The following is a 576,716-nucleotide window of genomic DNA, read 5'->3' as shown; positions in this document are numbered from 1 at the left end:
TATAATTGTAACCCTTTATAATTGGCAGACATTAATTACTGAAATTATACTAGAATTTCCATATAATTTTGTATCGAAGCCACATGAATACTGAATGCACTCATCGTGATTTGAATAGCAATGGAGTGAAATTCATTTCCAGCTATTAAAATATGTAAAAACTTGTATGAATATAAAAATGAGATATGCAGATTCTGGAGTCCTATGTCACAAGTAATAAGCCCATGTGTGTTCAAGTACATCAAATCTAGAGCAATTTTTCTCCATTTACTAAAATTAATCCAGTCTGTCTTACTAGAAGGTTCAGAAGAGTGGAACAAAGCAAGAACCAGATCATGAAAAAGCTCCCAGCCAGGGCGGAGAGCACAGAGTACAATATTGTTACAGTTTTCCTCATCTTCCAGACATCTCTATTTCTGCAGTTCTCCCAACATCCAGTCATATAAGCTAAAAGGCAGTTCCAACTCCCTGTTCCATGGGACACATTCCATAGATTCAATCTTGATATTCTCTTCGTAAACCAGGATTTCTTAACTCAGGGTCTGTGGATGGTCTCACAGGATGTGTAAGGCCTGCTGAGTTTGCCTACAAAATTGCATATGTATGGACACCCTTTCTGTTGTTGTCTATAGTTTTTATCAGATTCTCAAATTTTGGCTATCACCCCAAAAAGTTTAAAGGCCACTAGGCTAAATTATTTTCATCTGTTTTCAATCCTACTGCTACTAAGCAAATCCAAGTCTAGTGTTCTCTTTTTTGAATATTAGAGCTTCCTCCCAACCAGTCTCCCTGTCAATGTCATCTTCAAGACACTCATAATCAGTCATGTTACTACTCTCATGAGACCTTCTAAGATCTCCCCAATGAGAAATAATCTCTTTCTTCTTCAAACTCTTTGTACATTATTTAGGAATTTATACTTAAGACCCAAGACATAACACTCAAATTTTAATATTGAATAAATCATTTATATGGTTTATATATTATATTAGACTGTACACGTATATGCTCTTTAAAGGCAAAGGTTGAGTTTTACTTATTTTTCTCTTCTCTGCTATATGTAGCACGGTCTCATGGATTATAATATTCAAAATATAGTTGTTGAGGAAATGAATGAAAGAATAAACAAATAGAATCATTGGTTTTTCCAGTGCTTCAGATCCTGACAGAAGGTCAGCATTCGTTTTACTGATGAAGAAGCTGAGACTCAGAGAGGCAGAGTAAATGGCACGAGCTCACAGAACCAGTGAGTGGTCAACGTGGGCAGGGGCTCAGGCATTTGGAAACTTAGCTCAAGTCTCTATTCATCACACGCTAATGCTCTTTGGATAGGAAAGTGAATTTAGATATGTCTTCTTTTAGTAGCTGTAGTCCTTCTGCTATTAAAAATTTAAGTATTGGCTTTGCCATTTATTATTTGTGTGACTATTTTATTTAGTTTTCTTCTCTGCATATTGAGGGTCTAGGTTTAGTATTATCTAAGCTTCCTTCCATCTCTGAAGTTGAAATTGCTTCTGACACATCACCCCTCCTTCTTTTCCGCAAAGAAGGTAAACTTTCCCAGGTCTCATGAGGTTCCATCTTCTATTCTGTATTGTAAAGGAAGCTTTGTTATCATAAGGTAATGACAAAAATAATGGATGGGACCAAAAAGTTAATATGTAAACATAAGGCTTGATAAGAAGAGAAATTTAAAAACAAGATTTTTAAAGAATGAAAGAAGCTGTAAGAAACTTAAAACATTAAATCATTAAGGGGAAAAAAAAAAGGAAAACTAATTACACAGATCTGATTCTTAACCTATGCAGTTCTATTGTGGAGAGCCATCATATGCTTCTTTACTGTTACAAATAGGTAGAGCAAAACAACGTTTAAAACCAAATGGTCTTCTCTGAGTGTCACCCCCAAAATCAAAATGGAAACAATTTCTCTTTTATTCTTAGTACTCCAAATGTGAATAGAAAGTCATTCCTTTTTGCTGAAGTAAATGATCATCCATTCTAATTCTTAGTATCTCTTTAATGCACAAGTTTTCAGAAGTGAATACCTGTGAACAGGTTGTGCACATACCAAACATGAACTTGGTCCACTCTCTTTCTACTTTGTTTCCTACATGCTGTATTGTGGTTTCTTCTAATTCATATATACCATCCTAAAGGGCATTCTCACTCCACTCAATTCTAACACAGGGTGCTGGCCCAAATCTGGCATTATTACTCAGTTCTAGAACTCCATATCCTGCATAATTCTTTCTTTTAGTAACCTTATGTGAGACACTACACTTAGTGCTTAAAAAGATCCACCCCCTTTCCTTGATATTGAACATCAGCATATGCATAGCCTTTGAAAGAAGGCCATGTTTTCCCCTCTTTAGTGCAACATACACTAGAAGGCACTGTCTGTTCTGAGAACAGTGTAGCAGACTCCCATAAGGAAAATAAGTGGGTAGGATGAGAGCTATAAATAAACAAATTGGCCCACTTATCAGCCAAGAGATTGAGTGAATCCTTTCAAAATCTCTAGATTGAGCAAATAGAGTAAAATCCCATGTTGGCTAAATTTGTTTCACAAATTTATTACTTTCTCTCAGAATACATTGATTTTCAGCTGGGTTCATATCAGAGTCTTTAAATCAAATCTAACTTATTGTGTTTTTCTGTCATCTAGAAGCCTGAGCAAAACAGTAACAGGTGATCATAAGGGAAATTAATCCTCAATGTTATTTTAAGATACAAACAGCCTTATGACTCAAAAAGCTGTCCCATTAATAGTAGCTATTTTGCTATTATATTCTCCCAAAAGACCATACAATAATGAAGATAACGTGGTCACTTATTAAGAAAAGGTGATACCTACGCACTTTCAAGGAGCTTATGGTTTTCTTTATACATATATACATCTACACGTATATATGGATATATATGCTTTACTCTTCAAAGTGTCTATCTAAATATGGATAAACCAATTAAATCCATTGCAATTGAGTCGATTCCAACTCATAGTGACCCCACAGGACAGAGCAGAACAGCCCCATAGTGTCTCCAAGAAGCGGTTGGTCGATGCCAACTGCTGACCTTTTGGGTAGCAGCCATAGTTCTTAACCACTGCGCCTCCAGGGCTCCAAATATGGATAGATGTGTATGCATACATATGTCATATACAGGTAATAGATACACACACATATATATAGCACAAGTAGAGGGGGATAACTAAATTTTGAAGTATGATAAGCCCTGGGCTAGCTCAGGGAGCTCAATTCTTGCTAAGCCTCATAACACAGGTCAGCTCATTGTCACTCTATTAGTTCTCGTTATATAGTTGCAGGACTGCCATTGAATTCCGATTGTATTGGAAATTGTGCTGGAAACTGAGGTGTTAGGGCTAGGTGACAGGTTTGTTAAAGGCTGCTGTGGCAATCATATAAAGTATCTGCTGGTGTTTCAAGGCGATATGGTTGGAGAATAAGAAGCTGTCATAGATTGAATCGTGTCCCCCAGATATATCTGGCAGCTTGGCTAGGTCATGATTCTCTTGTATGATTGTCTACCATTTTATCACCTGATGTGATTTTCCTATGTGTTGTAAAGCTTATCACTATGACATAATCAAATGGATTAGCAGCAGTTATATTGATGAGATCTATAAGATTAGATGGTGTCTTAAACCAATCTCTTTTGAGATATAAATGAGAGAAGTGAGCAGAGAGACGTGGAGACCTCATACCACCAAGAAAGCAGCACCGGAAGCAGAGTATGTCCTTTGGACCTGAGGTTCCTGTGCTGAGATATTTCCAGACCAAGGGAAGATTGATGAGAAGGACCTTCCTCCAGAGCCGACAGAGAGAGAAAGCCTTTCCCTGGAGCTGGCTCCCTGAATATGGACTTGTAGCCTACTAGACAGTGAGAGAATAAATTTCTCTTTGTTAAAGCCATCCACTTGTGGTATTTCTGTTATAGCAGCACTAGATGACTAAGACAAAAGCTTAGTAATTTCTGTGTGGGCTATGCAAGACCTAGCAGGACCTCCCCTCAGATAGGCAAAATGCCTTGTCCCCCACCCAAACCCAGCTCCCAGAGAAAACTGCAGAGTCTTGGGCTTCCCACTCCCTGAACTTCCCCAATCTTGTGTTCTCTGGTATCTGCATTCCTTCAGCTTTTCACAATAAAACATAACTTGTAAGAAATGTATGTTGTCTTACTCATGTTTGTCAAACCTCTGTGGGACTAATTCAGGACTGTATTTAATTAAGGTCACACTGGTAAAAAGAAAAAAAACATTAATTAAATAAGTCATCAAGAATTATGTGTTTTATATAAGCCTCTCAGACACATTTTTATTCAGATTCAATTTATATTATACAAAACTGGGTAATTTAGTTTAATTCCAGTAAGATTCCTGCTGAACCCATCATATTGTTTTTTCCTTTCCTTTAGGATAAAAACAAGTTAGGCGGAGAGAATGATAAAACAATCCAGGTCATCCAAATTGTAGCTTTTAATGACGGCAGTATTCTCACAAGCCCTGAAAACAGAGCTGAAAGGAAACTGCAGAGAAAATGTTGCCATATCAATTGACTTCAACGAGCTAAGAGTCCATATATGTATGATAAGCACCTTAATTATACAATGAGTTCAGAGAAGGGAGCCTGGACTTTGGGCTGGCTATGGAGCTGAAACTTGAAACACAGGTAGAATTAGGGGGTAAAAAAAAAAAAAGGAGAGTCTGAGCAAAGGTCTGAAGGCATAAAAACAATAGTACAGTATAGAAAATCCATGAATTTCCAGGCTAAGGAATTTGGATTTTAATCGGTCAGAAAAGGGGATCTACCAAAGGTTTCTAAGCGAGGGAAGAAATACATTTCACGGTAAATTAATTAGTAGAAGGTTTGTAGGGTGAATCAACAGAGGGAATTTTAAAGGTAGGGATGCTATTACTTTTACATAAAAAAAAAAAAAAAAAAAAAACCGTTGCCATTGAGTCCATTCTGACTCATTGAGACCCTATAGGACAGAGTAGAACTGAGTTTCCAAGGAGTGACTGGTGGATTCAAACTGCTGATCTTTTGGTTAGCAACTGAGCTCTTAACCACTGAGCCACCAGGGCTCCATTTTATCCCGGTGTAAGGAACAGGAATAGGAGCCTAACCTGGATGGTGGCAGTAGGAATCAATACACATCAATGACTGCAAGAATGAAACACTGAGATTCAGTGTTCATAATTTCACCCTACACTTTAATACATACCTTTTGTTTCCTATTTACAAATTGGAGATTTTATAGGCTTTGGAGTGAACATATTTAATTTGAAGTTTCTACTAGCGTTGATAAACCCATCTTAAAGAGAGAAATGCCTATCAGATTTTATGTTATAATTTCATATTGGAGACGTTTAATATAACAAGAATAACACTGAGCTGGGACTGGGCTCCGTTCTTGTTCTCCACCACCTGTACAGAACAACGTCTCTGTGCCTCCTTATACGCAAGATGCAAGAGTCTTACAAAATAACCACTCTATCAGTTGGAGGTTGTGTTCCGTTGCTAATAACCAAGACACAACCAAAACAAAGGTTTATTTTCTCTCATTTAAAAGAAGTCTGGCACAGGTATTGCAGCTTCACAATGTAACTGGTGTCCCAGGCTCCTTCTTATTTTTCTGTTTCATCATTCATGCTGCGTGGTTGAATCCTCATGGCTGTGAAATAATTAACTGCCACTCCAGCCAGCACATCCATGTTCTAGACAGAAGGAAGGCGCTGTTCTTTTAAGAGCTCTCCGGGGAGGGCTTCCGGATGACTTCCAGTTATGACTCACTGGTTGCGCCTGTCTGCAAGGGAAGGCTAGGTAGCAGACTCTTTTAGCTGGGCACATCGCTGCCATGAATAAAGTTGGGTTCTGTTTATAAGGCCGAAGGGGAGAATGGCTATGGAGTGGGCCATTGGGAGTCACTGTCAGAGTCACGGAAGTTCCTCCCTGCTCTAGAATTTGGTGATTACAGTTCCGTGTGAATTCATGCACGAAGAAATATCTTCTTATTGTTTTCCAGTGTCTTCTTTGAGACTTTAGCCCTTTTTGTCTTCTGAATTATGAGAGATAAGCCTGTTTCGCTCTAAATTTTAATCCAAAAAATGTATGTACCACATTCCAAAAATCCCGAACAGGATTCTTTCTTTCACTTAGGGGCAATCAACTCTGCCCACAGGCCAGAGATTGCTGCTTCCCTCAACTATGCTGGACACTGATAGATTATGAAACAAAGCAATTCTATTGTGAAGGTTGCCAGGGAATATCCGTTATTTGCACACAGCAAATTTGGAACCAGCTCTATAGTTTTTCAGCATCAAAAGCCATTGCCTTTGAGTTAAAAATCATCTGTTTATGAATCTCATGTTCCTGCCACCTGGGAACACTGTCCCCAAGATCTCCTATCATTTGAGGTCACCATTTCCTTAATATTTATAGAAAAGGCATGACCACCATCTCAGATTCTGTGTGAAACTCAGCCTCCCTTTACCCTACCCCCTAAATCTACAAAGATTCTCAGAGTGCTTGTTATCTCGCAGCCACCTCTTCATCTGATTTTTTGTTGTCACTGAATTATCAACGCCCTCTTAATCCCGTGTCTTCTGTGTTCTCTACCTTCTTCCTCCCCAGTTTTATCCTATGCGGTTGCAGCTTCTATTCTCTATATCCCTCAAAGAATTGTTTACAAAATGCTTTTTTTTGGAGGGGGGGTAAACAACTTTTCCTAATGCTTTGGATTGACAGAGAGATCAGAGCACATCACAGTACAAATTACAACATAAAATTGAGTCTTAGAGAACATCGTGTGAAAAGTTCATTAGCTAGTCCCCAGGAAGGAGATTTTCTTTCTGACCTAGCCCACCTTGGTTCCTTGCTCATTGCCCTTTTCTCTCTTGCCCTCTAGATACTTTATTTCCCCTGCCTCCCCACTTCTCTTTATTTTCTTTTTTGCCTCTGTCTACTACTTGCTTCTGTCTCCCCAGTTCTCTTTATTTTCTTATGGAAAAGAATTTAGCTTTTCACTCACCTCCCCAATTAGAAAACAAACAAATAAATAACCAGCAGATCTATCTCTACATATTGAAAGTCTTATTAAGATATTCTGCTAAATACAGGACCATTGAATCTAGGCCTCTACTCTTTTCACATAGGAAACAGCAGAAATTTTTTAATTAACACATTATATTTCTATTGAATAACCAGAATAAAATCTGAGTCCCACATAGCACAGCTTAGGGAAAGTATTGCAGGTCAGCAACAAGGTCATTGTAAAAACATTATAATGTTAATTTCTACCACTCAAAAACCATCCTTGTGAATCTAACTCATATATAGCCCTCCGCACTGTCTCACCAAACTCCACTTTCCTCTTCTCCCAAATTCTATTATGTCCTGTAGAGGCCCTTTAGCCTTTCACAATTTAAACTCCAAAACTCCTCCCAGAAGCCCTGTTATGGATTGAATTGTGTCCCCCAAAAAGGTATATTAAAGCCCAGTATCTGTGAATGTGACCCAACTTGGAAATACAATCTCTGCAAATAAAATCAAGTTAAGTCATTAGAGTAAGCCCTAATCCAATATGACTGGTGTTGTTATAAAAGGAGAAGACACACAGATACAGTCATAAGGGAATGGGACCATGTGAATATGGAGGCAAAGACTGAAGTTATGTGCCACAAGCCAAGGCATGCCTGAGGCTAAGAGATTGTAAGTTAAATTTAAGATTGTCAGAAATATGAGAGACTCTGGTGTGTCGACTGATAGGGGAAGATCCTGAGAGCGAGGTGACAGCACCAGAAGAATTCTTCAACATGCATAAAGGAAAACATAATGGCTGAGATGTAAATATGCCAGTCAGTTGGGATGGTGGGGAAAGAGAAGGGAATGGAATGTGGGGATTCCCAGTTAATAAGCTCTTTCTCATCAGTGAAGTAAGAAATAAGAATAAGAGTCAATGTAGCAAAGCACTGAGCTTTAGAAGAATGACTAAGGTCAATACTCACCCCACCCCATTGCCATTGAGTCAATTTCAAGTCATAGCAACCCTATAGGACAGAGTAGAACAGCTCCAGAAATTTTCTAAGGGGCAGCTGGTGGCTTTGAACTGCTGACCTTTTGGTTAACAGCCAAACAATAGGAGCTGCTTACTGAGAGAGATGGTTGATTTGTAATACCACCAAATCAAGTCTTCACTTATTTATCCATTCAACAACTGTTTATCGAGTTCCAATTCAGTACGAGGCACAAAGTTTTTTCTAGCATCACGAAGACAAATAGGCACCAAATGGTTCAAAATCTCATGGATTTGAGTTAGAAGAGCCCAAATGTGTAGTATCTACAGTATCCAAACAACTAGCTGCTTCACTTTGCTCGCCTTTGCTCTGGTCAAAAACCAGTCACAGGCTGCTGACCTTCCCTTGAAATACAAAGGGGGGCTCTTATATTTCATAAGGGTATAGTCTCAGGGCCTATTGTATGGAGTCCAAAACTCCTTGTGGTGTGAGATTTTTGAAAATAACCTCATTCCTACCTATCCTACCACTTCCATGGGGAATACAGTCCCCTGTGTACATAATCACCTTAGGAAAAGAAACAGTTTAGGGTATCCCATAGTTTCTTACATAAGTACTAAGCTATAATAACAGTAACCACTTACTGTCAAGTTGATTCTACCTCATAGTGACCCCATGTGTGTCAGAGTAGAATTGTGCTCCGTAGGGTTTTCAATGGGTGATTTTTGGAAGTAGATTGCCAGGCCTTTCTTCCAAGGCACTTCAGGTAGACTCGAGCCACCAACCTTTCAGTTAGCAATGGAGGGTGCTAATTATTTGCAACACTCAGGGACTCCTAAGTTATGATAGCCACATTTTACTTCAGAAAAGTAAAACATAATTATGTATATTGCTTTCAATATGAAGTTTTTAAAAAAAAACAGCTAAGATTGATACAAGTCCTTCTGTAATCTGACTACAACTTTACTTGTTCAACCAATCTCATTTCTGCTGAAGATTAACTTCTGCTAGTCCCTTGAACTAGCCAAAGCCATTCCTGTGACTGAGGCCTGGAATTTCCTTTCCCCTCTTCAACTCTTTTGCAAAGTTTATCTACTAAAATTTCATCTTCAAATCTGTACTTTAAATATTTCAAACAGTCCTATATTATCTAAAACTTTTAGGAATACTAAAATTGTTTAACATCTATTTTAATAATTAAAAATTAAATTGATGGGTCTGAGTAATATTTTTTAAAAAGATACATTCCCTCTTACGGATTGAATCGTGTCCCCACAAAATATGTTCTGGATCATGTACTCCTATAACAGTAGATGTAATCCTGTTTGAAAATAGGGTTTTCTTTGTTGAATTAATAAGGTCGTATCATTGTAGGCTGTGTCCTAAACCTAATCACTTCTGAGTTATAAAAAGAGCAGATTAGGCATAGAAGGACCCACAATGGGGAAAGATACATGCCCGGTGAAGATTGCCAGTGAACCAAGGAGCACTGGGACTACAGAAGATGAAAGAGACAAGGATGTTCCCCCAGGACCAACAGAGAGCCTTCCCCGATAGCTGGTGCCCTAAATTTGGACTTCTAGCCCCATAAACCACAAGGCTAGAAGTCTAAATAAATAAACTTCTGTTTTCTAAAGCCACCCACTTGTGGCATTTCTGTTACTGCAGCCCAAGTTAATAAGATAACCCCTAAATCTTGCAAAATAATAAACCCCACATAAACAATTTAAAAACATACTCCCTTAAAAAGTAAATGCTGTAGATATCCAGGAAAATAGTCTAAGATTGAGATTAAAAATATAAACTAAAAATTAGAAAACTGAAAGCATCTAAAGTTAAGAAAAAAAGCAAACCTCATGGCTAAAAGTTAAACAAATATTAGAATTACGTTACTAAATTTAATGAAATTTTTGTAAAACCATCAAAAAGGCTAGACCAGAGTTCAGAATGAACTGGGGCTCTGTTGTCTCAGATGGCTTATTCCATCTCTCAGGAATGCGAGTCATTAATGGCAGCTTGAGAGATGAGGTGATCTATCCATAAACACAGGGCCCCGATTCAGCCTGAGTGCTGGTGATTTTAATGCCAGACACATTCACTTTCAGCTGGAGGGTATTTGTTAAGAGCTGCCGTGAAGAATGCCCGCACTTAGAAAAATGCACACCCTTAGCAACCACTAATGAATAAAATACAAATCCACTGATCAGCATCTGGAAATTGCAAAAAACGATATGATTTGGTATTTGGAAGCAATTCCAGGTATATAAACAAAAACAGATCTAGCACTACAGGATGGACTCTACAGGTCTTACCCAAGACCTTTGTGATCAATGGGAATTTTGCCCAAATAAGTTCTGGAAATACAAATCTTATTTTTAAAAATTCTTGGATGGTCTTCTTCACCCAGTGTGAATGCCATTTAGCAGTGGGAATCTCTTTAGGTTGTTTTATTGAGATTTATGTCATGCCAACTGGAATTTGTCCACAGAAAGTAGACAGCTACTGCTAAGAGAGACACAGGACAAGGAGAAACTAGCTACAAGCTGAAGTCCGTCCTGATATTTCTGACCTTCTCATCCCACCCTTGACCTTGGTCCAAATAAGTGGATATTCCATGGCAGTAACAGGAACTGAAGTTGAAGAAAGGGGGAGAAAACAGACCCTGACATTAAGTTAGTAACAGATGTCATAGTTTCTACTTCCAATTCCACTACTTATAATGCCTGTGACAAAACCAAAACACCAAACCCTTTGCTGTTGTGTCAATTCTGACTCATAGCGACCCTATGATTTATGACGCTCTGATCCCTGATGCCTCTGACAGGGGTTGAGCAAATCGCTTAACCAATTAGAGTCTCACTTTACTGACTGGTGAGGCAGGGACTAAAATCCTTACTTTGCCACAACTCACTCAACATTACTATGTGCCAGGAACAGTAGTGGGTACTGTGTTGGGTACAGTACCTGCTTTCAGGCAACTTACCATTTAGAGAGGAAGACAAACAGTCTATCATACAAATAATAAGTAACTACATTCACACAAATTGCCATGAAGAGAAAGTAAAAAGTGCAAATAGAAGAGACTAACAGGGAGATGTAGCCTAAGCTGGGAGGTCAAATAAATCTCACTGAGGGAATGGCATTTAACCAAAGGGGGTGGACAGAATATTCCAAGACAAGCGGATAACATGTGCAAAGGCCCCAAGGCAAGGAGGAGTTTGACATGGTCCAGGAACAAGAAGACTCTTGTGGCTAGATAGAGGGGGAGAGTGGCTGGAGATAAGGCTCAGGCTGCTGCAAGAACACAAGGAGAAATGCATGTGAGCGTGCTTTGCAGACTGCAAAGGCCTGTGCCACTGCGAGAGTTAACACAGTCATCAGCCTTTCAGGAGTCCTCCCCTTGACACCAGAAGCAGCAGATCAAAAGAAGAAAACACCTTAACATAGATTTTACTCTTTTCTCCACCCTTCCTATATTGGTCCTATTTCTCTCCTCGTTGCTATCAATTAAAGTGTAAGCAGATTTTTCAATCTGCATTGATACCAGAAGTCTTAAAACAAGACCTAATTATCTCTTCTGCATATACCAAACTGGGCTTCTTCAAAGCCAGTACAGGATGAGGTCCTTCGATGTCTAAGGAACAAAAAACAGAGAACCTTGAAAAGCCAGGATCCCTTTAGATTCTCATTTGTGCCACACAGTGGCATACAGGAAAACGAATGGAGAAGAACTGAACCCTGCCTCTATCCACTGCTTCCTTCACTTCCAGTCAAATTTTAAAATGGAACGTGGGAAGAATGGTAGGGCCCACTTACAACAAACTCATTCATTCATTCAACAAATAATTATTGAGTACCTATCAACCTCTCTTGGCATTAAATATGGGCATTGCAATGATAGATTTTTATCATGCTGATTTAGTTTTAAATTATCTGCAGGAACCAAGGACCTGGAACAGATTCCATTTAAGTTATCATCTCATCTCATTTATATAAATATACTGTAAGCCCATAAACACAATTTGGATTCCAACTTCCTGAACAATGTCATCAAGGTTAAAAAGATAAAGCTCAAGAATGGAGGGAGAAAGGAGGAAATGATGGAGAAAGGAAAGGAGGAGATAGGCATGGAGGCGAAGGAAGGACAGAAGGGCAGGACAGAGTGGAGCAATAGGACCCTGGCAAATGAAGGACTTTAATTGCCCCATGGAACCTGTGGGGTTGGGCACCTATGTACACACAGTGTGCACTGATGACACTGTAGTAGCACAGCATACGTGAACGTGAGCTCACTTCTCTTCTCCGAAGAGGGTGTTAGGAGACAGGCCTGCTTGGAAGGGATTCTTGAACCGAAGTCATCAATAAAGCTTGTGCCTACTTCAATAAGTGCTGTCTCCAGACCACTTTGTCTTCTGTCTCCCAAACACTGAATACCTTGGGAAAACTGAGCTGACAGTGATGCATAACAAGATACTAGGCAGTTGCTACAATGAGAAACAGAACAAAACAAGTGCTTTGGAAAAGTTCCACCTAAGAAAGAATACAGAATAAAGCAGAAAAGAATTGCCATGAATGTGGCTAAGGGAAATGGAAAATGGGGTGCTGTTTCTGGAGGATAAATGTGAAATCAGTTGGGATATGTTTAGCTATAAATGGTAAAGCTGCCTTATAAACTGAACTGTGTAGAAACCAGCGAGAAACACACAGATTTAGGAAAATTAATACATCACAGAAAAACTTTTCACAGACTTCAAAAAATTCCTTCATATAAAGTATTATGGCACTTTTATTAGCCGACCATGTATGGTACTATAATTAGTGGAGGAGACAAAGCATTTCTGGGTACAGATTCAATCATTTTTGTTTTGTTTTTCCAGAAAGAAAAGCAAACAGCAACGTAAAATAACATGGCAACTAGGAGAAGCTGCGCAACCAGGAGAAATGCCAACAGCTAAGCTAGTTAGAAGTTGGCTCTTAAAAAAGGAGTGGTTTCATATTCCATAAAATAGCAGGAGGAAAAAAAGAAATAGAAATCTACAGATAATAGACATTAAAATTCTAAAGGAGATACAGAACAACTATTGCAAACAAATGCATCACACATAATTTACAGAACTTCTTCCCCGCACATAGTAGGAAAAATACAGAAGGAAAACAAAACAAAACAAAAACAGTTCCTCCCCTGATAGCCCCCATTTCTTTGCCATTTGTGATGCATCAATTATCAATTATTCTCCCTTCAAGCTAAAATGCCAATCACTGTAAATAGTACTGAGAAGCATTTACTGGGCCCCATTACAGACATTTCACTGTCTGTTCCAAATTAGAATTTTGACTTTTTGAAGTTGTTTTTTGGTTTGTTTGTTTTTAATTTTAGATTAAGCATTACCTAAAAACAATCACCACCACCATCACCACCACAATTGCTAGCCCTGCCAAAAATGCTTTCAATAAAATCTATCAGCTCAATGTTAAAATGAGATTAAATCAACATGAAAGATGCAAAACCCTTACCACTAGAAGGAATGGACACTGTCAGCCTCCCTTGGACACACATTAAATATTTACCTAATTGGAAAAGCCAATTGTTAAAAACAAAAAGTTTACTTGTAGAAGTGGCAAAACTTAAAAAGGCGAACTGCTTCATTTTTATCCCATCAGTCAATAGGCCTGAGGACTCACTATTAGATAGGTTTATAGAGCAGCTTCGAGTGCTAGATCCAGGAGGCCGTAGGTTGTGATAGAAGAAAAGTCACTTAGGAACATGCATGTCAATGATGCACTTATATGAAGACAGTAATGGACATACAACTTATCTAATTACTGACCAGATGTATTTAGAGCACAGGGAAGAATTATGTAATCATTTCCCCCAATCTCTGAATCACTCATTATTCAATCTCATAGTTGAAACACGGTTATTTTATTTTATGGTGATTTATTAATTATGCAATATATTCCTGACCTGTATTATCAAAACTGACATCTAAAAGTCAAAAGACCCATTGCCACGTCCCAATTGCAGGCTTTATTCTCTCTTATTTAGACAATCTAAATAATCTCATTGGTCTCTTCCTCTAGTCTCTCTCTGCTTAATCCTTCCTCCATGGTGCTAGTACGTTGATCTTTCTAAAACAAAGATGTAAGTTAAGAATTTATTTCCTTCCTTATTGATGCTAGGAAGGCCGCTGGGTAGCACTTGCAGTTTGTGATCAGCTGCTAACTGAAAGATTGTCTGTTCAAACCCAGCTGGTGGCTCTGCAGAAGAAAGGCCTGGCAATCTGTTTCCATAAAAGTTACAACCAAGAAACCACTATGGAGCAGTTCTACTCCGTAACACATGGGATCGCCATGAGTTGGAATCAACAAAATGGCAATGGGTTTGCTTTTTTTATTGATGTTAGAGGATAAACTCCTCAGCATAGCACACCTGTCCTTCCTTACCTGCCTTCTCCCCCTCACCACCTCTTTGTGTCTCTGGTCACTCAACCCTCCTGAAGATTCCATTCACTTTCAAATGCTCCTGTCTTTGCTCTTGAATTTCCTCTGCCTGGAATACCCTTCTCATCTACATCTGTTAAAACCCTACTTATCCTGCATGAATGAAACCTTTGTAAGCCTCTCTCATCCTCAGAGCCTTTAAAACGCTATTCCTTTTGTATACTTTACTGTGTCACTGTGTCTGAAGCCTTGTTGTTATTGGGGGAAATGCCCAGTTAAGTTTTGTTCTCACTGTGCTATATACAAAAATCAAAAAACCAAACCCATTGCCATAGAGTTGATTCCGATTCATAGTGACCCTATAGGACAAAGTAGAACTGCCCCACAGGGTTTCTAAGGAGTGGCTGGTGGATTCAAACTGCTGACCTTTTGGTTAGCAGCCAGTGCTATATAACAAGAAGCCCCTAAACTACCTTCTGGATACCTTACTTAAAGCACATTATGTTGGTTTTTTATATTGGTTCTGTCTACCCCTGTTCCCCAGGGGGACTTCTGATATTTGAGATTAAATTCATTCCTTCTGTGTCAACCCCAATGTATTGATGGTAAGCATCACATCAATAGCATGGCCATGTTCAAGCTGATTCATAGTCATAGAGATTCTGATAGAACAGCCCTGGAGACCATCTACTCTAATGGTTATCAAAACCTCTTCCTTTACTTCCTTTTTTCTAAGTAGAGGAACTTGTCTTCAACCAGCTTGCTAAAGCTTGGAGGAACCCACCCATGTGGTTCCCATCCTCCTCCTCTGCCATTAAATGAACTCTGAAGAGCACCATTTAAAATCTGCTTTAAAAAATTTAGAAACACAGAGGGGAAAGATATTCATCCCAAATTCTAACATCCAGATTTTATATTACTTCAAAATTTTATCAGAAGCAGGCATTTCATACTATGCATTGTCAAGTGAAATGAGCTCTTAGAATATTATAAATATCATGTTGTGCCTTAGGCTCAGTTCCCTAGAGAAGCAAAACCAGTAAAACATATAAATACATAGAGAGAAAGATTTGTATCAAGGAAATGGCTCACGTGGTTGTAGCAGCTGGAACATCCCAAGACCGTGTGTCAGGATAGAGGCTCCTCCTGATTCACGTAGCTGCAGGGGCTGGCAAACCCAAGATCTGCAGACCAGAGAGCAGGGCTGTTGCTCACAGGCTGTGAAGATCAACAAATCCCAAGATCAGGAGGCAAGACCACAAATAAGCTGCTAGCTCAAGTCCCAAGAACTGAAAGTCAGATAAGCAGGAGCCAGCTGTAGGATCCAGAGCGAGCAAAAGCCCATGAATCTTGCCAGAATGTCCTCTTATATTCGATGCAGGCAACATGTCCAAGGAAACTCCCTTTCAACTGATTGGCAATTCACAGCAGATCCCATTGCGGAGGTGGTCACATTATATCAAATCTCATCCTGGAAGTGATCACTACATCATACGACTGCCAAACTGCTGGGAATCATGGGCCAGATACACAACCTTAACTATCACACGTATGGTTTTCAAGGAGATGTTAAGAATCTCCAATTATGACGAAGAACTTGTGTAAAGGCATTGTATTGCAATGTTTATGTGTCCAGGCTCTGAAGTTAAGTTGCTTGGGTTCATCTTTCAGCTGTGCCACTTACTAATGACAATTTACCTAGTCTTTTTTCTTCTCAGTCTCCTCAATCATTATACTTCGTATGGTTTTGGTAAGGACTCAATAAGGCAATAAAAGTGTGAGCTTAGAATAGCTACTACACACAGTAAATGTTCAATTAATACACTGGGTTTCCTAAGTTCCATGATGAGAAAAACAATTGAAGAGTAGCACAGCCTGTCACCACGTTCAGTGTTTCTTAAATGAAAATATAGTGTGCCCACGGGGACTGTAAAAATTAACAGGCTACGTAAAGTTTGCATCCTGTACTTTATTGATTGAAGGGATTTGGCTCCTGGTTTCACAATTATCTTATTTTAAAGGAAAATGTCTAATAAAACTTTAAAAATTCAGTGCATGTAGGCACACATTTATAATGTTTCCAATTGATAAATTCATTGCCGTCGAGTCGATTCCAACTCATAGCAGCCCTATAAAAAAAATAGGACAGAGTAAAACTGCCCTGTAGAGTTTCCAAGGAGCACCTGGTGGATTCAAACCGCCAACCTTTTTGTTAGCAGCTGTAGCTCTTAATCACTATGCCACCAGGTTTTCCTTCCAATTGGTAAATACATATGTAGTTATCCAAATGTTTATTAAATGTTGTCTGTTTTGTAGCCATATGGATTTCTGTTAGGCAGCACCCCTCTTCTTTTAAGTAGCTACACATTCCACAGCACTAGTTGGGTTAATTTTCATCATTCCAAAGGCAGTTCCTAGAACTCAGTGGTACAAATGTCTGCCAGGGAAAAATAGGAATCTTAGATGCGAGGCCAAGATAGGTACAAGAGTAAACCTGTTCCGGGTAGTTAATCCGAAAATAAAACATCCTGGTGATCTTGCCATTGTGAGGACAAAGGGTTGCCTCAGCACTCCTCATTAATTCATTTCACTGGACTGGAAAGTCACAGTGGGAACTTGGATAATGAAATAAAGGGAAGTGGTCAGATGGTGATCATGATCACACATTTCTGAAGCTCAGTCCTACAGTGGCCAGGTGGGCTGTCAGGTGCTTTTGCAGTTTAGCATAAAGTGCTTTCTGCCTGGAATGACCAGACTCACTGCAGAGGCTCAGCACAGTCCTGGAAGTGTGGGGAATCAGAATAGGTTACCCTTCTGGGGTTCTTTAGGGAGACTCAAACAATTGTGGAGAAAGCTGGGAATCAGAAGAATAAGGCTCTCTTCCCAGAAGAATAAGGACAGCCAGAAGCTCACATTCAACACAGGAGCCCACAAATCACTGGTTTTTACATTTAAAAATGCAAAGGAGTCACCTTGAAAATTTGTTAAACTGCATAGTCATGGCTATAATTAAGAGACTGATTCATTTTTAATGTTTGATTGTTGACAACTTTTACATCCTCACACATTTCCCTGCCTGCCCCACATCTGGGCAACCAAGATATGAGATCACAAATATGCCACTCACCCGTTAGGCCTGGAGGGAAGTTCAAACCTAGCAGACTCTCAGCTTGAGCTCCATATTCTTCCCCAATCCCACTACATATCCATTATAAGGTACTAACCCACTCTCACTGCTTGCTTCTTGTTTCTTTCTGGACTGAACCTAACCACTTCTTCTTAGGGAATTCTGCTATTTATTATGTGAGTAATACACTTTATTTCATATCATTGGCACTTTTGTCTTTCTCAACATCTATGAATTCCTGGGCTGGGGGCTGCCCAGTGTCCAGAAGGGAATTCTAGGTACCCAGATAAAATATTGGCTCAGATGCAAGAGATCCTGATGAAGGTGGGTATTGAGCCCAGGACTCAATAGTAAACAAGCCGTCCAGATTTTTTTTTTTTTCCAGATTAGTCTGTTGCAGATCATAGATTTAAGTGTTTCGTGATCACTTAAATCCTCATTCTCCCTTTCAGTCTCCAATAAAATTGGATTACTTCTTTCACCCTTCCACACAGCTATGTCAAATTTTATGGTGCTCTTTTATGACCCTTCTTTCTTCCCTACTCATCAATTCTCTTTTTTTTTTTTTAAATTTTTTTTCCCCCACAAAAGTTCCCCTAAATAAGGTGAGGTGGGGAAATGAGCTAGCAACAAAGCACTGTACCATGTTTTGCTTTGTGCTCAGCTCCTTAAAGGCGTGGCACTGTTTCCATTGAGATGTTTTCTCTGTGGACTTCTCTCCGTCTTAGACGCCTTAAGAACATGATTACCTGAGGTTTAATAAACAAGGCAACTGCTTTTAGAAGATTGGTAGGTTGTAACAATTTTACCAATACAGTAGAAATACAGCAGGGAGTCTTGCCTGAATTTAAGACTGACTGATTCAATGAAATATAGGATAGTAGCTTCCCACCACCAACAGCAACAATATAATGGTGGCCAGGTAGCCTTTTTGCATGATCTGATTTCCTAAGGTTGAATTGAAGGTAAGGAAGACCACAAGATGGAGAAAATGTGACCAGGTACTCGAGAAGAGAAACGATAGTGAGTTTAGACAGGATAATATGGTGTCTAGTCTTCACCCCTAGAACTAAATCCTGTCGAGTGAGGTAGCACTCTCCCTATTTCTGTGCAGATTACACTATGGCTCTGGAGGAAAGAGGCCTTAAGGGAATACAGAAAGTTTTGGCATATCAAGAATTTTCATATTTGGAAGCAAAGGAAGATACAAAGCAGGATATACTCGTTTAGTGGCAGTGGTAGTCACCAAATATTTCAAAGTGGCTATGTTTTTTTGGTTTTAGACTATGTTGGTAATAGACACTAGCAAGGTGGCCATATTTAAAGTATGTGAAGAGACTTGTTTATGAGAACATAGGAAATTCAGGCTACAATCCTCCAACAGCATGGGGAGCATCAAGCTACTGGTATGTAACACCAGGCTAGTCACTGAGAGTATGAACGTAAGTGATCTCATTTTCACAGCCTCACCAATTATGATAGTTGAGCAAGGAAAATAAAACCAGCAAGAACCTTTTGTAAAACTCATCTTACTTTTAGAAAGAATATCTATACCTCAGTGGTCTCAATCTCTGCTTTTGTCAAAAGCTGGTCTAATGCAATTGATAATGGCAAGGAATAGCCTAAGGTGCATGCTAAACACCTATTCCCACTCCATGTTGAAGTTCACCTTTGAGATGGAGAGTTTCAGCTTGGACTAACTTACTGCATTGTTGTCAGGTGACTATGAGTCGGAACTCATGTACGCCCCATGTTCAACAGAACAAAACACTGCCTGATCCTGTGCTAGCCTCACAATCCTTGCTTTGTTCCAGCCCATTGTTGCAGCTGCTGTGTCAGTTCATCTCATTGAGGGTCTTCCTCTTTTTTTGCTGACCCTTTTCTTTACCAAGCATCACATTCTTGTCCGGGGACCAGTCCCTCCTGATAAGACGTTCAAAGTACATGAGATGAAGTGTGGCCATCCTCAATTTTAAGGAGCATCCTGGCTGTACTTCCTCCAACACAGAGTTGTTCATTCTCCTGGCAGTCCATGGTATATTGAATATTCTTAGCCAACACCATAATTCAAAGGTATCAATTCTTCTTTGGTCTTCCTTACTCATTGTACAGCTTTCACATGCATATGAGGTGATTGAAAATACCATGGCTTGAGCCAGGCTCACCTTAGTCCTCAAAGTGACATTTTTGTTTTTTTAACACTTTATAGAGGTCTTTTGCAGCAAAATTGCCCAATGGAATATGTCGATTTGATTTGACTGCTGCTTCCATGGCTGTTGATTGTGGATCCAAGTGAAATGAAATCTTTGACAACTTCAATATTTTCTGTTTATCATGATGTTGCTTATTGGTCCAGTTCTCAGGATATTTGTTTTCTTTGTGTTGAGGTGTAATCCATACTGAAGGTTATAGTCGTTGATCTTCATTAGTAAATGCTTCAAGTTCTCTTCATTTTCAGCAAGAAAGGTGGTGTCATCTGCATATCGCAGGTTGTTAATGAGTATTCTTCCAGTCCGGATGCCATGTTCTTCCTATAGTGCAGTTTCTTGGATGATTTGCTCAGCATACAGATTGAATAAGTATGGTAAAAGGATACAATCCTGATGCACACCTTTTCTGATTTTAAACCATGCAGTAACCCCTTATCCTGCTTGAACACTACCACTTAGTCAATGTATAGGTTCTACATGAGCACAATTAAGTCTTCTGGAATTCCCACAGTTTGCAATGTTACCCATAATTTGCTATGATCCGCACAATTGAATGGCTTTACATAGTCAATGGAAAACCTGGTGGCATAGCAGTTAAGAACTACAGCTGCTAACCAAAAGGCCAGCAGTTTGAATCCACCAGGTACTCCTTAGAAACCCTATGGGGCAGTTTTACTCTGTTCTATAGGGTCGTTATGAGTCGGAATCGACTTGATGGCAACGGGTTTGGTTTTTTGGATATAGTCAATAAAACACAGATAAGCATCCTTCTGGCATTCTTTGCTTTCAGCAAAGATCCATGTGACATCAGCAATAATACCCCTCGTTCCACATCCTCTTCTGAATCCAGCTTGAATTTCTGGCAGCTCCCCTTCGATGTTCTGATGTAACCATTTTTGAACAATCTTCAGCAAAATTTACTTGTGTGTGATATTAATGATATTGTTTGATAATTTCCCACCTTCTGTTGGATCACCTTTCTTTGAAATGTACACAGATATGGATCTCTTCCAGTCAGTTGGTCAGGTAGCTCTGTTCCAGATTCTAACTCCTTACAATAATAATTTCATCATGAGCGGTTTTGATGCTGTACCCCCACTTTTTAAAAATCAAGTGTTGATACAGACATGATAACATGCTTACTTAAAATGTTGATCACTGACCCTTATATAAAACTTTGGAAAAAATTATCTTAGAGTTTATACAAATAATGGGAGATAAATGAATTTAAAGGAAACATGTATGTCATATCTTTTTGTTTTCATTTCACTCCTCACCAGACGCTTGTGAGGAGATAAGTATTATTTTAATGCCCATTTTACAGATATGTAAAGCGAGCTTGAGGAAGTTACAAATTACCCAAGGTACATGTAGAACAAGGATTGGAACCCACATCTGTCTTCCCTCACAGCTCATTCTAACCTATTGCTGCCTCTTTTGAAAAAAAAAATAATAATTTCTCCTTTGTAGATGAAAACAATGTGCACCTACTAGGTTTTCCTTTTTAGATGCCTTCTAGGAAATTTTGGGCTCAAATGTCATAGGTTATTTTATCTGGGTTTCTAAAATAATCTGTTATCCTTATTTAATTGGCCAAATTGTTTTTGCAATGTATTTCCTAAAATATTTTTGAAAAGGGAATGTACATAATCAAAATTTTGATAGACATTAACTCAGGCACATTCTTTTTTTAACCTTATGATCTGGATAACTTGAAAGTAGAATTTATATGTGTGTGTATATATTGGGTTTTATATACACAATAATGTGTGAAGTTACTTTAAAATTGGATATTTAAAAAAAAGATATCTTTGCCTTTACCATCTTCATCCATATTTACTAAGAATGGTATCATTTATTCACCTTAATACAGAAGCTAAAAAAAAAAAAGAGAGAACTATTGGAATAAACAGAGATAGAGGCCAGTCAGAAGCCATCTAAAGCCCATATAACCACAAAAATTTACCCAGGAACCCTGCTTGGTCCCCTAGTTAGCAGGCAGCTATACCTTAGTAAGAGAAAGCAGCATGTTGCCTACTGGATAGCAATTTCCATTGCCTCATATCTTGAAGTATGTCCATGTACAATACAAACGCATGTGCATCGGCAGTTGTGAAACATTCAGGATTTTGTAGGCAGGTGGCGGGACTTTTGTGCCACAGAAGCATGGCTAACTAATGGTCAATGCCAAAGGCATTCAACCTTCACACTCCCTTTGCTGAGTAACATGGTCAGGAACAGTTATGCTGGCCTGTTAGCAAAGGTGGAGAATCCAGTGTCAAATACCACAGAAGCATAATTCAGGAATTTGGACCCAGTGAATGGTTGATTAACGGTCTCTTCCTGTAAAAACTGAATCACTCTGAAAAGATGTCCAGAGAGTATACTGTCGAAAGAGAGCCTGAACCTGAAATGTCATAAAAAGTTTGGCAAGATTTATCTGGCCTAAACACTACACTCTAATTTCCATATGTGTCAAAGGGATTTCATCAGTGCCCATAAGGAAATGTGGTTGTAATGTCTACAGAGACTGAGACGATATTTTGGAAACTACCCATGTAGGGAAAGGTCTTCCATGTATAAGACATATATAAAACGGATGTTATGTAAAAGGTTTTGGATAATGTTATTACATGAACCAGGACTTTAAAAGTAGAAATAGGATATGTCTGATAGAAATAAACTTTGTATATCTAAAAGGTCTTAGTGTTTTAAAAGCCAAGTTATATCTCAGTCTAATACAAGCAATTAATCTTTAAAAAGAAAACAAAGCAATTCCTTTAAAAGACAGTGCTGAGTATTTAGCATAGGTTGGAAATGAAATATATTCTTTTGTAATTCTAAATTTTGATTCCAGCAAATACACATTCCTTTCTCTGACAAAAATTTTACTTAGAAAAATACAAGTTCAAGAAACCTTTATTAATGTAAATTAATATATGCTCATAATGGAAATTTGAGAAAATACAGAAAAGAGAAAAGAAACGTAAAATCACACACACACACAAAATGAAATAAAAAATTGAACATATACGTTTATGTTATGAAACCACAGAGAGAGCTGAGAAACATATAGCTTGGGGACAACAGAGTACTTTCCGGATTCTCTCTTTTCTACATCTTGGCCTCATGTTCTGTGTCAGCTTTAGTCTCTTAATTTGCTCTTGCATGGCTTAGTATGTAGTCAGCTCAGAGCTCACAGACCAAGAGTCTGAACCTGAGAAGATAAAGAAGTCTTCCCCTCTTGCTCTGGTTAGATAAATATTAGGCAAGGCTCCTTGGGCAGCCCAATCTGGTCACATACTCATGCCTGGACCAGTTGCCATGGTTTCCTCTGTATGACCCAGCCAGAACCACAACTCATCCCTATAGCCAAGGAAAGAGGGAACTCTGATTGACAGCCACCATTAAAACCACATGATCTGAGCTGAAGTTCTTCTACACAGGGAAAACAATAAATATCTATTCCAAAAAGTATTTACGAGTTGTAATTATACCAAATTTGTCCTTTTTATTTATTTAAGTTCAGATGCCAATAAAACAAGTTATAGATTTTTGCAAATAAAAGAGAAAAAGATGTATTCCAGGTAAATAAGTAAGGTCCTATCCTTAAACAAGTATCTTGGAAATGACATTATTCTATACTACTCTAAACTGAATTCTAAGCTGAGGAGAGGAAATTTAAAAAAAGAAAAAAAAAAAGTGAAGGGCTCAGTAAATCCAACATAGCCTGTGTGGAAGAATGTCTAATTAAGAAATAATATACAGAGTGTCATGATCTTTCAGGTTTGTCAGATTGCCACCAGCAGCCATGTGGACCCTGACCAGGCCATGTTCTGGAAAGCAAGTTTCTTTCCACAGCAGGAAGGGTATTCTAGACTTCAGGTCGGAAGAAGGTGTAGTAAAAAACCTTTCTAAACCAAGGGTATACCTTGAAGGCGGAAGTCAAGAAATGGCACTGAATTCAAGTTAAGTAAGATGTTTGAATCCAGAATCATCATAAGTCCAGGGGTATGAGAGGCCAACAGAGATAGTAGCACCCAGGAGAGATAAGCAGAACCTGTAACTGGAGAACAACGGCAGAGAGCGCCCTGCTTGGAATATCCTATTGTACAATATTACAGATGAGCAAATTGCCACATACATTATGTAATCAAAGAGCATTTATTAGAAACAAGTACAAACCTGATGTCAAATTTCCTTTAGTTGAAAAGCTGAAGTACCACCTAGGGTTTTTCTCATATCTTTTCTTCCATTTTGTGATAGAAGCCTTCTGTTTGTGTATGGACCAAGGCAACAGGAGAACTGGAAAGGAAGGTAGGGTAACTAATGGCAAAGCAGGATTAAACAACAACAACAACAAAATAATCTGGTTTCTAGCCACTTGCACCTGGTAGAGAGTGTCAAAAAAAAAAAAAAAAAGCCACAGATTTATGCCTGGGGCTTTAGAAATTAAAAAAAAAAAAATCTAGTAATTCTTTTAACAAACATGTACTGAGTACTCATTACCTGCCAGGCAGTGTGTTGGAAGCTAGGGATACAAAGATATAGAAGACACAGTGTCTGCCCCTGAGAAGATTATAATATTAGGGTGAAGGCAGCAAGTAAACAACTTACTCTAATACATTTAATTAGAGTTCTAACCGAGGCAGATATTATTACAAAAATGTAGACAAGTAAGCATTGTACTCTACCTAATGAAAATGCGTGGAGGGCCAGAACGAAGCTGTAAAGAATGACCCAAGCTACGCACAAAACTAAGGCCAATTCAAAAATCTAGATTTGAGCTTAGAAACTACCAGTGGGAAAGGAAATCATGTCCAAACAGATTTCTTGTAAATGTTGAGTACTTCCTGCTTTGGGATGGGCCAGAAATATCAAGATAACAAGTTCAGTGTATTCTGCTGAAATCAGGAAGTAACGAGGACCAGAAAAATCAGATTAAAAAAAAAAAAAGAATACTTACAAGATTTGATGGGAGAAAATGGTGTTGGATTTAGAACAAGATATAGGAAAGATATAGGATATAAAGATATAATATAGGTAGGTTTATTTTTCATTACAGATGCCAGTTCACCAGCTCAATTTAGTGTTTATTCCCTTCAACCCAGCAATCTTCCAAAAGATTAAGAAGAGCCCTTATTTGTCTCTTATTCAGCAAGACTTGCAATAGAGAAAACTTTAAAAAAAATTCTTCCCAGCTCTATTCTCCTTCTCTCCTTCCATGACCTCTTGTAAGTCTTTGATCATTTGAAAGGAATGTGTGGGTGGTGTGTAACCTTTAGATTCATTTTCTGCCAATTTACTAGAGGGAAGTTTTCTTTTACTTTTCTCCCCCCTTCCCCTAAGTTCTGCACAAAACCTCATCTCACTGCCTTGTGCAAAGCCACTCAGAGGTGTCCTTGAAAGACTCCAGTGAAAAGAGAAGGGAGCTGGGAAACCAGACAGCACCCCCTCAAAACCAGATTTTTGTGGGCCCAAAACAATCTTGTCCCTTTGTGTGGGATGGCTAGTGGTTGGTGAGTCATGTTACCAGGTGTATTTATAGACCATGACTTTAAAAAAAAAAAAAGAAAAAAGCAGCTATCTCCTCTTAAGAGTCTCAGAATTAGGAAAGAGAATAGCCAGAGGAATGTTTGAAATCAGAAATGTTGCTATTACGTGAGAGCAGGCTAAATTCAACAGATCATTCTAGGAGAAAACAGTCCACTTAAATGGCAAGGACTCTGGGTTCTCTGTATAAAACCAAACAAAACCAGCTGCCACCTGAGGCCATTCTGACTCACAGTGTGTCCTCTGTATAATGTACAAGATTGTTCATATAGTGGCTTGCACTTGAATGATGTCAGTGAAATTTGTTGGGGAATCATTAGTAAAGATTGCCAATGAATAAGTTGATTCTCATTTGTTTCATGTATCTATTTCTTATTTCAGTGTGAAATATGCCTGTTGTAAAGGAATGATATTCTCTTTTCGTAAGATTCCTTTTTATATTTACGAAATGGTTAAGGTTAATTTTATAAAACATAATGGCTGAACTACTATATTGGGTGCTAGGTGGGCAGAACAGAACAGGAAGTGGTAACTGAATATTGAGTCCAAAAAAAAAATGTTTACCTGGTAACCTGAGTTACTGACTGACTAGTAACCTGAGTTGGAAAGCTTTCCTTGTTCTAAGAGCTCAGAACCACTCAACCACTTCTGAATTTGTTTCCAGAGTGAGTTCCTCAGGCAGTAAATAGGAAAGGGGCCCAAAATGGAGTTCTAGTTTTAAAACAAGAAAAGTCTAGCACTGGTAGAGAGATGGAATGGCTCTTCAAGAAAAGATGGCTACTTGGTGTCTGCAGACAGTTGTTTAAAAGTGGTCTCCAAAGAGGGATACACTTACCCAAAAGGTATGCAAGATCATCCACTTTAATGAGAAAACAAAAAATGAGGGGTAGAAAAAAAAAAAAAAAAGCTTAAGAAAAATAGTTGAGCTTTACTAATATTTAACACATAGATTTAAAAAAAAAATTACCGTTGAGTCAATTGTGACACATAGCGACTCTATAGAACAGAGCAGAACTGCTCCATATGGTTCCCAATGCTGTAATATTTATGGAAGCAGACCACCATATCTTTCTACTGGGGAGCAGCTAGTGGGTTCAAGCCACCGACATTTCAATTAACAACCAAATGCTTAACCACTGTGCCACCAGGGCTCCTTATATAGCACGTGTATAATTTGGGTATATTAAATATATACTTATTTTGAGGTTGTATGTTTTACTGGTTGGCTTTTGTAACTCATTAGCTTTTGGTCTCTTTTTGTCTGTGTCATTTATTGCTGGTACCAAAGTGTTTAGAAGAGTGCTAGGATACAGAAATGTTTAAAAAAAAATTGAATACATTCGATCACCAAGATTGGAGATTATTTAAAATCAAGTGTGATAAAGATGAAGTTTTTCAAATGATGAAATCAACTTCATGCATCAAATAGTGTTTATAGTTTTGTCAAATTGTATTGATCAGAACACCACCTGTCAATGGCTCCCATCAGACAGCATGTTCTTCAGATAAGAGAAAGATGAAACAAAATGATCCAAGGCCCCAGGCAGGCTTCTCTGCAAGGCAAAAAGGGAAACTTCTTTCTCAATGGGAGTGCAACACTGGAGAAACTAGGGAGAGGCTGCAATGACGATGGAAGGTTTGGGAGAGCCTAGGGATTCTATAAGTCCCAAGACTAGTACAAATTCCAACCATTCTCAGCAACTGGACCAGAAATTTTTTTACCTTTTGCAGTTTAACAGGAAAAGGGAAAGTCTTATATACTCCGACTAAAATAAAAAACAAAAGTCAGAAAGAAACACATTTGCAAGTCATACGGACCTAGGTTTAAATACCAGTTCACCTGTTTATTGCTTGTATAATCTTGATCAAATTACTTCACTTCTCCAGCCTCACTTTGCTTATTGATTACGGGGGGGGGGGGGGGGGGAAAAGCCACTAGTCCTGATCTCACAGGTTTGTTGTAATGAATAAATAAATTAACATCCATTTTCTTGCTCTAAGTTTTTCTCATAATGTTTAACAATTTTTATTGAGCCTGGCTAACACCAATAGTGTTATTTACTGTTCTTTTCTTAAATACATGTTTTTAAAAAGAAAACTTTGTATCACTGTCATGGATTGAATTATATCCCCCAAAAAATATGTGTATCAATTTGGTTAGGCCATGTTTCCCAGTATTCTGTGGTTGTCCTCCATTTTGTGATTGTAATTTTAAGTTAAGAGGATTAGGGTGGGATTGTAACACCACCCTTACTCAGGTCGCCTTCCTGATACATGGTAAAGGGAGTTGCCCTGGGGTGTGGCCTGCACCACTTTTCATCTCACAAGAGATAAAAGGAAATGGAAGCAAGCACAGTGGGGGACCTCATACCACCAAGAACGCAGCACCAGAAGCAGAGCACATCCTTTGGATCTGGGGTCCCTGTGCCTGAGAAGCTCTTCAACCGTAGGAAAACAAGGACTTTTTCCCAGAGCCAATAGAAAGAGAAAGCCTTCCCTTGGAGCCGACATCTTGAATTTGGACTTTTAGCCTACTTTACTGTGAGGAAATAAATTTTTCTTTGTCAAAGCCATCCACTTGTGGTATTTCTGTTATGGCAGCACTAGATGACTAAGACAATCACTATCATAATTATTACTTACCATAAATAGAAAGTATCACAAAAATGAACACCTAGCTCTTAAAATTAGGGGAAATCACATTTTTTTAGTTGCCTAGACAGCCCCAGTTTATATGTGTTGTCCTGGTGTAAAATTATTAACATTCCTTTTACTCACAAAAGTATCCCAGTCTAGACAATAAATGATGGAGTCGCTCCACTTAAAATTATCTCATGCCCCATCCGCCAGGACTGTGCAAACCTTTGGAAAATACTGACTCATACATGTAACATGCCTAACAGAGGACCTGGCACTGGAAAGCACTCAATCATGAAAGTTTTCTTCCTTTTCTAGAGTGCAAGTGAGGTGGTAATCATGGCCCTAACAGCTCTAGAGGACACAGAGAGTGGTCAAAAGGGGACAAACACCGTGGGGAGATAGAACACAAAGAGATCAACAGCTGTGGTCATCCTTTCCCATCTGGGTATCCCCTCATACTACTATTGAAACAGACATGCAATGGATACCGGGTCATTTTGGGGTAAGTGTGTTAAAGAATGAGCATGATATAACAACTCTGAAAACTGAAAAAGTGGCTACTTTTTAAAAAGCACCTAAACCCATTGCTGCTGAGTCAATTCCAACTCATAGCTACCCTATAGGACAGTGTAGAACTGCCCCATAGGGTTTCCAAGGAGCAGCTGGTGGATTAGAACAGCTGACCTTTTGGCTAGCAGCTGAGCTCTTAAGCACTGTACCACCAGGGCTCCAAGAGGCACCCAAAGCACTTAAAAATGATAAAATATTAAATCAACAGGGTCTCTGCCTCTCTCTCTCTCTATGTGTGTGTGTTCGTAATATATATGTAAGATATGTGCCTGAGATAAAGAAAAGACGGTAGGAACTTGTGAGACCATAAAAATTGTGGCAAGAGTCCAACTTTTTGAATCTGAGCTTTGGTTGAGTTAACTAATTTGGTGGTGACTGGAGAGAGGGTTGAACTTAGATTCTCTTAGATCTTCTTGCATTTCATGGATGATAATACCATATAACCCAAAGGGATAATACTCAAGTTTTGTAAGCATCTGAATCCATTTACCTTTTCTAGCCTAGAAAACATTTTTCCTGAAATGAGTGAATTAGCAATGCAGCTATAGTTAAAACAGAAATATTGTGACGATAAGTATTGAATGAAAATTTTGAGTTGTGAGAAGGGGTGTAAACCATTCCTGAGAGACAGTGTTTGCATAACTCCCATCTTCCAGTGAAGCCTGTAGCCTTACTAGTGTCATTTCCTTTATCATATTAGGAATGATTGTCAACTCCCCTTGCAAAGGCCAAAAAAAAAAAATTTTTTTTTCAAGAGTATAGAGTAAAATGAGTAAATCTTAAAGTTCAGATTTCTAGGTACTCAGTCTAATATTTTTTATATTTAATTAATAGAGAAATGACTGTTTAATTCAGTAGCTATCTCAGTTTCACGGCAAAATGGATTCTGGATTGTTTTATTAAGAAAGGGGGTTGAGTAGCACTTTTCTAATTTCAACCTATGTTAAGAGTGTTACAAAATTTTGTTCTAAATAATATACCAAACAACAAAGAAGTAACAGAAATAACTCAGTGATCAACAACCACAAGCAGATAAAGGAAAATATGAGCCCTTTGAAAGGTTAAAGAAAAAGTTCAAGCAGCCAGAGTTCTGTGCATCTGCTATCTGAGGCTTTCTGAAAACTCCTTCAGGTGCAAAATACCTTTCCAAGCGAAAGAGTTTTGAAAGTGGTTTCAACTCTTCTGATCTGTAACTGTCTAAACCAAGAAAACACTTCCTTTGTCTGATCATTGGTAGGCGCTTGGGTATGCAGAAAGGATAAGGTACCAAGTGGAAGGTACTTCCCCAATACCTATTAACATACAGTTCTAAATGCTGGGCAGTTTGTACATTGAAACAGTAGTTTTTGAAATGAGCACAGGGCATTTTGTGTAAAAAGATATCCGGTGTGGTTTTTCTTCAGAATAGGAGAGAAAAAAAGATTGAAAAAATATACTTCATTATAAGATAGGAACTTAAGTATAGATAAGTTTTGCTGGCATTTGCGTTGTTGCTGTTCTCTGAGAGGAAAATTTTATTCAAGGTTTAACTGAGGCTACCTCTAAGAAAAACTGTGGATATTATGGAAGGAGATGACGCTAGACCTCCTTCTGCTTTGATTTCTAAGTCTCACTCACTCATACGTTCACTATAACACTAGTAAATTGTAGTCACCCTTTCCAGAAGCATTTAAAGGGACATGCTATCCCCAAATTGATTTAGAGAATCAATACAATCCTGATGAAACTTCCAGCAGACTTTTTAGAAATTGACAAGCTGATTCAGAAATTGATAAGGAAATGCAAATCACCTAAATTTACCAAAGCCATTTTAAGAAAGAACAAAGTTGGAGGAATTACGCTACCTGATTTCAAGATTTACTATAAAGTTTACATAATCAAGACAATGTGGTAGTTGCAAAAATTAGACATACAGATCAATGGCATGGAATAAAAAGTCCAGAAATTGAGCCATACTATATGATTATTTTACATGAAAGTGTCAAAGCAATTCAATGGGAAAAGGCAATTCTTTTCAATAAATGAAGCTGGAACAAGTGGATATCTGTATGAAAAAACAGAATAATCCTTGACCCTTTGGAAACCCTGGTGGTGTAGCGTTTAAGTGCTACGGCTGCTAACCAGAGGGTCGGCAGTTCGGGTCCACCAGGGGCTCCTTGGAAACTCTATGGGGCAGTTCTACTCTGTCCTATAGGGTCACTATGAGTCGGCACTGGGTTTGGTTTTTTTGATTTTGACCCTTCCCTCACATGATACACAAAAATTAATTTGAAATTAATCATAGACATAAATGTAAAAGGTAAGCTATAAGATTTATAGAAGAAAACATAAAAATTCTTGTGAACCTGAGGTAGGCAAGTTTTTTTTTTAAAAGACTACACACACGAAAGAAACGTGAAGTATAAACAAAGATAAAAAGGCAAGCTACAGATTGCCAGAAAACATGAACCATAAAATAAGACAAAAAGGAAAGTCCAAATTCACTAATTAAGAATTTAGAATATATAAAGAACTTTGACGAGTCAATAATTCTTTAAAAAAATAACAGGCAAAAGTTTTACATACACTACACAAAATAAAAATATTAATGGCTGATATGACTGGCCAATAAGCACCTGAAGACTCAACATTATTAGATGCAAGGAAATATAGATTAAAACCACAATGAAAAACCACTGAAAATACACAAGAATAGCTAAAATGAGAAAGATTGACAATGCCAAGTGTAGGTGAGGATATGAAACAACTGGAAGTCTCATAAACTGTAGCTGGGATTATACAATGATAGAACCACTTTGTAAAAACTCTTTGGTGGTTTTTGAAAAGTTAAATATACCATATGACTGAGCCATACGACTCCAAGTTATGTAAAAATACCAGGGGAAATGAAAACATATGTCCAGACTAAGACTTGTATATAAATGTTCATAACAACTTTATTCATAATTGTAAAAAACTGAAACCAACACAAGCAGAGGCATGAGTCAACAAACATATCTACTTAAGGGAACATTATTCAGCATCAAAATGGAATGAACTACTGAAATAAATGTACAACAACATAATTGAGGCTCGAAATCATTATGATAAATTAAAGAAACTAGACAAAAAAGAGCACATATTGTTTGATTTCATTTACCTAAAACTAAAAAAAAAATAATTAAAATGCAAGCCAATATACAGGGACAGAAACTAGGTCAGTAGTTGCCTGGGGAAATTGGAGAGGATGGACTGCAAAGGGGCATAAGGAAACGTAGGGCTAATGTAAATGTTCTGCATCTTGATTGTGACCCTGGTTTCAAGGGTGCATAAAACATCTAGAATTGTTTGATTTAAATGGATATAATTTCTTGTATGCAAATTACATCTCAAAGTTGATTTAAAAATCCTAAAGGCCAAGAAAAAGAGAATTATGGAGAAATGTCAATGTATTTATTCATTCACTCACATATAAATAGAACGTCCTATGATAGATTGCAAAAACAAATAACTGACCACTGCCTTGATGGAATCCATATTATCACTAAGGAGACAAACATGTAAGTAATTAATACTTTAAAACATGAGTCACATTGGAGATATGGACAAAGCACTGTATGAGTAAAGTAGATGGAAAGGTTAGTTTCGCCTCAATTAAAGATGTAGAAGGAAGGAAGATATAAGGAGGATGAGGGAAGGATTGACAGAAGTAAAGTTTGAGCTAGACCTTGAATGATAAATAAGGTTCACAGGGTGGTTAGGTGGACACTCCAAACAGAAGGTGTAGCATATATACAAGTGTGGAGATATAAAATATATAGAAGGCTTGCTGTGGTCAGGGAACGGTGGCAGAAGTTGGGAGTAGACAGGTATGAGGCACATACTGTGAATTATCTTATATGATAATGAGCTTGAAATTATCACAGAGAAGGTGAAGAATTGGGACAGGGGAATTGGTATGATTAGCTCTAGCAACAGGAAGACTAATTAAAATGCTACATATGATAAAACTATTTTTTAAAAAAAAGCAAAGAAATAATAAAGACAACATTCAAGAGAGTTCTTACCTCTAGAAAGAAGCAGGATATATAGGCAGGGAGAGGGGTACATAGGTAGATGATGCAAGTTATCTTCCTAATTTTGGGTTAGGTGGTGTTCATTATAGTATTATGCTTTAGACTTTGATATAAGTCACATATTGTGTTTTGTGTGGATCAAATATCACATTTTTAAAAGACAATTAAGAAGGAAAGTTAGATGGAAGAAATTATCAAAGAAAAAAAATCTATAGCAAAAGTTTGTACAAGATAGGTTAAGGACTTGTGTAGAACAGAAGTAGTGGTAGTTGGGATGAATAGGAGCAATGTTGTTGAATGGAAAAAGGTGGGGAATAAACAAGAAGGAAAATTTAGAGATAACTTCTAGGACACTAGCTCTGGAAACTATGGGAAAGAGAATGCCATTCTGTTGCTGAAATATATTTGAGAGAGGAGCTTCCCTATGTCTCGTAAAATGAAACAACAGAAGTGATTATCTGCTTGACCTACACAGAGTTAGCCCAGAATCCTATAAACCTTAAATGTAAGAGCCTGTTTCTTATAACACAACAGTATTACCGCCACAAGGAAATGTATATACATATTTGTTATAATACAACATAGTATTTCTTATAATACCACAGATTATAAGAAATCCTTAAACTGAATAGCAGATCATCCATCTGCAAAGGTTATTTGTATAAAAGAGGCACAACAAAGCTTTTGTTGAATCATTTCAGGGTTTCACTCCTCACTTGAGTAACCTGTGGGTTAAAAACAAAAGAACTCCCTCGTTTTACTTGTCTACTCCTGGCTTCACCAGAAGCGATTAAGGAAAATCAAGGACTTGTTTTCAGAGAATGGGAAGATTTCCAAGAAAGTTTATTCTGATGAAATTAACAAAGCAAGTTCACTTTTTTGTTAACATGTTTGTTCCCTTTTACCCTCATTAAAGCTTTTGATGTTAAATAAATGAAATGCTATAGCATAGATTACTGACTCTAAATGTGAGGGTTCTAGAACCTTCTCTACTCTTGATTTTGTTCTTAGAGTCACATAAAATGGATTTCAAAGTGTTGAGATAGAATAAATTTCACAGGTTTGCAAAAGTTTCAAAAAGCATCTTGGGATGAATCTTGGAGTTCAATGAAAGGTTTAAAAATATCAGCTTTAAATTATGCTCTTTTTTTTTTTTAGCAAGTAATAAGATATGAACTTGCACTCAAATCCTAGTTATCAGTTATCTTAAATTAGAATTAACTACAGTACCGTGGAAGGTGTCAAGAAATCCTGGCTTATACATGGTTAGAAAGCATAGTTAGGTCCTTAATTACAAAAATCGGACCCTTTTTCTGACTTCTCTATTCCTGTTCCTTTCTGGGCCATATAGGAATGAACCCCCAAAATAATTTTTAACAAGATAAAGGGAACTAATTTGGTGGGAGAAACAGGAAAAACTCCCAAGATGAAATTTAAAGTTGTAGAAGTCAACACAATATGTAGGACCTTTCCTACGTTTTAGCCCACACAATAAACAGTATGTAAATGTGTTGCTCATACCAGACGGTGCCCCAAATTTAGTTATGAAATTCAAGGTAATTTTCAAAAAGCTTCAATTTCTCAAATATCTGAGTTATTCGCAGTGCTAATAAAGGAGATGACTGGTACAGTACAGAAACATGAGAGTTAACGAGTAAGGATTTGCCAAACTTTTCAATATTGTTGATGAAAGAAGGTGCCCAGAGAGTGAACAGATATGTTTTAAATGTCTTGGCAGACATCCTCTGATAGTAGAAGTGGATGCATTAATCTAGCATAACTGAAAAATAAATTACTTTCGTTTCCTTTAAAAATTTTGTTTGCTTTAGTTACTCAAGAGTGATCTATAATATTTTATTTTCTGTAGGCATTTTATTTCTACAAGCCAAGTGAATGATAGTCGCAACAATCTTGGTTTTTGTTTTCATTGTTTCACACACACATACACAACACACACACAACAAGGAGGACCTAATGTTAGTAACTCTATATGTGCTACTCTTGTACCATTTCAGATTTGTATTTAGGGTAATGGGCTCATTCATTAAAATACTCTTTAAGGGCAATATTGACATAAAATATAATCATTTAAATACAAGGAAACAAAGCCTATATCTTATGAACTTATTTTTACTCACTGATTCATTTTAATCTTGCTCAAAAATACTAAGAATTTAGCACTTTGTTAGAAACTCTAAGGACTATAAAATAAATAAAAGAGATTCTTCAACATGTTAGTTTTCAAAGAACTTAAGCCCTGGTTGAGAGAACTACAAATATACACATGGGAAGTAAAGGACATGGATATATTTAAGATAATATAGAAAAAGTGGTATACCTGAGAGAATGTGAGCAAAGGAATGAGCAGTACAGAGCTAGGAAAACAAAGACTTTGATTATAGCTTAGGAAGGTATGCAAGAAGTTCAGGAGAATTTCCTTAACTCAGTCCTGGGACTTAGGACATACTTAAACAAAATACCTAAATAAGAAGCCCTAGTAAGATTGGTAACACAGTAATCCTGATATGGAGCTCTAAGTTTTCACTTTAAGTTATGAAATAGTTATGGGTTCTATCAAACATAAGTAAGAGTGACACCCGGAGGGAGTCTTAATGAACTTGAGGATAGTTGCAATACCAGGAACTTCTCAGTTTTCATGATCTAGGAAGGGGAGAAGCCCCATCTTATTGAAAGGTAGGTCCCTTCAGTGACATTTATTCTAGAGACTGGCCGATAAAATGTGTGTGTGTGCGGGCGCACGTGTGTGTGTGTGATTTAATAACTTTGTTGTCAATTTTAAGTTAGTGTTATCAAAAGGGTCAAAACTATATCACGGCTAAAAAAAAAAAAACCCCTGCATTGATGGGCTCTTTCTGCATAGCACTTCCTTTTTAGTTTCTTCTCAACCCTCAGTAGGACCTAATCTGGTAATTTGGATGAGATAAGGTGACTTCATACATTGAAAACCATTTTTGGTCATGGATTTTGTCTTAGGAAGACAGAATTGTTCTGAAAATGAAGTGACATTGTTGCTCTAACAGTCTCCTGAACTGTTCTCTGACTGGGATGATTGCCTCTCCTGGGCAGGGATCCTGAAATGTGGCTTGACTGATTTACCAGAAGCAGTAATTGTTTAATGTGAGGGTTGTTTCATTTCCCTGGTGCTGCTGTGCTTGCAGAAAGTGGGCTAGTGAGTTAAAGAAGAAGCTGACTGGGAAAGGAAATCAATGCTTCTGAGTGCCACCTTCCCACCCTCAAGACACTTACTGAAAAAGCTTTGCTCCTTGGCCTTCTCCTATTCTCTTTAGCTCTCTTCCTTGGTTGTCTTTAACATTGCAGTCTTCAATTTGAAATCCTACTTGAATGTCTCCAAAATGCATACAGACTTAACATTTCCTGATACCTCCTAGATAATTCCACCTGGGTGTCCCACCAGAATCTCAATCTCAATGTACCTAAAATTAAAACAACTACCTTCTCTGAAAAATTGGCCCCTTTTTCTGATTTCTCTATTCCTGTTCATTGCTGGACCATATACAGTCTCTCAGGAATGAGCTCTCAAAATAATTTTTAACAAGATAAAGGGAACTAATTTGGTGGGAGAAACAGGAAAAACTCCCAAGATGAAATTTAAAGTAGTAAAAAAAAAAAAAAAAAAAAAACCCGCTAGAAGTCAACATAATATGTAGGACCGTTCCTACATTTTATCCCACACAATAAATAGTACCTAAATGTGTTGCTCATACCAGACTGTGCCCCAAATTCAGTTATGAAATTCAAAGTAATTTTCAAAAAGCTTTAATTTCTCAAATATCTGAGTTATTTACAGTGCTAATAAAGGAGCTAATTGGTAAACTACAGAAACATGAGAGTTAACGAGTAAGGATTTGCCAAAATTCTCAATGTTGTTGATGAAAGAAGGTGCCCAGAGAGTGAATAGATATGTTTTAAATGTCTTGGCAGACATCCTCTGATAGTAGAAATGAATGCATAAATCTAGCATGACTTTATTATATTAGCCATTTAGACCATTAAACCTTCTCCAATTAGTTGACTCTGAGAGTTATTTCCACAGAAACTTAACGTAACAGGCAGATATCAATAAAATTGAGATAATGTCATCTACTACAGGGTATTATCAGAATTCAATCAGGGATCCTGGCTGAGTTAGGACTAGGATTTGGACATGATTGGTGTGTGGCACAAGCAATCCCACCTGTACCTTCACCACAATCCACATCTACCATATCTATTGCTTCCATTGATTTCTCTGGAAGTTTGAAGAGCTGTTTAATACTCTCAAGAGGCAAGCAGCACCACATGACTTCATGTTTCACATTAAAGTGGTACCAGCATGAGACTTCACCTACCGTTTTGACAGGAAATCCAGTATCCTTAGAGATCCTACTTTCTTCCTTGGGTCATTTAAGGACTTTGAAAGACTTATTCAGTAAAAAAAAAAAAGTAGTCCGGCACTTCCACTTTCAAGACAGGCGCCCCGCCTCTCTCAGTCTATAGCTGCCATCACTGTCAGTGCACTTTGCTGCCTCATGGTGCAGCGACTGGATGCTAGTTCTCTACAACTTTCCAAGAGCTGCAACTCTGAGTCCAAGAAAAGCCCTGTCCAGGCAAGCCTGGTCCTTCAAGGAAGGACTATTGCCCCAACATCTTTACTCCCTCTGGGCCAAACTTGGCCATGTACAATCTCTACTCAGGCTGCCAAGGCTGCAGTTCGTGGTGGTCTGCTCTTTCTGTCCCATAAAGAGCCTTTCTTATCTCAGGTCCCGCCACTCATCCCGTCTAGGTTCAGGCGTCTGCATTGATGGAAACTGAAACCACCATCTCTCTTCCCAAGTTAATGTTTCTATCCTGGGCAGTCTACTTTCCTTTTTGGCCCCCTCTTTCTCCTTCTATAGCAACAGTCCTCAACTGCCTATCAGAATCTCAGGATCCCAGCCTTCAGAAACCTAAAATACCCTGTATGTCTTCCTTAGGAACAAAAAGGACTCAGATTTAGATGTACAAGTTTTTGTTTACCTTCCTTGGCTAAAAAAAAAAAAAAAAAATTTTTTTACCTTCCTTGGCTAGATCATTTTTATTCCTTTCTAATCTGCTACTCTATGCCAAGAACAGATTGGGAGACTTCTTCCTACAGCAGAGGAAAACAGAACAATGTAAGTTAATTTCTAAATAGGCCACGCTGCTACTGAGATAAAATGTGTGTAACAAAACATTTCATAACAGAAGCTAAATTGCAGGAATAGGGGATAGCCACTGAGAGATGATTCACCATGGGCAAAGGAATCTGGGCTGAAGATCAGGACTAGGCAATAAGACTGAAGAGTCAAAGATTAGTGGTTGGAAGTATATAGTTTGGAGTTGATCTTGCTCAGCCTGGTGGCTCTACACCCTGTGTGTTTTTGTGTGTGTGTATCTGTATCTGTGTGCATGTTAAACAAGTCAAAAATAACTGAAGAAGCTTTTATCCATCAGCCCTAAGCAAGGCTTCTAAAGAAAGAAAGCATATAGTAGGGGATACCATTTTTCTACAGAAGGAGTGAGGGAAAGGTGTGGAGCCCAGAGCATCCACAAGGGTCAGTAGGATATAGCTAGTGGCAGGAAAGGCAACAGGAACAGAAATGACTCAATGGCAGCACACTGGTGACTAGGGGACCATTGCCTAAGGGAGCTCCAAATGATGGTTCGGCAAACCCAGCAGTCACCTGGGTGAATTCAGTAAAAAAAAAAAAAAAAAAACAGTAGTCCAGGCAAATTGGAGGTGGTAAAAAAAAAAAATAAAAAGTGGTAGCTTGAGCAAATTCATTTCTACAGCAGCAACTGAAAAAAAATCTATCTGAATTCATCCAGTTGAAAACCAAGATGAAAGTATCCACTGAATGATTCCTGAAAAGGACTGTGAAGACTCCTAGAGAGATGCTAGAAAAGGGGAGAAACAGTACATATTTGATGTCTTCGTATCATGAAGATGGAGCTAAAGTTAAGGAGACAACAGACTTTGGATTGAACAATAGAGTGCTTTTGTTTGTACACCCAAATGGATAATGTCTGGTAAGGAAAATTTTAGTGTATTAAAAATGTAACATAGTAGAAATTAAGCAAATTTTCATTTCTTTCCTTACCCTGTTATATTGCTCCTTCTCATTTATGGTGTGTGTGTGTGTCTGTGTGTGTGTTTTGATGTTAGTTTCCTTGAGCTTGATTCCCTCTGACTAAACTGATAAAAATCATTTGTTTTTGGACCTTCCAAGCTGAGTATCCAAATAGAGCCATTATAAACAAGGGACATTCACATCATGGCATGAGATACCTGGCGAGTCTTCTTTCACAATTTCCCTTTATTTTTTTGATTTTCTACTGTCATAATTATAACCCAGACCCTAATTAACTCTCATTTCTCCATCCAATGAATCTTACACACACCTTCCATCATGCCTTTTCTAATTCCATTACTTCTACTTAGAATTCCTCTATATCTAACCTGCATTTCAAGGTCCAGCTCAGTATTACCTCACTCATGAAGATATTCCACATCAATGATGCAGAAATTAATTATCCCTTCCAGGAAGTCTTATGGCAATGACAGTCACACAAATGGTGCATTTTTACTTCCTTGTTCGGCAGTAAGTGCTAGTGTGTGTGTGTGTGTGTGTGTATTCCATATACTCATTAATGATTTGGGAAGTTCCCAAGGACAAGAACCACATCTTTAAATTCTATCATAGTGCTCCTTGCTCATGTCAAACCTTCCCTGCTAACTTGTTCACCACATATCTCAGCCTGCCTGCCCCTCCAAATGAGGGTGGTTCAAGCTAGCTATTATGTGCATAAAAAAAAAGGGAAGTTTTTGAAAGTGGAAAAGCTTAGAAAATACTATTTGATTCACACCAAATCACATGTTCCCTCTCTTAGGAATGTATCTGACCCTTCAAATCCTCTAGATTTTAATGATATTTTTCATTTTTTTTTCAAATCTCCCATAGTATTCACGAACAGAAAAGCCTGACAAAAACATAAAATCGTATATATAAATGAGTTTCCCTACTGGTTTCTATATTATTCTCTTTTTTTTTACTGGAATTGAAATTACTTAAAAATATTTTATAAGTACCATATTCATGACTCATAGGCCAATAATTCAGCATAAACTAAATGAATAAAGTTAAAGCTAAATAAGCCATGCATTAAATTCACTGTTGCAAATTTGTTGTCTCTAAACAATTCGTTTCAGTACTAATTAGTTAAGTCAACTATAACTTGAAGATACAACTCTAAAGAGGGGCAATCTTTACAGCCTTTTAAAATGCAGGTACAACTGTGCCATAAAATATTCCATCAGTATTTGTACATTTGAGAATTCTTTAAGACCCTTGTCTTAGTTATATAGTGCCACTTTAACAAAAATACCACAAGTGGATGGCTTTAACAACAACAAAAAATTATCCTTTCACAAAGCTTAGGGGACTAGAAGTTTGAATTCAGGGCACCAGCTCCAGGGGAAGGCTTTCTGTCACTGTTGGCTCTGGGGGAAGGTCTTTGTCATCAATCTTACCCTGGTCTAGGAGCTTCTCAGCACAGGGACCCCAGGTCCAAAGGGTGCACTCTGCTCCTGGCTCCTCTTGCTTGGTGATAATGAGGTCCCTCTGGTCTCTGCTCAATTCTCTCTTTTGTATCTCAAAAGAGATTGACTCAAAATACAACCTAATCCTATAGATTCAGTCCTGCCTCGTTAACATAACTGCCTTTCATCCTGCCTCACAGAGGTTAGGATTTACAACATATGGGACAATCACATCAGATCACAAAATGGTGGACAACACCACAATACTGGGAATCTTGACCTAGCCAGGTTGATGTGCATTTTGGGATACACAATTCAATCCAAAACAATCCTCTACAGCCTTGCCAAATTTTGTTCTATAATTTAAGTTGTTGTTGCTGTTGTTAGGTGCCGTCGAGTTGGTTCTAACTCATAGCTACCCTACGCACAACAGAATGAAACACTGCCTGGTCCTGCGCCATCCTTACAATTGTTATTATGCTTGAGCTCATTGTTGCAGCCACTGTGTCAATCCACCTCGTTGAGGGTCTTCCTCTTTTCCGGTGACCCTGTACTCTGCCAAGCATGATGTCCTTCTCCAGGGACTGATCCCTCCTGAAAACATGTCCAAAGTATGTAAGATGCAGTCTCGCCATCCTTGCCTCTAAGGAGCATTCTGGCCGCACTTCTCCCAAGACAGATTTGTTCGTTCTTCTGGCAGTCCATGGTATATTCAATATTTTTCACCAACACCACAATTCAAAGGCGTCAATTCTTCTTCCATCTTCCTTATTCATTGTCCAGCTTTCACATGCATATGATGTGATTGAAAATACCATGGCTTGGGTCAGGCACACCTTAGTCTTCAGGGTGACATCTTTGCTCTTCAACACTTTGAAGAGGTCCTTTGCAGCAGATTTACCCAATGCAATGCGTCTTTTGATTTCTTGACTGCTGCTTCCATGGCTGTTGATTGTGGATCCAAGTAAAACGAAATCCTTGACAATTTCAATCTTTTCTCCATTTATCATGATATTGCTCATTGGCCCAGCTGTGAGGATTTTTGTTTTCTTTATGTTGAGGTGCAGTCCATACTGAAGGCTATGATCTTTGATCTTCATTAGTAAGTGCTTCAAGTCCTCTTCACTTTCAGCAAGCAAGGGTGTGTCATCTGCATAACCCAGGTTGTTAATGAGTCTTCCTCCAATCCTGATGCTCCGTTCTTCTTCATATAGTCCAGCTTCTCGTATAATTTAAGTAGACCAAATAAATAAATAAATAAAATTGATTGTACAAGAGGAAAATGCACCTCATAGGAATGGTTTCTAGGATAAAGCAACTTTAATTCAAGTTTCACTCAAGTTTATAAGTTACTTGATCCTAAGATATCAAAAAAACGCTAAGCTGACCCCACTCCAGTTACTAGTAAATGGTATTTACTAGGTATATGACATTAGTCTTAGTATATTGTGTCCTGGTTTGCTCATATGGAGCCCTGGTGGCACAGTGGTTGAGAGCTCAGCTCCTAACCAAAAAGCTGGCAGTTCAAATCCACCTAGCTACTCCTTGGAAATCCTATGGGGCAGTTCTACTCTGTCCCATACGGTTGCTATGAGTTGAAATTGACTCGACCTCAAAGGGTTTGGTTTCAACCGGTTTTCCTCATATGAAAAGCAGAGATTAAAACTAGTGCCTGCTTCCTAGATTAATTTCCTAGATTAATTAAGAGGGTTAAATAAACTAAACCACATAAAGCTAAAACAGCGTCGAGTCCACAATTAGTGCTCAGTAAATGTTGACTGTTATTATTAGGTGATAACAATTACATTTATATGTGTCTATACAATAGACACAATACCAGAAAACCCTGTTGGCATAGTGGTTAAGTGCTACAGCTGCTAATCAAAAGGTCAGCAGTTCAAATCTCCCAGGCGCTCCTTGGAAACTCTATGGGGTAGTTCTACTCTGTCCTATAGGGTTGCTATGAGTCGGAATCAACTCGACGGCAATGGGTTTGGTTTTTTGGGGTTTATACAATACCAAAATAAGACTAATTAAAAAAAATATTAACCATGGATTTTATTCCAGAGACTAGACTGTGAAGGGAAAAAGGATAAACAAGCATGAATTTAAAAACCTCCAATGATTTTCTCAAATACGGCTCAAATGTTTTTAATTTCATTTGTACTTATTTTGATTCAGAACACCTGAATCAACCGTAAATGTTAATCATTTGTTAGTTTGAATGAGATCAGTGTGTAATACATGTCGAGTGGTCCTGACTCGCAACTAAGAAAATAATATTAGAAATTTACCCATGGAATAATGTTTTAGCACACTGGCTTTGTTGCACGCCTGTGACAAGTCAAGCTACTGTGCTACAGCAGATTCTGACAGCAGCAAAAAGCCCGCTGATCTTCCACTCAATTCCCTCTGCTACAACCATTAACCCTAGTTCGGCTTTAATTTTGTGAATGTACAGACCTATGGATGATTCATAGAACTTCTCACTTTCTATCTGAATATATTGGTGTCCGTTTAGGCAAGGTACAGTGTAAAACTCCTAAATGACTTACTGATGGGGATAATAAGCATTTAAATAAACCATTTATATCCCTCTTAGTCACACCAATACCTTTTCAAAAGAGTGCAAGTCAAAACATTAAAAAACAAAACTTCCATTTTCTCTTATTATTAATTGCAATGGCTTCACTAAGGCTGATAGACTAACTGACATTCACTAGTTAGCCTGCTAAATGTCCATTGTCAAGTGCTGATGAGCAACAAGAAATTGCCCTTCCCGTTGCAGTGTAACCTGAATGCATTCTGCGCTGCCACCAGCTCAGATAAGTGCACCAAATTATCTTTCCAACTACAGCTGTGTCACCTGAATGCAATTAACACCTTATTAAGTGGTAAGGCATTTCTGCAGGTAATAAATTAGTCATGGCTCAATACCTTGCAACACTTCTTTAGTACAGTACTTGAGATACTCACTGTAGGCTATGGAAAAAGCTGAAAACAAATAGATTCTTTAGGGCAATACAATTGGAAGGATAATATATTTATCTTAGTGACGCTGATTGCACAAGCAATCAGACGGTAGAAGGCAATAAATTGAAGATGTCTCTTTTCACGACCCCAGCGTTTTTTCTGGATTTAGGTAAAGTCAGTGCCAGAAAGCTGGCAGCGTGTTTCTGAATAGTTTTCATTAAATTTTAGTCACTAAAACACCCTTTTGTAAGTTTTTTATTCTTAATTCCTCTCTACATTGAAAATCTGAAAGTATCAAAAATTATCTACAATCATTTTAATTTTTGAAAAATTGTAAGATTTATGAGAAACAGCTCTTAATATAATATATACATCAGGTCATTTTAAAATTTTACAACCAATTTATAGATCTAAAAACTTTTCCCATTTCAAAATACGCTGCCCCATTTTTGTTCTACAAGTTAAAACCCAAACACTAGCAATTTATTCCATGAAGAGGAATGGATGGAGGAAATGGCCCGAATTAAAAAGAAAAATATATTGATCATTAAATCTTATATAAGTTTTACCCCCTCAATCCACACACACACAAATTTAAGAATAATCTCTATTTCATTATTTTTGAGCAGGACTTCTAACTGGTTCAATACAGTTTGAATTCCTGCTGAGAATTTGCATTCCTAACAAGTTCCCTGCTAATAATTTGCATTTCCACCCCGGATGTATTGAATCAGAATCTAAAGTTCAACAAGATCCCCAGGTGATTCTTACGTATAACTTCCTGGGAACTTAACTAGAAATTCAAGTTTTCAGCAGGGGTTTGAACCAGAATGAACCAGTTCAAAGCCCTGTTTCTGAGATTCATATTTCTGTTACCTTCCCCTTCCCTTAAAGGGTCACAAATGACTAAAACAAGGCATAGAATTTGTAACAACATCAGTTCTTCCAAGGAAACTGGAGAAAGTTTCCCAGGTTCAAGTGATAGAAGTTATAAAATACTTGATTTCTTCACTAAATATCAGCTCTAGATCTATTGCAACAGAGGTGACCTTGCAGGACATTAAGCATAGTAGTAAAGAATTTAAAAGTTGTGTGCAAGCAAACATCTCTTTAGAATTTGCCTGACGTATGTATTTTTTAAAAATATGAGTGAGAAGAGTTTTTTTTTCTTGTCTTGTAAGGAAACTAGGCACTGGTATTGAGTGCCACATAAATAGCTAACTGGATGGAATGATCAGAAGATTACATAAACTCTTCTCAGGAAGCTCCGAGACAAGCTACAGAAAAATGAAGGTCAAATGTTTAATAATCCTTTTTATGCATATAAAATTAATATTTCTTAATGAACTACAGATTGGCAATTTTCAGCTTTCACATTTAAGCTACAAATCAGCACCATGATCGCAACATTTATTAGGTCGGGATCACTCTAGTCCACATCCTCATATTACAGTTGAGAAACTAAAAGTTAAAATGATAAATGACTTGCTCAAGGTCACATAACTAGTTAGTAAGAACTCAGATCTAAACCTTCTATCAGTACGTTATGGGAGGGCGGAGGAAGGGTGTGCTTGTACTTTCCACAGAACATTTGTGCGCTGTTTTGTTACTTGTTTCTAGGAATGGTACTTGGTAGATTAAAACATATTCATATATTCTCACAGTATGTCTTAAATTTAGTACAGAAATTGTTTTGGCCTACATTAGTCATAACAATATAAAATGCCTTCCCTATATGGTGACATTTTTATCCTATATAAGATTTAGAATATTCTCTTCATCATTTTTAGAGATATGTCAGGAAAAAGCCAATAGATTTCTCATGAAGTTTTGGCATTATTAACATTTTTCTTACAACTTGTAATTTTAGGTCAATTTTGTCTTATATTTTTATATGATTTCTAAAGTCCTAAAATTAACTGAAATAGAACTGCTAATGCCATGTACAAATATTTTCTTTTATCTCAAAATATAAAGTCTTTCATAACACAATATAAGGAATAGTTGAAGATTTCTGTGGAAAAAAAAGTACAGCATCTAAGTAACAATCTTACAGTCCTTTCTAAGAAAAAATTTTCTAAATGAGGTTCTATAACTTTTTCATAGTTTTGGTGCATATATTCATTTTTCCACATTGTTCAAATGATGAGTTTTTGTAAAATTGCTTTTTAGTGACAGTTCAGAGTTGGGTTGAGGGATACTTTCAGAATCAGTGTCTAATTACTCCTTTGGTCTTTTTCCCATCTAGCAGCCACTGGTGTTTACAGGAATGATTAAAAAAAAATAGGTATGTAATAGTCAGGTGGTTTTATCTCTTACTCCTACTTTCAACACTGTTCTTTTACAACAACTCTGAGAATTGATAAAGAAAAACAATAACGAATATTAAGACTGTTTTTCCTGCATATCCAAGGTAAAATTCCTATCATATTGCCAACAAATTATTAACCAACTTATGAGTGAAAATATATGTTGACTGTGGTTGAAGACAAGAAGCCCTGCTGGCGCAGTGGTTAAAGTGCTTGGTTGCTAACCAAAAGGTCGGCGGTTCAAATCCACCAGCTCTTTAATGGGAGAAAGATGTGGGATTCGGTTTCTGTAAGGATTTACACCCTTGGCAACCCTACGGGACAGTTCTACTCTGTCCTTGCAGTGTTGTTATGAGTCAGGATCCACTCGATGGCAATGGCTTTGGTTAGGGTGGTTGAGGCCTACCTTTCAGTGCATTGTTTAGAACCCCCAATTGTTACAGTAATTACACCTGTAGCAATGTACACTATGGAAATTAAGGTGTAGTCAAAGATTTATGAAAAAAATCTTTAGAAGACAAGAGTTGTTAATTGTGGCACACTGTTCTATTTTGTTACTTTTGCTTATTCTTTGAGCTTCCCTAAATGAACATCTATTCCTTTTATCATTTTAAAATAAAAGCTTTAAAAAAATAATTTTTTCATTCCCAAAACTAAAACTTTCAAGAGAGCTACAGTGTTCAATTTGCCATAGAAGCTGTATTGCTGTGGCAGATTGTATTTTCCAAAGATAGTTACCACGATGTATCTCATCTTACATGCTCATCTTACAATATCTAGTGATGGAGTCTAAGAACCCTCCCCCTGAAACTCAGCTGGTATTTGTGAGCACCTCCACAAATGGTGTATGGTGAAATGATGCTTTGTGATGTCCAAGGCTATGTCATAAAAAAGCCACACACTTCATCTTTTCTTTTTTTTTTTCAGTTCTCACTCTTTGAACTTTGCCACCATGCTGTGAGGGAGCCCAGTCTAACCCACGGGGAGACATCTCATGTTGATGCTTCATCTAGGTATCCCAGCCAACAGCCCCAACTAAGGTCCCAACTATAATCAGCATCAACCAACAGATATGTAAGTCAATAACGTTAGAGATGAATCCATCCCCCAGCTGTGGAATCACTTCCAGCCTTCAAATTTTCTCAGCTGAGGTCTGAAGCAAACCATCCTCACTCTACCATTTCTGAATTTCTAAAACATAATCTGTGAACATAATAAAATGGTTATTGTTTCATAGCACTTAAGATTGGGGTGGTTTGTTACGCATCGATAAAGATTTGGAATATATATGCCTCCTCCAGAGAGAAATAGTCACTTTCCACCAAAGAGGAGAAATAAGAAATCAATAAGGCATTCGAGATCCCAATACCTAAGAGAGCTAATACAAAATTTGCAAAAATCCTTGAGTTAATAAAAATAAAGTATGTTGAAAAAAAACCATCTTGTGTTAAATGTGTAGAATCAAACCATTTTTCCTTAAACACTTAAAATCAAAATTGAGTTTGCAGAAAAGACATTAAGTACTTAATGAATTTCTTGCTGTAAAAGGAGAGAAAGCCCTCAAACTTCAGTCTACAGGCTGAAGACCTTGATTTCAGTCTCAATTATTTACACAAAGACTAATTTTGAAGAAAAGAGAAGCACTACATTTTTATTTTTATTAAGAATATGTATAGCAGTAGATAAGAAATTGCTACAATGAAGTAAAATATAAGAGTTCTTGAGGATGGAAATCAATTTTAAAAATCCTTTTATCAAAAACAAAGCCCTTTGAATATAGCTTTCAGCGACTTTTTCTAAGAAGTCATCACAACCACAAGGTAGATAAAATGCAACAAGTTTTAGTACTACCCTAGTGTTTAATTGCTATACCTAACATCCATCATATTAATATAGAACTAGAGGCATTCTTCGCTATGATAGTATCATTTGACACTCTGTGTTATAATCTGAGTGTAATTTACTTGTTCCTTTGAGTTAGTGATTTTTGTCTCATCTAGACACACAAATGTCACAGGAAATAGATGAGACTAATTTAATAGTTCTTTGCTGTGATAGAGTTGTAGGCTAAAAGATCATTAAATCATTCATTCATACAGTGGGACAAGTGTTTAATACAGAGCAGTATAGCATGTTAAGAGCCATCTAACAAAGTCTTGGGTTAGGAGTAGAAGGGAAAGTCTAGGTGGGTTTCCCAAAAAACGTAATAGCTAAACTGAGTCCTGAACAGCAAATAAGACTGAATCAGATAAGGAGACAAGTGGTAAGCTGTTCCAGGCAGAGTTACAGCCTATACAAATGGTTGGAGAATAAAAGTAAAGCATATTGAGGGAACTCTAAGTAACTGAGTTTCACTGGAGCTTAGTTAACGAGATGGGGCATGTTAGTGAATGAGAAAGAACATAAAAGCAAGGCTGAATGTGACGTGCCCCACACATCATGCTGCACTTAGGTTTAATGCTATGTTCTTGACATGTTTTAGGTAAGGAAATGTCATGATCAGACTTGCCTTCTAGCGAGATCTCTCTGGATGGAAGTGAAAAGATCAACTAGAAAGTAGTTTTTGTGTTCTACAGGAAAAGACAATAGTGACCTCAGATGAGATATGAACAAAGGAAATAGAAGTGGGTGAATAAATTTGAGTGATATTAAGGTAGTAACATATTTATTGATTTATTGGTTGTAGGCTGAAGAAGAGATTACAAATTGAGAATGTACAGAATGGCTGGCTTTAACAACTGAGAGCACCACTGTGCCAATTCTCTGAAACAAGAAACACAAGCAGAATGTTCGATTGGGGCAGGTTAAAAAAAAGATACCAGTTTTTAGACATGTTGATCTTGAGACATCTATGGAACACTGAAGTGGAGATGTTAAGGAGACTCTTGAATCTGGGGCACAGGGGAACAATCCATTCTATAGTTAGTGAGGTGGGAGCATTGGTTTATAAATCAAGACTGAGTCTAATCACCTTGGGAGAACATGTTAAGTGAGAGGTGTGGAGAATCAAGCAAGTGGAACCAATGGGATTTGTGGATCAGGAAGAAAAAGGAGAACATTGAGAACACCATTAAAATGAAGCAATCATAAAAAGTAAGAGGAAGTCCAAGAGAGAGTGTGGTCACAGGTATAAAAAAAATAGAACTATTTATTAAAGAAGAATCTGTGAACAGTTCAAATGCTGACGAAAACTCAGCCAAATGAACATTGAAAAATGGCCATTGAATGCAGTCCTTTTTTCCCCCCTACTCCTAAGCATTCTATATGGTTTGTTTCATTCATGTTTTTGTTGTTTTTGTTGTCAGGTGCCGTCAATCAGTTCTCACTCACAGCAACCCTGTGTACAACAGAGCAAAACACCTCTCGGTCCTGTGTCATCCTCACAATCATTGCTATGTTTGTGCCTATTGTTGCAGCCATTGTGTCAATCCATCTCGCTGAGGGTCTTCCTCTTTTTTATCAAGCATGGTGTCCTCCAGGAGCTGGTCCCTCCTGATATATGCCCAAAATACATGACACACAAAATGTGTCAAATCTATTCCAGAAAATGTTTCTAAATTCAGGTGTGATATACTCAAGGTGGTACTTTGGCTTTGGTGGACTTGTTTTAATTTTCTTCAGCTTCAGCTTGAACTTGCATATGAACAACTGGTGGTCTGTTCTACAGTTGGCTCCTGGTCTTGTTCTGAATGGTGATATTGAGCTTCTCCATTGCATCTTTCCACATATGTATCAATTTGATTCTTGTGTATTCCAGCCAGCACAGTTCATGTGTATAAAACCAAAAACGAAACTTGTTGCCATCAAGTCTATTTCAACTCATAGCCACACTACAGGACAGAGCACAGCTGCCCCACAGGGTTTCCAAGGAGCGGCTGGTGGATTTGAACTACTGAGCTTTTGGTTGGCAGCTGAGCTCTTAACCACTGCACCACCAGGGCCCCGTAAGCTGTGTATAAAGCTGTGTATAGATGGTCTTAATTATGTGATGGGTAAGTACTATAGTAGTAAGGAAGAAGGTGGGAATTCAAACATTTGAGATTGTATTGTATAAAAAAAAAAAAAAATTTTTTTTTTTTTTTTTGTATAGTCACCGTTTATGTTCTTGAAAAACAGTATTTGCGATGAGTAAGTCATTGGTTTTGCAAAGTTCTGTCATGCGATCTCCCACGTCGTTTCTATCACCAAGGCCATATTTTCCAAATACCTATACTTCTTTGTTTCCAACTTGCACATTCCAATCACCAGTACCTATCAATGCATCTTGATTGCACGTGCGATCAATTTCAGACTACAGAAGTTGGTAAACATCTTCAATATCTTCATCTTTGGCGTTAGTGATTGTTCCATAAATCTGAATAATAGTCATATTAGCTGGTCTTCCTCGTAGGCATATGGAGATTGTCCTATCACTGACAGCACCGTACTACAGGACAGGTGTTGAAGTGGTCTTTTTGTTGATAAATGTGATGCCACTTCTCTTCAATTTGTCATTCCCGGCACAGTAGACCATATGACTTTCTGATTCCAAATGGCCAATACCAGTCCATTTCAGCTCACTAATGCCTAGGAAATAGATCTTTATGCATTCCATTTCATTTTTGATGACTTCCAATTTTCCTAGATTTATACTTCTTATAATCCATGTTCCGATTTCCAATGGATGTTTGCAGCTGTTTCTTCTCATTTTGAGTCGTGCCACATCAGCAAATGAAGATCATGAAAGCTTTACTCCATCCAAGTCACTAAGGTCGACTCTACTTTCAGGAGGCAGCTCTTCCTCAGTTGTATTTTGAGTGCCTTCCAACCTGAGGGGCTTATCTTTTGGCACTATATCAGACAACGTTCCACTGTTATTTGTAAAGTTGTCGCTGGTTAATTTTTTTAACAGTAGATTGCCAAGCCCTTCTTCTTAGTCCTTCTTAGTCTGGAAGCTCTACTGAACCCTGTCAAACATGGGTGATCCTACTGGTATTTGAAATACCAATGGCGTAGTTTCCAGCATCATAGCAACACACAAGCCACCACAGTCTGACAAACTGACAGACAAATGTGTTTAGGTTTCTGCTAATTTCAGAAGGAGAACCTGTTATGTCAATCATACATGCAGGAACATTTGAGGTAAGCAGGCTTTAAAATACCATTCGAATTATATTACATTTGAAAATATGATACAAAGTTGTTTTTTTTCATAAAATATCTTCTGTAGTTATTACAACAAATTCAACTTAATACTTAACTAAATTGTCACAAATTTCTACTACGAAAATGAGTAAACTGAGGCAAGAACCATTTAGTGATCTCCTAATGTTTCCTAGTAAGTATAGGAAAAGGTGTTTGGACAGGGACTAATATATATATTCCAATACAGACTCCAGTATACAAGGCTCTAAAAAACATATAGGAAAAGCAAGTAATTATGTTAGCTTCCTTTAGAACATTTTTATAATATCACATTATTCAGTCTTTATCATTTTTAAATAGAGATAAGCAACTTTAGAGTTGCACACAATTAAAAGTTTTACACTTTGTGCATGATCCTTTAAAGCCTTCATCAGTTTGTCAATTAACAAATCAACTAAAAACCTCATTTATTCTAGTTATGCCTGGAAGCTGATGTTCCTAATAAAAAAGGCTTTCTACATAAATAAAAGTAAATGCCTTAGAGAATTGACTTTCTCCAACTTCCAGAATTATAAACCAGTTATTGCTCTTCCTGAGTACATTCAATACTTTTTAAGTGCAAAACAGAGAGGAAATTTGTTAATCCCTTCTGCACTATAATATCTGTGTTTAACCACACTGATCTATGCACTGTTTCAGTAGGTGGATAGCAAATGGTAGACATGCAAACGGAATTTACTGCCACAACTGCTGCGAATACCTGCTATATATTTTTCACAGGCTCTTTCACCACATCCAGTGGAAGATAGATCCAGGGCCTGGTCAACAAAATGCACTCATTTAGGCCTGAGCAACTAAAGAGATAGGTAGAAGAGGAAAGGTAGTATTCATCAATTGAAACTACAACATGTTTTATTCAAAAGAAATATAAATAGCATCTGCCAGATGTTAGACAACTAACATTCTAACATTCATATATGAGTAGGTGGGTTCCCAGATAAGCCCATATTTAAGACATTTTTTTTTTTCCTGAGCGCTTACCAAGTGCTGTGCATGTGTCTTACCACCTAATTCTTTTTTTGTGTGCTTTAAGTGAAAGTTTACAATTCAAGTCAGTTTCTCATACAAAAATTATACATACATTGTCATGTGACCCTAGTTGTTCTCCCTGCAATGTGACATCACACTCCTTCTCTGTACCTTGTATTTCCCGTGTCTATTCAACCAGCTACTGTAGCCCTCTGCCTTCTCATCTTGCCTCCAGACCGGAGCTTCCCACATAGTCTCATGTATCTGCTTGAGTTAAGAAGCACATCCTTACCAGCATCATTTTATGTCTTAGAGTCCAGTCTAATCTTTGTCTGAAGAGTTGGCTTTGGCAATGGTTTTAGTTTTGGGCTAACAGAGAGTCCAGGGGCCATGACCTCTGGGGTTCCTCCAGTCTCAATTAGACCATTAAGTCTGCTCTTTTTACTAGAATTTGAAGTCTGCATGCCACTTTTCTCCTGTCCCGTCAGGGATTCTCTGTTTTGTTCTCTGTGAGGGCAATCATTGGTGGTAGCCAGGCACCATCTAGTTCTTCCAGTCTCAAGATAATTTCTAAAACTCAACAACCACTATGCAGAAAAAAAAGAAAGACAATGCACCAAGATTTTAAGAAATTATTATTATCGTATGTTGTTGTTAGCTGCCATCATGCTGCCCCTGACTCACAGTGACCCCATGTACAGAAGAACAAAATGCTGCTCCAGCATGAGCCATCCTCATGGTTCGTTGTGAATGAGATTGTTGTGATCCATAGGATTTTCACAGGTTGATTTTTGGAAGTAGATTGCCAGGCCTTTCTTCCTGGTCTGTCTTAGTCTGGAAGCTCCACTGATATCTGTTCAGCATTATAGCAACATACAGGGCTCTACTGAGGAACAAGTGGTGGCTGCACATGAGGTACATTGGCCAAGAATTGATCCTGGGCCTCCCACATGGAACACAAGATTTCTACCACCGAACCACCATTGCCCTCCTTAAGGAATTATCAACTGTTAGTCATTCCTCTGGATATTTTTCGGAGTGTCTATCCTTAGTGCTAGGCACAAGATGCATAAGTAAAAAAATTCCATGATCCATACGTACCCTTGAGGACTTTACATGATTGTCAAGTGGAGGGCTGAATCATAAAAGCAGGAAGCTGGAAAGGACCTCAGCCTGGAAGCAGACACTTCTGGCTGCCTAACAAACAAAATCATTGCCTTTCTAACACTCCCTCCCTTCTTTCCCAGATATCTACTTCTTCTCTTCAGCTACAATTTCAAGGGAAGTGATACTCCATTCCATTTCCAAAGAGTAAATCACAATCGATAGAAGGCAGCTATGCTATTTGATTCTACTTGCTAGTGACTGATTTTGTCATGGGCACATGATACATTGGTAGCCAATGAACTAGGAGAATACCACTGAAGTCTTCTGGAAAATGCTTCCTCAATAACAATTAGAATCATATATTGTAACTTAATGGGATGTCTGGTTCCGTTGCTGCCATTTTATGGCCATGAAGGAAGGTAGCCAAAGGATTAACGAAGACGCTGAGAATGGTAAGGAAAGGAAAGTGCACACACATGAGCACGCGCGGGTACGCACGCAGACACACACACACACACACACACACCAGCTCCTGATGATGCTTTCAAACCATTAATTCTTGTTATGGTAGATAATGAATAGTCTGTGCTGTTTAAACTGTGTGAGTCAGAGTTTGCTGCTTACTGCGGTCAAATGCATCCTAGCCAATCAGACACTTTTAATACACAGATGAGGAAAAGGAGACCCTGAGTAGACAGTTAAGGAGATCTGCCAGATGTTAGACAATAGTTATACTTGATTCTTTAAGTGGCCAATCCCTAGGTAAATCAATGGCTATCTCATTTTGTTTGAGATGGCTGCTCTCCACCGATACTAATCTGACCTTGCTGAGTTAAGGAAGTGTCTCTCTGTCCCTTACCCATTGTCTTGGTTTGGAGGGCACAATTCCTAAGTTTCCATTACTATACACCATTAAAAAAAAAAAAGTTTGCATCAAGTCAATTCTGACTCATAGTGCCCCCACAGGGCAGAGTAGAACTGCCCCCCAGGGTTTCCAAAGAGCAGCTGATGGATTTGAACTGCTGACCTTTTGGTCACTGTGCCACCAGGGCTCCATTGTCCAACATAAAAAAAAAAAATAGGACTTATAAATTAACAGCCCCATAGGACTTCCAAGGAGCACCTGGTTGATTCAAACTACTGATCTTACAGTTAACTGCCAGACTCTTAACCACTAGGCCACCAGGGTTTCCATAAATTAATTAGAAGTGGATATAATCATCATGTACTAAAACCGAGATAAAAGTATCCATGAAATAAGCTCTGAGGCATATTACATGCTACCAGGTGTAGCCATGTGGTGACTCGTACCCCTTCAGTTAACAAAGGCTATGCCTTGAAACTCTAATAATTAGAAATTAAAAAAAAAAAGCTTTACTTTAATTCTAGAAATCATAAGGCTTACTTTTGGTTCTGCTTAAGCATTATTAGAATTTAAGAAGGCAGTGTTTAATTTCTATTATGGTATGATACACATCAACTGATGATTAAAGAACATGGTCAGTATTCAACTCTATTTTTAAAAAGTAAATATAATTTCTCAATAGGTCTTAAATCCTAAAGCAAAATTTATTACACCCATGGACTGGTATATTGTGTCAAAACTCAAGAAGGGTGAAAAGAGTGTCAATATGAAGGCTGGGGAATCAGAGCTCAGGTATGATGAGGGAGGCCTCCATGTGAGAAATGAGGCAGTGGCAGTCATGGGAGACTGATTACATGCAAGGAGACTGAGCAAATAAGTAAATATCTTATGGGTAATGGGAATCCAGTTTCTGCCAGGAGGAGAAGAAATTTACAAATATGGAATGGGAGAAAAGTAGAGCAAACACTGTGATAGTGTTGGACTGGAACTGGGTTTATTGGTATGAACTCATGGCTTTAAATATATGGAGCTAGAAATATAGAAATGCAAATGTATGCAGAGATGCAAATACACACACCTGTACACACACACATACATACGTACATACCCACGTATGTAAGTTTGTAGGAGTTCCCTGAGTGGTGCAAATGGTTAATGTCCTCAGCTGCTAATGGAAAGGTTGGAGGTTCAAGTCTACCCAAAGACACCTCAGAAGAAAAGCCTGGTTATCTACTTCTAAAAATCTACTTCTGAAAAACCTACAGAGCACAGTTCTACTCTGACACAAATGGGGTTACCATGAGTCAGAATTAACTTGACATCAACTGGTTAACTGATAAGTATGCATATCCATACATGTATTTCTTAGCTCTGTGCACTGGCAGGGCCTGGGAACAATGGCACCCCAATAACATTGAGCATACCTAGCACCCACACAGTAGAACCAAGACTCCTGGGTGTGACGTTTGATTCTAGCGCTGGGCAAAGAAAGTACAAGACTGGAACATCTTGTTTACCAGAAAGTAAGAAAGTGCTCAGAGCATTTTGAGGGTGTGTCAAAAGGACAAAGAAGTCAGCTCGAAGGGGCTCCCGCTGGTCAAATCTTGGAAATTTGAGCATGTGGATAAATACCTGCTGAATAAAATAGAACACCATGGGTCCATACTGATATTAATTAAGAAAAAATGGAAAGTTTAATGAACAGAATATTTACATAGTTACAAAGTACTACCCTACAAAATACTTTACCATTGCAAAGAGAAAAATAAAAGACTTCACAGTGGAGAAGTCCGTAGACACCACCTTAACCAAGGAATCAAAGTGAACATCATCAGTAACGGAACAAATCAAAATCCTGAATCAAATGATACCATGCAATGAGAAGAACCAGAGTATTACTCATCTGACATTCCTGCCAAAAATGAATAACCTGAATCTAAGCACAAGGAGATGTCAGACAAACGCAAATTGAGGGGCATTCTAGAAAATAATATTTTCGTAATCTAAAATGTCAAAATTATGAAGCCAAAGAAAGATGTAAGAACTGTTCCAGAAAGGAAAAACATAAAATAAAGACATGTGATGACTGAAAGCAATGCAAGCTTTTGCTATAAAATAAATTATTGGGACAATCAGTGACAACTGAAAGGGGTCTGAGAATTACACTGTAGTAGTGAATGAAACTTTATGGGGCAGTTCTACTCTGTCCTATAGGGTTGCTATGAGTCGGAATCGACTGGACAGCATTGGGTTTTTTTTTTTGGGTAGTGAATGTATCACCATTAATTTCTGATTTTGATGGTTGTGTGGTGGTTTTGTAGGAGAATGGGAGAATGTCCTTGGTTATTGGAGGTCAAATTGTTCAGAAGGGAAGTTTTTTGTACTAGGCTTGCAACTTTTCTGTACGTTTTAAGGTGTTTCCAATTTTAAAAACAAAATTTGCACAAGAAAATATAAAAGAGTAAAGAAATATTAAAGCAGTGTATTTTAATTTTGGAAAACATTCTTAGATCTCATCTTGAAACTTGAATTTTTCTTACAATCTAAAACCGCTTCACACACATTATCACTTTTTTTTTTTTTTTTTCACGGCATGACTGCAAATACTTCCATTTCCAGTGCGGAGAGACAAGGAAACAAGAGAGTCTGGAGACTGGTGGATTCCAGCCAAGCAAAAAACACTAAAGAAGGCTTAGACTGCTCAGGATAAACATCTCAGAAGTTAGTAGGCTAAGCCATAATAAACCACTTCCATTCCACCCAAAAGTGGGCCAAAAGGAAGGGTCAAATAATGAGAAGCAGCTGCAGACTTCAAGGAAGTTTGCAAATACAGATGACTCCAACACTTGCCTCTCTCCATAAGATTCTTCTCTCCTCACACAGACAGAGCCCAGCTGTCTTCAACCACCCTTAAAACACAAAACAACAAACAAAAAGACACCCTTGATTTCTAGTCGATTTCAACTCACGGTGACCAGGTTGTCAATTACTTGCCATTATACTCCAGCTAAGGAACCCAGGTTGTGTAGTGGTTAAGCACTGGGCTGCTAACTGAAAGGTTAGTGGTTTCAACTCACCAGCCACCCTGCAGGAGAAAAGACCCAGTGATCTGCTTATGTAAGGATTAGAGCCTTGGAAACCCTGTGAGGCAGTTCTACCCTGTCTTATAGGGTCACTATGAGTGAGAACTGACATAGTGCTTTGGTATTTGTTTGGCACTCCAGCTATTCTTTTCCCACCAGTCTTCCTAGTCTTTTTCTTCAGTTGGAACATAAAAGAACTGAAAAAAGATTTGCCAGCAGGCTGTTTTTTTTTTTTTGCTGATCCTTTGGCATAACTGAGAAGTCCTGATTTCTCTCTGGGCTTTGATTTTTGAGAAATGCCCATTTTTTGGCTTGCTTTGTTCTTGGCATTGTCTGAGCAGGATAACAAGCCCCTGTACTAGTCTTCCAGGACCTGTTTTCCTGTATCACTGTCCTTCCCCATACCTTGTATATTGGGGTTCAGCAAAATCCTTAACTATTTCCAGAGATTATCATAGAGAAGGCCAAGTCTTCTATTTCAATGGCCTTATAATTTTCTGAGCAGATAGAATTGATTAGAATAAAGGAGTTTTGTGTGTATCTATTAATATATTATTTGTGGCATCAGGATGTCTCTATCTCCACATATATCCACTTCTTGTAATATTGCACAAACCCCACCCACTCATGGAGTCCAACCAAACACTTTTGCATCCATTCATTCCAACTCATAGTGACCCTATAAGACAGAGTAGAACTATCCTGGAGGGTTTCCGAGGAGTGACTGGTGGATTCAAGCCACCAACCTCCTGATTAGCAGCTGAGCTCTTAACCATTACACTACCAGGGCTCCCCTAGAGACTAAAACATTCATTTATTCAGCAACAATTTCCTCAGCCATGCCAGTCACTATACTAAGCATTCAGGATATATCATAGAGCAAAACAGAAACAAATCCCTGCATACTTGGGACTTGGTGGATGGGACAATGAGTTAACAATGACAACAATAATAAGAAAGCTATATCATATTTTAGAAGGCGATAAAAGCTATGGCAAAAGAAAATGTATAGCAGGGTATTGAGAGTACTGGGCTTGGGGTATGCAAGTTGCAATTTTAAAAACTAAGCTAAAAACAGCAGAAAGTTTTATTTTGTCATAAAAAGACCAATTTTTTTATTGTAATGATACAGGAGAGTTATGATGAGAAGTAATCAATCTTAGTAATATAAAGGTTGATTTGTATTGTAGATGCTTTGTCTTGAAGCCCCCACCCCCAACTTCCCCAGGTCCATGGAGGGGAAAATGGAAGAGACTGGGCCAGGGGTGGAGTGGAAGAATCACCACAGACTTGTAGAGACGGCAGAGGGCTAAGAAGGCTGGGGGGATTGCAGAAGAGGAAGACAGGAGGGAGGGAGACCATGGAGGAGGAATTCTTTTACGCCATTGAAGATGAACTCAGACTCACCTAATGGGTGGTGACTTGAGGGAGAAAGCACAGGTACCACTCCCTCGTTTACACTGGCCTATTTGATTATCAGTAAGACTTTTCTAGAAATGAATCATATCTCCTTTTCCTATATTTCTTCTCAAGGCCACTAATGACCTCCAAATTACCACACCCAAATGCCAACTCTCAGACTTCACCTTACTTCTCAGTAGCATTTGTGTAGGTGATTACTTCCTTCCATCAGACATCCTCTGCTCACTGAGCTTCTGAGTCACCAACACTGTCTGTTGCCCTCCAGCTTCTCTGGCCTACTTTCACAGTATTCTTTGCTGATTCCTCCATATTTTCTCAACCTTTAAATGTTAGAGTAACAGTGTCCTCTTCTGTGTCTATATACATCCCAAAGTAATTGTATCCAGGTTCATGGTTTTAAATACCATCTCAATGATGACGACTCCGAATTTCAATCTCCAGCCCTGAACTTGGACTTCCTATTCAACATTTCCACTTGGATGTCTAATGGGTATCTACGTGCCCTAGAGTCAATTCCAATTCAGAGCCACCCTACAGAACAGAGTACAACTGCCCCACTGGGTTCCCTAGGCTGTAATCTTTATGGAAGCAGATCGCCAAGTCTTTGCTCCCGCAAGAGACTGGTAGGTTCGAACCACCAACCTTTGGGTTTGCCGCTGAGTACCTAACCATTGTACCACCAAGACTCCTGGATATCTCACTAACATGTCTAAAACCGGACTCTTGATATTCCCCACACACACCTGTCCTTCTTCATTCATCTAGATGCTTGGGCTAAAAACTTTGGGGCCATCCTTGATGCTCCTAAAACGAAAATAATACCCTCTCCTCAGGGACTTTGCATGTGCTGATAGATAAGTCTGCTTAGAATTCCCTCAATTTACATAGCTCACTCCCCTCCTTTCCTTCAGGTCTTTGCTCAAATACTGCTTCCTCAGAGTTCTTTTCTGATTGCTTTTTAAAAAATAACACCCTGTGTCATTAATTAACCCTTACCCTTCTTTATTTTTCTTCAAGTACTTTCACTACTTCGAACAATATGTTTATTTAATTATTTTTGTTCTGTGTTTCCTGTTAGAAAATAAGCCCCATGAGAGTACAAATTTATGTTTGTGTGTATTCATCACCAATGACAGTGCCTGTCACATAAAGTTTCAGGATAAATAGACAAGATAAATGTGGTTATATAAGGTCAACGTAGGCTATGTATAGCATTAGGGTGAATTTTTACTGAGGTCAAGGTGCTCCCTCTATGTTGTTGTCTGCAGGCAAAGCCATCGAGACTTGTAGGTGATTATAATAGAAACCATAAATAAAGCTTAATGAAAGCCCATAATCCTTGAGAAAGCTTTTTACTGTAGATTTATGCTGTGCAATACGGTAACCATCAGCCACACGTGGCTATTTAAATTAAAGTTAATTAAAAATTCAGTTACAGTAGCCACTGTTCAAGCAGTCAGTAGCCACATGTGACTAGTGACTACTGTGTGGATATTTTCATCAGTGCAGAAATTTCTATTGTACAACAGTGCTGTAGATTAATGCATGCTTTTTGCCATACCTAGAGTTGCACTTACTTGGCTGTTCTCCTTCCTTAAAACTTGCAAAATGCTACAAAATCCACTGTTTAAACTTTATTTATTTTATTTTTGTTTTCTTTCTGGAGCTGTCACTACCTTTCAAGGGATCCACTTCCATAACAGTATGTATATGTACGCGCGCACGCACACACACACACACACAATTTTTTCCTGAGTGTTATCTTGCTCACTTTAGTGGCTCACTTTTGCCACTGTAGATCCTGTACAATTTTTCTTCACTGGACTTATGAACATTTACTGAATGCCTCCCATATGAAGAACCCCAGGTTTGGCCCTCAAGGGACAGGGAATATACAAATAACAAGTGTACTATATGGTTTGGAGAGAGGAAGGAATAGAAATGGTGAAGCCCATTTAAAGATACTTTGTTTTTTTTACAATATACCCAGACTCCCTGGGTAGTGCAAATGGTTAAGTTCTCGATTATTAGCCAAAAGGTTGGCAGTTCAAATCTACCCAGAGGTACCCGTGAAGACAGGTCTGGCAATCTCCTTCCAAAAGGTCATAGTCTTGAGAACCTATGGAGCAGTTCTGTTCTGCACACATGGAGTCGACATCAGGCAAAATTGACTAGAGGGCAACTAACGACAACAACAATACGCCACTGGTGAAACAGTGGCCTGGACTAAAATGGTGGCTTCGGCAGGGAAAAGAATAAATTTGGAAAAAAATTAAGTACAACATAAAGTAACCAAGGCTTAAGAATTGATTTGATATGAATAACATGGAAGAAAAAAAGTTAGTTGTAACTGTTTGTGCTGGCATTAGAAGTAGCCAGGCTTAGGGAATAGAAGTATTAGTGATGAAAACAAGAATATCAGGTACGAAAGCTTGGGGAGTAGAAAGGAAAATTATATCAACGATGCTGGTTTTTAAAGCAATAATTATAAGATATTCAATTGAAAATATTCAACCAGCAGTTGAACTGGAGGGCAAAAGGTTTGGAAATCATCTCTAAAAATCTGTAAGAACAAATGAAAATGAAAATAAGAAGGAAAAAATAAAACAGAAGCACTTTATCCTCTTCTTAGGCATCAGTACCTTCAAATATTTTCAGGCTATTCTTATGTCCTCACAACTCCACCCCACCCCACCCCGAAGTCAATGTTTTGCCAATTTTCTCTAGGTGGTTCTTTCAAGCTTTCATCGTAAATCAAATTTTTCTATTCATAGCATCATGGTATTGTTCTCCGGTGAATTCTCATAATTTGTCTACTTCTTTGTACAATCTCCTAATTACCCTGATGAACAGGAAAGTATTTTTAACTGTGAAAATGTACATGCAAAGTGCATACATTTTGGAACATAGCCCAGTTAAACTGTAGTAACATAACCCATTAATGTACACTTGTTTACATACATCTCAGGCAATTAAGGGTGTCTTTCAGGTTTAACGAGCACTACAAAGGCAACTAAGACTTTGTAGTATAAACTCTGTGAACAGACGGTTGTTTTTGATGTTGAGCCTGAAACACATAGCATTTTAAGAAAGAGGTAAGAGAAAGAAGGGTCAAGGGCTCTATTTTTGCCAATCGAAAACAATGTCTACATATTTCTATGAGGTCGTGACAGAGCAATTTAAATTACTCTCTCATGTTTAGCGCATATTTATATGTAAATTTTTTCATTTAGTAAAGCTTCATTTTAAGGAACTCAGCTCAATGGAGCTATCAGTGAACCAGATTTTGGGTGGTCACAGTCTATTTTCAAAAGAAGCAAAACAAAACAAATAATAAAGAAACCTTCAGATGACCTCAAGACTATTGGGGAGATTGTGTGATTAAAATCATTTATTTATTATTGGGTGAGTGAATTATTTTTATAATGAAAGAACAGAATACCAAGGTACTAAGAAAAGGGAAGCCTATCCTTATGTAGGGAACCAGGGAAGGCTCTCTAGAAAGCAACTTCTTAGCTGAGTTCTGAAGGATGAGTGTTATTGTTGTTGTTAGGTGCCCTTCAGTGGATTCCAATTCATAGTGACCCCATTGGATTTTCTTGGCTGTAATCTTTATGGAAGCAGATCACCAGGTCTCCTATGGAGCAAATGGGTGGTTCGAACTTCAGACCTTTAGGTTAGCAGCCTAGTGCTTAACCATTGTGCCACCAGGGCTCCTTGAAGGGTGAGTAGGAGCAATCAAAGAGAAGAGGAAGCAGGACCTAGGTGCAGGCAACAGATTCTATTCTTGCAACCTCCCATCCTTAAAAAAGAAATATATACATGGAAACCCTGGTGGCATAGTGGTTAAGAGCTATGACTGCTAACCGAAATGTTGACAGTTCAAATCTACCAGGTGCTCCTTGGAAACCCTGTTGGGCAGCTCTAGTCTGTCCTTTAGGGTCGCTGTGAGTTGAAATCGACTTCACTGCAACAGATTTTTTTTTTTGGTTATAGATATATATATAAAATAGAGCCATATATATAGCTTTTCAGAACTTTGAGTGAGCCTCTTGTAAAAGTAAAATCACCAGTATGAAAATATAATTGTATTAATTAAAATGATAATTTTAAAAGCTTTCAAATGGTCTTAATGTATGAGACATAAGAGGATACATTAACAACTCCAAATATTGGGGAAAATTATTTTAAAAATTAAAAAAAAAAAAAACTTTTCTACAGGCTGTTGAAAATGGTACTAATCAACTAGAGTATTCTGTTCTCTACACTTGGCCAAGTTTTCCTCTCAAAGCCTAAAAAATACCACCAAAGAGTGAGAAAAAGAATATGATAAAACCACCATCTTCCCCCAAGGAAAATCCTTCCAGAGACTCCCAGTATTCACGACCCCTAGCATTAAGAACACTATTCTAAAATTCTGGAAAGACTTAAAAGATGTGCCCAAATAATAGCAAACATAAACAGCAGCTAGAAACTGTAGAATTTTGGTGTGATTTCAGCTGTCTTTAGATGTATCAGGTTATTATACAATTGGATTCTTCTTGCTGACTTTAGAATATCAGAATGGTTAAAAAGCATTTTTGAGCTGTTGTCTGCTCCAGATAGCAATTCCTTAAATGTGTTTCTGGAGGACCTGGATAGTGCAAATGGTTAAAACTCTTGACTGCTAACCAAAAGGTTGGAGGCTTGAGTCCAGCCAGAGACACCTTGGAAGAAAGGCCTGGGAATTTACTTGCAGAAATTCAGCTATTGAAAACTCCTAGGATCACAGTTCCACTCTGACCCAGGTGGAGTCTCCACAAATAAGAATCTGCTCCATGGCAACTCATAGTATGTTTGTCTCTGACATAGATATACATGATTTTGAGGTCCTACCTACAGTGGCAAATGTGAATTTGATCTTTTTTGCTCCAAAAGGAGCCTAGCACTTTAGAAAAAATACCACTTAAATTTCTGTCGTATTATTATTACATTTAAAATCATTATAACTTCCAAAAATACATAGCAAAAACATAAAATTAAGCAAAAATATAATTTAGAGATATTAACAAACCCATTCTAGCTTACCATTTCATGATAAATAAAAGTAAACACAACTAACCTAATATCACCAAATCATGTTAATTGAACACTGCTTTGGATTCAGACAGAATTGGCTCGGAATCCTCATCCCATCTAGCTACCTGACCTTGGACTAGTTGTCTAATCCCCTTGAACTCCAGATTTTTACTCTATAAAAACAAAGGAAATATCTCTAATCTGTAGTACTTTTTTTTTTTTTTATAATTGAGCAATAAATGAATTATGTAAAGTGCCTATACAATTTTGGGCAGATGTTAGTTTCCCAACAAACGATGTCCTTTCCTATCTCCTTTTCTACAGTGTTAGGTTGAATTCTTTTAATTTCAGAAAAATGCAACTACTGAGGGGAGGAGTTAACATGTTAATAAGGACCACATTATAAATACACTTCATTTTGCCATAATTGAATTAATTATATTATTGGAAAAAAATGCTTTCATAAAATATTACCCTGCTTTGATACTATCCAAAATTAACATTTACTTAATAGGAGATATTTGACAAATTAAAAGAGTACTTGAGGCTTTTGTGAGCATTCAAATCTTATTTTTTTCTTTTTGTTTTTCAATTCAGCATATGAAGAAGGATGAGTTTTCTAAGGCCGAATTTCAGGATGAAAGCAACGGTTATATTCGAGTATTTTCATAGAATTGTAATTTTAAAATGCATTTGCATTTACCTACACAGGAGCCTCTTTATCTATAAATAGGTTTGGTTGGGTCCTGAAACTTCAAAATGATATTTCACAAGTAACCTCTATGAGCTTTTGCTGGTGACTGTTGTTGGCATCAGGGTCAATCAGGGCCACACCTTTACTGGTATACACCAAAATTTCATCAGTGGAAAGTCTGTAGGGGATATACCATCTGTACAACCAAAGGGTATCACTTTATCACTTTAGTATACTTAAAAAGACTATAAAGATCTATGACGTTGTTGGAAGTCACAAATTTCTGGTTGGTTTTTCACAGAAACTTAAGTTCATTTACATTTCAACTTAGCTCTCTCGTATCTTTGCGGAGATTTTAATTTAGAAGTGAACTCATAAAATTACTGACATTTGCAAACTTTATGATAATTATACAGAAGGTAAGAAACTAGAGTTTAAATCAAAAGGACCTGAGAAGGCTAACAATTTTTATGAAAATGTTCTTTCCCATGAACCTCAATATAAATGAATATTTGGACACAAATTAGAGGTCAGGAAATATTAGCCATAGTCCAAAATATCCATTTACCCTAATATTTACCATTTATTATATCCCTTTTATGACATATTACAAGGATTTTTATATATATTTTGCTATTTAGTTTGCACAATAATGCTACAAGATGAGAATAATCACCCTCATTTTACAGATAAAGAAACTGAAGCTCAAGTAGTGTCAAGGCTTGAATAAAAACCCAACCCAGTGCCGCCAAATGTGTCCCCCCCAAAATATGTCTCAACTTGGTTAGGCCATGATTACCAGTTTTATGTGGCTGTCTTCCATTTTATGACTGTAATTTTATGTTAAAGGGGATTAGGGTGGGATTGTAACACCCTTGCTAAGGTCACATCCCTGATTCAACGTAAAGGGAGTTTCCCTGGGGCATGGCCCATGCCACCTTTTATCTTACAAGAGATAAAAGAAAGAAGAGCAAGCAGAGAGTGGAGGGCCATATACCACCAAGAAAGCAGCACTAGGAGCAGAGTGCATCCTTTGGACCAAGGGTTCCTATGCAGAGAAGCTCCTAGACCAGGGGAAGATTGATGACAAGGACCTTCCCTGGAGGTGATGCCCTGATTTTGGACTTGTAGCCTACTAGGCTGTGAGAAACTAAATTTCTGTTTGTTAAAGCCATCCACTCATGGTATTTCTGTTACAGCAGCACTAGATGACTAAGACAAGGAGTTTAAGAAATTTGCTCAAGATCACACAACTAGTAACTGATGTAATTGAATCTAAATTCAAGTGCTCTAATTCCAGATTCTCAGCTCTTTCTGCTTCCAAGGTTAAGGGCAGAGTTATAATTATTCAGTGTTTTCTAAGTACGATCTTAGGTTATGGGCACCAAATTGCAACCAAAAGAATTAAGTACACTTGTGGCATCTTCAAAAGACTCTATATCATAGTGAAATGAGAAGTAGAGTCAAGAAACTGCTTCTAATTCAAAATTTATTATAAACTGTGAATTTCAATAAGGCAATTAACTTGACAAGAACCTTATTACTATCTAGTCCAATCTATCCAAACATTAGAATTCTATTACATGCAAGTGATTTCATATTTTTACAAATATTGTAATTTTTTAATGTTTAAAAAATTATACAAACAATATATGCAATATACATATAGGTAAAAATAAATAATAATAATAATAAAAAACCAGTGCCATCGAGTTGATTCCGACTCATAGCGACTCTATAGGACAGAGTAGAACTCCCCCATAGAGTTTCCAAGGAGTGCCTGGTGGATTCGAACTGCCGACCGTTTGGTTAGCAGCTGTAGCGCTTAACCACTATGCCACCAGGGTTTCCCATTCTTCCAGAAAACAGTTAAATTTCCTCTGCATATATATATATATATATATATATATATATATATATTCAGAAAAGTTCAATTTTCTATATTTTGAAAGATTTCATTGAATCAGAACATATATATATAAATTACACAAGACATAAGTGGGTAGCTGATGAATTATCATAAAATAAACACACCATGTAATCATCACCCAAATCAAGAAATGGAAGATCAAAAGTTTCCCAGAAACTCCCTTTCTGTCCTCTTCCTTTCCCTATGCTCTCTTTCCTCCCCAGAGGTAAAGTTAATCCTGAATCCTAACACCATTAAGTTAGTTTGCGTGGATAAATATGATCATACTAAATGTGTTCTTCTGTTTCAGGTTATTAACACCCAACAGTATGTTTTAAAAAGTTTATCCACGTCTTGCATGTAGCGATGATTTGTTTATATTCTTGCTTTGTTATTATAGAACTATTAATATAGATAGAAATATAAGAAGGGTATAGAATACAGTATATACGTCTAGTATATGGACATACACAATTTATTTATCCACCCTACTGTTGGTGAACCTTTGGGTCGGCTCCAGATTCGGGCAATTATGTATAATGCTGCAATAAACACTTTGTTCGTGTCTATGCACATATGTGTGGATTTTGGCTGGGTATTTATCTGGCCATGTAACTGCTGGATCATAGCATTTATCACACTCAGCTTTAAGGGACACTGCCAGTTATTCCAAATTTCACAAATTTAGTCTTCTACCAGCTGTTCATGTGAGAGTTTCCGTTGTTCTACATCTGTATCAACATTAAATATTATCAATATATATACATTTTTAACTTTAGTCCATTTTGGTGGTCATATAGTATTTTCTCATGGTGGTTTTAATGTATATTTCCTAGTAACCAATTTTTCATATGTTTATTAACTCTTTAGACATCCTTTGGGAAAATACTTGCCCATGTATTTTGCTCATTTTTAAAATTCACTTGTGTATCATTTTATTATTGTTCTGCAGGATCATGCATGCATTTGTGTTATTATGTGTAAGCAACCACTAGCCAGCTTTTCTTATTATTTTCCTAATAGTGTTTTTTAATGATCAGAAATTTCTCCATAAAAGGGAAAGACTGGTTAATTAAACTACATTAAAACAATAGCATTTATAATTGCATCAAAACCCATAAACTCCCTAGGAATAAACCCAATGAAAACTGCAAAAGACCCATTCACATAAATCTATAAACCAGTTTGGAGAGAAATCTAAATAAATGCAGGGATATATCATGTTCATAGTGGGGAAGGCTCAGTAGTGTTAAGGTATCGATTTCTCCCATTGATACATTGATTCAATACAATGAAAATTAAAAAAAAAAAGGAGCAACTTGTGTACATGTGTTGAAATTGACTGATTTTAAAATATGTATGGAAATACAAATGACCAATAATAGCCAAGGTAGTCTTGAAGTAGAACAAAGTTGGTTCTGAATATCAAGAGTTATTATGAAGCTAAAGTATTTAAGACAATATGGTACTGGCACAAGGAGAAACAAATAAACCAACGGAACAGAGTAGTGAGTCCAGAAACAGAGTCACATATATGTATGATAAAGGAGTCCAGAAACAGACCCTTGATTTATGACAAAGGCAGCACTTCAGAGCAGCTGGGAAAGGACTGTCCTTTCAACAAATAGTGCTGGGTCAACTAGCTATCCAAATGAGCACATGCTATTCTGAACTCTTCTTTCTTTCTACTTGCCAGTATATCTGAGAGATCCTTCTATATCAACATATATGAATCTAATTCATTTTAATAGCTGTATAATTTTTATAATGTTACGTGATATGAATAAATCTCAATTAATATGTCCATTCCCCCTCTTCTTTGATGTTTAGCTTGTTTCCAGTTTTTGTTCATTTGTTTGTTTTTTCAAACAATTCTGAAATAAACTGGCATGAGTATTATCTTTAGACAATTTGAAAGTATATCTATAGCATAAAATTTTAGAAGTACAATGCTGAATCAAAGGACGTGTGAATTTTAAGTTATTGACATATTTTCCTCTAAAAAGGTCACCCCTACGTACGCTTTTACAAAGAGTTTATGAAAGTGCCCAGATTCTAACATAAATGACAGATGTTTCATATTTGTTCCACTTTTACTGTTCATGACTCACAAAGGGCTTGGTGAACAAATTTAATCACATTAACCACCAATAAGTTAGAATGAAAGTAATACCTCCTCTGCAGAGATTAAAGTAAGGGCTGACAGCGCAAACAGCTCGAGCCATTCTATGATCTGTGTGAAAAGTGGTCTCAGAGCAGAAAGAGTGAAAGCACAGAAACATCCTTCTAGAAAAGGAGAAGGCCACAGGACTAGAAGCTGAACTCGGACTCAGTGGAGAATGCTCACTAAAGAGGCAATGTGCTGACTACGAATAAAGTGTCCTCAATTTCTATGCTGATTAGATTACACCCAATTGCCAGAGATTGACTAAATTGTCGTGTCATCAAGGAATTCTGTAGTATTGAACATTGTGTGGTATTTAAATAAGTGGGTCATCTGCTAGGGTGCAGAAATCTCATTAAAGCTTTTCATTGGAATGGTATTTTTGTAACTGGATTGGACTTTTATTACAACCAAGCAATCTAGCTAGTACTGCACCCTTGGAATAAAATGACTCTCTTCTCTCAAACTATACAAATTCTCCTCTTCCTCTTTCAAAGTTCATCCCAACCCCAATTTCTCCCTGAAAACTCTCCTTTGAAACACTATTGCACACTGACAGAATTTTTCTTGTAATTCAGGGTTGCACTTTATCAAATGCAATTTTGTAGTATTCTTGCATTGCTTCATGTCTAATTTCTTCATGCATACACATGGCATTTCCCAAACTAGAGATAGCTAAAATGGGAATCTATATTCTATTTCTCATATGCCAGGTTCTTTATTGTATCCTGGAGCCCTGGTGGCACAGTGGTTAAGAGCTCAGCTATTAACCAAAAGTTCTGCAGTTCGAATCCACCAGCCACTCCTTAAACTCTACGGGGCAGTTCTACTCTATCTTGTACGGTCACTATAAGTCAAAATTAACAGTAATGAGTGTGGTTCTTTTGGTTTACAGTATCCTATTTAGTCTTCATAGCTACTCCCTAAAGTGAGTTAATAATTCCATTTTTCAGATGAGAAAATAGAATTTCAGAGGTGTTATATGTCTTGCTTATTCGCACAGCTACTTAAGTGGAACTCTTAGATTCAAAAGCTATTTTATAACAAAATCTTCCAAAAAGACTGATCTATATATTTCTTGTGTCCCATAGCACCGTTCATTATAGTTAGTAAATTGGGGAACCGAAGAAACATTCTGTCTTGTGGAAGCCATAACCAGTTTCTAGAGACATTTAAGTTTGTGGCACCATCACCAATAAAGTTGAGAATCATGGATTTTGGGGACTGGAAACTAGGTTTCTAATCCCATTATTCTGAATCTCAGATCTTTCCTGTTTAAGAAATAAAGAAATCTATCCAACTAAGAACAGAGGCAATCAATTAGTCAGTAGTAAATTAATGCTTTCATATCTCAGAGATAGTATAACATAGGAATTAAAATGGACTTTAGAATAAAAATAATCGGGATTTAAACCCAGAATCTGCAACTCCCAAGCTGTGGTCATTTCATCAAGCTCTATAATTCTCTAAGCCACATATCCTCATCTATAAAATGGGTTTAATAATCATCGTCTCACAGGATTGCTAGAAATATTAAAAGAGATTGTTGTTGTTAGGTACTCTCAAGTTGGTTCCAACTCATAGCAATCCTATGTACAACAGAACAAAACATTGCCCAGCCAGTCTTATGCCATTCTCACAATCCTTGCTATGTTTGAGCCCATTGTTGCAGCCACTGTGTCAATCCGTCTCATTGAGGGCCTTCATCTTTTTTGATCTCTACCAAGCATGATATCCTTCTCTAGGGACTAGTCCCTCCTGATAACATGTCCAAAGTATGTGAAGCAAAGTCTCACCATCCTTGCATCTAAGGAGCATTCTGGTTGTGTTTCTTCCAAGAAAGAATCACTTATTCTTCTGGCAGTCCATGGTATATTCAAGATTAATTGCCAACATCATAATTCAAATGTATCAATTCTTTTTCAGTCTTGCTTATTCGTTGTCCAGGCTTTGCACGCATATGAGGCGACTGAAAAATACCATGGATTGGGTCAGGTGCACCCTAGTCCTCAAGGTAACACCTTTGCTTTTCAACACTTTAAAGAGTTCTTTTGTAGCATATTTGCCCAACACAATGCATCATGTGATTCCTTGACTGCTGCTTCCATGGGCATTCATTGTGTGTCCAAGTAAAATGAAATCTCGGACAACTTCAATCTTTTCTCCATTTATCATGATGTTGCTTATTGGTCCACTAGTGAGGATTTTTGTTTTCTTTATGTTGAGGTATAATCCACACTGAAGCCTGTAGTTTTTGATCGTCATCAATAAGTGCTTCAAGTACTCTTCACTTCCAGCAATTAGGGTTGTATCATTTGCATATCACAGGTTGTTAATGAGACTTCCTGCAATCCAGATACCACATTCTTCTTCATATAGTCTGGGTTTTCAGATTATTTGCTTAGCACACAGATTGCATAAGTACGGTGAAAGGATACAACCCTGACGCACATCCTTCCTAATTTTAAACCACACAGTATCCCCTTGTACTGTTTGAACAACTGCATCTTGGTCTACCTACAGGTCCCCATGAGCACAATTAAGTGTTCTGGAACTCCCATTCTTCCCAATGTTATCTGTAATTTGTTATGATCCACACAGCCAAATGCCTATGTATAGTTAACAAAACACAGGTAAACATCTTTCTGGTATTCTCTTTCAGCCGAGATCCATCTAACATCAGCAATGATATTCCTCATTCCATGTCCTCTTCTGAATCTGGCTTGAATTTCTGGCAGTTCCCTGTAGATATACTGTTGTAACCATTCTTGAATTGTCTTCAGCATAATTTGACGTGTGTGTAACATTAATTACATTGTTTGATAATTTCTGCATTCTGTTTACTCACCTTTCTTTGGATTGGGCATGTATATGAACCTCTTCCAGATGGATAGCCAGGTAGCTGTCTTCCAAATTTCTTGGCATAGACAAGTGAGCACCTCTAGTTCCAATCTGTTTGTTGAAACATCTCAGTTGGTATTCCACCAATTCCAGAAGTCTTGTTCTTGCCAATGCCTTCAGTACAGCTTGGACTTCTTCCTTCAGTACCACTGGTTCTTGCTCATATACTACCTCTCGAAATGGTTGAATGTCAACCAATTCTTTTTGGTACGGTGACACTGTGTATTCCTTCCACCTTCTTTTGATGCCTCCTAGGTCATTAAATATTTTGCCCATATAATCTTTAAATATAGCAACTCCAGGCTTTTATTTTTTCTTCAGTTCTTTCAGCTTGAGAAATGCCAAGCGTGTTGTTCCATGTGTTGTTTCCTTTTGGTTTTCTAACTCCAGGTCTGTGTGTATTTCAGTATAATACTTTACTTTGTCTTCTCTAGCCAGCCTTTGAAATCTTCCGTTCAGCTCTTTTACTTTATCATTTCTCCCTTTTGCTTTAGCTATTCTAGATTCAAAAGCAAGTCTTCTGACATCTATCTTTTTTTTTTTTTTTCTGTCTTTTTAGTGATCCTTTTCTTTTTTCATGTATGATGTCCTTGATGTCATCCCACAACTTGCCTGGTCTTCAGTAGTTAGTGTTCAATGTGTCAAATCTATTCCGGAGATGGTCCCTAAATTCAGGTGGAATATCTTCAAGGTCGTACTTTGGCTTTCATGGACTTATTTTCATTTTCTTCAGCTTAAACTTGAACTTACTTACGAGCAATTTATAGTCTGTCCCACAGTTGGCCCCTGGTTTTATCCTGACTGATGATACTCAGCTTCTCCATTGTCTCTTTTCACAGATGTAGTTGATTTGATTCTTATGTATTCCATCCAGCAAGGTCAATGCATATAGTAGCCGTTTATGTTGGTGAAAAAAGTTATTTGCAATGAAGAAGCCATTGGTCTTGCAAAAATCTATCATGCGATCTCCCATGTTGTTTCTTTCACCAAGGCCATATTTTCCAACTACAGGTCCTTCTTCTTTGTTTCACATTTCACGTTTCAATAACCAGTAATTACCAATGCATCTTGACTGCACGCTTGATGAATTTCAGACTGCAGATATTGGTAAAATTTTTCAATTTCTTCATCTCTGGCCTTAGTGGTTGGTGGGTAAATTTGAATAATAGTCATATTAGCTGGTCTTTCTTATATGCGTATGGCTATTATTCTATCACTGACAGCACTGTATTTCAGGATAAATCTTGAAATGTTCTTTTTGACAATGAATGTATCACCGTTACTCCTCAATTTGTCATTCCTGGCACAGTAGACCATATGACTGTCCAATTCAAAATGGCCAATACCAGTCCATTTCACCTCACTAATGTCTAGGATATCAATCTTCAAGCTTTCTGTTTCATTTTTGACAACTTCCAATTTTCCTTGATTCTGAATTTGTACATTCCACGCTCTGATTATTAATAGATGATTATTAATAGCTGTTTAAGAGCTCGACTGCTAACCAAAAGGTCAGCAGTTCAAATCTACCAGCTGCTCTTTGGAAACCCTACTGTGTCCTAAAGGGCTGCTATGAGTCGGAATTGACTTGATGGCAATGAGTATTGTGTGTACAGCTATTTCTTCTCATATTGAGTCATGCCACATCAGCAGATGAAGGTCCCAAAATCTATACTCCATCCATATCATTAAGGTTGACTCTACTTTGAGGAAGCAACCCTACCCCAGTCATATTTTGAGTGCCTCCTAACCTGAGGGGCTCATCTTTCAGCATATCAGAGAATGTCATGCTGCTATCCATAAGGTTTTCAATGGACAATTTTTTCAAAAGTAGATCACCAGGTCCTTCTTCCCAGTCTGTCTTAGTCTGGAAGCTCCACTGAAACCTGTTCACCATGGGTGACCCTACTGGTATTTGAAATACTGTTGACACAGCTTCTAGCATCACAGCAGCACACAAGTTGTAACAGTATGACACTGAAAGATGAGTGGTTATATATGAGATTATATATGTAAATCCTTCACCACACTGCTCACCCATATCAACGAAAGAACCAACCCTTTGCCTTTGAGTCGATTTCATCTCATGGTGACGTGGCGTGTTACAGAGTAGAACTGCTCTATGGGGTTTTTTGGGTGTAATCTCTACGGAAGCAGATATCCAGGCCTTCCTTCTGCAATGCCTCTGAGTGAGTTTGAATGACCAACTATTAGGTTAGTAGTCAAGTGCTTAATTGCTTGCACCACATGTTTAATAAAACCATCATCTGTACTTATTCTTACTGGATTAATATAAAATAAGCATTTTTTAATATCTTAATTTTATTTAGTCTTGGTGCCTGATACTTAGCAGGTTCAGTGCTAGAAACTATTAGGCTGTATTATAGTTCATTCTGTGCAGGCAAAATGTTTTTGAAAGTTTATAAAAGAAACCACTTTTTCATGAATTGACTCAAAAATAAGTTTGATTATCCTAGTCACTTGTTTTTTTGTCTTATCACAGAAATTAGTAAAATTATGCATAGTAAGGGACTTTAAGACTCAAATCTTAAAGACATACATTTTAAGAATCTTGTGTATTAGCAGAGATAAGGAAAAATGTAAGATTATCTTAATTTATATTCTCACTGTTGCCTGCATTTAATGAAAATAAATTAGTCTAAATCTGTCTAGTTCTAGACTGATCTAGAACCAGTAGAAATAACTTAGGTAAAATGGCAAACACAGAATTTTTTTCCTCTGGATCAGAATGTTAAAAAAAAAACTTCAAAAAAGCTCATTACTTTTATATGTGGTCCTAAGTCAACATGTGCTCTAAACATTCCTGCAGAGATTTATAATTAAAATTGATAGAACCCTTGCATGTGAAATTATTTTGTATGTAACACACTTGGCTACTATCTAAAAGGTTGGAGGTTTGAGTCCACCCAGAGGCAACTTGGAAGAAATGTCTAGCAATCTACTTCCCAAAAAATCAGCCATTGAAAGTTCTATGGAGCACAGTTCTGTCTAATACACATGGGTTCACTGTTGAGTAGGAATCCACTCAAAGGCAACTGGTTATTTATAGGAAAGAAATATAGCAGTTTATTTTTATTTTTTTAAGTTCTCTTAAACAAATTGGAAGTATCTAAAGGATACACATGCAGTGGAGTTAAACCTTATCCCAAAAGCTTGTATACTTGTTTGCAAGAGTCTTATTTGATTGCTGGCCTATCAAGTCAAGCATGGTTACTTCAGAGACCAAAAAAAAAAAGAAAAAATGGACAGCAGGAGCTAAATTGGATGTTCATTAACATGAAAGGAAATTTCTTGCCCCATTTAACTAATATGTTAGTTGGTACAGTGTGACAAACAAATATGAGTTGTTAAAATCTATTATACCTGCTTTAAATTGCATCTGCCTGTAGCCAGGGGCTCAATAGTTAGTTAAATTCAATTTGAGTTGCCAGAGGCTGTTAATGGTAGGTTTTTCTATTTGTTCTCTTAATTGTTCTCTATCTAAATGATCACTGATGATGAAATCTTATGTGCACTACACTCCTACATAATCAGAAAATCTAAATATTTTTTCCCCTTCAGGATAATGATATGGAGCTAAAGACCCATAAAAACCTTTAGGGATAACTTTTGTGTGTGTGTGTGTGTGTGTGTGTGTGTGTGTGTGTTTTTTAATAATGTGGCACATTTAATTTCAAAATAAATAATCCCACTTGGGCTTTGAAAGCATTAACAAAATGTGGAAATAATAAATTAACAAACTGAAAGTTGTAATTGCTAAGTCCATAGTTGGTGCTTGATAAATGTGTGCTAACTAAATATCACAGTCAATTTATCTAAAGTCTGTATTAGAACGTTCTTCTAAACTTTTAAAACTCAAGGTATTCTGTCGCAAGTACAGCTTTCAAATTAATGTGTTATGTGTATGACATGACATTGAAATTTCATTCTTAATTACACAGTAAAATGCAAACAATGAAGGGGAAAAGAAAATATGATAATGTTTATCTATACCTATCATTTCCAGCAGAGGTCGCTAGAGAGAAGCTAAAGTTATGGAAATTAGAGATATACGTTCGCTAATTCGGATAGAAATTTTAACTCTTCAGCTTTATGTGAGTCCTTTCTTTTCACCCACAGCTCTTTCTCTTTTGATGTCTGTGCTCCTTCATCAGATAAAAGGCTGTCTAAAAAACTGATCAGAAGTAGACACAAGAGAACAGGTTAATCCCAAGTGCACCGGTGTAATGTGTCACAAAACAGACAATGTAATTATCTCAGCAGCCAGTTTAACCAGCTAATTCGGCAGCTTTGCATACCAGGAGTGAGCTCATCTGTTCATGATATGACCAGCCAGGACGCTGTTCACCCAGATCACTATAGTTTTACAAAAGCTCGTCAAAACCTACGGATTGAGTGTTTCCTTGAATGTGGTATAACAGCTTTTTGCAATCTTTCCATTTACGGGGAAGCCACAGACTAACAAAGAGAGGAAAATGCAGATTCGCAGTGTACAATACCAGAAATGGAGTCAATGATACAAATCTCCGTACGTGTTCATTTACAATGAAAAACCTCCCTCTTCACTGGGAATCTCTGGAGAAATGCTAAATGACTAAACAGAAATGTGATTTTCATGGTAAAGACTTATAAGCCCAATTTTGCTTTTCTTGGAAGCGTATTTCTTTGCCATCAAGCACGTTCTGCGTTTTGCTAACACCAGCGCTCTTTCCGTGAGTTGGTGTGATCTTAAAGTCACTTTGACCTGGGCTTGAGCTTTGTTCTTCTCCTTTCTCGTCCCCTGATCTTGGGCAACTTAGTCTCACAGTGTCCTAATCTTTAAAATGTGAATAATACACACATTTTGTCACTAGGGATTAAATCATAGGACAGGGAAATGCTTGGCACAAAGAGGTAGCTAAATAAAAAGTCGCTACTTTATTACCTGATTTTAAACACACACCCACCCGTGCACTACCTATATAAACCAAAAACCCACTGCCGTCCAGTCGATTCCGACTCATAGCGACCCTATAGGACAGAGTAGAACTGCCCGGTAGAGTTTCCAAGGAGCGCCTGGTGGATTTGAACTGCCAACCTTTTGGTTAGCAGCCATAGCACTTAACCACTATGCTACCAGAGTTTCCATACATAAAAAGAACTCAGTAAAAAAAAAAAATTAACTCAAGACCCAGGAAATAGTCATGCATTGTCACAAATCTTTTCCTTAAAATGACTATCCACTGACCACAGTGACAGGACCACATAACATGCAGTTCCAGTCACGGTGCCTCATGTTCACAATAATATTTGTTGAATGAAATAAACATAGACTAGAAGAAAAAAAAAAAACCCTCCAGAATACGTAAAATTAGTCAAAAATATTGACAATATTTTAAAGTGATGTGTTTTGCTCTTCAATATTCACAGCAAATTAAACTTTTAAATCAAAGGACAGTAGGTTGTATGTCTAACAGCTGAGATTTAGGTTATATCTTTGATATCACATGTCTTTTCAGTTGACATAGTTAAGTGACAAACAGTGGTACAAGAGTCAAACTTAGACAATAATAAAAATAGTCCTGAAGGTGAGGCAGAGAAAAAGGAAGGTTCTGATTTATAGTAAAGCCTTTTGTAGTGCCTATTACTACTATACTAAGGTGACAAGACAAATACAAATGAATTACTTCAGAGGTGCTTAGTCCTCAAGGAGATGGCATGGAGAAATTCCATAGCCAGGAGGCAGCCAGGAAATGGATTTAGAGTGAGCCAGCTACTGTCTTCCGAAGTCTTATGGCACAGAAGTCCCTGGTCTTCAACAGCAGGGTCAAAGCCAGGGGAAAAAGAACCAGTAAGTCACCCTTCTCTGTCTTTGGCGTCCATTCTACACGAATCTCCACCCCTCAACCAACAGAGACTGTTTTCCACACATCATCTAAAAAGACAATTGGGTTATGCTACCCTGAACCCTCCTGCAAACCCCTCCATATATACCCCACCTATCTCTTAAAATTTATTTCAAACCACTCTTCCCTTGATCTGCTCCGTCATGAAGGAAAAACATTAAAGAGTAAAGTTTGTGAAGTATTTTTAAAAGTGAAAATCATCGGGTATTTCCAAAAGCAGTAATACATATAAAGGTAATAGTTCCGTGGTGTCAAAAGAGCTCTCAGCTAATAACAAAAACTATGATTTTCATCTTGTGCTAATTCTCAATATACCCCTAGCAGTGTTCCATTATTATCATTCCAAAAGTATAAGCGGGGTAAATGAGGTAAACTGTTATTAAGATTCTTGCCCAGAATCACACAGCAAATAGGTACCAAAATTTGAATCCTAGTCATATTAACAGCTCTCTTTTGGGGTCATTCAACATCTGTTTTTCAGCCTGATCTTCTGATACATTAAATATTATTTTCTCCATTGCCTTTTATTACTAGTATCCAATTCCTAGGGATCCCTGGTGGCACAGTGGTTAAACACTCAGCTGCTAATGGAAAGCTGGGTGGTTCAACCCACCAACTACTCAGCAGGAGAAAGATGTGGCATTCTGCTTCACAAAGATTACCAAAAAAAAAATTGCCATCCAATTGATTCCGACTCATAGCTACCCTACAGCACAGAATAGGACTGTCCCATGTGGCTTTCAAAAAGCAGCTGGTGGATTTGAATTGCTGACCTTTTGATTAGCAGCCGAGTTCTTAACCCCTGCACCACCCCATGGGGCAGTTTTACTCTCCTACAGGCTCACCATGAGTTGGAATCGACTGGACGGCAACAGGTTTTTGTTTTGTTTTGTTTTTTAACCAATTCCTACTCTTCTCTTGTAACAAGTAAATATCACTAAATTAAGAATTCACACATTATAAAGCTTCAGTAAAGTTTGGATACCAAGCTCTTAAAACATACTTACTAATATATATGTACCCCCCGCAAAAAGAGGGGTGGGTCAATGAAGGTTAATATTGTCCTTGAGGTAGTGGGAATTTAAATTTCATAAGAGTCTTCTAAACATATTTAACGGGGAAAAAATATTGCCACCCTTCACTAAAACCTGCATTTCAAGGCACTTCAATGATTTATGATTTTTCTCTCCCATAGAGAACGAGTGATATATAGCTGGAGTCTAATTCATTCCCTATCATCACATGTTTTTTGTAACCCCAGATCGTTTTTTGAAATCAGTAGGCAGTTAGCATAGAGTAGATGAATTTGAGTCTGAAAGGAGACAAAAATTAGACTGTGAACCATCTTTGAATAGGATCTTGTTAACATATGTATCAAGTCAAGCACCTTAACTTGTTTTTTAAAACGCATTGCCTGATACTCTTCAGCACTTGCAGGCAATATGAATTTGCATGGGTTAAAAAGGGTCATCAATTTATTACTAAGTATCTGTAAAAAAAAAAAAAAAAATTTTTTTTTTTATCTGTACAGCCTTTGGCAAAAATAAAATGTTATGTAAGTAGTGACTGTGTATGCCAAATTAAGTCCCTTCCTCAGAACCATTATTTTTAAAGTTGTCTTGATTTTTATTTTGTTATCAGATAATTTACATAGTTGTGTACATAAAACACATCACTTTAAGGTACCCTTTATTTACTCATATATTTATTTATCTGTTTATTCAACAAATATTTGACATCTTACTATATTCAAGGAGCCCTAGTGGTACAGTGGTTAAGAGCTACTGATGCTAACCAAAAAGTCAGTAGTTCAAATCTACCAGCTGCTTCTTGGAAACCCAATGGGTCAGTTCTACTCTGCTTCACAGGGTCGCTATGAGTCATAATCTACTCAATGGCACATAACAACAACGAACTACATTTAAGCTTTGTGCTTGTACCGGGAATATAGCATGGAAAAGCACAGACACAGAGAGGGAAAAACAATGTACAAAGGCATCTTTGAATGTCATGAAATCACAAAATTAAAGGAATATTCACAGCTTGTTGGCACATATTACATACAAGGCCAGGTAACGTGGTTGAAAGAAATGATGTAGTATTTTCAGGGTTACATCAACAAGTTCCATTAAGTAGGACGTAAAAAATCACTATGTAGATACATTATTTATTTAAGCAAGTGAATTATAAATATATGGATGGCTCAAACTTTTAATAAATCAGTAAGGCAGATCGGAAATTTATTTCTATGTCATCTTTGAAAAAGAAATTGTCTGGATCTTTGGTCATGGTTTATGTGTATTTGGGATGAAAGGCAGAGGGAAGGGTTAATTTTTGGTGACTGTATTTTCTGAATCAAAAATCTTGGTATTCTAGGCAGAGGGAGCCACGTGGGATGAGATAGAAAAACCTGAATGCGCAGGACAACCCTGTTTGGTTAGGGCATAATGGCAGTAAAGAATAGTAGTGGAAGATAATGTTGAAAGTGCAGCTTAGCAGGTGTTATGGATCGAATTGTGTCCACCCCAAAATGTGTGTCAACTTAGCTAGGCCATGATTCCCAGTATTGTGTGGTTGTCCTCCACTTTGTGATCTAATGGGATTATCCTAGGTTCGTAAATTCTAACCCCTACAATGTTAATGAGGCAGAATTAGAGGCAGTTATGTTAATAAGGCAGGATAAAATCTACAGGATTAGGTTATGCCTTGAGTCAATCTCTTTTGAGATATAAAAGAGAGACGCGATCAGAGAGAAGGGATGTCCTACCACCAAGAAAGAGGAGCTGGAAGCAGAGCACATCTTTGGACCTGGGGTCACTGTGCTGAGAAGCTCCCAAAGCAGAGGAAGTTTGATGACAAGGGCCTTTCTCCAGAGCCAACAGAGAGTGAAAGAGTTGTGCTGGAGCTGGCACCAGAATTTGGACTTCTAGCCTCCTAGACTGTGAGAGAATAAATTCCCATTTGTTTAAGCTACCCACTTGCGGTATTTCTGTAATAGCAACACTAGATAACTAAGACAGCCGGGGTTTTAAGAGCTACACAGGGTAGGTCAAGGAGCTTTTTAATATGCAAGAAAGTAACATTATCAGAATTGGGCTCTTGAAAGATTAATCTGTCAACAAGATAGAGAATGAATTGTGTGGGGGCAGGGCAGAAAGAAAAAGGAAGGAGAGAGGAGAAAATATAGACGTTAAACCAGTGAAGGTCTTAACTAGTGGAACTGAAGTAAACATTCACAGGTCAAAGAAGATGCTGCAGAGAGAATAACAGCATTGAGAAAGAGACTGGATTTGTGCAGAGAAGAATTTGCTCATAAAATAAGACATATATACATATACACACACATGTATTTGAATTCATCTCACTAAAGTTTCTGATAACAACAAATCAATACAAGTTGTTTATATTTAAGATGTTAACATTTAATAATAATAATACATAATAATCGTACACTAAATATTATGGATACATACTTACAACTGTTTTAATATTTATTGAACACTTACTATATAATATATACTTACAACTGTTTTAATAATATTTATTGAACACTTACTATATAACAGATAGCATGTTAAAGATTTTATATATTACATACATTATCTAAGTAAAACCCATAACAAATCTACAGGGAGGTACAGTTCTAATTGCCCTTTTACAAGTGAGAAAACTGAAGTTTAGAAAACTTAAGCAACATCAAGTGAGAATTTGAACTCAGCTCTCTCAGATCCTGTAGCATGAGTACTTAGCCAAATTTACGTGTGAAAGAATCATAATTATTTCATTCTGAAGGCACAAAACTTACAGAATCTGTACTACCTACTTGTCATCAAATTAGATCTTCAATCTTTTATGCAACTGTGGCGAGTGTCTACTGAGAATCTACTATATGCCAACCTCTGCTTTAGATGCCTAGACACTGAATTCTTAGATACTGGAGTCTCATGTGACAGGTATAAATAAATAAATATTCAGAGAGTCGGAATCGACTCAGTCGTAGTGGTTTTGGTTTTTGGGTTCAGTTACTTAGACTCTTTCTGGTGATTAGGGGAATTGGTGGAAAGAATTGGATAAAGCTGAGAGGCAAACTTCTTCTACCCATGAAGTGACATGGAGCAGGACACTGAAGAAGAGAAAAGGTCTCAGAGGGCTAGAATGGAAACACAAGCACTAAAAACAGAGTTGATGCGTGTTGGAGATTTTGCTGGAAAAGAAGAGGGATTAAACCGTTTATACTACTGGAGAAGAGGAAGTCTGGGAAGGGAATATGTTCAGAGAGCCAGATCAAAATAGTGATGGACAGGGCAGGGTAGTAAATAGATTCTAAATCAAGAAACCAAAATAATCATTCTCATTTGGTATAATCAAGAATCCCAAACATGAACAAACTGAAGAAGTAAATGATTCTAGGGAAAGGACAGTTACCTCCTATTCCGGTTTTAGATGCTCTTCTTGATGTAGGTACTTCTGGACTGCTTTGCAGAGTGAATCTGCATTGTAAAGGCACTTTTTGTTAATAGTTATGATAGGTAGAGAACTACAGACTTTTATTTAACCCTCACCATTAACTTCCATAATTATTATGTGCCTGTCATGGATTGAATTATGTCCCCCCAAAAATGTGTGTATCATGATTCCCAGTATTGTGTGATTTTCCCATATGTTGTGAATCCTGCCTCTATGATGTTAATGAGGGAGGATGGGCGGCAATTGCGTTAGTGAGGCAGGACTCAATCTATAAGATTGAATTGTGTCTTGAGGCAATCTCTTGAGATATAAAAGAAAGAAGCAAGCAGAGAAACAGGGAGACCTCATACTGCCAAGAAAGCAGTGCTGGGAGCAGAATGTGTCCTTTGGACCCAGGATCCCTGTGTGGAGAAGCTCCTAGTCTGGGGGAAGATTGTTGAGAAGGCCAACAGAGAAAGAAAGGCTTCCTCTGGATCAGATGCTCTGAATTTGGACTTTTAGCCTACTTTACTGTGAAGACACGAATTTCTCTTTGTTAAAGCCATTCACTTGTGGTATTTCTGTTATAGCAGCACTAGACGACCAAGACAGTACTCAAGTACATATTTGCCTTTTTTCCTATTTATAGTTTCTTCCCTAAAGCATGCGAGCATCTTTGTATATGTCTGCACATTCAGAAGTTATCCATAACTGTATCTGAACTGCACAGTAATTATTACTCTATAATAAAGAACTTTAGGTAATTTCTCATGCAATAAAATGTTAAGTGCTATCATCTGCAAATGATATGTAGCTTTTATAATCTACTGAGGGAGAGGTCGGGAATGGGTAGGTAAGGGGGCTAAGGGAAAAGAAAACATTGACTCCAGTTCTTGTACCAGAATTAGAGTGAAAAATATAGATTTTGTCCTCAAATTGCCAGCACTGCTACTGGTGAGTATGTCAGGTCACCTCATTTCCTCACTCTACCCTAAAGTCAACTCTTCATGTATTACCGAATCAAAGAGGGACTAATTGTGAGGTTGTAGGTAAGGTCATATGAGATCCTCTGAAAAACATCCCTATGAGAGCACAACATATTATAATTAAGACAATTTCCACATCCTTGAAATCCTCAAAAGGCCCTAGGCTTGGTTTGGTTTGGTGCCAAAATATGTCAGGTTGACAGCCAAAAATCATTGTTTTTTTTTTTTTTTAAATAAAGGGAAGCCTTCTGGCATACAACTCTTTATTGTGACATCACCACACTACCGCAGGAGTTTGATGAGTTTCAATTGATTTAAGCCAGCACTCCGTATCAAACAATGGCTGCTGGGAGGACACATAAAGACAAGACAGCCACTTTAACCTTTTAACAAAGAAAAGGACAAGGCTAGCTTCTCTTCCTTCAACAATTCAGTGCTCTTGAGCCATTGAAGCTAGGTGAATGCATGAAACTGTTGCCCTGAGATAATCTTTAAACCTTCAACCTTAAACCAAAAATATTGCCCTACGTTTTCTTCAAACCAAACAATAAGTTAGCTTATTTAGTAAAGAATGTTTGCCTTGAACATCATGCTCTTTAAAGAACTATCTGTATATAAAAAAGTATATATACAGGATTAAATTGACAATAGCAACTAGAAAGGTCAGATAGGAAGCTTAGAGGGTAGCGAGTTTATGTCAATGGGGAACGAACAATTCGGAAAAGGCGAGTGAGAATGGTTACACAACTTGAAGAATGTAATCAGTGTCACTGAATTGTACACGTAGAAATTGCTGAATTGGTGTGTTTTGCTGAGTATACTTTCAACAATAAAACAAACAATTCAGTGTTTTCCCCTTATCTTGTTTGTATTAACTTCTGACCATTTAATACTCAATAATATCTAAAAGCATGTGAGGAATATCATGGAGAAATGAAAATTGCAAATACATGTTAATAGGCTGGTTTCTCTAGCAATATTTAGAAAAAAAAAAAGAAAATTTTTAACATGGCTTTAGAATGAGAGCCTCAGAAACACTAAAGTGCATGGGTGAGCTGAGGAGGACACATTCACAAAAAGACAGAGAAGGAGTGGTCAGAGAAGCTCAGAGACAGATAATAGAGAATCTTGTCATGGAAGCCAAAGGGTTAGAGATTTTTCCGGAAGAATATGGCTGAAGGAACTTACTCAATAAAGAAGTCAAATATGAAAAGATCTGAGTAACCATTGGATTTGACATTCCTGTTGCCTGTCAAGTTGATTCCAACCCATAGTAACCCTGAAAATTTGCCAACCTTTCCTTTAACCACTTAACCACTGTACCACCAGGGCTCCTTTGAATTTGACATTGCAAAACTCACTGCCATCGAGTTGATTTTGACTTATAGCAACCCTATAGTACAGAGTAGAGCTGCTCCATAGGGTTTCCAAGGCTGTAAATCTTTACGGAAACAGGCTGCCACATCGTTCTCCCGAGGAATGGCTGGTGAGTTTGAAGTGCCAACCTTTCAGTTAGCAGCTGAATGCCTTAACCGGGGATCCTTGGGCTCCAGGGTGCCACCGGGGCTCCTTGAATTTCATATTAATTACCTCCTAAAGCAGTGTTAGCAGAGTTGAGAAGGCAGGTAGTGTAAGCTGTATGGAGGTATGAATAGTGAGGATCTAGACTCCAGATGGAAATGGGTGTGAGGGAGTGAGGGTGGCCAGGGAAATGAGAAGGAGCTGCTAAAGAGGGGGCATCTGGTGCAAAGACTTTTTTTTTAAGGCTTAGAGAAAGGAAGAAAACAGGCTGAAGACATAATTGAAAGAGAGAAGTGCTTGGTCCACTTTGAGTCCTCCCTATGTATTCAGTTATCGCTCAAATTGAAGCACTAATTTTTTGTCCCAAGCTCCAGGCCACATCTGCCCTCAAGTCAACCTGGTTTCCTTCTGCTACTTTCTGAGTTCGTTCCAAGTCCTAGTTCCTGGACTCTGGCCTTATCCTTTGTGATCAATCCCCTGACTTGAATCCTAATTTATATAAATTGTTCTATTTCAAGTTCCCACCTTGATTCATTTTCAAAAACCCCTTTTTTCTCTAGAAATGAGATTTTCACATCACGCTCCACTTTATTTTCAGGTGTGGTATACGCTGTTAATTGGTCACCTCAATAGTCACTCTCTACCCCCTTCCTCCTAGTTAGTATAACCCAATTCTTGACAGGTCTTGAGTAACTACGGACTTTAGGGAAGGCTGAGCTCTTCCCACCCCAGGAAGGGGAGTTTTACTTAGCGTAAACTAGTTATGTAAATTCTATTGCCCCGAACAGACTTCAGAGAAGGGAGGTGTCAAAATTCTGATCTTCTGGTGGTAGTCAGTTGTTAGGTGCAGTCAAGTCAGTTCTGACTCATAGTGACCCTATGTTCAACAGAATGAAATGCTGCCTGCTCCTGCGCCATTCTCACAATTGTTGTTATGCTGGAGCCCATTGTACCCACTGTGTCAATTCATCTCTTTAAGGGCCTTCCTTTATTTTGCTGACCCTCTAATTTACCAAGCATAATGTCCTTCTCCAGGGACTGATCCCTTCTGACAACAAGTATGTGAGATGGAATCTCGCCACCCCTACTTCTAAGGAGCATTCTGGCTGTACTTCTTCTGGGAGACACTGGTTCCTTCTTTTGGCAGTCCATGGTATATTCACTATTCTTCACCAACACCACAATTCAAAGGTGTCAATTCTTCTTTGATCTTCCTTATTCATTGCCCAGCTTTTGCGTGCATATGAGGTGATGGAAAACACCATGGCTTGGGTCTTCAAGGTGATATCTTTGCTTCTTAACATTTCAAAGAGGTCTTTCGCAGCAGATTTGACCAATGCAACGTGTCATTTGATTTCTTGACTGCTCCTTCCATGGGTGTTGATCATGGATCCAAGTAAAATGAAACTCTTGACAACTGCAATCTTTTCTCCATTTATCAGGATGTTGCTTATTGGTCCAATTTATTTAAATTTTTGTTTTCTTTATGCCAAGATGTAATCCATACTGAAGGCTGTAGTCTTTGATCTTCATCAGTAAGTAGTTTAAGTTCTCCTCACTTTCAGCAAGCAAGGTTGTGTCATCTGCATAACACAGGTTGCTAGCGAGTCTTCCTCTGATCCTAATGCCACATTCTTCCTCATACAGTCCAACTTCTCAAATTATTTGCTCAGCATACAGATTAAATAAATATGGTGAATGGATAAAACCCTGATACACACCTTTCCTGACTTAAACCATGTAGTATCCCCTTGTTCTGTTCGAATGACTGCCTCTTGATCTATGTACAGGTTTCTCATGAGCACAATCAAGTGTTCAGGAATTTGCATTCTTTGCAATATTATCCATAATTTTTTATGATCCACACAGTCGAATGCCTTTGCATACTCAATAAACATCTTTCTGATATTCTTTTCTTTCAGCCAGGATATGTCTGACATCAACAATGATATCCCTTGTTCCACATCCTCTTCTGAATCTGGCTTGAATGATCATCAGCAAAATTTTACTTGTGTGTGATATTAATGATATTGTTCAATAATTTCCACATTCAATTGGATCACCTTTCTTTGGAATAGGCATAAATATGGATCTCTTCCAAGAGGTTAGCCAGGTTAGCTGTCTTCCAAATTTCTTGGTATAGACAAATGAGCACTTCGAGTGCTGCATCCATTTGTTATGAAACATCTCAGTTTGTATTCCGGCAATTCCTGGAGTGTTTTTTTTTTTCTCCAATGCCTTCAGTGCAGCTTGGACCGCCTCCTTTAGTACCATCATTCCTAATCAGGTTATCTCATGAAGTGGCTGAACACTGACCAATTCTTTTTGGTAGAGTGAATCTGTTTATTCCTTCTATCTGTTTTTGATGCTTCTGCGTCATTTAATATTTTCCCATGGAATCCTTCAATATTATAACTTGAGGCTTGAATTTTTTTTTTTTTTTTTCAGTTCTTTAAACTTGAGGAATGCCAAGCATATTTTTCCCTTGTGGTTTTCTAACTCCAGGTCTTTTCACATGTCACTGTAGTACTTTGTCTTTTGGAGCCACCCTTTGAGATCTTCTATTCAGCCCTTTTACTTCATCATTTCTTCCATTTGCCTTAGCTACTTGACATTCAAGAGCAAGTTTCAGAGTTTCTTCTGGCACCCATTTTGGTCTTTTCTTTCTTTCCTGTCTTTTTAATGACCTCTTGCTTTCTTCATGTATGATGTCATTCCACAACTCATCTGGTCTCCAGTCATTAGAGTTTTCCTTAGTCATCTAGTGCTCTTATAACAGAAATAGCGCAAGTGGATAGCTTTAACAAAAAGAAGTTTATTCTCTCACAGTCCAGTAGGCTAGAAATCTGAATTCAGGGTGCCGGCTCTATGGAGAGGCTTTCTCTTTCTGTCGGCTTTAGAGGGAGGTCTTCATCATCAGTCTTCCCTTGGTCTGGGAGCATCTCAACGCAGGAACCTCAGGTCAAAAGGACTCGCTCTGCTCCTGGTGCTACTTTCTTGGTGGCACAATGTTCCCCTGTCTCTCTGTTCACTTCTCTTTTATATCTCAAAGAGATATAAGACACTATCTAATCTTGTATATCTCATCAGTATAACTCCCATTAAACTATCTCATTTCATCATAGTGATAGGATTTACAGCACATAGGGAAATCACATAAAATTGTGGACAATCACACAATACTGGGATTCATGGCCCAGCTAAGTTGACAGATATTTGTGGGGGACACAATTTAATCCATAACAGTGTTCAATGTCTGAGATCTACTCTTGAGATGGTCTCTAAATTCCACTGGGATATACTTAAGGTCATATTTTGGCTCTCTTGGATTTGTTCTAATTTTCTTCAGTTTCAACTTGAACTTGCATGTGAGCAATTGATGGTCTGTTCCGAAGTCAGCCCTTGGCCTTGTTCTGACTGATGAAATTGAGCTTTTCCATTATCTCTTTCCACAGATATAGTCTATTTGATTTCTGTGTATTCCATCTGACAAGGTCCAGGCGTACAGCTGCCATTTACGCTGCTGAAAAACTTCATATTTGCAATGAAGAAGTTGTTGGTCTTGCAAAATCCTACCATGCTATCTCCAGCACCATTTCTATCACCAAGGCCATATTTTCCACCTACCTATTCTTTTTCTTTGTTTCCAACTTTTGCTTTCCAATCACCAGTAATTATCAATGCATTTTTAATTGCACGTTCGATCAATTTCAGACTCAGGAGTCAGTAAAAATCTTCAATTTCTTCATCTTTGGCCTTAGTGGTTGGTATGTAAATTTGAAATAGCAGTTGTATTAACTGGTCTTCCTTGACGACACATGAATATTATCCTATCACTGACAGCTTTGTACTTCAGGATAGGTCTTGAAATGTTCCTTTTGATGATGAATGCAACACAATTCCTCTTCAAGTTGTCATTCCCAGCTAGTAGACCATATGATTGTCTGATTCAAAACGGCCAATATCAGTCCATTTCAGCTCACTAATGCTAGAATATCCATGTTTACGAGTTCCATTTCATTTTTGGTAATTTCCAATTTTCTTAGATTCATACTTTGTATTCCACATTCTGACTATTAATGGATGTTTGCAGCAGTTTCTTCTCATTTTGAGTTGTTCCACATCAGCAAATCAAAGACCCAAAAGCTTGACTTCAACCACATCGTTAAGGTTGACTCTACTTTGAGGAGGCAGCTCTTCCCCAGTTGTATTTTGAGTGCCTTCCAACCTGAGAGGCTTATGCTCTGGCACTATATTAGACAAAGTTTCGTTGCTATTCATAAGGTTTTCACTGGCTAATCCTTTTTCAAAGTAGACTGCTATGTCCTGCTCCTAGTCTGTCTTAGTCTGGAAGCTCAACTGAAACCTGTCTGCCATGAGTGACCCTGCTGGTATCTGAATACTGGTGGCAAAATTTCCACCATCACAGCAACATATAAGCCCCCACAGTATGACAAATTGGCAGTCACATGGGGGTGGGGTGGGGTGGTAGCCTAGGACACAAGAAATCCTAGAAGAAAAGTTCCATTTTTTCTACTTGATATGGTTGTGTCTTCATGAAACAGCTGGAGATGGGGACACATCCAGTGACCATGAAAGAACAAGCTAGGACTGCTGAGCAAAAAGAGGGAGAGAATCTGGGTCACCAAAATATTATATCAGCCACATCCATGATTGCCTACCTTCAGTCTTCTTTTATATCAATTCGTTTGTTTCTTGAGTACATTTTATTTGATTCTTCTGTTTCTTTCAACAAAAAATTTTCTAAGTGACACATTGCAGAAGAAAAGACTAAGACAAAAACTGATTTTATTGAGGTCATACTACGTAGTACATGTTTTATATGCATTATCTGATTTAATTTTTGTAACAATCCTTTTTCGATTCCTATTTATTTAAAGAAGGATCTGACTTTGAACCTGCACTTCCCCCATGAAGTTAGAAATCCTAACCCAAAATTTTAGCATGCATAATCAGGTTTTTGCTTCTAGACTTCCCTGATACCAGTTTCCTAGATTTTCAACTTTTCTATTATGACTACCAAGCCTTTCAGTAGAGTATAGGGGCTAGAAGTATGGAGAAAGAAATAAAACAGACTGCTCAACCTTAGCACATTTATTAGCCAGATGAACTAAGACAAATTATTCAGTTCCTAGATTCTGAATTACTATCTGTAAAAGACAGTACTTATTCTAAAGGGTTGTTATAATTATTAAATTATACAATGCCTGTAAAACATTTTGTCAATATCAACTCCAATTTAGGCATGTAATGTATGTGCCTTTATTTGTATATCTACTGTACTGCAAAATACACAATTTTGAAAAATCACATCATAGAATTTTAGGACTATAAGAGATGAAATTTTGTTCCAAGATCCTAGAATTTTGAATTCTAGATATCTCTGTCATTAGGAGGTAAACCCAAAACCCATTACCGTTCAGTCGATTCCAACTCATACCAACCCTATAAGGACAGAATAGAACTGCCCCGTAGAGTTTCCAAGGAGAGGCTGGTGGATTCAAACAGCCGATCTTTTGCTTAGCAACTGTGACTCTTAATCACTGCACCACCAGGGCTCCTTAAGAGATAACTTAACCTGTAATTCAAGAGATAGCTCAGTAACAAAATATATAAATGACCTTGTATGAGTTATTTTTTAGAAAGTCAGATAGAAGGAATTCGTATCAACATTAAATTTATGGTTACAATTATTTGGAATTAATGATCAGTTACCTAAACTTTGCAACCCAGCGGCATAGAGAAGGAAGGAGAGCACATCTAGTTAAAATTTAAGGACATGATAATCTTCACTGTATTTTACCCTACCTGGCTGACAACTTTGTAGTGTAGTATAGTTGAAAGGACACTGAACTTGGAATCAAAAGATGTCAGTGGCATCAAGCCCCTTCTCCATTATTTATTAGGTCTGTAACTTTGTGCAAGTTATTTACCATTTCTGAATCTCAGCTTCTTTATCCTTAAAATGCTTATCTCACAGGATGGTTCTAAAATTCAAAAGGTATGCAGAAATCTTTTATATGTTGGAATGTGCTGTACACATGTAAAGAAAATAATAAAACATTCAATGAGCACAAATGGTAGAAACTTCAGACTCTGCGTTCTGCAACACATTCTTTAAGATTTTTTACCTTGGGATGTTTGCTCATTACTTATTCTGAAGCGTTAGCAGCCTTTCTGAAACTTCAGAGTTCTAACACGACACAATGCCAGGGACAGCTGGAGATTCAACCAGCATCATTTGATGATGATGAGCTTTGAAGGTTTCCCATCTATAGAGCTGCTCTCACTTTGCTCACTACGGGTGATAGAATCAAGCTACAGGCTTAGCATGTGATAGTCAGTTTGAGTCAAGGCCGGAAATCATTCAGTCAAGAAACCACTCAGTCACTCTGCCTAGAAAACAAATGGATTAGAGAAAAAAAAATAAAATGACTCAGACCCAACTCTGAAAGTGTTTTTATTGGGGCATTGATTCAGCCTCTACTGAAAATTTGCTAAAAACAAAAATAATATTGGCAATACTCTTTGCGGAGTCTCTTCCAGACAGCTGTGACATCTAAGGAACCCTTGAGAGACTGCATATAAAAATACAAATGGCATCATTCTTACCTACGATTATTTTTTTCCATTCCAAAACGTCTTGAATACAATGAGTTATTTTCCAAACTCATAAGAAAGCTCTAGAAATCAGTAAATTGGTCAGCACTACTCACTAATTCCACCACTTGTCTGTCAATTTGTCATACTATGGTGATTTGCATGTTGCTATGGGGTCGCTATGAGTCAGAATCTCTATGGCAATGGATTTGGTTTTTTTTGGTTTGGTATGATGATGGAAGCTATGCTACCAGTATTTCAAATATCGGCAGAGTCACCGATGGTGGACAGGTTTCAGCAGATCTCCCTGACCAAGATGGGCTAGGAAGAAAGGACTAGTGGTCTACTTCTGAAAATTAGCCAAAGAAAACCTTATGGATCACAATAGAACATTATCTGCCTCACTTGCTTTGGACACATCATCAGGAGGGATCAATCGCTGGAGGAAGACATCACATTTGCTAAAGTAGAGGGCCAAGGAGGGCATGGGAGACCTTCAGTGAGATGGATTGACACAATAGCCCCAACAATGGACTCAAACACGCCGGTGATTGTGAGGATGGTGCAGGACCAGGCAATATTTCGTTCTGCTGCATATAAGATCATCTTGAGTTGGAGTTGACTTGATGGTAGTTAGCAAGAACAACTTACTAATCTATTATCACAATCGTCAGTTCTTATGAAAGTCTAAAGCCCTTTTTTCCCCATAGAAACTATGCTTGAGACACTGGTTATATTCTCAGGTTGGCTGAAAATTGACTGCAAACTCAAAGTGAGCCAGAAAGGAAGGTGCTGCTCAGAAAGTGAAGACAATATTGGCAGCATTGGACACTACAGAAGAGTCAGAGCAAACCACAAGCAAAAAGGCCAAGTACCAATTCTGGGGCCACGTTTGATGACATATATATCCATAAACCACTAGAGAAACAAACTATAAACCTGAATTATCTCTTTCCCTTCATACCCAAACATCTAAAAAGAGTAGTCTACATTTGTTGACTCTCCTATTCAGAGATATTACAAACTGCTTTGAATGTCTTTGGATATGTTTTGGATTCATGTGTGCAGAAATTTTGCTAGGCTTTATATATCTAAGACTGCAATTATTTGGTTGTAGGGAATTCAAAGGCCCAAAATTCAAGAAAATGTCAATTTGTTTTCAGAAGTTATTGTGCAAATTTATTATCCCACCAGCAGCATGTAAAATTCCATGTAGTTCCCATCCGTACCAATACTTGATACAGTCAGATTTCTTGAATTTGTCAATTAAAGGGATAGAAAACTATATCTGATTATGGTCTTAACTTACATTTTCCTGATTATTAAGGAAATTAAGCACATTTTCTTCATTTATCCCTCATTTTGCTTCATGTCTGTTTGTGTCATTTGCTTATTTTTCTATTTGGTTGCTTGTCTTTCTTATTGATTTGTAAGGTTTTTTTTAAAAACCTTACACTATATTCTGGACACGAATTCTTTTAGTTAAATATGTTGCAGATTTTGTCTCAAGTTTGCAGCTTGTCTTTTTTGCTTTATTTATGTACCTTTAGATGAACAGAAACTCTTCAATCCAGTATAGCTGAATTTGTAAGTCTTTTCTATGTTAGCATTTTTTGTTTCTTATTTAACAAGTCTTTCCTCACCTAAAAGGATGAGATAGTCTCCTCATTTTTTTCTGAAAGTTTTAAAGATTTCTTTCACATTTAAGCCTTTAATCCTCCTGGAATTGATTTTTGAGCATGATGTGGTCCTCCAATCACTTCCAATCCATGCATTTTTAATTGTGCTGCAGTCCTCCCCAGAAATTGCTCTTGTTTAGGTCACCACTGACAGTCTTGTTATCAAATCCAATGGCAATTTCCTGCCCCTGATTTTTTAATTTTTTGGAAGCATTTGAGAATCTCCAGCATGCTTTCCTTCTTGCAACTCTTTTTTATTTCATCCTGTGATGTTACTTTCTCCTGACTCTCTCTTGTTCTGATCTTTTTTGGCCTTCATTGTTTCCTCCATTTGTTCCCTCTATGGCTATATGGGCCAGGGTGCCATCTTCAGTGACTGGTCATATCATCTAGTCTTTTCCAATGAACTCCCCATACTTATTGTTTAAATAGAAACTTACATTCATATGTCAGTAACTCCTGCCCAGGTCTCTACCTATAATTGAGCCAAGTGCCTACTTGAACATTGCTGTTGGGATATCCCAAAGACATCCCAAAATAAACATTACCAAAAGAAAACATTCCATTCATTCCCCAACTTTCCAAAATTTGCATACAATCCTCCTGCTTCATTACCTAACCCAGGGATTGATGACACCCTCTAGCCAGTCAACCAAATCAGAAATAGAAAGTAATACTACACTCTTTCCTCACCGTCACTCTCCTTCATCCTCTATATCTAATCAATCACTAAGCCCTACAGATTCTCTCAACTAAATGTCCCTCATGTGTTCTCACTCCTTCCCATTCTCTGTTTTTAGAGTAGCTGTCTATATTATTTCCCTTGAGCCAAGATGGTCTTCCGGAGTCCATTATCTGTGCAGGTCAGAGTGATCTTTATACAATGATCTTTATAAAGTGATCTTTATAAAATGCAAATCTGATCATGGGAATGGAAGGGAGAGTTCTATCCTTATATCTACAATATTCCTATGCCCTTCAACTTTTACACTGCCCCACGCCCACAGCCAGGCTTACCAATACATGCAAAGATACCATCCAACCTCCTGCAGTTGCCGTTACAGAAACTTCTGCTGAGCTGCCACCTTTGCATTAAGAAGAATGCTTTGTCCACCAGCCCTTAGTTTTACTAGTTCCTGTCTACCCAGCTGCCCGCATAGCATGAGTTCTCTCACCTCAGCCACGGTTAAAGCAAAAAGGTTGAAAAAGGTGGGTATATATCCACCTTCTTTTCTCAACAAACATACATCCAGCCAAGCCAGGGCTTATGAGCCTATTTCCTCTCTATTTATAACCTAAAGCTCCTGAAGTGTCTTACCTCTTATTCTCATATCATCATACTCCATGCGCTTTCTCCTTGTGTCCAAATTACCACTCCCTGACTCCTTTCTCAGCCCTTTTACTCTGAGCACTGAATTTCTCTTTCCACAATTGGAAAAAAGCTGAAAATTATAAATTCTTTACTAAATGTTCTCTATGCTTCTTGACCTGAGCTAAAACCTGATTCTCATCTGAAGGTATATCATTTATTCATTCAGGTCATGCTGGTCTTACCCAACACCTACCACAGCAACTCCAGAGAATCCATATCATCCTTGATCCTTACTACCACTTTACCTTTATGTAAAATACTCTGCTCTTTTGAGACACTTCACTCTGCTTTATGAACCTATATTCATCACTGTGGCTTTATCTACTTATTTTCTGATCTTTTCATTCATTGAGAATTTTAACACCTGATGTATAGTCTTCTCCCCATCTCAAGTCCTTAATGAGCATGGGTATCATCAGCAATTACACAGACAGCTCATCTGAAAATCTGGCTGTTTGTTCTTTGCCTAATCTCCAGTGGGAGCCCTGGTGGCACAGTGGCTGAGAGTTCAGCTGTTAACCAAAAGATCGGGAGTCCAAATCCACCAGCAGTTCCTTGAAATCCTATGGGGCAGTTCTAGTTGTTCTATAGGGTTGCTGTGAGTTGAAATTGACTCAATGGCAACAGGGTTTGTTTTCCTTTTTTTTTTTTTTTTACTCTTCAGTGACCTCCTACTTAACTCCACTATTCTTCTTACTCTGTATATCCTCATTCTGAGCAATCTTTTCCTGTCAAATGCTGTGTAAGTACTTTCTGTAATTCCTACCAAAACTCTATCTCCAGCCAGTCTCATACCTTGAGCTCCAAATCTCTATAGCTAACTCCCACTGGACATGGTCAATTGAAAAACAAATCCAGACTTAGATGGGGAGAGGCTTTATTCTGCAATAAAGACTATTGTAATAGGGTGAAGACTTCAATCACAGAAATCTGCAAGAATCTCAAGAGGTAGGCAAAATGGGTTTTTCATTTACAGAGATAAGAGTTTAAAAAAGGCTAGAAAGAACCAGCGTATGGAAACAGATGAAAGCGTGGTTTGATCAGATGGCAAATCAGAGAATTTTTACACTGGAGCCAGCCTATTTTCCAGGAGGGGCCTTTAATGAAAGATTATATGTAAGCTAAAGGAGCCCTGGTGGTAGAGTGGTTAAGGCACTTGGCTGCTAACTAAAAGGTCAGTGATTGAAACCTACCAGCTGCTCCATGGAGAAAGGTGTAGCAGTCTGCTTTCTTAAAAGCTTCACAGCCTTGGAAACCCTACAGGGCAATTCCATGCTGTCCTACAGGTTCACTACGAGTCAAAATCGACTCAATGGCAGTGGGTTTGCCTTGGGTTTGGGTATATATCGGCTCAGGCTGAAGGTGAGCCAAAGTTCTGATTGATTGGTGATGACAAACAGTTCAGATAACCATTTATAAGGCAAAGAATGGAAGTTTGGAAGGTCTGTGTCTGGACTTATCATAGGTAAATGAGGGCCATCCTTGAGTCTTATCTAAGACGTATTAGGAAGAGTGGTTCTTTGTGATAAGGCATTTTCCAGAACCTTTGTGGTTAACCTTTGTTGTTTTCCATGATCACAGAGTTCAGGAAAAATTGAACATAGTAAACATCTCTCTTCATTTGGATATCTGCTGGACACCCTGAAACTCTATGAGACAGTTCTACTCTGTCCTTAGACACCTTGGACTCACCATGATCAAAGCTCAATTCATTATATGCATCAATATCCAAACCTCTTTTTCAGCCTCCATTATATCATATCTCAGAAAATGACACCACTATCTACCCAGTTGGCAAAGGAGTCATTGTTTCTTCCTATTTTCCCATTTTCCACATTAAATTAATTATTGAATCAGTACCTCCTAAATACATCACGAATCTTTCCCCTTTCACTCTCATGCCACTACCCTAAATCAAACTATTATGTTCCCTTGCCTTCTGACAGGTTTCTGTTTCTCAAGTCTTTTGTTGGTTTAACATATTTCCACATGACATGGTAGCAAGTGTCATTTTCCAAAAACACAGATCTGTTCATGTCCCCTGATAAAATTCCATGATAATCTTAGCACTACTTTCCTGTTATGGAATGTATTGGAGAGGGGAAATTATAGCTCATGCTCTCAAATGCTTTTGATTTTCTGAATCAAGCACCTAAATGGTATCGGGCTAAAGCTGTAGTTATTGAAAAGCATTAAAGAGTCTACAAAAGAGGCATGGAAATCCCGGATCAGCCTCTTTACCCCGTTCCTCCCTACAAAGCTCATGGCCAGTCCCTCTTAATTAATGGAGAAATTTTAGCTCTTTTAAACTTCGTGCCTTTTTACCCTTTAACAAATTTTTTATGCCCCTTACCCCTCACTCTCAGGGTCATACTTTTGTGCTTGTTAATAGTCAGTTCTGTTGATTTCTTGCCTCATGGGAATGGAGAAGAGCTAAAGGGAAAGGAAACTTCACAGTGGTTGGTTTTCTTCAAGTGGTACCTGGAAGATAATCAGAATTTTCACAATGCAGTTTCTTAATAGTTGTTATACTAAAAGGTGTATATATTCTTCCTTTGTCCTGTTTGGAATATGCTTGACTCTAGAAAGAGGAACAAAAAAGAATTTTTTTTTAAATGCAGCCTTTATTTATACTTGCTCTTAGTAGAAAATTAATATCTACCTCTTCTGTCTCACATTTTCCCTCAATGCTACTGAACACCTGATGTTTATAGCGGACATTGGTTGTCCTTCCTTATCTGGTCAGCACTCATCATTTCTGTACATGCTGACATCTTCATATTCTGGACATCTGTGGCTTTGTCTGCTTACCTTCTCTAGCCACAAGAATATGCTTCACCGGTGAGTAGCACAGGCTAGAAGTACTGGGGAGTTTGTGTACTCCGGAACAGCCTTCAACCAATCACGGATGGGAATTAGTAGATTAATGTCCTCATTTCCTGGAACAATTCTGAAGAATATTTTACAGAGTCTTTCAGAGGTCCTTAGTGGGATTAGGCCCAAGTTATACTAAGGATTAATCTGCTCATCAATGTACCCTGTATTGATTTTCCCCCTTCCCCCTCTACCTTACCTACGCAAGCTTTTTCAGACAGCCTTCTAAATAAACTAGTTGCACTCAAATTCTTTATCTCAGGCACAGCTTCTGAGAGAATCCATCTTAAGATCATTAGTATCAGAAAGAGCCCTAAGTGGCAAACACTTAGGACTGGATTCTGCAGCTGGATAATTCATCTGCCAGATGGCAACAAGGATTTGTTGTTGACGACGAGGGGGCTGTGATAACACCTAGCAGACTTTAGCACTACTAAGTAATTCTTAAATCCATCTTTGATGAATTAGGATCAGGTACATGTAGGAGGGAAACAATGATGATCCTAAGGACTGTGAAATTGGTTGGCCATTGTTTGCAGCCTTAGAAACCTGGAAGGAAGAAAATGGAACTCTCAGGTAAACCACCTATCAGCATGGCTCAGGGTAAAAGCCAGAATGCCTTCATGGCAGCATTTAAAAACACCCGTATCTCCTATAGCCAGATGGTAGGCAGTGCTTTAAATTAGGCCCCAAATTTGATTGTAGGGAAGAAAGAGTTATAAAGGAGGCTGAAGTCAAAATTTCAACAAGTCTTCAATGTTATTGTCAGGGAACAAAGAGAATCCTATGATTTAGGATGTGTACATTTGAGTAAATGGGCCTAAGAACCTCTGGGCTGGCGAACTTGGCTCTCTCCACTTGCTAGAGGACAGCAGCCTTCTAGAGCCTGAAGTTCATGAAAGACCTCCCCTGCCTTAAGGCAGATGACTTGCAAGATAATGCTTGACCTCAATACAGGCCTCACCTTCTCACTTCTAGATCAGTAATTAAGATTACACCTCAGCATCATCTGAGTGAGAAAGTACTGTCCCTACCATGGAAGGAAAGCAATTATTCATAAAAAGAGTGAAATAATCTGGCTAAAGCAAGAACTAGGAGAACGGGCCTGGGAATAGTTAATGAGAGTGATGAATGGGAGCGGGGGGCAGGAAAATATATATGTATATTTATATAGACACCATAATGAAGAGTTCATTGATACAAAAGACCTCTTCTGTGTCTCTAGTTTAATATCCTGGAGATGGTGCTAATATGCTACTGGCATGTCTATTTATAGCTTACAAACAACAATGGCCTGGAGTAAATGAAGTACAGATGTCCAAACTGCCTTGATAAAAGTACTGAGGAAGGAAACAAAGGTCTCAGAGATGTGCACATGCTAGAATAAATTTACTACATAAAACAGAAAACATCACATTCCTGGTAGAGGGTAAGAGTGGGGCAGAAGACACTAAATGGTGGAGGCACCAGCATCATTGAGAAGTTCAATGGTGACTGTTGTCTGTAGGCCATAGTCCCAAACCAAACCCAGTGCCGTCAAGTAGATTCCAACTCATAGCCACCCTATAGACAGAGTAGAACTGCCCCATAGAGTTTCCAAGGAGCACCTGGCAGATTTAAACCGCCGACCCTTTGGCTAGCAGCCGTAGCGCTTAACCACTACACCACCAAGGTTTCCGTAGGCCATAGTAGATGGCAGGAAATGCTGCAATGGAACTGGACTACCTAGTGTTAATGGGGATGATAGGATTTTGTAATAGCAGGGGCCAGATGGTGACGTTTATTGGAAATAACAACAGGGTAAAAGCAGCAATCATGGGGCTTGTCCTGAAGGGATCTCAGGTCATGGATAATAGATTACTAACATTCTCAGGGACGAGATAGATGACCTGCCAATGAGTTTGTTATTTGACACCAACACCACAAAACAATCAAGAATAGGTAAGCAAAAGGCTAATATCAGTTACTGCAATGAAAAACCATAATCTCTCATCCAGTTTCCATAGGTGAGGCAGTTTTCATATCCAGAGCCTTTTAAATGAAGGGAAGGATTGTTGCCTTGAGAACAGATTCTACAGTGTCATAGCAAGTATATACAGTAGACATTCCTTCAATTCTTTATCACAGTGGCCTAAGGTTGTTTGCCAAAGTGACTGTATACTAAGGGAAGGTGAAAATTCAAATCTTTTGCTAGCCATTGAGCGCAGGGTTTGAGATCACACTGATACTTCAGGACCCAAAATGTCATCATTGGCAGATGATAAATGGAGTTTCGGTCAAAGTTCACCTCACTGTGAGTCCATTGACCCTCTGGTCAGTTATGAGAATCATGAGTGCATAATTTTGATGGATATATTTGGTTGCCGGCAGAACCCCCACAATGACTCCCTGACATGTAGAGACATTATTGTAATAAAGGCCTTGTGTAAATCCCTGAAACTATTCATTCCTCAGGCCAAAATTGTAAATTAAAAGCAATATCCCATTCTGGGTACAATGGCAGGGATTTGTGCTACCCTTAAAAAAAAGATAAAAAATGCAGGAGTGAGAGTCCTCACTCTTATTTGCATTTAATTTACTAATATGACCCTGCAAAAACCAGATGAATCAAGGCCGGCAAAAATTAACATAAACATAACCAGGTAAAAGACCCAACTGCACATGCTCTGCCAGATGTGGTATCTTCACTAGAATAGATCAGCACAGGCTCTACAACTTGATATGAGACTATTTATCTGGAGATTACATTCTTTTTCATCTCCATCAGAAAACGGAATCAAGATCAGTTTGCACTTACCCAGAGTGGATAGCAGTATACTTAGGATATGCTCTCATACTTTCTTGTGTATCTGTTATAATCCTTTGCATTTGGGTTCATTCTGACTCATAGAGACCCTATAGGGCAGAGAACCGCCCCATAGTGTTTCCAAGGCTGTAATCTTTATGGAGAGCCCGGGTAATGCAGTGGCTAAGAGCTCAAGCTGCTGACCAAATGGCTAGTAGTTCGAATCCACAAGCCATTCCTTGCAAACCCTATGGGGCAGTTCTACTCTGTCTTATAAGGTCACTATGAGTTGGAATTGACTTGACAGCAATGGTTTTTTTTTTTTTATTTAATCTTTACAGAAGCAGACTGCCACATCTTTCTTCCAAAGAACAACCGGTGGATTGAACTGCCGACCTTTTGGTCAGCAGCCAAGCACTTAACCACTGTGCCACTGGGGCTCCATACGTCCATTATAGCACCACATTTTTTGTTTGTGTGTTTGTTATTATTTGTCTTTCTTTTGCAAATGGCTGTAGTAAGTAGATGGGGATGATGTCTACCTTCTTCACAACAAATCCCAAGCGGCTAGCACAGGGATAGGTATACAATAAAAAAAAAAAAAAAATTTTTTTTTTTAGAGATGCCCAATAAATATTTGTTGGACGAAATCATTTAAAACTAAACTTATTACAATGGCTTCCCTACATCTCTGCTTAGTAAACAAAGTCTTATTGCCCTCTCTAACTTCACCTGCAGCTGCTGACTTAGGTATAACCTTTACTCCAGGGATTTAAATTGCTTGCAGTTCCCTGCACACACCATACTCAGCCATAGTGCCAAACATTTGTCCATTTGTTCCTTCCATTATTATAGTGCCCCCCGCCCCCTCCATTTAGCTATTTCCTACCAATCCTTCAGGAGCCCTGGTCATGCAGTGGTTAAATGCTCGGCTGCTAACTGAAAGGCCGGTGTTTTGAACCAACAAGCCGCTCCATCGGAGAAAGATGTGGCAGTCTGCTTCTGTAAAGATTATTGGCCTGAGTCTCTCCTGGGGGCTCCGACTGTGAGCAGACATACCCCAGATCTCCTTCATCCCATGGGAATGACATACAGGCCACAAAAGAGGTGGAGGGCTGACCCGAACTCTTCTGATGTCCCCGGCTTAACTGAGTGTCCACTTTTGCCTTCAGGAGAAAGATTACTGCCTTGGAAATCCTATGGGGCGGTTTTACTCTGCCCTATCTTTTTTTTATAGGGTTGCTATGAGTAAGATGACGGCAGTGAGTTACCCATTCTTCAAGTTTTAAAGCATAATTGTCTCTAAAATCTTTCCCTAATGCTCCAATAATATTTAGAAGTCTCTCTGTTCCCAAAGAATCATTTTTTAAACCTATTTCTTTTCTTCCCCAAACTTGTAAACTGCCCAAGGAATACAGTTTTGACTGTTTTATTTTTATACAGTGCCTAGCACAGTGCCTGAGAAAGAAGTATTTATTGACTAACGTTGAGTATGAGGAATTATTAAAGAACTGGGAGTGTATAACCTAGAAAGGAAATGTCTTAGGAAAGCAGGACATTGGCTCTCGCGTTTTTGAGGGCTATCTACAGAAGCAAGCACCACGACTTAGGTGCCTTCTGAGTTAACAGAATTAGATGCTGGAAATGTTAAAAAAAAAAAAAAAAAAAAGCTTGTTGGTTGCGACAGCTGCTGATGTGTGTAGTTCCTTATATCAGTTACTAAATACTGCTGTTGGCAGTTGTTCACAGTTTGATGTGTATCTGTACTTGTTAACAGCACAGGCCTTGGAAGCTATCTGCCGGGGTTCAAATACTAACCCTACCTCTTAATAGTCGTGTGACATTGGGCAGTTCAATTTAACCTCTACTGCCTCAGTTTCCAAATCTCTAAAATGAGGTCCATAATAGTACCTACGTCCCAGAGTTGTAGTGAAGGTTTCATTTAACATATGTAAACACTTAAAACAATAAATACTACATAGATGTCTGCTATTCTAAAAGTATTATTGTTATTATAGTCAATAGACATAACCAAATCCAGAGAGCAGAAGTGATAGAAGTATTTTGATTCAACACGAAAAACTACGTTTTAACAATTTGTGCTATTCTACAGTGGAATTAGCTGTCTCACAATAATAAACATGACTCTACTAGATGTTAAACCATCCAACCGAGAATTTTCTACTTATTTCAGAAGATAGTAGAGATCTTTTTTTTTAATTCGAAGAGTCTAATTTCATGATTTCCCTGCTCCACGGTGTCATAGCTCATGACAATTTGTACATAGTATCTTTATTTAGGAATCTCAAATCGTTTACTTAAGTTTTTAAACTTCTATCTCCCTCTCAGAGGTAGGAAACTAAACATTGATCGAAGTAATAGAAAAAGGATATTTATCTTTAACTCTTTCTTTAGTGTCTATTCCAACTAGTTCAAAATCACAACTAGTCAGCTGAGGAGAACACAACTAAGGCTGGCTAGAATCGTAACAGTTAGGTACTAGGCACTAACTTTCTCTCTGCCAATAAAATTCCTTAGCTGAGACTCTTCTGGGTTACGTGGTCTAGACACACATACTGGAAGGTCATAATATTGCTATTTGACCGTCATACATGTAGGTGGGGAAATGCTGGAGAAAGAGAAGTTTGAAAACCATGAACAAACATAAGGAATTTCTAAATTCTCACTTACCTTACAAGAGTTTGCATGCCCCACAAAGAAAGGCTAAACAATTCACTAAGGTCCACCTCTGAGGTTTGGTCTAGCAACAAGCACTGTTTTTCCCAGTCCTTCATGCTTTTTTTCATGCTATCTAGCAACACCACCACCACCACCACCGTCACCACCATTCCATTCTCCATATGATACATCTAACCATGGACCCATGAAAATCTCTGCAGAAACAACCTCTAATTTTCCGGACAAAGCCATTATATTAGACTGTATGTCTTATTTCACCACCATTTTTATTATTTCCAGCAGTGTTTTTGGTTGTATAAATCCAAGATATAGAAAAGGAAATTGATAGAGAAATGAATTCGATCCCTCAAGTGGAAGGGTTACTTTGAAAGTTGCCTAATGGCATTAGTGCAAGACTAGAATTCAATAATGAAGTTTCTTAAAAAAAAAAGTCCATGTCGCATTTTTTTCAGCCATTTTTTAGTGCAAACTATATAGAAAAGTAAAATCTCGATTTCCACTGAATTGGTCTCTCCCAAAACACTGAGACAAGTTGTAGCCCTAGAAGGATGATTTTATTAATTAATTCACATAGTTAAAAAAAAAAAATTTGTCACCATATTCTCCTCTCTTCTGTTATGTACTAATTAAAATTTACTCCTTAGAGAACACTATTTGAAGTTTCCTTTTGGAACGTCTAACCAAAAAAACCAAACCCATGGAACCTTTAGGCAGTATTGTTTATAAGGTGCCTTTACCCTATAACAAAGCCATATCCTAGCCTATTTCTGGTTTTACACTCTCTAATGTAGCATTCTTGTCATTTGTGTGTGGATTAAAGGTTGTGCACATGAGGGACTTGCCTATTTTAAAAGCAAACCAACTGGTTTAACTTCTTAGAGCAATTACACATGAAAACTCTCTTTGCCAGGTGGAATTTTCAATTTTTTTTTTTTCCTCTTTTTCTTTTCTATGAAAGAAAAAAAAAAAAAACCTCTTAGGAGCAAAGTAAACAAAGAACAGCATAATTATGGTTTACAGAAATGTCCCTAGATAGCCCCTTCCACCCCACCCCCCCCCAGTTAACTTATTAAATATTCTATAAAACAAAATCTTTTCCTGAATATTTTTTTAGTGAGGCCTTCGAGTGTCTTTTTCCTAGCTCTGTTTATTTATCATCTTGAGTAAATCTCTTAGCCTCAACCTTTTCTCAAATCCTTCATTCCCTACGCCATAAAAGCAAAAGGGCAGTGTGGGCCTGGGTCTTAGCTCACAGACTGCCTTGAGAAGGCCAAATTAAAGCCACTCACGTTCAGGTTGTCAAACTGCAGTATTTGCACAAAGAATATTTGCCCTGGTGAACTACACCATCCCCAGGCATGTATGTCAGCTATTCTGGCCAACTCATTGTCTTAATTGACTGCTACCATCTTGTGCTCCATTAAACATTCCAGAGAAACAGGTATCGAAAGTGTAGTAGGATTGGTCTGCCTTAGAAGACAGTAGTTTTTTGCTTGTTTGTTTTTTTCTTAACAGAGAATGTGGTATCTCAACAAACTGCTAGAAAATTTGATGCCTGAGTAAATATTCCAAGAATCCCAGGAGGATGGAGGCAGTATTTACACCATTTGAAGAAAAAATAACCCTAGTTGTTCTATCTCCTAGCAAAACATCAAGGGCCAAAAATTTACCCTATTTATGAATACCTGAAGTGTCTATTATACTGTGCTAAATTGTGATTCCTTTCTCCACAATCCCTGTTTTCCCAGAATTTTAAACATGAGATCCAGAACTCTCTCTTTCATCTCATTTCCCTTGTACACCTTATGTGGTAGATGGTTACTGGCCTCACATTCCCCCCATCCCAGTAAGCACACCTCTTTGCAATATGACTTTGCTGCTTTTCCCATCCAGAAGTGGAGTTTATTTTTTCATCCCTTCATTTGGCCTTGTGACTCACATTGACCAATAGAATGTGAGGAAAGTGATGTTGTGCTTACCTCAGGTGTCTAGAATTCAAGAGGGCTTGCAGCTTCTGCCTTTAGCCTCTTGGAATGCTGACCTGAGACAACCAGGTAAGAAATCCAGTGTAGCCTACTAGGGCAGAAAGAGAAGCCACATACAGGACAGACAGTAGCAACTGCCAGACATGGTAATGAGGCCATCTTGGACATTCCAGCTGACTCTCTAGTGGAATGCAGCCATGTGAATTAGCCAAAGCAAAGTAGTAGAGGAGCCACCCTTCCAATCCACAGAATGGTGAGAAATGATACATTGTTTTTGTTCTAACTAAGTTTGTAGTGGTTTGTTAGGCAGCAACAGATAACTGATACCTGTTATCTGAAAGTCCCATTTCCTCCAGTTATTTTTGGTTTTTAGTTTATCTAGAATAGTAACTTATGCTACGCATTTCTCCAGCTCTGGGACATTTAAGAATGCAAGGGTCTGAATATAGATTGATTCATGCTTTTCAAATTTTACTGGTTTACCCTATGCTACTAAGATATGTGTACTCCAGGTTTAGACTTTTAAATCTTGAATATGAATCATTCACAGTCAATAGAAAAGGCCTAACTTGATTATTCAGGAATAGACACCCATCTTCTAAATTGTTTACCTGTCATTTTATTCAGAATGTGGAAGGATGGATAACTCTCAAACTATCTGATGTAGGAAGCAGATTCAGGATTTTTGGATGGTGAATCCAGAGTCCCAGTCTATTATTTTCATCTAATGATAGCCTTGTGGTCTATTCTTATCTTTTTGCCCCTTGCCTGGGAAGAAGGAGCCATCCTGGCAAAATGCCTTCACAGTTTTTTGGAAGTGATACAACCTTGAACACGGCCCTAAGTGCTTTCAGCTCCTCCAATGAAATATTAGGGTCTTATGCCTCCTTAAATGTTTTCCCCACCCTCCAGTGGCTCTGGTGTGTTCTGAAAGGAAGGGGTGAGCCATTATGGTGAGGATTAAGTGACAATTTTGTGATTTGTTTGTTCTATCTACCTGGAAACTACTTCAGAACAAAACAGGCAATTATTTTATAAACATATAAGTGCTATTTTGCTATAGTCGAGTCGACTATAGCAAAACAGTGGTTTCCACATGCACCTGAGTGTCAGCAATTCTGAGTTGTAATCTCATCCAACTGTCTTTCTGGCTGACTCAGATTAAGAAAAATGACCTAACCTGTCTCTGTCTCATTTTTCTTACCTATAAAATAGAAGAAATTGCTCTTGTCACATAGGGAGATTAAAAAATAATATTTGTAAACACCCAGGTAATGCATTCTGTAAATATCCCCCCCCCCGCCCGCCCAGTTTTAAAATTTTGACTTTCAAATTTCTTTTACTGATTCTAAATCTTAGGAAAAAGTTAAGATGGGGGCAGGAAGGTTTGTGTCTTTTCCCATTTCAAAGACTTCTCACTCCCAGTTCAGCAGCATGGAGAAAGATTTGTTAGCTCCCGTGCTGGGCAGGGATTCAAATTCCCGAGGTTTGTGGCAGCATCTCAGAGAGATTCTCAGAGATTTTGAAAGCTCCATTTTCTTTTAATTAGTTCCTTCACTGCCTCAGGCAACAAGTTCAGGGAATCAATAGGTTACACTGAGTACAGACTTTGTAGCTATCAGAAGCTATGGTATGTTGAGACTTGTCAGACCCTGGATTCAGGTTTCAGGAGGTAAGCATCCCTGGTCCAAGAAGATTTACAAAGGGGATTTCAACCAGAACCAGCTGCTGGTAGAATGTACCGCCATGATTCCCAGACCAGGACTGTCATTTCTTTCAACTACATGTTGGCCATGCACAAGTCATGGGAGCTCCAGGGCTTGCCCTAGGGGCCCGCAGGCCCACCCAGACTCTGTCTAAGAGTTAATATCACACCTGAGAGCAGCTACATTGTGAATTCAGCTGAGCTGTTAAAATACTCATGGAGAGGCTCTTAGCCTCACACACTCGTTTCCCGCTCTTGTTCTTTCTCCTGTCATAATGAGGCTTTCTCTGTGCCCAGAAGATATTTTTAGTAACACTAGGCATATCCCTACTTTGTGAAGCATGAATTTAATTCATGGCATTATTATTACGTCTTTATTATAAATACGAGCTGCACAGAGATTGGCAACAGCTTTGCCAAGTGAGGCATGGAGGATTTGTTTTCTAGAGTTCAAACCTCTAGTGAACAGTTCCTGCTGCTTTAGGTATTGCAATAATTGTTCTGGCAGAAATTATACAAAAGTCAAGGGCAGAACACTTGAGATTCTTTGTAAGCACTCATTATTTATGCAGAGAATCAGAGAATAGCACTCCAAAATTTATTTTTAAAAAATCAGATTAAGTGGCACTAAAAAAAAAGGGGGAGGGGGATAAAGCCCTAGTAATAAATCAGTCAGTAACCAGTATTAAAAGACAGTAAATACCATTAGGCCCCGTTCTGATTGAAGCTTCAAGTAGTATGTGATGATGGCAACAGGTAATCCTAAAATGACCTTAGGTGTTTGTCTAAAAGTATCATAAAGCAATCTGAAAAAATTGGAAAACACAGCTAAACTTATTTTAAATTGTATGCTGGTTATATTTTCAAATAATATGCTCAAAACATTTTTGGATCTAAACCCAAAACCAAACCCGTTGCCATCGAGTAGATTCTGACTCATAGGGACCCTATAGGACAGACTAGAACTGCCCCATAGGGTTTCCAAGGAGTGCCTCGTGTACTCAAACTGCCAACCTCTTGGTTAGCAGCCAAGCTCTTAACCACTGTGCCACCAGGGCCCCATTTCTGGATCTAGTACCCCTGATTTCCAAGCAATGGGTTTAACTTTTATTCTGAACACATACAATGAATATACAATGAGTGTCCAAAAGGTCTGGAAACACAGGGAAAGTAACATACTTACTGCACTCTTTTTTTTCCAGATTAACACTTGGTACTTTAAGTTTCAAGGTACTTCACCTGAAAATGTCTCTGGAAGTTGAAAAAAAATACATATATATATATATATATATACACATATACATATATACACATCAAACATATTATATTAAACACTATTTCTTCATTTTGGAATACCTCGTATAATGGTAAAAGAGCCAATGCTGCTCCTGCCCCCAAAACCAAAAGAAAAGCTTATCTAAAGTTAATCAATTATTTTACCAGAGCTGGGGAAGACGGTTATCTGTGTGGAGAGAAAGGAAGGTATGACTGTAGGAAAGTAAGATGGTAATCTAGACAGCAAAAAGTTACAGTTTGTCTAGCACTATCTGAGATAAATTTGAGGAACACAGAAATTCTGCTTATTCTGTTGGTATATTGGGTCAGAGGCATTTCATCAGGTCTCCTCCTGGCTGAAATGAAACATCCCTTCAGACTAACCACCTCCCTTTCCTTTAAATAAATGCTTGTTCTTGGGAAAAGCCTTAATGTTTGCTAATTCCTATTTTCCAGGTATCTTAAACTTGGACAAGCCCTGGTGGCGAAGTGATTAAAAGCTCAGCTACTAACGAAAAAGTCAGCAGTTAGAATCCACCAGCTGCTCCTTGGAAAACCTATGGGGCAATTATGAGTCAAAATCAACTCGACGGCAATGGGCTTGGTTTCGTTTTAAACTTGGGAGAAGAGGTACTTTGGTTCCAGTTTGGGCCTAAGGCAAAAAAAGAATTTGTATCTCTCAGCCCTTGTTCAGGTTTCAACTTTCCTTCCTAATATGTGTGAAACTAAAGTAAGCACAGTTGATATGTGGGGTCTTAAAGCAGAGCTCTAGTAACGGTGGGGCAGAAACAACAACATTAAAGGTGTAAATCTTGCTATTCCCTTCTCCTCGATCTCAGCCCTGGGCATTAAATCAAAAAAATAAAAAATAACACCTGTTACCATTGAATTGACTCTGACTCCTAGCAACCCTACAGGACAGAGTAGAACTACACCAGAGGGTCAAGAAGAAGCTGGTGGATTTTTGGTTAGCAGCAGAACTCTTAATCACTGTGCCACCAGAGCTCCATTAAGGCATTTCTTAAGCTTTGGGGAGAGGAGTGAGGGAGAGGGCAATATCCAAATTTAATCTCTGATACAAGAAAAGTTAGCTGCACTAGCTCAAAGGCTCTTCTGACCATTCCTAGCCACTTGATGGCTATTCGTGTGTCCTTATAGCTTTATGATAAAGAGTTAGCATAGAAAATCTTGTCAGTCTGACCTTGAGTTCTGTGAAATAGAGTAGAGAGATGCCAACCAGTAAGGCCTCACTCTTCTCTCGGCTTCTTCACGGCACAGATGGAGGACTGGTCAGCCCTTATTAGAAATCCACTGACTCTTTGTTATTAGTTGTTAGGTGCCATCTAGTCAGGTCCGACTCATAGTGACCCTATGCACAACAGAACAAAACACTACCTGGTCCAACGTCTTCTTCACAATTCTTGCTATGTTTCAGTCCATTATTGCAGCCATTGTGTCAGTCCCTCTCATCAAGGGTCTTCCCCATTTCTGCTGACCCTCTACCTTACCAAGCATGATGTCCTTCTCCAGGAAATGGCCCCTCCTGATAATATGTCCAAAATACATGAGACGAAGTTTCGCCATCTTCACTTCCAAGGAGCACACTGGCTGTACTTCTTCCAAGGCAGACTTGCTCGTTCTTCTGGCAGTCCATGGTATTTTCAACATATTTTTACCAACATCATACTTCAAAGGCATTAACTCTTCTCAGGTCTACTTGTCCAGCTTTTGCATCCATATGAGGTGATTGAAAATATCAAAGCTTGGGTCAGGCCCACCTTAGTCGTCAAAGTGACATCTTTGCTTTTCAACTCTTTAGAGAGGCCTTTTGCAGCATATTTGCCCAATGCAATGTGTCATTTTATTTCCTGACTGCTGCTTCCATGGGCACTAATTATGAATCCAAGTAAAATGAAGTCCTTGACAACTTCAAGGTTTTCTCCATTTATCATGATGTTGCTTCTTGGTTCAGTAGTGAGGATTTTTGCATTCTTTGTGTTGAGGTATAATTCATACTGAAGTTTGTAGTCTTTGATCTTCATCAGTAAGTGCTTCAAGTCCTCTTTCAGCAAGCAAGGTTGTGTCATCTGCATATCACAGATTGTTAATGAGTCATCCTCCAATCCTGATGCCATGTTCTTCGTCGTACTGTCCAGCTTCTCAGGTTATTAACTCAGCATACAGAATAAATAAGTATGGTGAAAGGATACAACTCTGACACACACCTTTCCTAATATTAAACCCCACAGTATCCCCTTGTTATGTTCAAACGACTGCCTCTTGATCTATGTACAGGATCCACATGAGCACAATTAAGTTTTTGGAATTCCCATTCTTTGTAATGTTACCCATGATTTGTTGTGATCCACGCAGTCGAATGCCTCTGCATAGTCAATAAAACACAGGTGAACATCTTTCTGGTATTCTCTGCTTTCAGCCAGGATCCATCTGACATCAAAAATGATATCCCTTGTTCCACACCTTCTTCTGCATCTGGCTCAAACATCTGGCAGTTCCCTGTTGCTGTACTGCTGCAACCGTTTTTAATTATCTTCAGCAAAATATACTTGCCTGTGATATTAATGGAAACCCTGGTGGCATAGTGGTTAAGAACTACAGCTGCTAACCAAAAGGTCAGCAGTTTGAATCCACCAAGCAGTTCTACTCTCTCCTATAGGATCACTATGAGTCAGAATCAACTTGACGACAATGGATTTGGGTTTTTTTATGGGTGATATTAATGATACTGTTTGATAATTTCTACCTTCTGTTTGAAAATTTCCACCTTTCTTTGGAATAGGCACAAATATGGATCTCTTCCAGTTGGTTGGCCAGGTAGCTGTCTTCCAAATTTTTTTGCATAGACCTGTGGGCACCTACAGCTGTGCATCTGTTTGTAGAAACATCTCAGTTGGTATTCTGTCAATTCCTGGAGCCTTGTTTTTTGCATATGCCTTCAATGCAGCTTAAATGTCTTCCTCTGATTCCATCGGTTCTTGATCGTGTGCTGCCTCCTGAAATGGTTGAATGTTGACCAATTCTTTTTGGTACAGTGACTCTGTGAATTCCTTCCATCTTGTTTTGATGCTTTCTTCGTCTTTCAACATTTTGCCCATAAACCAACCCGTTGCTGTTGGGGACTTCTGACTCACAGAGGCCCTATAGGACAGAGTAGAACTGCCCCATAGGGTTTTTGAGGAGCAGTTGTTACATTCAAACTGCCAACCTTTTGGTTAGCAGCCAAGCTCTTAACCACATTACCACCAAGGCTCCATTTTGCCCATAGAATCCCTCAGAATTGTAACTCGAAGCTTGAATTTTTCCTTCGGTTCTTTCAGCTTGAGAAGTACTGAGTGTGCTCTTCCCTTTTGTTTTTCTAACTCCGGGTCTTTGTACACTTCATTATAATACTTTAGTCTGTCTTCAAGGGCCACGCTTTGAAACCTAGTCAGCTATTTTACTTCATCATTTCTTCCATTTGCTTTAGCTACACTACATTCAAGAGCAAGTTTCAGAGTCTTTTCTGTCATCCATTTTGGTCCTTTCTTGTTTTTTTAATGGCCTTTACTTTCTTCATGTATGATGTCCTTGATGTCACCCCACAACTCATTTGGTCTTCAGTCATTATCACTCAGTGTATCAGATCTGTTCTTGAGATTGTCTCAAAATTCAGTTGGAATATACTCAAGGTCATATTTTGGCTCTCTGGATTGTTTTAATTTTCTCCAGTTTCAACTTGAACTTGCACAGGAGCAATTGATGGTCTGTTCCTCTGTTGGCCCCTGGCCTTGTTCTGACAGATGATATTGAGTTTTTCCATTGTCTCTTTCCACAGATATAGTCAATTTGATTCCTGTGTATTCCATCTGGCAAGGTTCACGTGTGTCATGGATTGAATTGTGTCCTCCCAAAATATGTGTCAACTTGGTTAGTTCATGATTCCCAGTATTGTGTTGTTGTCCTCCATTTTGTGATTGATGTAATCTTCCTATGTGTTGTAAATCCTAATCTCTGCCTGTGGTTAATGAGGCAAGATTAGATAATGTTAAAGATGATTAGGGTGGAATGTAACACCCTTAGTCAGGTCACATCCCTGATCCAATGTAAAGGAAGTTTCCCTGGGGTATGGTCTGTATCACCTTTTACCTTACAAGAGATAAAAGGAAAGGGAAGCAACCAGCAGATAACGAGAGACCTCATACCGCCAAGAAAACAGCACCAGGAGCAGAGCGTATCCTGCACTAGATTTCTAAGACAACGTGTATAGTTTATGCTGTTGAAAAAAGGTATTTGCAATGAGTAAGTCATTGGTCTTGCAAAATTCTGTCATGCGATCTCCAGCATCGTTTCCACCACCAAGGCCTTATTTTCCAACTACAGATCTTTCTTCTTTGTTTCCCATTTTCACATTCCAATCACCAGTAATTATCAATGCATCTTGATTGCATGTTTGATCAATTTCAGACTGCTGAAGTTGGTAAAAATCTTTAGTTTTCTCATCTTTGTCATTAATGGTTGTTATGTAAATTTGATGTAAATTTGAGTAATAGTCCTATCATCTGGTCTTCCTTGTAAGCGTAGTATATCATCCTGTCACTGACAGCATTGTACTTCAAGATAGGTCTTGAGATATTCTTTTTGACAATGAATGTGATGCCATTTCCCTTCAATTTATCATTCTCTGCATAGTAGACCACATGATTGCCCAATTCAAAATGGCCAATACCAGTCCATTTAATTCACTAATGCCCAGCATATCTGTCTTGAAGTGTTCCATTTCATTTTTGACGACTTCCGATTTTCCTAGATTCATACTTCATACTTTCCAAGCTCTGATTATTAATGGATGTTTTCAGCTGTTTCTTCTCATTTTGAGTCTTGCCGTATCAGCAGATGATGGTCCCGAAAGCTTGACTCTATCCATGTCACTAAGGTTGCCTCTACTTTGAGGAGGCAGCTCTTTCCCAGTTGTATTTTGAGTACCTTCCACCCTAAGGGATGCGTCCTCTGACACTAATCATACAATGTTCCCTTGCTATCCATAAGGCTTTCACTGGCTCTTTTGAACTGTTGTTACACTTCTTCATGTTTATCCAACAAATCATTTGATCTTTATTTTTGCCCAATGCATGGCACAAATATTCAAAGCAATGAGCTACACCTATCCAAACAAAAAGCACTTGCTAAGGTCATTTTATCCTATACTATGTGCATAGCAAACCAAGCAGTCTAGTAAATATAAGAAATAAATTAATCAGGAGGACCCCTAACTTATATCAGACATCATTGTGCTTTTATTTGGTTAGCAGTGTCACTCTTCAGTCCTTCTGTGGGTACTAATAAGATAGGGCTTCCAGATCTGCAAAACTGAGGAGCTGATCCTAGAATCTGATGAATTAACATATGGGAATATTCCTTTTTTTTTTTTTTCTTTTGATGTCTGCAGTTCTGGTTCTGCTTTTCCAGATTTTATTTTTACAATGTTAAACATCTATGAGCACTTTGAGAATATGATTTGAACCAAACCCTGAAAAGGATAAATGCATCACTCTTATTCCATGTTTTTCCAAAGAAATAAAAATAAACTTCAAATTTTTAAAATAAAAAAGTGGAGTTTGAACGAAACCTTGCTTTAAAATCTGGAGTCTCATAGCTTTTTCTGATCACATTTCTACCTTATTTATTTCATTTTGCTTTAAATTGGTGGGTAAATTTGACATTCCTAGAAAGAGAGGCACTAATAGCAGTGTCAGGGGCCAAGGATTGAACAAGCTTCCTTACATCACCCCTGTGTCTCAACCAGGGCTGTACCAAATGTTTAATTTTAGTATTTGGCTCAACACCAAACACCTGGAGATGGCATTCAGCCAGAGAGAAGCACAAAGCTAAACAGTGGGTGAGCAAGTACATCTGTCTCCTCTTGTTTTCCTCTTCTGAGCTATTAGGTAAATAAGGTAGTTATTAGGTAAATAAGGTAGTTATTAAATGATGACTTATACAAAGCCCACAATTTTAGTGTTCACATTTCATCTTACCAACGATTATCAGGCTCCTTAGCGAGCGAGCCACATTTTGATAACATTTGTTATGAAAACCAACTTGACTTCCTACTCAATGCCATCTTTGAGGATAGATTTTAGCCTGTTTTCTTCTTAGATCAGAAGGTATAAATGAAGCATGTCAGATGTCCCATTTGTTGAAATGGAAAATTCAAAACTGATAAGTTCTCAACTGCTGGTTTCTGCACAAACATGTCCTAGGTCTCTCCATATATGTGTATGTTAGAACACTCAGGACTCCTGACTCCATTTCTGTACCCACAAAAACCACATTTCCTCTCAGTCCTCTCACTTTACCGATCCACAAAGCCTCTAACTACCCTGAAATATGGAGATATTTCCCGACATCGCCGCAAATATAACAGAAAGCTTTCGTGGTCTCGTGTAACCAAACTTATAACCATATGAACGCCTCGCATGACCAAGAAAATCACTCACCTCTCTAGTGTGTCCAATTCAGGATTCTCCACAATACACCATGGTACATGGAATTTGAAGGCCAATTCCTGGTGCTATGGATTTCAGGGAAAAGCAGACTCACTGACAAAAACAACGAAAGCAATGCCAGATTTTATTTAATGCTTCATCTTTTCAAGTAAATAGTTAGTTTACTTTTTTTTAAAAGACTTTAAATTGTGCTTGCTCTCTGGAGAAAATATATGGCTATTTCTCTTTGGTTTCAGTTGAGTTCTGCATGAACATGATTTAAAACAAAATTTAGTAATGTAATTCTGAATTCATGAACCATATATAGTCCTAATAAATCCTATGTAAATCTATAAAGTAGCAATAAGTTGTTTTATCCTTGATTATTGTTAATAACAACTTTTCAGTTTTAAAGTGCTTTGCTTATTGTAGTGATACCTGTTGGCTGTCTCCGCAGGTACTCTTGGTCTCATCTGCCCTGTTCTAGACACCACTGTGACCACTGTATCTGTGAGGACTGTAGTCAGCATACGGTGGGTACAGCCTGGCATCACCTTGCCCCAGGATCTCATCTTTCTTTCCCCACTCCGGGGCTCTTCTCTTGATACTGCAACTGGGGAATGGGGAGGATACCTACTCCCATTCACATATGCACAACCCAGAATGTTACACTCCATGAGCGACCAGTGGGGGAAGGGAACTGAAGGATAAATACTTCTCCCACTATTCCCCCAGACAGATGGTCCTGATTCACCTTTTATGTGAAGGCTCTCAGAGAGTACCTAATGGTCAAACAAATAGGCACTAGCCATGAGCACCCACCACCAACCCATCTTGGCGTTAGCTCTCCATCTTTCCTTGCCTGGTATCCTTGCTCCTTGCTGTTCCCAGGAACTTGCAGTCAGGCTCTGCTTCTGGGAGAGCCCAGGGTAGGACACATAACCTACTGCCAACGATTTTGACTCACAGGACAGAATGGAGCTGGAGCCCTGGTGGCATAGTGGTTAATAACTGGCCAAAAGATTGGCAGTTTGAATCCGCCAGGCACTCCTTGGAAACCCCATGGGGCAGTTCTACTCTGCCTAGGGTCTCTATGAGTCGGAATCAACTTCATGGCAAAGGATTTTTTTTTTTCTCAATAGGGTTTCCAAGGCTGAAATCTTTATGGAAGCAGACTGCCAGATATTTCTCCTGCCCGAGTGGCTGGTGTCGGTTTGAGGCACCTACCTTTCAGTTAGCAGCCAACCACTTTAACCATCGCAGCACCAGGACTCCTAAGATACGTAAGCTATCTCATTTTAAGGAAAAAACCCATTGCCATTCAGTCAATTCTGACTCATAGCAGCAGTACAGGAGAGAGTAGAACTGACCCATGGGGTTTCCAAGAAGCTGCTGGTGGATTCAAACTGCCACCCTTTTGTTTAGCGGCTGTAATTCTGAATCAAGATAAGACTAATTATTCTGACTTCACAAATAAACAGGAACATCAGAGAAGCTACATGGCTTGTCCAGGGTCGCATATCTGGTAAGCTACAAAGTCCGAAGCCTGATTTAGGTCTTTTGTCTGAGAGTCCTGTACTATGTCCTGGATATCACAGTATAGTTTTTTTTTTTTTTTTTTTTTTTATCTCCTAGCTATCTCTATGCATAATCCAAACAAATTTAGTCTATTTTTCCTACTGATTTTTAAAACTGCTTAAATGGACTAAAGAGAAAATATCTCAAGTACATAATTCATCTCACTATTATTTAAATGCTGTCCCTTTCCTCCTTCCCCAAACAAGAGTTTTATATTATTTTTTCAAAGCTTATCTATATCTGAAATTATTCACTCTTTTTGATAGAAATTATATAAATTATAATCTCTTTATTGAGACTATCACAAACTAGACATTTCCAAGCAAACCACATCTCACAGTCAAGTTAGGGAGGCTCTTATATCTTAGTCAAAGCTTAACAGTTTAATCGGTCATTAAACATAAGAGTAATTTAGTGTCCTACTATGCAATTATTATTGTTTCCTGAAAATCTGGTGTGACGAGGTACAACAAATGCCAACTGAAATATTGCCTGTGGAAGGTTATTTATTATTTCTTCTAGCTAAAAACATTCATAACTGAAATTTATTGGTCCATACTCCCTTCATTATAAATATTTTATGCTCTGCCTCAGGGATCCATGTCTTAGCATTTAAATGTCTCGATCTTGTGTCAGTAACGGGAAGAACAAGTTCACTGGGTGGAATTTTTGCCCTTTACTTCAGATGTTACAATAATAATAGGCTATAAATATGTTATAATTACGCCTTTGATCACTGCTGTAGTTTTCTAGCTGATCTGCTAGACAAAAATGACAGTAGTTATCCTAACCTAAGATTTTGCTGAAAGCCATATTAATACAGTGAAAATACTTAGAGTGGTCTGAACAATACATATTAATACAGTGAAACAATACATATTAATACAGCCATATTAATACAGTGAAAATACTTAGAGTGGTCTGAACACTCTCCCTCCTTGGAGAAATTTTGAATTATATATAAAAAAGTATTTTTTAATCACTTCTATCTTAAAGTGAAGTAGCACCTACACGCATCACCATCTTTAAATATCCATAATGGCTTACATTGATTTATAACTTTATATTTACTTAAGTGCTTTTATATCCTGATCACTACATCAACCTTGGAGGTACTGAGAGCAGTTATTAAAATCTCTGTTTTTAAAACAAAACAACTGAGGTTCAGATAGTTGCAGATATTTCAATTTTTGTTTGTTTTCATGTCTAAGTTTTTAATCATGAAATACAATAAACTCCTCCAAGAATGTGAATCAAGCTCTGTCTTCTCCTCATTCTGTCTTGGGGAAGGGTGATGGAGTAGGATATGGCTGAGAGGAGAGGACATGGGAAGGTGAGAAAACAGCAGATGACAGGTAACTCTGTCTGGAAAAATGGGGATATGAGATGGAGGGAAGGTCCCAAGGCTCCTGTATTCTCCCAGGTCAATTTCCCTGTACAAAGCCTGAGAAATAGGTTAATGGGAGATTCTCAGAGTTACTATAATTTTCCTGGATGTCCCAGACTCTCATCGGATCCAGAATTGCCATCAATAATGTGAAGTTTATGATATCACATTTGTTCAAGGGATATTGTCATGTGCCAACTGGAGGACATTTTTGAAGATCTTTATCTTACTCCACTCTTTTCTAAATAAGTTCTGGAGATAAACTCTTGAGACCCACCTGCTGTGGATTGAATCATGTCTCCACAAAATACGTAAATCAATTTGGCTAGGCCATGAATCCCAGTGTTGTGTGATTGTCCACCATTTTGTCATCTGATGTGAATTTCCTGTGTATTGTAAATCCTATCTCTATGATGTTAATGAGATGGGATTACTGGCAGTTGTGTTGATGAGGCAGGGCTCAATCTACAGGATTAGATTGTCTTAAATTGATCTCTTTACAGATATAAAAGTGAGCAGCGAGCAGAGAAACAGAAGGACATCATACCACCAAGAAAGCAGTGCCAGGAGCAGTGTGTCCCTTGGACCTGAGGTTCTTGTGTGGAGAAATTTCTAGACCAAGGGGAGATTCATGACAAAGACCTTCCTCAGAACTGACACAGAGTGAAAGCCTTCCCCTAGAGCTGCTACTCTGAATTTGGACTTCTAGCCTCCTAGACTGTGACAGAATAAATTTCTCTTTGTTAAAGCCATCAACTTGTGGTATTTCTGTTATAGCAGCACTATAAGACTGACACCACCCTACGTATGAGAACATACGAAGGGAAGAAAAACTGAGTTTCATCTCAGTGAAGACTGAAAAGAAAATTTTAGCCTGGTATTAAACTATCTACACAGGAAATCCATGAAAAAAATACTAGCCTCTCTTAGCTTATGCATATAAATAGGTTTACAGGGAACATTTTCCTAAGAAATATCATGTAATTTGAAGAAAGGATGGTTTTTGATAGCTTGGATCCAGAACTTCCTGGGCACTGAATTCTTTTGCACATTCCTGGGATCCTACATCTCCACAAATGTATTCCTTGAAATATTAGTTCCTTGGATTGAAAATAGGTTCATATGAAAACAATGTTCTGTGAACAGACTGTCACATAATGGCTCCATTAAAATAATCTGTTGGTAAAGCAAGGCAGAGTTTATTGCTTACCAAGTTAAGGAAGATCATTATCTTGACAGACTATTGATAGCATCTTAAAGTCGGGAGGACAAAGGGGGAATGTTTACAAGATTTTACTGGTCTAAAGTGGATCTTTGAAAGTTGGGGCATGATCAGTATTGCACAACATCCATGATATAGTTTGGGATTAAGGAACACAATGTGGAAAGGGTTTCAAAGTATCATAGAGTAAACCCTCCTTTGATTGTCCTGAGAAGGGGTATTTATCCTGATGAGGGCAAACTGAATGTCTAAATGAATGGATCTCTTGAAATGAAATAAAATAATTTACAACTTTAATTTCTTGGTCAAGAGTTTCCTGAAGAGTAATATTATGTATATGAAGACAGTCAGATAGCAGAGATGTCTTAATGTAGAATATAGACAATAAAGTTATAGGTGTAGATGGTTTTGGTTCTCAAAATAAATTTGGGAATTCCCAGATTAAGCAAAGTTAAGCAAATGTTTTTATAGTGGGACTTTTCAGTCTTTAATAAATGAATGTTCATATAATCTTCAAGTAAGGAGTATATAATAAATGGCATTTTCTAGGCATTTACCACAGAAAAAATTTTATTTCTCTGAAAACAAATCTGCTAGGACTAGTAGCCTATGGAATATAGTTTCAGAAATAGTGGTCAATATTTTAGGATGTTCCTTAAAAAAAAAAAAAAAAAGACTTGATTTTTATGCCAGGAAATAGTGGGTTGGAAGATGATTGCAGTAGTTCACATAAATGTAATTCTAACTATGTAATTGCAAATGAGGCCACAGGGGATGAAAAGGACCAGATATTCTAAAGAAACCAGTGCAGTTGCTAAGCTAAGATTTCGAAGGGACATATATATAAAACCTAAACATAACTGGCCCTTCTCATAGCTGGTCTGATCATGGTGGTGTATTCAACACACTATTGTTGTTGTTGTTAGGTACCCTTGAGTCAGCTCCAACTCATAGCAGTCTTATGTATAACAGAACAAAACACTGCCCAGTCCTGTGCCATTCTCACAATCATTGCTGTGTTTGAGCCCATTGTTGCAGCCACTGTGTTAATCTCACTGAGGGTCTTCAACATACAAATCTCCTAGAAAATAAATTGAAACCTTTATAAAAGTCTCTTGAAGAGATGCTATATAGCAGCACCACCAATATCTTCTCTTTATTTCAGGTCCATTATATGGCAACTGCTAACCTTACATCTAAAATCTTTCTGAACTCTTCCCTAAAACTCCCCTTAAAGCCCTTCAGTTTCTTAGGCTAAACTCATACCTATAATCTCTTTGCTTTCCACACCTCTTCTGTTGAAATTCAAACTGATCTTTCTTCGTTCTGTCTGATAATTTGAATCAGAATTACAAAAGCCTAGGCCCTAAAGTTGTAGTAACAATAACAATAAAGAATCCTTCCTCCTTAGAGGGGAAGGGAATGAGGACTGATAAATGGCTCTGAATATGTATGTTAATATCTTTTATCCTCTTCACAGTTTCAAAAGATAGGATGAGGAAAACATAACCAAGAATTTAAAAAGTGGCATGGAATTGCAAAGACAGTTTCAAGAATTCTATGGCACCAAATGAACTGAGGTTTACAAAAAAAAAAATTCTTCAAAGACTTGATAAGAACAAGTAGAAGGTAAGAAAGAAAATGTTCTCAATTTGAGGCCAATAATATGACAATATTATGATACTGACTGAAAACAAAAGACCAAGCAAAACTTTACTCTTTGGACTCAGAAAAGAAAAAAACATATTGGTAAGGGGGAATTGGCACTCTAACTGGTGAGAAGATAGGGAAGCCTCTGGTCTTGAATTATTTCCAATGATCTCTAAAGAATCTGCAAATAATGCCATTAAACCAAATATTGCTGGTGGCCTTTCAGGGGATGTCAGGAACAAGAAAGGGAAAATAAAACTGGAGATAAACAAATATCAGTCAGTTTTGAAATATGAGTGAAGGGAGATTTGGCAAAGTACAGACAGTAAGAGTTACATTGATTTCAGAACAGATTTTGTTGTTTTTAGTTGTTGAGTTGGCTCCGACTCATGGCAACTTTAGAATTTTTTATATAAAGGAATAGGTTTGGCAAACCTAAAGAAGTAATGATCACTAGGAACCAATATAGACTCATAGAAACAAATCAGACTCACTTCATTACTTTCTGTATTAGTCAGGGTCCTGGCAGAAAACAGAGGCACATACAACAAAAGAAGGTGATTGCGGACAGTTTAATGGAGGTATTCTTCATAAGGATATGGGCAAAGTTAAAGGAAGCATGGGGGGCACTGGTTATTCCGTGATAGAGCTCTTTCCTTCCATGTGGGAGAACCAGGTTTGATTTCTGGCAATGTACCTCATGCACAGTCACCATTTGTCCCTCAGTGGAGGCCTCCATGTTGCTATGATGCCAAACAGATTTCAAAGGGAACGTCCAGAAGAAGATGGACTGGAAAGAAAGGCCTCGTGATTTGCTTCCAAAAAACAGCTAATGAAGACCCTTTGGATCTCAACTGTCTGATCCTCAGCAGTTCATAGGGAATGGCAGAGGGCTGGGCAGCATTTTGTTCTATTGTGCATGGGGTTGCTATGAGTTAGAGGACAATCCAAGGTAGCTAACAACAAAAGAAACACAGGGATAATGAAGCAACTGTGGAGGAACTAGTACTATCCATAGTAGGACTGGCTACATGATTTGTGTTCCAGAGCAAAGTGAGGATGCAAGGCCACCTTAGTCACAAATTACTAAGAATTTCAAGACAGGAACAGCAGAGCATTGAACCAAGCACTCAGTCTTGTCCACTAGGTTTGAAAGGGCCAGAAAAGGGAAAATGTAGGAGAACCTGGAGAGAGTTGTAGCTGCATGTTTAGCTGAGTGGAGAGGCATTGTGGCCTTTGTAGAGGAAATAAGCCACTATGGCCCTGAAAAGTGGGATCTGGAGAAATACATACCTTAATCTAATTCTCCTCCTGCCCTCCCACAATGGTCTGCCAGTACAGGGCAAAGGAAGCCAGTCATGCAGTGCATGGAGGACAGCTTCCAGGGACACAAACAGGGTGGAAAGGGAATTGGAAAGGCAGGAAAATTATCCTACACATTTTCTTTCTGCAGTTAACAAGCTGGTACATCCGTGAAACCTAATAAACCTAGTGTATAAGAACTTTAGGAAGGTGTTTGATACAATTTTCTAGGAGCTCCTTGTGGACAAGATAGAGAAATATAGTCTGCAGGCAAAGGTAATTATGCAGATCAATAATAGATTAAACAACCATACCCAAAGTCTAATGAAACCTAGATAAAGATAAATGTGAAGGGAGTTGTATGTGGACCATAAGTCCTTTAAAACCAAAACAAAACCCATTGCTGTCTAGTCAATTCTGACCCATAGTGACCCTCTAGGACAGAGTAGAGCTGTGTCATAGGGTTTCCAAGGAGCAGCTAGTAGGTTTGAACTGCTGATCTTTTTGGTTAGCAGCAGTAGCACACTGTAGCTCTTAACCACTGTACCACCAGGGCTCCAGATCAGTCCTTTGCTCGGTTCTATTCAGTTCAGCATTTTCACTATTGACTCACAGATGTAGAAGGAATGCTTATCAAAGTATGGTTTACATATTGCCAAGAGGGACAGTGACCAACAAAGATTAAAGAAGTAGAATCCAAGAAAAGATCTTGACAGGTTGTAATAATAGGATAAAAAGATTTTGACAGGCTGTAGCAATCAAATAAATCTAACAGTAGTAAGTCTTGGGATTTGCTCTCAAGTTCAAAAAGCCACTGGCACAGGTTTGGGACAGGGAAAATAATACTTATCATATTTTAAAATGACTCAGGCAGTGCCTTAGCTATCCAATGCTGCTATAACAGAAATACCACAACTGAATAGTTTTAACAAACAGAAATTTATTTTCTCACAGTTTAGGAGGCTAGAAGTTCGAATTCAGAGTGCCTTCTCTAGAAGAAGACTTTCTGTCTCTGTCAGCTCTGAGGTATGTCTTTGTCTCTTCAGCTTATTTCCTGGTTCCTTGGAGATCTCCATGTGGCTGGGCATCAGTCTTCTCCCATCTTTGCTTCTAGCTTCCTTGTTTAGTCTCTTTAAATCTCAAAAGAGATTGGACTCAAAATATACCCTACACTAATCCTGTCTCATTTACGAAACAAACACTTCCCATTCCCAAATGGGATTATAACCACAGGCATAGAGGTTCAGATTTATAACACACATTTCGGAGGACACAATTCAAACCATAACATTCCTTGCTTTGGCCCGCCAAAATTCATGTCTTTGCCAAATGTAAAACACATTCACCCATCACATCATCCCAGAAGTCTTAAACCAACTCCAAATTCAAAGTCTCGTCTTCTGAATCATCTAAATCAAATACAAGTAAGACTTCAGTTAGGTGTATTCCATCCTAGGGCAAAATTCCTTTTAATCTGTGAAATCTAGAATATAAATTATCTGTTTCTAAAGTACAATGGTGGAACAGGTACAAGGTAGATATTTCCATTCCAAATGGGAGAAATTGGAGGGAAAGAAGGGATAACAGGCACCAAGCAAAACCCAACAGAAAAAGTTACATTAGCTCTCATGTCTTGAAAACAATCCTTTTTTCTCTGAGACCGTTTGAGCAATGGCCCCAAATGCTCCAGACTCTGGGTGTTGGCTATGCCCTCTGGATTCTGTTTAGAGGCCTCTTGGTCCTGGGCTTCAGATCCACTTTCCAGGCCTACTGGCATGGCAACTCTGCTTCAGCAGCTTTGGGCAGCCCCATTTTCCTAGTCTATCAGATAAAAAAAAAAAAAAAAAAACTGAGTGGCAACCTCACCTCCTAGCCTCCAGCAGGCCCCATTGTCTGCCCCTTGGGCATGGAATACCCACCTCCTCAGCTTTGGGTGGCAGTCCCATCCCCCTGGCACACCTTAATGGCAGCCCCACACTCCAGAACTGAGTTGGCAAAGATTCAACTCTTTGAAACTAAGTTGCTGTGGTCCCACCCTTTGATATCCAGGGTACCTAGGCCCCATCCTTTGAAATCGAGAGGGCCCTGTTTCACGTGCTCATTCCAACAGTTCTGCTGATCTCTGAGCTGCTACAGGGATATGTCCTTTTCTTTTCTTGGTGGACAACTAATGTAGCTCTTTGGCCTATTTCTTACCTGTAGAATTCCAAGAGGCAGACGGCATTCTTTTCTTTCATTCTTTTTGTGTCCCCTTTAGTCTAAGCTGATGGTTTTTCAGCTGTGGTAGTTGGTTACATCTATCAGTCACAGACTTAATCTCTTTAACAAAAGATTGTGTAGCCACATTCCTGGTGAACATTCTAGGACACAGGTCCTTAGTTTTTACAACAGAATTTTCCAAATCTTTAAGTTCTACCTTCATTTTGCATAATTCACTTTTAAATCCATCTCTTTCTCATTTTATTATAAGCAGCAAGGAGTAACCGTGTGGAGACTTTAAGATCTTACTTAGAAATCTCATCAACCAAATATCCAAGTTCATCACTTACAAGTTCTACCTTCCACCAAACACTTGAACATAATTCAAGTTCTTTACCACTGCATAAAAAGTGCCACCTTTCCTCCATTGTCCAATCACATAATCATCATTTTCTTTTAAAGCCTCACCAAAAGCACATTTAAATCCACATTTCTAGCAATGTTCTCTTTCTGGTGCCATATGTATTCTCTAAGATGATAGAGAGCTCTGTATAGCTCTCCTCGCTTCCTTCTGAGCCCTCACCAGAATTGCCTTTGATGGCCATAATTCTACCAGCAGTCTCTTCAAGGCAATCTAGGCTTTTATTATTAGGCACCTTAAAATTCTTCCAGCCTCTACCTATTACCCAATTCCAAAACCACTTCACATTTTAGGTATCTGCTAGAGCCGCACCCCATTCTTCTGGTAACAAATTCTGCCTTAGTTATCTAGTGCTGCCATAACAGAAATACCACAAGTGGATGGCTTTAACAAAATGAAATTTATTGTCTCACAGTCTAGGAGTCTAGAAGTACAAATTCAGAGTGTCCGCTCTAGGGGAAGGCTTCTTCTCTCTGTCAGCTCTGGAGGAAGGTTCCTTGGAGATCTCCATGTGATTTGACATCATTTTTCCCCCATCTCTGCTTTTAGCTTGCTTGTTTAATCTCTTTGTATCTCAAAAGAGATTGACTCAAGATACACCCTACACCAATCTGCCTCATCAACATAACAAATACAACCCATTCCCAAATGGGATTATAACCACAGGCATAACCCAACCCAGTACCATAGGCATAGAAGTTAGGATTTACAGCATATATTTTGGGGGGACACAATTCAATCCATAACAGGAAAGTAGTTAATCTGAGTCATGAACATGGTGAATCCTAGTAGGATAAAAAAAAAAAAAAGGTTGTGACATCAATTCCAACTCATTTAGGCATCATTAATTTAACAAAGGAGGTGATAATCCAACCTGTCCTTGTGTTGATTAAACCACACCTGGAAAACTAAGTTTACTTTTGAATGTTGTGTGTGACTTGTGATGCATTCTGAGAAGAAACACCAGAATTGGAGAAGAGACTAATGAATGAACTAGGACCAACCACAAAAGCTGGCCTGGCTTTAATAACTGATGTAACTGACAAGTCTTAAACATGATAATGTTGAGATTACTGCTCAATAAGCAAACAAGAAAAGCAAAGGACATACATGAGTTCAAACATATATGTGAGTGGATAAGGCAACTCCTGCCTCCCTAATTCCTCCCCTTGAATTTGTAAATTGAAGAATCTACCAGTTCAGAGGACCCTAGAACCAAAACCCTCTACATTTTAGAAGGGAAGGGGGTCATTTCCCCACAGCGATGCACTTTAGTACTATATAAAGAAATTCTTACTGTACCACAGTTACATACTTTTGAATGATCTTCCTTATTATAACATTATGTCCATCTGAGGATAGAGCCATGCAGTACCACGGAGTAGAAATTATGCCTTAGTAATAATAATGGAGGAAATTTGGAGCCTGTATAAGAAACCACTTAAGAGAGATAATGGGTATTTGCATATATTAAAGACTGCCATGTGGAAGAATAATTAGCATTGTTCTCTAATAGCTCAAGAAATAAAACAGAACCATCAGGGTGGGAAATCGGAGAGAGATAATTCTAATAGTTCAATTTCCTGAGGACAAAATGAACTGTCAGGGAAAGCAGAGAGTTCCCCATAACTAAACATGAATGAACATAGTAACTTAATATGAATGACTGTTTAGCAGTCATTAGGCAATTCAAGCATTAGATGAATGGTTAAAGTAAATTTTAAATACTCCTTATACTACTGAGCTTCAATGGTTCATTCTTTGTTTCATTCAATAAGTATTTATTGAGAATCAACCATGTGCTTGACATATTCCTAAGAACTGGGGATAGAGCAACAAATAGCAACAAGCCCATGTTCTTGTGGAAATTAAATTCTGATGGGAGAGCTAGACAATAAACAAATAATTACAATAAAATATCAAGTAGTGACAAATGTTGTAAAGAAAAAAAAGCAGAGAATGAGCTAGAGTGATGGAGGACCGAGAAGGAAATACTATGGATAGTGTGATCAGGATAAACCTATCTGGCCAGTATCAACTATACTTCTTTACATCTTCAATTCTAGTCCTTTTTTAAGGCTGTTGTTATTTGTCTTCCTTATGTTAATTGTCTTCCTTCATCTGGTTTACTCTTTAACTCCTAGACCTGGAAGAAAGTAGTAATGAAACTATCACGGTAGAATTTCAAAACAGAGCATGCCTAACACTTATAGTTTCATTTAGAACATGGTGTAGGTATCTTCATACATCTCATAGACTGTATACTTCTCTTTCCCCACCAACTGCTGCTTTGTAATATTTGGGATCAAGTCTGTTTTTCTAATCTAGGTTGTAATTTCTTTGAAGAAGAAAGTTTTATCTAGTTAATAAATACAAATTCTTGATATTTAGTTGAAAAGTCTTATTTTGTGACAAGAGGAATCAAGAAACTTTGATGCCAACATCTAACTAAATTTAGTCTTGACCAAAAAAAATAAATAAAATTTATTTATTATTTTTTTTAAAGAGGGTAACAAAACAAAACAAAACAGTGTTATACCACAAGCTTTAAAGCCAACAAGACAAAACAATTGGATTGTAGACCAAAATGAGACAAAAACATAGCCTGTAGCCTTTATATTTGTTTTTGTTTTGCTACTCTTTTACTATAGTTGAAGTGTGGGAAGGTATTTGGAGGGTCAAAGAGTTGAAAAGAAGGCTAGGAGAAGAAATGATTTTCTGTTAACATAATGTGCTGATAATCCCTGGGTGACGCAAATGGTTAAGTGCTTGTCTAATGTTTGAGCCCAGAGGGGCCTTGGAAGAAAGTCCTGGCCATCTGTTTCCAAAGGCCACAGCCTTGACAACCCTATGGACAGTAATTCCATCCTGCAGCACATGGGATCACTATGAGTCTTAACTGACTCTCCAGCAACTGATTCAATTTTAGTTTTTAATTTGCTAATAAGTTGCTGTTGTTGATTTAACGAACGCCAGATTAATAGGGTCATTCATTGTAATGAGGTAGAAATAACCTTAAAAATTCTGTACACTTATTGCAACTCATGCCACCAAAACTGTCTTACAAAAACAAAGTCTTAGAGAGGTGAAATCAATTGCATAAGATCATAGACTTATTTTCACAAACAAAAAATAAAATAGATGACTTTCAGTTCAAGATGGCAGAGCAAGCACAATTTTCTACTTCCCTCTTGCTCCAGGTCACAATGTAACCAGAAGGGGGAATTTTTTTTTTTTTTCAAGAATGAAAAAGAACAGTACTGAAAAACAAACAAGAAAGAGAATTTGATGAGACACTTTGAAAAAATACTGGAAGAGAAAAAGCAGGTAGGATTGAAACAACAGAGAATAGTCAACGGGAAAACTGCAGGCCCAAATAGTTAAGCATAAGAGGTCTGATATTCCAAGGGATCCTCAGGCATTTCCCATGCTTAGAGCTAATAAATATAAAGAGTAAGACTACACAGCACAAAAATATTAATTAATTATAGAACTACATTGGAAAAGGCAAGGAAAGCCCCTCTTCTTCCCCTTCCTCATGAATATAGAGCAAATGCTGATGAGAGCTGAAGTTTTAGACCTCAAGATACAACTAAGAACCCTTCAGGGCCTGACCAATCACATGTCTGAAGTCTCTAGTTCCTCTCACTGCTTTCAGACATAGATGAAACACCACACTGTCGGGTTTCCCATGCAGCTGTTAAAGGACCCAGATAACACAACCCAGTTACAGGGAAGTTAAAGCTCTGTGGGGCAAATTCTAACCCATGAGAGACAGAAGCCAGGAGGGCATCAGGCAGGAAAAAAAGAAAAAAAAAAAAAATCCTCTTTTCCTTTTTCCTTCAGATAGACTTTTTTGGGTCTATTTTCTTTTTACTGCCAGTCTGAAAATATCATCCATGGACAAGTAAGCAGCTCTGCACTACAAACTACTGTGCTTTTCTGTGGCTTGTTGTGAGACATGGCTAGAACGATAATATTTCACCATGAACTGTTTCCTGTTCTTCCCTGACCCACTTCCCATTTCCTTCACTATCTGAGCCCTAGTATTCTACTTTCCCAATACAACATCAGCACTAACCCTTAGTTCAGGCTCTTTTGCTAGGAAATAAGGGCTAAAACAATCACTACCAGAAATTGCTCTGGAACATAGGCTTTATGATAGGATATTGGAGTTGAACCGCCCACTTGCCTCAGGAATAGCACTGATAACCCATGACACACGGCATCACAATTAAGATTCAACAGATGTGACAGACATGTGGGGGACACAAAAGTCCCCACATGCACGTGGTTTTGTTGCTGTAAGTTATGTAACCAATACTCAGATACCAGCAGGGCCACCAATGGTGGACGGGTTTGAGCTGAGCTTCCAGACTAAGGCAGACTAGGAAGAAGGTCATAGTGGTCTAGCTCTAAAAAAAATTAACCAGTGAAAACCTTATGAATAGCAGAAGAACATTTTTTGATATTGCCTGAAGATGAGCCCCTCAAGATGGAAGGCACTCAAAATACAACTGGGGAAGGGCTTCCTCCTCAAAGTGGAGTAGACCTTAATGACGTGGATGGAGTCAAGTTTTCAGGACCTTCATTTGCAGACGTGGCAAAACCCAAAATCAGAAGAAACAGCTGCAAACATCCATTAATAATCGGAACCTAGAATGTATGAATCTCAGAAAACTGGAAATCTAAAAATGAAATAGAATGCAAAAAGATCGATATCCGAGGTATTAGTGAGATGAAATGGACTGGTATTGGTCATTTTGAGTCAGACAATTATATGGCCTACTATTCCGGGAATGACAACTTGAAGAGGAATGCTGTTGCATTCATAGTCAAAAAGAACACTTCAAACCATTCCTGAAGTACAACAATGTCAGTGACAGGATAATATCCACAAGCCTACAAGGAAGACCAGTTAATATGACTATTATTCAAATTTATGCACCAACTGCTAAGGCCAGAGATGAAGAAATTGAAGATTTTTACCAACTTCTGCAGTCTGAAATTGATCGAACATGCAATCAGAATGCATTGATGACTCCTAGACAGGGGAATGTGAAAGTTGGAAACAAAAAAAAAGGATCAGTAGGTAGAAAATATGTCCTCATGATGCAATAATGCCATAGATCACATGATAGAATTTTGCAAGACCGACAAATTCTTCATTCCAGATACCTTCTTTCAACAACATAAATGACGACTATACACATGGACCTCGCCAGATGGAACACACACAAATCAAATTGACTACCTCTGTGGAAAGAGACGATGGAAAAGCTCAATATCATCATCAGTCAGAACAAGGCCAGGGGCCGACTGTAGAACAGACCATCAATTGCTCATATACAAGTTCAAGCTGAAACTGAAGAAAAGCAGAGCAAGTCCACGAGAACCAAAATATGACCTTGAGCATATCTCACCTGAATTTAGAGACCATCTGAAGAATAGATTTGACACATCGAACACTAGTGACCGAAGACCAGACGAGTTGTGGAATGACACCAAGGACATAATACGTGAAGACAGTCAGAGGTCATTGAAAAGACAGGAAAGAAAGAAAAGACCAAGGTGGATGTCAGAGTTGACTCTGAAACTTGCTCTCAAACATCAAGCAGCTAAAGCAAAAGGAAGAATTGATGAAGTAAAAGAACTGAAGATTTCAAAGGACGTCTCCAGAAGACAAAGAAAAGTGTTATAATGACATGTGCAAAGCGCTGGAGATGAAAAACCAAAAGGGAAGAACTCGCTCAGTGTTTCTCAAGCTGAAAGAACTGAAGAAAAAATTCAAGCCTTGAGTTGCAATAGTTAAGGATTCTATGGGGAAAATATTAAAAAATGCAAGAAGCATCAAAAGAAGATGGAAGGAATACAGAGTCATTATACCAAAAAGAATGAGTCTATATTCCACCATTTCGAGAAGTGCCATATGATCAGGAACTGATGGTACTGAAGGAAGAAGTCCAAGCTGCTCTGAAGGCATTGGTGAAAAACAAGGCTCCAGGAATTGATGGACTATCAATTGAGATGGTTCAACAAACAGATGCAGCGCTGGAGGTGTTCACTCCTCTATGCCAAGAATTATGGAAGACAGCTTCCTGGCCAACTGACTGGAAGAGATCCATATTTATGCCTATTCCCAAGAAAGGTGATCCAACCGAATGTGGAAATTATAGAACAATATCATTAATATCACACGCAAGCAAAATTTTGCTGAGGATCTTTCAAAAACGGCTGCAGCAGTATATCAACAAGGAACTGCCAGAAATTCAGGCCAGTTTCAGAAGAGAATATGGAATCAGGGATATCACTGCTGATGTCAGAAGGATCCTGGCTGAAAGCAGAGAATACCAGAAGGATGTTTACCTGTGTGTTATTGACTATGCAAAGGCATTCGACTGTGTGGATCATAACAAATTATGGATAACATTGCAAAGAATGGGAATTCTGGAACACTTAATTGTTCTTATGAAGAACCTTTACATAGATCAAGAGACAGTTGTTCAGACAGAACAAGGGGATACTGATTGGTTTATAGTCAGGAAATGTGTGCATCAGGGTTGTATTCTTTCACCATACCTATTCAATCTGTATGCTGAGCAAATAATCCCAGAAGCTGGACTATATGAAGAAGAACGGGGCATCAAGATTGGAGGAAGACTCATTAACAACCTGGGTTATGCAGATGACACAACCTTGCTTGCTGAAAGTGAAGAGGACTTGAAGCACTTACTAATGAAGATCAAAGACCACAGCCTTCAGTATGGATTACACCTCAACACAAAGAAAACAAAAATCCTCACAACTGGACCAATGAGCAACATCATGATAAATGGAGAAAAGATCGAAGTTGTCAAGGGTTTCATTTTAATTGGATCCACCGTCAACAGCCATGGAAGCAGCAGTCATGAAATCAAAAGACGCATTGCATTGGGTAAATCTGCTGCAAAGGACTTCTTTAAAGTGTTGAGCAAAGATGTCACCTTGAAGACTAAGGTGCGCCTGAACCAAGCCATGGTATTTTTCAATCGCATTATATGCATGTGAAAGGTGGACAATGAATAAGGAAGATGGAAGAAGAATTGACGCCTTTGAATTGTGGTGCTGGTGAAGAATGTTGAATATACCATGGACTGCCAAAGAATGAACAGATCTGTCTTGAAAGAAGTACATCTAGAATGCTCCTTAGAAGCTAGGATGGCAAGATTGTGTCTTACCTACTTTGGACGTGTTGTCAGGAGAGATCAGCCCCTGGAGAAGGACATCATGCTTGGCAGAGTACAGGGTCGGGGAAAAGAGGAAGACCCTCAAGAGGTGGATTGACACAGTGGCTGCAACAATGAGCTGAAGCATAACAATGATTTTAAGGATGGCTCAGGACCAGTGTTTTCTTCTGTTGTGCATAGGGTCGCTATGAGTCAAAACCGATTAGATGGCACCTAACAACAACAAGTAAAGCCTCAGATTCTTTTAATAGTATAGGCCTTAGGCTACTTGCTTTATCCCAACTGTTAGGTGGCAACTGACTTTTCTCAGGCCTCACCATCTCTCACCTTTTGCCCCAGGGCTTTACTATTACTGCTAAACTGTCGGTTGCAATGGGATCTTTTTGGTGCTCACACACTGGCAATCTGGAATTTTGGGGGAATGAAGGTCCTGCGCAGTGAATGAACTTTTGACCTAGGGGAGATACGAGCTAGTAGATGTATTCTTCTCACTTCGTCCTTAAGATAAACTATCCTGAGATGAAGTAGTTCATACAACCTCTCGGAAAATGATCCCATGAGATCATACAATCAATTGCAATTTTTTTTTTTTAGTGGCTAGCCCAGTAATGCATCCGAACATATTTATTCTTCTTTGTTCTCACTCACTCCTACATTCCTGGGATTGTATTTGCTAATAAATTAGTACATCAGCTTTTTTTTAAAGCTCTGTTTTCTAAGGAACTAGACTCAAAGATGTTCATTACAAAATGTTACATGAAAAAGTAAGCTATAGAATACTAAGGACAATGACAAATTTTACATAAAAAAGTATAAGTATCTACAGATATTTAAACACATTGTTTGTGTTGTTAAGTGCCAGTGAGTCAATTCCAACTCACAGTGACGTATGTACAACAGAACAAAACACTGCCCAGTCCTGTGCCATCCTCACAATCATTGTAATGGTTGAGCCCATTGTTGCAGCCACTGTGTGAATCCATCTCATTGAGGGTCTTCCTCTTTTTCATTGACCCTCTACTCTACCAAGTATGATGTCCTTCTCCAGGGGCTGATCTCTCCTGATAACATATCTAAAGTATGTGAGATGAAGTCTCACCATCATTGCTTCAAATGAGCATTTTGGCTATACTTCTTCTAAGATAGATTTTTTTGTTTTTCTGGCAGTCTGTGGTATATCCAATATTCTTCACCAGCATCTTAATTCAAATGCATGGATTCTTCAGTCTTCCTAATTCATTGTCCAGCTTTCACATACATATGATGCGATTGAAAACACCTTGACTTGGGTCAGGCATACCTTAGTCCTCAAAGTGACATCTTTGCTTTTTACAATTTTAAAGAGGTCTTTTGCGGCAGATTTGTCCAATGCAATGCATTATGTGATGTCTTCACTGCTGCTTCCATGGACATTGATTGCAGATCCAAGTAAAATGAAATTCTTGACAACTTCAATCTTTTCTCCATTTATGATGATGTTGCTCATCGGTCCAGTCGTGAGGACTTTTGTTTTCTTTATGTTGAGGTGTAATCCATGCTGAAATCTGTACTCTTTGATCTTCATTAGTAAGTGCTTCTAGTCTTCTTCACTTTGAGCAAGCAAGGTTGTGTCATCTGCGTACCACAGGTTGTTAATGAGTCTTCCTCTAATGCTGATGCAGCATTCTTCTTTACATAGTCCAGCTTCTTGGATTATTTGCTCAGCATAGAGACAGAATAGGTATTGTGAAAGGATACAACCCTGATGCACACCTTTCCGGACTTTAAGCCATACATTATCCCCTTGTTCTGTTCCAATGACTGCCTCTTGATCTATGTACAGGCTCCTCACGAGCATAATTAAGTGTCCTGCAATTCCCATTCTTCACAATGTTATCCATAATTTGTTATGTTCCACGCGGTCCAGTGTCTTTGCCTAGTCAATAAAACACAGATAAATATCTTTCTGGTATTCTCTGCTTTCAGCCAAGATCCATTTGACATCAACAATATCACTAGTTCCATGTCCTCTTCTGAATCTGGCTTGAATTTCTGGCAATCCCCTGTTAATATACTGCTACAACCATTTTTGAATGCTCTTCAGCAAAATTTCACTTGCGTGTGATCTTAATGTCGTGTGATAATTTCTACATTCTGTTGGATTGCCTTTCTTTAGAATGGGTACAAATATGGATCCCTGCCAGTTGGTTGGCGAGGTAGTTATCTTCCAAATTTTTTGGTATAGACGACTGAGCATTTCCAGCACTGCGTCTGTTTGTTGAAACATCTCAGTTGGTATTCCCTCAATTCCAGAAGCCTTGTTTTTTGCTGATGCTTTTAGTGCAGCTTGGACTTCTTCCTTTGGCACCATCAGTTCTTGATCATACGCTGCCTCCTGAAATGGCTGAATGGTGAACATTTCTTTTTTGTACAACGATTTCGTGTATTCCTTCCACCTTTTGATGCTTCCTTTGTTGTTAAGTGTTTTCCCTGTAGAATCCTTCACTATTGCCAATTCGAGGCTTGAAATTTTTCTTCAGTTCTTTCAGTTTGAGAAATGCCAAGTGTGTTCTTCTTTTTTAGTTTCTATTTCCAGGTCTTTGCATATTTCATTATAATACTTCACTTTGTCTTCTCAATTCACCCTTTGAAATTCTCTGTTCACCTCTTTTACTTCATGGTTTCTTCCTTTTACTTTATCTATTCTGTGTTCAAGAGCAACTTTCAGTCTCTTCTGACATTTATTTCAGTCTTTTCCTTCTTTCCTGTCTTTTTAAATGACCTCTTGCTGTCTTCATGTATATCCTTGGTGTCATTCCACAACTCATCTGTTATTATAAATTTTTATATTATTGATACAGAATTATAGGTATCAGAAACAAAACAGTTGAAAATGGTAATATGGGAAAATAAACTGGATAAAGTAAATATCCATTTCTTTTCCACCTGCTTTAACAGGAGGAAACACTGGTGACGTAGTAGTTAAGTGCTATAGCTGCTAACCAAAAGGTCGGCAGTTCAAATCTATCAGGTGCTCCTTCAAAACTCTTTTGGGCAGTTCTCTGTCCTATAGGGTCACTATGAGTCAGAAATCAACTCGATGGCAATGTGTGTGTGTGTGTGTGTGTGTGTTTTTCAAACATTCGCTGCTCCTAAATTGAAATGTATCTATCTGTATTTTGGTAGAGAATATAACACAAAGCAATGTCTTTCAAGGTTTTATTTGTACAACACAAAAAGAAGTACAGATCTATCAATTAAGGATTTTTTTTTAAAAAATCAATGTGGATTAACAAGTAGATGAAAACTCAACGAAATTAACTGGTTAAATGCCAGTATTTATTTTACTTACTGTGTGAAGACAGAGCCAAGTTCTTTATCTTTGAAAAAAAAAATTAACTCTTTAAGGAAATTAAAACGTATATCCTTCCTCTAATTTTCTTAGATTAAAATTTTAATTTCCTATATTAGTATTTAAGCATTTAAAACTTTATAAGAATATTCTAATAAGTACAATTATTCTTTAGCCATATGTATGTATTTTTAAGATGTTTATTGGCATCTATTTAAGATATCACCATAAGTTGGATTATTTTTCCTTCATTTTATTCTAAATGTGGGAAAATCTCCCCAAGAGGAAGGGTAGCACATTCATGAAGTTATGGCAGTATTCATAGAAGGTAATTGTTAAAGTCATTCTAATTGACTTCAGTTGCACTATTCAATTATTACCTTAAAAAAACGTAATATACAAATAAACCATTTTAATTTCTGGAAAAAAAAGTAAAATTTCAGGTATTTCTTATATGTGTTACTGAATAATTTCTATTTCCTTTTTTAGTAATGAGAACAAAATTGATTTTGGGAGACCCTGAGTGAATTTTGCATGTTTAATGAATTTCAGACTGCAGAAGTTGGTAAAAAGCCTTCAATTTCTTCAACTTTGGCTAGTGGTTGGTGCGAAAATTTGAATAATAGTTGTATTAACTGGTCTTCCTGGCAGGCATATGGATATTATCCTATCACTGACAGTATTATACTTCAGGATACATCTTGAAATATTCTTTTTGACAGCGAATGCAATTCCATTCTTTAATTTGTTATTCCCAGCACAGTAGACCATATGATTACCTGATTCAAAATGACCAGTACCAGTCCATTTCAGCTACTAATGCCTAGAATATTGATGTTTATGCATTCCATTTCATTTTTTATGACTTCCAATTTTCCTAGATTCATACTTCATACATTCCAAGTCCTGATTATTAATGGATGTTTGCAGCTAGTTCTTCTCATTTTGAGTTGTGCCACATCAGAAAATGAAGGGCCTGAAAACTTGACTCCATCCACATCATTAAGGTTGACTCCACTTTGAGGAGGCAGCTCTTCCCCAGTTATATTTTGAGTGCTTTCCAGTCTGAGGGGCTCATCTTCAGGCAATATCTTCTGCTGCTATTGATAAGGTTTTCACTGGTTAATTTTTTTTAGAATTAGACCACCAGATCCTTCTTCCTAGTCTGTCTTATTCTGAAAGCTCGGCTAAAACCTGTCTACCATGGGTGACCCCTGCTTGTGTTTGAATATCGTTGGCATAGTTTCTAGCATCACAGTAACAGGCAAGCCCCCACAGTATGACAAACTGACACCTGGAAAACTGCCAGTAATTCAAGCCAGATTCAAAAGAGGATGTTGAATGAGGGATATATATCATTGCTGATGTCAGATGGATCCTGGCTAAAAAGACAGAATGCCAGAAAGATGTTTAGCTGTGTTTTATTGACTATGCAAATGCATTTGACTGTGTGGATCATAACAAACTATGGATAACATTGCAAAGAATGGGAATTCCAATCACTTAATTGTGCTCATGAGGAATCTGTACATAGAACAAGAGACAGTTGTTTGAACAAAACAAGGGGCTACTGCATGGTTAAGTCAGAAAAGGTGTGTGCCAGGGTTGTATCCTTTCATCATACTTATTCAATCTATATGCTGAGCAAATAATTCAAGAAGCTGGACTATATGAAAAAGAATGGGGCATCAGGATTGGAGGAAGACTCATTAACAACCTACGTTATGCAGAGGGCACAATCTTGCTTGCTGAAAGTGAAGAGGACTCGAAGCACTTACTGGTAAAGATCAAAGACCATAGCCTTCAGTATGGATTATACCTCAACATAAAGAAAACAAAAATCCTTACAACTGGACCGATCAGGACATCCTGATAAATGAAGAAAAGATTGAAGCTGTCAAGGACTTCATTTTACTTGGATCCATAATCAACACCCATGGAAGTAGCAGTCAAGAAATCGAACAACACATTGCATTGGGCAAATCTGCTGCAGGAGACCTCTTTAAAATGTTAAAAAGAGAAGATGTCACCTTGAAGACTAAAATTCTCCTGACCCAAGGCATGGTGTTTTCAGTCACCTCATATGCATGTGAAAGCTGGGCAATGAATAAGGAAGGCTAAAGAAGTATGATGTCTATGAATTATGGTGTGAATTATGATGTTGGCAAAGAATATTGAATATACCATGGACTACCAATAGAATGAACAAATCTGCCCTGGAAGAAATACAGCGAGAATGCTCCTTAGAAGCGAGGGTGGTGCAACTTTTTCTCACATACTTTGGGCTTGCTATCAGAAGGGATAAGTCCCTGCAGAAGGATATCTTGCTTGGTAAAGCAGAGGGTCTGTGAAATAGAAGAAGGCTCTCAAGGAGATGTATTGACACGGTGAACACAACAATGAGCTCAAGGATAAAAGTGATTGTAAGAATGGCTCTGGACCAGGCAGTGTTTCCTTCCGTTGTGCATGGGATCACTACGAGTTGGAACTGACTCAATGGTACCTAACAACAACAGAGTAAATTGCTATACTAGTATAAACCACATTTTGCTTAAAGGCATGAGACCATGAAAATCTCACTAATAAATTTATAAATTATAAGAAGAAATTAAAAATCCAGTTGGTTTATATCTAGTATTTTTATATTTATATAATATATATGTACATATGCATACACACATACATATACATATAAATATATACATGTATATGGAAACCCTGGTGGCATAGTGCTTAAGTGCTTTGGCAGCGAACCAAAGGGTCACTAGTTCATATCCCCCTGGGGCTCATTGGAAACTCTATGGGGCAGTTCTACTCTGTCCTATAGGGTCACTATGAGTTGGAATCAAGTCAATGACAATGGATCTGGCTTTTTTTTGGTTTTGATATAAATGTACATATATATACAGAGAGAGAGATGAAGTAGGTAAAGGTTAAATCATAGAAATTTCCCTTTAATGTGCAGACAATCGGAATCCTGGATTATACTTATACATGCTATTTCATGACTCCAATTTATACATGTGTCATAACTAAAATATAATTCTAATGGCTCCCAAATTAGCTATTTTACACTAAGGTCTGTCTGACTGGTAAATTTGACTATCATACGGCTCATTTTAAAAGAATATTTTTTATTAACCTCTCTTAAAAGTAGGTATATAGGGTGTTTCTGCCCAACTTTTCTGAGGACAGCTCTAAATTTAACTCTCAATATTCTCTTTGACACTAACCACAAATGCAATACTTCTTCCTCTGACCCTAATCACTGGCACTACGTCGGATCTCACAAGTTAAAGGGCACAGTACTCCAGATTGCCAAGTCTCCCCAAGATTTCAAACACTAGCCACAAGCTTGGGGGTCACCACTACACCTTCACTTCTGACCTGTTGGCTTCAAATTCAGTGTTTTTCACTACCTCCTTAAGACGCCAGCTGTAAGCTCGTGGTTCTCCAGGGCCCCCCTCACTTCTGACATACCGACTATAAATTCTGGAATTCTGATCACCTCGACAGGTTTAATAATTATCTAGAATGACTCAAAGAATGCAAGAAAATGCTACACTTATAATTACAGTTTTATCATAGCAAAAAGGATACAAATGAAGAGATGCATAGGGCAAGGTCTGGGAGGCTTTCCAACATGGAACTTCCATATCTCAAAAGATACAATACCCTCCCCTGTGTGTTAATATCTACTGCCAATCGGGAAGCTCGTGGCAATTCAGTATCCAGAGCTCTACGTTGGAGTCTCATTATGTAGACACAATTGATTGAATCATTCATTGCCCACATGGTTGAACCCAACCACCAGCTCCCCTCCCCTGAGGTTGGGCTGATATCACATGGTCCCACCCAGTCTCTACCCAAGAGTCACCCCATTGGCATAAGCTCCCAGGTATAGTCTATAGCCCTCATGGATAACAAAGGCTTCATTTACTGGGAAAATTCCAAGGTTTTAGAGGTTATCTCTTAGGAACCAAAGTCCAAATTCTTTGGATAATGTTAATTATAAACTACACAAAAGGCTAAGCCATAGAATTACCATATGACCCAGCAATTCTGTTCTTAGGTATATACCCAAAAGAATTGAAAGCAGGAACCCAGATACTTGTACACCAATGTTCACAGCTTCATTATTTGCAATAGCCAAAAATTAGAAACAACCTTTGAATGTCTACTAATGCATGAATAGATAAATAAAATGTGATGTATTTATAATCACATATTTATATACATATGTATTTTATGTATATATATATAGATACATAATAAAATATTCCGCTAACAGAGGAATGAAGCTCTGATACATGGCACAACATGGGTGAAACTTGAAGCATTATGCTAAGTGAAATAAGCCAGAAGAAAAGGAAAAATATTGTATATTTCCACTTACATGAAGTATCTAGAATAGGTAAATCCATAGAGACAGAAAGTAGGTTAGAGGTCAGCAGGGGCTAAGGGGAGGGAGTAATGGGGGATTATTGGTTAATGTATGGAGTTTCTGTTTAGGGTGATGGAAAAATTTTCAAAGTAGACAGCAGTGATGGCTGCACAACATTGTGAATGTTATAATGCTACTCAATTGCACATTTAAAATTCTTAAAATGGTGAATTTTGTGTTACATATTTTACCACAATAAAAAAAAATTTTAAGTTTAAGCCTTACCTGAATATCCATCTTTGAACAGTATTCTTTATAAAATTTCTTCCTTAAAAGTAAAAGCAAAAATTGTCAAACCTTAAATCTTACCAAAACATTTTGATTAAGAGTTCAATATTGCCATTAGTTTTTGTATCTAATTCCACAGAACTTAATCCCCAAAGCTTTTGCCATAAATTGTCTAAACAAATATAAATATAATTATTTGGGTTCTTTAATTAAATTTATCTGTGCTTCAACATAATCTTTTTCCTTAAAGAAAAGTATTCTGTTCACTAACACAAGGTCGTTGCTTTTTTTTGCTGTTGGAAACATAATCTCTATGTTCAAGTGCATCGAATGCCTAGCACATTTTGAGCTAAGGCAGATTGCAGTGGAAGCTAGAACTTTCACTAAACAATCTCTCACAATTTTCATTGTCTATGTTTAATTCCTTAACAATATGTGCTTCTTTCATAGCTTATAAAAAATTATTATAGACTCCATCAAATCTGCTTGCTTAGAATTTTACTACTTATTGCCCTTGCTGTAAGTAACCAAACACTAGTTGCCATGGAGTTGATGCCAACTCCTGGTAACCCCATGTGTTATCACAGAACTGTGCTCCACAGGGTTTTCAGTGGCTGATTTTTCAGAAGTAAATTGCCAGACCTTTCTTCCAAGACACCTCTGAGCGGACTTGAGCCTCCAACCTTTTGGTCAGCAACCAATTGCATTAACTATTGGCACCACCCAGGAATTGCTGCATACCACCGCTATATGGTGTGGCAATGTAAGGATTTAAGCCAGCTTCTCACAATCTCTGTCATTGGTACCTCTTTCCCCAGTTTAAGTGTGGTCACTGTCTTGGGTTAGTGGCCCTTCTGCCAGGCTGAATAGTGCAGGATGACAAAGTAAACAAGGCACAGTGAGCATCATCACACATTCAGCTTTCTCACATGGACAGGAAATTGAGTGCAACATTTCCATCACATTTCCTTAATAATCAATGCCATGGAATTACAATAATAAAAGAGGGAGATTAGCACATTCAGTGAATGGGGATATTGTCAAAATAAATACAGTTGAACATTCCTTACTGTTAAGTTTCTGCTGGGTCCCCTTATGGCTCCCATGGTCATAATTCTCTGTAGCATATTCCCTTCTTTGCAAAAGGCTCCATTCTTATCCCATCTTTTGTTAGACTCTCCCCATGTTTACATAGACCATAAACTCACTAATGCATACATGTGGCAGGGACCAAGTCTCACCTCAGTGCATCTTGTGTCACAGTGCACCCATCAATCCACCATGCACTGAGAAAAGACTGCAGCCCTACACCCTCTTGACTAGGGTTTCATGCATGCTGCTTAATTTCGCCGCATCTGTCAAGCCCTTCTTTATCGGAGAGTCTAACAGCCTTTGAGTGCATGGTGCGCTATCGCTTATGTAGGGGTTATATTGATCTTTCTGGTGTGTGCTCTAAAGTGGCTGGCATCAAAAGCCAGTGAGGCAGCTGCTTTGAGCAGTATGGGCCATTTACAAACTTCAGGATGAGATGCCGCAAGATGCCAGGGAAAACGTTTTTGTTTTTCCAGAGGGAACCATACTTCATGAAATGTGGTTAACGTACCATATTTGTGTACCCTTAAAATCATTTTATAGCCACACTGAGTGCCTCTAAACATTAAATATATTTTATAAGTAGTTGGTTAACTAGCTATTGTGTGCTTTAAATAGTAAATAAAATGGAAAGGCACTAAACCGTGACTATATTTCATAGAGCAAGATGCTTTTCTAGCCACTCAATAATTCTCAATGCTAAGAAAAATTGATTTTCTAACTGCTGAGTGCCTCTAAAAATTAGCATCTTATCTTTCTACAGAGGATGCTTCTCAGTTAGTCTCCTTTCACCCAGCTTTTGACTTAATGATCTCTGAGGTTCCCTTCTTGCTCAAAACATCTATAGGTTCTGTCGGATTATAATACATATGTAAGTGACTGGGCAAAATACAAATTAGGAAATGACTTCATTTTATCTTTTTGAATGTTAATTGCGAAAGAAGTAGTGCTTCACTCACTGTTCTTTAACTTCCACTACTTCCTCTCCTTCAAAGAGCAGCATTGCATGGAGAGACCTAAGGCATCGACAAAGATCCTAAGAGGACTAATTCCCAAGCATCTTCACACTGCGAAAGATTTATTCTGCATTTGTGAGAGCCTAATAGGGGAAAGAAATTCCCGAAGAGGTAATCATAGTCACATATCTTTACAGCAAATAAAATCATTGCCCAGTATTTTTATAGACTCTGTCTGGCCTTTAAGAAAATCATATTGCCAATGTAGACCTTCCAGAGAGATGTAATAATGAATGACTCATAGCATCACAGAACTCGAGAACTGAATTAATTGGATCACTCCATAATTATGGGGAACAGAATAAAAGAGGACTCAACTTCTAGCTCTGCCTAAGCCACCAACCAGCTGGGTGACCCTTGGGATGACACAGGACCTCCCAGACAGTCAGTATAACCTTGTCAGTGTAACCTCATCAGGAAAATGAATGGTTGGAGTGGAATTCTAGAATCTGGCTGCTGGGTAATCTTCTGGCTTTCTTTTAAATTGAATAATTTCTCTATATAAAGTTTTCCTAGTCCCTTATCTCATTGTGAGGAACCATGTGTCTCAAGTGTTCTTACCAGTCCAACATCAGTAGATGGCTGGCATATTGAAGCCTGAGGAAGAACAGATAAGCATCAAACAGCCTGGGTACATCTGTCTATACTTAGAAAGAATGCAAAGAGTGAATAAAATTCTTCTCAGATACACCCTCAAAATTCCTGCTGATGTCACTGGGATATCATATGGGATCAGACGAGGACAGGTTGCTGATAGTGGGCCAGATGCTGCAATAAGCTCCTGCTTCTTTATCCAGGCTGGTCTGCTACAGTCTCCTGCTCACAGACTTGAGCAAAGATGTGGCCAAAATCAAAACACTGTAAAGGGAAGGTAAGCTCTCTTGAATGAAGGTGTTGTCTGAGTCCCTACTGTGTCCCTAGCAGCTAACCAACGGTCCCTCACTGTTGAGTCGATCCTGACTCATAGTGACCCTATAGACAAAGTAGAACTGTACCATAGGGTTTCCAAGGAGCAGCTGGTGGATTAGAACTGCTGACCATTTGTTTAGCAGCCAAATGCTTAACCACTGTGCCACCAGAGTCCCAAGTAGTAACTCAGTAAACATTTGTGGATCTAAACAGAATTCCTTAAGCAAATGCAGTCTACCAGACAGAAAATATAAAATCCTGAAATGGGAAACCCCAGAAGACTGGAGACAGTGTTCAGTATTAGTCTGTGTTCAACAGTGTTTCATGAGAAGCATCATGAAAATCATAATTGCCCAAACAAGGAATAATTTTGCTGATTGGATTCAGTCCAGAAATTGCTTTTTAAGCCAAAATGAAAGTAAGGTCTCACTCCCTCCTCTCATACCCATACACCCCAAAAGCTATAGCACTGCACTATGCCCCCTTGCTACTGAAGTAAACAATAGTAATTAATTAACATTAATTGGTGGATTACTATGTGTCAGCTACTGTTCTAAGATCTCAAAGGTTATTATCTACTTTAAATCTCTCTACAGTGTTATTGGTTGTTGTTGTTAGGTGCCATCCAGGCAATTCCAACTCATAAGGACCCATGTGACAGAGCAGGTCTCCCCACAGGGTTTTCTAGGCTATAATATTTATGGGCGTAGATCACCAGGTCTTTCTCCCGCAGGGCCACTGGCGGGTTCAGACTGACATCCTTTCGCTTAGTAGCCAAGTGCTTAACCACTGCACCATCAGGGCTCCTTACAGTCCTACTAGGTAGATATTATTATTCCCATTGTACTGATGAAGGAGATGACTAGCCACTGCACCATCAGGGCTCCTTACAGTCCCATTAGGTAGATATTATTATTCCCATTGTACTGATGAAGGAGATGACTAGCCACTGCACCATCAGGGCTCCTTACAGTCCCATTAGGTAGATATTATTATTCCCATTGTACTGATGAAGGAGATGACTAGCCACTGTTTTGAAGAACCTGAAGGTTTTTACAATTTAGAAGAGCAACGACGTAACCTGTGATAATAGCATATATCTCTGTGTTTAAAACTGAACTTCTCGTGGTCTACCATTATGCAAATAAGAATGTTCTCTAATGTAAAACTCCATGATATGAGAAATCATCCTAGAAAAGAACAATATGAAATGCAGGAAATGAGTCAGCAAACTAGAAGTAAAAAATGATGTGGCCAGGGAAAGAAACAATCACCATAGCCACAATTGGAGAAAGATTTTATCTGTCCCATTAGGTATGATCTCAGTGTATAAAATCCCAGTGAACAAGGTACGAGTATATTCATATCTTCTGATGTATTAGAAAAAGAGGCCAGTGATCGTGTATACAAAAGGGCATGTTTTTTCCATGGCTGGCCCTAGACAAAATGATTGATTATGATAGAGTAGTGGGCTTATAGGCCAGATCTGGGTGTAAGTGATGAATGCTACCAACTTGTAACATGACCTTGAAAAAGATAACTAAATCTCTCTAAGTCTCTCTTTCCCTCAGACAGTAAAATAAAGGAAATGGGCTAAACAAACTCAAAGTCATCTTCCAACTCTAAATGTTCTCCAGGCTCTTACTTCTGATACCTCCGAATTCTACCTTTTGGATTCTGGTAACTGCTCCACTGCCCAGGAATTATACTGTGTCTCCCACACATCATGTCTACACCTTTTTTCATAGTCCCTTTACTAAACTCTTCTCAGATTATTTTACCCTGAGAGCACCATCTGTTTCCTGCTGGGACCCTGACCAATACATACACTTTCATAAGAAGGAAGAGAGCCAAGGTCCTAATGCAGGTGCATGTTTATCATAGCCAGTGGACCCCTACCCCACTCCCACAAAACAAAACAAAACAAACAAAAAAACCCACTGACATTGAATCAATCCCAAATCATACCAACCATGTAGGCAGAGTAGAACTGCTCTGTAAGATTTCCAAGGCTGTAATCTTTATGGAAGCAGATTGCCACATCTTTCTCCCTCAGAGCTGCTGGTGGGTTTGAACCACCAATATTTTGGCTAGCAGAGCAGTGCTTAACCACTGCACCACAGGGCTCCTTAGCCAGTAAGTAGTAAGGAGGAAAAGTATCAAGTTGGGAAATTGTAGCTGATTAGCTCAGACAAAAATCAGATGTCCCAGCCCTGGTCTTGTAAGGACTTTGGTTTTTATTCTAAGTGAGATGAGGAACATGAAAAAAAATACTGTGGTCTCATTTGATTTTAAAAGGGCCATCTAGCTGCTGAGTTGAGATGGGGTGTGAGGACTGGGCAGAATAGAATGAGGGAGACAAGTTAGGAGACCACTGCAAAATCCAAGGATCCTATCAAGAGAATTGGGCAAGGATGGTTTTGATGGAGTGGTGAGAAAAGTTTATTTAGGAGATAGCTGGAGGTTAAAGGCTCAGGATTTGCTGATAGATTGGCAGGGGGGATGTGAGGGAAAGGAAGGAGGCAAACCTAACTCTAAATTTCTTCCCCCAAGCAACCAGAACATTAGCTAAGCGATTGGAGACTGATCTTAGTTGTTTTCCCAACACAATCTGTTGAACTTTTAGGGGATTTATGGCAACACAATTTGCCAGCCACAGGCAAGGAAAAAAAAAATTAAGACAAAAAATTCTTTTTTTTTTTAATAATTTTAATTGTGCTTTAAGTGAAAGTTTATAAATCAAGTCAGTCTCTCACACAAAAACTTATACACACCTTGCTACGTACTCCCAATTACTCTCCCCCTAATGAGACAGCCCGCTCTCTCCCTCCACTCTCTCTTTTCGTATCCATTTCACCACTTTCTAACCCCCTCTACCCTCTCATCTCCCCTCCAGGCAGGAGATATCAACATAGTCTCAAGCGTCCACATGATGCAAGAAGCTAACGCCTCACCAGCATCCCTCTCCAACCCACTGTCCAGTCCAATCCATGTATGAAGAGTTGGCTTGGGAATGGTTCCTGTCCTGGGCCAACAGACGGTCTGGGAATACAAAGAATTCTTACTGAATTATAACTACCTCCTACTTCCTAAAAGGTGTTAAAGCCATTTATAGTATTTAAACGTAAATAAAGCCAAATATTGGAATGAAAATAAAGACATGAACAAAAAGAATCTGAAAAAGAGTAGGAAGATATAAGAATCGTAGGAAATGTTGTTGTTGTTGTTAGATGCCTTCGAGTCGGTTCTGGCTCATAGTGATGCTATGCACAACAGAACGAAACACTGCCCGATCCTGAGCCTTCCTTACAATTGTTATGCTTGAGCTCAGTGTTGCAGCCACTGTGTCAATCCATCTCGTTGAGGATCTTCCTCTTTTCCACTGACCCTGTACTTTGCCAAGCATGATGTCCTTCTCCAGGGACTGATCCTTCCTGACAACATGTCCAAAGTACGTAAGACGCAGTCTCGCCGTCCTTCCTTCTAAGGAGCATTCTGGTTGTACTTGTTCTAAGACAGATTTGTTTGTTCTTTTGGCAGTCCGTGGTGTATTCAATATTCTTCGCCAACACCACAATTCAAAGGCATCAATTCTTCTTCGGTCTTCCTTATTCATTGTCCAGCTTTCACATGCATATGATGTGATTAAAAATACCATGGCTTGGGTCAGGAGCACCTTAGCTTTCAAGGTGACATCTTTGCTCTTCAACACTGTAAAGAGGTCCTTTGCAGCAGATTTGCCCAATGCAATGCTTCTTTTGATTTCTTGACTGAGGCTTCTATGGCTGTTGGCGGTGGATCCAAGTAAAATGAAATCCTCAACAACTTCAATCTTTTCTCTGTTTATCAAGATGTTGCTCATTGGTCCAGTTATGAGGATTTTTGTTTTCTTTATGTTGAGATGCAATCCATACTGAAGGCTCTGGTCTTTGATCTTCAAGTGCTTCAAGTCCTCTTCACTTTCAGCAAGCAAGGTTGTGTCATCTGCATGACACAGGTTGTTGATGATTCTTCCTCCAATCCTGATGCCCCATTCTCCTTCATATAGTCCAGCTTCTCAGATTATTTGCTCAGCATACAGATTGAATAGGTATGGTGAAAGAATACAACCCTGACTCACACCTTTCCTGACTTTAAACCAATCAGTATCCCCTTGTTCGCACCGAACAACTGCCTCTTGATCTATGTAGTTTCCCCATGAGCACAATTAAGTGTTCTGGAATTCCCATTCTTCGCAATGTTATCCATAATTTGTTATGATCCACACAGTCGAATGCCTTTGCGTAATCAATAAAACACAGGTAAACATCCTTCTGGTATTCTCTACTTTCAGCCAGGATCCATCTGACATCAGCAATGATATCCCTGGTTCCATGTCCTCTTGTGAAACCATCCTGAATTTCTGGCAGTTTCTCATCGATATACTGCTGCAGCTGTTTTTGAAAGATCTTCAGCAAAATTTTGGTTGTGTGTGATATTAATGATATTGTTGAATAACTCCCACATTTGATTGGATCACCTTTTGTGTGAATAGGCACAAATGTGGATCTCCTCCAGTCAGTTGGGGAGGAAGCTGTCTTCCATATTTCTTGGCATCCATTTGTTGAAACATCTCAATTGATAGTCCATCAATTCCTGGAGGCTTGTTGTTTATCAGTGCCTTCAGAGCAGCTTGGACGTCTTCCTTCAGTACCATCAGTTCCTGACCATACGCTACGTCTTGAAATGGTTGAACACTGACTAATTCTTTTTGGTATAATGACTCTGTATTCCTTCCATCTTCTTTTGATACTTCTTGTGTTGTTTAATATTTTCCCCATAGAATCCTTCACTATTGCAACCAAGGCTTGAAATTTTTCTTCTGTTCTTTCAGCTTGAGAAACGCCAAGCATGTTCTTCCCTTTTGGTTTTCCATCTCCAGCTCTTTGCATGTGTCATTATAATACTTTACTTTGTCTTCTCGAGCTTCCTTTTGAAATCTTCTGTTCAGTTCTTTTACTTCAATTCTTCCTTTTGCTTTAGCTGCTCGACGTTTGAGAGCAAGTTTCAGAGTCTCCTCTGACATCCACCTTGGTCTTTTCTTTCTTTCCTGTCTTTTCAATGACCTCTTACTTTCTTCATGGATGATGTCCTTGATGTCATTCCACAACTTGTCTGGTCTTCAGTCACTAGTGTTTGATGCGTCAAATCTATTCTTCAGATGGTCTCTAAATTCAGGTGGGATATACTCAAGGTCATATTTTATTCTCGTGGACTTGCTCTGATTTTCTTCAGTTTCAGCTTGAACTTGCATGGTCTGTCCAACAGTCGGCCCCTGGCCTTGTTCTGACTGATGACATTGCGCTTTTCCATCGTCTTTCTCCACAGATGTAGTCAATTTGATTTCTGTATGTTCCATCTGGTGAGGTCCATGTGTATAGTCACCATTTATATAGGTGAAAGAAGGTATTTGCAATGAAGAAGTCGTTGGTCTTGCAAAATTCTATCATTCGATCTCTAGCACTGTTTCTATCACCAAGGCAATATTTTCCAACTACCAGTCCTTCTTCTTTGTTTCAAACTTTTGCATTCCAATCACCAGAAATTATCAAGGTATCTTGACTGCATGTTCGATCAATTTCAGATTGCAGCAGCTGATAAAAATATTCTATTTCTTCATCTTTGGCCCTAGTGGTTGGTGCATAAATTTGAATAATAGCTGTATTAACTGGTCTTTCTTGTAGATGTATGGATATTATCCTATCGCTGACAGCGTTGTATTTCAGGACAGATCTTGAGATGTTCTTTTTGACAATGAATGCAACACCATTCCTCTTCAAGTTGTCATTCCCGGCATAGTGAACTATATGATTGTTCAATTCAAAATGGCCAATACCAGTCCATTTCAGCTCACTAATGCCTAGGATATCGATGTTTATGCATTCCATTTCATTTTATACTATTTCTAATTTTCCTAGATTCATACTTCGTATATACCAGGTTATGATTATTAATGCATGTTTGCAGCTGCTTCTTCTCATTTTGAGTCACACCACATCGGCAAATGAAGGTTCCAAAAGCACTATATCAGACAACATTCCACTCCTATTCATAAGGCTTTCACTGGCTAATGCTTTTCAGAAGTAGACTGCCGGGTCCTTCTTCCTAGTCTGTCTTAGTCTAGAAGCTCAGCTGAAACCTGTCCTCCATGGGTGATCCTGCTGGTATCTGAATACTGGTAGCATAGCTTCTAACACCACAGCAACACGTAAGCACCCACAGTATGACAAACTGACAGACACGTGGAGGAAATAGTCCCTATTTTTGTTTCTAGCTAAAAAAACAAGCTAAATCGCTTAAATTTCAGAACATCCAATCCAAGAAGGTGTTTCCTAAGGTGCTCCACCCAAATTTTAATCATTTTTCAAGTCTTACCCCATGAATCCAGAATTAAAACAATTTGCTAAATAAGGCTGGCATCTGCCAAAATGTACATCAAGAACACACACATCAGAGTGAGAGAAGAAAGACAATTTGCCAGATTTGGATCCATAAAAAATACTTAATTACCCACTTCTCAGCCCTCTCAGCCATAATGGCCAAAGCTAAGAACTCCAAGCCTGTCTTTCCTGCCAATCTCATTTGCCACTCAGCAGCTGAGTGGCTGATTCCTGGGTAAATTGTCCTTCTCTTTTTCCCAGAGTCTCTCCTGTTTTCTGACAGAATTAAGTTTTTCTCCCAACCTGCTCACTCTCAATTTAGTGCCCTAAGCTGAGACTCCTCAGTGTTCTGTATGATTCATCTCTACTTCCCAGAGGACCTTAGCCCAAGCCAAGCCCGTTGCCCTCCAGTCTATTCCAACTCACAGCAACCCTACAGGACAGAGTTGAACTGGCACATAGGGTTTCCAGGTAGCGGCTGATAGAGTCAAACCACCAACCTTTTGGTTAGCAGCTGTCTTAGACATTTAGTTCTGCTATAACAGAAATACCACAAGTGGATGGCTTTAACAAAGAGAAATTTATTACTTCACAGTGAAGTAGGCTAGGAAACCCTGGTGGCATAGTGGTTAAGTGCTACAGCTGCTAACCAAAGGGTTGGCAGTTCGAATCCTCCAGGCGCTCCTTGGATACTCTATGGGGCAGTTCTACTCTGTCCCATAGGGTCGCTATGAGTCAGAATCGACTGGATGGCACTGGGTTTGGGTTTTTTTGTTTGTTTGTTTTAAAGTAGGCTAAAAGTCAAAATCCTAGGCATCAGCTCCAGGGGAAGGCTTTCCGTCTCTGTTGGCGCTGGAAGAAGGTCCTTGCCCTCAATCTTCCCATGGTTGAGGAGTTTGTCGGGCACAGGGACCCTGGGTCCAAAGCACGCACCCTGCTTCTGGTGCGCTTTCTTGGTGGTGTGAGGTCTCCAACCCTCTGCTTGCTTCCCTTTCCTTTTATCTCTTGAGAGTTAAAAGGTGGTACAGGCCACACCCGAGGGAAACTCCCTTTACCTTGGATCAGGAAGGCGACCTGAGTAAAGCTGGTGTTACAATCCCACCTTAATCTTCTCAACATAAAATTACAATCACAAAATGGAGGGCAACGGCACAATACTGGGAATCATGGCCCAGTCAAGCTGATACACATATTTTTGGGGGAACATAATTCAATCCATGGCATTCCACCCTTTGGCCCCCAAAAATCACATCCTTGCAAGATGCAAAACATATTCATCCCATCATATCATAACAAAATTTTAACTCCAGGTCCAAAAGCCAAAAATTCTTCTTCATCTGTGAAGTCTAGAATACAAGTTATCTGCTTCCAAAGGTGCAATGGCAGAACAGGCACAAGTTAGACATTTCTATTACGAATGGAAGAAACCAGAGGAAAGAAGGCATAACAGGCACCAAGCAAGTCAGCAGAACACATTACCTTAGTCCTCAAAGCTTTGAAAATAATCCTCTGTTCTCCGAGACAATTTACACAAAAACCCTGCCCTCCAGCCTCTAGGTATTGGCCACACTGTCCAGATTCTGAGTGGAGGCCCCTCAGCCCTGGGCTTTAGCTCTGCCTTTTAGGCGCGCTGGGACAGCAACTCTGCTCCCTCAGCTTTAGGCGCACCATTCTCCTAAGTCCATCTGAGTGGCAACTCCACTCTTAGAAACACCAGAGGCATGGCTCCATCTTTTGAAACCCCAGAGGCATGGCTCCATCTTTTGAAACCCCAGAGGCATGGCTCCATCTTTTCAAACCCCTGAGGTCATGGCCATACCTTTTGAGACTTAGGCGGTTCAGCTTCTTGTGTTCCTTGTCTCTTCAGCTTCTGTTTGCTGATTTCTTGGCCTCTTGGCTCCCCTCAGGCCTCACACCCAGATCTGCCCTGCTGGGGCAAGAGTTTCAAAGCTCAGTAGCACCACCGATAAGTGTCCAGAGGACCCAACTCTGCCAGAAAGCCTCCTGCGCACAGGCATTCAGCTCTCTGGCTCTGTAGGTAGGCAAGCCTAACTCTACTGATAAGTGACAGCAATACCACAAGTGGATGGCTTTAACAAAGAGAAATTTATTCTCTCACAGTCTAGCAGGTTACAAGTCCAAATTCAGGGTGTCAGCTCCAGGGGAAGGCTTTCTTTCTCTGTCATCTCTGGAGAAAGATTCCTTGTCATCAATCTTCCCTTGGTCGAGGAGCTCCTTAGGTGCAGGGACCCCAGGTCCAAAGGATGCACTCTGGTCCTGGTGCTGCTTTCTTGGTGGTATGAGGTCTCCAACTTCTGCTTGCTTCTCTTTCCTTTTATCTCTTGAGAAACAAAAGGTGGTGCAGGCCACACCCCAGGGAAACTCACTTTACACTGGATCAGGGAGGCGACTGGAGCAAGGGTGGTGTTACCATCCCACCCTAACTCTCTTAACATAAAATTGCAGTCACAAAATGGAGGACAACCACACAATACTGGGAATCATGCCCTAACCAAGCTGATACATATTTTTGGGGGGACACAATTCAATCCACGACAGCAGCCGAACTCTTAACCACTGTGCAACCAGGGCTCCATTTCCCCAATATGGGATAGAAGGAACCAGTATGGCTCTCTTCTTCCTACTCAAAGGAATATGTGAGAGTCATTTCCTTGGAGCCACTGCCCTGACACACAATATTTTCATAGGAAGCAAATTGCCAGGTTCACCAAATTCTCTACGCTCCCCATATGCTTCCTCAGAGTTTAAAGTCACAAGCACCAAGGCTACTCACCCTTGCTGTTCGTTGTTAGGTGCCATCAAGATGGTTCTGACTCATAGTGACCCTATGCACTACAGAAGGAAACACTGCCCACCCCTACACCATGCTCACAATCGTTATGCTGGAGCCTGTTGTTGCAGCCACTGTGTCAATCCATCTCGTTGAGGGTCTTCCTCTTTTCTGCTGACGCTGTAGTTTACCAAGCATGATGTCCTTCTCCAGGGACTGGTTCCTCCTGACAACATGTCCAAATTATGTAAGACACAGTCTCGCCATCCTTGCTTCTGAGGCACATTCTGGTTGTACTTCTTCCAAGACAGATTTGTTTGTTCTTTGGGCAGTCCATGGCATATTCAGTATTCTTCTCAAACACCACAATTCAAAGGCGTCAATTCTTCTTTGGTCTTTCTGATTCATTGTCCAGCTTTCCCATGCATAACGTGCCATTGAAAATACCATGGCTTCAGTCAGGTGCACCTTAGTCTTCAAGGTGACATCTTTGCTTTTCAACCCTTTAAAGAGGTCCTTTGTACCAGATTTGCTTAATGCAGTGTCTTTTGATTTCTTGACTGCTGCTTCCATGGGTGTTGATTGTAGATGCAAGTAGAATAAAATCCTTGACAACTTCAAAGCTTTCTTCGTTTATCATGATGTTGCTTATTGGTCCAATTGTGAGGATTTTTGTTTTCTTTATGTTGATATGTAATCCGTACTGAAGGCTCTGGTCTTTGATCTTCACCAGTAAGTGCTTCAAGTCCTCTTCACTTTCAGCAAGCAAGGTTGTGTCATCTGCCTGACTCAGGTTGTTAATGAGTCTTACTGCAATCCTGATGCCCTATTCTTTATATAGTCCAGCTTCTTGTATTATTTGCTCAGCATGCAGATTGAATGGGTATGGTGAAAGGATACAACCCTGACGTACACCCTTCCTGGCTTTAAACCACACAGTATTCCCTTGTTCTTTCCAAATAACTGCCTATTCATCTATGTACAGGTTCCTCATGAGCACAACTAAGTGTTCTGGAATTCCCATTCTTCGCAATTTTATCCATAATTTGTTATGACCCACACAAAAAACCGAATGCCTTTGCATAGTCAATAAAACACAGGTTAACATCTTTCTGGTATTCTCTGCTTTCAGCCAGGATCCGTCTGACATCAGCAATGATATCCCTGGTCCCATGTCCTATTCTGAATCCAGCCTGAATTTCTGGCAGTTCCCTGTCACTATACTGCTGGCACTGCTTTTGAATGATTTTCAGCAAAATTTTGCTTGCGTGTGATATTAATGATATTCAATAATTTCTGTATTTGGTTGGATCACCTTTCTTGGGAATAGGCATAATATGGACCTCCTCCAGTTGGTTGGCCAGGTAGCTGTCTTCCAATTTTCTTGGCATAGGCAAATGAGCACTTCCAGCACTGCATCCGTTTGTTGACACATCTCAACTGGTATTCCCTTAATTCCTGGAACTTCGTTTTTTGCCAGTGTCTTCAGTGCAGCTTGGACTTCTTCCTTCAGTACCATCAGTTCCTGATCACATGCTACCTCTTGAAATGGTTCAATGTTGACTAATTCTTTTTGGTATAATGGCTCTGTGTATTCCTTCCATCCCTTTGGATGCTTTCTGCATTGTTTAATATTTTTGCCATGGAATCCTTCACTGTTGTAACCCCAGGCTTAAATTTTTTTTTTCAGTTATTTCTTCTTGAGAAATGCCCAGCATGTTCTTCCCCTTTCAGTTTTCTATCTCCAGCTCTTTGCACATGTCATTATAATACTTTGTCTTTTCGAGGCACCCTCAAAGTCTTCTGTTTAACTGTTTTACTTCATCATTTCTTCCTTTTGCTTTAGCAGCTCTACTTTCAAGAGCAAGTTTCAGATGTCTCTTCTGACATCCATTTAGGTCTTTTTTTCCTTTCCTGTCTTTTTAATTACCTCTTGCTTTCTTCAGGTATGATGTCCTTGATGTCATTACACAACTCATCTGGTCTTCAAGTCATTAGTGTTCAATGTGTCAAATCTATTCTTCAGATGGTCTCTAAATTCAGGTGGGATATACTCAAGGTCATACTTTTGCTCTCGTGGACTTGTTCTAATTTTCTTCACTTTCAGCTTGAACTTGCATATGAGCAATTGATGGTCTCTTCCACAGTCGCCCCTTGCCTTGTTCTGACTGATGATACTGAGCTTTTCCATCGTCTCTTTCCACAGATGTAGTCAATATGATTCCTGCATATTCCACCTGGTGAGGTCCAAGTGTATAAAAAATGTATAGTCGCCGTTTGTGTTGGTAAAAAAAGGTATCTGCAATGAAGAAGTCGCTGGTCTTGCAAAATTCTGTCATGTGACCTGTGGCATCGTTTCTATCAGCAAGGCCATATTTTCCAGCTACTGATCCTTCTTCTTTGTTTCCAATTTTTGCATTCCAATCACCAGTAATTATCAATGTATCCTGATTGCATGTTTGATCAATTTCATATTGCAGAAGTTGGTAAAAATCTTCAATTTCATCTTTGGCCTTAGTGTTCGGTGTAAAAATTTCAATAATGGTCGTATTAACTGGTCTCCCTTGTAGGCATATGGATGTTACCGTATTACTGACAGTGTTGTACTTTAGGATAGATCTTGAAATATTCTTTTGATGGTGAATGCAATGCCATTCCTCTCCAAATTGTCGTTCCTGGCACAGTAGACTGTATGATTACCTGATTCTAAATGGCCAATAGTAGTCCATTTCAGCTCACTAATGCCTAGGATATCAATGTTTATGTGTTCCATTTCATCTTTGATGATTTCTAATTTTCCTAGATTAATACATTCCAATTATTAATGGATGTTTGCAGCTGTTTCTTCTCATTTTGAGTTGTGCCACAGCAGCAGATGAAGGTCCCGAAAGCTTGACTCCATCTGTGTTATTAAGGTTGACTCTACTTTGAGGAGGCAGCTCTTCCCCAGTTGTCTTTTCAGTATATGCGAACCTGGGGGGGCTCATCTTCCAGTACTATATCAGACAATGTTTCACGGCTATTCATAAAAGGTTTTCATTGGCTACTCACCCTTAGTCTCTAATAAAAACAGTCTCCAATAAAAATGCCTATATCGTGGCACTGAACCAGGATGACATCATTGCATTGAGTCCTTGGTTATTTTAGCATAGAATTTGATGAAGCCGTAAGAGCTTCTCCTAGGAGAGGCTCAGAAAGCACTAGACAATTTCATCTGTCCTCTAAGATTTCAGGAGCTAGAATTAGAAAAATGGCAGTACTGTTCTCTAGAGTCCAGTGTCTATGCCTCTCTTCCCAAGGACATGGCCTGAAAACCTGGACCTGATGAGGGAGTTACAAACACTTTAGATAAGCGAAAGCAGCTAAGCCTCATAGCCTACCTGGGATGTCTAGTCCCCCTTAATGAACAAGCCTAGTAAATCCTTCTATTAAGGTAGTGGGGAGAAGCAGTGTCCACAGATCTCTTTTATAGAATTTATGATACCATAACCAGGAGGGAGAAAAAAAAAAAAAAGGAGCAACCATTCCTGAAATAAGAGTCAGAAAATGGAAGCATGATAATCTATTGCCACTTCTGCCACACACAAACTCTGACATGGTTTTGGGAATAAGGGAACACCTAACATTCTTTCTTTGAGTGAGCACAGGTGCTGGCATATGAATATCTTTTAAGACACCTCCATAGCTGTCCTCTGAAAGCAATGTCATAATTTTTATTGATCACTTAATAGGGACTGTACGATTTCTTTACTTGTAGCTTATGGTAGCTTAAGGGGTTTCCCTTTAGATGCACATTCAGTATTACAGTATATTTTTCTTCGTGTAATTTGAAACCTCTGTTTATCCACATTTTTGCTCCTTGAAACCTTAGAAGTAACAATGTCTAATTAATAGGACTTTGAGAAAGAACCTGGAGTTTGAATTGTATATTTTTACCTCAGCCTTATTTAGGAACTCTGATGGGACAGTGGTTAAGACCTCGGCTGCTAACCTTAAGGTCGGCAATTCAAATCCACCAGCCTTTACTTGGAAACCCTACGGGACAGTTCTACTCTGTCCTATAGGTCGCCATGAATTGGAATTGACTTAATGGCAACCTGTACAGGTGCAGGTATGTAGTCTTGTTTAATAATGATTACAGGCTACCTACTGACCCCAAAATTGTTAATTTAGTTTAAATCTTGCTCCCATTCTGAAGCTCAGAAGGGATCAGGAAAACCGAGCTCCTTGAAGATGTCCAAGTGCAGATGTAGCGGAGGCTACAATCCATGTTCAACAGGTCTTGTGGCTGGGAGACTCATGGATGGGGCTAAAAGCTCTCTAAGAACCCAAAGATTGTGGGTATAATACCCCCAGCCGTCTGATGTTTGAGCTGTCAAATACTGATTCCTGAAACTTCCAATTATGCCTCTTATTTGAGGGCAGAAACTGTACCTCATTCTTCTTCGTAACCCTATATGCAGCACAGGGCCTGACATGCAGAAAGTGCTCAGTCAATATTTTGAGAGAGAAGATAGGGAATATAAGATGAAGGAAGGGGGCATGTTTAAACATAGAACTAGGTCGAAAAAATACATTTGTGAATAACTATTGTCCTGTGATATGTCTTCTGATTTTAGTCTTGTGGTGATTTTTAAATCTTCTATTGGTATTTAACTTTTTATCTTTTTAATTTTTTCCTCTAGTGAGAATCAACTATGAGAACAAAAATCTTTCTTTTTCATTTCTATTTTGCATGTGTACTTCATGGCAGCAATCACAGGGTTAGCAGAGCCTTTAAAATATTTATTATTTTATTTACTTGTATTATTTTACTTACTTTTCTATATTAAGTTTTAAGATAAAATTTAAGTGTAAAACATTTTTTTAAATTAATACATATTTAGAAGATTTCTTTACATTTTTACTTCCTCTAATTCTGCAGTTGACACATTTTTTTTCTATTGTCTGTCTGTTGTTTGGCATAGATTTCATATAGACCTTAAGTCATAAGTATATTAAGTCAAAAATTTCTAATTTACCATAAAAAAATAACACTTAAATTATTAACATAAAATTTCAAATATGTTAATCAAATATGACATTCTAAAAAAGTTCCTAATTTTTCATTCCAGGATCCATTATTTCACTTTAATTTATCAGCAAAAGGACAAATTATTTTAAATAAATAAGTTCCCTAATTAAAAAAAAAAATTTAAAGTATATACACACACCCAAAGGAGCATATAGCTTTAATCTGATCTCCAAAACCTACAGAGAAGCATAATAGAATTGTTTTACTCTATTTATTAAAAATTAAGGAACATCATTATTCTTGACTTCCTTGCTATATTTTATTAATAATAAAAAATTAATAAGAAATGGGACAAGTTAATACTTTCTCCTTAGTAACATATCGAGATTTAGATAACATTCAAGATCAACCTGCCAGGATTCCTGGCATAGATGGAGAGGAACAAACAAGGGCTTTTTCTATGAAGCAATAAAAAAATGAGATTTGGTTAAAGTCTACATTCAATAAGTTTACATGATTGAGTAAAAGCTGCTGGTTATAAAAAGTCCTTTTTCAGCACTGTTTGTGCTCCTAAATGAAAAAGCCAACAAATATTCCCTGAGTTTCTCTATGTACAAGTCCCTATTAGATGCTGTGAGTAATACAAAGAACTATAAAATATGATTGATTACCCATATGAAGCTTATAATCATGTTAGAAAGAAAAAATATGCATAAAAATTATAATACCAACAAATATTCTGCAAATTAGTTCATATTTCCCATGTTCTTATTCTTCTTTACAATCTTTAAGAAGCAACATGTAACTTCTGGAAAAGATAAAATAAAATCAACGTTTAAAACTTGGCAGAAAAGAAAAACCAAATTCGTTGAGTCAATTCCAACTCATGGCAACCCTATAGGACAGAGTAGAATTGCCCCATAGGGTTTTCAAGGCTGTAATCTTTAGGACTATGCAAAGGCATTTGACTGTGCAAGTCATAAAAAATCATGGATAAACTGCAAAGAATAGGAATTCCAGAACACTTAATTGTGCTGATGTGGAACCTATACATAGAACAAGAGGCAGTCATTCAAATGGTACAAGGGGATACTGTGTAGTTTAAAGACAGGAAAGGTGTGTGTCAGAGTGATACCATTTCACCATACTTATTCAACATGTATGAGGAACAAATAATCCGAGAAGCTGGACTATATGAAGAACATGGCATCAGGATTGGAGGAAGACTCATTAACAACCTGCATTATTAGATGATACAACTTTGCTTGCTAAAAATTAAAAGGACTTAAAGCATTTACTGATGAAGAGCAAAGACTACAGCCTTCAGTATGGATAATACCTCAACATAAAGAAAACAAAAACCCTCACAACCTGACCAACAAGCAACATCATGATAAATGGAGGAAGTGTTGAAATTGTCAAGGATTTCATTTTGTTTGGTTCCACGATCAATGTCCATGGAAGTAGCAGTCAAAAAATCAAACAACACATTGTATTGGGCAAATGTGCCGCAAAAGACCTCTTTGAAGTGTTAAAAAGTGAAGACATCACTTTGAGGCTGGACCCAAGCCATAGTATTTTCAATATTGTTATATGCATGCGAAAGTTGAACAATGAATAAAGAAGACCAAAGAAGAATTGACGCCTTTCAATTATGGTGTTGATAAAGAATATTGAATATACTATGGTCTTCCAGAAGAATGAACAACTCTGCCTTGGAAGTACAGCAGAATGCTCCTTAGAAGCAAGGATGGCTTCTCACTTCGGGTATGTTAGCAGGAGGGCCCAGTCCCTGGAGAAGGACATCATGTTTGGTAAGGTAGAGGATCAGTGAAAAAGAGGAAAACCCTCAACACGATGGATTGATACAGTGGCTGCAATAATAGGCTCAAGCATAACAATTGTGAGGATGGTGCAGGACCAGGCAGTGTTGTATACAGGGTCACTATGAGTCTGAACTGACTCGACGGCACCTAACAGCAACATAACAATCATTAGGAAGCATACTGCTACATCTTCCTCCCTCAGAGCAGATGACGAGTTCAAACCAGTAACCTTTTGGTTAGCAGCTGAGTGCTTTAACCACTGTGCCGCCAGGGCTCCACAGAAAGAATATACCAAAACCAAACCAAACGTGTTACCATCGAGTTGATTCTGACTCATGGTGACCCTATAGGACAGAGTAGAACTGACTCATAGCATTTCCAAGGAGTGGCTGGTGGATTCAAATTCGAACTGTTGACCTTTCGGTTAGCAGCCATGGCTCTTAATCACTGCACCACCAGGGCTCCAGAGAAAGAATGGGCCTAAATATATACTTAAGCTGTAAAAAAAAAAAAAAAAAGCAATTATAAAAAAATATTTTACAAGTGGAACGAACAATGAAAATTGTATTTATTAAAACTCAGATGACTAGAAAAGCTACCCAGGCATCTGAAAAGAAAAAAGTTCAATATAACACACCTGGAGGAAAGCAGTCCTGGTACAAAGAAAGGTGTCTAGAGTCAAGAGGTCTTTGCTCAGAAAGCTTTCTTTCTCTCTAGACCCTACAGAGTATAAAAACCTCATGGGTGCATGCATCCTTAATCATTTCTTCACATAACACAGAAGCACGAGCCACATTTGAAATTCTAGCTGAAGGATAGAACGTTAGGTATCAAATGGAGACACACATAGAGAAGGCCTTTCCCACATAAGAAATAGAGAGTGAACTATAAGGCAACCAGAAAGGCTAACGAGCCAGGAGAGGCTCCAGACTATAACATTCAGTATCTGCAGTATGTGTGCAGTAATTCAGGTAAGAAGGTAGTAATACAGATGTCGGCCTCACAGATCATTCATCTAGAAAGTCTATTTTAAAAAGAAAGTTAAACACAGCAGACCAAAAAGTATCAATAGTACACATTTCCTTATAAAAATATCATTATAAGTAAAAAGAAATGCACTTTTAATTAATAAGGTCACAGTTCCTTCAGAAAGCCATTAAGTTTGGGGGTTGGATGTAGAGCACCCAGTATTTGGGATTTTTCTTGTTGTGGTAGTGTGCCATCGAGTTAATTTCAACTCACAGTGACCCTATAGGACAGAGCAGGACTGCTCCATAGGGTTTCCGAGTCCGTAATCCCTGGTGGTGCAGTGGTTGAGTTTGGCTGTTAACCAAAAGGTTCTCAGTTCCAATCCACCAATTGCTCCTTGGAAACCCTATGGGGCAGTTCTACTTTGCCCTATGGGTTCACTATGAGTCAGAATTGACTTGTCGGCAACAGGTTTGGTTTGGTTTTTTGGGAATCTTTACAGAAGCAGACTGTCACATCTTTCTCCTGCAGAGCAGCTTGTAGGTTAGAACTGCCAACCTTTATGTTAGTAGCTGAGCACTTTAAACACTCTGCCACCATGGCTCCTTGTATTTGGGATAGACAGAATTGTAAGGCAGGCAATTATCAAGCATGAAGCACTTACCTACTCTCAGAATAACTGATAACATTTGAAAGTGCTTACTTGCTAAACAAGCAAACAGCATAAAGGTGAAGGCTTAGTCTAACTCAATTTAGGAATCCAAATCAGTACAGAAAACCATAAGTTCATGAGAAATACTATTGCCTCTAAAGAGAAAATGGTTTGAGAGATAGATGGGACCAGATGGCAGAGGCTAAGAAGTTTAAGTTTTAGACTTCAATCCATGAAAAATAGAGGGTCCATTAAAGTCTGAGGGGCCAGGAGGGCTACAAATGGGGCCAGCTGAGAAATAGGAATAAAACTCTGATTCAAAAAGATTGATATTCCAAAGTGTATAACGTACATTAAATAAAAGAAAAATCAGAATCAGACAAGTCATTTAGGAAACGACTACAATAATTCAGATACAATGTTATGAGGATGATAGTGTTGAAGAGGGTACAAAATGAAAAGAAACAGAGAAGTTTTCTGGGCGGTGGAAAGCTCTTTTTTGGGGGGGAAATATGATAATTCTGTCTTAGAGACACTGAGTTTGAGGTCCAAGTGAGGCACCATGTGAAGATTTATAGAAGGTAATTGAAAATTTGGGCCTGAAACTCAGACGAGCAGTAATGGCTGGAGGTATAGCTTTGTGAGTCATCTGTATAGAGTGGTTGGTCGAGCCCCACAGGGCATGTGTCCTCCGAGACAAAGAGGAGCTGAGAATCAAGACTGATGCCTGTGTTAAGGGATACAGGAAGGAAGAAAGTTTAAAAATGAAACAAAACAAAACATAGCCTGGTTAATATGAGCGGAAGCAGGGCAGACGCCAGGAGAGGAGGGAATTACAATAGTAGTGGAATGAGGCAGAGGGGGCAAAGAGAATGAGGTTTGAGAAAAATCTCTGATGAGAGTGATGAAAGCAAGAGTGCAAGGTGCTAAATATTAATGATTGTGAGAAACTGGAGAGAAAATTACTAGAGAAGCTCAGTAGTTAAAAAGCAAAAAGAGACTTAGGAGATCAACATCTAAAATTCAAATGCATCATATGAGTGGCTGTCAAATTATAGTTGTTAGTTGCTGCTGAGTCAGTTTTATTTATTGTGCTTTAGGTGAAGGTTTACAGAGTAAATTAGTTTCTCATTAAACCATTAATACACATATTGTTTTGTGACACTGGTTGCCAACCCCACAACGTGTCAGCAATCTCCCCTCTTGACCCTGGGTTCCTCATTTCTGTTCATCCAACCTTCCTGTCGCCTCCTGCCTTCTTGTCCTTGCCTGCAGGTTGGTATACCCATTTAGTCTCATATACATGATTGAGCTACATGCATTATTGTTTGTTTCATGGGCCTGTCTAACCTTTGGCTGAAGGCCAATAAATCAATTTTTACTCACAGCAAACTCATGTGTATAGGGTTTTCAAGGTTGTGACCTTTCAGAAGCAAATGGCCAGGCCTGTCTTCCAAGGAGCAACTGCGTGGATTCAAACCACCAACCTTTTAGCTAGTAGTCAAGTGTTTTACCATTTGCTCCACCCAGGAGCTTGGCTGCCAAATTAAGGTCCTCAAAATGCAACCTCGCACATCATTGTCCATGGTCAAAGGAAATGGTAGCTCTTCATTACTCATAAAATTCTGGGGCTTCTTATTCCAGCATTTAAGATCATTCACAATTAGAACTTACCTATTTCTTTCTTTCTACACTCACAGATCTTCCACTCCCATCCAACTGGTCACTGTTGCCAGCTTCACTGGCCTATTTTAGGTCTCGTCACCATTAACACTCTTCATTCTCTTCCTTAAGCCTAGTATTTAATAACTCTCCCTTCTTCCATAAAATGTTTCCTCTTGCACTGACTTAGGAAGAGTATTTCTGGTACCATTCATAAGGTACCTAACAGTACAAGGAAAGGAAGGCGACTGATTAATACTAACATCTGTTTGTACTTGTCCTATAATTTACCAACTCCAAATCAATTCATTTCTCCAATGTTTGGCTTCTACACTCAGACTTTGGAGCTTTCATGAAGAAAGTTGTACAATCTGTTCAATTGTAAGTGTAATATCTCATAATAAGGAGCTCTGGTGGCACAACGGTTAAGCACTTGGTTGTGAAGCTCGTTGGTGGTTTGAACCAACTCCAACTCCACAGGAGAAAAGACCTTGCAGTCTGCTCCCATAAAGATCACAGCCTAGGAACCCCTATGGGGCAGTTCTATTCTGCCCTATAAGGTCTCTATGAGTTGGAATCAACTCAGCAGCACACAATAACACCCACCATCAAGGTAATATCCTTAATTGTACTCAGCAGTCCTTTGTACTTTTCCCTTAATTCAGTCCCATTCTCCCCAATTTCCTTAAATTATCCCATTCTTTTAAATCCTTCCCCCCAATTTTTGCCTTAACCAGTCAGCCAAGAACGAGTTCCTTTGGTGGAATTCCTTTAGCTTTCTCTCTTGCTCTCAAGCTATAAACTTTTCCATATTCCCACCGATCTTTAAAGTCTTTTTCTAGAGAAGTTACTGTGTTTTCTCCTCATAACTTCTGTGTTCTAAGTCTCAGGTTCTCCCACCTTTACCAGTTATCCTTTCTAGACCGATTCTCAAGCCATCTCAAATTTTTACCTACTCTCTTTTTTTAAAGAGAATAATCTGTACTCACTTTCTTCCCCTCTTCTGCTCATTCACTTCTCAATCCATTACAGTCCGCCTTCCATACCGCCATTTTTAAATCTGTTCTCACCAGAGCCACCAGCCACTTTAAAATTATCAAGTCCAGGGACCATGCTGATGTCTTTGTGACATTTGCCAGTTGACTACATCTTCCCTCCTTTTTGAGAGATCTTTGTAGCACTATAACGTGACTTTTCTTGCATATTCTTCTATTTCTAGGGCTGTTCTTTCTTTTGCACTCTTTCTTGGCCTCCTCTTTTTTTTGGCTGTTCATCTGTGCCAATCCATAAACTCATGGTTTTCAACTCTGCCCTTCCATTAGAATTACCTGGGTAATATTTAAAAAAAACACTGGTGCCTGAGTACCAACCCCAGAGATTCTAGCCAATGGGACTGGAATGGAGCCCAGGCAGCACTCCTTTTTTTGGTAAGCTCCCCCAGTGATTTTAATGTGTACCTGGGGTTAAAAACCACTGCCTGACCCATGCTTCCTAAATTTGTCTCTATAGAGGAATCACCAGGGGTGACTGTTAAACATGCAAATATCCAGATTCCTCCTCCTAGACCTTCTAGTTGAATAGGCCAATACTAAGTAAACGAAAAGTAACCAGAGACTTCTGTCTCTCTCTTCCACTCACATGCATTAGGCAGCACTTAACAGCTATAGCTTTTTGAGCATCTACTATGTGCCAGATAACTCACACTTATCTCATTGAAGCTAGGGTTGACTCCTCAAGCTAAGTGCTTTCTTCTCTGTGTTCTTAGAGTACTTTCCATACCTCAATTACTTCTTTGTTTCAGTCTCTTTTACTTGGGTCTGAGTTCCTGCAAAGCACGGATTCTGCCTTAATTCATTTTTATATCCCCCAATGACCAGCGGAGTGTCCAACACATATTAACCCCTAAATAAATGTGTACATGTATATTCAGTGAAATTATGACTGAATAATGAAATTATTTTCTTGTATATGGTCTGTTGCTAACACAAACTATAGATGGTGTTCTAAGCCTTTTTTTTTTTTCATTGTGCTTTAGGTTCTCATTGAACAATTAATATGCATATTGTTTTATGACATTGGTTACCAACACCACAACACGTCAACACTCTCCCCTTCTCGGCCTTGGGTTCCCCATTTCCATTCATCCAGCTTTCTTGTCCCCTCCTGCCTTCTCATTCTTGTCTCTGGGCTGGTGTGCCCATTTAGTCTCATATACATGGCTGAGCTATGCATTTTATCGTTTGTTTTATGGGCCTGTCAAATCTTTGGCTAAAGTGTAAAACTCAGGCATGACTTAAGTACTGAGTTAAAAGGATGTCTGTGGGCCATACTCTCGAGGTTTCTCTAGTCTCTGTCAGACCAAGTCTGGTCGTTTTCTGTGAGTTAGAATTTTGTTCTACATTTTTATCCAGCTCTGACTGGGACCCTCTGTTGTGATCACTGTTAGAACAGAACACTAGGTGGTAGTAGCTGGGCACCATCTAGTTTCGCTGGACTTAGTCTGGTGGAGTTTGTGGTAGTTATGGTCCATTTAGTCCTTTGGACAAAACTTTTGCTTGTGTCTTTGGTTTTCTTCACTCTCCTTTCTCCCTTGCTCTAGACCTTTTCTAGACAGTGTAGGACCAGTAGACGTATCTTAGATGGCTGCTCACAAGCTTTCAAGACCCCAGACACTACTCACCATAGTACGATGTAGAACATTTTCTTTATAAACTTTTATGCCAACTGAGTTACATGTCCTCCCAAGACCATGGTCCCTAGCTCTCAGCCCAGTAATTCAAACCCTCAGGGAGTTTGGATGTGTCTATGAAGCCTCTATGACCTTGCCTTGGTCACATTGTGCTGACTTCCTCAGTATTGTATACTGTCTTTCCCTTCACCGAAGTTACCACTTAGCTATTGTTTAGTTAGTGTTTTTCCCTCCCCACCCCTCTCCTTCCTTATAACCAACAAAGATTGTTTCTTTCTGTGTGTAAACCTTTTCATAAGATTTTATAATATTGGTCTCATACAGTATTTGTCCTTTTGTGATTGACTTATTTAACTCAGCATAATGTCCTTCAGATTCATCCATGTTGTGAGATGTTTCGTAGATTCATCATTGTTCTTAATTGTTGTATAGTATTCCATTTTGCATGTGTATCATAGTTTGTTTATCCATTCGTCTGTTGATAGGCACTTAGGTTGTTTCCATTTTTTTGCTGTTGTCAATAATACTGCAGTGAACATGGATGTGCTTATGTCTACTTGTGTAATGGCTATTATTTCTGTAGGATATACACCTAGGAGTAAGGTTGCTGGATCATATGGTATTTCTATTTCTAGCTTTTTAAGGAAGCACCATATCATTTTCCAAAATGGTTGTACCATTTTGCATTCTCACCAGCAGTGCATAAGAGTTCGAACGTCCCTGCAGCCTCTCCACCATTTGTTATTTTCTTTTCTTTTTTTTTTCATTCGTGCCAGTAATGTCGGGATGAGATGCTATCTCATTATAGTTTTGATTTGCATTTCTCTAATGACTAGTAGGAATCGACTTCACAACAATGGGTTTGGTTTGTTGTTTTTGGTTTAATGGCTAGTGATTGCAAGCATTTCCTCAAGTGTCTGTTAGTCATCTGAATGTCTTCTTTGGTGAAGCACCTGCTCATATCCTTTGTCTATTTTTAAATTGGATTATTGTCTTTTTGTTGTAGAGGTGCTGGATTTTCTTATAGCTTTTAGAGGTTAGACCTTTGTCAGATTTGTCAAAACCAAAATTTTTTTTCCCAGTCTGTAGATTCTCGTTTTACTCTTTTGGCGAAGAGTTTTGATGACCATCGGTGTTTAATTTTTAGAAGATCCCAGTTATCTAGCTTATTTTCCAGTGTTTGTGTATTGTTACGGTTTGTACCCTGTTAATGCCGTGTATTAGTGCCTCTAGTGTCAACTCTATTTTTTCTTCTATGATCTTTATAGTTTTTGGTTTTATATTGAGGTCTTTGATCTATTTTAAAATAGTTTTTGTGTTTGTGAGGTATGGGTCCTGTCTGATTTTTTTTACAGACGGGCGTTCAGTTTTGCCAGCACCATTTGTTAAAAAGACTTTTTCCCCATTTAATGGACTTTGGGCCTTTGCTGAAGATCAGGTGACCTTAAAAAAAAAAAAATACTGCTGTCGAGTTGATCCCGATTCATAGTGACCCTATACGACAGAGTAGAACTGCCCCATAGAATTTCCAAGGAGCATCTGGTGGATCTGAACTGCTGACCTTTCGTCAGCAGCCATAGCACTTAACCACTACACCACCAGGGTTTCCCAGGTGACCTTAGATGAATGGATATACATCTGGGTTCTCGATTTTGTTCCATTGGTCAATGTGTCTGTCATTGTACCAGTGCAAGGCTGTTTTGACTACCACAGCTGTATCGTGGTTTTGAGGTCAGGCAGTGAGAGGCCTCATACTTTGTTCTTATACTTCAATAATGCTTCACTTTTCTGAGGCCACTTTCCTTTCCATATAAAATTAATTATTAGTTTTCCATCTCTTTAAAGAATGCTCTTGGTATATGGATCGGGATTGCATTGCATTTGTAGATTGCTTCAGGTAGAATTGACATTTTCAAGCATACCTATCCATGACCATGGTATGCTTTTCCATTTATGTAGGTCTCTTTTGTTTTCTTGCAGTAGTGTTTTGTAGTTTTCTTTGTATAGGTATTTTACATCCCCGGTTAGATTTATTCTTAAGTATTTTATTTTTTAGGGGTTATTATAAATGGTATTGCTTCCCTGATTTCCTTCTCATAGTTTTCTTTATTGGTGTGTAGGAATTCAACTGATTTTTGTATGTGTATCTTGTATCCACAGGAAACCCTGGTGGCATAATGGTTAAGTGCTACGGAATCGACTCAATGGCACTGGGTTTTATCTTATATCCTACTACTCTGCTAATCTTTGTATTAGTTCCAGCAATTTTCTTGTGTAATCTTTTGGGTTCTCTATGTATAGTGTAATATCATTTGGGAATAGGGATAATTTTACTTCTTCCTTACCAGTTTGGATGCCCTTTATTTCTCTTTCTTGCCTTTTTGCTCTAGCTAGGACTTCCAGCACAGTGTTAAATAGGAGTGGTGATACACGGCATCCTTGTCTTGTTTTTGTCAAGAATGAGTGTTGGACTTTATTGAACACCTTTTCTGCGTCACCTGATATCTTAGGCTGGGCTCTCTAGAGAAGCAAAACCAGTAAAGCATATAAATATATATAGAGAGAGATTTATATCAAGGAAACAGCCAATGTGATTGTAGGGGTTAGAACATCCCAAATCCTTGGATCAGGATAGAGGCCTTTCCCAATTCATGGAGCCGCAGAAGCTGCTGAACTGAAGACCAGCAGGTCAGAGAACAGGGCTCCTGCTCACAGGCTGTGAAGGCCGAGGAATTCCCAAGGTCATCAGGTAAGACTGCAAGGTTTCTCCTAATTCACATGGCTGCAGGGGCTGGCAAACCCAAGATCTGCAGATCAGGGAAGCAGGACTTTTGCTCACAGGCTGTGAAGATCAACAAATCCCAAGGTGGACAGGTAAGTTGCTAGCTCAAGTCCCAAGAACTGGAGGTCAGAAAAGAGACAGCTTCTGGATCCAGAACAAGCCAATGACCTTGGCAAGGCAAGCAGGAAGGAAGTAGGTGGTGGAAGGTGGAGAGATGAAGGCTGAGGGGGCAGTGAGCCAACACAGGCCCCATCCCTGCCAGTACCATGCAGCAGATTCCATCATGGAGGTGATCACATATCAAATTTCAACAGGGAAGCGATAACAACATTATACAACTGCTGACTGAGAATCATGGCCCAGCCAAGCTGACACACAGTCTTAGACATCACAGCTAAGATGATCTTGTAGTTCTTTTGTTTTTTTATGTGGTAGATTACATTGATTGATTTTCTAATGTTGAACCATGCTTGCATACCTTAGATGAATCCCACTTGGTTGGGGTGTATTTTTTTTAATATGATGCTGAATTGAATGGCTAGAATTTTGTTGTGAATTTTTGCATCTATATTCATAAGAGATATTTGTCTGTAATTTTCTTTTTTTGTGGTGTCTTTGCCTGGTTTTGGTATCTGGATAAGTTTGCCTTCATAGAATGAATTTGGAAGTATCACTTCCTTTTCTATGTACTAAAATATTTTGAATAGTACTGATGTGAACTCTTCTCTGAATATTGGGTAGAGTTCTCCAGTGAAGCCATCTGGGCCAGGGCTTTTTGTTGTTGTTGGGAGTTTTTTTTTTTTTTATTACCTTTTCAATCTCTTCTTTTGTTACGGGTCTGTTCACATTTTCACCTCAGTTTGTGTTTGGGTAGGTAGTGTGTTTCTAGAAATTTGTCCATTTCCTCTAGGTTTTTAAATTTGTTGAAGTGTAGTTTTCCATAATTATGATCCTTTTTATTTCAGTTGGGTCTGCTATAACATCCCCCATTTCACTTCTTATTTGCATTATTTGCAACATCTCCTGTTTTTCTTTTGTCAGTTTAGCCAATGGTTTGCCAATTTTGTTGAACCTTTCAAAGAACCAACTTTTGTTTTGTTGATTCTATTTTTTTCTATTCTCTATTTTATTTCTACTCTGATCTTTATTATTTCATTTCTTCTGGTGGCTGTGGGCTTCTTTTGTTGTTCTCTTTCTATTCGTTTGAGTTGTGTAGCTAATGTTTTGATTTTATCTCTTCTTTTTTGATGTGTGCATCTATTACTATGAATTGACCCCTGAGCACGGCCTTTGCTGTGTCCCAGTGGTTTTGGTATGATGTGTTTTCACTCTCATGTGATTCTAGAAATGTTTTGATTCCACCTTTGATTTCTTCTGTTACCCAGCAGTTTTTAAGCAAGGTGTTATTCAGTTTCCATGTATTTGATTTTTTTCCTTGCTCTTCCCATTATGAATTTTTACTTTTATGATATTGCAATCAGAGAAGATGCTTTGTATTATCTCATTGTTTTAGATTTTGTTGAGGGTTGTAACCTAAGATATGACCTATTCTAGAAACGTTCCTTGTGCATTTGAAAAAAATGCATATTTTTCTGCTGTTGGGTGGAATGTTCTATATATGTCTATGAGGTCAGTTTGGTTGATATTCTTTAGATATTCTGTATCTTTGTTGAGTTTCTTTCTAGACATTCTGTCCTTTACCAACAGTGGTGGGTTTAAGTTTCCTATCATCATTGTGGAACTGTCAATTTCTCTTTCCAGTGCTGTTAGAGTTTATGTGTTTAAGTTTCCTACCATCATTGTGGAACTGTCAATTTCTCTTTCCAGTGCTGTTAGAGTTTATGTGTTTAAGTTTCCTACCATCATTGTGGAACTATCAATTTCTCTTTCCAGTGCTGTTAGAGTTTATGTGTTATAGATATTTATTATGGTTAAGTCCTCACAGTGGATTGTCCCATTAATCGTCATAAAATGTTCTTCCTCGTGTTTTATAGTGGATTTTGATTTAAAGTGTATTTTATCTGAGCTTAGTATTGCCACTCCTGCTTTTTTGGTTGCTGTTTGCTTGATATATTTTTTCCATCCTTTGATTTTTAATAAATTTATGTCTTTGTTTCTCAAGCGTGTCTCTTGTAGACAGTATATTGATGGATCCTGTTTTTTATACATTCTGTCATTCTCTCTTTATGGATGCATTTAAGCTGTTTACGTTCAGTGTGATTACTGATGTGAGTTTATTGCTGTCATTTGATAGTGCTTTTTTCTGTGGTACTGACATTTTCTTTGTTCCTCTTACTCTCTTGTGCTGAATTCTTTTTGTTTGTGGATTTTCTTTTTGTTTCATTTTTGTAGATTTTGTGTTTACTGAGACTTCATGTTTTTCTTCTTTATTTTGATGACAGTTTTGTTAATTTTCTTTGTGGTTACCTTGAAACTTACCCTCATCTTCCTAAGTTTGAACCAGTCTTTTAGTACTTGATATCACCTTGACTTCCTCTCCGTTTAAAAGTTCTATACCTACACGATTTAGTCCTTTTTCTATCGTTTTGACATTGCTGTCATTTACAGACTGATGTCTGTGATTCCTGTTGTAAATATTTTAGTTTTGTTTTATCCTAAAGGGTTCATTACCTAGGTTAGTAAACGGCTGATGCAGTTTTGCATCCTAGATTCAGGTTGTTGTCTGATGTTGTTTGTTCTCTAACCAAAAGGCTCCCTTTAATATTACTTACAAGTTTGGTTTGGTTTTCTACATACTCCCATAATTTCCGTTTTTCTGGAAATTTCCTAATTTTGCCATCATATTTGAAAAAGAGTTTTGTAGGATATATTATTCTTGCTTGGCAATTTTTTTTTTTTTCTGGCAAGGTTTTATATATGTCATCCCATTGTCTTCTTGCCTGCGTGGTTTCTGCTAAATAATCAGAGCTTAGTCTTATTGTTTTCTCTTTGTATGTGACTTTTCATTTTTCTTGTGCTACTGTCAGGATTCTTTCTTTGTCTTGGTTTTGGCAAGTGTGATTATGATATGTCTTTGTGGATTTCTTTTGGGGTATATCCTATACAGGGTTCATTGAGGTTGGATGGTCAGCTTTTCATCTTTCATGATATTAGAGAAGTTTTCTGTCAGTAAACTTCAATGATCCTCTGTGTGTTTTCCATTTTCTCCCTCTGTCCTGGAACTCTGATCACCCACCAGTTTTTCTGTTCAGTTTATCCCATGTAATTTTCAGGTTTTCTTCATTTTTTTAAATCTGATTTTTCCTCAAACAAAGTAGTATCCCGGGATTTGTCTTTAATTTCGCTGATCCTGTCTTCTGTTGTTTTAAATTTGCTCCTAAAACCTTCTGCTGCATTGTCCATTAATGAAACTTGTTATTTATGTTTTGGATTTCTAACTGCCAGTTTTGTATGATTTCTAATGCTTTATTTGGTATTTTCTTTCAGTGTTATTTTTACGAATTCTTCCATTACTTTGTTGTGTTTTCCTTTATTTTGTCTGTATTTTCCATGATTTTGTCTATTTTTTCTAGTTTTGTATGTTTCTTTTCACCTCTTGCCTAATCTCTTGGAAAGCCCTGAATATTAGACTTTTGGATTTCCTGTCATGTAGGTTCAGTGCCTTTTCTTCTACTGGCAGGTCACCTGGTGTTTTATTTTGGTCACTTGCTGGAGCCACTCTGTCCTGTTTTTTCATATGTTTTGATATTGTCTGCTGTCTCTGGGATATTCAGGAAATATTTTCTTCATTTATTGATTGTAGGTTTATTTGTTTCATCCTGCTTTTTTTGTTTTATTTTGTTATGTTGGGGGGGTGGACTGCGCATGTTTTGTTGCATGCTTGTCTGTGGGCATGATACTTCTTGCTACCTTGTCCAGGTGTGCAGAACAAGTCACACAACTATGGTGCATCAGAGCAGGTTCAGTGGGGTGGGGGGGATGCAGAAGGAGAGGCAGGGCAGGGATGGGTTGTGTACAAACGAACTGGAGCTGGACAAGTGGGGCTCGGGGCAGTGTGGGGTGGGACCTGGGATCCAGGGATCTGTGCCGGTGTCACTTAGGGGCACAGAGCTTGGCACACAGTGCAGATAGGCAGGAAGGAAGATAGAAGATATGATGTGTGGTGCTAAGTGGGAGAGAGAAAGAAGAAAGAGAAGCAGAATCGAAAACAAAGAAAAAAAGTAAATAACATGGCAGTGCAGTGGGAGTCAGCAGGTGGTGGTGGGGCCAACCTGGAGAGGCCATGTGCCAGTAGCTGTCCAAGCAAGTGGTGCAGGTTGGCTTGTAGAGAAGGGGCGGGGAGCAGTGCGTGGATCTAGGTGGGCAGAGGAAAGGAAAGGAAAAAAGGGAAAGAGAAGAAGCAAACAAGCAAACAAAAACAACAATGTAAACAAAAAAATAAATATGGTGCTGAGGAAACTGGCCATTGGGGGCAAGCAGAGCCAGGGTGGCGGCAAGCTGGTGTCTCTCTCGACATGCAGCAAGGTACAGTCCTTTAACAAGGGGTGCAGGCAATGCAGGGCCTAGGTGGGAGGGAGAAGGAAAAGGAAATGAAACATAAAGAAAAATAAAAAAGATGGTGCTGAGGGAGTCTGCAGGTGGGCGTGGGTGTAGATGTGGGGAGACCATGTGTCAGTGGCTTTCTAGTCAAGTGGTGCACCACAGCCTGCTGAGAGTGGGTGGGGGTATTGCACGGGTCTAGTTGGGCAAGAGAAAGGAAAAGAAGGAAGAGAGAAAGAGATAGAAAACAAACAAACAAAATGGCATGGAGGGAGCCAGCCAATGAAGGCTGGCAGACCTGGGAAGGCTGTGTGCTGTTAGCTCTCTAGGTGAGTGGTATGGCACAGTCTGTCGAGAAGGGACAGGGACGGTACATGGGGCTAGGAGGGCGGGAGAAAGGCAAGGAAAGAAGGGATAGAGAAAGAAGAAACAAAACAACAACAACAATGACAAAAACATGACACTGGGGGAACTGGCTGTTGGGAGTGGGCCAGGCCCAAGGCAGCAGTGAGCCAGTGTCTCTGGTGGAGCAACCACGGCCCGTTGGAAAACAGCAAAAGCAGCGTACGGGGCAGAGGGCAAGGGGTGGAAAAGTGTGTATCCCTGGTTCCTGGGAACTCCTGTTGGGAGCTCTCTGAAGTTGCCTTCCTGTACTTCCTGTCCTGGTTCCTTGGTGGCTGTGGTCCAAGATGGTGAATCCATGTCATGTTATCTAGCATGGGATCTCCACTCCATAGCTCTACTTGTTATCTGTTCTCTGTCAGTTTCTTCTTCCATTCAGTGCTCAATCGAGTTCTTTATTCCTTCATTTCATGCTTAGGGTTCCACAATTGACATTTGTATCTGTTTCATATAGTTTTTCAGGTCTTTGCTGCAGAGGAATGGCATGGTGCTTCTGTCTACAGTGCCATGTTGGCTCTGCCTTTCAAGCCTTTTTGTCACAATTCACAAATTAGGCCAGTGATCATGATGATGCCCAGAGAATTTTTTATAATCTGTATTTTTACCTATAAAAGCTTTCTGCATTGTGATTTTTTTTTTCCCCCAGCTGCATCTCTCTTGGTTCTGGTCCTACATTTGCCAATGACTTATATGTGTTGTGGTATATTTTTGGAATTCACTTCCTGAGAGGTATACAGTACATGAACTTTGGCGTTAAATAGATTTGGGCTTCTGTTGCTTTTCTGCTCATTTGTATAATGGGAGTAAGGTACTTTGTGATTACTAGAGGTAAGGTAAGCCCCAGCAGGATTTTTTTTTTTTTTCTTGTTAGTCTCTACTCTTATGAAAAAGATTATATAAATCCAATTGGCCAGTCATTCTTTAGTTAATTTTCTCATTGACAGCCCTTCCCCCTCCCATAAACCAAAACCAAACCAAACCTGTTGCCGTCTGATTGATTCAGACTTATTGAGACTACATCTTCACAAATTCTTGTCTTCTTCCCCCAAATCTCAGAAAATGTGGAACCCCTCTTCTTATTCGAGTCTGACCCATCCATCTGTGTCTTTAATCATGTTCGCCTCTTTTAGAATGCTCTGCCTTCTTCATCTTCCTGAAAAACTCTGGTTTCTTAAAACCCTCTTGACATAGAGTTAGTCATTTCCTTCTCCGTACTACTTCTGTTCTGGATGCAAACTTCTGTATCTTCACCAGGGATGGATTACCCAATAAGCAAGATAAGCATGTGTTTAGAGAACCAAAAAAACAGAGGCACCAGTTTTCCAAAGCAAAGACCCATAGATGCCGAGAAGATGGGACACAAGGAAAAGCGAGCACTGTAGTAGAAGAGAATTGGAAGGGCACTAAATGATATCAATACCAACTACATTGCATGAGAATGTGTAGGCCAGAAATAAAGTTCACACAGGGTCACGATAGTGCCCACATTCAAGGTTATTTAAGCTTATGAGGGCCCTACCACTTCAATACCTTCGTTAATATCTATCTCCTACGATCTCCTCCTGTGTAATTGAAACTCCTTATTTCTGTGGGACTCTTGGGAGTATATTTCTTTCTAATAACAAAGAGGTGGAGGGTGGGCTGTCGAGTCTAACTCTTGCTACATTCACCCAATATGCAAATAGATCCAACATGAGTGGATCTGGGCAAGGAAAGATTATATTAATAGATCTTTGATTCATTTTGAGAGAACTGTCTTCTATATCCACAGCTGCTGATCCAGCAACTCCAGCCTGGAGGGCCAGCAATGCTCTTTGCCATGATACAAACACAAGTGTATGCTCTTACACATGTCCTGGTAAACAACAAATGGGAATTCTAGTACCAGATGGTTGCAAAAGCAAGTGAACTCCAACAAATCAACCATTGCAATGATTTCAAGCAAGTTACTTTTTAATTGTACATTTCCGTACAATAATATTTATAATTCTAACTTTAAAATATGTTTGGCATACATGCAGATACAATCTAGCATACACTTAATATAATATTAACATGCGTAATAATTTAATATAATGCTAACATAGCAGCCTTCCAAAAATACTGGAAACGTTAATATTTATCTAGCACGAGAAGTTTTAGTGAGTTTCGTTTTTTATTGTTTGTTGCATGGGACACAAAGCTTGATATTACTCTATATATTTTAATAAACGAGGTATATATATAACTCACATATCCCATTCAAATGTGTGAGTAGGCAGAGGAAGGAGCACCACAGATTACCAGTGCTTAGGGTCCTCATCACCTGTGGAAGCAGCAGTCAAGAAATCAAAAGAAGCATTGCATTGGGCAAATCTGCTGCAAAGGACCTCTTCAAAGTGTTGAAAAGCAAAGATGTCACCTTGAACACTAAGGTGCACCTGACCCAAACCATGGTATTTTCAATCACCTCATATGCATGTGAAAGCTGGACAATGAATAAGAAAAACTGAAGAATTATTGAATTGTGGTATTGGCAAAGAATATTGAATATACCATGGACTACCAAAAGAAAAAACAAATCTGTCTTGGAAGAAGTACAACCAGAATGCTCCTTAGGAGCAAGGATGGTGAGACTGCGTTTTACATGCTTTGGGCATGTCAGGAGGGATCAGTCCCTGGAGAAGGACATCATGCTTGGCAGAGTACAGGGTCAGCAGAAAAGAGGAAGACCCTCAACGAGGTGGATTGACACAGTAGCTGCAAGAATGGGCTCAAGCATAACAACGATTGTAAGGATGGCGCAGGGCAGGGCAGTGTTTCATTACATGGTACATAGGGTCGCTATGAGTTAACACCGACTCGACGGCACCTAACAACAACAACGACAGTGTCCTCACATGTCTTAATTCAGCCCTGATCATCACATGCATCATATTGGACTGTAATTTTGGTTTACACATACTGTCCAGTAGATTTAGAGCTCCTTTAGTGAAAAAGCTAATTTTTTTCCAGTGGCATCACTAGAAGGGTGTAGGGAGTATGGACCACATCGTGTGACACTATCAGAGGGGGTGACACCAAAATGACTATCTATAAAATTGTTGTGCAGTGTTTCAGCAGAAATTTATTATTTTTTTATAAAAATACCCCTGTAGTTAATTACAACAACACACTTTTCTTAAGCCCAGCTTACATGTGTCAATATACCTATAAGGCTAAAACTCTATGCTAATTTACCTTTTGAACTTTATAATGTCCTCCAGTTAGAGCTGTTATTCTTATCCAATTACAATGGCTCTTCAAATCACATGGTTTTGTCTGCACACACTAGAAGTACACATTTTTATTTTCTTTGCTGCCAGTGTTTTTATAGTTGCATATTTTGTCAAATTTTCTGATGTTTTATCTACAATATTGCAGTAATTGCTATTTATGAACCTATATCAACGCCTGTTTTGAGAATGAAGTAGTAATTAAAGGAAAATAAGGAGTGATAAGCGGGAATTATGACTTATGAGAAAATGTTAGTACAAAAACAGTACTAAGGACTCTGTGTGCCCTGGTATGAGAGGAGGTCTGTATGGGGGAGGGGGACACCATGAGTTACTACACTGAGAAACAAACATCTTTTGGAAGAAGTACAGCCAGAATGCTCCTTAGAAGTGAGAATGGAGAGACTTTGTCTCTCATACTTTGGACCTATTTTCAGCTGGGACAAGTTCCTGCAGAAGGACATCATGCTTAGTAAAGCAGAGGGTCAGTGAAAAAGAGGAAGGCCCTCAAAAAAATGAATTGACACAGTGGCTGCAACAATGAGCTCAAACAGCAAAGATGGTGAGCATGACGCTGGACCTGGCAGTGTTTCATTCTGTTGTACGTGGGGTCGTTCTGTTGTATACTGGAATCAACACAACGGAACCTAACAACAACAATGGGTATAAATAGTTTAATCCAATAAGTATCCCCAAGAAAGTACTCAATAATTGGAGATAATGGGTGTTCACTATAATGCTGGTAGGCTTTTTTTTTTTTGACCATTCACTCCAGGGTCTCCTAGTAAATTGTTAAGCACTGACAACCCAGAGTTAAGCACTTAACCCTGTTATGTTTTCAGGCGTGTTGACTAAGTCTAAACCTTTCTTTCTTGGACTTTCTGTTAAAAGCTTTTAAATCCCTCTTCTCACATTTCCATGATTTCCCGGATGCTTCCTGAAATGATGAAGGGGTTGAGTAATCCTTTCTGAAGATAACACAATCTTGTTTGTGGATTAATCTCATCATGCCCTGCATTCCTGATTACTTTAGTCACCCCCCCAAAACCACAAGTCTTCTCGTCATCTGAACTCTTATCCCCAAATCGCTTTGAACATCCTGTAATATGGAACATCTTCTACCCCTCCCTTTTCCTCAAGTCCTTTCAATGTGCCCTTGGGAATTCCAGATAACTCATCAACAAAATCCCCTATATCCTCAATTCTTCTTTGAATATGTCATCACCTTCCTCCACCTAAAACCCAGTTGTCCTTGTGGATACTGCTCCCTGTAACCACCAAAAAGTTTTTTTTTCTTATACCCCAAAAGCCACTGGGTCTGGTGGTGATGTAGATGTTTTCCTTGTTCCTTGTTGGTGATTCCAAACCAGTACTACCTTCTTCCTCTAAAAAAAAAAATCCCAGTTCCTTTAAAACTCATGCCGTATGGCAGCCTACCTGGCAGCAGTCATCCTTCCTTGTTAGTCATCAGCAGACAACAGTGAAAACTCGGCAAATAACTCACTGACTCTCCACTACTACTCTGCAATTATTCCTTGTGATATCAATATTCACCTAGGCTCCACATGAAGAGCCTTCTCAATATCCTGGCTCTCAGTTTCTTGACCTATTCATGTCCAGTAATCTTGTCCACACCTCTCTCAGCCAGCTGATCACCTAGATTTTGTTGTTGCCAATAACTGCTTACCTCCACAACATCCATTTGAAACATTCCACTTTGTGACTACTTCTTTCAATTTTTCAATTTAATTCCTTCCATATACCATCCAAGAATTCTTCATTTCCTTGGGGAGATTGATCCTGTATCATTTTACCTGACTTCCCTCCCCCTCACATCTTTACTTACCTCCTTGCCCAGTTTAAAAGATATGGTCAATCATATAACCACTTCCTCACACACTCCCTTGATTCTACTGCCCCACTGTTCTTTCATTGTATAGTTGCCTGAAAAAACTTTACCTTGGTTGAATCCAACTCTTTCTCTATTCTGAGCTTGTCTTTGAGAAGCTGGAAATATCGACAAAATACACAACCATGCTGATGTTTCTCACTTGAAACGCATGACCCTTACCTAAAGTAGACCCATGGTTCTGCTAGCAATCACTATTATATGTCCCAATTCAATTTACCTCCCCACTCTCTAAATGACCATTTCACCCGTTGTCATTTCTCCTTAGAACCTCCTATACACTCTCCCCTGTTCTTAACTGTAGCCAATGGCTTTACTTCATATTTCACTGCTAAAGTAGAAGCAATCAGAAAAGAATAGCTACATGTTCCTACCACCATACGTTGTTGTTAGGTGCTGTTGAGTCAGTTCCGACTCACAGCGACCCTATGCACAACAGAACAAAACACTGCCTGGTCCTGAGCCATCCCTGCAATCGTTATTATGTTTGAGCTCACTGTTGCAGCCACCGTGTCAATCCACCTCATTGAGGGTCTTCCTTTTTTCCGCTGACCCTGTACTCTGCCAAGCATGATGTCCTTCTCCAGGGACTGATCCCTCCTGACAACATGTTCCTAAGTATGTAAGACGCAGCCTTGCCATCCTTGCTTCTAAGGAGCATGCTGGCTGTACTTTTTCTAAAACAGATTTGTTTGTTCTTTTGGTAGTCCGTGGTATATTCAATATTCTTCGCCACCACCACAATTCAAAGGCGTCAATTCTTCTTTGGTCTTCCTTATTCATTGTCCAGCTTTCACATGCATATGATGTGGTTGAAAATACCATGGCTTGGGTCAGGCGCATCTTAGCCTTCAAGGTGACATCTTTGCTCTTCAACACTTTAAAAGAGGTCCTTTGAAGCAGATTTACCCAATGCAATACATCTTTTGATTTCTTGACTGCTGCTTCCATGGCTGTTGATGGTGGATCCAAGTAAAATGAAATCCTCGACAACTTTAATTTTTTCTCCGTTTATCATGATGTTGCTCACTGGTCCAGTTGTGAGGATTTTTGTGTTCTTTATGTTGAGGTGCAATTCATACTGAAGGCTGTGGTCTTTGATCTTCATTAATAAGTGCTTCAAGTCCTCTTTCACTTTCAGCAAGCAAAGTTGAGTCATCTGCATGAGACTCATTGTTAATGAGTCTTCCTCTAATCCTGATGCCCTGTTCTTCATATAGTCCAGCTTCTTGGATTATTTGCTCAGCATACAGATTGAATAGTTATGGGGAAAGAATACAACCCTGACGCACACATTTCCTTACTTTAAACCAATCAGTATCCGCTTGTTCTGTCCGAACAACTGCCTCTTGATCTATGTAAAAGTTCTTCATGAGCACAATTAAGTGTTCTGGAATTCCCATTCTTTGCAGCGTTATCCATAGTTTGTTATGATCCACACAGTCGAATGCGTTTGCATAGTCAATAAAACACAGGTAAATGTCCTTTTTGGTATTCTCTGCTTTCAGCCAGGATCCATATGTATATTCCAAGTACTTTGCTTTCCTTCCTGTTTCAACGCATGTGCTCACATCTAAAGTCAACCCCTCCATACAAACTTTCCAACATCTATGCACTAGATCCATATCCACTTACCTACTCAAGGACTTTATCCTATAAATGTCCCCATTCTCTCTTAAATCTTCATTTATCCCTGATCAATATGCACTGTAAACTCTCTTAAAGCAAGCAAATAAAAACAAAGTTTCCTTCATTTCACATTCGTATTCAGCTACTACTCTGTCCTTTTGCTTTTCCATTTCTGTTCTCTCTGACACGAAACTTATAAAAATAATATTGTGTAGACTCAATTTCTCTACCTCCTCCTCTCAGTCTCTCCTGAAAGTACTCCAATTAGGCTTTGAGTTCTCTAACTCCATGAAAACTTGTCTTGCCAAGATCACTCTCTCCACATTGTCAAATCCAATGGTCAAACTTACTTCCCCTTTAGGCAACATTTAACCACTGTCGGCCCCTGCTTCCTTTTGGAAACATTTTATATTCTAAGCTTCTAAGGTATTTATCCCACTTTCCTCCCATCTCATTGTCTTCTTATGTTTCTGGGTTTTCTTGTTAATGTATTCTCAACACAGTATCCAAATTGGTTTGGTTAAAGCACAAATTAGAATATGTCGTTTGTTCTATTCAACAAAACTCCATGGCTTCACATATCACTCAGAAAATAAATAAATAAATTCTTCCAGTAGTTTCTAAGGTCCTACTCGGTCATGGCTAACTAACTCACTCAACACTCCCTTCTTTGGTCACTCTGCTTCATCCACACTGAACTCCTTGCTATATTTGAAAAGGTCAAGCACACTGCTGCCCCCAGGGCTTTGTACTTGCTGGTCTCTACCTGAAATGGTTCTCCTCCAAATATTAGAGAAGCTGGCTCCCTTCTTTGTCTAGATCTCTCCTCTCTGAAAAGGACTTCTTATAAAATGCCAATCCTCTCCTACTTGGCACGCACTACCTAAACCTGCTTTGTTTTTGTTTTCCTTCATATTGCTTAACACCACTTGACGCATAATGTATTATTTGTTGATCATTTTTCTTCTCAAATAAATTAAAGCTTCATGAGAGCAGCACTGTATCTGTTTTTTTTTTCCCACTGCTATTTAATCAGCAGCTAAGAATATTTATTGCTTAGTAAATATTTGTTTAATAAATAATATCCTTCTTTTGAATGTCTAGAGGATCCCTGGTGGTACAGTGGTTAAAGTACTGTGCTTGGCTGCTAACTGAAAGGTCAGTAGTTCGAACCCACCCACTGCTCTGTGGGAGAAAGTGTGGTAGCCTTTTCCATAAAGATTTACAACCTCAGAATCCCTATGGGGCAGCTTTACTCTGTCCTGAAGGGTTGCTATGAGTCAGAATTGACTCGAGAGCAGTGGGTTTGGTTTTGGTGAGTATGATTGTCTACATTCCTATGATCAATATCTGCATATATCTTCTTAAAATCATTAAACACCTTTATCCACTTTTTATACAAATCCCTAGCACAGTCAACAGACAATTCAGGCATATAGGTTGGCCATAACCCTCTGTTGAATGTCTTTCCTCTGTCCTAGCACTAAATTTTTTGACTCAGTCTTAGAAGTCCCCATTTCTCACAAAATGCAGGGTGATTGAAGTCCAAAATCAATAAAAATAAGAATGCTTAAAGCAGGAAAGAAGAAAAAGAGATAATAAAAGGAGAAAACATTTTAAAGCAACCCATAAACACCTTGGAACTACACTTGGGAAACAAAAATGAGGCAGAAGAATAATTTTGGAAGAAAACACCTCCACAAAAGTGTGTTCTTTCTTTCTCCCCTTTCTTTGTAATAGACTCCAATATAATTCTTGCTTAGGCTGGACTGTGCTCTGTCATGCAGAACAAAGGACAACTCTTTTGGCCTCAGCTTCTAGTTATGTGAGCTCAGTTAAAGACAATCAGGATAGGCCCAAGGCAAAGCTGTCAAGTGGAAAAATTTGGCTTGGGTCTGGAAATTCCCCTTTCTCTTCTCCCTCCCCACTCAGAGATAACCCCTTTCCCCTCCAGCACCCTGTGCCCTCCTGCTTCAAAAATTTTTATATAGAGGGATAAAAAGAATATTTACATTGGTGGCCAAGTTGCAATTTCACTTACACTGCATTCAAATAGTAGACAGTGCAGATTTAAAATTTTGTTATTAATGGATCCCATCTCCCACTGGATAAAAACCAAAAACCAAACCCACTGCCATCAAGTCAATTCCCCGACTATAGGGACCCTATAGAACAGAGTAGAACTGTCCAATAGACTTTCCAAGGAGCCCATGGTGGATTCAAACTGTGAACCTCTTGATTCTCAGCCATAGTACTTAAGCAGTATGCCACCACGGCTTCCTCCCATTGGATAGCAAGGAAAAATACCAGACTTAATCAGTCCAAGAACCTCCAGCAAAACTAATTATCCTTGAACAGTATTTTCACGTAAATACTAAGTCTCTGTAGGTAAAGTGCCCAGTCACATATTTTCCTCCCTCTTGGCATGTAGATATGTGTGACCCCATTGCAGAGAGGGGAAGGGGCTTCTGATTCTAGCATTTCCCTGTGCATTTCCACAGGTTCTTGCTTCAGAGGAACTCATTTGCTCTGTTTCTTAGTCACTGTTGAGTTTCAAAGGCCCTCTGCCTTATGCTGATGATAGGTGGGAACTACTGTTGAACATTCTGTCTTAATTTCCTGGCCTGCTGCTCCTCTTACTCTAAGATTGGGCCACTGCAGATCCATCAGCAGAGAACATCTGGATTTCCCAAGCAGGGATTGGGGAAGCAGAAGTATCACCTTAGATGTATCTCTGTTTCCAGCTCCCATCACCGTCTCAGCTCCCTTGCTCCTAGGCAAAGTTGAATGTGGGAATTCTCCTAGATACTGGCAGTTCCCCCATATACCCAAGGAAGCATGGCACAAATAAGGTGATGTCAGACTTCTTCACCTATCTGGATGTTTCAGTGGCCCACTCTCTTGATGATGAGAGCCCCAAAGTGAGGGAGTCAGGATTCTGGCACCTGCCTTCTTACTCTCTGCCCTTCTAATTCCCACACATTATGGACTGGAAGAAATAAGCTTTTCTTTCCTCAATATCAGTTATTTTCATCCTATCAGACCTTATACATCCTTTTAATAACAAATAATTTGTATCAATCTCTTTGTTATTCTAAAATGAAAATCACAGCTAATGTAATCTTCCTGGTCACATAACTTCAACAATCAATAATGTCCTAACTGTAGCAAAAGAGGGCAAAAAGGAAAACTAATTTATATTTTACGTATTTCAAAATGTAAACAAATGCTTAGTCATAACTACAGGGAAAGACATACTGAATTGATCAGATGGTTAATGCCATATGCAGATTCATATGGATGTGGTTACTATAACTGGAGAATAACTCCATGAGTGCTTTTAGGGAAAATCCAGTATAAAATTGTGCAAAATACTTTCTGTTTTTACATCAGGGAAGTTAGGATCTATGCTCAGATGATTATAAACAAATTTTTCACCCTTAGGAACTATCTGTCCGGAGCTTAGGAAGCTACTGTATTTCTCTAGTTGGGCCACTTATTCTAGATGTCTAGCATTCCCAGACTCTACCCATTAAATGCTAAAAGTTGGCTCCAACCATTGTGTAACAACAACAAAAGAGTCCGACAATTTTCCAAAGCACCTCCCAAGGGGTGATTTTCCATGTCGTATGAGAATCACTTCTCCGCATCATCTCCCTCCTTCTTCCTTTAGGGAGAAATGCTCGTGGTTTAGCTGCCTTTGCACAGGAGACATCCACTTCTCTCACTAAGACAAAAACCCCATGATCTGAGTCTGCAGGGGTGACCTTTGACTTGGGAGCCCATTGGACAATTGGCAGCTAGGGATTTCTGATGATGAAAATACATTGATTTAATATCCCTAAAATATAATCTGTATTACATATTGGACCTCCTTCCTATTGTTAACTTACTCAGATATTAGTACATTAAACCCTTTTTTCCCTTATTTATTTGATATTTTCCAAAATATGAACTGTGGAGGCTTGAGCCTTGCTGTGATGTTGGAAGCTATGCCATGGGTATTTCAAATTCCATCAGGGTTATCCTTAGGGGGCAAGGTTCAGCGGAGCTTACATACTAAGGCAGATTAGGAAGAAGGATCTGGCAATCTACTTCTGAAAAAATTAGCCAGTGAAAACCTTGTGAATAACAGCGGAACACTGTACAATAGATATCAAATGGATCTCATGTCAGATGGATCTTGGCTGAAAGCAGAGAGTACCAAAAAGATGTTTGCCTGTGTTTTATTGATTATGGAAAGGCATTCAACTGTGTGGATCATAACAAATTATGGATAATCTTGCAAATAATGAGAATTTTGAACACTTCATTGTGTTCATGTGGAGCCTGTACATAGACCGAGAGAAAGTTGTTCGAACAGAACAAAAAGATACTGCACGGTTTAAAATCAGAAAAGGTGTGTGTCAGTGTTGTATTCTTTCATCATACTTTTTCAATCTGTATGTTGAGCAAATAATCCGAGAAGATGGACTATATGAAAAAGAATGTGGAACCAGGATTGGGGGATGACTCATTAACAACCTGCGATATGCAGATGACACGACCTTGCTTGCTAAAATTGAAGAGGACTTGAAGCACGTCTGATGAAGATCAAAGACTACAGCCTTTGGTATGGATTATACCTCAACATAAAGAACACAAAAATCCTTACAACTGGACCAAGAAACAACATTATGATAAATGGAAAAAAGACTGAAGTTGTCAAGGATTTCATTTTACTTCGATCTATAATCAACACCCATGGAAACAGCAGTCAAGAAATCAAAAGACACATTGCATTGGGGAAATCTGCCGCAAAATACTTCTTTAAAGCGCTAAAAGCAAAGATGTCACTTTAAGGACTGAAGTTTGCCTCTGACTCAGGCCATGGTGTTTTCAATCACCTTATATGCTTGTGAAAACTGGACAATGAATAAGGAAGACAAGAAGAATTGATGCCTTTGAATTACAGTGTTGGCGAAGAATGTTGAATAGACCATGGACTGCTAGAAGAATAAACAAATCTGTCTTGGAAGAAGTACAGCCAGAATGTTTCATCTCACATACTTTGGACATGTTATCAGAAAGGACCAGTCTCTGGAGAAGGACATCGTGTTTGGTAAAGAAGATGGTCAGCAAATAAGGGGAAGAACTTCAACAAGATGGATTGACACAGTGGCTGCAACAATGGGCTCAAGCACGACAATGATTGTGAAGATGGTGCAAGACTAGACAGTGTTTCCTTCTGTTATACAGAGCATCACTATGAATTGAAACCAATTTGGTGGCACCTACCAACAACAAAATACGAAAGTAATATCTGCCTCTACTAACAAGTTAAATAATACAAAGATGTTTAAAGAAAAAAAAAAAAAACTTAATCCTCTCTTTCCTCCATTAATTTCCTCTCCTACACACACACACACGCACATATACAACACATACGCCATACACACACATTCATATATACACATATATGCACACATATACACACACATACACACAGGATTTTGATATTTTTAATTTATTTTTTATAAATCAGAATAGGATCCTATTCTACAAATTATCCTAGGCCTTTTTTATCATTTAACAATATATTACGGTCATCCAAAAATCTGTAGAAATTGACTGAAATCTTTTTTTCTAATAAAACATATTTAAACACAAAATAGTATACTTTTATATATAATATCATCTAGAAATGGAATTATATCATATTGCTTTCAAATATGTTTTTCTTTATTCCTTGCCTCTCTCTTCTATCCTCTCCTCCACCTGTACGCTCCTACATCCTTTCTCACTTGTGTCCCGCCTTCCAGCTTCAAGGTAACAAGAAGCAAGACTGCAATTCTGTGTTTTTTAAATGCTCTAATCAGACAGCAATGAATTAAGGGTGGTGAAGCAGGCCCTGGGGTACTGATCTGAATTCAGAACCACCTCAAATGTTGAAGTTGAACACACAAGATGTTTACTGGTTTGGGTTGTTGTTTGCTAAATATAAATTTATTCTTATTATAGTGTGCCTTGGTAGCTTGCTTTCGTCACTGATAATGGGATCTCTCTGCATAAACTGCTATGGTTCTAATTCATTCATTGCAATGGTTGCATGAAATTCTAAAGTGTGGATTTTTGTTTTGAGGACTTTGCTACTTAGAATAATGCTGCTTTAAATGGTCTTGTGTATACACCCTTTCATTTTTATGGGAGAATTTCCTAGGAGTTGGTTTGCTGGGTCAAAGAGAATGTGCATTTTTTTATTTTAATAGATGTTGCCAGATTTCTTCCCTGAAATGTGACAAAATACATTTCACTATCAATGTATAGAAGTGTCCTTTTCTGTAAATCTTTACTAACAATGTTGTTGTTAGGTGCTGTTGAGTTGATTCCGACTCAGAGCAACCCATAAATGCACCACAGAACGAAACACTGCCTGGTCCTGCACCATCCTTACAATCGTTGTTATGCTTGAGCCCATTCTTGCAGCCACTGTGTCAATTCATCTTGTAGAGGGTCTTCCTCTTTTCCACTGACCCTGTACTTTGCCAAGTGTGATGTTCTTCTCCAAGGACTGATCCTTCCTGACAACATGTCCAAAGTATTTAAGACACAGTCTCGTTATCCTTCCTTTTAAGGAGCATTCTGGTCGTACTTCTTCTAAGACAGATTTGTTCGTTCTTTTGTCAGTCCAATATTCTTCGCCAATACCACAATTCAATAATTCTTCAGTTTTTCTTATTCATTGTCCAGCTTTCGCACGCACATGATGTGGTTGAAAATACCATGGCTTGGGTCAGGCGCACCTTAGTCTTCAAGGCGACATCTTTGCTTTTCAACACTTTAAAGAGGTCCTTTGCCCAATGCAATGCCTACTTTGATTTCTTGACTGCTGCTTCCATGGGTGTTGGTTGTGCGTCCAAGTAAAATGAAATTCTTGACAACTTCAATCTTTTCTCCTTTTATCATGATGTGGCTTATCGGTCCAGCTGTGAGGATTTTTGTTTTCTTTATGTTGAGGAGTAATCCATACTGAAGGCTGTGGTCTTTGATCTTCATTAGTAAGTGCTTCAAGTCCTCTTTACTTTCAGCAAGCAAGGTTGTGTCACCTGCATATTGCAGGTTGTTGATGAGTCTTCCTCCAATCCTGATGCCCATTCTTCTTCATATAGTCCAGTTTCTCGGGTTATTTGCTCAGCACACAGGTTGAATAGGTATGGGGAAAGGATACAACTCCAACGCACACCTTTCTTGACTTTAAACCAAGCAGTATCCTCTCGTTCTGTTCGAACAACTGCCTCTTGATCTATGTAAAGGTTCCTCATGAGCACAATTAAGTGTTCTGGAATTCCCATTCTTTGCAATGTTATCCATAATTTTTTAGGATCCACACAGTCAAATACCTTTGCATAGTCAATAAAACACAGGTAAACATCCTTCTGGTATTCTCTGCTTTCAGCCAGGATCCATCTGACATCAGCTATGATATCCCTGGTTCCATGTCCTCTTCTGAAACCGGCCTGAATTTCTGGCAGTTCCCTGTCGATATACTGCTGCAGCCACTTTTGAATGATCTTCAGGAAAATCATTAAGAATAGCTGATATTTTTAATTGCCAATTTTTGTGTGAAAAATGATACAATTGTTATTTTAATTTGCAGTTCCCTGGTTCCTTGAGGGTTTAAGCATCCTTTCATATATTTACAAGCCACTTGCACTTCCCCCTTTGTAAATTCTCTATTCACATATTTTGCTCATATTTCTACTTAGTTGTTTATATGTAGTTTTAATTGTCAATTTAAAAGCTCTTTTTGCATTATGGCTCAATTTCCCCCCCCAAATCTATCATTTGACTATGACTTTGTTTGTGGTATCCACTATACACTTTAAGGGGTGGTCCAGTGGTTAAGCGTTTGGCCACTAACCAAAAGGTCGGCAGTTTAAACTCACCAGCCACTCTTTGGAAACCCTATGGAGCAGTTCTACTCTGTCCTGTAGGGCTGCTATGAGTTGGAATCCACTCGATGCAATGGATTTTATACATTTTAAATGTGTATATTAATCAAACCAATAAGGAAATTTCAGTAAAGTAAATACATATCTGTTTGCTAAAAACAAAACAAAACAAATCAACATTAAGTTCCAGAATTGTTTCTGCGGCTCAGAGGTATCATCGTGAATTCACTCCCTTTCCATTCATTCTTTTGCTCCTTCATCTTCCCTGTGTGTTAGCTTTTCATCTTCAGCCGAAATATTGTCTCTTGAGCACAAGATGGCTTTTATGATGCAGGCACCATGTCTTCACATCTTTGTGTTCAAAGGTAGGAAATAGGGGCACGAGGGCAGTAAGTAGTACTGTCTTTACAAGACAGACAGAAATGGTCCTTGGAAGGGCCAACGATGCTTGCCACAGACAAACGTATTTTTCTTTTACATCTTCTGGATTTCCTAAGTTGATTAAAAGGGTTTTCTCCCACCCCTAGATGGTTCACTTCATCTCCCATATTTTTATTGTTTTATGTTGTACATTTAGATGTCTAATCTATTTGAAATCTAGTTTTCAATGTGAGTCACAGAAATATAATTTTATCTTTCTTTGGATAGATAGCTGGTTTTGTCAGCACAAAATAAACCATCTTTATTAAATAACCATCTTTCTCCCACCGAACAAAAATACCAAGCATGGTCATATGTTAAATGTTCATATATTCTTGAATATTTTTTATTGTTTCTTCTGTTCCACCAGTCAGATTTTATGTTTCTGGGCTAACGCATTATTTGTTTTATTATAATTAATTTAAAATATTTCCTCTTCCAGGTAAGGCAAGTATTTTCCCAGCATTCTTCACTTTTTCTTGGTTCTTATTAAACATATTATTCCATGGGAACCTTAAGCTTATTTTATTCAGTTTCAAAACAAACAAACCAAATGATGATGGTCTTTTAACTGTAGTTGCATTAAATTATGCATCGGTTTTGTTAAAGTTGATTTTTTAAGATATTAACTCTTTCCATCCTAGAGCATGATATTTGTTCCTATCTTGTTCATATCTTGTTTTTGTCCTTTGCCAAGATTTTATACTTTTCTATATTTTCTGGATCTTTCTTATTAAATTTATTCTTAATATTTTTACAGTTCTTATTACCATTGTGAAGGATTCTTTTTGCACATTTCTATTTCTATTTCTAAGAAGCACTTTTTTTGCATATTTATTTTTATGCAGATACCTTACCAAATTCTATTACTATATCGAAGAATTTTTTACATGCAATTTAAATTTCTGAATGAATAATATTCTTTATAGCTGTCATAGATTGAATTGTGTCCCCACAAAAATATGTGTCAACTTTGTTAGGCCATGATTCCCAGTATTGTGTGGCTATTCTCCATTTTGTGATTGTAATTTTATTTTAAGAGAATTAGGGTGGGATTGTAACATCTCCCTTACTCAGGTCACCTCCCTGATTCAGTGTAAAGGGAGTTTCCCGGGGGTGTGGCCTACACCACCTTTTATCTCTCAAGAGATAAAAGGAAAGGGAAGCAAGCAGAGAGTTGGGGACCTCATACCACCAATAAAGAACCGGGGGCAGAGCACATCTTTTGGACCCGGGGTCCCTGTGCCTGACAAGCTCCTCAACCATGGGAAGACTGAGGGCAAGGACCTTCTTCCAGAGCCAACAGAGAAAGAAAGGCTTCCCCTGGAGCTGATGACTTAAATTTGGACTTTTAGCCTACTTTACGGTGAAGAAATAAATTTCTTTTTGTTAAAGCCATCTACTCGTGGTATTTCTGTTATAGCAGTACTAGATGGCTAAGACAATAGCAATCATTTTTATTTGTAGAATTAGAAGGATTTTGAGGAACGGGTCTTATTTATCTCCTAACCCCTACTAAGCCTAGTTTCTTTTAGAAAAGAGAGAACAGAAAAGGTGGAGAAAATGAGCTGCAAAAAAGGGTGATAGAAAAAATATTTTGTTCTCTTATCTACCATATTCATGAAATTAATATTTTTCATTGTCTATAATGCCATCGGAAGAACTTATTTGAGTATGAATGATATCAGATACTACAAGTATTTTTCATATTCATTTTGGAGTTAAAACTTTTCAAAATATGGTATAATAGTCCTGTTTTGGAACCACCCTGATAAGACCCAAAAATGAAAGTATATAACTATAGCTGTGAAATGAATGAAACCACCACGTAAAATTCCATATATGCTTCAGTATTCCATGAGACTCCTACAAAATAAAGAAAACCATCCAGGAGGATATTTTGGCAACAGGAATATGCAGTTTGTTGTAAAATTCCTGTAGCACATCTGCAGTCCATCTGCCAATCCATCCAATTCATCAGGAAAATAGTTACTCCTCATGGTAACCAGTTTCTTATTTACTGGCTTTGGAAAGACAAAGTAATTATCTAAAAAGTGTCTTAGGTTTTATTTTCCCTAGAAGGATCAGAGAAAAACAGTTCTCCAAAGTTCTTTTGGACTTGTGCACTGTCTTCCAACATCTCCTGACATTATTTTGTCCTCAATTTCTCTATAGTAATAATGGTACTAGACAGTTGGGTCATTCACTGTCCTGAGTGGTAAGTGGGCAGTGCCAATCAAAAGGAGTGAACAGCTGTCTCCTGCAAAGTGGGGGTATGAAGGTGGGGGATGAGGGTTGGGAGAACAAGTGGAGGGAGGCAGTAGAAAACAACAACCCAGCATGAATGCCCAGCATTCTTCTGAAGAGGGATTGAGAAGGTAAATACAGGGTTGGTCCTTGGCAGTATCATGGGATAAAAGAGGTCATTAGGATGACCCTTATATTTTTATCCCAACTCAATTGACTCTCTGATTTTCCTACATTTTCAAGTAAGTTCATTCACTCAGCAATTGTTCATTGAGTGGGTACCTGTTATGTGCCAGGTGCTATTCTAGGGCCTGGGGATTAGATTAAAGCACACAAATGTTGTCTTTTAGGGTTTTCAAGTGTTTTTAGAAAGAAACAGAAAACAAATTATAGCACAATATGAACACTGCTATAATTGAATAGTTTAGTGGGAACAATTAACAAGGATCATTTAAGGACCCAGTCCAGAATAAGGACTCAGTAACTACAGAAAAAAAGAATAAGTGAGCAAATGAATGAATTAAAGATCTTCAAAATCAGGGAAGGTTTCATAGAAAAAAATAATGCTTGAGTTGAAGCTTGAGAAAAGCAGGAGTTTCCTAGGAATGCATGGGGTGGGGGGTGCCTAAGAAAAGGAAGAAGCAGGTGCAAATTCACAGATGTTAGAGGGGTAGGTTTAAGAAACTACATGTAATTTAGACGACCAGAAGTTAAAGATTCACTGAACCTGCTGGAAGAGGTGAGGCTAAGAAATGAGACTGGGCATCTGGCAGAAGAGGTGGAGATCCTTGGGAGTCATATGAAGAATTGTAGACTGTGTCCTGTGGGTCTACGAGGAGCCTCTGAAGAATGCTGAGCAGGGAATGAAATACCAAATTTGCCTTTGATAAAGATCCCTCTGGTTGATCCACGGATGAAAGTTTAGAGGAGACAAGAAGCAAAAGGAGGCAATAAAATGTCCCTGCATTAGTCCCAGGGACTGATGACCAGAGCTTGTACCTGACTTGTGGATGTGAGGATGGAAATTCAAGGAGTGATGCCTAGCATATTCTTGAGGAAGAATTAACAGGTCTTGATGGATGATGGAGTATGGAGTGTAAGTAAGAGGCAGAGAGAAAAACCTAGACTCATCTCAAAAGTCTGGTTTTCTTTTTGGGGTAGTACATCAATCAGGACTAACAGAAAATGCATTTTGAAAAGATTACTCTGGCTATTGAACTAAGCATGGATTGGCATAAGGCCAAAAGGGGTTGTGAGAATCAAAGGCTGCTAACAGGGTGCTTTCTGAAGATATAGAGGCTTTTGTAGGTTCCCACTGCAGCTCTGTAAATGAGATCAAGTCTCATAAACCAACCCCATTGCTGTAGAGCTGGTTCCTACTCATGGAGACCCCAAGTGTGTCAGAGTAGAATGGCATTCCATGCAGTTTTCAACAGCTGTAATTTTTTGGAAGTAGGTTGTCAGGCCTTTCTTCCACAGTGCTGCTGGTTAGATTTGAACCTCCAACCTTTCAACTAGTAGCTGAATGCAAACTATTTGCACCACCCAGGAACTTTCTAGCCTCATAGGTGCTATTAAACTAACTCTTCTTGGCAGGAGACTGGGTGGGATCTGAGCAGAGTTCTAGCACCATAGAGCCCATATCCTCACTGTTTTCCTTTCCCCTTCCCAAAGTCTCCATTGCTACAATGAAGGGAAAGTTTGCTTCTTGGTCGTCTCTGCCCAGACTCATCTGAAATTTTCCCTTCAAGCCCACAGAATTCACTCAATGTGCTATCCACATTGGCTTCATCAGCTTGATTCATGACAACTGCTTGTACTGGAAAAGGCACCACTGAGAAACTTAAGATCTTCAAGGGAAATTAAAGTCAGGCAACAAGGTCACAAGCAAAGTTCTGAAAGCTGTTGTCAATGTTTTTGCTACAATTAAATAAATCAATATTAAAGGACGTGTAAGTTAACAATTACTGAGCACTTTCTCTGGGCCTAGCCCTAACCCAGCGCTGTCAGGTCGATTCCTCTACTTATTATTATCTCGTTAAGCCTCACAACAACCCTGCAAGTCAGGTACTATGATTACTCCCGAATGTTAATAATAATATTACTAAAATAGTAATAAATCTTATAAAATTAATTTTTATTTTCATTTCATTGCTCATAATAAACTTTTAAAAATTTTCTGCAATGAAATTTTAACCAGACACTGATCGCGTACCTTTGCTGGTTGATCATAATACGAATGCTAATTTTTCCTCTCTGTACCTACTATTTGAAATAACTGTTCTATGCTTTTTTGATTTTATGATTTATGGTCACTTATTTTCACTTCCTAGATTTCCCCAAAATCCCAGAGACAGAGAGTAAGTTTGAAGCTTGTGATGGGAAAAGCTTAGCCAAGTTGCTAATTTTTTAAACTCCTAGTTAATACACCAACAAAATCTGTTGCCACTGAGTCGATTCTGACTCATAGTGACACTACAGGACAGACTAGAACTGTCCCATAGAGTTTCCAAAGAGTGCTTGGTGGGTTCAGACTGCCAGCTTTTTGGTTAGCAGCCATAGTAACCACTGGACCACCAGGGTTTCCACTTAATGCACAAAAAAGCACAAAATGTTGGTTCTGTTCAACATAAAGTTACTCCAAAGTAGAAATCATCAACTCCTTTGACATACCACTTGTAACTAAAGCAGAAATATCTCTAAGGCAGAGTTTACCTTTTCTTGTTTCCTAAACAAACCTATCCTGCTCCACAGTTAACTTTATGGCCCTTTTTATGATGATTTTTAGTTCTCTATTAATTGCTAAGAGAAAAGATTGGGAATCCAGGCTTATTTTAGAACTTATATATGCCCAGGAGGCCTAGCGGTACAGTGGTTAAGAGCTCAGGCTGCCAACCAAAAAGTCGGAAGTTCGAATCCACCAGCCGCTCCTTGGAAACCCTATGCAGCAGTTCTACTCTGTCCTACAGGGTCACTGTGAGCCGAAATCAACTTGATGGCAATGGGTTTGGTTTGGTTTATATATGCTCAGATACAGAAAAGTTAGACTAAAGGATATTAGTATAAAGTAGAAATTTCATGTCAATAAGGTGAGGCTGGTGAGAAATAACCGTATTTCTGTTACTTGAAAAAAAAATCTGGGTATAGCAGTCTCCTTTTGTTTTGTCTAACCAACATCTATTCCTAGGATTTAAGGAAATTTTGAGAAAGCAAAGATGAAAGGTGAATTGAGGCAGATTCCTGACACAATGGTTAGATTATCTGGACCCAGCCATACCTGGAAGCAAATACCCCCAGAGTCAATAAATTTCTTTTGTGCCTAAGTCCTTCAAATTTCTGTCACTTACAACCAAGAATCATAAAATGCCAAGTAAAAGTAATTCTGTGAGATACACTCAGTGTACATATTCCCAGCAATAAGTGTCTATAAATTTGCACTGAGTAGGGAATTAGGGATCTGAAGGAAACATCTTCTATCTGTGTTTTGTAGACTGGTATTATTGCACGCTTCCAAAATAAGTGAAAGAAATTAGGTAGACTATTTGTGAACATCTCTGAACATGAAAAATTAGTGCTTGATCGCCATTAAAAAGAAATCTGCAATCTATGTAGTCAGCATTATACATTATGGTTGCTAGACCACTCAGGCTTGGCAATTTTATTTTAATAGATCAATTGTGCCTCACTTGCTCCTAGGCTATAAGTTGGCCAAATTTCACTTTAAAGGGCATTTTATGGCAGCAGTCCAACCCCTTTCACAGCAAAAACTGAATGCTAATGGAATTGTTGTGATTTAAAACTGAGAAACACAATCTATTTTTCAATGGAGGAAACAAAAACCATAACCACAAATATTCCAGTTTCCTAACTCAACCTTGAAGGATATTTTTATATTTTATTCATTATTTAATGATGAGAGATATGGTGAAAGAGTATTGGATAGTGTCAAATCATCAGATTAGGAGACCAGGGCTCAAATGTTACCAATGCTACCCCTTAACTGAGTGACCTAGGGCAAGTTACTTAACGTCTTGTAACTGCAGTATTAAATTGTCCCATGGATATTAAATCTGACGATGCTTGTAAAACGTTGTGTTTTGACCCTGGCACATAGAATTGTTCATTATTATTATTATTGGTAGTAATGTTAAGAAAAGTAGTACTATTACTAGTAGTAGTATTAATTTTTCCCTTTGGTTTTAGGAATGAGGTTTTTTTGCATGAATTATTCTTTCCTCCCTCCCTCCCTCCTTCTCTGCCTGCCTGCCTGCCTGCCTTCCTTCTTCCTTTCTCCCATCTTCCCTTTTTCTCTCTCATGTCAGCTGAAAATACCATCAATGAAATGACTCTAGAAAAAATCTTAGGTCTGGTAGAAAGAGGTGACCCTTATCTCGCAAAAATAAAGGGAATACAACTCTTAGGTGCCAAAAGACTTTTCAGAAATATAAATTCAAAATGACTCACACATCTGAGAATCTAAATTTCTCAATTCACGGTCATTGATTCGTAGGCTATAAAACTTTCATATGTCATGAGAAAAATGAAAATTTGTTTTAAAACACACCTTCAATTTTGGAAGTAAAAGTAGAGAAGTTGCCTCCGATGTAGAAAAGAACTATAATATTTCCTGATTAGAAAACAAAGATTTTTTTCTTAGATAATGAAGAAATTTAATTCTAAGGTTTTCTCTTTCACTACTTCCTGGATGTTATAACTTTAAAAAAATATATATATAAATATATATATAAAATATATATATGTATTTTTTTACAGCCTCACCCAGCACCAACACTGGGAAAAACTCAAGTTTCTCGTAAAGCTAACATGAGATTGTGACAGAGGAGAGGAGAAAATTGTTCTGGTTGTATAAAAAACAGGCTGTAAAGGAGCAAGTTTAGAGGATGGGAGACGATTTAGGAAACTTGGGCAGTCCTTAAAGCAAGACATAATGATAGCTTGCAGTATAGAGTATAAAAAGTGGTTGGATTTAGGATATAGTTTGGAGGAGAGTTGATGGAACTTACTGATGGATTAGATATGGATTAGGTATTGGGGCTGAATGATTGGAAGTAGTGTGGTGACAGTTACTGAAACGGGGAAAGTTCATGTCACAAGTTAAGTAGGTATTTGCCAAGCAGGCTGGGGGAAAATGGCATTCCAGACAGAGGCAATATCATGACCAAAGCATACAACTCATAATTTGTCTACAGTTTTGAAGAGACTGGCATGTCAATGAAAGGGGACATGTTTGACATGGAGGACATAACAGTTACTTGGGGAAGCTACGGAAGGTTGACAGATGGAGCTAGAGGTATCACGAGAGTTAGATTTCTGAGAATGAACTTTATCCTTTAGGTCAGAGAGGAATTATGAACCCTAGAAGGATTTAAAACAATCAGCCATAGGTAAAATAAATCAAAGACCTCAGAAATGAACCAGTTATGACAAAAGAATTGGTTATGCACATTGAATTAATTTGTATAGATGTCCAAAGTAAAGAACTGATAAAAGCTAGGTTATAAAATAGAATATAAGTATAAATGGTAAACTCAAAATAATATACCCAACAAGAATCAAGAGTGAAAGCGTTAAGGAGGAGTGCCAGGAGAGACAGCTCAAAGAACAATAATACTTGATTTTTAAAATACAGTTAGTGGAGATTTTTCATGACTGGTATAAAGAAAACTGCTTAAAAGTAAGGCTGTCGAGATCATATCTTACATACTTTAGACATGTTTTCAGGAGGGATCGGTCCCTGGAGAAGGACATCAGGTTTGGTAAATGAAAAAAAGGAAGACCTTCAATGAGATGGATTGACACAGTGGCTACAACAAGAGGCTCAAGCATAGCGAAAATGGTGAGGATGGTGCAGGACCAGGCAGTGTTTTGTTCTGTTGTGCAAAGGGTCACTATAGTTGGAATCCACTCGACTACACCTAACAACACCAATCGCAATATAGAAAACTGGTGGTTTGAACCCATCCGGTGGTACAACAGAAGAAAAGCCCTAGAAATCTGCTTTCATTAATATTATAGCTAATGAAATCCTATGGAACAGTTCTACCCTGTAACACATGGGCTTGCCATGAGTCAGAATTGACTCACTGGCAACTTACAACAACATATGGAAAACTAAACAAACAAAAATGATGAGAATTATAAACAAAAAAAAATGAAAAGTTGCACAAGAAACAAAATACAATTATTACTATATTGAACCCTGGTGGCATAGTGGTTAAGTGCTACGGCTGCTAACCAAAGGGTCAGCAGTTCGAATCTGCCAGGCACTCCTCAGAAACTCTATGGGGCAGTTCTACTCTGTCCTATAGGGTCACTAAGAGTCAGAATTGACTCGACGCCACTGGGTTTGGTTTTTTTGAACATCTTTAAATAATGTTAACATAATAATGAGAATACTAATAATAAATACACTAAATATTAATTTAATCTCAAATGGCAGAAAAGAAATGAAGAATGTGTGAGTGTGTGCAGGGGCGGGGAGTGGGGAGAGGACAGGACGGGGTGCAAAAACCAAATTGTCATTTTTCATGACAGAAAGTCCACAGATAATTTCTAAAATCAAAGAACCAAGAAATAGCACTAAACCGTGTTATTTGAAAATATAGGGTCGCTCACTATGAGTTGGAATTGACTCGACGGCAACAGATTTTTAGTATTTGAAAATATAAGTTAACCACCAAAATATATAGATAAAAATGTTGCAAATGGTTTAACTTAGGGTATCCAAAAAACCCACTGCTGTCAATTCGATTCCAACTCATAGTGACCCTAGAGAACAGAGTAGAACTGCCCCATGGAGTTTCCAAGAGGTGCCTGGTGGATTCGAACTGCTGATCTTTTGGTTAGCAGTCATAGCACTTAACCACTATGCCACCAGGGTTTCCTTCTTAGGGTACAAGGGAATGGAATGGGATTGGGTGTGTCAAGATTCTGCTGCTTTTCATTATTAATCCAGCAGTATTATTTGAGTTTTAAAACACATATGATATAAGATCTCTTCTGGCACACATATTTTGCTTTTAACAATTTTTCTTATATCTATGCAAGCAATGGTCCCACCTAAAGATGTGCTAGGAAAACCTGATCCTCACCTTTGGATGCACAATACCACAAACACTTTCATGATATGTCTTCAAGTCACAAAATAAAAACATTTTTAAAAATAACTATAGGAAGGCGGAGCCAAGATGGCGGAATAAACAGACGCTTCCGGCAAGCCACCTTTACAACAAAGATCCAAAAAAACAAGTGAAACAAGTATATTTGTGACAAGCTGGGAGCCCTGAGCTTCAAAGGCAAGCATAGAAAACAAACTGAGGGGCAGGGGGAGGAAGAGACGGTTCAGAAGCGGAGAGGAGTTACTGGACCTGAATTGTGGGGAGCCCTCAGGCACCATTCCCAGAGTGGCAGCAGCAGGCTGGTACTAGCATTTGGCCACAGCTTCCTCAACGAGAAGCAAACAGCCACACAGCCTACTCACACCTCCAGAACCAAAGAAGAATGGCACTCTCACAAAAGCTAAGTACTTGCATATATTTTACCGAGCCCTCCCCCACCCCCAAGATGGCTTCAGCGGATCAGTTCCCTGGGCCTGAGATAGGCACTGTTGAGCACCTAGAGCCATCCTCTTGGCTTTGGGGAAGGAACAAATTCACAACTAGGGGAAAAGATAATTTGCTAGTTCCACTAACTGGGAGACTCAGGACAGAAGCGGCTCCTGTCCAGGCATAAACCGTCCGTGGACTCTGAGTACCTTCCCCTTTTGCATGGACCTGTGTGGGCCTATTTCGGAAGAAAAGGCCCTTGTTGGCAGACTCCAACTGTTTCAGCTGTGTGGTAGAGAGTTGGGTGTTTCATGCTTGACATTGCTTTGCCTATTAAACAAGGTCCTCACCTACCCACATCAGGGACCTGAGGACTGGTACCTCCACTCAGGTCACCCAGCCACCTGTGACAGGGGTCCAAAGATAACTGGTATCTCCCAGTCCTTACAACCAAAAACATTGGCTGCCCATAGTCTGCCTGCAGAACCCACCTACCTGCACGTTCTAGGGAACAGGGAAGTGTTTTCCTCAGAGACACTTGGCGGTCGGTTCTCAGCCCCCTACCTTGTTCAGAGTGTGACCCCCTGCTACAATCAGATACTGGTATATACACCAATCACCCCTGCCCCTCTAAGACTGTAGGACAGAGCCTGTACCACACACTTGGTGATCAGCTACCTGGAAACTTGAGCTGAATTCATACAAGAAAACTGAATGGACTCCTAGACCGATATATCTGATAGCAGCTCTAGCCAGCTGGGGACACGATGACAGAGCTCCAAAGGTGAAAATAATCAAGCTAGCTCACTCAAACAACCCATAGGGGTATACCAAAACAAAAGAAAGCAAGCAGCTATGACACAGTAAGCAAGCATAAACTAATACAGTAACTTATAGATGGCTCGGAGACAACAGTCAATATCAAGTCACATAAAGAAACAGACCATGATCACATCAACAGGCTCTCGAAACAAAGAATCCAGGGATCTTCTAGATAAAAGTGCATTCCTGGAATTACCAGATGCAGAATACAAAAGCTTAATATACAGAACCCTTCAAGACATCAGGAAGGAAATGAGGCAATACGCAGAACAAGCCAAGGAACAACAAATAAAGCAATTGACGAAATTAGAAAGATTATTCAGGAACATAATGAACAGTTTAATAAGCTGGAAAAATCCGTAGACAGACTGCAATCAGAAATTCAGAAGATTAACAATAAAATTACAGAAGTAGACAACTCAGTAGAAAGCCAGAGGAGCAGAATGGAGCAAGTAGAAGCTAGAATTTCTGAACCTTGAAGATAAATCACTTGGCACTAATATATTTGAAGAAAAATCAGATAAAAGAATTTTAAAAAATGAAGAAAACTTAAGAATCATGTGGGACTCTATCAAGACAAATAACCTACAAGTGATTGGAGTAACAGAACAGGGAGGGATAATAGAAAATACAGAGAGAGTTGTTGAAGATTTGTTGGCAGAAAACTTCCCTGATAATGTGAAAGATGAGAAGATGTTTATCCAAGATGGTCATCGAACTCCACATAAGGTAGATATTAAAAGAAAGTCACCAAGACATATTATAATCAAACTTGCCAAACCCAAAGATAAAGAGAGAATTATAAGAGCAGCGAGGATAAATGAAACGTCACCTATGAAGGAGAGCCAATAAGAATAAGCTCGGACTACTCGGCAGAAACCATGCAGGCAAGAAGGCAATGGGATGATATATTTAAAAAATTGAAGGAAAAAAATTGCCTGCCAAGAGTCATATATCCAGCAAAACTGTCTCTTAAATATGAAGGTGAAATTAAGACATTTCCACATAAACACAAGTTGAGGAAATTTGTAAAAACCAAACCCAAACTACAAGAAATACTAAAGGGAGTTCTTTGGTTCAAAAGGCTAAGTGCTATGGCTGCTAACAAAGAGGTCGGCAGTTCAAATCCTCCAGATGCTCCTTGGAAACTCTATGGGGCAGTTCTACTCTGTCTTACAGGGTCGCTATGAGTCGGAATCAACTTGATGGCAGTTGGTTTGGATCGAAAATCAATAATATCAGGTAAAAACCCAAGACTAGAACACTGGGCAGAGCAACCAGAAGTCAACCCAGACAGGGAAATCCAAAAAAAGAAAAAGCGAGATTATAGAAAAAAAAAAAAGCTCAAAACAGGGTAACAGTGATGTTATTATATAAAAGAAGACAACATTAAAATAATAAAGAGGGACTAAGAAATGTAATCATACACCTTCCATATGGAGAGGAAGAAATAAAAGATAGATTTAAATTTAGAAAAATAGGGGTAAATAATAGGGTAATCACAAAGGAAACAAAGATCTTACTCATCAAAATAAAATACAAGAAAAAAATAGAGACTCAGCAGAAACAAAATCAAAAACAACAAATATGAGGAAAGAACAAATATAAAGATAATCTACTCAGCACACAAAATTAAGTGGTGAAAAGAAGCTGTCAACAACACACAAAAAAAGACATTAAAATAATAGCACTAAATTCACACCTATCCATAATTACCCTGAATGTAAATGGACTAAATGCACCAATAAAGAGACAGAGAGTGGCAGAATGGGTTAAAAAACAAGATCCGTCTATATGCTGCCTACAAGAGACACATCTTAGACTTAGAGACACAAACACACTAAAACTGAAAGGATGGAAAAAAATATATCAAGCAATCAAAAAAGAGCAGGAGTGGCAATATTAATTTCTGACAAAATAGACTTTAAAGTTAAATCCATCAGAAAGGATAAGGAAGGACACAATATAATGATTAAAGGGACAATACACCAAGAAGATATAACCATATTAAATATTTTTGCACCCAATGACAGGGCTGCAAGATACATAAAACAAACTATCAGCATTGAAAAGTGAGATAGACAGCTCTACAATAATAGTAGGAGACGTCAACACACCACTTTCAGAGAAGGACTGAACATCCAAAAAAAAAATTTTTTTTTTTTTCCAGAAAGAAGCTTAATAAAGACACAGAAGATGTAAATGCCACGATCAAACTACTTGACCCCATAGACATATACAGAACACTCCACCCAACAGCAGCCAAGTATACTTTCTTTTCTAGTGCACAGGGAACGTTCTCTAGAATAGACCACATATTAGGTCATAAAGCAAGCCTTAGCAGAATCCAAAACACTGAAAAATTACAAAGCATCTTCTCTGACCATAAGGCCATAAAAGTGGAAATCAATAACAAGAAAAGCAGGGAAAAGAAATCAAACACATGGAAACTGAACAATAGCCTGCTCAAAAAAGACTGGATTATAGAAGACATTAAGGATGGAATAAAGAAATTCATAGAATCCAATGAGAATGAAAACACTTCCTATCAGAACCTTTGGGACACAGCAAAAGTGGTGCTCAGAGGCCAATTTATATCAATAAATGCACACATCCAAAAAGAAGAAAGGGCCAAAATCAAAGAATTATTCCTACAACTTGAACAAATAGAAAGAGAGCAACAAAAGAAACCCACAGGCACCAGAAGAAAACAAATAATAAAAATTAAAACAGAACTAAATGAAATAGAAGACAGAAAAACAATTGAAAGAATTAATAAGACCAAAAGCTGGTTTTTTGAAAAAACCAACAAAATTGATAAACCACTGGCCAAACTGACAAAAGAAAAACAGGAGAAGCAAATAACCTGAATAAGAAATGAGACGGGAGATATTACAACAGACCCAACTGAAATTAAAAGAATCATGTCAGATAACTATGAAAAACTGTATTCTAACAAATTTGAAAACCTAGAAGAAATGGATGAATTCCTAGAAACACACTACCTACCTAAACTAACACAAACTAGAAGTAGAACAACTAAAAAGACCCATAACAAAAGACAAGATTGAAAAGGTAATCCAAAAAATCCCAACAAAAAATAAACCCTGGTCCAGATGCCTTCACTGCAGAGTTCTACCAAGCTTTCAGAGAAGAGTTAACACCGCTACTACTAAAGGTATTTCAGAACATAGAAAAGGACGGAATATTACCAAACTCATTCTGTGAAGCCACCATATCCCTGATACCAAAACCAGGTAAAGACACAAGAAAGGAAAATTATAGACCTATAAAACCTGCTGGTGTAGTGGTTAAGTGCCACAGCTGCTAACCAAAATGTCAGCAGTTCAAATCCTCCAGGTGCTCCTTGGAAACTCTATGGGGCAGTTCTACTCTGTCCTGTAGGGTTGCTATGAGTCAGAATAGACTCGACGGCAACGGGTTTTATATCCCTCATGAACATAGATGCAAAAATCCTGAACAAAATTCTAGCCAATAGAATTCAACAACATATCAAAAAAAATAATTCACCATGACCAAGTGGGATTCATACCAGGTATGCAGGGATGGTTCAACATTAGAGAAATAATTCATGTAATCCACCACATAAATAAAACAAAAGACAAGAATCACATGATTTTATCAATAGATGCAGAAAAGGCATTTGACAAAGTTCAACACTCATTCATGATAAAAACTCTCAGCAAAACAGGAATAGAAGGAAAATTCCTCAACATAATAAAGGGCATTTATACAAAGCCAACAGCCAACATCACCCTGAATAGAGAGAGCCTGAAAGTATTCCCATTGAGATCGGGAGCCAGACAAGGATGCCCTTTATCACCACTCTTATTCAACATTGTGCTGGAAGTCCTAGCCAAAGCAATTAGGCTAGATAAAGAAATAAAGGGCACCCAGACTGGCAAGGAAGAAGTAAAAGTATCTCTGTTTGTAGATGACATGATCTTATACACAGAAAACCCTAAGGAATCCTCCAGAAAACTACTGAAACTAATAGAAGAGTTTAGCAGAGAATCGGGATACAAGGTAAACATACAAAAATCAGTTGGATTCCTCTACACCAACAAAAAGAACATCAAAGAGGAAATCACCAAATCAACACCATTTACAGTAGCCCCCAAAAGATAAAATACTTAGGAATAAATCTTACCAGAGACGTAAAAGACTTTTACAAAGAAAACTACAGTACACTTCTGCAAGAAACCAAAAGAGACTTACATAAGTGGAAAAACATACCTTGCTCACGGATAGGAAGACTTAACATTATAAAAATGTCTATTCTACCAAAAGCAATCTATACATTTAATGCAATTCTGATCCAAATCCCAATGGCATTCTTTAACGAGATGGAGAAACAAATCACCAACTCCATATGGAAGGGAAAGAGGCCCCGGATAAATAAGACATTACTGAAAAAGAAGAACAAAGTAGGAGCCCTTACTTTACCTGATTTTAGAACCTATTATACTGCCACACTAGTCAAAACAGCCTGGTACTGGTACAACAAGATACATAGACCAGTGGAACAGAATTGAGAATCCGGACATAAATCCATTCATATATGAGCAGTTGATATTTGACAAAGGCCCCAAAACAGTGAAATGGGGAAAAGACAGCCTTTTTAACAAATGGTGCTGGCATAACTGGACATCCATCTGCAAAAAAATGAAACAAGACCCATACCTCACTCCATCCACAAAAAAGAACTCAAAATGGATCAAAGACCTAAATATAAAATCTAAAATGATAAAGATGATAGAAGAAAAAATAGGGACATTCGGAGCCCTAATACATGGCATAAACAGTATACAAAATATTATTAAGAATGCAGAAGAAAAACTAGATAACTGGGAGCTCCTAGAAATCGACCACCTATGCTCATCCAAAGACTTCATCAAAAGAGTAAAAAGACTACCTATAGACCGGGAAACAGTTTTTAGCTCTGACATTTCTGATCAGCACCTGATCTCTAAAATCTACATGATACTGCAAAAACTCAACTGCAAAAAGACAAATAACCCAATTAAAAAATGGGCGGAAGATATGAGTAGACACTTCCCTAAAGGAGACATTCAGGTCGCTAACAGATACATGAGGAAATGTTCACGATCATTAGCCATTAGAGAAATGCAGATCAAAACTACAATGAGATTTCATCTCACTCCAACAAGGCTGGTATTAATCCAAAAAACACAAAAGAATAAATGCTGAAGAGGCTGTGGAGAGATTGGAACACTTATACACTGCTGGTGGGAATATAAAACGATACAATCACTTTGGAAATCGATTTGGCGCTTTCTTAAAAAGCTAGAAATAGAACTACTGTACGATCCAGCAATCCCACCCCTTGGAATATATCCTAGAGGAATAAGAGCCTTTACACAAACAGATATATGCACACCCATGTTTATTGCAGCACTGTTTACAATAGCAAAAACACGGAAGCAACCAAGGTGTCCATCAACGGATGAATGGATAAATAAATTATGGTATATTCACACAATGGAATACTACACATCCATAAGGAACAGTGAGGAATCTGTGAAACATTTCATAACATGGAGGAACCTCGAAGGCATTATGCTGAGTGAAATTAGTCAGTTGCAAAAGGACAAATATTGTATAAGACCATTATTATAAGAACTTGAGAAAGAGTTTAAACTGAGAAGAAAACATTCTTTCGAGGTTACGAGAGGGGGGAGGGAGGGAGGGTGGGAGAGTGGCATTCACTAATTAGATAGTAGATAAGAACTACTTTGGTGAAGGGAAAGACAGCACACAATATAGCGGAGGTCAGCACAACTGGACTAAACCAAAAGGAAAGAAGTTTCCTGAATAAACTGAATGCTTCGAAGGCCAGCGTAGCAGGGGCAGGGGTGTGGGGGCCATGGTTTCAGGGGACATCTAAGTCAATTGGCATAATAAAATCTATTAAGAAAACATTTTGCATCCCACTTTGAAAAATAGCATCTGGGGTTTTAAACACTAGCAAGCAGCCATCTAAGGTGCCTCAATTGTTCTCAACCCACCTGGATCAAAGGAGAATGAAGAACACCAAGGACACAAGGTAATTACGAGCCCCAGTGTCAGAAAGGACCACATGAACCAGAGACTACATTATCCTGAGACCAGAAGAACTAGATGGTGCCCAGCTACAACCGATGACTGCCCTGACAGGGAACACAACAGAGAACCCCTGAGGGAGCAAGAGAGCAGTGGGATGCAGACCCCAAATTCTCATAAAAAGAGCAGACTTAATGGTCTAGAGAGTAGAAGGACCCCGGTGGTCATGGCCCCCAGACCTTCTGTTGGCCCAGGACAGAAACCATTCCCGAAGCCAACTCTTCAGACATGGATTGGACTGGACAATGGGTTGGAGAGGGATGCTGTGAGGAGTGAGCTTCTTGGATCAGGTGGACACTTGAGTCTATGTTGGCATCTCCTGTCTGGAGGGGAGTTGAGAGGGTAGAGGGGGCTAGAAGCTGGCAAAATGGACACGAAAAAAGAGAATGGAGGGAGGGAGTGGGCTGTCTTATTAGGGGGAGTGTAACTGGGAGTATGTAGCAAGGTGTATATAAGTTTTTGTGTGAGAGACTGACTTGATTTGTAAACTTTCACTTAAAGCAGAATAAAAATTATTTTAAAAATTAAAAAAAAATCTATACACATATTTGATAATTAGGCATGCAAGATTTTTTTTTTTTTTTAATGTCCATTAGTTGAGGTTTGGCTAGAATATTCTGAAACTGGATTTTGAACTATATTAACAGTAGCCTCAACTCCTCCCTTCCCTTCCCTTCCAAACTCCAAACACCAAGCCAAAACTCGTTGTCACTGAGTCGATTCTGACTCATAGCGACCCTATAGGACAGAGTAGAAGTGCTCCGTAGGGTTTCCAGGGCTGTGAATCTTCATGGAAGCAGACTGCCACATCTTTCTCCCCCAGAGTGGCTGGGGCATTTGAACAGCCATCCTTTTTGTTAGCAGCCGAGCACTTAACCACTGCACCTCCAGGGCTCCTTCCTAAGACTCCAGCTTGTTGAAATTTGAGGTTAGAATCTACTAGTTGTTCTAAGCTAATGATTTAATTTATGCTTAGTTGTTGGGCAAGGCCTTATTCACTGTCTATCCAAGTTAAAGTTTGGTGATAGAGCATTTGGATTTATTTAATCCTCTGTGCCTCCCGCCATGATGTGACCTCACGTGACCTCCATACTGGCTATGTGGGCCTTCTCTGAGGAGTTCTTCAGGGAAGCTACTATCGAATGACACTCAGGCTTTCAAAGTTCTTTCCTCCAGCAGCAGTATGCCTCTTCTTCCCCCACCCCATCCCTTCCCCACCCTTCATGGAATAACATGCCAAAACAATAGCAACCCATAATGGAGCATATGTGCTCTATATCTTTTTGCTTTGCCTCTATTAACAGGGTATTTATGTCATTCATGCTTGTAAAAATGTCTAATCCTTTAAGCCAGTTAAATTATTTGTTATATTTCCCACATGAGTGATTTCTGTGCACTATTTAATGCTACCAAACGGGAGTTCACTCTTGTTACTTTTAAATTTTAAAGTCATAGACTGTTTCATCGAGCTTTCTTTTCTGTCAAGGAAAATTGAAAATAACGTATCCTGAAAGAAGTTTTTCATTTCTTACTCATTTTATCCCCACCCCTAAATGAGTTCTTGATAATATAATCACCTAGTACATATTCAAAATACACTCACGATTTAACAATTCCTTCACTAGCTATTGAAATGGCTTAATTTATATTAAAGAGAAAAAGTTCTTATACCACATAAACTATTGCTATACAGTTTATTTTAGAATAATTTGTGGCCTTCAAAGATAATCCTGTTCATGGGAACCCCCACACCCCACAAAAAGAAAAAATTAAGAAGTTACTTTTTCTTGAATTTTATGTTTTTTTTTTTTTTTCTTCTATATGGATTCAGTGTGGTAAATGTTTTCAGTCAAGGAAGTGGCCACACTGATATTTTCCATTTTTTGCGAATTCACTGAAATTTAGGTATTTTAAATAAAAATTTTATCAAAATGCAGCTACTGGGACAAGTGTTCCCAGAGGGAGTAGACTGAGGATTCAGGGTCCAGCTGCTGGAATGTAGGAAGAGTGACAAGAATGACTATGGGTCATTAAAGTACACAGAATGTTTGATGATTCCTCTACCAGCTATTGGTATATATTAATCCATGCTAAGCAAGGAAAGGGAGGTATGTGTTCTTACATAAACTAAACTATCCCTATAAACTTTTTCTTAGAATTCTTTATAACCATGAAAAGCAAAGGAAAAGAAAGCTATATAGCCAGAAAAGCCAGTTATGATTAGTGGAAATGCAAGGGCTTATTTTAGCAGGTGTAAGTGGTCTTTGCTAAGAAAGAAAGAGGAGAGCAAGAAGAAATATAATGTAAGAAAGGAAAAGGACTTGTCAAAGGGCTAGTATTTTGGATGAAAAAAATGCAGACAGGTGACTTACTGATTACAAGTGTATGTGCTTACAGGACAACAGGACATATCTGAAATCAGAACTGAACAGAATCATCGAGGGCCTGTGGTGACTACTTATGAAAGGTAACTTTTATAGGGCATCAGATTATTAGACTTCAGTAGTTCAGAGACCAAAGTGTCCCTTTATGTTATATATTTTCCTTACGTATATTAAGAAAAAGAAAATCCGTTGCCTTCAAGTCGATTTCAACTCATAGCGACCCTATAGGACAGGGTAGAACTGTCCCAATAGGGTTTCCAAGGAGTACCTGGTGGATTTGAACTGCCACCCTCTTGGTTAGCAGCCGTAGCTCTTAACCACTACACCACCAGGGTTTCCATACATTAAGAGAGGCCCATTTAAAAATCTATAATTTATTTGATATGGAATATTCTCTTTGCAATTTATCTTATTGTTATAATTCCTCCTTAGGAAAGCACTTTGTATTTTATGATGTCAACAAAAATTACCACTATAAAAACTCCTTAAAAAAAGTTTTGATAATCCTAATAAGCTCTGATACGGCATCATTTTATACAAATTTCATTTATCTTTGTCCTTAATAAATATGGAGGTAGAGATTATTAGAATTCCCATGAAACATCCAACATGGCATAAGTTTCACTTTGGCATTGCCCGTTAAAGCGTGTCTTGGTAGGGTGTAAAAATTAAAGGTGATATATTACAATGACAAAAAAAAATTGTTTTAAAAACTAGTTAAACTATTTTTAGCATAAGGTTATGGTTAATAATGCATTGGGACAAGATGAAACTGCTTTAGAAGATTGAGGAAAAAAACAACAATAACAACACAAACAACATTACACTGCAAAAACAGGCATAAATATAGATGGGCTGATGGGAAATAAAAACCCACCTTCTACTTAGTAGCTCTGGCATGCTCTTGACTGTGAGTCCTAGTAAGACAGCTGTTTGATTGCCAGGAGAGGAGGGCTACACACAGAACTGTCATACAGTGTGGCACCATCTGGTGACAGAATGAATAAAAACCACAAAGAAAACTGATTAAATCTGCATGAATTCCATACCCACAGCCAGGAGGGGAGAGGAGAGGCAGAGAATCAAGGTAAAGGTGATGATACTCCCTCCTATTTCTCTCTCTGTCGCTCTCTCACATTTAATTCTAAAAACTACTTTCCAAATTGACTTCCTATCATCAGACTGCTGGAATATCAAATTGGAAAAAAAAAAAAATTAGGTCTGTTTATCTTTTTTAAGAATAGTAGGTGCATTTTGAGTGATTTTTAAGCTTGTAACGTTTTCCAAGAAGTCTTCGCTACCTCTTAGGACTCAAAAAGTCCTTCTTCCCTTTGTCTAAAAAGAAAAGAAAAGAAAATCCAGTATTCTTAAGACTTTATGATTTGGAGCTAGAACTAAATTTAGAGTACTACTTAATTTTAGAATTACCTATGTATTCTTAATGTGAAGTAAAGAGAAAGATGCTTATGAAGTCAGGGTAATATAATGAAAGTATATTGGAGAAATTCAGGTTAGACTAAAGAAACTTCCAGACAAATTAACTAAGAATCAACCTACTTCTCAAAGATGCCATGTGCAGTATAAGTGTAGATCAGTTCACCACAAACTCCATTCTATCAACATGAAGCCAGGACAAGAAAAGTTCTTTTGGTTTTGTTCTGGTGTGGTATAGTTTGTTTTGGTTTGCTTGGTTAATATAAATTGTCCCACTATCCTATTATTACTTAAATATTTTGTTATTATAATAAAAGAGCAATGAAGTCTGTGTTTCAAAAGAGGAATTTTGCTTTGGTATCTGTCCCTTTAAAATCAATAGATTTTCTAAATTCTCTGGCTGACCCCAAATAAAAAAATCCTGAAGGAGATGCTCCTGGCTCTCCAGAAATCCATTAGGGCTACAAGACTAAGTTAATCCTGTAAGTGTTTTACTGCCCAGCGGAGGTGCGGTGGCTTTAGTGGATTATGGTCTACCTGCTCTAATGGAATTCCTCTGAGTCAAGGTGGGCTGAGGGAGGGATCTCAACCCCCACAAAATTACTCCGCTAAAGTCTGGGGAAAGTGACCACTTTTGTTTCCCTAAACAAACTCTTCCATTTGTTTTGATTAACACATACAGTACTAGAAAGCATGGAGGATCACAGGGTAAACACAACCTGACTTCATTTATGCATTCATTCATTCACTCACTCATTTTTCAACTATATTGAAAAGATACTAAATGCCAGGTACTTTGCTAGGCAGTAGAAAACAATGGAAAAAAAAGTCCTACATGACCTCTGCTATCACAGAATCTGTAACCCAGAGATGGAGGCAGACGTTAAACATTAAACAAACATTGTCCAAGTCATTACATCTGTATTGAGTGAAGGCCTAAGAAGCAAAAGTGCTGGGTGAAAAGAGTGTATAAGGAAGGACCTAGTTTAGTAGCACTTATTGTTTTTAGAAAGCCAAAACCAAACCACTTGCTGTCAAGTCAACCCCAATTCACGGCAAGCCCGTGTGTGTCAGAGTAGAACTGTGCTCCATAGGGTTTTCAATGACTGATTTTTCGGAAGTAGATTACCAGGCTTTTTGTTCTTTTACAATTTACAAATTGCCTTCTCATGTGAAATCTCAGCAAGCCCCAATGACAACCCCGTGAGGAAAAGAGAGTAGTTACTAATATCATTTTACATATGGAGGACTGGAGGTTTGAGGGTAAGTGCCTTTTATAAGGTCACAGCTAGTGGGATGCAGTGCCAGGAGTTGAGCTGAGGACTTCCTTTCAACACTCTTTTCCCCGTATCATGCTGCCTGTCATTTTAATGCAGAGCCATTTTTGAGAATGAAACATTTGAGCAAGTTCTCTATTTTATTGGTTGTTCTCCACAGATAGTGTTCAGCAGAGAAAAGGTACTTCGTTAAAATAGGTTTTTATATTTAAATCACCTGATCAAGAGTTATCAAGCTCTTTTCAAGTTAAAATAATGGAAATCTCCGTATAAATGTCTCCCTACTTCAAAACTTAAAAGGAATACTTTAGTAAGAAATAACTCCTTCTGAGTTTTTCTGATCTTTTATTTCCCCAGAACTGAAAAACATGGACATAATTACGTGGGTTAAGTATTATGATTAGAACTGGAGAATTTCATTGCTTCAAATTTGGACTAAAGACAGGTAGTTCTACTTTCTCCTTTTTAAATGATCTTATTTAAAAAAATAATAAATACATACTTGATTTTTTGGCTCCCCACAGGTAGCACTTAAAAGTCTTGGGTACACGATTTCAGAAATTTGTTTTATGTGCTTAGTTTTTAACCAAAGGAGATGATTCTACATACGTTACCAACCTGACTTTCTAATTTTTATTCAACAGCATATGCCAAACATCCGTCTAGGGTAACCCATATAACCAAAAACCAAACCCATAGCCGTCGAGTCGATTCTGATTCATGGTGACACTGTAGGACATTGTAGAACTGCCCCATAGGGTTTCCAAGGCTGCAGACCTTTACAGAAGCAGACTGCCACATCTTTCTCCCGTGAAGCAGTTCGTGGATTTAAACCACCGACTTCTCGGTTAGGAGCTGAGCGCTTAACCACTGTATCACCAGAGCTCCTCATGGCAATACATATAGACCATCCATATTCTGTTTAACAAATGCTGAGAATTCCATAGCATATAAAAACAAAAAAAAAAACATTGCTGTTGAGTCAATTCCAACTCATAGAGACCTTATAGGACAAGGTAAAGCTGCCCTATAGAGTTTACAAGAAGCACCTGGTGGATTTAAACTGCCCACCACTACGCCACCTGCCACCAGGTTTTCCAGTATTTATATAATTTTTATTAACAATTTCCCATTGAGGTACTTTTAGCACTTTCCAATGTCTTGATATTACCAACCGTGCTCTAACACATATCCTTGTTCATGTACTTTTGTGCACATATGTAAGCATTCCTGCACAATAGGTGCCTAGGAGTAAAACCGCAAGTCAATACTTCTGTACACAGCTTTGTGAGTACTGAAATTATCCTCCAAAAATCTGGGCCATTTTACACCACCAGCAGCCATACATGTGATTGCTATCCTTCTAACGTTTGTAATCTGATGGTGAAAAATAGTATCTTCATTGTCATTTTAATTTGCATTCACTTGATTAGTAGTAACATTAAATATTGCATCACATGATTTTTATTATATGTATTTTTTTCCCTGGTGTGAATTAGCTTTTTATATCCTTTGCCCACTTCTCTATTTTTTGGTTACTGTGGATTATTTTATTTTCTTTTGATTTGAAGGGCCTCTTTACAAATTATGAATATGTGTATGTTTGCATATGTATGGGTTTGTTGAATTTTCTCCCAATCTGTCAGTTGTGTTTTAATTTAACTTAAATTGTTTTGCACTGTAGAAATACTTTACATTTTTATGCACCTGTGTTGGATATTTCTTATTTTTGTTTGGTTACTTTGTTTGTCCAACATCTATTCTACCTACTTTTGGGGAACAGGCTTATTTCCTTTTCTAGAGTTTCCTGTTCTTTATTCAATAGGTTGATGGTACCATTAGTCAAGATGCTCTGACCTCCTATACACTGTGCACTAAAATGGGATTTATATCCTCTACTGGTACTGGGTGGACAAAATTTATTTGCATTGCCATGAGCAGGACTCATTTGCTTTGCCATGGTCAGGAAATGTCTGTACCATCATAAGCCTTGCACAAGTTAACTTCCATCTGTACAGAGTACCAAATAACCTGACCAAAGACAATCAAATGTGTGCACCCCCATAGAATCAGATAATCCACAGAAGGTCTGCTAGACAACACCCAGCATTCCATTGAAAGGACACTCAGCAATCTTTTTCCTTGATTATTTCAAAAGTCTTTCACAATTTTTCCTGACATAGTTAAACTACGACCTAACCATCGAGTCATTACCACTGTTCTCATCATCTAAACCAGCCATCACAGTCAGGTGGATTCTGTAATGATTGATTCATCATGAAGATAGGTGAAATAAGTGGTTTTTAGTCTATTCTTCATTAATGCATCAATTCACTCATTGTACAATTCAATCATGTGCAAGACATAAACTTGTGTTAGATAAAAAGAACACAAACCTTTTTATATATATCCTTTAACACATATAATAGGAAAAAGTGTTATACATACACATAAATAAGTAATTTTAAATCTTCATAATTGTCCTGAGAAAACAAACAAAAAGAGGAAAACAAGGGGAAGGTAAGGTTAAGAACGGCCTCTCCATGGTGATAATACCCAAGAGATGAAAGGAGTTCACCATGCTAAGAATGAGGGCACATATCATTTTGGGTTCAATCAGGGAAATAGAACCACCATGGATATTATAGAATAAAGAATACAAAACCTAACCCACTGCCATTGAGTCGATTCTGACTCATAGTGGCTCTATAGGGCAGAGAAGAATTGCCCTAATAGGGTTTTCAAGGCTGTAATCTTTATTATATGTGGAAGGAATACACAAAGTCACTGTACCAAAAAGTATTGGCTGACGTTTAACCATTTCAGGAGGTAGCATATGATCAAGAACCAATGATACTGAAGGAAGAAATCCAAGCCGCACTGAAGGCATTGGCGAAAAAAAAGCCTCCAGGAATTGATGGAATACCAACTGAGATTTTTCAACAAACTAATGCAACACTGGAAGCACTCACTCATCTATGCCATGAAATTTGGAAGACAGCTACCTGGTCAACCAACTGGAAGAGATCCATATCTCTGCACATTTCAAAGACAGGTGATGCAGTGGAATATGGAAATTACCAAACAATATTATTAATATCACAGGAGAGTAAAATTTTGCTGAAAATCATTAAAAAATGGCTGCAGCAGTACATCCACAGGGAACTGCCAGAAATTCAAGCCAGATTCAGAAGAGGACATGGGACAAGGGACATCACTGCTGATGTCAGACGGATTTTGGCTGAAAGCAGAAAATGCCAGAAAGATGTGTTTTCTTGACTATGTAAAGGCTTTCAACTGTGTGGATCATAACAAATTATGGATAACGTTGTAAGGAATTGGAATTCCAGGACACTTGATAGTGCTCATGTGGAACCTGTGCATAGACCAGGAGGCAGTTGCTCGAAAAGAACGAGAGGATACTGTGCCCTTTGAGATAGGGAAGGATGTGCGTTCATGTTGTATCCTTTCACCATACTTATTTGATCTGTATGCTGAGCAAATAATCCAACAGGCTGGACTGTATAAAGAAGAACATGGCTTTAGGATTGGAAGAAGACTCATTAACAACCTATGATACCCAGATAACACAACCTTGCTTGCCAAAAGCGAAGAGGACTTGAAGCACTTACTAATGAAGAGCAAAGACCTCAGCCTTTAGTATGGATTACATCCCAACTTAAAGAAAACAAATCCTTGTAACTTGACCAATAAGCAACATAATGATAAACGGAGAAAAAGATTAATGTTGTCAAGGATTTCATTTTACCTGGATCCATAGTAAATACCCACGGAAGCAGCAGTCAAGAAATCAAACAATGTATTGCATTGGGTAAATCTGCTGCAAAAGACCTCTTTAAAGTGTTAAAAAGCAAAGATGTCACCTCGAGGACTAAGGTGCACCTGACCCAAGCCATGGTGTTTTCAATTGCCTTATATGCATGTGACAGCTGGACAATGAGTAAGAAAGACCAGAAAGAACTGATGCATTTGTATTATGGTGTTGGCAAAGAATATTGAATATACCATGCACTGCCAGAAGAACGAACAAATAAGTCTTAGAAGAAGTACAGCCAGAATGCTCCTTAGAAGCAAGAATGGTGATACTTTGTCTCATGTACTTTGAACACGTTATCAGGAGCGACCAGTTCCTGGACAGGGACAGCATGCCTGATAAAGTAGAGGGTTAGTGAAAAAGAGAAAGACCCTCAACAAGGTCGTATGACACAGTGGCTATAACAATGGGCTCAAACATAGCAATGAGTGTGAGGATGGCACAAGACTGGGAAGAATTTTGTTCTGCTGTACATAGCGTCACTATGAGTCCGAATTGACTCAATGGCACCTAACGAAAGAACAATCTTTATGGAAGCAGACTGCCATATCTTTCTAACACGGAGAGGCTGGTTTGTTCAAATCACTGACCTTTTGGTTACCAGTCGAGAGCTTAAGCACCGCACCACCAGGGCTGCTTTTAAAGAATAGGTCTTAAGTAATTTTGGGAGGAGTTGCAGATGTGATGGCCCAAAATGGATCAGAAAAAAGTAACTATGCTTAGCACAAGTGAAGGAGTCAGGGCTTTCAGGAAGCTAGGCGTGTCCTGCTGGAATTGGACCACAAAAGGGATAGGTATAGAAATCTGTGGAAGGTTTTTGATTCTTCAGGACTTCTGCATTTGAGTTCTCAGCTAAAATTCTGGTGGTGAGCCTGTAGTCACTGCTGATCCGCAGGACCAGCAGTTAGGAAGAAGAAAGAGACTAAGAGTGGCATAAGGTAAGACAAATAGGAAGCTTCTGGCACTTCTTGAACTGTTGTTCATCACCTTTAAACAACAACCTACTAGGTATAATGGCTGCTGTACTTCTGCCTCCCAAATTTCATGGAGAATTATCTAGTGGCCAACTGTAATCTGAAACATACAGAAATGTAGTTTCTTTTTAGCTAAATTGACACAGAAAAAAGCACCATGTTAATTTAGCATATATACATACCTCTTCTAACCATACTTACCTTCTAAGTAAAGATAATCCAAAATCGTGCTTCCATCTAGCATGACGTGAGCATTGTTCACAAAACCAAAAACATGCTAACCTTCTCTCCAAAAGTGAATACAGAAGTACTTTGTCCACATTGACATGATGTTTATTCCTTTCCTGAGTCACCTGGTTATTTAAATACTGATTATATAAGACACTGAGATGATATATGCTGCTGTGCAATACAGTTTAGGGCTTTATGGGTCACAAACCATTCTGTTCAGTTCATAGGGCAGGTAAGTGGCTTTTGGTCTCCTTAGGCTCAAAATAAGCCAAAGGTTGTTTCTCAAAAGAATGGTTATCTGCAGAGGATGGCATATTTTTTCAAAATCCTAAAGGCCTACACTACAGGGGCTTGCTAAATATCCCTAACTGCCACAAACACTTCAAACACCTTTGTATCTGCTGGTCAGATGGCCCATGGTAACCAGGATGTATTTCTAAGCATTCTCTTTTTCTGCTGGCCATTCAGAAGCTAGAATTGGAGCCTCCAGTGATTAAATTTAATATAATCCACTGTCATTCTTCAAGATTCACACGTCTTCTGCACAAACCAAATAGACAAGTTGGATGGGAATATGGTAGGAATCACCACCTTTAAGGTTATTCAATAAATGGGTTGGAGTACCTTGCCCAAAAGGGATGTATGGTGCCTCTTAATTTCCAAGACGCCCACTAGGTTTTGGATATATTTCTTAGTGGTAAGAGGCGCTAGATACAGCAACTTGTCCTTCACCTTGGAAAGGATATATTGATATGCCCTGTATGACTGGATCCCTAGAAATTTCACCATGATGTCAGGACTCTGAATTTTTGTGGATTTTCCCACCTTCTGGCACGCATGTGCCTTGTCAAAGGTTCTTAAGTACCTCTTGCTTTATTCTTCCTAGGTCCAAACAGTACGATATCATCAATTTAATGGACTGGCATGATATTCCCCAGAATGAAAATGTGACCAAAGTCCCTGAAGATGAAATTATAAATAAGGAGGTAGGACAGTGGCAGTATATTGTTGGCCCTGCCTACTGAATGCAAATTGCTTCTGATGATAGGAAGAGCTGTCTTCAGAGAGTAAAACATTCTGCAGATCAATATCTGTATACGCTGGGGCCAGGGGAAGTGCTGATTTGCTCCATCATTGAAACCATATCTGGAACAGCAGCTAAAATTGGAGTCACCAGCTGACTAAATTTAATATAATCCACTGTCATTCTTCAAGATTCATGTGTCATCTGCACAAACCAAATAGTCAAGTTGGATGGGAGTCTGGTAGGAATGACCACCTCTGTGTCTTTCAAGTCCGTAATGGTGGCATTAATCACTACAGTCCCTCCAGGAACGTGGTATTGTTCTTAGTTTGGTACTTTGTATGCACAGCCAGTTGTAGTGGCTTCCAAACGGTCTTTTCTACCATAATAGACAAAGCGAGGATTCTGCCAGTTTCTGGGTATATCTATTCTAGCTGTGCATGCTGAAACTAGGGGAAAAATCACAGAGAGCATTTGGGGACACTGTGGGTTCATTGTGAGATGGACCAGACCAATACTCCATCATCACCTTCCCTCCATGAGCCCCTATTCTGAGCAGTGGACTATAGTCATGTTTGAGTTAATGTCATTTCAGAGCCAGTGTTGAGTAATCCCTGAAAAGTCTGGCTATTTGCCTTTTTCCAATGCACAGTCATCCTGGTAAGTGGGCTCAAGTGGAAGCCTCTGAGAATGTCCTATAAGATTTTGGCTCTAGAGCAGAGTCCTTCCTCAAGATGATCCAGGCTACACTTCATTCAAGGTACACTGAGTCTGCAGACAAGTTGATGGGCAGCTACTATCTAAGGCTGCGTTCACCAGACTTAGAGCTTTTCCATTTAATAAGAATTTAGTAGGCTGCCAATAGATTTCAATTATAGGGACACCATTAATCATTCCGTTAATACCAAAGATCTCTTCAGGTCAAATTATACTGACCACCGCCTTGACTCTCCTGTCCATTATGATCACCATGCCTATATAGTCTCCGATGATTATGTGCCATCATTCGCTTGTTGTTACCCAGGAATTCCCATTATCCCCACTGAATCCCAAGAGCCCAGTTTTATGGCAACAGTTCCCCTGTCATTCCTGGCCAGCAGAGAATAGTGACCGCAGAGCTCTGGAATGCCCCTCATGAATGTATTTCTTGTAGCCTTGTATAGCCTTGGGAAAGCATATGTCCTCTGGACCTTCTCAAGGTAACATAATTAAGAGGTGGGTGGGCTGGTCTTACATAATTAATCCACTCTAGCATTCCAATCTCCCTAAGCTGTAAAGGATACCTTCCTTTACAGTATACAAGAAAGCCCTAACAATACAGCTTTATATAGTTTAGAATATCTTCGGGTCCAAGTTTCAGTCAATAAGCCAACCAAACAGTCAAAGACAATTCCCTGGTTCTCGGGGTGACACTGTGAGTTCAGAATCTCTGTGTAGTGCACTCATATCTCCAAATTCAGCTTGATGCAACATTATTTCTTCCCACTCTGATCCAGCGTCCTTAGCTGCCCCAACTTCATAATATTATTTCTCCCCTTTTTCCAGCACATTTAAAAGCAACCAGTGAACTCCATTATTCACCTTATTTTCACCAAAATGTTCTCTGGCAGCAATTGGTCATCTCTAAGCCAAGCCTTGCCTCCTAGAGACACTTGGTTATAGGTATCAACAAGGAGTAATTCCCGTCACTGCAGCCATGAACCACTGGTACCCCTTTTACTACTGGCAATGGGAACATTGATGCCCTTAAATCAAATAAGATCAGAGAACCAATTTCAGATATTCATCTTTTAGGTTCTGTTGCTCTAGAACTTTAAAGGTTCCATTACCAATATACCAATTAGTGTTTAATCAGGAAAACAGAAAATGATGATATTATAGAATAAGTAATTTTCTGTAGGAATTATGGCTTATACAATTATGGGAGAAACTGAGGAAGTAAGATCCAAAAAGGATCATTTAAAAAAAAATCACTAACCATCCTGGTGTGACTAAATGAGCTCAGTTGTCAGAATCTCTGCTCGCCCAGCTGCTGGAGAAAACTGTGAAGGAGGCTGCTGTAGAAGTCTATGGGAAGTTTGTTATCCCTCATGGCTACTGTTTCTGTGATTTGACAGCAAAGCATTTGGCAGTGGGCCTGGCATAGCTCGTAGTCAGCAAGGTCAGCAGCTGGGAAAATGAACTAGATACGAAGTGGGAAAGTCAAAGAAGCATGTGCGTAAGTCCGGAGGCAGGAAGTAGTTTGGCTTGAGGAGGAGAAGAAGAACAGTGCAGTTGGAAGCAGAAGAAAAGAGTAGAAGAGTAACTCAGGATAAGGTGAGAAATAAAGAAACCAGCCAGATGAATTAGAGCCTTATAGGAATTTGTAAGTTATTCTAAGTGCATTGGGAAGCCACTAAAGGGATTCTTAAAACTTCCAAATGCAGTAGTTCTTGCTATCGTTAGATTTTCTTACTATGTGCCAGGGATTATGATAAACATTTTACATAATCATTATGCTGCTAACATTTATTGAGCACCTACTCTGTGTGAGACACTGTTCTGGGTGCCAGAGATTCCACAGTGAATGGAAAGATGTGGGCAGTCTTTTCAAGAAGGTTATTATCTAGTAAGCATTGCTGCATTTAATTCTCACAATAGATGTGTGAGATAGGAAACTGAGGCATGGTGTAGGGGTGTGGTTAGTAAATTGCCTAAGGTTCTCCAACTAGAAATTTACAGGGTAAGTATCTGGCTGCTGATCAGTCATATTCCCAACTTTGCTCTTAAGCAGTATTCTATCCGCTTCCAATGCTGTTACGTAAACACTCAGGAAAAACTCGGGGGATAAATCACTAGGATGTGATTAATTTCTTAATCTCTTCATGGCCCTCAATTCTCTATGCCTATGTCAATCTGTACCTGTTAGGTTATAAATTTCACTTGAGCAAGGAAATGAGACAACCTTGAGTATGTGAAGTGTCCTTTGCAGAATTCAGAGCAATTAAGCTCACCAGCTTTCTCAGTTTATTATGTGCATGGTGTATGCTGAGCAGGTGCTGGGCTGTCCATCATGAGATTCGAAGTTCTGCATTATATTGGACATGCTCACTGGGATGACACATCCAATTTGGTGGCTTCTTAGTGAAATCACATTTTTTTGTCATGTTCCCTTTCCTTATACAGTAGGTGTAATTATAAGTACAATTACAAAAAAAAAAAAAGTTAAAAAAAAATTTCTTACTGACTAAGAAAAAAAGGAGTTAATTTAATACTGAAAACTTTGAACAAGTTTGGATAGATAAAAAATCTAAATTTGGTTGTCATAACTGTCAGGGCATTTAGAAACCAAATAACTCACGCCCTGCTAATTGCTTTTACGTTCATTTATCCAAGAGATGTGAGTCATGTCTCATAGAATCCTAATTATGAATGACTTACCGGTACACTTTGCTGATGACAGAACTCTGTGTTAGTCTTACAGAAACTTTCCAAGATGTATTCCTTTCAAAATAATTTTAACTTTCTCTGATTTTTTGTTCATCTAATAAACCTGTATCTTTTCTCAGAAATATATGGCCTCATAACCCAATCTTCCCTGTCTTTCTTTCTTTCCTGTAGCTAAAAGGTTGTTCAGAAGACAGGAAAATTGAGTTTCAGAACTTTTTGCTGTAGAGAGTGTCGATGCTGAGATGACAGATTAATCTACGCACATGCTTGCTGAACCTCTGTCTTAGAAGCACTGATTCATTTCAGGAGGGATCCAAAACACCATAAAAAACAATAGGGACATAAAAATCCACGCTTTGCATAGTTGAGTCTCCTAAAAAATGAAGAGAGGTCACCACATTCCAGAGGGATCAAGAAGTTGGTATTATATCACTATTAAGAGTTTAGATATATTTCTCTTATTTGGACGTTATATATGAGGAACTATTCCAAGACTGAGGAGGGAGAATTAATATAAATATATTTCGCAGAATACACAGGTTTAAATATTTGTTTACACAAAAAGTCTGTCAATTCAAATGTTACCAACACAGCCTCAGTGTTTTACACACACACACACATACTCACACAGGTACACTCATTCAGTAACAAATAACGTTGATTGGTCCTTTCACATTTGACAAAGCCCTAACTGAAGAGTCCAGGACAGCACTGAAATTGTCGACTTCACTTAACCTCTGAACTACCATGCCAGTGTTTCCTCTCCATCCCTAGGCTTAAATCAGTCCTGGCAAGTAGATGCTCAAAGTATTTGGCAAGTATTTCTTTGAACAACCTTTCTTTTACGACATCAGCTTGTCCATTACAGGGACCGTGCTGTGTCATCTCTCTGAAATATTAGGCACGAGGGTGACTTCCTAAGAATTAAGTGATAGGGTCTAATCTTTGACCATTTCGAAGAAATTCTTGAGATCTTCTATCCTACATATCTGAGAGTTTTACATTAAGGAAAGCTTGGCACACAATTAAAACAGAATTCAAGTATTTATTCAGCATAGGGAGTGGTAGTACAAGCTGTCTAGAACATTATTCCAAATGGGAGGCTCCAGCAATAGGGATCAATCTTTCTGCTGAGTCAAATGTTGGCTTCTTGTCTAAGAACCTTGATATATGGGCATCAGCAAGGGCTATGTACAACTATAGCTTTTGTTCAGTGCATATCTTGCCAGTAGGCATTAGTAAAAATCTTCAATTATTTTTTCTTTCAATCAGCAACTTTCCTGATCTCATTGCCATTAATATTTCTGCATTAGCATAAATGTGTTCCTTCAAATGTACCCCAAGATTTTATACGTAACAAAATGCCTGTTTTACAAAAGTAGAAATAAGAGCATAGATAGATAGCTTAAGGTCATAGCACTTATCAGCAGGTAGAATCTACAAGGAAACAATGCCAATCACATTATCTTAACTGCCTGCAATAAACCACACCCTTCTGAAAATGCAGTCATAGGATAGGACTTGAACTCAGGCTTCGTGTGATTTCTTTATGATATAAAGAATTCTTAGGAGCTTAATTGATTTCTTCCAGATCGAGTCCTACTGCTTATTGATACAGGGAATTTCATTACATTTGTAAAAGACAGCTGTCACATCAAACTACCACATTATTAGAAATTGCCCTGTTCTCAGTAGTATACATTCCTTCCCTCACATCCCTGCTCATGCTCTTCCTCCTGTTTTATTCTGAACCAAGAAACAAGTGTATTGTGACACGGACAATAATTTCCCTATAATGCAGGGATTATCAACACTAATCTAAGTCACCCTTGGCAACTGTGAATTCCTCATGGTAGAGGGGGGATTTATTGTGATCAAAGATGTAGGAAACTGTCTTATGTACATCCATAGACATGGCAAGAATCCGTTCGACAACTCTGGTAGATAGTTTCACTTCCGTATATTGATAGGGAAATTAAAACCTTACTGCCAGGGTCCTCTTATTACAGGGAGTTCATTTCCTAGAGCAATAGTTTATTAGCTGTATTTCAGACTCCAGTTTGTACCAGGGTCAGGAACCAGGAAGCATGGAGTTAAGTAAACTGCAATCAGTAAGGCAGGACTTGGTTTCCAAGCTTCAGGACAGGATCAGACAGGCTGAGAACCAACCCACAGAGCATTGTGCTTCCTGGCTATGAGATTATTGGCCAATCATAGGAGCTCAAAGCCGAGCCCCTTGTAGGATGAATTGAGTGGGAGAACAGGGGGCAAGTTTGATGTTAACACAAAACAGGCTGAAGACACAGGTATAAAAAAACTGTATTCACAGTTTTTTCAGGAGGCCACAGATTACAAGGAGGTCATGAAGGTCATGAATCTGATAAATTTTGACCACTGGATAGGAAATGGCCTGGATCAATGATTCAGATTAATTAAACATCTTTAGGCATGGGCTGGAAATATATTGGCAATGATTGACATCAAAGTTAATTCTTTTCATAGATAAAAATGGAAGATTACTTATCTATACAGGGAAAACTTTCACTCGTTCCGAAACATAAAGATAAAACTGTAGAGCTTTATTAATGCTAATATGTTATCTTAGAAAAAGAAGATCAGATTTCACAATCTAATGAGTAAAATTGTAATAAGGAATATTTCTGAAGGTAGTTAAATGAGCAACGGCATACCTATATGCTCTATTTTTTCTTTACATCTCAGAATATAATTTTTAGAACACCTCAGATACAGTATAGAAAAAGATTTTAATTAATTCATTCATCTGTGCCTCCAACAAAGATCAGCTCTGGATTTGAGAAATAGATTTGGGGATCATCAGCCAAAAAGGAGTCTTTGAAATTATAAATCTTAGAAATAGTGTACCATAATTTCGACTCCAATAAATTGTAGATCCAGCAGTGTTCAATGCTACAAATAGCCTAAGCAAAATAGCATTAGAGAAGTGAACTTTGAATTTAGTGACACAAGAAATAATTGGTGACTGATAAGAGTAGTCATTCCAGTGGAGAGCTGGGGACAAAAGCTTGCTTGTAGTAAGCTCAAGACAGAGTGTGAGACCTTACAGATATCAAGTATAGTCAACACTTCCAAGGACTTTGTCTAAAATGGGAAAATGAATGGGACAGTAGCAGGGGCCAGTGTGCTGGACTGAGTAGGGTCAAAAGATGGCTTTTTAAGATGGGAGAATAGTATCATGATTATATGCAGATGAGAAATATCCAGCAGAGGTGAAAATTGATGCTACAGGCATCAACTTCAAGTCGGTTCCAACTCATAGCAATCCTATGCACAACAAAATGAAACACTACCCGGTCCTGCACCATCCTCAAAATCATTGCTATGATTTTCCTGCCTCTACTGTATCAATCCATCTCATTGAGGGTCTTCCTCTTTTTCTCTCACCCTCTGTTTTACCAAGCATGATGTCATTTTCTAGGGACTGGTTCCTCCTGATAACATGTCCAAATTATGTGAGACGAAGTCTCACCATCCTTGCTTCTAAGGAGCATTCTGCTGTATTTCTTTCATGACAGATTTGTTTGTTCTTCTGGCAGTCCATGGTATATTCAATACTCTTCACCAAAGCCATAATTCAAAGGCATCAATTCTTCTCAGGCCTTCCTTATTCATTGTCCAGCTTTCACATGCATTTGAGGCAACTGAAAATACCATGACTTGGGTCAGGCACACCTTAGTCCTCAATGGGACATCTTTGCTTTTTAACACTTTAAAGAGGTCTTTCGCAGCACATTTACCCAATGTAATACATTGCTCGATTTCTTGACTGCTGCTTCCATGGGCATTTATTATGGACCCAAGTAAAATGAAATCCTTGAGAACTTCAATCTTTTCTCCATTCGTCATGATGTTGCTAATTGGTTCAGCTGTAAGGAATTTTGTTTTCTTTATGTTCAGGTGTAATCCGTACTGAAATCTGTACTCTTTGATCTTCATCAGTAAGTGCTTCAAGTCCTCTTCACTTTCAACAAGCAAGGTTGTGTCATCTGCATAATGCAGGTTGTTGATGAGTCTTCCTCCAATCCTGATGCTGTGTTCTTCTTCATATTGAGGCAATAGAAAAAAAAAAAAAAAACCCTGCTGCCGTGATATTCCTGAGTATGTGAGAGGGGATAGGATCTCCGTCCCAAGTGGAGGGGTTGTTCCCTGCTAGAAGGCCAGATAGTAATAGCAGAAAGGACTCTCAATAGATAGTAGTGAATGAATTTTAAAATACTTTGTATATTCTTTCTCAGGATTTTAATATTTCACTGTTCTTTTTCATATATATGTATATATTTCATGTTTCATACTGTACAAACATACACACACCCCTACTCTCTCCCCACATACATACATAAACTTTAACTTGCTCTTTAGTAGAAGAGGTAATTTAAAACGTAGTTCGAATTTATGTGGAGTAAATGAGCATCTTGAGGGAATGAACTTTCATCCATTAATGTTAATGGGAAATATAGGGAGACTATGTGAAAGGCAAATTGTGAAATTGTGTTTTGTCTAATACTGCTACAAACTATCCTCAAATTAAGACATAGGTAATAAAATAGCCCACAATACAAGCGCACAGAGACTAGCCCTTTCTTGAGATACTTGTTTAGATAAGAGGATCCTGAAGCAGGTAGGAATATCTAGGGTGATAGAAAATAATTTTCTCCAAATAGTGTACATTCTTTAGGCCTTTTTATGAAACGGACTGCTTGACTACATGCAGACTGATAATGTGATGATAATAAACATTCGGTGCATTATTACCAAGGAGATAAGTATCACACCATTTCATTAGAGAAAAGATTTTATATGTTTGAGCTTTTCAATGAGTGTAGGATCAGTTCCTCCCATGTGAATCATTTTGACATTTAAAGAGTTCATGGAACCAAGAGAAAGGTAAGGCCCATTATTGTAAAAGGAAAATGTCGTAACCCTCATGGAATGTTCCTGGACTTCTGCCATGCAGAGGAAGGGACTTGCAGGGGATAGCAATAGGGAATAATAGTCACCAAGGTGATGGGTAGCCAGTCCAGCCACTTAGGGTTTGGCATCATCAAGGCAATGAAGTGTCAGGCTCTGTGCAAGTTGGGCTCTTGTGCTAGTAGTCCTGACTACGTTCTATCATCATCTCCACAATGTGTGCTCCAAAGGGATTAAGAGACCCAAGCCCTTCCTTTGCTCACTCCCCAAAAGAGTAAAACAGACTCTGGTAAATATTTGTTTAAGAAAGATCCTCTCTGATAACTGAACTGGGTGCCTTTTCAGAGTAACCACAGAGGTTTTGTCTGGGTGGACTAGGAGGAGGTGGTTAGCGAAGGGAAGTTGGGTGTTACCATGGAAAGCTGGAATCTTGCTCTACTGGTGTGTTAGCCTCTGCCACTTTGGAATCTTTTAATTGCCACAAAGCCCCATTTCTGGGTAAACACAATGAAACTCATTTTGAAAGGAGGAGGGGAAAAGGGCAAAGAACAGAGAAGCAGCCTTCCTATTCAGGGAAAATGGTAGGTAACTAGCACTTCACAGGCTGAGAAGGTTTTAAGTTCCCCCAGACTTAAGGCTTAGCAGGGCCCCTCCACAGTGTCATATGTTCTTTGAGAGAATGAAAATGTCATATCTGAAGCTGCGATAGGGCACATAAAAAGACCCAACACATTCAGAATTACTAATTCTAATGCTCAAACTGCCACATTGAAAGAAGGGGGGAGGGAGGACTACCTCAAGTGTCTTAGTTACACATGGCATTTCTGGCCTAAATTTTATTGAACAGTTTGTTTTATTTTGTTTATTTTTTACTGAAAACATCTTGGAAAAGGAAATTAATTGTCCACCTTTTTTGTCAAAGCCCTCGTAGCCCACAAGCCAGACTAGACAGCTTGGGCTTAGTTCACTGCCACTGGCTAAATTTAACACTTCAGCTTTCTTGTTCTTGAGTATGAAGGAGAACAGCAATCAGAAGTGCTATGCTCTAGTTCATTTTAATCCAATTTTAATTATAGCATAAACATAATACACACAGCAATGGAGTGATTTCCATGGATTGTTCTGGCAGGTATCAGCTTGTTTCCAACCGATTGACTTTCTTTCTTCCCCCCACCTCTTTTTTTTTCTCCTAAAGGAATATTTCATTTGAAAGCCCATTGCCCATCTCATTAAATACTTTTCTAAGGTATTAAAAAAAGTTTTAAATTTAGAACAAGCTAGGCAAATCAAGCACGTTCTCTTTTTTTTAAACCTGATGCAAAGATAAAGTAGAGATTTTAAAAGTTTTCAAAAATAATTAACATTATATATTTGCAACCTATTTGCTTTTTAAATTCTTATTTCACAAAGAGGAAAATGAAATTATGATATTAAACAATTACAATAAACAAATAACAGGAACTCAAATGCAATGATTTTCAATTTCATTACACATGGAGACTCTCCAATTATTTCTACAGTATTGTATTATTAATTTACATGGCGCCAAAGAAACCAAACCCATTGCCTTCAACAATTCCATCTCATAGTGACCCTAAAGGACAGAGTAGAACTGCCCCATGGGGTTTCCAAGGCTGTAAACCTTTATGGAAGCAGACTGCCTCATCTTTGTCCTGTGGAGCCACTGAGCGGGTTTGAACTGCCAGCCTCTCGGTTAGCAGCCAAGCACTTTAACCACTGTGCCACCAGCGCTCCTTACATGAGCACAAAGCTTTTTAATTTATCAATCTGTGAAATCTCATTATTCCCATTAAGGGATAAGAGATCAAGTGACTTGCCCAAGGTCATAGAGCTAGTGTGTTGTGAAGGCCTCCTGCTCCAAATCTAGTTAGTAATCCTTATGCTACAAACACTACCTGAAATTCTCAGTATTCCTCATTTTCATATTTTTTCCCATTTCATCGTTTTACTTACTGCACAGAAAAGAGCCTAATCTTAGATTAGAATATCATTTGGTCCAAATTTATTGTGTATGCCATTTCTCTCATCACGTATTTCTAAAGAGAGCTTAACTTACTCGGAAAAGTTTAACTTATTCAGTTAACATGTGTTTCACAGGTTATTTAATTTTTCCTGGCCTTGATTTCTAAATCTACAAAATGAGAATCATAACTGTAACTCTTTAAAAATTTAAAATTGAAACAATGCATTCTCATCACTATGCTTTACTGTTAATTAGAAAAGAATCACAAGTATTTTATTATTTTAACATTACTATTTTTTTTTTAAAGAGCTGACAACATTTTACTGTAAATGTCATTAATAGCCTAGGCTTTTATCCAACATAATTTGGAGGTGCTTTAGCAAGTGAGAGGGACAAGCAGGAAAAGTTTTTCTTCAAAAATAAAAAGGATTAATAAACATTATACGAGAATAAAGAATTCTGTATTTTCCTACCACGTGATAATCAGCAGGAGGAATTAGCAAACTTTTAATTTTTTTTTAAATAATTACATTTTGGGATGCTGCAAAATTTCAAACTTAGCTTGACCTTTTGGTGTTTGAGTTTGTCTACTTTTGGCATAAAGATAATTTCCTGACTTTAAAGACATCAGGCAAATCATAGCAATGAACATTTTAATTACTCAGTTGCATAAATAACTTGAAAACATATGGAGTCAATTTCCCACACAATATTTATTGGTTAAAAAATTGTGAGATAAATGGCTTCACTAGTCATACATTCCATTGCTTGAACTTCAAATTTCACAGACTTGGAAGTAGATTCCTGTTAGACCTGAAAAAACTCAGAGAGCAGACCACAATCCCCACTGCTGATAAGAGCTGATTCAAGCATTATTACCTTACATGACAATCAGTTTGTATCTACAGAGTATATTTAACTTCATCACTGCATTTCTACACCCCTGATCACACACTCAGATTAGTACTCTTTACAAGTGATACCACAACCCTGCAAGGCGAATCAAGCACTCTACCATCCACAGAATATCAAAGAAAGTCAAAATGTATGATGTGGGGCAGTGCTCACTCTGCATGAGCTTTTGATGAGTAAACAACCCCAGTTAATAATAAAATCATATTGTGAAGGCCACCATTCGTCAACTCATCAATTCTTATTGTCTTCTAAACTTCTCCTCTATATCATTTTCACTACTTGTTTTCTAGGTGTGAGTTCCATGTCATTGAAAGATATAACCCTGCTGTTCTCACTCTCATTTTGCTGTCACCTCACTTAATAGCACAGAGCATCATGTGGCCTGCGTGGGAGTATAGCAATTGATATGAAAAAGCTAGTGGGAGGACATTACAACAACAGTTATGTTGAAATGAAAGCTTGGCATACATACAAAACCATCTTCCAAATCTTTCCCTTTTCCAATTTCGGCGCTGCGATCATATATTATTACTAACATTCATTTTATGTTGTTATCCCTTCGAGTGATTTAATTTTGTGGCATAGCCCAGCCCATAGGAACTTAGCAATTCATTTTATTTCAATTGTTTTACCCTTAAAACAGTGAAGCAAGGTTGATAATTATGCTAATAACTCATCACCAAACTCAATAGGGATAGGAATGTCAGCAGCCACAGGATTAAAACTTCTTTTGTGTTGGCTTGTTTGCACTTATGTTCACAAATGACATTCCTGTTATCATCAGAAAGGGTCAGATGGACAGTTTAGAAGATATCATTTAGAGTTCTTTTTTTTTTTTTAATGAGATGCTATGTTTTATCATACATATCATGCTCCTGTAAGGTTGCTAGGAGTCGGCACTGACTCCATGGCAATGGATTTGATTTCTTGGTTTGGTATCATACTCCTCATATCCTTTTCTTATTATGACTTTTAACTATACTTTTTTATTTTATTTTTTTTTTTTGAGCTGGTTCCTAGTTAATTGTTTCTTTTTTTTTTTTTTGAGCTGGCTTCCAGTTAATTTTTTCTTACTAGTGATGGAACGTCACTGACGATATTTCTTAACTTAAAGCTCAGAGAATAGTTCAGAGTTCCCAGGAGATTCATCAGTGGTTGTGGCCATGAGATGATGCAGGACTCTTTCCAGCTCTGCAGTCTTCCAATGGATCACATCGCCTATTTGAAGAGAATGCAGCTATGTGCAGCACACACACATAAAAAGTACACCCTGAAAAGATAAGTGGATCCAAATTCAAGCTTTACCAATTCATGCTTAAATAACCTCTAATGAGTTATTTACCTTTCTGAAGTTGTCTCTTTCTCTCTCCAGCTATAAAATGAAGATAATAATATCAATTTAAAAGGAAACTTTCTTCTTTAGGGAAACCAAATCTAGAACCCAAAAGTTCAGCCATGGTGTCTTAGTTATCTAGTGCTGCTATAGCAGAAATACCACAAGTGGATGGCTTTAACAAAAAGAAGTTTATTTTCTCACAGTAAAGTAAGCTAAAAATCCAAATTCAGGGCATCACTTCCAGGGGAAGTCTTTCTCTGACTGTGGGCTCTGGAGGAAGGTCCTTGTCCTCAATCATCCCATGGTCGAGGAGCTTTTCAGGAGCAAGGACCCCAGGTCCAAAGGATGTGCTCTGCTCCTGGTGCTGCATTCTTAGTGATATAAAGTCCCCAACTCTCTGCTTGCTTCCCTTTCGTTTTCTCTCTTGATGCCCCACCCTAGGGAAATGCTCTTTACATTGGATCAGGGAAGTGACCTGAGTAAGGTGGTGTTACAATCCCACCCTAATGCTCTCAACGTAAAATTACAATCACAAAATGGAGGATAACCGTACAGTACTGGGAATCATGGCCTAACCAAGTTGATACACATATTTTTGGGGGGATATAATTCAATCCATGACACATGGGAAGAGAAGCGAATGGGTAGGAGACCAAGCTACTCTGGCATTTCCCCCAGTTTTACCCATCTGTGGGGTTGGCTTGCTTTTACTACCATTGCCAGCACCATGAGGGTCCTTTCAGGGTTTGCTTTTCTTCTTAAGTAATTTGGAGTGGTTACAGCCTCTTGTTTCCCTTTAGCATAGCAGAGGCAGGCTGAAATCTTCCAAGAGACTTCACTATTAAGAAAAACACAGGGCCAGGATGTCTTGGAGGGTGCCTTTCTGTGGTGGCTCATTTGATGACATCCTCCATACAGAAAAAGGCCAGAAATTAGAATGCAAAAAAACCTAGGAAAATAGGGTTAACCCAGGAAGCCTAACCTGTAGATTCCTCAAAATGGCATTTGGAGTAAGATAGATCTTATCAGGGTTAAGTTCCAGCAAGCAGTACCTGTAGAATCAGAAACCTGCAGTGTATAAACCAGACTTCTGCCATGCTTTTTGTCTTCTTTGAATTTGTGTCCTTCATATTTTTCTCTTACTATTTAGTAAAGTCCCTTTGAAAACAGCAGCCTAGAAAAGACAAAAATTCCAGTTGTACTAATATAGGGAATTTTTACCATGTATGGATGCCCAGGCTATCCGTGGGTGGTGCAAACAGTTAAGCACTGGGTTACTAACTGAAAACTTGGAGGTTGGAATCTACCAAGAGGCACCTTGATAGAAAGGCCTCGTGATATACTTCCAAAATATCACAGCCTTTGAAAACCGTATGCAATGCACTTCTGCTCTGAAACACATGAATTATCCCGTTACTGCCAAGTTGTTTCTGACTCATAGTGACCCTATAGGACAGAGTAGAACTGCCTCATAGTGTTCCCAAGGCCACACTGCTACATCTTTCTCCTGACGAGCAGCTGGTAGGTTCAAATCGCCAACCTTTCAATTAGCAGGCAAGCATTTAATCACTGCACCACCAGGGCTCCTCACTGAATTATACTGCTCCCTAAAATGTGTCATATCATGTGTTCTTTTTTTTATTATTTATTTTCTTAAAGTCCCAGAAAAACCCTTCAGTGTCCACAGCAACACAATAAGGAAAAACACTCCTGTAAATGGTATTACTCGTGCCGGCTGGTAGAAGCAGGGAAAAGCGAATCATAGCTACCAATTTATTTCCTGATTCAAAAAGTGACTCACTATGTACCTTTGTGAACATTGCTTAACCATTTAACATTCTAGTTTCTACAGCTGAAAAACAGGGGTAGTATTTGTCCACCTTACAATGGCAAACACTCTAGAAATTAGAAAAAAAAAATTAATCTTGTATCAAGGGACAGTAAAGCTGGTTTTTCATGTACTTGAGATATCACTGACACATTCACAAAACAGTTTCTGCCAAAGTTGTGCAGTTAATGCTTCCAGATCACCTCCCTAAACACCACGCTTTTTATCCTGCACTGAATCAGAAAGGTGATTGCCACAGGGTGTGTTCAACATGACTGATAGGCCACATCATGCAGCCTGGATCATCGCTGAAGCCAGGGTACTTTCTGTGTGGTTGTCAAGGAAGACAAAAGTCAACAGAAGGAAAAGATCCAAATGGTGGAAATAAACTTTCTCCTTGCATTTTGATTCCAGAAAATATGCCTAAAATTGTGAATGAGCCAATTTCATTTCCAGTCTTGCTATCACAAGATACAACTGTTCTGTTTCCGTCATATTCTGGATCCCATAAATGAGGGACAGCATGCAGATTTCCTCCTCCGTGCTTTGTTTATTAGCTTCCTCTACTCCTTATAAGGTTTTTGTTTGTTTGCTTAGTGATTATTTACAATGATTAACTCAGAATCTTCCAATATCTTTCCTTGGAATACCAATATCTTTCCTCATTATTCCTACAGGTAGCAGTAATTGCAGTCCATTAAACCAGAGTCTCTGTACTTCAAATGATTCCCTCTAAAATCATCGATTGCTGATAAGAAGCTTTTTTTGCTAAGTGACAAGTTCCAATACATCTTAACTAGGTAGGGACAGAATGCTCCTACTATAAAGAGGTGCCAAGCAAGCAGTATCAAACTATACGATTTTCTCCTTTGGCCAAAGTCCTCCTTCCACCAGAATTGGTAATTGTCTTGGTCATCTAGTGCTGCTATAACAGAAATACCACAAGGGGATGGCTTTAACAAAAAGAAATTTATTTCCTCATGGTAAAGTAGGCTAAAAGTCCAAACTCAAGGTATCAGCTCCAGGGGAAGACTTTCTCTCTCTGTTGGCCCTGGAGGAAGGTCCTTATCCTCAATCTTCCCACAGTCAAGGAGCTTCTCAGGTGCAAGGACCCCGGAGCAAGGATGTGCTCTGTTCCTGGTGCTGCTTTCTTCATGGTATGAGGTCCCCCTGTCTCTCTGCTCATTTCTTTCTTTTATATCTCAAGAGGCTGCCTCAAAACACAATACAATATTGTAGATTGAGTCCTGCCTGACTAACACAACTGCCACCCATCCTCCCTCATTAACATCATAGAGGCAGGATTTACAACATATAGGAAAATCATACAATGCCAGGAATCATGGCCCAGCCAAATTGTTACACACATTTGGAGGGGGGGACACAATTCAATCCATGACAGTAACTGACTCAAAAAGCCAATGGGGTTGACACACAAGACTGGAGAAAAACAGGACTCCTAATTGAGAAGTAGTGGAGAAAAACAGGTCTATCTGGAAAACAATCAAGATTTTGCATTGCAAAAACAAAGCATATGTTTCCAGATGAAAACACTTTACACTTGGAAAAATAATTAGATAAAAATAATGTGGCTTCACTCAAACACCAGGTACCCATTGTAAACACCAAAGGACGTTTCTCAGCTTTCTATGGAGCTGTGATTTAATGCTGCTGCTTTCAACGCTTAGTGGCTGCCCTCCACTGTAAAGCTAGGAATTTGTCTTTAGCTTCACTGCCCACCACTGCACGTCAGAACAGTGTTGTTCATGTTCACAGTCATGTGGCAAGAAGTATGGACATCTGAGTATTAAAAAAAAATTAAATCAGCACGTGAATAGAAGTAAATAAAATGGGATGTCCAGTTTGTATTGCGTGTTAGGTCAAGATGTTTAGGTATAGCCAACAAGGTATAATCTACCCAGAAAACTTAGATATTTCTTCAAGGGCAATTTTGTTCTACACCAACGTCTCCAATCGCCTTTCCTTAAAATATGTGAGATGTTATTTTGTATTGCCAAAAACAATTTCATGTTTGAGAATTGCCGCTTACTGCATCTCTGTCCTGGAAATTTCTAATAAACGTTAGCTTATTAAAAAGGAAACTTGGTAGCGCATTGGTTAAACGTTTGGCTACTAACCAAAAGGTTGGTGGTTCAAATCCATGCAGTCACTCTGTGAGAGACAATCTCGTGATCTGCTCCCATAAAGATTACAACCTAGAAAACCCTGTGGGGCAGTTCTACTCTGTCACACGGGGACGCTATGAGTAGAAATCAACTTGATGGCATCTTAAAAAAAAAAAAACCTTATGAAAAACTCAGAAGTTCCATAAGAGGCAGTAAAAAACCAAAACAAAACAGTTGTGGTTGAGTGAAGCCCTACTCATGGCGACCCCATGTATGCAGAGTAGAACTGTGCTTCAGAGGGTTTTCAATGGCTGTGACCTTTCAGAAGTAAATCACCAGGCCTTTTTTCCAAGGCGCCTCTGAGTGGCTTCGAACCACCAACCCTTCAGTGAGCAGCTGAGCTCTTACACTACTCTGGGACTCCCACAAAGCGCAGCAACTTTCATTAACTCAGTCATCTCCAGAATTATTTAACCAAGGAATACTTCCCTGTACCCCCCGCCCCCTGGGGCTATCTAATAGAAGCTCTTAGACCCTCTGACACTGTTTGGAAAATATTATTCTATATATATATTTTTCGATCCCTTTAATGGGGGACTGAACTTCTGAGTCTACTCTTTTGTAAATGATTCTTTCAACTACTTCTAAAATGCATATTTAGAGTTTAAATACAACTCACTTCCCTATAAGCAGAGACCTATTTTAGGTGTGACCTGGGAAAGGATTAACTACAATTCCTTCTTCTTCTGAATCTTCCTTTAGAGAACTTGAAGGCGAGCAGCTTCCTCATTTTGATAGTGAGCAGGCAGAAAGTATTTGTTTAATTGAATCAGAGTACACCAACCTTAGAAATTTCTAGTTCCTTCAATAAAAATTATTCAAAAGGGCAAAAAGAAAGAGTTGGTTTTTTTTTTTTTTTTTCCTTCACTTTTACATACTCAGTTTAAAGAGCATTCTGCCAGGCTATCAGGTGCTATTTCCCTGTGGATCACCTGTTTATCTGTGAGTTTGTGTGCTTTTGATTGCTGAGCTGTCCCGACTACACAGGTGTCTCTGGAGATATGAATTTGAAGTGAATTTAGGCAGCAGATGTTGGAATGTGGTTTAGCAGTTCCCTTTAAAAAATAAGAAGTACATACAGTTCATACATGCTTTCCTTGATGAATGTTTGGGTTTTGTTTTGTTTTGTTTTTTCTCTCTACTCCCTCCTTCATTTTGCTCACTCCCCTTTTCTGTATAACTTGAGTTTCTCTTGTTAGTTTTGCTGTTAAGTATGACTTTACTTATTCTTTTTGGGATATCATCATAGAATCATACAGTCACTGTTAGAAGAGTCTTAAAAGGCCCATATTCACATAAACTTCCTTTCTCCAAAGGCAAATCCTTTCTCCCAAAAACATATGCACTCTCGTTTATCTTAGAGATATCCTTGTTGGGTGGTGACAGTCTCAAGTGTTCCAGGCCTTATTTTACAGGTGGCAAACAGAACTGGAGACAAGGGGACTTACACATTGTCACGCAGTGAGTCACCAACTTCCCTGCAAGAGGGAGGCATTTTCCCTTTCCATTAAGCAAAGCTTTTTGTTTCTGTTTTTGCCCTGACCTTTGTAGCCACTGTCAAAAACATTTAGACGATTTAGAGAAACACACACGCACAGGCACAGCTTTGCATCACAGCAGCACTATCCCTGAAATTTAATTAGCATTTGTACCAGGTCAATGCTACTTTCCCTGTTATGCAAACCCACACCCATGCTAAGTGTCTCCAGGGTTAGGAACACAGTGATAATACGACTATTTGGTTTTGGTGTTTGTGTGCAAGAAGCCCCAGGTCATTTCCAGAAAAAGTAAAAGATTTGAGGAGAGTCTTACCAATAAAAATGACGGCTCTCTGTTTTTCTTTTTTTCAGTAGCAAAGGGGAAAAAAAAAAAGCTGCTATTTCTAAAGGGTCGAGAGAATATGGAATATTAAAAATGGACAATGAATCAATCAATTCTCCATTTTGACAAGAAAGTTCTAAAGCTAAATTTGTAGTGCATTGAGTGACTGCATGAGAATCCTGGGTGCTTAGGGAGAAGGGGTGCACCCATACTAAGTAAGAGATTTATCATTTTGATGACAGCTGAGGCCACTCTGCTCCTTGAAATTAGCTGATGTTTGTGCAAATGCTTCCAATTTCAAGGCAAAAAAAAAAAAAAATTTTTTTTTTTTTTATACATCCAGAGCTGCCCTTATGATTTCTGAAAATATTCATGAGGCAAAATCTCTCATAAGCTTCCAGGTTTCTGCTTCCCTACTGGTGCCCCTGCTGAACACAGTGATACTCAACCTTTCCTAAATTTTCCTCAAACACCTCCTCCCATCATAAAAGATGTGTGGATGGATGGGAGCCAGTGCAGTGGCAGGGGTTTACATCGAAGCAATGCAAACACCTTCAAATCAAATTTTAAGAAGCTCCATTTTTAAATATGTTTGTTGTATACAGACAACCTCTTTCCCTAGCCATGTAGTTCCCAGATCCCTGCCATATTACTGTTTCTCTTCTTTGCACCGATCTCATCTCACTCCTCGCCCTCACACGCAATCACAACTACTTCTCACTGTCTCTCTTCAATGCCCATGCCCTCGGGTTCTCACTTTCTATTCCAAGCAGTTTATAATGCGTTTTACCTGAACTGTGGGAGTCTGGGGCCCCCTCTTCACAGATGGGATTTCACCCATGTCACAATCTTGCCCAGGGCCACTCAGTGTGGCTTCACTGTCAGAGGCAATGTCATTTAGAGACCTACTTTGTGAAAAGTTATTCTGGAGCTCCATTAAAGTGAGTCTTTCTCTATTTTCTTAAAAAGTTGAAACTTTGATTTAGATAAGAAAATTAAGAAAACTTGCCCCATGGGTGAATCTATTCCCCCACCCTAGATCACTCACTGCCTTGAAGCAGTGTAGGAAGGGGGTTAAAGAGACCAGAAGCTCTGCGCTTGGACCGCCTGAGGCTTAATGCTGCCACTGTTCTGTCAGGTGTGCAAATCCAGACAATTCCTTTATTTCTGGGTGCCTCATATTTTCATTTGTAAAATAGTAGAAGCCACCTTAGAGGACTGTCGTTAAGAATTAACTACATTAATACACACAGAGTGTTTTGAAAAATGGTTGGCACCTAGAAGTGTTAACTGGTTTGGTCTTAACTTGGCCAGATAACAAAAGGCTAGGAAAGGGTTGTGTAGAGAACAGATAGGCAGCAAACAGAGCCCTTTTGGCAGACGTTTCCCCATGGGAGACAGAAGAGATGGTTGATGTTACTATTGTAAGGGCTTGGAAAACTCCACTCAGGAATTAGTCCTTTGGGCAGGTTTTTTGGCCATAAGCTTTTATAGGTTAAAATCCTGAAGAAAAGCTATGGGTCTCTCCAACTCTAGTATTTCACATCTAAACTTTTTTTTGTTTTTCTTCCTGGAATAAAAGAGATTTTAATTTATGAGCAAATTTGTGTATTTTAAGAGAAGTAGACTCCAGTTTCAATGGGGTGGATTTCTATTCCTCTCTGCAATATTCCTTCATTTTATAAGCACAGTTCACTTAAAAGTCCCTAGGAAGAAAAAATTAAAAGCAGGAATGGCTTGGGCTTACTCTGTGTCTCTCTGAAGAGTGCCTCTCTTCTAATCCCACACCTATAGTACCTCTCAATAACTGCCAGCTGGTTTGAGTCTTCATTCTTTTAAAAATGCAGCAAAAGTCTTACTTTAGAAGATTGGCAACTTTCCCGCAGGTTGTCAGCAGCAGCAACAACAGCAATTTAGGTAAGCTTTCCATCCAGTTCTGGAGGGACTTAATCACTTGGGTTTATATGTTAATTTGTTGCACTCCTAACCACACAGGAGTCTTAGGTCTAAGAGTGACCTGTGAAAAAATATACTTGTTCTCATTTTCAAGAGTCCTAGGATAAATTTTATTCTACTCACTGGTGCCAGAAGAAATCAGTATGGACCATAACAGTAAATATATTCATCATTTGCAGAGGAGAAAGAAGCAAAAAAACAAAAAGCAAAATAAATAACAACAACAAAAAATGCTAGGGAACCTCAGGGAGAAAGTTAAAAAAATACAAGGATCAACAAGATGCACAGCTCCGGATGCTTCGTTTGCAAAGAACATGGTGACGCGCCCCCTGGAGTTGTTCAAAGGGCGGCCTTGAATATCTCTGGTATCTAAAAAATTAAGTTGGTGATACAGTGGCTAAGGCACTTGGCTGCTACCCAAAAGGTCAGCAGTTTGAACCCACCAGCTGCCCCTTGGGAGAAAGATGTGGCAGTCTGTTTCTGTAAGATTTACAGCCTTGGAAACCCTATGGGGCAGTTCTATTCTGCCCTATAAGGTCGCTATGAATCAGAATCAACTACATGGCAGTGGGTTTGGTTTTGTTTTTTGGGAATGATCATATTTAAAATTATAAGAACCAACATTTTTGAGTACTTATTATGCATCTGGCACTAGTCTAAGCACTTTATTCTTTTTTTTCTCACAGAATTCCCATGAAAAATTCTTATGCCCATTTTGCGGAAGCAGAAACTGAAGCCAGAAAAGTAACTTAATCAAGGTTATAAAGATAGTAAGTAATAGAGTGAGAGCTCAAAGGCACCTGGTCATATCTTAGTCTGTGGACTCAGGCCTGCAATTATCAGTTTCAAGTCATGCCAGGACACCATGACTTTCACAGTCACTGTGTTTGGTGCCACCATTTCCTGGTTGGATAGACTGGGCATGAGTTTTTTTTTTTTAAAATCAGTATTTTGGAGAAGAACTCAAGAGACTCCTCTCTCCCTAATGACCACGGGGATGTCTGAAACTAGAGACCTCCAAAAGCTTCTCATTAAACAAATTCAAAGACATTAGAACTTATACCTGTCTTAACATCCAGCTGGGTACTCTGGAAAAACATAACAAAGAGTCTGGACTCTTCATGACCGCTATATTCAGTCAGAAGGAACAAATCTTTCTATTTAAGTGCCGAGAAGTGGGAATTCTCAGGGGGCCTAGAATGTCTCTTGTCCCCAACACAAGAATGTGAGCCAAAGTTTGCGTCGTCTTCTCCAGGAAAAACGGTCCAGATGGCTTAAGACTCCACCAGGAGGACTCATTCACACACTGGATTTTAAGGCATCACACCCTATGTCTCATCCCCCACCTCCCCTTTATGGCTCAATTAGGGAAAAAAAAAAAGTCATGATTATGAGGTACTTTGAGATTTTCAGTAAGATGCTTCCTTGTGAGTAGAAGGCAGCTATTTTACTTTAAAGTCATTTGATTATTCTCAGATCAGCAACTCTGTCTTATAACAAAACCTTTGATTGCCACTTGTTTTTCTTTTAAGATAGTAGTTTCCAAAGGAAAGTAGGAGAGCAAGTTATTATAATACTTGAGATTGCGTGATGGTTATTTTTACGCAAAAGGAATAGGGAAAACAAGGAAGAAAAGAAAGGGAGACTTTAGTTTTCTCAGTGACTAGCACAGTCCCACCTTAGTCAGGGAGTATCAGGTTAGGGTAGTTCTAAAAGGATTACCTGGCCCTCAACCCTTGGAAATTCTCAACTCTGTGTTTGTTTTTGTCTCCCAACAGAGGTGTGGTATGAAGGGGTCACATAGAAGGTGAGCAAGACGTTAAATGCTCCACTTCCTTACTACGAAGTAACACTCTGCAGTCAAACCAGGTGAGCTGAAATAACTGGATATGTTTCTCCATGGAGCTTATATATTTTTATCAAACACTTCCTCGACAATTCTTATTTCCTTACTGGAGCATTCTTTGCTGCTGCCAATTATAGGAGGATGGAGCAAGTCAAAACATCTCCCAGAAAGAAAATGACAAAGAAATTGATAGACTTCTTGTCTTGCCAATAAAAGGGATAATTCATTGTAAACTCTATTTTGTTTTCTTTTTAATCTACTATCTATACTTGAGGAGCCCTGGGGGCGCAGTAGTTAGGAGCAATGGCTGTTAGCCAATAGGTCAGCAGTTTGAATCCACCAGCCACTCCTTGGAAACTATATGGGGCAGTTCTACTCTGTACTATGGGGTTGCTATGAGCCGGATGCAATTGAACAAGGGTGGGTTTAGCTTTAGTTTATCTGTACTTGAATAAGTTAGAGATTTGGTGCTTGGTTTGTATAAAGAAATAACATAGATGAGGGTTTTTTTTTTTTTTAATCAGATTGGTTTAATAACTATTGGTGGTATAGAGTCAATTACAATGTATTTAATTACAGTGTATTTAGGGGCAAAAAACTGTCCAGGGAATAAGAGGTCTCTAAGCCAATCTGAATCTCAGTTCCCTAATCTATAAAATAGGAGACTGGACTAAATTACCTCTAAGAACAATTCTTCCTCTGAAAAATCTTTGTACATGGGCATTCCTTAATTCATAAACATACTATACATTAGTCATTGTGGGGAAAAAAATTGAATAATATTATTTATATTTCACTAAAAACTACTTTGAGTACCTATCCTTGGCTTGTGGAGATAATATTTTTAAAAAAAAAGGATAAAAACCCCACTGCCGTCGAGTCGATTCCAACCCATAGCAACCCTATAGGACAGAATAGAACTGCTCCATTGGGTTTCCAAGGAGCACCTGTGGGATTCAAACTGCCAACTTTTTGGTTAGCAGCCGTAGCCTTTAACCACTACACCACCAGGAAACCCTGGTGGACATAATATAGGAATGAGGAATTCAAAACAGGGTATATGATTCAACAAGAATAGATTCAATAAGCAATGACAGACACCAAAACTTGGTGTAGTTCTCCTACTTTGCCTCACTTAAACTTTCTTAGTGGCTACTTATCCTCTAGAAACTCTCATATAAATTAAAAACTACCTTTAAAAAGGCCATAATCATTTACTTCCATAGGAATACTTTTATTTCCCATACTTAAGATGAGCCCAGAAACTAAATCTAAGAAATGGGGGCTACTTGGAGTTGCCAATGTAATCAAACTTCCCTTTGTCAAGGAAAACTTGCTTATTCTGAAAGGATTATATCAGTTGGCTGACAAGCTCTTGAGCATAAGAACCAGCGTAAGCAGATCTAAATGGAGGGGAGTCTGTTGCAGAAAGGAATGGATTCACTCAACTCTTTCACCCCTGCACAGTTCACCTCCTACGCTTGCTGTACCTTTTCACCTTTTTTTTTTTTTTTTGGAACCTCCTTCAGTTTCAGCTAGGTTTCATAGAAATGCTGTCATCCTCATCCAATTCTGAGCATATTTGAAGGAAGCATAGTCTACTGGAAAAAAAAAATATGGATATTGTGGTAAAATAGATCTTCCTTTAAGTTCTCTGCCATTTACTAGCTAGGTGCCACTGTGCACATAACTTAACCTCTCTGAGTTCAGTCTCCCATCTACATAATTGGAATTACTGCCTCTACTGTGCAAGGTTATTGTGAATAATCAATAATTTAAATAATATGAGTGAAATATGTGGCATCATAGAGATATTCAACAAATAACCTAATCAATTAAATCTAAAATTAAATAACTATTTTTGACAGATTAAAAAAAATGATATCATAATACGAACATATCACTTTCCAGTTTATAACTTTTAATAAATCTTCCTCATTCTTAAAATCCCAGTCATCTCATATGGTTTACAAGTCCCTTCCTGATCTTATTTGACCTCTCCAGTCTCATTTATCAGTCTCTACACCTCTCAATGCATTCTATGCTCCAACCATACTGGAGGTTTTGTTGTGGTTGTCATGGTTCCAACATATCGTGGTCTGAGAAACTTCATTCATGCTGTTCCCTCTTCCTGAAACTCATGTTCTCCCTTCTTCGCCTATAATTACCCCTTGTCACCTCTTAAAAGGAGCCCTGGTGGCACAGTGGTTAAAGCACTTGGCTGCTAACTGAAAGGTCAGTGGTTTGAACCCACCAGCAGCTCCATGGGAGAAAGATGTGACAGTCTGCCTCCATAAAGACTTACAGCCTTGGAAACCCTATAGGGTAGTTCTACTCTGTCCTACGGCATCTCTATGAGTTGAATCAACTTGGCAGCAGTCGGTTTGGTTTTTGGAGTCACATCTTAGCTTCTTTAATCACTACTACATTTAGTGCCTTCAAACGCTTCCTGAACCGGTCTAGATTATGGGTTACCATAACATCCTGCATTTCCTCTGCCACTGTACTTACCACATTGTTCTAGGATTTCCTAGGCACCTGTCTGTACTCCCTCTACACTTGAGTTTATTGAAAGCTAGGATTGTGTCTGCTTTGTTCTCTCACCATAGCCTAGCACCATTCCTACCACATACTACGCAATCGCTACATGAATCACAGTAAAAACCACACTGCTGTCTATTCCAACTCATGATAACTCTGTAGGACAGAGTAGAACCCCCCCATAGAGTTTCCAAGGCTGTAAATAAACCATATAAATCATACTACCCAAAAAAAGAAAAATGAATATGTAGTCTCTCTTTTCCATTTTTCCATATGGCCAGTTACATGACTCCATTCAGTCATGAGAAAGACATGAGCTTCATATTTCTTTCCTGCTCACCACTCCCTGTTTTAATAGGAGAGAAACATGTGGATTAGGCAGAATGCACAATTGTTGAGGGAAAGTCTACAAATTGGCAGAGAAATGGTTAGATGCTTTCTCTTCAGAAGTCAGTTCTGGAGATACAGGTGTCATCTGTAGAAAAAGGTGATTTATTTGTAATTTTACTTAATAAAAATGTGTAGGATATAGGGTATGATTCCAGTTATGAAAATACATACATGCACGCTTATGCAGAAGAAAAATACCTGAAAGAAATACAGAAAATTTGAATTGAACATCTCTGGCTTTTTTTTTTTTTAATTTTCTCCCTTATGCCTTTCTGTATTATGAAACATGCTATAATGCCTATCCGTTAATGACATTTTTTTTTTAATTAATGAAGATAAAAAATCTTTTTAAGGAAAGTCAAGTTTCTATTAGTGCCAGACACAAGAAAAGAATTCTGGACAACCACTGTTTGTTTGTTTAATCTCATTGATTCTGTTACTTGCTTGAGTTACCATGTCTCACAGATGCTAACCTTTCCCATTCTTACCCTGCTCCCTCTGCCTAGGACCCCTCTCAGGTAATCCATACTTGACTAAGTTTTCAGGAGTCACTTCCTTTAGAAAGTCTTCCCAGATAAGGGAGGCTCTTTCTTCCCCCTCCAGTGAAGTCCTTGAGCACTTACACAGCCTAAGGTCTTTTTTCTCTATTCCTTTACTATACTCTTTGGATTTTTTGTTATTCAATTTCTTAATTATATTGCATGCTCCTTAAAGGTAGGAGGAGCTTGCTTTTCACAGGTTCCATTACTTCTAGGATGTCACTAGACCCACAATAGGTGCTTCCAAAATTCAATGAATATTGCATAAGAAGATGCATTTCATAACAGATTAGCAAGTAAGAGTGCAGGTCTGTCAATTCCCAGCATGCAGGTGATTAGTTCCTGACTTTATAGACCATTATCGGGTTTAGAACTCAAAAATGTTCTTTAACAAGTACGATGAATGACAAATATTTTAAATTAGGAAAACAATGTTTTCCTCTTTTCCCAGAAAACAAAATTACCTACCTTTGAAAATTATGAGAAGTTATGTCTATAAAATATTTTACCCTGAAAAACAAAGGAAAATAAAATTAAATAATAATAATATGTTACAAGATCATCAATGGCTTCTTACATGTCCACTAAACTGTAAAAGAATGCATGAATAATCTTGAACTAATCACGGTACATTTCCTGCTCAATATTATGAAAAGAATTATGACCAAAAAAATGAAAAAGTCAATAAAGATGTCTTCCTTTTAAGGAACTGTGATGGGTTAGAAATACAAAATTAAAATACAAATTTTACCACTGTTGGAGGTTTTAGGTTCTTGTTAAAGAACACTTTTGAGTGCGTTAGGATATTTGTGCATCAAATGTACTTTATCAAATCAACGTTTTGTTGATTGACATTGCTGGGTGACAAGTTCCTTTAGTTCATAGCAATTGCTCTTTAAAAGAACAAGCCTCTTAGTTTTTCATGTTGCCAGGAAGAAAAGGTCTCATTTTTAGAAAGCCCTCTTGAGAGGGCAGAAAGCATATTATGGAGATCTGAACATGGTCAAATCAGATACCCCTACAAGTGATCAGCATTCTTTGGTGCTAGACTTGGAATTCTGAACTAACTTACTTTCGAGAAACCTGAAAATGACACTGATTTTTCCAAAGTCTTATAATGATCCTTTACCTGAGCAATATTGTGAGGATAGGAGAGAGTAAGTCAATGCCCCTACTCTGACCTTCATTCAAATTTCAAGGTTTTAGGGACTCTCAAAGATTCAGAGAAGAAGTACACTGTGCCCTGTATACAGTAGGCACTTCAATGTTTGCTGATGTTACACTTAAGGATTAAAAAATGAACCATAGGAATCAAGTTAAGGTTTAATCCCTATGCAGCCTGAAGCTATGTTCAGAAATCCCACTGAGAATACCAGGAGAGATACCTAACACTATATGCTTTCCAGAAAAAAAAAAAGGGTGGGGTGGCAGTAATAACAGGCTAAAACTCTGATTTCTAGGTACAGATGTGCTTTGATTTTTTTATGCTTTTCCCCCCTTCGAAAAACGGGAAAAATACCACTTTCCCAGAGCCATCGGAATGTTGGAAAGACAGTATTCGAAAAGGATTTAGGATGACAGGCACCATATGAATTCAAGGTATTTGTTAATGCTGTTACTCAATCCATTGTGGCCAATGTGGAAACAAAAGCAACTTTTATCACAAATAACACAGTTACTAAAATAACCATAGAGAACAAATAAATATGCGAAGACAAATATCAACTAGATTTTGAGATCTCATGTTGGTGTTACAGATTTTAACACTAAAAACAATGTTCTGTTAATTTTTTAAGTAAGAATTATTTTGGAGAGAGGTGGAGCCAAGATGGCGGAATAGACAGACGCTTCCGTCGAGCCCTCTTTATAACAAAGGCCCGAAAAAACAAGTGAAACGAGTATATTTGCGACAAGCTGGGAGCTCTGAGCATCAAAGGCAAGAATAGACAATGAACTGAGGGGCAAGGGGAGGAAGAGGCCGTTCAGAAGTGGAGAGGAGTTACTGGACCTGAATCGTGGGGAGCCCTCAGGCACCATTCCCAGAGCAGTGGCGGTGGCAGCAGCGGGCTGGTACTAGCGTTCAATCGCAGTTTCCTTAGGGAGAAGCAGCCAGCCACACAGCCTACTCACACCTCCGGAACCTGAGGAGAACGGTACTCTCGGCAAAAGCTAAGTACTTGCATATATTTTACCACACCCCGCCCCCCCCCCCAAGTTGGCTTCAGCGGCTGAATCCCTGGGCCTGAGATAGACCATGGTGAGCACATAGGGCCATCCTCCCTGACTTGGGGAAGGAAAAAATTTGCAACTGCGGGGAAAAGATAACTTGCTAGCTCAATTAACTGGGGGAGCTCAGGACAGAAGCGACTCCTGTCCAGGCATAAACTGTCCGTGGACCTTTTCCCTTCTGCATGGGCCTGTATGGGCCTATTTCGGGAAAACAGGCCATCGCTGGCAAACTCCAAACATTTCAGCTGTGTGGTGGAGAGTTGGGCGTTTGATGTTTGACATTGCTTTGCTTATTAAACAAGGTCCTCACCTATCCACGTCAGGGCCCTAAGGACTGGTAGCTCCACTCAGGTCACCCAGGCACCCACGACAGGGGTCCAAAGATAACTGGTACCTCCCAGTCCTTAAAACCAAAAACTTTGGGTGCCCATGGTCTGTCTGCAGAACCGACCCACCAGCATGCTGTAGGCAACAGAGACACGTTTTCCTTAGAGACACTTGGGGGTCGGTTCTCAGTCCCCTGCCTTGTTCAGAGCATGACCCCCTGCTGCAATCAGATCCGGGTATATATGTCAATCACCCCTGCCCCTCTAAGACTGTAGGACAGAGCCTGTACCACACACTTGATATCAGCTACCTGGAAACCTGAGCTGAATTCATACAAGAAAACTGAATTGACTCCTAGACCGATATACCTGATAACAGCTCTAGCCAGCTGGGAACAAGACGCCAGAGATCCAAAGGTGAAAATAATCAAGCTAGCTCACTCAAGCAACGAATAGGGGTATACCAAAACAAAACAAAGCAAGCAGCTACAACATAGTAAGCAAGCATAAACTAATACAATAACTTATAGATGGCTTGGAGACAACAGTCACTGTCAAGTCACATAAAGAAACAGGCCATGATCACCTCAACAGGCTCTCATAATAAAGAATCCAGGGATCTTCTAGATGAAAGTGCATTCTTGGAATTACCAGATGCAGAATACAAAAGTTTAATATACAGAACGCTTCAAGACATCACGAAGGAAATGAGGCAATACGCAGAACAAGCCAAAGAACACACAGATAAAGCAACTGAAGAAATTAGAAAGATTATTCAGTGACATAATGAATAGTTTAATAAGCTGGAAAAATCCATAGACAGACTGCAATCAGAAATTCAGAAGATTAACAATAAAATTACAGAATTAGATAACTCAACAGAAAGTCAGAGGAGGAGAATTGAGCAAGTAGAAGCTAGAATTTCTGAACCTTGAAGATAAACCTCCTGGCACTAATATATTTGAAGAAAAATCAGATAAAAGAATTAAAAAAAAAATGAAGAAACCTTAAGAATCATGTGGGACTCTCTCAAGAGAAATAACCCACGAGTGACTGGAGTAACAGAATAGGGAGGGATAACAGAAAATACACAGAAAATTGTTGAAGACTTGTTCACAGAAAACTTCCCTGTTATTGTGAAAGATGATTAGATATCTATCCAAGATGCTCATCGAACTCCATATAAGGTAGATCTTAAGAGAAAGTCACCAAGACGTATTATAATCAAGCTTATCAAAACCAAAGAAAAAGAGAATTATAAGAGCAGCGAGGGATAAATGAAAAGTCACACACAAAGGAAAGCCAATAAGAATAAGCTCGGACTACTCGGCAGAAACCATGCAGGGAAGAAGGCAATGGGATGACATAATTAAAAAATTGAAGGAAAAAAATTGCCTGCCAAGAGTCATATATCCATGCAAAACTGTCTCTTAAATATAAAGGTGAAACTAAGACATTTCCAGATAAACACAAGTTGAGGGAATTCATAAAAATCAAACCAAAACTATAAGAAATACTAAAGGGAGTTCTTTGGTTAGAAAATCGATAATATCAGGTATCAACCCAAGACTAGAACACTGGGCAGAGCAACCAGAAGTCAACCCAGACAGGGAAATCCAAAAAAACAAAGCAAGATTAAAAAAAAAAAAAAGCCCAACACAGGGTAACGGTGATGTTATTACATAAAAAACAACATTAAAATAATAAAGAGGGACTAAAAAATGTAATCATACACCTTCCATATGGAGAGAAGGATATGGCGATACAAAGAAATAAAAGTTTTAAATTTAGAAAAATAGGGGTAAATAATAAGGTAACCACAAAGGAGACAAACTATCTTACTCATCAAAATAAAATGCAAGGGAAAAATAGAGACTCAGCAGAAACAAAATCAACAACAACAAATATGAGGAAAGGACAATATATAAAGAAAATCTACTCAGCACATAAAATCAAGTGGGAAAAAGAAACTGTCAACACACAAAAAAAGACATCCAAATGATGGCACTAAATTCATACCTATCCATAATTACCCCGAATGTAAATGGACTAAATGCACCAATAAAGAGAGAGTGGCAGAATGGATTAAAAAACAAGATCCATCTATATGCTGCCTACAAGAGACACATCTTAGACTTAGAGACACAAACAAACTAAAACTTAAAGGATGGGAAAAAAAATATATCAAGCAAACAACAATCAAAAAAGAGCAGAAGTGGCAATATTAATTTCTGACAAAATAGACTTTAAAGTTAAATCCATCAGAAAGGATAAGGAAGGACACAATATAATGATTAAAGGGGCAATACACGAAGAAGATATAACCATATTAAATATGCACCCAATGACAGGGCTGCAAGATACATAAAACAAACTATCAGCATTGAAAAGTGAGATAGACAGCTCCACAATAATAGTAGGAGACTTCAACATATCAATTTCAGTGAAGGACAGGACATCCAGAAAGAAGCTCAATAAGGACACTGAACATGTAAATGCCACGATCAACCAACTTGACCTCATAGACATATATAGAACGCTCCACCCAACAGCAACCAACTATACTTTCTTTTCTAGTGCACATGGAACATTCTCTAGAATAGACCACATATTAGGTCATAAAGCAAGCCTTAGCAGAATCCAAAACACTGAAATATTACAAAGCATCTTCTCTGACCATAAGGCCATAAAAGTGCAAATCAATAAAGGAAAAGAAATCAAACACATGGAAATTGAACAATAGCCTGCTCAACACAGACTGGATTATAGAAGACATTAAGGATGGAATAAAGAAATTCATAGAATCCAATGAGAATGAAAATACTTCCTATCAGAACCTTTGGGACGCAGCAAAAGCGGTACTCAGAGGCCAATTTATATCAATACATGCACACGTCCAAAATGAAGAAAGGGCCAAAATCAAAGAATTATTCCTACAACTTGAAAAAATAGAAAGAGAGCAACAAAAGAAACCCACAGGCACCAGAAGAAAACAAAAAATAAAAATTAGAGCTGAACTAAATGAAATAGAAAACAGAAAAACAATTGAAAGAATTAATAAGACCAAAAGCTAGTTTTTTGAAAAACTCAACAAAATTGATGAACCACTGGCCGAACTGACAAAAGAAAGACAGGAGAGGAAGCAAATAACCCAAATAAGAAATGAGATGGGCGACATTACAACAGACCCAACTGAAATTAAAAGAATCATATCAGATTACTATGAAAAACTATACTCAAACAAATCTGAAAATCTAGAAGAAATGGATGAATTCCTAGAAACTCACTACCTACCTAAACTAAAACAAACAGAGGTAGAACAACTAAATAGACCCATAACAAAAGAAAAGATTGAAAAGGTAATCAAAAAACTCCCAACAAAAAAAAGCCCTGGTCCAGACGGCTTCACTGCAGAGTTCTACCACTGCTACTAAAGGTATTTCAGAGCATAGAAAAAGATGGAATACTACCAAACTCATTCTATGAACCCCCCATATCCCTGATACCAAAACCAGGTAAAGACACCACAAGAAAGGCAAATTATAGACCTGTATCCCTCATGAACGTAGATGCAAAAATCCTCAACAAAATTCTAGCCAATAGAATTCAACAACATATCAAAAAAATAATTCACCATGACCAAGTAGGATTCATAGCAGGTATGCAGGGATGGTTCAACATTAAAAAAAAAAATTCATGTACTCAACCACATAAATAAAACAAAACGCAAGAATCACATGATTTTATCAATTGACGCAGAAAAGGCATTTGACAAAGTTCAACACTCATTCATGATAAAAACTCTCAGCAAAACAGGAATAGAAGGAAAATTCCTCAACATAATAAAGAGCATTTATACAAAGCCAACAGCCAACATCACCCTAAATGGAGAGAGCATGAAAACATTCCCACTGAGATCGGGAACCAGACAAGAATGCCCTTTATCACCACTCTTATTCAACATTGTGCTGGTAGTCCTAGCCAGAGCAATTAGGCTAGATAAAGAAATAAAGAGCATCCAGATTGGCAAGGAAGAAGTAAAATTATCTCTATTTGCAGATGACATGATCTTATACACAGAAAACCCTAAGGAATCCTCCAGAAAACTACTGAAACTAATAGAAGAGTTTAGCAGAGTATCGGGATACAAAATAAACATACAAAAATCAGTTGGATTCCTCTACACCAACAAAAAGAACATCAAAGAGGAAATCACCAAATAAATGCCATTTACAGTAGCCCCCAAGAAGATAAAATACCCAGGAATAAATCTTACCAGAGATGTAAAAGACTTATACAAAGAAAACTATAGTACACTTCTGCAAGAAACCAAGAGACTTACATAAGTGGAAGAACATACCTTGCTCATGGATAGGAAGACTTAACATTATAAAAATGTCTATTCTACCAAAAGGGATCTATACATTTAATGCAATTCCAACCCAAACCCCAAGGACATTCTTTAATGAGATGGAGAAAAAAATCACCAACTTCATATGGAAGGGAAAGACCCCAAAGAAATAACACATTACTGAAAAAGAAGAACAAAGTGAGAGGCCTTACTTTACGGGATTTTAGAACCTATTATACCGCCACAGTAGTCAAAACAGCCTGGTACTGGTAAAACAACAGATACATGGACAAATGGAATAGAATTCAGAATCCAGACATAAATCCACCCCCGTATGAGCAGTTGATATTTGACAAAGGCCCCAAAACAGTGAAATGGGGAAAAGACAGTCTTTTTAACAAATGGTGCTGGCATAACTGGATATTCATCTGCAAAAAAATGAAACAAGACCCATACCTCACTCCATGCACAAAAACTAACTCAAAATGGATCAAAGACCTAAATATAAAATTTAAAGTGATAAAGATCATGGAAAAAAATAGGGACAACGTTAGAAGCCCTAATACACGGCATAAACGGTATACAAAACATTATAAAGAATGCAGAAGAAAAACTAGATAACTGGGAGCTCCTAAAAATCGAACACCTATGCTCATCCAAAGACTTCACCAAAAGAGTAAAAAGACTACCTACAGACTGGGAAACAATTTTTAGCTATGACATTTCTGATCAGCGCCTGATCTCTAAAATCTACATGATACTGCAAAAACTCAACTGCAAAAAGACAAATAACCCAATTAAAAAATGGACAAAAGATATGAATAGACACTTCACTAAAGAAGACATTCAGGTAGCTAGCAGATACATGAGGAAATGTTCACGATCATTAGCCATTAGAGAAATGCAGATCAAAACTACAATGAGATTTCATCTCACTCCAACAAGGCTGGTATTAATCCAAAAAACACAAAAGAATAAATGTTGAAGAGGCTGTGGAGAGATTGGAACACTTATACACTGCTGGTGGGAATATAAAACGATACAATCACTTTGGAAATCGATTTGGCGCTTTCTTAAAAAGCTAGAAATAGAACTACCGTACGATCCAGCAATCCCATCCCTTGGAATATATCCTAGAGAAATAAGAGCCTTTACACAAACAGATATATGCACACCCATGTTTATTGCAGCACTGTTTACAATAGCAAAAACATGGAAGCAACCAAGGTGTCCATCAACGGATGAATGGATAAGTAAATTATGGTATATTCACACAATGGAATACTACGCATCCATAAGGAACAGTGAGGAATCTGTGAAACATTTCATAACATGGAGGAACCTGGAAGGCATTATGCTGAGTGAAATTAGTCAGTTGCAAAAGGACAAATATTGTATAAGACCATTATTATAAGAACTTGAGAAAGAGTTCAAACTGAGAAGAAAACATTCTTTCGAGGTTACGAGAGGGGGGAGGGAGGGAGGGTGGGAGAGTGGCATTCACTAATTAGATAGTAGATAAGAACTACTTTAGGTGAAGGGAAAGACAGCACACAATATAGCAGAGGTCAGCACAAGTGGGCTAAACCAAAAGGAAAGAAGTTTCCTGAATAAACTGAATGCTTCGAAGGTCAATGTAGCAGGGGCAGGGGTGTGGGGACCATGGTCTCAGGGGACATCTAAGTCAAATGGCATAATAAAATCTATTAAGAAAACATTCTGCATCCCACTTCAAAAAATAGCATCTGGGGTTTTAAACACTAGCAAGCAGCCATCTGAGATGCATCGATTGGTCTCAACCCACCTGGATCAAAGGAGAATGAAGAACACCAAGGACACAAGGCGATTACAAGCCCAAGAGACAGAAAGGGCCACATGAACGAGTGACTACATCATCCTGAGACCAGAATAACCAGATGGTGCCCAGCTACAACTGATGACTGCCCTGACAGGGAACACAACAGAGAACCCCTGAGGGAGCAGGAGAGCAGCGGGATGCAGACCTCAAATTCTCATAAAAAGACCACACTTAATGATCTGACTGAGACTAGAAGGACCCCAGTGGTCATGGCCCCCAGACCTTCTGTTGGCCCAGGACAGGAACCATTACTGAAGCCAACTCTTCAGACATGGATTGGACTGGACAATGGGTTGGAGAGGGATGCTGGTGAGGAGTGAGCTTCTTGGATCAGGTGGACACTTGAGTCTATGTTGGCATCTCCTGCCTGGGGGGGAGATGAGAGGGTGGAGGGGATTAGAAGCTGACGAAATGGACCCGAAAAGAGAGAGTGGAGGGAGAGAGCAGGCTGTCTGATTGGGGAAGACTAATTGGGAGTGTGTAGCAAGGTGTATATGGGTTTTTGTGTGAGAGACTGACTTGATTTGTAAACTTTCACTTAAAGCACAATAAAATTATTTTAAAAAAAAGAAAAAGAATTATTTGGGGAAGAAAATGTGGAACCTAATAGTTTACATATTTATGAAGGAGTGAAGGCTCATACTTCTAGGTACTTATTAACAAATGCATTTATAAGGACAGTTTCCATTACAAGTTTTTATAAAGCAGAAGTCTCTTTGAACACACAAAAACTGGGATATGTAAAGGTCCACCTGTGAACACAGGAGCTATCTAGGACTTAACCAGAGTTCAACAGACTCACTAAGGATCTTGGATACAGTCATTCTCATTTAAATATATATATATATATATATTTATATATATATATATCTTTTTTACACACACACACTGAGAACACCTATGACTTTATTACCTGCCTTTAAATGCCTTCTACCCAGCTTCTAAAGGCTAGAGTGCCGCCTTTCCTACCCATGTTGTTGCTGTTTTTGGGTGCCATCCATCTATCCCAACTCATAGCAACCCCATGTGACAGAGTAGAACTGCTCCATAGGGTTTTCTTGTCCGTAATTTTTTTTTTAATCTTTACAGAAGCAGATCACCAGGTCTTTCTCCCACAGAGCTACTGGGTGGGTTTGAACCGTTAAACCTTCTGTCATAAATAGCTATTTATCTTGGTCAGTCCATATTGAGATGCAGCTGTGGGAAATGTTTCTTCCCACTCCTAATGTTTCCTTCCATACAGAGGGATCTCCACTAGCATAAGAATCTGGCTTCTCTGTCCCCAGGGTAAGAGAGAATATTTTAATCATATTGAGCACTTTCATCTCTCCATTCTCTTGGGAGCTAGCTGCCTATAGGAAGCATATGTTCCACTCTGCTATTTTAGGTCAAAAGTTTTAGAGGAGGACAACATTGTCCAATGCTGAGGACAGGGTAGGTAAGTCTCTCTAAATCTGAGGCTTATTATTAGTAAGACCATTCTCCAAAATCAGCTATCTGAATGAGAAAATCAGTCATTTGTTCTCCCTCTGTCTTATAATCTTATTTTTCAGTGGTTCACACTCAGGTGGGGAAAAGGATAATTGTGTCCCTTCTTTGAGCCCTGTAATGATCCTAACAACCCACAACAACTTGGGAGATACACTTGCATTTTCCAGGCCAGGGAAAAGAAAGGCAAATCTAGGTCTTCAAAAGCTTGGGATAAAAGATCACATAAAAACTCATCAGAATAAAAATCAGCTATTAGAAAATGGAGTTTAAGTTAATGGGCAAAAATACATATCATTTATTTATCTTCCCCTTTTCCTCTATATTCTGCAATTTTATAATTTAAGATATAAAAATATGTGTTCTAATATCAAAGCTAGACCAACCAAATGATATTTAGAAAGAATTTATTATAAGGTCCTTAAGAATAACCAAATTTTCAAATATCATATATATATATATTTTTTTATAATTATCTGCTTGAAACATGATAAAATATAAATTAAAACATGTAAATGAACCCCTTACAACCAGAATGTTCCTTAGAAGCAAGGATAGTAAGACTTTGACTCACTTACTTTGCACAAGTCATCAGATAGGACCAACTGCTAGAAAAGGACGTCATATGTGGTAGAGGTCCAACAAAAATGAGGGAAACCCTCAATGAAATGATTAGCACAATAGCCACAAGAATGGACTCAAACATACCAAATACCAGGTAGATGGTGCAGGATCAGGCGACATTTTGTTCTGTTACACATAAGGTCATCATGAGTCAAAGTGGGCTCAACAGCAATAAGAACAAATGACCTCTAAATGCCATTAATGATATTATAAATTGAGGAACATAGTTATTTATAAACCTATTTCAATAAATCCTGGTTGAAGCATTTGCTGAAACAGTTCAAGAATAAGATTTTTTCTTCTTTCTGTATGTAGACCATGTGACCAAATTATTCATATCACTGATATAAACATGACCTCTTACCGTTAAATAAAAGTCACTTTCCACCTAAGAACCATTGCCTTCTGAGATACATTCAATGTCATTTTATTTTTATTAACATTAGTGGTTGGTTTACTTTATGTTGTCATGTTCCATCAATATATAAAAGATTTACTGCTTTGCAGGAGTTACTGCTTACACTAAGATGAGTAGGAGATAGCAAGTCATGGTGAAGGACAGGCAGTCAGCTTCTGGAAGGTTTGCTCACTAGCTAGGGGACTTGTACTACATACCACATAAACACTGTTTTCAATTACGGCAGGCTAAAATGTGGTAATCTTTCTTGGAAGAATTACAGCCAGAATGCTCCTCAGAAGTGAGGATGGCGATACCTTGTCTCATGTACTTTGGACATGTTATCAGGAGGGACTAGCCCCTAGAGAAGGAGATCATGTTTGGTAAAATAGTGGGTCAATGAAAAAGAGGAAGACCCCCAACTAAATGGATTCACAAGGTGGCTGCAACAATGGGCTCAAACATAGCAATGATTGTTGAGGATGGTGCAGGACTGGGCAGTGTTTCATTCTGTTGTACACAGGATCACTGTGAGTTGGAGCCAACTCAATGGCACCTAACAACAACAACATGATGTGGTAACAAATACCAAAACCAAACCCGCTGCTATCAAATCGATTTCTACTAATAGTGACCCTATAGGACAGAGGAGAACTGCCCCAAAATGTTTCCAAGGAGAAGCTGGCAGATTCGAACTACTCATCTTTTGATTACCAGCCTGAAAAAAAAAAAAAAAAAAATAGATCTCCCAAATAAAGACTCTCAGGGAACAAGGCATTTCTTTTTTCAGGTAACAGACCAGGGTGGGGCTTCCAGGTCAGCAGCAGTTCAGCCCTATACAGTCATTTAGAGAACCATGATAGCACAAGTTCTACCATCCTTGCAAGGTGACGGTGGCCACCTCCATCCCTGAAAGCCAGAAGGTGGAAAAGCATGCAAAAACACATGAGGACAAGAACTCTAGCACCTGACTACACTCTTAATACAAGACAGCCTAAGAAATGCAGTCTATTTGTGTGCTCAGGAAGAAGAGAAGAAGGGATATGGGTGAATAGCTTGCAGTCTCTGCCACATTCACTACGCAAATTTCTGCCTCAGGAAAATAAAAAAGGACTATATAAATTGTGGTCATGGGCCTTTCCTTTGGGGTTGTTCACAAGTATTCAAACCTATGAACAGAAAGGATTTATTCTATCCAAGCAACCATTTATGCTTAATCTTCAGTAGAGGCAGGAAGAATAAAGAAATTATTATTTTCTTTTAATTATTCTATATGTTAGCTTATATACATTTCTCAAATGATGGCCAATGCAGGGTTAATTTTTTAAAGCAAATTTTAGTATTACGTGGTATACTTTGAGAAGCTTTTCTCTCTTCATTTCTTCAATCTACTGAGGGAGAAAATGTGCCAAAGAAGTTGAACTTCTTTTGTCAAGAGACAAACTATTGGCCCAGGCTGGGTTCCAAAGACTGAAACAAGGAATGGTAACTGGTGAGGTTGTCTTTTTGCTGAATGAAGAGAAGAAAAGAAGAATTCCTACTCTGTTTCCCAGGCACAGGAAGAACCAGGAAGCAAGGAAATCTCCAATTTTCAAGTCCACTGAGCAGAATACAAGAACAGGGTCCAAAACAGAGAGTTCTCCATTGAGAATAGGCAAGATGGAGCAAGCAAGTCCTGCAGGCAGGCTGAGCCTGGAAAGACGCCCAGAGGCCGTGGCACTCTTGGGAGGGAGGTTTTCACTGGACCCTTAAGGAGCTGAGACTTTTACATTCCAACCCTGCCTTTTGCTTGAGGTTTATCCACTCCCTCCATTTGGACAAGAGTAATTTGAAGATAAATTACTCACAATATGAGAATGCTAATCTGTGGCAAATCAAGGAGGAAAAATAAAAGAAGATTTCAGAACTTCACAAGCAAAATTCATAGAAACACCTGTAGGACCTAATGTTGAAAGAGAAATTAATTTTCATGAAGAGGTGTTATGGCACAGGAATTAAGTGCACTGATTTGAGTTTTTTAAAAAAGTCTGATTTAATTACTGTCCCTGCCACTAAATAGTCTTATGACCTTGGTCAATTGACTTACCCTTCCCTAAATCTTAGCTTCCTCATCTGTAAATTGAAAGATAAAGATAGAACCTAACTCATAGGAAGTTCTGTAAAATTTAAATGAGAGAATTTTCAGATGGATTAAAATACTATTAGTTGTTTAAAGAGTTATTACCAAGACTGGATTTTTTTCTTTCTGGGTATAAAGAACTGCCCCTTCTGATAAACAAACAAGCAAATAAATAATCCCCCCTTCCCCCCGCCCCCCGCTGTGACCTCTTTTGAGGCTCTACTGAGTGTAAGGGGGAGCTAAGTGATAGCAACTGACAGATTTAGCAAAGTAATATGTTAATTTGAGTACACTTCCTTTCAGACACAAGTGTTCCCTTGCAAACCTGGGCATATTTCTAAGCTTCTAAGGCAAATAAATATCATAAAAAATGACATAGTCTGAGTAACGTGGCAGAAAAATGTCTAAGGCATCTTTTAGACTTTCCACAGAGCTATCTCACAGCACTTTTTTTATGGGAAAGCCACTTTTGTATGCTAAACATCCATGACTCTCCACAATTTAGTGTTTCTAAAACAGGCCATTTCTCCTATCATGACTCTGTCCAGATCACGATGGATTTCATTTTCAAGGTCTCCTAGTCCTAAGGAACCCATCGTCACTGGGGAGGCCAGTACATCTGGCAAACGGAGAGAACAGTATTCATTGGGAGTCGTGAGAACAAAAGGAGATTTTTCTAAAGGTGGCGAGGCAGAAAGAGAAAACAGGTACCCTTGAGGAATAAGGAGAAATGTCAAGGGAATTGGCCTATCTTCTCGGCACCGTAAGGCCTGACCATAAGGGGGATGTGCCAGTTCATTACTTCAGAAAAAACTGAAAGAGAAGGATCCAGTTGATTGCACACTGCAGATGACTTGGAAAAGGAACCTGACAGCCTTAGGGAAGAGGAGTTGCAACATCAATTATGAGGCAGATAAAATTTCCTGGTGTGATAAATTTGATGAGATTTCCCTAATGCACTGGGAAAGTTAGTGGAATCTTCAGCTTATTGCAAAACTGTTTCATAATAATTTTAACATTTATTGAGCATGCGTAAGCACTTTACATGCTTTATCTCAGTGACTACTCACTATACTAGTAAGAGGTAGGCACTGATACTGTCACCTCATACAGATTTGGGAAACTGAGGCTCACAGAGGTTAAGTTTTTTATCTTAAGTAACTTAATGGAATACAAAACATGGACAAGAAAAAAAAAGTCACTTGTCCTTTCACAAGGGAAGATTAGTTCAAATGACTGATGGATCACAACTACCAAGCTTCTACCAGACTGAGTCCAGCACAACTACATGGTGCTCGGCTACCACCACTGACTGCTCTGACAGGAATCACAGTAGAGGGTCCCAGACAGAGCTGGAGAAAAATGTAGAACAAAATTCTAACTCGCAAAAAAGGACCAGACTTACTGGCCTGACAGAGACTGGAGAAACCCCAGGAGTATGGTCCCTGGACACCCTTTTATCTCAGAAATGAAGTCACTCCTGAGGTTCACCCTTCACCCCAAAATTAGAGAGGCCCATAAAACAAAATGAGTCTAAATGGGCACACCAGCCGAGGGGCAAGGACTAGAAGGCAGGAGGAGACATGAAAGCTGGTAGTTGGGAAACCTAAGGTCGAGAAGGGGACAGTGTTGACATGTTGTGGGGTTGGCAACCAATGTCACAAAACAGTATGAGTATTAATTGTTTAATGAGAAACTAGCCTGCTGTGTAAACTTTCATCTAAAGTGCAATAAAAAAAAACTTTTTTTTAAATCACGTGTCCAGAACCTTCCTAGGAAAAGAAGTTTGTTCATAAATGTCCTTTTCAGTGATCCTTAAATTCTAAGAAAACTTTACTCACATCCTCTTGGATGAATTGATAACTAGTTGGGTGCCCGGAAAGAAATGTTTCTCTGAGGTCACACTGTAGGCACTTTCAAAAGGGTTTCCCTCAAAGTTGTTTCGTCTATTAGTATCAGCAAAAGGATCTCACAGAATGACTAATTTTTAGTGATTGTGACCGGCAAGCCTTGGTTGAATCATTCTGTTCAGAAATAACACCCCTGATTCATCAGATCTGTTTTCAACATTAATTATATTTAACATCTGACATCTTCTTTACCTCCTCTCCACATCACTGAATACTGGGTAGAACATAAGACAAGCCATACCCAGATTGTCATTAAGACAGTAATCAATCATTAATTAATTAAATTGAAAATTGAAAGCCTTCAACATTTCATGAAGTAAAAATAATAATAATCTTATTTTTCATAAGGTAGAAAATATCACTAAGTAGTTTTCCTTAAAAGAATTTTTGATGTTTTGTCTGTAAGTTGCATGACATAAAACGTAAGTTTTTTATATACAGAAAATGTAATCGTTCTAAGCAGAGAAATGATCAATAGGGAAGCAGGTATTTAAAATTAGCTGCCCTTTGAAACCCTGGACCCCTGGTGGCACAGTGGTTCAGAGCTATGGCTGCTAACCAACAGGTTGGCAGTTCAAATCCACCAGCCGCCCCTTGGGAACCCTATGGAGCAGTTCTGCTCTGACCTATAGGGTTGCTATGAGTTGGAATAGATTCAATGGCAACTGGCTTGGCTTGGCTTGGCTCTAAACTCTTGTAAAACTGCAAAATGACATGTAATAAACAGCTTTGATTTAAAATTGACACTAATGTGTGTACACTAAAGTGTGCCTTGGCCTTTAACTGAAAAGAGGATATTATTTGAACCCCTGATGTAGGTGTACATAAAGAAGATTCAACAACACTGGATCAGATAGGCTAACTTAGATTTTTTTTTTTTTTCTCCCTTGATAAAACAAAAATGCCTATGGCGAGCATCTATTTTTGCCAGTCCAGCATCCCTTCCCACTTGTTTTGATAACACCCTCTAATTGTCGTTGGGGGTATTTGCCCATCTCTATTACGTACCATATTGGTGGATGTCAAAATATCCATCAAAGTATACACAGGTGGGTTGGAATTCCCTCCCCATGCCAACTATTACCTACAAAGAGCAATCAGAGCAGAAGTCCCAGGAACTCAGGAGAGAGCAATTGGAGCTGAGTCGTTTGATTACAGCCCCCCAAAGGAGCTGTCCTTATTCCTTCACACAGATCCCTGCTACTGTCTCTCTGGATGTCTAGTTGTGCTTCCATTTCTTAGATACTGGGAGCTACTACACCTCCCACTAAATTCCACTTTCTTGAATTTAGCTTCTGGTGCTTGCAAACAAAGACACTGTCCTTTATCTTTTTAAAAAAATCTTCACAAACACTTTAATCTTTTTAGCATTTCATATAAGATCAAGCCTTTCCTGACAACAAGTTTCGGTCTTAACAAATACAACATTTTCACTGTATGATGAATTCTGCTTGATTAAAAGAATAAATTACCACAATCTAAACTCTGTTATAACAGATGCAAGTAACTGCATATAGCAAAAACAAGAGTTCTCTTTCATTCTTCCTTCATTTCTTAAACCTTCATTATACTGAGCGATCATCACTGGAAAGAACAGAAAGCTTAATTCTCTTCTATTTGAACTTTTTCTAAGTCTGTCTTCTCATGGGTCGTGAGAACCTGAAAGAGATGGTGCAGCTTCCTTTTCAGGTATGAAAAACAGGTAAGAAACTATCTTTTGGGTTAAGCTAAATGTACTTCCTAAAGATATACTATGAAGAATGATTCTTTTTTCCCCCTAGATAATTCAAGGAAAGAGAAATTACTCGGGTCTCAATTATCTGTCCATTTTGGATTTGAAATGGTTAGTGGTTTGAGGTTTAAACTGATCAGATCAATTGAACATAGATCCAGGCATTCAGCCACATCAAGTGATCACTGAGAGAGGAAACTGCCCCCGCCCCCAGCCTACATGCTAACCCAGCTGAGCCTACCCCAGCTGTGTCATTATGTTCGGAAACATCCGTCCTGTTTCATAAAAATATGAAATGTACGCATAGAATCGCCACGAGTTGGAATTGACTCGACAGCAACTAACAACATACACAGAGGAGTGCAAAAAGCACATTAGTACAGTTTAAGAATGACTATAAGGTAAACACATTCAGATATTTTTACATTAAGTATATTTATCATTTTACATCTGCCTCCTGAAAGCTCACCAGGACCCCGAAGGCCAATGTTCTATGCCCCTCAGGGAATGACCCATCGTCCTGTCCTTACCCCTATCAAAGCATTTATCGCACTGTTTCTCCTCTGTGTTCCAACCGCACACATGCACCAGTGCTCACACATAAAGCTTAGTAAGGACATGGATTATGCATCGTTACCACTCTATCCCCACAGCCTGGCACACACTTGGTCACTTAAAAAATAACTGATAATAAATGAATGAGAAGATGAATAAATCACCCATCATTGTCTTCAAGGAGCTTCAACGACAGTTGGAAGAGAGAAATTGGTAAAATAACGACCGCTAACCAGTTACCAGTAAGTCGGTTCCAATTCATGGTGGCTGCATGTGGGTTAGGGTAGAACTTTGCTGCATAGGGTTTCCAATGGCTGATTTTTGTAGAGTAGATCACTAGGCCTTCTTCCAAGGTGCCTCTGGGAAGACTCGAATCACCAGCCTTTCAGTTAGCCAAGCTCACTAACCTTTTGCGATACCCAGGGACTTCAAGTTAAACAACAATTAGATACAATTAGTTTTCTTCTGCTGCTGTAACAAATTAGCACAAATTTAGTCACTTAAAACAACACAAATTTATTCTCTTACAATACTGGAAGTCAGAAGTTCAAAATGGGTCTCACCGGGTTAAAAAGAAGGTGTCTGCACGGTTGTGTTCTTCCTGTAGTTCTACAGGTGAATCCATTTCCTTGCTTTTTTCAGCTTCTGGAAGCATCCTGCATTCCTCGGCTCCTGGGCTTTTCCTCCATCTTCAAAGCAGGGCTTCATATTGGTTCATTCTGGTTCAAACCCCTGCTGAGAATTTGCATTTCACTCCCAGACAGTGCTAATACTGCTGGTTAGGGCCCAATTCTGAGAACCACTAGCAGAGCAGTGGTTCTCAAAATTTATTATACATAAGAATCACCTGGGGATCTTGTTAACCTGCAGATTCTGATTCAGTATATCTGGGATGAAAATGCAAATTCTTAGCAGGGGTTCAAACCAAAATGAACCAGTTCAAAACCTCACTTCAAAGCTAGTAGGGTAGAATCTTCCAATCTCTCACTGACTGACTTTCCGTCTCCTTTTTTCACATTTAAAGGACTCTGTTTTTTTTTTATTGATTACACGGAAACCCTGGTGGCATAGTGGTTAAGTGCTACGGCTGCTAACCAAGAGGTCAGCAGTTTGAATCTGCCAGACACTCCTTGGAAACTCTATCGGGCAGTTCTACTCTGTCCTATAGGGTCGCTATGAGTCAGAATCGACTCAACGGCAGTTTTGTTTTTTTTTTTTTTTTAATTGATTACACTGGGCTGACCTGGATAACCCAGAATAATCTTGAATGTCCAGGTCAGCTGACCAGCAATGTTAATTCCATCTACAACCTAAATTCCCCCTGCCATGGAACATAACTATTCATAGGTTCTGTTGATTAGGATGTGGACACCTTTGGGAGGCCATTATTCTGCCTGCCACACCAGTGAAACAACTAAATACAATTTATTGTGTTTTGATAAGGAGAGCCCAGGAGGGGTGAGATTCAGAGGAAAGGCACTCACCTCAACCAAAGCTTCCTGGGGAGGGTGAGCTGAGCGTTACTGGAAGAGAAGTCACGCAGTAAGAGGAAGGTGGTAGATAAGGCTTAAATGCATGAAAAAATTGAAATGCGTAAAAAGCAAGATATAAGGCAGCTTGAGATGCTGCTAAGAAACTAAAATGCTATAAATCAGGGGTTCTTAATCCAGATTCTACAGGTTCTCAAAAAAAAAAAAAAAAAAAAAAAAAGGCCCATAAATAGAATTCAGACGGTCCATCTACTTGTATAGGAAAAAAAAATTAATTTCATTTTCACTAACATCTAAACGAAATTTAGCATTTCCTTTGATTACGAATGTGAGCAACAAATCACAGTAATATTAGCAAAACCTGTGACTTTATCACCAAGAGAAATGACAGAAAATTCTGTACCACGTTAGCGTCGCAGTGGTTATCTTGAAATATGCTTTACACTCATGGATGATTTGATATTATGACAGTAATCGGACCCATCACTAAATCTTGTTATTTAATATATTAATACATAATTTACTACAGTTACAAGTTTGTTTTTTAAATCTTAGGTATCTATTTCACTACAATGGATTTTCTTTGTGGTTCTATGTACTTTTTTATGTATTTAAACACTTTAAAACATTACTTTTAGAAGGGGCCTACAAGTTTCTCTAGACTGGTAAAGGGGCCCATGGCAAAAAAAAGGTTACAGGCCCCTGCTCTTAAGGCTTTCAGCTTTAGGAGCTCAGAGGAAAGGGACTAGTAGAGGGAAGAATAAATGAATAAGTAAGAACATTAGAACCAGAATTCCTCACTCGATCCTGAAAGAGTTTTCCATACATATTATTATTTTCCCTTTATCCCTCCAGTGGGGCTCCCCCACCACAAGAACATTATTTACGCTTTGTCCATAACAATTGAGGCACAAACTAACTAGTGATATCATTACACCAGGATATAACTTAGGATTTGGAACCAAATCGCTTTCTGACAAATTACAAAGAATGAGAAACCAAAAGAATATTGAGTTTTAGGAGATGAATAACCATACATAACTTTTTTTTTGGAAACAAGTTTATGGAAAGAAAATCATCATTATCATAAAAAATGACCATGACTTGTTTTCAAAGCAGTTTGACATCTACCATCTTTGTCCTCAAAAATAAGCCCTTGAAATAGGCAGAATATGTATAGTTAAAAAAGACAAAAGGAAACTCTGGCACAAAGAAGCTAAGGGTATAGGGTTAGTTGACTTAAAAAATAACAATTACTTAATGTCTAAGCATCTGCATATTATACGCAATAGCGAAATGATATAAGAAACAAAAGACGATTTCTAACTTCAAGGCCTGATTTTAATTCTGTGTGTGAAGCCAAGCTACATGTCTGTGAAAGAGTATGGTCATGTGTGTCAGACTAACTGGCAAACCCAAGTGGCATCGTTCTTAAGAGCTTGACCGCTAACCAAAAGGTTGGCAGTTCAAATCCTTTAGCCACTCATTGGAAACCCTATGGGGCAGTTTTACTCTATCCTACAGGGTTGCCAGTAGTCAGAATCAACTCAACAGCAAAGGGTTTGGTTTTTTGGTGAACTTCAAAGTAATAGGTTGGAGTAGGGTAATATTAACACACATGGAACTGGAGATTCTTTATGGAACAGGCTTATAAGTTACACTTTTTTTAACCAGGAGCTCAAGAGTAATAGAGGAGGTAAAAATTATTGAGCAGTTAGTAAATTCCAGGCACTGGGCTAAGCATTTACAAATGTTCTCTTTACTACTGTTGTTAAGTACTGCCAAGTAGATTTCTACGCATAGTGACCCCATGTGACAGAGTAGAAGTGCTTCAGAGGGTTTTCAAGGTTGTAATCTTTACGTGAGCCGATCACCAGGTCTTTCTCCTGAGGAGCTGCTAAGTGGGCTTGAGCCACCAACCTTTCAGTTAGCAGCTAGCACTTAACCATTACACAACCAGGGTTACTTATAACTTTATTAGGTAGGGACTATATCTTTATTATTAATCCTATTTTACAGAAATTCAGGAAGATTAAGTAAGTCCTTCAAGGTCATACAGCAGGTAGATGATAGACTCCAAATGTGAACCCAAAACCCAAGTCAGTCTGAATTCAGAGCCAGAACTCTTAAATATTATCTCCTTGGGGACTGGGAGTGTGTCTTTCTCTTTTTTGAAGCAACTAGCTCCGCACTTGGCATTTTTAGTTATTCAAAAATAACTTGGTGAGTGCATTTTAACTAAATCAGGACAGAATGGCTCAAGTCCAAAACTAATAAGTGGTAACACTGAAATTCAAGTTAACTTAATGTTCTTTCCACTAAACCCAGCACTCCAAAACAACTAACAGCACAAACACAGGCGCGATCACACTGCATTGTCCCTACTTTAACATTCCTCAACACTCAACAACAACTACATGTATGTGTATATATATGGAGAGAGAGATGAATGCATGCATGTGTGCGTGTTTGAGTATGATGTTTATTGGAAACTCATGTTAATCAAGAACTTCTTGGCCTACATTTACTACAAAAAAAAATACTTCTATATTTCAGATGTTCTGAATATTTTAATGTGATCATACATTGGGTTTTAGCCTCATTATTTTATTTCTTTACATTTAATTTTCAATTTGTATAATCTAATTTGCTCTCTCCACAAATAGTATTGGCAGAGGATAGGTTGCTTACTGCTTTTATTTATTGTGAAACAGAATATTTTTTCTGGCTGTATCACTCAGTTGTCCTTCATTATTTTCTAGTCAGTGTCCTAACCCTGGATTTCAGGGGGTTTGCCACCTGGTTTCCTACCACCATGCTGCCTCTCCCCTTAGAGAAAACCTAGTTGAAAGGTTCTGGTTGAATCACCTAAATTTATTGGCATCTTCCTACCAAGACTTTACCCAGGTCAATTACAGCTAGTATTACCTTTTTGTAAATAATTATATAAAAAACTTCTCAGAGTTCAATAAAAAAATGCCTTCTCTTTCAATATTAGCAGAAAGGCTCTTCACTTATCTCAGACAAACTGATGACTCTTACCTCAAATGACATCTTCTGGATGAATATTGATTTTGCAAATTCTTGACAAACCATTCCTGGGATAATATTTGTGATCTAATACCCACTGTACAATTTAAAAAAATCCCAGAATGGTCTTTCTTTTTCTCAGGCCAGGCCTTGTTTCTTCAGAGACTAGGTATTGTTTCTTCAGGGATCCCTGTTTCAGCATTAACTAAACAAGGATGGTTTGATGGCTTCCTATTCAAAGGGTGGTCCTCAGAGCAGAAGCACTGGCATCACCTCAGGGCTTGTTAGAAATGCAGAATCTGAATTTTAACAAAATACTCAGGTGATTTCTAAAAGGTTTAGTCTAGTGTACTTACTCTGAATGATTGTTAGTGATTGCTTTGGGATATATTATTGAGATGGAACCTTCAGTTAAATTTGGGCTCAGTGGAAAAAAGCAACAGAGAGATGATTACCCTGGGAGGGGGGTTATCTTAATTGCCGTGCATCATCATTCAAAACCCTTCTGGCCCTTCAGCTTCCTCTATTCTATCAAATCAATTTCATCTTGAATTTCCCCACAACACATTCTTTCTAATTTGATTAAGCCAAACCTTGCAATGTCTGCAAATACCCCAAATTCACCTTTTGTGTGTGTGTCTTTACTTATAATCTTCCCATCCCCTGGAATCCTTCCTTTTCTACCACACACCTTTTAAGGCCCATGTTGTCCAGGAAGCATTCCCTAACCCCCTTCATGGATTTCCTCCTTGTTTCAACTGCCTCTAGCACTCAGAGAGCCACTTGCTAACCTAGGACTATTAGCTTTCATTGTTGTTGTTGTTAGGTGCTGTCGAGTTGGTTCCAACTCATAGTGACCCTATGCACAACAGAACGAAACACTGCCCAGCCCTGAGCCATCCTTACAATCGTTGTTATGCTTGAGCTCCTTGCTACAGCCACTGTGTCAATCCACCTCGTTGAGCATCTTCCTCTTTTCTGCTGACCCTGTACTCTGTCAAGCATGATGTCCTTTTCCACCGACTGATCCCTCCTGACAACATGTCCAAAGTATGTAAGACGCAGTCTCACCATCCTTGCTTCTAAGGAGCATTCTGGCTGTACATCTTCTAAGACAGATTTGTTCGTTCTTTTGGCAGTCCATGGCATATTCAATATTCTTCGCCAACACCGCAATTCAAAGGCGTCAATTCTTCTTCGGAGTAGCTTTCATTAGCTACTCTTGTCTTCAGTGTGTTAGACTTGTGTCTAACAACGGTAGCATCTTAAAAACAGGAATCTTGTCATATTTTTACTTTAAACCTCACAGTACTCGAAATGGTCCCCAAATCCTGGCTAATTTGTTGATTATTCATTTTCCCAATTACAGTCACAAAAATGTTTATCTCAGTATTTTACTAATTAGAAAATACTAGAATACTCTTTCTGCATGCAGTAACTGCCACTAAAACTTAAGCACTGATATTCCACATGCACTAACTGGGAGCTTCTAGGATGTAGCCATGATGTTGGTATGGTACCATTTTATTGAGTACATAAATAATACCAATTTAGAGTTTGTCTTAACTTGAATTTTGCTGAAAAAGCCTCAAGAAATAGTGTGTTCATATATGTAAACTATATGATATTGAGAGTGAAGTAATCATACTATAATGTCCTTGAGCCACTGCAGCTAGGCAGTTGGGAGAAGGAGTTTAATGACATGACAGAGAAAGGACGATGGTGCCACACAATGAGAAGTTCTGTTTTCATTCCAGAGTCCAAGCAGAAAATAATTTCTCCCATCCAAAGGAGTTTAAAGTGTCTGTTGATATGCTTTAGCAAATTGAATACTGACCATGGGAAGAGATACAACCAAGCCAATACAGCAAATGCAGGTGAGCCTAGGGACTCTGAGGAGCCAGTAACTCCTATCCCAGGACAGTCATTATCTCCTTTGATCACATCTGGAGGAGAGCCACCAGAAAGTAGACAGAGAGTCAGGAGGGGTAGGTGGGTGAGGAGGAATAGGGGTCTATGTTCAGCCCAAGGAGTACTGGTGGTGCAAAGATTAAGTCTCTGATGCTATCCAAAAAAGGTTGGTGGTTGAACCAGGGACTCCATGGGAGAAAAGATCTGGTGATCTGCTTCTATAAATATTCAAATCCAAAACCCTTTGTGGTAGAGTCAATTCCGACTCATAGCGACCCTATAGGACAGAGCAGAACTGCCCATAAGGTTTCCAAGGCTATAATCTTTATGGAAGCAGACTGCCACATCTTTTTTCTTCTGTAGAGAGGCTGATGGATTGGAACCTCTGACCTTTTGGTTAGTAGCCGAGCTCTTAGCCACTGTACCACAAGGACTCCTCCATAAAGATTAAAAAAAAATTACAGCCTAGAAAATCCTATGGGGCAGTTCTACTCTGTCACATGGGGTTGCTATGAGTCAAAAATTGATGGAAAGGCAGCCAACAACAACAGTGTTCAGCCCAGCCTATCATTTCTGTTTGGGTGGTGCCACTGAGCAGGCCTGCTGCTGATCAGGGCCACTACGTGTGATTATGGCAGCTCCCAGGTTTGGAGAGACCACGTTCTCTCTGGCAATGGCACTAGGCATTAGCTTTCTGTTGATTGATAAACTTATTCTCATGCCTTCTAATCTAAAACTTTTCTCTTTTGTCACGGATCGAATTGTGACCCCCCCAAAATGTGTGTATCAATTTGGCTGGGGCATGATTCCCAGTGTTGTGTGATTGTCCACCATTTTGTCATCTGATGGGATTTTTCTATGTGTTATAAATCCTGCCTCTATGATGTTCATGAGGGTGGATGGGCAGCAGTTGTGTTGATGAAGCAGGACTCAATCTACAGGATTGAACTGTGTCTTGAGCCGATTTCTTTTGGGATGTAAAAGAGAGAAGTGAGCAGAGAGACAGGAGGACCTCATACTACCAAGAAAGCAGTTCCAGGAGAAGAGTATATCCTTTGGACCCAGGGTTCCTGTGTGGAGAAGCTCCTAGTCCAGGGGAAGATTGATGAGAATGACTTTCCTCCAGAGCCAACAGAAAGAAAAAGAATTCCCCTGGAGCTGACACCCTGAAATTGGACTTTTAGTGTACTTTACTGTGAGGAAACACATTTCTCTTTGTTAAAGCCATCCACTTATGGTATTTCTGTTATAGCAGCACTAGATAAGTAAGACATCCTTTAAGAACCTCATCCTTACTTACTTAGACTGCCTATGCTTGAAGGAGAAAAGAGGACACCTGTGGTAGCAGAAGCCTGTGCTAATATTTTCAGGTTCTGGAGTAAGAGAACAAAAGTTGTTAGGTGCCAAACCAACCAAGTCAGACGCCGTTAAGTTGATTCTGACTCCTAGCAACCCTATAGGACAGAGTAGAACTGCCCCATAGGGTTTCTAAGGCTGTAATATTTACGGAAGCAGACTGCCACCACCTTTCTCCTGCAGAGCGGCTGGCGGGTGCTTAACCACTGGGCAATCAGGGCTCCTTTGTTAGGTGCGATCAAGTCTTTTTCAGCTCATTGCAACTCTGTGTGACAGAGTAGAACTTCTCCATACCGTTTTCTTGGCTGCAATCTTTGCAGAAACAGATTGCCAAGTTTTTCTCCCACGGAGCCACTAGCTGACTTTGAACCGCCAACCTTTTGGTTAGCAGCTGAGCGCTTAACTGTTTGCACCACCAGTGTTCCCTAAGAGTACAAATGGAGGCCCATTCACTACATTTCTAAAGATTTGAAAGTTTGTTAAGCTAATAAGCTCTTAAATGAAATGTATTATACCCTCCTTCCTTGACCTAGAAATCCAGGTTCAAATTTAGAATGCCCCAAGCAGGGCCAGATTAAGGCATGTGAGAGCCCTAAACAGTTATAACCTCTGGTGCCCCCTCCTCTGCTTACTCACACATTCAAACTGGATATGTGAGTTAGAAATATACATGTATGTATGTGTGTGTGCATTAACTATCCATGACACAACTTCTTAAATGCGATTATAATATTAGCAATTGAATGCAAAAGTGCTGTATGGCATTTTAGTGGAATGAGATTAACTGGATTACAAAATTTTTAGCAGATGTGGGGTACTAAGATTTTTACTATATAACACATTTTCTACAAAAAGAATATTCCAACTATTCTACAACATAGAAAATGGGTCAGCGAACTTAGTTGTTTCAACAATCAATGTAAAATTCTGTTGATCTCCCACAACAAAAAATTGACTTTCACCAATTTTGCTTTAAATGGCTCATACTTCAATTTTGATGCTTATTTTGTAATAAATGCTATGATTATAAATGAACAAATGAAAAGATGTCATAAAAGAAAATTTAATGATTAGAAAACAAATATTACAAAAATTGCTCTATTTTATTTTTAGATAGATTTTTCATCTCTAACATGTTATAATTAAAAAATCTCTATTCTTTGCTATTACGAATTATTCAATGATTTTGTCACAATTAAGCTGCCGAACAATATCTACTTCCATACATAATAAGGATAATGGGGTTTTCTTGAATCACTGTTGTATGCTGATGGCTTTTGAGTCTCTTTAAGGACAAAAATGAGTGCTCTGTTGTGCAGTTTGATCATTAAAGTTGGAAATATGCATAAAACAACTTGAATATTGGGGAATAGCCATTGTATTTTATCTTCTATTATGGAATTATAGATGCTTATATGAGTAAAAGAAACCCTGGTGGCATAGTGGTTAAGAGGTACAGCTGCTAACCAAAACGTCGTCAGTTCAAATCTACCAGGTGCTCCTTGGAAACCCAATGGGGCAGTTCCACTCTGTCCAATAGGGTCACTATGAGTCAGAATCAACTCAACGGCAGTGGGTTTGGTTTTTTTGGTTATATGAGCAAAATTTTTATTTCCTGAATCTGTAAACTTAGTTCTCACGTATGAATGAAATTGTCACACTTCTCCGTAAAGATTTGTATTTAAGTCATCAGGATAAGATTGCACTAATTTCCTGGATGCCTTCATGCATTCTTCATCAGGTATATCAACATTGCTTAAGAAGTAAAATCTATATGAAAGAAATTTGTACACTTTTGCCTTTCTTTTCACACAAGATTCAAGTGTGTCACTGATGGTGTAGTATGTGGTTATGCAAAATTCATCTCTGGCATTCAATACTTCTGGAGTATTTCCATCATTTACTTGTTTCTTTCTAATGCTTCTTTGACGGTGAACTGCTTGATAATCAGCATTTGGCAGTATTTGTTTTGTTGTATTTTCAAAATTTAAAAAATCTTCTCTTAAAGTATATTAATACCATGTTATTGTTTAATGACTGGTAGAGATCTGTGCATGTCTTTAAATTTATATCTGAGTCTTGGAGAGCTTGTCTGATGAAAATGCTGCAATATATTATTCCACATAACCAACATAAATACATACTCTAGTGCTTACATTTTATTGACCGTGTTTTCTGCTTCTCTTTTGGCATCTCCTTTTTGCATCTAGTCTTCAGCAATATTTTCTAAGGCATCTAGAATCTGAGTGTACAATTCCAGGATTGCACTTGTTGCTACAGCATGTGCTTCCCAACATGTATTAGAAAGACATTTTAATACTCAATAATTGTTTAAATATGTTTTGGAAACTGCCTATTGATGAGTAGAGGCAGCAAAAAATGTGTAGAGTAACTGAACAGTAGAGAAAAATCAACTGTCTCCAGACATAACCTACTGTGCTACGTCTTACAACCTTAAGTGTATAAAAACGGCATATTTGCTGCATTCTGAAATTTTCTGTTGCTTGCCTTTACAACACTCTAACATATTGGCAGCATTGTCATAGGGCTGGCCTCTGTACCTAAAAAATCAATTTTTCAAATTTTACATAGCGAAGTACCTGATTTGCAATTTCTTCACCAATATGACTTTTTAAGTTAGTGAATGTGATAAATCAATCAACAGGCTTTCGTTCTATTGGAGATACGTATCTTAAAATTACACTTAGCTGACTTGTATGAAAAAGATCAGGAGTGGAATCTACAGACAAACTGAAATATCAAGCTAAACTTATTTCACTGAAAATAGTTGATCAAACTTTATCACTTAGTAAGTTTATTCATTGTTTTAGATGTATACGATGGATTGCCCTTTGCTATGTTACCATATTTTGAGATGTGACCTGCTAAAACTGTATGAAACTGACCAACAGGTTCAAGTAAACTAAAAGAATTTCCATTATGTGGGGACCCAAACACTTCATTTCTTCCTCAAAAAGACAGTCCATGTTCAGGGATTGTTGTAATGACAGCAACAACACATTACAAAACTGTTTTCTAGTATGGACATTCTTCATTAATTTGTGTTTCCAGTTCATGAGTTAAGCCAAAACCATGTCTTCAGTTTAAATATGACAACATACTATCTCTACGAATTGAACTGTTTTCATGTTTATCAATCATATTAATACATCTGTAGCAAACAGAATTAAATGATCTAGGACTGAATATTTTGCAAACAAAACAATATAGAGAGCTTACTGATGGAGAATACAGTAGCCACTCCCTTTTGTAACTTTCACCATTAGCTTTGCACCTAGAAATATATTCTGGCTATAGAATGTTGTTTGTTTACCATACAGAAATTCTTGACATGAATTTGCAAGTGGTCCACTGTGATGTTCACAATCACTTGGCCCTCTTTTTCTTTTTTTTTTTTTTATTTATTGTGTTTTAAGTGAAAGTCAGTCTCTCAAACAAAAACTTACACACACCTTGCTATGTAACCCTAGCTGCTCTTCCGTTAGTGTGACAGCACACTTCTCTCCACCCTGTATTCCTTGTGTCCATTCAACCAGCTCCTGTCCCTCTCTACCTTCTTATCTTGCCTCCAGGCAGAAGCTGCCCACATGGTCTCATGTGCCTACTTGAGCCAAGAAGCTCACTCCTCATCAGTATCATTTTCTGTCTTATACTCCAATCCAATCCCTATCTGAAGAGTTGGCTTTGGGAATGGTTCCAGTCTTGGACTAACAGATGGTTCAGGAGCCATAACTTCTAGGGTCCCTCCAGTCTCAGTCAGACCATTAAGTCTGGCCTTTTTATGAGAATTTGAGGTCTGCATCGCACTGTTCTCTTGCTCCATCAAGGATTCTCTGTTGTGTTCCCTGTCAGCAGTCATGGGTGGTAGCTGGGCACCATCTAGTTCTTCCAGTCTCGGGCTGATGGAGTCTCTGGTTTATGTGGCCCTTTCTCTTTCTTGGGCTCATATTTACCTTGTGTCTTTGGTGTTCTTCATTCTCCTTTGCTCCAGGTGGGTTGAGACCAGTTGATGCATCTTAGGTGGCCGCTTGCTAGCGTTTAAGATCCCAGATGCCACTCACCAAAGTAGGATCACTTGGCCCTCTTTCGATCCAATAATTTACATCATTAGGAGAAAAATTATTCCACAAAGCAGGATCTGTATTTCTGTTATTTACGGGGTTTGCGGATGCAACAATTTCAGATCCTAAAATAGTTTCACTTTCTACACCATTAATATTTTTTTTTTTCTACAGCAAGAAATGGATGCAAAATCTGGAATTAATTCTGTTATATTTGTATTACTATTAGTAATTTCAGCACTAGTGGTACTAGTACAATGATTTGCAACCATTAGACTCGAGCGTTCAACGGAAAATGTCTCTTCTGATCCATCACATTTTTAAAAGGAAGTTAATTTTGGAATTGTCTTTAGGGATTCATGAATCCTTTTCTTTTTATCTTCTGTGAGCTTTCATTTTTGTCCTCCACTTAGTTGTTGCCATTTCATTTTACTTGTATATAAAAATTATGTCACTTTAAATTTTGTTCTACTATAACAAGTAAATTTGAATAACTGAAAATAAATAAAATTTATAAAACAAGTAAACTTTATAAAATAAAATTTATATTCAAATTTGGACATTGACACAAAAATTTATATTTGAAAATTGGAAAGTAAAAAAAATTGATTTAAAACATGTAATTTTGTTCTCTGGGTTGGAGATACTTAAAAGAAATAGTATTTACAAGACAGTCAGAAATAATTTCATTCGTCATACCCTGTTTGTTTGCAAGCCCTTAACAGATCTCTACAAGTGTTTTTTGTCTTGAAATATTTCTTAAAAACTTGCACATTTGCTTTCCACCCTTTGATGCTGCATCTTTACATTTCATTGGACTACTGCTTATACCCGATGGAGGCCAGAGTGATTGCAATGAGCATGATACAAATACAAGGGTATGCTCAATGTGAAGATGCGTTTTGGTTTACTTTGCACAGGACAGGACTAGATACGTCATAAGTCACATGATTATAGTGCTGTGGCTGTGTTCCTATGTGGTAAACGAGACACAACTGAATGTGAGGTTATACCCAATTGGTCCAGAATGAAAAGGAAAATATAATTATTATCACACACAAAATTTAGAAAATATACATTTTATTTCTTTGTGGAATTGTTCAATCCCATATTCAAAGACATGTACTTAATTGATTTAACAATAGCACTGCTTGTCGAGCAAGTTTGTTTTGCCAGTCATAACAATATCAATCAATTTCTGAAGGGAACTGGAAAATAAAATATATTTATATAATTTTTATTATATAAATATTCATTTATTTCCTCAAGGAATTGTTCAATTTTCTTACATGGATATATGTAAACATTCTGATAAAATATAAATGTGATGTTCTGATAAATGCCCTTCATGGTTTCCTTTGAGGGTTTATTTAGAAACCCATGCATTGTTGTAAAACAGAAACATATTTTGCACAATAAATAAATATCAAATTTTGCATCCTTTTAATGTGCCAAAGGAAACCCTGGTAGTGTAGTGGTTAAGTGCGATGGCTGCTAACCAAAGGGTTGGCAGTTCGAATCTGCCAGGTGGTCCTTGGAAACTCTATGGGGCAGTTCTACTTTGTCCTATAGGGTCACTATGAGTTGGAATCGACTCGACGGCGCTGGGTTTTGTTTGGTTTGGAATGTGCCAAAACCTCATTTATTAGCATATATAGAGTAGTATCAAACACTGTGCCTCATGCAACAGGCAATAAAAAATGAAACTCACTTGATACACAAATTAAAACATTTTGAGTTAGGTAAATACTAACATTTCCAGTATTTTTTGTACATTTGCTATGTTAGTATTAAATTACTCAAGTTAGTATTACATTAAATGTATGCTAGTTTGTGTCTGCATGTATGCCAAACATATTTTAAAGTTATATTATTGTTTACAAAACTTAGCACATAACTCTGTACATAAATGGTATACATTTAAAAAGTTACTTGGTTGAATTCATTGCAATGGTTGAGTTTTTCAAGTTCCCTTGTTTTTGCACATCATCTGGGACTGGAGCTCCCACTGGTTGTTTACCAGGACATTCCCAAGAGCATACCCTTGTGTTTGTATCACAGTAAAGAGCACTGCTGACCCTTCCCCTGGATTTGATGGATAGGCAGTTACTGTTGTATGAGACAGTTCTCTCAAAATGGATCAGAGGCCTGTTATCTATTAATATAATCCATCCTTGCCCAGTAATCCCTCATGTTGGATCCAGTTGCATATTGGGTGAATACAGCGAGTTAGACCTGACAGTCCACCCCCATCTCTTGGTTATTAGAAATAGTATTCTCCCAAGAGGCCCATGGAGATTAGGAGTTTCAATTACATGGCAGAGGACTGTAGGAGGCAGACGTCAACAAAGGCGTTGAAGTGTAGGGGGCCCAGAGCTTTAACAACCTTGTGCTTACCCTCGTGACATTACATGAGCTTATTTCTAGCCTGCACAATCTCATGCGCTAGAGCTGGTATCAATTTCATTTTGTGCCCTGCCAGTTTCCTTCCATTGCAGCACCCACTTTCTCTTGTGTCCTTTCTGCTTGGCATCCTTGGGTCTTTGCTTTGGACAACTAGTGCCCCTGTTTTGCTGATCCCTAAGCATGTGCTTACCCTGCTTATTGGGTAATCTGTCCCTGGCTCCAAGTCTTTGGAGGTTTGCACTGAAATGTGCCAGGTGGGGGAGACCCAACCTTTGGGCTCCAGCCTTCTGCTGACCCCCTCTCTCTTCTCACCCATCTCCATATGGTCCTGCATTACACGGACCTCATGAGCATTGCGTGGACGTCACAGCCTTTAGGTAACAGTTCAGTCCACTACTCCCCTTCCCAAACAGCTGCCTTTAATCAAATCTTAGGTGGTAACACAGTTCACCTTTTGGAGGACAAAGAGAGCAAAGAAGGCAGTGCAGGTTCAAATGCTTAAAGTCTTTTGGGAAGGGCATTCTGGAGTCTCTAGGTAGAGGAATCTCCATTTGGTGCAAAATGGGTAACACATTCAGCTGCTAAGCAAAAGGTTAGAAGTTCAAGTCCACCCAGAGGCACCTCAGAAGAAAGGTCTAGTGATCTGCTTCTGAAAAATCAGCCATTGAAAACCCTATGGAGCACGGTTCTACTGTGACGCACATGGGGTCACCATGAGTCAGAGTCAACATGACAGCAACTGGTTCTGTGATCTAGAGGACGGCTTTAGAAGGGGCAAGCATGGACTGCAAAAGGAGGCATGACCAGGAGAAGGCTAAAATCAAACCTCTAATGCATGAGGTCTAGGGCAGGACCTTTGTCCAGGTAAGGCCAGCACTGAGGCTGTGGTGGGGAGAAGGAAGGGGCTCTTGTACAAAATATTTGCCACTACAGAGCAGACAGAATGTAGAGAATATAGCCCAACTGAATTGTAACAAAGAGACGATTCAGGTTAGAGAGTTAAGAGCTACATTCACAGGGAAAGTGTACACAAACAAATGGGCATCAAGTATTTTCAGCCTCTATTGGAAAGAACTCAAGTCCTTCACACAAAGCAATTGAGAAAGACTCCATATACACTAAAAGTATAAAAACCTGGTACCAAATGTGTAAATAAGAATTCAGACCTTACTGTGACTTTTAGAAAGCCCCTGAAGCAGGATGCAGACATCCAGAGCAACCAAGGTGGAACCCACAGGACAGAATTTGCAGAATCTGGAAGAAGAATCCAGACCATCCTAGAATCAGAGATTATCTTCTTGGTTACGGATCCTAGGAGAAATCCTTATGGTTTACTACTGAGTGAAATGTATGTAGTTCTCTTTTCTACATCAGATTTCATTCATTTGTCGTCTTTACGAATCCTCTAAGTTGTATTACTTTTACTTATAGGTACTTACATAGCCAGCTCGTACCAGCTCAGTAGAGCTGATAGAACGTATCTACTCCCATTCCCTCTTTCTGTGACTTCAGGGTGGTAGACCGATTGAGCCTTGGTGAGAATATTTTTTAACATCATGGATATCAGCAAACACTACTAATCAGGCCTTCTCTTCCCTTGGAAAGCCATTTGTTAAAATTTTACCAATGCACCACTGCAGTTAGGCCAAAACCCCAAAAACCAAACCCATTGCCATTGAGTCAATTCTGACTCACAGCAACCCTATAGGACATAGTAGAACTGCCACATAGGGTTTCCAAGGAGTCCTGGTGGAGTTGAAATGCCAACCTTTTGCTTAGAAGCTGTAGGACTTAACCACTACACCATTAGGGTTTCCAATTAGGCCAAAGTGGGCAGCAATATCAGATAAGTCACTCTCTTACTTAACAAAGCTGATTTCTGAGTATGCTACACATTTATTACACACACAAGCACAATTTATATACATCTAAATCTTATTTTGATATCAATTTGTCCAAAAATGTTAGCCTTGTTTTCAAACTTTATGAACAAGAAATGTCAGTAGCATATTTAAAAACTGTTGGTATCATCTCCCAGATTATTATTGTATCCACATACGGTTTTAAAAGAATGACTGCCCAGAAAGGTAATAAAAACTAGCTCTGCGTTTAGGAAAAAGAAGAAAAATATTATCACGCACCTGGTCAGAAAGTGTTGCTTAAATATTGAGAATAATTCTGAACAGCACAAAGACATTCTCATACTGATGGCTTTGCTCCAGGGTTTGTTTTTTGAAACCGCCTAGAACAGCAAATCCAAAAAAAAAAAAAAAAAAACAGGTGTGTGTGCATTTCCTATGGGAATCTGTCATCCCTTTGGTTCCCCTCTTGTGTAAGAAATTTTTAAAAAATGCAAATTTCCTCCTTCAAGTCATGCTTCAACACGCCACCGGCAGACACCGCACACCTGCTTCACCTTCCTCGCAGTCACTCACCAGTGGAAAGGCAGGCATTGAGGGGGAACAGTGAAAGGATGGTCTTCAGCCACCTGAAGAACTGGGCAAGGCCTCAGTTCTTTTATATGTCTGAAGGCAGAAAGTTACAACATTTAGAAAAGTCAGAACTGCAGGGCAAATGAGCTACAGAACTCGTTTACTGAGGATAAGGATAGAAAGCAGTTTTTAAGGTTTGTCAGCTTTAAGCACAGTTTAGAGAATATTAAACACATGTGCCATAACTTTATCCTTGGTCTGATTTATTTGTAACATCTGTGGAGAAAATCACGCCTACAAATGACTTTGACAACTTCTTTTACCCAAGAGTGGTTGTCTTTTCTCAAAGTTCTCGTCTATACTTGCTCCAAAAGCACACTTAGGGTGTTGAATTAGAAAGTTTCTCACTTGAATTGACTTTAACAGTTCTGACCTGGCTGGTGTGAATTAGTCCAATCAAAAGTATTTTTATTCCTAATCAAATTGTAAAAAAAAAAATTGTAAGTAGCTAATAAATATCTTCTTTAGAGTAAGTGTTGTAGACACCAAAGATGTCTGGGTCCTTATTCTGGGAAGCTGTGAATATATTACCTCACACGGCAAAAACAGGCTTTGCAGATGTGATTAAATTAAGAAGTTTAATGGGAAATTATCCTGGATTATTTTTTTATCCAGTGGGCCCAATGTAATCACAACGGTTTTTATAAGGAGGAGGTGGGAGGGAAGAGTGAGAGAAGTAGAGAGGTTTGAAGATGATAGGCTACTGGCTTTAAAGATGGAGGAAAGACCCAGAAGTTAAGGAATGTAGACTGCCTCTAGAAGCTGGAAAAGGCAAGGAAATGGATTCTCCCTACAGCCTACAGAAGGAATGCTGCGGGTGCCTTGATTTTAGCCCAGTAAAAGTCATTTAGACTTCTTATTTCCAGAACTGTAATAATAAGTGTGTGTTGTTGTAAGCACCTATATTTGTGGAAACTTGTTACAACAGCAATGGAAAACTAATACATTTACAAAGAAAACTAAAAAAACCTGCTCACTTTTTTATGGTAAAATTGAATCTGAAGTTCACAAAATCAGAAACCATACAGATTACATTTCACTACACATATGCATTGTTACTTTTCACAATGATACAAAAACGACTATCTATGACTTTATTTCTAAGGTTCTTGTATCTCAGCAGCACTCTTTTCTGTTTGTTTGTACTTTAATGCTCAAGGATAATCTTTAGGCTTAAGGAAAACATACAACACATTGCTAGGTATTTTTAAAATACTAACAGATCCAACTCTGCTGAAGTGGGTAGGTTGTCAGTTAATTACGATGAGTGACTTGATTAAAATCTCACATTCTTTGGAAATGGAGCTTGTTTATGTGTGTGCACAGTTAACTGGAAGGATGTAGGAAGCAACAGAACCAATTTTAATAATACTATCTAAAACTTCAAGGAAAAGTCTAAATTTGATTCCTTCACTTCAAAAAAACAAAGCAGGGGCATGTGCCTGGTGAAGCACCAAGGTGCACAGGGGAGGGGAACAGCCCAACAGCCACTAGTTTATAAGCTGTTATGAAGGAAGATGAGAAGGCACCAGCAGGGCAGTTTCTGGAGAACCAGGCAAATAAGGCATAACCTCACAAATGAGCCAAAGAAGAAAACAGGTGTTTAACCAACTTTTCTCTGATCTAAGAAACCATAAGACCAAAAACAAAAAAAAAATTCTGACAGGAGGAGGCCTACCTTTGAGAAGCCTGAGCCAACTGTCAACTGGAGCAAAACTTCTTATTTTCTTGTGATGGATGGATGATGTGAATCTACCAGATGGAGATGGAAGGAATGGTCAAAGGTGGTAACCCAATTCAGAAGACAGCATCTCTGATGGTCTCTTGCTGTATTTAGCAAAGACAAAATTTCCATTTCTGAGGTCAACTACTTTAGTGAGATTTTGGGAAACTATGCAGATTTCAGGGCGGGGCAGGACAAATCCTGATCTATCACTTTCTCTAGTAAATAGAGGATTATATAGGGACTCAGGATATAAGACTCAAGGCTGTGTAACGAGCCAAGTGCAATAGCAAACAGGTCTTCAACCCATACCCACCTGACATGGAAGTGGCGAGGGAGACCCTTAGAAAACCACTGTTTGATATCAGTTTTCCTGAATACCAAAAGCTAGAAATTTTTTCTAGGTGAGAAGATGAGGGTGTCCTGATTTCCCTGCATTGGGGGACTGTATTAAATTTCTCTGTATCAACTCAGTTGTTCCTAACATACTATTACCTTTGCAGTGGTGACCAGGGTTCTCTGTCCCTTACTTTCATGTCTAACTAGCTGGCCACTCTTTTAAAAAAAATTGTATATTAGAGGAAAATGCTTTATACCAGTCATCTCTTTCCCCTTCCTCACTCATATTATTAAAACAGCTCAATTTAGGCCCCTAAGGCAGTAGTTTATAAGCTGTATGGTTTCACAGCCTCCACAAAGCTCTTTAAAAATCTAATAAAAGGCATCCACCCCAAAGCAGAAGAACATATTTATGCACATAATTATACATCAATGCCACATATATTTGTACGAGTTTATGTACTCCCCTGAAGCCCATTTTTGGAAGACCATGTAAACAAACCTTTGCCTTAAAGGGTAGTTTCATCCTGTTTTGGGGTTGCCAAGAGGTTTAAAAAGAGGGGGAGGGATTGCAATGATGCATGTGCTTTTTTTTAGATAGCTTAGATCTCTCCATGAGCTGTTGAAGAGTCAAAAAGCAAATAAACGTCAACAGTTCTGAATCCCAACATTGTTTAATGACAACCTTCCCATGTTTGCCAACTTGCTGCTTAACAACAATCCTGTTGACACTGTGTAAAAAGCTTTCCAGGTCCTCCCAGGTAAATACAATAACCCATTCCTACCAATCACCTGGCCGCCCAACTGAACTTCTTAATTCACACAGAATTCACGAAGATGAGTCATTGTTTTTGCCCCATGTACCTTGACATATTACAGATTTTACTTCTTCAAGCTATCTTTTCATATACTAATCTCAGCAGAAGGCATCAATTATAAGTGAAAGTCCACAACTACAATAATATTAAGCTTTCATGTTTGTGAAAATAGTAAACACTTAACTTGATAAACCATTCAAGTTTGTGTTTCTCTCTCTAATATGTTTAGTACGTGACTTTTTGGATAAGTGAAAAGTTTTTTTTGTTTTTTTTTAAACTTACTTCATTTGCTCCTCAGGTTAAACCTCACCAGACCACATGTAATTTGGAGATGTGTCTTGGGAACAAGAAGGTAAAGTTATTTTGTTCATTTGGTTCAAAAGTATATCAAGATCACTGATTCATCATAATCAAGTGGGAGAAGTAGTAGGTTTCCTTAGGAAGAAAAGGAATAACTAAGGGACAAATGAAGCAGACCTTCTGATGAAGAAAAAGACAATTGTGGGGTGGAAGGCAGATAAACAGCATTGTGCTGTTGCTAGCTTGGCTGCAAAGGTAATTCAATAGCTCTCAGTGAAGCCTGGCAAGATGCCTGCAGGAGCAGAGAGCTAACCGATGGAAGACGGGGGTGGGGAGTGGAATTTGTTGGATTGGCTAATTAGGCCCTTCCCTAACAGCCAAGAAGGAAGTGGATTACTTGTGGCTGTGACTAAGAAACCTATGGCCAAAAAGACAAGTTTGCCTGCCCAGAATTCTGCCAAGTATAAGAATAGTCCCAATATTTCAAGGTGGTTTTATCTACTTGGAAATAAGGCAGGAATATCTGAAAAAAATCAGGTGACAGTTTTAACTTGAAATGACAAATGAAGATAAGAGAAAAATTTCAAAAAGTCAGAAGCCATTACATTGCTAGAACATGCCTTAAACACAGAATTCGGACTGGAGAGTGACAGATCAGCTAGGACAGGGTCCCTGGTATAACATAAGAGGGGCTGTGGAATTGGAATTGTACTATATTAAAATTTTAGGCTACAGAAGCAGAGACATGATTTTATCCCCCCAACACACTTGCGTTTTATTTATGAGGATGCTGAGGTTCACAGTACTTTCATGCCACTGTAGGACTTGCTAAAGACCCCATAGTAAGTGACAAAACTAATAGGCTCCAGAGTCCCTGAGGACTAGTTCCAGAGATCCTGAAAACAGAGAAATGAATGCAAGAGATCCTGCAATGGAAGTCTCCATAGGGCTGGCTGACCAAATGGGTGTGGTGTTTCAATCCAAGGCTAAGAAAAAAAAAAAAAAAATGTAGATAAATAGTAATGCAAGAAGTTACAAATGAATAGAGTACTACCAAATTGTAACCAGGTATAACCGTAATTTACAACACATTTTAGTGCCTTTTCATGGTTTTTTTTTTTTTAGGTTTTCTTGGGTTAGGATCCATATTTTCAAAAATACGTCCTAATCAGTCTTTCTCTAACCATGCTCACAGAAAACCAAAAAACAATAGTAACACCGAAGGAGTTTTATCACAACAGGTTTCAAGAAAGTGATATAATCTACACTCTTTCTCTTATTTAAATCGAAAGTTCCCAGAAATGTTATCCAACTATTTGTCCATATCTTGAATGATCTAAAATCAAGACTTGTAACTCTTTCTAGCTAGAAATTAGAGAACAACCTTAAAGCTACACAGCATTATACTATTTTGATTCTGACTCATGGTAACCCTATAGGACACAGTAGAACCCCGCCCCACAGGGTTTCCAAGAAGTGCCTGCTGGATTCGAACTCCCAATCTTTTGGTTAGCAGCTGTAGCTTTTAACCGCTATGCCATCAGGGCAGCATTAAGAGTATATACTAATACCTACATGAACTTTATCACTAAGAAACTGAAGGTCTAAAAGGCAACAAAAAAAGAAAGGACACCTTGATTTTATTGTTATTATTATTTATTTTTCCAAAGTTTGTAAATATCATATTACACAAAAGTGGGGGGAAGTCTTCTAGTGAGATTTCTGCTATTTATTAAGGACCTTAATCTATTGGATTTTTTAAATCATTATTATTGAATCGGGAAATATTAATCTTTACAGTCAAAATACATCTTTAAATTCGCCTCAAATCCTTATTCCAAATGACATTTTCTCAAAATTTGTAATGGTAAAAGCCCTTCATGTAACTATTGTTTTTGGTTTTCTATAGACATGGCTACAGAAAGAGTAATTAGGATACACTTTTTAAAAATATGGATCCCAATCCAAGAAAAAGCTAAAAAGAGCTATGAAAGGGCACTAAAATTTTAATACCTGGTTACAGTTTGGTGTGTGTGTATGTGTGTGTGTTTCTCACTAATTTGCAACTTTTTGATTGTTAGTCTACAACTGGTTTTTCTTAACCTTGGATTAAAACACAATATCTATTTGGCCATGATAAACACTGTAATAAGTGATTCCAAGGGGAATATAAGAAAGAACACTGTCTTTATTCCTGTAATTTTCTCTTTTATAAAAGAAACTATTTTAATTTCATAGGACTATTTTAATAAACTAGATAAAAATAGTTCAGGGATAATATAAGAAAGCATTTTGACATAGGGAAATATCTGAAGTATTTTGAGCTCCTTTGAAGGAGAATATGACAAATATCAAGTGTTAGACCAATATGATTTGTATTACTTTTAATCACCAAAGCTCACAGAATGAAGCCTTACCCAAACACTAACTTTATAAGAGATGGAACATACAGAAATATCAATGGAATCTCTGTAAGCAATAATTTCAAAACTCTAATAGTATATTTCAGAGGGAAGTACAGCCTGCTATAAAACATCATTTATGTATCAGTAACACCTTGAATAGAATATTCTGTAGAGTTCGAAATGAGTAGTACAGAGGAAGAGAAAGGAGTATGGCAGCATTAAGGACAATGACAGCAGATATTTAAGGAATAGACCTTGTTTCTTAGGCCTGCAAAGGCAACAGCAATGACCAAGCAAGTGTTGAGTCCATTCTGCCAGTATTAAGGAATAAACTGAAGAAGTTCCAAGCAGAGTGACTCTGCATAACACTGCCATCTCCAAGAAACTGCCACAGCAAAGATACTTAGTTATGTTTCCAGTTGAATTATCAGAAAGTGTTAATCAGAGCACTAACTTACCTTTCACAGCACTTCCATATTACTCATACTATTTAGACAATTCTAATCCCAAACAATGCAGAGAAGCCAGGAAGGAATCACAGTTCACCTTTAGTCACTGGCACTTTGCACTCATTCCAGCCATTCTGCTCAGTGTTGCTAACTGGAACAAACCGGTTTGAAGCCCTGCTTTTTTTCTCCTTATCATTTCTTTTTAATAAGTATATTAATATCCATTAATCATTTGTTCATAAACAGATTGAGTCTTTTAAAAATAAAATAACACAAAAATATTTAGGATTTTTGCTTAATTAAAAAAAAAAACAACAGTGCCATCAAGTTGATTCTGACTCATAGCGACCCTATAGGACAGAGTAGAACTGCCCCATAGAGCTTCCAAGGAGCAACTGGTGGATTCAAACTGCTGACCCTTTGGTCAGCAGCCATAACACTTAACCACTTAGCCACGAGGGTTTCCTTTGCTTAATTAGGGTAGTGAAATTATGAATCTTCAAGCTTAAATTTTTATTATTTTTTAAAAGTTTACTGTGGTTTAGGTGAAAGTTTACAGCTCAAATGTGTTTCTCATACAAAAATTTATACACGCATCATTATGTGACTCTAGTTGCTCTTCCTATAATGTAACAGCACACTCCCCCTTTCCACCTCGGATTTCCCGTGTCCATTCAACCAGCTCCTATCCCTTTCTACCTTCTCATTCTGCCTCTACACAGGAGCTGCCCACCTAAGTCTCATGTATCTACTTGAAATAAGCACATTCTCCATGAGTATTATTATTTTGCCAAATCTCATTAATTTATTTGTTTGGAAAAATATTGTTATTTTTCACAATAAATGCTACTTATGTTAACAAGAAATGGGTTTATTATTGCTTTTATTATTTTATTATACTTTCGATGAAGGTTTTCAGAACAAATTAGCTTCTCATTAAACAGTTAGTACACATATTGTTTTACGACATTGGTTAACAACCCCACTACATGCCAACACTCTCCCTTCTCAAACTTGTGTTCCCTATTACCATCTTTCCTGTCCCCTTCTACCTTCTAGTCCTTGCCCCTGGGTTTGTGCCCCTTAAGTCATTTTGTTTTACTGGCTTGTCTAATCTTTAGATGAAGGGTGAACCTCAGGAGTGACTTCATTACTGAGCTATAAGGGTGTCCAGGGGCCACACTCTTGGTGTTTCTGTCAGGCCAACAAGTCTGGTCTCTTTTGAGAGCTAGAATTTTGTTCTACATTTTTCTCCAGTTCTGTCCAGGACCCTCTATTGTGATCCCTGTCAGACCAGTCAGTGGTTGTAGCCAGGGACCATCCAGTTGTACTGGACTCAGTCTGGTGGAAGCCATGATAGATGTGGTCCATCAGCCCTTTGGACTAATCTTTCCCTTGTATCTTTAGTTTTTTTTCATTTTCCCTTGTTCCCAAAGGAGTGAGACCAGTGGAGTGTCATAGATGGCCGCTCACAGGCTTTTAAGACCACAGGCGCTACTCAACAAACTAAAATATAGAACATTTTTTTTATAAACTGTTATGCCAATTGAGCCAGATGTTCCCTGAGACCACAGCCCTAAGCCCAGCAATTCAGTCCCTCAAAGAGTTTGGATGTGTCTATGGAGCTCCCATGACCTTGCCTCGGACAAGTTGTGCTGGCTTCCTCAGTATTGTGTACTGTCTCACCCTTCACCAAAGTTACCACTTACCTCTTGTCTATTTAGTGTTTTCCATCCATTCCTCCCCTCCCTTGTAACCATCAAAAATTATTTATTTTTGTGTATAAACCTTCTCATGAGTTTTTACACTAGTGGTCTCATACAATATTTGTCCTTTTGTGATTGACTTATTTCACTCAGCATAGTGCCCTCCAGATTCATCCATGTTACAAGATACTTCACAAATTCATCATTGTTCTTTACCATTGCATAGTACTCCACTGTGTGTATGTACCATAGTTTGTTTATCCTTTCATCTGCTGATGGGCATCTAGGTAGTTTTCATCTTTTTGCTATTGTGAACAATTCTGTAATGAATATGGGTATGAATATGTCTGTTCATATGATGACTCATTTCTCTAGGCTGTATTCCTAGGAGTGGGATTGCTGGGTCATATGGTATTTCTATTTCTAGCTTTCTAAGGAAGCACCACATCATTTTCCAAAATGGTTGTATCATTCTGCATTCCTACCAGCAGTGCATAAGAGTTCTGATCTCCCTGTAGCCTCTCCAGCATTTATTTCCTGTTTTTTTTTTTGGTTTACGCTAGTAATGCTGGGATGAAATGGTATCTCACTGTGGTTTTTACTTGCATTTGTCTAATGGCTACTGATCATGAGCATTGCCTCGTGTGTCTGATGACCACTTGAATGTCTACTTTGGTGAAGTGTTTGTTCATTTCCTTTGCTCCTTTTTTAATTGGATTGTCCTTTTATTGTACAGATGTTGGATTTTCTCTCAGATTTTAAAGATTAGAACTTTGTTGGATTTGTAATAGCCCAAAATTTTTCCTAGTCTGTAGGTTCTCTTTTTATTCTTTTGGTGACATCTTTTGATGAGCATAAGTGTTTAATTTTTAGAAGATGTCAGTTATCTAGCTTATCTTCTGGAGCTTGTATGTTATTGGTTATGGTTTGTATCCTGTTAATGCCATGTATTAGGGCCTCTAGCTTTGATCCAGTTTTTCCTTCTGTGAACTTTATAGTTTTTGGCTTTATATTTTAAGTCTTTGATGCATTTTGAATTAGTTTTTGTGTATGGTGTGAGTTATGGGTTCTGTTTCATTTTTTTGCAGATGGAAATCAAGTTTTGCCAGCACCATTTGTTAAAAAAGACTATTTTTTTCCCCATCTGATGGACTTTGGGTCTTTGTTGACCCTACAGGTGACTGTAGGTGGATGGGTTCTCAATTACGTTCCATTGGTCAATGTATCTGTCATTGTACCAGTACCAGGTTGTTTTTTGACTACTGTAGCTGTATGGTAGGTTCTGCTGTCAAGTAGTGCAAATCTTCCTACTTTATTCTTCTTCAATAGTGCTTTACTTATCCGGGGCTTCTTCCCTTTCCATATAAATTAATTATTAGTTTTTCCATCTCTTTAAAGACTGTTGTTGGTCTTTGGACTGGATCGCATTGTATTTGTAAATTTCTTTGGGTAGAATTGTCATTTTCACAATGTTGAGTCTACAAATCCATGAGCATGGTATGTTTTCCCATTTATGTAGATCTCTTTTGGTTTCTTGCAGTAGTGTCTTGAAGTTTTCTTTATACAGTTCTTTTACATCCCTGGTTAGATTTACTCCTAAGTATTTTATTTTTTTAGGGACTATCATAATGGTATCGTTTTCCTGATTTCTTTTTCATTGTTGTCTTTATTGGTGTATAGAAATCCAACTGATTTTTGTATGTTTATCTTGTTTCCTTGCTCTTTGTGTTGTTAATTTCTACCTTGATGGCAAGTGGTCAGAAAAGATACTCTGTGTTTTCTCAATGTTTTGGATTTTGTTGAGGGTTGCTCTGTTGAGGGTTGCTCTAAGATGTGGTTTATTGAGGAGAACATTCCATGTGCGTTGGAAAAAAGTGTGTACTTTGCAGCTGTTGGGTGGAGTGTTCTATATATGTCTTTGTGGTCAAGTTGGCTGTTTGTGCCCTTTAGCTCTTCTGTATCATTGTTGAGTTTCTTTCTAGATGTTTGGTCCTTTACTGAGAGTGGTGTTTTGAAGTCTCCTACTATTATTGTGGAAATGCTAATTTCTCTTTCCAGTGCTGTTAGAGTTGGTTATATGTATTTAGGAGCGCTGTCATTGGGTGCATAGATGTTTATTATGGTTATGTCTTCATGATAGATCATCCCTTTAATCACTCTATGGTGCCCTTCTTGGCCTTATATGGTAGATTTTGTTTTAAAGTCTATTTTATCTGAGATTAGTATTGCCACTCCTGCTCTTTTTTGGTAGCTGTTTGCTTTTTCTTTTGCTTTTGTAGATTTTGTTTTTACTGAGACTTTATGGTTTTCTTTATTTTGATGTGTAGGTTTATTAACATTCTTTATAGTTACTTTGAAATTTACCCTTATCTTCCTAGGTTTGAACCAGTTTATTATTACTTGGTATTGCCTTTCCTTCCTCTCAATTAGAAAGTTCTATACCTACACCATTTATTTCCTCTTTTATTGTTCTGACATTGTTGTCGTTTACAGATTAACTTCTCTGGTTCCCTGTTCTAATTCTTTTGGTTTTGGATCCCCCAGTAGCCCAGTGCCGTCCTGGAGAATTCATTTCCTAGGTTGGCATCTGGCTGGTACAATCTTCCTTCCTAGATTCAGGCTGTGGTCTGATGTTGTTTTTTCTCAAACTAAAGGACTCTCTTTAATAATTCTTGCAGGTTTGATTTGGCTTTTACATATCCCTTAATTTCTGTTTATCTGGAAATGTCCTAATTTCATTATCATTTGAGGGTTTTGCAGGATACGTTATTCTTGGTTGGCAATTTTTTTCTTTCAAGGTTTTATATATGTTATCTCATTGCCTTCTTGCCTGCCTGGTTTCTGCTGAATAATCAGAGTTTAGTCTTATTGTTTCTCCTCTGTATGTGACTTTTCATTTTTCTTGAGCTGCTCTCAGGACTCTTTCTTTGTCTTTGATTTTTGCAAGTGTGATTATTATATGCTTTGCTAATTTTCTTTTGGGGTCTATCCTATATGGGGTTTGTCGAGCTTCTTGGATGGTCAGCTTTTCATCTTTCATGATATCAGGGAAGTTTTCTGTCAGCAATTTTTTAATGATCATCTCTGTGTTTCTGTTTTGTCCCCCTTTCCTGGGACTCTGATCACTTGCAAATTTTTGCTTTTGATTGTACCCCTTATAATTGTCGGCTTTATTCATTTCTCTTCATTCTTTTTTTCTGATTTTTCCTCAAACAGAGTTGTATCCAAGTGTTTTTCTTTAATTTTGCTGATCCTGTCTTTCATTGTTTCAGAACTGCTGCTAAGCCCTTCTGTGACACTGTTCACTTATGAAATCTTGTTGTTTATCTTTTGGATTCCTAATTGTTGTATTTACAAGTATGATTTCTAGTTGTGAATTTATTTTGGTATTTTGTTTCTGTATTATTTTCCTGAATTCTTCCATTTTCTTTTGTCTGTATTTTCCATGAATTTGTCTATTTTTTCCAGATTTTTTTCTGCTTTTTGCCTCAACTCTTGGAGAGCTCTGAATATTAGAGATTTGAATTCCCTATCAGGCAGTTTTAGTGCCTTTTCTTCTACTGGAAAGTCATCTGGTGTTTTATTTTGGATGCCTATTGGAACCATCCTGTCCTGTTTTTTTTTAATATGTTTTGATATTGTCTTCTGTCTTCAGGACATTCAGTAGATGGATTTTGTTTATGTTTATGGACTGTAGATTTGTTTAATCCTGTTTTTTTTTTTGGTTTGTTTGTTTGTTTTATTTCGTTATGTCTGAGCAGGCAGGCTGTGCATGCTTTGTTGTTTGCTTATCTGTGGGCACAATACTTTTCACCTCCTTGTCCAATGGGCAGGGCCAGTCGCTCAGCTATGGTGCAGGTACAGCTGAAGGGGAGGGGCTGAGATGGGTTTTTTGTGGCACATACTAGGGCTGACAGGGCAGGCCAGGAATCAGTACAGGACGGGTTTCAGTAGGCTGTGCCTGTGCTGCTTGGGGGTGTGATGTTCAGCATATAGTAGAGGTAGGCAGGAAGGAGGGGGGAGGTTGTGATGTGTGGAGCTAAGATGGGTACGGGAAAAAAGAGAGAGAAATAGGAGCTAAAAAGAAATGAACAAACAAAAAGAGTGCTAATGGAGCTTGCCATTGGAGTGGAGAGATGAGAAACTGAGAAATGGAGAAAAAAAAAAAAGAAAAGGGAAAAATAAGATAAAATTTTTAAAAATTAGAAAAAAGAAAAGAAAAGCCATCAGGGATCCCACCAGTGCAGCTGCAAAGACTGAGGAAGTGGCTCCCAGGCCGTGGAGTACAGCCTGGCTAGAAGGGATAGAGATGTGACACAGTCCCAGGTATGCAGGAGACAAGAAAAGAAGGTAAGTATAGAGAAACAAGAAACTGAAAAATGAAGAAAGACAAAAAGGAAAAAAGAAAAAAGAAATGCCCAGGGATCCCACTGACACAGCTGTGCAGACTGGGAAAGTGGCTCCCAAGCCATGAAAAGAAAAAGAAAACAAACGAACAGAACAAAACAAACAAAAAACAAAAGGAAGCCCCAGGGATCCCACCAGTGTGGTGGTACAGGCCAAGGAAGCAGTTTCCCAGTTGAGTGGTGCTTCATGGCCTTTCAAGAAGAAGCAAAGATGGCATGCAGAGCCAGGTGTTCAAGGGAAAGGAGGGGGATGTGGTGAGAGGCATGAAAGAAGCAGAAAAAAGCAACACCAACAACAAATGGCACTCAGGAACCCAGCCAGCATGGGTGGGGCAAATCTGAGCAGCATGGGGCAGAAGCCAGTGCCTCCTGACCAAGAAACTGTGACCAGCAGGAAGCAGTGGAGGCCGAGTGGGGAGGAAGAAGGGTGGGGGGGATGGGAAACCATATATCCCTGGTTACCGGGTGCCCTACCTCTTGTTGGGAGCTCTGTGAAGCTGTTTTGCCATACTCTCTGTTCGCCTAACTCCGATGTGGAGAGGGTGAATCCAAGTGGCACAGGCTTGAACTTCTCAGCCAGCCAAGCAACCACATCGAGCTTGGAAGAGGCAGAGGCAGAGCAGGGAGGAAGAAGGTTGGGGGGTGGGAAATCGTATATTGCTGGCTACTGGATGCTCTGTCTCCTGTTGAGAGCTCTGTGAAGCTGCTTTCCTGTACTCTCTACCCACCAATCTCCAACAGAAGTTCAACATGGTGAATCCGTGCTACGTTAACTGATAAGGGATTTTTGCATGTATCTCTCCTTGCTGTCTGTTCTCTGTCAGCAGTTTCTTATTCCATTCAGTGCTTGGCTGAGTTCTTTGTCTCTTCATTTGATGCTTAGGGTTTCAGGATTGACGTTTGTCTCTGTTTTAGTTTAGTTTTTTGGATCTTTGCTATGTAGGGATGGCATGGTGCTTCTGTTCATAGCTCTTTGTGGGCTCTGCCTCCAGCCTAAATTTTTGTATTTTAGTGTTTTTCCCTTAAGGGTTTCATTGAGCCTTTTGGCTCATGTGGCCACGCCAGTTGTGTCTTCCATTCCCCTCTGCTGTCATGCATCTAAACTACTTGGTAGCAAATGACCTACTTGCATATATTTTCATTCCACCAATGGAACAAAAGAAGTCCAAGCCACTCAGGTTGACAGTATAAACCTTAACAGAAATCTCAATAATCTCTAGGTATTAAAGACTTCCATTCAAGGAATAAAATGAATATTATCCATCATAATCCCAGCTATGCTATCTATAGTATCTTTTTCTAATCACAAAAAAAGGAGAGATATTACAAATTACCAACAAGTGAATTCCAGATTTTGGTGGAGTTCCATAACTTTTTAATCACAAACCCAGAGACCCAGGAAGAATATAATTTGTTACAAAGTAGGGGATGGAGAAGAACTTCCGTTTGGTCCTTAATAACGTTGCATTATAATATTAAACATCACTTTTGTAATAAAACAATAACATAGTTAATAAAGGCATACCTTATTAAAAATCAAAATCTCTATTTTATGTCCATTTATAAAAATCCCAAAAGGCCACTCTCAAAATAGTCAAGAGAGCTCAGATGGAAAAGAATATTAGCCTGAGTTCAGCATTCATTTATTTGTTCATTTAACACGTACTAGACAAAGGAAGACACTTAAGCAAGTGGAGAGTTTTATTTCTCTTACTTAGACTTCCATCTTTCAATCTCCAAAGACTAAAAAAAAAAAATTTCTGGTATCCATTTACCTAGATAGATATTTATATAAACAAACTGGTGCCTATGTGTGTGCATGTGTGTGTGTTGGTGGTGGTGGTGATAGAGATGGTGGTGTTGCTAATAAGAAAGTAGTAAAGGGTACACAGAGAGTGGAAATGCTACTTATAATCATTGAGAGCATTTGGCCATTCTTTTAAAAGATGGCCAACTTTCGGTATGTTTATTAGTTCATTTACTCCTTTGTTCACTGATTCATTTAATTTTTAATTTATTCTCTCTCAAGTGTTTACTGAGAACCTAGTTATGTTTCAAGCATTGTGACCTTAGTGACGCTATTCTCCTTTCAAATCCTTAACCAGCAAGCTGAAAACTAAATTGCTGTAATGCTACATTTTTTTTTTTACAGAGGAAATAACTAAAATACATCTGAGTTTGCTTCTCTAATGTAGAAATGGCAACCTGTTTTTTATAAAAGGAAAAAGAAGAACACTGAGTAGTGAAACAAAACTGCTATTTAAATGACAGATATCCATCTGAGGGGTCCAATAGTCTTAAATTAACAGTGATTAATTTGTAGCACAGAAACAAGCTTCTAGGTGGTAAAAACAAGTAAACTGTGAAAGAGAACGCAATAAATAAGCAGAATTTATCTACTATTATAGTGGAACTGTATCTAAAAGCAAGCCTGTCTCCTTGAACACATTTCCCTTGCCTCCAAGAAATAACAGAGGGTCTTTAAATGAAGTTATGAATCTCTGTATTCAAACTGGGAGCTTGAGTATCGGATACACATCTTGGGAGCTGACAAACACTCTGAAAGGAAATCTTGATGAGTTTTCTCTTGTGAAGCCAGTTCACTTCAAGCAACTTGAGGTATGTCCTATGAGCACGTACACATCAAAAAATTTTATAGAAAAAAATAGGTCTGTTTTCCAGACATGCCTTCATCCTTTCTTTGTGAGAAGTGGACCATTGCTCCTGTTTCACTCAGGAGAATATGACAGTGTCTGAGCTTTGATGGAAACCTTCCCTGCCTATTTCCTAGCCCAAAGAGTAATAGACATCAGCTGTGGTGCCTTACCCTTTCATTGCAAATAGAGTGGAATGGAACCATATCCCACATGTGGTGGGAGCCCCAGAATTTTCCTAGTCTTTCTAGATACTGTGGCAGACGAGGGGAGGGTGAGGATGGTTTGCCTTTTTCCGGGTCATCTCTGGCTCTGAACTGCTTCTTCTATGCTTATGTTTATGAATTGTGATACTTTCCTAAAAGAGCTGTGTCTGTATTGTACCACATCACCCCTAACGCAGCACTTTTCCCTTGATTTCTGCCCCCACCAATATAACTCACTATACATTTGAGTGTGTAGCACTTTTTACTGAAGGTTTGGGTATAACAAAGAAATATACAGAGCAAGCCCTATAGTATTTCTTCTCCTCTTCAAAACTTTCCTTATGCTTCTATTTCTTCACTTTATTATGCAGAGCAATCAGTCTCTCCACTCTTCTTATCTAAAACATATCAGTATGGCAGCCTAAACAATAGGCTATTTACTCCTGATCTCTCCCTTTAGAAGTACCAAAGAAATGCATTCAAATTCTAGTCTGTCCTTTATTCTCTCCACCCATCTCCCCCATTAGATGCAGAAGGAAACAATATTGATTATTTTCTACTGATAAGAGTTTTGTCACTCCCTGTTATGGATTGAATTGTGTCCCACAAAAATATCTCTCAACTTGGCTAGCACTATGATGTGACCGTCCACCATTTTGTCAACTGATGTGATTTTCATATGTGTTGTAAATCCTACCTCTATGATGCTAATGAGGTGGGGTTAGCGGCAGTCATGTTAATGAGGCATGGCTCAATCTACAAGATTAGGCTGTGTTTTAAGTCAATCTCTTTTGAGATATAAAAGGGAGAATTGAGCAGAGAGGATGGGGGATCTCACACCACCAAGAAAGCAGTGCCAAGAGAAGAGTGTGTCCTTTGAACTCAGGGTCCCTGAGCTGAGAAGCTCCTAATCCAGGGGAAGATCGAAGACAAGGACCTTCCTCCAGAGCCAACAGAGAGAGAAAGCCTTCCCCCTGGAACTGATGGCCTAAATTTGGACTTCTAGCCTACTAGACTGTGAGAGAATAAACTTCTGTTTGTTGAAGCCATCCAATGGTAATATTTCTGTTTACAGCAGCACTAGATAACTAAGACACTCCTCATTTAAAGCAAAGTAATTATAGTTTGTTTGGATTTTAAATAACACTTTGCTTTCTCTCCATTATACTAGATGACCCTTAGTATTACAGATTTCACTTTTCCTGCTAAGAGATCATAGGCAAAAGTCTCCAAAAAATTGGCTTGGTGACCACCTCAAGGCTGCTCATACTTTAAGATTTAGGACCCAATCTCTTACTGGTCAGGCCAAATGAAAACCAAACCAAACCCATTGCTGTCATGTCGATTCCAACTCATAGCAACCCAATAGTTCAGACTAGAACTGCCTCACAGGGTTTCCAAGGAGCAGCTGGTGGATTCACACTGCCAACCATTTGGTTAGCAGCTGAGCGTTTAACCACTGAACACTTAAATTAGGAAAGTGAAGGAAACTTACAATTTCTTGAGTATCTACTTTGTACCCTGCATGGTACAATTATATTCACAACAGCTAAGCAAAATAGGTATCAGTGTTCTCAATTTTATAGATAAGGGAGCTGAGATCAGAGAAGGTAAGTAACTTACATATGATTACATCAGTAACCTGTGCACTGGACCCAGGTCTGCAAAGCCACGTGCCTTCTCCATTATACCCCAGCATTAGGAGAAAAAAGCATTTAACTAGACTTGCCAAAGTATTCAACCCTCACTCCAATTCCAGGGAACCTAGTATCTGAGGCTTTCTCAGCCTCTTAGAATCTCCCAGCAGGTAATGAGGTCCTTTTTTAAGCCGCCCAGTAGCTTATAGCCGGATGACTCAAAGGAGCACTTCTCTATCCCAAAACCAGTTTTACTGAGTTGACTCTGACTCATGGCGACCCCATGTGTGTCCGAGTTGAACTATGCTCCAAAGGGTTTCAGTGGCTGATTTTTCACAAGTAGATCACCAGGGCTTTTTTCCAAAATGCCTTTGCGTAGACCTGAATCTTCAGTCTTTCAATTAGCAGCCGAGCATATTAACTGTTTGCACCACCCAGAGACTCCTCCCCATCCCAACCCAGGGCAAATTGAGGTCTTCATTTCATGGACCTGTAAGTTGCCACGACAACAGATTTGTTTTTTTGTTTTTTTGGTAAGTAAGTACTAAGAGATATCCTAAAATCAATTAGTAAAATTGCATGTTTGAAGTGAACTGGAAACTAAATTTCTGGATTGATGACAGGTGTGGAGGAGGTAGGAAAATAATCTACTTGTAGACAAGGAGTATGGGCGGCTGGCAGGTGTGTGCACACATCTGTAAGTGGATACAGTCAGCTCCTGCTTTCGCTGCCATGCCTTTAGAAAACCACTTAAGCAAGAATGGATAAACCCCCGAACCTACTGCCCCAAGACAAGAGATAATCTTTAAACCCTAAACCAAAAATATCCCCTGAAGTCTTCTTTAAACTAAACAATAGTTTAGCTTAATTAGAAAAGAATGTCTGCCTTAAGTATTGTGCTTTTTTAAAGAACTACCTATACGGGATCAAATGGACAACAGCTACCTGAAAGCTTAGATAGAAAGCTTAGGGGACAGTGAGTTGATGTTAATGGAGGAACAACAATTTGGAAAAGGACGATGAGAATGGTTGCACAATTTGAAGAATGCAATCATTGTCACTGAATTGTACATGTAGACATTGTTGAATTGGCATATGTTGTGTATATTTTCAACAACAAAAATAAATTATTAAAAAAAAAAAAAACGAGAATGGAAATATGTACCACTTTAGCTGCCCCACTGCTTTGATTAAGTATTCACCCACAACTCCTCTTTGTCTCCACTGGATAAAAAAGCAACAACTTCCCTAGGGCGAAATGCTTAGTTTGGTTATGCCCCAGAGACACCAGCAATGGAGAAGCTTGATAAACACACAGATTAACCAAGCAAGAATAATGTGTCTGTTTTCACAAGTGTTGGCACTTGAGTAGATCAGCAAAATTCAAAATGACAAAGGAAAGCTTTATGTACACATTCTGCATATGTCCACAGTGCTATTTTGACACTAGGCATAATTGTTATCAAATTTTAATTTCTATTTATTAATTTAGACAAGATTTACCAAGCCCCTGCTATATTTTTCCTACTATATTAGAGATATCAAGAGAATGAGAGAAAGATCCTGCCATCAATGAAAATAATATGAAAATTTGTCAGTGTTTCTGCTTATGCCCATCATCAGTCATCATTATGAACCTCACTCTGAAATATTATATAATTGGAGGGTTAAAAGTAAAAATCATATCGGTGCTCACAATGAATATTATCTCTAAAGGAGGGATATCATTCCCTTATTAAAGAGGAGGCATTGTGGTCTAATAAAATGCAGAGTATGGTAAGAACAATGCTTTCCTGGAGAAACAATGCCTAGAGCCCAGTCAACAAAATAAGGCCAGCTGCTAAAAAAAAGTAAAACTACTCTATTTCATCAATTCTAAGACACATATTTTTTCCTCCTTCTTAGATCTCTGAAACTGAAAGGCGTCTTATAATCTGTAGATGAAATTGGGCAAATAGAATAAAGTAAAAAAGTATATTTGTCTCTTCCCTTGGGCTGTTTGCTTTTCTTTTAAGAGGAACCTTTGATTTTGTGTTCTGTTTCTAACAACTTGTTTATAAATCTTCCACTCTTTGGTGTCAATGATGGTATCAGCCTAGAATTTAAAATTTATCTTAGTCTTTGTTTAAATTTTATTCTTTGCTCTGACCATCACTGGGGAGTACAGGGCACTGAAGTGGAAATAAAATCTAAAAGTGGTGACGTGTAACCTGAGTCTTCTCCGTAGAAGATTCTGGAACCAGTCTAGTTGTGCTTGAAGCTTTCTGCTTCCACTTAACTAGCTGTGTGGCTTGGGACAAATTACTTAAATCTCTGTTCCTCAGTTCCTCATGTGTACAGTGGTAAATAATAGTATCTGCCTCATAGAGTTGTTATAAGGGTTAAGTGAGTTTATTACAAGTAAAATACTTAGAATCATGCCTGACACATAATAAACAGCCTTTCAACTGTTAGCTGTTACTGTTACACCTCACTTCCTTAGTGATATCTCTAGGTCCACATGTTTAAATATGTCCCCTGTTTGGAGTCAACTCTAGCCTGGACCTTTCCTCTGAACTCCAGGGGCCTATATACAAGTGTTTATTCCTTTTGGATATTTAACCAAACCAAAAAAACCATTGCTGTTGAGTCGATTCTGCCTCATAGGGACACTAAGGTATCACAAAATGAACAGGTTCACAAGAAAACTCTGGAATTTTGACCCTTCACCAATTCGTTTTTCCTCCAATTTTCCCGATCTTCACAAATGGTTAAAGAACATTCTTTAACCACCCTTCCTATCACAGCCCATATCTAAGCCATCCATAAATCCTGTCAGTTCTGCCTTCAAAATATAGGTAGATCTGACCATTTCTCCATGCCAATCTCATTGGCATCTACTCTGGTTCAAATCATCAACTATTTGCTGGAGTAGTGTCCTACTGACTTCCTTGGCTCTACCCTTACTGCTTATATTCTAGTATCCAGAGTGGCCCCATTAAATTTTGAATAATTATGATGTCACTATTTTGCTCAAGACCCTCCAATCATTTCCTTCTTGCTCAGAGTAAAAGCCTAAGTCCTACCCTAGCCTGTAAGATGGTAGCTGGCCTGGACTCACACTACCTCTTGCTCTAAAGTTCACTTTGTTCATTCTGCTCCAGCCACTTTGGTTTTCTTCCTGTTCTTCAAATGGTTCATGCACCATCCTGCCTCAGGGCCTTTGCTCTTACTACTCCCTCTTTCAAAAAACATCAAGATGGTTCTTCCTTTTTTTTTCTTCAGGCCTCTCATCAAATAGGCTTTCCTTCCCTGACTACTCTATCAAAACAGTACCCTTGAGGTGGGGCCAAGATGGCAGAGTAGTCAGATGCTTCTTGTGGTCCCTTTTACAACAAAGACCCAAAAACACAAGTGAAATGATTATGTTTATGACAAGCTCGGAGCCCTGAACATCAAAGGCAAAGTTAGAAAATGGACTGAGTGGCAAGGGGAGGGAGAGACGGTTCAGAAGTGGAAAGGAGTTGCTGGACCTGAATCATCAGGATCCCCCAGGCACCACTCCTGGGAGGGACTATGGCAGGCTGGTAGTAGTGTTTGGCCACAGTTTCCTCATAGGGAAACGGCCAGCCACAGAGCCTACTCACACCTCCAGAACCAGAGAATAATGGTGCTCTTGGCAAAAGCTAAGTACTTGCGTATACTTTACTGTACCCTCCACCTCCAAGCCAGCTTCAGTGGCTGTGGATTTCCCTGGACCTGAGATAGGTCTTCCTGAGTGCTCTGAGCCATTCTCCTTGCCTTGGAAAAGGAATAAATTCACAATTGGGGGAAAAGATAATTTGCCAGCTCCACTAATGTGAGGAGGTTAGGACAGAAGCGGCTCCTGTCCAGGCATAAGTGGTCCATGGACTTTGAATACCTTTCCCTCCTGCATGGACCCATTTGGGCCTATTTCAGGAGAATAAGCCCTTGTTGGCAGGCTGCAACTGTTTCAGCTGTACGGTGGAGAGGTGGGTGTTTGATGTTTGACACCACTTTGCATACTAAACAGGGTCTTCACCTACCCACATCAGGGGCCTAAGGACTGGTGATTCCACTCAGGTCACTCAGCCACCTGTGACAGGGGTCCAAGGATAAGTGGTACCTCCCAGTCCTCACAACCAAAAGCATTGGGTGCCCATGGTCCATCTGCAGAGCCCACCCACCTGTGCATTCTAGGGAGCAGGGATGCACATTCCTCACAGACACTCAGGGGACAGTTGTCAGCCCCCTGCCTTGTTCAGAGTGTGACCCCCTGCTGCAACCAGATACTGGTATCTACACCAATCACACTTGCCCCTCTAAGACTGTAGAACAGAGACTGCACCACACACTTGAGGACCAACTCTACCTGGACACCTGAGCTGAATCCATACAAGAAAAGTAAATGGACTCCTAGGCTGATATACCTGATAACAACTCTAGCCAGCTGGTGATGACATTAGAGCTTCAAAGGTGAAAATAATCAAGCTAGCTCACTCAAGCAACCAATTTGGGCATATCAAAACAAAAAACAAAGCAAAAAGCTAGTATACATTAAGCAAACATAAGATAAACTAATACAATAACTTATAGATAGCTCAGAGACAACAGTCAATATCAAGTCATATAAAGAAGTAGATCATGATCGCTTCAACAAGCTCTCAAAACAAAGAATCGGCGATCTTCTGGATGAAGGAGCATTCCTGGAACTGCCGGATAAGGAATACAAAAGATTAATATACAGAACCCTTCAAGACATCAGGAACGATACTAGAAAGGAGATCAGGCAAAACGCAGAACAAGCCAAGGAACACAGATAAAACAGTTGAAAAATTAAAAATGCTATTCAAAACATGATGAAAAGTTTAACAAGCTGCAAGACTCCATGCGGAGACAGCAATCAGAAATTCAGAAGATTAACAATAAAATTACAGAATTAGACAACTCAGTAGAAAGTCAGAGGAGCAGAACTGAGTAAGTGGAAGGCAGAATTGGTGAGATTGAAGATAAAGCACATGGCACCAATATACTTGAAGAAAAATCAGATAAAAGAATTTTTTTTAAATGAGGAAACCTTAAGACTCATGTAGGACTCTATCAAAAGAAATAACCTAAGAGTGATTGGAATACCAGAACAGGGAGGGATAACAGAAAATACAGAGAGAATTGTTGAAGATTTATTGGCAGAAAACTTCCCTGATATTGTGAAAGATGAGAAGATATCTATCCAAGATGCTCATCAAACTCCACATAAGGTAGATCTTAAAAGAAAGTCACCGAGACATATTACAATCAAGCTTGCCAAAACCAAAGATGAAGAGAGAATTTTAAGAGCAGCTAGGGATAAACGAAAAGTCACCTACAAAGGAGAGTCAATAAGAATAAGCTCGGACTACTTGGCAGAAACTGTGCAAGAAGACAAAGGGATGACTTATATGAAGAAGTGAAGGAAAAAAATTGCCAGCTGAGAATCATATATCCAGCAAAACTGTCTCTCAAATATGAAGGTGAAATTAGGAAGTTTCCAGATGAACAGAAGTTTAGAGAATTCATAAAATCCAAACCAAAACTACGAGAATTACTAAAGGGAGTTCTTTGGTTAGGAAACCAATAATATCAGATATAAACCCAAGAACACCGGACAGATCAATCAGATATCAAACCAGATAGAGAAATCACAAAAATAAATCAAGATAAAAAAAAACAACAACACTCAAAACAGGGAAAAAGCGATGTCATTAGGTAAAAGAAGACAACATTAAAACAATAAAGAGGGACTAAGTAATGTAGTCATGGATCTTTCATATGGAGAGGAAAACAAGGCAATATAAAGAAATAAAAGTTAGGTTTAAACTTAGAAAATAGAGGTAAACATTAAGGTAACCACAAAGGAAACCAACAATCCTACTCATCAAAATAAAATACAAGAAAAAAATAGAGACATGGCAGAAACAAAGTCAACAACAATAAATAAGAGGAAAACACAATATATAAAGATAAACTACTCAGCACAAAAAATTAAGCAGGAAAAAGAAACTGGCAACAACACACACAAAAAAAGACATCAAAATGACAGCACTAAATTCATACCTATCCATAATTACCCTGAATGTAAATGGACTAAATGAACCAATGAAGAGACAGAGAGTGGCAGAATGGATTAAAAAACATGATCCATCTATATGCTGCCTACGTGAGACACACCTTAGACTTAGAGACACAAACAAACTAAAACTGAAAGGATGGAAAAAAATATATCAAGCAAACAACAATCAAAAAAGGGCAGAAGTGGCAATATTAATTTCTGACAAAACAGGTTTTAAAGTTAAATCCACCATAAAAGTTAAGGAAGGACACTATATAATGATTAAAGACAGTATACCAGGAGGATATAATCATATTATATATTTATGCACCGAATGACAGGGTTGGGAGATATATAAAATAAGCTCTAACACCACTGAAAAGTGAGATAACTCCACAATTATAGTAGGAGACGTCAACACACCGCTTTCGGTGAAGGGCAGAACATCCAGAAAGAAGCTCAATAAAGACATGGAAGATCTAAATGCCACAATCAACCAACTTGACCTCATAGACATATACAGAACACTCCACCCAACAGCAGCCAAGTGTACTTTCTTTTCTAGTGCACATGGAACATTCTCCAGAATAGACCACATATGAGGTCATAAAGCAAGCCTTAGCAGAATCCAAAACATCAAAATATTACAGCATCTTCTCCGACCATATGGACATAAAAGTAGCAATTAATAACAGAAAAAACAGGGAAAAGAAATCAAATACTTGGATACTGCTCAGAAAAGACTGCGTTATCGAAGACATCAAGGATGGAATAATGAAATTCATAGAATCCTATGAGAAAGAAAACACTTCCTATCAGAACCTTTGAACACAGTGAAAGCAGTGCTCAGAGGTCAATTTATATCAAGAAATGTAAACATCCAAAAAGAAGAAAGGGCCAAAATCAAAGAATTATCTCTACAATTTGAACAAATAGAAAGAGAGCAACAAAAGAAACCCTCAGGCACCAGAACAAAGCAAATAATAAAAATTAGAGCAGAATTAAATGAAATAGAGAACTGAAAAACAATTGGAAGAGTTAATAAGACCAAAAGTTGGTTCTTTGAAAAAATTAACAAAATTGATAAGCCATTGGCCAAACTGACAAAAGAAAAACTGGAGAGGAACCAAATAACCCAAATAAGAAATGAGATGGGTGATATCACAACAGGCCCAACTGAAATTAAAAGAATCGTATCAGATCACTATGAAAAATTGTACTCTAAAAAAATTGAAAACCGAGAAGAAATAAAATGAATTCCTAGAAACACACTACCTACCTAAACTTTCACAACAGAGGTAGAGCAACTAAATAAACCTGTAGCAAAAGAGATTGAAAAGGTAACCAAAAAGTCCCAACAAAAAAAGGCCCTGGCCCGGATGGCTTCACTGCAGAGTTCTACCAAACTTTCAGAGAAGAGTTAACACTATCACTACTAAAGGTACTTCAGAGCAGAGAAAAGGATGGAATACTCACAAACTCATTCAATGAAGCCAGCATATCCCTGATAGCAAAACCAGTTAAAGACACCACAAAAAAAGAAAATTACAGACCTATATCCCTCATGAACTTAGATGCAAAAATCCTCAACAAAATTCTACAACATAACAAAAAAGTAATTCACCATGACCAAAGGGGATTTATACCAGGAATGCAGGGATGGTTCAATATTAGAAAAACAATTAATGTAATCCACTTATATGATACCCATAACCATTGCCGTCGATATGAGTCAGAATTGACTTGACAGCAATGGTTATGGGTATCATATAAATAAAAGACAAGAACCACATGATCTTATCAATTGATGCAGAGAAGGCATTTGACAAAGTTCAACACCCATTCATGATAAAAAAAAAAAAAAAAAACTCTCAGCAAAATAGGAATAGAAGGAAAATTCCTCAACATAATAAAGGGCATTTATACAAAGCCAACAGCCAACATCACCCTAAATGGAGAGAGTCTGAAAGCATTCCCCCTGAGATCGGGAACCAGACCCTTTATCACCACTGTTATTCAACATTGTGCTGGAGGTCCTAGCCAGAGCGATTAGGCTAGATAAAGAAATAAAGGGTATCCAGACAGGCAAGGAAGAAGTAAAAGTATCTCTATTTGCAAATGACATAATCTTATATGCAGAAAACTCTAAAGGATCCTCAAGAAATGTACTGAAACTAATAGAAGAGTTCAGCAGAGTATCAGGATACAAGATAAACATACAAAAATCAGTTGCATTCTTCTACACCAACAAAAAGAACATCGAAGAAGAAATCACCAAATCAATACCATTTACAGTAGCCCCCCAAAAGATAAAATACTTAGGAATAAATCTTACCAGAAACATAAGACCTATACAAAGAAAACGACAAGACACTACTGAAAGAAACCAAAAGAGACCTACATAAGTGGAAAAACATTGTAAAAATGTCTATTCTACCAAAAGCGATCTACAGATATAATGCAGTTCCATCCAAATTCCAACAACATTTTTTAATGAGATGGAGAAACAAATCACCAACTTCATATGGAAGGGAAAGAGGCCCCAGAAAAGTAAAGCATTACTGAAAAAGAAAGTGGGAGACCTTACTCTACCTGATTTTAGAACCTATTATACAGCCACAGTAGTCAAAACAGCCTGGTACTGGTACAACAACAGATACATAGACCAATGGAACAGAATTGACAATCCAGACATAAATCCATCCACATATGCAGCTGATATTTGACAAAGGCCCAAAGTCAATTAAATGGGGAAAAGACAGTCTCTTTAACAAATGTTGCTGGCATAACTGGATATCCACCTGCAAAAAAATGAAACAAGACCCATACCTCACACCATGCACATAAACTAACTTAAAATGTATCAAAGACCTAAATATAAAATTTAAAGTGATAAAGATCATGGAAGAAAAAATAGGGACATTAGGAGCCCTAATACATGGCATAAACAGTATACAAAACATTACTAACAATGCAGAAGAGCAACTAGATAACTGGGAGCTCCTAAAAATCAAACACCTCTGCTCATCCAAAGGCTTTACCAAAACAGTACAAAGATTACCACAGACTGGGAAAAAGTTTTTAGCTATGACATTTCTGATCAGTATCTGGTCTCTAAAATCTACATGATAGTACAAAAACTCAACTACAAAAAGACAAATAACCCAGTTAAAAAACGGGCAAAGGATATGAACAGGCACTTCACTAAAGAAAACATTCAGGTAGCTAACAGATACATGAGGAAATGCTCATGATCATCAGCCATTAGAAAAATGCAAATCAAAGCTACAATGAGATTCCAACTCACTCCAACAAGGCTGCCATTAATCAAAAAAAAACACAAAATAATAAATGTTGGAGAGGTTGTGAAGAGACTGGAACACTTATACATAGCTGGTGGAAATGTAAAATGGTGCAACCACTAGGAAATCAATTTGGCGCTTCCTTAAAAAACTAGAAAAAGAACTATCACAGGATCTAGCAATCCCACTCCTTGGACTATATCCTAGAGAAATAAGAGCCTTTACATGAACAGACATATGCACACCCATGTTCACTGGCCCACTGTTCACAATAGCAAAAGGATGGAAGCAACCAAGGTGCCCATCAATGGATGAATGGATAAATAAATTACTGTATATTCATACAATGGAATACTACGCATCAATAAAAAACAATGATGAATCTGTGACACATTTCATAACATGGAGGAATCCGGAAGGCATTATGCTGAGTGAAATTAGTCAGTTGTAAAAGGATAAGTATTGTATGAAGCCGCTATTATGAGAATTCGAAAAATAGTTTAAACAGAGAAGAAAATATTCATTGATAGTTATGAGAGTGTGGAGGGAGGGAGGGAGGGAGACGGGTTTTCACTAATTAGATAGCGATTTTAGGTGAAGGAAAGGCAACACACAATACAGGAGAGGTCAGAACAACTGGCCTAAACCAAAAGCAAAGAAGCTCCCTGTATAAACTGAACACTTCGGAGGCCAGCATAGCAGGAGTGGGGTTTGGGGACCATGGTTTCAGCGGACATCTGAGTCAATTGGTATAGTAAAATCTATTAAGAAAACATTCTGTATCCCATTTTGCAGAGTGGTGTTTGGGGTCTTAAACACTAGCAAGTGGCCATCTAAGATGCATTAATAGGTCTCAACCCACATGGAGCAAAGAATGAAGAACACGAAAGACACAAGGTAATTATGAGCCCAAGAGACAGAAACGGCCACATAAACCAGAGACAACATTAACCTGAGACCAGAAGTAGATGGTGCCCGGCTACAACCAATGACTGCCCTGACAGGGAACCAACAGAGAACCCCTGAGGGAGCAGGACAGCAGTGGGATGCAGACCCCAAATTCTCGTAAAAAGACCAGACTTAATGGTCTGACTGAGTCTAGAGGGACTCTGGAGGTCATGGTCCCCAGGCCTTCTGTTAGCCCAGGACAGGAACCATTCCCAAAGCCAACTCTTCAGACAGGGATTGGACTGCACCATGGGATAGAAAATGATACTGGTGAAGAGTGAGCTTCTTGGATCAGGTGGACACATTAGACTATGTGGGCAGCTCCTGTCTGGAGGAGAAACGAGGGGGCAGAGGGGGTCAGAAGCTGGCCAAATGGACATGAAAAGAGAGAGCGAAGGGAAGGAGTGTGCTGTCTCATTAGTGGGAGAGCAGCTAGGAGTATATAGCAAGGTGTATATAAATTTTTATATGAGAGACTGACTTGATTCGTAAACTTGCACTTAAAGCAGAGTTAAAAAAAAAAAAAAAAAAAGTACCCCTTTCCCTGCTCACAACACACTCTCTTACTTTGCTTTATTTCTCTTCTTAACACTTATCTTCATCTGATATATTATCTATTTATGTGTCTTCTTCCTTAAGATCAGGGACTTTTTGTTCAGATTGTATCCCCAGGGCCTAGAACAGTATCAGTAAATATCAAATAAATGAATGAATAATAATAATAAAAAAAACTGCGATGTGTCATTTCCTAAGGATGGCTTTGTTGAGACCCCTCCTTTTTGTGTCTGGGTTTTCCATTCAAATGGATTTGAATTTGTTTTATGAGTCCGTGAAAGATTTTAAAATTGGGGTAAAAAGGGCTTTTTTTTTTTTAAGTTAGCAGAATACCTTCCCCCCACCCCGCCCCATATCATTATCCAGAGATTTGGATACTGTTTCTCTTACTCACTTGTTCAGAGCCAATCAATGTTACCCTTTAGTCTGCCAAAGTGGCTGCTGAGTGATGAGGCATTTCATCCCTCGGGGAGCTTAAAGTACTGCCTGTATGACTGTATGACATGTACAGTTGCTGCTAGCTACGAGCAAAAATCTGGGATTGATCAAGCCAGAGTCTCCGACTAGGGAGCACAGGCAAGCAGCGTTCAGACTCTGGGTCAGCTTTATGGGGCCTTTCAAGTTTTCCCTTCAATACTCATGTGAATTTTTAGTGCTCGTGAAAGCAAGACACCTAAGAGAGTTTGCTAGAGCCTGATACACTGAATGATCCCCGCAGAGGTTCAACCATGGCTCTGTAGAGAGAGATCTAGGTATCTCTGGTGACAAAGCTCATCAAATACTTTTATAACTTAATTTCTAATAAAACAGTATTTGAACCAAGAGAAAAATCCCTGTGGGTTTTACTGCTAGCGCTGGAAGAGTAAAGAACTCAGCTTTTTCTCATTAAGGTGACTTTCCTTTTCGCAGTATACCAAAAAAAATCCAAGCCCATTGCCATCAAGTCAATTCTGACTCATAGCGATCCTATAGGACAGAGTAGAACTGTCCCACAGAGTTTCCATGGCTATAATCTTTATGGAAGCAGACTGCCACATTTTTCTCCCATGGAGCGGCTGGTGGATTCAAACCTCTGACCTTTCAGTTAGCAGTTGAGTTCTTTAACCACTGTGCCACCAGGGCTCCTCTTTTACAGTACAGGATTAGTATAAAGAGTGCCTTTGCCTAGCAATATGGTTAAGAGTTTTGAAGTCAAAGCAATCAGAGTTCAGATCTTGGCTGAGATTACTGGCTGAGAAAATTTTGGCAAGTTACTTGGCTCTTCTAAGCCGTAGTTTTTGAAATCTGTAAAATGGACAATAGACTGTCTCACTGAAGTCCTATTGCTGAAGTACTTAGCAAATCATGTGGCACAGAGCAAATATTTAATCAATGGTAGCTGCCATCTTTATCTCTTAAATGTCTTTCTCTACCTTATATGATCACTAAAAATATTCACACAAGTAGTTCCATTATATTAAAATATGGCATAATTTTTATTTCCTGATTTATAACGCATTAAAATATTGAATAAATGAATGAAAAATGAATTATGTCCTAAGGGAAAATGGCTTTATAGGATCTTAAGCTATCTTATTTTAAAGTGTTAATTCCTGTATTACTTAGGGCATTTATTAAGTATTATTTTACAAACTTAAAAGGAAATAAAATATTAGAATGTGAAAATTCTATTCTAGTTTACATTGACATACATATTAAAGCTTACTTAATATTTTTAATATTTACATAAATACTAAATCTTATTCTTAAGCTATCTAATTAATATAAAAGTAAAAAAGTGAACATATATGACAAATATGCATATACAATTTAATATAAACAGCAAAAGGAACCCTGGTAGCACAATGGTTAAGCACTAGGCTGCCAACTGAAAGGGTAGCAATTTGAACCTACCAGCCACTCAATAGGAGAAAAGGTCCAGCCAAAGCCTAGGAAACCCTATGGGGCAGTTCTACTCTGTCCTATGCGGTGCTGTGAGTTGAAATCAACTTGACCACACGTAACAACAATAATATAAAGAGCTCAGCTCAGTTCCAGGTATATAATAGGTGTTTAAGAAATGTTAACTTTCCCTGGCCCCATACCTATACACCCTATGCAACCAAAAAACCCAAACCCAGTGCCATCGAGTCAATTCAGACTTATAGTGACCCTATAGGACAGAGTAGAACTGTCCCAAAGGGTTTCCAAGGAATGGCTGGTGGATTCAAACTGCCGAACTTTTGGTTAGCAGCCAAATGCTTAACCACTGTGCCACCAGGGCCCCATATAAACTTAAATGTAACCTAAATTTTATATAGTAGTGCATGACAAAGATTTTAGCATTTTAATGTTTTTGTCATTAAAACAGTTTCTATTTTTAACATTTTTAATATTATTACTTTGCTGATCTGACTTCTACCAGGTACTCCTTGGAAATCCTATAGGGCAGATCTACTCTGTCCTATAGGATTGCTATGCATTGGAATTGACTCCATGGCAACGGGTTTGGTTTTTTGGTTTTGGATCTGATTTCTACAATTGCTAGTGCAGATGAAAAGGACCGTGACTAAAATGTTCACTGTCCATCATGAGTCAGTCACTCATTTACCAATTCAGCCAATATTTCTTAAGTGCCTGCTGTGTACCAGTTGTAGCTCTAGGTACGGGGAATACAGAGGTGAATAAGGCAGATGAGGTTTCTTTCCTCAAGGAGGTTGAATTCTAGTGTGGATGACAGATAACAAACAAGCGAACGAACAACCAAGACAATTTCAGATTTCCGTAAATGTTAGAACAGGTTGCTATAATGAATAGTGAACACAGGTGAGAACATGTCCCTTTAGATAGCTGGTTGGTCAGGGGAGGCCTTCTAGACGTCGCGCCATCTGAGTCAAAACCTAAAATTTGAACTGAAGTTGCTTGCGAGCTATGAAAAAAACCTGGGAAGAGCACTGCATTTACAAGAAACAGCAAGCACAAGGTCCTTGAGGCAGATAAGAATTTAGGGTGTTCAAAGACTAGAGTGTGTGGCTGGGAGCACAGTGAATAAACAAATCTCTGAGGAAAAGTTGATGGAAGAAGTAGACAAGAACCAGATTTACATGTTGAGAGAATGTTGAGATTTTTTTGTAGATTCAATCAGAAATGAAGGATTTTGAGGAAAGTAACATAATTTTACTATATATTAAAAAAGTAGACTTCACAGTTATATGCTTAATCAACTATAGATATGAGCAAAAGCTGAAAGCTAGGAACCCAGGTTGGTGGCTTTTTCAATAATCCAGGATAGAGGTGGAGGTGGCTTTGACCAAGGTGGAGTAGTAGAAATGAAGACACATGATGGATTAAATATGAGAAAAAGGGAAGAACTAAAGACCCACATTTTCAATTTGAGCAAATGAGGAAAATTGGGGTGGGAGGCTTAGCACAGGTTTTGGCAAGAATTCTGTTTTAGATGTGTTACTTGATATGTTTATAATCCAACCAAAAACCCGTTGCCATCGAGTCGATTCCTACTCATAGTGACCCTATAGGACAGAGTAGAACTGCCCCATAGAGTTTCCAAGGAGCGCCTGGTGGATTTGAACTGCCAAACTTCTGGTTAGCAGCCATAGCTCTTAACTGCTACACCACCAGAGTTTCCATGTTTATAAATATGCACCTAATAATGTCAAATACGCTGTTGAATATGAATCAAAACTAAAGAGATACATTTAGGAGCTATTGGCATCTAGGTGGTGTATAAATTCACAGGAATAGAAGCAAGTATAACCAGAGAAGTAGACTCCTGCTAAGGCCCTGGAGTACCCCAACATTCAGAGATTTCATTAATACGAAGGATCTAGCAAAGAAGACATCAATGGAGCACCAAGAGAATTAAGGAGAAAAACAAAAAAAGCATGTCACTGACCATGACAATGATCATAGCTAGCAATTACTGTGACAGATATTGTTCTAATTGCCTTAAACTAAATTAACCCTCAGAATTTAAAGAGGTAGGACTATTATTACCCTACTTTATAGGTGGGGAAACTAAGGCATAAAGTGATTAACCAATTTGCTCAAGTTCACACAGCAAGTAAGTGGCAGAGTTAGGACTCAAATCAAAGCCTTTTGATTCTAGAGGCCGTATTTTTAACTGAAGTGTGATATCGCCTCTCTGATTTGTGAATGGAAAGAGTGTGAAGAAAAGGGAACAGAAAAATTATGTTAAATGTGCTAAGAGACCAAATTAAGATGACAGGAAATTATCCACTGGATTTTTAACATGGAGGTAGGTAGTTGGTGACTTTGACAATAGCTTTTCCAGTGGAATACTGATAATAGAAGACAGATACGTGGGGGTTAACAAGTGAACAGGAAATAGGAAGTGGCAACCACAAGTTTAGAAAACTCTTGTGAGAAGTTCTATTATAGAGTAGAAAAAAGAAATGGGGCTTTAGCTAAAGAAGACAGCTAGAGAAGGATTTGGGACAAACCAGGTAAGCTGGTTAGGTTCTCTGGAAAGCAGACTCCAAGAGGGAGCCAGAAAGTATAAGCACAGAAGAATGCCTGTGGAAGAGAATGGAGAGAGGGAGCAGAAGTAGGCAGGGAAAGCCTTAAGATTGGGACATAGGTCTGAGACCTGTGAAAGGCGAGGACAAAAGAAGGAGGGTTGGGTAGAAAAATCATCTGAACACACTGCAGCCCTGAGGAAGTCTCAGCCAGCCTAGTGGGAGCTCTGTCACAAAGATTGCTGATAGAAGAGTCCCTCATGAGGCAGAAATGGTTAGGAATTAGGATCCTTACCATTCTCGGTCATTGGTCAGGAGTTATCTGGGAAAAGCCTGACTTTGGTAGCTTAAATGCTGTGATGGACCCCGAAGATGCTACAGAAGAAAGCTGTCACCACTCTTCACAGCCAATCGGCACATTCTTTCTGGAAGGGAGACCTGAGTGGCCATAATAGGAGGGGTATTTGTTTTAAATATGAGGGGCTCTATGTTTGTATGCTAATAGAGATCAAAGTCTATCAGAGATGCCCTTATAACTTACAAATGACAAAGGTAGCATAGGTCATAAACTTGGCCTCATTGATGCCTCTAACACCAATGTTTTTGGAAAAACTTCTTTTTCCACGTGATCATTTAAATGGCACTGACAAAACTATTTTTAAGTATTAAAAATCATGATCCTAGGAGAGATCTCCTTTAACATAAAATCTGGACATTCAAGTTTGGACAAACAAAGTGAAAGGTTCATAAATCAGGATTCCTTAGTTTTGGGCCACCTGAATTCTCATGACCAAACACAGGTTATGAACAGAAAATTTCTGAAGTAGAAATTGGCCACCAACTTAACTTTGCCACTTTTCAAAAGTTTGACTAATTCACATAATCAAACACTGACTTGTGGGTATTTCATTTTTCTGAATAGCTCAAAACACTTGGTAAATAAATAAACATCATTAAACCTGTCTTTTCTTAGTCTAGGTCCCTGGAATGGTGATATAAAGTTGCAAATGAAAAGCTTGAGTGATAAGACACTGAGAAAAGTTATGGTAGAAAACACAGAACTAAACTCTTTTTCCTTTTTTAATATAGAAATCCTTTTCTTGTCACTGAAATGTTAATAAGGCAATCAACATACATGAATCAAAAAGTATTGAGAAACTACTCTGCAAAACACTAGACTTGTTGCCTGCTTAATTGGATACAAGGTCAACTGCATAGGTTATATAAAAGTTAGTAATTAGTATTCTGTATATTTTACTGGGCTCAGAGACTCCAAATAAATGTTTTAGGTTGATTGATGTGGCTATACTAAACCAAAGTGTGTACATATTTTAGAGTCAATACAGTGGTTGTGAAACAATACTTTAATATAGTCTTCCTAAGAGTTAATGAGCTTCCCATTATCATAAGTACAATAATTCCTGAGATGTCAATTACTTAGGGGTTCTTGTTAAAAATTACTCTAGTAATCTCAGGCACTATTAAAGCAATAATATAGCAGGCATACAAAAATATTCACAGCAGCTCTCTGTTCCCTAGGAATTTAGATGTGTAATCCCATATGGTTAATAGTACTTGTTATGTACGTTAGAGAATGATTCCAAAACAATAGAAACCACCAAGGGGATCGTAAGAGGGAGCTGAAAATGAAGGAAGACTTGCTTTCGTGATGAAAAGAGAGGTGCTGGCAATTTGGGCTAGTGGTTGATGAAGAACCGTGTCTTCATCAAATCAATTTTGGTGTTAATTTTGCTCAAGAGTATGACTACTGAAGAATTTAGCTTTGCCTGACTACTTATTTCATAACAACACAATCATGATCTCAGGCAGACAACTTACTCCTTACTCTTTTTCCTGTGACACTACCAGATAGGACAGCTACTATAAGGTTATCTGTGTGGAAATTATCAGGAGCAGTTTTTGATAGGGAAAAGCAAAGGTGAAAAACTCTTTGAGTGTGGTAGTTGTAGGCACAACATTGCTGCCTCCCCACCGCTTAGAGAAAAACAAGCATTGGGCGTATCAGCAACAACAATATGTTGCTCTTATTAGTTTGTACCTACTAGGAGACTTCTTTCAGGGAAGCCCAGGGGGCTGAGCATTGTGCCAGGCTCTAAGCAACGCCATGAGAGGGCTTTGTTTTCGCAAAGACCCAAGAAATGGGGAAAAAATAAGTCTCATACTTATAAATTAGGAATAATAACTCTGCAGAGCAAGACTTCGGTTTTGTGTGCTCGGGCAACAGGATTAAGTAAATGCCACAAGCTCTTCTCTTTGTGAAAGGTAAATTTCTCCTGGCTGAAGAAAGCAGCAATAATCATTCAGAATTCCTGAAGTAGGCCAACCATTTGTCCAGAGGGCAAAGAAATCCTGCTTGACTGGCTTCCACTCGAAACCAGTGTCAAGTTCCTGACCTTATGAACTCCCCAGAACAATATTAGGTGAAAAAGGAGGTGCTGTTCTCTTTAGCTTCTTTTTTTTTTTTTTTTTTTAACTAAGTATAGACAATGTGGTTGTATTTATATATTGGCACTCACAGATGCTCTCTGAGAGGGAATTGCTATATTTGATAATGGACTTGCATCCTTTATTGTCTGAGTGATATTTTTCTTAGCCTCTCTTTTCTAAATAGATAATGTTCTCTAGAAGGATCTGGTATAATTTTGCAAGCTTTAAGGAAATCTTTGTCTCTTCCTTATGGTGATGCCGGTAGAAAGAGCTAGCCATTTATTGTACATGAACTCTTAACAGTTTACTTTTATAAAGATATTATCCTTTCCATCAAGTATATCATATAAATACTGTATGCCATTGCAACAAAAAGATTCAACCTCAAAGTTAAAAAAAAAAAAAAAAAAAAAAATCAGCAACCAAGAAAACAGCCCAATCAAGAGAGGAGTCAAGCTTTGGATATAAGAGTCAACATAAGCAACCTACTGCCCTTTTCCTCTAAATAAGTGTTTTCTTCGTGGGATTGGAGACAGTTGTGTCCAGAACTGGAGAAGAATGTGGAAAGAAACTTGACTGTCTAAAGCAGTGGCTCTTAAAACGTGGGATGCCACAGATCTCCTTGAAAATCATATAAAAGCTAGGAAGGCACACCCTAGGGAGGAAAAAAAAATGCTCATATGCACACAACAAAACTTCTATAGAATTTCAGGAATTTCAGAAAACCCTGTCGGACCCTACCCCAACATTCACGAATATGAGGTAAACAAGTCCTGTACAAGAAAGGGGTAGAATTTTCTACCAAGCTTTGGGGAATTTGGATGCCTCACCCTCCCTCAATCTACAGATGAAATTGTTAGGTGCTCCTAGTTAGTAGCATTGCTCTGAGCTCTGCTGTTATTGAGAAAAGACAGGTGGGCCAACAGTAGCAATGACTGGGGTGGCCTAGAGTACTTCACAAGTGCAGGTTATGAAGCAAATGCTCTGCCCTATCTTCCTCTAAAGGTTGAGTTCTTAAAACTTCGACCACAAACAATGCATTACAAAACTCCCTTGGAGAGCTCAGGAGTTCACTTATGAGAAGACACACATGATTTCAAAACTGGTTCTAGCTGGGTGGTTTTGCAGTTGCCTGTATGAAATTATCTGTCAGTTTTAGCTTTGCTATTGGGGAAAACACAGCTACATCTTAAAACATTCTTCATTGTAAGCAGCTTGGATAATACTCCTACTCCTGAATTCAAAGATTAAAAGTACCTGGAGAGAGAACTAACTTCTCTCTGCTTGAGACATTTCCTCCAGGGCAGGCTGAAGGTATACTGGGAAAAGTGGGGAGGGAAAGCTTTATCATTTTTCTGTCCAGAGTATCCTGAGCTGTCAGTTCAGCAGCTTTCACAAGAACTAAGCCTACTTTTAAAAAAGGAGAGCTTGAAAGTGTTGCACCATTAGCTATTCCGATTTTAGTCCATGCCAAGAAGCAAAGGTTCTTATTATACCATGTTCTATTTTTGATCTAATCTGTACCAACAGCCTGAAGTCTCAGCATGGTAATGCCAGGGAAATTCTTTGATGATAATTGGAAACTGCACTGCCTTGCCCCTTAAATTATACAATCTGACTGTCACTAGGAGTGTCATTTGGGGTATAAAGAGCCAGCGATAAGGAAAGTGGGCATCTGAAGTCTATGTGGAGGTTGCAATAGCAAGTTAGAGTCAGTCTCTTATAAAAGTCCTCGTGTTGGTCAGGTTGGGGTATAGAAGGAAACAGTTGTGTGTATCTAACCTTATATTTTAGAGGCTCGTGATAACTCAGTATACCATCATTCAAAGTCCTGGATAGCATGACCTTTACTTTTTGTGCAGACAACATGATATGGAAAGAAAAGTCAAACTACATGCCAGTTATTGAAAAAAATCAAATATAACACCAGGCGTTAAAAACCTGGTACCTTCTTGTCATGTTAAAGATTATAACAAGAACAGGAAATGGTACAGCACAAACTTGTTTTCATGATAATGATCTCACGAATGTAAAAAACATAGGAAATGGAACAAATGTAACCCATTCCATTACCACCTTCAGATGGTAACCTCTTTGTCCTAGTCACATGCCCTACTTATGGTCCTGATTAAAGCACAAAGGAAATCATAGGGCGACTCTGACATGAAGGAACCAAACAGCCCCCATTTATTGGCATGCATGTGTATGCGTGTCTTCCCTTCTCTGGACTCAAGTGCACCAGAAAACTACTTACAGCTGATCTCCTAATTTTGGCCTGAATAAAGCAGGTCAGACATGGGAGGAAAAAGAAAGTTGAAAACCAAAGGGTCATCTGGGAATGGGCACTTTCTTCAGGGCCCTTTATCAGGATGAGGAAACTCTGACCTTCCCCTAAGTTAAAGCACTAAACAAAGGAGATAACTGAATGCTTTTCTTCCCTCAAGCCCACATAGATCTTTGGCTTACTGAGGCAAACAGGAGCTTCTGTATCATAGCGTGTTCTCTCTCTCTCTCCTGTCTAAAGAGGTTGCAACTTGATTAGGGCTAGTCTAAAGGTACAAAGGAAGGCCTCAGGAACACAAAGAAGCCAGAAATGGTGGAGGTCAATCAGGCCAGCTCAGGGCTGGTGTGGCAATACTGCATTCTTCTTTGACCTGGGCACATTTTCCAGGAGGATCTCTTGCCCTTGAAGGGCTGTTTAAGTAACAGTATGTGAAATTTATAATAAATCATCTCACCCCAAGATGACTGCTTCAGACATGAGGGGGAGTAGTGAGGAACGATGCTGAGTTTGCCAAATAAATGCTAGGAAAGATGAAAGCCAGATTGCCTGGAGTACTGTGCCCACACCCCGCCTCAACCAAATGTCACTCACTCTGCCCAGCTGCCTAGTAACTCCTTACATGGCATCCAAGGAGCTGCACTATACATTTTCTTCTACTGGGGATTTGTCCAGACAAGCAAGCCTGAATATACTTTACATTTCAGGCATCCAGGATGTCTGTCCCTTCCAGATGATATCCCAATTGCCAAATGGCCCTGGTTGATGAATGAGAAATGTAGTACTGTTCCTTGCCCTGGTTATATGTCACTTGTTAAATGATGTTCAGAGATTTCCAGGTGATTTCCATCACAAGGTTGAAATTGGTGGCTTCCTTATCAGATGCCAGGCATCTGGGGTGCATCAGTTTTTAAGTATTCTATCTTTCCAGTATGGAGTACATTAAAATTATCTTCTCAAAGAATGGAAAAAAGCCCTATATTTGAATGGTCTAAAACTAAAGTAGGCTAAAAAACCCAAACCAAACCCATCGCCATCAAGTTGATTCAGGCTCATAGAGACCCTACAGGACAGAGCAGAACTGCCCCATAGGGTTTCCAGGAGCAGCTGGTAGATTTGAACTGCTGACCTTTTGGTTAGCAGTCGTAGCTCTTAACCACTGCGCCACCAGGGCTCCAAAGTAGGTTATAAGGACTGAAAAACAATCATTTGGAGACAATTTTACATGAGAAAAAGAATTATATTGGAAAACTGGCTAAGTCATTTCTAATCTCTAATGCCTTCCCAGAAAGTATTAACTTGTATATGATTGTGATGAATCAGAACAATGGATCTGTTTTATGTATTAAAAGACATTTTGTATCATTATTATTTTTTGAAGTTATATAATTGGGAAATCTAGACTCTAAGTCAGGCTATTAAATAGCTCTCCATCCTCTAATCTTTTACTACTTCTATGCTTGCCTTTTTTATTCCCAAATGACCAACCTATATGTATATGTACCTTTGCAGCACAACTATTTCTTTTCATTCTTTCACTATTCTAGGGCAGACACTGTGATAGACTAGAAAAATAAGTAAATCACGAGCACTGGATGAGAAGGAGAGAGATTTCATCAGCTATGTAGCACAGGGGTAATCCTGAGCCTCAATTATCTTACTTGTAAAATGAAGAGATTGGGTTGCTTAATACTGAAGATCCCTTCCAGCTGTGAAATCTAAGACATCTTGAGTGTCTATGAAATCTAAACCCATGATATAGACGTGATTCATTCTTGCTGTTGTCACTGTGTTGTTCTATGGTTTTTTGATGAGCACCACACTAAATGTCTTTTTCTAGGGAGGACATTATCTTCTCTCTGTCCCCTACTTCTTGCCTATAGTTCTTTATCTCTACACGTGAGAGGTACTTTTTCTTCTTCAATATGTGCTTAATGTCTGCTTTTAAGAAATAAAGTCACCAGACTAAGAAAGGAAGTGATGGAGTGAGTTACATGGAACATTTTTAAAGGATAAAATAGATCTAAAGTGGAGACAAAGAAGGGGAAAGGTATTTCAGTTAGGACATTGCATATAAAATCTCCTAGTAAGGGAATTACATTTTTAAGAATGGTTAATGCCTGAATGAGAGAACAAAGAAAGTTTGGACAAACAAAGTTCTGAACTAGATTTGCTAAGGAGACTATTGATTTCTGCTAAGCCAGCAGACCCCAGTTTCCTTCAGATAAGACACAAAATTGGAAACAAAATATTAGATATTATTCTCCAATCCAAAAGGATAAACCAGACCAATTTTCCTACTATATGTTAACGCCATCTATATATATCCTGAAGTACCCTTAACTAGAGCTACTCAACTAAAATGGAAGCCATTGTCCTCTGCTATCTCCTCTGTTTTAGCACTCTCTTAAGTAACCCATGTCTGTTTTAAAGGCTTGCATGCTGTGGTACAAGAGATAAGAATTGTCTCAGGCTTGCACAGACAATAAATACTGACCACAGTAAGATGCCATTTTTCACCTCAGAAGTGGTATCAACTGAAAAAAAAGGGAACTTTCTTTGATCTTATCCTGGGGCTTTAGGCTATTTTAAATTACTCCATTTTGGCATCTTATTTCCTAATTCCATAGTCATCTCGGCTGTTTGAGGCCACCTTATTTGAAGCTAACATCCCACCTAGAAAAATTAAACAGGGTCTCAAAGCACTTACCTTGTGGCATGCAAAGGATGTACAGACTACCTCAGGTGCAAAGAGAAACTGGTATCAACAACGTTATCCCTATTAGTAGCTTGTGACTAGCATGCTTCTGTGTGAATTAAGTGATACCTTCTAATAAGGTTTTAGAACTTATGGTTTTATCTCAAGCTGGGCTCTGGTGCCAAGATGCCATTGGCTAAACTAATAAACAGACAATAGGGTAGGTGTGACTTTGTTACCAAAGATTAGGAAGACTATGGAAAAAGTAAACCAAATACTATAAGCTTTAACACTACCACCTGGTACAGAAATGACATCTAAAAAGATACATAAGTGCAGATAAAAAATGAGTTTTCCTTCAGATTGTATTTTTACTTCCCCATATGCAAATGCAGAGTATCACATCTGATCATCCTTATCAGTCCTTTAGAAAAATAGGAGACAATTAATGGGAGTTTTGGTGGTGACCAAGAGCAGTAGACAAATGAGGTCAGTGTTTGTCGTCTCAACTAACGATTTATGCACCTGAATTCATCATGATCAACATATGTTTTACTTATGAATCACCTAAAATATGTTTGAGTATATGTTGCGTATTTCCATGCATTTGAGTTGTGGGGGAACAGACACATAAAATATGTAATACGGGGCAGTCTCTATATTTGAGATGATGTGATAAAACAAAAGCCAAATTAAATACAGGTGATCATGTTCACATGAGTAGTCACAACATAGCTCTAAATCCATTTTAAGTAGGGAAAAGGTTACATTGGTCAGGTTGGAATCAAGTGTGCAATAATATCTATGAAAATGTCCCAGAGGCATCATTTCCCTTTACTAAAATGGGAAAAGTTTATGAATAAGACGAATTTTGAGCTGAGTGTTGAAGAAAGTTTAGAAGAGAACGTAGGTGAGATTGTGGGTAAAGGCTTATCGTCAGATCATGGAAAGCCAAGTAGGAGAAGCAGGCAATAGCTGGGTAGAACAATGGGAATGTTGACAGGTGGTCTCAAAACCTAGTTCAGACACTTAAGGGATTTTTACAAAAGAATGATGTGATCCCAGCAATGGAAACCAGTTAGTAGCATTGAAATGAACATACCTGTGAAGGAAAGAGTCTAGAACATGAATGGTGAATCAAGAAACAGCAGCTAAGACCAAAGATAATCAAAAAAACCTAACTGAGGAATGCCACCAAAACAAAATAGAGGATCAAAATATCGTTTATACATGACATTATTAGGAGATGAGGTTTGCTGGGGCCTGACTAGTTATTCAGGGAACAGGAAAGACTGTTGCTTGGGAAGTCAAAGGCTAACTTTGTCTACAGTTGACTGGTATTCTTCCCCTTTCTCCTTTGCATCAATGGAAATTGATTTTATTATGATTTTCAGTAAGTATGGTATACAATGGTAGATGATATAGCATATAATCCCTTTTTTTTCTGACTCAAAAAGAACTTCAATTTTTTATAATGCCTTAAGGGCATAATTACAAACATTGGCCGGGACGAGTGGAGAGAGCGCAGAGGAATGCTATTTAACAACTATTGGACATTTTCTACATCAGGTACTATGCTAGGGGCTTTACATGTGTTAATCTATACATTCAACTATTATTGTTCTGTATTATTTATAGGTATTCCTGTTAATCTCTTTCTTTTAAATAACAAACTTTACTGTTTGTTATATAGTATTATTAATCAGCTTATTTGTTCGAAAGGAATGATTTAGGGCAAAAATTACTAGTGTAGAATGTCAGTGACATGAGAATGGAAGTCTTAAAAAAATTAAAGATTTAGGAGTTTTTTTTTTATTTTTAACAAGTTTACCATGAAGATATATAGGTATATAACTATATATAGGAAGGAAAAAGAAAGGGAGGAAGGGAGAGAGACAAGTTCAGAAAAAGAAGATCTTTATACTGTTAGAACTAGAAAGTTCCTAAGAGATGAATAGTTAGATTTTAGGAGAAACATTAGGGCATAAAGGCTAGTATTTTGAATCATTTGGGGCAGTTCTAGAGTATTATTGCAATAACTTTCATCAACTCCTGTTTCTATATAAGTGGTGACCAAATTTTGCGGAAGATTAGGAATCATGAGCAATATTAGAGAGATGCGAGATAATCTTAAGCAAGACTCATATTTCTGTACATTGCTGGTAAAGTTACACGTGGCCTTTATTATATGATATTCTGATTGGACGATTCACTAGTTACAAACGAATTTTATTCTGAGGCTGCAAATACTCATTGACCACATATGGTGTGCAGGTCACTATACATATTCCCAAAGGAGCATCAAGTCGAAGGCCCTGAAAATGCATTTTCTCTAAAATGCTTCAGATTAAGCTTGAAGGTAGTTATTTCAGTATTAGTTAATGTATGCTCTTTAGACTTTTTTTTTTGTGGGATTCTCTAATATAATACATAGCAACAGATAAGACAGTAAATCCAAGTCAGGATAAGTGAGTAAGAAATGTTTTCTGTCTCTCACATTAATAGAACCACAGCTGCCAAGCACAATCAGGTGTGGCAGCTGGAAAAAACAAAAACAAACAACAAAAACTGAATATCTCAATTCCGGCCCAATAGCATACCTATTTTGTCTAAAATGTTGTTAGATGCTGTCCAGTTGGTTCTGACTCATAGTGATTCTATGTACAACAGAACTAAACACTGCCAGGTCCTGCACCATCCTTACAATCATTGTTATGCTTGAGCCGGTCATTGCAGACACTGTGTCAGTCCATCTTGTTAAGTAAGGGTTTTCCTCTTTTTCACTGACTGTCTACTAAACACGATGTCCTTCTCCAGACTGGTCCCTTCTGATAACATGTCCAAAGTATGTGAGACTGAAGTCTTGCCATCCTCGCTTCTAAGGAGCATTCTGGCTGTACCTCTTCCAGGACAGATTTGTTTGTTCTTTTGGCAGTCCATGGTATATTCAATATTCTTCACCAACACCATAATTCAAAGTCATCAATTCTTTAGTCTTCCTTATCCATTGTCCAGCTTTCACATGCATATGAGACAACTGAAAACACTACTGCTTAGGTCAGGCATACCTTAGTCCTTAAAGAGAAAATACGACCCATTCTAGGTATATGATATTCTGGTATTGTTTGACTATTGTAGAGCAGATTGTTATATACTGCCCATTATATATAACAGAATAATTAATATGGTAATATGTGTGTAAGCCAGAAATTCCTCTAAGGGAAGGCTGCAAAAGAAAAGGTGTTTATCAAAGTATTCTACATTGTGTATTAGAGTCAATAGAACTAAAATATACAGGATCTTTATCGTTACTTCCCTAATCTCAAATGATGTATTGAGAGCAACAGGGTATATCTGTAAACAGCAAAATATAATTCAGTAAGAATAAAGTTCCACAGTCAGGATCCTCAAATCTACAAATGACATCCCAAACGGAGTGGCTATATAGAAAACTCCTGAAAAGTCTGACCAAACATTGTCAACGCATAGCAGTTAGATGAGAAGTCCTTTAAGTTTTCCTTTGCCGTAATGCATTCCATTACCTTTTCAATGATATTTCCCACAATGTCTGCAAGTTTAGTTGAGCTTAAATATACTATATGTAGGCATATAATTCATGACGCGAAAATGTAGAGCAGAAGTTCACAAATTGTGGAGAGAAGAGAATATCACTTGGCATTTGGGTGAAATGTTTTCCCTCAGTGTACTCTCCAATCCTTTTCCTTGTTTTATTTTAACAACATCCCTGTGATATGGGTAAATGTGGCCTTTCGAATTATTCACATGAGGAAATGAAATATGGAATTTCTATTCAGGCTACCGATCTATCACCTTGGTGTTCTTTCCGAGAGAGCATTTTGCCATTCAGAAGCAGAAGCAGGGTGGATTTCCATAACAGTGGGAAATGGTCCTGAATGGAAGAAATTAGTTTTAAAAATTTTTAAAAGCTGTGGTTTGGCTGTTAAATATGTAGGACCACTGATTATTTGATAACTCTTTAAATACTTAAAATATTATAATCTAATCTCTTGCTTATATTTCGGAGGAATAAAATTTTCTCTTATGTTATTTTTTGTGTACATTCATTGTTGTTGTTAGGGGCTGCCAAGATGGTTCTGACGCATAGCGATCCTGTGTAGAGCAGAATGAACACTGACCAGTCCTGTGCCGTCCTAACAATCACTGCTATGTTTGAGCCCATTGTTGCAGCCACTGTGTCTCTATCTCACTGAGGGTCTTCCTCTACCCTTTTTTTTTTTTTTTTTCACTGACCCTCTACAAACCATAACTTCTCCAGGGACTGGACCCCTCTGATAACATGTCCCAAGTACGTTTGATGAAGTCTCGCCATTCTCCCTTCTAAGGAGCATCCTGGCTGTACTTCTTCCAAGAAAGATTTGTTTGTTCTTCTGGCAGTCCATGGTATATTCAATATTTTTTGCCAACACCATAATTCAAAGTCTTCAAGTCTTTTTTCATTCTTCTTTATTCATTGTTCAGCTTTTGTATCATATGAGGCAACTGAAAATACTGTGGCTTGGGTCAAGAAAACCTTAGTCCTCAAAGTGAGTTCTTTGCTTTTCAGTACTTTAAAGAGGTCTTTTCCAGTGGATTTGCCCAATGCAATGTGTCATTTGATTTCTTGACTGCTGCTTCCATAGGCATTGATTGTGGATCCAAGTAAAATGAAATCCTTGACAACCTCAATATTTTCTTCATTTAGCATGATGTTGCTTATTGGTCCAGTTATGAAGATTTTTGTTTTATGTTGAGGTGTAATCCATACTGAAGACTGTAGCCTTTGATTTTCATCACTAAGTCCTTCAAGTCCTCTTCATTTCAGCAAGCAAGGCTGTATTATCTGTGTATCACAGGTTATTAATGAGTCTTCCTCCAGTCCTGAGGCCCTGTTCTTCATATAGTCCAGCTTCTTGGATTATTTGCTCAGCATACAGACTGAATAAGTATGGTGAAAGAACATAACCCTGACGTACACCTTTCCTGATTTTAAACCATGCAGTATCCCCTTGTTCTGATGACTGCTTCTTGGTCTATGTACAGGTCCCACATGAGCACAAATTCCCATTCTTCACAATATTATCCATAATTTGCTATGATCCACACAAATGCCTTTGCATAGTCAATAAAATACAGGTAAACATCTTTCTGGTATACAGTACTTATATTCAAATACACTCTATACCATGTATGCCAAAGAAAAAAAAAAAACAAAGAGAACCTTAAAAATATGTAAATCGTGATAATCATAATACAAATTCCTTCTCACTCCTATCCTCACTCTCTTTCTCCCAAACACAGTTCTTATCCCTTCCAACACGGAAGTGTATAATGTTTGACAAATAAAATGACTGTATTTCTAGTAGTATCTATGTCCTTCTTAGAAGTGTTACCCAATATGTGACATGACTTCTATGTGGCCATGTCACGTGGATTTGTACTTTCATCTTAAAAGTGACAGACTTTATCAGTTAAGACAGGTACCACATTGTAAAACAGCTCTTTCCTAGGAATTTTTGCTAATGGTCATTTTACTTTTTATTTTCCTAAATGAAAAATAAATGACCTGCACATTAATTTTTTAATATAAGAATATTGGTGAAGTAGTGATGCACCTTATCAATATTTAAGAGACGTGTCATGCTTTTGGTATGGGCACATAAGCTCCTCTAGTTAAGAGCTGGATTAAAATCTCAATTGGCAGCACTTTTTTTTTTTTAATTAAAAATTTTTTTTTTGTTGTGCTTAGGTGAAAGTTTACAGAGCAAATTAGTTCCTCATTAAACAAGTAATAAACATATTGTTTTGTGACATTGGTTGCCAACCCTGCAATGTGTCAACACTCTCTCCTTCTTGATCTTGGGTTCCCCGTTTCCCTTTATCCAGCTTTCCCGTCCCCTCCCTGCCTTCTCATCCTCGCCCCTGAGCTGGTGTGCCCATTTAGGCTCGAATACATGGTTAAATTATGCATGTTACCGTTTGTTTTATAGGCCTGTCTAATCTTTGGCTGAACAGTGAACCTAAGGAGTGGCTCTGGTACTGAGTTAAAAGGATGTCTGGGGGCCATACTCTTGGAATTTCTCCAGTCTCTGTCAGACCAGTAAGTCTGGTCTTCTTTGTGTGTGTGAATTTGAATATTGTTCTACATTGTTCTCCAGCTCTATCCGGGACCCTCTACTGTGATCCCTGTCAGAGTAGTCAGTGGTGATGGCCGGGCACCATCTAGTTGTGCTAGACTCAGTCTGGTGGAGTCTGGTAGTTTTGGTCCACCAGTCCTTTGGACTAATCTTTCCCTTGTGTTTTTGGTTTGCTTCATTCTTCCTTGTTCTAGATCAGGTGAGACCAGTCGGTGTATCTTAGATGGCCACTCACAAGCTTTTAAGACCCCCGCCGCTACTCTCCAAACTAAGACGTAGAACATTTTCTTTATAAACTACTTTATATGCCAATTGAGCTTTCAACTGTCAGTTATTTGAAGTTCTAAAAGTTATCAATATATATACACTGTTAAAAAATATATAACTTCCTTCACTGGTTATTGACTTCATGAATTTCTACCATTTTTTACAATAATCCTGGCAAGTTGAAACTAAACTTAAAAAAAAGATGGTGAACTTTATAATTCAGGCTTGAAACCTTTCAAAATTGCTCCACATAGCAAGATTGTAAGTACTTTAAGGTAAGTACTTATATTTCAGTCACCCCTCCATCATCACCTATTACAATTCTGGATAAATAGTAGATGATCTACAAATATCTGATTAAAAAAAAAAAATGCTCGTATCATCTATCTCTTTCTTTCCTTCATAATTTCATGACTTTTTCTTGGTCCAAAGCATGCTAATGGAAAATTATTTCAATTAAAACACTTAATAATTAAACATTGAGGACACTAGAATTGGCCAATAGGAGCCAGTGATTAATTCTGAAATAATGAAAGGTGTGGAGCAGCATCAGCAACAGTCAGGTATATGCTTGCAAGGAAATGATGAGTGGGAAATTTGTGACACCTGACTTAAAATCAATGCTTCTGAAAGGTGATATAATAGCTTTAAGCTGGAAAAAAAATAAGTATGGGGAAATCAAAGCTGACACAGTGAAACTATGCATAGAAAGAAGTGGGTAGCATAATGACAATGTCAAGCAACTAATGGAGCTAATGAGGCATAATGCGATGGCACTAAAGATCTCATGTCTTCTAAAACAACTAGTTAATTTAGCTAATTTGCTTACTCACCTTTTCTACTTAATCTCTTAGGAAGATGCTGGTGGTCTCTTTATAGTATACTTACACCATTTCTCAGAAAATTTTCAAAATCATACTTAATATTACATTATGTAAATGTTACAGATTAAATCCTTTAACTTATTTAATAAAGTGATAATCTTTGAACTCCAAAAACAAAATCCCTAAGTTGTTTTTTCTAAATGAAAAAGTATGATGGAAAGAGAAATGAAAGTAAAACATACATGCTATTTTCCTCTGGCTCCAAGAGGAAAAAAAAATGATTAAAATGTAATAATTTTCATTTTAATTTCATTAAAATGTAATAAATTTCACTTTGTTAAAACAAGAAAGCTTAGTATCTGTGAGTTCAAAAGACTACACTTGTGCTATACATTCTTTATGTTAAATCATGACTGAGCCCCTGTTTTGGTTGTAAGATGTATCACTAGCTTCCTTCACATTCGTCTGTCTTATGAAGAGTAGAAGATGAGTGTAGAAGGACCTAAAAGAAAATATGAATGGAAGTGATCCAAAAGATGTTCGAATCCTGCCCAGTAAACAGTTTAAATTTGCAGTACAGTTGTTGTTTCCAAGGTAGCAATCAGTACCCTTCTCTGAAAGCTGATTTAACTCGGCTAGATGACTTTTTTTTTTTTTTTTTTTAGATGACAGGTATCTCTTCTGGTGAGTTAAAGGGTCTCAAAGAATAAGAGATGCTTTATCTTGGTTAAACTGATAATTTGTCCTACTTAAGTAAGTCATGCAAATTTTCTTGCAAAGCTCTATAGTCATTAGATCATAATTAGGGCCATAAATATGATAACACCAAACAGATCAGTGAAAACATCATAGTGTCATAAATGTGAGCATGAGACTATCTTTTCCTCTAGGGCCCTGCAGAGAGTTTGCCGAAATCTATTCCAATTCTGAATATAACTTTACATGTGATTATCATCAATTTAACCACTAGGGAGAAGAGGAGGAAACAAAAGCTGGGGGGCATGAGGCCAATTTGTTTAAAAGTCCATGTGAAAACCAACACTTTTAAGGATTTATTAATAGGAAGAATATTTGCAATTCTAAAATAAATTATGCTTATGAATTATCATTAAGTGGGTTTTTCACACAAATTTTCCTATATGAACATTTGTACAAGTAAGCACTTTGCATGTGCTGGGGGCAATTGGTGGCCTGGAAGCACTGAGCAATTAGTCAGAATTCACATAGTAAGTCAAGATACAATGTCAACAAGAAAGCTAAGAGAAGATTCTGCAGAGCACAAAGCCCACGCTCCACCCTTAGTATACAGAAATCTGGTGTGGACAGAATATTTGAACTACTCTAGAGGCCTAAGAGAGAACTGTGAGCTCATGAGAAAACAAACAATTCTGCCTTCTTTTTCTTTTAACAAAAATATGAAAAGTCTAGGCAGCCTACTTACATCACTTATAATACATCTTTCATCCTGCTTACAAATGGTTTGCAAATTGTTTACAAATATGCCCCATCATCCATCAAAATTCACATTAACCGATACCAGTCTTATTCATGCCTGTACATGCTAAGTATTTTCTCCGTTTATTTCTGAGCTCCACCCAACTTATTCATTTTCTTCATCATTCAAGATTTAGGAAAAGCTGATTCATCCCAGTACTACACTGTGTAGATTGACTATAACTAACTTCAAGATTGGGGTAGACATGTCTTCTCTACAGAAGAATACAGAATTGCCTTAGACTCGATGTGTTTTTCCTGGGTGCATGTGCAACATTTAAGCTAACAGAATTGAACGTCTTTGTTGTTTACATTATTACTGAGAATGTGTTTTTTATTGCTCAAACAAGTGTTGTTGAGACCCTCATCTCTCCAATCTCAGCAGAGGACACAGAATGGACTCTTTAGTAATCTATTTACTGCAACCAAATTGTTATCAGTGAGGTGGAAACTTTCTTCAATTCTTAGTTCGAGTCTCTTTTCTAAAATGCAGACTTTTAGCTAAGATAGAAATACTAGAAATTTAGAAGTGTAAGTGACTGTAGAAATCATTCCAATCCCTTCTTTCTACAGATGATAGAAAAAGAGGATTCCAAGAGAAGAGGTTAAATGGTTTCAGATCACAAAGCTGGTGACAAAGCCCAAACTCCAACCAGTCTTTTGAATCCTATACGTACACCCTAGTGAGCTTTTTACTCTGTGTGCCATCTATATGCCTTAACGCTGCAGGAGCAAAGAAAAAGTAAAGAACAAATATACAACCACTTATCCTAAAAGGCAATATAACATAAGCCCAATTTGTGGAAAAAAAAAAAAACAAACAAACAGAAAAAAAGACATATAAAGCAAATATGACATCTATCTACCTATATTTTATCCTTAGAAGATAAGCTTCTAGTGGAAAACCACAGTGGACTCTTAGCGTGTTCTAGTAGGTGAACAGGAAGATACTTACGTGTTAATAGACCAAATGTGCATGATATGCCCAAATGTATTGGGATTTGGATTTAACTCTTTAATAGGTTTTCAGTGGTCTGGCTGCAATTCAAAACATTTAGCGTGATAGATATAGGTATGGGAATTAAAACCATCCAGTCACTGTTAGTTAATAAATATTGTTGGGAACTGCATTTTTCCCCAGCTGTTACCTTTTAAAAAATCAATTTAAATATTTCTTTATTCTCTTCCCCCTTCTTTAATTTATCCAAGACATACATAACCACTACCCTAGCCATTCTCTCTACAGCATATTTAATGTTACTTTGCATTTTACCAATATGTTCACACTTTGTTTCTTGACCTTTTTACTAAGTCAAAAGTGCCGTCAAATATAATAAATATGTTTTTCTACTGCCCAGAAGTCTCCCAGACAAACTCACTTAATTTAATGTCTATCAATTTTAAACTAGCAGAAATGCATGGATATTTCCCAAAAAACAGCTGACAGCAGCATTTCACCTGGCAAACCGATAAGCACCATGGGTGGTAAAGGGTTTTAGTGCAGGTTGATATTTAATTAAACTAGAGTAGGGGGAAATGATATGGTTTCCAGGGCTAATATAATGTAAGAAAGAGGAGCTGCCTTGAAACACTGTAGCCATACACGTAAGAGAACCCAAAGTATAAAGGTGATAGAAATGTTTAGAATTTTTGCAGGAAAAAATAAATGAATAAAAGGAAAATAGGAAGAAAAAAGACAAATGGAAAAGAGACAATATCAAGATATTCTGAAGCTTCTGATTTGAGGAATTTGTCAGCATTTCATTCTACCGCACTCAGGAAAGACAAGTGTTCCTCTTGATCCATCCTTCCCATGTTTCTTTATCACGTCCCTACATTCCCAGGCCACAGATCTGGCCATACTCCTCTCTCACTCTTACGCACTGTCAGCACTGTTGTCTGAAGAAAATGAGAGGCTGAGTCCTGAAAATAGATCCTTCCCATCCACAAATGCCCACCACGCACACCCTCATCTCAAGTTTTCTTTCCTGAAGACTCTTTTCCTAGGATTCATTGCATGTAATAAGAGAGAGTAGACATTGTGTTTTTATTCTAAATTTAGATGTTTCATATTTATTGTGGGAAATTTGGACAATGAAGTGGAGAATACTCCATAGTCTTCTTAAAGATTCAATCAATGGTTACTTTGGTTGCTTCTTCATTGCTATTCAGGACAGAAAATGCTTAACGTACAGAATCTATTTAGTTTAGTAAAACAAAATAAAATTAAGTACATAATTTTGTTTTTATACCCTAATCCCAATTCTGTATTTTTTGTTTGTTTCCTTTTGGGACTTCAACTAGAAAACTCACTGACCCCTCTGTTCTCATTTATACTCTTCTACAAATGTGCTACTTCTTCAGGGAGATTTGCATTTTAACCCTTGTCTCCAATTTTGGAACATAAAGCTTTGTCCCTAAAACATTTCAGTTATGACACCATGTTTATTTATGAAACTGGCTCTTAAAGTAAATTTTCTTCATTAAGTTTAAGATGGAGGAAGTGGTAATGGTGGGTTATCTTAGGCCTTTATCCTCATCCTCATGATCTTCTCTGCACTGGAGACAGAGTTAGAGGGTGCGCCAAGGTCACTGACTAACACCTATTTTCAGGAGGCACACGTGACAGTGAAGCTTGGAGCTTGCCTGAGATTCTTTGAGTCAAAACTCTGAGACATGGAGCTCACAGAGAACAAACAGGGTTTTATCTGTCTCTATATCAGGCTCCAACAGAGTCCAAAAGTAGTTCCAATGGTCAAGTGCTCCACTATTAGCCAAAAGGTTGGCAGTTAGAACCCACCCAGGGGCACCTCACAAGATAGACCTGGAGATCTGCTTCTGAAAGGTCACAGCCTTGAAAATCCTAGAGAGCTGTTCAGCTCTGTCATAAGTTGGAATGGACTAGATGGCAACTAACAGAAACATACTAGGTCCCACCTTTCTTCTCTCCCTGTCATGGTGTCCATCTTCCCTCTCATATTGAAGCAGCTGGGAAAAATCTAGAATATGCCTGTGCCCTTCAAGGGGAGTGAGCCATAGATCATGAGCTGGTACAAAGGAGAGCAAATTTATTTTTCATTTAGATTAATTGAGGAAATATAAAATTGTTTACAGGACACTTAAAAAATTTAACATAAGAATAGCCTCATTTGGTCTTTTGTGAAAGTAGGTATATTCTTTCAACCCCAATTAGCCATTTAATGTCAAAAAATTAAAACCACTTCTTAGTTATTAACATGTTAAGGGTGTAAAAATATAGGGCATTTTTCTAATCGTATCTTGATATTAAGTCTCTATCACTTTTTTTTTTTTTATCACATGGAAAAGTTGGGATGGTAGCAAATCTGAGTCGGGTTGCTCATTAGGACCTAGGATCTTAGATCCTCTTTACGTCATTCGAACTCAGAACAATTGGTGTCAGAGCTTCTACGAAGGGAGAATTCCTTTGGGGATAAGGACAGAAAGCTTCAAAGTGGAGCCGTGAAGAAAATGAGGAACTGAGGGTATGATTTCATCACTTACGTTTAAACATGAGGGCAAATGTCAAGGTGCATGTGTGAGAAAGATGAAGAATACACTAAAATCAGGGGATGTTAGGGCTGGATGGAAACATTAGTGATGATCTAACTTGACCTCCCAGATTGTGCAGGCAAGAAATAGGACCTATTATAACTTCTCAAGGCATTTAGTGGCAAAGGCTTAGAAGTCAGAGTACTTTGGTTTGAATCCTGGCTCTGTACTTTGATAGCTATGGGGTATCAAGTACGTTACTTTACTTCTCTGTACCACAGTTCCCTGATATATCAAAGTAGTATAATAATATTACTATCTCATAAGACCACTGCAAGGAATAAATGAACGTATACAGGCATATAAACTACTCAAATTAATACTTGGCAATTAATGTGCACTCAATAAATGATAAACTTCTTTCCACAATTCTCTACCAACTGGAGGCATTTTAATTTTTCTTATGACATTTAGAGGAATTAAAAAATATATATATATAGATATCTTACATTTACACAACATTCCTGAACAAAATAATATCCCTATAAAGTTTAGAATTAAAATGTAAAAAATATATTCAATTTTATCTCTTGTCTGAAATTTCAGTGGGTCTGTAGCATGAACTTAGACCAGACTTGAAACATTCAGTAACTCAACATGTTGGACAAGCATTTCAAGTCTGGCTAAGCCTGGAGGAATGGAAAAAAGGAAGTGAAATAGCCTCTGTCATTCAGAGATAACACCTCCCCCACCTTGCTCAGAACTCTGGCAGCTCCCTACTTAGCAGGGAGAGGAGGGGGCAGACAAGGAAAGTATAAGACAAATAAAAGTCTTGTAACTCTGCTTTCCTTCCTATAATTTCTCTTACCATGAATGCTTTCCTTTCTGTTTTTAGCTCTCTATCCATCAAGGCCAAGCTCTTCATGATGCTTCAGGTACCCTGCCCAAAAGGCATCTTTTTGTTCCACAAACTTCTGACACCTGTTGTCTCCACCATTTGCCATTCGTTTGGCTATTAATCCCAGTCTGTACTCTGAAAACACTTTCGCTTCTTTAATGTTTTGCTGTTACTTTCTCTGTGTTTAGATTTTGTTTTCCAAGTAGATTGTAAGTAACTTGAAGTTCCTGCAAGATATCTTTTTCCCTTTCAAATTAACTGTTTGACTAAAGAAAGTAAAGGAAAAAGTAATGTTGAAGAGAAAGTAAACACCATAACTCCTAAGAATTCGTCAGAACAACTCAAATGCCAGCTTTGCTCCACAAGCCCCACCCAAGAACTAAGCAGGACTGAAATGGCCAAAGCAAAGTCATAACAGAACTGAGTAAATATTTAGTTTGTCTTGGGCTATTGCAAGAGATTCCTAACTAGTATCTTGCCTCTAGTCTCTCCTGTCCAATCTATTCTCCACATGATGGCTCATATGATCTTTATATATGTTAACCAAAAAAACAAACCAAACGTCTTGCCATCAAGTCGATTCCAACTTATAGCAACCCTATAACACAGAGGAAAACTGCCTCATAGGGTTTCCAAGGCTGTGATCTTTATGGAAGCAGACTTCCACATCTTTCTCCCATGGAGCAGCTGGTGGATCTGAACCTTTGACCTCTCACTTAGCAGCCAAGTGCTTAATCATTGCACAACCAGGACTCCTTTTATACAATGTTAACCAAAACCAAACCAAACCCATTGCCACTGAGTTGATTCTGACCCATAGCGACCCTATAGAACAGAGTAGAACTACCCCATAGGGTTTCCAAGGAGTGGCTATTGGATTTAAACTGCTGACCTCTTGATTAGTAGCCATGCTCTTAACCATTGTGCCATCAGGTCTCCTATATAATGTTAAAAAAAAAAATTTTTAATGTTAGGCACTCAATATTCAGTTGTTGAATTTATTAAGCATATATTTTGTGCAAGGAAAAACAGCTGCCTTGATTCAAATGATTATATTTATGTTGTGCTGTGAGTGAAAAGACACAGTTTTGTCAAAGACTAAGAAACCTAAGTTAGACAACACAATTTGGTACAATATATGTAAGTTGTTCCTAAATTCATAATCGAAGATTGCAAACTGGAGGATGTTTTTTGTTCATTGCTCTGTCAGCAATTATGGCAAAATAATAATTATTTATCTACACTACTCTATATATACTCATAGCAACCCTATAGGACAGAGTAGAACCGCCCCATAGGGTTTCCAAGGAACAGCTGGTGGATTTGAACCAACAGCCTTTTGGTTAGCAGCAAGCTCTTAACCACTATATCGCCAGGAGTCAGAATCTACTCAATGGCAACGGGTTTGGGCTCCATACTCTATATGCAAGGAGCCCTGGTGGCACCGTGGTTAAGCACTTGGCTGCTAACTGAAAGGTTGGTGGTTCAAATCCACCACCTGCTTCATGGGAGAAAGATGTGGCTGTCTGCTTCCATAAAGATTACAGCCTTGGAAACCCTATAAGGCACTTATAATTCTGTCCTGTAGGGTCACTATGAGTCAGAATTGACACGATGGCAATGGGTTTTTACTCTATATACAGAATAGCAGTTGATGATTAATTTTTTTACTGGAACAATACTAATGTTAGAAGCTGTAACTCAAGAAATACTATACATTATATAAATTGATTCATTCATTCTATCAAGAAGGAGATATTCAGTTCCTATTACATTTCACACATTAAAACTGATAAAATACAGCAGAAGTTAAAATAAGAAATACTGGATGTTATGATAACTTTGCTTTTTTTTTTTAATGAGTAAAATCACACCCATATAAACTACTCAGGGTCCTAGCAGGAAACAGATGGCACATTCAAATTAGAAAAACATGAGAAGAGTTTAATGATCCATTCACGAGCTGGGTACAATGAAACTATAAGGACAGGGTAACAGTGCATCAAGGTAAAAGCGGGGCTTTGTTACAACCCTTAGGCCTGAAGAAGCAATGAGCAAGGGGTAGTTACTACAACCTGGACACAGAAAAAATGTTGTGAAGAGGCCACCCCACAGAAGCTGAAAGCTCTGAAATCTTATGGGGATAGAGCTGGAGCAATGCATTCTCCTCCCCTCCTCACTCCCTACTGTGCCTGCCTGGAAGTCAGAGAGTGAGGAGGCTCACTGATGGAGTCCATACACTTCAGCCACTCACATCACAGAGCAGTGTGGCGAAGAGTGGAGCATAGGTCTGAAGGGGCTGAATGAAGTTATTTAGCACACCTTTAAAACTTTATGGAAATCCTGGTGATGTAGTGGTTAAGACCTACGGCTGTTATCCAACAGGTCAGCAGTTCAAATTCACTAGGCGCTCCTTGGAAACTCTATAGGGCAGTTCTACTCTGTCCTATAGGGTTGCTATGAGTTGGAATCGACTCAACGGCAACTTTTTTTTTTTTTTTTGAACTTTATAACGAGCATCTATGCAGTCAGCATGGGTTGCTTAAACAGTACAAACCTGTAATGAGTGTTTTTGAGTGCATTTTTAAAACAGCACAGTAATATTTTACTGAGATTTCTAAGGCAAGGTGTCAAAGGAGCTGTCGACATTGGCACTGTTTATAGACAATGGAAAATTAATGAAGCCAGAAGAAAAAAAGAATCCATTCAAATTTGTTTGGCCCTGTAAGACTTTTACTAATTTCAGTCATATATGTTAAATTTTTTTTTTTAATTTTTATTTAGGTCTAACCACCACGAAGCACAACAATATGTATCATTAAATGTGTCAAATTAACTTTACAATACTAACTTTGAAATGTTAACTTCACGATAGAAACTCAGTTCAAGTTTGGGCAATTTTTGTAGGGTTTGACTCATGTAGAGTGCTCTTTTAATTCAAAGAAAATATTGGCTTGGATGATATTCAGTTCAATCATGTGTTCTCCAGAAACCTAAGAATTGAAGGAAAAAAAAAAAAACCCTGTGGCAGATCCTCTAGTAGTAATATATGACTTAATTTAGTAGGGCTTAGAGCCAAACCAAAGCCCAGCATCGGGTTCTCAACTAATTCCGGCCATGATATAAAGCAGGGAAAAGCTCATAACATCCCCTTTATAGCTCTTAGGTCATAAGACTCAGTATGCAGTGAACTGTTACCGGGAGGATCAGATGGGTGAGGGGTGTGCTATCTTTAGCAAATGTATCCTGATCTAAGGCTTCATTCCATTTTTGCACTTGAACTAATTTTTTGTGTGTGTATGTGTGATTTAGGTGAAAATTTACAGAGAAAATTAGTTCTCATTAAACAATTAATACATATATTGCTCTGTACTATTTGCTGCCAACCCTGCAATGTGTCGACATTCTGCCCTTCTCGACCTCAGGTTCCCTATTTCCATTCATCCAGTTGTCTTGTCCCTTCCTGTCTTCTTGTCTTTCTAATTCTTGATTATAGAGTAAAATGGGAGAGAAGCTGACCTATACGCAAATCACCAATGATTAAGGGTATCATGATGTGTTCACAGTACATATTTTAATTTCCAGAAATGATTCAGAGATCTTATTACTGATTTTATGCCTTCATTCTGTGAATTTATCACAATTTTTTCTTTTGCCTTGATAAATAGTGAATAGATAATAACCCACAGATTCTAGATGCTTTAAAGCCCCAAGTAGAGAAATATATCATAAAGTGTTCTAAAACGGCTCAGTTTAATTATATCAAAAAGCCATAATTCAGTAGTGGGCCTAATACTATAGTTAAAGTAGATTCAAGGTACTGTGTGGCATGTGTTTAAAGGATTAATTTACTTTAAAGAGTTGTTACTTTTGATCCCAGAGGATAGCTGAGTTACTCTGTATCACTCTGGGTAAGAATCTATACTTGGAAAGTTAGAAGCAGGAGCCTATGCTGGAACATGGGCCCTTTTTGTACAGGCCTTACAAAATATCCAGCACTTCGAGGATTCCTTTCTTCCTTGGGGATTCACTTCACAGGGTCTTGGGACACCTTACTGTTACTATTGCTTCATTGCAGTTCTTGACTGGAGACAACAAGTAAGGATGATTGTATTAAGTTCCAATAAGCACCGAGAGAGAGAGAGAGAGAGAGATAGAGACAGACAGAGAAAGAAAACACGCTGATGTGAAGAAAGGCCAATTGTTTCCATTTTCTCTTCTTCCTTGTGTGCTGATGGGTTATCTGACCTTTAGTTAGTTTGCCACTGTGGTTTAGAAGGGATTGCTAAATTAATCAATTAAATGTCAGCAGGAATTAATTGAACATTCCTAGTGAACAAATTATGGAGTTAAGGCATCTTAGGAGTATTTTTTATGGATTAAGAATACCAACTATATAATATTATTGTAATAATGTAATAATTATAAAAAAAATAATTATAGCTACGCTATATTCCCCCACGTGTCTGTCAGTTTGTCATACTGTGGGGGCTTGTGTGTTGTTGTGATGCTGGAAGCTATGCCACTGGTATTCAGATACCAGCACAGTTACCCATGAAGGACAGGTTTCAGCTGAGCTTCTAGACTAAGACAGACTAGGAAGAAGGACCCGACAGTCTACTTCTGAAAACCATTAGCCAGTGAAAGCCTTATGAATAGCAGCGGAACATTGTCTGATCTAGTGCTGGAAGATGAGCCCCCCAGGTTGGAAGGCACTCAAAAGATGACTGGGGAAGAGCTACCTCCTCAAAGTAGAGTTGACCTTAATGACATGGATGGAGTAAAGCTTTCGAGACCTTCATGTGCTGATGTGGCATGACTCAAAATGAGGAGAAACAGCTGCAAACATCCATTAATAATTGGAACCTGGAATGTATGAAGTATGAATCTAGGAAAATTGGAAATCGTCAAAAATGAAATGAAACACATAAACATCGATATCCTAGGCATTAGTGAGCTGAAATGGACTGGTATTGGCCATTTTGAATTGGACAATCATATAGTTCACTATGCCGGGAATGACAACTTGAAGAGGAATGGTGTTGCATTCTTTGTCAAAAAGAACGTTTCAAGATCTATCCTGAAGTACAACGCTGTCAGTGATAGGACAATATTCATATGGCTACAAGGAAGACCAGTTAATACAACTATTATTCAAATTTACACACCAACCACTAGGGCCAAAGATGAAGAAACAGAAGATTTTTATCAGCTGCTACAGTCTGAAATTGATCGAACATGCAATCAAGATGCATTGATAATTACTGGCAACTGGAATGCGAAAGTTGGAAACAAAGAAGAAGGATCAGTAGTTGGAAAATATGGCCTTGGTGATAGAAACAATGCCAGAGATCGAATGATAGAATTTTGCAAGACCAACGACTTCTTCACTGCAAATACCTTCTTTCACCAACATAAACTATGACTATACACATGGACCTCGCCAGATGGAACACACAGAAATCAAATTGACAGCATCTGTGGAAAGAGATGATGGAAAAGCTCAATATCGTCAGTCAGAACAAGGCCAGGGCTGACTGTGGAACTGACCATCAATTGCTCATATGCAAGTTCAAGCTGAAACTGAAGAAAATCAGAGCAAGTCCACGAGGGCCAAAATATGACCTTGAGCATATCCCAACTGAATTTAGAGACCATCTCAAGAATAGATTTGACGCATTGAACACTCGTGATCGAAGACCAGACGAGTTGTGGAATGACATCAAGGACATCATCCGTGAAGAAAGCAAGAGGTCACTGAAAAGACAGGAAAGAAAGAAAAGACCAAGGTAGATGTCAGAGGAGACTCTGAAACTTGCTCTTGAGCATTGAGCAGCTAAAGCAAAAGGAAGAATTCATGAAGTAAAAGAACTGAACAGAAGATTTCAAAGGGCCTCTCGAGAAGACGAAATAAAGTATTATAATGACATGTGCAAAGAGCTGGAGATGGAAAACCAAAAGGGAAGAACACACTCGGCGTTTCTCAAGCTGAAAGAATTGAAGAAAAAATTCAAGCCTCGAGTTGCAATAGTGAAGGATTCCATGGGGAAAATATTAAACAACACAAGAAGTATCAAAAGAAGATGGAAGGAATACACAGTCATTACACCAAAAAGAATTAGTTGATATTCAACCATTTCAAGAGGTGACATATGATCTGGAACTGATGGTACTGAAGGAAGAAGTCCAAGCTGCTCTGAAGACATTGGCGAAAAACAAGGCTCCAGGAATTGATGGAATATCAATCGAGATGTTTCAACAAACAGATGCAAAGCTGAAGGTGCTCACTCGTCTATGCCAAGAAATATGGAAGACAGCTTCCTGGCCAACTAATTGGAAGAGATCCATATTTATGCCTATTCCCAAAAAAGGTGATCCAACTGAATGCCGAAATGATAGAACAATATCATTAATATCACATGCAAGTAAAATTCTGCTGAAACTCATTCAAAATCGGCTCCAGCACTATATAGACAGGGAACTGCCAGAAATTCAGGCTGGTTTCAGGAGAGGACGTGGAACCAGGGATATCATTGCTGATGTCAGATGGATCCTGGCGGAATACAGAGAATACCAGAAGGATGTTTACCTGTGTGTTATTGACCATGCAAAGGCATTCGACTGTGTGGATCATAACAAACTATGGATAACACTGCGGAGAATGGGAATTCCAGAACACTTAATTGTGCTCATGAGGAACCTTTATATAGATCAAGAGGCAGTTGTTTGGACAGAACAAGGGGATACTGATTGGTTTAAAGTCAGGAAAGGTGTGCGTCAGGGTTGTATTCTTTCACCATACCTATTCAATCTGTATGCTGAACAAATAATCCCAGAAGCTGGACTATATGAAGAAGAACGGGGCATCAAGATTGGAGGAAGACTCATTAACAACCTGGGTTATGCAGATGACACAACCTTGCTTGTTGAAAGTGAAGAGGACTTGAAGCACTTACTAATGAAGATCAAAGACCACAGCCTTCAGTATGGATTACACCCAACATAAAGAAAACAAAAATCCTCACAACTGGACCAATGAGCAACATCATGATAAACGGAGAAAAGATTGAAGTTGTCGAGGATTTCATTTTATTTGGATCCACAATCAACAGCCATGGAAGCAGCAGTCAAGAAATCAAAAGACGCATTGCATTGGGCAAATCTGCTGCAAAGGACCTCTTCGAAGTGTTGAAGGGCAAAGATGTCACCGTGAAGACTAAGGTGCACCTGACCCAAGCCATGGTATTTTCAATTGTATCATATGCATGTGAAAGCTGGACAATGAATAAGGAAGACCAGAGAAGAGTTGACACCTTTGAATTGTAGTGTTGGTGAAGAATATTGAATATACCATGGACTGCCAAAAGAATGAAGAAATCTGTCTTAGAAGAAGTACAACCAGAATGGTCCTTAGAAGCAAGGATGGTGAGACTGCGTCTTACATACTTTGGACATGTTGTCAGGAGGGATCAGTCCTGGAGAAGGACATCATGCTTGACAGAGTACAGGGTCAGCGGAAAAGAGGAAGGCCCTCAACGAGGTGGATTGACACAGTGGCTGCAACAATGAACTCAAGCATAACAATGATTGTAAGGCTGGCTCAGGACTCGGCAGTGTTTCGTTCTGTTGTGCATAGGGTCACTATGGGTCAGAACCGACTCGACGGGACCTAACAACAAACAACAATACTCCTTACCTATTTTCTACTGTTGATGCTGTTGTTAGGTGTCATCCAGATGATTCTGACTCATAACAACCCCATGTACAACAGAACAAAACACTGCCCAGTCCTGTGTCATCCTCACAATCCTTGCTATGTTTGAGTCCATTATCACAGCCATGGTATCAATCCATCTCATCCAGGGTCTTTCTCTCTTTCACTGACCCTTTACTTTACAACCATAGTGTCCTTCCCCAGGGACTGGTCCCTCCTGATAACATTTCCAAAGTACACGAGGTGACATCTTGCCACCCTCACTTCTAAGGAGCATTCTGGTTGTACCGCTCCAAGACAGATTTGTTCATTCTTCCCGCAGTCTATGCTGTATTCAATATTCTTTCCAACACCATAATTCAAATGCCTTAATTCTTCTTTGGTCTTCTTTATCCATTGTCCAGCTTTCACATGCATAGGAAGCTACTGAAAATACCATGGCTTGAGTCAAGTGTACCGTAGTCCTCAAGGAGACATCTTTGATTTTTAACAATTTATAGATCTGTCAAGGATTTTATTTCACTTGGATCCAAAATCAATGGCCATGGAAGCAGCAGCCAAGAAATCAGACAACCTATTGCACTGGGCAAATCTTCTGCAAAAGACCTCTATTTTTTACTACATACTTAAACTCATCAGACTACTTAATTCTTTAAACAATCATGTTAGGTAAACAGTATACCCACTATAATAGGTTAAACAACATGATTAATGGAAGCGAAGTAATTCACCCATGGTCACATATAGATGAGAAGCTTGAATTTGAGACCAAGTCTGTCTAGTTCTAAAGCTCATCTCCTTTCCACTATTCTGTAATGCTTTGCAATGCCTTTCAGCCTTCCAATTTTGTTGTTTTCTTCTCCATGGAGATTTCTTCTATTACCTTGTTCACATAAACCCACAACTTATCCCTGCCTCTTCTCCCGCCCTATTTCCCTTCTCAAACATATGACTCACAGTAATCTTCCTGAAGTAGCAAGACATTGAGATGAACAAAGCAGAAGTTCTTTCATGTATCGGAGTTTGGGACAAAGACCTACGGGCTTGGTCAGTAGATTACAGCTGGGCGAAGTCACATTTTGGGTGAGAGGTGATAATATAATATCTGTCTTCTTTTATCAAAGATCAGTTTTAAGAAATGTCAGAATGTCCAGTCATCCAAGTTTTCCAAGAAATTTGATGGAAAATAACTATAGTTTTTTTTTCTCAGAATTAAAGTAATCCATTTAGGTGTTCTGAAACCATCATTTTGGAGGACTGCCAGGAGTTAACAATTACTGATTTCTCCTTTCCAAGGCTCACTCTGGCACCTGTGCCTTAGATCCCATCACTTCCAAATTCCTCAAGAATCATGTTCCCACATGTTTTGCCTTCATCTCTAGAATCTTCAGTTTCTTCTTCATTCCTTTTTTTTTTTCCTGCCTTTAAACTTCACCAAAAACATTTTAGTGCTCCCTGCTTTCCCCTCTAGCTACTGTCCTATTTCTCTCATTGCAGAGCTTTTTCAACAAATGGTCTAAACCTGCTGCCTCCTTCTCATTTGACACAGCTTCCCTTCAAGCCTCTGATATTCTGGCTTCCATCATGCTACCCTATCAGGGCTGTTCAGTGGCTTTCTTTTTGCCAAATGCATTGGACTTCTCTTAGTGTTCTTTGTTGATATCTCTATGTCATCTTATTCTAACTACACACTCATTAAGACACTGGCTTCATTCTTGGTTCCCTTTCATCTGTTCTTATAGCTTTCAGTAGGTTCCTTTTTTTTTTTATTATTATAAGGATTCTTTCAGCTGGTGTCCACCTCTCATCTGTCACTGTGTCATACTGTGATGGCCTGCATGTTGCTATGATGCTGGAGGCTGTATCAATGGTATTTGAAATACCAGCAGGCTCACCCATGGTAGATAGGTTTCAGTGGAGCTTCCAGACTAAGACAGATTAGGAAAAAGGACCTGGCAATCTACTTATAAAAAAACTGGCTACTGAAAAGCTTAGGAATAGCAGCTGAACATTGATAAAGTGCTGGAAGATGAGCCCCACAGATTTGAATGTTCTCAAAATACAACTGGGAAAGAGCTGTCTCCTCAAAACAGAGTTGATCTTAATGATGTGGATGGAGTAAAGCTTTCAGGACTTTCATCTGCTGAAGCAGCATGACTCAAAATGAGAGAAAAAACAGCTGCAAACATCCATTAATAATCAGAACATGGTATGTACAAAGTATGAATCTAGGAAAATTGGAAGTTGTCAAAAATGAAATAGAACACTTGAAGATTGATATCCTAGGCATTAGAGAGCTGAAATGGGCTGGTATTTGCCACTATGAATCAGACAATCTTATGGTCTACTATGTTGGGAAAAACAAATTAAAGAGGAATGGTGCCACATTCATTGTCAAAAAGAACATTTTAAGATCTATCCTGAAGTACAATGCTGTCAGTGATAGGATAATATCCATACACCTACAAGGAATACCAGTTAATACGGCTATTATTCAAATTTATGCCTCACCCACTAATTCCAAAGATGAAGAAATTGAAGTTTTTTTTTAAAAAAAAAACAAATTCTGCAGTCTGAAATTGATCAATGTAATCAAGATGTATTGATAATTATTGGTGATTAGAATGTGAAAGTTGGAAACAAAGAAGGAATAGTACTTGGAAAATATGGTCTTGGTGACAGAAAACACTCATGACAGAGTTTTGCAAGACCAGTGACCTATTCATTGGAAATATCTGTTTTCAACAACATAAACAGTGACTATACACATGGAGGAGCCCTGGTGACACAGTGGTTAAGGGCTTGGCTGCCAACCAAAAGGTTGGCAGTTACAATGCACCAGCCACTTCTGGGAAATGCTATGTGCAGTTCTACTTTTTCCTATAAGGTCACTATGAGTCGAAATGGACTCAATGGCAATGGGTTTTTACACACATGGACCTCATCAGGTGGAATACAGAGGAATCAAATCGATTACATTTGTGTAAAGAGACAATGGAGAAGCTCAATATCATCAGTCGGGACAGGGCCAGGGGCTGACTGCAGAACAGACCATCAAAAGCTCATATGCAAGTTCAAGTTGAAGCTGAAGAAAATTAAAACAAGTACACGAGAGGCAAAGTACAACTGTGAGCATATCCCACCTGATTTTAGAGACCGTCTCAAGAACAGATTTGACGTATTGAACACTAATAACCAAAGATGAAACAAGTTGTGGGATGACATCAAGGACATCATACACGAAGAAATAAAACATCATTAAAAAGACAGGAAAGAGAGAAAAGACCAAAATGGATGTCAGAAGAGAGTCTGAAACTTGTTGAATGTAGGATAGCTAAAGCTAAGGGAAGAAATGATGAAGTAAAAGAGCTGAACATAGTCTATCAAGGGCAGCTTGAGAAGACAGAGTATTTTAATGACATGTACAAAGACCTGGGATTAGAAAACCAGAAAGGAAGAACAGGCTCAGGATTTCTCAAGATGAAAGAGCAAGAAGAAAAAAATTCAAGCCTTGAGTTGTAATACTGCAGGTATTTTATAGGTAAAATATTGAATGCCATAGGAAGCATCAAAAGAAGATGAAAGGAATACACAAAGTCACTGTACCAAAAAGAAGTGATCGGCGTTCAACCATTTTAGGAGGAAGTAGCATATGATAAAGAACTGATGGTACTGAAGGAAGAAGTCCAAGCTGTATTGAAGGCATTGGTGAAAAACAAGGCTCCAGGAATTGATGGAATACCAACTGAGATGATTCAACAAATGGATGCCGTACTGGGAGTGCTCACTCATCTATGCCAAGAAATTTGGAAGACAGCTACCTGACTAACTGACTGTAAGAGATCCACATATGTGGCCATTCCAAAGAAAGGTGATCCAACAGAATACAAAAATTATTGAACAATATCTTTAATATTGGAGCCCTGGTGGTGCAGTGGTTAATTGTTTGGCTGCTAACCAAAAGGTGGGCAGTTCAAGTCCACCACCCTCTCCCTGGAAACCCTATGGGGCAGTTCTACTCTGTCCTATAGGGTAGTTCTACTCTGTCCTATAGGGTTGCTGTGTGTTGGAATTGACTCCACAGCAACAGGGTTGGTTTTGGTTTTTATCCTTAATATCACAAGTAAAATTTTGCTGAAGATAATTCAAAAATAGCTGCAGCAGTATATCAAGAGGGAACTACCAGAAATTCAAGCTGGGTTCAAAAGGATGTAGAACGAGGGATATCATTGCTGATGTCAGATGGATCCTGGCTGAAAGCAGAGAATACCAGAATGATGTTACCTGTGTTTTACTGACTATGCAAAGGCATTCGACTGTGTGGATCATAACACATTATGCATAACATTGTGAAGAATGGGAATTCCATATACTTAATTGTGCTCATGAGGAACCTGTAAATAGACCTAATGGCAGTCATTCAAACAGAACAAGGGGATACTGCGTAGTTTAAAGTCAGGGTTGTATCCTTTCACCATACTTATTCAATCTGTATGCTGAACAAATAATCCAAGATGCTGGACCATATGAAGAAGAACGGGGCACCATGATTGGAGGAAGACTAATTAACAACCTGCGTTATGCAGATGACACAGCCCTGCTTGCTGAGAGTGAAGAGGACTTGAAGCACTTACTGATGAACATCAAAAACCACAGCTTTCTATATGGATTACCCCTCAATATAAAGAAAACAAAAATCCAACACAAAGAAAACAAAAAGATAAGCAACCCCATGATAAATGGAGAGACTGTTGTAAAGGATTTCATTTTACTTAGATCACAATCAACGCCCATGGAAGCAGCAGTCAAGAAATCAAATGGCACATTGTATTGGGTAAATCTGCTGCAAAAGACCTCTTTAAAGTGTTAAAATACAGAGATGTCACTTAGAGGACTAAGGTGCGCCTGACCCAAGCCATGGTATTTTCAATTGCCTCCTATGCATGGGAAAGGTGGACAATGAATAAGGAAGAACAAAGAAGAATTTGCCTTTGAATTATGGTTTTAGCAAAGAAGATTGACTATACCATGGAGGGCCAGAAGAATGAACAAATCTGTCTTGGAGAGGTACAGCCAGAATGCTCCTTAGAAGCAAGAATTGCCAAGACTTCTCTCACATACTTTGGAAATGTTATCAGGAGGAATCAGTCCCTGGAGAAGGACATTATGACTGGGAAAGTAAATAGACAGCAAAAGAGAGAAAGACCCTGGACAAGATGGATTGACACAGTGGCTACAATGAGCTTAAAGCAATGATTGTGAGGATGGCACAGGACTGGGCAGTATTTCATTCTGTTGTAAATAGGGTTGCTGTGAGTCGGAACTGACTGGGCAGCACCTGACAATAATCAGCTGGTGATTCTATGAATTTATTAATCATTTTTAAACAGTTTTATTGTGTTATAATTGATATACAAAAAACTGAAAATATTTAAGTGTACAATTTGATAAGTTTTGATATATTTAAACACACTAAACCATCAGCATAGTGAACATATCTAATCATAGTGAACACGAGATAGTGAATATATCCATCACCCCAAATGCTTCCTCATGCCCCTTTGTAATCTCTTTCTCCTGTCCCTAGCTACCTACCTCCTTCAGCCTTAGGCAAGCAATAATCTGCTCTCTGTAGATTTTTATTTTCTAGAATTTTACATAAACGGTATCATAAAGTACTCTTTTTTGAGTCTGGCTTCTTCCACTCAGCATAAGGATTTTCGGATTCGTCATGCTGTATATATTAATAGTTCCTTTTTTTTTTATTGTTGAGTAGGATTTTATTGTATAAATAGACAATAATTTTTTATTCGGTTACTGATGGACATTTGAGTTCTTTCCAGTTTGGGGCTATTACAGATAAAGCTCCTAGAGCATTTCTGTACAAGCTTTCTGATGAATATTTGTTTCAATTTCTCTTTGGTAAATACCTAGGAGTAGAACAGATGGCAGGTATATGGGGTTGTATGGTTGGTATATATTAACCTTTTCAAAAACTGGTAAACTGTTTCCTGAAATGGCGTAGAGTTTACATTCCCAACAGCAGTGTCTGGGAGTTCCAGTTCCTCTAAATCTTCCATAACATATGGTATGGTCATTCTTTTAATTTTAGCTATTCTAACAGATGGGTAGTGGTATCTCATTTTGATTTTAATTTGCATTTCTCTAATGGCTAATGATGTTGAACACTTTTTCATGTGTTTATTTCCCATCTGTATGTCTTCAGAGGTGAAGTGTCTTGAAATCTTCTGCCAGTTTTGTTTTAATTTAGTTATTTGTTTTCTTATATTGAGTTCTAAGAGTTCTTCATTTATTCTGGATATAAGTCCTTGTATTAGATACATAATTTTTAAATATTTTTCTAGCAGTCTGTGACTTTCTTCTTGTGTCTTTCAAAAAGAAGTTTTAAGTTTTGATGAAATTCAAATTATCATATTTTACCCCCCTTTGGTGGAAACCCAGTGGTAGAGTGGTTAAGAGCTACAACTGCTAACCAAAAGGTTGGCAGTTCGAATCCACCAGGCACTCCTTGGAAGCCCCATGCGGCATTTCTACTCTGTCTTATAGGGTTGCTATCAGTCAGAATTGACTCAACGGCAACAGGTTTGGAGTTATTTTTTAGTGGATTATGCTTTTGGTGCAATATCTAAGAAATGTTTGCCAAATCCAAGGTGACAAAATTTTTCTTATATTCCTTTTTTTGAAATTTTAGTTTTAAGTTTTACATCTAGGTCTATGATTCACTTCTAGTTAGTTTTTGTATATGGTGTGAGGTATGAATCAAAGTCTTTTTTTGTATATAGGTATGCAATTGTTCTAGCCAGGGCTTGGAACAGGTTCCTTTCTAGTTGGAACCCCTGCTGAGAATCTGCATTTCTAACAAGCTCTCAGGTGATGCCAATGCTGCTGGTTAGGCACCAATTCTAAGAACTACTAGTGGAGCAGTGGTTCTCAAAGTTTATTATACATAAAAATCACCTGAGGATCTTGTTAAACTGTAGATTCTGAGTCAGTATTCTGGGGTAGAAATGCAAATTCTCAGCAGGGGTTCAAACAGAATTTCTAGCACCATTTGTTGAAAAGACTATTTTTCTCCATTGAATTGCCCTTGCAACTTCGTCAAAAATCAGTTTTACTCTGACCTATAGGGTCGCTATGAGTTGGAATCAACTCAGTGGAAACGGGTTCGGTTTTGGTTTTCATTTTTAGAGTCACTATGAGTTGGAATCGACTTGATGGCAATGGGTTTTGCATGTGTGTAGATGTCTTTCTATTCTGTTCCATTGACTTAGTTCTCCATCATTACACCAATACTACATTATCTTGATTACTATAGCTTTAATAATAATTCTTGAATCAGGTAGTGTTAGCCCTCTAATTTTGTTCTTATTCCCCCTCCTTTTTAAATCCCCCAACTGTGGTACTGTTGTAGATTTGAGCTTTTCTCTCCAATATGAATGCCCTTCATGAACTACAGAAACTTTCTCACTATCGGCTCTTAAAAAGCAGAACCACCAGCCCCAGCTTCTTGTTCGAGCTCCAGGCCTGTAGCTCTGTTAACGTACAGGCAGCTGTACTTGAAAATTTTATTTCTTCAAGCTCTGAACTTCTCTGAACTTCTTTTCAGATACTTCCTATCAGCTTTCCCTCACAGCTTCATTATGTCAGCCCCATTGCATTCTTCTCTCTATTGCCCAGACTGGAAATCTCATATTTGATTTAGCTCTATCCTTCCCCGTTCCAGTAAATCATCACATACTCTATTTTTTTCATTCAAAATATCTTGCACTCTTCTCCATTCTCACTGTTATTCAGTTCACATTTTCTTTTTCATGTGCCTGAATGAATTTTCACAAGGTCTATGAAAATTAATTCATTAAATGTCTCTAACACAAGAAGTAGACCAGTTAGACTAGGGTTATATAGTAAAGACAAAAACTCCCATGAAAAGATGCAACTAAAAGAGAACTTTCAGAAGTGACAAGCTACTAAAGATCCCCCTACTTCAATTAGAAGAGCAACAAATGGAGTTACGTTCAACTTGGGCAAATCCCCAATTACCCTTTAGACTCCCCAGTCTCAGTTGAGAGTCAGGGGAAAGTCACATTCATCATCATCTTTGAGAGTTTACATGTTCATGAAAATTTGTAAAAGAAATAAGAAATAAACAGTCACATTTCTAATAAGTAGGAATCTCCTTTAAGGAAAGTAATGTTTAAAGATTTAATTATTTTGAGCATAAAAGAAACTGTAGAACCACATTTATGGATACAGTGAACTATGAGCTGAGAAGTTTATTTTCTCCTGATTTTCAGGAATGTGGTGTCCTGAACACAGAGTCATTAATCTTATGAGAATGCCATAGTTAAGAGCAAATATATAGTTTGTTATTCTGGCATAAAATTATTAATTCTTTAAAGGCAGGTATTTATCTTTTTTTTTTTTTCCATTAGCACTTAATAAAATACCTTGTACACAGCAAGCATTATATAACAGATATTATTAAATAAATTCAATGATACTATTTTGTCAATATTGATAAAATTGACACAAACAACTGGCTTCAAAAGTCAATTAGATTCCTAATTTTCAGGAAAAATATGAAAAATGAAAAGGAGCTGTAATTCCAGGATTCAATCTTTCCTAATTTAAGCAAATACAGTGGGATACCTGAATCAGCAGGGCACCTATGAGATAATTTTCAAGGTGTAATATAGACTTATGCTACGAAGAAAAAACTAAGAAACAATTAGCACATTAATATTCTTCCAAGGAGCTTAAATCATTTTGGGAAGACTCTCATATTATCAAGGACATGCAGGTTCCAGTACATGAATTTGTGTGGGCTAACGGTGTCATAAACCAGAACATTGTGTTTACAACATTGGGGCCCTGTACAATCTCACACAGTTTAATGTAATAGTTTCTCCAAAATATAGGAAAATTCCATTTCCTAGGACTCTCATGAACAGAGGGAATTTGGCTCATTTTTCATCTTCCCACTTCATGTACCAAGAAACAGGGTCATGGAAGGGTAGTGCCACAGTTAACATCACACAGCAAGCTAGCCCAAGCCTAGTAGTTACATTGCATGACTGCTGAATGTCTACAGTCTATTAACTTTCATTTGCTCAGGAAAGAACAGAAAATTGCAATGCTTTGTTTGGATGAAAATGCAAGAATTCAGTAAGCCAAACCAAACAGCTTAGATGAGTACATGATTCAGTTTATTAGGATCTCGGCAATGGGAAAAAAAGAGAAGAAAAAAAGATCTGCCATTCCTCATAAATGCTAGCCTCTCTCCCCAAAAATTCACAGGATAATTTTACTTTTTTTAAAGAAAGATATATGTGACAATGTTCAGTAGAAAGAGTAAAAATCAGAAGACATTTTAGAAATAAACCACATTACAGGTAGTGCATGCAACGTTATTTCTGATAATTTTAGAAAGAAATTTTCAAAATGAAGAGGTTTGAATAGACTTTAAAAGGAATGGAGAGGGACGTGAGAGAGTGAACTTGTCCATTTAAGCATGTATTTCCCCTAGTCCCTATTGCTCATCTGAAAACAAGAAGTAGAGCAGGTCAGGAAAGGGGTTATGGTTAACACTGCAAGATGAAAGATAAGCAGCCAGGCAGTTAGAAGCCAGAGCATTTTATCTTGAAGAGCAGGTCTGGCCTTGTTTCCATCTTGATAAGAATTAGATTGGAGGGCTTGTTTGTCTATACACCAGGATGGGGGAAAGAGGTGGGAGCGGGGCTGAAGAAAGGGGACAGGGAAGTCAGGGGCTTAGTTATGGAGTTGTGGCAAATTACTAATGTAGTGACAAGTCCTTCTTTTGTGTTCTCTCCTCTGCCTGAACTTTGAAACTACTAGACTTGTCTATTCAGATAACATGGCTGTGCTTTGTCCAAACGTGGAAACTTACACATCTAGAAAGGTTAGGTGCAAGAACAGGCTTATTATCTCAGACTAAAATTTTAAGACAAGATTGGGTCATTGACTCAGAACTTGATGGAAATGACATCTGAATTTAAGCTCTTTTCTGAATGGTATGTTTATCTTTATTCTGAAGCATATGCACAATATACTCTGAATTTTCTTTTAAAATTGTGCTTTTATTTGACCTCAAAGTTTCGGTTTTTTTTTTACAGATTATAATTATTGCATTAGCCCTTCTACTATCGTACTGCTTTGATTTGATGATAACTGGTTCAAAAGTTGTACTTTTTATAATTCTTAAAATTGGCAAAGTTCTAAGGTCACCTAAGTTATGTTCTGATAAGAATTCTGGATGCAAATTAACAAGTCTTCTGGGATTTTATTTGCTATTACTTTTAGAATTTCAGTCCATAATATAAACAAGAATTTGGAAAATCAAAACAAAATGAGTCTTGTTTTTTAAAAACAGGCATTTAAAATTATTTAGTAGCTAATTTAAATTATTTCAATTGTGCTGCTTTTATGCTGCACATTCCATTAATTTCTTAATAAAGTTTATTGAATGTGTAAAAAAATTAGCACAGGAGGAAGCATTATGGGATGGAGGTAAACCATAAACCTTTGGGGTTTATAATCTATGCTATAGATATTATAGATTCTGTAGATTAACCCAAGAATATTTAGCCCAAATAGTTAATGTTATGCATTGAATTGTATCCCCCAAGAATGTGTGTCAACTTGGCTAGGCCATGATTCCTAATACTGTGTAGTTGTCTACCATTTTGTGATTATCCTATATGTTGTAAATCCTAACCTCTATGATGTTAATGAGGCAGGATTAAGAGGTAGTTACGTTAAGAAGGCAGGACTCAATTTACAGAATTAGGTTGTGTCTTCAGTCAAACTCTCTTGAGATATAAAAGAGAGAAAGGAGCAGAGAGGAGAGGGGAACTCCTACCACCAAGCAAGTTGAGGCAGGAGCAGAGCGTGTCCTTTGGGCCTAAGGTCTCTATGCTGAGAAGCTCCTAGAGCAGGAGAAGATTAATAACAAGCACCTACCCCTGAGCTAAGGGAGAGAGAAAGACATCCCTGGAGCTGGCACCCTGAATTTGGATTTCTAGCCTTCCAAACTGTAAGAGAATAAATTCCTATTTTTAAAAGCCATTCACTTGTGGTATTTCTGTTATAGCAGCACTAGATAACTAAGATAGTCAGATACTAAAGCAAGTTTGTATAAAGGACAGGTAGGAAGAAAGCATCTTAAAACAATATGTATTTACTTTTCTTAGCTATTTTACAGATTGTCTGACACCTTGAGTCTCATCTCCCTTGTAGTCCCTATAATTGATCAGCTCTGGACACTGCCCTGACCAGGAAGATCAGTGTCCATAACTCACCCCCATGGGAGCTGTCTTTCTAGAAACGCTCCCCATTTTTGGTTTTTCTTCTCTTACCCACTGCTCGTAGTTTTTCAGTAGAGTTGTGCTGGTGCTGGAAGTCTACAAGGTCTGAAGAAATTTTAATGAAATATATACTAATATACCCATTCCTCACTTATTGGCTATCTCATTACCTGACATTCTGCAATTACAACAATAGTAAAAAATCTACTATCCAAGTGGAGCCAACATAGCACCACAGACAGACACACCATGCCGATACTGTGCAGCAAAGACCCGAAAAACTAAGTAAGACACATATAAACACATCAATCTTGGAAACCTAGGCATCAAATGAAGGCATAAAAATCTAGATCAAACACCAAATGTTAGAAGAAAATGATGGAAAACAGAGAATGAGGAGAGAGAGGGAGTGGAAGCTCCCTGCTAACTAAAATGGCACAGCATTGCCACCTTGAAACATAGCCAACAAGGACCCCAGACAGGGAGTATGGGAAGGCAACTTTAAGGAGCTCCCAACAGGAGACAGAGTACCCACCCCAGGCACCACACCCCCTTCCTGCAGGACTCCGCTTCACTGTTACAGCTAGAGTGCCCCTGGCACTCTGGCCTACCACCTCACTGGGTCCACACTGCACCACTTGACCAGCTGCTGAACAGTGGGAAGTGAGCCTCTACCACTCCCTGTCTGACACCTTTGCCTATCTGGCAACGGGTTGTGAACACTCCTACATTCCTGTACCAACAACAGCACCCACCCAGTCCACCCTCAGCCATCTCACCAAACCAGTGTATAACAAAGTGGGCTTGTCCTGCCTGGTGCTGCTCTGCCCACCCAGACAAGGTGATGAGAGCTATCATGCTCACAGATGAGCAAGCAGCAAAGCATGGTCGGCCTGTCCACCCTGACATATAAAAAAGAAACAAAAAAGCAGGATGAAACATACTAATATACAATCGATAAACACAGAAAATAATATCTTAATTTCTTGGAAACAGCAGACAGTATCAAAAAATATAAAAAAGCAGAATAAGATGACTCCCGCAAGTGACCAAATAATAAGACACCCTTCTGGCAGAAGAAAAGGCAGTGGAACTACCTGATATGGAATTCAAAAGACTAATATTTAGGGCTGTTCAAGAGATTAGGAAAGAGATCAAGGAAAACACAGATAAAGCCAAGGAAAAAATAGATGAAATCATTGAAAACACCAAGGAAAACAGCCAAAATCAAGGCAAATACAGCCAAAGCAACAGAATAATAATAAATAATAGAAGAACAAAATATCAAAATAAACAATTAGAAATCAGACAAAAACAGCAACTAGAAATCCAAAATTTCAGAAACGGCCAATTCAATAGAAGGCCTTAAGAGAAAATTTGAAACACTGGAAGACAGAACCAGTGAAATTGAAGACAAATTCATGGATGCTACTTTGAGGAAAAATCAGAGAAAAGAATGAAGAAAACCTAAGAACTATGTGGAACACAATCAAGAGAAAAATATGCTTGTGATCAGAGTTCCACAATAGGAGGATAAAATGGAAACCAGAGAAGATTGTGTAAGATTTGCTGGCAGAAAACTTCCCAAATATCATGAAAGATGAAAAGCTGACCATCCAAGAAGCTCAACAAACCCCATATACAATAGACCCCAAAAGAAACTTACCAAGACATATCATAAACACATTTGTCAAAACCAAAGAAAGAAAGTATCCAGAGAGCAGCTCAAGAGAAACGAAACGTCACTTACAAAGGGGAAACAATAAGACTAAACTCTGATTACTTGGCAGAAACTGTGCAGGCAAGAAGGCTATAGGATGCTGTATATAAAACCTTGAAAGAAAAAAAAACTGCCAACCAAGAATAATATATCCTCAAAACTCTTTCACAAATATGATAGTGAAATTAGGACATTTCCATGTAAACAGAAATTAAGGGAATTCATAAAACCAAATCAAAGTTACAAGTAATATTAAAGGGGGTTCTTTGGTTACAGAACCAACAACATCAGAAACAACCAGAGTCTAGGACACAGGACAGCATCAGCCAGATACCAACCTAGGTAAAAAAAAAACTCTCGATAATAAAAGAAAGCTATAAGACTTGAAACAGGGAAACAGAGATGTCAACCAGTAAATAATAACAATATCAAACAATAAAAAGAATAAACAGTGTAGGTACAGAACTTTCAAATGGAGAGGAAGTCAAAGCAATATCAATTAATATAAGACTGGTTCAAACTTAGGAAGATAACAGTAAATATCAAGGTAACCAAAATGAAAGTTAACAAACCTACTCATCAGAATAAAAAAGAAGAAAAGCATAAGGACTCATTAAACATGAAATGTATAATGACAGAAAAGAAAATCCACAGACAAAAGGAACTTAGCATAGGAAAGTAAGAGGAACAAAGGAAATGTCAGCACCATTTATAAAAATAAAAAGCACAACAATATGACAGCAATAAAAACTCATACTTACTGATAATTACCCTGAAAGTAAATGGCTTAAATGCACCCGTAAAGAGACAGAGAGTGGCAGAATGGATAAAAAATCATGACCCATCAATATGCTGTCTATAAGAGACACACCTTAGACACTAAGACATAAATATATTAAAAATCAAAGGATGGAAAAAATATATTAAGCAAACTGTAACCAAAAAAGGACAGGAGTGGCAATACTAATCTCAGAAAAAATAGACTGTAAGGCAACCACAAAAGACAAGGGAGGACATTATATAAAGATTAAAGGGACAATCCACCAAGAAGACATAGCCTGAATAAGTATCTACGTACCCAACGATGGGGCTCCAAAGTACATAAAACAAACTCTAATAGCACTGAAAAGAGAAATAGTTCCACAACAGTAGCAGGAGACTTCAACACATCATTCTTGTTAAAGAACAGAACATTTAGAAAGAGACTCAACAGAGATACAGGAGACCTAAAGGCCAAAATCAAGCAACTTGACCTCAGAGACATATATAGAACACTCCACTCAAAAGCACCAAAGTATACATTCTTTTCCAATGCACACAGAACATTCTCCAGAATAGATCACATTTTAGGCCACAAAGCAACCTCCAATAAAATCTAAAATGTCGAAATAATACAAAGCATTCTCTCTGATCACAATGCCATAAAAGTAGAAATCAATAACAGGAAGGCCAAAGAAAACAAAAAACAATTACACGGAAACTGAATAACACCTTGCTTAACAACTGGGTGATAGAAGAAATCAAAAAGGAAATAAAAAAATTCCTCGAATCCATTGTGAATGAAAACACATCATACCAAAACTTTTGAGAAACAGCAAAGGCAGTACTCAGAGGTCAATTTATAGCAATAAATGCACACATATCAAAAAAGGACAGACCAAAATGGAAACATTAGCCCTACAATGTGAACAAATAAGAATAGAACAGCAAAGGAAGCCCACAACCACCAGAGGAAAGGGAAAAATAATGATTAGAGCAGAAATGAATACAAAACAGAAAAACAACAGAAGAATCAACAGGACCAAAAGCTGGGGCTTTGAAAAGATCAACAAAATCAACAAACCACTGGCAAAACTGACAAAAGAAAAACAGGAGAGGTGGCAAAGAACCTGAAAAAGAAATGAGATGGGTGATATCACAACAGAATCAGCTGAAATGAGAAGGATCATAACAGAATACTATGAAAAATTATATTCCAAAACATTTGAGAACCTAGAGGAAAAGAACAAATTTCTAGAAATGTACCCTGACAGGGATTGCAATAGACGATCCCAGACAGAGCAGGAGAAAAATGTAGAAAAAACTCTTCACAAAAAAGATCAGACTTATTGGTCTGACAGGGACTGGAGGAACTCCTGGGACTATGGTCCCCAGACAACCTGGTAACTCAGAACTGAAGCCACCCCAAGTCTACTTTTTAGCCAAGATTAGATAGGCCTATAAAACAAACAATAATACACGTGAGGAATGTCCTTCTTAGTTCAATCAAGTATACAAGACCCAATGGGCAACACTTCCCCCTAAGTAAAAACTAGAAGGCAGGAAGGGACAGGAAACCTGGATGAATGGATACAGGGAACCTGGGGTATAAGGGAAAAGAAGGATAGTACTGACACATTGCAGGGATTGGAACTAATGTCACAAAATAATATGTTTATAAATTTTTGAATGAGAAACTAATTTGTGCTGTATACTTTCACCTTATACATGATTAGAAAAAAAAAAAAACAACACAGTCAGCAAAAAAAAAAAAACCTTCTTTCTCACTAGCACATTAATGATGTACATCTGGTAGTAACGAATGCCGAAGTGGAAGGCAAGAGTGAAGCTGGCTGTGATGGTTAAGAATCAACTTGATTCTCAGTGCTTTGGCAGTTATGTAATGATATAAGTTGGCAGTTATGTAATGATATAACTTGGCAGTTATGTAATGATGTAATTTGGCAGTTATGTAAAGATGTAGTCATCCTCCATTTTGTGATCTGATGTGGTCATCCTCCATTTTTGCATAATGCTGATTTTTGCATAATGACCTGGTCTTTGGAACCAAAACATGTCAATAAGTGAGGGGTGGGTATTATAGCCCTTATTTATCAGCAGCCACTCAGGTGGCAGGATTCTATAAAGCATTTTACATATGCTGCTTCTCCATAGTTATAAATATGCTCTCAGTGCTAAGCCCTAACTTTAGTTCCTTTCACAGACAACTTTTGTCAAAGAATAATTATGACTTGATATTCCTGATCTCCAGGATGCTTTTAACTTTTTTCTTATCACAATAGCTTATTAATAATAAATAATTTATAAATGTGGAAAATCAAAGCATAAAATAAATCCATAATTGAACCCCCAGAATTAAGCACTTTGTTATATATTCTTCTAAAAATTGTTATGTACATCTAACATATGCACACACTTTGTTTACTCACAAATAGGATTATTCTATTCATATGGCTTATAACTTTTCTAATTAATTATGATCTTTATTAATATCTTTCAATATTGTGAAATGGTCAATTTCATAATTTTTCAGGGTTACATGTTATCATAAGGCATAGATGTATATGTTCTTTTCATCAATTCTGACATTTGATATTTTGGTTAGTTTTTATCTTTATTTATTTAGCTAACAATTAGATCTTACGTGTCAGGCATTGTTCTAAACACTTTATAGTGTTTTACTCATTTAATTCTTTTAAAATTCAATTAGGGTATAATAACCCTAGTAACAATAGTTATCCTTTTACTGTCCCTATTTACAGATCAAGAAAGTGAGGCACAGAGAGGTTAAATAACTTGCCCAAGGTCACAGAGCTAATAAGTGGCAGAGTCAGGATTCCAACCTAGGCTGTCTGGCTCCAGAGTGAGTGCTCTCAACTACTGTGATATACCTGCTATCATAAACAAAGCTGTAATGAACATTGTCATTTCTTTTAGTTTCTTTAGGAAAATCTCTAAATTAAAATGCTAGCTTTTAAAAAGCACTGGCAATTGCCCTTCAAAAGTTGTATAGCTTTTCTTTCCTATAAGCTGTACGTGACAATCATCTCCCAGATCTTTGACAATACTGGGTGTTATCATTAATAATTAAATCTCATGCTTTTCTAACTTGTATTTCTCACTCACAATCCCCTTACTCTAATGCAATCTTTTCAATCTTCAACTTACTTGGCCATTTCATAACATTTGGTAATATTTCATCAACTGCTTCTCATGCAACTCTCACCTGCTTTGGTGTGGTAGTACCCTTCTGTTACTTCTCTCTGATCTATATTAACATTTCTTCTCTTTCTCCTTTGCTGATACTTCTCTCTGGCCTCCTTTTTAATTTTGGTGTTTCTTAGCTCTCTGCTTCTCATGCTGCAGTCTCCCTGGGAAATCTCATCCATTCTGTGACTGGCACAATTTAAATGCTGATGCCTCACAAATCTTTATCTTTGTCCAAGTCAGCTCCCTAAATTTTAGACTTATGTATGTAACTGCCTATTAGACATCTTCACCAGGGATATTCTCCAGGCTTTTAAAAATAGAATATTTAAAATTAAATTCATTTTTCCCCCAAATCTTATCTTCAATTTGTATTTACCATTTGAATTTGATGCTTCCACCATACAACCAAACATACAACATGAAAGTCATTCTAGATTTAGGGTGCAGTACAGCGTAGTGAGTGACAGCATCGATTTTGAATCAGGCAGATCTGGGTTTGAACCTCATCTATATGACTTAAAATTTGGATGACCTTTGGGAAAACTGCTTGAGCTTTATAAACTTCGGTTTTATACTTGTAAAATGGGCATAAATACCTACTTGGCAAGGCTGAAGATGAAATGGGATGAGGCATGTTATCTTTGTTCTTAGCGGAGTGCCTGACGTGTAAAAAGCAGCCAATAAAGAACACTGCGATCTTTGGGATGCTGCCTCACTTCTCACATCCAATCAGTTTCCAAATCCTGTCATTTCTAACTCTGTAACTTCTCTCCAACAATCTTCTCTCTTTTCCATCCCCGCTGATAATGACTAATTAGGATCTAGTCATCTCTATCGATGATTGCAATTGTCTCTAATTCAGTGGTTCTCAAACTTTTTTCCTGGTATCAATACACATGATCGATGGTGTTCACATGTGAGACTCACTCCCACAGACATACTCAAGGTTAAGTATTATTTCAAAAGTTTAGGGTGTAATGCTATCTCTTTCTTTCCCTTTCTACGAGAAAACGTACTAGAATAAAAGTAAAAGTGACATTAAAGAGGTTCACTTGAATCTGCTCTGATTTACTTAAGTCTTGTGCAAATTTGAGTACCATATTTTTAGTAGCAAACTGCTTGCAGCACACCTGTGTGCCACTATACCATGGTGGAGAGGATTTGTGTTAGCTACCTTCCTTTACTGATGCTCTCAGCCCACATGAATCCCATCCTCCACATTAGGGTCAAAGTGAGCTAGTTTCTATTATTCAGACTTTACAATATACCCTGCATTTTCTACAGCACAAATTCAACCCCCTTTAGACTGTCATACAAGGCCTGACATTTTCCAGCTTTTTTCAGGCGTTTCTCTTTCCATACTCCATCTTGCACATGACTTTAGAAATTCTGCAAACTGATGGCATTTTCATCACCTTCCACTCCCTCCACCACTCACAGTAGTCTGCCTTAGTCTCCAAACACTCCAATGAATACGCCCTCAATCCTGGTCACCTATGGACATTTTTCACTCAGTAGCAATGGGCACCAAACTCCTTCCTCCTAAATCTTTGGCTGTTCCTTACTTAAATTTCCTGTTCCCATCTCGGACTTTTTTTTTCCTACCCATACCTTCAATACTTTCTTTCCTAAGGAGTTTCTACTTCTTCTGTTCTCTTTCATTCTAACTTACTAACTCTCTTTGAGAGATATCTCAGCTCTTTATGACTTCAATTACTATCTATAAACACCAACCAATTCTCTGTTTCTAGCCTTATTTTTTGCCTGACCCCTATATACCCAGTGGCTCATAGGACTTTTCCACTTGATGATCTTGTGACACAAGCACAATACTTTCAGAACTGAGCTCATACCCCACTGTCCCTAACCAGACTCTTTTTCACTAAAGTTGCACACTTCTGTAAATGACACTACTCACCCAATTTCTCAAGCCAGAAGTCTAGGAGACTTTTTTTTTTTTTTAATATCTTCTACTTTTTTGACCCCCTATATTTCAACCAATTGCTATATCTTGTTGATTATACCTCACAACTATATCTAAAATCCATCATATCTTTCCAATATTATTGCTACTACCTTAATTCAGGTTTCCATTACCTCTTAGCTAGATTAATTTGTCTCCCTGTCCCTGTCCCTAATCTCAGAACCCTGGTGGCGCAGTAGTTAAGAGTTCTGCTGTTAACTGGAAGGCCAAAAGTTTGAAGCCACCAGCTGCTTCTTGAAAACCCTATGGGACAGTTCTACTCTGTCCTATAGAGTTGCTATGAGTTGGAATCAACTGGACAGTGATGGGTGGGTCGTCTATCTTGCTCCTTATCAACTTATCCTCCTCAACATTTAACTAGAGTTTTACTTCAATTCGAATCTGATAATGTAAACCCTAATTTAAAATCCTTCAAGATAAAGTTAAAAGATTTAACAAAATTTCTAAGGCTTTCCAAGATCTGCATCTGGTCCCCCAACCCCACCAACCCAGACTATCTACCCATGTGCCCCCTGACACTGTATGGACCAACCACATTAAAAAATTTTCAGCTCCTCGTCTCTCTCCTTTTCTCTCTTTTTTGCCTGCCTGAAATGCTCTCCTTTTCCTGCTTCCTCCTTTGCCTGGCTTACCCCCATTTCAGAGTTCTTGTTCTGTAGTCTTGACATTACCAAAGAAGTTTACTTACTTATTGATTCCTAAGGCCATAAAGGAAACCCTGGTGGCGTAGTGTTTAAGTGCTACGGTTGCTAACCAAAGGGTCAGCAGTTTGAATCCGCCAGGTGCTTCTTGGAAACTCTATGGGACAGTTCTACTCTGTCTTACAGGGTCACTATGAGTTGGGATCGACTCGATAGCACTGGGTTTTTGGGTTTAAGGCCATAGTACTTAGCAGGTTATAACATATATTTTATTTCTTTATTAGAAGTCCTCTTATCCATGTGATTTTGAATAAAGGTTGGTCAGCTAATGATTAAAGTAGACTAAAATAGGGGAATTACACAAATTCTACATTCCTCAAGTATTTATTTTAACCTAATATATTTAAATACACAATTGTTCACCAATTTTGCTTATGCAGAACTATGACCTTTGCTTTGAGTTTGGGGCCACTGATGGAAGGTCCATGATGTCTTTCTTAAACAGCTGTAAAGAAAGTATACCATCTGTAATTTCTAGTTTCACTTTTAATAAAGTGGAGTGAAAACTTGAAGACATTTACAAACCATTATGAGTGTAGAATTTGGGGGATTATTAACATTTTTTTGTTGAGTATTTTCTATATTTAATTCATAGAAATGTTTTTAATGATTCTTTTATTGAGTCTTTCCAAAATATTCAACTTAATCGTCAAAGACACAATTCTCATTTTTTACTCTATTTAACTGAATTATGTAAGCAATGTTTAATTATATTACATAGTTACAATAATAAGTCAACTGGCATAAATCGTTTGGGAATAATCAACTAATTCTTGGCAAGCACGCAACTCAACCAATGAAAAGAAAAGTATGTGGGCTTACTGGAGCATAGCCTACTGGCTGTGAGCTTTCCTTGAGCCCTGAACATTAATTTTGTTATGCAAAGGAAATTGACACTATTGGTTAATTTGTCAGTTCATTTAAGTGGAGGTCTTTTAAGGGTGCTCTGTTACCCTAGGTATCTCTCTTCCACATGGACTGTAAGCAGTGTGAGAACAGGGAAACAAGCATATCTTAGAAATGGACATCTTTTTTCTTTACCACTATGTTCACATGATGTTGGGCACAAAATAAATATATCCTGAATAAAAAAACCAACGAATGAATATATTCATAAATATCTAGAATGCCTCCTCCTCATAACCTCTGTCCTTCCCCCATTATAGCTCGGATGTCAACTGCTTAATGTTTTCCTGACTGATCTCTTTATCCTCCAGAGTAAAATTTTTAACTCTCCCTTCTCTCTGCACACACCACTTTAAAATACTTTGTACTAACATTTGATATTGTTTCTATTTCTCTTTAATCTAATCTCTTGAATGTGGGGATTGTTATTACTTTTATCTCTTGTGTTGAACATAGTATGTTGCACATGCTATTTGCCCAACAAAAATTCATTAATGAGTAAGTAAGTAAAATAGCTCTGCAAGATAGGTATTCTTGTTTCCATCTTAGATGAGGAAACTGAGGCTAAGAAAAATTAAAAAGCTTAAACAATATTACAAAGAAAATAAGTCTTGGGATCATGTGGTTTGCGGACTTCAAAGGTCATGCTCAATTTCAACTCTACTGTGGGGTGTCTACGAGTCAGAATCAAGTCAACAGCAACTAACAACAACAACAATGTATCTCTTTCAGTCACCTAGTAAGTTAAAATCTCTTTCACGGATGGAAGTAAAGCACTTACTAGCCCTAATCAATTCTTTTTACTTTCTATATATTTGTGAATATTAATGTTATCTTTGCTTGATTTTTTTTTTTTATAAACTCCTAGGTGAACAACAAACAGGAGAAAAAGGCTTAAGAAAAAGGATACAGACCTGATTGAAAAGAAGAGTATGTGGGATGAACCACAGGTATGTGTAGGTTGATGTGGGAAAGAGACTATAAAACAAAGCAGACCCACTTACCCTATGGCATTACCTAACCTAAGGAATTAGAACATTTGTGTAAATTATCCACGCCACTGTTTCCCTCCTTGGAGGATACTATATTTACCATCTGTGGTTTGGGGATGGTTCCTGAAGTAGATTGATTCCAAGCAGTATCTTGAATGGTGGGGAAAATACAGCTTAGTGTTTGGGAAAAAAAAAAAAAAGACCTAATTCCCAGGCTGAAAGAGCAGTAAGACTAAAGGAACTGATGCACACAAAATAACAGGCAAATGTAGATAACGGAGAGAGGGAAGAGACTCACTACAATGTGCTAGGTAGCAGTGGAGAATCTCTGTAGAACCATGAGAAGAAAGACATTTTTTTATTAATGATTTTCCTAGGCCTCCAAATTCATACTACTAACTCACACACTCATCTTTGATTTTGCCCAAATCAGACTTGCATAACACTCATTTTAGTTCTTTAGGCACCATATTTTGTGTCAAATCTCTTGGCTTTTAGGCTAGTAATGTCACATTTTAGAAAATATAGACTTAAAATAATTCTCCAGTTTTATAAACACTTCTGCTACTGATTTTATTTCAGTATACTTATAGAGGTTCAACTTTTTGTGTTTCATCAAATTAATTTACTTTTATACTTTGTTAACACTCATCCAGAATACACTATTTTCCTTTGTAAACCAGAACCAGCTGACGTCAAGTCTATTCCAGCTCATGGCAACCCCATGTGTGTCAAGATAGAACTGTGCTCCAGTGGCTGATCTTTCAGGAGTAAACTGCCAGACCTTGGGTCACTATGAGTTGAAGTCAACTCTATGGCAACCTTTTTTCCCCCCAGGTGCCTCTGGGTAGGCTCTAACCTTCAATCTTTCAGTTAGCAGCTTAGTATGTTAAGTGTTTGCACTACCTAGGGACTCCATTATCTGTCCTACCTCCACTCATTTTTTGTTTTATTCACCAAAGATGTAAGGCTCTTTTCCTTCAATAACATAATCTCTGTAATATCACATCTTTTTCCCCTTTATGATTTATAGTAATTTACTTTATTATCAGTAGTCTCTTATTTTTCCAACTATCAAACCACTGTAATTAATTTTTCGACAATCTATTTTCTCCTAGAACCAAATCTGCTATCTTCGCTTAAAAAAATAAAAACAAAATCACCTAGAAACATAAAGTAACTATACGTCTCAGTTAATACACTTGTACATCTTCATGTTTGAATCTCTGGTCCATTACTTGTTAACTCCATAGCTTTGAGTAAGCCACTAAATCCTAAATCTCTTGCTATACCATGTGGAGAATAGGGTTGAAAACGGCATCTATGTCATAAAGTTGCACTAAGAGTAAAATAAGAAAAATATGGAAATCACTTCCCACAGTGACTGCTACACAGTAAGGACTCAATAAAAGGTGGCTGTGGTCATTATTATAACACAGAGGTATTTATATACCTGACTTTAATTATTAGGATAGAACATAGTTCTGCCGCTGAGTCTTTGAAATGTGACTAGTTCAAATGGAGATATTTAATCAATGTAAGATATGCACTGGGTTTCAAAGATAATACTGAAAAAAAAAAGAAGCTAAAATACCTCATTAATAATTTTTTATATGCTTACATGTTGAAATTATAATATTTTTAGATACAAGTGGCCCTCCATATCCATGTGTCCTACATCCGCGGATTCAACCAACCACAGATTGAAAATATTTAGGAAAAAAAGGTAAGTTCCAAAAAGCAAAACTTGAATTTGCTGCTCACAGAGCACTACGCTCAGTGTATGCGAATTAAGCTATGTCTAGGCTTCCAGGCTACAGCCTCTTGCCATCTCACAGATCCTCAGTCTCTCCCCAGCATTTGTTGTTTGAGTATTGTTTGTCTTGTTCTGTTCACTCCTTTTACTTCTGTGAAAAAATGGCTCCTAAAAAGCAATGAAGTGGTCAGAGCAATCCCTCAGAGGTTAAGAGGGAGTGGAAAGTGCTATCCCTCAACAAGAAAATAAAAATATCTGCTCTTTTGAAGAGTGGCATGTTGCTTGCTGAAGTGGGCCCTAAGATTTGTAAGAACCAATTGAGCATTTGCATGATACAGCAGAAAGAAGTGAAATTCATGGAAGTGTTAGTGGTGCCCCTACAATGGCAAAAATGGTCTCTGGTTTGTGATAAAGTGCTTGCAAAGACTGAGCAAGTATTCAGTGTTAAGTGCAAGCATTAACAACTATTTACCTAGCATTTACACTGTATTAGGTATTATAAGTAATTTAGAGATGATTTAAAATATTTGGGAGGATGTGTGTGGGTTATATGCAAATAGTACAGCATTTTATATAAGGGACTTGAGCATCCAGGGATAATCCACGGGGGCCTGGAACCAATCCCCCTTGGATACTGAGGAACAACTGTATATTGGATTAAATAAAATAATAACTAAAATAATTTTAATTGTTTATTCCTAATTTTAATGTAGCTACTAGAAAAAAATTAAAATTATACATGTAGCTTGCATTTGTGACACGCATAATATTTCTATTGTACAGCATTGCTATAGATAATGGTAATTTTACAGACTCCTGAGTGGGTTTACTTTTACTTAGTTGTCCTGTCATAAAGTGTCATCTTTCAGGTAAAATATCATCACCTACAATGACCTTTTAGTAATTCTTATTAAAAGATTTTAAATATTCTAAAACCTTTTTTTTATAGGATATATGGAAGGCACTGTCTTTCAGGATTTCAGATTTTTAAATGATCTATTAATATGTTGTAATTTGATTTGATTTGATAGTAAAAGATTCTTTTTATATCATGTTTACAAAATGCCTTCCTATGTAGCCTGTGAAATTAATAATGAAAATCTACTTGGGAATCATATATTTATGTCACAAATTAATTTCCATGTGTGTGGGTAATTGAAGACCTATATGATAATAAATGGGAAAACTTAGTTAATTTTACTACAAAGCTGCAGGTTGCCAAAAGACCAGTAATAGATTGTGGTTAGAAAACGGTCCCAGAGAAGCCTACGTAAGTTGAAGAGATTGTGTAAAAGCTGTGCGGGGTCTGCAGAGTTGTTCTAAAACTGTACATCCTGCCTCTCAGTGTGACCTTGAGCATCATCTGACTGTGATGAAACCCCAGTCATGTGATTAACTAGTTGGGCAGAAAAAAGGCTTGTAATAATAAATTCAGCAAAAGCCTCACGATGAGCACCTCGGTTTCCATCTCTGTAAACTGAGATGATCTCCAATAGCTTCCAGCTCAAAAAAAGATGATAATGCATGACACATTCAAATAAGTACCTGTAAACATATGCTTATTTCTTATACTTAAACATACCACTTTCATAATGAAAATAATTTAAAATATTTGTTTACCCTATATATCAAAAAGGGAAATAAGAAACCGCTCAAATGTTCAGGATACAAAAGACACATATCACTAGACTCCCACCTCCTACCCTGGCTGAGGTATCATATGACTCTCTGGACCCAGAACTGTCCTATGTTTTCAGAGGTTTGTGCTCTTTTGTTCTGCTGTTCTTTTTCTCTTTCTTAGACACATTAAAGAGGAATTGGAAGCTGAGGTACATTTCCCTTAAAATTCTGCTGTAACATGATGTCAACCTAACTTTTTAATTGTCTTTCTGAAAACGTACTCCTCCCCGCCCCCCAAAAAAGAAATTCCAAAATCTCTCTCGGATATCAATCTTTTCAACGAGACTATTCCTGGCCCCACAATCTTCTCCCACAGCAGGCAATGTGTACCTCTGTTTTGACCCTTGGCAACAGTTTTTCTGTGTAGTCAGCTTTATACAAGATACATTCTTTCTAATGAAGTGTGAGTTTCTTAATAGAACTCTTCTTATACTTTATACTTTAAACCCATGAATTTGACGTTAACCTTCTCTTTTTCACTGTCTACTCTCTTTATATGATCCCATCAATTTTGTGGCTTTAATTACCATGTAAATATATGTATCACCAAAAAACCAAACGCAGTACCGTCAAGTCGATTCCGACTCATAGTGACCCTATAGGACAGAGTAGAACTGCCCCATAGAGTTTCCAAGGAGCACCTGGCGGATTCAAACTGCCAACTCTTTGGTTAGCAGCTGTAGCACTTTAGCACTACACCACCAGGGTTTCCAAATATATGTATATACATATATATATGTATATATATATCTATATATCAAGCCCAGATCTTTCTCTGGATATTAACCCAGTATATCCAATTTCTTATGAGACATTGAATGTCACACTGATATTTCACACTGAACATTGTCAGTATGTTCATCATCATCTCTCCTCAAATCTATTTCACTCTCATATTTTTGATATTAGTATATGGCACCACCATGTATTCAGATTTCCAAGCCAGAAACTTGGGCATCATCCTGTGTTATTTTCCTAGTATTACCATAATAAATTACCACAAACTGAGTGGGTTCAAACAACAGAAATTTATTCTCTCACAGTTCGGAGGCCAGAAGTCCAAAATGAAGGTGTTGGCAGTTTTGTGTTCCTTCTTGATGCTCTGAAGGATAACCTTTTCCATGCCTCTCTCCTGGCTTCCGGTGGTTGATGGCAGCCCTTGGCATTCTTCAGCTTCTAGCTAAATCACTCCAATCTTTGCCTCCATCGTATGGTGCTCTTCACCGTGTCTTCTCTCTGTGTATATTCAAATTTCTCTCTTCTTATAAAGACACCATCATTGGATTGAGGCCCACCCTAACCCACTGTGACTTTATTTTAATTTGATTACATCTACAAAGATCCTATTTCCAAATATGGTCACATTTATAGGTACCAGGGCTGGAACTTGAACATATATTTTGGAGGGACACAATTCTACCCAGCACACATTTTGATTCATCTCTCCCCTTCACTACCTATATCCAATCAATTATCAGTCAAGCACATTCTGCTTTTTAAGTATCTTTGTAGTCTAGCCATATTTCTCCATTTTCCACACCACTCCCATTGCATTTTTTCCAGAATTTACTGTGGCAGCTTCTACTTCTAGTCTTGTATCCTTCCAATCTAATCTCACATGGAAGCCCAGGAAATTTTGCAAATATAATCATGTCACTCCTTAATAACACCTTCATTTGTCCTTGTTTCCCTTGGTATAAAATTCAGAATCACTGAGTTAGAAAAACCAAGCGCTAATATCTGAGTCTACTTATCTTTCCAGTCTCATTTCTTGCTATGTCCCTATTCTCATCCAATATTTCAGCTACACTAAATATGTACTTTTCTGAATGTATCCTTTCATATTTATTCTCTCTCATTTCTATCATCTTCTCTGATACTCCCTTTTCTCCTCTTCCATCTCCGTCTCTATCCTACAGGATTTTGCAGATGTGTTCCCTCTGTTTAGAACATGTTTCCCAACTCCCTTTCTCACCTTCCCTTTTTACTAAACTTATTTCCATTTATCCTTAAGACTCAGCTTAGATATCACTTCTACCACATTTCATTTCCTCACTGGAAGGCTGAATTAGGTTCTCTTCTGTTTGTTTCCATAGCATTTTACTTTTATCTTTAGAGTAGTAACTACCACGTTTTATTATAAATGTGTATGTATTGTTGGAGTCCCTGGGTAGTGCAAATAATTAACATGCTTGGCTGCTAACTGTAAAGGTTGGCAGTTTGAGTCTATCCAAAGCCACCTCAGAAGAAAGGCCTGGCAATCTACTTCCCCAAAAATCTGCCACTGAAAACCCTACACAGTTCCACTCTGACACACATGGGGGTCACCATGAGTTGGAATAGACAAGATGGCAACTGTTTTTATTTGCTTCCTTGAAGTAAGATTACAATTTCCTTGAGTATAGGCACTGTAACTTATTAAATATTGTGTCTTAAGCATGCAATCCGGCACACTGGAAAAACTGAATAATTAAATGAATGAACTACCTACAGTTCTAAGCAAAATGGTTCGCATGTAGTAGGCACTCTGATTCTTGAAATTGTACGCAATTTTACTACTGAGTACTCTAAAGGAGCCTTGGTGGCGTAATGGCTAAGGGCTATGGCTGCTAATCAAAAGGGTGGCAGCTCGAATCCATCAGCCACTCTTTGGAAACCATATGGGGCAGTTCTACTCTATTATATAGGGTCTCTATGAGTCAGAATGGACTTGATTGCAATGGGTTTGGTTTTTGGTTTACCGTAACAGGAAGCAACCACGCAGAAAGGCAGAAAGAAAAGGATAGTGCTTATGATGTCCCCAAAGTTTCTACATAGACTCAAATTTAATGTTGACAACTGAATCATCTCCATATTCTATCCTCTTAAAGCCTCATCCTACAGGTTAATTTCATAGACATTGCTTACATTTCTCCAAGGACACAAAGTGACCTTGCTAAAAATCCCAGAATAAATATGGCTTACTGGGCCAGAATCCTAGAGCAAAAATGTGAATATTCTGCTCCCTATTTGTTTTGTGCTCCTCTCGTACCATTTACCAAGTATCTTTTTCTTGGCTCTCCGGGAAAAAAAAACTGTATCTTCAAAGCACAATGCATTTAAAAACATATACAGGCTTTACTTTACTTAGTAACTTATCAAAAGGCCTTGCTGTGTCAGGAATTAGGTGTTACTACATATAAATCAGGTCTGTTTTGTACACAGTGATAAATGCGGTGGGATAAGTCATTCACTCTTACCGTCATTCAGACGGCCAGTGATGTAGCTGTCCTTGTTTCTCCAAATAGTTTTATTATGGAATTCTGCCATAATAGTCTGGACAAATGGAATTAATTCAGATCTCATAGACCAAAACATATTTAGAAGAGTAAAACAGGACTGGATCAATTCTCTTAGACTATTGCTTTTGTAATTTACACAGTTTCAAAACAGCAAAAATAGTTCTCTCTTAAAAACAAGAAAGCAGAAAAAGGCTTTGCTTCTGAGAAATAAAAGGGTTATTTATAACTCAGCCCACACAGAACTAAAGAACAAACAGATAAATAGAAGCCAGGGGTTATACAGATTTCACGTTAGAATAAATGAATAAATTATAGCAGTTGCACTTCAGTCCTGCGCTGGTGTGACATTCACTGCCCAATAGTAGGCTGATAGGTTGACGTTACTGATACGTGATTCTTGGATGTGCCAAGTTACCATGGGGCATCAGTATTGCCCTAAGCTACTTATAAACTTCTGTGTGGTGACTAATAAGTGTAGTTGGACTATATACACATTAGGAATGTGGCTGGCATGGCCTACTGATACTATTATGAGCCACATATCACAGAAAGAGAAACACCTACCATGCATTATCTTGGTCATTTCTTGGGGTTCTTCAGTGCTTTTTCATTTTGAACTGAGCTGATTGTGCCATATGTTCTATGAGTCAGATACAGGAATATAACATAGCCAACCCCAAGTGTACCGAATATCCTAGCATACTATGATAGCTTACTCTTTCTTTCTTTTTTTTTTTTTTTTAAAAGTGACCAGCTCATTAAGATAGTCTACTTTGACAGAATGGGATGTTAGTGAATTTTTACATAGCAAAATGTCATTCTGCTATGTAAAAATTCACTAACTGACTGCATCATACAAAACTCCTAAGTATTATGTGTTCTGTGGGTTAGAAACTATGAACCAGGATAAATTACTCTAAGGAGAGCTCAAAATATGTTAGTACAAATGGGTATTTTATTTAGGCTAAGAGATATCATATTGAATACGGTGGCTGGTCTCTCAAGATGATGCTTAAAGATAATAATAATAAAGCAAAGAGCACATTTTTATAATTAAGCTAGAGAACATACAGGTTTTTCAGCATACTGTAGTATAAATTGCTAAAATTACTGCATGTTAAAGATTCAATTAAACACAAGCGGGGAGGGGGGGAACTTGAGTTAAATAAGCTTAAGATAGAGCTCCTCTCTATCCCAAAAGAATATGGCAATGGCCCACTTCTTATCTCCAAACTTCAAGAAAACTACTTTAATTCTTCTTGGTAAATAAAGTTCTATTGTCCTTTCACCCATGTGTTTCTCAAGCTTGTTATGTGACCAAGTGATCACTTTCTCAGCTATGATCTTATTTGTCAAGACATTAAAGAAGAAAGCAGAAAATGCCAGGCTTATACTTGTAGCTTGGAAAACGTATCAGTATTATGGTATAGCCAAACTACCGTTTGTTAGGATGAGACTATAATTTGGCTAAGAGTTTGGAAAAACATGAGTCATTTGCTGTCCCAGTTTTTTCCTCCTTGAGTTATCAAATGATAATAATATAAATGCATGTTACAATCTGATGCAAAAAATACAAATGAAAACAAGAGTGAAGGGAGGTGGCGTGAGGTGGGGAGACAAAGAATAGACTGTTTAAAGGCCAAAGAAATCAGGTTATTACTTACCTTGTAGAAGACAAGGAGAACATGATGATAGGCGTAACCATTCCTGAAGACGGGGAATCTTCTCAGGTCAAAGCCAAGAAATTCCAAATGGTAATACCATGTATCATTCCTAAGGTTAGATAACATGAGGTTTGATTTTATGTTAAATATATGACTCAGTTCAGAATAGCCAGAGTTTTGGGATTGGGGATGAATGTTGGAAATACCCTTATGCTATAGAGATAATACACAGGGGTTAAGAGCTCAGATGCTAACCAAAAGGTAGGCATCTCGAATCCACCAGCTGCTCTTTGGGAACAGTATGGGGCAGTTCTACTCTGTCCTATAGGGTTGCTATAAGTCGGAATCAACTTGACAGCAAGGTTTTTTGTTTGTTTGTTTTTATAGAAATAACAGTAAAGAGATAAGCTAGTAGATAGGTTTTTAGCACCTAAGAAGAATAAGCACAATGTTTATACTGCTCATTGAATTTGGAGGATATAATAAAATGACAACCATATTACTGAAAAAAAACTTGGCTATCATGGCCAGAGTTTCCAGTATTGATTACTTCATATTATGTCATGACAGTCAGCTAAAGGTTTTTAAGAACAGAGGAATAAAACAAATAAATGAAAGTATAAATAGTAGAAATGACATTCTACAGTGAAAGAAGGAAAGAAAATGAGAATTGATATATGGAGAGAGAGAATGATTTAGAAAAGTACTAGTATTTCATCAACGTGGGGGAAATCTAGTAAAACAAACAAAAACCTACACTTATTTAAATTAAGTATAAAAGGAGTATTTAGAAGACCAAGTTAGGATAATTTATATATTAAAATTTTCTTTTTCAGCAAAATTTTAATTCCAGATTTTTTTGTCCTGCTACTTAATATTGTGGAGCCCCGGTGGTACAGTGTTTAAGAGCTACAGCTGCTAACCAAAAGGTTAGCAGTTCGAATTCACCAGCTGCTCCTTGGAAACCCTATGGGGCAGTTCTACTCTGTTCTATAGGGTCGAAACGAATTGGAATTGACTCAACAACAATGGGTTTTTTGCTTGTTTTGTTTACTTAATACTGTAGTTCTCAACCTCCTGACTGTGCCAGCCAGTTCAACTGAGATCATTCTGTTTAAAAAATAGAATAAGAAAAACATTATGTATAAGGTGTATCTCCTAAAACAAATTATTTTTTGTCATCCATAAATCAATCAAATGCTGAATAAAGTACTTTAGAAAATAAAACATTGGACTAAATATATCAGGAATTAAAGTCTAGTTTTAGCTTTTTCACTGATTTGGGAGTGTTTATAAACAAAGTAGGAGCCTTGGTGGTACAGTGGTTGAGCACTTGGCTGCTAATCAAAAGGTCGGCAGTTGGAACCCACCAGCCACTCTGGAGAGAGAAAAATGTGGTAACCTGCTTCCCTAAAGATTACAGTCTTGGAAATCCTATGGGGCAGTTCTGCTCTATCCTTTAGGGTCCCTATGAGTCGGAATCAACTCGACAACGAGTTTTCTTGGTATAAACAAAGTCAATCTGAACTTAATTCCTTACCAGTAAAATGAAGGTAAAGTAACAGGGACACTTTCCATAGCAATTTTGAGACAGAAAGCCAGGAACAATTGTACTAATTTGTAAAATACTTTTTTAAAAGGGCTTGGTTAAAACTTATGTATATTCAGGTTGCATTAAACTACTTATACTGATAGAGATTGTATTTCAGGTTAGCTAATCGGACTCGAGGGCACTGGGTTAATCAGAATAGTGACAGGGTCAAGGAGAACAGATAGCAAACGGTAAAAAAGCTTATGTAGAGGAGGGGGGATAGAAAAAAAGGTTTATGTGGAGAAGTGAAGATTAAGAGAAAGGAGCTGGAGTAAAATGTAGATGAACTTCAAGAGAAAAAAAACAGTGAAAGGGAAAAAAAAAACAGGAAAGAAATGAAGTAAAGAAGGTCACTCACTATCTGGGCAGGAATATTTTGCTTCTAAGCTATGCACCACTTTTACTATTATAATCGCCAAATACCCTACATTATGCATCTCTACTTTTAAATGGGGGATGTTATGCTAGAATGAAGAGTTGGAGACACCTCCATCATTTGCTAAAGCTGTTGGGGCTTTTAAGCTTCTAAGTCCACCGAATCAGAACCAATACATGGGTCCAAGACACTGATATAATTTGGGCTCTTTCTATTCCGTCTTAGTTAAATTCTCTTATTTCCCCATCCAGGTTTTTGGCTAAGCACTCACAGTGGTGACAGTTGACTCTGACCCCAACTTCCACCTGTTGAGGCAAAATAATAGCATTGAGCGATTCCTCCCATTTTGCTATCAAGTCAATTCCAACTCATAGTGACCCTATAGGACAGAATACAACTGCCCCATAGTTTCCAAGGGGCGCCTGATGGATTCAAACTGTCAACCTTTGGTTAGCAGCTGGAGCTCTTAACCACTATGCCACCAGGGTTTCCCCTCCCAGTTTAGTAATACACTTAGCGAAGGTCCTGTTGAGCCCAATATAAATACCCTTATTTCCTTCTTACCTTGGTAACAAAGGACTTAAAGATCTTGTTTCTTCACAAATGTTCTAACTGTTCTGATGATCAGGCTCACACCAGTCTTCTAAGGGTTGCTGGAACAAACAACTCAACACCAATATGGGCAGCATCTCTTTTTACTGTTCTGAGATTTGTCCTGTGCCTGACAAATTTCAAATTAGAGGCAGTTGATCTCACCCAAGATACATTCCAAGGCTGTAAAGCATCAGCTGAGAACAAAGCTAACACATTTATTTTTCTCAGGCAGAGCATATATTTTCTAGGATCTCTCCCCATTTTCATCCCCCTTTTTTATATGGGATTACAGACATCCAAATCACTTTTTTTCATCAATTTCTCCTGTCTGCTTGTTACGCTAGTTTATAGGAGCACCATCCTCAGATGATTGGCTAAACTGGAGAAAAGCAGCAAAATCCTCATTTACCAATTGTTCTTCTTGTTGGGTCCTTCAGTGAGAAATTAAATATCCACACTGGGAACTTTCAGTAGGGCTATTAACAAAACATGAGGTTTTGCTGAAAGTTTAATTTGTTAATCTTAAACCTAAACCAGTTGCCATGAAATTGATTCTGACTCATGGTGGCCCCATGTGTTAGGATAGGACTGTGCTCCATTGGGCTTTCAATGGCTGATTTTTCAGACGATTGCCAGACCTTTCTTTCTAGGCACCTCTGGGTGGATGCAAACCTTCAAATTTTCAAGGAGCTGCTGAGTGCATTAATCATTTGGACTTCACGTCCATCTTACAACCTCTAAGGGCAGGAGGCAGAGTTGCTAAAATGCTAAATGAACTTCATCATGTGACCCACACTCCAACAGCATTCCTTTGGTTTGAGTATGTTGATAAGAAAGTCTTCCAATCATACTGATTTTAATTATCGATTCTGACTCTACTGCAATAAAAAATTCAGGAGTATATGAGAAGTTTTCAAAAAATACTTCTCATTTGGCTCTTGTTAATATCACAAGAAATGGTAAAATATTTCTTGCTGATTTTGAAGGGAACTGTCATAAACTCAATACTAAAGAGTAATTCGGTAATCTCATCCTTTTTGCCTCTCTGCTCTCCCTGTTTGCACTCTTCCCCCTTAAGTTAGTATTTTGAATTCAGAGATGGTTATGGAAGAAAAGTTCACTCAGATTGTAGCATTTTTCATTCTTTGTGGCATTTGGAAGTGAAATTATTGGGGAATGTGATAAATATCCATGGAATTTTGTAAATACTTATCCAGGAAGAAAAACTCTGATAGCTCTTTCAAAGGGGATGGTGTGCTTTAAACTTGCATGGGGGAGGAGCAGATAGCTAAAGCTAAATAAAAAGGGTTTGCAATACGTGTCCTTTTGACATTTCTGGTTATGAAGATGTTTGCAACAGAACAAACTTTTTTTCTGGCAAAAGATATACTGCATTCTGGAATCTGAGTGAGAAGTCTGTGACTCACACAATAGCAGTACAACATGAAGCAGGACAGTCACCCAAGTTTTTGCCAGTGTAATTAAACAATCTCTAAGACTTAAAACTTATTCTTTCTTGGTCTCACTCCTAAGAAATACTGATTTCTAATACGGTTATTGACCATTACGTGGACCACTTGTGTACTTCTGTATCTACTTTTGAGCAAGTCACTTCTGTAAAAAGGGGAAAGGATCTCACATACATACCACTTAGATTGGGTTTAAGGGTAATACATGTATGAAAACCAAAGAGCAAAGAGATGTCATTCTTAACAAATCATGGAATGCACTGTACTCTGGTATGGTGGATTCCATAGTAACGATGATGTTGGACTAATGACTGAGATAAAGATTACTGATTTTACATGTCTGCAAATCATGGGTCAAGAAGTGGCACCGATACACAAGAGCAATGATAAATTAACCTGATACCATTCAACATTATATAGTCATCTGTATTTGGAAGAGGTGTTTGTGTACAGAATTTTCACCAGGAAGTTTTTATAGCAAACTTTTTATGTCAGAAGTTTATTTTTATTGGTAAAATATTAAATAATATACAGAATTAAAAACTGCACTTACACTTCTGAGAAGAAATAAATCTTGGACAAATTATATGCTTGTTCCTGAGATTCCCTAAATTTATTCCAGTAGCTGTGCACTCAGACAGTACAAACCTTTATAATATAATCCTTTTCACAAAGTATTACAAAGTTTCTGCAGCTTTAGTTGTACACACATACGGATACACACTCACACATGCATATACAGCACTCATACACATATACACAGTACCCACATACATGCACAAAACATGTATGCGTGTGCATTAAAAACAAAGAAAATACAAGTCCCACATTTTAGTCTGCTGTGATAAAACTGTTTAGTGGAGGTCTCCAGGGGTGACTTGTCACACAGCTGCAAAGACTGTTCAGTATTTCCATCGTAAACCTCATTTTCTGAGGTATGGTAATTTGAGCCTTAAAAAACTACATTACAATGAGCAAACCTGACATACAAGGTCTGAAATTTTAATTTTACATATATATATTTATATATATATTTCTGTTTAAAACAATAGTTTTTATTTTCTCCAAATTATTAGTTTGAAAAAAAAAATGAGGTTTACTGGTTTGACCTATTATTATTATTTTTTTCTTTGCTTCTAAAACTCAAAATATCCTAGAAACTGTAAAGCAATTAGTCTTTAAAACAGTCTAATTACCTTTGGTATTGTTAAAGAAAAAACAATCTAGAATGGCCAAGACACATAGCTACTGTACAAATGCAGTAACTGTCTTTAAAAGAAATGACAAAGAAATGTTATCTTTTAACAAAACATGTATTTACATTACAGCAGTTTCACTACAGGGGTACAGGTATTAAAAAAAAAAAAAAGAAAGAAAACCAGCATTAAAAAAACTACATATAAATATGTATCATATAAAAAATACTCCTTACTTAAATTTGTTTGAAAACAGGACTGCTCCAAATATTTAAAATTTTCTCCAATAGGTGATACGTGTTTACAACTGAATGAAGTGCTTTGCTCTTATTTTAAAGTTCATTTCCAAAAGCAGAGACATGAATAAAAAAATATTAAGTTCTTAATTTAGAGCACTGAGCAAGGGTCAAAGGAGAAAATTCAGTCTTTAAGAATTTCAACTTCAGGAGACATTTCTCAGACAAAAGATTATTTAAATGGAAATTTAGCCTAAATAAAGATGCCATGAGATTAGACCCATGGTTTCCACACTCTCAAATCATTTGAATGTGGGCTTTTTTTTTTTTTTTTTTTACTTATTGTGTCATTTAAAAAAACATGATTTTTAATGGTTTCATTCTGTCATTAGCTAAGGAAAGAATAAAAAGGAGCCCTGGTGGCACAGTGAATAAGCACTCAGCTGTTAACAGAAAGGTCAGTGGTTCAAACCTACCAGCTGCTCCTTGGGAGAAAGGTATGGCAGTCTGCTTCCGTAAAGATTTATATCCTTGGAAGCCCTATGGGGCAGTTCTGTTCTGTCCTATATGATCACTATGAGTCAGAATTTGACTCGACAGCAATGGGTTTGTTTAGGTTTATTTTTTAAAGAATAGGCCAGAAAAGAAAAACCATAGTTTTTAAGACTTCAAGGGAAGTATTGCACTTGTACAGAAAAAAAAAAGAAAAACATATTTTTAACTAAAAAGAAGAAGCAACCATTCTGAGTTTGCAAATAACACATGGTCTAAAAGGTTCAACTATTAAGAGCAAACACAGGGCCTGAAGACCCCCTTCCTCCAAACCTGGAATATAATTATAGTAATGTTAAAGCATTTTTCCCCCAACTGAGAGAAAGTTAAGACTTTTTGTTTTACATTTTTAGCATTTTTCTAAATACTTGCAAAAAACTGTCTAGTCTCTCATGATATGTGTTTTAGGAGAAAAAACAAATTAGAATGTAAAATTCAACAAAAAGAAAGGCAAATGTACCAGGTTACGATTACATAATCTCTGGAGTCATATTTTAGGTACCCAATTTTTAAAAGTTAAAGTAACACAAAGGTTTTATATACCTTACTATTTTTCATCTATTTATTTTTAATACAAAACTATACTTGAGTATAAAAATACATCAACAGGCTATACAGCCAATAAAACACACAACAAAATAAGACTTAAGAGACTGATGAATTGGAAATAAGAATTGATCTAATGTTCAAACTAGTAAGGGGAAAAAAGAAAGGCAGAGACCTCCAGAAACAATGACAGAAGGGAGATGGACAGAGAGGAGAGGAAGAGATGGGGGACAGTTTACAAAATTTAACAGAGATAACAAAGAGAGCTTTGTTACACAGAAGGGGAAGTGATTTACGTTCAAAATCTGAGAGTGCTTGACAGTCAAAATTTTTTATCACAGTTTCAGAATTTGAACTACTTAAAAAAAAAAAAAGAGTCCTTCCCTTATTACAGTGTATTCATTTTTATAAAATCTATTTCCAGTAAATTAAGTTAAATCCTGGTAAGTGCATAGTAGGGGATTCAGTGACCTCTACCCGTTCAAGAAGCTTTCTTACTGTGTCACTTGAGGTAATTTGAAGGCCCAATTGACTGCAAAGTGGCTTATTTTTATTTTTGAAGTTATATGCTGTATTATGGTACTTAGCAGAGGGCCTCTAAATTTTAGATTTTATTCACAATAAAAATGACATCTTAGAAAACTAGTCATTCGTGTACCACTCTTTGTACGGATAAAGGTTAATTCACAAATTTATACAGAAAATACACAAATGCAATGTTATGGGAGAAAAACCCCATAAATAGAATTATGAACTTATTTTCAAGGGTGCATGTGAAAAATACCCACAAACTTACAGTACAGCAAGATAAAACTAAAAAGCTAGAAATAGAATGTTACATAAAAACCTTATGGCAATTCTAAAATTTAAGTTTCTGCAATAAATGTAAAAATATTCAAGGTGTCATTATTTGGCCTAGCAATACACTATGATAAAAAGAAACAGTAGCGTATCACAGCTTCTTGGTCACGTGACATTTGCTTTGTATCACCAGCAGCTCCTTTTTATAAAAGCTGTCGTATCCTAACACATTCGTAGCAAGTAATACACGACCACGGCATGAGACCATTTGAGGTTATGTTTTGGAGAACAGCAAATCGATGTGACTGTTCAGTTTTGTTTTGTTCAAGGAGAACTAATTACCTGCTTTTTAACATTATTCCATAAAACATTAACAGGTTAGAAGACACCAGTTCCAAGACTACAACACTAGTCCGTGGATGAAATTCCAAAACAATACTGTATTTTATTAACTGAAAGTTCCACTAATAAATCCTTGTATGATACAGAACTGATTCTTCCTTAAGAACAAAACAAAACAAAAACACATACTATGCGATTCACAGCTCTAATCTCACTTTACCTCAAGTTTCACCTGCATCATCTTGTAATGGTATTTGGAAAAGCTATCAAACTAAAAAGATATTAAAATCTGGTTCTAAGGTTTCTTTTTACTTTAAACAGCTAAGCTGAAATTGGGAAATTATGGGGGCTCCCTCTAACAGTTCTGCCCTAAGAACACAGAGATGAATTATATAAGTACTCAATTTTAAGTGGTTTTTAGAAATACATAATAAAAGTGCTGTAGAGCAACAGTGGCTAATCAACACTCTCTCAATGCATTTTTAAAAGGCACCAACATAAAGAAATTTTATAAGTATTTAATACATTAAATTCAGGATCTTAAGAGCCCAGTTACTGTATATTTTAATTATTTTGCAGAAACTGGAGGGTTAAAAACATCTGTAACTTCTTTATACACATTTAAATTTCACTCCACTTGTTTTTTTCTTTTGGATTTGGGAATTTTCTGTTTTAGAACAATCTTCATATAGATAGTACTTACTAATATATATGATTAAAGATGATCACACATGTGACATTCTTTTTTCTAAAATGAACAATCCAAAGTTAAAAAAAAATGTAGCCAGTACCTTTTAGAACCTAAGTCGTGCCTTGAAGCTAGGAGCATACAGATTTTTGTTGTATATTTTTGCAGTCTCTTCTGCTCTTTTTCTGCCATAAGGGATTATTTTGGAGACAGAACGAAATACAATTTGGAAAGTAAGTAAAATAATTTTCATGTAAATGCCTTCTCTGATATAAATTTTGTTAAACATTTATAAAATATATCATAAAGATTACATCGTTTTTGCAAGATGTACAACTGAGACACAAAATCTATAAATAAAAAAAAAACTATCAGCCTCACCAACAAGTAAAAGTTGAAAATTTTTATTTCCGGTTTCTTTCCTCCTACTCAAATAGGAGTTTATATTTCTTTCAATTTAGAGGTTATATTAAATCAGCTTAAAGTCTTTTTTTGTTGGCTTGTTTTGTTTCGTTCTGGAAGGAGATTCTGAAGACCCAGGGTTTAATAGTTGCCACTAGTCATAAAGACACACTAATAACTTCTTTAGTGTTTCTTAAACCCACTAAATTGCTCAGGTGTCAACTATAATTTGAACTCTCTTTATGCTCTTGCACACATCTGATCACTCTAATTGCTTCTCTTCATGAGTTTTCTTTATAAAATGTATGGATATGTGTGGTGTACGACATATATACATATATACACACACACACACTGTGATTGATAAATACAATTCCTTGTATTTATGTATGTAGGAGGGACACTGTATTTTGTAGCTAAGTCTAAATCCCAATCTCATTCTCCCATTTTGACCCTCCGGAAAATTATCTATGGAATGTTTCCTTTTAACAACTTGAAATCTCTTCCAATCTGCCTACAGGTCACTTTCACTGTTTCAAAAAGCCAATTAGAATGTCTTTTTAAAAGTGATTAATCACTATATTAGAAAGAGAGGCAGCATACTTTTATTCCAACAAGAGCTGGAGATAAAATTCTAGGCAAAATCAGGGCAAAGCAATGTGATAGATTTCTGAATATTTGCCAAACTGAAAAATAGAGGGTAACCTATTTTCATGCCCCTCAAAGACTTCCTGTAATATAAATTCTCACCTAAATAAACTGGGCATACAACCGTTATGTAAAACTTGATTTATTTGGTGTCTGACCTTTGTATCTATTTTTAGGTATTGTTACCTTGTAAATTTCTTTTTGTGAAGAAGAAGCATGCAAACACAGCCATCCAGAGTTTCTCAGAAAGCACTATGTCCACTAAGTATTTTCTAACCTGAACCTCTGAATTGACCCTGCCCTCATTTGTCCCTCCCTGCCACGCTCTGGGCAATCTCTACCTTTCTGTTCCTGGTATCACAGAAGGTAAGGAAATACAATGGTACATCTGTAGCAAATACACTCTCACAAACATTAACTCTCTTCAGTAAAAAAAGTCCCAAAAAGATGAAATCAGAAAAGGAGAGCGATTTGCACTGTTTTCAGAGGTCCTTCCTATACATCTCTTTAGGTCCATCCACATACAGTCTTGCCCCAAGGCAGCAGGCACATGATTGTTCATTCACTGGGGTGGGGGTGGGGGTGGGAGTAAAGCAGGAATTCAGAGACTGATGCCAGAAGAAATTTACACATAGCCAAAGTTATGAACATACTGACCGTGGCTGAAAAGCTTCCTTAAATCAGTAGAACGCAAAATCATTGACCTTAGAAGTATTTACCTTCTTTCAAAAGGGGGAAAAAAAATCCAATTATTATTTGGGAACGGTGAGAGGGTGGCTGGGATGAGAGATTCTCAAAGACATACTTTCCCATTGAATAAACTGCATATTCAAATATATCAAGGCATGCAGAAAAAAAATGTAATAGTTGACATTCTATTTAATACATCTCATATATCTCTGTGCATTCTGTCAGCATTAAATTAATAGATATCTCTCAAAAAAAAAAAAAAAATGACAGGGACTAGAAACCCAAATAAAAGAGAGCTGATTTTTGCCTAGTTCTAGCTATTTTTGCCTAGCTCTAGTGCTTAGAAGTTGATTAAATAAGCATATGGTAAACTAGAAGATGAGTTATCAGCAGTACTGGGGCCAGATTTGCTTATCTGTCCACAGTCTCTAATCTTGGTAGTGCTCACATCACACTGTATAAAGAAATATAGATTCAGCATCCTAATTAATGATATTCTAGAGCAATCAGTTACTTAACTGATAACAAAATCTCAGTATTCACAGATGGTTACCAGACAATCCAGTCACAGACATGCCTGTGCTCCCTAAACACATGCCTTCCAATTGTGTCCACCCCAAATGAGTTCAATCGGTATCACTCGGTTTCTCCCCTCTAACACTGCTGGACTGAAAGAAAAACAGAGCACCCACATAAGTGCAATTAAAATCTGCACATGAAATACAGATTCACCCATATGTCATGTATGGATTAAAAGAAGAAAAAGTTTGTATTAAGGAACTGAGATTTCACTTCTGACAAGAAATTATACGTAAGTGAATGGTTTTGAAATAGAAAAATGTACAGGACACAGTCACTCTTCCTTGGAGGTTCAGTCACGTTCCAGATTCTAAGAAGGATAAAGTAAACTTGTTTGTTTTCCTTTTTTTATCTGTAGTCCAACGTACAGGTGACAAAGAAGTTTAATTTTCCTTGCACCAAAAATGGTAAATATCATTACTGAAGAAACAGTAGAATAAGTAGCCCTAGTTGAATAACGTTACAGGGTTCAAGTTGCCACATTCAGGTCAAATTTGCAATTGTTCCAAGGATATTTTGTTAGAAACAGCCTATAGCAAGATTTTTAAAGACATTCTACTCAAAAGAGTAAAAGATGAATGGACTATGGATAGAACACTGGGTAGTCACAGCTTGAAAAACCAGTGAAAAGAGAAATACCAGAAAAAGAATTTCTAAGTGTTTTTTTCCCCCTACTGTTAGCCTAATTATATTTTTCTGCTGACTGGTTAACACTGATTAAATGCTGATAAAGTGACAATCATAAGCATACTTTTAGACACAAATATGTATAATATACTGCCATCACATTACAACTTAAAAAAAAAAGACAAAACTTTCCAGATGAATTTTTGAAAAGTAGAAGTCCTACCTGAAAACTACTGCCTGCCTCTTAGCCACTCTTAGACCATATGTTATTCTGAAAACTAGATAAAAAATACTATTCATTAAAGGTGTTAAAAGTAAGGCTGCCAGGGTGTCTACAAAATGCCAGTCATCAAAACTATGGAAAAACAGTGCTTAAGTTTAGAAAAATAAGATCACAGGACCTCACATGTATTGTTTGTTGGTGGTCCTTAACTACCTGTAGTTCAAAAGTCTGCTATATGGTACAGTGTATAGCATACTATATTATAAATTCCATAGGGGAAGTAAACATAGAACCCACAAAAACAACTCATTCTAGGAGTTACCACTGAAAATAACAATGCGTTTGATTTGTGTTCCATGATCTCTAGAAAGAGAGAAAAAAAAATGGTTTACATTTTGAAACAAATTCTTCTTTGACGACTAAAATTACTTACACTATTTTAAACTGTGAAAGTCTTACCAAGAAAACTCTAAACTTTCCTGTCTTCATTCATACTCCTGAATATCAGTGGCAAATTAGGATCTCTTAGGTCAACCTATACGGATCAAGTGACTTTTCAAAGCATGATATACCTTATATCTATGCATGGCAGAAATGAACTGCTCTTAAATTCTCACAAAATAAACAAGCCAAGTTATCAAAAACAATATCCCGTCCCTTCACTGTTCTGTTTCTTCCTTATTGTAATTAGGCAGAGCAAATGACACTGCGTCCACAAAATAAGAATTTCTGGCAGTAATATTAAAAAAAAAATAATAAAAGGTATGTCAAGATCTGAGGGAAGGTGGGATTGTAAGTGCAGTATTTCTTCATGTGCAGTTCTTTACTTCATAGGGGTCCCCTTTGGAATGAAAAGGCCTAGTGGAATGTGTGCTCCCCTCGAACAATGTGTGATGAAAACTCGTAACGGTCCTGGCTTCTATAGCCACAGATGTTGCATTCCAGTGGGTCCCGGTAGCCATGGCAACCCATGTGAATGGTGTACATGACATGGTCTAGGAAAAGGACTCGGCAGTGCTCACATTTGAAGGCCCTAATCTGTTCTCCTTCTCCATTAAAGACCTTGTAGATGTCCTTCAGAGAGCCCTTAGAAGCCTTGGAGGTATCCAAAGCTTTGACATCCTCCTTCATGTAAGCTGGGCTTTGTTTCCTCTTGGGATTTAAGGCAGGGTTTCCTTGGTAGGACTGGCGGTCATCATGGCTGCTTTCTGAGTCAGTAGAATCCAGGCAGCTATTGCTGGGAGAGGCCTCTCTTTCCTGGGGTCGACTCTTTGGTCTGATGAGTGAGATAGGGCCATCCATGTTGTTTTCATGACTATCAGAGGTTTCCCTGCTAATGGGCCTTTCTATCCTATTTGGATGATAGACCTGAGTATAAGCTGAGCTTATAACTGGGGCCACCTCAGCGATTGTGCTTGGCGGGTGCTGCATCAGAGGGTGAAGGGCCTCAGCTCCAAGGTAGGTGATTGCATTGTTGATGGCTTGGTCCATCATATGAGACTGCATCAGCTCAGCTTCCTTCTCATATGTTAAGTTCATATCAAAGTGAATATCAGGGTAGCTGAATCGCATGAGCTTTTCCCCTGAAAGGAAAAGAAGGGGGGAAAAAAAAACAATACAGCAAAATCAGTGATTGGATTAAAAATATAAGAAGTATACAAAGTTAATACCCCCCATCTTCCATAATGTGGTACGTCTTATCCTTCAGATCAAGCATTTGGGCTCTTTAATTAATTCTGCGGAGAAACACAAAATACACCTCACATACAAAGAGGATCAGTCACAAAAATTTCACAAGCCATTTGTACTTGTTCTAATGCCATCATGAGAATGCATCTAGCCTGACAAGTATGGTGGAGTGTGTTATCTCATTTTCATTCTCTATTAAAATTTTCACTTGTTCAGAACTCAGGGGCTACAGGAGAAAGAACTAGCAGGCGAAAATAAGTCAAGGACTACGCGTGTTTTCACATACTGTGAAAATGAGTGACTGAGCTACAGAGATCATAAAAGCAACGGGATATGGATACAACGTCTGTCACCTCACTGTTATGAAGAGTTAATTTAGTTGACTTAACTTCCATTTAGGAAAAAAAAAAATTATAGAGATATTATATGTCTTTCTAGAGAGTCTAAAAAGTATCATTATTAAAATACTTTAAAAAGTTGTATTGCTTTATACATTGGATGAAACTTAGGGCTATTTAAAAATAAAATTAGAAATTATTTCTAAAAGTACCTACTCATAAGCTTGGAAAATCTCATTTTTCTTTGTTTTGCTTCTTGAATCTGATAATTTTTCATTTTTACATGTGATGCTGCTGGTATGTGCACCGTTAGTTTTTTTCCTTGACTGAAAGATGTTCAAAAAGTTTTCTCTTTAATATTTACATCAACATATCTAATTTTGCTACAACATAAGTATCTGAATATTAACTACAAAAGATTTCTAGTGCTTAAAATGGAAGGAGTAATTGATTTTTTTCCTTCAAATACTGCCATTTTTGGACCGAATACTTCAACTTTTTAAAACTCTGTCACTAAAACACTGTGGTCTCCAACTAGTTACCTAGTTTTAAAAATAAAAATACAAGTGGACTTCTTACAAATGTCAAGTATGTTGTTTTGGAAGGATGTCTAACTTGTGATGTTGATACGGAGTGTTGATCCACAGAACTACATTCTGGAAAAGCACTTTAGGGTAGTTAGTAGTATTTAAGATTTAAAGAAAGGGCTTCCAAGTGGAGTCAGAGTTATGGTGATGACTAATAAAAACGGAACAAAAAAAATGATTAAAAATTATCTCATGGCATCTGAATTAAGGTATCTCAATGTCAAAAGAGTTTCAAAGTTAAGCTAGACAAACCTGATTTATGTTCTGAAAGGGCTTATAGTTTACAGGGAGTGACAGCAATTTAGGGATCATTTAGAATACAATGTGATACATTCTGTGGTATCAAATAAGGGGAATACTTAACTCATACTAGAGGAGGAAAGGAAGACTTCTTGAACAAAGTAGCATCAGATGCAGGAATTTAATTGTAAATGTTAGCCACGTAAAAGAACATGAGGGGTGGAGAAGCTGCTGGGAGGCTCAGAGGCAGGAGGACATGACTTGTTCAAGTAATTACTTATATTTCAAAATTATTAAAAGTGGAAAACAGTGAGAAATAAGAGGTCGGATAATATAGGGCTTCATTCAAAAAACCAAAGAATTTCCGTTTTATCCTGAGAGCTATAGGATTGAAGGGTTTTAAACAGGGGAGTGTCCTGATTAGTTATTCATTAGCCAAGAGTGGTTAGGAAGTTTCTGTAATAGTGATCACAGTGGCCTGAACTCGTGTAGTGGCAGTGGAGATGAAGCAAAGTCAGTGGAATGGAGAGAAAGTTACAATTGCTAGGACTTGGCAATTATCTGGACACAGAGAATGAGAAGGAGAAAGAAGTTAAAGGAAGCCCAGGTTTCTGGCCTGGGAAACAGCATGGTTAGCAATGAGATAAAAAAGATGATGAGTTCACTTTGAGGAAGACCATGAGAGTAAGAGTCATGCCCAGAAAGCACTTAGATATGGTCTCAAACTCAGGAGAGAAATCTGGGCTTGATACAAAGTAACTTCTGAAGCTATGGGAATAGATGGTATCACCCAGGCATAGATAAAGTGTGAAGAAAAGAGCACAAAAATAGAACCCGGAAGAACACCAATTTTTTATGCCCACCCACAGGCCAGGGCAGGAGGGTCTCCTGCCCTGGGCCCCATGTTCAGAGAGCCCTGGGTCTTGCTCCTCATGGAATGAGGAGCCTATGGGGCCAAGGGACACATTTATTTGGAGCTCACCTTCACCTCCTCTAGACAACACTCTGGGAACCCAGGACTACAGAATTCCTGGCCCAAAGGCTCTGAACCTGCTTCCAGGGCCTGCACAGGTCTCTTTATAGGGTCCATCCTCTTGGTTACCAAATGTGTTGCTGTTATACACACGGCCAGGCCTGAGAGTGGCCAAGGCACACCCTTTTATGTGTGTTTGTGTGGCTACAGTGTGAAAAGTACTTGGATGTGCAGACTGGAGCATCTACACACATGTGTGTGAGGCCCCTTTTAATACCAGACAGAACCAGAAGTGGGAAAACGGGGGACTGGCCTGCTGCAGACCAATGGGTGGTTCTGCCTATGCTATCAAGTTTTGGTGTGGATTCCGAGAAATCTGAGAATTCTATATTTGAAGCCTGTCTTCCAAGTTAGGCGGTTAAACATATTTTAACAGTTTTTCTGCTTAACTTAAAATATTTAGGCATATGATTAGGTGCTTCCATTAGTATTTTCGACCCATTTGCATAGCTGTTAAAGAGGACTGAAAAAGACAAGTCAGAGAAACTGGAGGAAATGCAAGAAAGATCAGTGTTATAGAAACTGAGGAAAGAGAGTTTTTCAACAGGAAAGGACCACTCAGTAGTGACAAATGCTGTTCAGGTGTCCTATAAGGTATAGCCTAAAAAGTGTCCACTGGATTTGGCAATATGGAAGCTGGTGGTGACCTTCACGTGAGGTGGAAAATGAGGAAGAAAGTCAGGTTACATGCAATGGGGGATGAGTAAAAAGAAGTTATGAAAATCAAGTACAGAGAATTCTTTCAACAACTCCATCTTTGAGACCTGGGTTTGAAAGAGGATTTTCTTTTTTCAATGATGAGAGTTTATCACATTAAATGCTGACAGAAATATGCTAACAGACGGGAGAGGTTGAAGACAAGTGAGAAAGACGAAAAGTAATAGTGTGAGGTGTTTGAGGGGACAAGAAAGGAGAATTTCAGAATAACTCATCTTAATTAGAAAAAATGAACAAAGTATTCATTTGGGTGCACATAATTCCATGGGTTTGATGATAATATACTGAAATCATTTTCAATTGATTTTTTTTTTTCCTGCAGATTTAGATAAGGTCATCAAGGAGTGAGATAACGTGTTTGAGAAGAACAGAGAAGGTTTGAAACGGGCAGAGCGAAGAGTAGGAGAATGACTGTTCAGAGATGGATTAAAGACGTGATGCTAGAGAGTATGGATGGGCCAAATGATATTTAAGACCATTTATTCATTTATATAGAGTGAAATAAATTGGTAAAGCTGTGGGATTTTTTTTTTTCTAAAAGTACTAAGCACTGAGATGTAGATATGAAGAAGCCACTTGGTCTGATTCACTAGAGAATGGGGTTTTGCCAGAAGATGATAGAAGAACAACAAGGCAAGGAGTCAAAAATGTTGGCAAGAAAGGTAAAAGCAACTAATGATGAAATCTAAGCTGCATAGGAAAAGAGGAGGAGGAAAATAGTTATACAAATAGTTTAGGGAGCATCTGCCTAGAGAGCTTGATGAGGTAAAAGAACAGTATTTATCTGAGGAACATGGAAAAAAGGAATTTACAATAAATGCTGAATGACCAAATTTTTATTTCAAAAATCATCACAGAAATAGTTACCCAACCTGCTGCTTATTATATATTACTATTAGAATGTGAAGTCCAAATAAAGGAAAAGTACCTCGATTTTTTAACAAAAATTTACTGTCATATTTAAAGTCATATTATAATTTAAAAAATTCGTTCATACTTTTCTAAGGAACATAATCAAATCAAACTGAGATTAGCACCTCTAAGTCATAGGAAACATGACGAAAATGTTCCAAAGAGCAGAACTTTATAAACTGAGAAGACAGAAAGAATGATGACAATGTATTTCACATTTTCTCAATGTCTAGTTGAGATATAGGCATTTAATGGACTTCTGTCAAATGAATACAGTTTTAAAATAACTGAACTGAAGACATAAAGAACAACAGATGATAGAGAGAGAGAGAGAGAGAGGAAGGAAGAAAGGAAGGGAAGGAGGAAGGGAGGGGAGAGGAAGTAAATTACCTAGAGCCCAATGCAGGCCTTTGAGTATAAACTCAGGAGTCTTAAACTGACCTAGTATGAACTATCATCCTTTGAATCCCCCTTTATCCTTCTTTCAGTGATCACCCCTTTAGCTACTCTAAAAGTGATATTTTGGTGATTTGTTGGTTCTTCAACTTTAGATTGAAAGGAAACTCTCTCAAGGTGTTTATTGAAGTAAGAGGATTTCTTTACTCTTTCTTCCCTGAAATAATCAAAGGAAAGATTTTTTTTCCGAATCACCATTTAACACATGTCAGAATGTCCCACAGTGTTCTTTTGAATATTTTTATCTCTTCTTTTTATCTTATATAATGTCTAATAGATATATATATAATAAATGATAATCTTTATATTGAGTCTCTATTATTCATACTTTTTTTTTTAAAGGTTTGATGCTTTTTGTATCCTAGACACCTCATCAGAATAATCAGAATAATGCTAAGTCTGAGTACATCAAAGACTAAGTTGCTCTATTTAAGAGCCTGGAAATGAAAAAGTCTAAATATGTAATGCTTAATCTTCTCAGTCTAAAACCATCAGTTTGGGTGAAAACAAAGTAGAACCTATAGATCCACATATGAACCATTTTGTATGTGCATTGTATAAGATTTCTAATGTAGAATTCTGAAAAAAAAATTACAATTAGCTCTCTTCACTCTAGATCACACAAAGAAAACAGTTAAAAACCTGATGCTAATGAAAATTTTAAAACAGAGTATTAAACTGGCAAAAAAAAAAAAAAAAAAAAAAACCTGTTGCCATCGAGTCGATTCTGACCTACAGTGGCCCTGCAGGACAGAGCAGAACTGCCCCATAATGTTTCCAAGGCTGTAATCTTTACAGAAGCAGACTGCCACATCTTTCTCCCAAGGAGCGTCTGATGGGTTAGAACTGCTTACCTTTCGGTTAGCAGCTGAGCACTCAACCACTGTGACGGGCCATACCATTTCCCATTAACTCTTTATTATTTTTTAAGTAAGTTAAGAGTTAATACATGTCATTTCAACTTACATTTCATTTCATTGCAAGACAGTGAGCTACTATTATCAGTCCCTCCCTTTATTTCTCTTAGACCCATAGGCCTAAGTGTGTGTGTGTGTGTATCTGTGTGTGAGTGTGGTGCACACGGACTGGCAGGGAGTAAAGAAGAATGGAGAAAAGAGACTGGTATTTATTTCATGAACTGAAAATATACCCTATAATTTTCTAAGATGTGGGATATGCCTTTGGTCATTAAAACTACCTTTTAAAGAAATAAAAGCATTTTTAATGCTTACCCACAAACTTTTGTGGAGTGGAGCTTTTACGTTTTCCCATATTCCCCGTGAGCTTCTCTATGACAGCAGGTCTCTCAAAAGGCACCAGAGAAATATTGTTGTCCATAATAGGCTCTTGTTCCTTACAATCTTCCATAGGAGGTACTATATAAAACCATACAAAAAATGCAATCTGATAATTTCTTCAACATTTTGAAAGATATATAGCTGAATTTGTCATCTGAATATGTGTTATACAAACGTTAAGCTAGTATACTTGAATAAAAGCAAGTAGAAAGAATAATGTCTAGCGTGAAAGTATACTCTCTAATTTTACATACACACACACACACAGAGACACACACACACAGGATCTGTTTTCATCCAAGTCTCTCTCAAATCAATGACATAAATTGTTGCTTCTATTGGTGGCAAATGTGTTTATCTTGTTTCTCATCTTATTCCTCTGAAAGAGTTTTTTTTTACACTGATTAAAATCAATAGTGCTAAGGCTACACTATTCTCCAGGCTTTCGGAGTTTATTTTTCTAAAATAATTTAAGAAAGTCAACTTGATTTGCAGGAAAGCTTAAACAGACACACAGAGTTCAGTTTTTCCACCTAGGTATTTTCCTGCAGCTTTGTGGAGCTGAATGAGCTGTAAGCCCTACTGCCCCAGTAGCTTAAATGCCAGCATAAAGCAGCTTTCATGAAGGAGATCCAGATCTGAACATGTCTATGCATAGTAAACTGTAGCAGCTTTACGGTTGTAATTTATTTTAAAAAGAGCTCGTCAGTAGGATAAGAGAATCCATATCCAAACTGGCACATTGGCTCACTAAACTACTGCCCTAATTCATTTCAAATCAACTCTCCAATGCTGCTCCTACTTTCTCCCATTTCTCTAAGTTGCTATGGACTACTATATTAGATACTGACACGTGGCATCAAAAAAGATCTTAAAAAAATTGTGTTTGAGTGGAAATGCTGTCAAAGAACATTTAAATGAGGATAAAGTGACATCCGAGACAGATCAGTTGATTAAAACCAGTGTTCACAGGAAAAACTGTAATTTATTCTTTCTTGATTATTATTGCATGCTCCCATTGCACTTGTCTCAGTGCTGTCTGGAGCCCCGAGGGTTTCATATCTTCAGATTCAGCATGCACTGTAAAATGATTCACTCTGCTCCCTTCATTGGTACAGGGTATCCCCACTGTGTGAAGGGCAACACTGTAAAATGATTTACTCTGCTCCCTTCATTGGTACAGGGTATCCCCACTGTGTGAAGGGCAACACATTCTCTTTTATAAGGGGATTCTGCTGCCTGATGCTAAAATAACATGAGAAAGCAAGAGACCAAAGTTAAGAAAGTCCAGTGCACAATGCAGGTGACCTATTTAATAACCAACTCAGGTTGCTGATTTTGAAGAAATAAAAAGTGGCATCAGAAAAATATTTTCCTAAACCAGACATGTTTAAAGAAATTCATCTTCAATCTAAGTTTTGGTTAACCTGCTGTATTCTGGTAGATGGGCAGAAAAATTTAACCTTTAATCTGCATTTTATAAGAGGTCCTTTGGCTATGAATAAGGAATTCTGCAAATACTGGATGTAAATTTGGGGGAAAAATCTAAGACAAGATTCAGAAACAAGGAAACACTTAGGTCATTTTCTACACTGATACAATCTATATCATTAAGTGGAAAATGTTAAGCCTCAAGATACTATATAGAATATTATATATTCTTTTACAAACAAGTAAAAAGCATATATATATGCATAGATGTGTGTGTGTGTGTATATATATATATACATATATGTATGTATATAAAAAAATACACACACATAATTTAACAAGATATACAGTTAAAGTAAAACCATGTATATAAAAAGAAAAGCAAAGAAAAGATTACCAAAGAATTCAGGTAAGCGAGACAGGGCAAAACGGTGACATAGTGGTGGTTTGGCACCATGTAATTAGACATAGATTATTGTCAAAACCTTAATCTTTCTTTTGGGTGGTGAATTCACAGGCACTTATTACATTATTAAAAATAACTAAATAACTAAAAAAATAGCAGGTCAAAGATGAAAATATGTCACGAACCAAGATCAAAAATGAAAGAATGAAAAAAATTGTTGGTGTAAATTTTGCTAAAAAAACTGCTAAACTGGTTAAAAGGGTTTGCCCCAAAATTGAATATACTAATTAGTTTTGAAATGAATAGCCTAAAATTTGGCAGTTTTGCTTTAAGTTTCACCCTGAATTTTCATATTTGCACACATTTAACACTCAAAATGAAACCTGGGTATGGGAACTGCCCCACACCACATCCACTCAATTCATATTTGGCCCAAGTTCAATGAAGCTCATGTGAACTGAAAATATTGACTTCAGCAGAGCTCTTGTCTAACTTCTACTTTACTATAGGTCTTTACATGTCAAAAATTCATTCTGCTTTTACCAAATCAGCAGTAATAATAACAATAACTGACATTAACTATGTGCTAAGTACTGTTTTAAGGCTTTGCGTTTAATAATTCAAGTAATCCTCTCAACAATCCCAAGAGATAGGTATTATTATCATCTTCATTTATATACAGGGAAACTAAAACTCAGGGATGTTAGTTAATTTTCTTGGGGTTAGCACCTAGTTAGTAGAGAATGTAGGGACTGAGTGTAGCAGTTTGGCCCCAGAGCCTGGGCTCTTAACCACTGTGCTATACTTTTCTTTGGAGATGTAATTCTAGTGTTAGCTTTTTATAAACAAGTTTGATATATTTATAAGGTCTGCCATTGAGAAAAGACCTGATACATTTTCTCAACTATGTAACTAATCTGAATATTTTTATTTCATGGATTTGGGTGCAACCCATCAAAACATTTCTGGTTATATATTACTTGAAAGACAAGTTCCCTAGTTAATTCAATAATGCATTATCATATACTGGGGCACTTATCTAGGCTAAAAATATAACAATATGCCAACTTCACTTGTTGGAGCAAGTTTCATAACCAAATATCTTTGATCTCATTTTTGAAGTTAAAACCAGGTTAAAAATTATTTATACTTACATAATATCATTATCTCTACATTGATGCATCAGGAAAACAGAACCATAAAAGTGTTTAAAACATAGCTATTTTTCCCAAATAATGAACTAAAAATTCAAATTCCAAGAAGAAATAGTCTGAAGGACCCAGATTAGGTCACATGTCCACCCTCTGGACTGACAATCCCACCATGCCTGCCACAGGAGAAAGACAGTTCTCTCAAGGAAAATGGAAGCCCTGTTACCAAAGGAAGGGGAAGGGATGTTGGGTAAGCAAAAACAACAGATGGCTTCTATCTTGTCACCAAAGTTTTCCATGTTGCTGAATCTAAAGAAATCTTTTCCATTATCTTAGTTATCTCCTTCACAGCATTTGACAGTTTTGATACTTGCTTTGGCTTCTGTGAAATCAGGTCTTCCATTTTCCCTCTCTGCCCTTACTCATCTTCATGGATCTTTTTTTTTTTCCTGTTGTGTCCTTGGCCTTCTAGATATCTCACTCTTTACTCACCACATAACTTTATTAAAATCTTTTACACTTCCATCTACTACATTTAAATGATGGCTTCTACACCTTTATTTCCTATCCAAATCTATCTCATGAGCTCAAGATCTAGATTCACCTTCCTCCTGGACAGCTGTACTTGGCTGTTTAACAGGCACCAAAAACATAGTGAGTTAAAAAACTGAGCTACCCATTTTTCTCCATAGACTCTTTCTGCTTTTACTATTCCTCATCTCAATTAATGGTGCTATCTACCCCATCATCCAAGCTAGGTACCTATGGCATATTCTAAATTTCTTCCTTTCACTCAGTCTCCTGTCCCTACTCCTTCCTATCACCTATCCCCACATATATACATTGAGGCATCACAGGTTTTAGATTCTACATCTGTAGTTGCTCTCAATTTCATAACTTTTCTGTACATTCCAGGCTACTAAGGCCACCTCGACCATTGCAACAATCTCCAAATTGGTCTTCTTGCCTCTTCCTTTCACCCTCTACTCTATCTCCCACATTTCTAGCAATAAAATGCAAATGTAATTTTTTTTTTTCAGAATATAAAAAGTTTTTGCTTAGCACAACAGGTAGGCCCTTCATGTTCTGCCTAGAGACTATTTCTTTAATCTTATCACTTCCCAATTTCTCTTCTTTCATGAACTTCACTCCAAGTACACAAAGCTACTATAGGTCCTTAGGACACCACGGTGTTTTAGACTTCTATTTCTTCATATATTCTCTTCACATGAAATACCCTTTTCAACTTATTTAGCAAGTTATCTTGCCTTTCAAACTCAGTTCAAATATAACTTTCCCTGGAAATTCTTCTTGGACACCAAGTCTGATTTAGATGTCCCTCTTCTATGATCCTCTAATACTGATCATACAATGCTCTAATTGCTGGTTTTCTTGTCTATTTTTTCCAATAGTTGGTGAGTAACCTTGCAGCACGGAATGCCTTTTGTTTGCCTTTGTGTCTCTAGTACCTCGTATGATGTCAGACAAACACTAAATATTCAATAGATGTTTACTGAATCATTCAATGAAGGAAATGATGCCACTCAATGGAAATAGGTCAAAGAAGAAAATATGCCTCCATATTTGGGATAGAGAACTTCCCTTTCCCAAACACTTCAGTGTATAAACTTAAGAAGATATATTCTTGCTTTAAAGTTGGGCAACCTTTTGGTTTATACTTTCATTTTGTCTTCAGGCTAAGGCAAGGAAGGTAATTACATAATTTGGTTTTTAAAGCTATTTGTTCAAGCTGAAAACACTTGAAAAATCAGCACAGAGCTAACTTTCAAATAATATAAATGATCTGTCAGAAAACCCAATTCAATATTAGCTTTATTTCTAAAACTACGAGCCATGAAATGCCTCTCTTTCCCTCAAAAGCCATTCAACATTTACTAAGAATCTTTTATTCTACCTCTAAAATATCTCTTCAGTGCTTCATCCTGGTCTCTTGACCTGCCACTGCCTTTTCATATTTTCCTTGGCATTCTAACTTCTAGTCTCTCTCTCACTACCTCCTTCTCCAGGCAGCCATCTATCCTATATTTTACACTGGTGACATTTTTCTTTAGAAGACACAAATTATTATCCCCCCAGTGACGCCCCATCAGTTATACACTGAAATTCAAGCACTACGCTGGCATGAAAGGCTCTCCCTTCGCATCACAATCTATTATTTCAGTCTCATTTTTTACCATTTCTTTAACTCCAACTACGCTCAATGTTCAGGAACCTGTCGATGTTCTTTCATACCTCAAAGCCTTTGCTGATGGCAACTTCTCTGCTTGGAATGCAAACTCTCTCTGTCCTGTCCCCATCTAGGCAACTTGTACTCATCCCTCATGCTCAGTTCAAACACTAAGAAGCTATTTTATACTTCTTCAGACATAGCTAGACCACTTCTACATCCTTGATCTTGGAGAATTGCATAATGCCTTTATTAGAGGTTTTGCTTCATTTTATTTCTCCTTTTTAAAAAATGTATGTACTCCCTACAAGACAATAATATAAATTTGTAAAAGAAATTGTATCTATTTATCATTATATCCTACAACATTCCATAGAACTCGGCACAAAGCAAGCTGACAAAAAAACAAGAAGAAAGCTTTTTGAATGAAATGAAAGAATGCCTCTTTTACATTAAATTATTTCTTTATTAAAAGGGCCAATGTGGGCATGTTTTAAGAAAGAGAGGCTAAGAGTTACAACTATGTCAGATATGAGAAAAAAAAAAGACAGTAATTAGTTTAAAGGAGCTAATGGCAATGACAGAAATGGCAACCCCCATATCTACCACTATAGTTAAAATAAAAAAAAAAAAGACAAGATGTAGCAGGATAGAAAGAGAAAAAAGGGGATAAGTTTGAATTTCATTGTGGTTCTGTTTAGAAGGAGACACACACCAACTTATGTATATAAGACAAGGTTAATGACGAATGCCATTAGCATTTTAAGCATACTTTTCTCCCTCACGGCACTTATCACTTCCTACCTCATACAGTCAATTTCCCACTAATCATGTTAGCAAACAGAAAAAGAAATTAAGAATAATTTCAAAGTATTATTACAACATATCTAGAAAAAATATGGTATGAAATGGCACTGATATTAATTTATATAGTTAAAACTATGTACAATATTGAAGGCCATATTTTTTGGGTCTATAAATGGTATCAATACCTGCCCTTACCCCCTACTCCCTGGATTTGCCCTCTGCTCTACGAAGTGCCCAGTCTCTTTCCCCACTTCTCCCCAATCTGTACCAACTTCAGGGCCACTCTGTAATGGGCCCCTGCAGTCAAAGGCTCAGCAATCTGGGAAATTAGCAAGTGGAAATTGATGTTAAGGCCCTAGCTGTTTAGAAGGCATGCCCTCCTCCCCCAATACACACGCTTTAATTTTTTTTTTTTTGGTTAGCACTTATTCTCTAACTGGTTAATCTGTCTGTAACATTATAAATACTTTTAGGAGACACTCTTTCTTATTCATGTGTGTATGCACCACAGAGTTCCACAGCTAACTATGAATGGAAAAACAAATTCATCTGTGGATTTGTACACATATAATCCTATCAAATAAGAGAAGAGTACAAAAGAAAAACTAGTAGTGGTGCCACAAGGTGTCTTTAGAAATCTTTGGCATGCCTCCAAGCCTCCATCAGCTCCCTGCCTGAAGCCAACCCTAAAACCAACATTTTAAACAAAAACAGTGTGCATGGTGGGCAATGAAACCCATGACAAGTTCCTTAGATCTGCTGTAGAAATACATATATGGGACTTATTTTTGACTAAAATATTTTGTTTGAATATACCATCTCTTTTCAATTTCATGCTAGCCAAATTCTAATTCTCCTATGGTACAAGGATTTAAAAAAAAAAAAAACCTCTGTAAACCTCAGAAAATCTTTTCTGAATAAAACTAGCAGTTCATAGGTTTCTAAGTAAGTGCAAGAGAAATAAAGGAAGTCAAATAATTTGCAGGGCCACAATTTCTCTAATGCCTATGTTATTTCTGATAAGAAACAAAACCTTATAAGGAATGATAAACTTATTTTTTTCTTAATATCTAATGCCCTTAAATGTAACAGTAAAAAGAACCATTTATTGGGCCATTTTTTTTTTATTGTATATGCAATCATGTTTAATTCTCACAGCAGGCCTGTAAGCACCACAGTCAGACAGACCAGGCTTGTTGGACTCCAAGATCACCATTTTAACCTCTATGCTCTGTATCCTATGCTACCCTCATAAGTCCAGGTAATGCATGCTTATTTACTTGCAACACATGGATTTTCAAATATGCCCGTTAATGATGTCAACAATATAAAAATAAATGGACTAAATTACAACAAACTGGAATTCAATTGGACTATTTAAATTATATAAACTGTCCTTTATACAAGGGCATGTTTCCATTACTTAGGATAACAAAATAAATATTAAAAAAAATTTTTTTTTAAACTCCAACTTGACAACAAATACTCCTTAGCTGTCCAATAAACACAGCTCTATGGTATGTACTATATTAAAAAAAAACCTCAACAAACACAATGACAATAACAACAACAACAACAAAAAACCCTCAGGAATAATCCCTGAGCTGGCTATGTCTACAAGTCACTAAATAGATATAAAATTAAAAACAACTACCACAATTCCCAAATATACCATTTAATATTGGCCAAATTCTTTGTGTCTTATTGAGAAAAGCTATAAATGTACCAATGTGTTAGGGTTTTTGTGTGTATTATTTGAATAACAAAATCAATCCGTGTAAAAATATAATTAATAGGACAAGACCCAAAACCCAAAACCCACTGCTGTAGAGTCAATTCTGACTTGTAGCTACCCTACAGGACAGAGTAGAACTGCCCCATAGAGTTTCCAAGGAGCGCCTGGTGGATTCAAACTGCCGGCCTTTTGGTTAGCAGCCATAGCACTTAACCACTACGCCACCAGGGTTTCCTAGAACAAGACAGACTCCCTAAATCTAATGAATTAAATACATTTCCTGTATAAGGCTGATTTACAAAAGTTAAGTTTTGAGGAACAGAGAATTACCAATTGATAAATCTTAGGTGTTGCCTTACTACCTGCCACTGTGTGTGCTGGAGATTAGGATGTTTTGTTGGGGTTTGATTTTTGAGGAGGGAAACGGTGTTGATACCTAATTTTAGTCTAGGTTGTTTCCCATACTTGTAGAAACCAAAATCGGTAATTTACAGATAAATCCAAGAGAGACTGGAGAAATTTTAAAATTGTATTACTGATCACTTACCAAAGAGAGATGAAAAAGTGTGCAAACAACCAGTTCATTCTTTTAGGAAACCTAGAGACTTATGTGTAACTATCTCCAACAATTTGGTGCAGTTAATGAAAAGGAAGAGTACACAATACCTCCTGTTGTTGAATTCAAGGCTGGCTACCACTGCTTATGTTAATATCAAATACAAGTTATCACAAATAATTTTGGAGTATCACAAAAATTCAATACAGCTTGTTTGCAAAGTATCCCAAAGTTCAATTCATTAAAAATGCATAAGAAGATAATCCCATACAAAGTTAATGTGATCTTAAACTGTTTCAAATGGACTAAGATTTTATTTTCATTTTTGAAAAGTGGAAGGAACTATTTAGTCCACAAAACACCATAAAAGAGTATAAGGCTGAATGAAAATAGCAAATCTCATTTTTACCCACCATGGTGACTCATGACCTGCCCAGCAGCCTCCATGCTGACATTCTGGAGATAGTTGTGGCAGCGTTCCTTGTGCTCCTCCAGTGAACTACGCTGCTTGTAGCTTCGTCCACAGTAGTTGCACTTGTGAGGCTTACCCACTGTGAAGAGAACTCAGCGTTAGTATGCTCTAAGTCTCATCCTAAGCATAATTAACAGCCAACACTTGGTAGTTTGGAGAAAGTATTTATATGCTTTTTAGACTTAGATCTCTCCTCCTTCACACTCTGATTTAGGCAAGAAAAGAGAGTAAATTTCTACCAGGTCTCAAAGACAGCACAAGATAGGCAGATCGTACCTCAGGAGATAGAGGAAATACTGAAATCAAATTCATGCTCTGTCTGTGTCCCAGACCATGAGGGTATGATGATCCATCTTCAAATTATCTGACTCTTAACACTAACATTTACTCTTATACAGTTCTATCTCAGCTTTGACTCACTGAAAAGACAAATTAGGAGTGTCCTAGATACAAGATGAAAATGCTTTTTTGGGGGGGGGTAAGGGCAGGGAATTTTACTGAAGAAAACCAAAATGCAACAACTCGAAAGGTCATTGTTTAATAAAAAGAGATTATTCACGGGTACCAAGAAGACTAAAAGGAATACAAGTAACTAGAAAAAGTACAGATAAAAGTAGAGTTTCTTTTTTCTTTCCGCCTTGGTAATAACTATTCACACATGCAAAACTTTGTGGCAGATCTCAGTGTATTCTCCATCATCAGCACTGCTCTTATAATACCAAGAATTAACGTACTTGGTGCTCTGAGTCAGGATCATTAACAATAACTACTTAAGCCCAAACATAGTTATACAATGATAGTAATATTTTCCAACACATCTCACATTCAGGGAATGAATTATTCCCTAATAGCTAGAGAGTCATTATCTCAGTATACCTGGTAAAATACTATGATACTCACATAATAAACTTAAAAAATTGGTTAAAAAGGGGGGCGGGGAAGAAGACCTCTATGGAAAGCAGCATGTTTTAATGTATGACTATGCCTATGAACATCACAGAGCACTTTGTTTCTTGGTTTTGAATGGACACAGAACAACATAAAGTGCCAGCTGGTCTGTGCCAAAGCCTCAGTAGTAAAGCACAGAATCAGGCCAAAGTCTCTCACCTGACTCCCACAGGAATCATTTAGTTTTGTTGAGGGAACAGTCAACTCTCTTTCATGGCCAAAGATAGTATCCCTAACTGCAGTCACCTTACAGACCCATGCCATGTCACTGGTCACAGGAGGAACTGAAAAAATGTAACAAGGCAAGGTATTCATAGCTGCCTAAAAGTTTCACTATACTGATGTAAAACAAACCAAAACAAAAAACCTTCCAGTTTTATTTGAGGCTCCATTTGAGGTATACATAAACTAAAATTAGCTATTTCGTAATTACAATATTTTGTAAACATCTTAAAAAACAAAAGGCACCCAGGGCATGGTTAGTCATTTTTTAAAAAATACTAGACAAAGAAACTTCTATTTTTCAGAACCAAGAATTTCTGGGAAGTAGAAACCAGGTAGCTATGGGTAGCATTTATATCACTATGGGAGAGTGTAAAAAACTACAATATTTTCAGTCAAAAACACTGAGTGTAAATAATGTATTTACACCTATGTGCTATGTAAGACACGGGCCCATGTATTACCACAAGCCTTAGCTGTTTAGCTATTGCCCTTTCTAAATTTTATTTTACCTTATTTCTCTAGAAATAGTGATGAATTTGCACTAAAAAAGTCAGTTAGCCAATTAATATCCATTAAGCACTTCAATGTAGTTAATAGCCTGCTGTAAAATAGTCCAATCATCTCTCCATCTTCTCCCGTATTAGTCCTGTCACATTGTCATATGATACCTTTGTTTTACTGTTTAAACACCCTCCTATACCTTCTTCCTCATGTATCTACAAGCAATCTCTATACCTTCCCAACTTAATGGAAGCATGGTTTCCTTCAGCACCCCTTGGCTTACAATACTGTATAAACTCTCAACTCATCTGATAAGAAGAAAAAGACCATACCTTTTACTGCTTTCAACTCATTATCTTGTTACCCTCAGTTTTGGTCTATCCCACCTGCTTTACTTTAGCTCTGCTCATTTTGTCATCTTTTTAAAACATCATTGCTTCCTCTTCATCCTGTCCTTGTTCTCAATGAGGGTTCCACTGGGATTTCAAGAATTGTTCTAAAAGTATAATATCAATTTTCTCAAACCTTCATCTTCATTCTACAACAGCAATCCAAATACTGGGTGACATGTTGGACTCTGACATCCCTCAAAACTACTGTATCTCCAAAGAATTTACTCCAGTTATTCTCCTACCTCTCTCATTTGTTCAATACCTATTTATTAAAAACCTACGTACCAGTGCTATGAAGAGGCTGGAATGCAAAGTGAAAATCAAATTCTAATGGTCCCTTTATTCATGCAACTGATGTCTGATGAGGAATAAGACGTTTAACAAATATGCAAGCAATATATTACAAACTGTGGCAAGTTCTACAAAGCAAAAGAATGGTATACTAATACAATGTGGAGAACTTAGTTTAGTTTGAGAAGATTAGACAGGAAAGTCTGTCTGAGGTAGGAACATTTAGGCTGGTAACTGAAGAAATAGAGGTTAGCCAGACTCTTAATTTCTTCTGAATAAAGCCTAAATCCCTCAACCTGGCATTCAGCACCCTATACAATCTGGCCTGAAAGCATACATCTTATCTTCTACCCCAGGCTCTGACCAAAATATCTTGCACTTTTATACTTCTGAGCTTTGATTCTTTCTGGAATGGCTTCACACAATTTCTTCCTTTTGAAATCCTACTCATCTTTCCACTCTAAACCTCCCTAATTTAATTTCATCCAAAGGCAAGCTTCCCAACTAAAGAACTATGACTGTATTGGCTCTCGTGCTTAGGGCACTTACTACAGTCTATCTAGTATTATTTGTGGTTATTATACATTCATTTTACTTCCGATATTAGATTGTGACCTCCTGGAGAAATGGGAACAATGTGTAATTTCCTTTTTTTTTAATCCCAAAGAGTTCAGTATGGTGCCTTGTTCACAGAAAGAACTAATATCTGGAGTTTTCCTGAATGACATAATTTCCTGATTCTTTTAATATTTTTTCTTATAGGTTAAATAATGCTTTTCTCTAATTACAAAAACAATATATCCACATAAAATTTTTGAAAAAAAAATCATTGATAAATGTCATAATAATACCATTCAGAGATAAGTATCTTAACATTTCTACATCACCCCCTTGCATTTTTTCATATCTTTGTAAAGTTAAGTTTGAGCAGTTGCTGTGATACACATTAAGCACTATGTGAAAATCAACGTGGAACAGAAAATGAAGATGGCAATATTCAATCTGATTCCAAGCTTTGGGAAGCCGTGCAGTGCCCAACAAGGTGTTCTCATTGGGTATTTACTCCCGTGAGTAAATACTGTAGCTGTTTAAGAATTAAATAAAAATATTATTGAAAAATATTATTTCAATTTATGTGTAATATTTTTTCCAATGGGTACTAAGTTGTTAGGACAGAAATATTTAAGTTTTACTAAGTTGTTTGAACCTAACTACTAAATACACAAAACAGGTATTTCTTTTTGTCCTAAAGACACTGAAAAAAAATATTAGTACACTACCCAGCCCAAAACAAAAGGGCATCATTAATCAAGAAAGTTCGGGAACCTCTGTTCTTGACAAAACAATTTGTGTTTCTCTTAAAGTTGCATTAGTGATAAACATTAAACAAAAAATATTTATTAGCCATTTGTATGTCATCCTTTCAAATGATCTATTTAATATATTTGATTCAATTATGATCTTATTGCTATTGTCTTTCTCAACAATTTGCTCAATTTCTGTGTATATTAATGCTAATAACCCTTTCACTTACTTCTTGTATTTAAATTATTATTTTACTGTTCAAAGGTTTTTAATTTTCATGTGGTAAAATCTTTTGATGTTTTTCCATCATTGTGATTTACTTGAGAAATACTTTCAAAATCTTTAAAAGTCTTAATGACTTCAAAATTTTTCTGATAAGATGTTTCAAAAGCAAACAGATCCCTACTTGAAAAGTGAGCTATTTTTCAAAGAGAACCTCTGTTATATCAAACATATACAACTACGTGTCTGTCAAAATTATAGTATAATAATTTTTAACCCACTAGGCAGAGTTTACCAATGGCTGTGGGGAGAGAATGTTAAATATTCAAATAAATCTGTGAAACACGATATTTACTGTGGCTTTCTTAGAGGTTCACAGTGGACATGAGCATATTAAAGGTTCTTTTTGGTCTTAGATAACAAAACATGCAAACAAAAAGCAAAACCTGTTTAACCCCATGGTTCCCCAAATTATTTTCAATATAGAAACATTTTTCCATTTTAACAAACAGGAATTTCCCAAGTACATATTTTTCCTGTGGACATACTTTGAGAAACACTGCACTATGATAATAAAATAGACACTGCTAGCATTAATGCACTTTACTGTTTTTTTATAGAATTTGCCAGGTGTTGAGAAAGGACATTGGCATTCATTTAACACGTATTTATTGAACGCTTAGAATGTTACAAGTACTGTTTTAGGTGCTGTGGATATAGCAGTGAAAAAGACATTATTTCTGCATTCATAGAGTTCGCATTCCATAGCCATTCAAATATTTCCACTTGTTTTATAATATAAAAACATTAATTTTTAAATTAAATAACAAAATTTAGAGGAGGAACAACAGTATATAAATGTATGAATATTTAAATAAAAGATATCGAACTCATTTGAAAGAAAAAAACTGCTTCGTATTGTCAGCTCAATATTAAAAACAAAAAACAAAAAACTGTTGTTGTTAGGTGCTGTTGAGTGGGTTCAGACTCATAGTGACCCTATGCAGAAGAAAATGAAACACTGCCCAGTCCTTGCCATCCTCACAATCCTTGTTATGTGTGAGCCCACTGTTGAAGCTGCTGTGTCAATTCATTTCACTGAAGGTCTTCCTTGTTTTTGCTGACCCTCTACCTTATCATGATGTCCTTCTCCAGGGACTGGACCCTCCTGATAACATGTCCAAAGTAGTGAGACGAAGTCTTGCCATCCTGGCTTCCAAGGAGCATTCTGGCTGTACTTTTCAAGACAGACTTGTTCATTCTTCTAGCAGTCAACGGTATATTCAATAATCTTGGCCAACACCATAATTCAAAGCCATCCATTGTTTTTAGGTCCTCCTTATTCATAGTCCAGCTTTCACTTGCATGTGATATGACTGAAAACATCATGGCTTGGGTCAGGTACACCTTAGTATTCAAAATGACATCTTTGCTTTTTAACCCTTTAAGGAGGTCTTTTGTTTTTTTTTTGTAGGAGATTTGCCCAATGCAATACATAGTTTGATTTCTTGATTGCTGTTTCTATGGGAGTTGATTGTGGATCCAATTAAAATGAAATCCCCGACAACTTCAATGTTTTCTCCATTTATCATGATATTGCTTATTGGTCCAGTTGTGAGGATTTCTGTTTTCCTTTTGTTGAGGTGTAATAAACACTGAAGGCAGTAGTCTTTGATCTTCATCAGTAAGTACTTCAAGTCCTCTTTGCTTTCAGCAAACAAATTTGTGTCACCTACATATCTCAGGTCGTTAATGAGTCTTCCACCAATCCTGATGCTGCATTCTTCTTTCATATACGTAGTACAGCTTCTCGGATTATTTACTCAGCATACAGATTGAGTAAGTATGGTGAACGAATACAACCTTGACACACACCTTTCCTGATTCTAAACCACACAGTATTCCTTTGTTCTGTTTGAAGTACTGCCTCTTGGTTCATGAGGATGTTTCACATGAGCACAATCAGGTGTCCTGGAATTTTCAATTTTCACAATGTTATCCATATTTTGCTATGATTCACACAGTGGAATACCTTTGCATATTCAATAAAACATAGGTAAACATCTTTCTGGTATTCTCTGCTTTCAGCCAAGATGCATCTGACATCAGCAATGATATCCCTCATGCCAGTTTTCTTCTGAATCTGGCTTGAATTTCTGGCAGTTCCCTATCTATGTACTGCTGCAACCATTTCTGAATTATCTTCGGCAATATTTTACTTGCATGTGATATTAATGATATTGTTCAATAATTTCCGTATTTTTGTTGGATCGCTTTTCTTTGAAATGGGCACAAATATGGATCTCTTGCAGTTCATGGGCCAGGAAGCTGTCTTCCAAGTTTCTTGGCATAAATGAGTGAGCACTTCCAGCGCTTCATTCGTTTGTTAAAACATCTTAATTGGTATTCCCTCAACTCCTGGAGCCTTGTTTTTCACCAATGCCTTCTGTGCAGCTTTTTCTTCGTCCTTCAAAGTCATGCGTTCTTGATCATATGCTACCTCCTGAAGTGGCTGAACCATAAAACCTTCAATATTGCAACTCGAGGCTTGAATTTTTTCTTCAGGTCTTTCAGCTTGAGAAATGCTGAGTGTTCTTTCCTTTCCTTTTCTTTCTTTCCTTTCTTCTAACTCAGTTCTTTGGACATTTCATTATAGCAACTTTCAGAGTCTCTTCTGACATCCATTTTGGTCTTTTCTTTCTTTCCTGTCTTTTTAATGGCCTCTTGCTTTATTCCTGTATGATGTCCTTGATGTCATAAAACAACTCGTCTGTTCTTCGATCGTTCGTGTTCAATGCATCAAATTTATCTTTCAGATGGTCCCCAGATTCAGGTGGCAAATATTCAAGGTCATACATACTTTGGCTCTTGTGAACTTGTTTAAATTTCCTTCAGCTGCAACTTGAATTTGCATATGAGCAACTGATGATCTGTTCTGTCCCTGGCCTTGTTCTGACTGATGATATCGAGCTTTTCCATCACCTCTTTTCACAGATTTAGTCAATTTGATTTCTGTGTATTCCATCTGGTGAGGTCTAAGTGTACAGTTGTTGTTTATGTTGTTGAAAAAAGGTATTTTCAATGAATAAATCGGTGGTCTTCAGTCTTACAAAATTCTATCACGTGATCTCCTGTGTCATTTCTATCACCAAGGCCATATTTTCTAACCACCAATCCTTCTTCTTTGTTTCCAACTTTGCTTTCTAATCACCAGTAATTATCAATGCATCTCGATTGCATGCTCGATCAATTTCAGACTTCAGAAGTTGGCAAAAATCTTTAATTTCTTCATCTTTAGCGTTAGACCATGATTGTAAAATTCTAAATGGCCAATACCTGTCCATTTCAGCTCACAAATGCCTAGGATATCAATCTTTATGCATTCCATTTCATTTTTGAAGACTGTAGTTTTCCCAGATTTATACTTTGTACATTCCACTTTCCAATTATTAATGGATGTTTGCAGCTGTATCTTCTCACTTTGAGTCATGTCACATTAGTAAATGAAGGTCCTGAAAGCTTTACTCTACTATGTCATTAAGGTGGACTCTACTTTGAGGAGCCAGATCTTCCCCAGTTATATTTTAAGTGCCTTCCAACCTGAGGGGTTCAACTTCTGGTATTATATCAGACAATGTTCAGCTCTATTTATAAGGTTTTCACTGGCCTTTTTTTTTTTTTTTTCCAGAGGTAGATCGCGAAGTCCTTCTTCCTTAGTTTGTCTTAGTATGAAGTTCTGCTGAAGCCTGTCTACCATGGATTGTCCTGCTGGTATTTCATATATCGGTGGCATAGCGTCCAGGATCATAGCAACATGCAAGTCACTGCAGTATGACAAACTGACAGGCGCACTGTACATAAAAATAAAAATAATAATAATAAAAATAACAGGCACAGTTAAAAACTGAAAAAATCTTATGTAAGATTCTTCTCCTAAGAGTGTAAATTATTGGCATCTACTACTCTATCACATCAAGTCATAGGTTTCACCCAATTTCTGAAGACCTGAAATAAGCATCTAAAATAAAAAATGGAATTAAACAAAATACATGCCTTAAAATATATTTTTAAAAAAAATTTATTGGGTTTTAAAGTTTCCAGTGCAAATTTTCATTAAAAAATTTTATACACAAATTGTTTTGTGACATTTAGTTGCAATTCGCGCAATGCGTCAGCACTTTCCTTTTTCTTTCCACTCTGGGTTCTTAGTGTCCACTAGCCCAGTATTCCAGTCCCTTCCTGCCTTCTGGTCTTTGGTTTAGGACACATGTTGCCCGTTGGGTCTTGTATGCTTGACTGAACTAAGAAGCATGTTCCTCACATGTTACTGCTTATTTTATAGGCCTGCCTGATCTTTGGCTGAAAGGTGAACTTCAGAAGTGGCTTCAGTTTTGAGCTAGCAGGGTATCCGTGGGCCATAAATTCTTGGGTTCCTTCAGTCACCATCAGACCGGTAAGTCTGGTCTTTTTTTTTTTTTTTAATTTGAATTTTGTTCTACATTTTCTCCTGCTCTGCATGGGACCCTCTATTGTGATACCTGTCAGAGCTGTCAGTCGTTGTTGCTGGGCACCATCAAGTTCTTCTGGTCTCAGGGCAGTGGGGCTGTGGTAGTTGTGGTTCATTAGTCCTTCGGACTAATCTTTCCCTTATGTCTTTCATTTTCTTCATTCTCAGTTGCTCCAAATGTGATGGGACCAATAGATGTACTTTAGACGGCTATTCACACATTTTAGGACTACAGACACTATTCACCAAAGTAGGATATAGAACATTTTCTTTACAAACTATGTTATACAAATTGACCTAGATGTCCCTCAAGACCATGGTCCCCAGCCCTCAGCCCCAGTAACTCAGTTCCCTCAAGAAGTTTGGATGTGTACAGGGTTGCTGTGAGTCAGAATCAACTCGATGGCACTGGGTTTGGTTTTTTGGTTTAGGAAGCTTCTATGACTTTGCCTTGGTCAAGCTGTGCTGACTTTCCCTATACTGTGTATCATCTTTCCTTTCACCAAAGTTAACACTTGTCTATTACCTAGTTATTGATTTCCCCTTCTCCCCCCGCCTTATAACCATCAAAAGTTGTTTTTTCTGTGTGTAAACTTCTTCTTAGGTTTTCATAATAGTGGTCTCATACAATATTTGTCCTTTTGTGATTGCCTTATTTCACTCAGCATAATGCCCTCCAGATTCATCCATGTTGTGAGATGTTTCACCTATTCATCAATGTTCTTTATTATTGTGTAGTATTCCATTTTATGCATGTACCATAATCTGATTATCCATTCAACTACTGATGGGCACTTAGGTATGAACCCCACTTGGTCATGGTATATTATTAATTTTTTTATTCGATGCTGAATTCTACTGGCTAGAATTTTGAGAATTTTTGCATCTATATTCATGAGAGATATTGGTCTGTAACTTTCTTTTTTGGTGCCTTTGCCTGGCTTTGGTATCAGAGTTTTACGTTGGCTTCATAAATGAATTCAGGAGTACTCCTCCCTTTTCTATGCTCTGAAATACTTTCAGGAGGCCTTAAAAAATTTTGACAGTGTAAAACAGGCTTTCAGTCTCTTCTTTATCACATAATATGACATACTTATTTTCGTATTTGCTTATAAAATATTTTCTTAGGCAATGAAAAGAAATAGATGCTTAAAACTCACAGAATGTTTGCAGCTGTGTTGATAACATATATATGTCAGTCATATATTCATACCACAGATATTTACTATGTGCTTATATACAATCATCTAGAGCTCTGGTGGTGCAGTGGATAAATGTTCAGCTGCTAACCAAAAGGTTGGCAGTTCAAATCCACCAGCCAATCCTTGGAAACCCTGTGGAGCAATTCCACCCTGTCCTATATGGTTGCTATGAGTCAGAATCAACTCGACAGCACTGGGTTTTGCTTTTTTGTTTTATATACAATCATAATAATAAACATAACATTCATAAACCATTGAATATAAATGTCTTTTTAAAACCCATTGTGGTCAAGGATGACTTACAGTGGCTCCATGTGTTACAGAGTAGAATTGTTCCACAGGGTTTTCCTGGCTGTACTTTTTAAGGCAGCAGATCACCAGGGCTTTCTTCTGTGGCACTGCGGGGTAGGTTTAAACCACCAACCTTCAAATAAAAACTCGAGCGCAAAGCATTTGCACCACCGAGGGACATCTAGGCATGTAAAATAAATGAATGAATAATCCATCCCTATAATCACTTTCTTTTTGATTTGACTTGCATTCTTCCTTCAAGGTAATTTTCTTCATCTGATTTGTCAATATTATAATAATTTAGCCTACAAGTAAGCAAGAAATTTGGATAGCAAAGAGGTCCCAAAACAATCATTTTGGAAGCAGATAACTTACTCTAATATATGTAGTATTCACAAAGAGTCAAGCACATGTACGTATAAGTCCATGATATGGTTTCATATTTGGATTTTAAATTCTAGCCCTAACCAGCTATGCGTGGATTCCGCTTTAAGTTAAATGCAGAAATAACCGTATTTAACTCATAGCATTTTTATGAGAAATTTTAAAAAACATATATGAAGAGCTTAACTAGGTACTTCTTGTTAGGTGTCACTGAGTCGGTTGCAACTCATAGTGACCCCTATGTATACCACAGTGGAACACTGCCCATTCCTGTGCTATCCCCACAATCTTTGCTATGTTTGAGTCAATTGTTACAGTCACTGTGTCAATCCATCTTATGGAGGTCTTCTTCTTTTTTAGTAGCCCTCTACTTTATCAAGCATGATGTCATTCTCCAGGGACTGGTCCCTCCTGATAAGATGTCCAAAATTCATTTTACAATTTCAACAAATGCCAGGCATTTTTCCAGGCACTTGTGAAAGTTGCCATTTATTAAGCATTTGATACTTAGCACATAGTAAATGTTCAATAAATGGCAACTTTCATAAGATCCTAGAAAAATGCCTGGCGCTTTTTGAATTTGTTAAATGAAAAAATGCCATTTAATTAAACCATAAACCAAACCCACTGCCATTCAGTCAATTCTGACTCATAGCAACCTATCATAGGGTAGAGCGGAACTGCCCCTTAGGGTTCCAAGGCTGTAAATCTTTATGCAAGCAGACTGCCACATCTTTTTCCCGCAGCGTGGCTGATGGGTTCAAACCACCAATCTTTAGGTTAGCAGCTGAGCACTTTAACCACTGTGCCACCAGGGCTCTCTTGCTATCTCACTACTATGGTTTTATTGGGCTTTTCTACATGTTATCAAGGATTTACAACTGGGAGAGACCATCACCCACAAGTGTTATGTCCATTGTCACCCAAAAAAAAAAAAAAAAAGGCATCTGAATGTATATTTATTTTTGTGATTCACAAGCTTGAAAAATATAGAAATTACAAGTCCCTGGGTGGTGCAAATGGTTAAGCAGTCAACTACTAATCAAAATGTTGGCAGTTCGAGCCCTCCCAGAGCAGCCTTGAAAGACAGACCTGGCAACCTGTTTCCAAAAGGTCACAGCCTTAAAAACCCTATGAAGCAGTTCTACTCTACACAGATGGGGTCGCCATGATTTGAAATCACCCTGATGGCAAATGTATGGATTGAATTGTGTCCTCTTCCCAAAATGTGTGTCAGCTTGGCTAGTCCATGATTCCCAGTATTGACTGTCCACCATTTTCCTATGTGTTGTAAATCCTACCTCTGATGTTAATGAGGTAGGATTAGTGGCAGTTATGTTAATGAGGCAGGACTTGATCTATAAGATTAGGTTACGTCTTAAATCAATCTCTTTTGAGATATAAAAGAGAGAAGTATGTAAAGAGACAGGGGGACGGCATACTCACAAAAAAACAAGAGCCAGGAGAATAGTGGGTCCTTTGGACCTGGGGTCCCTGGGCTGAGACACTCCTTGACTGGGTAAGATTGATGATAAAGACCTTTCCCCAGAGTCGACAGAGAGTGAAAGTGTTCTCCTGGAGCTGGCACCCTGATTTCAGACTTCTAGCCTCCAATAGTGTGAGAGAATAAACTTCTCTTTGTTAAAGCCATACACTTGTAGTATTTCTGTTATAGCAGCACTAGATGACTAAAACAGCAACTAACAACTAAAAACAACAGAGAAATTATAACAGGTCAGTTTTTTACTTCCCTTTTCTTCTCTGTGGATTTTTTAGAACAAGTATATTGTACCTCTAGGCCTTCTCCATTTGATTATCCAACTAATATTTTCAACTACCTATTATGTGCCAGGCACTACTCCAGGAACTAGGCATGCATTAATAAATACAACAGAGATGGTCCATGACCTCACAAAACTTATACTCAGATGGGGGGAGATAGCCAGTAAGTGCATCAACAAAAATACTGAGACAACCACAGACTTGGATTCAAGTTTTGCAAAACATTTAGACAGAGAGTAAATAGGAAGATGCTTTAAGTAGGGTGTTTATGTAAGGCCACTATCACCAGGAAAATAACATTTAAGCTAATAATGGAAAGATAATAAGGCAGTCCATGCCAAGTACTGGGGAAAAGGATGAAGGTAGAGATTTCCAGCATCACCAGTGCAAAACCCCAGGGGTAGGAAAGAACAAAGAAAACTATGGTGGCAAAGAACACAGAGAATGAGGGGTAGAGTAATATATCAGACAGGAGAGGAGGGCAGGAGCAAAATCATGAAGAACTTCCATTGGCCATAATAAGTACTTCAATTTTACTATAAAAGCAATGGAAAACCATTAAAAGATTTTAAGCAAAAAGTAACATAACTTACACTGGGCTTAAAAAATAACACTCTGGCTGCTATGTGGACAATGGATTGGAAGGCCAGAGTACAGAAGCTGAGAGCAGGGCTCTGGACTTAGGCAGACCTGAGTTTATAGCCTGGTTTTTCCTAAGTATGTTGTATGAAATGTATGTATATAGAGTTATAATGATAAGATTTTATTCTGTTAGAGCATAATTTTTAAAAAGTACTATCAGAAAGATAATTTATATTATCCTTAGATTTATTTATTATGTTCTTAGGTACTCTATCTCCTTAAGCGTGATGGAACATTTTTCTTTATTAGTACATGGCAAAATTCTTTAGTTTTATTATGGCAAGCACCTTTCTTTGTGTGTACATATATATGTGTGCATCTAACCCAAAATATACATTGTTGGCCAAATAGAAAAAAGACAAAATAAGGTAAAAGTATGACACAGGGCTTCACATAAGAGATCATATTAAAAACTATGTATTTTGGAGCCAGACATTTTGAATTCAAATCTAGCTTTACTATATACTGGGTGTGAGGATGTTTGGTAACATGCCACTCTTAAAACTTGACTTCCTTTATTTGTAAAACAAAGTCCTTAAAATAGTGCTTGGCACAAAATAAGAACCTATTAAATGTAAGCCATTATTTTTTATCTTTAATGGACTGATGTTTATCATCTACTAGGACACACGTAAGGTGCGTCTGACCCAAGGCATAATCTTCTCAATTACCTTATATGCATGTGAAAGTTGGATAGTAAAAAAAGAAGACAGAAAAAGCACTGATATGTTTGTTAGAACTGTGGTGCTGATGAAGATTACTGAATAAACCATGGATTGCCAAAAGCATGACCAAACCAATCACAGAAAAAAATACAACCAGGATGTTCCTTAAAAGCGCAGATGACTACCCTTTGACTCGCTTACTTTAGACACGTCATTAAGAAAGACCAATTGCTAGAAAAGAATATCATGTTTGCTAAAGTGGAAGGTCAATGGAAATACGGGAAACCTTCAATGAGATGAGCCACAACAATGGACTCAAACATACCAACTATCATGAAAATGGCACAGGACCTGGCAACATTTCATTCTGCTATATTTAAGGTCACTATGACTCAGAGCCGACTCGACTGTAACTAACAACAACAAGTATACACATAATCACCCTGACCTCCACTGATCTTAAAAACTAACTTTCTAGTTAATGTAAAAATATTCAACTTAAAGCATTCATTCATCACTCATTCATTCAATCAATATAGCAGTTAGGGATGGAGACACAAAATAGAGTATAATAAGATCTATTTCTTTGGAGATGCTGAATTTATTATTTTTCACTCATATGTATAAGCTTATTATCACCATATTTCTATATAATTTAAAGGCATGCCACCTTGACAGATGATTTTTGATACTTTAAAAATTTAATTGTATTCTAAATATATTTTACATGTTTAAAAGGAAAGATACTTAATTTTTATTTTCCTGATTTTCTATCATTTGGAAGTTTTCTTCTAAGATCTGGCAAGATAGTACAGGTTGTGGATGGACAAGTTTCTTTGACTCATTTACATGATCAAATAGAAAAAATAAAAAGGGAGGGTGAGGTTGGCTTACCAAAAAAAAAAAAAAAACCAAACCGAAACAAAACTAGCGTGACATGCCCTTTGGGACACTGAGTGAGTAATGAGGTTGGCATACAACCACTCCATTTCTGCCATGGAGTTCCAAAAGTGCCATTCCTGCAGACTCTGCAATTTGAAAGGGAAAGACTGTATGTGCAACAGCCACAAGTTACAACCATCACACCAACATCCACTTTGGGTGCATAAACATGTTAGTAAACTCTAGAATGACAACACTGTCTGTAAAAGATTCAGATGAATGAGAAAGAGTTCCATGAATTTTGTGTATTTCTTTAGGGAAGTGGGGGGTTCTAATAGTAAACTGATTTAATGCCCTTCCTCCAAAGTGTAAAGAACTACATCAAATGAACTTGGGTTACAGAACATGGGTTCTCTTTAACCATTCCTTCTAGAAATAAACGTCTGAAGTGCAAAGAAACAGAATAATTTTTTTTTAAAAGATGAGATTGAATATGTTTAAAAAATTAAAAAATTTTTTTAATAACACATACATAATGTAGAGTAGATATATAATGAGTATTTGTCTGGGAAAAAAAAGAGATGGACTGTCTTACTAGCTGGCTTGACTGAAGATGGCTTTTCACTTCTGGCCAGATTTCAACGGGCAAGGCCTTAAATGTGTGTTCTAAGAGTCAGGAATCAACATACTAATCCTATTCCTTCTCTTCAGTGTTTATTGCAAACTATACAGACTGGCACCAAGGGCATCAGTATCAGGACTTGATGGGTAAAATCAGCATAGCACAGTTATGCAAATCATGCGTGCAACTGACACTGCCTGTGTAATTATCAATGTAATCCACCTCTATCACCCACCTCCAGAAAGGAAAGGAGGGGTTGAAGGTGGGGAAAGTTCACACTTGGGAGATCAGACAGAAAGTGGGCCAGGTACCAGGTCTACAATCAGGTTCCAACCGTTCCTTCTCACCGAAGCATCTAGGACAAATTATACTACATTTAATGCACCGTCGTCACTATTAGGAATAAGCTGCACTAGACTCAATTTCTAAAGCACCATCATTTAATCCAATAGTGTCTATCATTACATTGTCCATAGATTAGTAATTTTCAGCAAAATCTTGTTTTAACATATTGTCACTATGAAAATAGTTGGTTATAATACTCTTTTGGCTAAGTATTCAGTTTTCAGACTTTTTTTTGTCCTTCACTCCTTTCACAAAATAACCAGTACATTAACATCCACAAGTCTATAAACTGCAGCAATCACAGAAATTCAAATCATTTTGTGTTATGTAAGCTGAAGGCACTTATTTATGTATGTTTTTCTTTCAGTAAACACAAAAAATAGAGTGATGTAATAATGAAGTAAATGGCTGAAAAACTGGGGGAAAAGAGCTATGTGGGAGACAAAGAAAGCAGAACAGAAAGCAAAGCAAGACAGAGAAGGCGAAGATAATTAAAAACAAAAACAAGATAGAAACTGGGTATACCAGGAAAGAGGGTGAGTAATTACAAATGCTACATGCACTTTAAGAACATATTTTAGTTTCTGGAATTCTTGACTGGCCAGCAATCTAAGGAAAAGGGGATTCTGTTACGGCTGTGGTAATGAACCTCCTGGTAAAAATGACAATATGTTTGAGGGCATACAACTCTCATGACGAATTAACAGAGTATCCCACATGAGAATATTTACAACTAGATCATTTGACATTGTTATTTCTCTAACAATATGGTCAAAGATTAGCTCCATATCAAGACAAACCAGATACTACTTTTGAACTTCATTTTCAAGAAACCTGAAGAAGGGGAGGAAACAATTTCTTCTTAATAATTACTTTGAAGGCTGGTAGCTTATACTTTAAAAAATGACTGTTACTGGTTTAACGGTCTACTAAAGGTAAATATCTAAATACAACCAAAAGTAGGGTGGATCATAATATTTTATTTTATAGGGAAATTCTCATAATAGGTAAAGGCATAACTGAACAAAACATAAGGGCACGGTAAACAATAAATAAATAAAACAGCACCCAGCAAACTTCTAAGTGAGTTGTCAGCAACTGGAATGCTATTTAGTTGTTAGATTAAAAAAAAAAAAATTACTGGGAATGGATATAAGCATTCAACATTTCTGAGCTCTCTGTATGCATAAAACATAGCTCTTTGAATTACAGGGTTTTGAAGATACCGTCCTTATATACTAAAAACAAAAATGTACAACGAGGAGAAAGATAATGGTTGCTATTGTTCTCTTAACGGATGGGCATTCACATGGTAAATCTAATCCAGTTCCTTTCCATGGAAAAAATAGCTTTAAACTGACAATCAGAAGTAACAACAAACTTCTTAAACTGAAAATCGTCAAACACTGAAGGTTACAAAGTAGTATCGCAAAAATCAACATTACTGAGCTGTTTGGAAAAAAAATTACGTATCTGTTTAGAATAATTGAAGACTTATTGACCCTAAGTTGAAAGAAGAACTTTATGATGTTGGAAGGTTTCTCAAATCTCTATTACTCTAGGGTTATGTGATACAGATATACCACATAAACAAATAAAGAATTATAAATAGTGGTTTAATTGAAATCTAAGGTTTTCTTTAGATTGCTGGCCCATCAAGAATTCCAGGAACTGAAACCTTTCACGATAGAAAGTATTATTAAAAACATGAAGTAATTCTTTTCTTTAAATGAGGATGAACAACAAAAAAAATCAGAAACAATTCTTGCTCTGTTTTGCTTTCTCAAGGATATTTTATTTATATATCTATGAAAAATAACTTTACGTTAGAACTAATAAGCATCTTAAAAATATGCAACTGTTAAATATTTAGCTTGTTTAGAATACAAGAAATAATGAATAAACTTCCTTGGGACATAGGATTTTTCATTTTCAAATGTTCTTAAATGATTCCATTTTTTAAAACTATTTTATTGTATTTAAGGTAAGAACGTACACAGCAAATTATGTTCCCATTTAACAATTTCTTCACAAATTATTCAGTGGTATTGGTTACATTTTTCACAATATGTCATTATTCTCATTTATTCCATTCGGGTTATACCATTTCCAGTACTCTAGTTTCCCTGCTTCCTTTCCATTTCTGCTTTAGAGTAATTTACTTACGGTGATATTCTTTATTTTATGATCCAATCTATTAGTTAGCTGACAGTTGACCTCAAGTGATAATTTTGGTTTAAGGTGCGAAATGTATCTCGGAGCAAGTCTCAGGGAGTCCTCTGATTTCAACCAGTCCAGTAAGTCTAAACTTCTTAAGAATTTAAGTTCTGTTCTACATTTTTTCTTCCATTCTATAAGGATATATAAATGACTCAATTTTTAAGCAATAAATATTCTTTGTGGAGTCTGAATCCAGTAAAATTCTACGACCAAAATTGAATTTTCGATATTTAAGACTGTGTAAGAGGTATTTTTTAGTTTTTTAAGAGGTATTATTAGTTTTTTTTTATTTTTATACTTTATGTGTTATAATATACAACACATATAAACTGGGTTCTGGGATGTAATAGGTAAGTTTTGCATATATTAAAAATACACACTTTACTATCCTGTTTTAAATATGTAATTTCAGCACAGCATGAAAGCATGAGGGAAATATGCCTGAAACACTAATTAGAAAAAAACAGCAATTCTAGTTTCTCCCAGTTTTTCTTTTTAATAACAAGTATGCTAAGAATTATTTTGATTAATAGGGATTAATGACTTAATTAAAACATTATTTTCCCTGAGTATTGGGAATGATAAAGACAACTAAAAGAAGTAATGTACAATGCATAAGGCATAGTAATCAAAATTGTAGAAATGAAAGGAATATAACCACCTGTTAAACTGCAAATCTAAGGAACACAACTAATAAAAATCCTTTTTATAGTAGGAGCACTGATTGCCTCATTCACCATTAAAAACTCACATAAGTATTATGCTAACTTATAAATTTACGTAAAGCAAATTAGGTGATTTATATGACATATCTCAAGGTTATCGAATAGGGAGAATTGAAAGTATAGACAAGTCCCTTTTATTTTCCTACAACATTAAATAATAGTATATCTGGGATGTATTTTTCTAAATGTGGCTTATTTTCTCATTGGGCTAAAAACCTGTGATCTTCAGCTATATCCATAGATTGTTGATGATACATTCCAAGTCTTGATTCTTCTTTCCTTCTCCTCCCTCCTGCCCCTTAAAATGTCATTTAAATTTCACACATAGAAAATCTGTTTTGCTTTGTTTTCTTTCTCAGACACCCAAGATATCTCAGTGTTTGTCCCCTGAGTTACAGGTTGGCAGTGGCTACATTCCTCCATCGCTCAATTCTACCGAAGATTGGCACTCGGGTCCCTCACTCTCTTTCCACTCTGTCTCTTGCTGAACATAGCTAGAAACTAGTTCTGCTGACTGAACCTAACCAGAAGCCAGAGGACATGGAATCCTACCTTTGAAACCAATAAAAATCAGCTTCCTGTAGGAACAGAACAGAGCAAAGAAAGGTAGAAAATGGTTATAGAAGTCAAACAGAATATTCTACAGATTAAAATTTAAGAATTAATTCTTTAAATTACCTGAATACGACATTAAGTTCCACATAATGAGTTTAATTATATTTCTGTTTATATGAATATTATTATTGATAGAAAGTATTTGCTCCTCCTCTCCCTTGGATAATGATTGTCCATTGTTTTATTAGTTCTTTATTGTTGTATATTATTAATACTACAAAACTGCCTCTTGTATTATTGACTTAAAAGTTTTACATCTTGATTTCCGTTTGGTAGTTTGGTAACAATGACCCCAGCACTGGTAAGCGTTTATATGGTATTTACACGGCTTTGGACCAGCATTAACCTCTGGAACCCAAAATGCCACTGTGGTCCACCAAAGTGGGGGCTTATGCAGATCAAGATATATATGGAAACTTGATCCAAGACTATCTTATAGTTATGGTGGGAATAAATAAATGTTGCAATCAGAAAAATCCCTACATTGGTTTCCTGATCCATGGAAGGGAGGGCTACTATAAAGAGTCAAAAACAATGCTGTCCAAAGGAAACATAATGTGAGCCACATATATAATTACAAATTTTCTAGTAACTAAATTAAAATAAGCGTAATAATATATTTTATTAAGTAAAATATATTATAATTTCATACGTGGCACCTGTCATATTTTAAGTGCTTAATAGAAGTATGTGGTTAGTAAATACCATGTTAGACAGTACATACCTAGAATTATCACCTCCCTAAAGATTAAAAAAAAAGAAAAATTCAAGTCCATTGCTGTCGAGTCAATTCCTACCCATAACAATCATATAGGACAGAGTATAACTGCCCTATAGGATTTCCAAGGAGTGGCTGGTGGATTTGAACTGCCGACCTTTTGGTTAGCAGCTGAGCTCTTAACTACTGTGCCACCAAGGCTCCCTACCCCCAAGACAGTAAACTAAAAAACTGTGAATCTTGAGGTGAGTTACAGAAATTAGTGATACCATCAAAAAACTGAAGGCTGTTGGGGTGGTGACTCCTACCACATACCCATTTGGCAGGGCTTCAGATAGTACAAACTGTTTGGCTAATGCAAGATTGAGACAGTCCTGTGGATGAATGCAGACTTAACCACACTGTGATGTCAACTACAGATGCATTTTTAGCTGTAGTATCTTTACTGGAGCATATTAACAGAGCCCCTGACAGTACCGAGCTACTGACTTAAGCAATTTCTTTTTACAATGATTTCTATCAGCAAAGACAGAAGCAGCTTGCTTTCATATTGCAGGAACAGCATTATACTTTCATTATCTTATCTTAAGTCTAGATCAACTCCTAGTTATTGTTATGGATTGAACTGTGTGCCCCAAACTGTGGGTCAACTTGGCTAGGTCATGGTTCTCAGTATTGTAAGGTTGTCCACCATTTTGTGATCTGATGTGGTTATCCTATATGTTGTAAGTCCTAACCTTTATGATATTAATGAGGCAGGACTCAATCTACAGAATTACGTTGTACATTGAGTTGTTCTCTCTTCAGACATAAAAGAAAGAAGCGGGCAAAGAGGAGAAGGGATGAGCCAAGAAAGAAACCAAGAAAGATAAGCTGGAGGAGAGTGTGTCCTTTGGACTCAGGGTCCCTGTGATGAGAAGCTCCTAGACCAGGGTAAGATTGATGACAAGGAAAGAAGCAGGCAGAGAGGAAAAGGGATGAGCCAAGAAAGAAACTAAGAAAGATGAGCCGGAGGAGAGTATGTCCTTTGGACTCAGGGTCCCTGTGCTGAGAAGCTTCTAGACCAGGGTAAGATTGATGACAAGGACATTTCTCCATAGCTAACAGAGAGAGAAAGCCTTTCCCTAGAGCTAGCCCCATGAATTTGGACTTCTAGCCTCCTAATTTCTGTTTTTTAAAGCCATCCACTTGCGGTATTTCTGTTATAGCAGCACTAGATAACTAAGAGAGTCATATTATAGTCTGAAGAGACCCTGTTTATCTTGACATCCCAGAGAACATCAAGCTGCAACATTATATTCCTGACATTATAGTTATTGGACCTGTGAGCAAGCAGCAGTAAACATTCAAGATGCCTCTGTAAGACATATGCCTACTAGGGAACAAGATATAAATTCCACAAAAGTTTAGGGCCTTACACCATGAGTAAAGTTTCTAGGGGCCTGGTGGTCTTGGCATGTTAAAATAGATCCTCTACAGCAAGTAATAAACTGCTTCCCCTTGCATCTTCTACCATGAAGGAGGCACAAAGCTTGGTAACTTCTCTGGACTTTGAAGCAACATATACTACATTTTCGTATGCTGTTCTGAAGCACGTACTAGGTAACCTACAAGTGTGCCAGTGTTAAGTGGGAGCCGGAACAAGAAAAGGATCTGGAGCCTGTCCCTGCTATGATGCAGGCTGTCTAAGATCTAGCAGATGCAATGATTTATGGAAATGTATGAGGCAGACAGAGATGCCCTATGACATCTCCATGAATAGATGCATTAGAGTGCATCTCTCTAAAGGTTTTGGAGTAAAGCTATGCTATCTTCTACCAACAGCTATTCCCCATTTGAAAAGCAGCTTCTAACTTGCTATTAAACCTTGGCTAAGACTGACTACCAGGCCATGGGACTCCGAATCACTATGTGCCCCAATCTGCCCATCGTGAACTAGGTATTACCTGATTCATATCACATTAAAAAAACAAAAACAAAGCAAGATTGCATAGTAGCATTTCATATGAAACTGGGACCAAGCAGGTTTGGGAAGCCCAAGTACACTGCATAAGCAAGTAGCTCAAATGTCTCTGATACCTGCTCCTACGTCTTCACAGTCTCTTTCAACCCACATGTATGGCCTCATGGGGAGCTCTTAAAATGATGAATTAATGAAGAATGAAAATATGTGGGCCTGGTTTGTAAATAGTTGCATGGTTATTGGTACCAGCTGTGACTGTTGTTATAGCCCCATTTAAGGTGGCTGGCTCTGAAATACAGTGGTGAAAAGGTATCACCCCAGCAGGTGAAACTTCAGATAGAACATGTGATTGTTCACTTTACCTGGAATGAAAGATAGCTGAAGTAATGACCTATGGCATGACCACATGGTCAGATGCTTGGAAGAACAAGACTGGAAGACTGGTGACAAGAAGGTGTGGGACGGTTATATGGATGCACCTCTCAGAATCAATACAAAGTGTGACAATATGGTGTCCTATATAATTTCCCTCTATGTAAATTTCATCCACTGTGGAGGAGGCTCTTACTAATCTGGACCAGGTGAGGTACCTTAGGGATATCAATCAGATTCTTTACCTGGCTACCCTGGTGCTTGCTCAACAGGCCCATGCACAAAGTCATCATGGAAGCAGAGATGGAAACTGTGTATAGATCAACAACATAAACACCTCGCTATACATAACTGATTTAATTACCACCACTGCTGAGTTCTCAACTTTCCAGTGCTGAGACCCTAACATTTTGCCATTGCTCAAGGGGTTCAACCAGCCAATAGATAGCAGGTAGGTTATAATGAACTCCTGCTAACATGGAGTAGGCAGTAATTTAATTCTCATAAATATGGATACATATTTAGGACATGGGTTTGCCAGCTCTACCATGTGTAGGCTTAACGGAATGCCTTATCAATTATCAAGACATTTAATACAATATTGTCGTCAGCCAGGAAACTCATTTTATTGCAAAGGAAGTACAGCAATGGGCTCAAAACCATAGAAGTCACTGGTCATACCTATGCCCATCATCCAGAATCCAGCTTGGTAAATGGAGTAGTGAAATGACCTACCAATGAGGTGGTTCACATACGGTTGCCAGTTGGGAAAAGTTTAGGTATGTCCTACAGAATATGTTATGTGTTGAAAGCCATCTCCTCCATAGCCAGAAAGCATAATCAGAACAAGAGGTGAAGGTGGGAGTGGCCACTCTAACACATCAAATAACCCATTTAAAAAATTTTCCCTTCCTGTCCTATAGCCTTAGAATTGGTGGTTTTAGAGATCTTTACTGCCCAAAGGAAGAATATTTCCACTAGAAATCAGAGTCCTGGTACTGTTGTACTGGAAGCTGAGACTGTCCCTGGCTAATCTGGGCTCTTCCAGCTGCTAAACTAACAGAGAGAGAAGTGAGCTACTGGCTGGTAATTGATCTAGGTTACCAACACAATTCTGGTTTGTTACTATACAATTGGGGCAAGGAGAACTATGTTTGGAACACAGGGGGTTCACTGGGGCACAGCTTAAAACAAACCTGTCCAATAATCCTGGTCATTGAAAAACTTCAGTGACCCAAGATAGACAGGACCACCAAAGGCTCAGAACTCATAGGAATTAGCTTTGGGTCACTCATCAGGCAAAGAACCTTGTCCATTCCAGATGCTGAAAAAGAGTAAGAGTAAGGGAAAGATGAAATTGGTAGCGGAAGAAGAAAGCTGTAATGATCAATTTGGACTTTTTTGATCAACTAGAGAAGCATGGACTTTAGCAGCCATGCTTTTCTCTCCCTTTTTTATCCACTGGTGGTGGCTAATATTTTGGATTCTAGGTGTTTTATTTGAACAAATGACAAAAATGGTTGCTGAGGGGCAAAGGGGTGGATTGTGGTAGATATTCTCCCTTTCTCCTCCAGGGCCACTTTCTACCCTTCTCCACTTTTCTCTATGTCGCTAAGAAATGACGTTTATGGACTTAATCATAAGACTATCTTTTCTTCTGGCTTCTGGTTAGTTTCACCCAATGGGAGCCCTAGCAGGAGACTGGAGGGTGGAAAGAATGAAATCAGGTATCTTAGGTTGGCAGTGGCTACATTTCTCTATTTTAAGGACAGAGTTCCTGTATGGAAGCCTCTCTTATAGCCATAGCTCTCTCTCTTCTCAGAGTTCCAATTACTGTTCTCTGTTCAAGAATACTGCTATTTATGACAAGCTTCACTATCCCTTTTTGGTTTCTCTTAATACTGCCCACAGACTTGTAAACAGTCACTCCATTGAACTCTCTTTAATTATCCAGTTTGAGTATCCCATCTGTTTACATATTTGCAAAAATCATGACTTGCTATACCAAACTGCAAAATCAGCACGATAGCAGTCACAGAGACTAGTTCTTTATTTATGAAGATCAGTAAGGTAATATAACATATGTACAGTAAACCATGACATTTAAAGTAACATATTATAAAAAGAATGAAATCAGATTTTTAAAGTTATATTTTGCTACAACCTCATACAATAGATATGTTGTGAAAAGCTATGTGTTACATAAAAAAAAAGCTATGTCCAAATCAATAATACTTTAATAAGCCAGAGTACATGGCTAGCTAAAGGAAATACCTGTCGTATCTTAAAAATATCGTTTAATAAAGAAGTTTTTTGTAATAAAATAATATCACATGAAAATATAATTTTGATAGCACAATTTTAAAATAAAACGTAAAATGTCACAGTGGTAAATAAGTGAAATATTTTGAGTCAGGAAGGGAAGTAAAACATATACTTAAAATATGTTGTTTTAATGTTTTCATTAATTTCATTTTTATGAAAAAGTTGTTTAAAATAGTTTTACATATTTCACATTCATGCTAAGAGACTAAGTACAGCCTTGAGGGTTAACAGGAAAGAGGTAAAGAAAGATAATAGAAGCATTACCTCACAATCCACAGCACTCTAATACAATTTGTCAGTGTAGATGAAAATATCCCTTTTATCACACCTTCATATTAAAATTAAACTTTAATATGTCATTATGGATAGGAGTATATAAAACTGGATTGAGAGTGTTCTATATTAATTTTCCACTTTTCACTTCTTGGTTAATGGCAATTCATGCTAAAAGTCAAAATGAGATTCATTCAGATTTCTTAATCATTCTTTCTTTTATGCACTATAGTGTGGTTTTTTTTTTGATCAATTTTATTTTAGATATTTTAATGATGATTTACAAAGCAGAAGAAAGTTTTAGATAATGTCCAATGATTACGGTCCAAGAGGTAAAGAAACAAAGACAGTTAAAATGGAGTATGCATTTTCTAAAGCACTTTATATTTTCAAATTTATAAATAGCAATATTTGATTTCTATAAGGTCCCAGCCTGGACACTCTATGAGGCAAACATATAGCTTTCATCCCCTATGTGATAACAATAGCATGTAACTGTGATTTTTCACTTGATCTGCAATTATCCTGGGGTTACGGATTGAACTGTGTCCCCCAAAAATATGTGTTGTAAATTCTAACCTCTATGCCTGTGGTTATAATCCCACTGGGGAATACACTGTCTTTGTTATGTTACTAAGGCAGGATTAGTGTAGGGTGTGTCTTAAATCAATCTCTTTTGAGATATCAAAGAGATTAAACAAGTAACCAAGAGAAGCAGAGATGGGGAAGAGAGATGCCAACCCGCATGAAGATTGCCCAGGAGCAGAATCTCAGAAGAGACAAGGACCTTCCTCCAGAGCCAGCAGAGAGAAAAAACCTTTCCCTAAGAGCTGGCGCCCTCAATTCAGACATTTAGCTTCCTGAACTGTGAGAAAAAAACATTCTGTTTGTTAAAGCCACCCACTTGTGGTATTTCTGTTATAGCAGCGCTAGATAACTAAGACACTTGGATTAACCAAAATTACTGCATTAATAATTATGATAAAATTTTTTAGATTCTACAAATTTTATGTAACAGCTGTTTTTCTTATCTCAATAGCTCTAAATAAAAGACTCTTCAGTTGACAGTATTGCTTTTGCCAAGTCTGTAAGACTGAAAATGAAAGGCCATATGTGCCTCGTAAGACTTACTGGTTTTTAAATATACACAAATGAAAATATTGTCTAGCTCATTCATAGATACATACCAATGTTACAAATTACTTTGTAGTAATCTATAGTACTCTCCTGAATTCACGTACTTTAGCTTCCTCCTCAGAGTTGGTGAAGCTTACCAGAGTGGGTCCTGAGGTGTCCTGTGAGGGCGTCCCTTCTTCTACAGGCATAGCTGCAGAAAGGACATTTGAACGGCTTCTCTCCAGAATGTAACTTTATGTGCCTCAGAAGGTTGCCCTTCTGAGTAAAAGAAGCTCCACACTGGTTACAGTGGAAGGGACGTTCGCCTGTAAAGGAGAAGAAGTGAGAAAGATGAAGTAAACCATGTGTGTGCAAGTGTCTAATTTGTTGCACGAAGTTAACTAGAGCTAGTTCTCTGTGCTAGAAGAATGTAGCAGATTTCGCCTTCCTCACAAATCTTCTAAGTGTCTATCTTCCTAGAATTTAACTTGCTAATACCAAAGTCTCAAGCTCTAAAAGGCTATTCCCCATCCTCATACAAACTGGACAGGATTCCTGTCATTGATTTGAAAGAGTAATGATAATATTATTTACCATTTGTTAAATTACTAGATTTACTGACTGTACTGGTTCCTTTACATTATTTTGATCCTTACAATAGCATTAGTACTTAGGTATTATTAACTTCAATTTACAAATGAAAAAATTAAAGTTCAAAGTACCAATTTACTAAAGTCACAGAGCTAGTAAGTACTCAGGCTGAGAATTGAACCCTATCCAGTTCGACTACAAAATCTTGTTCTCTTCATTTTACCAGATTATCTCTAAAAATCATTGAAATTTTTAGTTGGAGGTGACCTTAAAAATCATTTAGTCCAAGTCTTGCATTTTGTTGCAAAGGAAAGGGGGCCAAAGAAGTTATATGAATGAACAAGGTCACAAAGCTCATTACCATAAGATCTCCAAATAAAACCCAGGTATCTTGATTCTTCTGGTCACTAAGAATGAAAACTTTGGCAAATTTTCCGGATGCATCAGGGAGAATTCAAAGAAAATAGTTCTGCCAGACATTTTTAATACACCCTTTTGGTTGTGAAAAATATTTGTGTGACATAGGAATCTTTTCTCCCTTTTCTCTTATTAATCATATTGCTATGAAATTATTCAAGCCTCGATTATCATTGCAGTCTCTTGTCATCAACTGGTTGTCTTCAGCATCATCAAACATAAAGACATACAGGTAATGAAGCAATAAAACTGGCCAGTAGGGTCAAACTGATAATAGTAAACCATGAAGACAATACTCCTATTTTTAGTTTGTCTATCTTTAAAAATAAACATAAAATAAGTTATAAATCAATATAAATATATCATATTAAAACTCAATGTTTAGAATAAAATTAAAAACACTTTCCTTTTGGTTAAACTGAACCATTCCTCTAACTTAAGGTAAGGTGATTATAATTTAAAGTTTTCAAAATTTTTACTCTGAATTGTCATATTTCATGTATCTTTAACTGAAACAGTCATAATAACAGTAAACAACAAAACCCATATATATATTATATTTTGCCATTTGATATAAATGTAAAGCTTAATAATTCTTTTTATTAAAGAAAGCCAGAAGACATAAAGAAGATAAACTGCTATCACTTTCTGGCAGCAAGCCACAGCAAATTCTATCATATAGTTTTGTTATAAAACCTACAGATTGGAAAATTATAGGAATCTGTAGGAGTTAAGACTTTGTGAGTTACATACCAAAAATGTATAATTTGCATATGTGTGTGGGGTTTGCAGGGGCTTTTTCTTAAGAAAGCTGGAGATCTTATGACCTAAGTTTATACAAAGTCCAATAATGACAGATTAGAATGGGAAAAAAATAAATCCACCATGTTAAAATTACCTTAAATTTTATCTTATTTAACTTATTGTGCCATCTGGTAAAACTGACATTTTTTTCAGCAGTAAATGCAACTTAAAAGAGAAATACTTTACTTAATGTCTTCATATAAAGTCTTTCAAAATAATCAACGTTTAGAAAAATATGTAAATAACAGATCTTTTTCATAAAAAAATGCATATACACACATACAATTAACACATATAATTTAACTTGACACTTTGATTTTTTAAAAAATAAAATAGCAGTTTACAACTTTCAAAAATCAGAATTTTCCACTTCTTAATCTGCCATGGAATTAGTAACGAAAGGCAATAATCAGTCGCTTCCTTCATGAAATTAACTTTTTGGGGAGAGTAGGAAAATAGCAAATACAAATTATATTTTTCCCTCCAAACATTTTATTTTACTTTTGAAATCTATGTAATTTTTCCCAGCCAAGTAACAAACTAGTATGCAATAACTTTCCAAATGAACTGATAACTTTCCAAATGAACTGATTAAATTAATGTGGTGTAACAATAACAACGACAAAATAAATTGAAATCATGTTTGTTTTGGGAAATACTCTCTACAGCATGCTGACAGATTTTTTTTTAAACCTCTGTAATCCTTGAGTTGAAATATTTAAAAATACCTAATTTAGAGTAGTAAATTCATCATTCAAAATAATGCTAATCTATAAAAGAAAACATAGTAAGAGTAGCCTTTCAAAAAATGTTTAAATTCACAATATCATCACCACACATCATCAACTGAATTTTACTAGACTAATGATGGGACAGGAATCCCTGGGTAGTGCGAACGGTTAAGCACTCAATTACTAGCCATAAGGTCGGCAGTTAGAGTCCAACCAGAGGTGCCTCTGCAGACAGACCTGGTAATCTGCTTCTGAAAGATCACAGGCTTGAAAACTCGATGGTGCAGTTCTACTCTGTACGCACGGGCCGCCTGAGTCAGAACTGACTCTATGGCAACTAACGACAACAATGATGGGGTAACTGAGTTTTTACATTTACAAAATACTCCAGATATCTTCATTTTTTTTACAAGTAGGAAATTATTTCTGAAGTTATATGATTATCCTCAAAGAGGGTAGGAGAAATGAAAAGGGGTCTAGTTATATCTGGAAATGCTGCCATGTTGCTGACCATGTCTTAGTGAGGAAGCATCTGCTAACTGCATCCCCACGCCCCTGGGAAGTAAAGAGAGAGGCATGATGAAAGCACTCAGTCATGGTCCCCATTTTGATAAAAGAAAGGCACTGACTGCAACGATGCACTTTGATTTCAAACTGATCTGCTTTATGAACAAGCCTTGATCAATGCGTTTTACTTTTGAATACAAATTCAATGACTTTTCTCCTCTTGGGTTGAAATTTGCTTAAATACTCTTAATGTCTTGATTATATAAAAATGACAATTACCATTTCAAAAATTATCTATTGTTTTTTGTGTTCCCCATTAAATTTAGTTGGAATTACAGTGAAACCCTCAATAACACCACTGTTGGAGACAAGGATGAAAACAGAGATGGTTAACTTACGAGATTTTTTTTAAGTATACATAGACATATTTCAAAAATTAACCAATACAAATACAGGAGTTATATCCAAACCTGTTTAATAACAGATCAAAAATAAATGCATTCACTAAATTTTTGAAAAAAAAAATCCCTGCAAAATGTCAGTAATCCTTTTAACCAATGTTGTGGGATATTTCCTGGCTTGCATTACAGAGGTATATGTACATTTATCTGTTAATTAAGTAAAAAGTTCAGCTAACTGCCTAATTATCTATGCAACTTCAAACAACACATTTCAATTATTTCTTTGTGATAGTTTTTTTTTGTTAAACTGAAATAACTGAATGAAATGGTTCTTTTGGAGTCTGTTTAGACTTTGAAAAAATATTAATCGTGTTCTTCATATGTAAATCAAAGCAAATCCAGGGAAATTTCAGAAACTTATCAAATACGTTATTGACATTACAGAGTAATCCAATTCAAACAAAGAAGTAAGTTGTTTCTATGCTAATTAACCCTCCTGTGGATGGGCACAGAAGTAGGCCAACAACTCTGGATACAGGAAAGTAATTAAGATGTGGCTACCTACTAACCTTCATTACTATTCTCAATCTACTTTAAAAAAAAAATCTACAGATCTAACTGAGGATCACCTATTCTTTTTATTATGGGTTAAATTATATTTCAACGCGTTATATACTTTCACAGGATACTCCATGAATGGCGAAAACAGTTAATGTGCCAGCCTGCTAACTGAAAGGTTGGCAGTTTGAGTCCACCCAGAGCCGCCTTGGAAGAAGGCCTGGTGATCTATTTCTGAAAAGTGAGCCAATAAAAACTCTATGGAGCACAGTTCTACTCTGACACACATGGGGTTGCCCTAAGTCGGAAAAGAGTAGACAACAACTGGTTATGCACTTTCACAAATACATATTTCTAGATCTGTGTTTAAATACTGAATTAAAATGCAAGTATACATGTATCAACTTGCTTTGGTAAATCAAAGATAAAGGGTGTCCCTGTGCTGGACTAAATAACAACTTACAAATATGCAAAATGCCAAGCATCTGTAGAAAGGGTCTTAGAGCAAGAACATGGCTCCACAAACCTGCAATTATAAAATATGATGCTGAAAACTCACAGTTATAAAGATGAGAGAATTCAAGCCTAAAAAGGGGCTGTTTGTGCGTGAATGGATTTACTCCCCCTACTTGTTTTCATCTGCCTATGTTCCCAGTGAAGAGTGCCTGGAGTCTCCGATGACAATATTACCTGATTACCTACTGAAGTAGCAATACCAAAGAAATAACACCAAACCATTAGTAAGACACTGGAATTGGCACTTTAGTGGAGTATGAAAGAGAAAGAAGAAGAAGTGACTTAGATCTGATACTCCATGACATTGTGATGAACTGGGTGGTTGTGTAGCATTTTTCACTGTAATTTTACTAAATATTCTATGAGCTAAAACACACGTAATAATAATAAGTTTCCTGAAGGCTTTATAAGAATTTAAAAAAGTGTCTTTTATAATTTTTTTTTTATTATAATTGGTGGCGAGGAGGGAATCAATTCTATAATGAAGACAGTATTTCATAGTGTTGAGAAAACACTAACATATGATAAAATTCTGACTACATTTTTCTCAATCTAGTTTGAAGAAACATAAATAGACCTATTTTCAAACTACTAAAATTGAGTTGAAAATGTCATGACTCAGTCATCAGAAATGAGTCATCAGAAATGCATGTTAAAATAGCTAATTAAAAATGTAATTTCTACAACTTCAAAATCATTATTAACTCTAAAAAAACCCCTCCAGATCTGAGGAAAGCAGAGTAATTTTTGCAATAGTCCAATAAATATTTTTTAGCAACAATAATAAAAATGTTCATAGTGCTGCAAGACTATTTTAAATGGTTGTTTAGTCTACTCTCTTTGCCTTTATTAGATGAGTAAGATCCATTTCCATAGAGCTGGGAGAAATCCGTAAAACTATTTAAGCATTTTCTATGTCAATCAAATGATTTTCAGAACGAAAGTAAACCCGACCATAGTAATAAATTCCAAATGGACAGTAGAGTAGAACTTTAATTATTATTGTGTTTACAAACTAACAATCCTCATGAAAATCACGGCAGACACAGTGAAACATTGATTAACCTAAATTTTGAAGAGAATGTACTCTGGTTCTTTGAATTTTCATAACTCAGAACATAAAAGGTTTATTAAAAAACTTCCAAAAAATGTTTTGGTCTATGTTTCAGCCTTCATATGAACACTATGCGCAACTGAACTGAAAAGTCATTAGACTGTTTGGTTGTTTTTATTTTATTACACGGTAGAATTCATACATTTGAATGAATGTTATCTTCTTCAATATAATCACTAGGAGGTAAGGGTCATATCAAAACTTGCCAGAACTCCTCTTAGACCTGCAGTTAGAATTATTTCATGAGCACGGAAGAAAAGTAGACTCATTATTTTATACTTTTTTTCTTTTTCTTTCTTATCAAACCTAAAACAAGCTTGATCTTTCGATTTGTCCCTGAGACATTTTTAAAAATTAAAAGGAAAAAATCACTAGTAAATGTATTTGAAAAACATGATGCTATTTACAAAAGAAATTCAAAATAAAACAAAATAAAAACGTAATGGACTGTGATTGGAGTAAATGTATACGCTCTAAAGCTGATGATTTTGATTATAACACAGATTTTGATGTGTAACTTCTCACTGATTATAATATTAATTATAAAAATATCAGCCTTAGTTCATAGTCATACCCTGTAATAAAATGTTGGTATACTGATACACCAACATCAGTATACTTGGACAAATCCAGCCTGGGCATCAGGAAAACTGGTTCCCGCCTCAGCAATGTCCATAACTACATAAGGTATAACTGATACCTCAACTGACTGTTTTGGGCCTCAGTTTTTTCATGGACTAAAGAGACTTCAAGTGCACCTTTCATGTTTCATGTTCTAAACAACTACTTATTAACTTGATTAGTCAAAAGAAAATCTTATAAATCAATTTCTTTGTTGTGATTTATCTCTCTTCTAGAGACTACCACATTCTAAATCTCTGAGGGTATTATTAATATTTTGGTGTATAATTCTACTTTGCTCTATAGTTAAATCAGGATCATTTCCCTTAATTCAATTTGCAAATGAACTTGGAACTTTTTGAGTCAACATTCTTCTTATCTTGCCAGAATCTCATTTGTACTGCCCCCCGCCCCCCCCCCCCCAGAAAAGGATTTGGATAGATTTAAACGAGGCCTTCTCCTCATTTGGTTTTCATGAAGGCCTTTCCATTACCCAAAGGTCTAACAGTATATATTAAATTAATTTCTGGGCTTTTCCTTCAACCTATTCCATGACTACACATTCCTACCTGCACTACTGCCATTCCATGTCATATTCCACCCTACACATCTCTTTGTAAAAGTTGTAATTTAAAAAAAAAAATTACAGGAAGATGGTAACAACCCTGAACTAGGGAAAGTTCCTGCCTAATACAGAGAACTGTGGTAGGCAAAGATAGATTGGAAATTGTATTCCAAAGAGTTAACTAGATAAAGTGAAAATGATTCACCTCCATATAAATGCATGAGTACCATTTTATAGTATAAACTCTTAGCTAGCAAACTATATTACATGCCCATGGGTATGGTAAAATATGTATAGAAATACAAAAAGATTAAGTTACACAATGAAATTCTCCTATACCTTTTGAACCCTTATCATATTATTGCTATATTAAGAACTGTGGAAACTGAATCCCAAACTTCTTTTCTGATATGCTATTCAGATTTGAAGGCTGGAAGTCAAGACCCAGGCTACTCTCTGCTTTTCAGCAATCCAATACTAGCAGAATTCTGAAAATGTAGTTTCACCATTGCCACCCTTGAACAAAAAGGAAAGAGAATAGATGTCAGGTAATATCAACATCAGATGTCACAGGCAGTCATCAGGTTATTCTTTCAGCTGCTTACCAGTATGACTCCTTTTATGTACCATAAGCACATTGGGCCCAATGCAAACCATGCCACAGACGTCACATTTCAGTTTACCATTCGGAAGCCGGATTCCTCCCTCGCCTTGAAGCTCCTGGACTTTCCTGTTGTCAGCCACCTCGCTGCTCTCAATTAGGGGTTCTTCTAGGCTGCTACCCTCATCATGGCCCCTGATCTCATCTTCGCGGCTCAGGGGTTTCCTGTCACACTCTTCATCACTCTGCATTTCTAGCTTTACTGAATTTGCTGTAATTAAAAAATAAGGAAACAAAAAAATTATAAATACATGTTATGTCTTCTCAACTACATCTACTTTCCACTCAATGCCATTCTACTAATATAGGTGGAAATGATATATTAAGTAGAATACAGTGCATTACAAACATAATATTAATACATACTGTATTAAATAACATTTTAGATAGGCATTGGCATGAAAGTGAAGATGTCTCAAGAAAACTCACTCTAGGTAAATAGAATGACCCTTAATTTCTGCACAGAGTTATTTTTTTAACTCATTTATTTACTTTTTAAGTGAGTCTGTAAATAATTCTGGTATTGGCTCTTTGGTTTGGCAGTAAGGCCATTGAGATGAGTTAGATTTATGGACAAGACAAGATTAGATACTGCTTAACCCATAAATCACGCCTCCTCATAATTGAACAACTGTTATATATATATCTTATTCTCGGTTTTACATCAGATTACTTGTGTAAACCTGCTTCTGAACAGAGCAAGAAAACAACTCAGGATCTTAATCCAGCAAATGTCTTAGACATATGAAGACACACCGTCAAGGCAAACGTCTTAAAACAGACTGAACACATATATTCTGTTAAGACCTGTAGGGCAGGGTGCACAGATCTCACATGCCCTTAAGTCACTTTGCTTTTTATTTTCTACATAAAGAAACTACTCTATGGAATATATTAGTCTGCAAATCAAAGGTACTCCAACTCTAATCTATGCACAGCAAAAAGCAGTGAATGACAAGAATGGCATAGCGTGCGTGCACACACTTGCGACTGTTAAGGAATTTAATGCCTTCTGTTTGCTGTTTTTGGATCATCCCACAGAAAAGTTGGAATTTTCTTAGCACAGCCTCGTTCTGGATTACTGACAGAGTCTTTTCACAAAGCAGAAGCAAGCTTTAAATGAATACCAGTTTTTTTTTTTTTTTTAATCCAGTGATCTTGAAAATTTCTTAAGAAATCATATCAAAGTTACTGAGTAAAACATAAATTATTTGGTACTGCTTGAATAGAGGAAATATTTTCACAAAAAGGAAGTAAGTTCTTTTCTTTGCAATTGTTTTCTTAGAGAAACCACACATTCTGTGATTTGTCATTAGTACTTATCACTACCAGCAGGGCTATCAAAATGGCTCCTCTCATGCCTCCCGGATCTCTCCTTGGAGCTCCTCTGCTAACTAGAAGACTGTGGTATAAGGAGGAAACCACTGCATTTAGTAAGGAGGCCGTAGCTCTAATGCTGGCTTTGACATTTATTGGCAGTATAATCTCGTGCTAATTATTTGACCTCTGAATCTTCTGTCTTTCATTTGCTAATGGGAGATGAATTCAGAATACTAAATAACATTTGAGCACAACAGTTTAGCTATTGGTGGTAATTTAATTATTAAGTGCAGGAATTTTGTAACCACACTGCCTGGAATGAATACTAGCCATGACACTTACTATACGCAGCATCACCTCCAGCAAGTTTACTGAATCTCTATATCTACTATAAAATGGGGACGATAACAGTATGACAATGATATCCACTTCATAGGGTTGATGTGAGCATTAAATAAGTGAATATAGAAAACGTGCTTAGTACAGTAGCTGGAACACAGTAACCTCTCTAAAAGGGATTGCAACTATTTTTCTCTAGACATACAGCACTCTATTCCATGAGGTCTTTGTAAAGATTAATTAACTTGCATGTAAACTACTCTGAGCTATAAAGCGGTATATGTTCTTCCTGAATTCGTCTCTAATAGAGAATCTACTACGTTGAGTTTTACTCTATTTACAAACTAGTACTGCCTTAATTAAGAAGCCTGAATGGCACAGTGGTTAAGCACTCAGCTGCAAACTGAAAGGTCAGCAGTTCGAACCCACCAGCCACTCCACAGGACAAAGATTTAGCAGTCTGCATCCATAAAGATTACAGTCTCGGAAACCCTGTGGGACAGTTCTACTCTGTCCTATAGGGTTACCAGGAGTCAGAATCGACTCAATGACAATGGGTAATGGAACTCCTTTAATGATTTTTGAGGAGAGTAGGGACAATGTTTATCCACCTTAATATCCCCAGCACACTCAAGAAATTTGTGGCCTATAGGTGTTCAGATAGTATTCACTGAAATGTTCTACTAATTAAGAATTTCCTTTCTTTATGCTTGGTTTTTCATGTTCAAAGAAGCCATATACATAGCAGAGAATAAAGTCAAACATAAGAATGAAACATAAAAATTTCTATTCCAAACTCACTATCCCTCAGACCCCATCTGAAAAGCAATCAGCTTTCAAGAAGTATGTGTGTCTGTGTTTGTACACAAATGGGACTGTAAAATTTACTTGACTTGAACTTTGCTTTCTTCATTTAACAATATCTATTTAATATTTCCCATACTAGTATGTAGAAACCCACACCATTCTTTTTACTACTTGTATAGAGTTACGCTTTATAAATGCACTATAATTTGTTCATATAGACTCTACTATTGGAAATTTAAGATTTTTCTTGTTTGTTGCTATTATAGACCTTAATAATGCCACACCAAACTATCTATCTGATAGGTAAAACTTGGCATTTCACTATAGATTTTAATCTGCATTTTTTTAAATTATAAGGAAAGTTGTACTTCTTTTTCTATGTTTAAATGTTTCATGTATTTTTTTCCCCTAAAAACTATCAAGATTCTTTGACCATTTATCCTACTAGGATATCAGTCTTTTCTTACTGATTTTAAATGCTCTTTTTCATATACTAAGGAAATTTGCCCTCCAATTATAATGTTTTGCAAATATTTTGGCTTTATCTTTTTACTCAGGGCATTTTTGAGATAAATGTTAACTTCACATGTTGAATTTTTTAAGCATTTCAATTATGGCTTCTGGGTTCTGTATCTTGCTTCAATAGGTTTTTCCATACTTCAAGAAATTCTTCTATAATATTTTTTTCTGGTATCGAAGACTTTTCTAATCAGTGCAAAATGGTATCTCACTATTGCTTACCCTACGTAGTCTCATACTTTATTCATAATTTCCATTTGAAAGAAAAATTATGAAGAAAGGAAACAAAAATAATTTCACCGGGACTTTTTACCAACCTGTGTTAACTGCTCACACATTTAAGCGATTTCCTAAAGAATAGAAGCTTTGAAGCAGTGCCATCAATTATTTTCCTAAACTAGTCAACATCTGATAGGCTACATTTAATAAGCCTAAAGTTTACCAAGATCTGTTTCAGGAAGTGAAGAAATGTATATCTGAAAGAGTAGTTTTTGTGTCTAAAACTAAGCCCTTTTTAAGTTTTTCAAAATATGGCAACATTATGATGAGTATGACTTGATGTTTCAATATTAAATTGTTATATTTTCCCTAGTGAGAACATTAGAATAGGAATATCAAAACATAATATCTGACATGAATAAAAATGTCACTTTAAAAATTAGTGGATATTACAGGTATTCTTAGAACACTATCCACAGAAGAATACACTTGAAATGCACAAAAATGTATACATTTGACAGACAGAAATATAGATGAAATAGTAAAGCTACAATAATCTTTTCTCTAGCAATATTATACTCTAAGGAGTTATACGCCTATCTTATAGGACTGTGTACATATGATTGCTGTACCGATATAGTGAATCAATAAAACGCAACACATTTTTGCATACACATATTAAAGATTAAATTTTGCATATATATGGTGGTTATGTGCAAACATGATCACACCCTAATTTTTAACTCATCTTACTAAAATTAGGTTGAAATTCTAAACACAAAAAGCATTAATTAAACAATGTATTCTTTGAATTTTAATAGCTCAATATGAAGTTCTTCCTACTCAAATAAAAAAGAAATTCTCCCATAGTTTAATTATTTAAGATGGTTCTAATTAATGTAGAACAATTAATATTTGAACTCATTAGTGCTTAAATGATATTGTTTGGTAAACAAGTAAATTATAAACTAAATTATAATTTATCAATAAAAGAGCTTTATTAGGATTGTTTATAGCATTAATATATGAAATTATTATAACTTGTAATTGATGTATGATAATACTCACAGTATTTTAGTTTTCAAATCTTTGAAATTAGATTCTTTTTTCTTCATTATACGAAATTTATTTAACAATTTGGTAACAGAAACACATTCTCCTAAATGGGCTAATTTCTATGAAGATGAGACCTTGTTAGTTTGAAATAATGAAATCTTTTTATTATAAATCTCAAAAGTAAGACTTATTTATCAAGTGTATTTCCCTGATATGTACTGTAGGATACAAAATGTAGGGAAATCTGTGGGAATTTACAAACATTATTGTATACTGACAGGCAATAATGGTTTAATAAAAACAATATTTTGTCAGTACAAATAATTAGCAATGAAAAGGGGATGTGAAATAAGATTTTAATTAATTGATCAACTTGTTCTGTTATTCAATAACCGTGGTAGCACAGTGGTTAAGTGCTATGGTGAGCTATGGCTGATAACCAAAAGGCTGGCAGTTTGAATCCACCAGCTGCTCCTCGGAAACCCTACAGAGCAGTTCTACTCTGTCCTATGGGGTCACTATGAGCTGGAATCGACTCAATGGCAATGGATTTGGGTTTTTTTGGTATTTGATAATGCACAGAGCCCTGGACGTAAAACGGTTAAATTCTGGGCTGCTAGCCAAAAGGTTGGTGTTTCAAACCCACTCAAGCTCTGTGAAAGAAAGATCTAGCAATCTGCTCATGTAAAATCACAGCCTACAAAACTCTATGGGACAGTTCCACTCTGTCACATGGGGTCTCTATGAGTCAAAACAGACTTGACAGCGCCTAGCAGCAACAATTCAATAATGCAGGCACTGTTTGAATATTTTCAATAAACAAAATAAAGATGTTTAATGTAAATACCTTTTGTTTTCTTAACTTAAAGGCGGTTACGTGGTTAATATCTTAAAACAAAGGACAAGTTAAATTTTAAAGCATTAATGATCAAGAAAAAGTTATTTTGTCTGCAGTCAACAATTGGTGGGAAACATGTTTCTTACACTTAAAGAACATATAGTGGCACTTCTATTTAGAACTTGCATTTATAGCTGTTTCATTGATTTTTTTAGCAGACTCTGAATTTGGTGAACACAGGAAAATGACAGCAACAGTTAGTAGAAAGACTTTTATGATAATTCTACACAGAAAAATGTTTGAAACTTCTGACTAAAAAAGTTCCACATATATATCTATACAAAAATTTTCTTCATAATGTAAGCTTGCTTATGAATTCAAGCTTTTTTCACCTCTTTTTTCTTTATTCTTTCAAAATACTGATCATGAATATTAGAATATCAGCTTTTTTTGTTCTTTTTTAAGCTTATATTTGCTACAAAAACATGCAGTTCCATCATCTTCATCCACAAATGATTATACTGTGTGAGTCCAGGTCAAGTCCTTTTCCATTATAAAAGTTACTGCGGTAACTATACCAAAACTCACATAAATAATCTTTAAACAAAATGGAAAGTAAAATGTACTATGTTGTTACATACACTCATAAACCTCACACTTGTAGTCCTCCAACTAAAACAAACAAGGACAAAAACTGAATACTCTTCAAAAATCTTTGAACAAGCAAACACTTATTAATTACTTGCTGCTTGCCTAACACTTTGCTAAAAATGACTATAAGGGTTTAAGACTAACATCTAAAGAATATTATTATTAACTTAAACAGAAAACCCATATTACCAAGACAGTATGGACTCAGAAACAGGTCCTTAAACAGTTCATGAGTATGTATGCAGGAAACTTTTTACTAACATATATGGTTTGGTTACATAATAAATTTATAGAATTGTACCATGACAAAAGGAGGAAAGGCTTTTCCTTGGAAACTGGCCATTTTAAGTTCCTATCTTTTACTCAGTAACCTCACTAAGTCACCCACCTATTCAAGACAACATATGGTTTTGCAATGTTTGGCAATTTATTTCCTTGAATAATATGGAACTCTCAATTTTTAAAAATTCCTTGGGGAAAGATCATCTTTTATATGCATGGTGAAATATATACAGTTAATTTTGAATCATCAAATTGAGAGAAAAAATTCTACCCTTATTGTTAGCATTTGGTTTCATCACACATAGACTTATAATTTTGAAAATCACATTTTGAAAATACACAGTCAATAGAACTGAAAATACTACTATTAAAACATTTTTGAACACATAAATTAAACTTTCTGTACCTTTAAATTTTATTATTCTACCCGATTCTACTAATCCACAAGCTAATTATTCAAGTCCTAGCCAGGAAGATAACGCAGAAGGATTAGGATTTACTGATTATATTTTAAAGGATACAATATGCTTTTGGGTTGAGAGGGTTATATCCTTTTTATATTAATTACTATCAAATTAGTGGTTTATTTCTGTTTAGCCAGGAGTGTTCTTTGGAAGCCAGGATGGCGAGACTTTCTGTCTCACATACTTTGGACACACTATCAGGAGGGACCAGCCCCTCAAGAAGGACATCACACTTGGTAAAGTAGAGGGTCAGCGAAGGAGATGAATACCCTCAATGAGATGGACTGACACAGTGACTGCAACAATGGGCTCAAGCATAACAATGATTGTGAGGATGGCATAGGACTGGGCAATGTTTTCTTCTGTTATACACGGGGTACCTATGAGTCGGAAGCGACTCAACAGCACTGAACAACAAGTTTACAAATTATAGACTGTAACTGCAAAATATAATGTTGAACTTTTAAAGGAAGTAAATATTATTGGAGTTAAAGAAATATTTGTTTCGATACCGAATAAAATGTGGGTAAAATACCATTGTTTACTCACCAAACTGGGGAAAGAAATGTTTCAGGAGTGATGTGTAAGTGGATTTTTAATAAGTCTGGTTTCTGTTATGTGAGAATTCAAGAGGACGCTTAAGGAGTATTACAACATGCAAACATCAGTTTCTCCCAGTCTATCCCAGATACTCGAAATGGTGTTGTACACCACACTAATTGAATCAATATGTCTACCTAATAATCTGTTGAAGTTATTTCTGCTCTCTCAATGAAACTTTGGAAACAGAAGCACCAAACATGATTAAATCTGTGTTAACAGCCCAGCAGCTGTTTAAATAATGTGTTAGAAAAACAAGCTGCCTTCAAAACGGTGATGTAAAGCAAAATTATTTACTAGGAACTTACCAACAGTCTAAACGATTAAAGTCAAATCATCACAACAAAAATTATTTTAAGGAATGTACATTTTTTATTTCCTCCACATAATTTCACACAACATAAAATCTTTGTTCCTTTTAACTGTGGATAAGTAAATGGGTAAGTCTTGCAAAACAGCTCCCTTGAAGTATTCATTTTATAAATGGTTGAACAAGTCCAGACACTGGTGTCACTGAACTGCAGCTGAGCTGTTTGTGGGTAACATTGTCAGTCTGTATATCCAGTCACCTCATTTTCTTTATCTCCCCATTCTCTCTCTCCTCTCTCCAACTTAGCTAGATGATATATATCTTGAATGTACTGGAGTAAGTGTAGATCAAGACAGCACTGATTCTGTAATACTGTTATTATTCTAAGAACAGTATAGTCGAAAGTGACCCTGTAACTGAAGGAGTAAAACCAGGGCCTTTACCTGCCCCTCTGCCACTTAACTAACTAGCGTGGGACCTTGGAAAACTTGTGTATCCTGAGTCAGCTACGTGCATCATCTGAAATATAGGGAAAATGACAGTTCCTGAAAACAGCAGGCTAGGTACAATAATCTCTTGTGGACTTGGGGAGCCTTTTAATAACACCACCACCAACAACAACTTGCATTATTAAACTTCTTTACAATTTTTAAAGTGCTCATATATCCTTGCATATTTCATATATAAAATTACTGTGAATTGCAGGTAGGGCAGCTAAAGGAACTTTTGCAAGGATATAAAGTCAGTAAATGTGAGCCTGATCTCAAAGATCTTCTGCGTTTAGACCTAGCCATCTTTCTATGACATGATACTGCATCTCCAATTAAACAAGTAACTGATATTAGTATTATATTTAGGACATAAACCTATCATGAGCAAATAGATCTTTCAGTTGCAATGAACTATGTTCAGCAGTTGAAAGGGATCCCAAGTTCACAAAGGGCAGATAAAATAAAGATACTTTAAGTCTCCATAAACCAAACTACTGAATTAATACATTAAATCAAGTCTAGAATGCACACTCGAACAACTACAGGGGTATCCAAGTAATACGCCTAGTAATCTGTCAATATTCAGTCCTTCCCATCCTCCTTTTTCCATTATCTCCTATATTCTTTGCCAAGCTATGACTTACCCACGGCAGGGCAGGCAAGGGCAGTAATTTCAGGATTATGTTAATGTTAGCAATTTAAATATATAAGCCAACCAACCATTTATGTAGGATGGCGTTTTAGGGCTTTCTTTGCATCAAATTTGCCAGTCCTGTGTCAATTACTGATGTAAAGATAAATCACACCCGTAAGCAACTCATGTAGCATTCCATTTACATTTAAACAGATCTTCACTCACAGGGTCTCCATGAGTAGGAATCCATTCAATGGCAAATGGTTTGGTTTTACTGGTTTTCATGATACATATTTAAAAAGTTTATTTTCTATCCCCTTAAACAAGTAATAAAACAAAGGAAGGCAAAATATCTGACTCTCTGACGGTCTTCAATAAAGCATGAAACCTTATGCAGCATGCTCATCATCCAAACACATACCTTTATTACCCAAGACAGTGGCACCACTGTATCCCAAGGATGAAGCTTCTATTTGGGGGCAGAAAACTAGTACATGAGAACTGTACGATGTGGAGAAAACAAGCCTAGTTTAAATAAAAATGCCACAAACAATAGTATATCCCTTTATCCGTCCTTCAAATGAATGATTTCATTTGCCCAAATCCTACAGATTCAGTATCTGCCGTGTCTTGCATACCTAACTCATTTTTTGCATCTTTGTTGGCAACATAGAACTTGCTTAAGATCCACAAGACCTCTCATCTGAAATAATTTCAACAGCTAAGTGGCCTCTTTCCTCCAGTCTTCTGCCACACCTTCCCCCCTCCCCCAAATTAATCCTTCTAAACTAGATCTCTTATTACTCTTCTAAACATCTTCATTGACTCCCCACCAACTACAAATTAAATACAAAGGTATCACTGCGGTGTTTGCGGACTTCCACAGCACAGTCCCATCATACCATTCAACACTCTGTCCTATTAGTCTTTTATTTATACCCTTTCCAGTCAAACTGTTCTTTTCTCATTCTTTCTGGAATTAATCCTATACATCTCTATTTACTTTTTTCTCCTGGCTCCTATTATTCATTTCTTGGATTCTTTGTCTATCCACATTTTCATACCCTTATCTGCTACTGTTTTTCATGAAGTATTTCCTGAGCACATAGATCTTACTTATTCTATGAACTTCTGTCAACTCACAGTATGGTAATTTCATAAACTCTATAGTACAAGATCCTTGAAAAGAAACATTATATCTTTATGCACAGTTGTAAAACCCTCATCCTATCCTTAGCCCCGTTCTGATCTGAAACATCATCAGAATGGTGCAGGACTGCGCAGCGCTTCGTTCCTTTGTGCAGAGCGTCACAATGAGTCCAGGGCAGGCTCGAAAGCAGCTAAAAACACCACTACCACCCTTACTACACTAGACACTCAACATATATTTCTTGTACTCTAAGTGCTAGTTTAAGTTTTCTAAGTTACTTTTTAAATTACTGATATTATACATAAATTAACAACATTGGCAAATAAATGTAATTATACAGAGTGACCCTGATCCAAGCCATGGTGTTTTCAATTGTCTCATATGCATGTGAAAGCTGGGCAATGAATAAGGAAGAGGGAAGAAGAACTGATGCCTCTCAGTTATGGTGTTGATGAAGAACACGGAATATACCATAGACTGCAAAAAGAACGAACAAATCTGTCTTAGGAGTACAGCCAGAATGATCCTTAGAAGCAAGGATGGTGAGACTTTGTTTCACATACTTTGGACATGTTATCAGGATGGATCAGTCCCTGCAGAAGGACATCATGCTTGGTAAAGTAGGGGGTCAGTGAAAAAGAGGGAGACCCTCAAGGAGATGGATTGACACAGTGCTGCAACAATGGGCTCAAGCATAATAATGATCATGAGGATGGTGCAGGACTGGGCAGTGTTTTGTTGCGCACAGATTCACCATGAGTTAGAATCAACTCGAGGGTGCTTAACAACAACATACAGAGCTTTTATACTTTTATTTTGTGTTTTATATACAAAATATCATCATCAACAGGAAAAATTTTAGGAGCGTTATACATACCAACTGATTTAATTGTGACAATGCCTCTGTGAACCATATGATATTATCTTCATCTTATATATGAGCAAACTGAAGCTCAGAATGGGTGAACTAACATGTCCAAGTCACACAGATGTTTGGGTCCAAGCTGAGACAGGAATCCAGACTGAACTAATGAACAAATTCTTGCTATTTCCACTATGCCACCAAAAGCAAACTACCAGTTATCAGTAAAGAGAAAAGGGATGTCAGTATACTAAAGAATAATAATTTTGAACCAGTGTGTAGCATCCGACACGCTTTTTACTCCATATCTAATACAGGTGTAGTAGTTTGCCAGTTTTAAGTAAACAGATATTTGTCTGAGAGCCTGTTTTGGAAGAAGGCCAGCTTGCATTGCCAGACTTTCTGAGCATGGATTTTATTGTCTATAAGAGCAACTACTCTAGCTGGAGTTTGGCAACCATCTGCTTAACATAACTGTAGGAGGCTTGTGAAGCAAATTACACTGTGAAATTATCTCTTTAATAAGGGGAGTACAGAATTCTTAACCAAACTTCTGTAAGAACTAAAATCATTACTGTGAAACCCAGCCCAGTGGGCATGTTCCTAAAGAGACCCACAACATTGGACTGTCAGAGGTCACTGAGGACACTTAAATCAGTTCAGAAGGCAGTGCTCCCTGCACGCTAAAGGAAAAGAGATAAGAAATGGAGCAGGGTCTCTACTACAGGGGCAGAGGCAAGAGAGGGAGGAGCCAAAGACGTGCAACTTACTTCAGTTTTACTGAGTCTCTCAAGTGAAATGACAGGGAATCCAACAGTTTCCCATCCTCTGGGTTCCCGTATTCTTAGTTACCAAAATCTGGGTCATTACACTTGAGACTGAGGCGTCAGGAGTTCTTTCCTTGATGTTCATCTGTAAATACCTCACTATTTCTCTGAATTGAATAAATGGAGACATCACTTGGCCCTGAGGTGCAGGATGGTCAAAAATGTATACCCAGTAAAGTGTATCACCAAACCAAACCAAACCCGTTGCTGTTGAATCGATTCCAACCACAAGCAGTAACAAAAAAGAAAAAAGAAAAAAAAAAAGCTTGTAGTGGTGGTTAAGGAAAATGAATCTGGATAACCATGTAGCAAATTTTAACAGACTGGTGGCAGGTATTTATTTTCCACAACGTATCAGCAGCAAATATTTATTCTTACAATGCTCATATCTGGTTTCCCACCTCTCAAGAATGGGTACTTTAGGTAGGCACAGAGAGTGCATACATTAAAAGGTAAACAATAATTATAAACAACATATGAGGTACTAGGTGAATAATGCAGAGTAGATAAAAATACCGTTTAAACTCTTTACATGTATGAACTTAAGAAGTCACTGTCTCGTTGTTTCCTATCAATGATAATGTAGATAATATGTAGATACAAGATATGTAGATATAGGTGGATGTAAGATAATATAATATGTAGATGTGTGATAATGTCCTCTACATGGAAAACAAACAAACATAAAATTAGGAAGGCATGGAGTCATTAAAGCAAGAAGTAGAGCTGTGTGGTTAAGTGTATGAGATCTCTACTTGGTGCCCAGGGGTTTCAGGGCAGGTTCTTTCATTTATCAGCCATACCCCAATCCACTGCCGTTGGATCAATTCTGACTCACAGTGACCCTACAGAACAGAGCAGGCTGTCCCGCAGAGTTTCCAAGGAGCGACTGGTGGATTTGAACTCCCGACCTTTGGGTTATTAGCCATAGCTCTTCACCACTATGTCACCAGGGTTTTCTCATTAGCCATATGGCCAGGAAAACTTCTCTAAGTCTCAATTTTCTCATCCATAAAATTAAGATAATGGTAATACCTGCCTCCTAGGGTCATTCTGAGTATTAAATATGATTGCACATGCAATACCCTTAGAGCTGTTTTACTTCTTATTAACAGGTCTACCACATGAAAAGTTTTCATAAAAATGTAAAACATCAACAAATATAACTGAGGGGTACACTGGCTATAGGTTAAGGAAGATACTGAAGAAATATACATCCAGTAAACTCTACCAAAGGCTTCATGAAGAAAGTGGGATTTAAGATAGTACTTACAGGTTGGATAGCATTTATATAGAGAAGATAGATGACACTCAAGATTGGGTACAAGCACAATGAAATTAAAAAGGCATGAAGTGAGTGCATGTTGGGTTTGAGTGACACTAGTCACATCATTTTTTCTAGAACACATTCAATGGGTAACATAAAAATAGATAATATTCTAAAATCAAAGAGAGTTTAAAATAGAGTAAGACATAAGAGAATGTAATGCTTGAGTGGCAGTAATTTCAAAAGACAAGTGCTGCCAACCTATTAGCAGACTTGTGTTTCAACAACCACAGTATGAAGGAGGAAAACTCCTAAAATTTCATTCATTCATCCATCCAAAAACACCAACTGAGCAACTGCTTTGTGCAGACACTGCGATGCAGCAGAGAACAAGGCAGTTACGGTCCCTGATTTTGTGACACTTGTGATATGTAAGCACTACAACTGTCACCATTATACATACATACAACTTGATTATGACAAAAATATATTATGGTGATTAAAAAAAAAAAAACCTGCTGTCATCGAGTCAATGCTGACTCATAGCGACCCTACAGAACAAGAGTAGAACTGTCCCATTGAGTTTCCAGGGATCACCTGGTGGATTTGAACTGGTGACCTTTTGGTTAGCAGCCATAGCACTTAATCGCTATGCTACCAGGGTTTCCTATTATGATGATAGCTTTTACAATCTTGATAACTGGCTTCTTCTCCTAAACTTATTCAAATGAAATCATTTGGTAATGATTTTTGGGGAAATTAATAGCTGATCACCTCTTGTAGTACCATTTAATAGAAGCCTGTCTTGGTGTACTGGAAAGAATGCTAGAGCTGGAATTTGAAGAATTGAATTGGAGTTTGAGATGGAAGACCTTGGGAAAACTACTTAACTTTTCCTCACCTTTAGTTTCTTCATTAATAAACACCAGAAAATAAAGAATTGTTGTGGAGATTTTAACAGTGTACAAAGAGATCTGTAAACTATAATGAGCTATAAATTATGAGATAAACTTTACTATTTCAAACTCTTAGAAACAAAATGGAGCATGACTAATCTTAGGCTTTATATAAGCTATAAGAATGGAGAATAATTTAGCTTAAAAGGGGCAACCACAGTGAACATAAACCTTTTTATTAACGGCCCATACCTGTTCTTGAGTCGATTCCACAGCAACCCTATAGGACAGCGCAGAACTGCGCCGTAAGGTTTCCAAAGCGCAGCTGCTGTATTCGAACTGCTGACCTTTCGATTAGCTGCCTGAGCTCTTAACTGTTGTGCAGCCAGGGCTCCAATGGCCCATAAAACCCAAAAACTCTGTTTCTGTGGAGAACTAGCTAATTTGTAACCCAGATTAAGGCAGAAGTTTCTGATACTGAACAAAAAGTGCGTTCAGTCCTTGGACCAAAGCATTAAGCAGTAATATATTCACTTAGAGGAAAAAATAATGTGCTTGCCCAAGAAGAAAGGTGAAAGCCAAACAAAATGGCCAAAGGAATTAGGGGTTGTTGTATTATTTAAAATACAGGTAAAGGGCACATTCAGAGGCAAATACTCTGTGGCTGTTTCAGGGTTCCTACATCAGAAGCCCTCGTGGCTCAGGGGGTGAGTGATATGGCTGCTCACCAAAACGCTGGTAATTCAAATTCACCAGCTGCTCCTTGGAAACCCCAGAGGGCAGTTCTACTCTGTCCTGTAGGATAGCTATGAGTCAGAACCGACTCGACAGCAACAGGTTTTGTGTATCAGAAAAAACTTGAGTATTGATACTTTACTCAGAAACTTAAATAAATGAAATTACAAAAAAAAAGCTATGCATAAAATAGTACGTATTAAGAAAATAAATGTTTCTAAATTTTTATTTTTAATATTACATCAATGTAAAAAATGTGGATTCATAAGCAATTTAAGAAAAAAGTTGCAAAGGAGCTAAAATGGAAGAGCCGTTAATCTTTTCTTTCTTTTCTAATTACATGTAAATTTAAACCAAATAAATGTTCTCACTGGTGATTTTTATACATAATTATCAACTCAGAGCAATATTCTGGGCACTGACCTAAAACATGATATACAATGAAGCAAAAGAAAAAAAAAAAAAAAAAATCACTTAACCAAAGGAATGAAGCACACCATCAGCAAAAAAAAAAAAAAAAAAAAAAAACTCCCCGGGGAGGGGGAGGGGCAGGAACACACCTAAAAGCATTTATTTTGTACTTATCAATAAGGTAACATTTATTGCATACTAAAGTGAGATTTACACAAAAACATGTCTTTTTCTCTGCTTTTATATTTAAGGGCAACTATACATTGTAAAATATTGTAATGAGAAATACCATACCTCAGAGGCCCCCTAGAATATGTGACTACTATAAAATCTCAGTGCAAAGTGTAGAGAATATAATTATAAAGAAATATTTTCATTAAGAACACTATTTCAAAAAGATAACTTCTTTTGAACTGTCTGAACTTTAAGTAGTTACTTTAAGCATGTCACTCATCTATTTGTGAATTGAAGTTTCAATTATTCAGTGAGTTGTCTGTCTCCATTTCTAGATCATCCTTTAGCTATCTTTCTAAAGCTCATAACTAAAGTATATGAAACATACTTAGATTGATGACATAGTCCTATGCACCAGGGAAAGCAAATTAAACAAACATGTTCAATGCATTTAAAAGGCACAAAAATGAGTTTTTATACAAGCTTGTAAAGGTAACTTTCTCAGATGTAAGAGAGTTCTTCATCCATTTAAAAATACATATATATTTTTAAAATACTTCATTTTTTGAAGGCAAATTATATTATCTGTGTAAAATACCTGCCTGAGGTCAAAGCTCTTGAGGTCCCTCAAGTCTGTGGTGTCCACGATTCAAGGACACAACCAGATTATGCCTGAAAGTTTGTGTAAATAACAATTTGTGTAATGGGTAATAATTAGCATTAGCCATTTAGTATCGCAATATAAATTTCTTTATACCAAATCGGTTCCTAGGTTTGCGTTCAGATAAAAAAATCTACCTTTCTAGAGCATATATTTAAAACTTCTGGCTTGAAAACAGCATTCGTTTTCTAAAATGATGTTCTAATTTGTTTCTGAAGGTCATAGATAAGAACATGTTTAAATGTGAATGTACGTTTATACATAGGCATGGCATATATACTGGAAACCTAGCTGGTATGTGTGCAGGATGTTCTTTATTAAGCAATAAATGTTAGCTACTTGAACAGAAGATAGTGAAATCTGATAAGTGTGCCTTCCCCATGTGTTTCCTTCGGTTGAATATTGCCTGGCTGGCCTCCAGGAGGAAAAGACAGTGAAACAAACACAACACACTGAACACTTAAAAAAAAAAAAAAAAAAGGAAAAAAAAAAGACCGCTACAACCTTCACAAAAAGCATAAAGTCCTAGCCTCAAATAATGTTATGAAGACTATTTTGAATTTTTTTTTCTTTTTTCTACTTTGTCCCGTTAGGAGATGAACCCTGCTATTATCTGTGGCTTGCGGCTGCTTGTAAGTCTCTTCTGGGACTAAGAGGCAAACTGCAGGTTTCCAGGGAGGGGAACGCTGCTACAGCAGGGATCGCCTCAGCACTTCACATGGATTGTGCCAAGCCGAGGGACACTAGCTACCTTGCACGCTAGGACAACCTGGCCACTAGGTTTTGTTCTTTCACTTACTGAAAATACACAAGGTGTTCATTTCAGAAGTCTGGAGTCTTTCTCTGCTTAAGACCATAAACGCATGAATAACCATTAAAAGTAATTTTACTCCTTTTCAGTGTTCAAAATGAATAAAATTACTTCAGGGGCACAAAACCGCTCAAATCTATATTTTGCCACTCTCATCTCACAAAGCTCATTGTCCTCTTCAACGTTCCTAGGAGGTTGCCTTTTTCCAAGGCAGCACGTGTTTTACTAAAAGCACCTCTCGTTCTGTGGAAGCTGTCAGCGATTACTGCAACGAACTTTAAATCTTTTTCCTCTAACTACTGTAGTCTTCCAGAAATAATGACACAACATCTTAGTGCTCTAAAATGTCAAGTTGACCACTCAGAAATTCAAGCTGGGTTTCTCCAGGAAGGACCAAACGATACGGCATTTTATGAGACTTCCATTTTATCTTCTGTTCCATTACTATACTGCTTAACACCTTTACCATGGAGCAACACCTTCTGGGACAAGCTAAAACTAAAACAAACCACAAAAGCTGCCACCTGAACTAAGTTAACAATATGTGCCTGACAGGAATAAGCTTTTTTTTTTTTTTCCCCCTTGATCTGACACTCTCATTTGAGTTAATTTTATTTCTTCCTCATAGTGAGGTTTAAACTTGTTGTGTAACCAATTTACCTAACGGCAAGGTAGTTTTCCTTTAATTGCGCAATAATATTTTTAAAAATATATGCCCAATAAACCTTATATTCACACATTTCAGAGGTCAATTTATTTTCAAGTATCTGGTTCAATTTTTATATTCGGAGAAAAACTTAAAAAATACCTCTCCAAAATTTGAATTAACTTCCTAAACTCATGAAGTTTTGAACTTTTGGCTGACACCAGAATTATAGATTTACAGGGATATTGGGAATACAATAAAGTCCTGATATAGCTGCTTAAAAATAATACATAAAGTACATTATTTACTATGCTGTATTATGGGAAAGGAGTCCTGGTGGCGCAGCAGTTAACGTGCTTGGCTGCTAACGAAAAGGTCAGAGGTTTGAACTCACCAGCCACTCCACGGGTGAAAGATGTGGCAGTCTGCTTCCCTAAGGATTTATGGCCTTGGAAATCCTATGGGACAGTTCTACTCTCTCCTATAGGGTTACTGTGAGTCAGAATCAACTCAATGGCGGTGAGTTATTATGGGAAAGAAAGTGATATTGTTAAGAAAGAGATGTACAGAGAGATCAAGTAAGGTTTAAATGATGAATTTTTAACCATACGAAGGAAAAATGAATCAAGGCCTAGGCTCCTGGTGAAGAGTTTTTACAGACAGAGAACTTAGCTTCTTTTTTCATATATTAAAACTGTTGTTACTGCTTATAACTACTATTGTACTTGGGATGGACTTTAGTATCCTAGAAGACAGTGGGTTGTATTCCAAATCAGGGAATTCACTGGCTTTCATGACATCCTATTCATATCATCCCTTTCCCATAAAAATATATAAACAAATTCATTCAGTCAGTCAATAAGTATTTAGAGATGCAATCTATACCCTGTGCTAAGTGTTGGGGATACAGGAGTGAACAAGACAGGCATGGCTTACAGCTCAGTTGGGGAAATGGACAATTCCAGTAATGCAGGTAGCTCTTAAACTGTGATAGCAGAGTGTCAGGGTAACACATGTCTCAGTGACAAAATATACAGAGTATGAAAGGAGGAAAAAGAATAGATGAGAGATTCAATGACTGTGTCCAGGTCTCTCGGAATAGTACTGCTGGAGAAGAAAGATTTAAGGATCTTAAAGTTAAAACCACTGCCAACAAGGCATAGGAATTTATTCAGTATGTGGGCCAGTTTTGTGAAGTGGCTAGCAATGCAAGAAGCAAATGGAAAAAAAGGAAAAATCATTAACACTTAGTGAAGGCCCATTTAGTTGGGCATCCTTCAACATTAGCCATTTAATTAAAAAAAAAAAAAAAAAAAGGAAATCTTACTGGTAGGTATTCGCTTCATTTTGCAGTAAAGGAAGCTGATGCTCAGGGAATTCTAAAAGCTTTCCCAAGGACCCATGCATTTCCGATTCCAAATCTCATGTTTTTTTCATCACAGGATAATGCTGGTGTGCCTCTGAAGCAGGTAAACACTTTCCTAATGCGTACCATTGGCCACAAAAAGAACCACGTAAAAAAAAAAATCCACAAATATGCTAATTAAAGTTCTTTAGGTGCCATATTAAGACATTCATATTTTATCAGTTACTATACATGGGATCAATTAAACTAAAGCTGCATTTTTTAAACAGAAAAAACTAAATTAAGCCTCATAAAATCCTATTATAAAATATAATAAGGAACCCTCATGGTGCAGTGTTTAAGCAATTGGCTGCTACCTAAAAGGCTGCCAGTTCAAACTCACCAACCACTCATGGGAAGAAAGATGTGGCAGGCTGCTTCCATAAAGATTACAGCCTTGAAAACCCTACGGGGCAGTTCTACTCGGTCCTATAGGGTCACTATGAGTTGGAATCAACTTCACAGAAATGGATTTCTTTTTTTTAATACAAATATTTATTAGTGACTCACCTCAGAAGGCAAGAGAATAAATGAAGATATACAACATAAAACACAAGCTCATTTACTAAGTAACATTCAGTAAGTGAACATAATAAATACAAAAGTGCAAAGCATTTTGCAGAGACATTGAATTAAGGCAATGGGTAGGTTAAGGACTTTACATCTGGTGAGTGTGAGGGTTCATTCACTCAACACATATTTATGGGGTGCAACTTTTGTGTCAGACATTCTGCTAAGCACCAAAGATATAGTGACAATCAAGTAAGACAAAGCGCTTGCCTTTATATTCAGTTTATATCATGTGAAGACAGAAATCCTACAGGTAGGATTTTGTGTGGAGGGAGCGTGTTCATATAATGGCACAGGTTTTGGAACAAGAAAGGCTCAAAGCAATTCACTGGAATTCCTGAAACTCAGCACTTGTAGCCCTGACACATATTTCTTTATCAGAAATAGCTTCATTTCATTACTACTTTACTGATGTGGATTTTTGTTAACAACTAACAATGCAGAATATTTACTACTGAAATTACACGTGTAAGTATTAACTGGTAATATTCACTAACAATTCCTAGATTGTCTACCATGATCTAAACAAAAATATCTAATTTCCTTTTTTTTTAATCAAGAAGGTGGCCCCACAGTGTGAGCCAAAGAAGAAGTGACAAAATTTGAATAAAAATCTGAAATGAAACCTTTTCAACCCATTATATTCACCATCCTTAGATACAAGATCGCTATGACAAGTAATAGAATATTTGGTCAAAAAGTAATAGCTTCTTGGTTAAATTTCTACGTGCTGATAATAGTTGCAAGCTTTCACTATGCTGCCATATTATCAGTCTTAATGAAATTCACTTGTCAATTCCATTTTGAAACAGTGAGCTCTCACCCAAAAAGAAAGTTTAGGAGTCTGTCCTGTATGACAAGGGTAAAATTAAAGTCTTTTTCCTTCTTCCAATCAAAATAAGCTAATGATGAAAAGTAAGAAAAAAAAAAAGGAGTAACTCAAAAATTGCTGTCACTAATGGTAAAGAAAAGCTTAGTTTTCAGATTTGTTTCTTCTGTTTTTTCTGTTTCCATTGGTGAGCTCCCCAAATGTTCAGTTAGCTACTTCTTTTCTTTAAACTCACTTTGTCACCAGCAAGTATATCTGGTAAAACTGGCTGAAAATTTGCAGTGCTATACAGTAGTAAAGAATAATGAAGTAGGTGGCCCAAACCCCTCCTGCAGTGGGGCATGCCATCAAGAATCTCACTCTTAAATGAGGAAGGCAAAGAAACCTGTGTATACTTCTTGACTTTAATTACGAACGTCTATAAACCTTTTTTTTTTTTTTGAATTTTAACACTTCTGAAAGTAAGCCTGCTAAGAGGCCATATTTATCTTTTTATTCCCATTTATAGTATACCTTTTCAAGTCTACTAGGCACATTAGACTTTATATTTTCTAGTGTTCTTATTTTACACTTTTGCTGAAAATTGTTAGACATGGCAACCTGATAAAAATTAAGTATGGTCTGGAAGAAGATGCGAAAATCCAACTCAGGTGACGCATGAACCTGCTAAAGTCTAGGGCATGAAACTCATCCAGTTGGAGCCTTCATTTATGCTACATTCTATAAATTTTATTTTGCTTAACTCTGTTCTACGCTCTCAAATGACGCCCATTCAATGTTTCATTTATTAAATCTTTTAATAATGCACATATTCAACAAATATTAAGATAGAATATTTATCACCTAGTATAAGTACAGTATTTTCCTGGATGTAAGAAGGCAAAAGGTTTAAAGGAATGGATGTAGACGTTTTCCTTAAAAACCTGAAACAATGATATGCCATAGGTCCACACTCTTTATGATTTGGGGGAAGAAGGAAATGAAAACATTTTTTCCCCTCTTTGAGAAACATCACAAATACATGTTGATAAAGGAAACTAATGTGGTAAACGTACTAGGAACTGCAATACAATAAACCGACCACAGGACTAGAAGTAAAATGCCTGCATTCTACTGCTGGTTAGTGATAGACTTCAGGGAATAAAAATGGTGGTAAACATTATGTATCTCAGTTTCCCAATGAGTAAATGGAAATATACTAGCTCCATATTTTATCACAGAAGAACTTTATAAACGTTACCAGAAAACACTTCCAGAGAAGTATTATATAAATGATAGTTATTCATTATTGGCCTTGTCTACCTTCTCATAATCATAATTCCATTTTACAGTTATAACAGAATTATTCAAATCTTTGATGGGTGATTGATAGAGAGCATGTTGCACCCTTGAAGAATTTACCTCCAATACCACAAAAAAAGAAAAAAAAATCAGCAAAAACTTAATGTATGCCTTTATTTTCAAAATGTAAAGTCCATATTAAGTAAACATTAAAAAAAATTAAAAAACCATTGCTGTCGAGTTGATTCCAACTCATAGAGACCCTGTAGGACAGAGGAGAACTGCCCCACAGGGTTTCCAAAGAGCTTCTGGTGGATTTGAGCTGCTGACCTTTTTTTTTTTTTGGTTAGCAGCTGTAGCATGTTGTAGGTCTTAGCCATATTAAATACATTAAATGCAAATCAGAGATGAGAAAACCATGTTAACTTCCAAAGAATCAGAGCACTATACAAATTTATAAAAATCCTAAATTAAAGAAATTCAGAATGATGTGAACAATTGTCTCTACAACAAAAAATGCAAGAAATTCATAAAAAGTAAGTATCAATTATATTGATTGGTCCCTGGTGTTCAGAGCACTGCACCTATTTGATCCAGCTTCTATAATCATATTTCTCCAGTTCCTTGAAAGTATTTTAATATCCTCTCAAATTTACAAGAGTAACAATATTTTTGATTATTTTGTTGCAAATATCCAGAGCATTGATTCAAATATTAGAACACTGAATGGCATAGTAAAACAGCAAAAAGAAAAAAAACTTCAAAAGACACAGACCTGTCTATAACTCAAATTATGAACAAACACTACAATTATACTATTTGTTTCTTATACTTGATTTTCTTTCACTAATAACCCAATATAAAAATACATTAAAAGAATTTATTCTGACACGTGTATAAGTATTTATATCCAAGATTAAAATCCAGAGTGAACATTACTTGGAACTTACAAAGACACAACAAAACTCTTAAATCTGTTTATGCTGACATGTTAAAAAGACGCACACAGTGTTAATTATCATATAGGAACTATAATTTAAATTACAGTTGGGGTCCAGATTTACCAAGTTTTGCTAGTATACCAAATTTTCTGTAACTATGCCATAAGGGGGGGGGGGAATTAAAAAAACTTTCCACATATTTTATGTAAAAATTTCACTCAGTAACTGTTTTAGCATAATAAAAAGAGTGATATAGGAAATTACTATTCAAACTTTATTTAAAGGTTCACTGATTGTTGCTCTTATTGTTAGCTGCCAACTAGTCTGCTCCCAACTCATGGTGATCTCACATGCAAGGTGGTCTGACCTTTGTGTAAACCTGATGTTTTCAGGCCATAGAGATGAAGGTGGATCCTGATCACAAAGCAGCAGTTTGTTTACATAAAACTACATTTTCGTGATTTTAGATTTAACCTATGTGTGTATTTTTCTAGGAAACAAATCTAAAATGGCATACAAATCAATTGTCCTTAACAAAAATAAGTATCCACAGCTATCTACCCAAGTGACACCATGTTATTAACATGATTTAGAAAGTCTCACCTAAGAGAAATGCTGAAGTCTATAGTTGCCTTACTTTTTGATCAGTCAGTGTTTTATTTTCTTCTGGCTTAATATGGCCTTATCAGTAACGTTAATGTATGTTCCTATTCCATTCATTAACATTAAATAAAAAACAATAAATCTCACTGGGAGGTGATTTATAAAAGTGATGCCATGCTGTGTTTACGTTCATTAGAAAAGTAGACACTTAAATTCTTAAAATTAGGGAATCAGCCAAATTATTTAAAATTAGTCAAGAAATAGATGAAAATGCCAAGTAATTTCCTGGTTATGCATCTTAGAAAATACATATACCTTATGCTATGTGTGACTCCACATATGGATGTTACTGTAATATCATTAGTAGAAGCATATTTTTTTCTTTAAAAGTAACAGATAATTTTCTCTAGATGCCATCTAAATACATGTTACCAGTTATCAACCCTCACTTGAGAATTCTAGTACAAATATTGCTTTTCTGGAGTAGTGTAAAAGGCGACTTTAAAAAGGAAACGTATTCTAAAAGGAAACATCTGTTTAATTTTCCATTAACTCACCTATACTGACATAATGTCCATTAAGTAACTTATATTAAACACTTATTTCAGTGTATTTTAATCATCCTCATTTGGGTGAAAAATACAGGTAAGACATTTTCATGTGACCTCTATTTCGGTATAATTCAAACACTGATTAACAACCTGAGTAACATGGAAAGGTTTGTGACCTTTCTTCACCTGGGAAGAAAATTGTCAAAGGACGTATGGGCGTAAAATGACCACAAGTCAACATTAAGAAGATCCTACCACTGCGAAAGCACCAAGGCAAATCGAATTTAGGTTAATGGCACAGAGCAGAGAGCACGGCAGATGTGGCATCAGGCAACTCATAGATATACTTTAAAAAACACAGACACACTAACGGATTTTTTAAATTACTATTGTAAAGAAATAATATGGATTTTTCCAATCCCTTTTTCAGCATGGAATCAGTAAAACTTAAAATGGATTTTTTTAAACAGAAAAACTAAATGAAGCCTCAAAAAGAAAAGCATATTATAAAACAATACTCAAGGGACCAAGTTATTAGGGGGATTAGCACATAGTTTTTCATTTACACCTACACAGAAAAATATATTTATAGGCATTCCATTTGTTCCAAAACATTGAAACTTATACTATATAATCTACTATTAAGCAATTTCACTTTCTAAATAAATAAAGAAAAACAATTCCTAAATATGAGATATGTATAAGAAAGAGAATGATTTAGAGATAAATAACCTGTATTAGAAACCTAAATTGGAGGGGCAGTCGACATAGAGCTATAAACAGAAGCACCATGCTGCCCTCCAAGGCAAAGACTCAAAAAACTAAGTAAAATGGAGAAAAACGTCAATCCTGGGGCCCTAGGTGTCAAATGAAGAAATAAAGAACTCAACCAAGTATCGAATGGCATAAGAAACTGACAGAACAGGGAGCTAGGAGAGATATGAGCAGAGGTCCCCTATCAGCTAAGATAGCATAGACTTGCCATCTTGGACTCCTGCTGGAGATCGGTGGACAGGAAGTATAGAAAAACAGCTTCACGGAGCTCCCAGCAGGAGACACAGGGAGTCCTTCACTCTGAGAACAAACATCAGATAAAGCCTGAATCTAGGACACAAGATCGTACCAGCCAGATACCAACCTAGGAAATGAACTCACAAACACTATTCAAAACTAAAAGATTTATAAGAGGGAATGAGAGAGGTTGGTCTGTAAATGACAATAATGTTGGAACAATAAAAGAGGGAATAAATGGTGTAGGTATTAGAACCTTCTAGGAAGGCAAAGCTATAGCAAGTAATCCAAGATTGGTTCAAACCTAAAAAGACAAGGGTAAATTTCAAGGTAACCACAAAGGAAGTTAACAAACATACTCATTAAAATAAAGAAAAACATAGTCTCCATAAAAACAAAATCTACCAAAACAAAAGATACGGGAAAAAAAAAAAAAAAATCCACAAACAAAAGGAATTCAGGACAGGAGAGTAAAAGAAACAAAGAAAATGTCAGCACTACAAAAAAAAAAAAAAAAAAATCACCACAAAATGACAGCAATAAACTCACAACTATCAATAATTATACTGAACATAAATGGCCTAAATGCACTCATAAAGAGACAGAGAGTGACAGAACGGATTAAAAAAAAACCAAAAAACCCACAGGATCCACCAATATACTGTCTACGAGAGACATGCCTTAGAAACAAAAGACAAAAATTTATTAAAAATCAAAGGATGGAAAAAAATATATCAAACAAACAGCTACCAAAAAGAGTAGGAGTGGTGATACTAATTTCAGGTAAAACAGACTTTAAAACAAAATCCACCACAAATGACAAACAAATGCACTATATAACAATTAAAGGGATGATCCATCAGGAAGACATAATCATAATAAACACCTACACACCCAATGACAGGGCTCCAAAATACACATATTCTAACAGCACTGAAAAGAGAAATTGACAGTTCCACAATAACAGGGGACTTCAACACAACACCCGCAGTAAAAGACAGAACATCTTGAAAGAAACTCAACAATACAGCAGATCTAAAGGACACAATCAGCCAACTTGAACCCACAAATATATATAGGACACTCCATCTAACAGCTACAAAATACATATTCTTTTCCAACGCACATGGAACGTTCTCCAGAATAGACCACATCTTAAGCCACAAAGCAACCCTCAACAAATCCAAAACACTGAGATAATACAAAGTATATTCTCTGATCACAAAGCCATCAAAGTGGAGATGAAGAACAAGAGAGCAGGGAACAAAAATTAATTGCATGGAAACTGAATAATAAACTGCTTCAAAACCACTGGATAATAGAAGAAATCAAAGATGGAATCACAAAATTCCTAGAATCAAATGAAAATGAAAACATATACCAAAACCTTTGAGACATAGTAAAGGCAATGCTCAGAGGCCAATTTATAGCAATAGATGCACGCATCAAAAAAGGAGAAAGGGAAAAAATCAAAACATTAGCTACATAACTCAAACAAATAGAAAGAGAACAGCAAAAGAGGCCCACAGCCACCAAAAGAAAGGAAACAATAAAGAACAGAAATAAATGGTATAGCAAATAGAAAAACAACAGAAAGAATCGACAAAATCGTTAAGTTGGTTCATTGAAAGGGTCAACCAAATCAACAAACCATTGGCCAAACTGACAAAATAAAAACAGGAGGGGACACAAATAACCCAAATAAAAAATGAAATGTGGGACATTACAACAGTACCAATTGAAATAAAAACAATTATAACAGAGTATTATGAAATACAATACTACAACAAACTTGAAAACTTAGAAGAAACAAACTTCTACCCAAATGAATACAAACTGATGTTGAAAATCTGAACAGACCCGTAACAAAAGCAGAGATTGAAAAGGTAATAATAATAATAAACTCCTTACAAAAAAAAAAAAAAAAACCATAGCCCAGATGGCTTCACTGGAGAATTCTACCAAACATTCAAAGAGCTTAAACCAGTACTAAAAAACTACTCATACTATTTCAGAACACAGAAAAGGAACGGATACTTCTGAATTCATTCCATGAAGCCAGCATAACCCTGATACCAAAGCCAGGCTAAGACACCCCCACAAAAAAGTAAATTACAGACCAATATCTCTCATGAATATAGATACACAGATTCTCAACAAAATTCTAGCCAATAGAATTAAGCACCATATCAAAAAAATAATACACCACAACCAAACAGGATTCATACCAGGTATGCAAGGATGGTTCAACATTAGAAAATCAATTAACGTAATTCACCACAGAAATAAAAGAATCACGTGATCATCTCAACAGGCATGCAAAAGATATTCAACAAAGTCCAACACCCATTTCTGATAAAAAATCTCAATAAAATAGGCATAGATGGGAAATTCCTCAACATAATAAAGGGCATTTATACAAAACCAACAGCCAACATCATTCTTAATGAAGAGAGGCTGAAATCATTCCCCTTGAGAACAGAAACAAGACAAGGGTGCCCTTTATCACCACTCCTATTTAACACTGTGCTGGAGTCGTAGCTAGAGCAATAAGGCAAGAAAAGGAAATAAAGGGCGTTTGAATTGGTAATAAAGAAATAAAACGACATGTCCCTATTTGCAGATAATATGATACTATACATAGAAAACCCAAAAGACTCCAGGAAAAAACTTCTGGAACTAATAGATTCACCAGAGTACCAGGATACAAGATAAATACACAAAAATCAGTTGGATTCTTGTATACCAATAAAGAGAACAAGGAAAAGAAAATCAGGAAAACAATACCATTTATAATAACCTGTAAAATAATAAAACACTTAGGCATAAATCTAACCAGAGATGCAAAAAACCTATGCAAAGAAAACTATAAAGCACTACTTTAAGAAACCAGAAGAGATCTATGTAACTGGAAAAACATACCATGCTTATGGACAGGTAGGCTCAAGATTGTGAAAATTACAATTCTATCCAAAGCAATTTACAAAAACAATGCAATCCTGATCAAAGTATGAACGACATTCTTTAAAGAGATGGAAAAACTAATTATTAACTTCATATGGAAATGAAAGAGGCCCCGGATAAGCAAAGCAAATTGAAGAAGAAGAATAAAGTAGGAAGAGGCACACAACCCGACCTCAGAACCTACTACACAGCTACAGTAGTTAGAACAGCCAGAACAACAACAGATACATTGACCAATGGAACAAAATTGAGAACCCAGATGTAAATCCATCCACCTATGGTCACCTGATCTTCAACATGGGTCCTAGTCCATCAAATGGGGAAAAGACAGTCTTTTTTAACAACTGGTGCTGGCAAAACCGTATGTCCATCTGCAAAAAAAATCAAACAGGACTCATACCTCACAGCATAAGCAAAAGCTAATTCAAAATGGATCAAAGACCTAATATAAAGCCAAAAACTCTAAATCATAGAAGAAAAAATAGGATTAATGCTAGAGGCCCTAATACACAGCATTAGTAGGATACAAACCATAACTAACAACACAAACTCCAGAAGATAAGCTAGATAAATGGGATCTTCTAAAAATTAAACACTTATGCTCTTTAAAAGATTTCACCAAAAGAGTAAAAAGAAAAACTATGGACTGGGAAAAAATTTTTGGCTATTACAAATCAGACAAAGGTCTAATCTCTAAAATCTATAGGAAAATCCAACACTTCTACAGCAAAAAGACAAATAATTCAATTAAAAAATGGGCAAAGGAAATGAACAGATACTTCATCAGAGAAGACATTCAAGTGGCTAACAGACATGTGAGGAAATGCTCGCGATCACTAGCCATTACAGGAATGCAAATTGAAACCACTATGATATACCATGTCACCCCAGCACTACTGACATGAATTTAAAAAAAACAGATAATAACAAACATTGGAGAGGCTGCGGGAAGACTGGATCTCTTATGCACTGCCGGTGGGAATGCAAAATGGTACAGCCATTTTGGAAAATGATATGGCGCTTCCTTAGAAAGCTAGAAATAGAAATACCATATGATCCAGTAATCCTATTCCTAGGAACATATCCTAGAGAAATAAGAACCATCACATGAATAGACATATGCACACCCACATTCATTGCAGCGCTGTTTGCAATAGTAAAAAGATGGAAAAAACCTAGATGCCCATCAACAGATGAATGGATAAACAAGCTATGGTGCATACACACAGTGGAGTACTACACAACAATAAAAAACAATGATGAATCTGGAAAGCATTATGCTGAGTGAAATAAGTCAATCACAAAAGGACAAATACTGTATGAGACCACTACTACAAAAACTCATGAAAAGGTTTACACACAAAAAGAAATAATCTTTGATCGTTACAAGGGAGGGGAGAGGTAGGGATAGAAAAACAATAAATAGATGATTAAAAATATATATATATAAACTAATATGAAAACTAAATATGATGGCCTGAAATGCAGTTATACTGACACAGCATCTATCCATCTATCTTCAGTATTTATACTTTGCCCACTATTTAAATTAAATGTGATAATATAAGTCAAGTACCTTGTAACTCTAAAATGAAATGCATGTATTAACTACATTTATTACATTTTTTGGAAATAAATATTTAATATATAAATAAAAATAAATGGGACACTGTTATTTCCTTGTACTTGACACTATGGAATGATTATTTTTTTCCCGTTGTTTAATAAAAGGGGGCCCTGGTAGTGCAGTGGTTAAGTGTTTGGCTGCTAACCAAAAGGTTAGCAGTCTGAATCCACCAGCTGCTCCTAGGAAACCCTAGGGGCCAGCTCTACTCTGCCCTATAGGGTAGCTAAGAGTCGTTTGTTTTTTGGTTGAGAAAATGAGTTAAGAATATTTATTATATTAAAATAGAAGAAGCATAGGATACGCCTCATTTCTACGTTAAAACTCTCCAATTCACTATAAAAAATCAAAGAGTACTGAGGTGCCATGGATCGCTCTTGTGTGGCCTTTCTCACCATGGTCTTGAGTGAGACTGTGCAGATATGGTAATTGTGGCCCTCCAAAGGGACTGGTCAGGTTTTGCCATCCTGTTGGACTTGAAATGGACCACTCCAGAGGCAGGGAAGTGATCTGTGATGAGAAACTCCTGGAAGCAGGAGACAGAGACACACAGAGAGAGCTGTAACCCTGAAGACAGTAAGAAGTGATAGCTGGAGAGACCCAGCAGCAGAGACCAGAAAGTATGAGATGATGCACTGGACATCCCTGCCCACAGAGAGAGAAAGCTGAGTGCATTTGGGCAGACACTGAGGGCCAGGGAAAGGTGTGCCTGCGAGCAAGGCTGGGAAGAGGCTGTCCTGATGTATCCTGAGTGTTCCTGAGCCTGAATTGTAACCTGTTACTTCCCTAATAAACCCCATAATCCTGACTATGGTCTGTGAGTTCTATGTGGCCATTGCAATGAATTATTGAACCCAACAGAGAAGTTGAGAGTGCTGTGTGAGGGATGGTTAGTGTCAGAATCAGTAAAGATGGTGGAGAAAGGAGGAGTGTCTGACCTCACTCTCATGGGAATCAGCCTTGGGCTGTTGGTCTTGATTCTCCTTTCCCCTTAAGTCAGAAGTCAGATACTGCCCCCACGCCATTTTTATAAGTATGAACTTAGAAAATCAGGAGGCATAAATTAATGTAAAAATCATTTCAAGGAAAACGTTGGTTAGCTTAGAATCAAAGATGGTTACATACTGGCACACAGTTACTCAAAGAGCTGTGGGACATCTTTATGTAGGCTACTTAAGAATGATAAAAATATACATCTTACATACCTGAGATTCACCAAATCAGACAAAGAACGTTAATTTAAATGACTTACTAGAGACTTAATTTAATGAATATTTAATGAAGGACAAATACATGTGCTATATATAAACTCTCATTTGAGAATTCTAGTACAAATATGGTTTATTTGAAGTAGTATAAAAGTCTACTTTAAAAATGAAACTAGTATCCTGAAAAGAAACATTTGTTTAATTTTTCATTAACTCACATATACTGACATAATATCCATTATCATTCATTTATATTACTGGATCATAAGATGTACTATTGAAAGGCACACATGTATTGAAGTATTCCATAGCTAAAGTAAATAATACCGGTCTTTCCAAGTAAGTTTCTAGAACTTTCTAAATTTAAACTTCTCTAAGGATTTATACTCCCATAACTCATTGCCATTGAGTTGACTCTGACTCACAAGCAAGCAGCCCTACAGGATAGAGTAGAACGGCCCCATAGTGCTTCTAAAGCTGCAAATCTTTGTGGAAGCAGGCTACCACATCTTTCTCCTGTGGAGCAACTGGCAGGTTCAAACAACTGACCTTTCTGCTAGCTGCTGAGTGCTTTAACTACTGCACTACTAGGGTTCCTTGAATTTATATTAGGTACTTCTCATCTACAGTAATGCTGGAAATAAATGAAAATAACAAATGAATATGAATGACAAAAATGGAAAATAGCCTAGCATCCTTCATTTGTCATGTTCATAGCCAGTCTGAATAATGGAATTACATCTGTATTTCCCTCTAAAATCTAAATTAAAAAAAAATTAATCTATAACACAAATAGGATGGATTAGGTGATTTTATGTTCTCTTCCAGTTTCAAAGTCATTAGAATTTAAAAAGGTAAAAACAATTGGCTGACATTGCTAAGGAATTTTGAAAACGTGGAAAGCAATATTTTATCCTCTGTTGAAAACGTTAAAATAAAAACACTTTATAAAAAGTTTTATTTCCCCTTTGTTGTTGTCAGATGCCATCAAGTAGGTTCCAACTCAAAGCAATCCTAGGTACAACAGAACGAAACACTGCCCAGTCCTGCGCCATCCTCACAATCCTTGTTATGCTTGAGCTCATCATAGCTGCCACTGTGTCAATCCATCTCGTTGACAGTCTTCCATCTTTTTTGCTGACCCTCTACTTTACCAAGCATGATGTCCTTCTCCAGGTACTGGACCCTCCTGATAACATGTCCAAAGTACGTGAGATGAAGTCTTGTTATCCTTGCTTCTAAGGAGCGTTCTGGCTGGACTTCCTCCAAGACAGATTTGTTCGTTCTTCTGGCAGTCCATTCAATATTCTTCGCTAACACAATTCAATGGTGGCAATTCTTTCTTGGTTTTCTTTATTCATTATCCAGCTTTCATGTACATATGAGGTAACTGAAAATACTATGGCTTGGGTAGTGTACCTTAGGCCTTAAAGTGACCTCTTTGCTATTCAACACTTTAAAGAGGTCTTTTGAAGCAGATTTGCCAATGCCATAGTTTCTTTGATTTCTTGACTGCTGCTTTCACAGGCATTGATTGTGGATCCAAGTAAAATGAAATCCTTGACAACTTCAATATTTTCTCCATTTATCATTTTGTTGCTTATTTGTCAAGGTTTGAGGATTTTTGTTTTTCTTTATGTTGAAATGTAATCTATACTGAAGGCTGTGGTCTTTGATCTTCATCAGTAAGTATTTCAAGTCCTCTTTGCTTTCAGCAAGCAAGGTTGTGTCATCTGCATATCGCAAGTTGTTAATGAGTCTTCCTCCAATCCTGATGCCCCATTCTTCTTCATATAGTCCAGCTTCATGGATTATTTGCTCAGCATATAGACTGAATAAGTATGGTAAAAGGATACAACCCTGAAATACACCTTTCCTGACTAACCCATGCTGTATCCTCTTCTTCTGTTTGAATGACTGCCTCTTGGTCTACGGTATATGAGGTGGGTGCTGTTACTATCCCTAATATACATATAAGGAAACTGAATCCCAGAAGAGACAATTGATTTCAGCAAAATAACAGAGCTAGGAAGTTGAAGTGCCAAGGCTTAGATTTTTGTTTTCTTGTTCCAAATACTGCTTTTTTCCTCCTTTTGAGGAGTGAGGTGATAAAAGGGAATTTTACATTTTGGTGAAATAAAGTACATAGCTACCTAATTTTGATCACTCAGTTTTCACATACCTGTCCCAAGAACATGAGTCAGATGGACAACTCACCAAACAAAATGGAACTCTGTTGTCATCTCCTGCCACACCAAGGTCATTCTTCCAAGTCAACTTAGCAGCCAAACGGTATTCTTATTAATGTTTTCTGCTGCCAGATCTATAAAGGACAACAGCTGCATGGTGGGCAATAACTTCTGAAATAATAGGTTGATAAGAACTAGCCCATTATCATGAGATTAACTTTTTGAAGAAGTATGGTTAATGTATACTTTTTGTTGTTTGCCATAGTTTAATTTTTGCCCTTGGTAGGGAGGGGAGGCAGTCAGCAACAGTTTCCATCCATAAACTACCATCATAAATTTGTTGCATACCACCTACAGAAGAAGGTCATAATGTCTCACTACAAATGGCAAGGTATGTTGCTAGTCCAAGTAAAACTGTGTAAATGTGAAAAAAATAGACAAAGTTTTTCACCTCCTGCTTTTTTTTTTTTTTTTTTTAATAGCTACTTCTATTTTTCTCTTAGCCCTTTTAAGGCATCTAATCTAAAAACATTTACCTGTGTCTTTTTCTACCCTCTACTTTGATGCCTAGCTTACCCTTTCCAGGAACTATCCTAAATGAACAACACCTTCCACATGCTTTCCTGCCACCTGCCCCAATCAAAATTCACCTAACCTGTCTCCTATTCCCTGGAGCCCTGACGAAACGTTTTCAAGAAACCAATTACTTAATTTGATAATCTGATGAGCTATTTCTAGCAAAGAACTTGATTAACACTTAAAAACCATGTGTACTCCAATTCCTCTTTCTATAACCGACAACTAGAAAGTTCATAGAAACAAAAGGAATTTAGAAACTCTCTTAGGAGAAAAATAAACATCACACTTGACCTACTATGTACCCTGAAGTACATTAAGATATACATATCTATTTGATATGTTTTTACCAAGAAAGAAGGGAGAAAAAAGGAGAGTCTTTTGCTCACCAGTAATTTATAAATATTGTATTAGAGAACTTCCAAAGAAGATGGAATTTGCTTTAAATAATCTGGGAAGGAGAGTGGCTTGGCAAAAAAATATTAACTATGAGTTGATAACTATGTAGTTGGGTGACAGACAGACATTCATCACACATCTCTCTGTTGTTGTTAGTTGCCTTTGAGTCAATTTCGACTCACAGTGATCACATGTGTTACTAAGTAGAACACATCTCTCTACTTCTACATATATACTCAAATTTTCCATATCAAAAGGAAAAAAAAAAAGAGAAAACTCAATCAGTACAGGAGTAATAGTTACAGAAACACAGCAAGTATAACCCAGAAGGAAATTTAAAGATGGCTGAAATAAAAAGTAAGTGATCTAAAAGAAAAAAAAAAAACTTCAACAATGTTATGACAAAAGGACATACAGGTAAACTGCAAGTGATTAAGAATATGTGTAAAGTAAATTGGAAGAACTAAGTTTAGAAAGAACTTTAAAAGGATTTCTTAAATCACACCAAACACAAGGAAAATATTAGCCCAAGAAACAAAAAGGGCCATATAAATCAGAGACTCCATAAGCCTGAGACTAGAAGAACTAGATGATGCCTGGCTACCACCAAGACGGCCCTGACAGGGAACACACCAGAGTCCCTGATGGAGTACGAAAAAAGTGGAGTGCAGAACTCAAATTCTAGTAAAAAGACCAGACTTAATGGTTTGACTGAGATTAGAGGAACCCCAGAAAACATAGCCCCCGGACTCTCGAGAACTAAAACCTTTCCCAAAGCCAACTTCTCAGACAAAGATTTTACTGGACTATAAGACATAAAATGACACTCACGAAGAGTGTGCTTCTTAGTTCAAGTAGATGCATGAGACTAAATGGGCAGCTCCTGTCCAGAGATGAGATGAGAGGACAGAAAGGAACAGGAGCTGGTTGAATGGACACGGGAAATCTGAGGTGGAAGAGGAGTATGCTGACGTATTACAGGGATAGTGACTAGCATCACATAACAATGTGTGAAATAAATTTTTGTATGAGAAACTAATGAGCTGTAAACTTTCACTTAAAGCACAATAAAAAAAAGAATTTCTTAAAAGTAAATTTTCATATATCTGACGCTTTTTAAAGAAATATTAATTTTCAAAAGAATAAGAAATTTTAAACGAAGTATATAGGTTAGCCACGGCAAGAAACAGTTTGATAGCAATTAAACAAAACACATGCTTCATGCTTCTAAACGTATCACTGGCTTAACCTAACTGTGATAAAAAAAAAGGGGGGGAGGGAAAGAAAACCTCATTGCCATCGAATTGACTTTGACTCACGGGAACCCCATGTGCTACAAAGTAGAACTGTTCCATAGGGTTTTCTTAGTTATATTCCTTATGGAAGCAGTCTGCCAGGTCTTTCTTCCATGGCACTGCTGGGTGGATTTGAACCGCCAACTTTTTGGTTAGCAGTCACGCACAAACTATGCCGCCCATAATTGCAACATACATGACAAAATAATAAAAATAAAAAGCCACTTATTACATTATCTCCAGAAGTTATTTAGTAAGACATGGAATTGTTGTTATAGTATTGACTTTCTGTGACTTAAATTAGTTCTAATGATTAAAAAGTATTTTTATAAAGAGTATATTCTTTTATGTTCAGTTTTTTTTTTTTTTTTTAGTATAAACCTATTTGAACTGATAAAAAAGCAATTATTGTTTCTATTTATTTATTGAACATATATTAAGCCAGGCAGAATCAGAGGCTAGACAGATGAATAAGGCAGAATCCTTGCCCATAAGTTCAAGTGGAGACATATAAGGCCTGGGAAGAGCACAAGAGATAGTCCAGGAAGACTCAGCATTCAGAGCTGGCCAATGGCTATCTTAGCAATTAACAAGATGGAACACAAAGGCACACTGAAATCAGGACATTAGCCATTATAAAAGAAAAAAGGAAGGGGTACATGAATACGTCATAAGTGGAATCAATTCAAGTACACTATCCACAATATCCTCAAAACAGATGCAGAAGACTGGCAATGATCCAAAACCAAGTAGCAAAGTCATTCATTCTTTTGAATATTTATTGAAATCCAAGGAGCTCAAAGTCTGCTAGAGACAGACAGTCAACAAATAATGAGGATATTGCAGGATGAGTGCACTAGTAGATATGGGACTAGTAGTTTGGGTAAGTTAGCAAAGGCTTCTCAAAGAAGATGACTGAACTCCATCTTGAAACATGATGAGTTTGCCAAGCAACCTAGAGGGAAAGATACGCAAGGAGAAGAAATACCATGTACAAATGCAATAAAGTATGAAAAAATGGAATGTAAACCATTGGTGGTTAGGAACTAGTCATGGAGAAAGCAGAATTTAAGGGTAAGAAACTTAACTTTGGGAGCAAACTACAAACTTAGGCCCTGAGGAACTGAGGTTCCAAGGTCAGTCCAGTGCTGAATCAACTGCAGCTCCATGCTAAATTAGCCAGCCACCACCAAGGGGAAAAAAAAAAAAAACTTCAAACTCAATATTGAGTTGCTCACAGTGACCTTACAGGACAGGGTAGAACTGCCCCATAGGGTTTCTAAGGCTGTAATCTTTACAGAAGCAGACTGTCACTTTTTTTCTCCCACCGAGCAGCTGGTGGGTTCGAACCGCCAACCTTGTGGTTAGCAGTAGAATGCTTAACCACTGTACCACCGGGGCTTGCAAGTGAACCACCGCAGAGCTCCTAATTCCCTCGCTATGTAGGTTCCAGAAGCTGGATCTATAAAAGATATTCATCTGTTAAGGTCAGAGATTAGGCTGCAAAGCCAGGCCGTTCATCAAATAAATTTTAATAAGAACGAAGCTAGAACTAAAGTATAGACCTAACATAATAACGGTCTGTAAAGAACTAGTAGAACACATGGTCAAGTTAAAGCCAAGTGATGCTGATTACAAGTTGCCTAATAGTTATGAGAGACCTAAGATTTTTGGTAAGAAGCCTAATGGGAATTAGTTTTTCCAGTTTTGTACTACTCAGTGTTATATACTACATGTTGAAACAATTTATTACCAAGAAAGCAGCAACAAATATATACCGAAAACTTGCTATGTAAAATTTATTGAGAATTTTAGGTTCGAGAAATAAAAAGGAATGATAAAGAATGACCCTTAATCTCAAGAAGTTTACAGACAAATCAAGGAAATGAACAGCTACCTAAAAACATGAACAAATATACGAAGCAGGACAAGTGTCAGGTGAGTGTTAGCTTTTATTTACCAATGGCTTATCCTGTGATATTATATTCATGCCAGAAATGATGAGGTTTAAAATTTTTTTTTTTTTAATATAATAATACTAATAAAAGGAAAACAGCCCATTATGGAATCAGTGCTAACGGTGGCAATGAAGCAAATACTCAGAACATGTCAATTTTAAAACTCCAAGTCTATAGGTTTTAGATCTTAATATATACATAGTCAATATCCCATGTCATTCAAATTACTTCAAAGCCCCCAGTAAAGGGATATTTAGACCACCTGAATTTACCTATTAAGAAGCAAGAGTTAAAGATATCCTTCTTCAAAGTTTAGTGCGTATCTGAGTAAGAAATACCTGCTGTCAACTATACGAATACTAAAACGGCTCATAACCTTCAGTGACAATTGTTTTAGATGAAGTTTTCAGCTAATTATACCCATAGTTTTCACTACCTTGACACTTTTTTCATTTTGAAATATGTTCGCAAAATATTATTTCTAAGGAAAAGTTTTGCTTTGCTTTGTTTTGCTTTGGTATCCCTTTTAATATTAGAATAGGGTTTTTAAAATTCATTTAGAGTCCTAGAAAGATATTTCAATTTTCCTACATCATGGCAATTTTATAGTTCTGTAACACAATGAATTTTCAAACTTTCAATTAAAATGAGCCATAATCCATTGCTATCAAGTTGATTTCAGCTCATAGTGACCCTATAGGACAGGAGTAGAACTGCCCCATAGGGTTTCTAAGGAGCAGCTAATAGATTTGAACTGCTAACCTTTTCGTTAGCCGCCAAGCTCTTAACTACTGCACCAGTACCCCCCCGCCCAGTCCCCAGTGCCATCAGTAGGGCTCCAAAATGAGCCACAAAGATGAAAAACTATAGCAGAGAAAGCAGGAAATATTAAAATTAAATACTATCCTAAGTAATGGCAACACTTTGCTTTTACAATTAGTTTGAAGTTTAAATAACTTTCATAAGCTCTAGTAGAAAGAACACAAAATACAGAGTAAGTCGGGCCTTGGTTTAAATTCCCAAACTGACATTTATCACTTACCAATTATTCAAGTGTACATTGTCTAAGCTATACTAAAGTGAGTACATGCTGTGGAATCCACCCAACCTGATTTCAAATCCCAAAGCTGCCATGTACCAGGTACGTATCATAGGACACGTTAGCTAGCCTTGGATTTCCTCTTCTAGGATGTGTCCCTTGTTTAAAATACTGAGAAAATAAAGCTACTTTCCAGAGCTATTTTAAGGATTAAATGGTATAAAGTATATGAAATCACCACCTCCAGTGCCTAGCACACAAGGGTACCGGATAAATGCTAGTTCTGTTCCTTGTTCCTTCTCCAAAGGCTTCTCCTAAAGTTTGGCTGGCAATATTAATATCATTCCTGTAGTCAATGTCTGAAAAGTGCTTAGGAATTATTTTTATTAAGCTCAGGTCAAGGAAATGAACCTATATGAGATCTTTAAAAAGTAACAATGTCTATGCAAAATATTTTTAAAGACTCAGTGATAAAATATCTGACTAAAAAAATCACCTCTGTCACTTTAAGACAGGCGTATTCCTGAAGACAGAAAAATCACCTGTGATAGTAATTTCATGACTTTCCTCTAACCTTAAAGTTCTATGATAGACGATACCATGTCTATCCTAGTCATGTGATATGTTCCTAATACCAAGCACAGTACTAAGTACACAGCTGATGATCGATTATTACTGTATGTATGAATAAAAAAAAAAAAATTTTTTTTTTTAATGTATGAATAACTGAATTAATGCATGAATGTACAAATCAAATAATAACTCACTTTCCCCATTAAAAAGAAGCCCTGGTGGTACAGCAGGTAAGTGCTTGGCTACTAACTGAAAGGTTGGCGGTTCAAACCCACCAGCCTGCTCCACAGGAGAAAGATGTAGCAGCCTGCTTCCGTGAAGATTTACAGCCTTGGAAACCCTATGGGGCAGATCTACTCTTATCTTACAGGGTCACTATGAGTCGGCATCAACTCAACAGTAATGGGTTCCCCATTAAAAAGTAAGGGGCTTCAGTCTCAGGCAATCCAGTTACTCATTTTAAAATCTCTGCAGTGTGCGTCATTTAGAGGAAAACATGTTCCCTCCCCCTCTCTTCCTAGGAATTCTCTGAGTTCCTACAAAGTTGCAAAATCTTGTGATGGGCACTGCTTGAAGGTCTTTCACAGATGAAAAAATATTATCATGATTTTTCTTCTCTAATCGAAAAAAAAAAAAAAAATGGAAACCCTGGTGGCATAGTGGCTAAGTGCTACGGCTACTAACCAAAGGGTCAGCAGTTCGAATCTGCCAGGTGTTCCTTGGAAACTCTATGGGGAAGTTCTACCCTGTCCTATGGAGTTACTATGAGTCAGAATTGACTCGACGGTAATGATTTTTTAATCGAAAAAATAATATCACTTTACTGAATTTGTACTTTGCCACTTTTGCAGCTCTTCTGTTTCCCTACCACACGCTGTTGTAATAATCTCTCTGCTTCTGCAGTATCTCCTTCCATTGGGTGTCCGAGTTTGTCCTCATTTCCAGCTTTCATCACTCAAGGTCCAGCCCTAATGTTACTTCCTAAGAGAATATCTCTTTCTGACCAATTTTTGCAGAATTAATGACTCCTATCTTTTTTTTTTTTTATCAGAGAACTGAATCTACACCCTGACTGTAAGGGAAGCAATAGGATTTGTCTGTCTCTTCTATTAAACTGTGCACTGCCACCTGAGAACAATCTTACTCAGCTTTGCATTCCAGGCACTTAATACAGTGACTGACACAGAGTAATATTCAGGAAATATTCACTGTATCAACTTATTGTTTACTTTCCCAATTTATTTATTTTTGTCATAAAAGCACTTAAAATGTTGAGTAATTTTTAGTAACCATTTTTAAAATAAAAAGGTAACTCCAATTTTTATTAAAAGGAGTTCCAGTGATGGAGTGGTTATGCACTCGGCTGTTAACCGAAAGATCGGCAGTTCAAACCCACCACCTGCTCCTTGGGAGAAATATGTGGTATCCTGCTTCCATAAGGATTTATAGCCTTGGAAACCCTATGGGGCAGCTCTGTCTGCTGCTGTGAGTCAAAATCAGCTCAACAGCAATGAGTTTAAACAGCAAATATATACAATATAGAAAAGCTTTTGGACACATGCTAATGTTGCCAGCCAAATTTGCCAGGAAATAAGTGACACCGTTGATACTGCAGAGTATTAACTGTATATTAACATTAAATATTAGCATATGTAAATATTCCACTTAAATGAGGCTTTGTTAAAAACATTTGGTTTAGGATGTTATTCACCATATGCATATTCCAAAGACTATTTTCAGAACTTATTTACAAAAACTAGTAAAACTAGAGTTTATTCATCAGCCCAAGAGAGTCAGCAGTGCTGGTTTCACTGTGGTGTAATAAAAGAATGAGAGAGTGGATATCTACTCTGCAAAGGTGTTGCAGCATTAATGATAGGGAAACTGACCTGAGAAAAACACCTGAAACCTACAACATAATCTGTAGAAAGAAGGCAACATGATGTTAGGTCAGCCTGCTAGTCAACACAATGCACTCTGTTTAAGAATGATCTCACTCTGGTGTATAACCTCTTTGTGTTTTGCTATGTACACAGATGAACAGGTATCCATTCTCAATTATCCTTAAGGAGGTTGCAACCTTGTTAATGATAGGTGTCAAGATCTCCAAAAGAGATGAATTTGCTCACTGGAAAATGTTGAGACTTTCCGGGATCACTCTGGCCAAGTTCTTAAACTTGAGAAGGTAGAGATTAAAAGTTAGCAAGTGGCTCTGTAGTGGTGAGATGTGACATAAAGAGTAATTGCTGACCCAAACTGCAGGCAACATCATATGCTAACTTTACCGGATTACAGAATGCAAGCTTTCAGTACCGGATTATAGAATGCAAGCTTTCAGAGTATAGGAATCGTTACCCCACAAAGAACTGGAATTACTTGGATTTAGAAAAACTTTTTTAATTTTCATCTAAATACTACAGTGACTCTTATGTTCAGAATATTCAACAATATCCCTCAGTATTTAAATATAACTCAAGGTGTAAGTATGTAGAATACAGGGAAAGAATCCCTGGAATGCTGTAACTGTTTGAATAGTTCCCATCCTGCAAATACCTGCATCCAAAAAAAAAACTACAGATGTTACTAATTTATCAGTTCTAAACTCCCTCAAAATATAGTTTTAACAAATGAAAACTATTATGACAGAAGTTATAATTCACACCATGACCTCTACTAGTTCATTAAAAAGCTCTAAAATTCCATGAACGTAAACGTCACACATGGCGGAAGGGAAGCAGGAATGATCTTGACCATGTGGTATGAGTTAGCTCAGGGGAGTGACAGGCGTATGGTTATTTTTCACACATAAACGCTAGCCACAGCAGGGAAAGCTCACCTTTCTTCCATATCCCTAAGAATGTTTGGCAATTGCGAGGCTTCCTCAGCAGTAAGTACAGCAACTAACATCTCTTTCTGAGAGACACCCCCTCCCCTCCATTTTGCAGTGAGGAACCAATCCAGCAGCCCCTGGCTGTGCTCCAACAAAGAATTTTAGGAATGGGGAAAGGAATGGCATATTCCCTAGAGAGGTTAGTGAGGAATGGGAGTGGAAGGGGGAGGGAAAGAGGGCACCCTTCCCGTCCCTGCCAATCAACTATTATTAACTATTATGCTGATGGAATGGAATCTAACTTTATGCTGGCCAGAGGCTGGCTTTCCTCCAGGTTCAACACTATTGCCAAAGATGAGATTGTGGTTTCATTAAGTGATCTAGCCTTTGCTCCTTAAAAATCTCTCTGTTAATGCAACAAAGTCTCAACATAACAGTCTCAGTATACATTTACACTATTCTGGGGAAAAAAAAAAAGCATCCATAACACCAGTACACTTAAAGTAGTAATCCCACAGTTTTAAAACAAAGGGTAGGAGAACTCAAGCCAACGGAAACCCTGAGCAAATCAAAGGTCTTTTACACTAAATATGGTAAGACTAGCCTAGAGCAGAGTAAAACCTGTGATCTAAATATTACCTGTTTCTGCATTTTGACTCATTATTTCTGTGATAAGTTTGATTTGCATAAAGGTACGGCAGAGCTTATGAGGCAGTGTACACTAACATCACGAATTCACAATTCAGAAAACCCCCAACATGTACTTATAAAATTTTAAATATTGATTTTAATACTGTGTAGCTCTTTATAAGTGGTGCAAAATGCAACTCATTTAATAAGAAAAAATTACTTGCCATACGTATATCATATATATAATGCATGCCATATATATTTATTTATATAAATTTCTGCATGGGTCTATAAAATAATGACTATCCGTTATTTGTTTATACCCTATCCCATTCCAAAATATTTAAAATCTGCATTTAAAATAATATTAATAATACTTTTGCATCCGTTATTTGTTTATACCCTATCCCATTCCAAAATATTTAAAATCTGCATTTAAAATAATATTAATAATACTTTTGCAAAAATAATAATAGCAACAATAAATGAAGATATTTATCAGGTGCTATGCCAGGCACTGTAAGTTTCACAAACATTATCTAATGTAATCCTCAAAACAACCCAGTGACATAAGTAATATTATCCTCATTTTACAGATGAGGACGCCAAGTCCTAAAAAATTAAGTAACTTAGCCAAATCTTACAGTTAGTAAGTTGTAATGCCTTTAACAGTAAAGATCTAGGAAGAGAAAAACATAAAAAGATAGAAAAATTAAGAGGGTATTCCACAACCAATACCATGAGCAGCAGTGATGAAGTGCATTGGGCAAATCTGCTGCAAAAGACCTCTCTACAGTGTTAAAAAACAAAGATGTCACTTTGAGGATTAAGGTGCACCTGACTCAACCCATGTTATTTTCAATCATCTCATAAGCATGTGAAACCTGGACAATGAATAAGGAAGCCCAAGGAGGAACTGACACCTTTGAATTATGGTGTTGGGGAAGAATATTGAATATATCATGGATTGCCAGAAGAAAGAACAAATCTGTCTTAGAAGTACAGCCAGAATGCTCCTTAGAAACAAGGATGGCAAGACTTTGTCTCATATACTTTGGATACGTTACCAGGAAGGTCCAGTCCCTGGAAAAGGACATCATGCTGGGTAAAGTAAAGGGTCAGCGAAAGAGATGAAGACCCTCAATGATACGCATTGACACAGTGGCTGCAAGGATGGGCTCAAGCATAACAACAATTGTGAGGATGGCACAGGACTGGGCAGTATTTTGTTCTGATGAATGTAGGGTTGCTTTGAGTCGGAACCAGCTCAGCGGCACCTAACAACAACAACACATAAAAGATCTGCCATGCGTGTCAGGAGGAAAGCCATGTACAAGTTCAAATGTCTGGTGGCTTTGAACCTTATTTGCACTGTAAGGGAGACTCCATAATTGCACTGCCCTGCAAGATAATTCTGGCTTTCCGATCTTTTGGTTAAGACCCCTTTGTCTTAGTTTCTTAGTGCTGTTATAACAGAAATACCACAGGTGAGTGGCTTTCAAGAACAGAAATTTATTTTCATCACAGTTCTGGAGCTAGAAGACTGAATTTGGGGCATTGCTCTAGGGAAAGTTTCTTATCTGTTTCAGCTTCTAGTAGCCAGCAATCCTTGGAGTTCCTGGGATTATACGAACTCTCCCTGTCCCTGCTACCTGCTTTTTTCGGCACCTAATCTTCTCTTTTTAAAACTCAAAAATGATTAGGGTTAGGATACATCCTATACTATTATGGCCACATTAACATAACAAAAACCCTATTCCCAAATGGGATTACATTAACAGGTATGGGGGCTATTTTAAGAGACACATATTTTTAGGACACAATTCAATCCATAACATCATTAAGATTCAAGAGCTCTATCTGCATGCTTTATAGAAACAAATCTCAAACTTCATCTCTTCAAGATAGAGCTTTTCGCTTTCTTCCCCAAATCTGCTTCTCCACCAATCTTCCCCATGTCAGTAAATGACATCATTATTCACCAGGCTGCTTAATTCAGAAACTTACAGGCATTCTTGACACCTCATTTTTCCTCATATGGTACTTCTAATCCATCAGCAAGTCCAATAAGCCCTTTTCATAAAATACATTTGACCACCTCTCACCGTGTCTACTGCTCTTGCTGTAGTTCGATCTGCCAGCATCTTTCACAACTATCATTTTCATGCAGGCCTCCTCACATAAAACCTTGCCTGTACTATTGCTCCCTTCACCCACTCTCCACAGAGTATCTGGAGTGGTCTTTTTGAAATATGTTTCATTCACACCACTCTAGCCAAGCTGGTCATCTTGCTGTTCCTCAAATACACCGAAGAGGCAAAGCTTTACGGTTCCCAAGAACGATTCAAATTAACTTGATTTAGTAAACATAATGCTGTATGTAATAAAAAAGAAAAAATTAATCTCCACTCTTTTATCTCCAATACTGTTTGTAACCATTCATGTGCTTGACAACCTTTATTCTGTAAAGGAGAGAAAAGCAAGGAAACTGAACTCAGAGTTGGTACACATAAGTATATAGGTAAAAGTACAACTTAGCATCTGTTCCCCATTGAAGTTCTCATAAATTTAAATGTTTATAGTAGAGGAATGAGGGCCAAAAAGTGATAGAACTGTATTTCATTAGAAATGAAATTCCGGAAAAGTGATTATAGCCAGAAACTGATCAAGAGGTACTTCCTGATATTTTGGGCACTAGAAGAGCTTCTTTAAGTCACAGTATTAGGGGGAGGGCACCTAGAAAAACTAAACAAAAAAAAACCCCAGAAGCCACATATAGCATCTTTGACATGGGCATTGGTTTTCTCCTAATCAGCAGTGACAACAAAGGATCCTTGCCAATGAGCTTCCTGAGCTGTAGATATGCATACTCCGGGGCCAGGGGAAGAATGACAGACAGCGTGTAGTGGAGAAAGCTGAGAGAAGGTTTCTGGACATATATAAAATGATGGTGGGGCCCCAGACATAACTAGGAACACTATGAAGAGGGCTAATTTCCATTAACCAGGCCGGTGGGGCTGGTTGTGGGGAACCAAAGCTAATTAAATTTCCTCAATAATGTATACACATCTTTATGTGAAAGTCACAGGTTGGTGAGGTCTAGAATATTTAGGTTCTGTCTACAGGTGAAGTCCAATTTGTTTTCTTCTAATTTTTCTAGTGGAGACCAAACAAACATGGGTCACTAGCTCCAGGCTCATTTACTTAGGCATTCATATTTTTATTTGATCCTCTGGGCATATATAGACAGAAGGCAATGATAACATGAAATGGTTTTACATCTTTTTTCATCAAGAAATGAGTCAATTTAAAAATCAAAGTTTTAAAAGCATATATATGTATTCTGTCCTTTTTAATATGTAGCATAAAACTATCTAAAGATAATAGAAATATAATTGACACCCAAGGAAAACCAATCTTACTTTTTTCTCCACAGAGACTTCCAATTTATCATTGCTCAATGAAGGCAATTAAGTGATGCAAAGTAGAAATACTATCAAGAGCCAGTTTCTCACAAATAAGAAAACTATTCTAGAATTTTAATACTGACATGTATCATACACCAAATATCAATGAAGAGGCTGATTTCACTTTGATTTTCAATTTAGTCTTCCCAAAAAGGGATAATGAGTGGAAGTGTAAAAGATACTAGTTACTGTTATAAAACCCATTCACACACACACACACCTTTCAAAATGTGTGTGTTTGTGTATATTCAGGATTTTATAAGAATTCTCAATTTCTCTGGAAATTAAACAGTGAAATAACCAAATATTTCATAAAACTTAGCGGGGAAAAATAATATAGGATATGAAAGTTACAAAGAAAAAAGGTAATAGCTAGAATACTTTAAGAAAGATTCTCAAAATTCAGCAAGGGCTAAGGAAGGGTGGAAGTGGGGCTCAATTATTAAGCAGTGGAGAAGATCAAACTAAAAATGTCAGTGACCCCGAGGCTAAATATATGATCCTAATTTTGGGATACTTAGAATCCAGCTGAATAAAATAAGAAAAAGCAAGCAATAGAGCAATAACAAAGCAACAACTGCTTGCTACATTACATTAAGTAAGAAGCTACACACCTATATGGAAATCAACACACATAGTGGTTTAAGTATCATGAAGAAGTTATGTACAACGATAAATGTAGAAATTTGACGATCTAGTTTGGCTGGATATAAAATCTTAGGCAACTATGGAAGTGTAGTCTAAAAAGCATAAATGTTCTTGTTGGGTGCTGTCAAGTTGGTTTTGACTCATAGCAACTCTATGTACAACAGAATGAAACACTACCTGGTCCTGCGTCATCCTCACAATCATTGTTATGCTTGAGCCCACTGTTGCAGCCACTGTGTCAATCCATCTTGTCGAGGGTCTTCCTCTTTTTCGCTGATCTTCTACTTAACCAAGCATGATGTCCTTGTCCAGGGACTGGTCCCTCCTGACAACATGTCCAAGGTATGTGACACAAAGTCTCGCCATCCTTGCTTCTAAGGAGCATTCTGGCTGTAGTTCTTCCAAGACAGATTTGTTTGTTCTTCTGGCAGTTCATGGTATATTCAATATTCTTTGCCACCACAGTACAACAGACAGACATATGGTGAAAGATCATAAATATGGAGTATAAAACCAAGATGGGAAAGAAGAAAATAAAACAGCAATAGTCTATTTAAAATGAGTTCAAACTTTCAGGCTCTGTGCTATTTTTGTTTTAGCTGCCATCGAGTTGGCCCCTGATTTATGGCAACTCCATGTGTTATAGAACAGAACTGCTCTGTAGGGTCTTCTTGGCTGTAATCTTTATAGAAGTGGTTCACCAGGCCTTTCTTTGGTGGAGCCTCTGGGTGGGTTCAAGCCCCAACCTTTGGGATAGCAGTCAATTGCAAACTTAGGCTCAAATGAGAAAACATTCCTGTGACCTCACTACAAATGTATACGTGACCAAGAAACTACTACAAGAACCTTTTGAAATACCTCAGAGGACCAAAAAGTTGCCACAGCATCAGAAGTGGTAAAATTTTATAATTTAAAGGCAAAAAGATGTAAGTTTTGCAAATCTCAAATAAGTAAGCTTACAATGAACGTCTCAAAATTTGGTAGGAAAATGTGTAAAAACTTAAAAAGAGGCATCCAATATGGGTTCACTAAAAATGATACGGAGCATTGGTGGCAGAGTGGTTAGAAGCTCAGGCTACTAACATGAGTTGGCAGTTCAAATCTACCAGCTACTACTTGAAAACCCTATGGGGCAGTTCTACTCTGTCCTAAAGGGTCGCTGTAAGTCGGAATCAACTCAAAAGCAATGCATAAGAATAATGTTTTTACTTTTCACTGAATTTTTACACTGGTAAGTAAGGAAAATGTAGACCCTTCATCCTGAACTTAATTACACACTTAGAATAATCTCTGATAGCATTCTTGAGGTCAAAATGGAGAAATATGCAGTAAATAATATAAAAGTTAGGAACATTCATAACAGACTGAACAACCACACCCAAGGTGAGTTGATTAATGCAAAGATGTCACCCTGAAGAGGGGTCTCAAGTTGCATGTCACAGGGCCACTTAAACAACAGACTGGAGAGAAACATGCAAGGCATGCTTATCAAATCTGTGGATGACACACAGCTGACAAGGATACCTGATCCTCTGAATGGCTGAGTTTGCATTCCAGAAATCATTTAACTGAGGAATCACTGAAGGAATTAGGGATGTTTAACTAGGAAAATGAGAAAGACCCTAAAGGAGATTAATTGATACAGTGGCTACAACAATGGGCTCAAACACAGCAACGGCTGCGAGGATGGCACAGGACCATGCAGTGTTTCATTCTGTTGTACACAGGGTCGCTATGAGTCTAAACCAACTTGACAGCACCTAACAAGAACACCAACCAGGAAAAGAAGAAAAGGGGAAGGTAGATATGAAAGTTCAAGGTTAGATATACGGAAGCTGTAGGTCCAAAGGAGATTGTTGCATGAAAGATTTGAGTTAAATAAAAGAAGTAATACCATTCTCTACTGCTGCTACCCTAGTTCAAATGCCCATATCTTACCTGAACTATTACTGGTTTTCCCATGTCCGCTAATTTCCCCATATCCTCTCTTCCAATTTCCAGTCCATTCTCCAAAAATCAGTTAAAGCCATCTTGTATGACCTGCTCTACCATTCAGGGTGCAATTACGGTCACATTTAAATGTTTACATTAAATATAACTTGCTAGAGCTCTTGCTTGCCCCAGGAGTGCTGTCTAAATATCATTGCTCACAGAGGGGTGGTAAGCATTGATTGGTCTGCTACTCCCAAGGCTACTGGTTATTTATCACTTGGCAATGCTGGTCCCCTCTGTGATGGTAGCTTCGTAACTCCTTATTCAAGCCACAGTGGCTTGAGGAGCCCAATTACCACGATGCCTAGCTCAGATATGGGTGTGCTACACCTGGGCCTTCTTCTATGGTTTATGCTACCACAGTCAGTTGCTCTTCCTCAGGGTACAAACACTGATGATAGCATCTACATAGTTTTCCACCATCAGCCCTGTGAGTTCAAATGCTCTTTCTTGAATGGTGGATCCCAGTCTGGGTTCCCCCATTCTGTCTTCAAGTAAATTTTTCCTCAAGGTAATTGTATTTCGGGAATTTCATTGCCCTTACTAAAAAAAAAAAAAAAAAAATTTTTTTTTTTTTTTACTGAGACTGAATCACATAGCTCCATCTTAACAGATACTTGGTTTTAGTTCTTTCTCTCCCAGAAGGTCCTGGGCAACTCATCCTCCTCCCCAGGAACCAGTTTTATAAGAGCAGAACACACCTGAATTTTTAGGGAGTGACAGACTTTTATTAATAAGTCAGAAGATTTTCTGCTCTAAGACATTGGCTGTGGACTTGCTCCACATTTGATGAACTAAAAAAGTCATTTGAGTGTCACAGAAAATCAGGTTTTCTAGATTTAAAAACCTTCCCCCATACTAAAAAAACAAAAAAAAAACAATAAATCAAATTCTGTCAAGTTGGTGTTCAAAATTCTTTCAATAGCTGTGCACTGCATTTAGGATAATAATCTAATTTCTTCCCATGGTCTTCAAGAAAATGTGTATCATTTGGTTCCTTCCTTCCTCTTTAGCTAGCTCACATACTACCCTTCCCCTTACTCACAGATTTAGCCCACCTGCCTTCTAAACAACAACAACAAAAATTGTATTTCTCCTACCTTGGGGCCTTTTACAGTCTCCCAGACTCTCTTGCTTTCTCAGTATCCCCCTCCTTACTCACTCTTCAGCTTATATTTCACCTCCTCTAAATATTCAATATAAATTGAAGCACTTATGACCCTTTTCACTATACCCCTGTTCTTTTTCCTTTCACCTCTCATAAATCATTATTACATATTTATGCATGTATTTATATTTTAATGTCTTCTTCACAGACTGTAAGCTCTCTAAGAACACGGATATGCTTGGCACATAGTAAGCACTCAGGAAATATTTTATTAAGTAATTGAAGGGATAACTAGAAGTGCCCGATAATCTTCACTGTACATCGGAAGTTTTGCACACAGGATTACCGAGTTAGGAACAAAGGGCAACTACATGACCTCTAACTTTCTATTTCTGAAACTACTACTTTATAAGACATGGGCTGCCATGTGGATTCTAACAAATAAAGGTCATTATAACCTGGGTAGGTAGTAACTAAATTTCAAGTTAGTAACTAAATTTCAAGGAGAAACTACCTGAGATAGAACTTAGGGGATATGTTTGATTTGAAAGAGCACAAACTAGAGAATTTTCAAGGTGTGAAAATGAACAAAGGGAAACACACAAAAAAAAGGAAATGAGAACATCTTGTGTGAGAAGATCAACCTGACTTCATAAGAGACAGACATGGAATAACAGGTTAAGCAGGCATGGTAAGGGCAGTTTACAAAGGATTCTGAATTCTAATTTTCATCTCTTGGCCAGAAGAGTGATTAAATTAGGAAGATTCATCTAGCTATGCTGAATATTTTAGAGGGAACATTAGTTAGAGGCAAAGAGGCAATAAGGGGCTACTAGCTTACCATAATAATTTGGAAGCTTGAGGTAGAGACAGGGTGATATTCTACATATTTAACAATTGCATAAATTGGCACACTGCTGAAAGGCTGCAGTTTCCACAAGCGACAACAAGAGAGAGCTGGCAAGGGGCTACCATGGCTTCAGGGGCCCATAAGGGTACTCAGGTTTTGCTGGGGTTGCCAGCCTACCCCCAAAAGTTCCATCTTCCCTGAGGGAGTCTAGGCCCCCACTAGCCTGGGAGAAGAGCTCTACTGAAAGATGAAAAAATTGAATAATCTTCAGTGAAAAGGTATACAACTATAAAGATTTATCTAGATAATAAAACAGTTTAATTGCTTAAGAGACAAAAATTTAAAATCATGAATATAATTACTTATTTTAATTACACAAAGAATTCACCAATTGTTCAATGTTATACAATAAACATTTTAAAAGATTAGCTCCTTAAAGAAATGTTTTTATGAAAATTAATGTAACTGATATTGCTTTTTATCTAGTTTTACTGATTTATATGATGAAAATGTTTATTTACTAATGAAAGGCTGAAGAACGAACTGACATTGCAGTTTATGATAAGAAGCACACTTCGTTATTTCACTAGATCTAACTAAAAAATAAGTTATTGCATGTATTTAAGCAGAAGAAAAATGCAGGAAAAGCTCCTAATTTAGTATTTCTAGCTCTTCTAAAGATATGGTTTTAATTTACTAAAGACATAATCATAGATATCTGAAATAAAATATTAATATTAAACAAACACCCACAGACCTACCCTTATTTTTTACATTTTAGCACGTCTCCTTCTGATTTTCTTTTCTTTCCAAGGAGAACTGAGATGATATATGTATAAATAAATAAATTACACATTCTTTTTAAAAGAAGAGTTGACATTATATATGTATTAATAAATTATATATACATATACGTACCATATAATTTTTATCCTTCTATTTTTTATAGTAGCCTAAGCATTTTCCATGTCACTAAGAAACTCTTCATCAAAATACTTTTTTAATGCTGCATAATACTTCATATTATGGAGTAGCCATAATTTACTTAAGCACTGATCCAAAAAAATAACTCCCAATAATGAACGCTAAAAAGAAAAAAAAAAAAAAAACACCATGACTAGAGGGTCCCTGGAGATCATGGTCACCGGGCACTTTGTTAATCCAAGATTGGAATTATTCCAGAGGCCAAATCTCCAGACAGGGATTTGACTTGACTATACAATAGATAGATAGTATATCTATCTACTGGTGAGGCATGAGGAGTGAGGAGTGAGATTCTTGGCTCAAGTAGACACATGAGACTATGTGGGCAACTCCTGTCTGAAGGCAAGATGAGGAGGAAGAGGAGGAAAGGAGCTGATTGAACGGACACAGGGAATACCGGGTGAAGATGAAGAACGTGCTGTCTCATTAGGTGGAAAGCAGCTAGGAGTACATAGCAAGATGCTTATAACTTTTTGTAGGAGAGACTGACTTGATTTGTAAACTTTCACTTAAAGCACAATTAATTAATTAAAAAAAAAAACCCTTTGCCATCAAGTCAGTTCTGACTCATAGCGACCCTACAGGAGAGAGAAGAACTGCCTACAGGGTTTCCAAGGAGCAGCTGGTAGATTCAAACTGCTGACCTTTTGGTTTGCAGCCAAATGCCACCATGCCACCTGGGTTCCAAATATTTAAGTACAAATCTATTATTTCTGATTTGTTTCTTAAGATTAGAATCTGTAAAAAGACATTATTAGGTCAAACAGTATGCATATTAAAAGAGTTTTGATACATACTATAAAATTTTATTCCAAAATGAGACACCAATTTATACTTCCACCAGTACAACCTGAAAGGGTCAATCTTACAAAATTCTGATCACAGAAAACAATCTCAGTACTTTAAATATTTTTTGAATATCACAGGTGAAACATGGTATTTTATTGTTTTAATGTGTATTTCATTGCTTGTTAATAGGGATGGAAATGTTTTCCTTTTTTGTATTTTTAAAGCATTATAAAATTGCAAGCTATTAACTCTTGAGATTAAAAAAAAAGGAGTTTGAAAAATGTGGACCTCCTTCAGCCACTGAAAGACTAAAATATCACTGCCTTTACATTTCAAAACTAGCAGATAATGCACTGAATATGCAGTAAAACCAAGGCTGGTACCATTTTTCATAAGATCCACATACAATTAAAGCCTTATTAATATAACTGGGGAATCATTCTAGATGTTTGAGTAATCTATGGAGGTTCTAAAAACTATGCTGTAATTGGAAATGATTGGATTTATTATGTAAATTGATATATAATATTTTAAAACATTTTATTAATGAATGTTCATATTTAAAAATTTTCAAGTAAAATTCCATGTCTGCTATAATTTCCAAAAACATAAAAACAAAACTATAGTTAAGCAAAAAGTTATACTTTATAAATAAGTAAAATATAGAATCTCTCTCTGGAATTATAACACACACACACATACATACATATACATATATATGTAAGGATCCCTTGTGGTGCAGTAGTTAAAGTGCTCAGCTGCTAGCAGAAAGGTCGACGATTCAAATCTACCAGCCACTCTAAGGAAGAAAGATGTGGCAGTCTGCTTCCGTAAAGATTACAGTCTTAGAAACCATACGGGGCAGTTCTACTCCGTCCTATAGGATCGCCGTGAGTCAGAGCTGACTCTATTGCAATGGGTTCAGGTTTGGTTTATATATGTATATATGAATGTATAGATGTATGTTTGTGGAAATCCTTGTGGCATAGTGGTTAAGAACAACAGCTGCTAACCAAAAGGTCAGCAGTTCAAATCTACCCGGCGCTCCTTGGAAACCGAATGGGGCAGTTCTACTCTGTCCTATAGGGTTGCTATGAGTCATAATCAACTCGATGGCAATGGGTTTATGTATGTATGAATATATATGGAGACCTGGTGGTACAGATATTAAAAGCTCAGCTGCTAACTAAAAGGTTGGCAGTTCGAATCTACCAGCTGTCCCTTGGAAACCCTATGGAGCAGTTCTACTCAGTCCTATAGGATTGCTATGAGTCGGAATCGACTCGATGGCAGTGTTTTTTTTTTTATTTTATATATATGTGTGTGTGTATGTACATATATTTATATATCAGAACCAAAATATGTGTGTGTATAATGTTCACTTTAGCCTACATTTTAAATTCCAAGGTTCACTCCTGATTTCATATTTTTAAAGTACCCAGACACCTCCCCATTTAGCCTTTATGTGCAGTAGAAGATTTATGGCAGATAACTTCTAAGATGAATTCTACCTATGAGATTCTACAACTTAGGAACATATAACTAAATTTAGTTAACAAACTCTTTAAGTCCTGAATTTCTGACTTCTGTATTACAAGTTATTGAAAGTATTATAGAACCTGGCACATAACACACACAGATATTCAAGAAATGTTCTTCCCTTTCACTTCACTCCCCATCTCCCAACCTTCTATCAGCACAACCTTCTTGACAAATCAATTACTTGTTTGCAACTAAAAATGTACGATAAACTATAAGTATATATTTAAAATATCTAGTGGTTGAATATACTTTCCTGAAGTTCAGGCTCATATCAAAGGATCCTTTTCCAATTCAATATTGAAAAACAAAAGACTGTGTGAATTATATTTGCAAAGGAAATTAAAACAGTTAACATGTATTAATTATCCTCAGAAAATTCTAGAAGTTAGGTCAGCTATATCATTCTGTATCAGTGGTTCTAGACCTTCACTGTGTTATCAAAATTACTGAGGGAAATTAAAAAATAATTATAGATGTCTGAGTCCTACCCCCAAAGATTTTCAATAAATTTATCAATTGTTCTGGGGCGGGACCAAAGCATTGGTGTTTTTTGAACATGATTCTAATGCACAGTCACAGTTGAGAACCACTGATCTATACATTACTTAACAAGAAATAAGTTATTTGAGTAGAGCTCAAATTTTGCAAAATTTGTAAAAATTTACAAAGCCAGTGAAGAAACTCAGACCAGAATCCAAGTTTTTTTTTTTTTTTTTAAGGAATTATAAGAAAATCTCACTCTAGACTCAAAAGAGGTTTTAGCGTCTAATGTTACATAACCTGGAAATATTTAAATACATTACTGTAGCACACATCACATTTAATTTGCATTTAACCTCGCAAAAAATGCTGATCAACAAACGGTCACTGCCACATTTGGTCCCTCCAGCATGCTACCTTAATTGCACAACTAGCCTTTCCTTTGTTTCTTACCCTGAAGAAAAAAAACCTCAAAGTCTAATATAAAAATTATCAATTCTGAGAAAACAGGTTTCATAACTAATATATTCTATACGAAAATGCACAGACAGCAGGAAAAATGTGCATGGGAAATAGAATCCTCCACCTCCTTAGATGATGGCCAAAGACTGTCCAGAGCAAGCACTCTCATTCTGTCCTGGTTAAAACCAGTTTGTCTGGGGATTGGCTCAGCTGCTCCAGTTCCAGCTTTCCCAGCCTTCCAAGGTGCTGACGTGACCTCAGTCATCTCTTTGCTGGAGCTGGATCCAGCTAACAAAATCCAACACATGTAGGCACTTGTTTCTCCACTATCTAGTGCCTTCGAGGGCATCACAGAATCAGGGAATCTGTCACCTGTTCCAATCTTGCCCCTGATATTTTTTTTTAATTCTTAATACTTAAATCCTGCCAAAAGTTATCAGGAAGATAAGCATAAGTGATCAGCAGTCATAGTCACCAAATGAAGCCAACAAAATATAAATCCAAATAAATATTACCTAGACGAATCATAGAATTTTATAGAAGAAAAGCATCTAGCATACCAAGTGAGTTTACTCATCTACTGATGAAGATCTGAAAACTTATTTATTCGGAGACCCTATCTGACTCGACGGCAGTGGGTGACCTGAGAAAACCCAGGCATTCAGCCTGTCTGCCTGCCTACCTGCCTGTCTTTCTTCATTCCTTTGTTTGTTCATTCCTTCCTTCCTTCTTCCTCCCTCCCTTCTCTCTCTCTCACTCTCACTTTCTTTCTTTCCTCATTTTCTTTGCAAAGATAAAGAGAAAATAGATAAGTGAAGGTATTGAAGGAAGAGAAAAAATTGTTAAGTATTACTTTACTGGATGCAAATAGTATACACATGTTTCCTTTTGTTCTGTTATACTTAAGGTTGCCATGAGCTGGAGCCAACTCCATGGTTACTAACAATGAGGATAAGTCAAGTAACTGATATATCCACATGAAGAGTGGAGATGCCATTCAAAGATCACATCTCATCTGTTTTCTGAGAAAATGGATTCTACCTTATGAGCAGTATCAACTATAACTTGATCATATTATCCTTAAAATTTGGCATTTATCAGTAATTTGTAAAAATAGACTCTGGAGTCAAAATCAAAATGTGTAATGAAGCCTCATCTACTCTCCTGTACCAATTTACCACCAAAGATCTGCAAATACTTGTACCTTCCTCCTCTCCCTGTAACTAGCTCCTAATTTTATAGCAAGATACACAGGAAAATATTAAAATCTATACAGAGCCTAAAACATAACAAACACTTTTCCTTCTATCGCTCAAAAAAGAAAACTATACAAATTTGGTATATAAATTAGAAAACACCATTTCCTCATCTGACATTTGATATTTAAAGCTTTTAAGAAACCTCTCCCCCTCCATTAATGAAACAAGCAAAAAGATATGATTCCGTGCAATGTACAGAATTCTGTGAAATGTTTAGTTCCTGGTTCAACCATCTAGCTGGGACAAATTACTTCATCTCTGATCTCCCCAGTTACCCCATCAGGCAAATGGAGATGTTACCTATCATAGGATGGTTACTGAGTATTAAAAGAAATCACATACGTACTGCACTTTACACAGGGCACAACATATCTTAGTCACTCAACTGGTTCCTTTGCACAGCTTAAAAAAGAAACAAACTACCCTTTGACTCTAGATGTCCAAATGTAGAGCCAAAAGAGCGTTCATATAAAACTACAAATGACAATAAGAACGTCTTAAATTTAATGTCACAAAATTCCTTTTAAGATCGTACACTGTAAAAAAGAATACAAATGCAATTGGCATGAGTGTGGGAAAGTGGGCATTCTTGTATATATTCATAGAAAGATTGTAAATCAGGGCAAACACTCTAGAAAGGGAATTCAGTAATACTTATCAAAATCTTTAAAATCATTTACTTAACCAAGCAATCCTACTGTGGTCAATGTATCATGACACTAAGATGTACAGGCACAAAATATTCGCAAGTGTCATCTATAATGGTAAAAACTGAAACTACCTAAATGCATATCAAGAGAAAATTGGTTAAATAAACTACAAAACTGGCATTCACAAGAAAGTTATACACAGAGCAGAAGCAGATTTATGGATTCTAAAATCAGACTTGTAGGTTTAAATTTCGGCCTCATCATTTAGGAGCTAAATAACTGCAGGTAATTAATCTGTGTGAACATCAGTGTCTCACCCAAAAAACATGAGAATAACGATGGTAACTGCACACAGACTATAAGGAGAAAATACAGATAATGATGTAGAAGTTCCTGAGAGCCTGGGATATGGTAGACATGTGGTAGCGGTTATGATGATAATGTAGCCATTGTATCGATATGACAGACAAATGCCTACTGGAAACTTATCAATAGGAAACAGGAAACGCTATAAATGAGTAGGTATTTATATATCGTTTTCGTAAAAATCTATATCTCTTACTGAGTCTGTAAAGATAAACATGGAAATGCTAATGGTAGCTGCCTCTGAGAGGTCGGAATATAAATGCTGTTTACTTCCTTTTCTATCTTTCCCTAATCAACTTTTTTTTTTTTTTTAAACGGGCAGGTATTTCATTTTAAAAAGGAAAAAAAAAATTTGAAATAAAAAAGTCTGAAAATATTTTACCCTCTGTTATAGAAGTGTAATTCACCTACTGAAAAAATATAGTGATCAGTTAGAACTTCAGAGGTAAATCTGTAAAAGGCTCATTAAGATTTCTTACTAGTAATCACATAATCAATTTATGAATTTAACCTACTACTAATTGTGTAACTCAACCTACTTAGTACATCAGATAGGTCAAAGATATCTTCTACCTAAAATAATTCTACTATCCAAGAATATCTAATATTAGTATTTATTTAGGGTTGTTAAATTACAGTAATAAATGTTTAAAGTATTTTTTTCCTTTTTTTTTTTTTTCTTTTTTTGTCTTAAAGTCTTTGTCCAATAAATCCTGTATCTGAACTTCTTCAGGGTTAGTTGCTTTTTATTTTGTTGTTTTGAATGGGCTATCCTTTTTTTTTTTATAATAACTTTTATTAAGCTTCAAGTGAACGTTTACAAATCCAATCAGTCTGTCACATGTAAGTTTACATACATCTCACTCCCTACTCCCACTTACTCTCCCCGTCTTGAGTCAGCCCTTTCAGTCTCTCCTTTCTTGACAATTTTGCCGGCTTCCCTCTCTCTCTATCCTCCCATCCCCCCTCCAGACAAGAGTTGCCAACACAATCTCAAGTGTACACCTGATATAATTAGCTCACTCTTCATCAGCGTCTCTCTCCCACCCGCTGACCAGTCCCTTTCATGTCTGATGAGTTGTCTTCAGGGATGGTTCCTGTCCTGTGTCAACAGAAGGTCTGGAGAGCATGACCGCCGGGATTCCTCCAGTCTCAGTCAGACCATTAAGTTTGGTCTTCTTATGAGAATTTGGGGTCTGCATCCCACTGCTCTCCTGCTCCCTCAGGGGTCCTCTGCTGAGCTCCCTGTCAGGGCAGTCATCGATTGTGGCCGGGCACCAACTAGTTCTTCTGGTCTCAGGATGATGTAGGTCTCTGGTTCATGTGGCCCTTTCTGTCTCTTGGGCTCTTAGTTGTCATGTGGGCTTGGTGTTCTTCATTTTCCTTTGCTCCAGGTGGGTTGAGACCAATTGCTGCATCTTAGATGGCTGCTTGTTAGCATTTAAGACCCCAGACGCCACATTTCAAAGTGGGATGCAGAATGATTTATTAAAACAAGAAAGGCTTTACCTACAAACACAAAGCATCCTTTACCCAGTACATGTTATAATCTCCTCAATGAAAAACAAAAGAAAAAATGTGAAGTACAGGAGGCATAAACATATTAAGAAGAAAGCCTATTTTAATGTCACTTTGCTACTTAGCAAAGTGACCGTTAAAAAACAAAACAAACAAACAAAAAAATCTGTTATCATAGAGAGACTCCAACTCACAGCAACCCTACAGGATAGAGTAGAACTGGCTCACAGGGTTTCCAAGGAGGAACTGGTGGATTCGAACTGCTGACCTTTTAGTTAGTAGCTGGACACTTAACTGCTGCGTCACCAGGGCCCCAAGGGACCATTAGCACATTTTATTAGTCTCTCTGAACATTAGAAACAAGAGTAATATGGAACATAGTTCGTTGTACTTTAATAAGATCGTTGCTGGATGCCTTCAATTTAGACTCATAACAATTCCCCCGTAACAGAATAGAACTGCCCCATAGGGTTTCCTAGGGTAAAATCTTTACAGAAGCAGATCGCCAGGTTTTACTTTCCCAGAGCCGCTAGGTGGGTTTGAACCACCACTAGAACTCGTTTTTATAAGATTAAGTGGGATAAAACAAACCTACTGTATGTGGGGAAACCCTGGTGGCATAGTGGTTAAGTGCTATGGCTGCCAACCAAAGGGTCGGCAGTTCGAATCTGCCAGGTGCTCCTTGGAAACTCTATGGGGCAGTTCTACTCTGTCCTTTAGGGTCGCTATGAGGCAGAATCCACTCGACAGCACTGGGTTTGGTTTGTATGGTACGTGGCACACTGTGAACACTTAATAAATGATAGTTATTATTAACCGTATGAGTAAAAGTTCTGCTGCTTTACAGTCAAGAAAGAATTGGCTTTCATTTTCACTTTATTATCCTTGTAAGAATAATATAGTTATCTACACAAGTAGGTTAGTAATAAAACTTGGTTTTGGATATGTCTGTATTTTAATGCATAGCATTTAAACTAGTTGACACTGATCACATATATGACTCTCAGTTTTCTAAAGCAGTGCTTCTCAAGCCATGTGTAGGGAAGGACAAGTCTTTTTTAATTTCCAATTTGTCACAAATACTTTTGAATTACACAATAAAAATTTGAAAAAGAGAATATACAAGTCCCCAGTTTTTATCACTCTGTCAAATTTCTAAAAAGTTTTAAACACTTACTCAACATCTGTATTTATCTCGAGACACACTGGTAACAAACAGTTCCCAGTCTGTCTACTGACTGTATATTCATTAAAGCTGTTCTAAAGAATGCATGTTTTTAGGGATAATGTATATGGACTTTTTTAAGGAAATAAACTAACTGTTAAAATTAGAACTCTTCTATTGACGATGTTGCACCTATGCAGATCTCAGTTCAAACTATATTATCAACAAAATATTAGTAAAACTGCCAATATATAGGCCCCCTTCACATATGCCACACATTTAATACATAGTTTTAAAAGGTTATTTAACCAAGCAATTGGATTGTAACTTAATACTGATTTAACACAGAACAGTATAAAATAACTTCCTGGTCACCTAATAAACTGTGAAACACAATAAGAGTAACCTTACGGATTTACATTTAAATTATTAAATAAATTTTCTCAAGCTAATCTAACTACAATATATTTTGGCACACTTGGCAACTTTCATAGAACCTGTCACTACTCCAAGTACTGTTGGAAAAAAAAAAAAAAAGTACTAAGTATAGAGTTAAAGAGTAGTCCAAACACTAAAAAGGCAACAATATTTCTTATTCATCCCTACCAAAAATCAATCTTAACTTAAAATAGGCATAATAATAATACTAACAATATATTTCAAAATCTCTTAAAATGTTTACCTTGTTTTATAAAATACATAATGATTATTATGTATTTTTGTTTCTTTGTGTTTTGGTTTCAACACAACTTATTATCAGTTTTGGCATTAATGAAAATAACTTAAGACTACGAATTCTGCTTATACAGTTGAACTCTATGAGGGCTGACCTAATCATAACCAAAAAGAAAGAAAAAGAAAAAACCCACTGCTGTGGAGTCAATTCCAACTCATAGCAACTCTATAGGACAGGATAGAATCGCCCCATAGGGTTTCCAATGCCATAAATTTTACAGAAGCAGACTGCCACATCTTTCTCCCTCAGAGCAGCTGGTAGGTTTAAAACACTGACCTTTTTAGGTTAGCAGCCGAGCGCTTTAACCACTGCACCAACAGTATAGATATATCCCTTTATTGATAAAACAAAATCTTTTATATTCCCTGTCCCTAAGAAGAGAAAATCGACTCAACGGCACTGAGTTTTGGGTTTAAGAAGAGAAAAATCATACAGTAAAATCATACAGCAAAACAAAGCAAGATGGAAAGCAAACATTCTTGTGTCTATTATACTAAAGTCTGTTTTATCAGTTAGTAAGTCACTTTTTAAGCCTGCTTAAATGAAAAAAAAAAAAAAAACACCAAAAACTTTTTTACAAACCAATGTTTTCATCAGTTGTTAAAAAACTATACAGTGACTGCGTTGGAGAGAAAGAGAAGTAGTAGTCTCTAAACCAGCACTACTTAGTATTTCTCCATTCTAGAATTATTCTTCTTTCAGGGGTCAAAGTGTCTTTACTCAAGGTAGTCTGGAAAAGGCATCAGACCCGAAATGGAATAGGTATCTTCTCTCTAATCTGCCTTAAGAATGCCTGAGGAAAATAACTTCTGGTATAGAAGTTTACTTCACATAAGAGCTGTTTCTGGTAACCAATATTACCTACCAGACAGATGCTACTAACATTATAAAAACAATTTCATTTAAGGGGGAAAAATCTTTCCCTGGGCCCAAATTAAATTTATACTTCATTTTAAAAACCAATGATTTAAAATTTTAACATTTACAAATGAAAATAACTTTAACGCTAACTTATATATAAAGTCACAATTAGCTGTTAAATAAATAAGACAGCACACTCCAGGGTACTTTTGATCAGTCTCTGAATTCCATCATACATGGAATCAGTACAGCTTGTTTGTTCCATGCTTGGGCCAAGATGCTAATCATAGTAGCTGTGGCAATCAAATCAGTGGTACAAATGACAGTACATTTACACTTAAAGTGCAAAGGAACATTCTTTCTTACCACTTTATTCTCATTTAAGCTCTTTCTAAAGGATAGGGAATAATGTCATCCCTCCCTTTACAAATAAATCTGACATTTCAGATAACTGATCCATGACCAGTTAATAATATTCAAAACTGGCACTTGGAAGAACAGTGTCACCACGTAAGCCAACAGGAAGCAATTTCCAGGCTGGAGACCAGGATTTACTATATAGATTTTTCACTATTTTGGTAAAATCAGAAAGAAACACATGCAATACATACTTTTAAAGTTGGGGTGATTTTCTTTCTTTTTTTTTTTTTTCAATTATAGTATGCTTTAGTTGGAATTTGTGAGTGGCATCTTTCATATGGGGCAAATGTATAATTCCAGAAATAACTGACTATATACCCAGGAAAGCCAAGGCATAGTACTGTTAGCAGTTATCAAGGTATTTGTTTGTCCAACTTTTATCTTGCTGGAGCAAAGGTAATTACTCTTGAGGCATAAAGAAAATGAGAAAGATGAAATCTGCAGACTGAATTTTCAATACTGAATTAAAATGCCTAATGCATACAGTACTTGACCGCTAAATGCAGGAAAAGCAAAAATAAGCCAGAGGCATTCCCAAGTCTCCAAGACAAGTTTGGGGGTTGTTTTTGTACCTCTTCTTTGTTTGTTTTCAATATACAAGCAATATGAAATTGTAAAAGGCGATAAGATGTCGATCTCCTAAGATTTCAATAACTCATCATAAGAAACTAACACAAAGAATCCACAGCATACAGCAAAGTGAGGTTTAATAAAACTAAATAGAATATTTAAAGGAAGTGAGTCTCGGTTATATTGAATCTATTTAAAAATATACTGTTGATTTAAATAATAATCGAATATTCCTCTCTCCTTTCTGTCACGTTCCCTACTGTACCAGAGGAAGAAACAAAAAAGAAAAAACAGTGCTTTCTCAGCATTTTCTCTGCTCTTCTACGAGAGGATCCTAAGCAAAAACAACACCATGCATGAAGGTATCGAGATGAAAGCAAGTGAGAAAAAAGGGGCAGCTAAAAGCAGTTCTTTTTTATTATAGAATATTTTGAGTTAAGACTAAGAGAGGTAAGATGGCATGGAGGTAATAAAATAATTGGAGACTAAAGTCCATATAGTGGTCACAGTAATAATATAAATAACAACAATAATAAGTAATTGAGCTCCTACAATGTTCCAAGTACTACTTAGGGAGTTTAAATATATAACTAATCCTAGAAAATACACATATTATCACTTCTCTTCATATATATCAGTAAACCGAGGTGCAGAGATATTAATTTATTCATAGAAGTTAGCCTGTAGCTAGTTAATCTTCTGGGTGAACAATGACAGATTGTGATAAATGATGATAGACAGACATATATATATGCATACCACAGATCATGAAAAAGACCAGATTTGAACCTAAGGCTGACATGACAGATTACAAAATTTGAACTGGCTGCTTAATAAGGAAACAATCATAAAAGACAAATCAAAAAACATTTTATTAACGCTTACAAAAGAACCTTCTAGTTTATCAAATCCAGAGACTAAAAAGGAAAGACTTAATATAAGCTTAGTGGACACAATCAATACACACTGAATGAAGGAGTACAAGATAATAGGCTATGTATTAGTTGGCTTTTTTTTTTTTTTTTTTTTAAGGAAAGAAGTATCTTTAACCTTTCTTACTGGTATCTCCATTCCCTGAAAGGAAATGTCTTTTTACAATAAAACTACATACTTGATCTTCAATAAATGTTTGTTCTATAAATTTTAGATAATTGGGAAATTAAAAACATAATACAGTATTTGAATTATGAATAAGCTATTTTAAGGTATATATAGATTTGCTAAAGATGTTAATTATTGTAATTTAGAACAATTGTAAAATACACAAAGCTCAAACAGTCTCAATGTATTTTAGTAATTAAAAATATGGTGATCAAATTTATGAAGACAATGTTAAAATTACTTTGAATTTCCTGAAAACAACAGTGTATTTTAAAATGTACTAAGTGATGATAGTTTTGGAATGTGAATGGCAGGTTCGGAAGGATTTTTTAAATCAATTTGACAGCAACTAATAACAAAAAAAAAAAAAAAAATTTTTTTTTTTTTTAATAACAAAAAAGGTCTAAAATTTCTGGGTAAAAATTTTTTTTTTCTTTTTTTAATGCTCACAAACCTCGGATTCTACTCTCAGCATAGAAAGAATTGAAGGGGAAAAAAGAGTTAACTATTCATGCCTACAGGTACTGAAAACCCTCAGAAAAAAAACACTATTAATACAGTTAAAATAGAATCTGTTGACCTGTCTTAGGCTAACTCTCAAGTGTTTGAAAAGTTTTATTTTGCTGCGGTTTTCAAACTTAGTGTAATCTCTCTACCACTGCTCCAACGGACAAAATACAGAGTTAAAACTTAAATACACCAGAAAACCACAGAGCAGAGACAAGGCTCTCTCAGCCTGTTCCTTAACAAACTTGTTGCTAGTCCTGTCTGCACCATCCTAACTCTCCTAGGTTTCCCTGGCTTTGAGCCAAGGGTATCATTTTACTCTGAGTGAAGAAAAAGAGTTTCATTCTTCCAATCTTGTACTACTTTCACCTCGACCTTGTAATCTTGTTTTTCCACATTTTCTGACTATTCAAACAAAAGCCTTCCCCCAAAAATATTCATAAACGTTACGAAATATTAAAAAAAAGAAGAAGAGGGAGAGAAGGAGGCGTTCTCTTCATGGATGGTACTCATAGTGCTGGGACACTGTTTAAAGCTCTGATAAGGGCATGCATGGAAGCGGGGACTCTGCCTGCACTCAGTGAATTCAGGTAATGTGTCCATTGTTCCACGCTGCTATGGCTGGTGACAGGAACCCCAACTAGAACAAGCTTGCCCTGCATTTTCCTTTGCATTAAGATGCCAGCTTTGATAAGGTCACACCTTAAAAGATCCACAAAATGTGCAACACACAGATAGCAATAAAGCCTTCAGCCATTCCCATACTCAGATACCAAAAACCAAACCCATTGCCGTCAAGTCAATTCCGACTCATTGCGACCCCACAGGACAGGGTAGAACATCCCCATAGGGTTTCCAAGGCTGTAATTATTTATGGAAGTAGACTGCCACATCTTTCTCCCGCAGAGTGGCTGGTAGGTTCAAACTGCTAACCTTCTGATTAGCAGCCGAGTGCTTTAACCACTGTACCACCAAGGCTCCTTCTCAGATAAGACCACATGAAAAGAAGAAATCAGAACTACATGCACATACACAAGTAGATTACACAGTCAACCCATTTGTAACTACAGCTACCTAGATCCTTCCTCACACCAGGGACCTAAGTGGAGCAGACAACAAACGCAGTTGAGAGATTTCCCCCTTGCTTCTATTCCAGGATTTTCTAAAAGGAGCTCACTGCTTTGCCTCACTGCAGTCCCTGTAAAGTATCCAAAAGACATCCCTCATTGCTCTGACTGCTTCTTTCAATTCCAGTGACTCCCTGCAATGTCCAATTCCTGACCCTTAATTCCCTCGAACCTCCCAAAAGATTTGACTCCTCTCCTACAGCAAAGTTCTCTCCCATGAGCTACCCATAGAAACAAATTCCCTTAACTGCCTTCTCTCCCAATCATTCCCCAAAGATCCAATCCTCTTCTCCCTCGCTGTTTTCCTTTCCAGCTGCTCCCAAAAGAACCTGACATCATTATTAGCAAAAATACACTAGAGGTTTGGGGAGGGGGGGGAATACCACTAGAGCAAAGGGAAAAAAAAAAAAATATATGATGAAGGAATGATATTCTAATCCCTGAGCTGGTTCTCCCTTACCTAAAAGTTTTATTCATACACATTTCATTGTATCACCTCTGACACACTCAAACATTCCCAAAGCTTGATGAAATGATTTTATCTGGAACATTTAAAGAAATGCTGTGTGTTTCCCTATCACAAACAACAAAACTTACAGAAAGCCTACCAACTTAAGTAATTGTGACCAAAATAAACAGACTGAAGTTCAGGAATCCTTTTTTTAATTCCCATCTATCATAAACACTGGGAATCAAAACACTGGAAAAAAAAATAGCTTCTTCATCCTAACTTATGGATAGGTTGTCATCTTGCTCAAAACCTGTTGCAAGAATGCTATGCTATAGCTCACTGCTTAACCAAACTCAATGAGTAAACTCTGTTATTTCATTATAAAGTCTGCACTAAGACCTAAAAGTTCCAAAACAACTTTTTATACTATTTTAATTCTTGTCTACTTCAGATAATAAAAACATCTTTGGAATGAAAGATAAATGTATAATCTGAAGAACATTTTCTTCAATCTCCTATTCTTATAACCAGAAATATTTGTGACAAGAATAAGGTGATTTGATTTTTTCTTTTTTTTAAGTCAGAGATATAAAATTCTCTATGCTGTCTTTATTGAAATTGTTGAACTTCATAATTGGTTACTTCTTTTTTTAAAAAAGGCATTGCTATAATGACTGACAATAGTGAATAAAAATAACTAGTACTTAAGCATTTTTAACATTAGTTCTATATTTTTTATTTCTTCTGTGATTTTTAAATGAATAATATGGAAAAAGAAGAGCAAACTAATGTCTCATTTAATTTAGCAGATCCTTACTTTTTTGAAAGAAGAGGGAGTCTAATTAATTTTAAGGAAAAAATATTAGTATTTGGTAGGTTTTTCATTTCTGATACAAAATACCTAAAACTCTTTGTCACTTAGAAAATACGAAAGGGTCTCATGCTGCACCCTTGTATCATCTTACTATGATGAATACATTACATAATACACATATTAGAGATGTGGTTAATACTTAATATTTGGACAAAGGTATAAAAAGTATCTATCCAATCTTTAAATACTTCGGAGCTCTAAGATAAAAAATGTTTTAAACAAAATTTTCACTCAGCATATCTCTATCATTTCATCTATTAAGCCAACAGATAGTAAACAAGAGACATGTTATGTTGTTGATTAATTATAGTGGGAAAAAATCACAGATACAGAAATCAATTATATCACACATGTGGTAGGAGCTGAGGAGAAAGTGCCCATTTTTTCAGTCAGTTCACTTGCCTCTTACGGCCAAATTGCCCTGCCCAGATTCATAAACAACACTGATGTTTCCCTCAGATCAAAAACTGTAGACATGCATTGAAATAGAGCCATCCCAACATACATGGACTGTTAACAAAAGACAAATAATGGTCTTCGGAAGATACATTCTAGTCCTTATCCTTGAGAACTTTCAGGTTTAGTGAGGCAGAAATACTAAGAATTATTTCTTACTTCAGCAAGACTTATTACATTTATTTCAAGAAGGAGATTATAATTATGATGCCTCAAGTCTTCAAGGTTGTATAGTTTGAAGGACATCTTTGAATTCTATATAATTGTATGTCACATTTTAAGCATTTGTGCATACATGCATTTTTACAGTTTTCATTACAATCTCAAATTTCTAACTGTAGTCACTCACTATAGAAACAGATTTGATTATCTGCAGTGAGAACTTGTCTGTAACTGAATAGGTAAGTTAGGTGAACTGTGGTTCAAATTCATCATTGCTAGAACTGTATTCCAAACTTTATGTATCAGAGTTTTCAGTGATAATTTTGATGATTTACGTTGATATCCATATTTCTCCGAGGAATGCTTAGGGGAGAAAAAACAATTACACAAATACATGTCACTATTTCTAAACTCTTTGGAAAGATACACAAAAATCCTAGACCATTCTTGAAAATATTTTAGAGAACTGTCAAGAATGCCAGATCATGATAGAGCAAAATACATGCCAAACTGGAAGTCAAAAGACCTGAAGGTTATCCATTTATAAACTGTATAGCCTTAGACAATTTACTAACTTTTCTGGGTCTCAGTTTTCATCTCTCTAAAGCAAAGGGTATTGAGATACATCTCAAAAGCTGTGAGTCTATGAAGTGTGAAGAATTAGGGACAAGATGCTAAAGGGCAAAAAAGTAAAAAAAAAAAGTGACACCAACGGAATTGTCAAGAGGATGGCACGAACATAAACTGGGGGAAAATGAATGAAATCACTACACAGAAACCCACAAGACATTATCCTTCTCAGTATTTAGTGTGATTCTGCAACGTTTTCAAGATGGGTGTTATATATCATTTCACCTAGAGTAAAACCAACTGTTAAGAACTGAAATGACAAGGAATACTGTACACGTAGAATTATTTCATTGGAAGTAGGTAAAAAAAAAAAAAAAAACAAAAACTTTTAATTGAGAAGTACACCAAAACTTCACACGATTTCTTTTAAATGCCTCCTGCATTTATAGAGGACAAAGTAAGCTTGCTTATATTAGCTAAATGTGCTACTTTTGACATCCCAGTGCCCTGTAATCTGTACTTTGTCTTAATGAGCAGATTTACATGAATGAAAAGATACAAGGAATCTGCTTCTGAAAAACCCTTAGCGTGGCCCACAATTTCAGAGAGTTGAGCTACATGCTGAGCTACTGAACTGATGTGACCTGAGATCTGATCCCACTGCAGTAGCCATCAGGCTCTAGTGGTAGTGTTACTTTACTAAAATAAACCCCTCCTCCACACGAGAATGTGCCAAGAGTACTTCCAGGTGCCAACTTCTACCCTTCTGGAATAAGATTCCACTAACAAAGTCAACACAGTTTTAAACTTCTCTTTAAGGAGGTTCATATATTTAGATTCTGCTCATCCTGAAACAAAATCTCATAAAAAGAGACTATCTCTTGGAATTCAAGAATATCATTTAAAAACACACTGCCTTTTTTTTCTGATATAAAAGGAATACATGTTCACTGTAGAAAATTTGAAAAATTTAGAAAAGAATATAGACAAAAACAAAAATCACAAATAATCACAAAGATGCCCACTACCAACATTTAATGTATAGTCTTTCCATTTTTAATCTATGAAATATATGTAAAATTTTATATAGCCCAAGCCAAGCCCAAGCCCAGCCCAAGCCCAAGCCCACTGCCATGGAGTCAATTCTGAATCATGGCAACCCTACAGCACAGAGGAGAACTGCCCCATAGGGTTTCCAAGGCTGTAATCTTTACGGAGGCCAACTGCCACATCTTTTTCCCATCGACCAGCTGGTGAGTTCCAACCACTGACCTTTCAGTTAGCAGCTGAGCACTTAACCACTGTGCCACCAGGGCTCCTTCAAATTTACATATAGTGGAATTTTATTTTAAAAAATTTGGGATCTTACTATATTGACATGTACAACTTTTTAATTTATGTATTCTGAAAAATCCTTACTCATACATATTTTAATAGCACATGGATTTTAATAACTACCTTTTATTCCATCCAGTGGATATGCCAGTTTTTTGTTTTTATTTTTTCAACTAATTCAATATTATTTAAAATATTTCCCAAAACATAAATTTAATAGTTAATTCTTCATATTAAGTACTCTAATTTGGAGAGATTATTTCAAGAATGGTTTTGGCAGTTTATCCTATAAAACTCTGTAAACGAAAAATTCAAGTAGACACAAATTTACAGCAGTGAAAATGTTATAACCAACTCCTTTTATTTTATTCAAATAAATTATAGGTAGTGACAACCTGCAAATATTGCCTTGTTACCATTCATCTTGGAATTTTAAGGCTGCATATCATGGTTAACATAACCACAGGATAATAAATGCTTGTTTTCAGTATCTGTTATGTCCAAGACTCTATGCTAGGTGTTTTACAGACATTCACTCCAATCTTGACTACAACCCTGTTTTGTAAGTATTAAAAAAAAAAAAATTTTTTTTTGTAAGTGTTAGTAGGCCTTTTTTTTTACAGATGAAGAAATCAACTTTCTAAAAAGGTTAAGTAATTCACACAGCTAGTAAATGAATCCTACCAAAATTTAAGATTATTCCTTGAATCTCATAGATGAACACATGTTCAATATTTTCATTTAAAATTATATCTATGCCTCATTTCCAATGATAATTTTCTGTTAACTATACTTGAACTCTAATAAAAATAAACTCCAAATACTACCACTAATACTATCATGTTACAGCATGGCAAACTGACAGCGTTTTACTTCAAGGAGATAATCATAAGTGAGGTAAAATATTCACAAAGATTTTAAATAATATAGTTTTCAGAATAGTATTTTATATAAAAATACCGAATATATTCTAAAAAAATGAATACAAGTCCTGATTTTTGTACACTCATTTTTTTAAAATGCCATTTTTGGGGATAATAATTGCTTGATGGTATTAAAAAGCAAGAGACCAAGACACAAGATGATTAAATGTATATAAGAAATAAAATTACCAATGAACATTTTGGTGTGAAAAAGCTGCGTTTAAGTTGAGAGTAAACCCACTGCCATCAAGGCGATTCCAACTCATAGTGACCCTATAGGGCAGAGAAGAACTGCCCCATAGTTTCCAAGGAGCACCTGGTGCATTTGAACTGCTGACCTTTTGCTTGGTAGATGCAGCGCTTAACCACTATGCCACCAGGGTTTCCTCTAAATTGGGAGTGGGGGAAGCAAATTAATGGATTATGCTAATCTCTCACAGACCCAGTGGGAAGGAACTGAAGAACTGACATCTTCAGTTCCACTTAACTGAAAAATTAAGTTTTCAGTGAACTAACATTGAACATGGCTTATTTGCTACTTTTAATGGTTTTTTGTTATTGTTGTTGAAATGGCATATATTTTCATGGTTCAAAAACCAAGTTTTAAAAGGTATATAATGACAGGTCTTGCTTCTATTCTAGCTCTCTGTCTGTCCAGTTCTCATTCATCCATCTACCTACCTCCATACAGGTAATTACTTGTATATCTGTTGAAATATATTTTGTATAATTACCAGCAATCATATTTCCTCTTTTTTGGAGGGGGGGCGGGGCACAAAGCTAGCTTATTTTATTATGCTCCTCTTTTTTTAAAACATACCAAAATGTTTTGGAAATCCTTCCATATTCATAAAATTCTCATTCCTTTGTAGACCTGCTTAGAATTCTATTATTGGATACACTTTACTGATGAACATTGAGAAATGTTTCCCATCTTTTGCTATTAATAACAATATTACAATGATTAAATTTTTATATTCGACATTTCACAAATATACTGCAAAACAAATTCATAGAAATAGGAGTATTAAGTCAAAGTTTTAATGTATTTATGCTGATTTACATTTATACCAACTTAGACACCCCCATCAGCTACGTATGAAAGTCTTTGTTCCTTTGCAGCCTTGCCAAGAGAGTATGCTATTAAACTTTTGAATTTTTGCCAGTGTAATGGGTTAAAAACGCTACATTAATGTAATTTAACATTCCCCTCATTCTGAGTGAAGTTGGGCAATTCTTTACATGTGTAAGAGCTGATGGCATTTTTCTGTGAGCTGTCTGTTAGGATAATTTCACCAAATTTCCATTAGGTAGTTAGTGTTTTTTGTCAACTGGTTAAGAGCTCAGCTGTTAACTTAAAGGTCAGCAATTCAAATCCACCAGCCTCTCCTTGGAAGTCCTATGGGGCAGTTCTACTCTGTTCTATAGGGTCTCTACGAGTCTGAATATACTCAGCGGTAATGGGTTTTTATACGGGTTTCTATGATTAGGGAGACTAGCTCTTTGTTCAGAATATGTGTTACAATTTGATCCCCAGCTTGTAATTTATCTTTTAGTTTTGCTTATGATATTTACCATGTAAAAATGTTAAACTTTAATAATTTCTAATAGATTAATCTTTTTAAATTGACTTTCAGACTTCAAATTTAATTAAAAAGGCCTTCCACATGCTAAGTCCACAAGGAATTCATATTTTCTTCTACTACTTTTATGGGTTTTATCTTTCACATTTAAATTTTTGTTTCAATTTGGAATTGATCCTGATGTTCACTATGAGATATGGATGATGTGAGTCTACCTATCAACAAATATAGAGTATGCCCTTCTGTATTTAAGTATTCTTTTGCATATGTTTTAATACAAATATTATGCAAATCTCAATTTGACCTGCCCTGTTATGGAATTATTTTATTGTTTGTGATAGTTTTTCAACCAATTATCTGACGTTTAAGGGTATTAAATCAAATTATCTGTAAATAGTGACCGTTTCACTTCTTCCTTTCCAGGTTTTTATACTCCTATTTTCTTCCTTTTATCTAACTACATTGGCCATTTCCTCCAGCACAATATTAAATATGAGTGAAGAGAGTAAATAAATTTCTCTTGTTTCTGACTTTAGTGAACATGCCCCATCTATTTCCCATCAATCATAGTGGCTTTTGGACTGAAATAAACATATCTTATCACATTAAAGAAGTTTCTCTTCATTCCTATTTTATTGAATGTTTTTGTAGCGAATGGTTACTGGATTTTTGTCTTATATCTTTTCTGTATCTATAAAGAAAACCATACTATTTTTCTTCTTAGTTTATGATAAATATTAGCAGATTTCCTATTATTGAACTATCCTTGCATTGATGAAATAAACCCCACTTGTTAATATATATTATTAACTTAATGAATCTGTATTATTTGTTAACTCCATCTATTTTTTAGAAATTGCCAGTAGGTTTGAACTATGATTATTTAATAGTATTAAAATACAAGAAGCCAAGATTTAACAAATAATAAAAAATTACCAACTGGAAAGATCTGGGGAGGAGGACTAAAAGTTAGCTTGGGGAGCAGGTATAAATTCATTTATTATAGTGGTCTATTATATTTCCACTGGTTAATAACTATAACATTTTCAGCCCTACTCCATAGAGAAATTACATACTCAACAGAAGCCTTTTAGTATATCACTGTGTGTGGTTTTTTTATTTAATAATATATTAATAAAATGTAATGAAGATTTATCGTTTCCTATTTTCAAAGCATTGAGAGGATGGATAGTGTAGCTGAATGACTTTGAAAAATTTTTGATCTACCCACTGCCATCGAGTCAATTCCATATCATGGCAACTCCATATTCAAAAAACTCATATGAGTTTTTGATCTAGATATATATTTTTTATTGCAACTCTGTATACACATGTCTGTGTGTCTACATATATATTCATATGTTTATGAAAAATAGCTTTGTAAAACAATATATTTACTATACATAATATACTGTGATCTTGTATTTTTTCTACTCCTTATCATTTTACTGATGTGCTGGTTCTAAGACATTTTATTGATTTTCTAACCCATAATAAGTTGCAGTCTGCAGTTTTAGAACCATTGTCATACGAGCTCAGAACAAGGATTTTGGAGCCAAATGGCCTGGGTTTGAATCACAGCTCTATTTCTTAATGGCTTTTAATTATACCTCAGCTTCTTGTCTATAAAATAAGAGCAATAATAGTATCTACCTAATTGGGATTTGGGGAGACTAAATAGGTTATTACATGCAAATATACACTTGAAAAAATATGTCTGATTGGTTCAACAAAATTTTTAAAAATAATTATTAGTGTGCCAATATGATCTAAATGTCTAATTGTTTTTTAAAATTTAGATCATGGCTCTGTAGATAACGAATAAATATTTTCTGAATTAAGTAAGCATTAAGACCTCTCTTTATTCCCCCATCACACATGGATGCATTTAAGTTATTTTAAGGCCTTTATGAAATCACTCACTAAGCAAGCTAAGAAAATATAATTTAGGAGTAGGGTCTGAAGAAGTTTTCATATATTATGACAATTACATACTTTTTAAGTACTCTACAGTAATACTTTAATATTTATGGTATATATAGCATTATGCTCCAGATTTTTAAATCTATAGATTTAAAAAAAAAAAAACACTTTTATGTTAAGTTTCCTAAAGAGATCTTACGGAAACCTTTCGGCTTATTGCTTATTCCCTATTGTTTCTGATTGAGTAGTGAAAAATGTTAACAGTATCCTCAGCGCTACTATAGGTATGTCATAAGGAACTCAATGTCCAAGTTCCTGGAATCCATGGGTTCAAAGTCCCTTACCCAGAACTCCTATTGGAGATGTTAATGGCATCAAGAGAGTTGATCTGAACAAATATCCTCTTAGGGAATAGAGGAGAACTCTCCCTCTCCAGATTTATAAGCTAATTCCCAGAGGATGACAACAGGAGCAAGGACAGGCATGTGGTAGAATGCTGTATGAAAGGGCACAAGTATCCAGTGGTCACTGTCCCAATGACAGAAAAATGAGTCCATTTTATTATTCACCAAAACCAACGTGTACTCATGCCGGCTCTCAGCATGGCTCTAGCAAGGGACTGGCCGGGAGAGCTAAGAAGGTACAGCTCTAGCTCAGTCTGAAATGCTAGGCAGAGAGGGGTCCTACTCTATATGGCATTTCAATCTGATTTAGAGGAAAAAATGATCTGATTTCCTCTTCAACTCCCAGTATTCCAGGGTCTCTCCAAAGTGAACTTTGGAGACAATGGAGAATAGGTTTTTACTATGTTTAATTTTACTGTTCAATCAACTTGCTGGGATTTATCCATTATACATATCAAACAGTATTCATATTCAGGCTGTCTCTTGTAAATATACTATATTAATTTCAGGTATAGTCTGAAGAAACCCCTAATGATACAACAGTCTATTTAAAAGCTTTACGTTTTAAAAGTTAATTTACTTTGGAAACAAGTTCTCTCTGTCTCTCACCTATTGATATATTGATATCTGACACACCTTTTTTTTCTAAGTATGGCTGAGGGGTGGAGGTAGGTGTTTGTTTTATTTTGTTTCAGCATGTTCCTAAATCTGACTGAGATTATATTCTTAAAGTTGGCATCTATTCAGCAAGGCAAGGCAAGAGTTCACAAGTTTAACAGAAATAAAGGTAAATGGATAGTTTTACACTCATCACAAGGACGGCAAATGCTAGCAGACTGGCAGAACACGTACCTCCCACTGCAAATACCACGCTGCCCTCCTGATGTACCCATAACAATCAGTCCTGCCTAAAAGATCTTTTGAGCCTTGCTCACTGCCCTTTAATGTCTTCCTGAATTCCTTCAACATTGATACCCAACTCCAAATTTTAGTTGAAATATTAACTGACTGAAATTTTTAATATATTTTCAGTGCTCATATATGATAATGATAATTTAAAAAAAAAAAAAAAAAACCCACTGCCGTCGAGTTGATTCTGACTCATAGCGACCCTATAGGACACAGCAGAACTGCCCCATACTTGGAGTTTCCAAGGAGTGCCTGGCTGATTCGAACTGCCAACCTTTTGGTTAGAAGCTGTAGCTTTTAACCACTACACCACCAGGGTTTCCGATAATGATAATAGGGTATTCAAAAGTATGTATATGTTACTCTCCTCAGAAAAATCTAAAATTTAATCTTCCCCTAAAATTAAAAAAAATAAAAATGTATATGTGCGTGTGCACGTACCTGCATCAGTGTATGTGCTGCAGGGTAGAGTTTTTTTTTTTTTTCACCCTGACAAGTGTTCTGATAGTTTACTTTGGTAGATCCTAAATATAAATTATTACAGAAAAAAAAAAAAACCTAAAAGAGTATTTTGAATTAAATAAAATATTAAATAAGAAAAAGCAGGATTTTTCTTCTTTTATATTTTACCCATTTATTTATCATTAGATGTACTTGAGAAATGTAATTAACAGTAATCATTTTGACTATGTGATATATGACACTGTATGAACTAAATGTGTTTCTAAAATAAAATGTATGAAAGAGAATGCGAAACTCAGGGTAAAGAGATTCCTTCAAACCCCCCGCCCAAAAGTGTGAATATATGATTTTCCACAGCATCTTACTTAACATTACTTTGATCAAAGCATAAAATTCTTAGAAAACAAAAGCTTAAACCTACACAGGGAAAGATTTCAAGAATTAAGTCAAATGCATTGTTGCTGTCATTAGGTGCCCTTAAGTTGGTTCCAACTCACAGCGACCCTATGTACCACAGAACGCAACACTGCCTGGTCCTGCACCATTCTAACAACCATTGTTATGCTTGAGCCCATTATTGCAGTCACTGTGTCCATTCATCCCGATGAGGATCTTCCTCTTTTCCACTGACCTGGTGCTTTACCAGGCATGATGTCCTTCTCCAGGAACTGATCCCTCCTTACAACATGCCCAAAGTATGTAAGACGCAGTCTCGCTATCCTTGCTTCTAAGGAGCATTCTGGTTGTACATCTTCTAAGACAGACCTGTTCACGTTCTTTTGGCAGTCCTCGGTATATTCAATGCTCTCTGCCAGTACGACAATTCAAAGGCATCAATTCTTCTTTATTCTTCCTTATTCATTGCCCAGCTTTCACATGCATATAACGCGATTGAAAAATACCATGGCTTGAGTCAGGGACACCTTAGTCTTTAAGGTGACACCTTTGCTTTTCAACACTTTAAAGAGGTCCTTTGCATATAAGTCAAATGCATATTAATCTTTAAAAGTTGTAAAAGAGCAGGCTTAAATCTGGCTCAAAGACAGCAAAATTAGCATATTTTTACACAAAAAATGAGTACCTTCTATGTTTGTTTGCCAACAGTGCCCCCCCCATATATTCATAAGTGCCACTGTGCCAACTTTTTTTAACATGTTGCTGTAAAAAAAAAAAAGTAGTGCGTTTACAAAAATACCTCGGGGGAGGGGACAAGCGGGTGGGGTGGAGTGGCTGCAGTTGACAAACAAACCTAGAAGGTACACATTATTTGTGTAAAAACATGGTAAGTAATGTTGGGGCACCAAACCAAAACCAAATCAAACCCATTGGCCTTGAGTCAATTCCAACTCAACGACCCTATAGGACAGAGTAGAACTGCCCCATAGGGTTTCCAAGGAGTGGCTGGTAGATTCAAAATGTCAACCTTTTGGTTAGCAGCCATAGCTTGTAGCTCTCAACCACTGTGCCAAATTTGTGTAAAAATATAGTAGATTATGCAGGGGCACAGTATTTGTGAAAAGATGAATAGTAAACATATATAATCATGCAAATTATACTAAATTATATTTCATGTTGCTATATATGTCTTAATCTAATTTTATTCATTCAACATTCAATAAATGTATTGAACTTTTAGTTTATGTGGAACACTGGCCTAGGAAAATAAAATAATACTATATATTTTAAGCCCTCATATTAGATATGAAATAGTACTGGTTCGAGGTAGGAAGAAACAGAACGGTGACTAGAGAAGAAAATAACATGTGTAAAGAAAAAAATCCTTTGCCTTCAAGTCGATTTCGACTCATAGTGACCCTATAATACAGAGTAGAACTGCCCCATAGGGTTTTCAAGGAGCGCCTGGTGGATTCAAACTGCTGACTTTTTGGTTAGCAGCCATAGGTCTTGAGCACTATGCCACCAGGGTTTCCAATAAAATGTCTAGTCCCCTCCTAATCAGCTCCTGGATAAACATACTATACTATATCAGATGAAACGGTATAGGCTTGAAAAACTGGAAGAATTAAACTTCATAAGCCAATATTTCCACGTTGTTTTCCACCACCCTGGGAAAATGTCTATTTGCACAGTGAGGTGTCTCAAAATGATAGCAGATTAATTGATACAGGTTCTTGAGATAATGGAAGCTTGCCTGGTTAGCCATCAACTTCAGATCCATATATCTCCCAAATTATAATCAGAGACTTGTGTTTACACCCTGAAACCAATCCATCACTCTGATTTCCTACCTTAAAAATAAATTAAAGGGATAGGTAAAGGCACTATGTGAGTCAAACGACACGGATCTCAACTGACTATCATGGAATACTCCTAACTCCTTCCTGGCAAAACTAAGACATGCCACAATACAACACGCCAAATGTCAGTAAATCAAGAGAGTCAAATTATTGACACGTAACAAATACCTAGATCTTATTTTAGTTTAAAACATTTTAGCTAAGAACTAGCTGTCTCATTATCACATTGTATGGGTAAATGAGGAGGAAAAATAGCTGTGTGACATTCAAAGCTTTCTTACTTTGCAAAGAAGGTACAAAAAAACAGAGTAAAACTCTTAAGTATACCAAAGTACTAGCAGACCCTCTTCTAATATGTCAGAATAGAAGATTATCTTTATTGAATCTCTAGCTACTAACCACTATTTGTTGAAAAACAAAATCGTATTGTCAACATCTTAAATTTCAAGCTCTCCCTTCATTACAGGAGCACAATAATGATGCACCAATAGGCCCATTACCACATAATGAAATACTCTGTAGCTGCTAAAAATTATAACATCTAAATTTGCTTAGTAACTCAAACAGTGTTTAGGATGTGTACTGTTGAGGGAAAAGTAATCAGTTTGTATTTCATATATAATCCCATCCATGTCTATATGGGCAAAGAAAATTACTTGACTAGATCCACTTCGAATTGATTAAAAAAAAATTATATATGCAAAGCCTTTAAAACAGTGCTGGGAACACAGTAAGTGCAGTATAAGAATTTGCTATTATTATTTTTAATGATAACTGGCGTTGATTGTGGGATTATGAGTTTTGCCTCTTTTTCTTTTGTTTACTTATGCATATTTTATTTCCCCTTTAACTAATCTGCATTCATTCTATTTAAAATGTTTATAATAAAATAAATGCTATTAAAATATCCTTTTTTAAAATCATCATCATCTTTACATCCACTAATCACAATCCAGGAAAATCAACCCATATTATAAATTCTTCAGGTAACCGATGTACTTAATAATTTTTATTCTATAGCATTTAAGGTAAAATTCAGTAGGGAATTTTTTAAAAAGCTCAGATTAAAAGAGTATGGGAAAGAAACAAATATTAAAATTTTAGTTTGAATTTTCTGTGCTGTACTATGAAAGAAAGAAATTTCACAAAGTCTCCTGACCCTAAAAAGTGAACCAACCTGTACACGAACAGCTGTCATTCAACACTGCTTCTCCCACACAGCAAGCCACAGGAACTACTGTCATTCCCTCAACAGTTATTTAATAATATTATCTCACATTTACTGGAACACTTACTATGTGCCTCATACTATACTGTTGTTATTGTTGTTTGCCTTTGAGTAGATTCCAACTCACAGCAACCCCATGGGACAGAGCAGAACTGCCCCATAAGGTTTCCTAGGCCGAAATCTTTACGGGAGCAGATCACCTCGTCTTTTCTCCCATAGAGCCACTGATGGGTTCGAACCACCGACCGCTTGGTTAGCAGTTGAGCGCTTAACCGTTGTGCCACCAGGGTTCCATTCATACTATGCTAGCAGCTTTAAATGCTTCAACTCATTTAATGCCCCCCCAAAGCCTTTTTTTTTTTTTTAAAGCCTAAGCGTTGTACTTCACACTCTTTAGGACCAAAAGCGATGACTCACAGAGAGGTCATGTAACTAGTCCAAGGTCACACACAACAGGTAAGTAGAGCCAGGATTTAAACGTAGGCGAAACCTATGCCCCAGCTTCTAGTCAGGTTATTGAGCTTCTTGATATGCCTAGCATTTTACCTTGCACACAGTCACCAGCTGCCATCAAGTCAACAGCAATTCATGGCAACTCCATGTGTGTACTTCATAGGATTTTCAATGGCTGATTTTTCAGAAGTATATTGCCTTTCTTCTGAGGCACCTCTGGGTGGACTCGAACCTTTAACCATTTGGTTAGCAGACAAGTACGTTAACCATTTGTGCCACCCAGGGATTCTTGGTAAAATGTAAAGTAGTATTAACTACTCATTATAGGGAATGGCTAGCACAATGGTTATATATGTCTTAGATAATTTAAAGAAAGGGGAAGAGAACAAAGTAAAACTTAAATTTATTCTTTAAAAGTTAACGGCTGGGGGAGAAAGCAACTATCAAGCTCTTATTTGGCTTTAATGATGCTGCCAGAGATGTCCTTCCCCAAATTATTTGGCATGGGGTCAAAGAATGGCTAAGGGGTCACTTCCAGATACTGATACTCTCTAATACTTTTTCTAACCACAAAGTGTGTCTTTTGTTATATTACTACTGATATTCTATGCTCAAAGGAAAAAAAAAAAAAAAAAGATCTGGTACTACCTTTGGGCTAGAAATAGACACTTTAATGTTAAAATTTGGTAGAAAACAGAAGAATAATATGCATGGCCCCAAACTTCTCTTTCACACCCTCCATTGTGATGTGGTGCCTGAAATTCCCATTATCAGAGATTTGCTGCTAAGCCATAAGACCAAATTTCTAAAAATCTCTATTAAAGCATATATGCTACTATAAAGATAACAGTAATCTATTAAACTATGTCCATCTTTTATATCTTGGATTAAATTAGTTTACATGAATTGTTCTCCAATAGGACTGCAAGTTGAGAGATGGGTTCCTAGTTCCCACAGACAGATTTGGATTTGGATGAAGAGGGGTTGTGGAGACACACGTTAGAATCATGCAACCTTGAAAGGAAGGGCAGGACTGAGCGGGATAGTGAAGAAGCAAAAAGTACCACAGAGGAAGTGGGTTTCTAAAGAAAGGGTGCTAAAAAGAAGAAAGAATAGCAAAAGGGGCCCAAAGACAATTCATATCCTTCTTTAAAGGCAGCCCTATCTACATAACCTTTGCTGGGGCACTGGTGGCATGCCCCTTCCTGAGTTCTAAGTACTCATTCCACCGCAACCTCATTTTATTTTTTCTTAAATTTTATAAAATAGGTCAGCTTGACAACGGGTAAACGACTGAGCTGAAACAAATGTCCCGAAATTTAGCCAGGGGAAGTTTCATCTGAAGTCTAAAACCATGAGCCAGCACAAACAGGACAGATGAAAGTGTGGGAGAGAAGAAATATGAGAAGGACAAAGAAGAAAGGGTGTACCACTGTTATTATTCTGTGACAAATGACACATATAAGGAAGTCCATAGGAATTGTGCTTATTAATACTCTAGCCTGCTATGAGGCACGCTACGGGCATTATCCATCCTGGCCAGCTCTGAACTACAAGAATAAGCATGAAGCAAGGCCTGAATAGGCTTCAGTGCTGAGTGCCCAACCATCTCTACAGTTATGAGTCCAGAGCTCACCATTCTATATGGATTACTACTACAGTACCTAAAGCTGCATCCTGTTCACATAAAGGAAGGTGAAACGAGATAAAAACTGACCTTCAGTCACAGTCCTGAAGGAGACAAAAAATAATAACTAAATTAATCCACAAGAACCACACTCTTAGAGGAAAGTACCTGGCAAAGGAAGAGGAAGTCTCACTTGTTTGACCTTAGTGAAATGGTATCTATTTGTCTGGAGACAAGATTTGCTATCAAAGGTGGACTACAGGTTATACAGAGCCCTGGTGGAGCGGTGTAAGAGCTATGCCTGCTAATCAAAAAGGTTGGCAGTTTGAATCCACTAGCCGCTCCTTGGAAACCCTATAGGGCAGTTCTGCTCTGTCCTATAGGGTCACTATCAGTCAGAATCGACTCGATGGCAATGGATTTGTTTTTCTGTTTTACAGGTTATATGGGCCTGGGTCTCTCTCTGTCCTCTCCCAGCCTCCCCCTCCTCACTCCCCAGCTAAAGGCAATGTTGCCATCTCTCCTTCCTTAAATACAGCTCCACTCTCATCCACTTCATAAAAACCCATTATTTCTTCCTTATGCATCTGTTCATAAAACACTGGAGAAGAGTGTACCAGGTACAGTAGCAACACTACGAGTGCAAAGTTGAACAAGGCACAGCCCCTGCCCTGGAAGATCTCAAAGTCTAGTATGGAAGACGAAGACATAAAATAACAATACAATGTGGTAAATTCTATAATAGAGATACGTGCATACTCAGTCCCACAAGAATATGGGGAATAACTAAAGCCTCAAAGAAACAACAACATTTAGGTTGGTCTTGAAGAGGATTGGAAGTTTGTCCGTCAAAAAAAGGAGACCAATTCAAGGAAAAGGGTAAGATTTATGCAAAGGTAAAGCAATATGAAAGAGCATGTTATTTCAAGACATGGCAAGTGTCTGGGGCTAAAGCACAGAGTATGTGAAAGAGAATTCCAAGAGACAAAGATAAAAAGGTAGATTGGACTGGTTAATAAAGGGTGAAGCATAAAATACAAAAGTGCTTATTAAGCTTCATTCTGTAGGTAAGGGGGTCATAAAGGTTCCTAGGAAGAGGAGTGACTGACAGGGTTATATTATAGAAAGAGGTGACAAGACTACAGAAAGGAAATGACTAATTCTATGAATCTAACTAGAAGGCAGATTACCACCAATTCTTCCTAAGAAATCAGTGTATCTTCTGCTTTAATTATGTGGATGTAACTGGGAAACCCTGCGATGTTTACTGAATGTCTCAAACTCACATCTAAAATATTCTACAATTTAATTTTTTATTCATTTATAATTTCTTTCTGCTAAACTGTATTCTTTTTAAGGAATGATTGCATTCATCTCTGTAGTACACACGATTTTTTCATAAAATAAGTATTCAATAAATGCTTGCTAACTGATGGAGATGCATAATAATTATCCCTTAGGATCTATTCTAGAAATCAGTTTCATGCTTTCTGATTCTATCTTTTCTATTCATTATTGCTACCAATTCTATTAAAAAATAAGGTCTTGTTCTATTTTTAGTCTATTTCTACAGACTATTGGAGAAATATAAGGTCAACCTGGTAACCATTTGCCCAAGTGCATTTAAAACGTACATCTCTTCTTTCCTTTTGACTCTAGATCACGGGGATATGGCTTCCTATCTTGGGCAAATCAGTACTTGGGTGCCATGCTGATACCATTAGCTATATTTCTTCCATTCGGTAGTAATTCAATGTGGAAGTTGGAGTCCTTGTGAAACTGTTTAGCAGGTTACGTAGGATATTCCTGGAATTCCACCAATATTCTTTCTAACTTTCAGAGACTCACTATAAATCAAAGGATCTTAATAAAATTTGTGATTACTCGTGGAATATTGCTCTTGGCAGATTGGTTTCTAAATGTTTTGACAGCTTCTTTAAGACACAACAAAGAAAAACATAACTACACCAAAGGCCTTTTATAACCACAGCACGGCACTGGTTTAAGATGACCCTTAGTATATTCTTACAGATGAAATTACGTAGAATACTATCTGTTACCATTTTTAAGAGCTCTTTCTAAGTTTGGTTAGAAGAGAAAATTAATCAGCTGTTGAAATCTAAACTGATTATTTCTGAAGTGTCAACAGATGTACGAGCTCTCTGGCAGAAACAGGAACATGTGTCTATTTTGTGTAAACAGGCTGAAGGAATACAACACAGAAGAGAGGAGAGAAAATATTCGATCTCATAAAATACAGTGTGAAAATATTACACACATTTCTATAAAACATCCCAAATAAAATGACCCAGAAGGTCAAGAAAGAGAAACATAATCAAAGGCAAGGAGGGGAAAAAGAAAGAGATTAAAAGATCCTTTGAGTACTACAACCAAAAAAAAGCAGTTGCTGTTGAATCCTTTCCAACTTATGGTGACCCCATGTGTGTCACAGTAGAACTGTACTCCATAGGGTTTTCAAAGGCTGATTTGTCAGAAGCAGATTGCCAGGCCTTTCTGCCAAGTTCCCTGTAGCTGGACTTGAACTTCCAACTTTAAGGTTAGGTTCTGAGTGTGTTAACGGTACCACCCAGAGACTCCACTGCAATAAAAATGATAGTTTAAATCTTTACATTTTACTTTTTTCTTGAATAGAGCTAGAAGTACCCTATATGTATAGATCAGTGACAGTCTTCCATCATTTGTTGAAAAGAAAGCATGCGGTAATTTAGTGTTTGAAGATGGTATCATGTAGTAATTCCCAAACTCCTTGGAGTAAGCTATATTGTCTTTTCCAGTGCAGTCCTTTTCCATTCCCTGCATATATACTATTCGATAGTGTTTCCTAAACTGGCCTGTTTGGCAGAATCAGAGTTACAGGTCCCTCCCCTGAAGATTCTAATTTAGTATATGCAGTGTGATAGATAGCTTTTATATAGCCTTTCTTGGCGTGGTCTTGTAATTCCCACGAAATGATTGGGTGGGACTATGCAAAAAAAGGTGCTTGTTGCCCACCAAGGGAACTGGACAGCTTGCTAATAATACAAGTAAGGTGCCTGGTACCCTTGTGGGAGTAGGACCATGCAAATAAGTTATCAGAACCCTAAAGAGGGAACTGGTCAGTTATGCCATGCTGTTAGGCTTAGAATGAGCCATCCTAGAGGCAGGGAGAGGACAGGGGAACTGACTATCACCAAGGAGAATAGACGGGAGTGCAGAATGTCCTTTGGACCCAGGGTCCCTGCACTGAGAGCCTCCTAGATTCAGAAGACAGAGAGAGAGAGAGCTTTAACAGCAGAGATGGAGAGAAGCAGTGGCACAGATATGGCAGCATGAGAGGCAGCAGAACCAGGAGACAGCACAGTGGGCTTCCTGACCCACACTACAAAAAAGCTGAGTGCCATCGGGTAGGAGGCTTGCTGGCAGAATGGGGTGCCTCCAGGCACTTGGCAGAGCAAGAGGGCTGAGCGCCTTTGGGGCAGGGGCTTACTGGTGGAGTTTGGTGCCTCTGGGCACTTATTGGTGGCACTAAAGAGCTTTGTAACACTTGCCTGAGCAGGGCAGAGGCTGGGCCAGCTCAAAAGGCCCAAGGGGTCAAGGGGCCAAGGGGCTGAGGAGCCAAAGGCAGGAAAGAGGCCTTCCTGCAGGCATGGCTCAAAAGAGGCTGTCCTGATTGAAGAGCTGTATCCTGAGTCATTTCTGATCCTGAGTTGTAAACTGTTATTTCCCTAATAAACACCGTAAGTCTAAGGATGGTTTTGTGAGTTCTATGTGGCCAGCAAGAAGTAGAGGGTTCCATTGGAAGGATGGCTGGTGTCAGAATTGGTAAAAATGTTAGAGAGAGGAGGTATGTCTGACCTTTGCTTCATAGGAATCAGCCTCAGGCTTATACTGATGGTGACTCCCTCCTTCCCTTTGTGAAGTTAGATGAGGAGGTCTGACACTGCCACCATGCCATTTTTACCACCGGTGCCACTTTTTTTTTTTTACAGTATATCTTGAGTGAGGTCTGAGAATCTTTATTTTTACAAGCATCCCAGAGGCTTCTTATACTCAAACAAGTTGAGGAAACCATATTATATAATTATTTTCAAAATGACTTGGCTGTTATTTAACCATAGGCTATAATGCAAACTTGCAGAAGAAGCACCCTTATCAAATCAGCAGTGACATAATTAAATGGGCTAACACATCCTTAAACCTATATCCAATCATTTTTCAGCTAGTGCATTTCCTAATTAGATAATTCTCTAAACTAAAGGCATGCCTGACAAAATCTAGCCAGGCTTACCCAGAGAGATTGCCACCCCGCACACATCAAGGTTTTGCCACAGGTGACCTAGAACACTCATGGTATCTTTGCAACTAGGGGTCAGCTCCTCCCAAATGTTCACACAAAGATAAAGCCAGCCAATTTTCCTGTTAAATGTGCATGAGTCATCATCCTAATGATTTAGATTGCTAAGGTGCACATATTGAAATATACGCTTCCCAGCACAATTCCATATCCAATTACAATAGTAAAGCCAAAAAAGGCACAGTAAAACTGCCACTCAGGCAAGGGAGAAATATGAAGTCATAAGCCAATTCAAATACTGTTAATATCCTCAGAGGAACAAATTAGGGCACACAGAACCCCCATCAGGGGACCCTCATATTATCTTCTTCACCTAGGAATCATTCATAAGAAATGTCCGCTGAAATTTTTTGGTAAGTTTACACAGTCTAAGATAACTGAATCTCTGAAAAATGATCCCGTTCTGTTCATACATGGAGTTTTGCAACATCTCTCTATATCCTTTGTAACTTTTTAGTCCCAAAGTAACCAATTCAAAAGCATCAGGTTTTGGAGAGACATACTAACTGACCAAACTTCTGTGCACAGTCAAAATTCTGTGTTATATCTGAAATGAAAACATAAATCAAGGAATTTCTGTCTTAAAAGCATGCATAGTTTCCATACAAAAATATTATTTTAACTACAATTTAATCTGAATTGCCAAATAAAAGACTTAAAAATTTCTTAAAGGTAAAATACCTAAGAGTTAATACGAGGTACTCTTATGAAAATAAATGCAGAAATTTTTTTTTGTTATATTTTGTTCTTGTTTATTTAACCATACTTACATGGCTTACTCAAAACTGGGAAGAGACGGAAAGAAACAGAATGTACAGGCTGAGTATTATACTTGTGACATTATTCCTCAGAGGAAATTATGATAGTCTTTTTTAAACACATGGGCCAATGCAAAACTCTCTAAAAACCTATATGAAAACATAATCTAAGAGCACTAATACACTGACAGAGCATCTTAACTCCTCTTAGATATTTAGTTTATATCTTAGTAAAAATGCAGTGGCATTCCAGAGAGGCAGATGAGGACACAATACAAGGAAGAACTTTCTATGAATTAGAGCTGATCAACAATGCAGCAGTGGGCTTCCTTCCTTTAGCACTGAAAGCAGTCAAGCAAAATCCCAGAGACCACCTGTCATGCACACTGTCAAGGTCAGTCTTGCTTTGTTTAGGAAGTTGTTCTAAACGACCTCTAGGGTCACCTCGAAGTAAGTGTTTGATTCATTGGGGTTATTTTCAGTGGTGAGATGAATGACATGAGTGCATTTAAAAAAAGAAAAAAAGTTCTAGCCTTAGAAGAGAACTTGGAAGCCTGACATTTTAAAATATGGTTTCACAGGCAAAAAGAAAAACAGAATGTCTCAGCCAGGTCCCCCTACCACCATTCTGAAGAAGTGGGAAAAAGAAGAAATTACATGTTTATTCAAATGCAGCATTTTGTTTGGGTCACCACGTCCCTGGTGACTCTACTAGTGTATATCTTGTATTCTTTAACAGAGTGACAACAATCTAGTATTTGGGGCAAACTGAGGGCTTTCAGCGAAAGCTATAACACTCACAATGCCCTTGGGTGCAAATCTGTTCATGTAAAAACATACACATCACACAATGAACCTTCTCTGCTCTACATTTCAGTTTTCCATGTAAAGAAAGCTCAGGGTAAGTCCAAATCTGGTGGTTTCATGAACAAGTTTATAAGAAAAACTTGTAAACTTGCTTTTCTCAGGAGCAGGCTTAGCCAGTGGTGTTCTAAGCAATTCAACTTACTCATTAAATGATAGACTCAGTGATCAAGAGTCTTGAAATACGGCACGTGGAGAAATCCGGTCCTTTCCTACCTATATAGCTGCTCCCTTATCCCTAACACTCACTTAGCAACTTAAATGAAATTCATCAAATCCCCCTTAAGTAAAAGCTTCCTAAATTCTTTGTGTATTCTTTGGTTGCGACTTCTACTGTTCAGATATACACTCTTTTCTTCTAAAAGAACTGCTATATGAATGGCCAGATTTCATTACAACTACAATTTTGTCAACTTCTGAAGTTTATTGAAGTGCTGTGCTAAATACAATGGAATGGTTTCTTATGTGACTTAACCCTTTCAAGACCCAATTATTTTCCCCTTTGAATTTTTTGATGATACTACGTGTTTTCACTAATGAAGGCACACTGATTAAAGGACCAATTCAAAATTTTTGTTATGAGTTATAAATTTTGACACCCATTATCTGGGATCCCATATGTTCGTTCCAGCAGACTGTGGATGACGTAAATCCTGCTGATATGAATCAATAACAAAATAGCAAAATACGGTTTCTTAATGTTTTAATTTTATTTCTTGAAAATTCACAAAACATGAGATAAAACAAGTAGGCACCTGGCAATGTCTGCATATATATTTTATTCTAGTCTTCTTCACAGCCTTTTTATTATTTTTCTTGAAACTTTTCAAAACATGGTACAGTGCATTCTTCCTTACTGCAAAAGAAGTACTCATCGCCCAAATAAAAAAAGTCAAGGTATTTTTTATTTCAGGAAAATTACCACTACAATGCATTCCTCATTAATACAAAAACACTATTTACAGGTCAAATAAATAACACCAAAACAATTTTGATCTCAGGAAAATTAACACTACTATGTAGTCTTCCTTATAACAACAGTACTAACAGCCAAGAAGCAGAAGCAGCTGCCCTGGAATACTGCAGAACTGCTCAGAGCAATGCATGCCACTGTTACATGTGGAAGCAATGACTGGGCCCTGAAATTGAATGCAGAGTAAGAATAACTTATAGGAGTCCCAGTCTCTTGAAATGTACCACTACAATGCATTATTCCTATTGGAAAGGCATTATTTACTACTCAGAAACTAGAAAGGAAGGGAGCCAGTAACACCTGGAAACAATGAATGACAAAAAGGAGAAAATGGCCATTATGACTGAATGAAGACTGGCAATAGCTTATTCTAGCTGTTACACACATTCTCAAGACAACACAATAATCGGTAAACATAGTGAGGAAGCTTATCTCACAGAAATAAAGGCAAACCTGTCAAAAATTTAGGAAATTCACACATCAGAGAGGCATCACCTAAGATAATGCTCAATCTACACAAAAATGAGGCTCCCACTCAGGATTTTTCAGTTTCATGCATTTCAAAGGCTCCCACCTTAAGGCTAAATGCATTGAAATTGGGCTGCCCTGTGCCCAAGGAACTCCAGAGGGACAAAAAGTGGCTGGGATGTAATGTGTCCCACAGGTCTTAAAAGAGTTTTAACAAGATGAACCAGTGAAATCAAAGCAGAACCAGGAATAAAAGCTGCATCTTCTGCTCTAAAGTATGTAACATTTGGAAGTTTTTATTGAACATTGAATGATCAGTCTCTTTCCACTATCCTTTAATAAATCTGCCTGAAAACATGGATCTCAAATAAGATTTTTTTTTTCCTTCCTCCTACTTATTAACAGAGTTTTTTTATTATTATTTTCACTATACGCTAAAGCAGAAATATTCTTGTGGGACAGAAATAAAATGGTTTTCCCACCAAAAAACATACAAAAAGATGTTTAAGTATTCATAATTAAGAAAAACGAAATATACCTAGATGCAATTTTTCCCTCTATCAGAATAATCAAAATTGATAAAATGCAGTGTTGTCAAAGGTACTGAAAGAGGGACTAACAACACACAATTGGTTAGAGTGCAAATGGTTACCTTTACAAAGGGCAATTGGGCAATACTGTATCCATCAAGGAGCCCGGATGGCATGGCGATTAAAAGATCAGCTGCTAACCCAAAGGTCAGCAATTCGAAGCCACCAGCTACTCCTTGGAAACTCTACAGGGCAGTTCTACTATGTTTCATAGGGTCACTATGAGTCAGAATTGGTTCGACGGCAATGGGTTAATGGGTATCCATCAAAATGGTCAATGCGTAAACTTCTTAACACAACAAACCTAAAGTTATTTTAAGAATGTATGCAAAGGTACCAAAAACAAAAAGCTGGTTGCCGTTGAGCTAACTTCAACTCAAGGCGACCCCAAGTGTGGCGGAGTAGAACTGTGCTCAATAGGGTTTTCAATAACTGATTTTTCATAAGTAGATCACCATGCCTATCTTCCAAGGTACCTCTTGGTGGGCTTAAACTACCAATCTTTCAAATAGCACCCAAAGGTATTAACCGTTTGCACCATCCAGGGGCTCCAAAACCAGTTACTGCTGAGGTAAATAGGTGGGAAAAGATGTTACAGTAACACTGTTTATGGAGTAGCAAAAACCTAGAAACAACCTAAATGTCCATCAGTGAAGGACTAGTTAAATAAAGCCACAGTGTATCCATACAACAGAAGGACATGCAGCCATGAACCAAGAATGAGGTGAATTCCTTCATGTTGAAATGAAAAAAAAAAATCCCTAAATGAAAAATCACGCCACAAAACAGCATGCACAGAGTACCCTATTTGTGTTAACAGAAAAGGAAAGAGTGTGTGTGTGTGTGCACGCGCGCACGTGCACAGAAAGAAATAGAGATGCCTAAAGATAAAAATTCTAGAAGAATACTTAAATTGGTAACACAAGAAACTGAAGACTGGGATTACTTGGGTAATGGTGTTTTTACCTTTCACTTTATATCTTTCTCCACTGTTTTAAATTTATATTATGTTCCTATATTACTTTCATCTAGAATCTCTAATGAAACGGCTTTTCAGCCTCAGAGCACAGGAGAATTTTTACCCTGGCCACATCCCCTGTGGGATGAAGCTCACCACCCCACATTCCATTCCCAACACTATCATGCCATGACACCAAAGTTCTAGTTCGGAACGTATGCATTGGATGAATTCAGAGTCAATGTTTCCCCCACCACTTTTCTCCTTGCTTCACATCCTTGTGTTATTTGTGTTATTTCTGCCTCTCTCTTTGTGTCTATCTCTGAAATGTATGCTCTTTTGAGAGGAGGGTTAGTCAGCGTTGTACATCTACCACAGCGCTCAGCAGGTACGAATAATAAATTTTTTGGTTTTTTTTAATGAGATTACAGAACTAGAGTTAAAATTTTATTTTAAAAGGAAAAATCTACCACTTTTCCAATCATGTAGATTTAGTAATAAACAAATTACCTTCACATTCCCAAAACCTTTCATATTACCAAAAGAAAAACTGAGGTACTTTCGACTTAAAAATGATTTATTTTCAAACAACTAAGATGCAAAAAAGGAGACAGGACTAAAATGTCTTTGCATCCTGCGATTGTCTTGTCCTGGTCCTACCTATATTAAAAAGAGGTCTAAATTAACAATTAATAAATAAGGTTAAAAAAAGAAAAATGCAGCCCTTCAGTAAGTATGCGATACGGGACAAGCGAGCTCCGGCAAAGAAAAAAGAATCTGACTGAAGGAAAAAAAAAATTGTCATATTATCCCTCATTTCCAATAGTGTCAACTACAATTTCAAAATAAAAGGCACTGGTTTCAGCTCTGGGTACACATTTATAACACTGAATAGGAACTACACATCAGAATGGAATGATTATTGATTTCTTAATGGATTACTGCTGCAGAAATTTACACTCACCAAAAAACCATCAATCTTAAGGTAATAATTATAAACCTATCATAGTACATACAGCATTCTGACTGAACTGAAACTCACTGCTATCTGCCGGGAAATGACCAATTTTCTATTTCTCCAGCAGCAACCACAATACAGAATGGCGAGCAGCTACTTACACCAAATGCTATTCCAGGACACGGTTTGTAATAGCCACAGCATGCACCATCTGTAAACTGCTATTAGAGAAGTAAACAATTAGGTCCTAGTGGACTTTTCCTTATTATTCATTAGCTATGAAAACCGTAAATAAAATGGGTATAAGGCAGCTACATTTGTCAAAGGCCTATCTTTACTGGCAGGTTGCAGAGAAGGGGTCAAGGACAGACTGTACATTAGCTAAAGTCGTGACATTCTAACTCTTCATCTTAATTTCAAACCCCTCCTCAAATCTGCCTTAGAAGCTCCGAAACCACTAAGCTACAAAATTAGGTCTCTTTCTGAATCTTAACTGTGTTCTTAGTGAATGGCATTTTTACTAAATACCAAGTGGAATACCATCACAATTATGAGTTATTTTCCAGAAAGAAAACCATACGATGTCAGTTCCAGCTAGCAGTCCTTACTTGTTGGATAATGATGTGATCCAGTATTAACCAATTAAGTTTCCAATTCCCGTATTTTCCGGCTATAAGGTTTAGATAACACCACTTTCTTCCATACTGTTAATCCCATTCTGAGCTCTTTATTTGATCCACATTATGCACATATAATCATAGGATGAAGACAGTTAATCTGACCCAAATAAGGAAGCAACAATATACTTGTTTTTATTTTCTCTTTAGATCCTAATCTATCATAAAGTTTTTCAGTTAGATATATCAATTTTCTTTTCTAAAAAATTGTAACATGCTGTTTTTCCACCTAATGAACTAACTTAAACAAATGTATTCCCAAAACACCCTTGGAACTAAAACAAAATGTCATTTCCTAAGAAGATTTGATTGTTTTTATAAAGCATCCCCTTTCTTATGTAATAAAAGACTATTAAATCACCTGAATTAAAGTCCTTCATATCAAAGGTATTATTATTATTATTACACATATTTGACTGCTGAGAAAACTATTTAGAAAGCCCAAGGAACTTTCCCAAGGTCATTCAGCTATTAGGTTGAACAGAAACTGAATATCAGCAACTCCCTAGGATTTAACCTAAAAGTAAAAAAACAGAGCTAGGACTTTAATTCAGGTCTAAGGCTGTAAATAAAGATTTACAGCCTTAGAAACCCTATAGGCCAGTACTACCCTACCCTATAGGGTCATTATGAGTCAGAATTGACGCAAGCGCGACAGGATGTAACATGAAGACATGTCCACAGGGCCTCACCCCAAAACACAAGAACATTTGCAACCCCATGGGCTGCTACGGCCCAGGGCATACAACAGGTGCCCAATATTTGATGTAAATGATGCAATAAATGAATGAAGAGAAGGAATGAGGATATTATGTAAAAGAACGAGCAAGAGACAAGAGTCAAGAGACATTTTAATCATTGTTCTACTACTATCTCCTCATGTGACCTGGGAGCTCAATGTACTCGATTTTAAAATGTAGGCTTTAGAATGCGTGTTACAGCATAAAATACTGTTGATTGTTACATAGTCACATAGGCACTCATACAATTTCATTTATGGGAGGGAAAGGACTAGAATTCAGTTAATCCATAAGCCCACATTTACAGTTTGTGGTCATTTTCTGGGTGTCAGGGCTACATCAGTGAACAAGACCAAGTCCTTCCTCAAGTGTCTGTTGAAGGGGTGGGACACAAGTAAATAATTAGATAATTTTACACACTAATAAGTACAATAAAATAAAATAGGGTAATGTCATAGGCTGCCTAAAGAGGAACTTATTTTACCTAGAGTGTCAAAGAAAAGCCTGAGGAGACAACCATTGAGCTGAGATCAGAAAAGAAGGGGGCATTCATGCAAAGCTATGAATAAAGAGTGTTCCAAGGGCAATGATGAAAGTGAGCTTGTCACCTCCAAGGAAAAGAAAGATGGAAGGTGGACATGGTTTACTGAACAAGGGGAAGAATGAAGGAAGAGGAGGTCAGAGATGGAGAAAGGAATCAGAGCCTTTAGGATCTCTTAGATTTGGAAAGGAATTTTAACTGTATTCTAATCAAATGGAAAGCTTTTGTGTTTAAAGCAGGGGATTGCTATAATCTGATTTGGGCTTTAGAAAGTCTACCTTTGACTATCCTGTGAATTATGGTCCATAGAGAAACAACAGCAGAGGTAGGAAGATCAGTTAAAAGATGTCAAAACATTTTAGGTTTAGCAGTCTAGGAAACGATGGCAACTCAGACTAAACTGTAACTGTGGATATAGTAAGAATTGTTTAAATTTGGGGGTGTATTTTAGAAGTAGAGTCAGTGACCATGGATGTGAGGTTTAAGGAAAGGAGAGAAATCAGTGAAGACTCCAACTTTTTTTTTTTAACCTGAGCAACTTGGAAGGCGATGGGAGTTGCAAGGGAGTTACTTGCAAGGGAGTTGGAGAAGGTTTTTAGGGAAACAGGGTAGGGTGGAATAGGAGAAAAATCTGCTCTGGCCATATTAAATTTAATATTCCTATCAGCTACAGAGATGCTACAAGTTGGAATCAACTTGACAGCAATGTGTTTTTTATTAGATAGCCAAATAAATAAATTGGCAATCAAATATACCATATTCTCAGGGGAGAAAACAGTACAAGATACAGACTTGAAAGTCATCAAAGCATTAGTGGTGTCTAAACCGAAAGACAGAAGAGGACTTGCAAACGGAGACATAAGAGCTTATAACACATGAAGGATGAAGGTGAGGACCAGATGTTCTTCTGTTCGCTGGGTAAGTGGCGCTCGTTGATGATGACACTTTTTATGAGCATAGTCCTTTATTTCTTCCTCTTAGATAGGGGCCAAAGGTGCTTCTCACTTTTCTATCAAAAGTGTCTAGCTTAAACGGAACAACAGAACAGAGTATTGAAAATGTTGAGAGATTATGAAGAATATCACCAATGTCACTGAAAAATTTGTGCAAAAACTGTTGAATGGGAACCTAAACTGCTGTATAAATCTCCACCGAAAACACAGTAAGATATTATTTAAAAAAAAAAAAAAAGTTTGCAGCTTGCTGATGTCAACTAACTGGATCATTTGCTTTATCTTAATAGTTCATAATCTAGAAAATGAAAATATCTGTTAAAAAAAAAAAGAAAGAAACTCAGATATAAATACTAATTACTAAACCCAGGGTCTCATTGGCAGCAAAAAATTAAAAACATATAAGTACATTTTAAAGTAATAAATGCTTATTATAAAGTGAAAAATAAAATTAATGAGCATCAATCACCAGAGTTGTACCCATCCAGACACCTGATGGTGAAAACACACTGCTTTTGCTGTTGTTAGCTGCTGTCAAGTCCCCCTGGACTCATGGTGACCCCAGGCACAATAGGATCAAGTCCAAAAGAGCCAAGAACTTCAAACTTAAAAGCCACACATTTGGGGGAATGTTAAATTCCTGCCACTATAAAGAGACACTCCAGTAAGTAAAAATGCACCTTAACTGTGATTAAAAACGAATTTGCTAATAGCTGAAAGTGATTTACAGCAAGCCAACTCTAACCATTTAGAATAAAGATTAAAAAAAAAATGACAAACAGGAAATTAGAGAATGATTACCATAAAGGTTCTTTTCAGCATAAAAAAGCATATGGCCTGTTATTAAATTGCTACTATTGATATACAGATACAAGTACTTTCATTTCAGTTAGAAGTACAATGCCTTCCTATAAAAATACATGCCAGTTAAATATAAAGGGGCTTACTCTACAGAACCTTATGCCAAACAAACTACATTTCATGACCTTCCAAATAACATATAATTTTGTTGTAACATTAAAGAAAAAGAAAGAAAAATCAGGAGATGCAATAAAAATATTACTTCTTAAGATGATGTGTTACAATGTAAACGAGAAGACTTGGTATTCAATACATTGCTATTAAATACATCGCAGACAATTAAATATGTTGCTTATTCTTGTAGCAACAGGAAGGACTACAAACAAATGTCTGTAAAGCTATACTATGACTGCTCATCTAACAAACTGCTGGGACATATTTAAACAATAGTTCAAGAATGGGTACAGAGAAAATCTGAAAACAAAAAAACTTTGTAAAGCTTTTGTATCAGATCTCAGGTACTGATAAAATAATTATATCAGGGACTAATGGGCTAATTATCACAACAGCTCATAGAGAATTAGGGTCTGGCCTCACAATCGGACATAAGCAGACGGTGTAACAGGCTCAAGGAAGGTTTCTGAATGGTCTCTGAGATTTAGCTACTGGCTAAGAACTGACTAAAAACAACAGTGGTTTTACATTCCATGTTCATGCGTGTCTACTAAATGACGAAGTTATGACTTGAGAGATCGTGGTTCATGGAGACTAGAAATCTTCATTAGTCAAAATATCAATGATAATAACAATAACAACTGCAACAACAACAAATTTAAAACTATAACTTTAGACTTTCCTGACCACAGCTCTTACCTCATACTTCATACTTAAATAACTAAAACGTCTTGGGGTGAATTTCAACTCTTTTATTCATTGAGTGAGCGTGTGTGTGTGTGTGTGTGTGTGTGTGATGTTGCCAGCTATGCCACTGGTATTTCAAATACCAGCAGGGTCAACCATGGTGGACAGGTTTCAGTGAAGCTTCTAGATTAAAGCAAACTCGGTAGAAAGACCTGGTGATCTATTTCCAAAAATTAGCCAACAGATCACAACAGAATATTGTCCAATACAGTCCTGGAAGATGTGCCCCCTAGGTTGGAAGGCACTACACAAGAGCCGCAACAATGGACTCAAGCACACCAACAATCATGGAGATGGCACAGCACCAGGCAATGTTTCCTTCTGTTGTACATACGGTCACCGTAAGTTGAAGCTAACTTGATGGCAACTAACTACAACAGCGTATGTAATATAATCAAGATTCTACCTTGAAACTCTTTTGTAAAATCCACCTCTGTATTCTAGAATGGCACAAGTCTGAAAAGATGTATTTTCCTGATGTCATGTGAAGCTCATAAGCACTTGAAGCTTTTAGTCCAACATAGGATTCTCCTTGAACGAATGCTAAGGAGAGAACTGAGAAAAGAGTCTACACTAGACCTAACTTTTGTGCTTTTACTTTAAAACTGCCTCATGTTTATTATTTTCTAGTAACAAAAAGGGCTAGATGGATGATTTGGTCTCTGGTTATTCCCAGCATGGACGGCACAACTGACGTGACAAAACCAGTGAGGTTAATCAATAACACCCCAGAATAACTGAAATATGTCTCTAATATACTGTCAGATAACTAATGCATATTAACTCACAATATTAAAATATTAATTAAAAAAAATCAGTTGCTGTCCAATCAATTCTGATTCATAGTAACCCCTTGTATGCAGAGTGGACCTGCTCCGTAGGATTGTCAAGGCTGTGACTTTTCAGAGAGAAGCCCTGGTGGTGCAGTGGTTGATAGCTCGGGTGCTAACTGAAAGGCTGGCAGCTCAAATCTATCAGCTGCTCCATGGAAGAAAGATGTGACAGTCTGCACCCATAAAGATTTCAGCATTGGAAACCCTCTGGGGAAATTCTACTCTGTTGTATAGGGATGTTTTGAGTTGGAATTAACTCAGCAGCAACAGGTTTGGTTTTAGTGTACACGTTTCAGGAGCAGATTGCCAGGCCAACTTCTGGGTGAGTCCGAACCGTCAACCTTTAGGTTAGCAGTAGAGTGTTTAACTATTTGTATCACCCAGGGAGTCCTAAAATATTAATAGGCAACCTTAATAAACTGAGTGACTACTAGGTATAAGCCAGCTATCTGTTGTGGAAAAAGATAAATGCTATTTCTTGAATTACTTCTTGAAATGTGTTAGGCATTCTGATGGTGCTTTACTAAAGCTATTTTATTAATCCTCACAACAACCTCAACAATCAAGCACTAACTTCCCCTATTTTACAAGCAATGAAATTAAAACTTATATACAGGCAGTCCCAGGTTATTAACAAGATGCGTTCCTAAACGTGTCTTTAAGAATTTGGAGGTAAGTCGGAATAGGCACATGTAGTTCTTATTTAGCCTTAAGTGTTCTGCTGCTAACCGAAAGGTCAGCAGTTCAAGTCCACCAGCTGCTTCTTGGAAACCCTATGGGGCAGTTCTACTCTGTCCAATAGGGTCGCTGTGAGTCGGAATCAACTTACTGGCAACAGGTAACTGGTAGTGCAAGAAAAGACTTAAAAGTTTTTTCAGTGATTTCAAAGCTGTACATACAGCAAGGGAAGGTGATTGTGATGAAGACTTTGTTCCAATTAGGGGTTGGTTCAACTGCTTCAAAGTGAGGGCATATCTACATGACATTAAAGAACAAGTACAAGTTGTCCGTAAACTGGACATTGGTAACCGGGGGCTTACTGTACAGCATAGCCAAGGTCCCAATCCAAGCCTGCTCAGTTCTGAAGTCAGGTTCTGTCTGCTAACCGCACGCTGCAGAAATTAGTCATTTTCCCTGCCCTCAGGAGTTTCCAGTCTTACATGGGAGATAAGATGGACACAAGTAATCAAGCAGAGTAAAACAAGATAGGAAGTGATAAAGGTGTCCAAGTTTTTAGAGAAGAAACTACCCCTGGAAGAAAGATCACTTAGCTTTAGGGAATGATTGCATGGTGACTATGCTAATAGTAGCCCTAACCCAAGAAAAGTTAAATTCCAGACATGGAAAGCAAAACGTTTATCTTTAATCTCATTTAGATTTACAAAGATTTTTGCACCCTTTCACCAAATGACCTGTGAACAGTCTGTTTATATGTCTTCTGCTGTAAAATACCCAGTTTTCTCTTTCATTTTTCACAGGATAAGAAAAGACAAAGGCATTACTTGGGGTTGATATACAGCTCTGAGAATGCCAGGCATGCCACAGACACATGAGTTATAATGTAGAACATAAGATACCATGAGTAAGGAAATTCACAAAATTTCAGAACCATACTTGGGAATTCACTCACCATCATGTCTAGTAAACAAGTAAACAAATCTATGCTAAAAGATCACTCTGGGTAATAAGGTCAGGTAGGCAGGCACACCAAGCAGCCAAGTGCTGCCACCAAACATATCTTCTAAATTGCCATCTTCAAATGAAATGTGTTATCAGTGCATAATTACCATTTCAATTATAGCCCTTACAAGCTGAGCAGGATTATTTGTGATTTGCTTTAATTAGGTAATTTTAGTTTCATTTCTTTAGTAATTTATTTGAATACAACAGAATTAATAATTGTCTCATATCTGCACACATATTTCTTTTCAAACAAGGACTTTCAGTCTGATTACCTGATAGCACCCAGGCAAATGAAAAGCAAAAATATTCAGTCAGGGATCCAGATATCTTGTGTTTTAAAGGCAATGCTTTGGACTACTTTTATTGTTATTGCTGTTGTTGATTAAAAGCATGCTCCTCCTAGAGGACTACTCCATACAACATATGACTGCAGGATCTGCTTCATAGTTGTCATTTGGCTCAACTTTTTTCTCATACTCTTTTTATCTAGTGACAGAATAACAGCAATCACTCTGGTTAACTTACCATGTGCCTGTTACCATTCTGGAGGCTTTACATATATTATTTCTAATGTGCATAACTTCTCTGACGAGGCAGGTATTAATGTCCCGGTTTTACATATAAGGCTGAGGGTCCAAGAGATTAAATATCTGTCCAGGGGTCAAACATTTGATAAATATCAGGGCCCATTTCTTTATACTATAGAAGGAGGAAAAAAAAAAAAAGTTGCTGTGGAGTTGATTCAGCCTCATAGCGACCCTATAAGGCAGAGTAGAACTGTCCCATAGGGTTTCCAAGGAGCACCTGGTGGATGTGAACTGCCAACATTTTGGTTAGTGGCCATAGCTCGCCATAGCTCTTAACTAGTGCACAACCAGGGCTCCAAGAGGAAGGGGAAAAATGTATTCAATTCTGTAATTCCATTTTTAATATACGTTTATTATTTTCTAGTAACAAATAAAATGCTAACAAAGTACTGCAAGGAAGAATGGCTTCCTCTGAGACTATTTAACTGAGCTCAAGTTTTAATCTGCACATTGTACACTAGATGTGAATGCATTTTGAATACTATACAGCATCTTACAAATAAAATGTTACTCTTAATAGGCTTAAAAACAGCTTGTTTTCTTAAGCAGGTTACACATATACCCTGATCTTGCTTTTATTATTTATGGGCTTAGCAAGCCTTTCCTTCAACAATTACACAAGTATAAACCTCATCTCATGTCTGATAAATTTTTACTGCAGTATTATTACAAGGATAATTTTAAAAGAGTGTTCCAATGGGTAAAAGTCAACCCAGGGATTCTAAATCTCTCTGACAGAGTATGAACTTGGGGAAAGTCTTTTAAAACACTCAGTCTTTTTTAAAAGTCTTAGACACTTCAGAAGGAAAATGGAAAAACAAGAGATCAGAGAACAAAAACTGGATGCAAAACCCCACTTCATCTGCTTGATGGTTTCAACTTATTTCTTCATTGCCACCTCCCAGGAGGAAAAAAAAAACATAGAAAGTTCACATTTCTGCAAGGCTTATGGTCTCCCTAACTCTCCAATCCCTTTTCCCACTGAAGTGAAGTAAGAAGGCAGCTGAGAGAAGAGACCAAAGTTTGTTGTGTAAGTAATAATTTAGGAATACAACCAGTTAGGATATCTCACACACAGTATATGCTTTCAGTTATTTTTGCAAAAGATAAAACCAATAGATTAGCCCAAGGTGGCTATCAGTAACAACACTGGTTTATCCCAGCAAACAATCTACTGTAGGTGTTATGGATTGTTACAGTACTTCAGTCTCTCAATCTTTTTAGGCTCAAACAAACCCTTGGGACTTGAGTTCTTCTAAGCCAGTCTACTCTCCCATCATCCAGTCCCTTGCTTTCAGATATCTGAAGAAGTAAGCTTCTTTCTACTGCATCCCAATATTTATTCATTTAGCTTCTACCAGAAGCCACTCTAATCTTTCTGCTTCATTTCTCATCATTCATGCACGTAGCTTCCCTGGTTAACTTATAAATTCTGATTTCATTTTACTTCTGCTTATTGAAAGAAGAAAAGAAAGATCTTATTTTTCATAGTATCCTATGTCTATCTCTCGTAGATCTACTAACACTAGTCAATTCTGTGGCTTGCCCCTTACTTCTGGATTCATCCTTTTTATTCTTTCACTCTTTCTTCTTCAGCTAGCTCTCTTCTGCATTCTCTACACTTCACACCTCTACTCTTTCCTTTTATACGCTTCAAGTTATCTTCACAAGTCCTACCCATTAGCCACATACCACAGTTCTCTTGCCAAAAATAGTTTCTCTTTAAAAAAAAATTTAATGTAAAAAGTTAGCAAAAATCAATGGAGTTTTATAAAACTCAACCACAAAAAGACAAACAACCCAATCAAAAAGTGGGCAGAGGATATGAACACGCACTTCACTAAAGAAGATATTCAGGCAGCTAACAGATACATGAGAAAATGCTCTTGATCGCTAGCCATTAGAGAAATGCAAATTAAAACTACAATGAGATTCCATCTCACTCCAACAAGGCTGGCATTAATCCAAAAAACACAAAATAATAAATGTTGGAGAGGCTGCGGAGAGATTGGAACTCTTATACACTGCTGGTAGGAATGTAAAATGGTACAACCACTTTGGAAATCTGTCTGGCGTTTTCTTAAAAACTTAGAAATAGAACTACCACACAAACCAGAAATCCGACTCCTCGGAATATACCCTAGAGAAATAAGAGCCTTTACACGAACAGATATATGCACACCCATGTTTATTGCAGCTCTGTTTACAATAGCAAAAAGCTAGAAGCAACCAGGGTGTCCATCAATGGATGAATGGTTAAATAAATTGTGGTATATTCACACAATGGAATACAACGCATCGATAAAGAACAGTGACGAATCTGCGAAACATTTCATAACATGGAGGAACCTGGAAGGCATTATGTTGAGTGAAATTAATCAGAGGCAAAAGGACAAATATTGTATAAGACCACTATTATAAGATCTTGAGAAATAGTATAAACTGAGAAGAACACATGCTTTTGTGGTTACGAGGGGCGGGGGGAGAGTGTTATTTATTGATTAGTTAGTAGATAAGAACTACTTTAGGTGAAGGGAAGGACAATACTCAATACACGGAAGGTCAGCTCAACTGGACTGGACCAAAAGCAAAGAAGTTTCTGGGATAAACTCAATGCTTCGAAGGTCAGCAGAGAAAGGGCGGGGGTTTGGGGACTATGGCTTAAGGGGACTTCTAAGTCAATTGGCAAAATAATTCTATTATGAAAACATTCTGCATCCCACTTTGAAATGTGGCGTCTGGGGTCTTAAATGCTAACAAGCGGCCATCTAAGATGCATCAATTGGTCTCAACCCACCTGGATCAAAGGAAAATGAAGAACACCAAGGTCACACAATAACTATGAGCCCAAGAGACAGAAAGGGCCACAGGAACCAGAGACTTACATCATTCTGAGACCAGAGGAACTAGATGGTCCCCAGCCACAACCGATGACTGCCCTGACAGGGAGCACAACAGAGAACCCCTGAGGGAGCAGGAGAACAGTGGGTTCCAGACCCCAAATTCTCATGAAAAGACCAGACTTAATGGTCTGACTGAGACTAGAGGAATCCCAGCAGTCATGGTCCCCAAACTTTCTGTTGGCCCAGGACAGGAACCATTCCCGAAGCCAACTCATCAGACATGGAAGGGACTGGACAATGGGTTGGAGAGAGATGCTGACGAAGAGTGAGCTACTTGTATCAGGTGGACACTTGAGACTGTGTTGGCATCTCCTGTCTGGAGAAGAGATTGGAGGGTAGAGAGGGCTAGAAACTGGCAAAATTGTCACGAAAGGAGAGACTGGAAGGAGGGAGAGGGCTGAGTCATTAGGGGGAGAGTAAGTGGGAGTATAGAGTAAGTGGGAGTATGGAGTAAGGTGTATATAAGCTTATACATGACAGACTGACTTGATTTGTAAACTCTCACTTAAAGCACAATAAAAATTATTAAAAAATAAATCAATGGAGTTTTAAAGCGCTAACATGAAAGAGACTAAAAAAAAATTCTAAAAAAGTAAACTGGATTGTCAAATCCAAGGTAGAACAGAAAAATCTAAGTTTTACTTCATTCTACTCAGATTTATTTTGCCATCATATGCTGCAATGTCTCCTTAATATTGCCAAAATATGTCCTCTTAATATTGCCAAAAGTCATTTCATCATTTACAGGTACATTATTCAGTTTATAGCACTTCATGTTATGAATGAGTATCATTCATAAAACAATTCAGGGAATATAGCTTTATTTGGAAATTTTGCTGTTATAACAAATAACAAAACACCTTATATTCAAGCTAAATCTAAAAAAGTATGCAGTAATCTGATGACAGCATTTATATATGAAACTATTCCTGATTTCAGTATTTATCATCAAGAGGAGTTGTCCATTTTCTTATGTCTATAATGTCACTGAAATTCCAAACTATGTGATCACAGTTATCAGCTCTCTTGCAGAATAGCTGCATCTTTGAGAAGGTAACTGACTGAATTTGTTTTGTTTTTTAATTACACAAGGAATATATGACTTCGTTCTTTGTAAAAGGTCCAAAGATGCAAAGATGTGCTTCCCACTGGCACATACATACACATGTGCTTTTAATACACAAATGGCATCATCTTGTGCATTCAGTTCTATGCAAGCAATTGTTTAGTTAAGTATTTAACAGGTTCTCTGATTTGCCAAAAAATAATGATCTCTCTTCAATTTTGTGACCAGTTTTTTTTTTTTTATTGTACTCAAACTGTGAGGCCAACTAAACTTACTCAAATTCATAGAAAATGTCTTTGCAGTCTCACTGTGATAGCAATTTATATAAGTATAATTTATTTAAATTTTTGTCTTTTGGGGGCCCGAGGGATTTCTTTTTGTTTCCCAAAAAACTGAATCCAAAGATTGCCATTAGGTCATTAATTTGTCATAGCTCAGACAGGTGGTGGTGTGTAATTCATACTTCGAGAGTTTAAAAAACAGCAACCTCACAGAAAATAGCTCAAATTTCTTTTTCTAGTTCTCAGTTATGTGTGAAAAAAATCTACTACGATTTTCAAATATTTTGCAAACGTTCAGCAAAGTAAAGTTTTATTTTATATTTCAAAATACCATATTAAAATCAGTGTTTTTGATATGTTGTATAATTTTTAAAGCAATATCTAAAAATGATAGTTCTTTAAAGAGCCAAATTCCCAAGCCAGAGGTAATATATGGATAATTTAAGTAGACATTGCTAATAGAAATAAATGGAACTTTTACAATCAGGCATTAAACATATATCCTTTCTGTTCTAAAAGCTATAGAAATACCATTTTTTAGTTAGAAAAAGTAGCCATTTTATTGAAAAGAAAGCTATCTACATCAGACTGGATAATAAAGATACAGTTATAAGTCTGATTAAAATACTTATTTATATATATCTTATAAAAGAGTATATTTCAATATGTAGATATTACTGGGTAAAATGTGTACCTTTTAAACAAAAGCAAAACAAGGATCTTTGTGAAAATTGTAAACGGTAGTGCTTCTTCATGAAAATACTATAACAGAAAATGTTTTATATAGTTGTAGAAGAAATGATGCCTCTTTAGAACACAACCAGAAATTCTCAGTGTTAAATCAACCCCAAAAACAGTGCACTGTAGTACCCCGGCACTTCAAAATATGTCCAAGCCCTGCATAGAGTCAGGTGCAAAGAGAACTACAGCTTCCACGATAATAAGAGAGCAGTGACAAAAATGTCAAAGGTGCAGACATCTAGAATGTTAATTTATTAGAACGTGACTTTACATTGATTAATTACATGCTCCTCAAAATATCTGGAGTGCATAAGAAAAGTTAATTGAAGCATTCCATTTCTCAACGCAGTTTTAAATAAGTGATAGAGAACTGGTTTTAAAACTGCAAGTATATGGAATTCAATTTGTAAACTCTGAATGTGCTATATTAAAGACAGTAGTAGTAGTAGTAAGGAAGATGACAATGGCTATAAAATATTCATGAAAACATTTACGTTCATTTGGATTCCACTGAACTCACAATTCATAGGATCAGAAAACTGAAGAACTCTTTAGAACCTCAGAGATCATCATTTTGGGACTGATTTGAAGAGGACAAAATCCTTCTCAGAATGAGACACGGAAAAACCAGCACATAGCCCAACGGCAACAATTACAAGTAAATTAAGATTTCAGAATTATTCCAACAACTAAGAAATTAAGTTTCCAAATTTCCTCAAATAGGTCAGAAGCATGTTATTTAAATTTACATACGCAATATGCTAATCATAAGTAATTCTTATCTATTCAGTGAATAGAGTTCCTTCATTCAACAAATATTTACTGGGCTCCTACAATTGTTCCATTATTATGATACAGCACGCTGGGAATGAAAAAGAAGCCCTACTGTCTCAATGGTTAAGTGCTAGGTTGCTAACATAAAGGTCAGCGGTTAGAACCCACCAGCTGCTCTGTGAAAGACCAAAAAAAAAAAAAAATCTGGTTGCCCTCAAGTCGATTCCAACTCACAGCAGAACTACAACTGCCCCATAGGGTTTCCAAGGAGCGACTGGTAGATTCAAACTGCTGACCTTTTGGTTAACAGCTGTAGACCTCAAACATTGCGCTACCAGGGCTCCCTGTGAAAGAAAAGGACCTGGCAATCTGTTCCCATAAAGATTACAGCCTAGGAAACCCTATGGGGCAGTCGTGCTCCGTTCTACAGAGTTGCTATGAGTCAGAATCGGCTTGAGAGCAGACAACAACAACATGCTGGGGGTGAACAGATAAATAAGGCATGGTCATTGCCCTCAAAGGTTCATATCTGGACATTTTCAGTTAATTTCTTTGTAATAAATGTGTAGCCCCAAAATAAAGCCATATGCTCGTAAAACTATTATTAATTCACGATCAGTAGTTAAGATAGCCTTCCCTATAGACTTCCTAATTGACACAACACCAGTGGGTTTTCCCATTAACTAATCTTAACCTGCAATACAATAATTTTGCTATAAAATCTCAATTTTCTGTTGTCAGACTACCTTAATGGTACGATGGTGTGATGCTTTTCCCACCAGACTAATAACTGAAACTCCTCTAAAGCCCTAGCTAACCTAACGTATCTTTCTTAGGTGGCAGTGCTATTTTCCATCTTCATATAAAATGGATATTAAGACCTCTCAAACTGCTGACCACATCACCTGTCAACATTTCTGTGAATGGAAGTTTGAATTTATAACAATAGTAGTTGGGGTATTCCTTATAGGCATTATAAGGTTGCCTTCGGAGAGTTAAGCTATAAAAATCAACATTTAACAAATCTAAAGCAGAAATGCAAAATCACATTATAAAAATTAATGGATCCCAGGCCAGCAAGAAAAGGTTACATCCTGATTACCATATTTTTATGCAAATAACGCACATCTTCTATGTTTGTTTGACAATCAAGCCCTCCCCTTGCAAGGCATTTCTGTGAGCGTGTTATGCTAATTTCTTTACTGCAACATGTTAAAAAAAAATTGGCACAGCGGCACTTATGAAAATACCTCATGGAAGAGGGCACCGCTGGCAAACATAGAAGGTGTGTGTTATCTGCGCAAAAAATACGTATATGTATTAATGTAAGTTAAAGCCTGAATCTGGGGGTCAGCCAAGGAAAGAGAGGAAAAAATGACTCTCAGAGGTATTCTGGCTGAACCCAGATCTAGGAATCTAAATCCACGTCCATTCAGGGGAGCAGGAATTGGACAAAGGCTTCAACCACAATGATTGGAATGGCAATGCCATCTCCATTGTGATGCTGAGTATATTAGGCTCTCTTAGTCTGATGCCATTAGACATCTGAATTATATAACTCACTCCCTTTGTTCAGACTCCTTGCTCACCAAATGACCTTCGCTGATTACCCACATAGGTCAATTCACAAGAACAGAATCATCTGGTCAAGCTAACTGAAGTGATCCAGATCCTACGGTAGTTGGGTTGGGTTGTTTGTTTTGTTTTTAATTAAGGTAAAGACATAAATTGGTATTCTGATTTTAAATATCACTCTTGTAAATTTGTTTAATGTGTGTCAACCTTGAGATAATAGATCCACTCTCAGTGTCCCAACAAGTCAAGTTTCAGAATCTGCAAAGCTAAGGGCCAAATCCTGTATTATAAAAAATTTCCTGGAGAAATGTTTCCCATGAGAATCTATCTTAGTAATTGGTTGCCCTTTCTTTTCTGTTTCATTCTGCATCTTCAAGTTTATATACTTCTGAAGTATAAAGTCTTAAAGGTATAAGGTGAGAAACAATTCATTTACCTAAAACTGATATAAATCGTAGTGAGCCCATCACACTTACTTACTTTTAAATGCAAAAAGGATTATTACTACCTCAAATAAAATATTAATTTATTTGGACCCTTCAAGATAAGCTCCTTCCCTACAAAAAACAGTAACGTATTTTTGTATCTCTAGCACCAACAGTGCATCACATAAAGTAAGTGCTTAATAAATGTTTACAGCTAAATGACTGAAAGATGAAAAATATATCTCTAGGGAGTCCTGAATCTACATATACAGGAAATCTCAGACAAAATATCTCCATAACTGACATTCATTTGGAATTTTGTGATGTCTCAGGTAATCAGAGCTTACATTTTTAAGACAGAATTCTATCATAGCTATCATTATTTTAAGACAATAAACCAAAAATCCACTGTGGTCGAGGCAATTCCGACTCAGAGTGACCCTATGAGAGAGAGTAAAACAGCCCCATGGGGTTTCCTAGGCTGTAATTTTTACAAGGCAGTCATTCGAACAGAACAAGGGGATACTGTATGGTTTAAAGACAGGAAAGGTGTGTGTCAAGGTTATATCCTTTCACCATACTTACTCAATCTGTATGCCGAACAAATAATTGGAGAAGCTGGACTATATGAAGAAGAGTGGGGCATCAGGATTGGAGAAAGACTCATTAACAACCTGTGATATGCAAATGACTCAACCTTGCTTGTTGAAAGAGGACTTGAAGCACTTATCGATGAAGATCAAAGACTTCAGTATAGATCAAAGCCTTCAGTATGGATTACATCTCCACATAAAAAAATAAAAATTCATAGAAACTGGACCAAAAACGAACATCATGACAAATGGAGAAAAGATTGCAGCTGTCAAGGTGTCAAGGATTTCATCCTTCTTGGATCCACAATCAACACCCACGGAAGCAGCAGTCATGAAATCAAAATGCGCATTGCATTGGGTGAACCTGCTGCAAATGACCTCTTTGTTAAAAAGCTAAGGTGTCACTTTGAAGACTAAGGTGTGCCTGACCCAAGGCATTGTGTTTTCAATTGCCTCATATGCATGTGAAAGCCAGTCAATGAATAACGAAGACCAAAAAAGAAATGATGCCTTTGAATTGTGGTGTTGGAAAAGAGTTTTGAATATACCATAGACTGCCAAAAGAACAAACAAATCTGTCTTGGAAGAAGTACAACTAGAATGCTCCTTAGATGCAAGGATGACGAGACTACATCTCACATACTTTGGACATGTTATCAGGAAAGAGCAGTCCCTGGAAAATGACACCATGCTTGGTAAAGTACAGAGCCAGCAAAAAAGAGAAACACTCTCAGCAAGATGGATTGACACAGTGGCTGCAACAATGGGTTCAAGCATAACAATTGTGAGGATGGCACAGGACCAGGCAGTGTTTTGTTCAGTGGTACATAGGGTACTAGGAGACGGAACCCACTCAACGGCTCCTAACAACAACAATCTTTACAAAAACAGATTGCCACATCGTTCTCCCATTGTGCAACTAGTGGGTTTGAACCACCGACTTTTTGGCTAACAGCTGAGTGCTTAACCACTGTGCCACCAGAGCTCCTTTTTCAGACAATAAGTATGTTAATTAAGATGTATTCTACACCACACTTACCATCCAGGTAATTTTACCCCAAGGGGCACAATATTATTAATTAAAAGAAAAATAAGTATCTATCGAATCACTTTCAAATTATATATATTATATTTATACTATACATATACACACACACCCCAAGCCCATTGCCCCTGAGTCGATTCCAACTCATAGCGACCATATATATATATATATCAAAGTTCTCATAAGGGATTTGAGTAAGAGTATTAAATTCCTTGGCTATCAACATGGCAGAACTCACCACTGTTTCACTAAGAAATGCATCCTCACATATTTTAAATTACATATTAACTTAATAAAGAAATAGGTTACAGAATAAAGACTTAGATCAATACAGTAGAGACACTGGAGTATATGCCATACATTAGTCTTATGGTTTTTTAATATAACTTTAAAAGTTATACTATTAAATATACCACTAAATTTTAAAAAGAAGGGCTGGCATATTTTGTTTAAAAATCAGTGAGTCAATCACATCAATTAATCTAACTTCTGAGACTAGCATAAAAGGAACCATTAACCAAAGAGAGTTCATTGAAGCCTGTGCTCATACATTCCAATACAGAATTTTGATTTAATGGGGCAACTGGGGAAATAAGATCACTGATCAAAATGCTGACAATTACTTTGGGAACATTTTTTAAGAATTACTAAACTTATTTATTTTATATTTATGTTTCATTCTCTTATACACAGCATCACCATGAGTCAGAATTGGCTCAGAAGCACCTAACGACAACGACAACAAACTACTATTAAACCAAAACCAAACCAAACCAAACCAAGCCCGTTGCCGTCGAGTCGATTCTGACTCATAGCGTGACCCTATAGGACAGAGTAGAACTGCCCCATAGGGTTTCCAAGGAGCACCTGGAGGATTTGAACTGCTGACCTTTAGGTTAGCAGCCGTAGCATTTAACCACTATGCCACCAGGTTAATACAGGAACAAAATAACCAAAATGCATTAGTTTCACTAATTAAGAAAATTCACACTTCAGCCTAACCTATCCACCTGCTTGATTGCTTTTCCCTCCCAAATTTTACAGATACTTCAAACTCTCTGTATCCTGAACTAAACTAAATCTTTTCCTGGAAACCTGCTCCATTATTTCCTCTCTCAGCTGATGAAACCTACTACCACCTACCTAATAATCTAGGGATCATCGTCCATAACCTCCACCTCTCCTGAACCCTACTATACAAGGCCTGTCCAATCCAACCTGTTGAATATTAGTAATTAGTAATTATTGAGACAAATTGCCCAGTAAGCAAGGCAGGCATGGGCTTACTTACTAATCTGTAGTATACAATTTCACATAGGTTTCACCATGCCATGTGAAATTGTGCAATACAGGTTAGTAAGTAAACACAATTAAATCCGTGCGTACCTTGCTTACTGGTTAATCTTCCACGGGATTAATTCGAATTAATATAATAATATTATATTACCCAAATTCTTCTGTTCCTTTAGATCCCCCTCAGCCTCTAGCCTGGTCCCCATCCACAGTCTTCTCACCACACTGTACCTAGTGTGATCCATGTCAATCAAAAGACTGAAGTCATCTGCTTTGTTAAAACCCCTGGCTCCCTTGAAAATGAAATCAAAGATCCCTCATCACACGAAACTGCCCATCATCTTGCCCTGCTTAACTCTCCAGTGTCATCTCTGGTCTCAGGCGTCTAGACTCCAACTTTACACTCCAGAAATACCAAACTGCTTGTATTTCCCAGAATATCTCACATACTTCTCACCTCTGCTCATGATGGGTACGTTTACTGAGAAAGTCTTCCATTTCTCCCTTAAACCTATTCATTTAATAAGTCTCAGCTCAGGCAACCTCTCCCTCTAGGAAGTTTTCCCCAACTAGAACCACACGCCACCACCCATGAGAGTCAGCGTACTGGGCTTACTGTAGTATAAGACCCTGTTTAACTGTTTGAGTTTCCTACTAGAATGTGAGCTCCTAGAGAGCAAGAGCTTTCAGTTAATTAGGAGAGGAGAGAGCAAAGAAAAAATACAGCACGTTTGCTGTTAATTCCCTACACATATGTACTTCCCTTTCTTTTTTTTTTCTTTTGGTACATAGTTATGACACTTACCTCCGATAACGGTAGAGAAGTCAAATCAAGGTTTTTAAAAAAATGTCTAAAAAATAAGAACTAAATCTAAAATATACTGGGTATATATAAATCTAAGTACTATGATTCAAAACAAAGTGATATTTTACATCAAGTCCATCTGGTATTATATTAGGGTGCATCCTATGGAAATCCAACCAAGGGTGACTGCCAAACAAAGCTATATAGAGGACAACTCAGAAAGCCGGTGAGTCCCATATCATAAGGTAGATTCAAAAAAGTATATTAGCGCACGCGCTTAACAAGATGACCTGATATCACTCCACTCTTTTAATAACACTCTTCTAATTCTATAATACTACTTTTGGCACTAAACCATGGATCACTATTGGGCATGGTGGGCACCCTGAGATAAAGACATTATAGAGAGACACCAGTTAAAGGATTCCACTAACCCACAAGGTAACATCACAGTTTTATATCCCATTTCTGACAATTTCACCTTTCCGCTAAGCAACCTAAAAAGGCGATTGATTTCTTCAGGCGTCGATTTCCACATATTAAAAAATAGAAATCATATTTCTGATTCACGAGGTTCTAAAAATGGAAACTAGCTAAGAAAAAAAAATGAATGTGAAGCGCTCTGAAAAGAATAAACTAGATTCCCTGACCTGATTAGTGGTCAGAGCCTTGTAAAACTAGAATTACTACTTCTCCCAATTCCATACGTGCCACCTGGCCATCAAACTGACTGATAAATAGTATTGACTGAGCAGCTGATCCATGGAAAGGTTTTAAAGTAGTAGAAACAAATTTTGTGACACGGTATATTTTCATACGATTTAACTACCTGCAAGAAAATTTACTTACTGGCATAGAGTAGGTCATAAGAAAAATAAAATTCATTACAATTTTTTGAACCTGAGATATTTTTCAAAATAGTCAGCGGCAGGTGTAGAACAGTTTGCAACTGATACAGAAGCGACTATGCAAGAACTGGAAATGAGATAACCCAGAAACAGAGGGAATCACAAAGTAAGATCTCATGTGATGGGCCAAAATGCACTATGGATTATTTTTATATTGTTCTGTCTGAGTTGTCTGTCTCAGATTATAACTTCTAGATTCTGTTTTTAAAATCACTTAACACTGTGTATTTCCAGTAGCCATCAAGGCATATACTGACATCCCTGACACTGAAGAGTGTCAGCCGGCTCAGTACATACACTAATGATCTCAGGCAACAATGCCCTTCTTCTTATCAAAGAGTTCCTTATTCCAGAAGAGAATGTCTCAAATTCTCCAAGAAATTTCATTCTAAAACACAGGAAGTAGTCATTATAAAATGCTAAGATCACTAATACCTCTTACTTCTTTTTAAGATTATCTTACATGCCGAATTTTAAAACCAGAAACTGTCAGGCATTATAACATTTTTAGTTCTCTCCCAAGTTGCTTGTGCTCTATTCTAGCACTGTCAAATAATGATAGCTGCTGTCATTATTTTTTATACAATAGCTGGCAGCAAGTTGTACAGATTCCGTTTATCTTCGAATAGTCACCAAATAAGCAAAACAAATGGCTAGGACCTTATAGTAATACTGACCACGTTCCTAAAGCCACAGTAAGTGGACTGTCACAGCTGACTGACACTATACGGCCAGAATGTTAGCTATCATCAAAAGGCAAGGTTTTAAGTCTTTTATTTTTTTAAACTGTTTTAAAATAACTTTTTCTCCCTTACGGTATATTTTTTATCAACTCCTGTCCTCTCTCCTTGCTGTGTTTTCTACCTTAAAGGTTTTCATTTTTACTTTTGGCTTTAACACTTTGAATCAAAATTATAGTTCTATTTTTGGAAGCAGTAGCCCCCCCACTCCCCACCCCGAGAAGTACATCTGAAGATATAAAAAATACAGAAAATAAATAAGCCATTTTCACTTAATAAAGCCAACAATGCACATAAAGGGATTTAGGAAAAAACAAGTGATCTCGGACACAAGTGATTTGACAGGTCAAATACACACAAAATGATTCCAAGTCCCAGAAAAACACCTGAGTGACGGATTCTAGGTCTCTTGTTCTAATTAATAGACAAGAGTCCCTCTCTACCACTATTTGCTTTGGCAATCTAAAATGCTGATATTCTCCTAGATCTAAGAGAGGGGAAAAATGGGTATCGTCTCCATCTAACACCTAAGTGGGTAACCTAGATACTGTAAATAGAGGCTACATAAAGGATGCAATAGACAGCTCTCAAGTGAGAGCCAAAATATTTAACCTGCAACCCTTTGGAATAAAACCTGAAAACATGTGTAGCCTAGCCAAAAACTCTACTAACATGGAATTGCCACAGGCTAATAAGCTAAAAAAAAGCAATAAACTCTTCACCAAACACATAATTTTACTGTCGTTAGGTGAGAAAAGCTCAAATGTCAAAGGCACAGTTCTCATTTGTTTAAATTGGTCATGTCTAGGCTTTGCCCTGTTTATGCAAAATAGATGGGTAAACTGCCTTTGTGAAGTATGTGCAAAACCAAATCAAATTCACAAGGAGCCAATTAACCAATTAAAAAGCATTTTTCAGCTGATATTCTGGTGTGGCTAGCGAATGACAATCGAAAGTCTCTGATTAACAGTTACTAAAAACCCCAAATATCCAATGTATAGAAAACCAATAGCTAAATATTTCACAGAAATTGCATATGAATCTATCTTTACTCTTTAAGAAATTCGTGAAAATTATTTGAGAAATAAAAACCTGTTCTACTAAAGCAGTAGTAACATTATGTTAAAATGTAAAGACTGTACTGTCTACGTTGCGGCAGTATAACTTCTATCAAACCAATAGCCAAATTAATTTAAAAAAATAATCTAATGCTATAAAACCCATTGTAAGAGATTAACACTAATTTAGTATATAGCCACTCACTAACTTTAATTGGTTTTTCTTTCTACATGTAAAGGAATTTCAACAACTGCTGCTAGAATAAAATTGTCTTACAAGTGCTTCCCATTAAAAAAAGAAAGAAAACTTTTAAACAAATAAATGTAACTAGTTCATTGGTAATTTGAAGACTAGGATGAACCACCTGAAGCTAATAAACTGCAAAACGTATTCATGACGGTGGCTTCATCAATAGTATTCTCTATACTTTTGCTTATAATTCAAAAGTCTTTACAACTTAGAGATCTTCTCACTTTATAATAACCTGAAGTTTTGAGAACTGTAGTAAGGATGTGAACAGGAAAAGTTATCTCCAAATAATCAGAATTAATTTAAGAATATGTACATAATGCAGTAGATAATTTAGTTTTCTTTTATTAAAGCCTTGTTGAAAAAATTTTTTCCTTCATCTATCACCCAATAGAAAACTTTTAAGTTATATTTACATCCAAATTATATATATAAGAATATGTAATATACATAGCATACATACATACAAGGATATAACACAGACCAAAAGTATAAGGGAAACACAAAGTTTCAAATTACTTTGAGTACAGGTAATAGAGCATTTGCACTTGACAAATGAACTGACAAAACCTATGATTAAGAAAAAAACAAACCATATTCTTAATAAATAAGTTATTTTAACTTCTGTCACTTCTGAGTATGTAAATTGGTCTTTTACTACACAAAAACCATGTTTACAACATCAATGAATGGCTGTTGATCAAAAATAGCCAAAACTGTCTATTCCTGAAAACTCAAAACATCCTTCCAGATTTTCTCAGTTCTTCTCTGGATAATCTAAAACAAAACGCTTTCACTTTGTTAGAGAAAAGGATATAAATGAGTTCCATAAATTCGCAGTCACACTGTACTTCCAATATTTTGAAGGAGGAACTTTCACATGTTCTAAAAAAATAAGAGAGCAGATACCACTAATTCTACCACTGATGGACTACCTTTGTACCAAGGCAGTATAAAATCATTTCATTTTTTTACTGTTTAAAGTCCTTTGGAAATGACGTGTTTCCATATTTTTTACCCAACAACAAAAACAACAAATCCAGTCACATAAGCCAGGCAAGTCAAAACAATAATCAGCAAATCCTAACACTTCTTACCTGATACAGGTAAGCACCAGCTCCCAAATGCCACCTTGGGATAGTTCAGACTAGTAAGCAGACTCATGTTTTATGACACTAAATTGAACAGGAATAAATCTCTGTTGCTCTTTCTTTAGCAAAATCTATCGCAGTAGCTACACACCACAATGTGAGAGGACTCCACAGACCTAACAAATTCAAATCTGTCACTAGAGAAATGGAAAAAAAAATCATAAAATGAAGACTTACTGCTTGTCATGTGACTTGGTGAGGCATGCTGTCCATTGGGTGTGCTTGACGTGAGGTCAATTGCCATATTGGAGTGCTCCCTTTCAGGTGAAAGCTCATTGTCACCTGCTTGCACAAAATAAAATCTTTTGGTCTCTGTTCATTGTCACATAATATCTAATTATTTAACTTTGCTCTATGCGGTGTCACTCTTAGTCTTGAAATTTTGATGTGATAACCTTTTCACCTTAAAAGAAGCTATAAAAAAATATCCTTTAGAAATAAAATAGTAAATGCACGAAATTACTAAAAGCCATAGCCAGCCCATAATAAAAAATAAACAAAATGCATCATTGCAATACCTTTATCTGTAAAATAAAGGGAAGAGAAGCAGTTGATTTCTAAGGTAACTTTTAATTGAAAAAAAACTTTTAACATCTAATTTAATTGTTAAGTATACTGTATTTATACTGAACATTTTCCAAAATGCTGGCTATCAGACAGTTGGATGTTTGAAAGGAGAGTTGGCTAAGAAAACGTCAACTTAAGAAAGCTAATTCTCTTTCACACTGCATGACCGAAAAATGAGGTTACAGAGTAGTAAATATTTAGTACACATGATTATTAGTTCACATATATGTAACCTGACCTATTCTAAACTTACAGTAAAGTTAATGAAAAACTCAAGTAGGAAAATGTTGATCTGCTAGGCTACTACTGATTTTAAATATTATTCTTAATACAGCAGACAGTATATTTCTATATTTCCTTCTTATTTTGTCTCTGTGCTGCTATTTCCTCAAACTAACTTAAAGGTGAGATTCTGAACAGATACAAAATAAGAGTCTGGAATTCTTGATAAAATCTTATAATTCATGTACTAAAACACAGGGAAAACAAAAGTAATTTTATTACCAATAACAAATTAATGAAAATGAATACTTACACGTTATATAGCCATCAATAGCCTCTGTTTCCATAGTCAAAGTGCAGTGCTGCAAAATAAAAGATTATACCCTTAAAACAATGAATCCTTTCAGTATCTGCCATTAAATGCTTAACTTATTTGAAGCTCCAAGCAGTTAGCCCATGTTGCTGCTGCTGCAACCTGTGCCCAAGAAACATGCTACAGTGTACTGTATGTGCTCATTTGCAAGTCACTGAACTCTTTCTGCAAATGATCTGATTCCTGCTGGAGATAGGATAGGAAAGATAAGTGTGCTTCAAGACGGGCTGTAGCAAGAAAGGAATGCCTCTCTTAATCAGAATTTACTTGGTTTAAAGAAAAAATATTGGGGGGGGGGACACGCTTCAAATATGCCAGCTTTAACTGGGATTTAAGTATTTTACCATTCACTAGTTCCCACAATCACGCTGCAGTTTGAAGACTTCCCCAGTATACAGATAGCTCTATTCACAATTGTTGCAAGTTGGTTCATCATGTTCTAATGGGGGGGGGGAGGGCAAACAAACATACTAAAACAAAACAAAACAAAAAACTTAGTGCCCAAGTGTGTCTCCAGATTTCTGCAGCAGTTACCCAACTCGCTGACTTGTATTGACATTTTAGCCTACCCCAAGTTCTGTTTAAGCACCTGTTCAATGTAACCTTAATTTCTTGCCAGATCGTGGAGGGGTATGAATGCCAAGCCTGCTTAATACATTCTGATGTTGAAAATTTCATAAACTTTTGTACAGTGGGGGAGGCAGACTCACTTTTTTTTTTTAAGTCTGGGGAACTATTTTCATGTACTAATGACACAAACAAGAACTTAATTCTCAGAAACAAAAGTAAATTGTATGCGATGACACCCTCTAGCTCTGATTTTACGTATTGAAAAGGTTAGTAATCTAACTGTACTCTTTGAAAGAAAAAGTTTAAAGAATTGACACATCCTAAGGAGATTTTTTTTTTACTCCCCCCCCCCCCCTTTGGCCCTGGTCCTTTTTGCCTTTAGTTTCAAAACTCTCACTGCACCAGCAGCTAAATTATTCACAATGAGCCATTTCTGTATTGATCGCCAAGTATATTTAGCCCTGGCTCCTGGAATTTCTCCATTACTTACTGGAAAACAGGCAGCTTCACTTCTTGTCTCCAAAACCACTTCCCTTCTCCCTCCCCTCCCCTTCTTCACCACCACCCTCCCCCCCCCAAAAAAACTTTTCTTCCTTTCTTTATGGAATAATCAGATCAAATTCCCAACTCAGTCACTACGTAGCACTTAAATTTCAACCTGCTGCACTGTTATCAAATTCTTTCAAATTATGATTACATAAGGCTTTAAAGAAAGGGATCTGTAAAGTTTAAAAGGGGAGCAGTTTCTTCGGATATTTTACAAATGAGTTTATCTCTTTAAAAATGTACACATTTAACACACACATATTAAAAAGAAAGAAACGTCAGGGAGAAACGAAATAAGTCTGCCCCATCAATGAAAGGGTTATTAACCCTCAGAGAAGGAAAGAAAGAGAAAGAACAGGAGAAAGAGAAACGAAATGTACATACAAAAGAAATTGTCCTTTGATTAAAAAAGATTCATCACCATTTCCAGCTCTGTCGGGAGATCTCAGCTTCTTCTAACTCCTCAAAGAGGAGGTGACAATGTCGGGCTGAAGATAAACGGAGGGAGAAAGAAAGAAGTTTTTTGTGTTTTCCCCTTCTCTCTTTCCCTCCCTTGTCCCCTCCTAGCCAAGCCCCCTGCAGAGTTCAAGGCGAGGAGGAAGGGAAAGCACTTTACAGGTGGGTCATTCGGAGCCCAAATCCAGCAAACAGATCGGCTGATAAACAAAACCAAGAAATGAGAGAGAAGGAACACCCCCCTTCTCCTCCTCCTCCTCCTCCTTCCACCCCTCCCCCTCGTCCCTTTGGGATGGTCTAGTAGGAAAAGTCACTCAGGAATGGCACCACGTACTTTCAGGAAAGAGGAAAAAAAAAGAGAGAGAGAGAGAGGTCAGTCAGTGCTACAGCAATGCGATTAACAAGAAGAGAAAAAACTTGATCCACCGGTTCCTTAAGAATCGACCAAAAGCTAAGACAAGAAAACCGAAAGAAAAGGGGGGTAAAAGGGAGGGACAGTCAGGCAGAACCCAGCGAGGAACCTAGGCCAACTTCACAGGACTGTTTTTGGCCCTTGGCAAAAAAAAAAAGAAATAATAATAATAATAATCTTAATTCCATCTCTTTCGCCCATACTAGAACCTGTCAAAGTGATTTAACTGCTGCCTTTTTACGTGTGTCAGACCAGTTTTGGGTTTTTCGTTTTTTTTTTTTTTTTTCCTTTTAATTCCGACAGGATCTGGGTATTACCTTCTATCTGGACAGCTGCAATTTATTCCAGGCTACCCAATTTCCTTGAAATTCAAGTTAAAACAAAGCAAAACAAGCCCAAATTCATGACGGCTTATAGAGATGAGAGCTGATTAATCAATTAACATCCCAGAAACAGATGACGAGGGGACGAGAAGACAGAGGACATCATCGTCAACCCGATTCCCTGAGCGCCCTTTACAGAAATCATTATCCTAATCATAATCACAATCCATCCCTCCCAGAGAAAAACATCTATATTATTATTATTACTGGTTAACAGCAACAAGTCATTTGATCACATCACAGTGCAAAACGAGATGCTATATAATTACACTTAACTTTGAAAACACTCCCCCCTTTTGCAAATCAGATACACATATTTATATATTATCTATGAATCAGAAGACAAAACAAGAGCTGTTCTTCACCACGCAAAAGCCAAGCGGAGATTTACCTCAGCAGTGCATGCAGTAAAATAATCCCATCACCCTTTTGTTTGTGTTTACTGTTAGTGTGTCCTCTCTCTTTCTTTCTTTCCTGTGCCTAACGTGTGTTTGTGCACTGCAGTTGGTGGTGGAAACTAAGGCAGTGGCTCTGTAGCTAAGGGTAATCCTGTTTTTACTTCCTCCATCTTCAGCGAGGAGCAGGGTTAGCCCGGGACAGCTGGTCAAACCCCGAGAAACCGATCCGGCGGCGCCCGAGCACATCTCCCCCGCCGGCCGGGCTCGCGCAGACGCCCACGGGCGGAGGGCGGGCAGGCGGCGAGGCCCGGGGCGCGGGCGGGCGAGCGTGCGTGCGCGCGCGCTTGCGTGCGTGTGTGCGGGGCCCGGGCGCCTGGCGCGTGGGAGTGTGTGTGCGTGTGTGTCCATGCGTGTTCACGCGCGGGCGGGCGCGCGAGGGCGCGTGTGCGCGTGTCTGCGCGCCCGGCCGCTCGGCGCGCTCGGCAATCGATTACAGGACAAGTGCTGCCCCGGCGGCTCCGCGACGCGCGCACTCCCTCGCGCCCACCCGCGCGCCCGGCCTCGTCGCCCCCCTCCCGGCGGCCCCCGGACCGCGGACCCCGCCCCCAAGAGGGGACCAGGTAACCAGTGTACCGGCGCGCCTTGGCGACCCCAGCGCACTCCTTCCGAGTCATAATAAATCTCACGTTTTCTGCCGGCTGGAAAGGAAGGGTTGGAACGGTGAAGGGAGGCTCATTTCGGCCGCGTGAACTTTTCTTTCCAACTGGGATTTGTGGTGAGGCCAGGCGAAAGGAGCAGGACGACGATCCGGGCGCCCGGCGCCGAACTCCGGGATCGGCGTCCTGGCCCCAGTCGGGATGTGCGCGTGGACCCACCCACTCGGGCTTCGCAATTAACTGTGCGGTACGGTTTCAGAAACAGCACCCAGTAACCCAGGATACGAATCAGGATAGAGAGGTCCTCGGGAATGGACCGAGAAAGAAATTCAGGTTTGAAATGAAGCTCAACTCGTACTATTTTCAAAGTGCTTTAACCTGCAAGTTTAAAATTAGTGTGTGTACTTGCTTCCTCGCCCCCGTGTGTATGCCACATCCCCCAAAGTCAAAGGAAAGGATGAGCGTCTAAAAAAGTTGTAGCCTGAGTGTAAAGTATTGCCCGTGAGTTTCATCAATTAGTTATGTCACAGCTTTTTTTTTTTTTAATTTGGAAAAAACTTTTTATCATTATGAGAAAAAGAAATGCATTTTCTTTCTTCAAATAGTAGCAGTTAGTACCTTTCTTGACCACATTTGTAAAAAGAGGGAATGGAGACTTCTCTAATTAAAGGGAAAAAGAAAATGAAAGGAGCTGAAAATACTGAACTGTGTAGTCTGGGTGGCTGAAGTTTGAAAACACATGAAATTATCAGGACTGCCAAGCAACATTTCTGAGAAAGTGTATTACAGATTGTGAAGAAAATCAATGTTGAAAGAGTAGGAACAGACACCATACACCTACTCCTTTCAAAAATCCCAGAAATACTTGAGTTTTTTTTTTTTTTCCTGCTAAGAAAAGAGCTGATACATTGAAAATAAAATCGTCAGCTATATCTTAAGCAACCACTCTGGGAAATTTTCAAGAATGTCTTTTATTTAGATTTTGGGGTGAGGGAGGAATTCATTTACATTGATACCACATAATGGGTACTCTATGACTTGTTTAACTCTATACTTGAATTTCATAACTTTTTAAAAATTGGTTCCATACATTGTATTTGCTAAACGATTGTACCAATAGACTCATTCTGTAATTATTTGAAATTATAATTGGTACCATACTGCAAACGATTAACCAATTTTCATAAAAGAGCAAATCATTTGGGCTCACTTTATGATGATTTTAAGAAAAATTGCAATTATATAGAGATATTACCCAGGTTACGAAGGAGATCCGTTCCAGAGTGTGTCTTTAAGTCGAATTTGTAGGTAAGTCAGAACAGGTGCATAAGGTTCTTATTTTGCACTCGGTTAGATAGAAGGTCATTGGTTCAAACTCACCAGCCACTCTGCCAGTGAAAGACATGGCAGTCAGCTTCTGTAAAGATTACAGGGTTGGAAATTGCAAGGGGCAGTTCTACTCTGTCTAGTAGGGTCAAAACCAAAAAAACCAAACCCTGTGCCGTCGAGTCAATTCCGATTCATAGCAACTGTAAGTCAAATCTGACTTGTCAACAAGGGGTTTGGTTTGGTTTGGTTGTAGTGCAGTTACAGCAAGTGAAGGTCATTGTGATGCAGTTGTGAGTAGGGGTTGGTTCAGTCCTTTAAAAGTGAGGGCAACTTACATAACATTAAAGGGAAAGTATGAGTTGTCCAGAAGTTGAATGTTCATAACCTGGGGACTTAACGTGTTGGTAAAGCAGACATTTGAACTTATTAGGCAATTGTCTAAATAGAAGTAATTTTCCTAAAATCATATTTTGGAAAGACTGAACAGGAAATTCCACAAATCGTCCTAATCATCTCAATAGACAGCAAAAATTTTAATCTTAAATTATCTCACAAAATTAGAATGTGTTCCCATCAATAAATGTCCAATATATAAAGAATAATATAACTTCTCTAAATTGGCATAAACTCTTCCTAAAAACTAATCCTGTGTTTAAGAATCTACAAAGATATGAAGGTCCATAGAAAAGATGGATTCAAACATATTCACAATTCAGATGAAATATCTTGTAGTTGAAGCAGTGTAATTGTTTAGTTGAAAAGGATCTATGGTGAAGTCTTAGGTATTCATTCTCTCATTCCCCAAAGCTACCACTTTGATATAGTCCTTGCCCCTGGTTGATTAGTGCTTGATTTTAGCTCCCTTGAAGTCTGTCCTTTTCATGTAGTTCATTGGCTCCCTGGTCACCAGAGGCACACTTTCTCCCTCTAGTGGCTAAGCGTTCAGACACTTTACATTCTGTTTTCCTGTCTCCAAAAGAAGTGGGGGATTAGGTAGGGGACGATGTATCCCAAATTTTAGAATGGCAGAGATCTCATGATCCCCTGTGAGAATTACCATCTTGGAAAACTTCCCTCTTTTTAACAAGCTATGTTTTTTTTTCATTTGCAGATCATGGTGTATCCAGCTCACCTTAAGGAAGTCAAAATTAAGTATACATACTGGCATTGGGGGTTGTATGTTATGACTCTGTAGTCTAAGATCAAGCCCTGTGTCACAATGGTTAAGCCTCTCAGGTGCTAACAGAAAGGTCAGCGGTTTGAAACCAACAGACGCTCTGCAGGAGAAAGATGTGGAAGCCTGCTTCCATAAATATTGCAGCCTTGAAAACTCTATGGGACAATTCTACCCTGTCCCATAGGGTCCCTATGAGTCGGAATCGACTTGAAAGCAGCAGGTATAGTCTAATAGTCCTGGTTCTTAGACTCGCGGTGAATTCCACTTGGGAAGGAACCCTGTGTAAGCTATTGTAATTCACTTTGCTCAGAATTCTTCTTGACATTTTTAGTGATTAGAGGATGGATTTATTTCTTTCAGGCACAGTGGTTAAGAGCTCGGTTGCTAACCAAAAGGTTTAGCAGTTCGAATCTACCTGCTGCTCCTTGGAAACCCTATGGGGCAGTTCTGCTCTGTCCTGTAGGGTCACTGTGAGTCAAAATCAACTTGACAGAAACAGGTTTTTTTGGTTTTGCCATAACTATGTTGTACACATTTTTAAAGTGCATATATAGTTAAACTGGGCCTAAAAATATACCACCAGGGGAGTAGTACCATAGTTTTCAGCCACTGTATCCAGGTGGATAGTTAAATTTCCACTGTGGGGAGGTGGGAAGAATATATGCCCCACCCTCACCATTTTTCACATAGCTGCTGCTTTCTGTCATCCTTCCTGTCACAGGCTCAGTATCACCCCAGAGAAAGACCTTTTCTAACCACCATAACAAAAATGCTTCTTCCCAGCACGAACCCCTTTCTTCTCTCTCTCAGCACCTTGCACATTTTCTTCATAATACAAATTGTAAATATTTTATTCATGTATTGAGTTTTTTAAAAAAATCTGTCTCCCCCATTAAAATGTGATACTGTTGGGGTTTTTTGTTCGTTTGTTTTGTTTTTTTGTAAATATACAGCAAAGGATACACCATTTCCGCAATTTCTACATATAGAATATTCAGTGACAATGATTACATTTTTCAAGTCGGGCAACCATTCTCGCTATTCTTTTCTAAATTATTCTGGCACCGTTAACTTAAACTGAGAGCAGAGACGGTAACTGTTTTGTTACCCATTCAGAGAATTTTTGGAAACTACACATTAGGAGCCCTGGTGGTCCAGTGGTTAAAGCACTCTGCTGCTAACCAAAAGCTCAGCAATTGGAATCCACTAGCTGCTCCATGGGAGAAAGATGTGGTAGTCTGCTTCCTTAAAGATTTACAGCCTTGGAAACCCTATGGGGCAGTTCTACTCTGTCCTGTAGGGTCACTATGAGTAGGAATCCACTCAGTGGTAGTGGGTTTGGTTTTGGTAATTACACTTTGTTTTATTTAGATGGCTGTATAAAAAAAAAAAAAAAATTTTTTTTTTTTTTTTATTATGCTAGATATAGGACGTAATCACCCACAGTCAGTGTCCTAAAAAAAAAAAAAAAAAAAGCTTAAATCCCTGAAAAGGTTAAGATAAACAAGCACATACAGTAAGACCCAGGGTTACGAAAGTCCAACTTAGGGACAACTTGGACAACTCGGACTTGTCCTTTAATGGTATGTAAATTTGCTCTCACTTTGAAAGGATTGAAACAACCCCTACCTGCAACAAACTCTTCATTACAATTACCTTCACTTGCTGCATGTGTAGCTTTTAAATCACTGAAAGGCTTCTAGTCTTGTCTTGCACTAAGACTAAATGAGAACCAGATGTACCTGTTCCGACTTACCTACAAATCGGACTTAAAGACGCAGTCAAGAACAGATCTCGTTCATAACTCAGGAAATGCCTGTACAGTCACAATATTTTAAAAGTGATTACTTGTTTTATTTTTGTCATGTGGTGGTGTTCTCTCTTTGAAGTGGTGTTCCCTTTTTAAGCAGCATGTGGAACAAAGGGCTCACTTACTCCTTTCTACCTGGATTGGCACTATATAGAAGCAAGGAAGCCAGAAATCGAACCATGGTTTAAAAAAAAAAAATTCTAAGATACTAAATCCAGATCATAAGTAAGAGTTGGTAATACATCCCAACTTTGCCTCCTTGAATACATTGATAGTTTGGGGTCTCTCCCCCTGGCATGTGAGTCTCACATAGTAAGGATCGTCTCATTCCGTCCATCTTGAACGATAGTTTCTTTTAACAATCTTTAAGAGTGTCACTTTGCAATTAAAGATAAGGCTCTTGTACAAATACCCATTCCCCTAGAAAAGGTAACCTTATGACTTAAATTCACACCTTGATAGGATAATATCAGATTTCTTTTGGAGAGCACATATTGATGTGGAGCAGATGCTAAGCTATCTCTGTGTCAACTGAACTATAAATTGTGAGATTTAGACCATGTGGTGGGGGGTTGGATAATGAGGTTGAGGACCAGAGAAGTTTCAGAATAAAAATGGAAGGATACATCTTTTTTAAACATGGCATTAAAATCCATCGTAGTTGTATTTAAAATGCAGGCATGTTCTACACTTGAGGAAATACGTTCCATTAGTGAAAAAATTAAGCAGTTTTGAGCTGGATCAAGTGTAGATACCTGACGTTCAGTAAACTCTAAAGGGCATTGGGAAGAAGTTTCTTTTAAGTAACCATAAAATTATAAAACGCTATGGCATTAAAGGTACATTGAGAGTTTTGGAGTTCCCAATAAAGTGTTAATACAAGAGAAAGGAAAAATTGTGTTCCAGTTTTGTCAAGACAAAGCCCACTAATAGAGGATAACAATAAAAGGAGAAGACATTGTCTGGTGAACATTCATTCAGATCAGGGCTTCGAACCAGTTCATTTTGGTTCAAACTTCTTTTGATAACTTGCATTCTTAACAAGCTCCCAGGAGGTTGTACATAAGAATCACCTGGGGATCTTGTTAAAATATGTATTCTGATTCAGTATATCTGGGGTAAAAATGCAAATTCTAACTTGTTAGAAATGCAAATTCTCATCAGGAATTCGATTCAGAAGGAACTGATTCGAAGCCCTGATTCAGATACAGAAAAAGCAACACCCTCTGTAATCTAGAATATTTTTCAGCCGCTAATTTTTTTTTTTTTTAAATGCAAGAGATTGAAAAGGAACTTACTTTCCTGGCAATAAGAAGGAAAGCCAAAAAGGATCACTTGAGTTGGGAATTGGGAGGTGAAAATGGGGCAGACTAGCCTAAAGATCTATAATACCAAAGGGCACATCCTAGCAGAGAGGCCCATAGACTAAAGCAAAATGATGACATTGTATCTCAAGGGAAACATTTAGTAGCTAAACCCGTGCCAATAACAGTGTGATCCTGTGTTTTTCTGTGAAAAACTCATGAAATTACATGTTTTGCGTTTGTGAGAAGCCTCAACTCTCTGTAAACCAAAATTCTTTCACGGTACAACAAAATCTAATCAATCCTGTATGTGCTGAACAAAGTAGACAAACATTATCAACAGAGAGTGAAGGAAAAAAATGCAGGAACTCAGCCATCCCCCGTTTTATAGCCAGTGGTAGCGACCTAGGGAATTAAAAGCCTTACAGCAATAGAACTGAGGAGCCATTTCCTGTCTAATAACTCCGAAAGAGGGTGTGTGCTATAGAAGAGGGAAAAGGATCAAAGAAAGGTCATTTACAGGTAGTAAAGTCAAATGTCACCCCCTACCCCCCAGTTCGCGTGACTTGTGGTTTAGAGAAAGGTTAGGTTAACGTGGCATTCTGAACTGTCTCTAGGCATGATAGATGCAGAAGAAACTAACACCGTCAGTATCTCTGCTAGCAGTTATGTTCATGCTTCAAAAGTGTACTTAAAAATTGACATCATGGTGAGCTGCTAGACACCTGGGAAAATCCCATTCAGTAGATTTAGAGTATCATCAAAAGTCCCATAAACTATATTCCAGAAATTGTTAATATCAAAAATACTATGTTTGAAGTATACTATTAAGGAGAATTAAATCCATATGGAGAATCTATACCACTTTAAAGTGATAATATAACTGATATTTTCACTTTCCATGAGACTATATTTGACAGTTCTCTTTATAAATAACATTTCTGTGTTTTGTACAGCCATTTTTTTTATAAGTTTTGACATATTTAGTTGTCCTTTCTAAGAACAGTAGGATGGATACCTGTGAACTTGAATTTCTGTAACCCCACAAGACTAAAGGCCAGATCCTGAACAGGGAACTCACTAATATCATGACCTTGTCATCTGACCGGACTTGTCTCCTGACCCTCGAGAATATCATAGACTCATCCTTTTGCCTTCTTAAGAATTTAGCCACAGTCAAGCCAGGCTACTTAAGGAGATTCGTAGAGACAACAGCATTTTTTGAGACAGGCTGTCTAAATGGAGCCATTCAGAAGTCTGAGAAGTAAACCAGGTGATCTGAGGAGAAAGGGGAGATTAACAGCATCAAATGCTGCCTGGATCAGTGACAGCAGAAGACAAAGTTGTTGAGAGAATAGGAAGTGAGGGAGTGAAGACCGTGAATATAGACAATAATTTCAAGCTTAGCTATAAAAAGAAAGGCAGAGACGAGTAGCTAGAGGAGGCTATGTGGTTGAGGAAATGTTTTGTCCTTTGGGGTTCTTTGTTTTGTTTTTTAAATAACACCAGTTTGTCTCAATGCTGTTGGGGAAAGTGTCAATAGCAATTAAGAGATTGAACATAGTAGAAAATTGGGAAAGTAAGGTCCCTGAGGAGGGTGGGAAAGTAAAGATTCTAGAGCACAGTGGGGTGATTAGCTTCAGAGAGGAGAGACACCTCTTGTACTTAAGAGAAGCAAGAAAGGATGGGACAGATGCAAATAAGTTCATTTGTTGATTTGATGGGAAGTTGAGGAACAGTTTGAAGAAGGTGTTAGTGATTTACTGAGAGCGAAGGGGAAAGTGACAGAATTGAAAGTTTAAGAGTGAATAAGCTTGAAATAGTTTCTATGAAAACTGGGGGAGTGGCTAACTAAAAAGATATGGAAAAATTAAGGAGAATACAGGACCCAGTTGAGGCTGGTGACCCCAAATAAGGCCATCATTATGCTGCTTAGTGCTATAACTATAGCTGAGCTCACAGCTCAGATATAATCCTGAAAAGAATGAGTCACTGGATTGATCCAGTGTGGAGATTTTGCTAGGTGGAGAGCTAGAAGAGAGTGAATCAAACCAGTTGATTTTAATGACAACAAACAAGTAGTGGACTACTAAGTAAGCTGTAAAGAGAAGGATGTTAACAGGGTACCGACAGAAATAGATATAAAGACTGGATCAGTGAGATTGAAGAACTTTCTTGTAAGAGGGAGAACTGAGTAAAAGATATGAAAATGTAGAAGATTTGGTGTTTCTGAAGGAGAGCAAAGTGCCAAGATCCAGAATGGGGGTTGAGAAGTCCTGGGCAGTAGAGGTTGGATTATTAGGAAAATGTTAGGATAATCAAGAGGCGGTAGGTCTTGGGGAAGAGGAGAAGATACTGAACTAGGTGCTAAAGTCTTCAGAGAATGAAGGAGTGTCCCTGGGAGGCTGATAAATAACTGCAAGGAGGAAGGATAGAAGGTAGCAGGAAAGAAGGAGCCTCCTAGGAACTGGGGTTTTACCCATAAATGCAAACATACTGTTCTGAAAGTGGCTTATATTTTATAGGGCACGCTGACTCCATTTTCTAACCCTGAGCTAGGTGAGTCATAAGAATGAGTAGCCTTCACTTAAGAGGACTGACTATAGGTAAGGTGACCATATGAGCCTGTTTGTCCAGAACAGTCCCAATTTACAGCTGTGGTCCTGAAGTAGTTATTACCCATTGTCATCTAGTCGATTCCAACTCATAGCAACCCTATAGGATGAAGTAGAGCTGCCCCATAGGGTTTCCAAAGCTATAAATCTTTACAAAAGCAGACTGCCACATCTTTCTCTCCTGGAACAGCTGGTAGGTTAAAACTGCTGACCTTTCAGTTAGCAGCTAAGCATAGTGCTCTGTTTTAATCTTAAGTGTCTTGGTTTCTATGTTAAATTAGAGGGAAAGTTGTGGCCTCAAGAAGACCTGTTTTATTTAGGAAATAAAGTTTTTTGTTGTTTTGTCTTTTTGTTGTTTCTTAAAGAAATAGGAGATCATATGATGGGTTTGGAACCCTGGTGGCATGGTGGTTAAGCATTCTGCTGCCAACCAAAAGGTCGGCAGTTCAAATCCACTAGCTGCTCCTTGGAAACTCTATGGGAGAGTTCTGTTCTGTCCTATCGTCGCTATGAGTTGGAATCGACTCAGCAGCAATGGGTTTTATGGAATGATCGATTTGCTTTCTAGCTTGTATATTTGTTCATTTTGCTTGAGGGAGGAGTCCCAGGGGCATAATAAGAAGAATTTGGGAGGAGATAAAACTGGAATATTGAGTCAGCAAAGGTGGACCAAATATACTGTTGAAACTGAGAGTGTGGAAAAGAAGAGTTGACCTGAGCTGGCACTACCATCTTCCATTCCTATCTCCATACCAACTTTCTGACTCCATCACCCTAGATTCAGATGGACAGCCAAGCTTTCACAGGTTAAATATATTATTACTGATAAATTTCTATTGTGGCCAGTTTGCAGCATTGAATTTACTGCAAGGTGAATGATTCAGGCAAGAGGTTTTTACAAACGTTTAACAGAGTCCAAGTCTCTGTAGGTCATTTCCGTACAGTAGCTTCTAACTGGGATGATAGCCTTCTAACACTTGCTGCACCTTGCATTTGTTTTGAAGTCTTTCTTCTTAACCTTGGCAGATTCAGCTTTCTTTCTGCCAACTCAATCCCATTACTTCTTTCAAAATTAGGGTAAGAAAGCAAGGCAACTTAAGGCCTCTGGATCGTATGAAGGCTTTGGTTTATTCATCGAAGTCACTAGATTTGCCAAGCATTGTACACTGAGAACTGATGATGAAAGGATTAGAATTCTTAAGTCAGTGACAATGCCAGAAAAGCAAGTAGAAATTACCAACCTTGCTCAAAGCAAAATACTCTTCAGTCTCTAGTCACAGCCGTAGGCTGAAACGTACCCTCAAAGAGCAGCGTAATATATAAACATATTGAAATTCGAGATTATTTTGAAAGATAATAACCCCACTTCTATTAAACATAGAAATTCCGTTACATCATCTTCATAGAGACCTTTAAGTCAATGAGGCCATTTGATTTTAGTCTGCAAATAATATACTGGAATGTAACTGAGGCATAAAGTTTATCAATGTAACATATGGAAATGTAGACAAAGCCATTCCCCTGAGATATGTGCATCCTTCAAACTCTATGACAAACATGTAAGTTAAAATGGGTGATATCTATTCACATTTGAAACACTTCAGTTTACAAATACACTGTCCACAGGAATTTTTAAAATAGTAAGCTTGCAATATCAATTTAAAACAAGACTCAATTTTTTAAAAACCTGTTTACAGTTTTTTCAGGATTACCTCATAATGAGAAAAATTATCCTCACCACCTAAAACCGGGGTTCATAAACATGTGTTCTGCCTGTAAGCAATATGCATTTTTAATATATTAGTTACATCTTTCATTGCCTGCAAAAATTCTAAGCTGTACTCATTCCCCACCCACAGCCTCCCAACCTAAAGTAATGGGAGTCTTGGAATAGTGTCACAGTTTGAAAAATACTCGCCTAAGACAGTGTTTTTCAAAATGTCAGATTGTAACCCATTAGTGGGTTGTATAGTTAATTTAGTGAGTCATAGCTAATATTAAAAAAAAATGAAATAGAATGGAATAGAGTGCATCATACATAATAAGTAAGGAGAAATAAAAAGGTAAACTTCTATTTCAGAGAAGCACATATCTGTGTGCTAGGTCACCATGTAAAATGTATTTTTTTATGGATTACAAGGTCAAAAACATTTGAAATCCACTGTTCAAGCCAGTGGATAAACAAATTGAGATATATCACTTCACTGAACTACCAAACAGCAATTATATACATAAATTCCAAAATAGTACGTTGAGTGAAAGGAGCCAGTTATAAGTGAGTTCTTGTATTGTTATTAATTTATAAAAATATAGAAAACTATTATATGTTGCTGATACATGTATATGTAGTAAACATATGATGAAATGAGAAGGAAAAAAAAGATAACACTTTTAGAATACCAGTAACTGGGGCAAGAGGGAGGAAGATGAGATGAATTTGGAGACCCAGACTCAAATGTATCTGCAGTGTTTAAGTTCTTAATAAACAAAATTCTAGAAGTCAGGAGAATTTTGTTCTAATTTTGTCTCTGCCATTAACTGATGGTTTTATTCCGATTGGTTCACTTCACTTTTCTGGTCTTTGTCTCTTCATATGTGAAATGAAGAGATTATACCACAGAGTAATCAAAGCTTCACCCTGGTAGGAAAGCTGAAACTGTGTAATGGAATTGTCTTTTAATCATGTAGTATTCAACCCATAAAACTTAAATGATTTCTCAGTTTGAACCAGCTAGTTAGTGGCAGAACTCAGGCTAGATAGAGCCCGGTCATCTGGAATGGCGCTCTTTCATTCTCTTTACCATGTAACTCTATCTTTGCTGAAAGATAAAAGGACATGACATCATTTTACCTAGGCTAATAAAGTCAAAAGATCACCATTATATTCCTCTTCACTATATAAAGTGCACCTAGTGATCAGTGGTTCTCCTAATGTTACTGAAGGAAAGAATGAAAGTTTCAAAAAACTAACTAAACAGAGTTGTTAAATATTAAAATCACTGGTCTCAGGTGACCTTTCAGTTTAACCACGCTTTATCTTAAGTGATTGATGGTAGCCATGTCTGGTTTCCTCTAGTTCTTTGATTCATAAATTGGAAAATAGGAAGAAATTCTGTTCAAGACTGCTTTGGGGCTACTGTTTGAAGTTGATCGATTGATTGATTCCCTAATTTTTCTTAAATTTGTTTGAACTCATACTACATTTAAAGAATAATAAAGAAGCAAAGGGGAAAGGAAAAGATTAAGAAACCCTGATTATGAAAACATTACAAACACAAAGCTTATTTCTGATCTCTTTACCACCAGGCAAAGAAGGAAACACACCATTGGTTACATAGCTCTAATTGTCTAGGAAACCTGTGTAATCGTCAGCCCAAACAAACAAAAGAAATTTTTCCAACTCAGTACTCCGAGAAGAATTTGTTTCAGGGATTACTGAGGAGTGTCATTGATGGTGCAGTGATTAGGAGTTTTAATCCAAAAGGCCCAGGGTCAAGTTTTAGCTCTACCAATCACTGGCTTACTTAATAGTTGGGCAAATTACCTAATCTGTCTGTGCCTCAGTTTCCACATCTAGCAAAAATAGTAATAGTTCTTCATATATATATGTGGGTATATATTGTATATAGGTATAGGTATGTGTGTGTGTGTGTGTATGTGTATTTAAATAAGAATTAAATGAGTTAACATTTGTAACAGACCCAAGCAAGGCTGAAAACAATGCCTGAACCCTGGCAAGGAGTATATCCTTGTTACTTTAACAAGTTAAGCAAGCAAATGTTATTAATAGTAGTTTTGCAAAATGCCTGCTTAAGTTAGCATGGTTGAACAGTTAGCAGTGGCATAAAATCTGCCCATTGCTTTGTATATTAGCATACTGATCTCATTCACAGTATTTTTATCAATTTCTAAATACCAGGCATGCCACTAAAAAACAACATGCTTATACACCCTTTCTCAAGCACATAGTTCAGAGTATCCGTTTCTCCTGCTTCCTCTTCAAGGTGAGATCCTCATAATAAGATATGTCAGGTTCTGATTTCTCTGTAAGTTAGAGCATCTATGTCATTGCCTAGAAAACCCTCACACAGGAACAATCAGGTCAGCTAGCCCATGCTCCTCTGGGGGTTCAAGGTGTAAGACGATTCGCAAATAAAGTTGTCTCCCCAAGACTAAAGCCTTTCCAGTTTTTATCTGTTTGTCCTCCTTGGGAGTTTCCAAAAGGAAAATTTTGGCCTAATCATTGGTAAATAAAGTTAAAATCAAAGATACAAAATAAACTAATTCTAGACAAAGAAGAAATGGGTATGAAAAGATACATTGTATCACCTCTTTGTATGCAGCTTTCCTTCTGTTGAATCTACTCCCCACTTCTTGTTTCTGCCCGTGAACTGTGCTGATGCCACCATGCATTATAAATGCATACTATGTAATTCCATTTAGGCTAATTTATGTAGCATCTACTATCTACATCAGTGTTATCACTTAACTGACAATAAAATGTATATTTTCACGCATGCATATCTTATCTCCCCCACTATATTAGAGCATTTTTAGAGAAAGGAGTGAATCATTCTTTTTTATAATGTTTCTATCACTTAATATAGTGGTTCACACAGATTTGGTGCTGTGTTTGTTAATAAAAATTATCATAGAGATGGAATCCTTTGTCAATAAACTACTATAAAATATCCCAATGCTGTCTAGCCATTCATTCATTAAAAACCACTTCTAATGCAATTTCCTTTCCCTTTTTCTATATTCAAGTATCTGTGCTACTTATTTAGGTCTTTGCACTTTGGCTAAATCAATCAAGCTATTATTGTCTTTTGCAGTTATTAAACATCTCTTTGGTTTAGCCTGAATCTTTTCAGTATTTGTAAAAAACCTATTAAGTGTTTTTATACCTTTTTTTTTTTTTGGAGTTATACTATTAAAATAGTCTTTCGATTCACATTATACACCTCAAATACTGGTGTCTATTTAGAGTGCTATATTCATGTTATGTACTTTAAAAAAGCTAGCTTATGTCTTAAAACAGCATATGACTTCGATGTGGTCACAGAAAACCAGGATTAAAGCCTAGCTTTCAGAAACACCTGTTCCTTATTCTCAATTTCTTTTAACTCAGGCTAGAGAATATGGTGAACTTAGACTTTTTCTTTCTTTTTTGTTATGTAATTTTCCAGTATTTTGTTTTTATCAATTAACAATGAAAAATTAATTTGGGCACTAAATTGAAAGTAAAGCTAAATTTACACACCACGGCATAATAGTAATTCAGATTTCCAGCTCGGTGCACCTTAGCCTTAATCTTTTGTGTTTTGGTTTAAAATGTTATATTCTATGGTAAATTTCTTTAAAAGCAGTATATTTTAGGAATTCTTGGAAGTTGTCTAGATTATCTCCTTTCTGTTCAAGTCCATATTTCTCATTTAGCTATATAAGAACTTTAAGTTTTTTATTGACAAATCCATGTCGCAAGCTAGATGGAGTTTTATTCAGTTGTTTTTATTGCAGGGAGTGAGAACTTTAATTATAATTAATTCACTTTTATTATTCTATTATTAATCTAATAAATATTTGAGGTTACTGTGGGAAATATTTGAGAATCTGACAAATTAACTAAAGAGGATATCAGTGACCATTAAGGTATAGATTTAAATTCAAAGTGATGAAAGCATTGTAATATATTCTGACACAACCCATTCATTTGATATATTGTTTATCGTATCTATGTATTTCAGGAGGTCATGGTCATAAACTTTGAATATCCTTTTTTAAAATCTCTAATAACTGAGGTGAAATTATGATTTAAAATAATAAAATTGTAAAAATCACTGTGGCTTGCAGATTATTAATTGTTACTGAGTTTTGATTCTTTCCTAAAGGTTGATATGTTGCTAACCATGTGCATAGACAGAATAATGTCGGTTTTAGAGAAATTATCAAATACATCTTGGATTAACAGCCAAAAGATCTTTTCAATAGAATTAATAAATTATTGCTTGGATTTATTTTTAACAAAGCAAATTTTATCAAGACTTATCTAGCTAAGCATAATAAAAACAATAGAAAACCAGAATCTCTCATTACCTGCTTCTATAATTGTGTATGCGTAAAGTATGCTTGAAGGCTTTGAAAGGAAAGATGGTGCAACTTGAATACTAATTTTGTGAATACTGTAATTTCACGTCTGCTATCCATGTTCAAGCTAGTTGTGCTCTGAGGAGCAGCTGAGGCTTTATGGAAAACTTTGTAAAACATTCTATTCTTTTTCTTTGCATTATGTGCTCTGGGTATTTTTCTTTTGTGTTTTATTTTGAGAACATTAGTATGGAAACAAGATCTTTATTTCTTACCAGCACATCTGCTCTTGCTGCTTATAGATTACAAGAAGTCATCAGCCTCTGTGACATCATAATCATTTCCATGGCAACCAGTTTGGCTTACTTTTTTAAAAAGATAAAATGTTACAGAATGTCAGCCACAGTAAAGTGTTTGTCTCAAAACAGACAAATAATAACTTCCCAGTGTTCTATACCCACTGCAAGTGGTCCATTCCTACCAAAGCACCAAAGGCTTAGCTGTTGCATTTAATTCCCTTTAAGTCCATGTGACTTGCCAATTCCAATATCCACAATTCAGAGAAAGAATAGAATGTTTATGGAAACAAATTCTGAGGTGGCCAATTTCATTGTACCCATATGCCCTGTCACATGACTTGGCTGGTGTTAGTTCAATAAGATAGAAAATATATGAGACCTTGGTATTTTATGTTCTACAGCAAATAAGGATACAGATTTGAATAACAGCTGGAAGGATCATCAAGCCCTTTACTCAAAATGATTTTATGAACAGGCACTGCATTCACTCAGCCACTTCAATGCTGTCACTACTATGATGAAATGTGACTATGAGAGAACTTAGAACATAATCATTTGGATGGCAAGCCAAGGCTGCTAAAGAAGGCTGGCATGTTCTACTACATCAGTATTTGTCAAATTTATGAAGTTTTAATTACAATAACTAAGTAATCCTTAAATATTTATCAAATACTTACTGTTTCATAGCACTGAATTAGGGATCATGTGTGATATAAAGCAGTACAAACACAATCCCTGAGCTCCTAAACTTACTGTTGACTGCAATGCCTAATTATTAGGATCAGCTTTATTCTTTTTTTCAATGAGCAGAACTGAAATATTTTTTAATTAAATCCATTTCCCTTTTGTTCATTGTATTCATTTCATAGGGCTGCCATTAAAAAATACCACAAGTTGGGTGACTTGTAAGAACAGAAATTTATTGTCTCAGTTCTGGAGACTAGAAGTACAAATCAGAATATCAGCAATTTCTTGTGAGAACTCTGAGAAACTTCCATGCCTCTCTCCTAGCTTCTGGTAGTGCCAAGCTTTCGTTGACTTGCAGCTACAGCATCAAATGCCATTCTCTATCTGTATCTTCTCCTATTTTATAAGGACACCAATCATATAGGATTCAGACTCACTCTATTTTAGTATGACCTCATGTTAACATAACTGATAATATCTTCAAAGTCCCTATTTCCAAATAAGGTCACATTCACTGGTATAGGGTTAAAACTTCAACATATCTTTTTGAGGGGACATAATTCAATCCATAACATTCATACTATTCCATTTTATCTAAAAAAGTATACATATTTCATATGAACCACAGTTAGTTCAGGAGAGTTGGTTAGCTAAGCCCAAGTAAGATGTTCTATGTTGAATACTAAGGAAATTTGGGGAAAGAGGGCTCAGCGGCAGCTGCTGACTGGGCACACTTGGATTCAGAAAGGCAGCAGTAGGATACTTTCTTAGGCTGGTTTCTCTGGAGAAGCAAAACCAATAAAGTGTATAAATATATAAATAGAGATTTATATCGAAGAAACAGCTTACGCAGTCATAGAGGCTGGAACATCCCAAGTCTGTGGATCAAGATAGAGGCTTCTCCTGATTGACTGTGAAGATTAATGAATCCCAGGATTTGCAGGCAAGACTGCAAGTCTTCTTCTGATTCACGTAGCTGGAGCAGCTGGCGAACCCAAGATTGGCAGGTTGGAGGGCAGGACTCTTGCTCACAGGCTGTGAAGATCGACAAATCCCAAGATCAGCAGGTAAGCTGCTAGCTCAAGTCCCAAGACCTGGAGGTCAGATGAACAAGAGGCAACTGTAAGATCCAGAAAGGACAAAAGCCAGAATGTCCACTTAAATTTGGATGCAGGCTACACACCCAAGGAAACTCCCTTTCAACTGATTGGCTACTTAAAGCAGATCCCATCATGAGGGTGATCACATATAAACACTGAGAATCATGGGCTAGCCAAGTTGATAAACAATCTTGACCATTACAGATACACAGCCCTGGATGTTGGTGTGAGGCCAGTGCTTGTCACATTGATGACAAACACAGAATTGTTAATCTTAAGGCAGGTAAAAAATTAAAGAGTAGACATTAGTACCAAGAAAAGGGCCCAAGCCAAAGAAAGAAGGCCAAGGGGATCTATCTAAGCAGAGGTGGGAAAGTGATGGGCAAAGGTCAAAATGGAGGACAAATGATAGAGGTCTAACGTGTGGAATGGGCAGTTTTATAGACACCTAACTCATGAATATCAGGAGCCCAGCCAAGCAAGACTGAGCTCAGACATAGAATATGTCTTCACTGTAGTATTGGCGGACAAGGCAGAAACAAATTAAGGAAGATCTAAAGTATTAAATGTATCAAAGAGTAAATGTCACATATGCACATTGACTTAGTTTTGTCTAATGCTGCCTTAACAGAAATACCACAAGTGGGTGGCTTTAACAAACAGAAACTTATTTTCTCACAGTTTAGGAAGCTGGAAGTTCAAATTCAGGCTGTCATCTCTAGGCAAAAACTTTCTCTCTTTGTTGGCTCTGGAGGAAGGTCCTTGTCTTTTTTGAGCTTCTGCTCCTGGGTGATCTTCATGTGGCTTAGCATGTGTCTTCCTCCATTTCTGCTTCTCTCCCTTCCTTGTCTAACCTGTTTTATATCTCAAAAGAGATTCACCCTACACTAATCCTGCCTCATTAACATAACAAAGACAACCCATTCCCAAATGGGATTATAACCACAGGCATAGAGCTTAGGATTTACAACACATATTTTGGGGAGGCGCAATTCAGTATATAACACTCTAATCTTTGGTCCGCCAAAATTTGTGTCCTTACCACATGCAAAACGCATTCACCCCTTCACATCACATCATTCCAAAAGTCTTAAATCAATTCCAAGTCCAAAATCTCATCTTCTGAATAATTTAAATCAAATGTAGGTGAGAATTTAGGAATATCTGATCCTGGAAAAAAAAAAATTCCTTTTCATCTGTGAACCTGTGAAATTCAGACTACAATTTTCCGTCTACAAAGTGCATTGGTGGAACAGGCACAAGGTAGACATTTCCATTACAAATGGGAGAAATTGGAAGAAAAGAAGAGATAACAGGCACCCAGCAAGCCCAAAACCCAGCAGAAAAATTCACATTAGCTCTCAAGGCTTGAAGATAATCTTCTGTTCTCTGAGATCACCTGGGCAATGGTCCTGCCCTCCAGACTCCAGGTGTTGGCCACACTCTCTGGATTCTGAGAGGAGACCCCTCAGCTTTTGGCCTCAGACCCGCCCTCCAGGCACACTGGGATGGCAGCTCTGATCCCTTTGCTCTGGTGGCCCCATTCTCCTAGTCCATTTGAGCAGTGACCCCACCCACTTGACACTGGCAGGTCTCACTCTTCTGCACCTTTAGCATGGTAGCCCTGCCCTCTCAGCTGTGGGCAGTGGCCTCATCTCCCAGCACACCTTAATGGCAGCCTCACACTCCAGAATTGAGTTGGAGAAGATATGACTCTTTGAAACCTAGGAGGCTTTGGCCACATCCTTTGAGATCCAGGAGACCATTGCCCCACCCTTTGAAACCAAGAAGGCCCTGCGTCCTATGCTCTTTTCAGCAGATCTGCTGATCTCTGAGCTGCTCCAGGAATGTCCTTTTCTTTTCTTGGAGGACAACAGATGCAGCTCTGTTGGCCTGTTTCATGCCTGTAGAATTCTAAGAAGCAGACAGCGTTCTCTCTTTTCCTTCTTTCTCTGTCTCCTTCAATTTAAGCTGATGGGGGTTTTCTGCTGTGGTAGTTGGTTAGATTCATCAGTCACAGGTTTAATCTCTTTGACAAAAGATTGTGTAGCCACACCCTTGGTGAAAATTCTAGGACATATGTCCTCAGTTTGTACAACTGAATATTCCAAATCTTTAAATTCTATTTTCATTTTGCCCAGTTCATTTATAAGTCCCTCTCTTTCCTCTCTCATTTTATTATAAGCAGCATGGAGAAACCATGCAGCCCGTTTAAGTTTTGCTTAGAAATCTCAGGCAGATAGCCAAGTCCATTACTTAAAAGTTCTACCTTCCACCAAACATTTGAACATAATACAGACAAGTTCTTCACCACTGCATAAAAAGCATCACCCTCCCTCCATTGTCTAATTGCATGTTCATCATTTTATTTTAAAGCCTTACCAGAGACACATTTAATATCTACATTTCTAGCAACATTCTTTTGCTGGTGCCATATGTATTCTCTAAGGTGATAAAGATTTCTCTACGGCTCACCTCCCTTCCTTCTGGGCTTGCACCAGAATTGCCTTTGACATCCATAATTCTACCAACAATCCCTTCAAGACCATCAAGGCTTTTACAATTAGACACCTTAAAACTGTTCCAGCCCTTACCAATTACCTAATTCCAAAACCACTTCCACAGTTTAGATATTTGTTAGAGCAAAAACCAAAAACCCACTGTTGTCAATTCCGACTCAGGGTTTCCTATGTTAGAGCAGCACCCCGTTTTTCCAGTACCAAATTCTATCTTAGTTATCTAGTGCTGCTATAACAGAAATACAAGTGTGTGGCTTTAACAAACAAATTTATTGTCTCACATTTTAGGAGGCTAAACATCCAAATTCAGGATGCTGTCTCTAAGAGAATGCTTTCTCTCTCTATTGGCTCTGGAGGAATGTCCTTGTCTCTTTTGAGCTTCTACTCCTGGGTGGTCTTCATATGGCTTGGCATCTCTCTTTCCCCATCTCTGTTTGCTGGCTTGCTTTTAATCTCTTATATATCTCAAAAGAGATTGACTCCAGGTATGCCCTACATTAACCCTGCCTCATTAACACAGCAAAGACAACCCATTCCCAAATGAGATTATAACCACAGGCACAGACGTTAGGATTTACAACACATATTTTGGGGAGACACAATTCAGTCCATAACATACATATTCATATTTTTTATTGTTATTTTTCATTCACTTATTCAATGCCAAGCACTCTACTGACAAAGTCAACTTTATAAAACACATTATACTGGCTGAAACAGAGACTGAAGACTTAATTCAGCAAGTAAATGGACAATTAAAATACATATCATATGTCAAGAAGGAAATAAACATGATGTCATGATAAGGAATAAAGGAGTACGCGAGTGGATGTGCTACTTAGGTATCACTGAAGGCTTCTCGGAGGAGATAACGTTGATTTTAAAACAATCTTTTTGACCCCCATCTTCACCCCCACTATGACCCACCAAATTTAGGACTCAGAATATTTAGCACATAAGTCCAACATTAGCCCCATTCCCAAATTTTGTAATCAACCAGTAGCCTCCCTAGGCCCAATGATTAAACCAAACCCACTCCCATCGAGTCGATTCTACCACCCAAATCTTCACTTTACTGAAATGCCCCAGATGTCTCTCCAGTCCCCAAGGTCAGATGACATCCTTGTGCTGATTTGTCTTGTTACCACTTAAGCCCCGTGATCATTTCCATGATGATAAGTCCCAAATTTGAAAATTGCTTATCATAAGGGTAGAGGTTTCTACTTTTTAACAGAGGCTAATGTTTGTAATAAACAGGTCCAAAAATCTCAGTGGCTTAACACATTAGAGTTTGGTGAGATTCAGAATCTATCCCAACCGTGGCTCAATCATTCCTTTGAGGGGCTAGAGTCCTTACTGGCTCCTCTGTATCTGCTGTGCAGAGTAGAAAAGGAAGAAAGCAAAGAATCACAGGAAAAGAAAGAAGAGGATCACTACTATGTACCACTTCTGTGCACATTGCATTGGCCAGAACTCAATCATATGGCATACCCAACTACAAAGAAGGCTGGGACATACAGTATTAACAGTGTGCTGTGAAGCAAAAGAATTAGTTGGTGAGTACAAAGCCTGTGCTTTTATTCACCAATATCCATTTCATTCTTTTTCCCACACACAAAAAGTATCCTCTCTCCTCCATTCAGCTCAGGATCTCCTCAACATGTCTGTTGCAGCTCCCTCTGGTCCAGCTAGGACTGGCTTCATAGCAGACAAGCTATGCAGCTTCACAGGACTCTATATCCAGATGGGCCCCCGCAATTGGTTTAATGCTCTGCAGTCACTGTCTTGAAATCCTTAATAATTCTATCTTTGAACTTGCTTTTTGTAGGTGAAGTCTGATGGGACAATGGAGCACGCAAGTGAGCAGAGAAAATAAACCCTATTTGTAAGTGCTCCATTTCTTGCTGCCACATTTATATATAGCATTCATGATGCCCCAGGAGCACAGAATTCCACCGGATCCTCAATGCATGGGAGTTGAACTGGATCTAAAGCAAGTACAGAGTAAGCATGTTACACCTACAACTAAGCAAACAGGACATTGAGAGCCCTGAGAAGCCGTGCTTTCCACTTGAACCAGAATTTACTTCTAACACAGGAAGATGTCAGTGGTTTTCTAAGAAACAAAAGACCAGGGAACCCTATTATATTCATTTTTACTCATGCTATCTTTCCTTAAAAAAAAAAATTTTTTTTTTTTTAATCTTTCCTTATATTAGCCGACCACTTACAATGAAGTGATGACATAGAAGGAAGGGGAAAGATAAAGCAGCCATAGTTTCTTTTCCTTTTAGTTAGTACTCACAAAAAGTAAGTCAAAATCAGAGTACTGGTAGAATGTGCACATATCAAAAGCCAAATTAAATCAGTTAAACTAGTTTCCACTGCTTTGGTAAGATTGAAATACATATGTTTATACTATTTACAAAATGAAAACTATGTAATTTTGGTTACTGCACACATGAGTTAAATGCTCTTATATTTGTGGTTAAAACTGGCAGTGCTCAGTGTAAAGATGAACAGTAAAATTAATTTTTTAATTTACTTCCAATGGCCTTAAGGAGCAAATATACCATGTCAAGATAAATGGCAGAAGAAGGAAAAAGTATTGTCTTTCAGTATCTTTAATGGCACTCTTTCCCTGCTTTTTGAACACGAAGCCCCATGTTTTCATTTTCATTGGGGCTGGCGAATTATGCAACCAGTCCCGGGTCTGGTAATCTATGCCCTCTCCCCACACAAATCACAATGGTGGAGCAAGGCAGTATGACAATAATAAAAGCTTCCAGGAGAAAAGGGAAGAATGGAATATACAGAGCAATCAGTGACCCATAGCAATTAAATAAATCTTTATGGGTAGGCAATGTAAAGGGTGAAACCCAAGATGTAAGGGAACTTCCGTGTTCTGTCCCAGACTTCTCTTTCTGTGGCTCCACTCTCTGAGAGTTTCATCCTTAACCATTATCTTCTATGGCAACATGCAAAGTGGTTATTGAAGAACATGCTTTCATTGGGATTTGTGAGCTTTCATGTCTCTCTTCTTCCCTAGCAGTTGTTTCAAGGTCTTTTTTAGCCTTGGCTCATGATTCAGTTGGTAATACAATTTCTTCAAAGATTTTGTTAGTAAGCTTTTGATCTATTTGCTTCAAGTTAGTTCCATGTGCCAAAGTTTCTTTTTCCTAAACATAGTTATTAAACTTGCCTTATTTCTTTGCTTCTTAGTATCTATGTTTCTCCTTCAACTTAATGTTAGGTAACTTAAGGCTACCTTTAATAACAGGCTATGGTGGGAAAGTAACCTTCTCAATCTGATGTTTACTGAAGGGCTAAGCTGTTTGAGAAATCTCACTGGCCCGTTGTCATTCTGGACCATTTTTATCTGGTGCCCAGAAGCTATCAATTTTTCAACCATGTAAGGCCCTTGATCCCTGGTCTTTCTGCATTGGTTATTTCTGCCTGAAAATTAACCCAAATTCACTGAGTTCATTTCTTTCTTGCTGAAGTAGTGGTCAACATGCTGTAACTCTGACAGTTCCAATGATTTTCCCTAGAGCTACAGGCTCAGTAGTACGCCGTCTGCCTTCCAAGTTCTCCCCTGACAGTGTCACTGAAAACTTTCCTGAGGCATAACAGGATTCTCCAGGCATCCAGCCTGCCATGCTCTATCCTTATCTTCTGCTAGCCCGTACCACGTGTCAAAGTACCACTTTCTGTACTTAACAAGATAGGCTTAATGTGGTAACAAACACTAAAATTTCACTGCCTTAATTTACTAAAAGTTTATTTATGTTCCCATAATAGATTATTGTAGATTTTTGATGGGTGACACACCACTCAGTGGCTGAGAGAACCAGGTTCTTTCCACATTAAGTTATTTTGTTTTCCATTATGAAAACTTATATATTTGAAAATCTTGGTTTAAAACTTTTCGTTGATGCAATTAAAAGGTTTGTTCAGAAGCTAAGTTTATTTTGATACTTGGGTTTAATGGTTACCACAGTTGGAAAAAAATCTCTCAGAATCAGAGGTAGAACCGAATGGGAGAAATACATTCTGTCTGCACTAAAAAAATAGTCAGGATACTCAGTTTTCAATCTTGCCTACCAATTTATGCAAAGATTGTGTTAAAATTTTGCTTGTAAATTTAAAGTTCCATCTTCTCTGATGTCAATTATTTGTCCTTACAAACCAAAGAGCTGACTATTTTATTTTTGACAATTGCTTTTCAAAACCACTGAAATCTTTACTAAGCATGTCAGAAAATCCTGTTTTAAATTTTTCTAGGTATCTTGGTATAAGAGATATTTTTGAAGACGGTGGACTAACATTGTTTTAGACACAAAAGCGTACTATAGTAGAAACAGTTCTAAAAATCCATTTTCAAAATGCACCTTCCATAGGATAATTTTCTTTTTAAAATTAATTACTATGTCACTCATTATTTAAAAAAACATTACCACTAGCAGGAGGGATATATAGTATCTATTTTGTGCAGTTGTCTTCTAAGCAGTATAGCCACTGGTCTTCATGAATAATGTCATCATGAAGAAACCAAAGGTGAAGGGAGCCCTTGGACATAGACCATTGAGGTCAACCTCCCAGGACACAGAGGAGGGTGAAGAAAGGTGAAGAATGGAGCTGGAAGGGCCAATGAAAAATATCTGGCACATCCATAAAAATCAATTAATCATACACATGTGAACTGTAAAAGACAAATAACTGGGAGCAGAGGAATAAATGAGGACACCACTGTCAAGCCCTCCAGTTGTAGAACTCCCTGAGAAAACCTCATATATCATATGTGATAAAATGCTATTGGGGTCTCTGATGGAGACTGTTCTTCACCTGGGCACTGAACAAACTGAGAAACAAAACAAAATGTGTCACATGAAGGCAAATTACCACTTTTATTACTAAGAAAGCTAGGTTAGAGAATGTAGCTTGATATGAGAGCTTGATATGGGCCAGCTAATGGGACACCAGAATAAGGAGACTTACTCATGCAGTTTAGGCCTTGCTAAAAAAAATTTTTTTTTTATATACTTCAGCAGACTTCCCCAAAAGAGAAGCCTGCCCGGGTAAGACTGACAGCATAGAGTGGGAGTGGGCAGAGAAAGGGCAGGAGTTTGCCTAGGAAAGTTCTCTCTAATAGAAACAAGATAATGAGAAAAAAATGTTCCCCTCTGTTGCAGTCCTACCCCCACCCACCTGTGAATGTGACCTTATTTGGAAATATTGTGTTGCAGATATAATTAGTGAAGTTAGCAGGAAGTCATACTGGAGTAGGGTGGGCATTAATCAAATATGAGTGGTGTCGTTATAAAAGGAGTAAAAGAGACACGGAGAGACACACGCATGAAAGGAAGACAACCATGTGACGATGGAGGCAGAGACTGGAGTTATGCTACCATAAGTGAAGCTGGAAGAAGCAAGGAAACATCTTTCCTTAGAGATCCAGAGGGAGCATAACCCTACTGACACCCTGAATTCAGATTTCTATCCTCAAGAACTGTGAGAGAATGCATGTGTGTTGTTTTAATCCACCAAGTTTGTGGAAATTTCTTGCTGCAGGACTAGAAAACTAATATATCCTCTACAGAAGATCATTTACCAACACATCTAGTGAGGGTGCCCAGGTCAACCCATATAACAACAGCAAAGTTTAGTTTACTTCTTTTTGTTAACAATAAATATAAGCACAAGTTAAAATGTTTTCTTCCCTTAACCCCAGCAGATTATTCTGCAGACCTATTGGTGTGCACATATTTCACTTTGGAAACCACTAAGGTAAAGAGCACACTGTTGGACCACTATTGGCAAGTTAGTCCTAGCTCGATTCCTGACCAAAGACAGGAAGAATTCCATACGTTGAGCAAAGTATGCCTTTAATCCTATTCTGACCCTCATCCAGGTGTGCCAGAACCAGGTTTACAATCAGTCCCACTTTCAGCCTGGCTTCAGTCCCATCTCCTACTGAACATGTTCTCCTGTTGTTTGTGGACAGCTCAGCATCAACCTGTTACCACTACTCAGCTCAAAGCTGAGTGCTATTGACAGTATGTCATCCTTATGATCACATATGAAGGACAACACAGTATGTCAACGCACTTAAGTCTTTTCTTTATCTGATATGAAGGTTAGAATGACTTTTAATTTTTTACCTGATTGTCTCTCAGCAAATCAAGCAAGAGGTTTTAAAAAGAAAAAGAAGGAATATTTTATAATGCAAATGTATACTATGAATAGAATTTTATGTCTCTACCTAATGGCTGCATGGTAAAACAAGTATCTGAAGCAACAGAAAGACAAACATGGGGGACAAAAGACATCGATGTTTTCTTCTGTCTTTTTGCCGAGCCCAATTTTTTTTTTAAGCAGTACTTCACTAAGTTTCCATTGACACTAATATTATACGTGGTTAAAATACTACAGGTTGTCGTTGTTAGCTGCTATTGAGTTGGCCCTGGCTCATGGCAACCCCACATGTTACAGAGTAGAACTACTTCACAGGATTTTCTTGGCTGTAATCTTTATGGAAGTAGTTTGCCTGGTCTTTCTTCTGCCAAAAGTCTTTTTTTTAAAAAAATACATTTTTAATTTTTTAAAAAAGTCACAAAAATAGTATGAAGAGTGCCCTGTATACCTACCACTCAGTTGAGAAACCATTTTTATATTGTTTGTTTATTTGGTTGGTTTTGTTTTTAGTTTTTGAAATCGTGTGCATTCAACACCACTCTAGTAGGTCAAGGCAATAATCCCAAGATATGTGTAGGGAGAAACCACTGCCATAGTCCCAGGACTTAGGGTAATGAAAACACCCTGCTTAGTTAAAATAAGATTTCGGAGCCACGACCTCTGGCCTCCTTAAATAAATACAGGAAAGTTTAAAGCTGTCCCTCTGGACAAATATTTTAGGGCATGATGAGCAATCAGCTTCATTTAAGATACAGCTTGTCATCAATATACCCAAGTGACTGATAATTTCTATTTATTGCTTAAGGGGAGTGGATGTGGAGTCCAGTGGCTTTCCTTGACAGTTCCAGGACAAGAAAGAGGATGCATTTTGAGGTGTAGAACACTCTTTGGAAGGCTAGAAAGGCCAGCAAGCTTGGGATGAGTGTGCTGTGGCTTAGAAGTTTGCTGTCCTGTAGCCCAAAGAGAAGAGTGAACTCAAAATGAAGGAGCGTGAGTGCCCCTTAGCCACCCAAATCCCATGTCTTTAGAATGTAAGCGCCCGGGCAGAGGCCCTAACTTTCCACATGGAAACTGTGCCTGACACATAGCTGGCACTCAAGAAATATTTGTTGACTGACTGACTCTAAGAAACTTGGTCATTCCTATTCTGTGTCAGGAGTAAGAAGGGGCTGCAAGCTGCCAACAGAGGAGAGAAGCCTTAGGAGGAAATTTTTGATCTACCACCCGGTTTTTAATCCTGTGGGTTCTGTAGTGAAAATACACTCACAAACAAACAAAAATCAATAGCCCCTGCCTAGAACACCAGGAGACCATTCTGACTGAAATCTAGAACATCCAAATGATGAGGTATACTGTGTATTTGAGAATGGCCATTGGCTAAACGGAGATTCAAGGTAGAAAGACAATGATGCTGGTTACACCTGGGCACACCAGTGAGCAATCATCTTCACAGAGGATTCTGGTTACCCAGGAAGACTTTCGCAGCTATTTGGACTGGGAGATGGAACTTTGGTGTAAAAAGATGTTTCCCATTGGAGAATTCTCACTGTTAGACATCATGGGATTTTAGTTCTTTGCAAGCTGCCTGTTGCAAAACATATCTGTTGACGTTTCATTTCATGTAACGATATTTTGAATGCTTTGGGGTCCATGTGCACCAGGGGAGAATATTTTGCAGTTTCTGGGTAACTACCTAGCCACATAGTAATCCTTTAGAGTAATATGTTCCCTTTATGCCATGGATATCTGATAATAATATTTAATAATAATAATATTTAACGTAGTATTTAGCATTACTAAGTAAGTGTTCAGCAGAGCGCTAAGCAATTTGCTCTAATCTGTAAAACAACCTCATATGGTTGGTATTACTACAATCTCCATTTTAAAGATGAGTAGATGAGCCTTACAGAAAAGTTAAGAAAATTATGCATCCTCACACATCTAATAGTGAGAAGGGCAAGCAAAGGTGTAATCTCCCCAAGAGACTAGATATGTCCTGTGGTATTTTCTGAAGAAATCTAATCTTGCTTAAGGGAAGTAGGTAGTGAAATAAGGTCAAAAGCCTAATCTATTTAACATTTATTTTGTGACAATTATAAGCAAGGAACTGTACAAGGGGAGTTTAAATGCGGTGAAGTAGAAGTCTTATAAGACACAGTGGAAAGAATAGACTCACTGTGGGGAAATGGAAACATAGAAGGGTAGATACAAATTTCAGAGTTGGGACGTGGCAGCAGAGAAAGTTTTGAACTTCAAATAGCTTGTATGAGTGACAGGAATAAAGGAAGAAGTTGGTTCAGAGGCCTCTAAAGAACATCAAAGACATTTCCAGGCAGAGGACATCAAGAGAAGCAAGTCTCTCCATACACGTGGGCACACCACAGCCAGTTTCAACAGAATGTCTCACGGTGCCTTAACCACCCATCCTACCTCTGGAATCGACAAGGTCGCAGCTTTAAACCTTGGCATTTCGTGATTACATATAGGGGGACTGGGAGTAGAGATTTTTGGTAAGATGTAGGAGCCAAAACAATTCTACCTTTAGAAACAGCTATCTTGGCCTGAAACTGAATGACTGTCTGAGATGCTTGAATTAGTGGAATTTCATTGTTTTTTCAGGGCAGTAAGTGGATGATAATGAAGTCCTTAAAGTACTAAGAGATATTGAAGTGTCTCCTGAAATCACCAAGATAAGAATGAATTGTTGTGAATTTATTTCCTGTTTTTCAGTGGTCACCTCAGATACCACCTCTTTCAAGAAGTCTTTTGTATGGGAAGATGGGTAGCCACATGCTTTGGATAGAATGAAACCAGTCCAAGTCCTCTATAGACTGGGTACTGATTAGCCTATGCTAATCCAAGTGATACAGCCACCACCGGCTTCCCTTACAACAAAGATTGGTTCATGGATGAGACATGTGAATCAAGACCTAAGTCAATTTAATGCATGAAATTCCCCTGGTCACCGAGATGGGCCATTGATTATCACAGGACTTTTATGTAGTCTACTTAGGAAGAAGCCCAGGACTTTAGTTGATGTTTGGGGGTAAGAAATCTAATTAATTATTCTCTTACTGTCTCCTTCTCTCTCCCCCCATCCTCTTATTGTAGTTATTGGTAGTTATTTCGTAATCTCAAGGATAACCAGCCTTGGGATGAATTTTTCACCCTAGGAAAAAGACCAAAGAGAGAGACAAAACTGCTCATTGGTGAATACGATAGCACTGCTGGGTCAAACTTTGAAATTTCCCCTACCAGCAATCTCTTAAGTTTTGTCAGCCAATAAATTCTCTTCATAATTAAAGCCAGTTAAATATCATAAGCGAGACATCTTTAGGAATTACATTTCTGCTCATCTCCTAAAATATTTTATTTTCACCATTTATTTGAATCTCAACACACACTGCCTTATACTGAATTTATTTGCCCACGCTTTTTATCGCTCTTCACTGATTTTGAGCTCCTCGAGGGCAAGGACTATGATTTACATATTTCCATGTTTCTCCTAGCTTTTAGAATACTGCTTTGCATATCGCAGTGCTTCATAAATATTTGTAGAATAAAAAATGTACAAATGTGTGCTTTTGATCTCATTAGCACCATGCTGTAATTAACACAGTAAATATAGTAAAACTGCTGAATAAACTGAATATGAAAGTATCATTGGTTTTGTTTGTTCGCTTTTCTCTCTTCCTGTAACAGGACCGTGAAAATTCCTAAGATGTCATCACAGTTAGTATAAAGTTCTGATTAGAAAGAAATAACCAGTGTTATCAGTTCTGTTGATGTAACTCTAACCAAGAGTTGAGTATCTTGACATTTTATTGAGGTAATGTGGCCTTATCTCCCCTGAAGAGGGGGATTTGCATTAGAGTGTGGATACACTGGCAACCCTGGTGGCATAGCAGTTAAGAGCTGGGACAGCTAACCCAAAAGCTGACACTTCAAATCCATCAAGCGCTCCTTGGAAACCTTACTAGACAGGTCTACTCTGTCCTATAGGGTCACTATGAGTCGGAATTGACTCGACGGCAATGGATTTTTTTTTGGGTGGATACATTAAAGATAGCCCAAACTAAAACCAAGCCCAAACCCAAATCCATTGCCATTGAGTCGATTCCGACTCATAGCGACCCTATAGAACAGAGTAGAACTGCCCCCATAGAGTTGAAGATAGCCAAATGCCAACATAAATCTGCCTTCTTTTTAATTCAAGCCTTGACACTAAATAATTGACTTCGGCAGGGTTATTTCGTTTCTCCTGGTCTCAGTTTTCTCACCCATAAAATGAGAAAATTACAGTGTCAAACTTATACAATTGTTATAAGCGTTAAATGAGGTGATAAAAGCAAGACACTTAGAACAATGTTTGAAGTGTTAAATAATAGGTGATAGCTATGTTTCTAAGGAGGCCTGGTGGTACAGTGGTTAAGCACTTGCCTGCTAACTGAAAGGTCTGCTTCTGGAACCCACCAGCTGCTCTGCAGTAGAAGGATGTGTCAGTCTGCTTCCATAAAGATTCCCAAAACAAAACCAAACCCATTGCCAGTGAGTTGATTCTGACTTTTAGTGGCCCTACAGGAGAGAGTAGAACTGCCCCATAGAGTTTCCAAAGAGCATCAAGTGGATTTGAGTCAGTGACTTTTTGGTTAGCAGCCGAGCTCTTAACCACTCCTTTGGAATCAACTTGACAGCAACAAGTTTGGTTTTGGTTTAGCTATTTTTCTTATTATTATTGTTCTACATTTGCTGTCTATGTTATTATTGTTAATACCATCTACGTTGGGAAAAAATGATTTTTTTTCCATCTAAAAATTAATTTTTCTACTTCGAGATTCAATAAAACATTGTGTTTGCTGCTTCACACAAAATCTTTCCATGCACCTGCTGTAGATAAAACCTGGCTGGTCTTTTTTTCTGATATTTGTCCATGCAATAAATATGCATACATAAGTAAAAATTAACAAGTGAGAACTGCCTCCAAGGAAAGTATGTTGAAAAGGTATCAAAAATAAAATAATTATACTAATATAAATTACCTTTTAAATAAAATATAAGTAGGTGATCTTTAAAATTAATTTAATAAAATATTTTTTATTCAGAGAAAGTAGGTTTTTAAAAAATTAATTTCATTTTACCTTAATTCACTGTCTAACAAAGTTAATTTAAAATTATATAATTGCTTTTTAATTTAGAATTGTATTGAGATAATCATATATTCCTATGCAGTTGTAAGAACTAATACAGAGAGATCCCTTGTACCCTTTCCTCCATTCCCCCTACGGTAGCATTCTGCAAAAATATCACAAGGATATTGATATTGATACAAAATGTCAACAATCTTATTCAGACTTTCTCAGTTTTACTTGTACATATTTATGTGTGTATTAAGTTCTGTACAATTTTGTCACCTGCATGTGTTCCTGTATTTATCACCACAATCAAGAAACTGAACAGTTGCATCACCACACCCACTTCTCTGCCACCCTCCCTAAGTCTTACTTTTTGAACTGAAAAACAAAACATAAAACCACAAAGCATAAAACATACAAACAAAATCTTATGAATCAAGCACGCTTACCATAGGTTACTCACATTACAAAGTTACAAAGGACTGGGTTTGTTTTCAAGTTGTCCCACACTTCTGACTCTAAGACTTAGCTGTACATCTCCCCGAGCAACACTCATTAACAGGCACATCTGAGTTTGTCATTTTTGTGAAGGTACATACATTTCTCTAGCATACCTACACACAGTTACCTCTCTGTCTACAACAGAATTGAGAATACAAGGACTCATTTGTTTATGTGCTCCACACACAATTATCGTTTGTTTGAATTCATTATTGAAAGGAGCCCTGGTGGTGCAATGGTTAAGCATTAAGCTGCTAATTGAAAAGTCATCAGTTCGAACCCACCCAGCAGTTTCTCTGGAAAAAAGACCTGGTGATCTGCTCCCATAAATATTACAGCCTAGAAAACCCCATGGGACAGTTCTACTCTGTCCTATGGGTCCCTACAAGTTGAAATCGACTCCCTGGCACCTAAGGACAATGGTATTCATTTTTGAAGTCCATGAGTAGTGCAAAGAGTTAACTCCCTCAACTGTGAACTGAAAGACTGGAGGTTTGAGACCACCCAGAGGCACCTCAGAAGAAAGGCCTGACAATCTACTTCCCCAAAATCAGCCTTTGAAAGCCCTATGAAACACAGTTCTACTCTGACACACAATGAGGTCGCCATAAGTTGAAATCATCTTGATGGCAACTAGTTTATTTATTTTAATTATTATTAAAATAATGCTACCTGGCTTAATCACTCCCAGCTCTAACTTCACCTTATATGCATAGCCTTTTACCCGTACTTATCAAAAAAAAATTTTTTTTTATCAGTTATACAGGAAATTAAAGTATGTTTATACCTATTAACCTATTGCCGTCAAGTCGATTCTGACTCATAGCGAACCTATAGGACAGAGTAGAACTGCCCCATAGAGTCTCCTTGGAGCGTCTGGTGGATTCGAACTAACAACTTTTTAGTTAGCAGCCATAGCACTTAACCACTATGCCACCGGGGTTTCCAAAGTATGTTTATAGAAAATACAAATACAAATACATAATGTACTTTATTTTTATTTTAAATATAAAACATAGTTTTAGGTATTTTAACCATAAAATATGAAATAACATAAAATTTTTGAAATAAAAATTATATTTATACTATCAATATTCTCTAAGAGTAAAATTATAGCCAGGAGTGCTTATTAGCCAGTAAATACATTAACCAAGCTGTGAGAAATTACAGAAAACTTGAAATTTATGGGAGCAAAAGGGAAAGACAGGAAGGTGATTTTAGAAGGTGTGCTGTGAACCCTGTAAGTAATCGCAGTGCGAAGAGAATAAGCATTTCGGAACTACTTTGGAGAATACTTGACATAGCTGTGTTCCCTTCCCAGACATTGCCTCTGACAGCTGAGCCGATCTCTTGAGGTTTTCGCACCAGGAAATGGAAATAAGCCCATTATTTGTAAGAGATCAAATATTGATCACAATTTTATATTTATTTTATATTAAAATCTATATGCAAGTGCTTCATTATTGAGTTCAGTTTCTGTATAATCGTTCAGTCCAAAAAACAACACAAATGACTTTGCTTCTATTGTAAACATAAAAAAAATTAATACAGCATCATATGAATTGACAGAGATGATGCTCTTGGTTGTTTTGTCAGTTGTAGTGAATGAGATTTAGCTCTAGCCACAGAATAAATGCTGTTTAGTGAATGACCAGCTTGACACAATATTGGACACAATATAACTGAGAGGAAAATGGCATAATGGTAAAGAACTTGGGCACTGGAGTCAGAACACGTGAGTTTCTGGTTCTGTCACTGACCTGGCAAAACACCCAAATTCCCTGGGCCTCAGTTTCTTTGTTTGTAAAATGGCAAAAATAATAAAATTTACCTTATAGGGTTGTTGTGGGGACTGAATTAGTTAACACAGGTATAGCACTTAAAAGTTTCCCAGGTATAACAATTGCTCAATAAAGGTCATTATTATTAAGCACATCAAATTTCCACTAGCAACCTCAATTTTTATCCTAAGCATTACTCGTAAAATGGTAGTGAAAAATGAGCATTTACATTTGTTTAAAAAAGTTACCTGAGTGTTCTTGCAACAATATTCTGAACAATCATTGAAAATTAGCTGATTTTGCCATTAGAACAACTACTTCTTTATCATAGAACTAACAATGAACAACTGGCTGATATAATAAAATTACTATGAAACCCATATCAAATTTTGCTAAAGTTTTTTTTTTTTTTCTTTTCCCCACATACATTTATAGGGAGCAATCCTCAGAGATTTCAAAAGTGTTGCAAAATTTTACAAGCAAATGTTGAGTGTAAAGGGAAGATTGAGGTAGAATGGGTATATAGGCTGTTACTCCATTTCCATTTCTTTTATTTCCTCTGTCATCATTTCTCAACTCAACATTTCCCAGCACCTTGCTATCCATTATTGCTTATTTACCAAATACCATATTTAATACTAAGCATGACATTGTATTGATCAGCCCATTATGCCTTTCTAGCTTGTCTATCTCTGTTCTGATGGTTTTACACATTAGCTCTTTTGAATGATGTTGCAATTTGATTCAGAGTCTCCTGGTGCATACTACTTCTTGAGGATATGTTAGACACTTAGGTAAGCTGCTTTAGTTCTTTCTGGACAAATAACAGTAGATTTTACTTCCACCCTATGACCACACCTTCTTCTTTTACTTTACAAAATTTTCTTCCTCTGCCTGTCTCTTACACGTTGTTCTTCATAATTCCACCTTAGGTTCTCGTCGACTACTGATCTTCATGGTCTGCTTGAGCGATCTCTTCTTCAGTAACTCCAACTGCTGAACAACTATATGCTACTCAGCTCCAGAATCTAAGCCCCAGGGTAGAGCTCTCCTTTGGGCTCCTATCTTTACATCTAAATAGTCACAGAATACCTCCATGCAGATGTCTTGTTGATGTCTATACTCCACATTGAACTAATCATCTGCCATAAACCTGCTAGTATCTATTACAAAAAATGGCACCCATAAGCCTATGATTCATTCTTAGCTACTAGCTCTACCTATTTCCCAGAGCTAATCAGTCACCAGTACCCGAGGAATCCATCTTATAAATAACTTTCTAATTGGTCCTCTTTCTCTCTGCCTTTATTGCCACAACCCCATTCCACTGCCATTTCTTGCTTAGATGATTGCAAATCCTCCTAAGTGGTTTCCCTCCATCTGAAACATTCTCTAGGAGGCTGTCAAAGCAATCTTTCTTAAATGGAAATCTAAATTGTGTCCTCTTTTATTGAAAACCCTTCAATAACTTACTGCCTTGAGAATAGAATTAAAACTCTTTGTTGTGACTCCTAAAGCCCTTCATGACCTGGCACCATCCCAGGAGTCAACTAGTTTAGTGGTGAAAGCATAAGGTTTGAGATTAAATGCCTGGATTTAAATATTAGCCATGCATTCATTTATTCATTCATTCTTGAGGCACCACTGTGTGCCTGGCATGGTTACAGCTCTGTGAATACAGCAGTGAAGAACACAGAT

The 576,716-nt window shown here is 37.6% G+C and overlaps 2 protein-coding genes across 24 annotated transcripts; one reads left to right on the top strand and one right to left on the bottom strand.

The window, feature by feature from the left end:
• Nucleotides 1-253,314: 253,314 nt before the first annotated feature.
• On the bottom strand, nt 253,315-558,661 carry IKZF2 (IKAROS family zinc finger 2). Of its 23 annotated transcripts, none has more exons than XM_023541830.2 (15): nt 542,513-542,530; nt 540,562-540,665; nt 539,002-539,050; nt 538,077-538,181; nt 424,911-425,177; nt 417,639-417,806; nt 391,889-392,026; nt 383,136-383,279; nt 366,903-377,514; nt 364,372-364,480; nt 275,731-275,879; nt 273,702-273,802; nt 272,727-272,814; nt 258,770-258,808; nt 253,316-258,017 (listed from the first exon to the last, which is right to left on the bottom strand). In XM_023541830.2, exons 3-9 carry the CDS (start codon nt 539,033-539,035, stop codon nt 376,790-376,792), a joined length of 1,581 nt encoding a protein of 526 aa, XP_023397598.1. In that variant the 5' UTR covers nt 539,036-539,050; nt 540,562-540,665; nt 542,513-542,530; the 3' UTR covers nt 253,316-258,017; nt 258,770-258,808; nt 272,727-272,814; nt 273,702-273,802; nt 275,731-275,879; nt 364,372-364,480; nt 366,903-376,789. The 23 variants fall into 23 exon arrangements, with proteins under 23 accessions (XP_064142790.1, XP_023397611.1, XP_023397601.1 ...); XM_023541807.2 differs by having other exon boundaries at nt 540,599-540,665; nt 542,513-542,527; XM_023541828.2 differs by lacking the exon at nt 542,513-542,530 and adding an exon at nt 541,820-542,064.
• LOC135231585 (putative uncharacterized protein ASB16-AS1) lies at nt 540,854-542,575 on the top strand. The gene is made up of 2 exons (XM_064287437.1): nt 540,854-540,928; nt 542,003-542,575. Exons 1-2 carry the CDS (start codon nt 540,854-540,856, stop codon nt 542,573-542,575), a joined length of 648 nt encoding a protein of 215 aa, XP_064143507.1.
• Nucleotides 558,662-576,716: the final 18,055 nt, after the last annotated feature.

This window comes from Loxodonta africana, chromosome 6 (genome assembly GCF_030014295.1).
Source record: "Loxodonta africana isolate mLoxAfr1 chromosome 6, mLoxAfr1.hap2, whole genome shotgun sequence".
NCBI lineage: Eukaryota > Metazoa > Chordata > Mammalia > Proboscidea > Elephantidae > Loxodonta > Loxodonta africana.
Note: the sequence above shows the minus strand (reverse complement) of the source record. Positions and strands in the feature narration are given on the sequence as shown.

Coding starts and splice junctions, on each gene's coding strand:
- IKZF2 (XM_023541807.2), bottom strand. Junction 392,027..417,638: donor ACACCTCAGGACCCACTCTG/GTAAGCTTCACC, acceptor TTCTCTTCACAG/TGGGTAAGCCTCACAAGTGC. Junction 377,515..383,135: donor CACTCCACAAAAGTTTGTGG/GTAAGCATTAAA, acceptor TTTTCCTTTCAG/GGGAAAAGCTCATGCGATTC.
- LOC135231585 (XM_064287437.1), top strand. CDS start 540,854: ATGAGAGAGAAGGAACACCCCCCTTCTCCTCCTCCTCCTCCTCCTTCC. Junction 540,929..542,002: donor CCCCTCGTCCCTTTGGGATG/GTCTAGTAGGAA, acceptor CTCCATCTTCAG/CGAGGAGCAGGGTTAGCCCG.